Here is a 576,716-nt window from a genome sequence, read left to right as displayed (position 1 = left end):
TTCATGATATCATCACTGGTTGGGTAGATAGGAGGAGAGCAGTGGATGCTGTATACCTTGACTTCAGCGAGGCATTTGACATCGTCTCCCACAACATCCTTGTTACAAAACTTAGAAAGTGTGGGATAGATGAGTGAATGGTGAGGTGGATTGAGAACTGGCTGACTGGCAGAGCTCAGAAAGTTGTCTTCAGTAGCACAGAGTCTAGTTGGAGCCCTGTAACTAGCAATATTCCCTAGAGGTTGGTGCTGGGTCTGGTCATCAATGACCTGAACGAAGGGAATATTGTCCACTCTCAGCAAGTTTGCTGATGATACTAACTGGAAGGAGTGATTGACACACTGGAAGGCTGAGTTGCCATTCAGCAAAACCTGGACAGACTAAGAATTGGACAGAGAGGAACCTGATGAGCTTTAACAAGGGCATGTACTGCAGCTAGGGAGAAATAATGACGTGTCAGTACAAGTTAGGGGATGACCTGCTGGAGATGAGCTCTGTGGTGAATGACCTAGATGTTCTGGTGAACAACAGATAGGCCATGAGCCAGCAGCATGCCCTTGTGGCCAAGAAGGGCAGTGGTATCCTGGAGTGTATTAAAAAGAGAGAGGTCAGCAGGTGGAGGGAGGTGATTCTCCTCCTCTACTCTGTCCTGATGAGCCCACATTTAGAATACTATGTCCAGTTCTGGGCTCCCTTGCTCATAAGAAATAGAGATCTCCTAGAAGGAGTCCTGTGGAGGACTAAGGAGATGATAAAGGGCCTGGAGCATCTTCCATATGAAGAGAGGCTGAGTAACATGGGTCTGTTCAAGCCTAGGAAAAAGAATACTGAAGGGGGATCTGATAAATGTTTGTTAATATCTACAGGGAGATGGGAGGTAAATGGATGAGGCCAGGCTCTTCTCAATGTTGTGTAGTGATAGGACAAGGAGCAATTGCCTAAAACATGAACGTATGAAGTTCCATGGAAACATGTGGAAGAAATTCTTTACCATAATGGTGAGGGAGCACAGGAAAAGATTGCCCTGAGAGATTGCGGAGTCTCCTTCTGTGAAGATATTCAAGACCTACCTGGATGCCTACCTGTGTGATGTATTGTAGTGAACATGCTTTAGCAGGGGTGTTGGACTCTATGGTGTCTTGAGGTCCCTTCCAATGTCCGTAAATCTGTGGTCTTCCCATGTCCACTTAATTATAAGTTTTCAGATATGTTACTCCTGCTGTGCCTTCAGTAACACTGGAATTACAGTAAGGACAGAGGTAAGGTTGAGGCTAAAAGAAGTTTTCTACTTTTGAACGACAGAGTGAGGTCTGTGGCAATCTATGTTTATTTAATTTTATTTTTTTTCTTTTTCCCCCTACAGGTCTGCAGGAAGTCTATGACAAAGATTTTTATGGAATGTGGATGTGAAAGATACTGTTGTCAGTGGCGAGATTCCAGGAGTTTCTGAAAGGTAACGGATAACACAGTTTATATCTCAGTCTTTATTAAAGAATTTATGGTCTATGAATTGTTCATTGATTAAGTGATGGGGTTGCCTTGATTAAAAGAAACAGCTTGTTGGAGAAAGCAAAAAGATGATACTGTTAAGGTCTATTTCTTTGCCAAGTCCTTGAGATCTACTGGTCCTGGAAATGAATAGATGCAATACCTGTGAGTTTAATAAGCTAACAGCTGCTAGCCTTGCAAGGCCTGAAGGCAGCAAGAGATAGGAGAGAATAAGCAGATGGCTTGAAGGAAACAATTTGAAGGAGCTAATTATTGTCTGAGCATGCCCTGTAAGGAAGTTGCAGAGGCTATAAGTAACATAGACATCAGAACAAAATACTAAAAAATAAAAATAAAAAAAAGAGCAAAACCAGAAGTACAGAATAAAAACAAAAGAGGATAAAAACGTTAGCAAATAACCAGAAAAGCCTCCCACATTACTACCTGGGTTGCATTTGGCTCTGGTGCATTCTAGTGCTAGAAGCAATCTGGTATAGCATAAACATATGAGGAGGAGGTGAAAGTGAGCATATAAGTTGTCTTGGGTATATTGAACAAACTGTTCTAACAAATCAAGTGAGTCTGTCATGTTTGTGTTCCCTGCTGTTTGGGATTCAAGTACAAAGATGTTTGTCAGAGCTTTGTGGGTAGATGGAGTCCCACAGAGTAAGATATTATTAAATGGCCCTCATACCCCAGTGAGAAATTCCTTATTCACTCTTACTCTTGCTCGCTTATGCACAGTATCCAAAATGAATTAATGAGTTTTATCTTTTGATTCCTATCCTGTTTCATTCTGTGGTTGTGTTGTTTCTTAGTTGTTTGGTGGGCAAACGATCATGCAAAAAACTTAGTCTTCAATAGAGTGTGAAATCATGGCTGTCCTGTCATACTGCTAATTGACATAAAGGATCACTGCATTTTTTAACCTGTGTTCCTTGTGCTGTTTTGTGAAGGTGTAACATGGCTGTCCTGATAAGACGGAGTAGGCATAAGAATGACTGTGTGTATTTAGTTAATACTGATTTTAGTTTGAAAATAAGCTTTTACATTGATTTCTACTAGTACTATAGTATATTGATTTTAGAACTGTTTCAAATTTGCAAAGTAAAGTCTCTTGGAAGTTTAACTAGCAAGGTTTTCAACTAGCAGGTTTGAAATTCCCAGTTTGAAGTGAATCTTAGTTTGTTTTTTTTTTTAAAGAATCCCGCTCTATCACTTCGTTTCCACTAATATAACCTCAAAGTCTGCCCCTTTAAATCAATTTTATCCTAATTTTATCTTTTGGTATTCAATTTTAATTAAATTTTCATACCAGTTTTACTGCTCTAGAGTTTATGTCAGAATATGAGTGACTTTAAATAAAGCCTTTTTCACTCCAAAAGTCCTCATTCCTTGTCAGATTTATTCTTCTGTTGCTAGTTTGTTGTCTTTCTTATGAATGCAGGTGTAGTATAGGTAGCAAGAGACTTTGATATTTATAGAATTCTCTTTATTTTGTATCTTTATAATGGAACGCAAGCACTGGAGCTCTAATGAATGTACATTTAAGGAGTTCACAATACCTAAAATAAACACTGGGATGAAAATTTAGGCTTTCTGATTACGAAAAAAAGTTAAGCTCTTTCAAATGAAATGCCAAAAATAAGATACGTGATTTGGATGAAACTCATACCTGCTGAGGAAGCCCTTAGCAGACATAACTGTCCCACAGGTCATGAGTAAGTGCTTCTTTGGCTGTAAAAGTTCAGCATCTGAGGATGATATCATATGTTGTCCTTGGATCCACTTGCCTTGAATGTCTTTCTGTCTTTGAAAACTCAGCTTAATAGAGTGACTGGACCACATACTGGTTAACTTAGATGCTGACAGCTTTCAATGCCTCAGGAAATCTCTTAGGTCTACCATGAGGGACATCATGGGTTTAGATATAGAGGTCTGAAGGACTCTGCAATAGCAAAGGGCTGGTGTCACAGATCAACTGGCAGTGTATTACCTATATAAAATCCAGGCTGGATTTGTGTTGTATTTTTGTGGGTTGTTTTTTTTTTGTTGTTTTGTTTTTTTGGTTTTTTTTTGTTTTTTTTTTTTTGGTTGGTTGGTTAGCTCTTTTTTGGAAAGGTTCCTGCTTGGGCAAAGAAAGAAAAATGCATCTTGTGAAATGAGCTACTGTTCTGTAGTGTCTGTGCTGTGAGGGGTTAGAGAAGAAAGGTGTTCTAAGAATAATAAAGCCAAATTGTTTTTTCCTCTATAATTTCCGTAAAGCAAATTGTTTTGTTGTTTTTTTTTTGAATACATCCTGTGGAATGAATTGAGAAGACATTAAATGAAACTGCAGCACTCTGCCTTTTAGTTACATATAAAAACAAAGCAGTATTCAAATTCGCATTTTATTTCATTTCCTTGGTCCATGTTTTATTTTTTCGAAAAAAATGCTGAGCTGGAAAAGAACACCATTCCCTACTCAGTGCCTCTAACTTGCACTCTTATAATTTCTCCACTCCTCGCATCCCATCTGATGATATAGGAAGGGCCTATGATGATTGACTCTGTCAAATACTACATTGTTTGTAAAACAAACAAAGAAAAATTGTTTTGGAGAATATGTATATATATATATTTTCTTATTCATGTATCTATTCAGAATCTAAAAATGTTACAGGAAAAGCCTTAGCAATGGTGGTGCCAGAAATAGCTGGTAGTGTTTGTTGTACATCTTTTAGTCTCTTATTCCAAATGCTGAAGATTCTGCAGCAAAAGTACTTTTATTTCACTCCAACACTTTGGCAGTCAAATCTTCGTTTCTCTTAAACATTTCAAGTGTCAAAGGCCCAGCTGCAGATATTTTGGCTACATCTAACAGATAGACTGTCATGAATATGTGCTAAGTATTTTGAAAGACAGAAGATGCTATGGCCTTTTCAGTATTGTGGCATCACTGACCAGGTGAAAGGATCTCCTGAATGAGTAACACTGTAAATAGCTTGTTTAACTGAACTGCAGGATGGCTTAGTACTTATATGCTGCAGAAAATGTAGCGGTAAAGTTGTGTTAGTTTTACTGGCTTTAAGGTGACTTATTTAAATATTTACTAAGTAAACAAGTAGCTGTGCAAAATTAAAAGATATTTAAGAGTTGCTTTTAGTAGGGGGAGAGGGAAACACAAGTTATGAAGGATTGTAAACATAGATCTTATGTCAAGCAATGGCTCCTCAGTGCACAGCATGCAGCAAAGTTTACTAGACTTCCTTCTGGAGAAATTAATTAGGTAATGTATTTAATGTGTCTAAGAGTGCTTTGGAAAATATGAAGTGCTTTATAACAGCTAGGAATTTTATTTCTTAATTTGTTAATGGCATATTTATTTATTTCGAAAGCAGTAGTTTGTTTTTTTTTTTACATGGAAATTCTTGGCAGTGACTCTTGAGCTTTTTTAGTACCTGGGAGACATCAAAGATGTTACACTGTCAGTTGATTTCCCAGCTAACAAAATCTTGGAGCATTTTATGCCTCATAGTAATAGTATAGTAATAGTCTAATAGTATAGTAATAGCATAGTAATATCAGGAAGGAAAGAACAAATCATGATTTAATCTACTTCATTATAAATTTACTTAGAGCAATTATTCTAGGATTGCACTGAGACAAGACTGAAATGCGTGTAGTACGGAGAATTTTGTGGACCACAGTTTGGAATGGCTGGAATTCCCAATGAGAGGTTATAACCTTGCTTTAATTTGAGAAATAACGTCTTTGGTTTATATAAGATGTAGAGCAATAGTGCTGCCATCAGTATTAGGAATTCCTAAACATTGCCATAAATAGAAAAAAAGATAGTCCAGTAGTAAGTGCTTTTGCAAAGTTTGCGTGTAGAAAGAGGCTTGCACAGTAGCCTACAGATTACAAGAGGGTTATTGTCTGTTATAGTTAAAGTTCTAAAACCTGACAAATCCATCAATCCCTGTAAGGCCAAACACAATGCGGCAAAAAATTCAATACATGCTGTAGAGTCTGCCGTTACCCCTGTTACTACAGGATTCTCTCTGCCAGAATTTTTTTTAACTTTTCAGCCAGTTTGAAAACAAATCTAAATTGATCATTGCTTAATAAAAAAGTGGAAAATAAACTTAATTGAAGTGGAGTTGAGAATGCATAAAATCAGAGGCCTAAGTTCATATCTCTTGAGATTTTAATTGTCTAACTCATGCTGACTTAGTGAGAAATTAGGTTTGTAAATAGGATAGCTGGTAGATTTGGGATAAGTTAAGGAGCAAGCCTTTATTCTTGTAAGACATTACACGGTGTGTTATAGTGAAAAGAGATAGTAACTGTCTAACTTACTTTCTCTGCATGAACAAACAAGCTATTCACTAGAGGAACGTTATTTCTGCTGTTAAGGTGTTGTTGGAACTTAGGAGTAAACTGTTATTTCGTAGTATGTATTTAGGAATACGTGCGTAGGTAAGGACATGACGCCATCCACCATTCTGAGGATGGTGTCAGTCTGCCATCGGCCTTCTGGCCTCACCAAATATGAATAAGATATAGATTCAGTTTGAAGCGTTCCACAGTACTAGTAACATTTTTGCCTCTATTTTTTTAAAGGTCCTGTTTACTGCACTCTGATTTCCTTTCTTTGCTTCTTACATTTGTTCTGCTGTTGAAATCTGACACTGTTATGTTAGAGTGAAGCTGCTGGTATGTGGGAAACTATTTTACTCTGCTTCCTCGTCTTGCCCTAGTACTGATATGAGCCCTGGAACCTTATTTTCTAGCTTTTCTTGTAAAGCTGCTACATTCTTTCTGAAAAAAGGACAAAGACAAATTCTGTGGGGAAAGGATATTTTCTTGGAATTCAATTTGTGAGACAAATGAGAAAGAAACAAAAATGTTAATGCTTCTTTATTAGCCTTAAGATAGGATTGGGAAACACGGATGAACTCCCTCTTCTGTATACATTAAAGAAAATAGCAAAATTATATACATATAAATGTTCATTGCTCCCAGTAATCTGTAGCAAAATATTCATCTTTTCTGTCCAGTTTGCTTTACTTGATTTCTCTGGAGTAAGAGTCATAGTTCTAGGGAGGCCATATGCTGCTTGTACACTTACCAAATCACGTGCCCATGGAGATGAAGAGAACAGAAATATAGAGAATCTCAGTGACTTTTTCAAAGATTTCAGATCATTTGAGAATGTTAAAAAAATATTTGTCCTTTTTATTTGCAATGATTTCATCTCTGTAGCTTTACACAAATTTTTACACACGTATTTCTATTCTTAAAGAGTTTCTACTTCTGTTGTAAAGAATTAATTAAGGACTGATCCAGAAAATACGAAACAGTTTTAGGGGTAGAACCACGTAAACTCCCATGCCAAAACAGCCCATACAGAAAACTGCTTAGCTTTCTGTACCATTCAATGGAGATCCATACAGGTTGCACTAAAGTTATCAGAGGGAACGCTAGAATGCAGAATCTCCTTCTTTCAGGCAAGTAATTACCCTGCCTACTGCTTTATAAATCCATTCACTCATTCGTTTTCTGACATTCTAATTCTCATTCACTCATTCTCTCATTTTCTTTCCTCTGTAAACATTCACCATAAATACAAGATATGCAGAAAGAGGAAAGACTTTAATTTTGTAGGCAAGTACAACAGTACAGGATATATGTGCTGTTCCGGGCATTGTTTCATGTTAGAGGCCAGTTCCCTCTCTGAGACTGTGAATCATATGAATAGTTTTTGGAAAATTGAATTCTCATGAAATGTTTTGGGCTGTAGGGTAATTTCAGTTAGCAGCACAATTACATTTTTGAGGGACCAAATGCAACTTTTGTCCATGCAGTCCTTATTGCTTTGAACCTCTTTGTTTATTGTGCAAATTATCTGTTTTCAGTAACCTATGCAAGTTAATCCAGATTATGATTCATTTATAATGAAAAAGCTGCTCATAAATATTGCCTAAATTTACTTTTGATCTCAAAATTCATGGTTTCTGCTTTTTTTTTTGTGAAAAGCTGCAAATTTCCAGTGGAAAGCAACTTTCCCACTGCAGTTTATCTGTGTCATTTTTTTTTGCCCCTCTTTGCTCCTCTCTCTGAGTTGCATATTGGCGTCTTCCCACATCACTGTGGTGCTTTTTTTTCAATCTTCATCAAAACCATCTGTATGACAAGCTCTTATCCACCACTGAACTGATATTGGCAAGTTGCTGATGATAGGACATGTAGTCTGGGAATTAGTTAATGAATTTTGTTCATTTATTTTAAATTTTCTTATGGTAATGAAGCTTAGAATATGCAGATTTCTTGCATGTTATCTGGTGTTCCTCTTTTTGTGACCTTTATCCGCCTCCATTCTGTTCACTTCACCTTCCATCTCATTTATGTGCTGCTGGTTTATAGTCTTGCAGTATATACAGCAGATAGCACAAAGAAGCACAGATCTGGACCAGAATGCGTTTTGCCATCATGCCAATGAAAGATTACCAGTGTATTTGCTGTTTTCTCTGAAGCTTTTGTGTGCATCTTACAGTGATGCAGCAGAATTTGGCTTGAAGAAACAGAGGCTGTTGCATTCAAGCAGTCTTTGGAATTTGGAGGACAGAAGTAGAAAGACAAAGGGAGATTTTCAGAGTCAATCCCCATAAGACATGTCTATGATGTTATTTTTTTAAGCACACAGCTGTTGAAGGGTGTATACAAAATGCATGCTTTATGCCATTATCAAATCTATATGCACCGTTTATTACCATATAACTGTCAGTACAGCAAATGAAACAGATTACACATATAAATAATAGGCTTTGGCTAGCTAGCATATCACTGCAGGTAAACAGGGCTGTGTACAAGCACCATCCCTGAATGTGTTTCAAAACTGTTGGATGTGGTACTCAGGGACTGATTTAGCAGTGGGCTGTTAGAGTAGTATGGTTAGGTTGTGGTTGGACTTGATGATCTTTAAGGTCTTTTCCTACCTGAGCAATTCTAGGATTGTAAGTACAAAACCTGGCTCAACACAAGACCACTCAAAATTCAACCTCTGTGTTTGAGAGCATTGTTCAAATGCTCTTTGCGCTCTAGCAGGTTGGTGCCCTGACCAATGCCCTGTGCAGCCTGTTCTATGCCCACCACTCTCTGGTGAAGAACCTTTCCCTAACACCCAGCCTGACCCTCCTCTGATGCAACTCTGTGCCATTCCTTCAGGCCCTGTGTCGCTGACACACAGAGCAGAGCTCAGCATTCCTCCTCTGATGCCTGTGAGGAGCTGTAGCTGCCATGAAGCCTCCCTTCAGCTTCCTCTGCTCTGGGCTGAGCAAAGCCAGGGGTGTGAGCCACACCTCACATGTCTTGTTCTCCAAACCCTTCCCCAGTTTAATAGCCCTCCTTTTGGATGCTCTCTAATAGCTCTTGTATCTTTCTTATACTATTGATTAATTCCACATCAGACATGGCATCAATTTAATAGATATCTCTGATGTGACCTTCAGTGGTAAGTTTCATAGATGAAACTGGCTCTCAGTCGCTACATCACATGACTGTTTACATGTCTGATCTGAGCACAGTAGAGGTGAGACCCCTTTAAGGGGCTGTCTTGATCATTGCAGACTTAACTTGAACGAGGTTGGGAGCTGTTAGCCCTGTAAATATCTCTGTTGTAGTTAGACCAATGGAGGAAGGTTTTGGTTTCTATTCTTCTGAGGTGAAGTGACAAATTGTCAGCTCTGTGCAAAAGGTATCTTATTCCATTCTTTAACTAAGGAAAATCCTATCTTTTCTTCTCCTTGTACTTCTAGCCTGTTTAGGACAAATACTAGAGAGCTGTTACAATCATTTTAGAAACAGATGCAGCTAAAATAACTATCTTACTCAAATGTCAGCTGTGTACTGCATTCCTTCCTCATATTGCACAAGCAGATGTGGTTTAGTTTGTGTGCCACGATGATTGAAGACACTCTGGAATGCCGTCACTGGCTCCAGAAGGGTTTGAAAAGGACTTATGCCTTTTCTGTGCACAAATGATCAGAATGAATGAATATCATGCAACTGCCAGTACTTTGCTTTATTGTGTTATACATTTGCTTTTCAAGCAACTTCTCCATCACTAAAATTGGAGGCTATCTATGTAAGGGATTTGCTTGTTTCTCATTCTGGGAGACTGCATGAGAACACAGATACTCTGGGTCAGCGTTGCCTTCATCTGGAATTCAGTTTCTTCCTCAGCGCTGGAGGGAGGAACTGCTTTACAGCACTGAGGTTAATAATCAGTCAGGAAAGTTACCTCAAGTCTGACAACGTAGCTTCATAGTGTCTTTCTTTCTTTTTCCCTCTCTCTTTTTTTTTTTTTTCTTTCTAACTTAAAGTGCAGTTGCCTACGTATGATAATGAGGGCTTCTGTAATGCTGGCTTGTTTGCTTTTGTTATTCTCTCTACAAACTAAAATGAAATTATTTTAGCCTCTGTTGTACTGTACTTGAAAAGACCTGCATTGTGATGGAGATACTTGCTGACCACTGGGACTAGCTCAAAAGAATTTTACAGAAGAATGTAGGTATGTTATATTTTAAATCCTGATTCTGTCATGCAAATGCATCTTATTTTTGTATTTCTTGTATCATGCTTTTTTAATAAAGCCCCTGTTGTTGATATCTTTATACATCAAACCAAAAGGAGACATTTTAGAGGATCTGAATAAAACAAGAAGCAATATCAGTGAAAATTTCAATAGAATTGACTCTAAGCCTGTATAGGAATTTCAGATTGTGTTTTCTTGTTTACAGATCAGTCTGCATATATCTGTGTGTTTGCTTCTAGGTGGTAGATAGAAATGGATGGGCAGTGGGGAAAAAATTGCACTCAGTGTTTATTACATACCCAACCCCAGGTTTTTTCTAAGTCTTGAGATCCCATTTCTGTTTAGTGCCACAGTGGATGCTTAAATCAGGAGGAATTCTTACATTCTTGTCTAAAGTCTGTTCTTAATAGGAAGTATAGCTTCTTTTCACACATTATTCCCTGCACCCATGTCACCTAGTGTTTCATTACCTATCTGTTTCTGGCTACAGAAATACCTCCTCTGGCCTGTGTGCTTAGCTACCGCTAAGCGTTTATTTTTTTTACCTGATCTTAATATACCAAGCCAAAAAGTCTGCAAATCTATAGTTAAAATTCAGAGGCCTTGACTCCTTAGACATACTCAGACCTAATCTTATAAGTACTCTGGCCATACAGATATGTTAGTGTCATTGATGCATGCATCGTTATCAGGCACTACTATGCAAACCTGGCGTTGTGTTATCAACCTTGTATCACTTGGTTTAATAGCTTTCTTCAGTGTCTGAGCTTCACCTCTGCATGCCTTAGTTCTTGTATGTGTAATGTTTGTAAAACATGGATGACTAAAATAGGATTAACTCACTTGTAAAACAAAATTTACTAACAAGCAGCTGATCTTAATTGATTCATTTCTTAATTTTACACTGACTTAACGATTTCATACTCATTTATTGTTTTTATTGCCTGTTTCAAATTCCTCTGCTGACTGGAATTTCTTGGTAATAGACTTCTTTTTTAATTGAAAAGTGATGATGTATTTCATGGAGATGGATCACTTTTGACAAAATTCTATGTTTTAGAAAGATTGAAAAGCATTTAGAGATTGATCAAGCATCTTTTCTTGGAATTTTCTAAATAAAAACAGAAATGTTGGAATTTTCTATTGATTTTCCTCCCTTGCTACTCAGTCATTTTTGTTTCAGAAAATAGTGAAGTTCAAAATAAAAATGTAGTGTCTTAAAGTTATCAGAATTGAATGTTCTGAAAGAGTGAAGGTGCAACTTAATGTTTCACTTAGTTTATAACAAACAAACAAAAAACTCAATTTTGCCTTTTCATTCTGAGGATAGAAAACATTTCCTAATCTGAAAAGTGTTTCTAATCTGGGCAAACTTTTTCACCAAGTTTGTTAAAATTCCATATTCACTAATACCCAAATCTATCATGTCTGCCTCCTTTACAAAGTAGGTAGAAAATGATGTGAAATTATCTTGTGGAAAATGTATCTCATAATAGAGTATCACAATTTTTCCTTGTTTCCTTTGACTACATAATTTCCACGCATGCTGGTCTGAAAAATTAAAACAAATACTTCCATTTTCAGATGCTTTATCATGCAGACTACAAGATAGTTATGGTTCACTGACTTCACTCAGCCTCCTCTTTATTCTGGTCACTTTCAATTAGGAAACTCCTCACTTCTAATAACTAAATAAGGCTGATATGCTCTAATTGTTCAGTTTACTAGATTTTATTGCATTCTAGAGGGAGTACCATACTCTGGTTTATTGGTTTGCCTATCACATGGATAGTGGGTCCTAGATACATCCTGATTATTATACAACATGGGAGCCCAGTTCTATTGTTAGGAATTGCAGTAGGTTTGCAAGTCTGAGTGCCAAATGAAGTAATATGGGGGAGGAGGGTGAAGGTGGGGAATCAAATGGTTTTACTTTTCCAGTGACAAGAAGAAAGGATTACCCTTGTTCTATTCATACTGAAAAGCAATTATTCTGTAATGAGGATCAAAAATAATCATCCTAACAATGAAATCTTTTTGTGGCTTTAAATACTTTTAATTTATTACACGTATTTGGCAAATTATTGACAATCATTACTTTTGTTGATGTTACAGGACATCCTTGAAGTTTCGTGAAATAATAAAATGATTTAAAACCGTGACATTAAAGGATGATAGAGATTATCATGGTTTTAAGAAACAAACATACAAAAGGAAAAGATTTTCCTAAAACTTTTAGGAAGTGAGGGGTGTATTTCAGGACAGGTCATGCCTTAGTTTCTGTTAGGAAGACGGGAAGATATATCAAAGTGGTAAAAGGTTTAAATATGCTTGATTTAAAGCATACTTGAAGACAAATATGAGCTCCTGAAATTTCATTTGGTGGTTGTAAAACTGTAGCATAGTTCTGTGACAAAAGGAACTCTCCTATGGCTCTGCCATATGTCCAAAAGACCTGCACCAGCAACTGTTTTTTCTGTTAGTAGTGTTAGTAGTGCTGCTTCATTGCCTTACCAGTAAGATCAGAAGGCCAAATAAGACTCACAGTAGTGTGGAGCCCTTACCTAGACAGTGGGGGTGGTGGTTGCAGTGTGCTGCCATCATCAGTGAGTTGAATGGACATCATGGTATTTGGCCTGCTAAGAGACCTGCAGTGCAGAAGGCAGTTTGTTTCATGGCAGCTTTCCACTGAACAGCTTTGAAGCTCATGTACAGGGGAGAGCTTAATCAGAGGGATGGCACTAGATCTAGTCTGAAGACTTAATCAATTGCCTATGTTCTGGGTCTCAGTTGGGGCTCCAGTGCCAATGGCATCCATATACTGATTTGTCTATGCTGGGCCTCCTTACTTGCTGATGTAAACACAGGACCATGAGGTCACTGTTCATTTAGGAGTGCAATAAACATAAATTTGCATAATCAATACAAATCAGCCCCAATTGCTTTGTGAGTAGGATGCTACTCAGGATACTGACTGTAACACAAAGATAAACTAAAACAACCTTATTAAGGGGCATTCTTATTTCATTGATGCAAGTATCTTGCTGTATAGCAAGAACAGGAATAGAGAATACTATGAATAAGACTATAATACTATAGAATACTATGGCCTCTTCCTGACTGATGGAACCACCATGGGGATGTATGTCCCAGCCCTTCTTTTTGGCTTCCTTCTGGAGGCTCAGACCTCATTGCGTATCTTGGCTGTGTTCAGATTTTGAAAGCAAAGGAAGGTGATCTGTGCCTTATTTCTGGAGTTACTTTTGATGAAATTATGTCTCATTGAGATCACCAGGGTTTCACCTTCTCTTTCAAGTAATTTCTCTCATCTTTAGAACATCAGAGTTCTGACCTCAGTTCATGGAATTCCACCATTCAAAGGATTCAAGTCCAGATTCCTTTTCTGTAATGAACTCTGCCTACAAGCATATCCTTATAAATAGAAACTGTTCTTCAGAGATAAAATCCAATGAGAGTAGAGGAAAAAAAAAAGGATAAAAATTTTGGTGCTTCAGACTTTGGCCTGAAGTTGTTTATCTTTGCTAAACATCCTTTAATTTTTATTTTTTTTTCTCAAGCTTCAATGTCATTAGAAGTTTTGCAATTCACTTAAAATAGATACTTAATAATATCACTTCATATGTAACCTAATATGAGTAAGACAAGGAAAACGTATCAGGAGGAAAATACAGGTAAGGTAATAAGAACCTTCACAATGTTTTTAAGAAGTTCCACTCTGTTATATTATCTCTGTAAGGGTCAAATAAGGAAACCTTTTGCCTTTCTTTGGCATTCGTATAGTTCTTGCTGCCAAAATGGGCAACTAAATTTAGAAGTTTCAGTGGAAGGTTTTGATCTTGCTAAATAGTTTCTAATAGAAGAGTGTGTGCTAGAAAAATGTTGATCTGTTTTTGCCCTGAGTATCAAAAGGAAGTCTACCAGGCTGCAGAAGCATGGCATAAAATTACAGAATCACAGAATTGCAGGGATTGGAAGCAGCCTCTAGAGATCATCGAGACCAACCCCCCTGCAATAACTGGGCAATCATGTTGCAGCTATTGTTTACAAGTCATTCCTGCCCCATCTTCCTTTTACTTGAACAAGACAATAAAGGAAAACACTGTGTGACAGATCTCATTACTCTGAAGATCTTAAAGGATCTTGCAGACCGATTTTCACTAGACAGGTTTGACTTTTTTAACTATTTAAATTGCATATTGTACTATTGAGTTTATAATTGTTGAGGTGGTACACCACAGGCTGTTCATTCTAACTAGGTAGTTAATAACTTTAGGAAGTGCTAATATTGTACATTCATCTGTGCCTTGTACCTACGTGGTGATATTCATATAAAAATGCTTTAGCACTCTGTCTTGAAAAAGTGAAATTACAATGATTCTTACTACCTTTCAATAAGAGCAAGAGCTGCCTAGGGGCCAACTCTGTCAGTTTTGATTAGCCTACCATGTGCCTGATTTCACACAGCATTTCTGAAAAACAGCTAGCAGCAGTAAGTAAATAATATAACAATGCTCATCTTTTTTCCCTAAGTTCTGGTTATGGAGAACCATATGTGAGGTGGTTGTGAAAGACCCCCATTTCCCATTGTCTTGCCTGGGAGCTACAAGAGCACAGCACCATTCAGGATCAGCAAAACTGGGTTATTTGCCTTTGTCATCTGCTGCTTTTCTGCTGAACAGAGTATTTCTCTTCCCAGTGCCTTCCTTGGTGACAGTGGAGCAAGACATCAGATGCATCCTGGGAGCAAAAGACATGTGCATTATCTTCCCTTTTCCATTCATCACCTTTTCTGTAAGCACTAGGTGTGCTAGAGACAGCAGTAAGCTGTGCCACTACAGCCTCTCCTAGATGCAGAGAGGCAGCCCTACTCTGCAGAGACATCAGGGCAGCATGAAGAGGGTGAGCAATAGAATTTGAAGGCTGGTAGCACAGGCAGACTGTTAAGTGAAGGCCATATTTCATAAAAAAATTATATCTGAAGATATTTAAAAGTCTAATCTCTGAAAACACTTCTGTAATCTTAAGAGTGCTTGAAATAATATTTTTATTAAAATACCAACAAGATTATTTGATTTACAAATTGACTTATGTAGCATCAGTTACATTTTGTCATGCTACTGGAAAACAATGAGCTTCATGGTGGAGAAACAGTCCCTGCCAATCTCTCTGATAGTTTAACCAGTACTACATCATTTTTATAGCTCATTTACTCAGATACAGAAACTAAGAATTGTTACAATTTCTCCTATTGGAAAGGTAGAACTCTGTAATATATTTATTATTCCCTTGCCACACTCAGTGACAGCATGGCATGATGCTGTTACTGTGATACATGGAAATATGGCATGATCTATATGAATGGTATGATATGCTTATAAAATAATGCAAAACTATATGATAGTAACAGTTGGAGACACTAATTACTGTACTGTCTTTATGCCCATCTCTTGCTCTCTCTGTACTTTCTTCTCTTGTGCACACAGTCTGCCTGTGCAGTGCCTCTGCTCCTCTCAGAAAGGAAGTGTCACATACAGCCTCTTCAATATGATGGGAGAGTACCAGACTGGAGTTGGGCCTTTTAGAAGATGAGACAGACCCCTATTCTTAGCTATAGTCCTCCAAAGCCTTCTAAATGCACTCAAAGCTTAAGAGTATCACTGTGAGATATTCTTAACACGTTAGAGAGTTTTCAGGGTTGAAGAAATGCAACTCTGCTAAGGAAAATCCAAGCAATTTTGCTCAGCTGTGCTTCTCCCTACACTCACATCCACCATCACTACAAATCCCATAATTAAAATCACAGATTAAAATCAAAAATTACTCAAGGAGCCAGAAAGACAAATGAACCCTGATTCCTGCAGGCTTGTTACCTCCTGAACGCCTACCATGGCGTCCTTCTGCATGGTACAGTTTCTCACAGTGGACACAGTGTTGGTTGGTGCTGCTGCCACCAAAGCATAACAGGCTGTCTTCATGCTTTCCCCCCACAGTGATGTTTTCACAGTCTTTATTCTCTGCCTGATCATGAAGTATATTCATAACTTAATTAATTAAAAACTGCAACATCCTTCTTCAAATTTCACTAAAAATGATAAATTAAAGAATATTATATTCTTTTGGAGCTAGACAGTTCCAATGTTTACCAATTTAGCATTTCAGAAAATAGAAAAGAAGCCAAAGGTCTGTTGAAATTCAGGAACAGTCTCATGGAGTTTGGTATAAATAAAGGCTAATTTTCATGCTGTAATACTGCTTCAATATATGCCAAGGTATCTCATGCAATTCTAATGAAGGCTCTTGTTGTCACAAGTTGCAGAAAACTCTGCACTATCTTGTGCCTTCAGGCTTTAAGTAGAGAAAGTATCTAGTCTACACAGATTTTTGCAAAAACAATATTAACATTAGAGTAAAAGTTTGACAGTTCATGGATAGTTTAAAAATAAGAAAAGAGTTATGAAGGTCTCAAGAACATACATGATTCCATTCTAATGTAGGTTGTATTGCATGATGTATTGCTGCATTTACTGTGATTTCTCTAATTATACAGACCTGAATGTGAGTCTTCCTTACCCACAGCTTCTCAAATCTTGGCTTTTATTTCTTGGCCTCAATGTTTTTTTCCAGAATGAATTCCTAAAATGAATTTGAATTCTCAACTCACTGCTTTGATGTTAGTCGCCTTCAGATATCACAATTTTGAAAATATGAGTTGATCACTATGGTATCTGCATGTTTGCATCCCTGTTTTAATATATATATGGGAATTGTTGGGTGAAACACTGGAAGGTCAGACAGCTGCAGATGGCTTATTAGTGATATATTTTAAAGAATTAATGAAAAACTCCAGAGCTGAGATTGATTAATGCTTGCTGGTTAGATGTAGAGTTATGTAAGCCTGCCTTCCATCATATTTGCAGGTAATGTCTGCTATAGCAGGAAATACAGTGCTAGCTGATCTTCTCTTCTGTTGTACAGAGGCATGTGGATACCTCCTTGGACACCAACATTTCTTGTTACAGTGTTCAAAGTCATAGCCAAATAATAGTACTGCTTGTTAATCTGTCATCATACAGTGGCAGCAAAATGTGTCATCTCACTGTTTACTATTTTCTCTGCTAATATTTCTCTTGCTGCTGGCATCATGTGCTGTTCCCTTTGGAGGAAGCTCATGTGAGCTAACCTGACAAAACTCTCACTGAAGGCTTCGTGTGAACAGAGGAATCAGGAGCGATGCCAACATTTTCCACTATCAGACTCCTTTTTAAGAAAAGAGAAGTGTGGCTCACTGTAATCCTAGATAGAGGGCAGCTCTGAAAATGATACATTCCAATAAATTGACAAAATCCAACAAGTAGAAGAGCTTGAATGGTTGAAATCTTTCTTAGCTCTTTTTCCAGCATACATTATTACATTTTTTAGATTTCTTTGTTCAGTTCTTACTATTTTGACAATTCTGCCTGGACTTCTCCTTAAATTATTATTGAATTCTATAAGCAATAGTATAGGATGTAAACACTTTTCAGTTAAATCTGTTACTTTTTAGCTTTTCCTAGTTTATTTAATGTGCTGAGAAATTCCTTGAAAATTTATTCCTTTAAGTGAAGCCTTCTGTTATCTAGAACTCTTATTAGTCCTTTCTCTGTATCTAAAATAGGGGATTTATTTCTCTATTTCTTAGATTTAATAAATTTTATGTCCCAGTAATGTGATAGAGCAGTTTTTCCTAAAAATATTTAGAGACAGTGTCTAATCTAATGTTGCTCTCTGTGATTTAATGAATAAATTGTCACACACACACACATACACACACACACACACAAAAAGGTAATGTGAGCAAAATGCTTTTAGTATAAGATTTCAATTATAAACATTCAGTGTCCATATAGAAAAGTTCTGTACACAACTGGTGGGGCGGAGGAGTGAGAGAGAGAAGGTGATTTCTTTTAAGGGCTGTTACAGAGAGATAAAACTTATGATTTTAGAGGCGATTTACTGTATTGGCATCTGGCTGTATCCATATGCTTTGTTACAATTTCTGTGCAGTTGCTTAGACCAATGCAAGAGGAAGTAGAAGCACCATCAAATCCAAGAAGGGGTGAAAGTTTGCTTAGTTTTGTTGGAAATTACTGTGCAGTATGCAAATTTTTTCACAGAGGCTTTTGATCATAAATGGGGGGGGAGGGAGGGGGATCACAGGAAAAAAACAATACTGTCTTTTTACCTTCCTACTTAGCTGTGTCTCAGACCTTACCTGCTCAATTCCTGTAACAAAATCATGACTTCAGTTACATTTATGAGAAAGTTCGGTAAACTCATCAAAAGGTAAGAGTTGTTGTGGAACAATTTGACTGCAGCTGATCCAAATACCTAATTCATTACTTCAGATGTTTTAATGCTGGGAGAGACTATTATTCATCATCAAACCTGATCTACGTAGTCAAGACTTCAGACTTTGTCTCTGGCATCCTTTCAGCTTCTGGAAATGTTTTTAGGCTGGATTTACCAGCTTTTGTGATGGCTAACACACCACTTGGTTTCCTACTGCAACAATCATCAATGTTAATTCTGGGTAGCAGCAGAATTGAAAGAAAAGCTCTAGACAAAGGCACACTTACACATATAATTAATTGAACTGGTGTTGGATGGTCAGGCTGATAGTTACACTGTGTTTTACTGGCTCCAATTTGTTACCAGTGAGTTTGACACAAGCAGTTAACAGTATATCCAAAAGTGATGACATCCTAGGATGTGCAACTGCTAGTTAGTTGCATTCCAGCATCAATAGTCATTTTGTTAATAGGAGACTTCTTCTGAATGGCTTTGCTAAATATCTTGCTTTGAATAGCTAAACCCAATAAGCATCTTTATTTAAATAAAAGTGAGCATAATAAGTTAAGTGAAAAATCAAAGAATGTGGATAGTTCAAGTAGATGTATAAAAACGGTGTGGCAGAAAATCAAACTATGACTTCCTCCCTTTGCTTTCATATTGATTTCAAGGAGAAGCAACAGCAGTTTGTTTTCCTAGTTTTTTGCTCATAAATTCTCCATTTTCCTTAGTGTTTAAAACCCTTGCTCCCCTGCAAACAGGGTTGTTTTATGCATGGCAAATTTAAACTAGCAGAGATAAATGGGCAGTTCTTCCCAGCAATTACATTTTATTTGTGAGCCTGCATTTCCTGTGTTAGCTTCCAAATCCAAAGATTTCTGCCGGAGAATCACTTGCTCTGATGGACAGGAGATGTGTACTTTTCCCCTGCAGTGCCTACATCAAAGATGATATTTACAAAGCATAGCATAAAGCTGAAAGGACTCACCTATGAATGTCTTGGCTTTCTGTCAGTCCACAGTTAGTAGGTGTAGTTGGCCTTAAGGTGGAAGAGATGAGAGTGTTTCTTTTCTTTCTGGTAGGAAGAGAGCATCCAAATGGTTCACATGGAAAGGAACAAATGTCCAGGCAATCTTAGTTGTCCAAGGAACTGGAATTGCACCCAGAAATATACATTAACCCCTCTTCTATTCTGGCTCAGTACTTCATCTCTGAATGCTTTGTTGGCTCATTTACAATGGTGACAGACAGCTTTAATTAAGACATTAAACTTGAAGTGGTTCTAATTATTGGTTTCTAATTACTGGATTTTTTCCTGGTTGCTTCCCTTTTTTTTTCTTTTCCTTTCCTTTCTTTTCTTTTCTTTTCTTTTCTTTTCTTTTCTTTTCTTTTCTTTTCTTTTCTTTTCTTTTCTTTTCTTTTCTTTTCTTTTCTTTTCTTTTTTTTCTTCTCCTTTCTTTTCTTCTCCTTTCTTTTCTTTTCTTTAATTTGTATTCGATTGTTTCCTACAATGTGTTCTAATAACACATCCCTGCTATAAAATCAGTGTTGGCTGGCTAAGTAAATTTTCTGTTAATTGGTGCTTAGTGATTGTCCTACAGGCTTGCTCTTTCTTCAGCAATCACATCAACTTTTCTGACATTAGTACATTAATTGTAATGGCTGAGGGTTTTCCCTCACATGGATTAGGAAGAATTTTTAGGATATCTAGTGTTTCTCTCTTCATAAAGGCCTACAAATATTTTTTTATATATATATATACATATATAAAAATATTATAATATATATATTTATATATATATATTTTTTTTTCTGCAATCACTGCTACTCTTACTGTGACTGTTTTCATTACATCTCTGTCACTACGGATAAGAAGTGTCAAAAATAAGCACAAAATCCCATTTTCCATACCTACATGACAAATGACAGCAGAAAACAGCCTTAGTATAAAAACAGCTTTCAAATAATATTTATAATATCTGGCATAATTGTGCAGCAACTGATTGAGAATCTGAAGGCAATTCTTAACAGGACAACCATATTGCAGCCTGTTCAATAGCTGAAAGGCCTTTAGCAACTCGTTACATGGTGTTTTCTTCATATACATTTCCTCAGCACAGGTGCAAATACTGTGTGGATCATTGTGCCCAGATCGTTCATTAGCAGTGATTATACCACAGAGTAGGCGTCAGTGTAAGTTGCATGAGTATCTTGTAGACTTATTATCTGTATCTTATACATGAGGGTCCTAAGCGAAGGGCCTCTTGAGCTCTGAAAGAACTGCAATAGGTTGGGATCCTTGATGTCTCCCTGCATTGGGAGCTTGTCAGGGCAGGCTTCTACAGTTTTACTGCTGTTAGATGTCAAGGAAGAAGAGCCTCTTTTGGGATAGATTCTGTTGTCTGCTAAGAGCCACTGAAAGGGAGGGCGAGTAATTCACCAGGAAAGAATGTCCTTCGGCATGCAAACGAGCTTAGAAACCTCCCCTTTCAGGTGAACCTTGCCATTCTCAAACCTTGGACTAAGTTGCTGTTTAAATCAGTCAGCGCTTTCCACTCTGTAAGTCTCTTCCTCCAAAATTCTTCACCTTACTGGTTTTCATTGTGTGTCTTACTGTTCTGGTTATTATGAACAGTCGTGTGAATAAAGCTTTCTCTCCCTCTTTGTGAGATTTTTCTGCTTAAGCATCAGTCTTTATTTTCCTTCTGAAATAGTTATATTTGGTTCATGATGTTCCAGTGTGGAGCAGTTCGCGTGATGATGAAGAACATAACATTTTGTTTTCTGGAGGGCTAGATGAACTGCTCAACTGATTATGTCTTCATACAGTATCCAAAAGCATTAAGGAAGCAAGCAAAACAAAACTGAGAAGTGTAGAAAGGAGAAACTTGCAGAAGCTTTTTCTGTGAACAAATTATAAAGAAGTTTTCCAGAGACATCAATGAACTTCAGGAAAGGCTGTTTGGTACTTACAAGTAAAATGCTGAGTCTCTAGTGTTAGACTGATAGATCTTCTCTTTCTTTAAATGTCTTGTAAGTGGCGTTAACACGAATTTAACGCCCAAAACTATGATCAAGACTTTAAAAATCAGTACTATGTAAGCCTATGCTGAAACACTGTTTGATTCTCAAAATGACTGTTTGGCACTTTCTCTCCTGGCAATCCTCATATTTACCCACTGAAGAAGCATTTCAAGATGATTGCTTGAAATCTGGAGCAATGCCACACGCTTCATGTGAAATAGTTTTACTTTACCACTCAGGAAATTTCATTTGGACTTTTTTTTTTTTTTTTTTTAATAAAAGGCTATATTATAACTGAGACTTTTTATAGTTATCTCTTATAATGCAATTTTGAATGAGGTATATAGTTCATGCTAAATCAGCGTGGTCTGTGTCATGAACTGGTGATATGTCTATATAACAGACATTAATGTTGGTCTATAACTACTTGTTCCCATCTTGAATGCAGGTATTACCCTATTTATGATTGATACTCAAGCAGAATCTGAATGTAATCTTTAGAAAACATTTGAAATATCTTTAATCTCAAGTGTAAAGAGCCAGTGCTATGTAAGCATTCATGCCTTCAGAGATCACTCTCACTATGGCCGAATAATCATGTCTACATCCTTGCACAGTGCTAATTTTCCCCATTTGGATTGAAGATTTTGTAACAAATTTGAATTACAAACAAAGCAAAAGGCTCATGAAAAGTACATAAGCTGCATAAGCTAGAAATACAGAAATAGAATGTGATCTGTTTTAATTATGGACTGTAAGTGCTTTCCAAATTATAAGTCAATATGTAAACATAATAAAAAGTTGAAAACAATTTCTTCAATGTGACATGAAAAATTCTATATAGCTACTGTTTAAAATCCTTTCTTTCTGGTTGTTTCACCTGAAATCAGGAAATGAAGTTGGAGACCCTTACTGAGGAACTGAACACCTGATATATAGCTTGATATTTATTCTTACTTGGTTTAGGACTGTCAATTCTTGTGTGAAAATCAAGAACTTGTATGCTATCCCTCACTCCATTCTGCTAAATATTTTAACAGCTGAATTACTTACAAGGCTTTTTTTAAAGTGCTTCTAATGAAATCTCTTCATAACCATCGAGGGACCTCTCCTCCAGAAGTGTTCGTGATCTCCCATTTGCTAATGTGCAAACTTGTTTCTGGACATCTGGCCACACAGCATTGGGCACTGCATACAAAACTGAATTCTTTTTACTCTTTATTTTGTGAAGACAAGATTCACTAGAGCTTCAGGTAATGGATGATATGTCACTATATATCATATTAGATCCACATCAGTTCAGGATCATAGCAAGATATTTAACCTCTCCTGTTCATCTTTGAGCATGTATGTTTTCACTTGTTCATCACCAAGCTACTGTTCTGACTCTACAGTCCTAGATCCTGGTGGGACATCAGTACATCTTTTCATTTCCCCACCTGGTCTTTCTCTGGCCCTTGAGAAGTCTTATCTTGTTTCATTTGGAACATGAAGTTTATGCTAGCAAGAACGGTGACAGACAATGCTGCCAGGCACTCAGGCGGAGGAGGAAAGTGAATGTAGAATGGTCACTTTGAGTACTTGAGAAGATTTTCTCTATATACCTGTAGTTGAACATGTCGAGCTATATAAAGAAATGGTAATCTTTTTGAAAGCTGTTTCTTTTCCAAGGCATAAAGCAAAATGCAATCATCAGAAATTCCATTTCATATTATTAGTAATTATTCTTCTTGGCACACCAGAATGTGCCATGTTACAGTAAACAGAATTGTTTGGTTACTACCTAAAAAAGAAAAAATGTAAATGTGTGAAGCACGGGGATAGAAACTCCCAGTTGTAAATTTGACCAGGCTTATTCAAAATTAATCTGATATTCATAACAAATATTGTAGACCCAGTTTAAATTTTATGATATCTTCATAGCTCCACACGTTTTATTTCTGCTAATTGATCTGATCCAAGCCCCATTCAAGTCAATGGGCAGATTCTCTCCAACTCATATGGATTTTGTTTCAGGAATGGAGAGCTGTTCAACAGAGCAGTACTACGGAACAAAATAACATATGAAAAAAGAATGATGGTTTACTTCCACTTCTAGAATAAATATAGCTGCACAAAATCTACAGTAGCAATTTTTTGTTGTTGTTATTCTAATGTATTAAGAAGCCATAGGTCTGCAGCTTGGCTTAGAAATATTGACTTTCTTCACAGGTAGTTATTTTTATTAGCACTTGGAATAATAAAGGGAATTAAAATAGTCAGATTTGTGTAGCTGCAGGAGATTGATGGTGTTACACTAGAGTGCAAAGAATCACACAGAGGAAGGATTTCCTTAATAAATTTGTTCTAAAAAATCACTGTTGTATCATGTCTCTTATGGTAAGTGGTATCAGAGTGCTGCCTATTCTGATCATTCTGCAGCCATAGAGATTGGATTGCCAGTAAAATCTGTGCTTTTCGAGAGTCTGTGGGCAAAAGCAGTCCCTACCTATCTACAGAATAAATTTAACTTATCCCTGTGTAGTCAGTAGGAGGCTGCCTTTCCAAAATGCGTATTCTCCAGCCACTGTTGTGAAGAGCTGGAAACTGAATCCTTCCCCTGCATTCAGAGTTCATGGACTGAGTGTCTAAATCCCAGATTGTTGAAGGTGACAAAGCATCAGAGGTGCTGGCAAGTAGAGGAGCAATTTGGAGCAGCACTCCCACGGCCACTGTCACCAGAGCAGGAGGGGGATGGTTGTTATCTTCTCAATAGTTACACATAGGACACAGGAGTTGCTTTCTTTGGAATTGCATGTCTTCAATGCAAAGCTTAAAGCACAAAGGTGAATAATTTCTGAAGGTGAGCTGTAAAGAGCCTCATTACAGGCTGAGGATTTCAGATTATTGATTTAGCCACCTGCGAGTCTTCAAGGTGGAGGAAGAAAATATACTTATGAGCCCAAATGATATTTTTTGAAAAATTGCAGGTTGTGCCAGTACTGGGGATAAATGGCTGCTCAGTTCCAGACAGTGTACAATTTAACATTAACATAGTGGTACTGCTGAAGGTCCTTAGCAGAATAGGTACTGTATACTATAAGGTAATCTGAATGGCTATGGTAGGTCACACTGAAGCTTCTGTAGCTCTATTTCCTGTTTCTGATAGGGTCTGAGAGGAAATATCTGGAGAACAAGGTAACCATTTATAGTATTTCCCTTGGCTGATCTGTCACATTTTAACATTTTGGCTCCTATCCACACTAGAGACGAAGAATTCTGTATGATCATTTCTCCTGCCCGTACAAGATCAAAAGTTCAAAGTTGCTTTCTGTTGAAGTTTGATTGTGTCCTATTTATTTATTTTTCATATTGAAATGTATGTGAAAAGTATTCTGGTTAGCATGATACTCTCTTGTGTTGGTATGGCTTCAACATAAAGGTAAACAAGGTCTTCGTCTAAAATATACGTGTATATAACATTCACCTTTGGAAGAAAAGTCATCTACAATGCGTGGGGCAGACATGATTGATTATCTAGGATGTGGTATCTACAGATATCTATGATTATGTTTAGATGATGGGCAGACACTTTGGGGAAATGGGATTCAACAAGGACTAAGAGAGCAGAATGCGAACTGTAGTAAATTGTAGTGAAGCTGGTGCTGCTAAATCACAAAAAATCAATGTTTACACAGTTACAGATAGTTAATTTTCAGTATCTTTCTTCTAACTTTTATTTTCCTGTCAATTACAAAATTTCTTGAATGTGGAAATTAAATACAGTGATCATTTTATAATAATCGATTTGCTTTAAATTTCTGAACAAGTTTTAAAAACTGAGTGTAATCCAAGCATTTTAAAGCTTTTTCCTTTTGACCATGCCATCATGAAAATATTCTCTGTGGAATCTGCTTTTATAAGATAAATTATAGAGGCTATTATCACTTTGGCATTTCCCAGTTTTGATCAAATATTTCCCCATACAGAATTGGCAGGAAGAATTTATAGTTATTACGTAATATCCTTCTTCAGCAAACTGTTTTTTGATCAAATGGTTTAGGTATGAAGTTGGGTAAAAAGTAATTGTACTCAAGTAAAGAAGTTTGGCTCTTAAAGATTCTCTAGTGTTCATGCAATAAAATACTTACTGTATACTTTCTAATTACGTCAAGAGCAACAGAATAAAAGTGAGCAAAGAGTTTGTTCAGGTGCATGAAGAGAAAAACTGCTCAAGTTTTTCTTTTCTTTGAACTTCTCCATATTATGAGGTCATGTGCACTGAAAGCAAAATGGCCTCTACTCTTTTCTGAGAATTTTACTGATTTTTTTTTCCCCACTTAATAATCTTTTCCACTCCAATCACTTTCTCTAACCATCTGCTGAAATGTTGTGCTACTTGACCTTGGAGAAATATGTCTAGTATTTCCATCCCCTTGATAACTTGAAAGTTGGTCAAAATCCTGACCGTTTCCTTATTAATGTTTCTCATGGTCAAATTTAGCGCGCTGTACCCTTTATGCTATGGAAGTCAAAGAGCATAGACACCTGAGTAGAAATTTTCATTTGTTGTTGAATAAAATGTGAGATTTTGCCTCTGTATAGTAGAGTAGAACAGGCTCTTAGATTTATGCATGAACATAAGTGCTCACTATGTATGAATATCAGGAATATAGTCAAAAATATTTTCTGGTTTTATGATATAACCACATTATGTAGAGGTGAGGCATATGTTTATCAAATCACATAACCTTTGGTAATTCTATTTCACAAATAAGCTTTTAACAGGGTGCGATACAAAGTGAATTACATTATGGTGAGAAGTTTAGCCTTGCAACCCCGACTGGTGGATGCTGTGAAACATGAATTGTGGTGTCATTTTATTTCTCATTATCAAATTGCCAAGATAAAAAGTATCATTTCTACAACCTCTGAAGTTAGCTGGTGTTTTATGATAAACTGTTAAGAAAGTTTTATTTGTAGAGTTCAGCATATAGCTGTTATTTTCATTCTCTTTCTCGCTTTTCTTAGAAGACATCAGAGCAAATATAGTATTGCTATCCAAATAATACATTTTATTTATATAAAATATATAAATTATTTTATTTTATATAGTTTACCTACTTCCACCTTGAAAGGGAAACTCTTTCAGGTTAACGTCAAGTTTACAGAACCATGTGGGAGGTACAGAGCAGGATTTTCTCAACCACTTGTGAATATGAGGTAGCTGCAGGTGTAGCAAATGAACTCCAAGGAATAGGAATCCTGATTACATGCAAATGCTACAGTTAATAAGAAATGAAGATTAAAAACTCAGAGAATCTATAATTTATATAAAAGGTCTCAAAATAAAATGTCAGCAACTCTATAGTGCTTAATGTCTCCATGTATGAGTAACTGAGTATTATATATGGCTGCATGTATTTTTAATGTCCTTAACACAAGAATTGATCTTTCTGATCACATCAGTGTGCTTTAGTTTAATTTGTTGAGACAGGCACAAAAACATGTTTGATTGCAAATAAAGCTTTGAAGACTCAATAATTGACTATTAAGTCTAGAATTAACCAAAAGGAGATCATAAAACAGCATGCTACAATACTCTAAGTGATTGCAGGATGTTTGAGGAGCTAACTTTTAAATGATTTCGATATCTCTCTGGGCCAATTCTACTATTCTTAGTCATGCCGAAGAACATTTTATTTCACTAATAGCCTCTATCTGATTAGTGGGACTCTGCCAAAAAAAGTCACAACTCAGTGTGAACCAATATGGACAAAATGGGTCTATGCTTTACTGTGTTTCTATTTTTTATTAAGCAATTAAGAGTTATTTGGGGAAATAATTTGTTGGTACTGACTTTTAAATGGCAAAAATACAAATTTAACCCAGGTGTGAACTTATCTCTTCCACTGGGACGTCTCTGCATCATGAACAATAGGAGAACAGTCTGACTAGACACCTGCATGATCTTCTTCAGACTGGTGTTTAAGGACTTAATAAGTACAAATTCTGTGGAAAGAAGAGATAGACAAGAAACTAAAATACACAGTAGATGAAAGACCTGAAGAATAAAAGAACTTGAGGTAGAGGGAAAGGCAAAAGGCTCATGTCCTAGATGTAAAGAGGAGGCAATTTTCTTTCAAATTATTGTCAGTTTTTATTGTCTTCCTCCATGTTGCAGACAAAATGGATTGAGATACTTATTCATTGGGCTTGAAATTTTTATTTTTGAGTCTGCAGCCACAGTCTTATTAGTCTTTATTAACTGCCATTTTATAAAAACATGAACTTCTGTTTTTCTGAGTTCATTGTTAGTAAAGACTTTGCTATAAAATCCATGAATTTCTAAGTGACCTTGATTTCTCTGTTGCTTTTTATTCTGTAAACTAAAGGATGATAGTCCAATGTTCTCTCCATTGAGCTTTGCACATAAGCCATATTATCAGAGAGACATTTTTTTAAGAAATGTATTTAGAGTTTTTTGATCAATTGGTGCATTTGAATCACAGGATCACAGAATAATTGAGATTGGAAGGGGCCTCTGGAGATCATCTGATCAACCCCTCCTGCTCAAGCAGAGAAACCTTATGCAGATTGCCCAGGACAAGGCTCAGACAGCTTCTGAAATGCAAGGCTCCACAACTTCTCTGGACAACCTGTGCCAGTGCTTTATAATCACACAATAAAAAAGTGTTTCCTACTGTTTAGACAGAACCTCCTTTACTTCATTTTGTGCCCATTAAGTCCTGTCCTAGCACAACATGACTGAAAGTAGCATCTGTCTTCACCCTCCCTTTAAATACTGGTCTATGAGATATCTCCTGTGCCTGCTTCTACATACTGAGCAGTCCCAGATCTCTCAGCCTCTCCTCACAGAAGAGGTGCTCCAGTTCCTTCCTCATCTTGATGGCCTCCTCTGGACTCTTTCCAGTACATCCAGGTTTCTTTAGTACTGAGACCAGAACTGAATGCTATGTCTGAGATGCAACCTCACCAACACTGAGTAGAGGGGAAGGATCATCTCTCTTGACCTGGCCATTCAGACAGTTTTCAGTCCACCTCTGCATCCATAAATGCTCATCCAGCTCATACTTCATCAGCTTTTCTGTGAGCATATTACAGTGTGAAAGGTCTTACTGAAGTCCAGGAAGGTGAATATCCACTGCTCCCTTGTCATCCGTCAGGCTGATGGTTTCATTATTGGAGCTTATCAGATTGGTCAGGCATGCAGACCTCCTTCTTTTTAGATTTTGTGGTGAAGATACTTAATACAGAATTGAAACATTAAGTTATGGTTACTCACTGTGCGTACAAAATATATATAAAAGCATGCATGTAATTATATGACACATATACATGTGTGAAAAGCCCTTATTATGTGCCCAGTGTAAGTTGTATCCTGTATGTTCTGGTATGAACTGTATATTCATTAGATATTTTTAATGGATGGTATTGATTATAAATCCCACAACACTGGCTGATATGTATGAAAATCTTAGTATTTTCTCAGAGAGCGTAATGGTCTGAAGACTGTTTTTCCTTTTAACTTAGAAGCAGACGACAATGCAGCCCTACTGTCAGCCCCATCCATCTGCTATCTTTTGAACCCATCAACCTCTTGAATTCATTCATTGATGGTACTGTGTTCAAACACTCTTGTCTCTTACAACAGCTTGTTATGTCTCAGAAACGTAGCATATGAAGTACCTGCTGATACACTGATTAAGTGCTCTCTGTCTGACCTTATCATACTTACCTTTCTATAGATCTCAAATACCATACACATAACTAATATGAACACCCTTCTGAGCTGTCCACAAGCAAGTTAGCCTTCTGGACAAACTGCATGCCCAGGAGTGACTTTATAAAATAGGCTGATACATCTCAATTAGGTTGTGACTGTTATTTCCTATAAACTATGGTGTGGGAGTTAGGGCAGCTGAGCTTTGTTTTTGATAGAAAACTGAAACGTGTGAAAATTTCATAATGGAGAAATATTTGAGCTGGTGAAGATCTGAACAGCTTCTCTTGCAATGTGGGTTTTACCATTGCAGCTGAAAAATGTAGGATTCATCTTCTCTTGATTCTGCTATTTGGAAGTTACACTCCTAAGACTCTAATCTAAAATAGCCATTTACAACTTCTAGAGTCCTTTTATCTCTCCTTTGTCCTCCTCAACTTTGAGGAGTTGTCATTGAGGTTGGAACTGCACATTAGCACAGCTCCAGAACTGAATCACTCTCTTTATCAGCTTTGTTTGTTACATTAGTGACAGAAATATGGTCCCTTTTTCTAATCGTGTACTGCCTTTGGACTGACAGACCAGTGTGGAGTAACAGACCTTTTGCAAACTTCTCGTTTTTCTCCCCTTCTGCTAGCAGAAAATTGTCTGTGAACACAACCTATCCTCAGATGGGGTGAGTAGGGTACTGCTCTTACAGGTGGAATGATACGTGGATGAAAATGTGATCAGTTTAAGCAGCAAGATCATCATTAGATTACAGATATTTATTGCATATGAACTGAGTTTTCTTCCTGAGTGATCACAAATAGTTGCCTTCGATTATAAAGTCAAAGAAAAAAGTGACATACTGCATGCTCTGAATGCTGGGCACATGCTGTCCCAGCTTTGCGTTCTGGCTCCCATCTCACAGCACTGGAGCAGTACCATGTTCCTCAGAGCAAGATCTGGGCTGTAGTGAGCACAGCATAACACCTTACTGTCTGCTTCAAAATACTGAGCTCAGGGATATGCTCAAAGCCTTACTCTTCTCTGAAGCTATCATTCAAAGTAATGCAAGTGATGGCAATGGGAGGAGCCATGGAAGAAATGCACACATATAGTTTGTATTAAGAGAATAAGCTTGTAAAACTGCAGTTTATTTCTCCAGTTTTAAATCCAGTTACCAGGCAGAATTTGTGCTCTGTTTTGTGAGCACAGAGAGGAAACCATTCAGCTCTGTAAGCACAGACATCTGCTCCCATTTTGGATTCTCTATATGATTTTGCATGGTATCCAGCAGTCCTTTCGGAGTCTGTAGTTCTCCCTGAAGTCTTGATCATAACTGCTGCCTTGTGAAGACATCCTGATGACCAAAGAGATGACAAAAAGAAGTCATACTCCCATGTTTAGTCACTCCCAAAATGCTTTGTGCTGTGTAAGCCCCAGCTATTTTTCATTCCTCAAATACCTCTCTCCCCTCTCAAAGTCATCTATGTCCAAATTGTTTCTGTGACACTTTTTGCAAAAGACTTGAGTCATCTGTCAGCAGAGGGACCAACACAGCATGATTTCTCATCATGTGAGCAGGGCTGCAGCTGCTGAGCGAACACCTTGCCAAAGAGGACTGTTTGCAAGCCGTATGAAGGCCAGTGTTTATCAGACAACTCAGAATAATGTACCCATGCAAGCTCTGATTCGCTCCTAAATAATTTGCATGGAGGATAGATGTTTAGCTTGATTAATAGAAAGTGACTGGCTTCCATGCTAAGCTTGATAACGCAGCTAATTCCCTGTCAATGTTTTGACTGGTGCTATTGTAAAGTATTGCTGAGATTTTCTCTGAGCTAATATGTAGCCACAGGAGAGATGTCATGTAGATATTTCAAATCACCTGCATTTATTACAGAAGATCTTGAGCACAGTTTACTGACAGTGCCCTGCCATCCATTTGAACAATGGGTGCCGGCTGAAGCAGCTATTTAAAATGAAGGTCAGCCCTGAAAAGGCATAATTAACCTGCTGAGCTATAAGTGTGTCACCATGGCCCATGCCCCCTCTCTGCTGTGTAGAGAAATGAAACCTGCAAAAGATCTTTAAGCATCATTAAGTCCAATTACATTCTAAGTAGGACAGACTGTTAAAAGGCACTCTTACTCAAGCTTTTTACCCCTTAGCTCATCCGCATGAGAATGTGTTACATCCCATTTCTTCAGGTCCCTAGCAGGATGTTTTGGTACATGGGAAGTAAAGCAAAGTTTTTTCTGAATTATACATTGTCATGTCAATATTATTAATACTTAAAATGGCATTTACATCAGTAAACAAGCAGAATAATTTAAAAAAATGCAAATTGAAGCTCCTTAGAAGCAGTAATTTTGCATGTAAGTATTGTGAGAAGGATTTTCATTCTTTATTTATTAAGTGGTAATAACCAAAGCAGCAAAATTTAGTTACAGAGTATAAGAGTTGGCCTACAGTCATTTTATTTGAAGACAATTAGAACATTGTGACCCAGCTTTGTACAAATATAGGTTTTATAAGCAATCCCTGTCACTAACAGCCCATGCATATGAAGGTAGAAATATTACTTGTGATGGGCTGAAATATGTATGATATCTGTTAACACCAGGGTACATAAGCATGCTCTTACATTTATGAGACTTCAAACTTCAGCATGGGTATCCTGGTTTGGGCTAGAGTAGAGTTAATTTTCTTCCTAGTAAACAATATAATGCTGTATTTTGGATTTAGGATGAGAATAACGTTGGTAACACACAGATGTTTTAACTATTGGTGAGCAGCACTCATACTACATCAAGGGCGTTTCAGCTTCTCATGCTGTCCTGCCTGCAAGGAGCTATTGGTGCACAAGGAGCTGCCAGGGGACAGAATCAGGACAGCTGACGCAGACTGGCCAAGGGACATCCAGCACCACATGGTATTAGGCTGAGCAATAAAACTAGAGGAGTTGACTGGGAGGGCTGAACTCCTCAAGGACTGGTTGGGCATCAATTGGCAAGTGGTGAGCTCCTGCATTGTCCATTGCTTGTTTTGTGCATTCTTTTTGTTCTTATTGAGCTTTGCATCTTCCCCCCGCCCCTTTTTTTTTTCTTTCTTATTTAACTGTCCTTATCTCAGCCCACTTGTTCTTGCACTTTTCTTTTTAATGCTCTCCTCCATCTCACTATGAATGGCTGCGTGGTGCTGAGCTGCTTGGTGGGTTAAATCACAGCAGTCCTTTTGGTACCCAACATAAGGCTCAAGGGGTTGAGAAAAAGACAGATCTAACTCCAGAGAGTGTTAGAACAAACCTTTTATGATCATTATATTAGTGAAGTTAATATGCTATTCATGCTCAGTATTGCCCTTATTCTTATACTTAGGAACTGTCACATGCTTTCAGCAATGGTGAAGTGATTTCAATTTCTTCCTTTTTTTTTTTTTTTTTTTTTTTTAACTTTTCTTGTCTTGGACTCTTGTGGCAACCAGGGAAGAACTACCTGTACAGAGTTGATGGAGACTTATTTTATATCTTTCAGAGCTGAAATCAAATTGTTCCTGAATATGACTTTGAGCTATTCTTTTCCGTTTTCCCTAAAGGACACTTCATCCCTAAGTACATGGTGCATATCATTGGGTACCTTCAGTAGCAGAGCAGCACTACCTCATAGTAATGGCAAAGCAGTACTTTTGTTTCAATAAATCAGCCCTTAGATCACCCAGGAAGGAAAATGGCATCTGGAATTTATCATTGTGAGCAAATAGCAGGAACATAGAAGGATAAGCAGGCGAGCCAGTATGAGTGAATCCAACAACAAAGTTATTGCTCCTGAGAAATAGCCCTAAAAATATGATTTCCATTTGACTTCTGAAGAGAACGCTTTGTCCATTAGAGAGATGTTCCTGCTAATCTTCACTGCCTGGGCATGCCACGTTACCAGCTTGATGCTGCGTATGAGGTGACCAAATGCTGTAGTGGAGTTTCCACTTTTATCTGAAGTTATATCCTCAATAGTGGCTGTTGTACTCCATTGAAGTCTTGCCCAAATCAGTAGGTAGTGGGGGAGTTAGGGTACCCTTTGTGTACTTGAATACATGCATAGTTTTCATTATGGTGATGAAACCAGTGATCTTAATCTGACAAAAAATGGAAAAGAATGTTTTCTAGTTGACAAGTAGGTTTCAAAGTAGAAGCTAATTTTAGAATTAGTTTGGGAAAGCAAGTAATTCTGGGGTATGGGTATGACAAACTCTAATTAGCATCTGTGAGGAATTAGAGGAGATTTGCAGAATAGTGGTTTGCACATTGTTCGTACTTTAAATAACAATTTGATCTGAACGTAATTATAAATAAGCTTTTGCTTCTCATTAATTTTCTACTTGATTACTAAAGTCATTGTTCAAGCACAGAGCAGAAAGAAGCCATTAGAAACCATTTATGCTCAGCAAATGTGAGCAGAAATTAGAAGGGAAATGTGTATTAATGTATAAAAGAACATTGATTCATGTGCAAAAAAAAATATTGCACCTGAATGAGATGAAATTGTGCTGATTACTTTCATGCATATCTAGAAATATATTAGTGAACAAGTGAGCATCTATTGATGCATTTGTAAATAATTGTTTCCATTTCTCTTATTTGGATATTGTTTTTCTCCTGTAATACTTGTTAAAATACATTATTTGCAAATCTCTCCCTTAGGCTTGATAATTGCAAATTGTGTAAAACTACTTAATTTATAATTATTAAACTTCTTACATGAAAGAATTTATCCATGCTCTACATCCTAAGAAGAGGGTTTTTTTGTCTTGCAAACTTTGAAGATCAGCGTTTAAAGTAGTTCATGAATCATGAAACTTTTTATTCTCATGGCACAAGTGAACCCAGTCCCAACTTGCTGTTCTTTCCATGCGATTAAAGCTGCATCCTTATATATTACCTGAAGCAGTAAGAGTTGGGCAGACATAAAAATTCCTTTCCATTCTGTTGTAGACTATCAGGTGAAACTAATCAAGCCAAAGAATCACCTTGCCCTTCCTTTCTTTATAATGGGGAGTTATATTTTTTGTATTCTTTGTAAGGACAGCGTATTTTATTAAGACCTTGTGCTCTTTTTAAACATAATACTGGTTAACCTACACGTGGGTGCTGCTTTTTAGGTACTACATGCATAAAATACAGTCTACTAGATTGGAGTTTTTTTCCTGCCTAATTGCTCTATCATTTTTCATAATTCATGATATTAATCCTGCAGTTTAATGATTTGCAAAAGCGCTCATCAAATCACATAGACAAAGAATGTAGCATGGTTTGTTGCTTTGCAATTAGATTATTTAGCCCTTGAAATCCTGATTTCCCTTTGACTTTTCATGACAGAAGGTGCTCTGTCAGGAAGACACAGAGTTCTCTGATGTTGCTGGAAGCAGAACTGCATCATTTTACATTGATGCTTTTGAGATAAATAGAGGTGTGCTACACCAGGGAATGACGAACACACTTGAATCTTCAGTGTTGTAACTACAGCAGGAGGGAAAAAACAACCAAACACCACAAGCAAACATAAACCAACCCTCAGATAACAAACAGAACAAAAACAGTCCCACATTATTGTAGTCTAGAGTATTTCATAATACAGAAATAGTTCAATTAAGTCATCTTTCCAAGATGGCTGAAAATCAGTTTATGGATAGAAATTGCCGTTCTCTTGCCACACAGCTCCACATTCAGTTGAAATACCACTTAAATTCTAAGATCGCGGAAGGGAGGAGAGAGAGTGAAAAGCTGAAAGTGTGCAGAAGAAGGGATAGAGGAGGTAGAGGAAATAGATTGACCAAAAAAAAAGACAAAGAAATAGGCTTTTTGCACCTGAAATTTCAGTATTGTTTTTTGATTCCAGTCTTATCTAAACATTTTTTACTATAATTTTCAGTTAATCAAGCATTCAGTGCTCATCAGTACCCAACAAGCTTTCATTCTAAGCATGAACGAACTTCTTTAGGAATGATTAAGTGGTGATCTTAGTCAACTCTTGTGAGTATTCTCCCTTTCCCTCTGAATGAGAAAATCATTCTGAGTAGTACTAGATGCCCATGGGGATATAAGGAGAGAATCATTCTTGTATTTCCAAGGAGGATTTGAATTGTATACTTCAGTTTACTTTTTACATGTTTTCTAATTATTTTTAGTCATTGTAGCTGTTTTTATTTCCTTTGTTGCATACAGTTCATTTTAATTTTACGTTTTGTACATTTACAGAAGGTGCAGCAAAGTGTAATCATTTGTTTCTCTTTGGTCTTTTGGTAGAAACAAGCTAACAACAACAAAACCAAACACACACGCACACACACACACCAAAAAAACGAACAAACAAAACACAAAAAACAGTGTTATAGAATCATTCAGAAGAAAGAAAACAGTGCATCACCAATCAAGATGCTTTAACTGGAAAGAGGCAGTATTGCTTATTCATCTGCTTAGCTGGATTTACTTTGTGAGGAGTTTTGTAGTCATATAATTATCTTTCTAATGTCCCTTATCTCTACATTTCATTGTCTTTGAGTGCTTTGAACACTTACCCTCCTATTTAGATATAGGCTACCCTGCCCACTTCTGACAGAAATGTTTGAAGGTTTTACCCTTAACAGATACATCAACAGTGTATGCCAGCAGAGCTGTTTGTAAGAGTGCTTCTTTTTGAGGTCAAAACTATCCACTTGAATACCTCAGACACTTCATTTTTGTTTCTGGCCTTTTGTTGCTGCCACAGCAGCCTGTTTCTCCTCTTTCCCCTCAGGCCTTTCCTTCTCTTTTCCTTCTCTACCTGCTGACCTGTTCTCCATCCTGAAGTTCCTTATCAGTCCCTCATACTTCCTCACCCTGTCATCCCTGCTTTATCTCACACCTTCTTACTGCAGCACTTTCATTGCTGTCACTGCTGCATATATGGAGATAGCTGTAGAAATGATTGGTTATCACATTTTATTGCTGGATGTTGCTGTTGGATGCCAGTAGAACTAGACTGACTCAGTGTTATATTTGCATAGTCTCCAGGCTCTCTACAGTTTTGACTGTCCTTTCTGGATATAGTCCTTCTGGAATACAAATTGATTTTAGTAGCTGGAAACAGGTACATAGGATTAGGTACACAGAATCCAAACAACTTTACTTGCTCAGTGTAAAGTCTCAGTATCATTTGTAGCCACTAGTCCTTAGAATCACTTACCAACTCGTGCATATGTGATTTCTAATAGACAATATTAGAATATGAAGAGTGATCAATGGTGAATTGGGAATTTGCCCAGGAGTCTGTCCACAGCTTGAAGTCTTGATTTAAGCTCATGGTAATTCTGGACAGTTTTTTTCCTCCAGTCGTTTTACTGACTGTCTATACTTTCAATTTTCCCTTGAGAAGTCCTCCTTCAGTATTCAGTATTCTTTGAGTATTTACTGAAAGCTTCCAGTTCAGACCATTAATCAGAAAAGAATTTGAAAAATACAGACATTCTATTCTAAGGCCTATAATAGTTTTTAAGACTTGCAGAAAGCTTTATATTTTATAGAAACAACAGCATGATGCAAGTTTTCCTTGGTCATAATTTATTTTGTCATATTACAAGGTCTTCTATCAAAATAAAATAATCATTTTTTCATCATTATGGGCTAAAATACTGATTAACACTCTTGCAGTAGGGTTTGATTTTCTCCTCTCTTGTAACAAAAGGATTTAATTTTGACACATGCTTATCCTGTAAATGAAGAGTGATTAAATCAGTAACATTTTCAGTAAAAAAAAAAAGTCTATTGTTATGAGTCATTGAGAAATGTGCCATTACATTTTCTAAATGGCAGTCTGACTTAAAATCAGCAACCTGGTTTTGACCTGAGGAATCAACATTCTTTTCTGTTATGCCTTGTAATTTAGGGGCTTCTGAATGAGTTTAGTATAGAAAGGTCCTTTAAAAGCCATCATTTGGCAATTCTTAACATGTTTAGACCATTTATTTTCTTCTTTTTACTTATTCTTTCGAAAGGCTTATATTTGTTTTAATTTGAAAATTCATTATTCTTTTGACGAAATATTCAGCATAGATAGTACAGAAGATCAGTGGTGATCACAACGATTTTTGGCAGAATTCAAGAAGGGAAAAAAGAATATATTAAAACAGAGTTCAACTGCAACGGTAACAGTAAGGTTTCTTAGCTAGAAATTGTTTAGTGAAGGGCTTCGGGAGACATTATCAAGCGTACAACATAAAAGTGGTGTTATAGTTGAAGTCCTGTACTGAACACTTTTGTGAAACTCAGGGATGTGGCTGGAATGCTCTGCTAGCTGGTAGCCTGGTACAGCATTTTTATTAAGATGTTATTAATAACATAGATCAGGTAATGTATTATGTGGCTCTGAACTTTTGTGAGTCACTGCCAATATTATCTTCATCGGAAATACAAATAATCCAATATTTTGGATGAAACACCGAGATAATTTGTTTGTTGGATGCACTGTTTTATAGGGGCTTGAGTGCCTAGTGCTAATGTTTTTCTGTGATTACTCACGTAGAATTTTCAGGGAATGTTCTTTCTATGATATATATAGATTAGGAGATATCAGAGATCTGTGTTAAATGTCTGTTCTTGTAGAGGCAGTTTCTGAAAATAATTAATTTGGAAGAATGCTACTTGCATTTGAACCAGTGGACCCATCTCTTTTTGCTGTGGGATCCAACATCCACTTGTGGAGTTTGGATCTGACAAGTGCACATCTTAATGAATAATAAGTATAGAAATTTTATCTTATATTCGTTTGTTTTGTCCTCGGGTCTTCAAGACCAGGCTGGACAGGGCTTTGAGCAACCTGGTCTACTGGAAGATGTCCCTCTCTATAGCAGGAGTGTTGGAACTAGAACATCTTCAAGGTCCTTTCCAACCCAAACGATTCCATGATTCTTGAGCTTCCAAGATGTTTCTGGTTAATGTGATTTTTGGCAGTGCAGGGGGGTGCTCTGGCAAACTTAGAGCTTCCAGGGAGAGGAAAGGTATTTGTTGGCAAAATCATAAAGCAACTCTCTGTTGTCCTGTAGCCTTGTGACACACCTGACTGCTGTACAGGGGTTGTGAATAGTGTAAATTTCAAGTCCAACATTACCACCTCCTATTTATCAAATGCCATCAAAATATGTGAAGTATATCTGGTCCAATTAAAAAAATAAAGCCAAGAGATTCTGAGGCTTAAATCAGCCTGTATCTTTTAAAATGGCTATTACACTGAAGACAAGTCACATTCTCATGGGGATAAAATGTAGGAGGTCATTTTAGCATGTAAGACATTTTATCTTGCTATTTATTTTTAAATCAGCACAAATAGCTTGACAGCCCACTGCTCTGTGATAGCACTCTTCTGTTGCATCCCATAGATAACCCTACTTCAGGTGTGACAACTGTCTAATGTTTGATAAGGAGGTTAGCACAGGAGGAGCCATCCTTCACTGAGGTTTGGGATGAAATGAAGATCTGTCAGGCATTCCACTGATGTAGGTGTGCATGAAAGGAAATGATTTCTTTCTTTTGTACCAAAGAGCAAGAGGGCAGTCATTTCAATGCAGCTTTAAATAATACACAACTCAAAAAAAAAAAAAAAATTAGAGAAGTGCTTGATGTGTATACTCCATCCATGTGCTGTTTGCAGAGATAAGCAGCATAGCCAAATAAAAAAATAAATAAAAATAAAAAAATAAAAGTAAAAAAAGCATATTTGTGCCATCAGACCTGCACCCTACCTTGCTGATTTGACTGGCTATTCAGGAAGAGTGAAGATCCTGGACAACTACTTCTGGCATGTAATAATATATTTTATATATATTATATTATATTATATTATATTATATTATATTATATTATATTATATTATACTATATTATATTATATTATATATATTATATAGTGTATTCCTTAAGAGACTGGAGCAATCTGTCTTGAATATCTTCAAATGGGCTCAGTGCCTGCAGAGGTTTACCAATCCTTCAAATTCTGTTTCCATAATGAAGGGATCTGTATAAATGTGTGGTGAAATTTTTAACAGTTCTTGAAAGATGGTGAATCTGAAGTCACACCGATTCTGAGAAAGATATGAATATATAAATGCCAAACTCATTATGAAAAAAGAACTTGTGTTACTCAATTACTCAAAGACAGTTTGAAAATTTCATCCTTGGGTACATCAGGGCAGTGGGATTGCTTTCTCCAACACTTCTCACCTTGATTAGTGTGTTCTCTATTGTATGTTATCTGACAATATCTATCTGAAGTATTACTCTCATGCTGAGGATTTTTCGGTGATTTTTCCCCTGGCTATTAAATGTGTGTAAAGAGTAAATACAATCAGAAGTTAAGATGCTTAAAATATGATATGTAGCTTTGAATTGTCTCTGTTTCTAAAAGAAAGAACAGAAACAGCAATAGTAATACACCTCTCCCAGAAAAATGCCGGTATCTATCTGCATAAAATATCTCGGGGAAAAAAGAAAAATGGAAGAGCATAATTACAGCAAAATTATAACAAGCTGAAATGTCTTGTCACTGTGAACACATTCTTCTAAGGGCTGCATTGGGAAACATTAATATTTAAAGATAATCTCCAGGACATTTCCAAGCAGCTCAATGTGAAACATCTTTGTCCACTTAAGACATAAATATTTTATGATGTCAATATTTTGCACACATATAAAAACATTGTAAGTCACTGCAGGGAAATCAAGGATAAATGTCTTTCCCCACTCAGAGCACTTCCAAACTGTTGAATTTCTAGGAAATATTTCAGGCATGGGAGAATTCACAGCAGTTGTATCTAATTTCATTTCAAGTTCTAACATAACCTTGTCTTCTAGAAAGTAAGAATGTGCAAGCCCAGATCAGAATTAACAAACCAAAGAGAAAAAGTGCTAAACTGAAGCTAAAGAAAGTGAAATGGTCAAAAACCTCTTGGGGGGATTATATGTGGTCATTTTGCTTATTTGGGAATTTGTTTATTTTAAGGAAGAATTAGTGACTTTGCTGGTATAGGCAGTTTGTGGCCCCTTGGGACACAAAGCATCAAGTTCTGAAATCAAAATGTGTTATCCTACATTGCCCTTCCTGAGGCTCTATTGCATGGGAGGAAATGGATGGATGTGCCATACATTTGGCAGTCTGATCTATGTTCTTGCTCTGTGGATTTGTTCCCACCAGTCTCTTTAAAATAGTTATTACAATACCTGGAACATAGACAAAATGTATCTATGAAGACACTGTTTATGTCACTTCTTATAAAATGCTTCATATCCAGTTGTGAAATTTTATGCAGTCTTCAATGACATTTTAGTTAGTAGGATATGTTTATGTTATTTGATATTAGAGAACCAATCTTATTATTTTTTCACGTGGATAACAGTATTAGGTTGTATTTGCCTGTATTTTGTGTATGTATCTTCCACTGTTAATAACCAACAATGAAATACAGGAGATTCTACCTTCTGGGAGGGATATGGGACTTCAGTGAGTCACAAGATGAATACAAATCAATGGTGTCTTGCTTTTAAATGAGATGGGGGAAATAGCAAATGTCATCTAGGGAGGTGGGATTGGAATAATGATGCTGACAATATGGAGGAACTTGACTAGAGTTTTTGTATCCTTACAGTCATCACAGTTGGAGAAAGATTTGGACTGGTTGCTATGAGAGCAAAAATGAGAACAGTGATCTAGAAAATATAGCCCAAAAGGGGAGCTTGGAAATATTTGTGTTGTCTGATCTAGACAAGAGAGAAAAACAGAAGTGGATATTGGCCTTTAGGTTAAAAATTGCTTAGGAAAGCAAGCAAATGTAATCTTTATCAATGTTCGTTCTGCAGAGTACAAGCAGTAGGTAGCTCAAGTTACAACACAAGAAAAGAGTGGGCATTAGGAAAACATTTTCAGCTCTGAAACAGATTGCCTGTTCAGTGTGTGATGCTTTCTGACTTTTGCAATTGAAAGGTTTAAAAATAGCTGAGAAAGGTGTCCTTTAATAAAGATTGAGGCAGCCTTGGGAAAAAGAGTGGTTTATGTGACAACTAGACAGCCTGCCCAGTCCTTTATTTCCTGTGGTTTCATTGCCTGAAAATTCAGAAGTAAAATTGTGTCTTTTTTCCTTTTTTTAACCTCTCTGCATTGTTAAAGCTATTTGGGTGCTGTGCTCAGTGATTTGAAATGCGCTGCATTTGCTCAGGAGTAAGCCCTTAATAGTATTCAGCTTCCATTTGCTCATTACCAGCAAATAAATTTTTGCAAAAGAGTGGGTTGGATTTTTCAATATTTAGTTCCTCAGAATGCCTGGAGGATTTCCTCAGGACAGAAATAACATTTGGCAGATTTAGTGGAATTTCTCTGGAATAAGGGTAAATATTTGACATCTTCCCATAGGTAATAGCACTGATCCTGACAAGCTGTTTACCACCAGTTCTCCAGATAATTTTGCTTCAGCTGAGGATGGAAGTTTAGAAAAACAAGTTTTAATCCCTTAAAAAAAAAGTATTCTTTATATTTCTCAATTTTGAGAAATAAAATTATTTTGAGCCTACTTTCTCTCTTTTTTTTTACCTGAAAGACAAACATCTACATCTCTTTAATCCTATCTGAGAAATTTGTTATGGATTTTGCTACTGAAAGGCTATGTAAATAATTAACCACAGCAGTACCGTAATGTTCTTGCAACTTAGAAGAACTGATAAAGCCATGGAAAGTAACGGACACTTCTAATTGAAAATATAAAATAGCACAGAAAGTTCTGTTGGAAGGGACCTTCAGTGGTCACTGAGTGCCTGACCTGTTCAGGTCTGAACAAAAGTTAAAGGATATTACTGAGGGCATTGTCCAGAAGCCTCTTGAACAGTGACGGCAGGGAGAATCAACCACCAGTCTAAGAAGCCTGTTCCAGTGTCTGATCACACTCACAGCAAAGACATTCTTCCTGATATCCAGCCTAACCCTCCCATGGCACAACTTGTGCTGTTCCCATCCAGTTTCTAGGAGTAGAGCCAGGTAACACTCTCTCCAATCCCCTCCTCGGGGAGCTGCAGAGAGAAGTGAGTCACCTCTTGGCCTCCCCTTCTCCAGACTGGACAGCTCAAGTGTCCTCAGTCTCTCCTCAGCACATGCCTTCCAACTCTGTTACCAGCTTTGTTGTTCTCCTTTGGATGCTTTCGAGGACCTTACCATCCTTTTTGTATTGTAGAACCCAGAACTGCACACAGCACTCAGGGTGAGACCACATCATTGCTAGAGAGACAGCAGGATAATCAGCTCTTTTGGCCAGCTGGCCATGCTGTGTTTACTGCACCTCCAAAGGAGGTCTGCCCATTTGGCTGCCAGGGCACACTGCTGGCTCACACTGAGCCTGCTCTCACCAGCACCCTCAGGAACCTTCCTTCTGAGCTGCTCTCCAGCCACTCCTTTCCCAGCTGTGCCTGTGTCTGACATTGCTCTGTCCCAGGAATAAAACTCAGCAATTTCCTTCATTGAACTTCATGCCATTGATAAATGCCCAGTGCTCCAATCTATCTAGATTGCTCTGCAGGACCTCTTGCCCCTTAAGGGATTCAACAGCACCTCCCAGTTTAGTAAAGTTGCTAAGGATGCACTCAACTCCTTTATCCAGATCACTGATAAAAATGCTGAGCAGACCTGGCCCTAGACTTGCACCCTGGGAAATATCACTACTGAGGTCATCTCGCTATCATCTGCCAGATAGATGTAGACCCATTCACTACAGCGGGTTACCCTCTGTGCCCATTCTGCCACTTCACTATCCAGTGTAGCATGAGCTTGTCTCACCTATGGACAGTTTGTCAAGAGGGATGCCAAGAAGGATAGCATCAAAGGCCAGAAAGATTACTAAATCCAGAAAGATTATGTCCTCTGCCTTCCCTTCATCCACAAGGCAGGTGACCTTATCATGGAAGGAAATCAAATTGCTAAGGCACGACTTTCCCTCGTTGAACCCATATTGGCTATGCCTCATAATAGCTTTATTCTTTAAATGACTTTCAGTATCCCTCAGGACAATCTTTTCCACAACTATTTCAGTGTCTGAGGTTAGACTAACAGGTCTGTAATTTTATTTCTTCTCTCATGCCCTTTTTGTAGTTATTGGCTAGCTTCCAGTCAGCAGGGACCTCCTCTGACTTCCATGACATTTGGTAAACTGTTGAGAGGGATCTAGCAATAATATTCACTAATTCCTTCATTATTCTAGTATGAATCCCATCAGGTTCCATAGACTTACAAGCATTCAACTGATACAAATAGTCCCTTAAAATATTCTTAAACACAAATGGAAAATAACTGCTCCCATATTCATGGTCCTCCGACTCAGTGGACTGGGTCCAAGAACTATCTTATGTATTACAAAACCAGGAAAAAAAAAAAAAAAGTCATTAAATTCCGCTGCATTTTTTCTCATCCTTGTTTATTACATTACTATCTTCATTGAGTGTCGGTCCAGTGTTTTTCTTTCACCTCCTCTTACACTTGACATACTTAAAACAATATTTTTATTTGTTTGTTTGATTTGTTGTTTTGTTTTATTGTTGTTGTTGTTGTTGTTGTTGTTTTGTTTGTTTGTTTGCCAACATACTGGTAAAGTTGGTCTTTGGATTTCCTTGTTTTCTTCCTAAAGATGCAAACTGAGCTCTGTACTCTCCCTGTGAAGCTAGACTGTGTTTCCAGAGGGCATATATGTTATGTTCTGTTTCTACCCTTGTTCCAGGAGTACTTCCCTGTTCATCCAAGCCGATCTTCTGATTCACTTGCTTGACTTGGGATGTGGAGGAGTTGCCTGATTCTGGGCTTTTAAAAGGTGGTTCTCAAAAAGTGACTATTTCTCATGGTCCCCTAAGCCCCTTAGAGCAGATTCCCAGAATGTTGCAAGAAGTCAGAGTCTGTTTGTTTCTTAAGATGAACTCTCACTTCAGGGTGAACTATTTCTTAGATATAATCAGTATTACTCTAAATAAGAAAAGTAATTGTGGTTTCTATCACTTTTGAGAGGTACAACTCCCATCTCAGAATAGATTCAAAATGGGCAATCCAAAGAGTGGCTGAGTGACCCACTAGGGCCAGTGGTCATTCCAGGTTATAAGTTTCACTCTAATAAGGGACCTGCTTATTAGTAGCAGTGATAATGGGGCATGAAATTAACTGATTTATCAGGACTTTACTGTTTTACAGATGTCATTGCACATCTTTATCATGTATTTAATGTAACATAAAAGCTTTACCTAGAGGAGGCAAAAAGGACATAAGCTCTTGGGGTCATTCGTATTTCTAGGCATCTTCTGCAACATGAATTATGCAGACTGACTCTTTCAACCTCCTTGACTCTTCAGAATTTGGACTTGACTGGATTTAGCTCATGCTATGCATGGGGGAAGGTGAGACTCCTGAGGGATTTTCTTACAAAAGCTCATTCTTCTTTAATGGTCAGAATTAATGTAGTAGAGATCCCTAAAGGATGTGATTTTGAGCACTTGTGTTTAGAGTTTATTCAGTTTCTGTAATGGAGTCAATGCTGTTGACATTGTTTATATTATGCTGTGGATACTAATTTAATTTAGAACCACCAAACTCAATTAGAGGCAATTAATTCTCACTATTATTTCAGTAACAGTAGTTTATGAATGTAATGAGAAAATATTGAGAAGCTCTGCAAACCTAGCTAGCCATTATTGGTTCAAGTGCATGTTAGTATGGCAGTAACTGTCTGGATTTCCCTAGTTACCCCCAAATGGTCTGCTTAAGTGTTCTGGAAAGACTATTATCCTTGATTAGTTTGGAAGCACAGATAATTCATTACCCTCCAGGAAGCCAGAAAATGCTAAAAGCTTTTAATTGCTCTCATAAAAAAAGAATAAAATTAGAGGCCACCCTGAAAGCAGTGAGCTAGTGACCAAGTACTCCTACCATAAGAGTTTTCAGAGTTCTGTATTGCCAGAGAACATTGACAATGACTGGAGTTAGCTGCCTTTTCATGCAGATCATCCTGTACGGAGGAAAAGATGCCATTGATTGTACTGGATATTGCAGGATGAAGCTCCTTTCCACAAAACAAGAATGCCAAGATACCTCACGGATAGATATAGAAAGGATTTATCTAAGAGGTTATTCAAAGTTTGCTTACATGATGTGATGAGTGGGTCCAATGGCTAATGTTGATAGGATCTTTGATTTTGTTTTTTTTTTCTACTTAGCTGGGATTAGCTCAGTCTTTCATTGTGCTGTTTCTCCTTAAGCTAATGTATCTTTAAGAGTTACATTTTCTCCAGGCTTTATGAATTTTTTTAGTAATAGGATGCATGAAGAACTTGCCTCAGGTTTTATGAGTTGTGTGCAAAGACAGATAGGTGATAATGTCTGGCAACCTTTCTGGTTCTTTCTTTCCTAAAAAAAAGAATGAAGAGAAAAAAATTGAAGAGGAGGCTTAGAAGCTGTTGTACAAAGGAGGTAGAATTGTTTGCCTACATTAGTCTGTGTGAAAACGAGGAAGGACTCTGCTGGTTGGTCAGTTCATGGGAATCTCTGACCCCCTTGTCATTAGGAAGGCTGATAATATTCTTGGCTGCAGTAGGCAAAGCATTGCCAGCAGGTCAGGAGAGGTGATGTTTCCACTGTGCTCAGTGTTGGTGAGGCCACACCTGGAGCACTGGGTCCAATTCTGGGCTCCCACCACACAAGAGACCTGGACATACTGGGGAGACACCAGTGGAGTCCACCAAGATGATGAAAGGCCTAGGGCAGCTCTCTGGGAGGAGAGACTGAGAGCTGGGACTGGAAGCTGACTGCAGAATCCAGCAGAATGGAAAGTAGAAACTGGACCAGTAAAGGTGCTACATTGCCTCAGTCAGCTTCTCTCCCTCTAGCTGCTCTGCTATTCATCTGCTACCCTTTTGTCTATTTCCTAATGTTTACCATAGAGAACTGCCCTGTTTGATCCCCTAATTCTACTAATTAAACTTGCTGGGGAACAAGGGGACAATGCAGAAAAGGGAACATAAATGTGCTCAGCTTGCTATGCCATAGATGAGATGGATAAATTGAATAAAGTTTAGGCAGTTCTTTTGGTGTTTTGGTATGTCCATTGAGATAGTGATTCTAGCACTCATTTCTGATTTCTTCTTAAAATCAAAAATCTTAATTCTTTCCAAAGCACTGACACTTCCATTAGTAGTTCATGTTGTCATACAAAATGACCATAGAGGTAACTGTAAGATGGAGTAAAATGGATTTGGATATCCCCTAAGGGTATGTGGATGTTTGTAGCTGAATTTGGAGTGACCCTGTGGCACCATTCCTGAATTGTCAGCGCCTTTCCCTGTTTCTGAGGAGAGCAGAACAACAGAACTTTATTTTATTTACATGTGGTATGAAATTTGCTCCCACCTTCCTAATGGTAGGTATATGTCCTTGTCTACATAGTGCTGACACAGAAGGAAGTGGAAGAACTTACTGTAGGAAGTTAAACGTTCTGCTGGATATGCAGAACATCAATGTTGTTTAAATAAATTACATCTCCAGGCTTACAGATGGATAAGTAAATTTCTTCAGGGCTCCTTACATTTGCACTTGTGTATTTGTTATCAGCTTACTACAGTGGAACCACTTGAGAGACAAAAATGTAGGTAATTGGCTGGACTCGAATGGCAGTTGAAATTTAAAAATATATATAACTTAAACTTTCAAACTATATGAGCTTCTGGCTAGGATAGGGTGCTGCCTACTTAGTTAAGTGTGTTCTCTTGTATGAAGATCATTGGCTATATGAGGCTTGATTCATTGTTACCTGAACCAACTGGATTTTCTCCCTTTGATTTAATGTCACTTGTATGTGGGCCGAAATGAGGGGTCTAGGAGCAGTGGAGAAGTAGGAAAGTAGCTGGAAGTCCTAAGAATGTATTTTGCTGTGCACCTAACCACAGCCAAAGGGGAAAGGAGTAGGACAGAAAGTGGTGCCATGCATCCTGTGACCAGGATGTATTAGAACTAGTAATGTAATTCATATAAAAAGTCCAAAAGGGGACATTTATACTGCATAGTTAACCAATGTGCATAAAACATAAAAGTTGGGACTTCTCTACTCCAGTAACTGGTAGTCACAGAATCATTTTTTTCAAAGAACACAGTGTAATATCAGGGATCTTTCTTCTTGTCTTCCGCCAGCAAGTGCTGCTATGGGAATGGCAGGCAAACAGTCTTTCAAAGTCCTTCATGTCTGCTATGAAGTGAATGAGCCAAAACTGCTGAATGAATTGAAACTTTTGTTGCAGCTGATCAGTCTTCTATTTGTTATCTTCCCTTTGGGATAAAAGGTGTGGAAAAGAAAGAGATGATTAAAGAAGTCCAAGCAGAGAGTCTCTCTTGGCTCATGCCAGCTCTCACCTCTCACCTGATGGCTCTAATGGAGGGAGAACTGCTCCTTATCCACCAATGCAATAGGAACACAGTGCTGAAATGGAATACTTGCAATTATTTTATAGCCGGGGAAGAAAAGATTCCCCTGCAGCTTAAGGTGAATGAAAGTTAGTATAGGGCTGAGTATCGTAAGTATGAATTAGGATGTTCTTTTTCATTGTATTTTAGTTGCAAAATTAAAACATGCAGGACCCTTGTGCTACACTCTTAGGCCTGAGATTACGCAATGTCATAAAACATGATGACACAAATATTGCTCGTTTATGTCACTGTAAAGTTAAGTTTATTGTGGTACAATCACTACTACCATTTATACTATCTAAGCTCAGCATTACTAATTGTATCACTATAAAGCTATTTTATGGTCACATAAACAGTACGAATAATGCTGTCAGGCATAGGTATTAATGCTGCAAATAAACCTACAAATACTTATCTGGCTATCCTTTATGGTGCTAATATGCAAATACTGGGGGCAAGCTGACCATTGTAATCTGTAATTCTGCAGCCAGATATTTTTATCACTGGAGAATAAGACAGTGGATTGCCCTTGTGCTTTTCTCTGTCTGAAACATTTATTATCATATTTGCTTTTTATAAGTGTCTCACTACCACATCTCTAAGGGCAGCCCTCATTTCGGACACCAGCAAGTAAGAGAAGTTCAGTTTCTGGGTGAAAGGCTGGTATGAATCTGTAGGTTTTCTTTGTGCTAGAAGAGACAGTGGAAGTCTATTTGGAAAACATATCTTCCTAAAGGAAGGCTGTATTTCCAGTAGAGAGAACATTGTGTTTTTGTTGCCTCCTGAACTTGTCAGAAGGAAAGAAATGAAAGAAATTCTTGGTGAGAATATACTGCTTTGTTGCCAGATTCTGATCTCATCTTTTGCCTCCAATAAGTTTCCTGAGTGGGAGAAGACTTCAGAGCTACAATAGAATAATAAATGGGAATTTTTTTACTCTTAAACACTTGTGTTAATTTGCAAGTCCCAATTATAAAATCAGTTTAAAAAAAAAAATTAAAAATGAAGGAAAAAAAAAGGTATCCAAAGACCAAGACAGTGCAGTGAGGATGCTTCAGACAGAAGAAGGTGCTTTACAACTGCCAGCCCTGGCAACATGTTGGAGTAGGAAGAGAGGTTCTTTGTCTCAGGTGAGGAGAGACAGCAAAGATGGCTGTCTCATTGTGAGCTGTGCTGAGAAGTTGAGATAAAGGCCTAGATGAAATTCATCACATGGATGAAATCAGAGAGAAGAAATCCTCCCATGGTACCCATTTCAACCACAGCCTTGCAAAGTCAGTCCTCCTTCAGGCCAGCATTTTGATGCACACCAGCCTGGGAAAGAGGAAAGTTCCAACACTTAGAAAAGACACAGAGAACAAGGAGAAAGTCATTTCCACCCTGGCTTTCTCCAGTGACTGAGCAGACTTCCTCCATTTGGGCAGTACTGTTGAACTGTCTAGCATTGCTTTAGAAGACTCTTGGAAATGCAGGCTTCTGTCAAGTTTTTCCTATCTGTATTTCTGTCCTGGGCTCCCAGGTCATGTTTCAATTATGTAAGCAAGGAACTGATAGAGGCAAACTGATAGTGGTATGGGCAGAAAGCTTAGGATCTCCAGACCCAAGATTTTTAAAAAAGGGAAATGCAGTGTATTAATCTTCTACTTTGATTAGAGTGGAAAGGGGAAACGTCCTACTTGGAACAGTATTGTAATGCATGGGCAATATGTGATGCAACTGAAACATTACTCAGGCTGCAAAGTGAAGGTGGGAATGACTTGCTCAGGATTTCGTAGTGGATACTATGGTGCATAAAGCCCAGCTGAAAATTAGGGTGCTCATTTGAGTTCCTAGATGGTATGGCACGGAGAAATAATGATATGGTTGCCACAGTGCTCCCTTCAGGGCTGTGACCCTCTGGGCAAGTAAAGAAAAAGCGAGGATCTGTAATGTTATTTGGGATTCTTTATGAAGCTAGTGGTAGAGAGGAGGCATTTTATGTTTATAAATGTGAAAAAGAGCCTCTCACTGGAAAATGAGAGATGCTATTGTTCTAGATCTATTTGCCACGTTTTTATATGGTGTGTATTTCAAAATGTGATGAATATAATAAAGCAAAAAGCAGTATCTTTTTTATACTTCAATTCATATTGAGGTGTTTTTTTTTTTTTATAATCGACTTTGTTTGAAGTAAGAATCTATACATTGACAGGAAATATGTAGTGTATTGATATGGAAACAGAATAACAGACAAAACATAAACTTGCCTTAGCTGTTGTATTATCACCTTCATTTTTTTTTTCTCTTTTTGCCAGGTAAAGTTTATTAAAAGAAACTCTCTGGATATAATTTATCACAAAGCACTTTTAGGTTAAATAGTTCAGTTTCATTTTCTGAAATGCTAGTAGTGCTTTGAGTTTAATATGATTTAGCATTGTTATGCCTGGATTCTGCGCTTAAGAATCTTGTTCTGGTATGAATGAAATGAATTCTCCAATCTGAGACCAGAATCTTCACATTCTGAAACAGATGAGAGGCAAATGCTAATAAATTACAGTTAAAAGATTGTATCTCATAAGGGAAAAAAATGGTGCAAGTCATGTAAATATCTACTTGCCCAAATGACATCAAACTAATGATTTGAAGACAAGAGGTGCCAGTAAGAGTGAAACAACCAGGCTCAATACCCTCAGACGATTACAGGAGATTGCATAAGGCAATTTGAGCACTATGAATCCAGACTGAACTTTGCAGTGACTCTTCAGCTACATATGTTGCCAGACTTATCCAGACTAATATTTTTTAGGCTATGTCAAGAGCCTTTGCTTCTGGTACTGCTACTTGAGCTTAGTGAAATCTGTCTTTTTATGGCTTGTAAAGGTGTATTCATGAAGAACACGTATACTGGCAGAATCAATTTCTTGGTTTTCTAAATGCTTTGTTGTTGGTTTATTTGTTTGTTTGAAATGAGGTCTTTCCAGCTGCTGTAATTGTAAAGAAATCCTTGAAAATATGACCTGAAGGTAGCCAACGTAATTATACATGCTTGAATATACCAAAAGCCTGAAGCACTAGCTGTGCAAATAAATAGCCCCTTTCAGCTTCACATATTAACTCAAATGCCAGTGATGACACTTCAGATGTCAACTGCTTGTTAACTGCTTCCTTGTTTGCTGAAGCACAGAAAGGAGGCAAGGGATGCAGAGATCTATGTGACCTAAGCAGAGTGAGAACTCTCACTTGGATGCAGCAGGAGGGCAGTGACCAGTGAATATCCACATTTAATGTCTTTTCCCTGGCAGAAGTTAAGGCTTAAATGCTCAGTGGGCATGGGAACTGCTGAAGGAAAGGCAAATACAAAAGAACACCTTTTCACATCTTGAACATTGAGTCAATCTGTGTAGAACATCTTAGATTGGTTCTTTGGAGATGTCCCATTAAATTAGAATAAGCAAAGATAAAGCTGTAGATTATTTTGTAGTTTATCCCACTATCATTTATCATTAGTGTTTCGCTTTATGCCTTTTGTAGGTCTAGATGCTGAAGCTGGTGCTGAGCAAATAAATTGCCACTGAGGTCAATAAAATGATTTCACAAACTTAGTGTTTTTCCTCATTTTATGTCAAAAGTGCCAAAAACTTCAGTAGGGCTCCTAGGAAGGGTCTGATTCAGATGGCACACAGGAATGGGGTCTTGCTGAGGGCTTGCATCTATTGTGAGTGGACTGTTCTGAAGGAGACTTCTCAGGAGCTGAGCTAGCAGAGAGTTGGCAAATTGTGTACAAGTTTCACTTGCCTGCCTTGTTGTTTGGCATGCATTTGTGAAATGTCGGCTTTGGCATTAAAATATGCAGCGCTTACTTTTCTTTTTTTTGCTGAAGATGATGCATTTCAGCTTTCAGACAAAAACACTGAAGTTCATCAATTAAAGATAAGATCTCTTTCATGATGTGCAATATGAGGGCCAAGCACTTCTCCTGAGCATAACGTCAGAAAGAGTGAATCAGAAAACCCACAAAACCCAGTAGTTTCTACAAGCAAAAGTTTGTATTTTCCCTCAATTCTGCAGTATATTTCCCTCAAAACAGGGAGCAAAGAGCCTTACAGCAGCAAAGACAAGGGAGAAACAAATATCTTACCAGCTTGTATTTAATATTCCTTTCTCTCTCTTAGATGGTTTATTTTGCCAATGCACTGAGGAAGTACAAGGAAGGAGGCTTTGTTCTGTGCACAGGCACACTGTACTTCAGTTTTGTTCTTCTGATTGGGCTGCTCTTAGCCAACTGCTCCCTTGCTACCTTGGAAATCAGTCAGTCATGGCATAGGGACAGAGACATTCAGCTCCACACGTTTGGTCCTTCAACTGACTCAGCTTCTCATTTTCCTCTTTCTCGTCTGTCTGTCAGCTCCTCTGCATGGCTATTGATTAAAGTGATACTTGATTCTCTTTCTACCACTCTCTTACTCTGTTCGTCTTCACTCGTTCTCTCACTGCTGTGGTTGTTTTACTGTCTTTGTTAGTATTGTTACTGGGAATCTTCTGCCAGTGCAGCTGCTCTCAGAGCCAAGTATTGGCTTGTGTCTAATTGCTCTTTTACATGCACTGTAGTGAATCTGCTGGCTTGGGACCCCTCTGTGATGATAAAGGATTCACAGCAGAAGCTGAACTGTTTAGCGGGAAGTGGGAAAGGAGAAGCCAAAAGGTCAGTTTTTTTCAACTTGACTGAAGAAATCCTGTACTAGCAGGGGCAGGTACCACCTTGCCATTATGGAACTTCACACACTCGTTTGGATCTCTGCAGCATATAGTTTAAACTTATATTTTGTATGCGGATTTGTGAGGTCTGATTTCAAGAGAAAGGAGAGAACTTGCATGGCTTTTGCCTGTATACCATTGAGTATACGAGGATTTCATTCTTCTTCTGTGTCAAAGTAAGGAGAGACAATGGAGCCAATCTGCTTGACTTGTAGCAAACTATATGAAGATGTAACATCCAAAGTATAAATAATGCGCAAAACATGATGTCAGACTATTTTCATGTAGAAAGTTTTGCAGCGATCATTATCCGGTTTTTGGCTGGGATAGAGTTAATTTTCTTCAGAGTGACTGGTATGGTTTTGGATTTAGGAGGAAAATAGATTTGATAACACACTGATGTTTAAGTTGTTGCTAAGTAGTGCATACACTAAGTCAGGGATTTTTCAGCTTCTCATGCTACCCCCATGCTAATGAAGAGGCTGGGGGTGCACAAGAAGCTGGTAGGGGACAGCTGCCCCACTCCAAAATAACTTAATTAAACTAGATCATCAGAGCACATGGACATTCTCACTCTGTCAAGTTACATTAGCTCAGTGAAAATCTACTGAATCTTTGGCTGCTGCTGCTGGTCATTGCTGGAATCAGAGACAAAATAACAGCCTGCATGCATTTTTGCTCTTATCTAGGGCTGATAGGCTCATGTCAAAAAGCAAAGGGTAACCATGTGAGGAAAGGAAGAAATTGAAGTAGATAACCTTGGGAGACAGGGTATTCTTTCCCTACAGACCTCCAGTGGCACGCATCATTCAGAGATGATTTAGGTATAGTTCAGCCTGCCCAGAGAGGGATGGGTTGACCTTTGCAAGTTCCTAAGGGCCCTGCAAAGAGCAAACAAACACAGTCACATCTCCTCCGAAATGTCTGTTTGTTTTGTTTAGTTTTGTTTTGTTTTCCAGGGATTTTCAGATATGAGTCATCTAACTGTGTCATTAGGCTGTCTGCCTGGGTTATCTCCAAAGTTTACAGCCCTCACTTCTCTCAACTGCAGATGGCCATTTACTGCATTGAAGAAACAGTTTCCAGTGAATGAAAATCTCTATGAGGAAAGAGTTACTTGACTAAAACAGAAGCTACAATCATTCCAGAACTACTTAGCACAAACATAGCACTTCTCAAATGAGAATCAGTTAATCTTTGTAGTATGTCTGAAAATACAATCCTTTACGTTGCTGAATTCAGTGAGACCTTTATTTCTGACTTTTCTGGAGTCTGAGTTTCATCCAGTTCTGTATCTCTGCTTAGTAGATGATTTACAAATCCCATGGTCATGTATAATGGATTCTGTACTGGAGATGGATAGATGTTTCCAAACTTTGAGTTGTTTAGGACTCTTACACTGTTTTGTTCATTTGCCTATAAAGAGATCTTCTCATTATAACTTATGAGCACTTTCTTTTCTGACGTATTAGAAACCACAGGTGACATTAAGGAATTTAAATTCAGAGATAAAATGCCTGGATTCTTTCTCACTCTTTCCCTTGGATATAATGGAAGATAGGTGAAATAAAAATACCTGTCCAAGTTGAGATAAAGTGACTGTGTATTTGAAAACAGGAAATATTCAGAATTCTACTAACATGGAAAGGAAGGAGATGTGAAAGAGCATGTGCAGAATGACAAATGTTTTCTTTGATTCCACATCGACTGATTGTTAACTTTAGCAGGCCCTTCTGCTCAGATAAATATTCCCTGGAACAAATAGGAAGGATCTCTTACAGAATTATGCAGGTGGTTGTTTTCTTACATTTTGCTTGTCAATTCAAAGGTTGATCTAAAAAAAAGATAAAATTCATCTCTGAGATAACCAATTTCTAAGCTTTTGACTTCTTTTCATCTGCTGATGTCCAAAAGTATCATACAAAGATACTTTTATTATTTTATTACAAAGACAGCTGCAGCAATGTGTGGTTATTTTTTTCTGGATTTCAAATTCAAAAGAAGATACAGCAGGCAGTGAAATTCTGATAGTGGGAGAAAGACTGACATTTGCCTTTCTATCACTATCCCTGGAAATGTGTACTTTCCATATTTGCCTGTGGGCTTATTTATTGGTCCCTGAGGCTTTCAGGTAATACTGTGGTTCAGATTTCCAAATTCAGGAAGCTCCTTCTTTCATTTAGTACTTCTGCAAATTAATTTTCTTCTGTCTAAAACAGAGTATTACAGAGCTGTCAAATTCTCTAGCCTCTGTGTATGCTAATCATATTTATAGAAGGAAATTGTACTTGGTTAAGAAGAAGTACAAGAGACTTGTATTGCATGGATGATTCTGCAACAGACTTACTCTGTTGTTGGGCAGTACTGTTAATATTCTGTCTCTCTAAATCGGTATGTATGGACTTTTCCTGCCTATTCTGTGGATGCTTAGTTAATATTTGGAAATAATTCTAAAGTTACTGAGAAAATGGACTGTCAAAAAGGTGTATATCTGTCATCATGAGAACAGTGGAACATGTGGTAATGGGAGGGATTCCATGTGCAAGGTACCATTGATCCCTAAGGACCATGATATCACGGCCAGAGAAACTACCCAGGAAAGGATATTTTTGGTGAAATGGTCAAAGTCATCATTCCCATATCCTGTGTGTCTTTGGCATTCTAAATACTAATTAACCAACCTCTTAAACACAGTTCATGAGCTAGATGGATCAACAGAAATTATTTCCAAAGCTGGAAATGCAGATTTCAGAGGGGAAACAGGGAATTTCATGCTCTGCTCAATACAGTGTGGCTGCTTGATTAACATCTGCATTTTCTTCCAGAATATTTAAAGTAGTAAGATATCAGTATCAGGCAGTGAATTTTAGAAAGACAGTACTGCCTTCAATAAATAATATTGGATTATCCTGGATCCTTCTTTTCTGTGCCAGATCCCTAAGGTCAGGGCATTTTATCATGGTCAAGAAGTGTTTTCTCAAATTCCAGTAACATGAGTCATTGTGATGCTTTGGTTTTCTTTAGTGTAATTTACAGCCATGTAGAACTGGGATGTAAAGCAGGAAGGAATCCAATTCTTTGCAAGAAGGCTTACTTATTTTACCTGGCCGTAAGTGAAAACTACATGGTAATTTAAATTACTTTTTTTTTTCTTTTTCTGAAAAGATAGTGATACCTAGAACAATGCTTTGGAGCTTTAGTGCAACTATGCTGCCAGTTTAGCAAGGATAAACAGAGGGAAATGAGCAATACTTGCATTTCCTTGATAAACAGAATATTTTCGTCTGTTTCCTTTGTAAGCATCTCTTAGTTCAGTAGTTATATCAGTGACATCTGAGATGACTGAAAGTGTTTTGCTGACAAGGCCATTGAATTTCACTGTATTGTTTAATAATCAATAGAGGAGTACTCTGAACCGCTTTCTTAAGTAGAGTGCTCAGCAGGGTTAAGAATGTAAGTTGTGCACGCTTAAATCTTTCTCAGATCAAGGTTCTTTCCTTCCCCTTGAATAAATCTATTCAATTAGTTGATGAAATTTTGATTTCTTTCTTCTTCACTTTCCTTTTTATAACAGTTTAATGTATGAGCATTCATACAGTAACTAGCATTCTAACTGCCCCCATCAAAATAAGTTACCTGCTGTCTGAGTATGAGATTATCCTGAGAATATAAGAGGAGAAAAAATCACATGCAGGATTATGCATGTGATTTTTTAAAAGCATTAAAATAACGGTTTTTGTCTCTTGGCTTTTGCTTTTTATGCTTTATGTACACTGCGATGCTAACCAAGCTGAGCTATGTATTTCTCTTTCAAGTACCTGTTCCTTACATACCTTTCTGAAAAAGAATGGCTTTTGGAAGATCTCCCAGAACAACAGATTTCATCTTTGCCAGATTTGCACAGAAAGTAATTTTACATTTGTGGTTACTTGTAGTGAATGGTGCTACGTATGGCTGGTGGATGGTAACTAGTGCTGTTCCTTAGGGCTAGTTCTGCTCAATATTTTTATCAATCTGGATGCAGTAGTGGAATGCAGTTACTTTTTTTTTTTCTTTTTTTTTTTTTTTTTTCTTTTAGTTAGCACTGAAGAGATCAGGAAGTTGAACTCTATGAAATTTGAAGGTTTCTTCTAACTGAACCGTTCTATTCTATTTAACTTTCTTCTGTTGCAGATGTTCTTTCTCTGCCACCCAAGGCAGACTCAAGCAATGTTGCTAGGGTAGAGTCCCTAATCATTGTTACAATGGACAAAATCTAAAAATGAATATGGAGCTGATTATTTCCTTGAGCCCACCTGCCTCTTAAGCTAAGTCCGTGAGATCTGCCTAAGAGGGGGACTTTTAGGGAGTTTTACAAAATATGGAGAACCCCATGTATGGCCTGAAGTCACGATGATGTGCTGATCTTTACAGTTATATGCTAGGTCTCCAGTCACAGTCACAGGCTCCTTTCCCCTTTTGTCGAGACCTGGATGAATGATTATTCTGAAAAGCAGATTCTGGCCGAAGGATCCCATCACAGAAAGAAAGCAAGAGGTTTTTCAGTCCAGCTTCTCAGTAATTTAATCTACTCTTCTTCATTTGTGTTGAATGAGGCTCTTTTGACACCTATATTTCTCCTATATTTCATTTTCTCAGAACTCAGGTAAAATAGCTCAGATGGAAAATGTTACTTCCTGTACAAAAACATTTGGGGTTTTGAAGGTGAATTTGTCCTGGCCATTGAGATCAAGTGATGATGGTAAGTTGGTTGTGATCAATGTTCTCTTTTAACATGGGAGAATATCCACTTTTCCAAACACTGAAAGCTTCACCATTTTTTATGAAGGTATAAAGGCTAGTATTTACTAAGAAGTAATGGAAGTAGAGACAATATGAAAGTCTGGGAATAAGAGGAGGGAGGGAAGGAGCTGAGCTCAGTGGATGAGCTCATGCTTTCCTCTGACACCAATTTCAGCAGAGCTGAGATTTCACCCCTCAGAGCTGGAAGGTCATGTTGTTCATGACACAGCCTATCGGCAGAATCAGCTCAATCTAAATTGGCTTCAGGGAAGGGCTCATATTAAAAGCTTGCAGAGTGATTGTCAACTTTACAAAGGAGTTTTCATCTATCTATAGATATGTAAGTCAATGATTGCCCATAGCTAAAATTGATTTAATTCAAAACTGTGTGGAGGCAGTTTACACAAACCAGATCAGAGAGTAGCAACACACATACTCCTAAGCCATCTGAACAGAATGGCAAAACAAGCTACTGTATCAATCTAGTGTCAATCTAGTATGTTAAGGACACAAAGCAGAAACAAAAGTGCCCTTTCTTACAATAATAGCATACGTTACAAGTACGTGAGAGCAAGGTAGTGAGAAGTTTACGCCTGAGCTTTCTCATGCCATTTACTTTCCTTCTCCTATTTTCAGCCCATCTCTCCCTTGAAAAGCACCAAAATGAAAAAAAAGTACTTAAAAAACAAGTGAAAATGAAGTCATTTCTATTGGAGATGAATCCAAAGAAATTTATGAGCGGTTTGTAAATACAGTCTTGAAAAAAAGGACCACAGACTTAAACTTTTCCTTTTTTCTCAATGAGAAAAATTGATATTAAAACTGCATGGTCACCCACTTAGATCTAATTAAATGAGTTAAGTATAGAAAGGAACAAGAAACCATTAAATGAATACTATGTTAGTATTAAATATTTTGAACCTACACTGATTCCAGAGAGCGTACAAGAATAACGGGTAGGCTTATTTACGCTTAAGAGTGTGAGTCACCTGTAAGTAACAAGGAGTGAGGAAGAAAGTTCACCTTATAGGCATACATTTTTAGAGCATGTTTTTCACCTGCCTTTTGAGAGTTAGTCATTTTAAAAGGTTTTATGGTTCATTAATTAATCCTCTATCCTGACTAGGAATTTTATTTCCCTTGCTCTTCACTCCTCCTTTCACACATATCAGCCACTTCCTGGAAAGCATCACTGAAACTCCATCAAAAACCTCCACATTTTTGTAAAGACTGCAAGGAAACTTTTCTGGATGCTTCTGAACATAAGCAGTTTCTGACAAGATATGAGAAGAAGACAGTGGCCTGTAGTACTGGATGAATCCTTGGCCAGTACTGCAGCCAAAATGTGAAAATTAGCATGTAATCCAGCTGGGACTACTCAAGTCTTCTATCTTTAGAGCCTCTATTTATAACAATTTTATTAACAGTGCTGGAACATTTCAGTTAGGATGACTCCAGTACACCTTGTGCTCAGTGCTGTGCAAAATTATTCTAAGTAGTAACATTTTTTTTCCTACCAATTTACAAGACGACACCCTCCAGACCTATTTCACATTTTTCCCAAGTTTCCCCCTCTTCTTACACATTCATGCACTCATTTTTCTTATGTGCTTGTCTAATCACTTTTTTTTCTTCCTCTTAAGCTGAATGTTCTTTGGGGTGAAAATATCTGCTGCTATCTTCACTACAGTTCCCAACAAAAGGGCCAAATCCACAACAGAGCTATTTGTGTGTGTGTGTTGAAAATAAGACTGGAAGATATTTCAAAAGTCATCTGCTGCTCCAGTGTCCCAGTACCATTCCTGGTGGGATATCTTTGTAACGTGAGTCCAGAGAGGCAGTAAGGGTGGGACAAAGCCAAAGGGGGAACATGCATGTGATGCCTCTGGCCACGGGCTCCTCCCTAGATGAATCCCCTCCCTGTGTTACAAATGACTAATTCTTTCATTTTGCCTTTTCTCTCAGGTTAGCAGCAAAGCATTTCAATTGCCTCCTGCTGTGTTTTACTTTGTGTTTCCAGTTCAAGTTGTAAAAGTCCTCTTTAAGGGCTATTTAAAACAGTGTTGCTATGATAGATATTGACAGAAATTGAAAGAGAATTTTTAACAGTGATTTCTTTTTGTTTTGTCTGAATCATCATCATTACAAGTAATAGCTTGGAAAGTTGTTCAGCTTGCTTGTCTGTAATGAATAGTGTTCAATAGGCTCTGTATCTTGAGAGGCTTTGTTGCCAAATACAAGTTTGTCAGAAATATTGGAGCACTCTGGGGATCAAAGAATGCAAAATGTTAATAGATGGTTGTCTCTGTTTGTGCAAAACATAATTTGTTTCCATTGTTTCAAAGGGCAGAGACAAGCCTACACAAAGTCTATCAGAAGAAGCTTTTCAGCTGGCATTGTATCCGCAGGCTGGCAGGTGCAGACTAGATTTGCAGCAAGGCTTTTCACTGCAGCAAAGTGATAACAACCTCTTTGTGTTAATTTTTAGCCACAGAGGGGGAAATCTCAGTCTCTTTAGAGTTAGAAATAAAATAAGAAAATCTAAGTCTTTAATAGAAGTTAAACTAAAGAAGACTACTGGCCCCTGTCTTAAATCTGTAGTACAGATCTTAGTGTTTGATTTCCAGGCAGCCCACATTAATTTCTGACTAGATGCTTTTACTCTCCAAGAATATTAGATCTCATTTTGCCTTGTATGAATCTGTTAGCGTAATGTCCTCCTCTTACAAAGAAGCAGGCGAGAAATTCGAAAGGAAGGATAAGAGTACTATATCTCAATTATTTGACTAAAAAAACAGGCGAGCTCTTCATTCTTCCCTGCTCACGGCCCCAGGCTACAGTATTTCTAGTGTTTGCTACTTTATGGTTTTCTGAAGTCCAGGAAGAAGTCAGACATCTTTTCAAAATAGCCAATATGCAGACAGCTCCCATCCCAGATTTGTCAGGCCTGCCAGGCATGGAGACCAGGCACATGGCTGGGCTGTGAATCTTTGCTTCTAGGAAACTAGAGGTTGCACAGCTTCATGACTTTTTAAGACAAGGCCCGTAAATATCCTGCACTGGATTTTATACTCTCCTCTTGTCCCTCTGCTGAGATATGAGAACTTTGTTTGCTGTCACACTGGGTGGGGAGAAAGCACCTTACCCTATGTGAGCATTACTTTTTGCAGCTGGCAGGAGTAGCTGTTCAGTGTCTTCAAACAAAAGTAGAGGAAGCCTGTCAATATGGCTGTTTCTGAACAAAAGGATGAAAGTAGAAGTTATATTTTATTAAAATATAAATTAAATATTTTGCAATCTCAAAACAAGAAATCAAGAATACACAGACTTTAGTTTCGTGGCTGTGCAGTAGCCTCCAGAACCTGAGGAAAAATACATTTAGAAGTCCGATGAAAAGGATACACTAATTATTTAAGAAAGTAGCTGCATCTAGTAGACTGTAACCTCCAAGCAGAGCAATTATCCTTCTTTTCCATCTACTGCCCTACATGGACGCAAATTGGGTCAGGGAAGAGAACAGGAATGGAGCGAAGGAGAGGCGACTTGTTTACATGCCAGATCTGTTATTCTTTTATTTTCTTCTGTCCATCCCATTACTGTATCCTTGGAGAGGAGCACTTTTGTCAGCACTAATTAGACCTGAATGTCCTGCAAGTCTTCAAGAAGGGAGAGAACAAAGATGCAGAGGTGGATGCGGGAAATAGAGGGGGAAGTGTGTCCCAAGTGAAACAACCAACTCAGATCAAATCTTCTTGGTTCTGAAAAGGCATGCTACAAACTTACAGATCTCATTATCAAATCAGGAGAGTGAGCACAGCTGCTCCTGTCAGCACAAAAGCCATCAAGTTCAAATAGGCACTGTGCGTGTGTGCAAGGCATGACAATTTTCCCTGACTCTCATCAAGGCCAGTCCTTGCCAGTACCTGCTTTTGTTCCAGCTGCAGAGCTACAGCTCCACAAATAGATCCCTCTTGGGATCTGGGAGGCAACCAAGGCCCAGTATGCTTATGAGTCAGGGGTCCTGCCAGGTTTCTGTAGCCACCACAGTGTAAGCAGAGAGGAAAACTTAGAGGTGTATTTTCCTATTCCTGTGCCTCAGTTTCCTTGTCTGAAAATAGGCAGAATAACATCAATCTCTTTCATAGTCTTTGAGATGCATAAGGTGCTCAATGTTATTATGTTTTGTAGCTGTTGCAGCAAGACAGCACAAAAACATCAATAATCTTGCCACACAGCCATCATACACTTAACCTTTGCTTTAAAAATCTGGCTCTCCTGAATCTGCATAGTGAAGAACAATTGAAATTGTTCTGAGTAAATCCTCCAGAAATCAAAGCCTCTAATACAAAAAGGAAGCAAAATTAGAGAATAATACTGGGTTTTCTTCAGCAACCTCCTTGAGATAAAATATTTTATGCATGCAAATATGTGCATTCATACTTTTTTTAGATTTTTCCAAAATGCAGATTGTTGGAAAAGCAGTTGCTTATCATTATTTCTCATATATGGTTTCAAGGGTGAATTACATTAACTCCATTCCTCACAGCTGGTAATTAATACTCTTTTCTTTTTTGCTGCTTTTCTTTAGTGTGTAACTTATGACTAGAGGTTAATAAATCTCTGTCCATCTATTATTCTGAAATGACTTCTTTCTTAATAATTGTCTGTGCTTTAAGATTTCTCTTCTCCATCTGTTAGATGTCAATATTGGATTCTGTGATGAAATAAATAGTGTAAAATATTTTCTTCTAGCTGTCTGAAACAGCGCTATTTTATATGCTTTGATTAAGCTGTTTTTCTGTATGGACTTTTTTGGTCTATCAATTTTCCTGTTTCTTATGATGCTACTTTTTAAAATTACTAATAATGGTACCTGTTGTGCTCCACAAATGCGAATAAGAAGTGAATAGATGCTATTTCAAACTGCTGTGTACTAGCAATAAAAAGTACAGGCAAAATAAGCCTCTTCTTCCGTGCTGTGCTTTGGTCTTTCTACCTTACATAGTAGTATCATCAAGTGGAAAAGACTGGATAGCAGGATGAGTTGGTGCTTAATGAGGTAGATAAACAGTTCTGTCATCTTAAATGCATTATTTTTATCTGAAGCCTTCTTATAATATGTATAATACAGACTTGTCATCCAGCACTAGATTCTTTTGGATTGTACCCTAGTATCCCAAAGAATAGTTATTCTCTCCCATCACCCCAGCTAGCTGCCTGATCTGGAGATGCTGGTGAGAGTTTGATCATGTTGTTTCAGGATCATGTCCAGTGCTGTCTCTGGAATTAACTCTAATGGGAATGCCCTTCATTTTTATGATCATTAATGAGAACTAGGAGGGAAGGCTTTGTGTCTACTTAATGAGAATGCCACTGAGAGCAGATCTGGAGAAGCAGAGGATTTGAAAGGTTGACCTTTGTAATGAATGAGAATGTTATCAAATGATATCAGCCACGATATCAAATTGAGTATATAACAGGTCTTTGTCTTATATGAGGTCAAATAACAGTGTGACAGTGAATTTTACATGCCTAAAGATAACACAACAATTTGTCTCTTACAGAAAAAATTTACTAACACTGTGCTTTTATATGTACTATTGATCAATCCAAGTATGTAGTGGTAGGTAGGTCTAGGGAAATACAGGACAATGGAAACTGGAAAAAGCATAAGTTTTAGCTACTGAACAGGCATTGTACTTTCACTAGTGTAGCAGAAATGCAGAGTTACGGCCTGTAATTGAACACCTGGTGGGAAGGCAGAGCCAACCCAGGGGAGCTCAGGTGCATGCAGTACAGCTGAGTGACCAGAAGGAGTGGTTCCAGGATTCACCCCTTCCCAGACCTCATTTAAGGGTTGGCAGAGGAGGTGAGGATATTTCTCTGGAGATCCCTGCATATCTGAAGTCTTCCAAAAGTAAGAAGTTTTCCTTCCTTTGTTTCTGGGTCCACAGCTGCTGCACTTGGGCTTGTTCTCATTTGCTGCAGCCTAGGATTGTGCTACCCCACTTCTATTGTTGTACTTTCCATCACATTGTAGTATTACTGCTAGAGATAATGTAGATTTGGAACTGGCATGTCTTTGTTGGTAGTGTACCAAAGTAAACCACATCAAGGAGTATTTTATAGAACTATCCAAATCTACATACTGAAATCATATGTCATAGGCACTGTACTGGATTGTGTTTACGAGTGGATATGCATGTTGGAACCTTGACTTACATCCCAAGGATACTAAGTGCATGAGGTAAACTTTCCTGGTAAGCATCAGATGTGTACCAGGTATGTCGGAAACCCAGAGCTGTGACACTTTAAGTGAGGTAGAATCCCTTTCAAAAAGTTGCAGGATAGTGAAATGATTAGCTAATGATTAAATGTTCCATCTTTCTGGTCCTTTTCTGCCATTCTTTTGGATTGTTCCCAGGTGTGGTCTTATCCATGTGAAATGATAAATTAGCATCCAGACAAAAAATGGTGCAGCAGCATTCCCTGTTGTTTACATGTTGGAGGTCAGCACATGATAGATGCAGATAACCTACAATTTCTGTGCTGTTTCAGTCCTTATTTTCAGTTTTATAATTTATACAGCATAAGGAAATTATTGAAATCATCCTCTCTGATTCAGCTAATCCTGAAAATGTTGGAATGCTTAGGCATAGACTGAGGTAAGCAGCACCGCATGTCCCTTTTTGAGTACTTCAGCTTTCTTTCCAGTTCATTTAATGAAGTGAAAGCAGCTGAACTGATCAGCTGGTCTCCCAGGGAAGCTGGATCTTGGAGGAGAAAGCATTGTATAAACCTCCAGCACAGAAACAATCTTTAACTGCTAATGTAGCAAGGTGGGGGTATTGCTGGTAATTCAGAGTACCTGTTAAGCTGTGAGCAACTTAAGAGTGTATATTTGGCATTCAGGTGGAAATTTGGCAGCTGGATGACTTCTATCTTCTCAGTGCAGCCCTGACTTATGCACAATCAAATACAGTCAGAAAGTGTAGTAGATGATTTCTGAGTGAAGTTAGATCTTTAGCAGCTGGAATTACTTACTACAAAACTTAGGTTAAACAATTGGAGTGAAATTAATTAAACCATGCTAGGAAAATAGTAGCTACTAATATTATACAGCACATTGCATCTCAAATTCTCCTCATGTGCTTTAAACAAACACGATAAACATACTGCGAAGTACATGCAGCACAGATGGTCACTCAAACAACTGCTGGAAATGCAGTTATTTCTGAGGACCTGATATCTTCCCATGTTTTTCCAAGGAGTAACCTGTTACAATGAACAGATCCTCCCTACCCTTCCTGATTACACAGATGATCCAGAGACAGATATTTGAGTTGCTATTTTTTCACTCCATTTTCACTATTTTTATTATTCGTATCTTATTTTCTCTAAGTTTGGAGCTTGAAATCAAAAGTGCACAACAGCAAAGTTTGGCCTGCTATATTTTGACATAAACTAGAAAAATCAGCTACTACTTATTCCCTTCTTAATCATGCACTCATAAAAGCTAGCAGGTTGCTGGTAGGAATGGAAAGGTGTATTTGTCTTGCTTCTTGTCAGACAGCAACATGCCCTGTGACACAGGGGAGAGTATTTGATTTAGTACTGACGTATTGTCCAAAGTATTAAATTACTATGTGGTTAAGGAGTATAAAAGTAAGCACATTTTCTAGGCATTGGGATCCAGCATGCCACTGACTTAATAAGCTACCTGCTACAGGGGCTGGATGGCTCATAGCTTTGATGTTTAATCTGTGGGATTTTTATCTAGTGCTACAAAATCCTTGTAGGACTTGATAGGTTTCACTGCAATGAACAGGAGTTTTGTGATCAACTTCAGGAAAAATTGTCTTGGTTTGTACTGCTGCATCCACACAACTAGACATCTGTGATCCTACTGTGGGTTGTAGGAACTGGAAGCTTGGACAGTGCCTTTTGTGGGCCTTGACTTAGATCCAAGATAAGCAAAGGGTAATGTTTTTCCACTTGAGGTTATTTGAAGAAACACCTTCCCCCCTTTTCAAAGGGCTCAGACCACATTGCCGTGAGGGAACAGAGCTAATGCCTTAAATCTCAGTTTTCTGTTCTCTCCCAAACTCTGGATAGTATCAAAGACTTTAACTAAGGTTCCCTTGAACACAGCATCACCCTATAGCAGACTGTCTCACCATGACCACCAGATCTCCTCTCCCTTGAAGAGTTGAAGCAATCATCTTTCTATTTTGGTCCTCAAAGTAGAAGAAGCCCTATAGGCTCTTAAAGCTGGCAGAGATGCTACGCCAACAAAGCTCAGGTCCCCCGTACCTAACCTTTGCTTGTGACCCTGTACAGAGCCCAAAAGGCCAGGGGTTTTACTGTGTGCAGGTTTGGGATGTAGCTTATGATTCCTACTGAATTGTGGGCACTAAGAATCCACCCCTGTTTTCTTTCACCAGGGTTAGAAATCTCCTGGCCTCGTTATGTCATAAGAGAGAGATCAAGTTTCCCATAGATCTTGTGTGCATTGGTATAGAGCAGGGTGCTGCCATGTGGTGGTATGGAGCAGCAGTGTGCAGAAAATCTCACCTCTCTGACACTTTTAAATCTTCTCAGCCTAGCTACATGATCTGGGGCCATACACATATTAGAAGGCCAGGTATTCCAGCCCGGCACCAAGTTCTAAGGAGAGCTCTTGCTGAGGCTTTTGACAGATTTGTTGCTGTGAAATACCTAGCCTATTTCCTGCAGAAATATCTTTCTGCCATGGCTAAATACAGTCGCAGTGATAATGGTGAGATATGGTTGAAGATTCTGCAGGAAAAGCCAGGTGTTTTTTGTCCAGATGAAAAATACGTGCATGACATAAGTGCCTGATCTGCTTCAAAAGCTGCTCAGAAGAAATATTTCTGCTGCGTAGAAAGCTGACGGGGCTCCACCTGCTGGTGTCAGCCCGGGAATGACACTGATCGTTATTCCGGGGAAAATCCAGGGACATGCTATTGTTTCACAAACAAAACCTGAAATAAATGAACAACAACAAACCACCACCGACAAAAGCCAGCTACCCTAATCAGCAAAATCCACTCAACTCTTGCCTGAAATTAAACAATGAACACTTAAATAAGAGGATGTAAACAATATTCTTAGCTATTGTAGAAGAAAATTGTAGTGTATCAAAAGGAATGAAGTAGCTTAAATAAACTACCAGTGCCTTATAGATCCAGCATTAAATTTAAATAAATATATTTAAAAATATAAAATATAAAAATAAATGGGAAGACAAGAATGCTGTTCTTTGGGGTGAGATAGCAAGCTTTCCAGCTACAACATGATACTTTTAAATAGACAACAACAAAGATGCATGCCTTTTCCCAGGGACAGAGCTAAGTAAAATTCTTGAGGCAGAGTTACTACTTCAGGGGTTTATGGACAAGGACGTGTCTCTGAATGACTGCTTTGGAAGGCCTGGTTATCTCTAGTCAAACTCCATATGAAAAGTTCAGTGACTGAGTATTCTGGCTTTTGTGTGGGTAAGTTAAACGCAGTCTCTATTGATTAGGATGTGAAGCCAGCTGCTGTCTAAAAGCTTATTACAATTTCTAGGGCTTTGTGAAAGTGCTGATTATGGTGATTGCTATCCAAATGCTTTTCAATTTACTAATAAAAGTGTGATAAGTTTCCACTAACACTGCTGCCATCCAAACAGTGCTGAGGTTAAGCAGATGATTCTAAGAGTTGTATTTTCCATTTCTTTGTAACAGAGGTATTTCTTTCAACAGCTATCAAAATTCAAACGCTGTATTTTCCAATGTTTGTCATCTTTTCCAGCTTCTGTGGGGAAAAAGCAGGATATTCAAAGAAGGAAGGTCTTACCAGGTCTCAAACTGTAGATTCAGGAACTCAGTCTGTCACAGGTTCCTTTAGAATTTTATTGAGGAATCAGGGAATCATTTCCTTCTGGTGGTGTTCTATGTTTTCTTGAGAAGGAAAATTTTGTGAAGCATTACCTATAGCTATGTTTCCAAAGGGTTCCTTCCTTTAAATTTTGCATTTAGAGTTCCTCTTAAAGAAGTGCAGTGAAGTCCTGTATATATACTTAACCTGAGGCCCTGCTGTCATCAGTTCTATTTACATCTCATTTGAAGTAATCAACTGAATGCAATCCTTGTAAATGCATGGGAGAGGGGAGTATCTGGCTTTATTTGTTGCTGGAAGGTCTCTGGTAGAATCTGCCAGTGGTAGTTCCATCATTTTATTACTAAGTTTGATGCACTATGGCACAGAGAAGGACATGGATTTACCAGGTAACTGTAAGGCCTTACACTCATGCTCTTCTTCCTATTGTCTGGGTAATGTATTTTCAAGCCTAATAAATCTGTTTTGACTGCATTATTGCACAGCCTTCTCATTAACTGGGACTGCATCTATCGGTCTTGATGGAATTTGAACAAAGCAATGTTGTATAGCACTAGTGATTTTGAAGGAGGATTTTTGAAATCTGATAGGTCCCTGAAATCATACGAATAAAAACTTGAGTCTGCCATGAGTGCTATGGGGGCAGACCTCACTCTAGCATTAGAAAAGCACTCCAGTAGGTTATTCAGATATGTGGTGGATGCCCCAGCCCTGGAGACATTCAAGGTCAGCCTAAAAAGGAGACTGAGCACCTGACTTAGCCATAGGTATCCCTGTTCACTGCAGGGGAGTTAGACCTTTCAGTGGTTCCTTCCAACTCAAACAATTCTATGATTTTAAAACTCTGGTTATAGGAGATCCATGACCCACAGCCTCATCTGTGGAGCACTTATGCTGCAACTGCATGTGTGGAGCATCTGCTGTCCAGAAGTGGACTGGCCTTTGACTGCCACCACATTCCAGCTGCCCCATGACAATGTGCTTTGGGAATCTTCCATATCAAAAGGACTTTTGTCTGACTTCTCCCTTGCAGCAGCCAGCACTGCAGCCCCAATATTTCCAGGGTCATCTATGGCACCAGCATTATATAAATGTAGGTTACTAGGGCAAAACATACGTAGAAGCAGCATGAGACTTGAGAGTGATTTAAGGTAGAAACAGGGCAATGATGGTTTGTTCATTAAAGTTGAAAGAATAGTCAATCAGACTGGAAGCTGCTAACTAGCAGCCAGTAGCAGAAGCTGATGGAGTTAGAGGGTAGCAGTGTGTAAATTCACATGCCCCTGGAATACTCCCCTTGCCTTCTTGTTGGTGTCTTAGGCATATCCTGGAGGAGACAGTTTCTTTGCATTTAATGGCTCTTATGGTCTTTCCTTCCTTGGGTTTATCGGATAGTATGTGGCTTCAAGAAACAATTTTAGCTTCTACAGCCCCCTTTGGCAAGGAGTTTCATTGCTTAACTCATATGCCTCTTCTCTTTTTTTTTTTTTTTTTCCCTTTGCTAGTTTCAATTGTTGTCAGTGAAGTTGCTACATGGAATTGGGACTTTGCATCAGGGAAAAGGCACCACATGATATTTTGGCAGTGTGTTGTTGTTAATAATATTTATGATTCAAAAGCACGGATTTGGGCATCTTGGCCTCCTCATTTCTTTTATTTATGGAGTTAATGGAAGTGTAAATGATGGAGGCAGGAGTAAGATGCGTTTTGGAGGGAATACTTAACAGAACTTGGAAATGCTGGACTGTTGTGAATCTGCAAATGATCCTAGGTTGCTTTCAGTGGAATAAATTATGATGACTTATCATGTAATACATGCAGTACTGCTTGAACAGTACCCACAAACTCTCCATAGCACTTTTATTTTGCTTTAATTGTGTGATGTGTACCAGACATCGAGTGATCGTTTACTAAAGCATATGAAATGCTATTCAATCTCTGTGTTTCTCTAGTTGTATAGTTTTACAGATTACTCTTTTTCTGGTTCTTAATTATCTTACCCATATATTATTACGGTGCATAAAGCTGTTTTTCTTTATAGGAAATTTAGCTTGATTGTGATTAATATCTGCAGTTTTTATTTAAATTCGTTCAATAACTCAAGATGATACAGCTAGTAAAAAAAACCAAAGCAATCTCCATCGTTAACGTGTTTGTCCCTTGTCTCATCTTCATGATAATCTGTACCAGCATACTGATACTTACTACTACATGCATGGAATTCTTCCAGAATCAGCTGACTCCAAATAAAGTCCACAAAGGCTACTCTCTAGGTGTTGAATCTTCTGGTTACAGAAGGATCTACAGTTCAATTAAGTCAGATCTTTTTTTTTTTTTCTTTCTGGAAGCTTGGTTTTAGCTACCTGAAAGGCATATGATGTCGAGAAGTTGATAAGGGCTTGTATTCTTCAAGCTGGGTTTTGTTATTATACTTTGGACTGTATACCTAAAACTAGTAGTCAGATAGTAACTTCTTGAGATTTCTCCAAAAATTATACAGGAGAAAAATGACTCCTCCAAATGGCCTTCGTAGCCAACAGGTAGTAAATGGCGTGCAGTTTTGTCACCTGAATGGCTGAGGAGGGAAAAAACAGCTTGATAATCCAGCCAACAGGAGTTGCCTCAGAGAGGAAAAATTGTAACCTTCTATTGATGCTTCTGTAAAATGAAGGCTTTGAACTGCCTCTTTTCCCATCAGTCCAACACCTTTTTTGTTTTCCAGCTTTTATATTAGCACAGATATTTGGGAGAGATTAAATACAGCCCTCTCAGAACTTTTCTTCTAATCCATCCCAAAGAGGACAGCCTCCAAAGAGGAGATTTTCCCTTCCAGGAAAGAATAATGGCACCATCTCTGCTGGCCTTGTTGACCCCATAAGGCTAGAACAGCTTTTATCAATAGCAACTTCTCTATAGGAGGCCATCTCAATTCATCATGGAGAGAAAATTAAAAGCCAAGATGCTGTTTTGTTTTGGTCTGCTGTTCTTCTTTGCCCTCTCTGTGGATCAGCATAGCACAGCTGGAAGGTGGCTCTAATAAGCTTCACGTGGTGTTTGTAAGCTTGATGTGATGTTTAAAAGTATTTGAGGCTCTGAAGCTTGCAGTGAATAATGTGGAAAGGCAGAATGGTATTTTTCTTCCACCAGAGAGGCTGGTGTAGGAAAGATCCTGAGGACCTGACCAAACTGCTTCTGATTGAAGTCCTGTGACTTAGTGAAACGTCTTCCCAGAAGGGAACCTAGTCCTGAAATGAAAATTTCAATAGTTTTAATAATTCTTTCCTCTTCATAGTCTGTTCCAGTACAGTAAATTAAAAAAAAAAAAAAAAAAAAAAAAAAAAAGTGCCATTATTCTCAGACTGACCTTAGGCTTGTGGTTGCTGATCTTTTTCAGCTGTAGGTTTTGGAAGCAAATTTTCTAGATGTTAAGAGTAATAATAATAATGTTCAACTGGATAGAAAATTTTTGACCTGTGAATCAGACTCATGTGTAGGCCTCTCTCTGTCTCAAAAGAACGTTGTTGGGTATTGTGGAATTATTATTGGATGTTCATTTAGAAACTGGTTCTTATTTCATTCCTTACGTGCCCTTTGCTTTCATCTCCTACACTAGGGAGATAAAGGTTTTGCTGAACAATCCCACTGAGCATTTCTTCTAATACTCTTTATGCAGAAACAGGCTCTAACTACTGACAAATGTTCATGTTCAAGCCTGGAGGAACATGCCATGGTTCTAGCAGTAATGTTTAAGTGTTTGACTATTTCAGAGTACAGATGACAATGAATATACACAGTCAATGCTTTGAATGGAGTATGACAATCAATACTTGAGGCACAAAGAATTTATGAAATAAGTTGATATTGCAGGTCTGCCTAAAGGACTGTGATCTGGTTGCATGTGGTACTACCGCTTAAGAAAAAAGAAATATAAAACAAGGTTTAAAGTGCATAGAAATTAATTGAGAAAGTAGTGAGCATAACCAATTTTTTAATAAAGTTCATTGACCTCAATATGGATTTCACGTGATGTATTCAAGTTATTGATTTTCTGCTTTTGCAGCAGTTCTTCATAATGTGCAGCAGCTGCCCTGCTGGGTCACATACTTGTGCAGTGCTGTGCTTGTCACCTGGGCAGCCATGCTCAGCATCTGCCTGGCCTCGCACAGAGCCTATTAGCATGCCATCTCCTATACCTGTGATTCAGGAAGGCGAGTGGCAGCTTTCTTGAAATCATGCTGCGTGATCGTCAGCTTTACTTCACAAGGTGATGCTTGACCTGATTTCTTTTGTTGCTGTGTCCTTGAGCTTGTGTTTTCTCCTTTTTTTTATTTCCCTTTCCATAAAACAACTTTTACACTTTTATTCTGTGCTATGAAAAAACGAAGGGTGACCAGCTGTATGCACCCACCCTTGGGCAATTGATTATGCTGCCTCTGTTATAAACATTTTACACCTTAACACGAGTGTTCTGCCCTCATGCCTGAGTTGCTTCTGTTGCCCAGAAAAACAGCAATGCGGACTCTTCTGCAAACTGTTCTTTCATTCTCTTAGATCTCAAATCCATCAAAAGAAGTCACAGCAGGTATAGCACCTGCTGCTTCTTGGGCTCAGCCCACTGCCGTAGGCTGTCATACAAATTTCATAAATGGGAATGTTTGTATCAGTAAAAGCGTAGCCATTTGTGCATGGTTTATAATTAAATAAGATATGGCAGGCAATGCATTATACTACAACAGCTGCTCTCATTGGCATATATTGTCAAGATGACAAACTAGAAGTTAGAGTATCTATCACATGGTTTTATCTGCAGATCTGTTAATCCTCATTATCATTACAGGGTGCCATTCAAATACTAACTGAAAGTTCATGTTTATGCAGTTAAAACTGGAAGAGCTCTCAGTATTTGATCTGATGTCGGTTCTTGGGCTTAAGAGCATTTGAGATTTTGGTATCATTTCTGCAATACAGAGTACAGTACCTTTTTTGTTGATAAGTTTGCAGGAGTGCAGAGACTCATGTATTGTGGTTTGTGAGGGGATGAAACAATAGTTGTTGGTTTTTTTTCTTTCCAATAAGCTCCTTCTGGTCTTCTCTCAGTAACTTTATGCTGTTGCCTTTAACTGTGAAGGCATAGACTCTCTAATGGCTGCAGATATGTCTCCCAAAGCATGGTATGGAAGCTTGAAGCAAGGTATCTTTCCTGGGGATGGCAAAGTATCAAACGAGAGTTCAGATCACGAGGAGATGAACATACAAAAACACTTGCCTTAGAACTTTCAGTGTTCCTCGCCCAACATTTGACTTGAGATTTATTTTTTTTCTAGGCTGAACCTTGAATCCTGAAATTCCTTGCTAAAGCTTTAAGGACAAATAATAGGCTAAGTTTTTCACAGTTCCAAGCAATTAAAGATAGGTCTCATCACATGTTCCATTGCATTTTCTGCAAAGGTTTGTCTCAATTCAGTCACAAATCTGCCACTGAGTTCCTGCAAGACGAGCTACTTTTTAGCATCATGGGAAGTTAATCACTAGTTTTTTGGGTATCTTTTTCTTTTGTTGAAGTTGCAATTCCCACCTCTTCCTTAGCAGTTCTTTACCTGGGAGAGCCAGGCGTGGTACACTGAGTGACAGCAATGTTTTATACCAATATGTGGCAGTGTCTCTCTACGATTCAACCACAAACATAAAGAAAAATAATTTTAGGATAATTTTCATGATAAATCAGCCAAGAGTGCCAGATATCTTACCGAAAAATTTGAATGAAACCGCTACTGTTTTCTTTAGGCCCTGGGTGGAGTAAGTGTGGGCTGGCTGCCCTTGGGACTTTCTGTAGTGCGCAGGAGAGGTGAGAGAAGAGGACGTACATTAATAGCAGTGCTTAGGCTTTCTCATTTCCATTTCTGATGTTCCAGTAAATACCGTGTTCAGGTGAAGAGACTGTAACAGACACCTCCCAGCAATGTGTTTTCTTAGAGGAGCTTCTTCAGCCTCGTGCCATTGTGAACTATGGTATCAGAGCAACACCCCCAGCAACAACGTGAAGAGCCTTATATACCTAGGAACATATTCTGACAAGTCATGAAGTCACTCCATTAATGATGTGAAGAGGTCTGTGGAACTATTTGGGTATCAGCAGCCATTCCTATACCTGCTAATGCTGTAGGTCAGGATTGTATTTTTAAATGTGTTGTATTTGTATATGGAAGTTTTGGCGTTTGGGTAATCTCAGAGAATTGCAGTGCCAGTCACTGTTTCTTATCCATTGATGGAACATCATTATCCTTCAGACCTGCATTATTTCTCTAAGCTTTAAAAACTCTTCTTGTGAGAGGGTTTTAGCTATGAGAAAGGAGCCAAAATAATTAGGATGAGCTTTGCTGTATCGTGTCATTCTTGAGATCTGTGCTGACACATCTGAAAATAGTTAATGTGGACTTGATGCATCCACAATGAATTATATAAGTCAGTGGGCCATGGAAGTAATACCACTGCATAGAAATTATGTCATTACTAGGAAAACCGTGAATAATTCCTCCCCAGCCCAGAGAAGTGTTTAGTTATCACCTGTCTCTTTGCCTTTGCATTTTGTTCTTAAAGAGCATCTAAAGCCCTAATGTTTTCAATCTCAAAGTAATGAAAAATACTGGTTTTATCATATACTCCTATACATAAATCTACGTGAATGTGTGATAGGACACTGTGACTACATACAAAGGCATGATTACACTGGGACTTGTCATGTGTTCTTCTGTGCCTCTTTGCTTTGCAATGGCTTCAACTATCAAACCATCACTATAACAACTGTCAGATGAATTTTTAAACACTAGTCCAAATCTAAGAAGTCAAGATCTAAGGTACATTTAAATAATAAATTTCAGCATACTTTCTACAGTCAGGGTGGATGCATTCATTTGTGCTTTGCTCCAGGCTACTGCTTTTCAACTAATGACCTCTAATTATATTAAGAATATTAGGCTTGAATTAGGTACTTAGTTGCTTAATTCCTGCTAAAATCAGTGAGAATTTGATAGCAAACTACTGTGTGCTGAGTAACTGGCTCTTTCTCCCTGCTTCCCACTATCATATGGCAGGAAGCGTTTACTTTACACAGTTGTTGAGATTTTTCATGGATCACCTCAAACACACTGGAGTTGATCCTTGCATGGTGGAAATTGCTATAGTTAATGGAGTCACAACAATATACAGTGTTTGACAAACCGTCTCGCAGAGGTTATGACATTATCTGACATGGTGGTTACTGTATAGGCACTTAGAGAAGTAGTTTCATTTTCAGAGGTGTTCATGCATTGCCATCCCTGCTTGTGCTCCACCTATGATGAACTACAAGATGGGATCTAATCCTCCAGGCTATGTTTCAAATAAACTCTTTAAGTAGCTGTAGCATGAAATACTTCTCTCCTCAAAGCTGAGTTTGGTTATAGCCGTGTGTGTTTTCATTGGTCAGTGTATGCATGTGGTATATGGTAGCTCTTTACAACCCGTGTTAATTATATTCTGGCATCTAAATCATTGTAATTACTGTGGTGATTGAGGATAGAGGCATTAAGAGCTCTTCAGAGGGAATAAATACGTATATGTTTAAATCAAAGGTGCCTTAGAGCAGGGGATTTTATTGCTGCTTCTACTATATTGCAAATGGGCTTTTTGGGTAGAGAGCAGGTCAATTTTTTCTTCACCAATTGATCAAAAAACAGGGAAGATAATTACTGAATCTGAGGAGGGAAAAAAAGAGATTTATTTTAATGAAAGAACGTAAAGCCAATTCTAAAGGCAGTCCTCTTCATTTCCGGCAATAATGTTGAGGGCTGGATTTTTTCCAACCAGCTCAGTTTGCAGGAGCAAGAGCCAATAGGGAAATATATACTATCACATACTTTATAATTTTTATTATTATTTTTTGCCTTAAAAAGCTTCTTATTGACAAAACAGATCTTTTTCCTCAAAAATTTCCAGCTTGATTGCAAATATGGGAATCTTTGAAATGAGATTTTAAGGAGAGTCTGGAAGCAAGAGAAATATTTTGTCTTCTTATGGATAACTTTATCATTGCCTGGTTAGGTATGTTACATCTTCTGTCCTCTGTAAAGTCACTGTAAGGAAAAAAACAGTTTGTGTGTGTAAATTAAGGCACCCTCCAAAGCACTTTTGGCTTTACCTGCAGCAATTTTCAAATCTCTCCTTTATAAACTTGTTAATCTTTGTGACTGTTAAATTTGGGGACTGGGACAACTGGAAAATCTCCAAGTCATTGCAGTAAACATACAGGAAGAGTGCTTGTTTCCCAGCTCTTTCTTAGCATTGCTTTTGTTGTTTTTGTGTGTGTGTGTTGTTTTTGTGTTTTTATTTTTTAAAAAAAGGATTTGGGTAAATAATGTAGCAACACAGATCTCGGACAGAATCCACAAGATTTAGGCTGTTAAATTACTCACATGTTTTAAATATGTAATTCCTTTCACTCTGAAAAGTGCCGTCCTACTGAAAACTCAGCAACATGAAAGCAAGTAGCTCATACCGCACACCGTGTTTTGGTTTTGAGTCTAAGGTGAACACTTGCAAGCTGAAATTTAAGTTATACTCACTTACTTGTCAAATCCAACTGAAACCACCTCTCCAGAAAACAGCCTAACCTGGAATCTGCAAGCATGTTCACAGTGCCTACATTTCTGACCCAATGAGGTGCTAGTGTCTGTAATTGCTGTCACGTGAAAGCATTTTCCTTGATGAGTAATGACTTCTTTTTTTTCCCCTGGAAAAGATAAAGAAAAAAAAATGCTTTACTGCTTGTCAATTATGTGGTGCCATCTTAGTCATAAAATGAGTATTTATAATGTATTAATTAGAACAAAAGAGAATAACACCACAAATTTTGCAGCTAAAATGGGCTTTGTTCTGACCAACTTTGTTCATAAATCAATCTCCCATAACAGAACTTAAAAACAGCTTGTATTCACAATTGGTAGAGCTTAGTCAGCATGTTTTATGAATGCTTCTTATCTCATTATATAGAGATATTCAACTCCTCAGATCCCAGAAGTTCTTGAGTTTTGAGACATAAATCCAAAACAGATATCAAAGAAGGTCCTTTTTACTTGCCTAAATGGCTCTAAACACTAAGTACTCATATGTAGCACACAGTGCATTTCCTTCACTGAGAGCTCTTTCTGAAAACTGTACCCAGGCTGACTTCAGAGGCATGACCAGTTTTGTTTCAGCCTGCAGTTTGCACAGAGCAATTTCACTCCCCTGGTGAGAAAATGCCTAATATTGAGCACAGTCTGTTATGCCCAGGTCAGTTATCATGTCCTAAATAGTCAGAGCAATGACAATAGCTGTGTGTAGCCAGTGTGCAAGTAAGATGGGCAAGAGTTGAATAAGGCTCAAATGAACTTAATACGCTTTAAAAGTGAATAAAAAGCAGCAAAGTTCTCCAGCTATTATTGTAGCTTCACAACTGGTGTCTGCTTGGTCTGATGAAGTATTTAAGTCTTTGTACACGCACAAAAAGGATAATTAAGCAGTAATTGCATTTGATGTAGAGTGTATGGTGGGAGGTGGGGGATAAACAGCTTGTGAATCAATAAACCATGAGGCTGCAGGCTGAGTTATTTATTGATTTATGACCTGCTTAGCTTCAAGTTTACTCCACATCTAGTGCAATTATGCCTTCTGGATTATGCTTCATTTAAGAGGGAGGGAAAGTATACAGTTTAATCCCAGGAAACATTCTGTCTGCATTGATAATATGTTTCAGTATTAGGCACTGTTGTGTTGCCAGATACATTTTGACCAGTTGTGGCATCTCATGTACTGTTCCTTTGTTAAAAAGTCCTAACAAGTCACACCACAAAAGAATTACAGAGCAAACCTATTGGAATCCATCAAGCCATTTTATTGAGGATAGGCTATGTTGATATATAACATCATGAAACAGTACACTAAGAAGAGTCATGTAGCCTGTGAGAGTCAGTGATCTTTTCAACCTGTGAGCAATGCAAGAGACGAAAGCCAGGACTTAAATTCCATTCAATACTGAGCAAGTATGTGGCAAGTATCTTGCTTGTTGGGGCATATCTGAAGCAGAGAGAAAGCTTCCAGCCAGAAACACTGGAAAAGCAAGTGTGTATTTATCTACTTTTAATCCATTTTTTGCTCCCTTCAAAATTCCCTGTGATTCCCAAATTAGTTTCCAGGATAGATATCCAAGAACTCAGAACTGTCCTCTGCTGTGTATAAGTGGGCTCCAATGTTTGGTAGTAAGGACATGTCTTAGAGACAGACAGGAGGGAAGAGGAAAGAGTCTCTCACTGGAGCCTGTCTGTATTCCTTCTACTTCCTCACAGTCATCTCATCTGGATCCAGAGGCCATGGAACATTTATTCTTACTGCTGTAGAGAAAGATCACTGGCAGGGTACTCAAGTTCTTAGCTAAATCACTCAGAATCTCATGCAGACCATTGATTTCAAGGAACATGCTGCCTTGAAGCAATGAAAAATATATCCTTCTTCATTCATGAGTCTAACACTTCAGCAGTGTATCTACAAATCTCTAAAACTTTTTATTGATTCTTGATCTCCATCTTTGGCTGTTTTCACTAGTGTTTCCTTCATGGAAGCCTGAATCTACTAGGTGCTAAGTGTCTCTTAGCAAAGCCACTCACAGGTTTGTTGGAATTGCCTTCTTCCAGATCTGTAAGTTTCCAGGTTTCTCAAATACCACGCTCTTTAGAGTAGATCAAGATACAAAAGACTGTCAGCATCACTGTAGTACCTATTCAGTGCTTATACAGAATTTTGTAGACGTAGATCTTTTGTAGATCTTAACCTATGGGCATCAGGAAAGTGCTTGTTTTCTTAAACATTCGGACTACAGATATTGAGGGGTGAGAAGAGAAGAAGGTGTTCAGGATGCATAACTTCACTCTCTCATCCAGCTAATGTTTTGCGTGTCACTGGGCTCTCAGTCAGCGAATGGTGAGACTGAGTCCCTCAAATTCATTTTTAAGAATCAGGCAAAAGGTATTGAACCTTGGAGGTACAGAGAAAGCTACTGAACTAGTTGCTCCTTGGCATGGGATATCTGTGGATGCCTGTGTTCACCTAAAATCCATGTTGATGAAGCCAGTTGCTCTCCACTGTTGCTTTGCTGCAGTAGCAATGTCTCTAATCCTATAGCAGGTCCTCATTTAAAATCTCATTTTGAGAAGAAATAGAGTCAGAGCTGTTAGTGAGGCGCCCTTGGTGCTATAAAGAGTTTATAAATTAATTCTGGTTTATTTTTATTTTGCTTTTCCTATGTGCAGGGCAGAGGAGTCATTACAGCCTGAATTACGATATACTGACAGCAGACTATTACCCTGCATTTTTAACATGACATAATTATTCTAAGTTTAGTGGTGCTATTATGGTTAAATTATTTAGTTCAGTGCCTAAAGTCAACAACATCTACTCATTGCCATTAAAAAATGGAGACTAACTCAAAAATAACTTCATGGTGCCACAAGTAAAGTCATTTGCTACAAGTAGTTATTCATCTCTGCAGAGACAGTAGTCTGCAAGCCAATTTGTAGGGGGGGCAGAGGGCATCTGAAACACACAGAGATGGGAATTAATTTCACTGAGCTTATGTGCAGTTAATATTTGCAGAAACTAATATGCTTTGGATTTTTTGTTTTGTTTCATTTTGTTTTGTTTTTCCTGATGCATTCAACTACCCTCACTCCAGATTAGTGAGTTCAAATGCTAGAAGTGTTTGCTTAGATAGTGTGAACCAATATCACAGCTGTAGCATATATTTTTTTTTTTTCTCCTTTTGATCAACATTTTGGGAGGTATGGGAATAACTGCACTCTGGCTAAACCTGAAGGAGCATGTGGTTTTGTAGTATATATCAGTTGGAGTATATTTGTATGCATCAGTTAAGTGGTGATTGCAATTCAAAAGTACTAGAATGTCTCCAGTTTGTGGAGAGGATGCAAGAACCTATGTCGTGTAGGCAGTTTAAAACATTTTATTAGTTGGTGAATGGTTAAATGTAGCAGTTTTTAGGCTGACCTTAGTGCTCTATTGAGGGGAGCCTATACTCATGAAATCCATTATTTTGGAATTAATGCCAGCTTCTATTTCTTATGGGCATCCAGAAGAACTGGAGGAGATAAGGCATTATCTTGGAGTGGTGGCACTAAAAAGGAGCTGTCAGTTGTTTAGGTAAATCAGCTTAACATGCGAGGGAAAAAGTGAACGCGGTCCTCAAAAATAGTGCAGACACAAAACTGATGTGGTGTTGACATATTGCCTCAGCATCTAATAGGACTACTATTATTGGCCCTTAAATGGAGATCACTGGAGAGTTTGATATCATCTTAATGCTGTTGTTCATAATGAAGTTCAGTAGTGTTAAGAAAGAAAGGCTTGTAGATCTTCTGGCACAGCTGCTCCTACCTGGTATTCCTTCTGAGGTCCTGTCCAGTCCTAATAGGCTGGAATCTTGTGATGTGAGTGGGTGAAGTTGGTTTGGTATATTACATTTCCAGGATCAGAACTGAACAGAAAGTTGTTTGAGAAATCAGATGTGCTTGATTAATAGCTTGCTTTTTTATTTTAGAAGTATGAACGTATTATTACTTTTCATTAATTATGTAAAGTTACTTGAGTACTACACCAATGTTTTCCAAAAGTCATGTAAGCATAATTGTCATGATGGTTTCAGTGCACTTTATCTGCAATTTTGTAACCTCAATTTTACACAACTAAGGAGACAGTCTGATTCTTTTACTCATATTTTGATGATGATTAATAATGATGATGTTTTATGAGTAATTCCTCTTAATTTGGCTGTTCTTTTGTCACTAAAGGAAATGTGTATGTTCTGCATTGTTTCTAATTAAGTTGAAAGAAGACCCTCAAAACAATTAACGTGAAAAATCTTTCGTCTGAAAATGTCAAATGCCTTTAGCCTTCAACATACAGAACCTTTGTCCAAAATACTATCTAGATTATGAAGGAAAGAATATTGACAAACGGAACTCAAATAAGCCTGATTAAAATAGCCTCCTTGCAGCTGCTTTCTCCTTATAAAATTATTCTGAAATTATTTCATGTACATCCCAGTTAGTGTACGCTGTGGAGTACATATAGCCTAAATTGCTAGAAAAATCTGAAAAAATGAAAACAGTTTTCAGTACTTCTTTATCTATCATGAGTGAAGAAGAAGAAAAGTAAAAAGACTCAAGCCTGTTTTTTTCCGCTTTTGTTAGTCATCTTGAAGAGATCAAAATTGCAAACAGTGTACATAACATCATTTTTAGAGAGATAAGAGGGCGCTCTGCTGCACCATAACAGGAACCGAGACTAGCTTTAAAATGACATGAAAGTATCTGTTCGTAAAGTCAAGATTCCTAGCTGTAACATTAATAAAATTGGAGCAGAGATAATCCCTATTAGACACATACAATCCAGCCAGCAATCACTACACAGCTGGATATTAGACAGGATGAAGGGAAAGCAAGCCAGAACCTCTATATAGAAATAAGTTTGAAAGACTAGAGCGTACTGCTCGACACAGCAGTTATAGGCTCTAATCAGGAAATGTTAACGAAAGTTACATCAGTCAAGTTAGCCTCATCCAGTGCTCAAACATGAGGGAAAAAATTAGAAGGCTTTGATATCTGAAGCAGGCAATAGACCTTCTGAATGGACATCATGATAACTGGCTGCGTGGAGAGCATCCAACATATGTTGATAATAATAAAGCTATGGAAGCCATTACTACATAATTTACATCTCAAATTCGATTTCTGTAGCAATACTCCCAGGTGAACTGAAAAAATAGTTGATTGATTGTAATACTAGAGGTAGGATAAAGAAATTCAAATGTACTTTCTTGCGAGGGACTGTCTTGTGAGAGTTTTGCAGGGGTCCAACAGGAAAAGAAGGGACTGCTTTATCTGGATAACTTGTATGTAGTTTGAGCAAGTTTCTGAAACATTTGTAGCTTGAGCTGTGACTATTTTCAACTGGAAACTACAAGATCATCAAATCTGCATCTGGTAGCTTGCACAGTGGATTTGTTTTTCTAACTCAGCTTGCTTAGCTGGGGGTAGTGCTGCAGACAGCTTTGAGAAAGACATGGTTATGATGTGATGTACTGGGGAAAAGTAGCTTTGGGGGAACCAAGAGGTCAAAATTCAAAACGGAACAACAGCAAGTAAAAAAGCCCACAACAATAAATTTCAGATCATGTAAGGTAAACTGCATATTATTAATAGTGAAACACGTAGCCCAGCTAACATAAAACAGAAGAAAATATTGCTTGTATTGTTTTGCACATGGGGAGAAGAAAAAGAGAAAGTACAAACAGCATAAATAGGTAGGATAGAAGAAACCTCTGAAGGCTTAATTTCTCTCTGCCCTGCCATGCACACCTCACCCAAGTGTGTTCCTATTCCTTTTCTGTTGCAGGTCTGATTCGATGTCCTGTTTCCTGGCCATAGTCCAAAATACTGTAAAGCTGAGCAGTACATATTACTTATAAGTTTGCATTTAATGGTACTGCCATTCTACAGAGCTTTGAATCTGGAAGGACTGTAACTATTCTGACCATATATTTGCTGTGTCAGAAATCTTGCTGAGAGGCTGAAGTTTCAGACCTGCTGAAATACTATCTGGAAATAGACCTAAACAGGCCTGCTCATTTGAGTCTTCCTTACCACCAAGTAACAGGTCTTTGTCCTCTAGATATGCTAGTTGCAGTTAGACAACTAATATCCTGCTGATCTGCATGCTTAAGGATGCTGGAAACTTATTCTTCGTGGTACCGGTTTTATCTGTGAGCTTGTCATTCCTTTGTACCAGCCTCAGATGTGTACCATCTCTGCTTTCCATATCCTTCCTCTATAACTTCCAAGTCATTTATGATTTTCATTGTGGTCATAATAGTTGTTCATTAACATTTCTCTTTCCTATGTGCTGAGGAATTTGCCTTTGAGCCTTTTAATACAGTAGCTTGCTCACCTATGTTTTCTTTCTTTCTTTCTTTCCTGAGAGACCATAGTTACCAATTTTTCGTATATGAAATCTGCGTTTTTCCAGGTCTTCTGCCCTTAAACTCCTCTGCTCAGATTTCTGAGCTTCATCGTTCTTCTGTCACTATTCTCAAAATTGTCTCCTTCTTTCATCTATCCATTCGATCACCCTGAATAAGTGTCTATTGAAAACCGCTGCTGTATTGTTTGCCTAGCAGCTGTTTCTGGAGTTGGTGATATAGGTAGTGTTCTCTTAATGCATGTTCTCTTCAAGCCAGAGTGAAGGAGATTGCATACAAGCTTGCACAGACAAAACTCAGCAAAGCAGTCAGGGCCCAGCAGTTCTCTTACCACTGGGAAACCACGTCCATGTGCATTTGGGATTCAGCATGCCTTCTAACTCCAGTGCCATATGAAGGAGTCCTGTGCCTCAAGGCTAATGGCTGAAGGCATAACAGTGGTAAATGGAAAATGGGAATTTTTTCTTAGATAGCATGGTAATCTGGGAGTCAGATGGGCTACTGATTTATTTCACCTGACCAATTTACAGTATATGTTAAAGGATGGATAATCTGGCAGGTGCACATACAGGAGATGAGGGACTAGAAAGGAGAAATAGAAAACAGCACCACTGGGAGATTTATGATGCCTTTCACAGATTAACTGTAATTTTCCAGTTAATCCATTAGGATTCTCCTCCATCTGCTAGGTGTAAGCTACCAAAAACTAAGGGAGGCACCAGTTGGCCTGGAGAAGCATGGCAAGTTAACAAAATTTTGTGAAAGGAGAGCCAAACAATGAAGGAAACTCTCTATAGAGAAAAGAAAGAAAAAGGGTCTTGAATGACATTGGCAACTAATTTAAAGACAATCCTTGAAAAGCAAAGTTTAGGCTGACACTTTTCCACCTCAAAGATGCCTTTGTAAAAAGTCCCTGTAGGAAGTTCTTCCTCTTCCTTCTCTCACCACCTCTGCTGCAAGTTTAGTATTTTCTCCTTTGGAGTTCTGCTACCCTCCAGCTCCTGTGTAATGGAACGGTACCAGATGTATAGTTGCTGAGTTGCTCATTTTTTTTAAAAGATTATTATTATTGTTATTGTGGACCTGAGAAGAATCATAATTCATGTAACACATTTATTTTTAAATGCCTCTTCTAAGCAAAGTCTGCAATTTGGTCTACCAAGCTATTACATGGTTGAGGAAAAAAAAAAAAAAAGCAACCTGTAAGACTTACTTGGAAAATCAAGTCAAGTTTATGTGCTTGGCAGCACTCCCTAATTGGCAAACAAAAATCCTGTGTTGTCAATCATTGATTGAAGTGATTGTGAGCAGTGAAACTGCCTCCCATCACAAGTGTGCTCTAAAGGTGGGTTAGTGCATATTCATTGTGTGCACCCATCCAATTAAATAGGGATGTCAAACATTGCAGAATTAGTAATTCTGTCCCAAGATGAGTATTTGGAGTGTGCAGTAAATAAGAACTGGTGTGCAGTAAATCAGGCCATACCTGAAATGAAAAGAAACAATGAAATAATTAAGAACTATCCATCTAGTGAAACAGAGATTTAAGGGGAGCCAAATGTTATATTGTTATACTATTAAGTATTGTTATAAAACTAGGCAAATTAAGGTATCAAAAATAACTGTTAATTCAGGGATATCTGAACTTTTAAGTATTGAACTGTACTATAGAACATCTTTTTAATGGAAAATCATCTCTACAATACAACATTGTAAGGCATTCAGTACCCCATTGTATAAAAGTGAAGCAGGTTCAGCCTTGAAGTTATACATTTTCCCCAAGCAGATGTTGAGATTAACAGAAAGAAAGCGCTCTCATTGCTAACTGCAGAGTGAGGAACTGAGCTCTAAGAAAACAAGGTGAAGTGTCCTTGTTGAAACTAGGAGGAAAAAAGAAGATGACTTTTGACATTTGAGAGAATCACGAGGAGACATGGCTGGAGAATATGCTATGCAGTGTGAAGGGACTTTTTTGCTGAAAGACTTGATACCTGGGTGTCACTTTCAGAGTCTTTTTCGTCTCCTTCAGTAAAGGTCTCAGGTTAAAAAATAAAAAAATAAAAAAAAAGGAGGAGAGGGAACAGGATGTGATTCCTTTTTTCAGACGTGCCTCCGACATTGGCAAAATGAGTGGGTGACTAAGTACAGCACTGCACAAGGGCTGCAGGGATTGACTCTTGCAGCCTGGCTTTTTTGTCAATCATCTGCCCCAGGCAGGCTGTGTGCAAAATGCCTGCAAGGTATTGCCAGTTGTACACCCTCCATGAGCACAAATGCACCAATACAGCCACAGGATAACTTGCTATTCTACTGTTTTTTGCAGTTTACTTCAAATTCTACATTGTTTCAGAGGCATTTAAAACTGTTTTTTCCCTATTTTCCTTGAAATGTCCTGTACAGAATTATCTGAACTGTTTGCGTTTTTTGTAACAAGCCAAGGATGTATTATCACAAGTCAGGGAGATCCACCTAAAACTATTTCTTCCTGATAACCAGAGAAGCACTTGAAGAGCATCTACAGCCACAGATGATGTTTTACACTCTTAAGAGAGTGAAGATGAAGATGTTTTTTGCAATTCCTGGGAGGGATGCTGAAAAACAGAAGAAAGGTGTGGGGGAATGTGTTTTGATTGCCTGTGGGTACTGCTTATTTCAGGTATTTTTTACAAACCCAACCTCCCTGTGTGCTCTTCAGGAGACCAGGAAGCTTCAGTAGTTGACAAAGCAGCATCTTTGACAGCCACAATACACAACAAGGATTTAAAACTCAGCAGGGCTACTTTTTCAGGGAGCTGTGGAGTCATAAAACCTTTCTGCTTTCTCAAGGTGGGAGTAACAGACAGTGGTTCATATTCATTAAAAAGTCAATATGATAGGTGATTCAGTCACCATTTTTCTCCTGGTAGAAATTAGCTAAAATATTCTGATTAAGTGCATCCCCCAAAACAGAAAAGTGGTTAAATATTGTCTCTGTTTGCAAGATTTTCTAAAGAGGGACAGAAAGCCTAAGTGCATGAGTTAAAGCAGATGATCCCTAATGCTTTTCCAGTCCCTTCTGAATTGATAAAGGGCCACTATGCAACTTTTGATTACTGTTTTATGTGTAGTGTAGAGAGGAGAGGAACAGGGAAAGCACTTTTATAGTTAAAAAAAAATAAAAATCTCAAAAAACAGCCTTTTAATCTATAGTAGTATCCTTCTATGGGACAGTGGAGCATTCCAATGGGGGGGAGGCAGGGATGGAGCTGGAATTTTAGAGGTCTTTGAGTACCTAAAGATGCAGATAAAAACCTAATAAGATTTTCAGAGGTACAGTTCTTCAATGACATTTTGACTCACAGCATACTCTAAAATCTCCATTAGGACCCAGTCTGCAAGCTTAAGTGGCCAACGGCCTTAAATACTTAGCTCTGAGTGTCTAAACATGCCATAACTCTTTTCTGTCTTCTTAGAGTAGTCTGCTAGAGAAGAATGTATCCAGTAACAGTGTGTAACCATGGCCTCCTCAACCTAGCAGGTTTTCTCCAACTCCAGTAAATGTTAGGGGAATGAAAAGGGATTTTAACCTCTTAAGTTCATGATAGTACTCTTCGCTTTGGCATTAGATAAATTCTGTGTTTGAGAATGTCCTTCTGCCACCCTCAAATAGCAGGAGGACTTTGAAGTGTACTTTTATGCAGGATGTAACCTTCTGGGTGAAAACCTGGATTCAGATGAAGTGACAGGCAATACCCACCTTTAAGACAAAAAAGAGCTTTCAACCATGAAGTGACCAACTCAGTTGCTCCCTCAAGTTTGAAAATTTCCATGTGACCTTATATACATTTTCAAAAACTTAAAATGTTCAAAAATTTTTGAGTGCTTTAGCTCAGATACAAACTAGTTTTGTACAAATAATCAGATGCAGGCCATAGTGGCTGAGGATATCTGATGGCATCTAACTTTTCTGCTGCTTTCATACAATACAGATGTGTTAAAATATGTATATATTCACGTACCTTCTGATACTTGTGTGTCATTTTCATAGACTATGATACAGCATTAGTATGACAGTGATGATGATAGCTGTTGCATTTGGTGGAAAAATCAAGTAACTCTTAAATTCCTGTTATTTTCTTGCTATAATAGTGATTAAAAGCTAAAAATAGCCAATCCTGAAATAGAAATACAGCCTAGTAATAAGTCTAATTTAATCGAGCGTTAACAAAACTGTAATATAAACTATTGTCAGGTAAGAACAACTATGGAAGGATCAGTGTTAATTGGAGATGAGATCTAAGCAAACAGAAAAAAGGAATACCTGTGTAGATTTTATGTCCTATCATGACATAAGGATCTTATTTTTGTGTTTGGTGATTCAGAAAGTATTAAATATTTTATTTTGTTCTGATTTATTGCAGTCACTCTGCAAGCACTTGCATGAACATTTCATAGTACATCTCTTAAAGCAGGGCCTTTTTGCATTTTCATGAAAAAATCTTTCTCTTTATTCATTGCTTTCAAGGGCGGTGAGTGCCTAGAAATCCTGTAGCTTTAGGCCACTGTCTAGCTTGTGCAGTACATAGCATGGTGTTTTGATTTATTGCTGACCTGAAGGTGGTGTTAGGAACAAGGAATTAATGTGTGTTCCATGCTGTTTTCGGGGAGATGCATGGCATCTCTGAAATAGGTGTGTCTGGGTGATGAGATGCATGTACATAGGAACTATTTCTATTCTGCTCCCAGAATAGCAGTGGTTTGGAGAGAGAGTGAAGGTAGTTAGTGACAGATCAGCCCTTGAATGAGTCAAAATAAGCGTCTGAACTGTAGAATAGAAAGAGATTTGCTTCATAGGGCCAAGATTGTGGAGTTTTTTAAGTTACGTTTCGATGAAGGAATGTGTCCCCTGGACTGCCACCTCCTTCACTCCTGATAAGGTGCTCTGCTTGGCTTTCACTCACTAGCTCTGTGTCCGCACTCCTCTCCCTCTGGGAAAATGGTATCAACATGTCCTTTAACTAGAAAGTCACTTTCAGAATTTTCCCTTCTTTGTTCTGGGTTCTTTTTGAATAACCGCAGGTTGCAGTTTCACCTGGCAGGCAGCTAAGTACCACACAGCCATTCTCTCACTCTCCCACAGCAGAACAGGGGAAAGAATCCAAAAAGATAAAAGTGCAAGAACTCACTGGTTTAAGGAGAAAGGAAATCGAAGAAAAAAATAGTTAAATGATGCGCAGTGCAATTGCATGCCAGCAGCCAACTGATACCCAGGCAGTCTCTGAGCAATGGCAGCCCCTGGGATCTTGGCCAACTCCCTGCAGTTTTATTATTGCGTATATGACATTGTATGGTGTGGCACAATATTTTGGTCCCTTTGGGTCACTTGTACTGATAGTGTCCCCTCCCAATTTCGTGCACTGTATTGGGTTTGTGTGACAAGGTAGCAAATGCTGCAGAGTAGGCTCTGTGAGGAGAGCCCAGCACAGTCCCATGTCAGAGCAGAGCCAAAAGGTACCCACTGCTGCTCATAGCAGTTGGCCATAAATTATACTAATCTTCCTTAGACTGAGTTCTTTTTGCCCATGACAGAAACTGGTGAGTGTCCATATCTCAACCTACAAGGTTATTTTTATCATTTCTTTTCCCTGTACTTCTGAGGAGGGGCAGTAAGGGAAGTTTGTGTGGGAACTTAGCTACATATCAGTGTGAAACCACCACAGAAAGAAAATTCATTGGCTTATGAAGGAGAGTACAGCATTATAAAACAGAGACGATACAAGCCCGCTTGTTATTGTAGACCACTACATCACCCAAGGCAGTTCTTAAATGTACCTTTCTCTGTCTTACTGCTCAGTTGAGCAGTTTCTCCCATGTTTCTCATTCTCAACACTGACCCAGAAATCTCACTCTCTGATAAAAAGGTGCTCCCTTCTAACTTCTTCACTTTCACAGTTAACATGCACCAGTTTTTCTCCTGCCTATGTTGGCCTTGGTACAACCAGCCCTTTTTCTTCTCTGGTAACTGTTCCTTACCCTGAAGGACAGCAGTCATCTCTCCTCGCATCCTTTGTCCTTCTGAAGTAAACAGATTTTTTTCATCCTCTCTCACATGGAAAGCTTTGCTTTTCTTTGGTCAGTGTAGAGATCTCACTCTTATATCACAGCAAGTTCTATGAATAGAAATGAATTGTGCAGTATTCCAGGGGCACATCTCTTTTGGATCCTCTACCAAAAATACATCCTAGGGTCACATTTCCCTTTTTCTCAGCAGATCCCTTTGGCTGTTTGTCTGTCATTCACAAATGCTAATGTTTGGCATATGACCATGCTATTTCTGTGTCAGTTCTTTTGCACTATTTAATTTGATTGCATTTCCACTGTTTGTTCTCAAGGTTATCCAGTCCATCTGTCTTGTTATCTCACTCTTCCTCTACACTTACTAAGCCTGTGAGATTTGTAGCTAACATTTCATTACTTTTTAAGGCAATCATTAATGGAAATTGGTCCTAAAATGTGTCCCTAAAGATCTGTATTAGAAACTTCCCTTCAGCCCAGTACTTCTTCTTTTAATGCAATATATAGCTGTACTGTTTTACATTGTCTTACCTTACTCCTCATATATTAATTCCCATCTATTTCAGCTTAACTAAGATTCTCTCACATGGCACCTATGAAATGCTTCATAGAAGTTTCAATCAATTACATTATTTTATTTTTTTGTGCAAAGAGAATGATATTCATGAGGTAGATCAGATTTCTTTGATACAATTTCTCTTTGAAAATCTTGTGTTACATTTCAATGCATTTTCCATTTATCTCCATGCAGTTAATGTTTTCTTCTGCTAATATTTGTTCTGAAGTTGTGCATGCCATTGAGGTCAGGCCTCTCCCTTTATCAAAGCTTGCCCTCTTGAAATTGCAAACTGTCATCCTGGGACCGTTGTTGTTTATCCTTCTGTTTAAAGAAAATCAGCTCATGATCATTAGATTCAGGTTATCTTCTTCGACCTGTGCTTTTACAATGGCTTTATTTTTTTACCAAAACAACATCTAATATAACTTCTCCTACTGCTTTGGAGAATAGGGGATGACAAAGTAAATCAGCTATTTCCAGGTATATCTGGGTCTTAACCTCATTAATAGCATTTTTTCTTCAGTTTATATCTGATATTCTTTCCATAATGCTACACTTCTGGTAATGTTTCTCACTTAATAACATTGAGACTTAATCATTGTCCAAAACCTACAGTACAGTGTATGAACCCTTAAAAATTTGCAGACATCTTAGTTTTCCATAGAGTAGTATTTGCTGTTAACTGGAAGAAATAAGAAGGCAAATCCATTTGTAGCAAACCTTTCCTGAAATAGACAATGCAAATCTGAATCTAAGTGGCATGTAAAGAGTGCAAAAGGTGCCTATTAGAGTGGCACTTGTCATTGTCCTTGCACTGCCAGTTTGTATCAAAACAATACATGCATGAAGCAAAGCAAAGTAGGGGACCTATCTCTGCTGAAGCTGCTCTGCCTGTCATGATTAGCAGCTGAGATCTCCACCTAAGTTGTATGAACCCAGCAGAATCCATCTGCTAAACCATCTGTGGGACAAGTCACTAAAATTATAGCCCATCTGTTGTTTCACTGCCACTAAGTTTGCCTGCCAGCCTCATCCTCCCTCTATTATCAGAATACTTGTCTTTCCATGTGGTCCTCCTCTTCTTTCTCTCCTCATTTTTATTTTTCATGTGTTGTTTTTTATTTGTTTAGATTTTTTTTTTAATTTTGATTTTAATTTTTTTTGTTAAGATGTTGTCTTTCCAAACTCTGAAGGAGATTGTATTCTTATTGGCTTCCAGTCAGCCAAGAACAAATTACTCAGGGCAGAGCATAGGTCTGTTGTGTACAATATCATTGTTGGAGCAGTTCCTGGGCCTTCAGAGACGAGCAGAACCAGAGAAGTCAAACTTCTCACCAGTGACAGATGGAGATAGGCCGTCTGCACAAAGCTTGGAATTGTGGTTTGCTTTGTAAGACTCTGCCCAAGCCACCAAGACTTGGCACAGTTTGGCTAACACAGTCCCCAGCAATGTGATGTTGTTTAAGGAAGATTCATTTCTTCCAGAGGTAAGCAGCGTGATGTTAAGACACAAAGAGAGCAGAAATGCACACTGGAACATAAAAATTCCAGATGAATCACAAATGTACCACAAAAATTCTAGGCCTATCTTCAACTATGCTGTACCAGCCGAGCTCATTTCAGGCAAGAGATCAAAATTATTTTACACTAGTTAAGTTTCTCTCCCACATCTAATCTCTCACAAGGGGTTACAAGAAACTTAGATTGTGATTTGACCTTTCCTCACTCTTCAGGAAAGTATTTTTCAAGCATTATTTATTTATAATTTTGAAAATTCAATCTTCCCTTTAATGTCATACTTTAAAACAAAACCAATAACAAGAAATATCCTTTCACCTCTCTTCTCCTACCTATCTTTTTTATGTTTGTGAAACAGTGGGCTTTTCACTGGAGGACCAGCTTTGGCTCACCATCAGTTGTGAGACAGTACTGTGACAGTGGGGATGGACAAGGAGAGCAGCTGTATGCAAAAAAGCAGGTTGATTTTCATTCAGCAAAAGGCTTCAGCTTTGAATCTCCCTTGTCTTGAATCAATCTATCCACTGCCTTTAGAAGGACCTGGAGAGCTTGATCACTTCATTTAGGCTCTTGAATTGCATGCATAAAATAAAGTGGTTTGAGACCCCTGCCCTCTATACCCACCCTTGCTTCTTTTTTGCCTAGGTTTGAATTCACCATCACCACCACCACCATGAGATGTTAAAATGATTAATTTTCCTCTTAAAAAATTAAAAAGGCAGCAACCTGTGCTTTTAATTTTCATATTGTCTAGTTTTTAGCTTCAGCCTCCACCCACTGATTCTTGTTAGAATTTCATCTGCTAGATCAAAGGGCTTTCGCCTGTCAGATATCCTCTTGTATAGGAATTTATATTCCTGCACTTGGGAACATCAGAGATCAAGGTAAGAACATAAGCAGCACTGAATATTGTTGCACTTTAGGAGAGGATGGGCTTAAAAAATACCCTGGCTGATATGATCATTTTTCACAAAGGAATTGCAAATAAGAGCAGTGTTCTCTCTTGGCAAACAGACTGGAGAAATAGCAGCACTAGTGCAAGCCTGGAAAACAGTGATTTCTTGGCTCTTTTGAAAAACTAGATTTTTGGTCTTTTGTGTAAGATTCACTTTACAGGCACTACTTGTTTAGTAACACCTATCTCAAGCAAGAACCAGTACCCTCAAAACAGGAGTTAATGGAATTCTTCAGTAGAAAGTGAAGTTAAATGTAAAACAATTAGTATTAGAACCAAGGAACAGAATTAACTCAGTGCATGGATGAGGAGTGTGAAAAAGTAAAAGTACTTGGCACTTTTGGGTCCATGGATCTAGTCCAATTTTCAGATGTGCTATTCTGGAAGGGTTAAAAGTATTATCATTTGGCATATAGAGGCAGTACTGTTCAACAAGTACATGTTTCCGTTGTAATGGATGCATCAATCTAAAAATAAAATCCAAGATACACAAATTATCTATGTTTGGTGGTTTTCTCAGCGTCTAAAATACATGCATCTAGGCATTCAGTTTGTTAGACTTGCAGTTTTGAGAGCTCCAACAAGCTTGAAGATCTGCATGCAGCAAGACTGGGATAGTTTTCCTTGCTTATCCATTGATAACCACTAAATCTATTCTGGGAACTCAGGTTTGGAATCGAGGCCATTCCTGGCCTATGCACTCTCCTGAAAACCTGGTCATTGCACACTCCTGTGGCATCTCCTGTCCTTGACTTTTTAAGAGTTTTTATGTTCAGCTGAAGCACATAGAAAATAACTTTAAACCTGTGGCAAGGAAGCTACAAAATGTAATACTCAAGAAAGACTCACTGAGTGCTTTTTTATAGGGAGAACATTAAAAAATCATTTGGACTCTGCAAGCAAAAATAAAATGGTCAGGGTAGTCTCTTGATGCTTTGGCTAACCTACAAAGCTGCCAGGACATTTACCTGCATACAGTCAGTGAGATAGCATTGCTCAGAAAGGGGAAGCAGAACTGTGTTTCCATACAATTCAAAGATGTGATATTCCTCAGCAAAGAAACACAGTAGAACAGTAGGATGGGACGGAAGTTTGTTTATGGCCAGTAGCTGCCAATTACAATATGTTCCCTTGTCCCTTTTTGGACAGAAAGCTTGTTCCAGCAGGCACCTGGATCACAAGTGTGTGAAACAGAAAGAGATAACCTCCCAAGAATAAGCATCCATTGCATAGAAAACTTTTAAATTTTCTTGTCCTTCTACACATGATTTTAGTGCCAGAGAGGACTGTTGAGATCATCCGTTCTGAGCTAACTCTAATCTCTGTCTAGGAAAGAGTAAGCAGGGAAAAAAAGTAGGTGAAGGGAGCGAGTAATCCAGGGGTGTGTCAATACAAACTGCTTTTTAAGGACATGGAGGAGCACATGGCTGTGGTCTGTAAGATAAGAAGAAGAAATGAAGTAAATAAAACAGCTATTATTTATTTTTATTTGCAAATACAGTTGGTGGAAGTGCAAGCGAGAAGGGGCATGGAGAAGTCCTCTAGCTGAGGGACTGTTTCCTTGGTGGGCAGAGTAGTATTGTTGTCTGATATGTAGTTTCCTTTTCCCTGTAACAGAAATAATTCAAAGAGGATGAAGGGTGCAGCAGGCACTGTTTCACTTTCCAAAGCTGGGGCACTGATCAGGAATGGTTAGAAGATGCAGCTGTGGTATTTTCCCCGATACAAAGAGGGACGGAAAGTCAATACTGATGCCGTGCAGAATAGTGTGATGCAACAATTGTGGGGTGAATGCTGAACTCACCAGTTCAGGAAGCAGGAGCAGCGTAAGTAGTGACAGACTTTGATGAGACCTAGCTCTATGCCTTGCATGTTCGCTGTGCTCCCTCATGGAACTGGCACGGGCATTTCTGCATGATGATACACTGTACAGACGTGGTGTTGTGCTCAAAGCTCAGGTATCTCTAACATACCGCTGTGTAGACATGATGTAAAATTAAGATCCGTTTATTTTTTGGTAGGATAGCTTGTAGCTCAGGATGCAGAACTGCAAATGAATCCATGTGCTAACTGCTACAGGCAGGAAGACCTTCTGGTCGCTGTTTGTTCTTGGCTACTAGGCTTGCTCTAGGCTATTCCTTTGACATGTGTCTGTAATGTGTAAGACCTGTCTGCATCTGTGTAGTTTTCAGTGCTAGTAATTTGAGAAGCATAAGCTGAAGGACCAGTGCAGCCAGGAATGAAATAATCCTGTTATCTTCAATAAACAACAGTTTAAGATTAATATACATACTTACTCTACATTTTATTGTCTGCTCCCTGAACCTCTACCACCAAATATAAATTTGGACATTTAAAATTCCAAATCACTTTGTTACGCTAAAGAAGATTTAGGGGAAGGAGGAGGGGGAGTGGTGTTTGACTGCAATATATAAGTTTCATAAGGAAGAAACTAAGGGGAAAGAGGGGCTCTGAAACTCGAGGTATCAAAGCAAAACCAGAAGGACTTAGGAGACTGTTTCAAATGTAGAGTGTAATTCAGTGCAAGTTCTTGGGCTCACTGACGAGGCTCAAAAAAAGATGAGAAAAGTGAAGGGATTCTTAATACCAGGAGATTGAAATACATGATCTAAATATATTAGACCCCTGTGAACACATGATTCCTAGACAAGCTGGACATTGTCTCCATATTAAGTTGTTCTAAGATTCAGGGACTGGGCAGCAACAACATGAAGTGTTCTGTTGAGAGAAGTTGCTTGGCACAGACATTCCATCTCGTTGTTACGTCTCTCTTAACACATGCATGTGTTACTGTGGATGTAGATAATCTGAAAGTTCAAGACTGGAGATGATATCCCTTGCAACTTGTTCTTGTTTTGGCTGGGATTGAGTTTATTCACAGTGGACAGAGAAATGGACAGAGGAACATCTGAGGTTAACTATCTTTGCTTAGACATGTTGTTGTGGGAGGTGCCACTACAAAGGAAGCCTATATGACTGACTTAGTCACAATGCCCAACTACTAAACTGCTGCCATTAGTGGGGGGTGAAAGCCATCTTAATTGTCCAGAAGCTTTCTCCAGTCTAACACTGTTCCCAAATATCTGCCTGAGCATGACTTCCATTTAAAATGTATGTGATCTATGCTACAACCAGGCAGGAAACTCTACCCAAAAGATAATTGGTTTGTAGAGCAAAAGTATTTCCGGGAATTTCTGAGCAGCTCTCCTTTGAAGAGATGAATTTCTTAAAATTATTTAAGAGAAGTAAATAGCTTAATACAATATGCCAGCTAATTTGTTTGACAGCTGATGAAGAAGGAGTGGGGAGGGCAGTTGTGGAGAAAAATGATTCACTGGAAAATATTTGCCTTCTGCAGAAGTAGTCAAATGATGACAGGTCCCAGTCAGAAATAAAGTAGTCATAAAAAAAAAGATTCATTGCATAATTTACTTGAAACAAATAATGTGACCACCTCGATTCCTCAGCTACAAAAACAAATTTACCTAATAGCATATGACAGGTCTTTCTTATGAAAATATATTGCTATACAGTCAGCATGTACATTTTTAAGGAACTGGCTTTGGGAAAAAAAGCACCCCTTCAAATACTTAATAAAAGGGATTTTTCTTTATGACCTTAATTTTAAATGCATTAGGAAAATCACTTGATTCTCCTTATCTGCTGCCAGATTTTGAATAACTGACTTTCAAAGCACTACAGTGCTCGAGCTAATTTAATATTCTAAGAAGAAACTTGCCAGAGCAGCATGTGGTATCATCCCCAATGGTTTGGAAGTTTACCATTGTGTAAAAACAACAGTCTCATCATCAGATCACAACATGAGAGATGGGGACTGATGCAGCCTCAACACAGAAGAAGGAATCTTCTTCTGTCTTGCAGCAAACATGTTCAGGGGTAAGACTTTGCTTTATAATTGTCAGTTGCAAGCAGCACTAGCTATAGATCTTCTCACAATCTTAGTTCAGCATTTGGATCGAACTGAGTTCTGACCTGAAGTAGAGACAGTCCTTCCGAGTGGTTCATAGTGTTTGCCCACAGATATCTCTTTATAGTGGAACAAAGCTGGGTCAATATCATGTTTTTATAAATGCTGGTTTGTTCGTTTTAGTCTGTCTGGAGGGGATCCTGCCAGCCAAAAATGCAATTTTTCACGCCTTTTGTCTGAAGTTTCTCCAGAGCAAAAATATACTGCCCATTAACCGCGCCTAAGGCTTCTGTAATTTTTATAAACCATTTGTAACCATCTAAATGTTGCTTTTGGCAAATGGATTTGGTCAAAAGAAAAGTATGCAAATTCTCATGAATTCAAGTCCAGAGTAAATTTGTCCTAATCTTCCATGTAAACAATTTAAGACGTGAAATACTTTTATCTTCTCACCAATAAGAGTGAACAAACTGCCAACAGAAACGTTTATGGGGAGAAATCTCTTTCACACTTTGGAAATAAACTATGTATGGAATTTTCTAAATTCTAAATGCCACTGTTACACAAATGACAAAGAATATGAAACTGGAAGAGGCACTGCCCTCCTTCCTGATATCTTTGTCATCAGTCAGGGGAACAGAGGAGTGCTGTAACTTGCACAGGTTAGTACCCAAGAGCAAGTAAGCACAGGAGGACTGGTGTTCTATGGCTGCAGCCCTTAAGGGATGTTTATTAATTTATTCATGGACGCAGATGTTGATTTGAGGGCAATGGAAAAAGATGTCAGTTCCAAGGGACTCTCTGCTGTCTATTGTGTTTTCTATGTCTTCTACCAAGACAGTTCCTCAGTAAAGATTTGCTCTCTTAATTGCTTCTCCATTCTCACATTAATATAAGCTCATCAAACAAATGCAGCTTTGATCAGGGTGTAGTGGGTAACAGAAGAGTTTGCTGTCTTGCTCTGAATATCTGTAGATATACAATCTAATTTACACTGGTTGCACAGTATCCCACTAATCAGTGAAGGGTGGAAATGTACCTCACATAGTGACTCTTCCTGTCCTCATATATGAATCTAAGAAAGGTGGGAAAAAATTGTGCTTGTGAGTTACACAATTCTGTTTCTTTGGAAACAGAAGTGAGGTTTGTTCAAGATGCTAATTTCCAGACAGCTGGAGCTGGATTGTTCCCATCCCACAGGAGGTCTACTCCTGGTTCTGCTTCCCACCAACTCAAGTATGGTATTTGAGTTATTACCCTTGTAAGTGTATTTTTGCATCAGAGAAAATAATTCCAAATTTATCTGCGTAAGCAGGATCTCTAAGCAAAATAAAAAGATGTACAACCCTCAGTTTCACCCTACTGCACAATATTAAAAACACTTTTATCCTCCAAAAACAGTATGCTCTCATTTGCCTAGAGATTGGGAACATAGTCCTTCCTTCACTCCTCTTTGTAGCATTGTTTATTTATAAAAGTATCCAGCTCCTGAGTTCTTTGAGGTCTTCTGCATAATGTTTGTGTTTCAAATGGCTTTTATTATTGTCATCTTAGTCTTGAAGTCCTCATCCCAAGTAGGCCATTAATTCTGTGGTGGGTAATTTCAACCCAGTGACTTTAAGGCACTGTTTATTTATTGTTAAAGCCTGAGATGATTTTGTCTTGTGGAAATACAAGCATCCTCTAGACTTCATGCCTTCAAGGCTATTTTTTAAGCTGAAGTCTTTTTCTTATCAGAGAGTTGCACAACTTCAGTAGCTCACTGCAGCACAATGTGAAGGCCTTTAAAAAATCAGAAGTGATTTATGCAAAAGATTTTTCACTAATCCCTCCTCAAATACCACATTTCTGAGAGACATTTCAGGAAAGTAAGCTCTTACTTCCCACAAATATTTATAGAGCCTCAATGCAGCTATAAAGGCAGAAGAGGCAAGTCAATGATGAAATAGAAAGGTTTCTAGGCAAAAATATTTACTTATGGGAAAATGCATCCCGAGGCTTTAGAAAAATAAATGGCATGATAGAAACACAAATAGCACAGAAACTCTTAAGTTAACTATTAAGTATCAGTTTGAGTTCGCCCACTGTGAGTGCTGTCTTGTTTCCTGTCCTTTTCCACAGCTCTTAACGTGGCAGAATGAGAGCAGAGCCAATACCAAAATTGTTGGGTGCTGATAGTTGTAATAAGACCCATGAGTTTGGTCAGTTAACTTTAGTTCAGGAAATATGGAGACACTGTTTTCAAAGATGAGTGTTTCAAATGAAGTTTCACACTGTATATTTAACCTTAAATCCACGGGCTGTTATATGCTGAGCACTTCACTTATTTATGATATTATTTAGTTCTGAAACTGCACGAGTTCTTCATTAAGGTTCAAATGGAAAGTCTTCCATTTTATCTTTGAGAGCGTAGTTTTTCTCTTCAAAACCTTTGTTATGATATGTGGAGCACAGAATGCCCCAGCTGCTCAGACTGAATACATTTTCCTTTCAAATTGGAACATTTACTATGGAGGCAAAAATGTCCATTCAGAACCAGATACAGGATTTGTCAGAATGGAAAGTTAGGGAAAGTTTTTCTCAAATTTAGTAAGAAGCACCTAGACTAGCTTCTTTTGGCTCTTCATTTGGCCAATAAGAAGGGACAGACCAGGGAAATGCATTTCTCTTCCATTCCAAATCAAAAGTTTTTTGCCACTTCCCTGAATCACTTGATAAAAGGTGAGATGCCCATAAAACTTACCCATTTAATGAGGACGGGATTAAGTTGCTGCAGGGTATGTAATTCAAGAATTATCTGAAATCAAAAGGAAGTCAAAGAATCATTTAATAAGAAATAAGCAAAATTGTTTTAAAAAAAGGAAAGATTAGCCAGAATGATTTCTGAGGATGAAGTTTGCTCCTCTTGGATTATTAAAGAAGAGACAATAACAGAGCAAGGAAGTGTGTCTCAGGTCACTTTGGAGCCTGCTTGTATCTTTGTTACAGAACTAATTTTAATGTGTGAAGTACTCAATCACTGTGCCTGCCTCAGTGGCAGCCATTTGGTTCCTCCTATTCATTTGACTGTCTATCATATATAAACTCTTCAATCTGGCACATATTGCTGTAGATGTTGTGGTTGTCTCTTTATAAGGCAAGGATGAGTGAACTGCTTTCTCCTCTTCTTAACAGTTCTTTTTTTTTTTCTCAGTATGAGAGAATTAAGAATAAGCAGGTGCTGGTGCCTGAGCTCAAAAAGGAAAGGGGAAATCTGCGCAGAAAATATGTAAGGAAGATTGAAGTAACTGTGGAGAAAGCAAAATGCAAAATACTAGGTTTTGGCTGTAAAAACATAACTTTAGCTAATTCAGGCTGATTGTATTTATATGGTCTATAATTAAAAAGCACTGTAGCAACAATGGGTCAAATTCTTTTACAGTAATGATTCCGACCTTCTGAATTTCTCTCACACTGAAGTGGCTATAATTACACGCAACTCTTTTTGTCAAGATTATTCTGAGTACTGAAGCAAATGGTAGGTAACAAGCAGCACTTTTTTTTTGATGATAAAAACTCTCAAGTCTGAGTCATAAGAGAAAAACTGAGGTTTTTTTTGCATTCCATAACAAATTGCAAAAACATAAAAAAATGTTAAGTTCCAAAATAGTTTAAAAATTCTTCAAAGGTATTTCTAAATGTCACACCAATATTTTTCTTACAAAAGGTAACTTTAATTTTCTTCTTGGTTATGTTCTGCATTCTGCAGAAAGTTCTTCATTGATGCCTCTTGTAGATCAATAGTGCATAAACAAATATATTTCCTTCCTTGTTAATCCTATCAGATGCTGAGTTATTTGTAACTTGTATCTTTTGAGAAGTCCTCACCTCTGACATCTCTCGGTCAAGAAAAGAGTGTTCTTGCTAGTCATCATTTTTCTCCCATTAATTTCCCTCACAAATCTTAATGGTGAAAATCCTTTTCCCATGATTTCTTACAACATTTATTTTCTATCATTGCACATGGTTCTCTATAGTCATGGGAGAACATGATCATGAATATTAGTAAATTGTTATTTTTGGGAAACAGCTTTTAGAAATCTTAATGGAGTGTATGAAAAAATAAAAATTATTAAAAAATGAATAATTTTCAATAAGCCAGGGTCAGAGACTTTATGCTGTAAGTCAGCGTAAAACTACTCAGAGATTCAGCTGCATCATGCTAGGAAAACAACCATAGTCTCTCTGCTGATCTGCTGTTTCCCCTGCATGGGTAGGTTGAGGGCCACAGAAATGATCCCAGGAATGGATCACCTTCCCTGTGAGGACAGGCTGAGAGAGCTGGGGCTGTTCGTTATGGAGAAGGATCCACGGAGACCTATGAGCAACCTTTCAGTATCTAAGGAGGGGCTATAAGAAGGAAGGGGACAGAGTCTTTAGCAGGGTCTGTGGTGACAGGACAAGGGGAAATGGTTTCAAACTAAAAGACGAGAGATTGAGATTGGATATAAGGAAAATGTTTTTTACAATAAAAGCGGTGAGGCACTGGCACAGGTTGCCCACAGAGATGCTGGATGCCCCATCCCTGGAGACTCTCATGGTCAGGCTGGACAGGGTTTTGAGCAACCTGAACGAGCTGTAGGTGTCCTTGTTTATTGCAGGATAGTTGGACTAGATGGCCTTTAAGGGTCCCTTCCAAATTATTCTATGATTCTATGAACCTGTGCCAACATTTGCCCAGCTCCTTTAAGCTCTCACAGCAGAGCCTTAGGTTGTAACTAAATTAATTATAGCAAGGGCCTCTTCCCTTTCTTTGCATTGGAGTTGCAGGAAAATTTCTAAACCACCAGAAGATCAATGTTTCATCATAAATATGGGGATTTGTAGCCTTGTCGATAGGAAGAGGGAAGTAGCTTGTCTTAGCAGCACATTGCTCCCCTGCAGTACTTCAGAGCAAGTAATTGAACAGCTTGTCAGGCACTGCTGTTGAAATTCTGAGCAGCCTTAAAAATTTAGTGCTACAGTTGACTGCAGCAGAGCCAGGATGTGAGGGAGAGCCCTTGCTCCTTCAAGCAGCATCCCCTCCATGACCATGCTGTGACTAAGGAACCAGCAAGGAGGATGACAGAGACAGGTTTTCTCTCCCAAGGCTCCAGCCACTTAAATGAGACATGTTTTTTTCATCATATTAGGGTAAAATGAATTTAGAACCAACACTCTCAGAAGTGAAGAAGTTTATCTGACTTCAATATTAGTATGCTCAAAGAAGTAACCTGTCTCTCTGAGGGTGAAACAGTGAGGACAGTTCACTGCTTCACATTTTGAAAATAACTCCAACTACTTGTAAGTCAAGTACTGCAAAGTGAGATCTCTGAGACCTCTGGAAACTGGGGTCTGGAATCTTCCCAGTGCTAAAGAAAGGGAGCAGTGAGTATCCACAGTTCTAGCTTCCTCACTCTGTATTTGCACAATGGAGACAGCTGGGGATGGAATCTTAACCTGCTAGAGTGTGAATATTTTATTCAAAACCTTTGGTGAAAATTTGTGAGATAATTTAATCAAATCTGTGAAATATTAGGTCAGTTCTCTTAGTTGCATTTCTAATAGGAAAAGCATGTTGTGTTTCAAAAATGACACTCAATGAATTATTCAGTAAATAATATTCAGCCAGCTCTTCCAGCAACTGAAAGGAACCTGTAGAAAAACAATTGAAATTAAACTGCCCTTCAAATGAGTCTGAATATTGCAGCCTATTCCAGTAACAAAAATGTTTTCCACTACTCTAGTTTTCTAGTGCTTTTCATTCTAAGAGTTTTTAGGTAAGGCTGAAATCAGCAAGCATCCAATCCTCAGCGTACTTTCCTACAAACTTTGCTAGTGTGTGAGTGATAATCTCTTTTTTTCTGTAATTAAGTTTTGTTAAAATTACTACCTTCTAGGAGCAATGATCCAATAGTAGTAATATAAAGGAAATCTTTTGCTGACTCAGAGCATTTTTTGACAGTCTTTCTGAATGTCTTAGCCTTGGATATTGTAGGACTCTCAAAACCAATGGCAAATGTTCTTGCTCATTCATTTCCTTTAAAGAGTCATGGTAGTACTAGAAAGGAAGGATAGTCTGCTGAAGGAAACACATCCAGAGCATGGTTTGTAATCGGATTGGTCACATCCTGTTTGTTTTTTTTCAGTTTAGAGAAAATCTGCAGAGCATAAAATTGGAATCTGATGATCCTTGGGGTCCCTTCTAACTCAAGTCATTCTGTGATTCTATGATAAAAACCTGACTTCACTGAGATCTGTTTTGCCTGAATGACTTTCTCCCAAACTGTTCCTGCATCAGCCCATACAGCAAACTCACCTCTGGGGTTTTCAACATTGGAAGCCATCCCATATAGGTCATGGCTAGCCCAGAGTTCGTAACAGATTGTCGTTGCCTCTAGCAAACTTGGGAGAATGGTATGAGGCCGTATGGACCCTGCAGCCCATTTTCCTTCGTCTATAAGAGCGTAATATTATCCTGGTGTCCATGCTGTGAAAAATTGTATAGTGAATGCCTTTTCTGCATGATAAAAAAGGAAAACCTGCTTTTGAGGATAGTTACGGAAATATGTTTCAGATTTATAACCTGATCTGTGACATTTATTTCAGTCTTAAATTGGCATTCGCCTACGAATGAGGTGACAGAAGTTTACTTCTATAATAGATGCATCTCTTTAGTTAGGCAGTTTTTCTTCTGCAGTATTTCTCAGAGAGAAGGGAAAACATCCTCCTCACGTGCAGAAAAAAAATAAAATGAAACAGAATCTCTTCTATCAGAGTTTTTTTAACTGCTTGGAAAGTGTGAGGTGAAGAAGGGCATTATTTCTTACACGCAAAAACAAACTCATAGAAATAATTTAAATAGTAATTGGTCTATACTCCTCAAGGAAAAACACCTCAAATTGTTAGATCAGAAAATTGTCATTGTGTCTGAGTGCAAAAAAATGCAATTCACGTTCATGTAATAGGAAAGGATTAATTAGGAATTAGAATGGTTTGTAGTTCCTGTGGCACAAGAATTTGCTAGGGCTGTTGATTTTGTTATCCTTTCAGCATTTTTTCAAAACAAGAGCTGATTTCCGGAATCAGAAAATGGTGGAAATATTTTTTCTGTGACAGGTTTTTTTTAAGAGCTTGAAAAATTGTAACTGAAATTCAGAAATATAATCATAGTACCTCTTTTTACCTTTTCTATTTTCTCTTTCTCCTTTCCCCTTCTTTGCTGCTCACTGACTTTAGAATCTCAGCTACAAACAATTAGGTAAATTCAGAATTGGAATTAACCTGACATCCAGCATCTGAACAGATGGTAAATGTCTCCAAGCTCTGTGATTTTCTGCATCCTTTGCATGTATCATCTCACAACACTAAGGAAGAGACTGAGTTAAGCATGTTGTAGAACTTTAAATGCATAGTTTCAGTATTTTGTACCAGGTAGGAGAAACACTGACTGCCAGTTTTGAAACTGAAGTTTTGCAAGCTTATGTGTGAAAAGGCTATTGCCCTACTAACTACTTATAACACAGGATCTTTAAACTCTGTAGAAATCCTAATGGCATCGTGATGTAAAACATCCTAAGATGCCTATGCAAAAAAAATAGTTATTGTGTGAGGCTAGCAGGATCTCTCTAAAAGACCTACATCAAGAAAATGAGGCTTTGTTTCTTCTGCCTGGACATCGCTGTACTTTATAAATATGTCCGTGAATTACATATACAGCCCCTGATTCAGCAGAGAATTTGCATAAATGCTTAACTCTGGGGTTGTGCTTAAATTTAAGCACAAGGTTAAGTGTTCTTCTGAATCATAGATCTTTCAGAAAGCAACTCTTTCCTTGTCAACAACATGGTTTATTTTTGGTTTTGATTGGTCAAGTATGGATTACAATAAATTATATACCTCCTTCACCAGCTAAACAATATAAAAGCAAATCTCACAACTTTTGTCTGCCCACCACTTTAAAGTAAGTGCAAAGATATTTCTGCCTGTAGCATAAATACTGGATATTCCTCTTTCCTTTGTCTCTTACACAGATATATTTTGTAAGGAAAATGCTACTGAAATAATTCTCCTGACCTGAAACACACTTAAAACAGTGGATTGTTCAGGTTCAAAGACATGAACAATCTCAGTGATGCTTACAAAGGGAATTCCCTGGTTTAAACCTGGGCACATGCTAAAAGTACTATGATGAAAATGGGTCTGCTTATGTGGATTTTGATTTTTTTATATAGTCAGAACTTAAAAAATAGTTTGCTCTCTAACAGCTCCTGTTTGGGAAGATATGTGTCCAGAAAGCAAATACTGTGTTCAAAATATCACTGAAATTGTTGTTCTCAATAAGTTTGATTAGTTATCTATGGCTCTTTGTTAGAGGGACTAAATCTCCTTTAGCATCTCTGCTATTGTCAACTCTCTCCCGTTGTAATAATTGGGTGATAAAACAGCTGAAAGATTGCTTTGATAAAACACACTGCGGAGTTTCCATAACTGTCAACCAGCATAATTGCAATTAGCCAGTTATTAATTGATTCACCATTACAGAAGACATGCGTACTGAAAACAGTCATTATTTTATGGAGTTTATAATGTAGGAGACAAAAACAGGAAAAATCAGGCATAGGGAGAAGTTAAGAGGGATTGGGTTGCATGGCTATTATTTCTGGTTGCATTCTGTTAATCAACATGCATTCTGTATGTTGATTAAATTTTATTCTTTATACGCTACTGCTAAATATTTGATTTTACTGTTACAGAGGGCAGAATCTGGTCTTCCCTCTGGCTGTGCATGCTGCTTTCTGTCTTTCATGCCCTCCTCTTTTCTGCTGAGTTACCTGTTGTTAACAGCACAAATGATCAAAAACATGTCCTTGCTAAAGTCAGACAACAAGCTGTTTATGACTCTAAAATAACAAAGCCTTCTGGTTATTTGGCTCAATTGGAGCCATATGGACTATCTACCTCCTAAGAGCAAGTGACAATGAGCTGGAGAAAGAGACTCCCTCCCTGAAACACTAAACAGAAAGTGTTGATCTAATTGACAGAGAGAAGATCTGGGAGGTTAAATGAAACAGAATCTGATACAGCCATTGCTTAAAATGCTCTGTAAATCTAGGCTTAAGGAAAGGGTAAAAAGCTCAAATGAAAAATGAAATTATTTTAAACTATATTATGAGAATTCCAAAAACACTACAATTACTCAGACTGTGTGAGCCTTTGTGTATAGGTGTATGCCAGAGTAGTTTCCGGTTGCATAGTACAAATCATTGCAGAAAAAAATGCAAAAGCATTTCAGTGAGTACAGGCAAGCCTTGAATTACAGTAAAGAAGGTTACTGCAGTCAGCATATCTGCAGCAATTGCAGAAGAACCTTGCTGATAGACACAAGATAAGGCCATTCACTTACAGAATTGAACTCTAGGTACTGCACACACTATCAAAAATATCAGAGCAAGCTATGCAGGAATTGCACAAGAAACTATCCATGAGAGATGTAGTTGCTCAGGGACTTCTCTTAATAGTAATTAAACTGTCTGGCTATGGGCTGAGTCAGTACTTCTTCCCTGGCATAAGCTTGCAATTTGAAGATTTGAAGCAATTTTTAGTTCTCAGGCCAAAAAATATTTTCCTTTCTTCATCTGAGCCTTTGTCAAAGCCTTAGAGACAGTGTAACATTCATGCCACAGTTTCTGCAGATGCTGCTAGAATAAACAAATTTTTACAACACCAGTCTTCTCTCCTTGATGTTTGCCTGCCCTCTGTATTTGACTGTGATATTTTTTTTTAGTGGCAGATGCCTTGATAAGTTCCTATTACAGCCTGTTTTCTTTCTGATCCAGCATTAACGTATTTTTTTCTTTCTTTTTACAGCACTTTGAAAATTTCCTTTCACAAATTACAACATACATACTTTATAAAGCAACTTAGTATGCTAAATTATGCACAAATCAGCCTAATTTTGCCTGAAGGCATCTGTCCAAGTCGAAATGAACCTTTAGAAGTTTTTTATTAGCAGTCTTAAGTGCTGTTCTTTACACTGCTATGAATGCAGAAATCATGAGACAAGAATCTGAAGGCCTTCAGTTTTGCTTTTTTGTTTGGTTTGGTTTTTAGATAATCAAAAATTTAATTGGGAAACCAGAAAACCTAAACCTGTTGTGGTGCAAAGCCCATGAATATGCCCAGACCTGGATTCCAAGTAGATTTAGGCAGAGACTGATTTTGAAAGAATTGCAGTGTTCAAAAAATCTTGTTCCCAGAAAAAAAAATGTTAGGATCTTGTTAGGGGCTGAGTCCATATTTGAACTTGGCACTGTCATTTATTTGTTTGTAAGTTCAGCTGGATGTTTTTCCCCTGATAAGCAACCACAAAGAGAAGTGCAAAGCTCCATCAGAATGATGAAAAGGAACTTCCGTATATGTATGTAAATTGGGGTTTGGGGTTTGTAGTTAACCAGACTGATTTCTTCTTGGTTTACTGTTGACGTGGGCAGAGGGACTGAATGCATCCTTAGCAATTTTGTGGGTGACACCAAGCTGAGTGGTGTGGTCGATGAGCTGGAGGCAAGAGATGCCATCCAGAGGGACGTTGACAGGCTTGAGGGCCCATATGAACCTCATGAAGTTCAACAAGGCTAGGTGCAAGGTCCTACACTAAGGTCAAGACAATCCCAAGCAGACATACATGCTGGGTGGAAATTAGATTGAGAACAGCCTTGAGGAGAAGCGACTGAGGAGTGTTGGTTGATGAAAAGTTCAACATGAGTCTGCAATGTGTGCTAGCAGCCCAGAAAGCCCACTGTATCCATTCCAGCATCAACAGAAGGGTGGTCAGCAGGGCAAAGAAGGTAATTGTCCCTCTCTGCTCTGCTCTCATGAGACCCCCACCTGTGTCCAGCTTTGGGACATCCAGAATGAGAAGGACATGAACCTGTTGGAGTGAATCCAGGGCCACGAGACCTCTAAATCTGCAACTAGGAGAGGAATTGGAAGACTTGTCACATAGTCAGCTACCTAAGGTTTGATGATAGAAAGGAAGATGATGATAGGGCAACAATTTGGAAAAAGTAGAACTGTCATGCACAGTAATCCTCAGAGCTAGGCAGTTGCGTGTCTCCCAGTACTTTCCTGGGGAGTCATCTGCTTACAGCCTTTACTTGCCTCTTACAGCAAATGAACCTCACTGTTGACGCTGTGAAACATTCATGTTCATTTCCATGCTCAACCACAGTCTCGTTCTGACTCTGTAACTGTCACTTAGAGGCTTTGATGAGGGCAAGGAAGATGGTGAGTAGGCTACAACTTGGAGAAATTAGAGATGTTTGATATGGTCAAGTCATTGAAGCTTCCAGTTGAGAACTGTATTGTGGTGGAAATACTTTCATGCTAGCTGAATTCAGAAGATGGTGTTACTGGGTGGTGTGCACCCAGATTAACTCAGTGCAGAGTAATAAATGAAACGAGTATGTAAAAATAAGCCATGTGGAATTTACTCTTTTGTTCTATGGAGAGTGATGTGCCAACCTCAGCTGCTAATTACTTGTATGTTTTGGGGTCAGTCCATGTTTGATGGCTGAATATTAAGAATGAGATGAACACTAAAGTGAATGTCAAAGCAGTTGTATATAATTTTTTTAGTTCAGAATCTGGGAATGGTGACACACTATCACTATAAAGGAATGCTAGCTCGTGCACAGATAGAATCACTAGGCAGCTGCATTCAAATTCTTCTTTGTTCCAAGTTTTCAGCTAATGAGAGCAGGCTGACTAAAATATGCTAAAATAAGAACAAGATTATACTCACTGTTAGCACTAGGGAAGAGCTTTGAGTGCTAAATAGATAAGTGAATTGCTATTTTTTACTTTTGTCACATGTACAGCAACTTCTTGATAGGTATTCAGGGAATATCCTGCTCCAAGGTCTGCTGTGAAAACTGTTATACAAGTTGCTTTTTTCAAGAAGACTGTATTACTTTTTTGAAGTCCAGTAGTTAGGATGAAGATCCACATGGTACGTGTCCTTTACCGTCACAGAATTATGAACAATTATTATGACTGTTCAGCTATGTCTTGAGATGAATCACCTAGACATTTTTCCTTCCTTTGAAGTACGGTAAATCACATGGTCTTCTAGAGTATATTTGCACTCAAAAATGGCAGATTGGAACAGTAGAGTGTAGGATGAGATGGTGTTGTGGTTTCATGGACACTCATAATGACTTAATCATTTTAAAACAGCATTTGTATTTTTTAATGTATCACCATTTTGATTTTGAAAAATCCATAAAGGAGTGTGTTAATACGTGATCATTTGACATAGAGAAACAGGAATATAACAAATGCATGAAATCAAACAGTGCTGAAAGTTTAAAGAGGGCATGTAGTCAAGAAACACAGAGTGCACTTGAGAGCAATGTATTTATAACAGACTCAAATTTTGGAAGGACCTACTTGCTCCAACGCTTTTCTGGTCATATTTGTTCCTATATCTCTTGAGCAAGTGTCAGCTTTCCCTTACTAGAAATTTTATTACCTATACGTACAAATTCAAATTCAGATAATGCTTAGTGTCTCAGGCTATGCCAAGAATTAGCCACTAGTGGACAGCGTGTCATCATTATACATGCTCTCCAACAAATGCAGAATATTTGCGGGTTATCTCCAACTCTGTCGCTTTCATGTTCCTCAGCTTTGAAACCTGCTCAAGGCAACTCAAATGTCACTGAGAGGTCCAAGATCAAAAGTTGACTCTGTTGTATCTGGGCTGAGCCCTCGGAATCTTGATATGTTTTCCTCTCCTTTAGAAAGGAAAAATAGCCATAGCCAGTTAGATCATAAAAGCCAATTCTAGTGAGTATGGTCATTTTCAATTAATCTCTTGTCTTCCAAGGAAGGACTGGTTCAGCAATCTCCTTTCTATGCAATTGTAAAAATGCTTTGGCTGACAATAGAACAGCTCAAGATATGATATTACTATTGTTCTTTCACTTTTTAGAATCCTTTGCCATACAAGCCAAACAAATATCCCCCCTCCCCTCAACCTAGTTTTCCTTACCTACTCAAATCATTGATAGAAAAATAGTTAATTTCAGAAAGGCTCAGAAAAATGACTGATCGCTCATTTTTAAATGATGGTGTAGACGCATCAATGGTTAGTATATTGAAATGATTTAAAGGACAGCTTGTTCATAAGGAATACAATGTCACAGTTCAATAGCTAACCTCTTGTAGGCTGTATGAGGGTGGTTGATACTATTCTTACAAGGTCTTTGCATTCTTCTTACCTCTTTTATTTTCCCTCTGTCGAGCTGTCAGCTCATGTCTGTTTGCTCAGTGCATCACAAATAACCAAGAATTCACCTGAAATATTTCAGAGAAATGATAGATTCTGTATGGGTCAGTTGTTCCATGTGCCTTAGCAAATTGTTTTAAAAAATCTTGAGGAACTCACTTTTCTCTCTAAGAATTATCTTTTTCTTTTATTTTCTAACTCTTCTATAATTATGGTCTTTCCACATTAATGCTTATAGTAGATGCATTCAAGGTCACTTAGGTGATAGACTGTTTTTAAAAGTAAAGGTAATAGATTGTTTTTAAAAATCTTCTCCTGCTTCGCCTACACAATTATTTCTTCTTCAAGAAAAAGCATGTTTTTTGTCTTGATGGAGAATTTATAAAAGAGACAAAAAGTTCTTAGTGCAAGGAAATATGCCCTGAAGTCTTCTTAGGTAGCTCAGCACTCAAGAACATGGTTTCAGTATGCTTTAAGCACATATTGAATGGATTGTTTTACTCGAATAACGACTGGATCGTTTCACCTTTTCTTCAAAAACAACATGATTCAGTCACCAACCCCAGGAGGGTAATGCATTTCTATACAATGGAATGGAGAATATTTAATATTTTCAAGTTCAAGGTTTGTTAATAGATAACCTTTGTCTGCATTCAATAGTTAGGCATTATTCACTCCATTTTGCTTCATCCCTCTGAACCTAATGGAAATTTGACAGTCAAGTTTTTAAATGGAGGCTGAAAATACTGGGGTTTGTATCCCCAGCTGCACTGGATGCTGTTCTTGCTATGTGCTTGCTAAACCATAGCATTTGCAGACTCTGTGGAAGGTCTATCAGATGGCTGCTTCTCTGCTGCTGGTGCAGGAAACAATGAATGGGTGGAGATGATAGGTAGTTGTCAAGCTTTCTTTCTTTCCAGCAGAGAAATGGAAGACAGCAACTGAGCAACCTTAGCCCATTCTATGAAGCACCAAAGGTTGATCCTTCTCTGTTTATCTGACGAGCAAAAATGCAGCATTAGGCTGGTAAGCTTGTTAATTTCAGCCAAGTTGTTCATTAGTCCCAGCGAGTTGTGTATCAACCAGTAAATGTTCTTCACTTTTATTTCTCCTGTTTGCAGAATCTTTCTGCACGTGGTAAAGATTTCAGCCAGTGAAGTGTCAAGCAGGTGAAAGGTTACAAGCACTTAGTTGCTTATACATTGCCCACCATTAGCAGGGCAAACAGAGTCATGAATTGCTGCTTGTGCTTAAGTGTGCAGTTCACATCAAATACACCCAGCACACTTTGTTGTCATTTATGTAATTTAAAAAGAAAAAAGAGAGACTTGAAATAATTTAACATAGACAAGTTGACAAAGCTATGTAAAGTGTTTCTTTTCTTGTAGATGACATCGATTAATTACTAGAATCCTTAAGAGTGCTATAAGGAACCTTCATCCTCAAGTGCTCACAGTAGTTAGGGGTGCTCATCTGTCATGCACAGTTTCATCATAATTTCTGATCTGTGCAGATCAGCTCAGGACTCTAATGACAGCATGGGCAGTTAACACTTCAGGTTTGAACATCTCTTCCTGCTTCATGTTAAGGTACCTGTGTGCAACCACTTTGTTTCTGCTGCATCCTTCCCTCAACTAAAGCGTAATCAAACAAGGTGGAAATATTTACTGTGGTGTCTGGTTTCAGTGTAATGCTCCTAAGTGCTCAGAGGATCCCCAATATCATGATCATGATTTCTTTGCTGGCACACAGTACTAAAGGCAAATTGCTGCAGATTGCAGTTACACCACAATACTGCTTTCAACTGCAGAGCCAGCAGTAGGCATGGAAAAGAGAACCAGGCACAGTGCTAAGCCCCCCTTTTCTGCTTTCCAGCAGAATATCTGTCAGTCAGGGCTATTCAGTGATTTCAAAGTTCTTTGTATTCACACAACAGCCACCTCTTGTGTTTACAGGGCAGCTGGTTAATCAGAACTCAGGTGAGTTACCTATTCAGTCTGTACAACTTTGGAAGAGATTTCCCAGGTGTAACAGCTTCAGCTGTAGGCTTTTAATATAGGGAGATCAAAAGACAAATGTCATCTGGTGGAAAAAAGTTTCCCACAAACACATTCGTCAGCCCCAATTTTATGTATTGTGTTAGTCCTGAGGAAGCTGCTCTAGACTTCAGATCAAATACAAAACAAGTCAGGAGCTTAATGCATCTGGGTCTCTGTCACCATGCAGTCTCACAGCATTTATGCAGCGCCATGCAGATACATTGTTCTCATTATGTACACACTATAGAGATAATCTGTGCGTTCATGATGATCTTTGCATTCATAATGACTATCTTTCTGTTAGGTAGGGATGTCTACCTGCCTAATGCTGACTAATAAAATGATTTGGTTCCCAAATCTCCAAAAAATCCACACAGTGAGCCAATAGATGAGTTAGGGAAGGTGACCTCCCTAGTAATCTGCTACCAAAATCTGTGGACAAAGATATGATGTGATAGAGACCTTATATGGAGGGAAAAAAAAAAAAAAAAAAAAAGGAGGTATCTCCTTATCCTCTTTCCAAGAGGAGTGGGAGAGGTTTGAGGCTAAAATACATTTAAAGTTAAAAAAAAAACCCTGCATGTTCCCTTCATTTCAGTTGTTATTTCTGCAGCTTATCTACTGGAAACTATAGAGAATCTTGAATGACACTCTGTCATCTTCCTCTGCATTCTCAAGAAGAGCTACTCCTGCTGCTTGCCAGGAGTTGTAAAATTCAGACATGAGTTCACTTTCCAGTACTGCCCTAGAGAGACCTCTGTTTGGAGTGCTCCCAGCATTGTTGGCTCTGCTGATGGACAAGTGACAGGGTGGCTGGAGAATGGGAGTTAGATGTCAGGACTTCTGGTTTCTCACCTGATTTAGGAAGATAGGATGACCTGGTTTCACAGAGCTCATATAGGACACAGGAGAGTTGTGCTTAATCTGCTCTCCATCTCAGACCTCTTGTGTGATCTTTTGGGAAGTTACAGGGGAAGGGGTTCTTCACTTCTTTAATCAGGGAAAGGCTTAGTGTCTCATTTTACAGTGGTTCAGAAAACTTCAATTAAGTGTTCAGGCACCCTGTTCAGACAATAATCTTCTGAAAATAGTTCACCTGAACTGTATTAAGCACCTGAATTAACATAGGATGAATCGCCTCTCCTTTAGCTTAGATAAAGTGGATGTTAGTCTCTCTCTGATTTTACTTCCTACCTGCAGAGTGCTTTACAGTTTTCTATCAGTAGTGCTTGTAAGGTACTCATCAGCTTTAATGGTGTTGCAGAATTTAGCTGCATGATTGATTCGAATTGTTTTGCCCTTCCTAACTATGTCAGCCACACTCCATTTTTCTCTATTAATGTAAGGTAACTCATTTCACACAGTGCACTTGAATCCCAATAGAAGTAGCCATGGGAAAGCCTTGGTTGGTACCGTTCAAAAAATCTCCCCTGCTGTAAAAGAATAGCAAACACAAGAGAAGGACTTGAGAGCTGATGGAGAAACAAATTTGCCTGTGGAAGGAGTGGATTGTTATGAACAAGAGAAATGAATATCTGTCAGGTCTGAATTACATCAGACTGTTCTAGCGTTTAATCAACAGAATGGATCACGGACCTTTTATGGTCCCTTCCAGCCCCATTTTTTAAAGTCTGAATTACTTCTTTTATTTTGAAAATAATGTTTATCAACGGATGTTCTGACTTCTTCCCTCTCTTCAAGTGATACGTGTCACACCAGTCAGTGTACTTCAAACTTAAGGTTGAAAATAAAAATTGCCCCCATATGTTCAGTAACTACATGTACCGTGCTGCCCTGGTAGAAAATTGGTCAGATATTGATTTAGAAACATAAGGTAAGATTCACTTCACTGAGCTTTATACATCTCACTTTTAGTGGTATAATCCTGAGGTAATTGTACTGGCTCCCTATGTGGTCACTGTAGGCGCAGCACTCATAGTGCAGCAGTGCTTTATCAATAGGAGGTATTTTCTTACATTTGCAGGGAACTTTTGGCACTGAAGACAAAAATGTATCATGGCTCAGTACCTTACAGACAAAACTGTACTTTATCATCAGAAGCTGCAATTGTAGAATCGGATATGGGGTGGTTTGCTACCACTCTTAGCAAACCTAGCCATTCTTCCATGAACACTAGCTGCCAGAACTAATGTTACTGCAGCAAGGGTCATCCTGATGGTGGAAATCCAGGGCAAAATATTCAGTCTTTTAATGGCAGTAGGCCTCAAATATAAAGTTCTGCTTAGTCTGGAATTTTTTGCCCACTTGTCTAAGTTCAGGGTTCCCTCAAGTGAAAAAAAAATCTATTCTGTTCATCATTTACTAGAGACAGAAGATAGCAGATGCAACATTAATGGATGCTTTTTATTCAGTTCCTTTAGTGCTCTAATTGTGTGCAAGACTTGGACTACAAAATGATAGTGGCATCCATCAAAGCCAAACTTAGCCTTCCATAAGTTATGCACACTGTCTGAACCAGTTGTCTAGACTCACTATATTTTGAGTAGAGACTTCCAGAGTGTGGTTAATTCTGTGTTTGAGCATGTGAAATATATGAGGTTCATCACCTCTGGAGATCCTGTCTTTGTATAAATTATGGAAGTCTTGATCTGTAGCTTTGAAAAACCTAGAATTTGATGACCTAAGCTGTACACTAAACATACAAAGTAATAAATGCTCTGTAACTTTACTTGTGCTGCAGGTTGGAGTTAATGCTATAAACTTCTTTAACTCTTGAAGAAGAAAACTTCAGAAACTTGAAATGAATGTAGAATGTGGGATATTTACTTTATTGCCTAACATTTCCCTTGCCCTCCATCCAGTTCCCTTTTCAGCATGTCACAAATCATGCTTTTGAGACGTAGACCTTTGCCAAAAGAAGAAAAAGCAATGAGGGAAAGGGATTTTGAAAGAAGTATTTCAGGATAGAACATTTGAACGTCTAATTCTTTCCTGTTGAATCTGCATCAGATAGGTTTATTATATACATATATATATGCATATCTTCTGTTTGCTCCAAATTCATTAATCACAGTGAAAGAAAGAAAGGGGTGCAGTCCTGTTTCTCAATTTGACTGTAGATTTGGAAAATCCCAATCTTTAGCAGACATTTCAAAGAGAATTTGTCTGGGTCCATCACTGCAGCATAACTATACCAATTTGGAAACATAGGCCTTTGGCCTTGGAAAAAATGATGCCTGCTAGTGATGATCTCAGCCTTGCTAAGAAAGTCACAAGCTGTGGTACAGTCTTACAGCACTCCAGAAGTGATCAGCCCCAAAATAACAAGACCCTCTGCCCATTGGAGTCAGCATAGCATATGTCCTTGTATATGTCAAGCACGCTACCTGTAACCTTTCACAGTGCTGGTTTGGTGACCTTTCATCTCCATGCAAGAGATTCAGAGCTTAGGCATAAAACAGCCTAGCTATATCTCCCCCAGAAATCTCTTGCCACTAGACATGTCAGACTTCAGTATGTGAGACAATAAGAAAATCTCAGCTGCAAACTCCCATATTAAACCCCACAGTTATCAAGAGCTGATGATTTTGACTTTGGAATACATGCTTAGTGGAAATGTAAGCTATAGACCAATGGAGAAAATAGAAGAGATTCTCTCTTCCTTCTTTAATTCCTTTCCCCAAAAAAGTCTTTTGAAATATTTCCCTGCTATTGCTAAAAATTATCCAAGGTTCTGTAGATTTGAATGTCAGCAGATAAATAGTAGATAGAATTACAAGCAGAAAGCAAATATATCCAAGTGACACATAAGCAGAGTAAGATTCCTTGGTGTCCACTGTCTGCAGATATTGTGTTAAGAGGTGGGTACTGAACCAGAAAGACTAGTAAAAGAAAGATAAGGACAGTGAGGAACGCAGAGTGTTGTAATGCAATGCAGAGAGAAAGAGGTAAAGAGTTCAATTTTTGCTAATGATAAAAAAAATAAATGCTAGAACATCAACTTGTTGACAACTCCTGCAAATGGGTGTGGAAGCTTGATAAATGGGAATTAGGGGAAGAATCTGAATGGTTGCCCAAAGCCACCTTACTAGAGTGTGCTAGAAGAGACAAGCAAGTCATTAATCTTACTATTCAGGAAAAACTTGGAAACGTGACTGGTGGAAGTTTGGCTTAATGGGTTGTATCAGCTAAGCATATCTTATTCGGTACAGTATATCAGATGTCATTAGGCTGTTTATTTTCTCCATTGTAGTAGTATAAATAATTTTCTCTTATAGTACTCAGAGATCTTTGGTAGCATACAGACACATTTAGATTAAGTAACATATCTCATATTCACTAAATTAGGTGTGAAATGGCTTAAGGACAAATGATTGGAATACTGTGTCTGTTGTAATTAACATTTTAGGCATATAAAAAAGATGTGGGAAAAGAATACATCGAATTAAAAAGCTGGAGGGAGAGAACTGTGGGTTACAGAATATTTTTCTGTTTCATGATTGGCAATGTTTGAATAAGAAATTAGTAACTCTTCTGTGTGGAGCCAGGGGTTGGACTTGATGATCCTTATGTCTCTTCCAACTTGGGATATTCTATGATTAGTTTTTACAAGCTAACTGCTGGTTATTCCCTGTCTTTCACAGGGCTGTTTTCATGGGAAGTTACATATGCAGAGAAAAGGAATGAGCAGCATTTACAATGTTCAGTAAATCAACATTGCCAGTGAGGTCACAGAACATTAGAGTTATTTCTTTTAATGTAAAACTACTGAAGACAATTCAGCTGTTAAGCTAGAGGATCAAAAAGTTAAGTAGTTTAAAGCTCTGAAAGTCCAACCATTAAAATTCTTAGAGCAAAATTTGTAGGTTAGATATGAATAAATGGACGTCTCTCTCTCTCTCTCTCTATATATTTTTTTTTTGGTGGATGGAGAAAATACTTTAGACAAGCACTCTTCTATAGTCAGTGGATATTTATTCCTCAAAGAAATCACTGTGATGTTCTTTTGCCTTTCAGTTTAGCTATTGACATGGTGTCTTGCTTGAATGGTGACTGTTCTCCATTGGAAAAATGTGTATGAATTGTCCAGCTTTTTCAAGAAGAATAGTTAGCACTCCTAAACATTTGTATGACTTCCACTCTTAATATTTTAAGTCAGTAACATTTTGGAACTTAGACATCATTACATCATTATCAAAATCCATTTCCTACTTGTAAAGTTGTTTTGACTTGTGAAGTCCAATAATAAATTACTACAGCTCCTTTGTTTTTCAGGTTTTGCTATTGTTCCTTTCTTTCTTTCTTTTTTTTTTTCCCTTATTAAAAATCATTTGTCTTTCAGTTTTCTGGAAACACATATGTTCTGTTACCCTGGAGGCTTAGAAAGATGTTTGTATACTTGTGGCTATACACGCCACAACTGTTTTAAAAATCCCAACATTGACTTAGTATATTTATATATATATATGTATATAAAATATATATATTCAGGCATGAATTTATGTGCACATTCATTTGCACTTGAGTTTAAGAATATTTCTGAGTTTCAGGACCAATTTCTTAAGATAAACATGTTTCAGTTAAAATGCATCTTGTGAGATAATAGGTCAGAAACTGATTTCTCTTAAGAGAAAGGACACATGATGTTGGGACTTGGTGACCCTCATCCTTAAGAAAATGTCAGATGTTTTCCATCCTGATAGAATGTGCATGAGCAGACATAATTTAGGCAGGTAAAATGAAAATTAATGTCCCCTGTTAGTGTGAAAAGAGAATGGTGACTAAAAAAAAGATGAAAAATAGAATTGAAGTGAAAAGGAAAATTTTATCATTTTTCTGACCTCTTTTTTTCATAGATGCAATATAAGGAATATATCAGCTTGGTAAAAGATTTCTGTGCAAGGAAGGTGAATTCCCAATCATTTTATTTAATAGGGAGAATTCTAAATAGGGCATGAAATTGTCTAGCTCTGGAAGTTATGTATGTGCTCAGTAAACATTACAGTGAATATAGTGCAAGAAGGGAACACAAAGCCAGGAGGGACTCGTTTTCTTCATACATACAATAGTTGGTATTTTATTTCATACATAATTTAGTATTTCCCTGGAAGGAGAAATGAGCCCCTTAACACAAGTGAAAAACGAGTGTACAGATGGACTTAGTATAGTCTAAATCATCACATGTGGTTTGAACTCCAATGAAAGAAAGGAAATTTGTCTAGAGCAAAGACAGAACTCGGGTTAAGCAACATTTTTTCTGGCTGTTTTGAGTAATAGCTTAGGTAAAGAGACTAAGAATCACAGATTAAAACCAGCCAATGGTTTTTAAGGCACTTTTGAGAATTTGATGATTTCTGTCACTGGAAATGAGTGAAGTTAGGTTCTTAGCTGCTTCTTGGCTGGTTTAGAAGCTCTCTTTAAGTATATATTTTGACTGCCAGTAAGTTGGGCTCTCGTCCCTTTTTTTTTTTTCTTTTTCTTTTTTTTAACTAATACTGAATGTCAAGTCCCAGTAAGCATACATATTACCACTAGCACAGGAAAACTACAAACTACCATTGAAAACTGAATGTAATTGAAGCCGCTTGAACTCTGGAAATCTTAAGAGGATGCTGAAATTTGGTCAAAGAGCAAAGGCTTTTTTAAAAGCCCTGGCTGATGGGTTGTTTGTTTTTTTTTTTACTATAACATCCTTTGCTGGAGACAAAGATAACAATCTTTGTTACCTAGAAGGAATATTGACACTTCTTATACATTAACACTTATCATTATGTGTTCACTTGTACTACCACCAGCCAATACATGACAGCTCACTGAGTATGTGATGTAGTCAAAAATCTCTGAATTTTAGCACAAGAGATAATTTTGTTTTCCTGGTCAAACTGTAAAGTGGAGATGCTGTGTCTCATCTCAACCAACAGTGGTGTTGAAGGATGCAGTGCTTTACAGAGGGAGATTTCACTAGAAGTCAGTGGAAATTTGTGTGCTTGATTTGTCAGATGTGTGCTTTTGAACCAAGAAGCTGTCAGGCTGGAATCTGTATTTCATTTAATGGCTCTGTGAAGACTCTGTAATTTGAACAGAAGAAGCCATCTAGTTTCCTCAGCTACCGGAGATACTACTCTGGTTACTCCACCTATCATTGTTCCTTTAGTGAGATGTTGCAGTTCTAGAGACAGTAAGTCAGCCTTGGATCAGGATTCAGAGATGCAGCTTCACCAAGCAGCAGCAATGTCAGCAGGGCATTATTTCTGTCTCCCTTTGTATCGAGTGTCCTGTCTGGTAGAAATAAGCAACAAGCATGACTTAGTTGTGTGTTGTGGAAGTCCCACCCGAGGGTTAGGTTTGTAACTTCTGAGGTCTACTGCATTCTGCTGCACATGACTTTCAGCTTTATCATAGAAATCACAGCCTAAATATAGGTATTTTTATGTGTTCATACACTGCAAATTGTTTTCATCAGTTGGCTACACTGAATAAAAAAAAATGTTTTGGTTTTCCTTTTCCTAATTTGTAGATGTTTCTCACAATGTCTGTACGCATTCCTGGAGAAAGACTGTGCCCTTCTCTCACTAGTAATTCTCAATATGTGCAATAATAGGCATACTCATGACAGGCAAAGGGTGTTCAGCTCACAGTTCAAAGGAAGAAAGCAGATCTGCTTTTCCACCCACTCCATTTCTGGTCCCCACCAATGTTTAATTCAAGTAGCTCAGCAAAAAATGCAATACCTGTGATTTTGAGAGGATTTCTGACAGATCTCTGGTGCCCCAACATTTTTCTCTCTACCAGTTTCATATGTTTAAATTTATCTCAAAACTATTTCAGTGATTGGTGATGTTGATAAAAGAACTTTGGTATAGTTTAATGAAAATTTTAATCTGTAATGATTTCCATGTAATATTTTAACACATTTATACTGCAAATAACAGAAGGGCTTCTCTTTTAAGAGAAACTGTCAACCACAGTGACTGTCCTTCTGAACAAACAAAATATTAGGCAAGCTATTGCCTGAAACCTACTATAGAATTGGTTAAAAAAGCCTTCATTTAAATTTATTTGAAAGCCAAACTAGTCATAGGCATGTAAATTCTCACTAGCATGAAAGAAGAAACATTTCAGTCTTTTTGTTCCATTCTGATAGTGTTAAAAGATCCTCTTTGAATGATTACATGCAGATTCTTTGTTTAGGTGATTATATGATAGAGTAATTAGACAAGTGGTTAGATGTTCTTCAAATCTATTTGATCATCCTAATTTGAGGTAAGACAGTTTTACTTTGAGGAAAATGTTGGCATTTTGGCTTTTTGCTCTGGCTTGGGGTATCAACTGATTTTGGAGGTTGGAATTTGCTTCTTAATGTGACTTCTTGATCAGTTCTCCCTCAAAGGCAGGGTAAATAATAATTGGCTTAATTTACAGCACAGAGAATAAGGTTAGGTATTAGGAAAATATTCTTTCAAAACTGGTAGGAAATGCAGGAAAGTGGTAGAATACCTGGTGATATGAGCTTCTAAAATGTGCTTTAAAAATATGTCTGTCCATCCAGGTGGAATTAATTCTGTCTTAGATTGAAGAGGACAGTCTCAGTGACCTCTTGAAGTCCTTTGCAGCTCTTCATTTCTCTAACTGGTGTCACTGCCATAAATTGCATAACAAAATCAGGTTAGAAGGAAAGGTGCATTTACATGTGAAGCCAGAAGGAATTTCAAAGAACATTCGCTATTGCTGCTTTTTTGTTGTTGTTTGTTTCTTTGTTTTGGCAGATTTGTCCACTATGCTAATCAAATACACTGGTTTAGCTTTCTTTTTTCTTTCTCCTTCCTCTAACCATCACTTAAAGAACAAGGGAAACAATCAGATTCAGAGAGCTGTTTTCTTGGTTAGACATCTGTGTTCCAAGCTCTCTTATAATCAGGAAGTTGATATTGGTAAAACTTATAATTAATTATGCTCCTTCAGGCTGTGATTAATTAAATTGGATCCCCTTTTGTCTTCAGCATGGGCAACAGGGGAATTTGGCTGTTTAAATTGATGAGTCTTACTTTAATCAAATTCCTAGTGGACAGGCAGTCCTGCTGCCAGACAGTCACACAGGAGCTCACAAAGATCCTGCACTCTTACAAATTGTTCACCATCCTTCACAAGAAGCAATTCTGGAATGATAATTTGTTAAAAAACATTTCTAAAAATGCAGTTTGTCCATAGGATAAAGAAAGTCTTTAAAAATACTGCAATAACAGTTGTGAACAAAAGTCAGGAGGGCTTGTCCAACCGGTGTTTCTGGTAAGACAGTGTTAAACAGGACATTCTGCCTCTTTTTATCTGGCAGTCAAGAAGCATGTGTGTCATAAGTGCTAGGTGTTACTGCAAAGCAGTCAGGATACCATGTTCTCACCTTCTGTTGAGATGAATGTGATGGAAATTCCAGAGCAGCATGAGAAAAGTCTTGCATGACTAAAGCTTTCTGGTGATCATTCTTATTGAAAGACACTCTGTGGAATAGTCACATCACCTATTTTAAAGTGAAACAAACAAACAAACAAACAAAAGACAAGGGAGAATGGATATCAATGGTATCTTCTGTCAGTAATTGATTCTTCTGTCGGTAGTTAACTAGAGCAGTGGCCTGGTATGACAGCCCTGCATAGAAAAGCAGCCAGTCAGAAGCCTTTCTGACAAGGCTTACAAGGTGGATATGATCTCAGAAAATTGGGTTTAGGCATTGACTGTACTGAATGGATAAATGAAAAACGGTAACGGTTGTGCCAGTTCTGTCGTAGTGCAGCTAACTGGACTGAGGAGTGCCCCGCGTGGTTTGGGATAAATTCATCTGTCTTCATACCAATGACTTAAAGGTTGTTCTGTATTTTGTTTTGCAGAGGGAGCTATATCCAGAATTCTTTGAACAGGAAACACTGGACTCAGGTATTTAAGTTCTGGCTACATGTACTTTCAGGAACATGTAAGATTGTTTTCTGAGTTTTATTTTACCCATGACTATCCAAAGTTTTCTCCCCACAATAAGATTTAAAAAAAATACATATACTAAATTAAAAGGTTCAATTAATCTTCACCTGTGACCTGAATCACTGAGACCTAGCTAGGGCTGGTCACCTGCAAGAGCCCTAAGTGGGCTTTGGATATGGGTGGTTTTCTCTTTGGGAGATAGATTTGGAAACTTCTGTCATACTTTATCAAAAAAGGTCTCTTTTTAGTGTTTCTTCTACTTAAATTATTTGTTCTTACCTTTTCAACAGGAACAATTTTTAGTTCCCATACCAGTTTCTTCTGCACACTCATCAACTTCCAGCAAAATAAGTTCTTGCCTAGTCTGTCTTTTTAAGATCATTTATGCTCAGTTCTGGTACAGTTTGTGTTTGTGTGTGTAAATGAGAGAGGCTGGGTACTCCATACGTCCAGTTTGCTGCATATCCTTTTGAGCAGATCACAACTCTCTATGCGGTACTGTTCTTTCATTCTTCTGGTTCATAGAAAGCAGTGATTGCCCCCAAATGACCTCATGTAGTTCGCCATTTTCCTAGTGATGGACATAGAATTGAAAAAATAGGAACTTTTAAAAAAAATTTACCTTTTTAACACTTTTCTGGAAAAAAAAAAAAAAACAGCTACTTGGCAAGCAATGCAGGTTTGGGAACTGCATTTTACTTTTAAGAAAAGGCAGTTAAGCTCTTCAAAATGCTTTAAATAATATATTTCAATGACATTGATGTCAGCACTAATTACTTCACTTCTGTTTCCTGCTTGGGCACCGGTCAAACAATTAACAGGAAGTTTGCAGTAGTTCCTCATGGGGTCTTACTTCAATTCACTAAAATGTAATGAAATTAACATTTTCAGAACTAAGTTGTGTGTTATAGTGAGTAAACCTATCACTGTCAAAAAATGAATTTACCACATAACAAAGCAGTATGTTTTTCCACCAGAACATACTTACTGCTCTACTGAAAGTATAATTACAACATTGTTGATTTTTATAGTAAGCTTATATTATAATTAGGGATGTAACATTTGGTGATGATACTTCAATTCTCCTAGGCATTGTTGTCTGACTAGGAAAGATCTCGCTAGATCTGCTTGGCTGCCGCTGCCTATTCTCTCCTGACCTAATTAAATTAAATTGTTAGACTATGTGCTTTGCAAAATAAGAAATTTTTACAGCTCTACTTTTCTTGGGTAAATTACATATGTTTTTTAGAAGTGAAGTCCCAATTCACCTCACATTGACAGTACTGCTAGAAAGCTGGCTAACAACAGTAGAAAGCAGGGAAAATTTGCCATTCCCGTGGCCAGGATTTCTAGAGTTAATCTGAAGCCCAAGTGACTGGTTTCTTTTCTCCCAATGGATAGAGTATGCATTCTGTTTCTAAACACAAGTAAACTAAAACATTGTTTATTCTCTTTTCTTTGTGCAACTTCAGAGATAGATACAAAATACCTCTTTCTTCATCTTGCTCACCCACACATCGGCGTGGCAGCTCTAAGCACAGGCTTTCGTCAGATTGCTTCTCTTTTTGCCATATGTGAAGTTGGAATCCCTTCTTCACCTGTTATGTTTAGCACTGATTTTATGTCTTTTAAACTTGGAAATTTTTCCATAAAGGTCTTTTCAAAATAGCTTGTCTTGTTACGGCAGCTGTTTGCCCACTTACTGAAGAAATAATATTGAACATTTCAAGAGAAACAATCCTAGCCTCAAGCAAGTGAGCCCTCTATTTGCGTTTTCATTTTTACTGATTGGGTTTTGCTGGTAATAGTTATATGCTAATGAAACTCAATGTAAAATTGACTCAGAACTTGTTCACTGCTTACAATATGGATGGAAACATAAACTGAAGTCCTAGAATCAGAGCTGTATAACAAAAACTGTGTGTGGATTTGTCAAAATTAGACAAAAAGTACATTCACTAAATTGTCTGTAGAGATGGAGGCTTTCAGAAAAGGCACTTCTTCCAGGGAGAAACTTCAGGGTAGTTAATAAACTTGAGTTTTGCTTAATATGGTTTTGGGAGCATGACCCATCCATTCACTGCTTGAAGTCTTCAGTATTTTGTAACCAGAATACAATTTTATGGTAGTATCTTGATTTGAATTTACTTCTGCATGTGTAGGCTCTTTCCAGCAAAATGTTAGGACATGGTAATGGCCATACTCTGTTCACTCTTTTGGCCTCAGCATGCTGTCTATAACTATCACTAAGCAAGTGTGCATGGGAAAAAAAAAAAAAAAAGATTATACAGTGGTATTAGTTATATTTCCTGGGTATGCTCTTCCTGCCAAGGGACTTCTAAGCCAAGTGGTTTTGCACTTCATAGCATCAAAGGATTCCACTACCTTTTATTTGTCCATTTACTCTTAACCCAGAGTAGACATTTAGCCTACCCACACTGCATTTTGGCAAGACCATGATCTACCTGACTCAGCACAAGCTGTGTATACCTCACCTCTCACCTGATCTTGCAAAAAGAGTTATTGGGCCCTTCCAAGAGGGATATCGAGTGGCTCATCTACTGTTGCTGAAGGCACCCAGCTCTGTGGATCCTTGCAGGCCTGTGTGAGCTGGAGTGCACTCCCAAGGAGAACACAGCATTTCCTTCTGGCTCGTTCAGCTCCCCTAGACCTGTGCCAGTGCATTTTCCTGAGTGTAAAGAATATGAATAGCTAATCACTTCCCAAAATGTTACAGCTGGAGCATAAAACTACACAGTCCTTGATAGGCAAATGAGAAGCTTAAGCTTCCTGCTGCCAAAAAACATTTATGTTTAGCTGCAGAGTTTGTTTGAATTATGTTAGGCAGAAGGAAGTGCAAGGATATTTTATTTTTAATTAGCAGAAAACTTCTCTCTATTTGCTAATTGCTGAGCCAAATACTTTCTTTAACACTGTTAGCTCTTAGCACCTTTAAGCTTATTTCTACGTGGCTCTACATATGCATTGTATCTAAACACGAAATGGAAATCTTCAAAAACTCTTTCCTAATATGTTCTCCAAGTTTCTTAGCACATTCCTTAGATTCCATTGCTAACTTCTTCAACTCAGGAGTTGCTTTGCACATTTCAAATAAGAGAAAATGAGAGACTTCCACTCGTGTACACTACTGTCCCTCATGCTTCCCCATGGCTTAACATTATTTTCATATGTATATAAATACCTTCTTATTGACCGGAGAGAGAAAACTGTTGATTGCCCCATAGCATAAATTTTTCATTGAGAAGGAAACACATTCAGGCACTTCAAAACTTATTAAATAATTAATGTGCTTCAGATGTAGTAAAAATCAGAGCTAATTACCAATATCCGCTTAGTGAACCTAGTACACTTGGGCAGGGAAACAAGGTCACCGTTTGTATTTTCTTATTCTAGAAATACTAATGATTATTTTATAAAACCTTAGTGCCCACTTTCAAATAAGAAGCTATCATGCTGTTATGAACGGTTTGGAAGATTAACCTTACGTTCAGACAGTGACAGTTTCTACAATTTTAGAATTGTCTTGCATTTAGCACCAGACATTTTAGGACTGTCTTGCATTTAGCACCAGAAGTCTGGATTTTATAGTAGCTTTGGACTGCTACCAGCTCTTTTGTTTGTTCTTGATTCAAAACAATTTCACTGAGCTTATACAGTCACAGCAACAACTGAAAACAGCCATCACAAACTAGCAAATGCATAACATGGACTTTTGCAAGTAAGGTCTAAGAAAGCCAGACTAGAAAAACTACAGAGAGGACAGAGAGATCCTTCAAGGTGATAATCTACATACAGTATTTCTTATTGCATCAATATTTAGCAGGAATTTGTTGAACCTTTGATAGTAGTTTCATGCTCATTGCTAGTTTCAGAGTTTTCATCCATGAAGCCTGGAGAAAACCTGCCTGGAATTCTCACTGCAAAGAGTCATGGCCCTTTTCTTAAAGCTAGAAGCATGTTGGAGATTTATGCAATAGGTGATATTTTATAGATTGGTTTATAAATAAATTCAGAATGATGGCATGCACTTCAGGCACATGATTTCCCTGTAATTTCCCTGTTGTTTTTATTTTTTTCCTGACAACATCACCTGGGAAAATGAAGAATGTAGCTTATTTTGCATGTATAAAGAAACTGGTTTTAAGATGATACATAATGCAGACCAGATGGAGGAAAATTGTCAGTCCTAAAAACAGGACAGGAGATCAGTAATGAGAGTCTAGACCCATCTGGATGAGCTCTGTATCCACATATATGATATATGATTCCTGACTCATATGTTTCATGAGCTGATGCTGAAAGTTCTAAAATATCCTCCAGAAATATCCCCAATGGCATGCAATAAATGGCAAGTAGAAGGAAAGACTTATGAGTACAAATAACAGTGGATATAAGGACGTACTAGAAGTGCTGGGATTTTTTTGGAGCATAGGTCTTATGAGGAACAGCTGAGGGAACTGGGATTGTTTAATCTGGAGAAGAGGAGGCTCAGGGGAGACCTTATTGCTTTTTGCAACTCCCTGAAAATAGGTTGCAGCAAGGTGGAGGTCGGCTTCTTCTGCTAGGTAACAATGACAGGACAAGAGGGATTGGCTTCGAGTTGTACCGAAGGAGGTTCTGGCTGGGTATTAGGAACAATTTTTTCTCAGAAAGAGTGGTGATGCACTGAAACAGGCTGCTCAGGGAAGTAGTGGAATCACCATCCAAGGAGGTGTTCAGGAAACATGAGGATGGAGCACTAAGGGACATGGTTAATGGACATGGTGAGGATGGGTTGATGGTTGGACTGGATGATCTGAGAGGTCTGTTTCAACCTTAATGATTCTTTGGTTCTATGATTCTAAGTAGAATCATCCAAGTTGATACAACAGCAGAGTAAGCACACCTACAGCTCAGTTAATCCATCGCCTTTTCCTTTCTGGAGGGGAGACATGTAGACATGGCAGGAGTATGGAGGCTGTATGGTGCTTTCATATGATGCCTTCTTTCTGAGTACATTAGCATTGCATGCTTGAAGCTACATATCTTCTCTGGCACAAGAAACTGGTCCTGATAATGTTTGCATTACATCTCTAAATGATGCAGCTCTTCTTCTACCCCTCTTTGTGGTCTCAGGTAGTGCAAGGCAGTGAGCAGCTACAGACACAAGAGGAATAGTCCTGCTGAGCAGGCAGGCACTTCTTCCAGCATGGTTGATATCAATTATGTAGGTACTTTTTTCTTCCAGTCTATTCACACCAGCTTAATCTATGCTGGAAAGAGCTCAACTATATCATCCTGATTCGAGCCCCAGCTTAATTTAGACACAACATCTAATCTACAAGTCTATTAATGGACTAACATTGTTTCTGCGGGAACAGTAAGTTACCAGGTAAAGAATAACAGCAACGACATCAAAAAACCTCCTATGTCTGCTAATATAGAAACATGTGCAATCATGAGGGCTTAATGTTCTCCTCTCTCCTACCCTGTATAGTCTTTTACATTAACATAAAAGACCGTACTGAAAAATGTTTTACACGTCATTTGCAGTGGGGGTTTCAGTATGAGCTAACTAATGCTCCAATTTCTTATGTTAATCCAAACCATGTTATGAGACAGGGTGGATGCAGCATCTGGAAAGGTTGCTACAGACATGCTGACTATCTCAAAGCAGTTGACAGTCATAGAATCAGAGGCTGAAAATGCCATCCGGGAAAAAGCTGTCATGTTTCTCTTTCTTCTCCAGAGTACATTTCTTTTTTCTTTTGTTGGTTCAGAGCGATGAGAGTCACAGTGACAAAAACTCACTAGAATCATGGCATAAGGCTCCAAACTCAAAAGTCTCTCTGCAGGCCATCACAGATGGGATAAATGGCCTTCGTTTGGCTCTCAGAAGAGCAAGGACTCTACAGAGGACACTTTTCTCAGGAACTGTAGCCATCATCAAAGTTCCTTTTCAAATAAAGCTGGGCTTCAGCAGAATTGATAGTGTTTCTGAGAGCTCAGGGGATCAATAAAGGCAGCAGGAAAAGGAAAAGGCAAATGGCTGTAGCTTCTTAAATGAGAATTGATTTTGTCCATTGTCCAGTCCCAGGGCAAAGGAACAAGCTTATCACTTCAAACCAAGAATAGAAGGGAAACTAATTCTCTAGTCTCAGGAAAGGACAGGTGCTCAGTAAAAGGTCACTGAGGAGATCAACACTGTCATAAAGAGATCCTTTTTTACTTGACTTCCTGACAGAGAAAGTAGACTTAGGCTACTCATCTGTATGGCCTTCCTCCAATATTGATGTCTATGGCTGCAAGGAAGCCAAGACGCACCACCAAGGGAAAAAAACAAATCCATATATATGCCTTTCTCTGGGATTCACTAAAATCAGGGGAGTTTGCAGTAGTTTCAGACCTCTGCATCTACTTGGAGAAGCCCAGGAAGTTACCACCAACCTCCATGCATCATTGCCCAAGGGTGGCAGAGCCCTGTGGAGCTCAGAGAGGAGGCCCACAGTGGTCCTGTCCAGTACCTTCTAGTTTCATCCCTTGGGAAAGCTTCATACAGTCCTGCATCCCATCCCATTTATTTTTCTAATTGTTCACATACTGTCATGATTAAAACAAACACCATCAATCCAGTTTTGCTTGCCTGTATCTACCAATGCTGTTTCTCTAATACCTTTTGCGCTAGGACAAAAAAATGCGTGAATATATCTATGAAAAACAAATACACATATATTTGTTTATATAACAATTTATTCACAGGGCCATTTCACAAGGGTGAGAGGGAGCTGATTTTTACCACAGTAACCTCAGCAGAGGTCAAGGGATTGACGTTGCTTTTTTAACTCCACTACTCAGGCTCTGTGCAATGAGCCATTTTGTGTGCAGAAAGGCTGCTCCAATGCAGAACTGAGGCCAAGCAGAATCTCAATGACATTTGTAAGAAACAAGTGTGATGAAGTTGGTGCTCTCATTCCTCAAGGGACTCTAAAAGAGAAGAGGGCACTCTTCCTGAAGGAACATACTAGAAGCATACAGAGATACAGAGTGTTGTTTGTGGCTTCCTACTGGCCACAGAAAACCCCTGGTTGCAGGAGAAGAGGAAAGGAACTGTTCTATCATATGAGATTTCTAAAAGTTTATAGTGGTGGTACTGTGTTTTTAACTACATTTCCTCTGTCTTATGTTCTTTCTTCATGCCCCCCAAATCCTTGATCTCTCAGCTGGAAGCAACCAACATTTTTTACTCAGCTCAAGGTCCTTTGAAGCAATTCTTTAGAGTTCCCAAATCCCTTTTGTTTAGCCTTTTCTCCATCTGAGTTTGTTAAATTTTAAAGTACTGAAAAAAAACGACCACACAAACTGTTCCTTCAGAAAACATCATGTGAAGAATGTTTTGGCATTTCCAAAGTTCATATTTTCTGAGTGAATATGTCCAAATAACGTCTTTTGATGTTTGTTTCAATTGCTGAATCTTTTCCTGCTGATTTTTATGTGCTGGAACAGCTCAGTGTGTTCTGCCCGAATTCATCACTAGACTCACTACTAATTTTGAGGCAAAAAATACAGAAGGTCCCAATCGTGCAGATGCTACTGGAGTTTCAAATGTGAGAGCTGTGAGCCCGATGTCTGTGCTGGGGATACTCAGTTGAAAGAAATATTTCTGAAGAGAAATACCTTATATAACAGACATCCTGAGTTTTTATCAGTTGAAAACTCATCAGAAAAGTTCTCTGAAGCTCAGAAATCAACTGGTGTTCATCTGTTCTCTGTTTATTGGCCTACTTTCATCCTACCACAGTGACATCAATCTTTCCTTCTTTTCAAAGTCTTTCGCATTTGAACCACTCAAACAAAAGAAACCATGCATCCAATGGAACATTAAAACAAAATTAAAACAAGCAAATGAGCTGCAAGCAGCTCCTGAAGGTGCACAGGATGATTAAAGGAACTGCATTTCTACTCTTGACATGCACTGCAATATACAAGAGATGATTTTCTTTTTTTTTCTTTTTTTTTTCTTTTTTTTTTTTCAGCATGTTTATTGCAGGAAACAGTCATTTTCTGGTTACTGGTTAGGATACTATGTTTTCTGCTGTGTCTAGACAGCATAGTAAACACGCTGTCTGCTCTCCAAGGTGAATTTGGCCTTGTTAGACTCATAAAAAAATACTGACTGATTTCAATGGCTGCTCAGTACAGTTTGAATACAAGGTTTGGCTTCTGTTGTTTTATTCCAGCTGCATTTTCTTCACTTTTCTTGTTATTTAGAAAGTGTAAAGTCTGTTTATTTCAACTCTGTGATTTACAGTGTTTCATGCTCCTGGAGACTCATACTTCTTTGGTGAAATATCTAAGTAGATGTTTATATAATGACTCTTTCCTGAAATTTAGTATCTTCTGGGTTAACTTGATAAATAATGCTAAAAGAAAAGGTGGCAGAGAGTCCTGTATTCATGTGTAGCTTTGACCATGAATAGTCTCACAGAAACTATTGGGACCAGATATGTTTCATAAGGTTTATTTCATCAGGGCCAAACGTGAGGTTCATAAAAAAAATGAAGATATAGCTTACAGGGTAATAGAAGACAATGTGAAATTAAAGTTCGCTTTTACTCTTCAAGGCTTTCTGCTTTCTTTACTTCTCACAAGACTCCAAATTAAATAGGTACTACTGCTATGGTTTGTATAGGACTACAATAAAAATTGTTAGCCACTTAATTATATATATATATTTGAAATTTCATGGTCATGAAAGACTGGTTTTTTTGGTTGGTTTTGTTTTGTAAGGGGCATGGGCAGAGCATAGTGTGAGTGACTGATATGAGTTGACCTGTTGTACATGGCTTGAGGCTTGCAGGTGTGAGAACAGACTTGAGCAGCTGGATTTCTGCCCTTTCACAGGAGACTGCCAAAGGAGTGAACCAAAGACATAAGGTCTGTGTAGACTACACTACATTGTGTAGTCTGACTCAGTTGTGCTGACAGGCAGTGGAAAGTGCATGGGGAAAAACTAAGTCTAATGAGTGCTAGTCATTTCCTAATACATCATCAAATATTTTTTCCAAAGAGAACAAATTCCAGCATTGTCCTGGTGCTGCTTATGCTTTTTGTAGATGCTCTTTGCAGATACTCTTTGTATCTCTACTTGTATTTGTAGCAGGAAAAAAGCAAATTTTTGACAGGCAGATCTCTTTCCCTCTTTTTTCAGTCACCTTTCATCTATATAGGATGATGTCATTACTGTGACTGCGTAGAAGGCATGGAGCGTATATTGTCTTCTCATTTCATGATTGTGATGAAAAATCAGAGATGATCCATGAAAGCAAATTTCCCCGTGGCTCCTGAGTTTGGAGGCAGAGCAGTGTCCTGCCTAATAATGTACTTTCCTTGCTCACCTGAACATGGGAAAAAGGAAAATGAAGTTCCTTAAAAGCTGTGAGGATGCTTCCGTTGTGTCCGCACAGAAAAGAAAATATAAAAACTTCTTATGTGATGATGTGATGCCACTGTGGCATCATTTTTCTCCGTGTGTGTGACAGATTGCTGATACAGGTTGTATACTATCAAGAACAGGAGGCTTGTGGGAGACTTTATGTCTCTCTACAAATACCTGAAAGGAGGCTAATAATGAGGTGGATGTTGGCCTCTTCTCCTGGCTAACAGCTACAGGACAAAAGGGAATGGCCTTGAGCTGTACCTAGGAGAGGGTCAGGTTAGATACTAGGAAAAATTTCTTCTCAGAAAGAGTGGTGAGGCATTGGCACAGGCTGCCCAGGGAGGTGGAGGAGTCACTATCCCTAGAGGTGTTCAAGAAACATGGAGATATGGCACTGAGGAACATGGGCAGTAGGCATGATGGGCATGGGTTGATAGTTGAACTAGACAATCTTAAAAGTCTTTTCCAACCTTAATGATTCTGTGGTTCTAAAATTCAAGCTTCCCTTGTTAGGAAAGTGGTTCTGCAAGTGGTTACTGAGCTGCCTGTACGTGTACAGATACGATATTCATGTATGTGCCATGGTGCCTGTATTGATCTGAATGATGCCTTTTATTCTTTTGGTAAAAGCAGTGCCCTCATGAAACCCTTGCAAATCTGGCAGTTCTGATAGATTCTGTATTCAAAGGGGTGTTGATCCATGGATGAAATACAGATAAGCTTCAAAGAAGTTTTCTAACCTTTACTTGCAACTACTCCCCCTGCCAATATTTTCTTCTCTTCCCCTATTTTGAGAATTCAAAAATCACTGAGAGTGCTGGTAATCCCAAATTTCAGACCCATGGTAAAAAACTGAACTTTCTATTTTTGTGCATACTCAGTTGTTTTTAAATTACATAATACAAATTAAAGGATTCAGCAACTGAAGAGGGGATGTTTGTAGGCAGAGAAGGCAGGACAAGATACAATTTCAGAACTATCCTTTTTTTCTTTTTGCTTCTGGAAAGTAACTTTATCCTAAACAATGGCTTGATTCTGGTATCATTTATGCATTTTGGGCAGCATCTTTTCCAGGCATCAGTGCTCAGTGATCTTTAGGTTTTAGTCAGCGTGATATTCAGGAGATTGTTTTGACATAACTACAAAAAATACCAGTTACCGATGTTCCATTGACCCTAAACTCAAACATGTAAACTCTTCCAACATTGGAACATAAGAGGGATTAATATAAGAAGATGCTATTGGCTCAGGCATTAAGGGTCTTGTGGAGCTTTCAGTGTTGCTTTCTCTCTGAATGGTTTTCTCAAGTTTGTCCCGTGTTCTCTTTTCTGACCTCTTTATGTTGTAAGTCCGTCCTTTGATCTTGCTGGTGAAGATTCCTAAAAAACAGAACCGCATTTCCATGAACTTGAGGTGATGTTGTGGTTTGCAAAGGAAGCCTCTAGGAGACATAAAACTGGAGTTACAGCTCTTAAGTGCACTTTCACCAAGCACGTATGTGGTGATACAGTAGAAAGCACGACAGCTTGTGGTCTGACCTAATCAAATTGAGAACTAATTGACCTTATCACTAGCTTATTCAGTCAGCATTATTTTTAAGAAGACTTCTTTAAAGATCTAGGTAATTGCAACCTTGTCCTTGAAAACAGCTAGTTAAGATAAACCGACACAAGACACAAGCACAATTAAGTTTTGGTCAAAGGGATACAAGCAGTACTTCCATATATATAGGCAGGATCTTTTGCAGGTTTGAAATCTGGAAAACTGCAGTAATGTTAAATAACTCGCAATGCTGATAACATTATTATCATTGTTCCTATTGTTTAATACTTGCATTATCACGCAAACAAGAGCCATTGTGTTCAGAATTGTGTACAGAGATAATACAGAAAGAGTCAAAAGACAACTGTACAGGGATGAAAGAGGAAAAAAGGCAAGAGAAGAAGAGTATGAACAGTATTTATGTATAATCTTGCAAGCATGCAATACAGTGGAACCTATTCAAACAGACATGGTATGAAAACTTCTACACTGTAATAGAAAAATGACTAGAGGTCAGATTTTTATATCCCTAATTCAGAAGCCCAGGGATTTTAACACAAGTTGAGAGAAGCTTTTATGGAATATAATCCTGGTCAGAGTGAAGGAAGGCAGGTGACCATGTTTAGCTGCGCAATGGCTGCTTTACTCACCAACTTGCAAACTTTGTTCTTCCACCACGTTACTTATTAGTGGGAGGGAAATGGGGTTTCTATCGCAACACCTCCTCCAAGATGGTCTGCAGTTCTGGTATTGAAGAGTCCCCATTTCAAACATCAGCAATTCTAGCCATCTGATAACCATGCATTCCCAGTTTCCCTTCTCCCATTGTTATCTAGCAAACTGCTGGACTCTTAGGCTCATTTATCCTCTGTGTGTAGCATGGATATTGCACGTGTGCTGACGTGTAGTGAGATAAGCATTGTGACAAATGAGTGGGTACTCCAAAAAAGAATGGGCCTTTACCTGTCTGTGCAGAGTTGCAGATGTTGGAACTGTGGTAATGAGTGCTTTGGTCAGGGATGCTTTTCCTGAGCAGGGGCTGAGTGAAGAGCAATGTAGGATGCATTTGGGGAAAAAAAAAAAAGAAAAAAAAAAGAGAACAGGAGAATATTTTGATCCTGAATGCAATAAACGTGGAACTATATAAGCAAGTCATTAATATAAATATATACAAATGCTCCTTAAATGTGTTTATACTTCTTTAGCTGCAAAGTTTTATTGCATTTTTAGTGTATTTTGATATGAATAGCATAAAACTAGAAAAAGAGAAGTGTGAGTCAAACTCATACAGCCCTTTGAAGTGAGTATTCTTGAAAAGATTCCTGCTACACATTTAATCTTAGGAAAAGTCATACTGACATTTTAATACATTATTCCCTGTATTTAGATTTATACATAATCTCTTTGCAGTGCTTTGTTATTTATACATACATCTCTTTGCAGTGCATTTTCCAGAAGGAAAAAAAAAGAAATTTAGCAATTCCCATTCATTTTAAACTGTTATAATAAATAATAATAATGTTAAGATTCAGTTTGCAGCACAGGAATTGCAGGGGAACTTACTTAGCCTGTAAGTGTAGGATTGTATCCTGAAGTTAGTGGAGATAACCTCAGAATTTGGGTCTAACTATTTCATGACTCTGCTATGGTACTCCTGTGTCAGGGCACTCAAGGACCTTGGGGACAGTGCTGTAAAGGTGACACAAGCAACATTATTTGAATCTTTCATAACAAGGATATAAATAGCCAACGGCTAAATAGCTCAAAAATCCTAATGCTACTAAGTGTAGTAGCAATAGAAGAAATTCTGACAAGGGGACAGGGAAGAAGGAAGTTCATGAGACTTTAAGAGTCTCTCTGGGGACCCTGTGGCTCCATGCAGCTTCTCTGCCCCTCCTATTTCTTGGCTGAGGAGAAGTAGGAAAGCAGATCCTTTCCACATCCATCCCCAGTGCTAGAGCACAATCTGTGCAGTTGGCAAGTATTCCTGCTCCTGGATGGTGATTTAGTGGAAATCACAATTTTAGAGGAAACCACAATTACCATATATATATGTCCATAACACTCTAAAATTCTCTAGACATCTACCCACAGCATTGTGTATCACACACCAAATCACAGGCAAGCAAGTTTCTGGACAAAAATCTCATAGACTTCTTGTGTTATCTATTGATAGCCCCATGAGTTGTTAGCATTTTTATAGATAGGACAACACATTTTCATATAAACAGTTTATTCGGTGTTCCATTGCACTCTGCCTCTGTTATGTTGTGCCTGAATATGCGTGTTGTTTTTTTTTTTCCCCCTATTTCTCTTCTGCTTTCATGAATACTTCATACTGCGATGCGCAATCCTGTCTTCTAAATTCAAAGATAAGTTCTGCAGGTACTGCTTCCTGTGAACAAATGACAGAGCCCCACATAGTAATGACAGTAGAGCTTAACTTGCATCAGATAAGGCTAGTTCAAAATTTCCAAAGGTTACTTGTTTAAACTGGAAAATGCTGATGCTACAGAATGAAAATATCGCACAGATACATATCATTTTTGGTCAAATTCTCAGTGGATAATTATTGTTAAGTCTTTCTAACAGAAAGGTGCAGTGTTTAATTTCAGAAAGGTCCAAGCATCTATTTCCTATTTTCTATTTTGACTACGTAACATAATGTATAGCATATACATATTTATACATAATATACAACATATATCACCAGTTCCAACTTCATTGAAATGAAAGAAGAAAGAAAATGTATGAAGAAAATATTTCTTAGTGTTTTGTTTGCAGGTAATTCTAAGATGCCTTATTTTCACCCCAACTTAAAGAATTCTGAAATCTCAATACATTGGATGGCAGTTCCTTTCTTTCAGTCAAACGTAACCATTGGAGAAACGTAACGAAACAGCCAAGACTGCAGTTAAAAAAAGAGAAAACGCAGTCACTGGTATCTAAACACACGAGTGACTGCGAAACATCTAGCAGCTTTCCTGAAGCACTGTGACCATAATCAAATGAGAAACACTGTGAGACTGACTTTATTAATTGTCAGTTCTGATTTATTACTGAGTTGAAAGACATACTTTGAGATTCTGTATGTGAGTTAATGAATGCATGTTACCTTTTGTTCTCATTGCATTGGATATGTCTGTTTAAAAATCACAAATTTTAATCCAGAATTATTGTTACCCCCTGTTGATTTTGCTTTGACTGAATTATTTTTCTCTGGCCTCTATCAGATGTGCAGGTAAGATCGCTTTGCTTCATTGAGTACTTGCACAAGTTCATCTGCAGCTCAGGAGTTGCATTCATGCGCTAGTTTCCATGCCCTGGAGTAACAGCTCAAACAGTGTGTGTGATGGGTCTCAGCATCAGGCCTAGATGACTGGGAGAAAACCTTGCCCTCTCAGGGCCTCAGAGTGGCCTGGGGTAAGCGTAAACACTGCTGTGCTCTCCTTCTTTCTTCTCTTAGATCCCATAGGTGGGGACAAGGGAAAGAAGAGGAGCAAGCTTGTCCTTCCTGACCCAAATAACATGGCAAGGGCATTGATTGGTAATGGGAAAGAAAGACAAGTGTGTGTGACTCCCAGCATTTCTGAGTACTTTCTTGTTTATGTGGTATACTTTTCATTCAATTAAAGTTAGGCTAATAGAATTGGTACTATCAGATACTGTTGTAGACGATGTCAAGAATCTCACTAACAAACCTCTGTTCACAAGATTTTCTGAACAAGGAGCTGAGAGTAGGCTACTCCCATGTGTGAGAGCAGAGGGTCTAATGAGGATCTTAATATGCATGCTCTTTGTGAGGTACAAGAGGCATCCTTTTTCCTGGATTCTGAACTTATTTATACACATATACAAGCAATGAACTGTAGAGGTGATGACTCATTCAGTGCAGAATTCCCTCCTGGAATTGCTCTATCCATTGAAATGCCCTATTTCATGCTTGCATTTCTGACACTACTTTTCCCTCCCTGGAGTAAATATGACAAAGTAGAGTAATTTCTGGGAATGAAGGGCCTACAGCTGTCAGAAAATGCAGTACTGTTGGGAATGGGCAGAAGGCAAACCCTCTCTTCCAACTTCTCTTTGTTGTCTGTGAAATTGCCAATAGAACTATAAGAATGTATTCCAAATATACTCCAACAAGAATATTTAGTGATTAAAACCTAGGACTAATTGGGTTATTTAATCATCAGTAGAGAACATTCAGTTCCAACTCACAGAGCTGAATAACTATCTTTAGAGAAAATAAATGAAAGAAACATCAGTTGCCTCGCTAGAGTTCTGCAATATTACATTACTGAAAGAAGAGCACATTTGGGATTCAGTGTTGTACCATTTTTTGTTTCATTACAGTAGGGCAAAAAATGTCTTTGCAGCGTATCATGGTGCTTTCAGGAAAACCATACATAATTCCTTGCCTTTTACCTCTGGATAAAATTTGTTGCTATTATTTCTCTAACAGAGATGCCTGAAGGCCCCAGAGCCAATGATGTTGTCATAGGAAAAAGTTTTGGCTTGAACAAGGAGTGAGAGACTTTCCCTGGCCTGAACAGTTGAATGTCCATGGATAAAGCATGCAGAGATAAGGAAAAAGGAACATTTTAGACCTCACCTTATCAGTAGGTTAGCCATAGCGTGGAGTTTTGTCCCTCGGGTAATACACATTAAGGTGGAACACAGGTTTCCTGAAGACAAATCTGTTTTAACCTGGGGTAAACTACCCCCTGCAACCTTGAACCTGACTGAACAAGACTGTTCTTGTTTTTCTGTGAACTTGAAATTAGTGTCAAGACATTCAATGTCAAGACATCTAAGTAGTGATATAGTAGTGACTTTTAGGTCCTAAAAGTAAACATATAGTCTCCTAGCACACTGGAGGGCTGTATGGCTATACCTGAATTAGTTTGGGCTGTCGGATAATATGATCATAGTATCATCAGAGTGTTCCTGGCACTGAGTCACACAAATGCAGCTAATAGTGTCAGGGACGAGGACCTCAGTGAGTGGGACGAAAGAGTCTGACGTGGGAGATGTCTTTGGTGACAGATGTGATCAGATGTGAGAGAGGGAGCCTAGAGACTGACGATTGCTGAGAGGCAGTAACCGCGAGCATCTCACCATGCCGGCTACCTGGCGTGGCCTGCCGCTCAGCGGTGGGGATCTGCTTCTCTCCTGCCAATACCAAGCTCGTGGTACTGGTGCTGAATGGGATGCATGCTGCCACAGCTCTCTCCTTTAATAAATAAACACATCTATGCAATGTCACAACAAATTAGGAACTACTTATTCCTGTTCATTGAGCCAGATGGAATCAATAATCAGCGGGGAGCTAGCACTCATTAAAGCAGCTCCCAGCGATAGGAGTGAGAAGTGACCCACTAGCCAGGTTTCCCTGTAGAGAGGAAACAGTGCTAAAACATTTCTCAGCTCAAGTGAAAATAACGGATAATACTCACTTGACATTGCACCCTTTTACCATCTAAAACAGCTGTAGTTTCTCTTAAATAATACATGAAGTGCTGCTCAGCGCCTCTCACCTGATAATAGAGCTGTGCAGCCTTGTGGAAAGGAGCTGAAATAAAAAAAAAAGGGCAGCAGTCCTTAGCTGCTTAGTCTTTCATGCTTCTTTTTGCCTGTCTGGATTACATCAGTCCATGTAAATAGGTGTGCTATGGATTGAAATTTCTGTGTTCCATTGGGCCAATTGCATTTTAGAAATTCAGAGCTTTGCAAAGCAGGTCTCTTTTCCTTTCTCTTGATTAGCAGTTGTGTAACATTATATAATTGTATAATAATGAAAATGGCCAATCCATCTTCCAAGTCTGCATTTCTATGGATATATCATGACTTAACAGGGCTGATAAGAAAAGCCAAACATGGTACCAGACGTGAAATATGACAGTGACGTGAAAAGACAAAGGATAGAACTTTTCATTATTATTATTACCTGTTTTCTTAATGGAGAAAAAGGGATCTGTTGCCTGTGCACTGTTTGTGCCTTTAACTGGGGAATAAATCTCATCCCAAATATTTATTAGTCCATGACCTTGTAAGCATGAACTTGCCAACCTCATTCCTAGTGCAGCTCCACTCATAGTGATGAAGTTGTGTGTGTGCGCTGCAGGACTGGAGCCTCAAAGGATGAAAAAGGTAAAGGGCTTCACAGCCTACAGTGATCTATGTTCCTAATTGTATTCTATAGCTGGGAAACAAAGGCAAAGATCACTTCAGGCATCACTGACAGGGGTTACAAAGTCACTTCTTTCATACGTGCAAGTGCGGCCGGTTCAACTGCTAAGTTCTGGGGAGTTATCAAATAATTTCTGATTTTGGGGCTGCAGACCCAGTTCTCCGAGGCTACTGAACTCAGGAATGGGGCATGAGCATGTGGGCTGCATATGATCAAGTCATGGGATTTTAATAAAGCACTGTTCAACAGTAGGCGTGAGTAGCAGCCCACATGTGTGCCCCTGGGCTGTGAAGTGAAATTCATTAACTAGAATCACTTTCATAAGCCATTGCTTCTTGACTGTGTGCAGTCACGGGCCTGTACTGTAAGGGGTGTATAGATGCTGAGTACACTTAAGAGACAAACTGAGTTGTGATCTTAGGTTTCCTATCCAGTCCATTAAATGCAAAGCCATCATTCTCTACTGTTGGTTATAAGAGCTTGGTTAGTTTTTACTGCCTGATAACTGCTTGGCATCCTATTGACAAGAGTATTGTTCTCACTCTGTTGTCCAGAAATGTTATCCCCAAATTTATCATCAGCCTTGGTAGTGGGGTGGGCACTTTGGGGAATTTTTAGAAGACTGAAGATCCAAAATGGCCTCTGCAGATGGAATTCTACTTTGATTATCACATTAATTTTAAAATGATGATAAAATTAATTATGTTTTATATTACTATCTCATTAAGATTCAGTAATAAAAGGAGATGATAAGAAGGTTACTCAGCAGAAATGTGGATACTTTTGTGGAAAGGTAATAATCCATCTGTCCTTGAAGTGTTGTTCTCAATAAAAAAAGAATCCAAATATGATAACTGTGGCTATCAAGTGTCACCTGTTCTCTGTATAGCCTGAGACACTTTTTTCTGCAGTTTAGCTGTATAAGTAAAATTTAAGCAACACTGGCAGAATCCAGCAAACAGTACATTTTGTTGTAAGCATGTAAATGATTTCATTACAGCTTTGCGGATGTTAAAAATTAACTGTAGCAGGCGGTGAAGACAGATGGATGAAGCACTTGAAAGAGTTAAGAAACCTGAGCTGTAGTCTCAGCAGTCTGCCACTCACTGATTCATTTAATCTTCACGTAAAGCCCGAGGAAGTAGCTCTTGACTTCAGGAGCCATTTCCTGAAGCTTCCACATACTTCACTCTTGTTTGAAACAGGCAGAAACAAACTTTAGAGTCTAGGAAAATCCAGAAAAACACTCAGGTGCCTGTCTTATCTAACTCAACGCCCAGCTTAGTTAGCTCATCCCGTAAGTAAGAATTTAGTGGGGGAAGGCACGAGGGTTTCACTGAAAGGTCACAGTGAAGGCAGTGCCCACTGGAGGACAAGGTAACATGAAACTTTTTATTTTGAGAGAAGTCTGGTGAATCATTTTGCTAAAATCCAGCCAAGGGGAGCAGAGACTTATATATTTGTGGTCACCAAATCATGAGGGACCATCTGTACCAGATTAATGTTCTTAAATCTATGAGGCTTGATGGTATTCGTTCCAGAGTAAAGGAATTAGTGGATGTTATAGCTGGACCCCTCTCAACAAATTACCAAGGTTTTGGTAATCTGGGAACATCCCTGCTGACTGGAAGCAAGCCAGCATTATAAACAACAACAAAAGATGCACAAGAAAAGACCTAGGAAACCACAGACCAGTTATGCTAACCTCAGTCTTTAGAAAAAAGAATATTGTGCTGGGGGTATTGAAAGACATTTGAAGAACAGAACTACTATGAGGCATAGTCAACATGGGCTCATTAAGAGAAACTCCTGCCTTAGTAATTTTATTTCCTTCTATGATAAGGTCACCAGCTTTGCAGTTGAACGGAAGGCAGCGGACATAATCTTTCTGGATATTAGTGAGGCCTTTGATACTGTCCTTCATGGCATCCTTCTGGACAAACTGTCTGTAGCAGAAATGCTGAGTCATGGCCTGAAGCAGTGATTGAGCACCTGGTGGGAAGGCAGGGCCAACCCAAGGAGCTCAGGTGCATGCAATGCAGCTAAATGACCAGAAGGGATGTAGTCAGGATCCACCCCTTCCCAGACCTCATTTAAGGGTTGGCAGAGGAGGTGAGGATATTTCTCTGGAGATCCCTGCATACCTGAGGCTTTCTAAAGGTAAGCGGTTTTCCTTCCTTTATTTCTGTATCTACAACTGCTGCACTTGGGCTTGTTCTCATTTGCTGCAGCCTAGGATTGTGCCGCTCTACTATTATTACTGTACTTTTGTAAACATAATAGCATTACACTGTCCAATGGTGAGGCAAACAGATGTATGCTGTGCTAGGGAGTAAACTGGATCAACAGTGGAGTTCTGAAACTTACAGTGAATGGGTCTTACATCTATCTGGCAGATGATAGTGAGATGATTTCACTAGTGATCAAGTCCAAGTCTAGAGCCAGTTCTGTTCAATGTTGTTGTCAATGATCTGGGTGCAGGAGTTGAGTGCGTTCTCAGCGAGTTTACCGACGACGCTAAACTGAAAGGTGCTATTGACTCCCTCGAGGGGCAAGAGGTCTTGCAGAGTGATCTAGATAGATTAGGGTACTGGGTATTTATCAATGGCATGAAGTTCAATGAAGGAAATTGCTGAGTTTTATTCCTGGGACAGAGCAATGTCAGACACAGGCACAGCTGGGAAAGGAGTGGCTGGAGAGCAGCTCAGAAGGAAGGTTCTTGAGGGTGCTGGTGAGAGCAGGCTCAGTGTGAGCCAGCAGTGTGCCCTGGCAGCCAAATGGGCAGACCTCCTTTGGAGGTGCAATAAACACAGCATGGCCAGCTGGCCAAAAGAGCTGATTATCCTGCCATATCTCTAGCAATTGCGTGGTTTCACCCTGAGTGCTGTGTGCAGTTCTGGGCTCCACAATACAAAAAGGATGGTAAGGTCCTCGAAAGCATCCAAAGGAGAGCAACAAAGCTGGTAACAGAGTTGGAAGGCATGTGCTGAGGAGAGACTGAGGACACTTGAGCTGTCCAGTCTGGAGAAGGGGAGGCCAAGAGGTGACTCACTTCTCTCTGCAGCTCCCCGAGGAGGGGATTGGAGAGTGTTACCTGGCTCCACTCCTAGAAACTGGATGGGAACAGCACAAGTTGTGCCATGGGAGGGTTAGACTGGACATCAGGAAAAACGTCTTTGCTGTGAGTGTGATCAGACACTGGAACAGGCTTCTTAGACAGGTGGTTGATGTCCCATGTGTATCACTGTTCAAGAGGCATTTGGATGATGCTTTCATTAATTTTAACTCTTGTTTAGCCCTGATGAGGTCAGACAGTTGGATTATGTCTGAAGGTCTCTTCCAACTGAACTGTGCTATGCTTATGCTATGCTATTCTGAAGTTTAGCTAAAAGGTTCACAGTTCCTGCAGCACTGTGGTGCATTCTCCTGGAGATTGTAGTAGCTTCGGGTAACTTTGAAAGTAAAAGTTCTTAATTAAATGAAAAGTGAAAATTAATAACACAGTGTCCTTAGTGCTATTTAATTTCATACGCAAATTCATTTTATCTAATGTCCTAGATTTGCACTGCAACACTTAACCTAAATCTGAATGTCTTTGTATGGATCATGAACTTATTGGGAATAAACAAACAACACTAGCAGCTGCAGACCAAATCAGCTGGATGGTCGTGCTCAAAGATCTGCAGTCAATATTTTGATGTCCAGGTGGAGGAAAGTAACAGGAGGTGTTCCTCAGGGGTCTGTGTTCAGTACTGCCAGTCCCAACATCTCTTGTTGACATGGACAGTGGGGCTGAGTGCACTCTCAGCCAGTCTGCCGTAACAGTGATATGACAAAGAATGATAGTTTTGAACTGAAAAACTGGTGATTCAGGTTAGATGTTAGGAGGAAACTCCTTACTCAGAGGGCAGTAAGGCCCTGGCACAGCTGTCCAGAGAAGCTGTGGATGCCCCATCCCTGGAGGTGCTCAAGAGCAGGTTGGATGGGGCCCTGGGCAGCCTGAGCTGGTGGGGGCAGCCAGGCCATGGCAGGGGGTTGGACCTGAGTGGGCTTTATGGTCCCTTTCAGTCGAAACTGTTATGTGATTCTGTGAGCAGGGCTTCTAAGCAGTGAGGAGAGTACATTAGCTATGAGAAATTTCAGCGTGCATTCTGTTGAGATCCACTGGAAGAGCAGAGCTTCAATACATACCAGCATCCTTGTTGTATCTGTCGCAGCAGATGCAGAATGAAGGAGAGAGGCAGTGATGTGTAGGCCCATGTGACTGTTCTCCCAGAAGCATCGGGCACAGTGCACATGCCAAGAGCTACTCTTGGCTCTGTTTGTTTGTTGTTTTTCTTTTTTTTCTTAAACACATGGAGTCAATTCTGAATCTTTCTCACCAACTGCCTTGTTCTCCAGTGTTTTGGAAGCCACCATTCCCTGGTGGCAAGCAGGAAAAACAGAGTTACATTCTTGCTTTCATTTGCAAGAATTTTCTGTTGCCTCCATTTTTCATTACTGTCTGCATGTTGCAATGCCTCATATGAAGAAATATATAGTGTAGCAACAATTTTGTATTATGTGTCAGTAAATAGGCAAAAAATTGTTTTGAATTGAACATTTATTTTATAAATGTAATTTCAAATGACTGTGTATTGCAAACTGCCACCCAGCACATTCAGCAAATACTGCCTTGCTATCAGAAGACATTATACTGCTTCCAAATTTGATTTGTGCGAGAAGAGAGTCCCTTATAAATTACAATTTAGGTTTAAGTGTTGACTCATTTTGCTATTGAATTCTCTTATTCTGAGCCTGCTCCACTGAATTATAAACTTTTAGAAGTTATACAACCATTACGTCTCACTGCACAGCCTTCAGAAAATAGGGTTTCTATTTCCTCCACTAGAGTTTGCTTGTTTAATTTTGGCATTTTTTTTCTTCATGAAAACATTGACAGTACAATCTCAGTCTCCCTTCTTCCCATTTTATATTGTTATGCTGTTTTAAAAACAGTTTTGTCTAGCTTTTTCATTTCTCTGACTTTCTGTCAAATACTTCAAATGACTTTTTATCAAATAAGTACTCCAGCCTGCCATTTTAAACTAAAACTGCTTACCTTCTTAAATTGATTTCCTCTACGTAGATCCTTTATACTTTGTACTGCACAGTACTGAATTTAAATGTTAAAAACTCGCATGCTTATCTTTATTTTGTGTTATATTACATTGCCTTATATATCTCTAATCTGGTAATAGATTACAGCTTGTAATGCTGCTGTGTTAGCTTTGGCTTCTTGTTGTCATCAATCAGTAAATAGGAATGACATAATTCCTCTCAGCTTACAAAAGAAGGTATATGCTGTTTGCAGTGGTTAGTATTAGTATAGCAATTAGGAAGTAAAGAAGATGGGTGAAGAATTTGATATGTGGTTCTGAGGCTGTGCATCATGTTACAAATTCCAGGATAGATCAAGTTACAGATTATGCAATTGGAAAAAATAGTATTGAGTATAGGTCTATTTATTTATTAATAATTTATTATTTATAGGTTTAGGGGGATTTATGAAGCTTATGATAAATGATGGAGTTTTGGATGGATGTGATGTGGGCTGATAGGGTGCCTCACTGGGTTACTAGTAATATATATAAAGCATAAGTGGCAGTCAGCAGGGCTGAAATTACAGGTAGAACAATTGTGAGGGCAGACCAGTTAAACAGCAGAAGTAAAACCAAGAGGGAATTTTTAGACTTCTTTAAGATTTCGTTTGCTTTGAGGAAAGGATTTCTTTTTTTCTCTAGTCTGCAGCTCTGTGGATGAGAGATCCTTAGGTCTAATCGCTCAGTGTGTTTGCTATTGTATGCTTTAATTTGGACATGTTGGGAGCACTTTGCCTTCTCCTTCTCTGGAGATAATCAAGACCCATCAGGACACCAACATGTGTGACCTGTTGCAGGGCACCTGCCTTGGCAGGGGGTTGGACTCGATGATCTCTTGAGGTCCCTTCCAACCCCTGAAATTCTGTGACTTTATTTCACCTTCCTTCTACTCCAAGCCAAGTCCACGAAACTTTTGCTGTGAGGTTTATATACAACTTTTCTGGCAGGAATTCAAGACAAATTTGAAGAAATACCTTTGCTGCCTGGTCACATACCATACAGCTGGGATTTAGCACATCCCATCCCAAAACAGTTTGAAGGTCACAGACTTCAGCCTGGCACCCAGGTACAGTTCTGACAGCTATTGCTTTCAGCATGGGTTTAGCATCATCAAACTTGTCAAACTTAGCATATAAATGGCTCTTGGAACCTGCAGGCAGCCCATTATGGAGAATGTATCTTATTAACAAAGGTGATATTAGAAACTCACACAAGTAACTAATGGCATCGAATGCAAAGTACATCAATATGCTCAGAGACTGGTGAGCGATGTTTTCCAATTAAGGCAACTGTTTGACCTTCTGAACTATAAATAAACTGTCAGAGTCCCTCATCTCAGACTGGCTTTTACTGCAACACTATGCCACAGAACTCAGATGTACTTACAAGGCTAATTTTGGAGCAATCTAATGGACAGGGTGAAATTTTAAACACTACTGCCTCAGAGAAAAGTGTCCTCAAATTTCTGCAGTATTGGCAGAGTTGCACCCGTTGGTACAGAGAGCACCAGCACAGAGTGGGTATCACATCCTTCAGCAGAGCTGCATTCACCTGAGGCAAACCACTTTGCTTATCAAACACTGAGAAGATGTGGATTTTTTTAATCGCAATAATGTGAAAATGTAATAGTTCCTAAGGGTTACTGAACTATTTTCCTGGTTAAAACCCTTAAATGATTTAATGTTTTTAGACATCTGATGCATATTTAGATTTTCAGTGGGAAGTCTCACTTTCAGCGGAAGTCAGACTTTTCTTCCCTGTTTCAGAAGCGTTGTACTATTTCTCTGGGACAGATCAGTTGTTTTGGGTGGCATACATGCCTTGAACCATACTCTGGATATAAGCACAATTATTCAAATAACGTACTGATGTTTTAAAACCTCGTCAAATTCCAGTAGAGTTTTTGAAAAAGAACACAAAGATAAGATGTGGCAATTTGCATCAGGTATAGAAGGATGGATGGTTCTTCTCGGTGCTGACTGACCTTGCACAGTATCTTTGATGTTTGTTTGTCTTCATATCTTCTACTGGTACCCTAAACTGTACCAAGAATGGTGCAAGAAGGAGCATTTGAAGGAAGAAACTACATTATATTTGACAGCTCTTCCTGCTGTGTCAGCTCCTGCCAGCTGAAAAGAGATATCCTGCATTCATGGCAGCAGCTGAAAGATACTTAAATAAAATGGGAGACAGAGACAGTATCCAGAGACGAGTTTTGCCTGGTGTCTGAGTTGTCTCACTGCATATCTAAAGATGCCTCATATAACCACGTAATGTCTTGCCCTCATACTGGTTTGGGGAAGGAGGGGGGGGAAAGGCAATTAATAACACCAATTCTGTCACTGAAATCAGGAATAAAACTCATTAATGCTAATGTAGCATTAAGAAGCAGGCATTTGTTATTGTGACCAGATGCACGGGGTCCACCTAACGTGCATAGCCAGGAGCTAGAACCATGCAGATTATATATATTGAACATGTGTGAATATTCATACATTTTTCCATGGAGTGTCTGCCTATTTCAAGAATTGCTATATTAAAATCTAATACTATGCATGCTCTGTGTTAGTATGGGGTCCTTGTAAGGGGCCTGCAGTTAATTAATTGCCAGGTATCAATTGACCCCTTGGGAAGTAGTTAGTTCTTCCAATTACTTTCACATATTTCTTTCAAAATATCTTTTAATACATCTTATACAGAGTCCTCTATTTCTTATAATTACCACTATACGGATGCTAGTGATATTGCACATCCTACCAGGTCCTTGTGTTAATGTTAAAACCAAATTTTCACTTTCACATTCATTCCCTCACTTTAAATAAATGCGTTACTTATCATTATAAGAAACATAGAACCTAGTCTTACACAGCTTGAGTTAATCGCAAATGCAATGGTCCTTCCTTGACAGTCTATCCTGATGTGAGGAGGTGGCTTGACTCTACTGTAATGAATCCATAGGCTGACTCCCTTGAGTCTGACTGCTGCATGGGTGGTGAGTAAGATCTGGAAGAGTCCTCTCCACTTATCTTCATCTATGTCTTCAGGTACACCCAATCTCCAGGTTGGTATCAGTGTACAGGTCCATCCAGGGGTAAGGCTGCACATACGACATACCTGCAGAGGAAAGACAAAACATTTCTCAAAGATATCACATATTCTTTAACCTTTTGTTCCACAAGGAGGCAAATATCACCTCCCTCTCCTATAGGCTCCCATATAGAATCTCATGAAGACCAACCACAGAATGGCTTAGGTTGGAAGGGAATCCAAGGATCATCAAATTTCAACCCTCCTACCACAGGCAGGACCACCAACCTCCAGACCTGTTAGTAGACCAGACTGATCTTTTCTTTAGAAGTGGACCTCATCCTGATTCTTAGTAAGGCAAGTGGTAAAGCATCTGGCCATTTTAATTTTGATTCTTGGCATGTTTTGCTTATGTGGCTTTTTAAACTCTGATTCATTCTTTCTACATTACTGCTAGACTGAGGTCTCATGAGAGCATGGTGATTGCATTTTAGCACAATTCTAGGTAGATTTTGCACTATTTCTGTGATGAAATGTGGACCTCTATCTAAATACACCCTTACAGGTACCCCAGATCTGGGTGTAATATCTTTTAATAAAACCTTTATTACTTCAGGAGCTCTGTTGGTGTAACGGGGGAGGCCATCTTGAGAAAAAGTATTTGCTAGTACCAGTATGTTACCTGTATTCACATCACCGCAGTAATTCACAAAAATCCATCTGCCGCTAATCTGGATGCTTTCCTTTTTCAGCTGTTCTGAGTGGAGGTTGTTTAGGTTGATGGGGATTGTTTTTCAAATGCAGATCGCATCTTTTCACAACACTCTTAAGTGTGTGGATGGCAGAAATCATAAAAACTTGGTGTCTTATAATTCTGGTCGTTGCCTCTATTCCCCAATGTGTCAATCAATGATAATCTTTTGCCAGTTTATTCATAAGAGATTGAGGGATAATTGTCTATTTCTCTGGAGTTATCTACCATCCTTTGTCATCCTTAACCATTTTTCATAATGTTGCCAGTCTCTCATCTTTAGCTTAGTAATGTGGGGTTTCTTTTCCTAATCATTCATATTTGTCCAGGATTACTAATAAGAGTTCCTTCCATGACTACTCAGCAGCTCTATTGGCAAGTCAATTGCTGTAATTCACTGGAGTGTTACTGAACTGATGTGCTTTACGATGCATTATGGCAACTTTTTGAGGAGGCAGAACACTCTCCAGTAATTCTATAATAATGGGTCCATATTTTATTTGTGATCCTTGGTAGGATAGCAATCCTCTTCCCTTCTATATTACTCCATGGGCATGTACTACTTCAAATGTAAATTCTGAATCATTCCATATGTTGACTTTTTTCTTTTAATAGTTCCAGTGCTCCTAGTAATCTCAGACTCTGTGCCAGGACTCCCAGGGCACTATGCAGCCTTTCACGCACAAACAGTTCAAATGTGTTTTTCCTGATCAATATTGAGTTCAGTTACAGTTGTACAATCACACGTTTGGTCCACCTTGATCATCCTGAGGTTCCTCCAGCTCATAACGATAGCATTACCATGTTGTCTACTTCCTCAGGTATTTCAGATTCAGAAGGTGTTTGCTGTAACAAAAGACCTGGGTTTCTATGGCTTTGTCCTCAGGGATACGTACTTGATTTTGTCTACAGGTGTATATTTCTTTAGTATATCTCTATCTTGAAGCAGACAGAACATTCTGGCGTAAACAAGAACTGATGAATCAATAATGTTTTCGTGCCCGCCTATTCTCAGAATTGCTATTCATACTCAAATTTCATGCTATATATGCACTGTGTTAATATGAGGTTCTTGCTAAGGTTCTTTTGTGGCTGTGTGGTTCCACTGGAAGGTGCTATCCTGCCAAAAGGTCACACGCAAAGTAAGTCAGGTTTAGTGAAGAAATTGTTTACAAAAAATCAGCTGCTCACTAAGCTTCTAATTGTCACAACAACTTTGTTATGGTGCCTATTTTAACAGCTCTAGCAGGGCACACAGCTTGTGGAATGCTGAGACTCTGCTTTTTGGTTTATCTAAGAAAAACAACCTTCCCTAGGCAGAATGTTAATGTGCTGAAGACTCTAAATTAATAGTTGAAGACTGAATTAATTTTCAGGTTTCAATAACATAGGATTTAAATTGTAAGTACTTCAGCACTGGCTAATATGAATGCCCTATAAATAGTGGGCACGAACTTCGGACTTCCAGACAAAATACCAGAAGTCAGTGGTCCTCACCATCAGCAATCTTAGCTGAACAGAGGAGAAAGACAGAAGAACATCAGCTTTGCTTTAGAAACCAAAAGAAAATGAGATTTTAGTCTCCCCAAAATTTTAAGTACTAGAAAAAAAAAAATCAGCTTTTTTTTTTTGTCAGTGTTGTCACTCGTTTCACAAGGGATCCCAACATAGTAATGTTTCTTCATTGCAGTGATCCCAGTAATGGGATTGCAAAATTCCCCCTCCTGTGAAAGAGACACAGACAGTGCATGAAGTGGAACACTGTGTCCTATTCATTACAGCACTGTGACTTTCCACCAGTACTTCAAAGCCAGACATGAGAAGAGGCATGTAAAGAGCAAAAATTAATGAAGCACAGCACACTGCAGGTAACTTACAAGCACTTAAGTTGCTTCTTTAGTTTGCTTACATCTTTGCCTTGCGCCTTGTGCTTTGACCCAAGCATCCTTATCTTTTGCTGTGATTTTGTCTTTTGCTATGATAAGGATATGAATATCCAAGGCTTCAAAACCTGTTACATCAGAAATAGCAGAACAAAGCACTAGAAGAAAAGAGAAGTGGAGCAATACCTCACATAGGCTGAGGAACAGTCTTGTCCTGTGTTTTCTCCTGCTTTTTTGCATTCATGTAAGCCGCAGGAAGGAAGGGTCTGAAACTTGAGGGAGGCGGTAGAAGTGAGTTAAATAAAGAGCAGCATAGGTTAAGCTTCAAGCTATGTCCTGACCTGCCTGGTTATGTCCTTTGATATAGTGTAGTGAACTGATTAAAGAAATGGGATATGCTGAAAATTGGTTTGCCCCTGGAAAAAAAAATTAAGTGTTCTAGCTGTTCATTCAAACAGAGAAGTGCTGTTGTAATCTGGCTGTTAGATATGAATTCAGTAGCTGAAAAATGTTTTACCTCAAGGTCTTATTTGCAGGATAGCAGGCACAGACCAGCAAGCATTAACAGAAATATTCTTTCTTCCTCCTTCTCCTTTCAAGCAGGCGGATTAACTAAATGTTTACTGAAGGATGCACATTAATTAATTGGAGAGCAATCAAACATCTTTTGTCATACCTTCTTTCAGACTAATAATGTATGACTAAGAAAAATGAAATTATAAATCGGGAAACCATTTACCCGATGCTCAAGTGCAGTAGTTATGCATGTAGTTTGTTACAATACTCCCACTAGGTACAACTCACCTAATTCTGCCTTTGAAATGCTCTAACAAGAAAGAATGGATTGTAGACTGCTGTTTTTCTCTGACCCTCTTGCATTGTATCCAGAGAGGATGAAAAATGAAATCTCCTATGAAATGGTATTTTGACCTGGAGGAATCAAATAAAAATCAGATCTTTTATGCCACAAATGCATCCATATTTGCCATAGCAGGTACTGGCCTTTCACTCAATTAGTGACTGTGTGTAGTTTTATTTGCAATTGCTCATAGTTTTAACATATTCCTTTGTTCCACACCATGTAGACAGCTAGTCTTTGAAAATGAGAACTGATGATGCTTTAACAATGTCTTCTATGATAAAAAGAAGGTCCTCCACTGTGTGGGAAGAAAAAGCATTAGCAAAGCTAAAGAATTTATTTTATAGAAACCATCTTTGCTCTTTCAATAGTACTATAGATCTAAATGGTTGGAGCAATTTACCTTTTTGGTACTGGTGATATCCAAAGGTGACAAATGGAAACAGCATGCAAACTCTTTTTAGAACTAAAATCAATAGCCGATGAAGTGCCTTCTAAACAGGAGGTACATTACACTGTAGCTTGCAATCTTTTTGCAAGAAGGAAAATGGATTACACTGATCAGTTTGATGGTTATTTGACATAGTCGCTCCTCTTGTTGTTAACTCTGAGAGTTAACAACTCTTGGATTTAACAACTATGAGCATTTGCATTGAGGACAATGAATCTGCCAGCCCATTAGCAGCACCAATACGATGTTATTCCTATTTCTCACAGCTCATGAGGTTCCTTTTCACAGGTATTAAAGATTAGTTTAGGCATTTGCTGAGTTGCCAATGCCAAATCTATTGATTTTTGGTTCTTTAGCTGACAGTTCAGGAATTACAGGTGTTTATTTTTATAATTTTCCATCAAGACTGTGACTGTAATAAGGAAATTACTAGCCCCAGTTCTCTTTCTCATGCTACTCACCTGAATTGAAAAGAAAACCATATTGTATTGTCCCAAATGCCATTTTTAAACCTATTTACACTTCTAAGATTGAAACCCAGATGCCAGAGGGCATCAGAGAGGGGGAAATCTGTATCACTGATTCAGGTCACCACAGTCATGTGTAGAATGTGAGTAAAGGTTTAGGACAGAAATATTCTTTATCCTAGCCTGTCTTTAGACTAGTGTATTTTCTTTCTTGCGTAAAAATTTAGTGGAAAAAAACGTTGTCATCTCAGCATGCAGAATTAATTAACCCACCGATTAGCCACCACTTTAAGGGTCTAAAATCCAGCATAAGATGAAGAAACCAGATTATAAAATCACACAAACAGAATGAGAGCTGGTAGATGCTGCTGAAAATGGGCAAGATCTAGGTATCCAGACTTTCAACTATGAAGGGGAAAATTTGAAGTTCATGTGAGGAAGGAGGAGGATGAAACAGAACAGTTAGCAAATCACAGCAAAAAAAAAAAAAAAAAAAAAAGTGGAACAGGCTTGGCCTCAGTTTCAACATACCTCAAGAGATCATGCAGGTCTTCCCACTAGTCTTTGGGCAAAATCAAGACATCTGCTGCTTCCTCCCAACTTCATTTTTAAAAAGAAAAGGAACAGGCATTCAGCTCCACTGAAATCAAGCTTGCACAGAAATAGGGGTCTGTCAGAAGGTTTCAAGAAACCACAGATAGGGATGAATGATGTTTTGTATAGTCCTTCATCTTAATGGTTTCAATCAGCTACCATATGTTCTTCCATCTTCTCTATCTTGCCTTTCATGTAGTCATGGGGATCTCCCTGCGAATAGTGGAATGAATCAGGCACCTCAAACAGACAATAAATCCAGTTGATAACCTGTCTCCCAAACCTGAGGAACCACAACACATCTGCATCCTGTAGATCTAGATTGCATAGTATTTGAGAACACGATCCACTGGCAGTGTGACTCAGACATGTCAGATACACTTGCTGAAGCAGCAAAGTCCACCTGAAAAAGAAATCCAGGCTTCAGTTTATGCCCAAGGCTGGTAATCAAAGGTGATAATTCCAGAACAGATTCCTTCTGTGCTTGCAACGGGAAGAAATTCTTCTTTCATAAGATGTCATTACAGAAACAATGATATAACCATTGCCTTTTACTTTGCCTTTCCTTGTGGAAAGTTTTTCTACTCTATTATGAGTTTTGACTGGAAGGTTTCTTCTGTTTTTAAATTTCAAATTTCACAGCTAAAGCTGTAGATTGCACTCTTCCATGTCCTCTGTTAGACACCTTAGTAATCACTTTGAAGAGACAGAAACCTGCTGGGCTGCATGGCTTTGCTTTCCAAGATTTCAAAGAAGGTCCTTCCCAGCTTTGAAGTCATTCCTTTTGCTGAAGTCATTAGCAGAGAAGATGGACAGCAAAAGCAGTTCAGATGTAAGATGTTACACCCTTAACACCAATTCTCACACAATGGGTTGGAGTGAAGTCAGGAGGGGGCAAGGGACAGAACGTTAAGTATCACAGCTAGTGCCCATGTTAGTATAGCTAGTATGCATTGTTCTGTGGAGACTCCATAACTACTAGGCTAGGTGGGAATTAAATTAGGGATACACAGATTCTTAAGAACTAAAAGGACCCTTCAGTCCATCTTTCTATGTACACGAAATCATAACATTTCATATTGAGGGTTTGGAAACAGCTGTTGAGCTCTTGTTCATATTTTTTCTACAATGGGGAAGTCTGGAATCAGTTGCATTTGTAGGTCTTCTCCTCAATCCATAGTCTGACAGCTTTTGTTCTTGAAAGTGGAAAGAATGCATATTTTCAAAGCCAACAGAAATTTAACTCAGGAAAAAGCACTCTTTCTCGTACCAAAGAAACATTTAACAAGAATGATAACCTACTGCAAACCTACTTCCAACTACACAGATGTCTATTTTCAGCTTCAGCTGTGGTCCTAGGGAGTTGTATGGGATATTTCCCTGTTTCTCCTTTAATCAAAAGCCAATTTAGATTTGAAATTTCTCATATATCAATAATTCAAATGAGAATATTACTATGTTTCATTTAGTATTGATCTATGAACTTCACAATTATTGAGTTTTTGAAATTTAGTGTTGCCCAGCATATCAATTTAAAGAAATGTTTCTTTTTACAGATGTAGTTATTGCCTTTTTTTTTTTCCCCTTTCCATTATTAGAATCTTTCCTGACAAGTGGCATTCGTTAATATGTCTCATTTCACTTTTACACCATGCTAAGCCTGCAGATAGCTTCATCAGAAACATTATCTTCATGGTTAACAAAATGAATTACCCTGTTGGCTACTTTTAAGTGTTTTTGCATGGAATTACAGAAGCTTAACTCTTTGCAATCCATATTCCACCCCATGACTCACATTTCATTATGAAGCTCAAGCCAGTGTAGAAATGTAAAGATCCATGTAGGGGATCTTTATACAAATATTTAAGCTACTTTAAAGCTGCACTTTAATCCTAAATAAAAATGCCACAGATACAGCATAGGATTCAGAAATCTTTTGCTTAAAGATGGAACAGTTCAATAAATGCTGATTTTGCAGTAGATACACCAGGGACTGTGCCAAGGTGATTTAAAGTCAAAAATCTGAGCTGCTAGAACTTCAGTGGAAGTATTGAACCTCCCCCTGGAACTGTACCAGTTTGTACACAATGTACCAGGGAGACTAACGTGATGTGCTTATTTCTATGATTGCCAAGGAACGTGCCTATTACAGTGCTGTTTTTTGCTAGGTGTTAACTCATTCTCTCCCTTACAGCTGACCCAACTAAAAGCATATCATGGAAATACACCCACTCTCTCAAGAGAAGCAAAGGTTGTCTAGGATAAAATTCCATGCTGAGATCCCATTTGATGCACTTGTGTCTGTAAGTCCTTCTATTCCAAGGGGGGGTCACAATTTTGGGGAAAAAAAAAAAAAATACTAGAGTCGTGATCACTGAAATCATGTGATAGTGTCTTCAGCAGACACTAATGATTTCACAAACTCCTTAAATGTAAGTTTTCCGCTCAACCTGCTTTCATGTGTATTTGCCAGCTTGGATTACTGGAAGTCTAGTAAGCACAACTTAAATACTTGTAAATAAAATTCTCTAAAAGCTGAGTTTTCACACAAAAGGATACAGAAAATGGCATGGAAAAGAGTTTTTGCCTTCAGATGTTTATCTCTGTATATTTTTCTTTTTAGAAGAAATCTGAAAATTAAGATGGTCTTCTAAATATCGTGAACTGACACAAATAGAGTTAATGGGAACAAAAGAATACAAGTGTTCAATAAACTAAAAGACAAGGAGGTGCTAACATCTGTGAATAAATGAAAGCCTCTCTGATTAACATCTGGCTATTACACAGAGACACCCTTCCCAGGCATGGTTGTTCTCTCAAGAAATCCTCCAGAGGAGATCTTCCCTTTAAGTCAGCCTTAGGATTTTTACTGCTCTGTTCCAAAGCAACCATATATGTGTTGTTAAACTCAAGCGATCACGCGTCTGATAGACCAGCATTTAAAACTGGTCTTCATCTGTTTTATCTGTCAGCTTTTGCTCTCCCTAAGAAATTCAGACAAACTTAACCAAGGATCATCTACCTTTCTGTTTTCAAATGATTCTTTAACTAGGGAATGAAACAATACAATGGAAAGGAACAAGCTGTGCAGCCCCTGTTCCCATTTCATAGAATCATAGAATGGCTTGGGTTAGAAGAGACCTCAAAGATCATCAAGCTCTATCCCCTCGCCGCAGGCAGGGCTGCCAACCTCCACATTTCCCATATGGTATAGTACCTCTTAAGTATTACAACCAAAAAAGGCTGTATGACCAAAATAAACAGATCTTCAGTGACTTAAGGGAACAGTCTCCTCCGTAGGTTTTACAAAAACTCAGTTCTTTGATTCAAGCTAACAGAGAAAAGTCTGCATATATAAAAAGAGAAATAGCCTATATTCCATTTGTGTTACATTACATGAGTGGCTGTGTATCAAGACCCAGATAACACTTTTTGCTTCATTAGAGACGATAAATGCTACATAAACTTTTATCTCAAAGCTATCTGCAAAGACAGGTCTTCATCCAAGAAATTGGGCTGATGTCAAGAGAAGTGTTTCAGCTGAGGAAGGACAATGGTTTCAGGAATCTGCTGGGTCTCTGCTTGAGGCACTTTGCCCCAACTCCATAGAGTATGGAGGCATATCTTCTACCATACAGGTTAAATCAAATACTATTTAGAAAAGCGACAATCTCACTGTTGGCTTAGTAGATTCTCGCCTTGGTCAAAAAGGCTTAGGCATCATCACAACACAAAATCTGAATAGTATTCAGGTTCCCCTGGTTTAACAGCCTTTTAAAAGCACTGCTGTCACAATCTGGTCAAGTGCAAACTGCCTCTAGGCCAGCCTTATATGACATGGAAACAGCATGAGTTGATAATTATGATTTACAGACACACCAAGGGATTGACATTTTGCCATGTTTGTAGACTACAGTATATTTTTGCAAGCACATAGAGATTTATAGGGAAAAAACATCTGAGTCCATCTGGGCATGGTCCCCCTCACATACAGCCTATCTTCAGTTCTGGGGGGAAACTTGTCAGATAGTATTGGATTCTGATATGACAAGGTTCCTTAGATCATAGAATCATAAAGGCTGGGGGAAAAAAAAAAAAAAAACCCTTTGCCAATACCTCACTACTCTTTCTGAGAAGAAATTTTTCCTAACATCCAACCAGAACCTCCCTTGGTGCAACTTGAGGCCATTACCTCTTGTCTTATCACTGTTACAATTATGTCAGGAATCACAACTCATTTGTATGTCCTCTGCTTTCCGAGCCTTATTTCTAGAAGAGTTGGAAATCATTTTTGCATGGCATTTCAGAGTAACGATGAATTCTGAATTTCCTATAAGTCTTCTCTCATCACTCAGAGCTGAATAAGATACTTCAGTCATCGCAGAATTTGTTGAATTCATCCTCTTCAAGACAAATATTTGACGTTATATGAAGCCAACTCTAAAAAACATATAAATGTGCATAAAACTAAGTGCTCCATAATTATAACCTCCCTTAATTAAATGCTGAGCACTGTTTCTTTCTGGAGTGGAGACAACAGGCAGAAGTAAGCTACCTTCACACCAGAGGGATGGTCACAGAACCTAACAGAGCTACTGTATCACACAGGTGCTTCTGGAACCTATAAGAATCATAATACCTGACCACATAGGTGTGGCCAAGTTGCAGTTAAAAAAGTGACACCACAGGCTGCAGCAAAGATGCCTAAAATCTCTATTTGCACACAAGTAAGAGAGAAGATTGCAGCACAGGCACTAGACTGTTTTTGCTGAATACTGGACTGGGGTCAAAACATGACTGATATCACGAGCAACTTTGAATCAGTCCAAATTATCATAAATCTATTCAGTTTAACTACAGAGGCTACCCAAAACTTTCAAGCTCTGCTTTTTCAAGAGAACAACTGAATCTAATTCTGTAGTGAAAGGTGAGAAGAGCCCCTTAAGTAAAAGGCGAGAAGGGCTTCACAGTGACTGAGAATAAGGGGGGTGAAGGGGAATAGTTAGAGATAGATAGCTTACAGAAGAAAGAAGGTAGAGCTTGTTAGAAAAATAAGGGATGGCAGACACTGGGTCTGGGATAGTAGGGGGATGAAGGCCACAAAGATCAGGGTTTGAGAACAGCCCAAGGACATTTGGCAGGGAGGTGATTAGATGTCCACTGGGCAAGAAGAAACCAGTTTGGGGGGGATGCCACCTCCAAAAGGTCAGAAGTTTACAGAGAGAAAGGTCAGAAGCCTTCACAAGGAAGACTTCATCCCAAGACCCACTACGCACGTGCAAGAGGGGAGGGTCTGCATGCTAATAAACTCTCAGGGATGTAATGAATATGTATCCAAATTCCGGGAAAACTATTGATGATGTATTAGTATGGCCTATATCTGTTGCATGATCTTTCCAGACGGTGTGCAAGTTAGGAGGAACGATCCCCCTTGCACCCAGTGTCTGCGCAGCACTGATTAAACCATATCTGCTTTGTAATCTTATTCGGGTTACAGAGTTTGACTCTGCACGTCAGTAGGATGGTCATTCCTGAAGATAATGTAAAATCAATATTTAGAAAAGAATTTTTCAACTGAAGCAAGTAAAACAAACAGCTGCTGTTCAGTGACAGTTAAAGAATGTAGAGAAATTCTTACAGTAGAAACTAGAAGAAAATGTACTTCAGCGCTCACAAAAATTTGTCTAAAAACTAAAAAAGAGCTGCAGTTAAGCCTGAAATAGAACAAAGCATGCCAGAAAATAAACAACAGCAAAAACAACATAAAACAAAAAGCAGGGGACTGAGAAAAATAAGCAGGTAGTCTGACTTAAAAGTTCAGCCCACAGAAATCTTTAAAAATCAAGAGAAAGGGAGCATAACAGCAAAGAAAAAGTAGGAAGCGAAGAACACCCTCTAGAAACTCATTATGGCTAAAGATCTGACATTGCCCATTTCATTTCTGAGGAATATGCGGAAAGGCCATCAAACTAAAACCCAGAGCAATTAACTGGCACTTCCACAGATGCTTAGTACTGAGATGAAAACACTTCCAAATTGCTTCAGTGTATAGGGATGTTTCCAAGGTCTCAATCAAAGTGTGCAAAAAAATCTGTGAAAGAGTCTAATAATGCAAACACTTATCAGTAAAGGTGTACCTGCTAAATGTCATACACACTCTTTTGAGGTCATGAATAATAAAAAGAATTATAAGACAGAATTATAAAACAAATGTTGACTCAGTTTCAGTGGAGTTTTTTCCAAATTGATAGATTTTTCTACCTTTAGAAATATGGTTACATTTACACGTATTCTAGGAGAAGGCCTCACTTTTTAGTGTGAAAAAATACTGATCTGGATTGTATTTTTCAAATCCTGTGACACAAAAATTCTACAAGAAAACAAGATATATTGATTTTTCTTTTCTTTTATCATTTGTGATTCTGATTATTTGGAACTTTCCTTTTATAGAATGATTGAATACATAGAATTTTCAGACTAATTTAGAAGGGTAAAAAAGACTGAAATATCACTTTCAATATTGAAAAATCTTTAGCCATTTCATAGACTGCACATGCTGCTTGCCAGAGGCAGCGTAAAAGAATGTACATCATCTTAGCAGTATCTGCTGTTGATACATGGCAATGGTGTTGTTTTGCTAGCTGCAGATTTGCAGGTTTGAAAATTTGGCAATGGCAGAAAGAAAGAGGAGATTCCAGGATATAATGTTCTCTTCTAGTGCAGATGGATAGCAAGGATTATAAAACTCTGGTAGCAGGAGGTAGCCAACACCTGCCGGTGACGAGTCAACCACCCTCTTTTCATGGGTGCAACAGTATAAAGTCTATGTTTAAAAAAGCTACATAACTCTTTTTACATCATATTGTATCTGTAGAACAAAACTGTATGATTTCAGAGGATAATATGTCTCTACATATTAAAACCATATAATGCCTTTATACGTCTTCTCTCGAGTGTACGCTCTCTTGTATGTAAAGAGCAAATAAAAAATACACTGCTTATGCAGGCAGAAAACAACACTCTACCTTACAGTAGTAGGGAAATAACTTACTGATGTCTAACTCAGAAGTGGTTTTCCATGTATTAGTAAGCAATTATCAGCGAATTGCTTTTTCAAGAACTAACTGAATTTCCAGCATCTTGAGCCCACATCAACTTTTAGTGTTTAGGTCATCTTTCAGAAGAATTCCACAGCTTAGCCAGCTAATATTTGGGAGCCATATTTCCGGCAATTTGATGTCTTTTTCCTACTTGCTTTGTCCAGCATTCTGGAAGAGAATGTGTTCAGTAGGTCTCTGTCTGGACCACCTATAATTTTAGAGACCACATTTGTTTTTCTCCCTCAGTTGTTTCCTGACTGAACAACTGTGCTCATGTGACAAAAGCACAGACAAAAGCTACCCTGTACCAATTTGTTGCTTTTCTCTGAACCTTTTCCAGTTCTTTCATACTTTTTTTTAGTACAAAAAAAAAAAAAAAGAGAGAAAATGGATTAGAAGTAATGAATATTCTCTAAATCTGACTTGCTTTAAAATAAGCATCAGAATACCAATGCATCAAATTCCTAGGATTGTAAATCCTTTAAGCAGCATACTGGGTTTCTCTCACAGTATTTGTCACCCAAATCAGACAGCATCCTCACAGAGCAGAGCTGCATGGACTGGTTTGGGAGCTCATAATGCAACAATGTACTTGCTATGACATCATCTATTAGCAACGAGCATCAGATAGGAAAGTACACAGAGTGTATGGGAACTGCTGAATCACAGCCTGAATCGCTGATTGGCCACCTGAGGCAAGTAATGAATCAGCCCTGGGAGCACAGATGAAGGCAATTCACCTGTGCTACCCGAAGGGGTGGAGCCTGGCTCCACCTCTCCCATTTAAGAGCTGACTACAAGTAGGGAAGGATCTCTTTTAGAGATCACTCCTCTTGTAGTCTTCTTAGTAAGCCCAGGACAAGGGTAAGCTTTCCATCCATTCTTCTTTAGTGTTAGTAGATAACCTGTTTAGCCTAACTTTCTTGTATATTTCTTAATTATAACATCCACATATTCATTGATTATACACAGAGATGCTATAGGTTGCCTCATGATTCAGTGAATGTTGAACAATTCCTCCTTAGAACCCCGAAGGTAGATGATATGTGCCTACGGAATTGGCAACAATCCCCTGCAAAGAGATTAATTCTACTTTAATAAAACCAAGGAGAGAGTTTTCTAAAAGATTCAGGACAAGACACTATTGTCAGTTCTCACTGAGACATGAGCTTCTAAATTCTATCAACTCTGCTTCATAATTCTTCAAAGCAACTTGTTGAACAGTGCCACATATCCCAAAGGATGTGCCTACCTTACTGCCCAGCCATGGGGTACATCTCAGTTGCCAACAACCACAGAAGAGGCAAAACTGTCTTTCCACTCCCTGTCTGTACCCAGCTGTTCCATGCTTCCCTTCTGATTTTTCCACTGCAAAGTTTCCTTTCCACTGGCTGGTGCTGTTGCTGGGATGGGGTTGTTCTGTAAAACAAACTTTAATCAACCCACATATAGAAATGGTAAGATGAAGAGAATGGACAATGTGATTCTAGTCCCTGACGTGCCCACAGGAGGCTTTGGCTGTTTCAAAACCTCACTCCTCCCTCCCCACCCCGACTTCTCCCCTGCTGTTGGGGAACATTAATTTGTAATAAGCGTTCTCAGAATTGGTGATCCACCTTCTCTCTCCAAAAGTGAAAGCATCTTTTGTGCAGTAATTTGAATTACTCTAAGACAAGTGAGCTTGCACAGCAATTCCTCTCCCAGATCCAGTTTCTCATTGCATCTGGACATTTCCCTTGTCCACACTCCTTGAAATGGAAACTATTTTCAAAGAAAAAGCTCAGCTATTTTAGAAGAAAAAAGGAAAAAAAATAAAAACTCCCAAATGCTACACTCAGATGCAAAACAGCCCGCTGTGCATTACTACACCGAGATGAGGCATTGTGAGAAAATAATCATGTCTTGTATCTGCATAAGATGACTATTCAAATGCAAGTTGTACTAGTAATTAAGATAGCAACTGTGATTTTCTGTGTTTTGAAGTTCCCTCTAATAAAGGATAAAGCTTTCTTCAGCTCATGTTTCCCAAGGCAAAAGCTATATGAAATACAAAAAAAAAAAGTTTGCTGTCTTTAATTAGAAAGAAATTTCTGTAAGATAATGATAGTGCAAGAAAGACCAAAAAGCCACTGAGGCAGAGAAAATTAAATCTCTCCTTTAAGACTCATCATTACATCAAGTCTGCCTTTGATGGTAAGTAGCCCTTTTTCTATGTGGCAGCCCACTCATAGGTATAGAGCAATGAATAATAATGTAATGGTGTGAAGGAAAACGGTATTCAAACCATTCAGACTTCACAAACCTGGAGGCAGAACTGCATTCTGGAATGTCATATGATGACACTGCAAGAATCTTTTCCAACAACCCTGTGCAGAATCACACAGTGGGATGTGACAGGTGATGCTGATAACAGCATTGTGGCTGCAAGACCAGCCATGTCAGTGCCTTGTATGTGCGTCTAGGACACACGTTCAACTTTACTACTGGTGCAAAGGGAAAGCGACAACTGTGTTTATCACCTTGGGCAGAAACCCCAATCCATGGGCACAAATATCTGTGAGGGGGATGATGGGCTGGTGCGACTGGAGGGGTGACCTTCCCTCATCTTCATTTAACAAAGATTGAAATTTTCAGACTTAAAAGCTTGTATACCATTCGGACACCGAAGTTAAAATCTCATTTTATATGTATATATACCATATACCGACATGTCTTCATTAGTACAGATTTTCCAAACAGAAAGCATTAATACTAACTTACAAATCTTAGTTAGGAATCTCATGATAGCATTTCGAGATGCGTGTTTAGTCCCCCAAGTTCTAAATGTGCTTTAGAGAAACTCAAGGGAGGTAATTACTCAAATTTTAGTTAAGCTGGTACAAGTCACAAAATTTACTAAGTATTCCAACCCACAAGGTGTGGTAAGTTGACAAATCTTAACTTACAAAAGTGAGCAACAAGTCTAAAACTGTAAATACGAACATGAATACTTCAAATGTGTTAGGCTATGAATAAAAAAATCCACACAAGTTTGATTTCTCATTGAACCTGAAGCCTGCAAATATCCGTGTTAGATCCACTAGTGACTCCGCTTTCTGTGAGCAAGAAATAGAACAGGGAGAGAGGTGGAAAATAAGTGGAAATAATAAGGGACAAATATTAATACTTAATTAAAGGTTACATTCTGTATTATAAAATGTCTTAATTGTCCAAGTATGTTTTTCATGGGCATAGCTGGTTAGATAGTGTCACAACAGTGACTTGGAGGTAAAAACAGGGCCAGATGTACAATATTTGAGATTAGTCATGACTGTAAGAACTCTCCTCCATTTGGAAAATGAGAGGGAGAGAGCCCCCTCATTAGAATTTGCAGTAGCTTATATACAGTTTCCAATGAAATGCTATGCAGACAAATCCAATCTTATTTTTATAACAGCCTTGACACTGCAAATCATCTCCCCTCATTTCCATGCAGAGCAGACAGATAAGCAGTGAAGGCAATCCTTCTGGAAAAGCAGCAACAGTAAGGGATGTAAGGTTCCCTAAGCACCATTTTGTTGAAGAGAGGCGATTAAGTAATTCCCTGACTCAGCCTAAAATCAGCATGACTTATTTCTAGAGCCAAGAATGATAAGAAACTGTTAAAAATAATAAAAAAGGAAAAAGAGCCGACCTATCTTACAAATGGCATTACAGTTGTTAAATGGGCCCTAGGGTATTTTACCAGACTCTGGATTATTTCAAGCAGGGGAATAAAAATAAAGATGACAGAAATAAACAAGTAAAATAAATACAAATAATTTAGGCAACTGTTGCTCAGCAGCTCGCCAAACACCTCCTCCGCACCTTCCTCCAGGCTCACATTTCAGCAAGGCAGTTTGCTTGCTTTCAACTCAGTATGTGACTTGCAGCTGAGATCTGGCCCTGCCTCATATTGACAAATTCCCTCATTCAAAGACCCCTTTCAGATTTTATATTAATTAACACTGGCTAATTCTTAGTTGCTAGGTTTGAGTCATGTCCTGCCAGGACCTCTGCTCTGGGAAATGGGTTAGCAGAGCTTACTTCCTGGAGCTGCAGTTTCTATCTCCCTGCTCAGCAGTTGGGAGCGCTCCCTTGGAATGAGATTTATTGTATCACACATCTCATGGAGGAAAAACAAAACAAAAACAAACAACAACAACAAAAAAACAACAACTAAAAAAGGGGACATTAGAAACATCTGTCTTTTTCGTTCTTCCACTTCCTTCTGCTCCCTCTTTTCCCTTATCTTTCCTTTCTGCTTTCCGTATTAGCATGAGATACTGGCTTCTAGCTGCACTGGGGAACAATTCTGGCTCTTTTCTCCATTATAAATAATGAACTATTGCCACTGACTTTTTGAAAGTGCTACTGAATAGGTTTCATCCATCTCTTAATCACTGCTTTCCTCCTGTAAATGCCCTCGAACAGGGACCAGAGAATGGGACATTCAGCAACTACCTTCGCTTCTTCTGCCATATGCTCCTCTCTTTGCAGCCAAACGCCCCACTCCTGCTGTCACACAATGCAAAGCACACATTATCTTTTTTTCAGTTCCCAGGGGGCCTTCTGCTGGAAGAGACGTTTTTTTTTTTTCCTGCAGTTGGAACAAATTCATTTTTTTGTTTATTCTTTGTTTAAAAACCAAAATGCTTACCTCCCAACCTGCTGAAGGAGAAATACAAAGTTCTAACCAAGCAGAGTGCAAATTGGCAGCAAAACATCTCCCTGCCAGGGCTCATGTAGAGCAGATATCTGCTTTACAGTTCAGATAGCTCTTGTAGTTTCACAAGTATGAAAAGATCTATAAAAAGAAGAGCGAGTAATTTAATCACTTGAGGAAAATTGACAGGTCATAATCAAAGGAAATTAAGCACCAATGGAAGATAAAAATCTCAAATACTGTCTCAGTATGATCATATTGTTCAGGTATGTGTCTATGTATTCTGCAGCAGTTACATGAATTTCAGCACTGATTATGTATTCTGTGACGGAATAAAAGAGCAGACTCATTTTCTGATGTAGATGGTTTCTCTCTGGAGGAAGCAACCACTCTAGATGTTTTTGCAGTGAAGGAAACATAAGTATCTCTTGCTTTTAATGGGGTAATCCCTGTTTGAACACACTGAACACAAGCAAGGATGAAACTCAGCTTTAATAATGATTCCCAGGCTATCAGTCTGTAATTCCGGTGTCTTCTCTCATGCTCTTTTTGTAAATGAGGAAAACGCTGTCTGACTTCTAGCCAGTGGGGACCTCCCCAGACTCCCAAGACCTTTGGCATATAATTGAGAGGGGTCCTGCTGTAAAATCCACTAACTTGCTCTTGCTGTTTACATACTTAAAATAGCTTTCTGTTGTTATCCGGCTCCACTCTGGGCAATGTCAGTTCAAGTTGAGCTTTGATTTTCCTTGTGTTCTCCTTAAAGATGTGAACTACAGCTCTGTAATCTGTGAAGCCTGACCATATTTCCAGAGATCGTATTTCTTTTTCCTGCCCACATTCCAGGAGTTCCCTGCTCAGACAAGCTGGTCTTCCGCCCCACTTACTTGACTTGGGATACAACGGGAACACTTGCTTCTGGGCTTTTAAAAGGTGGGGTTTTAAAGTGACCAGTTCTTATAGCCCCACTAAATCCTCTAGAGCAGATTCTCAGGGGATGCTGCTAACCAGCTTCCTGAGTAGCTTATAGTTTATTCTCTTAAAATAGAAGGTAGCAATTCTGATGACCTTTTTTTCTCATTACAATAAGAATTTTGAAAATAACAATGTCGGAACCACTGTGGCTATGATGTAGCATCACCCCTCCAACAAAGCCTTCTCTACTCTCAAGCAACAGATTCAGGAGGTCGCTTTTCTCAGTTGGCTCACTGAGTTCTTGTAACATAAAGTTATCTTCAACATGTTCCAGACTTGCAACAGTATATTCCGTTTATGTCATGGAAGTTGAAATCTGCCTTAAGGATAAGGGCAACTAATTCAGAGATTTCTCTTAACTGCCTGTAGAATAGCTAAAAAACTCAAAAATTTGAGTTTCTTTACCTGTCAAACTGATGGTAGTGAAAAGTTTTCCTAGTTCAGCGTGCTTTTGAAGGTCTTCAGAATACTAAAGATTCATTAATATTTCACTGGTAACCTGACCACATGTTGCCTCATCTCCAAGATGAAGCTGTCACTCTTGGTATGAGAAATGTTAAACAGAAATGGCAGAAGCGGCTAAAAATCATGGTCCTGAAGCTGAGAAACAAAGGAAGAGCGTACAGAAATGAGGAAGCAGACTCAGTATCAGTAGAGATACTACACTACGTTGGACTTTTATCTGAATGACAATCATTCGTGATGGTTCTTTTTGTCTTATGTTACCCTATTTAGAACACTGGTAATTGGGACAGAGTCATATATAAAAACACTGAACTTTTTAGACCATTTGCAGTTCCTGCATGGCATAACAGTGGCCAGGGAAGCCTAGCTGATCTGATGCATCTTCAGAGGCTCATGGTGTTGGGAAGCAACAGAGTAGACCAAAGAGTGGGTGCAATTACATATTTGGGGAATTTTCTTGAGACTGGTAAGGAGTGTCTCATGTCAACATGAGGCAATCAGTATTGCTTTGTGGACAGTTTTACATTTGAAAGCATTTCTTTAGAGTTGATTGCCTTCGAATGGGAGGGCCCAGGAGTGTATATTAGCAAATACTTGGCCTGTGAATAAATGATTCCAGCTTGATACAGGAAACTGGGAGATTATACTGATGTATCCTGTGAAGGCAAGATACAAGCTGGTGTCTCCTTGCTTCCTTTTATCTGCTGATTGAAATTTGCACGGCCTGGAAAATAGAATCAGAGGAGATCCCAAAGCCAGAAGCTGTCACTTATTCTTTTACACTTTGTAGTAGCCGCTGCCTAAGACTTACCTGTAAAGCTTATTAATCGTAATTAGCAAATTAGCCAATTTTACCTCCAAGTAGAGTATTAGTTGTTGTTAAGAACGCTCTCAATAAATTGATGTGTTTTATTCCTTTGAATCTTGGATGAGTCCATTATGGCAGCAACCTCTAACAGCTAATGGAGGAACTACTCGGGAAAGAATTTTCCTTGAAACCTACTGTGCGGTATGAAACAGGGAAGTATTCACTTACATGTCAAAGCAGAAATCTGTCCTGGTCTCCAGTTTTCTTGTTCCAGTAAAACTATGAAATTGCTTAAAGAAATGAATGACTGAAACAAAGGAATGGGAGGCAGGGTGGGGGGACTGTGTTCTGTTTAAGGTGCAATCAAAGCATCTGCCAGGCAACGTACGTATCTGACAAAATTGACTGCAACGCTCAGTGGGTAAGATTGCGAGGTATTTCTTACCTGAATAACTATGAAGGCACTGCACCCACTCTGGGGACGTGTAGTTATGTAGCTAACGTGAAATGACAATTCAAATTAAATGAAATGGGCTGCTTGCGCATTTCTAACACGCATAGCTAGAAAATGATAACTTCCCAGCATACCTTAAAGGCTAGAGCAGAGGCCAGCTTTGTTCTGACACAGCATGTAATACCAAAAAGGTTGATCTAAGCTTACCAGCTAATTTCCTCAGAAAAAAAGAGCCTGCAGAACCAGATGCTTAGCTGATTAAGATCCATACAGAAGTTTCAGTTCAAACAAGAAGCTGTTGGCCATCCTGCATATAACGACCACCCTGAGTCCTAGCTCTTAGCCTTCCTGAGTGCAGTATGTAACTGTTGGAAGTTATTAGAGATAACAGCATGACAGGATAACAAATTACACTAGAACCAAATGCCATTTCAAGTTTAATCACCAACTAAGTATCACCAGGATGGAGAAGAGATACCGAAGAGAAGAATTGCTACAGGCCCACCTCATGACCAACTACGCTGTGAGACTGCCCTCCTCATGCAGAGTTCAGGCCCAGTGCAATGAGCCAATTACAGAAAATAAATGTGAAAATCCTCTTGACAGATTTTTCCTCTGCAGACAGATTTGCCACTTTTTTTTTTTTTCCCGTTTTTTCTGCAAAAACTCCTCAAGAATTGTTGAAGAGGGATAACAGCAATTGAACACTGGGCACTGAATGGATCTGGTCATCCACCACAACTCTTCCTCTTTCCTCTATTGCTCTAAACTATTCTTCATACAGCCTGTCACACACTTCATTCTATCCAAAGTTAGAAACCACTAGGTGTTATTAGGAGAGAGCTACAGAGACACAAAGGGAGCTGTGGATAAGGTTTAATAGGCCGCATCTCCATGGCAAAATGCATTACACACTTGACTATAGAGGAAGACAGGTTAAAAAAAAAAAAGGTCTTTTAACTAACAGGATTCACAATAGCTCTTACTAGTCTGGCATGGGGCAAAATTAACATCACATCTCATTTGGTGTTTGGTTAATGGTGAACACAGACAACAGATTTTTTTCTGAAACGCATCAAAAAGAGTCTTCTGTCCACATGAATTCTGGACTTTCTTGAAAATAATTATTTTTTAAAAATAAAGTCCAGATGTCTCTCAGATTTTGTTAGTTTTGAATTGAAGAGTTCTAACGTTCGAGTTTACCTTCCTTCACCTACCCTCTCAGAAGTACCTGTGACATGTGAAGGCAGCCAAGCACCCAGTGCAAATGGGGACATGAATGGAAAGGGAGAAAACTGGATAGAACTTTCACTGCTTTCAACACTTCTTGCAGTGGCAAGGCAACAGCAGACTGCTTGGATGCACAGAATCCCTCCTCTCCTAATCGTCTTCAAATACTCTGTCGCTTTCTTGTCTGTTCATTTTGATTTAATTATCTTTTCTGGCATGTTTTATTGTAACTGTATTGTCTTCTATCAGCTACACCAAGCACAAGGACAGAATAATATCAAAATCTGATGTCAAGAGTTCCCTAGTCCAAATGATCTCCCATATGTATCTTCTAATATGTTACTTAGAGCAGTATCAGTATTTTATCCCACAAAAAACAAGTGCTGCTGCTTTTTCTATGAGTGACCTACGGATTGATCCTTTGAATAGCCATGTGTGCAGGAAGTACCAGCTCTCATCGCCTGACAGCCTTCCTATGATTCACTGTACTAAAAGGCCATTTCTGGAAGTCCTGGCTGACAACTTGATGAGAATAGGAAATTCTGGAAACAATTAGTCAACGAGCCAAAGGGCACCACAACCATAACTAATAAAAAAGCTCTGCCCTTCTTTGGCAATTGCACTCAAAGACTCTTCAAGTATTGAATATATCATAATTAATTGTATCTCATGCCCTCTCACCTTCCCTCACAAGGAGGCAATTACTTTTGTATCACAGACAACCTGCGGTACCTAGGAGTGAAGGACTATGCTCAGTGGATGTGTCTAACAGACTGTGACAAGGTACTTTTTAGGGCCAGTTCTTTTCAATGGTTTTATGAATGATTTGGACGCAGGATTTGAATGCATACTGAGTAAATTTGCACATTATACTAAATTAAGAGGAGCTGTTGGCTCCCTTGAGGGTAGAGAGGCCTTGCAGAGAGATCTTCACAAATTAGAGGGCTGCATAATCACCAACTGTGTGAAGTTTAACAAGAGCAAGTGCTGGATTCTGCACCAGAGAGAGGGCAACCCTGGCTATATGTAAGACTGAGGAAGGAGAGGCTGGAGAACAGCTCTGAAGAAAAGAGTCTGGGGGTTCTGGCAAGTTGAATGCAAATCAGCAGTTTGTTAATTTCCATTTCTGACTTTTTTAGCTCATGGATCTGGTTGAGATAGCAGAGTCACTATGGATTGGGGTCACTGATTTTTCACAAACGTGTTTCAAAGCTCTGACCTTAATTTCTGTTAGCAGTTGTCAGCATCAGTAGTTCACATTTGCTCAAGCAGAAGCAGTACTTAGGTGCCCATTTTAAACATGGGACATGTTGCTTAACAGAAAGGCCTTGACCTTTTAAGGATGTCATACAGCTTACCATTTAATAAGATGCCTCTAATTTTTCCTATGAACATCCACTTCAGCCCGTGCTTTAAGAATAATTATCAATATACAACGCCTAGCAATATTCCCTTTGTGGGAATATCTGAAATATTTGAACACTTTGAAATACAATACAGTGTTTACGTACTTACCATTACGCCTTTTCTTAGTTCGGGTCTGTAGCTCAGGGGATGTGATGGTAGCATGAGGCATTATTGAGATTCAAGTTTAGGTCTAGCAGATTCAGTTTGGCTAGCAGATGTGAGCAGGTGACTGGACTCAGATGACCTCTTCCAGACTTGTTCTTGTGAAGATTTAGCATGCAATGGAGAGCAGAGCCAAAACATGCCCTTTACTCCTCTGAATGCTGTTCATCACAGATTGTCAAGTACAGTTTATTCAAACAATGTTTGTTTCCTTTCACCTGAGAAAGTAGGGAAAGCTCTTTGATATATGAAACCCTAAAATCTTGGGATTCAACCCACAGAAGAACATGTGACACATCTCCATTTCCCCTTGACACTGATGATATTTACTCTCCATACTGAGATCAGTCACTGTGCAAGATATGTAAAGGGGCAAGGAAAGCCTGAAAGACTCTTGAAAAAAGATTTCACCAGCAGCAGGAGCTTAAGGAATTGCTGGCAGTCATCTAAATGTCCCCTCCCCGTCACTGTATCTAGAACTTGTAATTTTATTATTATTATTATTATTTTTTTTACCATTAAGACTTATTGCTGGTAAGAAAATAAGACAAATGTTACTGACAAAAGTCCTCAAATGAAGTTTTCTCCCATAGCTTTTTTTTGTTGGTTTGTTCTTAACTTTCTGAATTACGTTAATATTTCTGGGGTGGAGGAAGTGGGGAAGAGAAAACAAACTGAAATAAAAGGAATAATAAGATAATAACATGACTGCAAAGCAAGAAAAGTTACTAACCTTATTCCATTTTCTGGGAACTTCAGGATACAGAGATCCATCTGTGAGCCATCTGACAATGTATTTATCAAAAGTATCAAAAGTATGTGAACTATAACAGAAAACAGTACTGCCAATGGCCACCCCATAGTTCCAACAAGACTAGAGGATACAAAGTTCTCCAAGAAGGTTAGAGGATAAACATGATAAATGCATCTATACGTGGGAGTTCAAAACTTACCCCTAATGACAACAGGTATATCCTGAAGCATTTCTCTCTTTAGAAGTTGTATCTGCCCTTTAAAGAAAAAGAAGAGAAAGAATTAATTTCACAAATGATTAATAGTTCAATGCAGTAGCCTGTTAATGGATGTGTAATTGACTAATAATTGCCTCTCTATGCCTCTACTTAAATTAAATCTGCCACCCAATCCATCAAGTTTGTTTACCAAACATGTTGTAGACTGAACAGTTATCTAAATGCTCCTCCAGCAGGAAAAGGGGATCAGCAGACTTTGGTCTTTCAGAACATTCAGGAGCACTGGAGCCTAACTGGTTCAGTTACTCCTCTTATTCAATGTGAACTGCAAGTGAGTCAGCTGATTTAATTCTGTACAGCTGGCATGTTTTAGGTATAGCACAACCAAAGGGGCAAATGAAGCTGATCTTATGTACTGTCCTGGCCATCCCATTCTTCAGCAGCGTTTGTGGGAGGTTTTCTAGGAACCAGTTCTGCACATGTTCTCAAGGGACAAACCCAGTTTAAAATGGGAAACTTTCACAAGGTTCAGGTCTTTGCTTTCTCCTGACTTCATGGTTCAGCAAAGGGGATGGTGGAATGGTACAGGTGGAAAGGAATTGAGTTGTGAAGTAGGAAATCTGTAGCATGCTTCTTGATCTTCTGTTAAACTGCTTGCCTGACCTGCTAAATCCATTTTTGCTCCTATCTAGCTCCTAATGTTAGAGTCTAGGATCCTCAGCATAGAACATCAAACCAGACAGCATCTAGCAGAGTATGGCCCTTCTCAGTTTGGTCCTTTTGCAAAATTAAGCATGCACCTGCTACAAAAGGGTGTATATCTACAAGAAAATAGATGTAGAAATATTTGTCTCCTTGTTTGTTCCTGTGTCTATCCTTATGATTCTGGAACAAACCATGACCATACGGACATACTGTGCTCTGATCAACCCTATATTCATTTAAACGGAAACAAGAACATTAAAGCAGATTGAGATTTTCAGTTCAGAATGTTGTTCTGACACTGCTCCTCATACAATTGGTGAACCTCAACCTATCTTCCTCCGAGCAAGATTTAAACAGGGGATAACTCTACAGTTTGCCATTGTTCTGCCCCGTCCCTGGAGATGTTTCAGGCCAGGTTGGATGGGGCCATGAGCAATCTAACATAGTACTTGATCTAGGGTTTGCAACTTCATGGTTGCAACTTAATGATCCTTGAAGACCCTTCCAACCCAAGCTGTTCTACAAATCTATGAACGCAGGGCTTTAAGGCACTAAAAAAACACTGCAGATAGCCTTAATTTGAAAGTCTGGCACATTGGCTTTGCTAGGTAAGGCTGAGCAAGTTTCATTGCACGCAAGCTCATCTGGCTCCAGAAGGTTTTAATCCAGAAAAGACAGCCCCAAACCAGCTCCATGGGCAGATATCCTACAAAGTACAGATAATTAAGGAATCGCTTCCATAACTGAAATTAGTTGTACTAGATTAAAAGCAACTAATCTTTTTGCTTTAATGAAACAATTCATCATATGCCTGAGGGGTGCCTCCTATTGCTTTGGAATAAGAAGAGAAAGCAGGAATCCTTACACTGTCACCCCTTCCTATTATTCAGTTGTACCCTCAATACAGGATTGCCTCAAGCAATAAATACACGTGCTACAAGTACAAGTGGTCCTTTTGTAGCTTACAGACCCATCCTAGTACAGCTTGCAGGTTTAACAGGAGGCATTTCCTGCAAGTAGAGTTTAATCACCCTGGAGAACAGCTGAGAATTTCAGTTTTTTTTTTTTCCACCCTTCAAGTCCATCAGTCTTGTTTCTTAAGGTAATTTAATCTCCCCCTCTCTCAAAAAGTACTAAGTCTTCTCAGTAGCAAAAGAGAGCATCTGAAGAAGAAAGTGAATTTTAGTGAAAATTCAAAAGCAATGCTGATTATTTGTTAGGAAATACTTGTATCTCCAGCTAGATACCTCAGCCAGATACAGATGATTTGCTGGCCTTAGTAGCTTATAGCTAGCAGCTATGAAGCAACAGATAATTCAGGCAAGTTTGCTCTCTGACCCACTTGTTTTTCCTTTCCTCATTATCTTAGAACTTGCACTTCTGAGCAGTATTACCCTTAGGAGTTTTAAGGACTGTGGGCCTTGGCAGACTGTCAAAGGTAGCTGAATTTTTTCCTGAATCTTCATGCTTTTGAGGTTTATTCATTCAAATGAACTTTAATGAACGTGAAAAGGGCTGCCAAAGTCTAGAACTAGGAATGGGGTAAGAAAGGATGTGTGGTGCTGTCTGGTTTTTTGTTTTTTTTTGGAAATAGCTGACTTTCCAGAGTAGTGCCAGCTAGAGTGGGATGGATTAATTTGGAGCTGCAAGCCCTGCATATCTCAGCCATGGGATCATCTTCTGAAGATCAAGGGGCAATGCACAGGGGCAATAACATTTAAAACCCCAGATAGCCAGGATCAAGATGTTATAATTTCCAAATAAGTCACTAACTTTATACAATGCCCTGATATGGTACATCACTTAATTAAGCTAAACACAAAATCCCAAATATATACCTGTTAATATGCAAAAAAAATCCCTATTTCTACTCAGTCAGCGTAAAATAAACATTCCTCATTACTACCCCAATGCAAACAGAAAAGATTCTTGCAAAGAAATTAATCCAACAATTCACTGTAAGTTACATTTGTGTATATAGGTAAGATCCTAGACCCGTGTAGCCAGTTGAAATCCAAGTATTTATTGGTTGCTTAATCTCAATGCTGCAGTTTCTAATGGCTGGTCTTATCAAACTCATGTGGCACTGCATGTGGGTTTGATTGTTAAATGACAGCCTAACATTGGACATAGCTTTTACTAAGGCAGGTGTCATTGGGTCCACAACTCCTGGAAATATTTGCAGCTTTTTCTCAGTTGAGTATACTAAGAGTTACGCATGGGCAGGTAATTGAATTCCTGTCTTAATGGGACTTAGCAGGAGTGACTGGTACCCCTGATCCCTGTCAATATGGTTAGCATAACCAGAAAGAAGGTGAAATGCACAATAAGCAAGCAAGCAGTTAGTGTGTCTCTCTATCCCCTTATCTCTTTCTCCCCTCTCTTGCACCAGGGTTTGGGGATACCCACTAAGAGAGTGATAAGGCCATTAGCGTTACTGAGAACCAGGTGCTGGATCACCAAGGTGGCATCCATTAGTCACATTAGGATTACCAAATCCTAAACTTTCAAGACGGATTAGCACGATATCCAGAGTGAGTCTACCCTGTATTCAACCATTAGACATAGATTTAGACATACCAGTATGGCTCTCCAACTTGAGAAATCTGAAATTTAATGATACGATTCATCTCAATTTGGCAAACAAATCCATGTTGAATTACTGGAATTTCTCACAGGATAGAAATTCAGAATTTCATTCATCTCTAATGAATAATTAATTGCTAAACTAATTAAACATTAAAATCCATAATGAGCTGGAAGAGACTGACACATAACTACCATGAAATGTTTTGTGATTGCAGCTGCCTGTCACCATAATTGGCAGCTGCTGTTTGCAACTTCTGTGACTCAAAAAAAGTCATGCTCTTTTTGCCTTGTCCTCTGACTCTCGTTCGTTGCCTATGCAATTCTAGAACCTACTGGGAAGAGGTTGTATAAGTGTTAGTTATGATACAAGGTTATAAATGTCTGATAAAAATTTAGAACTCTGGGTCAAAAGCTCACCAAAGGCTATAATCAATAGGTCCTTTTCAGCATTATTAGTCTTTGAGTGAAAGCCCAGCTACAGTAAAATGAACTTCGCTCAATTCGCAATAAAGAGCAAACATCACGTTCCTGCGGAACAGGCTGGACAAGCCTGTTCTGAGTGAATTCCATTTTTGAGAGCACAACTAGAGGTTCTATTAGCCCATGAGAGACCAACAAACAGTTAAAAAGCTCAGCAGAAGCTGAGATGAATAATTGTGTTGCCATGGGTTAACTAAAGCCCCCAGCATCAATGAAAATGGTAAAAAAAAGTGATGGATAACTAGTGAAGTTTGATCAGATTTCAAATGCATCTCCCAGGAGTAAGCCACACTGAAAAGGCAGCAGACAAGATGTCTTTTATAGCTGCATGGCCAAAAGAATTTGGTAGTTATAGTACGTATTTGCAAAGCTTCTGCAGGGAAAAACAATATGGATACAGTTTTGTAGACAATTTATTTCAAAAGCCAAACTCAAATGATGTCTTTCACTGTAAAACAGACAGCAGCAAAAAGGGTGATATTCAATGCCCATTTTTGACAAATCTTAGCATCAGAGTTCCAAGATACTATTTTGGTGAAGCTGTTGTAGCAATAATTCTAGATTGAATAGCACTTGGATATACAACAGAAAGTGTTGGTACTTGCTACTCCTTCAGCTTTACAGAACTTACACTCTCAGGACAGACTCAGTTTTCTGAGAATTTCCTTGTAAATCTTCTAATTAGACTCTAAGTTAAAATGCTTTTCATTTAAGGTATTGTTTGCCTTTATTTTGATTCAAATTACCTTAACAGTAAAATACACTTTAATCTTTTCATTCTTTAAAAATTCAGTGAAACTCAATAGACAGGATGTATTTGGGAGAAAAGTCTGTTGTAATGAAAAAAAACAATTTAGATTCAGTGAGGACAAATCCGCTCAAGAGCTCAGGACATTCTTAGATTGCCCCACTGTGGTATCAAAGATTATGCAACTAATTACCGCCCTGTAATGCATTTATATGCCATCCCATTTAATTTCCAGTATCTGTAAATATCTTTTAAAAGGCTGAGTAAAATATGAATGTATTTGTATATGATACATCTGCATGTGTGAACATGCACGTGAACATTTAAATAACCACATCTCAGATAATTAAGCTGATACGATGATCATAGCTATTTTAAGCTTCTTGTTTATATAAATCAGCCCACAGCCTAAGCACATTTGGCTGGGTTGTTCTCACAGTTGTTTTTTTTTTTTTTTTTTTCTTTATTGCTGCAGAATAACTTCACACATCCAAAGCACTTTAGCTCCCAAACTGAAATACATGGAAGACTTTGCACTGATGGGCCACATTTCCAGACTGGCCCTTGAGGAACTAAGTCTAGCTTTAAGTGTGATTTATATCAAGTCCCTGACTACCTAATTCAAAATTCAACTTTCAGTGCCTTGGTAAGTAGGCAATTTAGAGTCTGTATATAAAGGAACCTCCAAGACTGTCTATCTCTGCAAGTCAAGGTTTTATTGTCTAAAAGGCACTTCAGCAAATCCGTATAGATGCCTCCCTCAAATTCACATTCAGTCTCCAATCTGTGCAAGCACAGATGCTGTAAGATATTTTCTTCCTTCTCCTCAATGCTGGAGACCCAAGATCAATTTTTCCTGATTTACAGACCCAACACACTTACTGAGTATTTTTGGAGATATTGGGAAATATCCCAAGAGATTCTGAGCAAGGGATAGAATAATTGAACCTCTTAGAAAAAGACAAAATGTGACCCTTTTCTCTTGCATCTTGGGTGAGATTCCTTCCTAAACTATTAGGATAGGATAGCCCCCAGAATTGAGCTTTAAGGAACATCGTTACTGACAATCCACCAGCCAGATGTAGCCTCATTCACTACAATCCTTTGAGTTCTACCATCAAGCCAGTTCATGTCCCAGCATAGCATGAACCTGTTTGTTTCACAGTTGGACAGTTTGTCCAGAAGGATGCTGGAGTAAATGATAGTATCAAAGGCATTACTAAAATCCAGAAAGATTATGTCCTCTTGCCTTCCCTTCATCCACCAAGAGAGTGACCTTATCAAGGAAGGAGATCAAATTACTAAGGCAAGAATAACAATTTTATTTCCTCCTATGACAGATAAAGAAGATAATATCCTCCTATTAGATTAAGAAGAATAAACTTTCCTGTCAAGAAAGTATGTGAGGAAAGAGTGCATCACCCCTGCAGGATGCAAAATGAAGAAAAAAAGAAAAATGCTAAGAAAATCACTCCAACTTGATAGTAGCAAAGCTGTAACGGAGCAAACTTGCTGCTGCAGGGCTCACTGTAGGAAATTGGAAGGGTGAATAGAAACTAAGGCAAGGATGGAAGGTAGATTTGCAGCAGAATCAAGGCTTCCATGCACTTCTAGGTGCCACTTGTGGAATATCACAGATTGTCCAGTTTGTTAAAGGAATATTATGTAGACCAGAATACTAGAAAATTACTTATTAAACTTGAGTCTGCAAAATGAGATCATGAACTGAAGGCTACATCAGGGCATTAATGAAAATGGGGAAAAAAAGATCCAAATCAAGTCTACAATCTCTTAATTCTATTTTAATGACTAAGTAGTGAATAAATCTTGGTCATTATATAATGGGATAAGACACAGATGTTTTGGCATTTAGACCCAAAAGCATTCAAGAAGACCTGGATGTTTCCCCAAAGAAAGAGAAAAGGCATACGGAAGAGGGCTAATACAGAAACAATTCACTATGATATAGCTGACTGAAAACATGCAAAAGGCCAGCGAGAGGCTATTTGTTCCCTGAAAAAACTTAGTTTTTAAAGAGATCCTTTCCATGGGAAAAGATCAAGTTTTGCAGCAATGCATGTGGAAGCAGAGTAACGTGCAGAGGCACAGTAGCATAACCCAGTGACCACAGTAAACAGTGAAACTCAAGATTTGGGATAGGCCATTTCCCTCGCTGTGAATTCAAGTGGGGCACCATTCATCCCATATGTTTTGAAGCACATTTGGAGGGCAAGGGAATGGCACTCAGTTGTCACATATCTCCTGGAAAGCAGCAACAGGCATTAATTCACATGGATGTGTAACTTGATCAGTGTTTTTTACTCAAAACTGTGAGTCCTGCCCTCCCTCAATAATTTCAGTCTTTTACTGAGCACACTGATATATGCTTTCAGAAATGTGCTATTTAGTCAAGATATTGCTATCTTCAGTATCAAATATAATGTCTGTGACCTTTTAAAATGTCTTTAAAGACAAAGGTGAAATTATATTCGTTTGTAAAAAGAATGGTGGTATAATTACTGCTGCTTTGTCATTCAGTAACAAAGATTCTGATTTGCCTTGCCACATAAATCAGAGAAAGGTGAGCTGCAAGGGGACATACAAGAACCTTCCAAGTCAAACCCTTCTTTGAGGCAAAATGAAAGATTCTCAGTCCATCCCTGATGATGAGCAGTTCTTGAAAACATTTTCCTGTTCCCTGTTTGAGCTTTTTCTCATTTTTTCCACTTTTCTTGCTAATAGAAACTATTTTGTGCAACAATGTTTTTTGCCACTACTCCCCTCATACTTATATTATTCTCGTCATCCAGAGTACATTCTTCTGTATGCTCCCTGCTCAATTTTCCGCTCATTTTCAGGCCATGAAAGTCTCTTCTTGCAGTCACACTCATCTCTAAACCCACTTCTCCATTCTAAACAGTTTGCTGTTCTCTTCTTCAGAATGAACTGATTTTTCTAAGCCCTTACCAATTCTTTGATCTCAACTTTAATTATCCTGCATTTTCTTCTTCTTTAAGTGGCAAATTCAATCCCCCATAATTATTTTCATCTTAGTTACCTATCCTTTTAAAATCCACATTAAATTCTTCTCTGTTAATTAGAATCAGGTCTAAAGCAGCCACTACACTTGTTAATTTCTGTCCTCCAAAACCAGAAGCTCCCTTCAGCACCCTCCAAGGTCTCACAACTGTCCTTGTTGTGATATCCTCCGAAAGTCCAAACAAGTCTTTGGTCTGAAAGACCCACACTGAATTTTCCTCCCCAGCACAGAAGACTCTCTGTTGTCTATATGTTGTTTCTTTGACATTTCATCTCCACAGAACCCCCTGCAGAAAGATTCTCCTGCTCTGTTATAACTGACATCTGTGTATGTATGTCTCTAATTTCCTGCAAATTGCCCATTTGTCTTCCCTACTTTATTTTTCTTGGTCTCAAGCTATTTTGGTTCACGTTTTGTTTTACTTTACAGAGTTTCTTGTAACCTAGACCCACATTCTGACCTATCAATCAGATCCCACCAATTCCCAATGGGAACTGAGTTCTCAAAACCCTTCAGCAACCTGGAAATGTTAGACAAGACTCAACACTGTTTGCATGTAATGAAAGAGCAGACTGGATAGGATGGATGTCAACTTTACTGCTTTAACCCCAGACACTGCTTCTCATACTGACCACTTGTTTCATAGAGCAGCTTGTTCTTTGCTGACCCAGACCATTGATATCGCTTCAAACAAATATTTTGTAGGCATTTCCATACTTATTACCAAAATGTAGGGTATTTGGGGTCCCGATGATTTCCTAAAGAATTGATTTTGCTATCTGGAGCTGTCTGCACAAAGCTTGTATGAATTTTCACGTCACTGTACAGTTTCATAAAGAACTCTATGATTTTACGTGAGAAGAATATGAAGCAGAAAAAAACACGTGGATTTACTAATTATAAGAGAAATTTGTTGAACAGCAAGTGAATACCTGGTCAGATGATATACCTTCTTAGACAGCCCTTCACAACCACAGACACCTGAATACCCCTTAATTTGCCCTGATCATCTTTGCAATATGGTTCCTGTGTTGGGTGTTCTAATGTTCTCATGCACCAAACTTCACTGGAGATTCTCACTATTTCTGCTTCTTCCTCATTTGCAAAATTCCTTGTCTTCTGGATACAGTTCTTAAAAAAGTGACAGGGAAGGCCCTGTCACCATTTCTATTCATCTGATCTATTATACCACACAGAATCATAGAATTCTTAGAGTTGGAAGAGACCTCTGAAGGCCCTCTAGTCCAACTCCCGTGCAATAAACAGGGACACCACAGCTGGATCAGGTTGCCCAGGGCCTTATCCAGCCTCACCTAGAAAGTCTCCAGGGATGGGGCATCCACCGCATCCCTAGGCAACCTGTTCCAGGTTATCTAGTTAACACCACAGTTGCAGCATTATTAGGGAGAAACCAGCTAATTATCATCAGCTTCTGGTATTTATTTGAACACAGAAAACTAAAACGATCTAAAAGGCACAAATGGAAGAAACTGAAGTGGAACTTATGGTGATTCCCATATATACCAGCTAGAACAGGGTTTCAGATTTAAGTCTACAGCTTTAATTTAAGCAAAAGATCCACTTCTTGCTGTTAATAGGCACCAAATATTTTTTTGCTCTAATTGCAGGTTGATTAAAAACATAAACAAAAGGCGATCAGAAGTGTCAGTTGGAAGACACGCGTATCCCTGTAGCGACATTTAAGCCCTGAAATGCTCACAGAGCTATTTTAGACTACTGAAACACCACAGGGAAAACCAAGTTGCATATCTGTGCATTCACTTCAGAATTTCAAGGTGCATGCAAGCAACTGAATTACATGATATATCTTCAGTTTCATCACAACAAACACCGTATTGTCTTCTCTAACTGTTGATTGTTTTATGTAGTTCAAAAGAATAAGAAACATTCACTACCAAATGCAGCCTCGGCATGAAGAAAATCCTCACCATTTTCTATAGCCTTTCACTGCTATGGTAGAATTACATCAACATTTTATGGGGGTCATTTATCACGTTCTGTGGTCCATGTTTTCTGTGCATATTTACAGTCTTATCCTGAAACATACAGCTCCTAAAATATTGACCAGCACACCTTGATTTATTATAGTAGTATTATCACGACATTCAGTTGATTTTGATTTAATACTATTTATTGTCCAATCAAAAAAAACTATGGCAGCATGAACAAGCTATAGATTTTGGAAAGATGGAGACTGCTGACAATAATGGTTGTTTTGCATTTCCCTCTCCAAACGATTCTTTCTGCTCGTGCATTTTGAATGAAAAGAGGTCAACATCTTATTCAGTCCTTAGAGAGTCTCATACTATTTATAAGGTTTCCTAACTGTAGCACTCAATTAGGATCTCAGAAACTCAAGCCATTTATCACTGAGAGAAAACAGCAATTTCAGTCCTCCTAAAAGGGTGTAAGTCTTAGAGCAAAGTGCAAATGCTAGAGATAAAATGTTTCTGTCTATTACAGTTGAGGATACATCAGAACATAAATATAACTCAATCTTTAAGTTGCAAATTTCTCACTCTGTTACTGCTTACAGAACAAATCTCAGATCAAATATGTGAGAGCCAGAGGTAAAGTATCCCTCAGTACACCCTAATTTAAAATGTCTCATAACTCCTGTGCAAAGTGCAAGGTTCAAAATGCCTTTAGCTTTAATGTAAAAGGCAGAAATAGCAGTTTAGAAATGAAGAGTAGAAATACCCATTGAGATTAAATAGAGACATGTCAATTTCAATGACACAGGCAATTATGACAGTGACAGGAAGATATCATTTTTAGGAAGTGATGTGCTCTTTTCTCTGACCACATCAGTTCTGGCTTGTCCACAATTTGGGTACTTCAGAATTTGGAAAGAACAGGATGGCTGAAACTCACAGCAGTACTTGTTCCCCATCCTTCTCAATATTGTGCACCCCCAACCACCCAGTGTTGCAACAAGCTTCAGAGGAACTTATGTTACAAAGGCCAGATTTTATCTCCCATGACGTGCCATAACCTAAACTCTTGGTGAGAGGAAAAGATGCATGCAAGGATAGTTATGCATAAGGCACATGTATGATGAATCCCAATACCACTTCCAAGCTGATGTCATCAATATTTTTACTATAAAATTGCTGATGATACTTCTGTCATTTGATTTCTTCTTAAGAAACAGGGTACCATTCATTGAGAGCTAGAACATTTTGTGAAATAAACTTGTTAAAATTTATTCAAAAATAGTCCTGATGATTTTAACACCATGCAAAACGGGAAGTAGAAGAGGCTTAATGCAATTTTTCTCTCTTGTATCTTGGAAGTCAGCAGAGAATTCAGCTGCCCAGCAGATAGGAAGCTATGCTTCCCTGCCTTTCAATGCATGCTGTGTGCTGGAGTAGTATTTGGTCCATATCCTAGGGTGTATTTGGGATCTTGCACTGAAAGACCTGCAGCTTTTCCGAAGCTATGCCTTTACATTAATCTTCTCTCTAGGCACAGAAGCTGGGGCAGTATAGGTCTAGCATGTCAGTGCAACTGCATGTCAACACAGCTTAAAGCAGATGATACTGTAGGATTTAGGATGCTCAGTTACTTAGGCAATACAGCAAGGCCATATATTAGATCCTCCATTTTCCAGTGGAGACAAGATAATCTAATGTATTTAGAATAGGAAAAGATTTAGATCATATACTGCACATTCTAAGGGGATAAAATTACTTTTAAATTCCTTTCACCTTTCTCTCAATGCCTGTGACTTGAACTCTCATAAAACAAAGGTATATTTCTTACTGCTGTTCAGAGAGTTCCCCTATTAAACCCAATTTTGGCACAGCCAGGAATAAAACTCTAGTTCTCTGTGTAAGCAGCAGTCAGTAGCTAAAAGAAAACCATTCTGTGGGGAAAAAGAAAGGATGCTGTCCTCGTCACTTTGCATCCTTGAAAGCCACACAAACTCCACAATTCCTAGTATGCTGATAAGACTCTATGATAGGGACCTATGTTTTTACTGCAGATTCCAAAGCAACATTGCCACATAATATCATGAATTCTGGGGAAAATATTGAGCAGCCTCTTGGGCAATTAAAGCCAAATACATTTTGCATATCTAAATATGCAAAATACTATCCAAAATAATAACTTAAATCACAGGCCAAGAAAAGCAGTCATTTGTAAATCAGAGGTGATGCCTTTTTTCTCACAGATGCATCATCAGTAGCTGATTTATTACACACAAGATTTATTACAAATTGCAATCATACATAGGTAAATGAAAATTCATCAGTAAATTCCAGTATATGGGGATTTGATCCATCCTGCATCATTCTACCAGGGTTGATGGTCTGCAGTATTGGAAATGATTGCCTACAGAGGACGTAGCCCAAGGACTAGAGCTGGTGCTTTAAGCACCTTACCTAACAGTGCTCCGTCAGATGAAATTCAACAATCAAGAATTCCAGGGCTAATTCAATTTCAGGAAGTAACCATTACCCATAGCCTACTAGAATTAGCATCACTTTATCTCAAAGCTGCGTCAACACTCTTGCCTGGGCACACTGCCCCATTTTACCTGCACATATACGCACACTTTCTTTGACCTCCAGACTTCATTTCTCAGTGGCACACTGTTGATCAGTGTTAGTTTAGCCTGCACACTGTGCAGGCAGTGTGGGAATCTGTATGAAAGGGTGTGGGGAGTGGTTTGTTTTTCTGTTTGGCTTTTATAAAAACAGATAAATAATAGTAAGAGCCTTGCACGTCGCACCTTCTGGATCCTCTGGACCCTGTCCCTTAGAATAACTTTATTTTTTTTGGTGTTAATTCTCACTGCTCTCCCTTCACACTTCTCACTTCCCAGTGTTAACTGTCAGGATGGCCCATAAATGCAAAAAAGCATCACAGTGGTATTAGATAAGGAAGCAGTTTTTACATACGTTTGTGTTTTCTCTAGCCTTTTGAGCTTTTTTGTTGGCTGTCACAGACCTCACTGGCAAGCAATAAATCATCAGCAATATTTGAAAGAAGGAAAAAAAAATGATGCTTTAAAAAAAAATACTATTGGAAAGTTAATGCGAACATAAACAGCCATTCATAGGTCTAGTAAGGCCTTCACTGTCACCTTCAAAATCTGGGCTCAGCACAGACAATGTATACACTCCATGCATCAGCAGGGAGACCATATGAGCAAACTGGTTTCAGGATTGCTCAATCTTATACAGAGTAAGAACTGTTGAATCATAGAATAAGAGAATCATAGAATCATTAAGGTTGTAAAAGATCGCTGTGATCACTTAGTCCAACGGTCAAATCATCACCATCATGCCCACTATGTCCCTCATGCCACAGTAGTATCAGCAGGCAAATGTACACCTAGCCAAAAGCACCACCAATCCTTCTTGCAGCTTCTCTACTTGGTTCCTTATTTGATCTTTGTTATGACAAAGTTGTTTGCACTGAGTTGTAGTCAGCTTGCCTTTGTCTGTCCCCAGATACAGCTCTTTACTGCACACCACCTGAGAGATGAGATGCTATTGCCCCGATTAATTGATGCAGAACCATATAAATCATCTTTAATGCTATGGTTCTTTCCATATTACTTCAAGTTCCCTTCAGAACAGGAGGTGGCACTTTGCAACATCTTTTTCTCTAGAATTTGTATCTTTTCTCTGATGAGAAACAAATATCCTTGTTTTATCCTTAGATTCTAGAATCTAGAAATAATAGGAAAAAAACATATCAAGTTTCTGTTAAACAAATACACTATGCCAGGACTACATGACTTCAACTGTACTGAAAATAGGTCATCTTGCTAAAGAAGCACATTATGTATCTAAGAATTAATCTCTTGTGACCAAAACCTTTGGTAAGATGAGTAGTATTGCCAGTCTCTGGTGCTCAGATAAATCATACATTGGCTTTCAAGGTTTGCAGAACAGTTTCATGAAAAGTTATTGCCTAATTTCTTGCCTGAGGGAGAATCTATACACATCACATATGCTGTTCAATTCCACAAACATGTGAATGCCTGTTTGCTATTTTGATTTTTAAAAATAATATACTCCTACAATCTTACAATAAACAGATTGCATGTAAAACAGGCTACATCAAGCTCTTCGGATGATTTTTAATTAACACCTCAAAATGACCACGACTTGATCAATAACATGTTAGTGCTGTCATCAGTAATTATAGGCCTGGATATATTATTAGTAAAATGGTGTGTACACAAAGTACAGTTGCATCCAACAGTGAAGTCAGTGCACTCCTCAGAAAACACAGAATTTTAAGCAGGACTACTTATCAATTTGTAGTTTCTCCATTTTGCTATCAGATAGGAGAAACAATCCATAAATCAACTCATGTGATATCTGCTTAATAGAGAGGAAGCGAGGCAACATGCAGGGAAGGAGAAATTGCTTTGCACACAAATGAAGAAAGGAAGGAAGTGGTCTTTGAAAAAATAAGAAAAGGAGGTCTCCGCAGGAGGTGACAGTAAGTTGCCTGTCAGGAAAAAAAAATAATCTTCAACTGAAATGTGATGGAAATTTCACTGTCTACAGAAACTTTTCCCTTAATCTCTCCCACATGTATCCACTAAAGGGACAGAGTGCTTCATGGAGAAGCGAACGTTGGTACCTGGGCTGTCTTTGTTCAGATGCCCAGTAAAACAACCTGTGTATATGGTATAAATAAATAATTCATGATAAGGGTACAACCAGACAACAGGTCTTATTTCTCCTCTAGTGGAAAAGTAAGCTGCATGGCTACAATTTTGTTTTAATGAAGGGCAGGAGAAAGGGCAGTAAAAAGGGGAAAGAATGAGAGATGAGGGAAGTCATCAATATGGATGCTGACAAGTAGATTTTCACAAAGCTGATTACAGCTTCATACCCGTGCATAGCTCAGACTGAGGGTAGCTTGTCCATCCTGGGGTAAAAAGAAAGCTAGATTTTCCTTCCAAAACCTATGACTAAAGTTTTTTTTTTGTTTTTTTTTTTTAAGTGCCTTTACAGACAGTATAGACATGAGATTTGTACAGATGTCTCATTATTTATGACTTGAAAGCAATACAGACAGCCTAAGACTTGAGGGATATTGAGAAGCAACATGGTAGCCCGAGAGACATCAAGGTTCTCGATCCTTAGTGAGATATGCTGATTTTCCTTCTCCCTCATCAAAATTGCTGTGCTAGCAGACATCTCCACTGACTTGCATAATTACAGAACTAAAAAAGGTCAGTGATGAGATAATCGGTGTTTAAGGTCAGCTGTATTGCTAAGATTTTTTTAAAAAAAAAATTTTTCTAGCATTTTAAAACATTTTTTTAAAAGCATAATTTTCTCTTGTAACTAAGGCTATCACAATTAACTTTTGTTATTATTATTTTTTAATCTAAAATGTAATAAACATATCTCCAGAAGCATGGGAAAATCAAATGCAGACTAAATGACAGAATAAACAAAAGCTATGGCTTAAATGCAGAATCCATTCTAGCAAGCCATAATTCTGAGACAAAATCTTAACTCCAAGAAAACAGTTTTCAAGCCTTGGCAGGCTCCATTCCTGCATGTCATGCCTAAGTTAGACCAAGACAGCTCAACAGGCTGCTTCCATCATGAGAGAAAGTCTGCTGACTCCAAAGAACCTCACCAGCATTTGGGCTACTTATTAACAGGGAGTCCAAGTAATGTTTCCTCTCTAGTCTGAAAAAGCTATTTTACAAAAGATATGCAAGCCAAGCAACACTTAGACCCTTACACTTGCTCAAGACAAGAGGCCTACCTACCTCATTTAGCAGTAAACGTTCTCCCCTGCAGAACTGCTCCCTATCTTCATCTCTCAGAGAGAAGGAACTAATTCGAAGTATGTTCTACATACAAACTGGCTACTTACAGCTTGGATGCAGCCTGCTTTTCTTACGGAAAACAGTCCCATTGGTTCAAAATGCAGTGTTTGTGTACAAGGTTCAGGCATCACTGCAGGAGCACTGAGAAGAGCAAGATCTTCTCTAGGCTTATAAAGTCAATACCTCCCTTGGTGATACCTCTCATCAGTTTCCTCTTCCATCTACCTGAACTTTAAGGTTTTGGAACAGGAGTTGACTCTCTAGTGTACCTACACAGCAGTGAGAAGAAATCACTTCTCATTTCCATGTGACTCCTCAGCCCACAGATATCAGATGTTAGCCATGTGTACAAGTACCAGTAGGCTAAATCTTAACCTGAGAACACAAAACAAGGGGGAAGACTGTAATACAGTCAGATTCCCACTTGCATCTTTTGCTCAGGTTGCCTTCCAGTCTTACTTCATGTAAACTTGACATGTCACCTCTTCATTACACTGCATTTATTTAGTCTGGTAAGTAAAACAGGAAGCATCTAGCCTACTACCCATTAACTGTTGAGGCTTAACTACAAGAAGAGTCATTCAGGTAGAAAAATTAAGGCCTAATTTCAGTAAAAACAACTCATTTGCCTCACAGAAATCTGAGGCTTTATTTCTATTGAAGCATAAGCTTGAAGGGGATTTTCATACTTGACTGGTTTTTTTCTGAAATTTAACTTTTTGACGAAAGGTGAGTTTCAAACGTTTCTGTTCTTTTACATCATTTTACTACTATTAAAAAGTTGCTGTTGGGGAAAGGTTGTTTATTGTAGTTGATAAATATAATTTTAGCTTCTTCACAGGGTCGAATTATTTTTTCCCCTCTCTGGAAAATTACATAAAAATAGACACACAAACTATACAATTTACAGATGTACCAAGCAGTCTGAGAAATATCTGGTTCTGGACAGGATCCAGCTCTGCATTCCTCTCTCTTTCAATCTACCTGATGAAGAACAGGCTTTACAGTTTTGCACTGTTTTCCTGAATTACAGTTTGCTGACCACACAGAGGTAGATCACCCTCAAATCCTCCAAACTGAATAAATCCCAGGAAAAAAAAAAAAAAAATGCACCATTGCCAAATCTGTGGAGATGGATAGAGTCTCTATCTGCCAATAGCTCATTTCAACTACCTTATACAGTCTGATTTGTATCCAGTTACCATAACTGCTGGTATTAATATCAAGAGCTAGATATCTCAAAAGGCCACTAACCCTACTTAAGCTGCAAATTCCTCCATGAGCTCCTATTCTTTATCAGATCTCCTATCCACATGCCTCTCCACTGGCAGATTGCTGTACAGACTACAGAAGGGAGGCCCCACAAAGAGGCTTGTCTCCAAACCATCGAGACTTAGAATGGAATTATCATTATGATAGGTTGAGAATGAATGGGTACTCCTTAAAAAAAAAAAATAATAACAAAAAACTTCAGTCTTGGTTTCAGCAGCAGGGAAGTGAACACTTGGAGTAAATCCAAGCATTAGGCACCATGCCAAAAACATCACAGTCTATGGGCAGGTCTCACCAGGCTCTCTCTGAGAAATACTTGGTAGGTTACTGTTCTCAAATGCCTCCCCTCTGATGCAATTTATTATCTTTTTTTAAAGCTAATTAATTAAACATCACTGAGCACTTTTCACTTCCCATATTTTGAAGATACAAGCTGATATCACAGAAGAGCATTTAATGCATTTGGCACTGGCATAACTCTACATCCATCAATAGAGTACTTTACTACCTTAAGTGATAACTCCCATAACATTTTAGTCCAACTAGGACAAAAATTAGCTGAGAGGTGAAGATTTTAGGAAGACCTCTTCATGCCAGTATTTTGTAGAAGAGCCAGTGCTCCCATATTGTTATTTAACACTGCATACTTTTGCACATTTGAATATCCAACATATATTCATATAACCAAGAGACTGTGGACCTTGATTTCATTGGTATGGTCTACCTTATTTTCTCTTACCTAAACAGGTCACAGACAGGCACACAAGAGATCTCCTCTAAGCAAGGACACAGACAGCACCATATTTAAATCCCAGCATCAGGCATTAACTAGAGGATAGCTTTTTTCCCTGCCACCACTATATCATAATGACCTACTTACTGAAAGCTGCACTTCAGTGCCAGGGGACAAAAGTGGCACCTGAGGGAGAATCCCAAGTCTCAGTAGAATACAAAGTATTCTTTGACAGAGAACTTCCTTTTTCCAAGAAAGGATAATTTCCTAGTTAGAACTTAATCTCTTTGCAGCCTTTCAAGGTATAAACTCAAGCAAAGAAAATCTGATCCTTCTCTGTTATTTAACATTAGCATAAATCCTTAATAGATGTTTCCTCAATTTTTATGAGAAAAAAAATATTTCTCAAGTAGTTCTCTTAGGGGGAGAGATGAACAGAAGATTGACAACTTAAAAAGAGTCAGATGTACATAAAGCTGTTAGAGAGTTTCCACTGAAAGCAGGTAAGTTCCAATTCTGATGACTGGAGTATTATGCATATCCACCACCCTTGCACTACTCTGCTGGTTTGAACCTTGAGGCACAGGCTACAAGATCTGGCTGCAACAAATCCAACTTCCAGGTAAGGAGACTGTTAGTGAAAAAGTAAGGATGACTTACTTCAGAGAAGTCAGGAAAATAAAAATCCACAAGCATGTATTTGCCTCCTATAGCCAGATTATGGCTCTGCAGTACTAAGCAGAAATACTGTTCGTGCTTGCTGAGCAAAATTGACACCACTGCTTTGCAGAGCAGTTCTGCTGTTAGGATAGAGTTGTTCATTGCTTAGATATACACTATACAGCTGTAAAAAGACAGCAGAGGTGGTGCACTTTGCTGCAGCCTTTAATTGAATGTTTATTTGTTGTTGGGAAGCACACTGAAACCTGTGTTGCAGATCTAAGTGGTATCTGGATATTTTCACCCCATGGGATTGCTTTTATCAGCCACTGCAGGACAGTTTTCCAGCCCTGCCAAGGGAACTCTAGTAGATGAAATAACCAGCTTCAATAGCACAAGGAGTGAAGTTATTTTTCACCTCCATTTCTGAGATAAAAGACATCATAGGAAATACATTTAGAGTAAGTTTTCATTTCTCCAGCCTCTCAACGTGACTTGGGAGACAGCAGGTGACTCTTTACTCATAAACTCTTTGTTTTAGCAAACTGAAATGAATCCTAATTGGTACCATTGTGTATACACACACACACACTCCATTAACTTCACCCCCTAGCATCTAATGCTCACATCTATAAATGTCAAGTTTCCTTTTTCCATCTCATACTGCTGACCTTAAATGTGCTCTATAGGATGTCCTTTACAAAGCAAATAAAAATAAAGCAGTAAGTGCAAGCACGTATTCACCTAATGTTCTAGCCTGAAAAGTCTAGACCAAGACACTATGGAAAAGCTTTTTGAAGATCTACAGCAGGGCCAGCTTACTTTACATAACCACAGCCTCAGCTGTAAAGGAAATGACCTTCAATGGTCTAGCGTGGGCAACTCTAGCCAGTTCACAACTTGCGCCAAGGGAATCACTCCATGATTTCAGCATAGCAGTTTCTTTCACAGAGGCTTCACCTTCAAATCGACTGGCTCTAATGACACTACTTGCACCATGCATGCATAGGTATGATATAGAGGATAGCTTTGTATCCTCTGCAAACACAGGACAAACAGGAGACTGAGATCCAATTCCCCCAGAGATTACGTCCCTGTGGTCTGAAATTCATGAGCAGTTTAGGGTTTTCCAAGATGTTCTGGGCAACTTATGTGTGATATCAGTCACTTACCAAAGCTCTGTAGTTGATAGGGAGTGCCTCGATGTCTGGAGTATCCTTGAGAGACATCCCAGCTCAAGGGAGATCACCACTGTGAAACCAATTACTTAGCAAGGAGAGTTCAAAAGAAGTTCACTCAGGCTGTCATATTTACAGAATAAAGTGCCTGACTCACAGTCAGATTATGAAAGATGGAAAAGGTAAGCACAGGACTTTTTATGCAGAACTTCTTTTGGTACTTGATAATTAGTCTTGAAGAACCTCTTGCACTCCCTGATCTCAGATAAGGTCTCTCTTCTACACAGTAACTATACCAACACAGCTTTCCCTGCCAAATTTTCATTTACAGTACCAGACTAATGATCTTTGCCCTTTGTGGGAGGCTCAATCCATCACTCACAGTGCCCAGAGAGCAGCAAAATGCTCAGAGGATTGCTTCAAAGAAGAATGGTGCCAGCAAGCTCACAGGAAGGCCTCTGGAGAAACGTGGGTTTTTGTAATAAGGGGGGGTGTATCAGCAAATTAATACCACTCTTGCAGTTTCTACAGAAGAGAGGTTTTATCTGATGTTGCATTTTACATAAACTAGATGTTGTACAGTCACTGCTTAATCTCCTCTCAGCAGGTTTGCAGAGAAGAGGCTCTGGATTCTTGAAAAAAGCTAATCTTTCCAGGACCTAAAGCAATTTCTGTCATCATTTTTCAGGTTTTGTCAAAGAAGTGCTTACACCTCTAACAGGGTGCATATTATTCTTTAATGATGCATATCATGTACCAGGACTAATCACTTATTCTGACATTTTATGTAACAACACCAACTATGAAGATAGATATTTTCCTTTTGTTGTGTACCAAGAATACTGGGAAGGGTAGAGTGAGCAAATCTGCAGCAAGGCTAAAATCTTAATAGCACTAAGAAGTGGGTATCATTTAAATATACCTGATATTTCACAACTGATCCGGAAGGCTTGTCAAAGTTTTGGTGCCTTCTAATGGAGACAGATGTGAGTTGATCATGTTCCACTACAGTGCTGAATAGTGTACAAACACATTCGAGGAAAGGCTTAGAACCAAAGAGTTTGTAGTCTGTTGATCGCTGGGGGATTACAGAGTTCAATTAAGTCTTGTTGTATTTGCCAGATTCATACCTGACCAGCAAGTCTAACATTTTGACACAAAGTTGCCAGCTACTTCCAGCACTCAAAAGACTAAACCTATATCTTGTTATTACCATAATCAAAGCTTTTTTTTTTTTAATGAATTGCGTTAATAGACTGGTAAATGAGGCCACACTGTGTTGAAAGATGCGCCCAAATACCCACTACATTAAAAGAAAGTTTTTTTTTCATACTTTAACATTTTACACTGTAATTTCTCAAGAATTTTTAAAACTTTAGTGACTTCCTGCTTTACAAAGTCTGCACATTCATTTGCCTAAAACTCACAGCATTCACATGACAACTACAGCGATACTAATGTTTCACTTAACACCATGCAAAAACCAAGCCTATTCTAGCAGGCAGCTTAGACCCTCCAGCTTAGTAATAACACCATAAACTTTCTTCCTTTTCTAACAAACGAGGTCGTAATCATTTTTCTAGCTGGAAGTGTAGTTCTTATACTGTTATATCCTAAACTCAGTTTACTTATATTTCCCCTCTTTGAATCTCAGTAAAACTTAAAAGAATCTCTACGACAAGCCTTATTGCAGTCAGTAAGTCTGTGAGGATGGACCACAGGTTTGTTAAGTAGAAAAAGTATGACAAATAGAAGAACAGCAAATTGCTGTCAGTTGTTGTAAACAGACACTGCTCAATTACTACAATTAGAAGGAAACTTGTTATCCTAGCCTTAAGATGGTGGAGCCTCAGAAATTTACATTAGATAGTCCTAGTCCCACACAATTCGTTTGTACTATGACAGGGATGCTATAGCAAACTCAAAACTGAAGAGGCTCTCAATCTCATTTCCCAGTGTACATCATTGTTGTTGGGAGTGTTCTGCTTGCACTTGTTCTGGCTCAGAAGGGGTTGGAGGAAGCAAAGTTGTATGGGACACTTTGCTAGAAGACTTGCTTAACTCTTGGACCTAAGAACTTGCCCTCACCAGATGATTAATTAACAATCAAGGAATATAAACTTGGCAAATGAAAAGACTATCCATTTAGCTCTGAATTTGAATATTAGCCAGGAGTAAGTTCTGCCAGGTGTACGTGTGGGCTGGAGTACCGCTAAAGAAGGAGGCTGGGACTTGGATATCCAAATTAAACAAGCTATCTTGTCAGGAGTCAAGTCAACACTGCATTGGATTTTTGCCCACATCAAACATCCTATTGCAGTTAGATATCTCCACTACTGATAGTCTGTAACTTCACAAATACAAGTGTTGGTTTTAGATGGGGATGTAGACGGCTGGTGTGTCCACTGCCTGTCTATTCATGTTATCTGCTGTCTCAGAGTAGAAAGTTCTTACATCAATAATCCATACAAAAGGCTGTTAACATACAGTTGCATAGAAACCTCAACGTCTGATTAGGTGTACAGGTTCTATAACAAAAATTTTGCACAGCTCTATTCAAGGTTCATGTTTAACAAGCCTTATAAAATAGCAGATTTTGCACTGGACTCTGAGGTGAGGAAAGAGCATACAGTAACAGATCATGGGGAAATACAGCAAGTCTTGTCATGCTTGCTTATCTGCTATTATTTTTTTAAAGATATGAAATATCCTTTGTTTATTGAGAGAAGTATTATAGAATGAGTCATGTACTTGGATAACTTTATAATGGCATTGACTGAATCTCCTTCACAGACGCACTGAGTGCTAGCTTCAGAAAACGAATTGGTCTTGGATGACAAAGAACAATGGGGTTTTCATATGAATCATCACTTCTTAGCACAAGATTTTCAGATTTTTGGTATTTTTAATTTCTGATGGCCATGGCTTAAAGTCATTGCAAAAACAGTGCTATTTTTGCTTTTATTTTATCATACAGCTAAAAAAAATATTGCATATTCAAGGCAGGATATATTGCAGGAATACTTGTTTGTCACTTAATTTTATTTCTGAAAATAAAGTAAAAGCCTTGTCTCTTTATTTCAGTTTTTTTTCATATGGTAATAAAATTACTTTGACCTTCAGGTTCGTGCTTTGCTTATATGCTTTAAAATCGCATAGAAAGTGTATTTGTGTAGCTTTTCTGACATTCACTGGCAGGAAATTGGTTAAAAGAAATAGTAAAGTACATATGTGTATAATAGTACAGAATTTATAATCCTTGTCCTTTTAAGATTATTTGTAACTAAGTCACTGGAGATGTGTTATGAGGACAGTTTTTAGGAAAAACAAAGATGAAGTCTGTAGGAACAATGCTAGCTAGCAGGAAGAAGTCACTAATAGTAAGCATGCTCTTGATAGTATTGTTCCAGAAAGCACACTATTTTTCATCTGCTTATACAGAAATAAAATGTGAACATATCCCATAAGCCCATAAAGAAATTCTCTTGTTTGGAAATGGAAGGGGGAAAAAAAAAGAAAAAGATAAGGGAACAGTAGAAGGAACAGTCGAATTATCTTGGCAACTGAGGCTACCGTTTAGAAACCAGGCTGTAGATTTCTATGGAACAAGGAGGGTTAGGTACGAAAGGCGAGTTTCCTAACACTTTCAGGATGCTTGTGCCAGCATTGTTATATTTCGTTTAGAAGCAAATCTTAAAATCTAGAAAGCACTAAAAAAAAAAAAAAGGTAATAATAAAGATAATGGAAGTCTATTTCCCATCCCATCCGCCATCAATCTGCTGGATTCATTGTCACAAGATGCAGGGAAAGTGAGAAAAATAAATGCATCTGAAAGTAGGTGAAGATTAACTGATGAAGGACTGGTCCACCCATCATCATTACACTAATTGATCCCAGTGCACCTTTTGGTTCAGAAGGTGATTGAACTGGTAACTGGAAAAGGTAACTAGTGTATACTGGAAAGGTATGGTGAACTAGGACAAAAAAAAATTGAACTTTTTAAAAAATTAACTGAATACATACAGAGTATAGTTCACAACTACCAAATTCATGAAATGATGGATGAGTATTATAGAGGAGTCAAATCTAGTTCCTTGGGTCCAATTAAACCAATAAATTTCCCTGCAGAGCAAAAGGCAAGCAATGAATCCACAGTTCCCTCAGACAACTTTTGAGATTTTGTTTCTAAAGCAGAAAAAGGATACCAAACTGTCCATTCCGCAGATAAATTTATTTTAATACTTCTTCACTGTAAGGTAAGTGCATATACCAGTCTGTACTGACTTGATATCTGTATTCACACACATCATTCTCAGGGCTCAATTGGCAACATTACCCACAGTCTGCAGCACTCGAGCAAGAGATCCAGATCTTACAATTCAACTTGGCATTTCCTAATAAAAACATAATTAATAATTTAATCTTTTCTGATTATTTCCCAGCATTCTTTTAATAATGCAAACATAAAAGCCACAGTCTCAGAGAGACATTTAAAATTACAGATATTCAGGTTTTATCACTAGCATCATTGTAACTACTATCACATATCGTATGCAGAAATCATATTACAGAAATTCAGAAAAATGTGTGAAATGTGAAAGGATAAGCAGGGATATGCATTAGGAGCCATTTAAGTACTTAATGGGAATTTTTAAGGTTCCCGGTTCGGACATAATAGCCTTTTATCTAAATTCAATATAGAACAATAGAATCTTTTGAGTTGGAAGGGACCTTTAGAGATCATCTAGTCCAACTCCCCTGCAATGAACAGGGACACCTACAGCTCAATCAAATTGCTCAGAGCCCCAATCAGCCTGACCTCAAGTGTCCATAGGGATAGGACTTCCACCACCTTCCTGGGCAACCTGTGCAAGTGCCTCATCACCCTTACTGTAAAAAACGTTTTCCTTACATCCAATCTAAATCTTCTAAAGGAAGGAATTATCTACTCTAGTGGTTGCAATCCTGCCCACAACAAGGGGGTTGGAACTGGATGGTCTTCAAAGTTCCTTCCAACCCAAACAATTCTATGATTCATTATAGAATTTTCACTCCTGCCTTCAAATGCCTTTTTGAATAGTCTACACTTTGCTCATCAGTAGAAGGCCTGAAAAAAGGACAGACACTATAAGTAGCCAGAAATTCGGATTGTCCCTTTTGTGATCTCTGGTGTCACTAAATCAATTCTACACCACTCCGAGGAAACAAACCTGGTTTTGGATGTCATACTAGGATACAAAGATCAAAAAAATTAATGTAATGTCATAGATGGAAAAACTTAGAATATCTGTTTAAAAATGAGATACAGAGATGCATACCCAAATGTAAAATACTTTATAATTCCCAAGACAGACACTTAAATACAGTAAAAATTTTACCTCTAATAAAAGAGAGCCCTGTGAAAGGATTCCCTCCCCTTTAATGCATGTGTATGATTATTGTACAGTCACTCCTAAATATTAATACTGTAGGATGCATGATTGCTTCTCTTTTGTAAAGAAAAAGCTAATTATGGGTGAAGCTGAAAGCATGAGCTTTTCTGTGTTAGAGGCAGAGACAAAGAGGGGGCTGAGAAAAAAAAAGGAAAAACAAAAAAGTATCTTAAAGGGGAAAAGAGAACTGTAAGAATCAAAGGACGAAGAAAAGCCTGGTATGTGAGGTCTTGAAAGCTGTGTTATAGAAAGGAAAAGAAGAATAAAAAACCAAGAGAAATAAAATCTCTTTGATTGTTGCTCCTTGACATTCTTTAGGCACAGGAAGACAAAATACTGGTCAGATTTCTGTAAGAGGTGCCAAGGTATAAGACGGAACTCTACATTATAGACATTATAAATGCTAAATCTTGCTCTTAATGTTTTAGAGGTGGATGTGACTTTCTGATGCCATAGGGAAGCAAGTTTAAGAACTGAGTTCTTTACTAGCCAAATAGGCTAGTAAAGGCTCTTTATATTTGTACAAGTTGTGCAGTGCAGTTATAACCTTTCTAAAGAAGCCTCTGCTTCTGGAGCACATGTACATGCATTTCACCCTGTATCTCTGCAACCAAAAAATAAGCAGCTATCTAAAATTTGCTTCTAAATGTCATGCTCTTCACCTCCACTAAGCTTTCCTTTGACCTTCAATTTGGCATAAAAAAAATAGGGAAGGCACACGGGAAGGCACTTTTACTGATAGAATTCCTCCTTTCTTTATCTTTTATCTAATTGTCCTTACAATAACAAGTCCACTATCTTGATCATGGCAATAGTTGTATTTACTACATTGACAGGAATAGCAAAATTGGGAAACTTTTACCAATACTACTGCCATGTATATATGCCGTGCAAAGGTGATAAGTTTCCAGGTATATGAGGTAGCCATTAACAGCCTCCCTCCTAGTGCAGCAACACTTGACCTAGAATGTTTTCCAATAGTCACGAATTCAGAACTCAGCCAGGAGGGTCCACTCTCTAGTCTGATCTCCAGTATTACTAAAGCTTGCACTGAATCCACTTTGCTTTGAATAAGATAATTTTTTTTCTAAGACAAGGAATCATCTGAGCTAAAAACTACAAGCACTTCTGATGATGGGAGACATGTCACAATCCTTAAAAATTGTCCCCATGGTCAATGACATTGGAATAGGTTTGAGATCAGCTCTACACGACATATCATTGCATTTAATATATTGAGTTTGCCCTTTGTCAGATTGTTACAAGCATGGCATACAGGCTCTTGTTTGTTGCTGGCAAAAAATGCATAGCTAATGATGATGACTGTTGAAAAAGAATGTGTTGTAGCTGAGAATTCACTCTATCAACCAGTGTTATTGTGCTCTTTGTATGAGTTGTAGTTTCTACAGAAATAAATAGGAGGCATTACTTTCAGAGTGACCTATGCACATTCTGTCTTCTGAAGGGCACAACCAAACTGACAGACTAGATAACAGACGAGCTTAGGAGTTTTATCTTACATCTTCTGATGTATGAAGATCAGACATCTGCACCTTCGTAGGTTTCTTGCATTACTGTCTGACTACATGTTGTTACTGCTACTTCCACAACTGTGAAAGCTGCTTTCAGCTGGAAAACAGAGATCAATCACAATGGGGGACCCACTATACATTTCTAGACCTCCATGCTAATACCTATGTTGGAGATCACAACTCTGCATTAGACACACAGTAAGTCTAAAAGATCTGGATCTGACTCTTTCAGTCAGAGCTAGTGATTATTTCATATTTCCCCCTCCTTCAGTGCAAGCCTTACCACTTTAAGTTGTTTTTCCATCCTACAAGCTTCTGATGCCTCTCGGAGCCTGGCAGGGAAAAGGTTTCTTACATCAGAGACACCTCCTTATTACTAAAGCTGACAGCCTATTTTCCATGTGTAAACACGTCAATGTCGTTTTTGTGAAATTCAATATTCCTTCATTTTTTCTTTTACAAAAACACAGAGCATCAGACTATCTGCTCTGATGTCTATGGGAGGCCTGCCAAGGACAAGGCTGATGAAATACAGCCTGAGACAAGCTCCATCTGTCCCATTTAGGCAATCCACAGGGTCAGGTCTCTGCAGAGAAAGTAATAACTGCAAGATGGTTTTCTAAGCAGACACCAAGAGAGAACTACTGCTCATATTGATTAAAATAAACAAGCCCAGAGGGAAGTTGTATTAACTGTACATTTGAGTTAGATTACTAATTTCAGATTGTGGCTTTCTATTTAAGACCAACATGGCAACCTAGAGCAGTAAAGAACAAACAGCATAATTCCATTCTCCAATTATGTTCTCTCAATGAGAAGAGAAACCTCTCTCAAGAAAGTCTACACATCTGTCCAGATCCTTGAGCAATAGTCAGCACAGAGCCAAAAAGGCAGAAAGAAAGTGAGAAGGGGTGGGAAAGTTAGTCCTGCCTGATCTGTCCAAGTCAGCACACTGGGGAAGGTCATCAGGGCTGTGATGTGATTTGACAGTGTTTTCATGTCAAGAAGTTAAGCTAGCACTATGCAAAATTAGGGCATATATGAATGGAAGTCTGGGAAGAGTTGCCTGGGTACAGAAAAGAGTGGGAAGAGAGAGATCTGACTGCTTTTGGAGAACTTCATGCAAGAGAGGGGCCAAGCATGATCACAGTCACATGGGTAAGAGGCAGAGGGTAATACTCCGATACAAGTGCATAAAATCACTGCAGAACTACGCTAGAGAGCATCAGCGCTGCTCTCCGAAAAGTGGAATTCCAAAGCAATTGTCTTTAATCCACTTCAGAACCTAGCACATGGACTGGCAGAAAGTAAAACTGGTCTAGCAGGTACAAAACATCTGTCTCCCATGCTTTTTCATGAAAAACATCAATAATCTTTCACTTTGTCCTATGCCCACCATACACATTCAATTACGCTATGCAGCAAGATGGTGCAAAACCTGAGGATGTTTACTTCACTTACTCTCCTGCAAAAGAGACTAATTCAACACAGAACTGATCTCATATTCCAACACTATAACAAAATAAAAGGAGAATACAACTAAGCACTATACAAAAACAAAAATAAATAAATAAATAAATACCCGAAACAAACTCAAAAGATACTCAAGAAGAACAGCAATTGACTAACAGAGACTCTTCAAACATGAGAATACTGAATTTTCATGTTTTGTGTTACCTTGACAGTAATGCAAACCACAAGGATACCACTCAATAACTCAGCATTTGAGTTTATATATCATGGTATCACATAATGGCTTAGGCTGGAAGGGACCTTAACAATCATCTAGTCTCAACCCCTGGCCACCCACTAGATCAGGCTTTCCAGGGCCCCACCCAATCTGGCCTTGAATATCTCCATGGTTGGGCATCCACAAACAGCTAGAGCTCCAGTTAGGCTCTTTGGTACTCTCTAAAAGCCTAAACTTTGTTCTCAGGAAAAGCTTTACAATAATGTAATCACCATAAAATTTCACTGACTGCCTCAAATACGTTTAGCAAGATGAAGGTACTTCTAGATACCTTCTCATCTATGCTAACCTCCAAAACATCAAGGGGACTCTAAGATCACAAAAAGTACTCACAGTATTAGTACAGCACAATGAGAAATGCTACAGAGTTAGGAGCGCTATGACTAGGATACTGGAACACTAAATAGTACTTGAGTGGGAGCAAATTCTACTTAACTAATCTGTGCTATAAATTTAATAAAAATCTCCTCAGGCTGTCTATGGAATACCATAAAACTAGTATCTATGTTCAGCACTCTATGGCTGAACTAACACAATAGCGTATCTATACATTATTGTACGCAGAAAACCTGCATGCTAACAGAATTTCTTCTGTAACACCAGCAACCAACTTTGCATTCTTGAAAGCCATAATATATAAAAAAGGTTGAGAGCTGAGGCTCTTCGGCCTGGAGAAGAGTAGACTGGGTAAACCTCAATGCATTTTTTCAATACTTAAAGGGCACTTATAAGAAACACGGAAAGAGACTTTTTACAAGAGCAGGTAGTGATAGGCCAAGGAGTACTAATTTTAAACTGAAAAACAGTAGATTTAGGTTAGATGTAAATATACTCTTTACTCAGAGGGTGGGGAGGCACTGGCATAGGCTGGCTAAAGAAGCTGTGGATGCCCCATCCTTGGAGGTGCTCAAGGGCTTTGGGCAAAGAGATCTAGTGAAAGGTGTGCTAGGCCACAGCAGTGGGGTTTGACTAGATCTTTGAACATCCCTTCCAATCTACATCATTCTATGATTCTACAGCCAAACTCTTTGATATTATTGTATCCACTCTGAGGAAATCCATCTGCCATCCAACTCACCAACTTAAATATAATCACAAACTCATCAAGAACACTGCTTCTAAGGAAAAATCTGAATCATTAAAGATTCTCACGAATACAGGCTTTACAAAAAGAAATCAGTTAATATTGTTAACTGCAGGCAGAGATGTAACTTGCCTGCAATGGAAATTTCAGAGAAAGTCATTAAATAATCACAGAATGTATTGAAAGAAAATACTACCTTGGGAAAAAATTTCTTCATAAATTTTCCTGATAACTTTCAATTATCCCTAGTCTCACCAAACTCCTCCCTAGAACAAACATTCTCTTAGAACAAGTATGGCTTAAGCCAGACCACATCAATGTAACAAAAGCAAATTCCACCAACACAGCTCCAGGCACTAAAATGTATGCATTAACCCAGTGCCATCAGAATATCTGAAACTACACCTGGTTATCCTAAACTCTTCTTCTAGCAACAAAACATGCTTCTGGAAATGATGTGAGCAAAATTAGCCAACCACCACTCAGTGAGTTCCTGATCTATATGATGATCATATATGATCTATAAAGAAGTGATCCATAAAGAAACTTTCTCTCTAACCATCTGGTCCTCATCCTCAAGTAGACAAACAAAAGTATGATACTGTTTAGCTAGAAAGATTTTTTACATTTCTTTAAATATCCATTCAGTCTGGCATTGTCCACATGCTCTGTTGTATAAAGACAGGGATAAACACGAATTTTCTTGGCCACAGTCATAGGCTGGTTGCTAAGCTAGAAGGGTGTTTGCTCTGATTCTGTCAAGCTGCTTTCAGTCATTCAAATTTCATATGCCAACGTTTGGACAGAAAAGAAGGAATTAATTTCAGAATCAATGGCCTCCCTTGTCCTGCTGTGAGCTCCTCCTCCTCTCATTTTCAAAAGTGTGTGGAAGAGCATATTTTAATCAGATCACAGTTACAGCATTCTCACGTGGAAAGGAAATACAGCATTTTTGTTACAGAAGACAAACAGAACAAAGGCAGAACACAAACTGATTATTCATTAATATTGTGAATTGTGAGCTACTATTATTTGGGTGCTGTCATCTTTAATTAAATTTTATACAAAATGTACCTAGCGAACAATCTGTTTGCCAATTTTTTTTTTCAGCTGTTTCTAATGGAAAAACAGATTCTAATTCAGAATCAAATTGGAAGTACTGAAACAGACTTTGTGAAATGTAATTTAGTTTAATTGATGTGTTTTACAACGTTCCTCTAATATCACTCACTAGTCAAACCACTGAGTGGCTTCCATATTTTGAAATGTTAGATCATGGATGTGCCAAGTTCCTGTCACTTGAACAAGTGAGGTATGAAAAACGTACGAATGAGATGTTAATTATCTGCTGACATGTACTTTGCACAGCTTTTGTCTCTCAAAATTTGCTTCAGGTTAAACAAAGATAACCAAGATTCACGTTTGGAAGAATGGAAGATTTATCTTGTCTGGGAGCTCTGACAACCAACCTCTCAGCTTCCTTTTCTATGCCATCTGAAATCATTAGTCATGTTCTACTTTTGTGCAGTACACACAAAAGTTGGCTACCTAGCAATGCACACTAAGTGGGAGCAGCATCCAAATTCATTCTTTAAGGAGGCGCAGCCAGGCTGGGTGAATGTTCGGTAAGTTCTCAGGGATACGTTGGAAAGAGTTGATTAATCGTGGTATTGCCACCACCATTTCTTTGGTCTTCTCTCACATACTAACCTGAGTTTAACAATTCTTAACTTTTATTTGGCTTATAAATTTGATGTTTCTGTTTGCTACTGTGGAGAATGCTGCCACTGTATCAAACTTAATCTTGCTCACATTCTTTGGTCTTCATGGTCACCACACCACCATGCTAACTCTAGACTTTTTTGCCAATCCATACTTATCTTAATGCTTAATGACATGAGCAAGCACAAGAAATGTACCTGTCCTGAATGAGACACAGAGACTGTACTGCAGCTCTATGAAGCAAAACACATAGAAAACTGCACAGCATATACTTCTTTTTAGTCTGGTACTGACATGAGACCTACTGTAACTTTGCATTATGTGCTGGAGGTTTGGGAGCAGAAAGCCCGGTACTGCTAACTCAGTTCAAACAAACACAACTCATGTAGAAAGCACAGTGAAACTGGATGCAAGTTATAGCCTTTCCTTCATGACTGCCTACTTGAGTCCTCCTGGAAAAATGGCTCGTAGTCAGAATATGTTTGTTCAAAACTGTTTTGGCAATAGGAAACACTAATACAAATCAGCATCTTAAGCAATTTGCTTTCCAAATATTTATACATTTAAAAAGAGGAAGAGAATATTTCTGTTAGGCTCATAATTCAAATTCCATAAATGCAGACCCACTCTGATTCCAAATTATTCATATCAGTTTTGTTTATTCATGTTGTAGGAATGTTAACAAAGCAATTTCACAGATCTACTTTATTATTTAAGGCCTCTTTATTACCTCTACTTCATTTGTGTTGTAGATTTTTTTTTTTAATAGATAATAATTTATTAACCCTAAATAAGTGTTAAATAAATGTTTGGTATTACAAGCAAACAAATTTATCTAAGGATTAAGGCATCCAGACATGCTATTTTGTTTTGTACATAATGTTTGGTCAGGTCTTATCAAACTAGGGTGACCCTCAAAGCTTAAAAATAGGAATTGGGCAGAAGGAATTAAGATAAAATTAATAGAAAGCTCTGGTTTAATCTAACCTCTGTATCATGAAATGGAATCCCAACCGAAGAATTACCACGTTGTTTGGTAGGCTGTCAAAAACTGCAGTAAAATACATCTCTAAACTGTGCACGTCTGCAAGAAAGGTTTCATGATCTCATCAAGGGAAAAACAGGATCTAAGCATTTAAGATAACTATGTCTTCTCACACCCATAGGTGTGAGAAACAAGGATAGACTGTTCCTCCTGGGCAGCTCACAACCTGGATTAAGGACAAGATCAATACCTGATGAAAGCTAAATAGCTAAATAAACAGCCTTGGGAGCAAGATGGAAGGGAGCGATCACTTGTGACTGAGAGGCACATCTAACCAAGCTGTCTCAGATAGTCTGAATCTAATTCTTTTCCTGAATCACTCACTTAAGGACACAGAGCTTTGATCTACTCACACAAAAACAGCAACGTTTTATTTGTTCTACTCTCCTTCCTTTTTCTTGTCTTTCTCCACTCATGGGAGCATGTGGAACGGAGCAAATTTTTTCACCCAGGCCAAAAAGAATATTTTCACTGGAAAAAGTTTTCTCTCTACAAGAGTCTGAGCTGATGTAATTAGGTGGGCTCTAAATTAGACGTACAGAATCCCACTCAGCATCAGAAGTGATTCCATGATTCCCATTACTGCCTGCCTCTGGAGGGAAACTCGTCTCTTCTTACTTTTACTTTTGAGCTCTTCCTATTAAAAAATACCTCCCCCTTCTGCCACGTCATTTATTTCAATAGACCATAAAAAGCTGGCAGCTATGCTATATTCTCATATACAATGAGGCAAAGCACAAGCAATCTCAATAGCTGTGGTAGATTTACACTACTGGCTGTAAAGACTCAGATCTGAACCATTTGTACAGTACAGCACAAGAATGTCTCAGTGGTGCTTTTCTACTTGTACATTGGACTTCCCAGTTAATGCTGAAAAGGAGAAAAACTAACAAACAACCAAATAAACAAAAAACCAACAACAAAAACCCAATAACCTCAGGCAGCTGAAAGACTGTGGCAGAAAGATATATGTATGTCATAGATCTCTCTGCTACTGGTTTCATCTGTTTTCTTTTCAAGAGGCATCAGCACCTTTCCAGATGCAGGAAACAGTCATGGACATCTTGTAGTTAGGACAGCACAACAGTACTGCTCTGGTTGCCAGCCAAGCATTGTGGTGCTCTGTTCACACCATGCCATTCCTTTTGTCACTTGTTAAAATTTAGTGTTGTTATTTCCACTCCAAAACATTGAGACCATCTGCCTACACATGACACTGACAGCTATTATGTGGCACTTACAGCTATATCTCAGATACCAATTACTATACTGCTGGGCAGCTAGAAGAAATTCGTTTTTTTCCATCAATCATGCAAATCTCTCCTTCCCTACTCAACTTTTCACTTATATATATACATACACACACAGATTAAAAAAATGCTCAAAACACTGTTAGCAATTAAAAAACTAGCCTTACAAAGATTTAGAGGTTCACTTAAGCAGGAAGATGAGGACCCCTAAGTAACTCCAGCTGAACCTGGAAATCTCTTTGACTAGTGCATGCAGAAAGATGCAGCTCTGTCTCTGAAATGCTTATAACTTACATAGGCTAGAAGAAAAAAAAATCTCCTAGGCTTCATTTAGCAGCCTTAAATAGAAGCATAATGCTTCAGAGACATTCATCATGACTGTACAAGTCTGTGGAGGACAATACATACTGTATTCACGGAGAAGTAAACTAACCAGTGCCACGTGTAGGTGCCCTGCAGAAGTCCAGGAAGATGGTATCAGTTGCCCTCCCTCTGTCTACCAATGCCATTACTCATCTCTGGAAGGCCTCTAGATTGGACAGGCATGATTTGCCATTGGTGAAGCCATGCTGATTGTCTCAGATCACGTTCCTGTCTCCCATGTGCCTTAACATCTCCTCCAGGAGGATCTGCTCCATGATCTTCGCACGCGCAGAGGTGAGGCTTCACTGGCCTGTATTTTCTCAGGTCTTTCTTTTTCCTTTTTTAAAAATGAGAGTGATGTTTCCATTTTTCCAGTCAGCAGGGACTCCTCCTGACAGCCATGACTTCAAATGTGGTGGAAAGCAGCTTAGCGATTATTTACACCTGCCAACTCCTTTAGGACCCTGGGATGCATGTCCAGTCCCATAGATTTGTACACATTCAGCCTCATGAGGTAATCCCAGACTTGCTCAGCTCTCACAGGGAGGGATTTTGCTCCCCTAACCCCTGCCTAGAATTTCAGGGATACGAGAGGCATAGGAAGCCTTACTGCCAGTCAGACAGAGGCGAAGAACCTGTTGAGTACCTCAGCCTTCTCCATGACTGTTGAAGCCAGTTCTCCCTTGTCTTTTATGGGAAGGGGCCCCACTCTCCTACACTCAAACAGAAGATCAGTGAGTCTTAAAGAACTACAGCAGCTGTCTCACACAGGTCAGTGCAGCAAGACAGCTGTAAGCTTTGGGACTCCAGGATGAGGGCTGAGCAGCTACAGCACAGCCACTGCAATGCACTGATGCAGGATTCATTGCCCTGACTGTATCTGGCCCTGTCTGCCCATAGATGAAGCATCAAGTCCCATGCTCTACTACTGCAGGACAAGTGGCAAATGATTGTAATTGCGATTTCTACAGATACCTACTGCTTGCTTACTCCAAAATATTTTTTCCTTGCCAAGCACAGATGCTTGAGATTAGCCTGCCTTGCAGCTTTTCAATATCTGTTCCATATTTTAGGAACAGCCATATCTCACCAATAATTCCTGTGAGCCTTAGAGTGGGAGCTGTGTTGCAAGTTGGCAGGAGGTAAGCAATGTAAAACAAGGTTGAAGTTCACACATGTAGCAGTCACTATGTTAGGATACAATGACCTGAAATTGAACTTTGTGCCTCCCAGTAATTTCATCCATTACTTTCTATTTCAGAGTCAGGAGATCAGATCAAATGAATCACTCACACCTGAAAGCTGTCACTTGCTGTATCTCAGTCTGGAAGGTTCAGGTGCCCTATCTAAGCAGTATAGCAGATGGAAAATGATTTTCTGCTGGGAGGACGTATTTCCTCTCTGCTTCAGGTCCAAAGGGCTTGCAAGCACAAACAGAGTATAGGTGCAGCACTATAAAGAGTTGTTTTATAGCACAGTGAACTGCAGACACCACAGGGCCATGCTGTCATCCAGAGAGACATCAACAGACCCTATGAGCCATGGTGTGATCTCAACTACAAGAAGACACAATATGCACCAAATCTTAACCAAGAGCTCCTTAAGCTTGCTCAGTTCTGCTGCCATCTCTACCTGCCTCCACAGCACAGCAAAATCTGTTCAGGAGTAGCTGATTTTTCCAATGCTGATGGGCTAAAAATGCTGGCACCACATATATGTAGAATTCAGGCTCTCTGTTACTAACCAGATTATCAGAATAATGTGTTCAGAGGGCAACTGTGCAAACATCTCAACAGAGTGAACAGTTCCTCTAGGCAGGTTTTCCAGTTGTTTATGCTCTACTCTTTTAAAATCCCTATTCTACTCTCATCACAGTCTGCCTTGGCATTTTCCAGTTGATCGTTTAATGGGTGATTTGCCACTTCTGGGAGGTAAAGTTGGCAGTGTACAGGCTAAAGAGCATTAACTGCAAATATCATAACTATTTTCTAGAATGACTGAAGGGAATAAACCTAGTAATTTGCAAGATTTCCAAGCATAGATAACACTCATCCCATACATAAGGCACTTTATGACTGTCCTGAATGTGCAGCACCACAAAGAACCCTTAAGGTACTATTATGCACGCGTATTATGCTCTTAACATATCCTAGCATAACTCTTTGTTATTAATTGCTTGGTGGTTTTGGTGGTTTGGTTTTGTTTAAGATCTTTTTTTTTTTTCAGAGCCCTGTAAAATATTGGCAAATAGGCAATACTATTTCTCAGTCACCTCAAAGCTGCAAACATGCAACATAGTACCATACATCGTATTTGGAATATCTTGAATAACTTTAAGCAAAATGCGCTCAACAATAAATCTATCAGCATTCTTCACACAACACCCTGCTTCTTGTTATTACAAGTGTTTAAGGAGGAAAATACAGATACTAGGCGAAACTTCATACTCCAGCTTTAAAGCACAACTGACGGAGATAGTCTCTTCTTATAACACACTGTAAACTAGACACTTTAAGGTCCAAGAAAAAGACACCATCTCTATCCTTTCAGCCATTCCTCAGTACAAAGTCTCCATCACTGGTAGAATGATAGCCCTAGGGAGTCAGTCTCCTCATCTCCTAGTGAGAAGCGATCTGCTTATTCATCTCACACACACAAAAAAAAAACATTACAAACATATATAAAATAGCTTTTCCCTGGATCTCTATAGAAGTCTGACTTAACAAGAAACTGATGATTTATTCTTGCCCTTTACTACAGTGTTTTTCTTACCGTCTTCATGATCTATACATGCTGTATCAAGACTCAAGAGTTATTTACACACAAAGGCACTTGTCGTTGAAGAAGAAAGAGGTACGTAGGTATTGAATGGAAGTCTTTATGACTTTGAACCCTGATCTCATTCAGCTTCAAAACTCATGCTTCAGGGCATGGCAAACAACACTTAAGCAAAACTGTTTTGAAGGCAGATGCTACTGCTAAGAGTTGGAGAAGCGCTCTTCTCACTCCCCTTGTTGGGGTTTCTATAAAATGGACAACCGTGGTCAAACATACAGTAATGAACTTTCAGCAGTTCTGTTCACATCTCCGTTATCTCCCGAAAGACCCATGCAGAGCTGGTCAACTGTGCCCTGACTCATTACAGACCCCTCCTAAAATGCTTGCCAGTGGAATAAGCTATAAAACATAATAGCTGTCTTGCTCAGTATGCTATTTTTCAAAGCACTTAAAAATTGATCAAATTTTGGCCTTATTCTAGAAAGACTAAGGAGATACACAAATCAAAAAAATTGCTTTCATTCCCTTGTTGGTATGTAACCACTTGTGCCCCAAAGTGATTTCTAGATATATATTATATATATTTACTGCTTAAAGAATAAAGAAATCGTTTTTTGTGTGCATTCCAGAATCACATATAGCATTAAATATTGAACTGCAGGAAATGTTTCTCTGTTAAAAGCAAACATGCCTTTTTAGTACTCCATACAGCATAAGAAGACATCAAAGACTGATTTAGTATTAATTTGGTGAAGGGCTTTGCACTGTATGCTGTGTTAAACAGCAATGATTTCATTTTATTGCTCAGCTTAGGGTAAGTTCCAACCCCAGATTAATATTATTTGTTAACAGAATGCAATAAGACACTTTGTGCAGCTACACAAAATGTTTGACAGGTGCGTGCAAGCAGAAAAAAATTTCTGAAATAATTAAAAATGGCTCACTGCATTTGCTGAAATAACTACAAATATTGTTTTAGAAATCAAAACATCAAGCAAAACTTGAGACAGAAGTTTGTTTTATAAAAAACACCTATTCCTTTATGTGTGCTAAAAAACCATCAGGGAACTGAATATGGTTGATAGGATGCACACCTATCTAGTTGTACATGTATTCTAAATTTATAAAGAGGATAACAAGAGATTTTACTAGGTATTGCTGCTTCTTTGCCTTTAAAATGATGTAAAGTAAATTTCTTCTTTGACAAGGTAACCAGCCTCATGAATAAGGAGGAAGGTAGAAGAGATGAATTATTTAGACTTCTGTAGAGCTTTTAGTTCTGTCCCATGACATTCTCATAAGCAAGCTAAAGAAATATGCTCTACATATAAATATTATCATCAGGCAGGTGTAGAAGTCATTGAAAAATCACTTCGAGATTGAAATCACTTTGAGGGTACAAGTCTTTTAGTCCTTTGCTCTTGGATTAGATAGACATCAGAAGGCTCTACCCCTAAGAGCCTTTATTCATTGTTTTCATCGTTAATGGGACAGAGATAAAAGTACTTATGTGAAAACGGAGAGAAACTGCAAATTATTCAGATGATAGGTTCAGAATTTTGAAGGACTGTGAGGGATTTTTCCAAATCGTGTCATCTACATGATGCAAACAGTTTTCCAAAGCATTAATGTCAGTATAAAAGCCTGGGATTATTTCTTTTTCCAAATTCCCTGAAAGAAAGAGAAGGTAAACATTCCCCATTCCTTACCCTACCCTCAGACATCTACTTATGACTGTTGCTGGATATAAGGCACTACGCTAGACCTCTGGTCTGAACCCATCTGGTCACTGTTATATCAATTCTCTGGCCTTCTGAAGAAACAGACTGTTTTCCCAGATGCAGAAAGTATGCACACCCTCAGCACCAGCCCTTGATTTTGCACTCTGCGCACCAACCATGTAGCAACACTGTTAAGCAGGGTCATACACAGCTGCTGAGGAAACAAGTGGAATACACCGTAGAATTCACACGTTATCTTAATAACTATTCCATGCAGATTACACCTGCTATTGTCTGAAACTGAATAGAAAAAAAACGACCTACAGAAGGAGGAACCCAAGCTCTGAGGCTTTTTCCTGGTGCAAGTCCTGGGTTGGATACAAGAAGCACAGAGCTTATACTGGTGTAGTAAGTACTCAGTTCTGTATTTCATATGCTGAGCAAGGGACAGAAAACAACTGTGAAACCGTGCCAGGAGAGAATATGAAAAAGGGTGCAAAACGACTACTCTATCACATTCATCTAGCGGGTAAAAGCAAGGAAAAACAAATCCCCTTCTGGGTTATGTAATTTGCCAGTAAGCATTAAAATCAGCTACCCTCCAAGGTTTTGTTATTCAACTTTTAAAACTCAGCATAGTAAGTCCACAATGCCTATGCTAGCTTTGCTACCAGAGCTAATACAGCTTCTTTTAGATATACCAGAGCATCCCTTCCCAAACAGCCTGCTTGATGCTCCTAGGAGAGCATGCCTCTAAAGTGCCATGACATTTGCTCTCAGAATGTCTCACACCTCCTGTATTTTTGGCTTCTATGTTATTTTTTCCCCCCTCCATAACAAAGACTGCCTCTGCATCCTGGAATTATCTAGTCCTCTAGCAATAGTAGCCTCAGACTATCAAAACACCATGAGAACTGATACTGACTTATTTAAAACATGTTATGATTTTTAGTATTTATATGGACAACATGCATATATCAAGGATGGATTGTAATACGGTGTAAGCAAGAATAAAGGCAGATGAAAAGCATGTTGAGGTTATTAGCTTTTTCTTTGTCTGGAAGAGAAAATGTTCTGCAGAAGCCCAGCCTGCCAGCACCTTTGGGACACAGCTGGAAACTGCAGGGAACAGCATCACTGCCTTACTGATAGCCGTACTACCCATTGGCTTAAGAAGGGATGGAAAAAGAAGTAGCTCAGACCTAGATTCCAACTGGACTAAGGGAACTATTTGCAGCACTGCTCTTAGATTCAGGCCACTGACAGGAATAACAATGCATTAGTCTCTACCATCTTTAAAACACCACTTGCTGCTTGAGATGTTTGGTGGCTGTGCAGTACCAAGTTTGGTGTCACTGTTGAGATTACTAGATAAATTCACAGGTAAGAAGTAGAGAATGATATGGTTGCAAGGACTGACTCACTTTCCTTGTGCACTTGCTCAAGTGTATTTGGAATCAGCACAATTTCTGAAGGTTAATATCTCCCAGCTCTCAAATTCTACCTATCCAGTTTCCTGCACAGAGAGTGCTGATGTTCTCTGCACTGACAAGAGCAGAGTAGGTGGATAATAAATGCTGCAGCACTGTGTGCTGCTCCTGATAATATCATCTCCAAAGATTTTAATAACTCACACTATTACAGAAAAGTTACCCTCTGTACAGGTAAGCACAACAGCTGTTAGTCCTGTTCTTAGGACAGCAATCATTTGCACGCTAATTGAAAAAATCTGTGGCTTTCTGGACCACCTCAGTCATGGTGGTGTAATGATTTTGTTTGTTCAAAGTCTTCATTTCTCTCTCGTTTCTGGCTTTCTTCTTAAGGGTGACAGCCACTGAAAATTCACAGACAGTACACAGAAATATTTCACGTGGTGAAGAATGTGTAGAAAGACGTGACTTGTTGGCACAGGTCAGGGCTGGCTTATACTGGAGCTATATATTCCAGAGAATGTGCTTCAGAAGATCAGCCCTCACAGCAGCAGGACAGAGTAAAGCAATTTGGATTTGTTCTACATTTACAAACCATTCTTGCTGCCTTGTCACACCCATCCATGTGGCAAATGGATGTGCGGATAAGAACAGCCCGTGAACTTGATAGGAGGAACCTTGACCAACCCCAAAGTCCATACGAACTATTCCAGATACCAGCTGGAGAACCTCTCTTCCATTTCAAGGGGTAAGGGGGAGAGAGGGCAAGACATTCTTTGTGTTCAAATGACCAGCATCAACTACAAGGGAAACAGTATGGGGCAGCTGCCCTCCTTTATCCTTCTCAGGTCCCCTCCACTTGCTTTCATCCTCTCTTCACACATCCCTTTCCCTGGTTCTTTCAGATACTTTTTCATCATCTCTGCCCATATCAGGTTTCCTCTAGTCCCCAATTCCAGTGTTGAACTTGGCTAATTTAATCACTTCCCTGTTCTTCTCAACAACTTTCATCTCTTCCTCCCATACACTCACAGGCTCTGAGCCAGAAAGTCAGCTAACACCAGCTCCATGATCTAACTGTAAAGACTTTTACACCACATTTTTTCACATCCTTATTCTCTCCCATAGCCTTGCCATGGCTGAGAAGGAACTGCTGCTCTCGCACCAGGTTTCCCACTGCCTTTGTCTGGAACCAATTAAAATCACTTGAGGAACAGGAATGGCATTTCTCTTTTTATCCCACAAAAATCTCTTCCTTAAATGAAACAAGAACTTTCTTTCTACCTTTTATTTATCCACAGAAAATACAGGAGTTCTAGAAAAAAACTGAAATATCAAAATAATTACTACTGATTACCAAACTTTTTAAATTTGCACTGGGAGCTGCAGTTGAAGGGCACGGTGCTGTCACTCTTCCTCTATGTAACTGAATAACACTTTTCTTTTTTTCCCCCCATGAAGGAGCACACTTTTACGGGAGGCCAACTTCTCTAAAAACTGTCCTGATTTCCCATTAGCTCTCATAGCTGCAGTCTCCTTTGTAGCACATCTCTTGGAAGACCACCAGAACAAGACGTGGCTAATAACATAGTTTTTGACCTCTCTGTCATGCATGACCACATATCTTCCTCCTTTATGAGCCAAAAGATGGCTAAGGCCTCAGTTAGTCAAGCAGAGCAAGTGAAATTACTTAGTAATTTAGCACAGTTTGGAATAAGTATTTTTCTAAAGCATTGCGTCTATCTCTATCTACTGCCCTTCACACAAAAATTTCGAGTGAATATTCAGCAGCAAAAAACATGTGGATTTAATTTCAATACGCACAGGAGATCAATTAATGAATTTCATATGCAAATATGACAGCGATGACCCTGATTTAGAATGCTTGTTATTTCTGAAGTTGGCATATGGTTCTCTCTAACAGCAGGCAAAGTGATTGCAATAAATTGGCTCCTAATGCCATGTAATGAACCCTGATTTGTGTTAATTTGGGCAGTACTTAGCAATTTCATGTTAATTTTTTTAATCAGCTTTGTAAGACAATGTATGCGAGTTCAGCTTCACGTTTGGGTTTTTAGCAATGCTAAGAATACAGCCTGGCATTTAAATTCAGCTTTTGTGGCAAAACTATGTATCATTAACAAAAATACTGAAGTGCAACAAAGACAAGCCTCTAGGACACTTTCTCGTGTGTGCTAATTAACATACACAGTACTCTTTTATTCGTAGCTCTGCTTTTTTGGAGAATACTTCTGTGCTTGTTATATTAAAAAGCCATTTCTTTCAACCAGCAAACATACATGGAGCAGTGCTTTGACAAGCATTTAGGATAAGCACCATAATTTTGGTGCCACTGCTACCTGTGGCCGACAAAAGCCTTAAAAAATGAACGTAAGGGGTCAAAGACCCTCCTTGATTTCATCAGGATTAAAATGAAGCTCTCAGGGTATTAGCAACATATCCCCATTTTGCAAACAGCTGCCTGCAAGGTCTATCTGTATCAAAGGCCTCTCTTACATTAGAAAGATGTAGGACTGCTTAAAATGAACTGCGTGAACTTACTCCCACCTTCACTAGAGAGGCAGGACACTCTGCACCCAGCATGTGGGTATCTCGGTCGTATATTCAGCTGCTTGGAGACAAGCATGGTGGCAGGCACTGCAGTGTCAAAGAGAAATTGAATGCAGACAACTTAGGGCAAGATTATTCTTGCTTGGTGCTTGTACAGCATCTTGGACACAAGAAGAGTCAATACAAAATGGGCTCCTTCTGGATAAATCATACCATGCTTGCAGAACTATGTGCCACTTTTGCCACTTGAAAGGCAAATGCAAAGGAATGACTGGTAATTTTACTGTTTTTCATACTTGGTTTCATTTTATTTACTACTGAATACATATATATGATGCAGAAGAATCCAGTATATGTAGAACATCTATATACATGCTTAATTAAACAGCCAATAGGACTTCTCAGTAAACATGACTTTATGTACACTGTCAAGCGGTGATAAAATTACGTGCTTCGATGTTTACTTGGATTGGTGCGTTAGTCAAGATTTAGTGCCCAGGAGCAAGCTTTTCTTGATTGAAATCTAATTCTCAATGATATCAACACTTTATCTAGTAAAAACAAAAAATAACGTTGGACTTGCAATTGAAACTAAAACACAGCTTTATATCTAAAAAGGCTCTTGCATTGCTATGATGAAACAAACCCATTAAACAGCCACATTTGTAATTCTAGTTCCTTGGTCTCCCCTCTTCTGCTGCTCCTTCCTCCATCATAATCAGCATACCTAAATTTCCCACAAAGATAACTCATCAGTAGCAGGGGATCTCTTAACATTACACAAAGAAGTTTGATAATCAGGTTTAGGAACCTGATTTTAGGTTGTCTCTATGAATATTACAGAAAATAAAAATAATTATAAAGATAGATATTTGAGCAGCACAGTATCAGCCCAAATTGTACTCTGCTCACCGTAAAATAGAACTTTTTAGGAATGCTTTACCAGCCTAGCTAACAAATTGTTGTCCAAGTTACAGAATGAAGCTGATTTAAAAGGTCATATATAGCTGTTATTCATTTCATAGTTGTTTCCTTCCAATTAATCCTGGATTAGGTAAGTGGATTGATTATACAAATATTTGAGGACACATTCTCTTATTGCTGAACCACTCTTCTACATTGTTCTCATTTGTCAAAATGAAGGACAAGGTTATATTTTTATCTGCTGTTCATATCTCCAGCATTTAAGTTCAATGCACAATAAACTACCAGTGACAGCTTTGCATCCTCTGAATATTTTTATGGCTTTTTTTTTCCTGCATACTACTATCCAACCAGCCACTGTCATGCTTCAGTTTTACCATAGCAGGACCTTGACTATCCCAAGTTAGCTCTCAACATGCTTTGGTTTATTCCACACTGGAGAGATGAGGATAATAGTAATTTTCCCAGCAAGATGCTGAAAATTAATATCATAACATGCATAGCAACCCACAGAGGAAGAATATTATAGAAGCTGTATGTGCACACTTTGTCTTCTTATTCTGATAGTTCTAAACCTTGACATTATCTAACATGGATATTAACAGCCTTGTCTGAAAACCATTTAAATCAAAGGAAGTTTATTCCATGACTTCATTATGCTTTGGATAAGCCTGAACACAGATGAAAAAGTGAGAGAGGTCAGCAGTTACAACTTAGTCCCTAAACACCCATTCATTTTTCTGTGATGGCACTGGCATTCAGATATTTGTATTGTTATTTCCATCAGTGTTTTCATCGTAGACGTTATGACCAGTGATTGTGTAGGAAAAAGTGTCACTCGTACACAAGGCATAGCTACATTTTCATTGTACTGGTCATCACATCAGAAAAAGTATATATCAACACAAAATACTGAAAGTACTTATTCCACAATAATAAATGACAATTTACCAGAACGAAATTATAAGATCTGGCAGAAGCTAACTTTTTTTGACAACATTGAATAGGTAGCAATCAGATTGTAGAACTTTTAGTAACTCTCAGCTTAGTTAATGCTAAAATGTACGATACTAACTTTGTACACCCAAAATTAGTTACAAAGAGTGCATATTTCACTCTAACTTGTCTTTAAGGTAGGAATAATGCAGCTTTAATTTCAATGTCCCGGATACTCTTAAGAAAGGAAGAGATAAGCAAAGAGGTGGCAGTGGAGCAGAAGGCAAAGTCAGATCTAAAACGGTGAGACAGCATATAGGCTGAATATACCAGCAGTCTCATACCCCTTTTAAGATATTTTCAGTCTTCCCTTGTACTTTAAAGGCTTGCTTCAAGGCAAGGCTACTCTCACATCAAAAGCCATAAGGATGTGACTTTACTGTCTGATGTATGCATGCAACAAAACAATTAGCATTAACAGGAACATAGTTGAGCATACATTCAGATAAAATTACAATTGAAAGTTCTGAATAGCTTGTTTTCATCTTACCATGCTTTTGTACACTGTAGTACAGAATTCAAATGAGTTAGATCCTCTATGACATGAAGTACTCCAGGAGCAGAATTTCAACTTCTGTGCTATAGATGGATTGACTATAAATCAAATATTTATATGCTGTCCCTTTCTAACAATGGATATTTGGATGGATATAGGAAAAATAGATATATTTTCCACCCAAAAAACTCAGGCAGAAAATTTACTACAATCCATTCTTTAACAGCACTGTCACAGCTATGCTTTATAGGATGGAACACCAAGATACCTTCCACTTTTGACTCAAAGGGAAAGATTTACGACTCAAACAAAACAAGATGCATCACAGGCTAAATAGACATATATAAATGATAGGAAGAGAGGAATAGATGGAAATGGTGTTAGGAGATGTAGTAAGGTCAAGCAACTAATAATAAAGGGCTGAACAAGCCCAAGAGATGGATTTTTAACTGTTAGTAGAGGTGTTTCTGTTCCTAAGCTGAAGGAGGGGATGTAAAATGGCAGGTAACACTCACAAAATGCATTATTAATAGACTGTACATTTAACACAGATGCAATGGCTGTGGCAGTCCAGGTGGCAGAAAGCAATGGCAATACAGATGTAAGCCTTTTGATGAAGATCAGATTCCCTTCCAAGTGGCTACCTTCCCATGAAGTATGTAAAGAGGGCAAATTATTCTGTTTATGCAACCATACGATCACTTTATGGAAGAGCAAGAGAGATGCAGAAGAAGCCCAATGCCATTTTAGAAAAAAAAAAAAAAGAGAATTCACAGAAGAAGCACATGGTGAAGAACTTATTCCATCTAGGCAAAGCAATGACCCCTTTAAGCAATTGAAAATAAGCAAATAAGTCACATTTTCCCTCCCTCTCAACTTATGGCCTCAATTGCGAACAAAACAGATCAAATCCTTCTCTTCTTCCATTTCCCTTCATGAACTGCATAAAAGAAGAGAAATTCACTGGGGAATTTGGTTTCGCAGTGATCTCTGGAGGCCATGCTTCCTGAATATGAATAATAACAGCATCAGAGGCTTTGGTTCACGATGCTCTACTGACTCATAACACACAGAACCTGTGGCAGGAACTGTCTCTTGACTCCAGGAGTCCAGTGTGGGCTCTTATAACTGCGCTAGTTTTCAAGGGAGCAAGGAATAAATTGTGACTTCTCTGAACAGCTTCTCCCATAAGAAGGGAGGAATCCACACCTTGACTCCACTGGTCATATTGACTTGCACTCCACTGACTGAAAACCAAGCTGAAGGGAACTACTTCAGATGCAGGCACTGAATTTATACATATCCATGCATATTCAAAAGAATACACCCTTCTTACACGTGATTTTGACATTCTTTAAAGCGTGCACCTTCTCCTGAAAACGCCGTTATTCTCAAAAAACATCATCCTCATACGAGCTTTTAATTTCAAGAAAATTACAGCTTAAATTCACTTAAAACCAGGATTCTAAAGCTACATTAAAGTACCTAGCAAACCAACCTGACTTAGAAAAACATTCAGTAATTCCTACCCACACTGGTGGAAGGGGATGTTGTCTATCCTCTCCAAAATTTCACTTAATTTAGAGCAGTGTGAAGGCTGCTCTGTGTTACAAATACAGAGTGTATCTCCTGCCCTTCCTTTGCTTCAGTCCTGTTAAGAACATTGCTCAGGTGGGCATATGCAAACCAGCCTATGGTCAAATACATAAATACTCAATTTAGCCCAAGTTTCCTAATCATCAGAGAGAAGCAGAAGATACTATGTGGACATAACTTGGCTTTTCTCATAAGCAATTCAACCAGCTGGAAATTTTTAGAAACATCAGTTTCCCTTTTTACTTCATTTCTATGTCACAAGCAGCGTGTCAAAAAATTTGACTCCACACACACAAAAAATTGATTCAATGCTAATATCAGCTCATCCTCATGGAAACTATTTTCAAACAGATAAACACAGCATATGGAGTGGAAGGAGCCTGCTAGGAGTCATATCCAAACAACGCAACAGACATTACATGCTCTAATCTGCTTTCAGCTGTCCCTGCAGTATGCCCTAGCACAAGTATAACAATTAGTTACTGATACTAGAGGAGAGCATGCAAAAGCAACAAATTGATATTGGTTCTCCCATCTATGTTGTTTAATCTTCTCCTCGTCCAAGGCAAGGGAGATATTTTTTAAAAAGCAAAAGATCTAAAATTATAGATAAAGGTGACTTAGAAATAATCTATTTATCTCATGCTACTCTTTTTGCCCTGTCTCCCCTTTTCCCGTACTTATTTTTCATTACAAATGTGATTTTAATCACATCAGTGCTTAGTACAGAAACTTGCTTCTTATTCTATTGCAGCTGCTGGAAGCAATGCATTTTAATACATCATTGTTCATCCAAGTGACCCTCTTGGGCCCAGTCGGAATTCTTACATGCCAGTTGGACTAGGGCTGATGTACAAGACTTGGGAGTGAATTAGTATGGTGGTAGAAACAGAGCAAAGAATACAGTCAAGGTTGAAATACTGTCCTGGCTTCAATCCCACCTTTTCAGACTTGCTGAATTTGGGATCTATTCTGGGTGAATGTTCCATTAGAACCCGTTAGGATAAGACTGCTTAGCTTTGACACGCAAGCAGAAGAATAACTTAAATAATACAGCTACCCATTCTGTGTACTCATACAATGTGTATCTCAACTCCATAGCTGATTGGATTCCATCTATATGACCACACTGAATCACCTAGATTCAGATTATGCCTCCAATAGTGTACTAGTGTGAACGCTTGATGGAAAAAATACTATGGCACATTATGTAGTAGTACTTCCCTAGTCACAAATTCCCAGCTGCTAATGATGTGCAGCTCAGGGAATTCCTGAGTGAGCAGCAGTATCTCAACCCCAACAGATTTCTTTGAAGTATTTGTTCAACTGCTTTCCTCACTTCATTTGCAAATTTGGCATCCACAACATACTGAGTTCAGTCTGCTGTTTGTGTATGTGTGTCCCTCAGCACTGAGTTCTACAGCATTTTGTTCAGAATGTTTCTGTCAGTAGCATTTCCAATCCTAAGAGATTCAAAGCTAGCGTGAAAAAGCTAAGTTGTCCATAATAAGAAGTTCCTGAAGATTCACAGAGTGGGGAATAAAGAGACTGCAATAATAGGAATTTGCATCGCAGTTTGTTTGGAAAATGATTTGAATGTGAGACATCATTTGAATTCACCTATGTTAACCAAGACTGGAAAACCCGACAAGGATTTTAGCAAGTTCTAGACAGGACGGTGACAATAAAGTGGAAACCACAGGTTGAATCCCATCATTGAAATCAATGCATTTTTTTCAGAAATTAAACCTGTGCTTCAACATTAAAATGTCTTATTTATAGTTTCTCCTTTTTAAAAGGATGAAACATTTATTTCTTACTATCTGTAGGTTCACCTCTCCTCTGCTTATTGCATATATTTTACTCTCGTGTTGGCTTTAGTGAAATACTCGAAACATGCCTCATTTCATTATTTCCAAGCCAGTTACTTACCACTACAAGTTAGCCTAAATCAAAGACAATATAATCTAAACAGTCCTTCACTGATCCTAATGCTGTTAAAAACATATATTGGCTGCAGATTCTCAGCATGACACAAACAACTGATTTTAACTGTTTTCAGAAGGTCAGTGAAGTCCATAAATTATAAGGACTACAACTTTGTTAGAAGCATAAATAGCTTGTTTTCTTTTTTCTCCTCCTCAACACTATCACCTAACGTACTGCACTGAACACAGCTCATTATCAAAGGCATTTTTTTCTGAATGTAACATAGTTTTGCTATTGAAAACTTTAATAAGAACTGGCTATAAAAAGCAATATGGCAATTCTGAAAAATATTACGGAATATCTTAAAACACCTCACTCCAAACTATACCAGTCTTGTCCAGGCTGGGTTAGAATGCAACAGCTGATCCAGGGCCAGAGTAACCAAACCACTAGTAATGCAGAAGAACAAGTCAGTTGTCTGCCTTCAGCCATCCAGGCAGAATGGTGGTACATACCATGAGCTACTTCAGAGTAATATTAAAAAAAATAATAATAATAAGTCCTACTCTCTCTGTTCTAGAGGAGATGACAATGTTACGTGCCAATATCACAGCACATATTGAGACACAAAGGAACAGGTAACTGCCTCCCTGGTACAGCATGCCTACTGGCTTGGTGGTAGCAGCAGCAGCAACTCCTGTTTGATAACTGTTCTACTTCTTAGGACATAACCACCCCTATTTATCTAGGCTGGAGCTTGTCCTGCTGAAGTGCAGTTCCATGTTTGCCTGTATGACTAAACAGCCTTCTGAACAAATGGCTTTGCAAGAACTGTAATGTACACCTATGGTTTTATAGTGTTGTCTATCTAAAAGAAATTATTTGCAATTTATTTTTCATCACTTTCAGATGGAGCTAGCCACAGCATGCTCCAAATAAGTCAGAATGCTTCTCCCTCACCTCAAAACAGTCTTTTAATCACAATCACAGTTGTTAATTGAATGTGTCTTATGAATGTTATTCTGCTCCTGGCAATTTTTAAAAAAGTAATACTTATGGTTAATGTATGCATATACTGAATTGCTTCTAGTAACATCTCATGAATCCCATTGTTTGTGCTCTTGCTATTCTTTGTGCTAATGTTGTGGAGATCAGTAGGACTGTTCCTGCTCATCATTTCATTTTGTCATCAAAAGCCTCCAGTCATCAATATCGCACACATCTGCTGAACACCACAATGATACCCGAGTTTCTCTGCACATATTCAATGCTTTTTAGTGGAAAAAACTCTAGCATATCATTTCTCCATACACAAATCCTATTACATAACAACTAATTTAAAGTGAATGAAATTAACTACACATAGCAAAATGTTAAACCATAACGAAACTATTAGAGTAACAAAAACATCTCAGCTTGCTTTTCTTCCCCTTCAAAACAGCGTTTCATTAAAACATCATGCTTGTGGCTTTTCATAATTCAAATGAAATTTTCTAATTATCCATGAAAATCATAACATGTTTTCTTTCATACTGATTCTGTTTTTGCAGGGAAGAAATGCACAGAATCCACAGAAGCCAGGTGCTGTCTGCATTTTGATTAATCCTGTGTACGATTCGATAACAAATGCATTAAGTGCAGTTTAGTCCCCATTTCTTGGTCAATCTGATGCTGTGTAACTTTGGAGGGTGGACAATGACCAGCTGCAGAACAAACATATAGAACAGAGATTTCTCAGTTTTAAAAGACAAAAGGAAGACAGAATCCTCCACACATATAGGGAGCAAACCTGTTACAAAAATCAAAGTCCCTGGGACAAAGTAGGACATTCACTCGGATGGTTGACTCATCTAGGAAAGAGTGGGCAGGCACAAGACTTAAGAACAGAAGCATAGATATATCATCCTCCAGGTTTGTCTTCCATACTATCCTTCTTTCCACTAGTAGCCAAAAGCAGGTCCAAGGAGGAAAGTAAGAGCAATACAAAGTCCTATCTCTCTATAGTACTTTCTAAGGATCCAACTAGGCGTGGCATCAGGTTTTAGTGAATGCGAGGCAGTATCCTAGGACTTGAACTTGGTACGCCATCTCTCCTGCACTTTAAACGACTCTGGGACAAGAGACTGGTGAGAAACATAAGGAGAATTGTAATGAGAATGGTTGAGAAAATGGTTTGGCACTAGAAGGAAAAGAAACAATGGACTGAAACCTATGGGAGAAGAAAAGTGTTGGGACAGTGAAGGCAAAGTCCAAACCTCTTCAACCAGTTTTCTTCTTCTTACCATCATCAACCATTTCCCAACAAGTTAAGCCTCAACACCTGAGCCAGATTCTGTACAGATTTGTTCATAAACTGGTCTTATGTAACAACTTTCAGCACATAAAGTGATGAATGAATCTCTTTCTGCATTGACTAACTAATTCCAGCTATAAACCAAATTTGTTTTACTCTTCACTTTTCCTGTTAGTTGAATAAGAAATTACTATGAAATCATGACTATGAGCTTTCATTTTCAGTACTCCTAATCTGCAAACTAAGAAGTGAACTAGTGCTCGTCTTTATTAACTCAGTGAATTTAATACAGCTCTTGGCAAGAAGATTCATGTATGGTGTGAGTAACAACCTAAAATCAGTAATAATTTCGTATATAACTCAATAAAAATTGTAGTTGAAACTCAAACAGATAAAATAAGTTGTTATTGGTAGTACTATGGAAAAAAGGAATTGGCAGACACTGTTCATCAATGAAATCACTTTGCAGTTGTGGTAAATGAGCTTTGACTGTGTAATAAGAAGGGCAATTAAGAAATGAGCCCCAAATGTACAGAACAGCATAAGGTCTTTTTTCCTCTAGTATATGAATTGCCATGTTTCCTAAGAGTAATATGACATTAAAAATATGGAATGGCAACATCATCGCCATCAATTCCTTGTTTTGTATTGAAAAAGCACTAGACTGGGAATAAATTCAGGTGCCGTAAGTAGGAAATGAGGAGAAGCCTTACTCACTGGACAGCTAAGTATAACTATGCAAAATTCACTCAAAGACAACCTAACACAGTGAATTTTAAGCATATGCAGGAATTATTTAAGCCTCATAGCTTCAGCACACATTGAACAAAGACTAATTTTAGGACTCAGGCTGACTTTAGACTTTGAAAAGTCCGATTTCCTTGACAATTCAAATAAAGAGTACGTATCTTGATTTTTAAGGTTATGTTAGGCTCAATGTAATCAATTACACATTTGCAGTTCATTTGGTCTCTTAGACAGAAGCCAAATTTGCTGGGCAAAGACAAATGCCTGATAGAGAAATACATGCAATCAACTAAGTTCTTGGATTTACTTAGCATTTTACAGTATTTTTTTTAATACACCATTAAAACAGCAGAATGTATTGCTCAAGAGAAACTGACATATGGAAAGGAAAAATGTACATCTTTAACAAACATTTCCAAGCAAAGACATAGTTACATATCTATATAAGCTCAGCCAACTTTCTGCTTTTATTTTAATATAACATGTAAACAAAATTCATCAACTAATCTTAGGATTTCAGAAACACCGTGGCAGAAATGAATTACACTATTTGGACAGAGTGTTTTTTCTCCACATACGTGAAAAGGTTCTGCATATGATGCAGGTGGGATTCATGACTGCTGATTCCCTTTCTGTAGTGGGTGTTTCTGGGTGCTAAGGTTTGGGGAGCGTGGCTTGCAAAAACAGGAGAGAAAACAAGGAGTTAAAGTCAACCAAAATGGAATACTTCAATGTTCTCTATAAGCCGGAAAATTCCTTCTTGTGCATTTTGTATCCTAGCACCATGCTGTCATGACACTCAACTGTGGTTCCAGCCTAGGACTGTAATATTACATAACCAACTAACTCGTAAATAATCATCCTAACTCATTTTAAAAATATACATTAAGATAAATACCTTATATCCTTCACTGCAAAGCAGTTTTCCAGCTCTGAAGTTAGTCTCATGGCTATCCAATGAATTTAGTAGGATCAGTGAGGTTCTCCCTCTACTAATGACTAAGAGCCCTCTTTCTTGCTCTGTCCTCCCTGTACTTTTACTTTCATGATAACGAAGGGGCAATTTTAATACTGGTCACATCAGACGTGGCAAAAGCTTTGGTGAACTGTGAGTAGAATTTCAAAGCTTCATTTCTTCATTTGGAGCAAAATAGGGTTTATTCAGACTGCTTTCGCTTTCAATTAACAGTTGTCCTGCTGAGCAGTTGCTTGTTTGTGATTCAGCTGTAGGATGGTAATCACATAATGAATACCACCTGACAATGAAATCCAAAGACTTTGATATCTTCAGCACTTGCCAGGACAAAGCCCAGTTAAACTCTATGAACTACAGCCCTCCATCAATTCCTTCCCACCCAAATCTTTCTGATTCTGTCTGGGTTTTTTTCATTAGCTATAGAACAAGTCTATTTTAGGTAAAAGTAGGCCTCTTCTTCATGCAGCATAACAAAGTTTTGCTTCATCACAGATAAGCGTAGTTTTCACTAATATAACAGACAACTCAGGAGTTGTTCCTATTTTTACAGCTGGTAGGAAGCACAGTAAAACTGCAGAGGTATTTCTAAGGAAAAGTAATGCATAGTTCCAATATTTCTATGCAAGGAAACAATTCAATGGCAAACCTACTAAAAAGGTTAAGACTTTATTAAACATGCAGATAGAGATGACATTTACTTGAAGTGTGATAATTGCTGAGCAAAAGTATAATCCTGAAATCAACTTGATTTGGGTGGTTACACCAAATTCAAAACATCGTTTCCCCACAAGTAGCTCACAATTTTTTCTTTTTTTCCCTTTAAATACAAAACCCTGTAAAATACAGTTTCCCTGAAAATTCAAGGAAACCAGATTTGCTCAGATTTGGATTACAAAATATGGAAGCTTTTGAATAAAAAAATGTCAACAGTGGTAAACAGCAAAGACAGGATAAGTTAGAAATATTCATACAGGATATTTTCAAACTCTGTATTTCCTCTGACACTCCCAGGATCTACACACAGCACATGGCCTCTCCATTTTCCTGGCACAACAGCAGCAGGTAGCAATATTATTTATGTCACCAGGACTTGATGGGTCTTGAAAAAAAAAAAAAATCATGCCTTGATCTCACATACCCACAGTTCACACTTCAAACTCTGTACAAAAAAGGACACCTATTTTTCTCCTTATGTTCTCACTTGTCTCTCTTTGGGAGATGCAGTTCCCTACTTGTACTACAAGTATACCATCTGCTGCCAAGGTCAGACATTACCTTGCTCATCTTGTCTTCTAAGAAATACTTAGGCCACAACAAATCGCATTACTCTCATCAGTATGTCTTGCCTAAGGTTGCTAAATGGGGCAAAATTTCCCTTTTGGCATAGCAGTAACTCACCAGGTGTACAATCAATGAATGTACAGATGTTATAGTTACAAGGCATACCAGAGAGCTCAGCTATATAGTTATTACAACAAAGCAGAAAAGATAGCACGCTTACCCATATCCTAGGCTTGCTTGTGAAACTCCAGCGGAGCAGACCTCCAGAAGAGATCCTTCCCTACTGGTAGTCGGTTCTTAAATGGATCTAGAAGAGGTGGAGCCAGGCTCCACCCCTTCCAGCAGCACAGGTGAATTGCCTTCACCTGTGCTCCCATGGCTGACTCATTGCTCACCTCAGGTGATCAATCAGAGGTTCAAGCCCTGATTCATCAGTTCCCATACACTAGGTTACAGACTTCAAAAGGAAGCTCAGCATATAGCTGTGTGACTCATTTCCCACTCAGTTTGTGAACCGAGTAGCCCAGAAAAAAGATGTCATAGACTGTGTAAGACAGGATTAGAAAGCAAAAGAAAGTATAGCAAAATTTAAAACTTCCAATCAGAATTTGGGTTGACTTGCCTGAATCTTCAGGCCAAAATTCTACCATAATATTCGTTCCAGACTTTTAACTGTATGCAGTCCATAATGACCTGGGAGGCTGAAGTACAGCTGATATCACTCCTGCAAGTCCTTCTGAACTGAATTATTCAATGGTTTTATGACATCACCCATGATAAAACAATGACGTGCACCAAAGAGGACTGACTCCTCATTCAGCCAGGCAGTGAATCTATAGAAAGGATAGGGTTGTCCTACTGTGAAATGAATCAAGCTGTTGAAAGTAGTGATTATCAGGCAGGTAATTTGATTATTTTTTTCTCCTTTGTCAGCATCAGTTTTATACCTCATCTGTGATGCTGGCAAAGAGAAAGTTTTCTGGCTGCTGTGGCAGTAGATACGATTGATTTATACTTGTTGGCTCAGTTTCAGTTTTATGAGTTGTATGCATGAGTAAGTGGTTGCTTATTTCATAGCCAGTCATGCATTTGGTGTGGAACTGCCAGGATTGATTCACTGAAAGGAGCAGTTGTAAGCATCGCTTCTTCCCACTCCTGCTAAAGATTAAGAAAATTTTGTCACGTGATCTTTATTCTCATTCTTTAAATACAGGAGGCCTATCTAGTCAGATGGACTAGGGCAGGGTTGCTAGCATTTGTATCACACCATATCTTCCATCTTCTCCTCCTTTCCATTGTCCTTTTCCTGGGCTTCTCATCTTACCCAGAGATTATCATCTTCATCCACCCAGCCACAACTATCAGGGTTCTACCACATCTCCTTTTTGCTCCACTGACTCAAGCAGTGCAACCGTGAAGCTCAAGCCAAGGACAACAACGTGGCTCCACTTGCAGCAGCTCCATGCCATGCTTTGCTGCTCCTGATCCTTCACATTGGTGAAGGTCCCTACAGAAGCATTTTGGGAAATGTAGGGAAACAGGCTAGGACCTCTCAAAGATTCTTTTGGCTCTTTCTTTATCTGATGTTGTTGTAACATACCACTTTTGAAGATTAAACTGTGCTGTTTGGGATAGAGGAGGTGCTTTAGTCAGAAAGTCAAATGAGTTGAATTTCTATTGAATTTGCAATTTACACCAAGGAAGAAAGGCTCCAGCCTCTGGAAAAGTACTGCTATTACTCCATCTCTGATCAAGCAAATATAAGTTCAGACAGACCACTGTGGAAGACAAGGAGAGGACCAGAGTGGGAGACAAAAACAAAGAGCCTAGAGGCCCAGAGCAGGAAGGTATGAAAAAGAATCCAAACTCTGCCTCTGGGCAGGACAAAAATAATGACACATTTTCCATCAACAGCATGGCTGTACCGTCCCTTCCGTCAGTAAAAGTGACCAATCACACTGGGATTTTTGAGGTTGGATCAGTGGAAGGGAGTGTGATCCAAGAGCTATGCACGAGTTCTGCAAGGGATGTGTGTTACTTGGTATAAGGGTAGGTCAAGGCAGGAGCTGATGTTCCCTTCCAGGAGCATTTGAAATATGCAGGTGCTCTGCTCAGCAGCACCAACTGTGTAGGATGAGAAAGGTGAGCTGCCTTATACCATCATCCCTGCAGCTACATGCCTGATGGGAACAACATCAAATGTGCTTGAGTAGGCACTTTGTGCATGAACCACCCATTTGTTAGCATGACCATAATGCAAGTTCTTGCAAAATCAGCACAGGGCACAGCTTTGTCTTCCTCTCTCTCAAGGCTGCCTCAGACATTACTGAACAGTTTTCTCTACCCCCTCAACAAACTGCAACAAGGTGTCTGTTTATAAAATGATAAATAGCTACACCAAACACCCTGCTGCTTTGCAACAGTATTTTTGATTTTAAGGGTGCGTGATAACTAATCAACAGCCACAGATCCTTCAGGAAGAGCCCAGTTTTCATGTTGTTAGCACATTCTTTCAGAATGAAAATCAGTCTCTGAGCTCATTAGTAGGGACAAGAAGCCTCTTTAAAATCAGTTTCTAGCAGCTGGATAAATGTAAGCAGTCCAATCTACATTTTGCCAATGACTCTTTTGAAAAAAAAAAAGCTTGAGGGAAATAGCTCGAAACAAGAGTCATAAGGTAAAACGGAAGGATCATACCTTCTCTCACTGTCCCTTAGTGGCTGTCTCTCTTTTAAATTCAAATAGCCATTGCCTTCTCTCTTTTTTCCTGTTACTTTAACTCTCTGACATTATTAGCCCCTAAACAGAAAATCCGTTACAGTCTCATCATGTTAAACTTATTCTCTCCCTAAGCAACTCCCACCAAATACAGTACCTCCAGGCTAATTTCCCATTTTCTAGTACAAAATAAAATCTTCCTTGTCTTGCCCAGATGTTGGAGAACCTCATTCTTACAAAAATCATTGACTTAGCATAAGCATTGGTCTGCACAAAGTAAAACATCAATGCATTACCAACATTCTCATCCTAAATCCAAAACATGGTCTATGATTCTATGATATCAGCTACTAGGAAGAAAACTAACTCCATCCCAGCCAAAACCAGGACACCTTCTTAAGCAAGAGGAACAAGGGAAAATACTCCAAATAATGTATGAAAGAGGATGATGAAAGGATATGTGTGTATAAAATAGGATGTGGAAGAAAGCTGCAGTGACTTTCTGCTGCTGCATGGCACCTGCTCTGTGCTGTGACTCATGCTGTCACTGCTTTTCCCTGGATAGATAGTTTGTGAACGCAGACATGCAATGAAAGCTTCCAAGAAAATCTGCTTTAAGGCTTCAGAGAAACAAACAGTGTACCAAGAAGAATAAGCAACTTGCTAATTAATCTTTTCAAACTGAGACTGTGTGGCACCTCATAACTTAGTGACAGTAGTGTCTGCTGTTTTAGCTGGGAAGAAGTAGCAGGCCAAACAATTCCCCTTAACTTCCTACAGTTTTTTCTCTTTTCCACTGAAATAAAAGGGGGAAATAGAGGTGGGAAACTGAAGTGGGTAAAGATGTAGATCCATTGCTTGGTCCAAAAAGAAAACATGTGGAATATCTTTCAACACTTGCAACAAAGAAAACCTGAGTGAGAATTTTGAGAAAGTTATGAAAGAAACCCTGATAACCAAGCTACATGCTGCATTTAGGGGGTCAAGTTTTCCTATTCTGTTCCCAGGATTGCTATGTATCTGCCATTCTTCATCTCAGAGATCACTGCGCAGCAGATGATGGGCGAACAGATCAGAGGGTGCACACTATATAAATAACTGGGATACAAGACTTTATGGAAATGCTTACCCAAGTAGTAAACCATAATCGTAGAATCATAGAATGACTTGATTTGGAAGAGACCTCAAAGATCATCTAGTTCCAGCCTTTCTGCTGCAAAGCAGGTTTGCCAGCCTACAGATCAAGCACCAGATCATGTTGCTCAGGGCCTCATCCAACCTGGCCTTGAACATCTCCAGTGACAGGGCAAATAGCACTACTACGGCACTACGATTTGTTAATGTTATGAGACTCTTTCAAATTGAAATAACTGAGTTTATAAGCAGTTAGAAGCCTTGGCAGGTTTTCATCAACCTCCCATCAGCTAGCAGGAGGGGACAGGAAGAAATTATGAGAAACGTCCATACCCAATGTGCATTTCTGTAGGAAGAGGCAATGCAGGCTTCACACTTAGAGACCACTTCAGGCACAGAAGTGGCCAACCCTCATCATTCATGAAGTTTAGGGAGTTATAAAATTCTTATTAACATCTAACTTGCTGATCTTATAATCTTTATAAATGCTCCTCCATCACTGAAGTTCTCTCAACCACTTAGCCTCAATGATGTCTTCTGCCAAAGAGCAATGCTGATCTCTGCTCAGTGTTAGAGAAGCACGACCCAGCAGGCTTGCAGAGCAGGCTCAGGCCTTCCTTGAGGATGCAGGGCACCAGTTACAAAACATCACAATCTAGAGAGGCACAGGCCAGACAGGTTTCAACTAATGGGACATCCTCAGTGACTGAGGAAAGAAAAAGTTGAAGGTTTAGCTACTTATTACAAAGTCATCTCTGCTTCTTCAATAACTCATTTTGATATTTAGTAATTTGCAAATGTGTGCCTTTGTGATCCCACAGGCTCTTAAATTCTTTGTAATGAGTGTGTATGAACAGATGGAAAATGTTTTCAATTTCAGAGAGAGCTGCTAATGGATGTCACCAGCTATTAGAAAAGCTCAGGTGGTTCCATTTTGGGAGAATAGGTATTGTCATAAACTGTCTCATCTTTAATGAAATGTTTGCTTATTTATACCTTGATGGTAAGTTCAAGGCTGACTGTACTAGTCACAACAGATTAGAACTTGACAGTTAAATAGTCCAGAACCTTAGATCCAAACATTTGACCTGAAAATAACAATTGCTTGTTGTAAGTCATTTCAATATGAAAGAAAATTAATCACTAGAAAAACAAGGTTAGACTCGTTTCCTTCTCTATCCAACAGGAGTAAAAAATTAAAATGTAAAAATAAAATAAGATAAAATTGACTCCTTCCCTGAAAATCTAGAACTACTTTTAACTTCACAGCAGAAAGGAACAGTTCTCCTACCTAAAATTCAAAAAGCTTGCTCTGCCTCTCTGTTCAGATTTTTATCCACCAATACAGATGTGATTTCACGCTGTTTCTGAGCTTCAAACACTAGCATCTTCCAAAAAGAAGGAATTTAGCTACAAAAAGATAAAATGAAATTTGATAGGTAATTTTTTCTATATATTTTTTTGCTGGAGGGCAGAATTACCAATGTCAATAGGGCCAAGGAGAACAAAAAGATTTCCTGCATGTAAATAGAAGACTTGGGGAAGACATTCATAGCAGGGCAGAGCAGGAAGGAAGGCACTTCCTTCCCCGTTTACCACAAAAAACAACTGAAAAATATAGATTGCTTCTCTCTGTTCTGGTGTTTGCTCACAGTGCTAAATCAAATTGAGATACTCTGCTTTAATCACTCAGATGTGAACTGCAAGAGATTGGACTAACTCATAAAGATGCCCCATTCCATTATACACAAGCTAGGATTTGGCAGATGAAATGTGTCGAAGACAGAAACATGCTGTAAACCAGGACCCTCAGCCACGGCATGGAAGCACTAACTTTTCTTGCAGTCTTTCTCTGGGCAGCAGAGGAGGGGGCAGATGTTCATTCATTGCCTGAAATAATGGGGAAGGAGGATGAAAAGAAATGGTAAATCCTGTACTGCAGTGAGGATGGAGGGCTGTAGGAGATGGGTTGAAAAACAATAAAAAGGCTGAACAGAGCAGAGTCAGAATGGAATAATCACAGAATGGCTTAAGTTGAAAGAGATCTTAAAGGTCGTTCAGTTCCACCCTCCTGCCATTAGCAGGGTTGCCAACCACTACATCAGGCTGCCCAGGATCCCATCCAACCTGGCCTTGAATGCCTCTGGGAATATAGGTTTTACACTCCACACATCTGCTATGAACAACTTTAACCTTTATACTCTTATTTTGCTGTCACATTCAGGAATTCCAAGCATAGAGAACAGTCTTTATTTGCAAGGTGCTGTACAAACAACATTTTTTGCCACAAAATAATTTACTTTCAAAGCCATAAGCCCAAACAGGTAATCAGTTAGTTGAACCCAGAAGAACAGCTACCAGTTCTCTGTATCTAAGTAAAAAATGTTTCAAATAAAAAGTTTCTACATGGAAAACTGAACAGTAAGCTGATATTTTAAATTTCAACCTGAGGAAACTTTGATAGTTAAAAAACAAACAAACAAACAAAATATGAATCATCACAGTTTTTTCCTATTTCTTTCTCCACCTTCTTTTCCCCTTGCAGCTCAAAGAAAGAAAATCTTGCCATTGATGGTATATTAACTCCCTTTTATAAAACAAATATGTTTTAATAACGTTACTTTGTGCAGCCCTGACAACATTTCAGCATCTTCCCAGTTAAGTATCTTCACAATGAGACACAATATTGCAAGCCATCAGGCATGGCATGACAATGCAACTCATAATTCTGTGGTATATATTATTCTGCAGTCAGGCTGAGATTTTAAGTTTATTTTATTTCAATTAATCTCCCAGCAGAAGAAATAGAAAGCTTATGAGCAGCTGTGATGTGGAAAGCCTTTATCCAGACTCATAAAAGTGGCAGATAAAGAAAAACTATTCCAAAGGCACAGAATAGCAGTCAGTTCGTTTCACTACTGCTCTACGCTAAAGGTAACAGATGCCTTTCTTTGAAACCAGTATGTTAGAATTTCACAGGGAGAAAAAAAAAGTGAAATAAAAAACAAAACAAAGCAAAACAAAACCAGCTGTCAGGCTCAAATAGCCCTGAAGTGGAGCTGAAAGCAAAGGAGAGAGAGAAACATGCTGTAAATGAAGAACAGAGTGTACTGTTTCACTATACAATGATAAAAGTGATTTGCAAAAGTGCTGTTTACCCAAGAGCCACCTGGTTCAACAGCACAGCACCTTCATCCCTCCATGGCTTTGATGTAGTCTACCAAAAATATGTCTTTCAAAAATAGGTTGCTCACCTGTCTTGCATGTTTACTCAGGGTAACTTTTCAGGCAAATCATGTTACCAAACCTCACACAATGATGGGCTAGGATTCAGAGAAGCTAGCAGTTTCATGCAGCTCTCCCTTCCAGTACGTGCAAAAAAAAGAATGCAGTTTCACTGAGTCATAGTGGGCAACACCAGACATCCACTATGGCAAAACTTGGCAAACATAAGTCCTGCTTTCCACCTGAAGGAATGATATTAACTGCAATGAACTGTCTCTTAAAAATACTAAATTCTTACAGGAATAACAGCCTGTCACGTTTAGTTCTTACCTCTGTTTCATTAAAATGGAACTAGTAAGTATTTATTTCTATGCAGCTTGGATAAAATGGCAGAGCACTGATACAATTTCAGGCAAAATGAGTGCTTAATGTAGAGCTTCTGCAGAAAGGATCCTCTTTGATAAAGAAGTTATGCACGTTTAAAAGCTTCTGCTCTTGCAGAACATAACAGCTTTTCAGTCAATATGGAAAATGCTAAATAAACTATCTCCAAGCCAGCCACACAAAGAAGAGTACTGAATGTGGGGTAGGGAGGAATTGCACAGAAAGCTCTGTTGCAGATCTACTGGCATGATAAAGATCAAGCTTGATGGCTATAGATGTTCCAGTTTCAAAAGACCCTAGGAAACTAAGGACCTCGTTTCTTTGAATGTGAACAGGCTCTCCATTTTACACAGTTTTCATCCTGGAGATCAGGACTATTCCAGGTATACAAAAGCAGGGTTCAGCATGCTCAAACAGCAGCAGTCAAATAGGACATTTATACACCACTGGAGAAGTGTACAGCCACATTCACTTCCTTCCCTTTCTTGTGTCAGACCAATAGCACTTACTCAAACCACAGATAGCAGCAACTGCTTAGCTCCTCACCTGTGAGCCTTTGCAAACAGCCTTTCCCCATGTGGGCCTCAGCAGCTACTTTCCTTTCCTTTCTCTCCACTCTTTTTAAAAACCCCTCTCTGATCTTCCTTCATTTATGTCCCCTTTCTCAAAATTCCCTTTTTCAGTTCAAACTTTCTTTTGACATTTTTATGCCCATATGCCCCCGTCTGTCTCTTCATGGGGATTTCAGTGTCTACCTGACATACAGTTGCAATAGTTTACTCAATTGTCTGAAGCTGTGTAACATTTGATAATTTGTAAAAGTCAAAATGGTAATAGCTACATGAATTACAGAACATAGAAATGAGCGAAAACATTGAAGAATACTAAAAAAAAAGTGATTTAGGTAATATATACATTTTTAAATTCTATTTTATTTTTTCAAATTCTCAGGCATTTATTTTGTTTCAACAAATTACTGGGGGGGGGGAGGGGAAAGCATCACCTTTTCTTTTCCTGGACTAGCTCTTCAATTTTTTGCCAAAATTAATTTTACCCTTGCAGTTTTGCCTGTCCCTGTATCTGTCAACAACTGACTTTTCACAGAGTAGGCAAACTTGTTTTTCCTCTTCTTTCCCAAGTCTTTCAAAAAAACAACAAAAAGGCATAACACAATAGTTTGCTGAGTACCTTGTCTCGGCATTAGCAGAACAAGTTCATACAGCCCTTTGTTTGATCTGCTTGTCAATTTCCCCATGAGTGAATAAACAAAGAAAGAGTCAGACTCCCCAGGTGTCTGATGGATTTATTTGTGCAACAGAGAAGCGTGCAAAGCATGAATGTTGCCACTTCCAGACTTTACCAAAGCACAATGCACAGTAAAGATTTACTGTGGAAGACTACACAGCTTTAATATTAATCCTCCTACAATCTTTGTAGTGCACCGGCCTGGACTTATCAAATATCTAGCAGCCCGGTATATAGTAGGAATGTTTGAAATCTAGGACAAACAGGCATATGCCAAGATCACATGGGATGCACAGTGAAATTCAACATGTAGAATCACAGAATAACAGAATGGTTTGGATGGAAGGGACCTTAAAACCCACCCAACCCTAACTCACTGCCACAAGCTCAGGCTGCCCAGGGACCCATCCAACCCAGCCTCAAGCTCCTCCAGGAATGGGGCATCCACAGCCTCTCTCAGGAACCTGTGCCAGTGCCTCACCACACTCTGAGTAATGAATTTCCTCTTAACATCTAACATAAATCTTCCCTCTTTTAGTTTAAAGTCATTACCCCTTGTCCCGGCACTACACTCCCTCATAAGTCTCTTCTCCAGAAGAGAAAAATTAGAATTCTCTAATTCTCTAATTCCAGCTTGTTAAACCTCTCTTCATGGAGAGGTGCTCCAGCCCTCTGACCAATGAAGAGGAAGAAGTCCTAACAGTGTAACTCTCCCTTAATCTCTGCCAGATCAGGGCTGCAACTACCTCATGGTCTAAAGCACCATGGTCTACTGTGAGTAGAAAGGAGACACGTATGAAGTAATGAGATGACAGAATGTATAGGTGCAAGTCCTCCACACTGTTAAGACAGTACCATCAGTTACTCTGGCAATAATTCTAAAAAGCTCTGTGGTGTCCAGCAGTTTCCAATTTCAATATGAAAAGCGAAAGGAAAATGGTGGATTTTTTTCCCTCTTTTGATCCAGAGCTTGTCAGCTGTTGTGAGTCCAGCAGAGACAGAAAAAAAGAGTTTTTCCTCATTGTTTCTTGGCTGTTCCTTACAGGCACGTACCTTCTGTAGGAAATCTGAAAAAATGTCTGCAGAGATATTTCAGTTGTACTTATTGATGGTGCTGAAACACTTTGAATCCCTGGCCATGGACAGAGTACCTAGCGAATACGAATTCAACTTGCCAAGCCAAGAATTTCTGTTTATCTAAAACTGGAAGACAGATCACAGAAGTTTTTAAGCATCAATTTTCAGATGAGAATTGATTTAATTTAATCCACTGTCTGGATTTTGTAATATATTGATTCCTTCATTAGGCAAAGATTGACAAAGAGCTGAAAAAGTATTTTAGAAATCACAAATAAACTCTTCTGACATTCTTTATTAGAACAGAGTGAATAAAAATGTCTTAGTGAAGCTCTAAAACTTCTGAACTGAAAAACATTGGCCTTTAAGAAGTCTGCAGAATAAGCTGAGGTAGGTTTAAGATTTGTCTTACACCGGGATTTTCTGTTTTTCTTTTTTTGCTCTGTTGAACCCTGCCCAATGCTCCCCCACAGAAAGCAAGAGTTCTGTGGTGAGCACTGCACTTTCTTTACAATCAGGTCATCAAGCAAAGACCATTTGCTTTTCATGAGCTTTTGAAGGCTTTTCCACTCACAGCAAAATCAAGCAAGTTCGTGGCAGAAAAAAGACAGGAGTAGCAGGGCTGGAATAAACACTGCAATACAAGTGACAAGGCAGATTTCAAGTTTTACTTTCTGTGCAGAACTTCTCACTAAGCTGCAAAGGTGACATTATCTGTTTAGCTTTTCAAAGCCATTCAATAAAGTAAACACAATTAAACTGCATCCAGAACAGGGCTGTAGATGAGTGGTACAAGAAATAAGAAATATGAAAGGGCACCAGGGATTTGGCAATGGATCTTTCATCTCTCTACTGCTGAGCCCACCATTATGGATTTCTGCACTCAGAAAAGCTTGTGCCGCCTAGGGATATGTGCATCAGCTTTCTTCATTAAATGGATTATGTTTTCCTTGCTGTATGACTCACTTTTCTCTGAGGGAAGAAACAAGTAACCAGTAACATTAACAGACAAATTGTCTCCCTGTTGCATTTCCTGCAGGCTGTCACAGTAATATTTCAATGGATATGTTGTCATTATCTTTCACGCGTGCTGTCATTCACCTGTCCTATACTGGTATAGCAAGGAACGCTGCCCATAGCACATGTTTTTACTGTATTGGAAAGGGCAAGAAAACCTGACCCTTGCAGGCCAGAGAACCATTTTTCCTACCAAAATGTACTTGTTTCTGATGCCAGATACGACAACCCTCCTCTGCTCCTTTTGTAAACACACTCTTCTCACATGTCTTACTGAACTCTCTCCAGGGTTTACATTCTCTGTGCCCTGATTCTCCTAGGTAGTGAATGTTGTGTTGTCTTTGCACTGCCTTCAGGCTAGGAGAACTCACATTTTCTACAACTATGTCAGGAGGGGACCTAAATTGCATTAGATCCTACAGTGCTAATATAGCTCATCATACAACTTTCCCCAGGGGCTGGGCAGTAGAAATACCCCATGTGAAAGTAGGGAAAGAACTGTTGCCTCAAAAGAAGTTTTTATGTAGCCACAGAGAAAAGAATGACCATTAAATAGAAAAGTCTTAAATAGAAAGTCTTGTTTCCCCAAAATAACGTTTAAAGCCATAATGCTTATATTTGCTGACATAAATTTTACAGTCAAACCATTAAAAGGTTCCTGCTAAACACAGGAACCAAAGTTTGCTGAAGTACCATAACAACCTTGTAAGCAGCTTCGTACAGAAGCTTATTCTTAATAGGCTAGGCTGATGATTAACTCATTCTGTGATAAGAAACCGGTTGAGATTTCATAACTACAGGAGAACTTGTTTTCCTGTCTAATTTTAGAATAAGAACAGTATTTGAGAGGATGAGATCTGTTAATCCCTTGATCTTGAACACCACAGTCATCAGAAAAAAAAAATCATTTCACTAACTCCAGAAATACCCCAGTGGTCAGTGCATCAATTATGTTAAACTGACATTCACATGAAAAAATAATCAGAATAGGTAAGAAACACAGCCTTTCACCACTTCTGAACAAAGTTTAAAAGCAAAAGTTTGAATATGTAGAGCAACGTGTCCCATAATGACTCAAATAAGTCTGAACTAGAATGGTTGTCCCTGCTATCAAAAAAGCGTCTCACTCCATCAGTGAGGATGGAAATAAGTGCCTGGATGGAAATAAGAAGTTTTCCTCAGTCATTAAATTGTTCTGGAGCCCATTAAGACATTATGGCATCTGGCTCACAGATCCATGAGTTCTAGCACATCTTCACAACAAATGCTTTTTCACTACTAAAACTCCAAACTTCATTAAATGGCTAAAGTCTATTCCTTACAATAGTTCAATCAGCATCTCCTCACCCTGATCACTGGCACTGACACAAGGCCCTCCACTCATTTCAAGCAGTTTTTGGGTGTATTTCATTATAGAAAAGTCTTCTGATATCGTACATCTGTATAAACCAAAGCATCTGTTATCAACAGAATATGAGAAAAGTACAGGAATTCTGACTGATACAAACTGAACTTAGTACACATCTTCTTTAGCCACACGAGTTAATCCTATTTTCCATCTTTTGTAACAGCTTGCATGGAGGAAGGGAGGGAAGACACTCAGCCAAGATACCAGATTTTACCACTTGCTGTTATTCATTACTGCGTAATTCAGCCACATCTTTTCATGAAGGGCAAAGCGGACCACTCTCACACTACAAGTCTTTTGCCTTAAGTACACACATCTTAGTACTTTACTGAGTTGGAATATTATTGGTATATTGAAATTGAAAAGTTATGGCTCAATTTGTGCTTATTTTGATGTGCATAATTAGTATTCTGTGCAAAAGTACAAACTCAAATTTAAAATACAGACTCCTATAACCATACCTGAAATTTGGATCTCTTTCTTATACAGAAGGCCTATTTAGAAGCTTTAATCCTCAATATTCAAAGTGTGCTTCCTGTATCTCATGCAGAAGCTGTTTTCTCCACCATCACAGATACATATTCAGAAAGAGAGCTCAGGGTAAAATAATACAAAGCAAGAAAATTCCTGTCAGATTAACTTTTCACTGTAGCCAAGAAAATTATGCTGATAATTTATGATGTTAAATGAAAACCTAAATAAATCTATGCTTGACAGCCTGGACAATAACATCTCTCCTTAAGCAAGTAAGGTATAGAAAATGAAGTTGTAGCTGTGAAGAACTGTTAAACCAAAGGTGATCTGAAACAAATCTGAAGCATGATTTAGTCTATTCGTTTGGAAACTAGAAAGTAGAATCAATCAGCAATTTTCTTTCTTTCATTGTAAATGACCTTGGAAGGAATCTATTCTACTTGAATTCTACACACAGCAATGGCAGTGTGAACTGTATAAGTGTTAGATCTCACTCTACCAACTTATTTCTCTTTTGTACTTATTCAGATGCAGCTAGATTTGTTGGTATTTACCTAGGTGTTATGTATTTATTATTTAATATTATTATTGGGTGAATTTTGCAAATAATACAGGACAGTTTATTTACAGTTTTAATTGATTCATCTGTTTTTCAAACTTAATTTCCCAACTTTGTTGATTATGCATGATTTTTCCAGGGTCAAAGCATAGTAAAATCCCTTCTCATTCCTTATGTGTGTCAGGTTTCTCTCCTCTGAATTCCTTTTTCTGTTTTGGAAGGTCAACAATGACCCAAAACCCAACTGATGAATTAAGGGAGTGAGATGGGAAAGAAAAGGTATTTTCAAAGATAATAAAAATATCAGATGATAGAAAAAAAAAATATCTGAAACTGTACCTTGAGCAGATGATCATTTTATTTACCCATTCACTGCTCCCTTATCATTGTCACCTACTACATTTGTTCCAACTCGGATAAGAACCAAGACTGGGACTGTAATGCACTGTAAGAACAGTATAGAAAGCAGTTAGCAACCCGAGATGTGTCAGGATGCAAAGCTGCTCTTTCCCCCTGCAAATACCATTCACCACAGAAAAAGATTTAAAAAAAACCCTCTAGCCTTCTTCCATTGAGATCCCAGATCAGGCTGTGTGCATGGTTTTTTGCCAGTGATGCCTCCCGTGCATAGCTGTCACTGGAGATATCAGGAGAGAAGGAGGTTTCCATGGAAACATACGACCATAGCATCTGGAAGTAAGAGAGACTTTTTTTTTCTGCCTGGGAATTTTCTAATGGACTTTATTGCAAAGAAGCAGACTCTTTCCACTTGATGTTAATGGATTTTATATGTTCACCCTTTCTGGTGGGCTCTGGGACACAGAATTATTTACTTTGCATATCTTTATGCTCATGGTTTAAGTCTGGACTGAATCTAATAGGAAGGTTCACACAGGAAATGTGTGTGTCCAGGCACAGGTTGTGTGCAGCTCTCTAGGTCAAGTGTTCCTGGGTTTAGTTGTTGACCGAGCACTGCTCAGACATTTAGAACTCATCTCTGCAGCCTGCCAGATTGACCGAGTTTAATTCTTCTGGCATTCCTAGGTGGGCTCACAAGTGATTTCTGTTAAATTTCCATGTCTGAAGGAAGCTGTAGGTGAAACCTGCAAGCTAGGCAACTGTTGCTTAAACTGTCTCACAACTTATGAAATGAAAATGCTTTGGTCTGGTGCTCAGAGCATCTGTTCTTGCAAGTGTGTCATATTGATGTACTAGATTTTACATCTAGCCATTGTTCATTTGCCTACTGCTAACTGGTCTGAAAAACTTGAAATGCTTACTTTCCCAACTGTATTTTGAGTGTGTTATTATTAAACAAACTAAGCAGTTCATAATGCACAAAAGAATAGTATTAGCTGGTTTATGTCTCTATTTTAATTGAGGCCAGATTTTCATCTTCCTGTAACACCAAGATAAAATCCATTATCACTGGCTTTCCTACTGATTAACCCAGTTCCACTGTAGCATAAGCTGAAGGAGAGTGCATTTTTACCGGTCTAAATTTTGGAATGCTAAGTAAATCTTCTCTCTGTTTTTATTTATAAGTTGCATTTCCTAATAGCAATTCCACAGCCAAGACAGAATATCTCTAAGTGCATATTACATTTCAAAGGTTATTAAAGTCAGTCAACCTTGCTTTTTTATACCACAACCCAAGGCAAGTTATCATGGAAAAGCCTGCCTTCCTTACACATCTCATTGCTGAGATGTATACTCTAGTAAAATGTTAAAGCATCCCTCTCGGGCATCTTGCACCCATTAATGACTGGGTGTTGGAAGCTTTTTGGTGACTTAAGGACAAGTGCAGCCCAGGCACCTCTCAGATTGTCAAGTCTGATGGAAAGAAAGGTTTTCACAATTCATTCACAGTGATTATTATAGGTTTTGGGGGAGCGTGAATGCCAAATTATGGGGTCTGCATCCTGATCAATCCTACTAGACAAGAACCAAGACTCCATTTCCAACTCACAGAGAGGTAGCCTGGATGTTTATCAGTGTAGAAAAGAAAGAGGAAACTTTTTTTCCCCAATAATTCTTAAAATTGTTCAGCAGTTCATCATCATTCCATATTTTCAAGGACAGAATCACAGTTTCTTAAGGACTCATCTGCTCCTGCTGCTTACATTGCTACTTGAAGTCAATTTACAAAATTGCGGTTGGTTGCAGTGGAAATAATTATGATGTCAAAAATACAGTATCGTGACTTCAGTTATAGGCATAAGTAGCTGAAGCAGATGAACCCTATAGCCTTTTAATGCAAAAAGAGTAGAAAACATCAAGCAGGAAAAGAAGAAAGGGAGGTAGGGAAAAAGAAATGTTTAAAAATAAACGGATTTTCAAAATTCAGCATGTAGCTATCATTTACCTTCGTGCCTGACACTGACTTCCAAAAAATAAATGTGCTTTTGCAATGCAGAAGTGCCTTATACCATTTATTTCCAACCAATATTAATGCAACAAGGAGGAAATGAAAATAATTACCATAGAAATGTTAAGAGATCATAACTGTTACAACATCTTCAGGTCTTTATTATTTCCCTCAATTTCCAGAGGAAAAGGAATCCATCTATGACTGACATGTCTCACTTTGACCTCGGTGAGTACCACCTCTACGCTAGAGGCAGCTACTCAGCTGAGAAAGGTAAACCCACTCCTGTCCTGCTTGTCATTTTCCTGGGAGACATTACTCTGCTGATACTGTATTCCTGCTGATAACTCACATAAACTAAATCTCTGAGAATTTTACAGTACATAGAATGTTTAACTAGCCTTCATATGTTATTAAGCCTGACTCTGACAGCCTAATAAGCATTAGAGATAGCATATTTTAGCAATGAGCTATCGCATTATTTATATAAGAAGCTATTGATTCAATGTGCAGTATGGTAATGGCATTGAAATGTAAATTTTTACACAGTATTGACTATTTAACATTGTATATCGACTGTATTATCCAAAATACATTTCAGTTTCTCTTTTTTTCCTGAAGGATCTATAACAGATTGTAATTACTTCACAGAACTTTCTGTTACTTACAACTACTTCTAGTTTTGCTAACTAAATATTGGAAAATCAATCAATTATTCAATTCAAAATCCATACTGACCATCTCTTGTTCCCCTATTATCAAGTAAGATATTAATTTAATGTGACATTGAAATTTTTGCATTCCTTGAGGGATCAGCAACCTTCTCACCAATGCTTGCTTGCTGCTCTTGTCTACTACCTGATACCTTAAGAAAGTGGGAAACAGAGAAGTAGCGTATGCCCCATCGGATCCCACGGCACTGGGTTTTGAATCATAGAATGGCACAGGTTGGAAGGGACCTTAACAATCATCTAACTCCAACCACTCTGCCAATGGGCAGGGTTGCCAACCTCTAGATCAAGCTGCCCATGATGCCAACCAACCTGGCCTTGAATGCCTCCAGAGATGAGGCATCCAGAGCCTGTCTGGGCAACATGTTCCAGCATCTCATCACCCTCTAATTAAAAAATTTCTTCCTAACATCTAACCTGTAGCTCCCCTCATAGTGTTTAAAGCCTTTTTCCCTTGTCCTATCACTATCAGAACAATAAAAAGTAGATTCCCCCTCCTGCTCGCAAGCTCCTTTCATCATGAGAGACATGTAAGAAGCTGTGGGGAGGGGAAGGCTGTTACTGAAGGAGACACAGATAGTAGAAATTATGAACTGACCAAGTCCTGTTTGGGTAGAGTAACCTTTGGACCAAGACAAATATATAGCCATGAAATCCTATTATTTCACAACACAGCTCTTCTTGCCCTTGAAGAAAAAAGTATTGTTTTAGCCTCCTGGTTGTATAGAGAGGTCTGTGGATCGAACTTGGTTTTTCTCCTAATTCTCTCATTTAACTCACAACACAAGAAGGGAAATCAATACAACCCTGAAATGTCTGGTTGACTGGTGCTGGAGCAGGTCCATAGAAGGGCAACAAGGCTTGTGAAGAGCTTGGAGAATGTGTCCTATGAGGAGCAACTGGGGAACTGGGGCTGTTTAATCTGGGTAAGAGGAGGCTGAGGGGAGACCTTATTGCTCTCTTCCAGTACCTGAAAGCTGATTGCAGCCAGAGTGGGGTTGGTCTCTTCTCACTGCTGACAGGTGACAGGACGAGGACAAGAGGAAATGGCCTTAAGTTGCACCAGGGGAAGTTTAGGTTGGATATCAGGAAAAACTTATTTACAGAAAGGGTTGTTAAGCAGTGGAATGGGCTCCCCAGGGAGGTGGTTGAGCACCATCCCTGGATGTGTTTAAAAACTATTTGGATGTGGTGCTCAGGGACATGATTTAGCGGAGGGTTGTTAGGGTAGTATGGTTAGGTTGTGGTTGGACTTGATGATCTTGAAGGTCTTTTCCAACCTGAGCAATTCTATGATTCTATGATTGAATCAGGGATCACCTCTGTGTGGCATATCAGCAGAGTAGCTTTTCTTCTGTATAAGAGTATCCGTTCAATATCACCTATAGCCACAATGAGGTTTTCATGTTTCTCATTGAAGAAGTTATCAGAAATCAAATTGTTTCTGCAAAGTGCTCATACAATTTAATAGCCTACTTGGGCCCACACCAAGAGACTTCTGGTCTTCTGCAGAACAAGGTTTCTGTACAAATGCTAGCATGACAAAACAAGCTGAAGAAATGCCATTACAAAGTACTTCAGCGCTGTTTACCTTTGTTTTTCCAAACACAATGACACTATGATCTCAAGATGTGACATGCTTAAAAACAAGCCAGTTGAAAAACATACACAAATAAATATAAGCTCAAGGCTTCTCTTAGTTAAATCTGGAAGAAACAATTTCAGCCTTTTTCTGCATCCACAAAGAAAACATACTTTTTTTTTTAAACTAAAATCTGAGATTCTCATGCAAATATCTGACCTCAGTAGAAAAATACTGAATATGACAGTAAGAGCTGACATTACTATTAGAAAGCCTGACAGCACTGTAATATCCTTCACGTTAATGCACGCCGTTGTCTCGGAAGCCCAACATTTATGTGTGCGTGTATGTGGGCGTACACAGATTTGCATCAGGAGATGTATTCAGGTGTTCAAACAACTGCAGTATTTGTCTTATGAGTATGTATTGCTTACAAATTCACACGTCTGCTGGTCACTGCTTTTGACTTCTGGTGATGCTTCTGATATTTGCTAAACTTCACAAGTGACGCTAGTGATTTTTAGTGACATTTCTTTTTGCTGGATCTGCCACCTTCTGTGTGCACCCCATACTTCGTGTGTGCCCAAAAAGTAATGTTTGTGTGTACGTGCTGAGTGCATGTGTGTGTAACCACAAATGTAGGGGAGAGAGGGAGGAAAAAATGTGTTCTATCTGGATCTATTCTTTCTGGATGTATTCTTTCTGATCCTGTTCAGCTGAGGACATCACTGAAAATTTATTCAGTGTTTTTAGAATGTTTATTTCTGTACCCCATCTAGGCACAATGAATCCAGGACTTCCTATTAAAAGTAATGCCAAAGTAGGAATCAATGAAATTCTTGAGATGTGACATAAATTTGAGGGGTAAAATAGAGATAACTCTGGGACTGCTGGAAAAAAAAAGTCTTTTTTTTTTTTTTTTTTAATGAAAAGTCCTGCTATTGGTGCCAAATTCTGCTTGAAAGCCTAATGCCTATTGCAATGATATATTCATCTACAAAAACAATAATTAAGACTCAGACAAACTAAACATGTATTTTACCTGTACACAAAATGCAATTATTTGTTGATTCTCAGATGGCTGATATCATTACTGGTTTCATTATAAATCAGATGGAGTTTTATTTCTTCTCTACACAATCAATGTTTCTCAACAGTGCTTTTTTTGGTCGTATTTGGTATCTAAAAAAGTAATTGCTAATGCACAGATATTTCATTCATTAAGGAACATTTTTGTTTAATGAGCAAATCCTCCCATAACTCTAACATTAGCATTTCCTCGTGCTCAATATAATGGACTCCTTGAATAAAATAAATAGGAAGCATTTCCAAGTGCTAATTTTAGTCCCCAACTGCAGTAAAAAAAAAAATGCAGAGGACTAGAGAAACAGTCTCATTGCTTATTTCATTGTCAGCAAATCACACCATCATAGGGTGTATTTGGTGTCCCGTACACAACATTTTATTTGTGGTATGGCAGGCCGGACAAAGTTTGAAGCCATTCTTGGCAGGACACACTCTCCCTTGTTTTGTGGGTGAGGAAACCGAGTAAGACAGAGGTTAATTACCTCCAGACACAGAATGTGCTGCTACTTCAGTAGCAGCAAGGATAGAGGCATAAAAATGCTGTGAGCAGGAAATACCTACATCAAAACAGAAACTAAGAAGTCCTTGGTGAAAGTCAGATGCTTGCCTGGGTTATGAAATCTGGTCCCTTCACAAGTTTTCTTACTTTGGACACACCTGAGTAACTCAAGACCAACATCCTTCTCGTAGTGAGGGGCCCAAAACTGAACACAGTACTTGAGGTGCAGCCTAACCAGTGCTGAGAATATGGTGACAGTCAATTCCCTAGTTCTCTCAGACACACTATTTCTGATACAAGCCAAGACCTATTGGCTTTCTTAGCCACCTGGGCACACTGCTGGCTCTTGTTCAGCCAACACCCCAATGCACCCCGTAGCATTGCATGGGGTTTATGTGATCCATGTGCAGGATCCGGCACTTACCCTTGCAAAGCTCTAGATTTCAGCTACTAAGGATTTGGGAAAAAGGAGTACTCAGTCCAAGCTGCAGAAGAGAGAACACAACTTTTTGAACTCAAAGTATTCCTCCAAGTATGGTTTCTTTCCTCCTCTCTTCCCTTCCCATGCCTTCTCATGTGATAGAATTCAACATGCCTTTAATTTTTGCACCTTGGAACACAGAAAAAGTAAACATCAGATTTCTGTTTCCTCTGTGTGCTTTTTCTAAGCAAATAAGAAAGGGGATTCTTTCTCCCACACAAATTACATTTTTTTCCTTAAAAAAAGAAAAGGAAAGGGAAGGGAAGGGAAGGGAAGGGAAGGGAAGGGAAGGGAAGGGAAGGGAAGGGAAGGGAAGGGAAGGGAAGGGAAGGGAAGGGAAGGGAAGGGAAGGAGGGAAGGGAAGGGAAGGGAAGGGAAGGGAAGGAGGAAGGGAAGGGAAGGGAAGGGAAGGGAAGGGAAGGGAAGGGAAGGGAAGGGAAGGGAAGGGAAGGGAAGGGAAGGAGGGAAGGGAAGGGAAGGGAAGGGAAGGGAAGGGAAGGGAAGGGAAGGGAAGGGAAGGGAAGGGAAGGGAAGGGAAGGGAAGGGAAGGGAAGGGAAGGGAAGGGAAGGGAAGGGAAGGGAAGGGAAGGGAAGGAAGGGAAGGGAAGGGAAGGAAGGGAAGGGAAGGAAGGAAGAGGGAAAGGAAAGGAAAGGAAAGGAAAGGAAAGGAAAGGAAAGGAAAGGAAAGGAAAGGAAAGGAAAGGAAAAAGGAAAGGAAAGGAAAGGAAAGGAAAGGAAAGGAAAAGGAAGGAAAGGAAGAAAGAAAGAAAGAAGAAAAGAAAAGAAAAGAAAAGAAAAGAAAAGAAGAAAGAAAAGAAAAGAAAAGAAAAGAAAAGAAAAAAAACAGATAGAAGGGAGAAAAGTAATATTTTTTCAATACATCAAAAATAATGTATTCATTTTAGTTTCACTCACAATCTTTTCCTATTCTAACCTTGTATTGCCCTTCCACAGTGAGAAGCCATAAATAGGCTCATGCTGAAATGTTCTAAGAACACAAAACTTGATCAGTCCATCTCCATCTATCAACAATGCAAGATTAATTATTTTAAAACCCATAGATGAAATGAGTTCAATAACATTTACTGTGCCATTCAAGCATTTACTCTTTCTTCACCAACCCTTTATTGCTACCTGAATTACAATTGCTCTCTGGCTAATAAATGAAGAAGCTGAAATTTTCAGGCTATTCCTGTTAATGAATTAACTTTTCGGGTACTTATTAAAGTGACAAATGAATGGGTTGGAAGATAGTAAATCTACTTGAAATATTGAAGAAGGTAAAGATTGGATTCCAGCTATTCCTTTAATCTACATTTACCTTTACAGAGAGCAAGCAGAGTCGATTAGTCAGGAGAGAAGCCTGAGTAAGAGGAGCTGTTCAGAATATTTTCAGGTTGCACTGACAAGACAAGAGATGACAAATGCAGGTTCATGCTAAGTGGATTTTTGGAGAGACAAGGGATGTCTTGCTGCCCTAAGTTCACACAGTGAACTTAGGTTTAAAAGAGCAAAAACACTCAGAATCTCCTCTGGACTGGTGTCCCTGAAGATAAATCGGGAACCCTGGAGTTGCTGAAAGCTGTCCATATGAAAGCAACCTTCTTGCAGGGTTAGATCTGAGGAACTACTACTAAATACACCTACAGAGTTTCAGAGAGGCAATTAAATAGACATCCATAGGAATTAAAAGCTGTCTCCCTTTCTGTTTTATGTCTCCTATGAATTACTCTGAAAATACTGGAAAAGATTTCTTCTCATGCCAATTGCAGTTATAATATGACAGTTATTAGAAGATGATTTGGAAGGAGAAAGATCACTTGAAATTTCAGCACCTTGAAGGCATATGACTAACACGTTGCCTTAGTCTTCAGAACTTCCACCTTTGGGCAATGTTTCCACTCTCAAAACCAGATAATTTTTTTCTTCCAAAATCCTGAGTTGCTAATGAAAGCTAAAAAGAACTATTCTGGTCCTTAAAAACCTGTATGGTATTTATTCAAAGAGAAATTAAGCAATTTCCTGGGCAGCTTCAGAAGTTGAATTTTCTACATGCTCTTTGTAATGGACTAAATTTCCAAAGAGAGCTCTTCTTTATGAAAACTTTTTCTCAGCTTGAGCCCCAGCTTGCAGACTATTTACTTACTGTCCCGTGACTAGATCATCACCTGGCAAATGTATCTGACTCTTACCTCCACTAATATTAACTGAAAGCTTGCTTTCTTCCTGAAGAATAATCATGCTGCATTCTCCTAGTTCCTCTTAACTACTGTGAGTCCAAGGAAACACTTAAGGCCTGTCTCTGATCTAATTTACCCTATTTTTACACTGAAAAAAACTTCCCAGGATTTAGTAAGCTATGTGACAGCAGGAACCAATCTTTGATCTTGCAGCTTTCCCTGGGGGAGCTGAAGTTTCTATAAAAGCAGTCACAAAATCAAGCTGTCAAACTTGCAATGCCATGAAAGCTGACGGCATGCTCCAGATAACAAGCCAAGCTCATTATTTGGTTTAAACATGTAAGTGTTCTTTTAGCAGCTATCAGCCCATTCTCAAACCTTAAGATGGATCTCAAAATGGGAATTAAGTGAGAAAAAAAAATGAAGTTACTTTGAAAAGAATTTGCTTACTATCTACAGAAGACATCTGTCTAGCACTATCATCAAACACTTATCTGTGTGAATACATGCATAAGCTCTTACTTCATAAATATTTGCTCCTGCAAACGGTTTGCTGTAAATATGATTTGTAGTTTCCCAGAAAGCAGAAGTTGACATTATTTTCTTTTTAAATAAAGGCAGTCACATGATTCCATTGCATCAGACTGTACCCACAATTCACTTTCAGCAAATCCAGTGTCGTGTCCATGGGTGCCAGAAGGAGAATTTTGATCCTCATTATCAGCCGTTTCCAACCTAGACTTGTACTCTTAAATTTAAATCTTTTCCCTTCTTGACTATCTGCTGCTCTTCACACCATGGCATCACCCCCTTTGGGATGCTAAAGAATGAGCAATTCAGAAGATATAGGATCAGTATACTTATTTCAGAAGAAAATAACAGTTATGGATACAGCAGCAGGTCTTATTTCCTAACCCTTCATTACGCTTGAAGTTCCCTGATTTCCACCTGCATCTCAGTACACTCACCTCAACAAGCTCATTGGCTTAAGCCAACATGTGTTTTCATGTCATAGCAAAGACACACTTCAAAGACACTTCACTTTGAAGGCCATGATTAAAAAAAAAAATGTCAAAGGAAACTGAATCTATCATCAAATAACTAGAGTCCCTTTCCTTAAAAAACATATCTCTTTCTTGTTATAAATTATTTAAGAGAATTCCTGCTGGTCTTGTTCTCTCTCCATGCCTTTTTCTCTTGCTTTGAGAGTATTTAATTCAGCTCACTATCTGATTGACAAAGACGCAACAAATACAGCTTATCCTCCTTAAAATATGGGAATAGAGTCCTTGCAGCATTGCAGCATAGCAATGGTTCCCCATTCTTAGAAGCTGTCTTAACAACACATGAAGAAATTTTTTGAATTTACAATATTCTGGTACTCCAAGGAAGAGCAATAAAGAAAATGAACGTGAAAGACTTCAAAAAGGTAACTATGATTGAAACAAAATATGTGGTGGAGAGAACATAGAAGTCAAATCATCCACACAAAAATCTTCCTTTGTACTGTTGGTACTTAAGCTCAGTCTCCAAAATTGTTGATTAAAAACTTCTAGGAGCAACTTAGTATTCAGAAGCATAAGCCATGTCACACAATATTGGATGTTTTCTGGAGCAAGAATATTCTTGCTTCTTTCTAAACATCATTTTCAGTAGCGCTGATTGAAAAACAGGACATTTCTGATGATGTTTTTTACATAAAAATTAACATTGTTTATTAAGAATTTGACTAGGAATGTTCAAATTATAATTTAAGTTCATTATGACTTAGCTTTCATTATCTTGTACTATTATTTTTGCATGTGTTATTTTTCTGATAGCAGTAGACTAGTTATATAGGGCTTGAGCCCATCTGAACACTAATATTCTTCTTAATATTTAAAACTTGGGAATGTTTACATCAGTTATTTCAAGCTCTCCGAACTGGCATTTTCTAAGAGCCTCACTTGCCACAAAACTTCTCAGCAACCTTTGAAATACTAGTCCTTGAGCTGAGATCTTTGAAAATATCGCCAAAGATATGTTCTTGTATGAGAGAAGATGACGGGTTTGACCATAGTGCTACTACTGTAGGATGCTGGCAGATACTGTTCTGGCATAGCAGTCTTTATTGCTGATGAACTTCATCAAGGCAATGACAATGTCAAACTTGCATTTTTTTCTTCTGTGTTTAAATACTGAATGTATTTGAGCCACTCTAATTCAATATTGTTACCACAGAGAAATTCAGAAATCTAATTCTGAAGTTAGAATTGCTGTTCATGAAGCAAACATGTATAGCACAAGGGATGTCCTTCCAGGAAAGCAAAGGGCTTTGCTTTCAAGCCTTAAAATTGCAGATCTAATATTGATGTAGAAGAGATAAAGATTTTCAGATCCAAAAATTAGTACTATTTATTGTCACACTACAATAAATTACAATCCTTATACATAGGTTTTTAGCTTAAGTAGTTTCCATTCTGGGTTACATTTCCAACTCGTTCACAGCAAGAATAATTAATTAGAAAAATATAGATACCTTTCTTATAAAAAAATAATGGTATATTCATTCCTAAATCTCAACGCTATTCAATGGGAGCTAGGTACTTAGACACCTGAATGAGAGCTCTGTGTGATCAAATAGAGCCACTCAGCTTACGTTACTAATAATCTAGAGTGATTCCAAATGTTTACTGCAAGATAAGATTTGAAACAAATTTTCAAAGTATAGAATATATTAAATCTGCAAATCCATCATGCTTGGATAAGCCCCCATTAAGCACAGAAAGACAGCAATGCTACCTTTCTGGCTTTTTGTGTTGCAGAGTTCCAGAAAGAGAAGTGAAAGGTAATGCCATAACTTCTAAAATAATTTCTGCCTATGAAATACACAGATTTACTAGATGCAGCACTCTTAAGATACCATACCAGAAGGTGAAGGTACTTTCCACGGACCTCCACAGCCAGTAAAGCCAGTTTAATGAAGCTCAGAGATGAATCCATGGGACAGAAAATATTTGAGTTCCCATGGTTACTCCCTGGCTCATATCAGTCCAGAGAAGTGGATTTCATGTCAGACTGGGATGGAAATTTAATCCAGTGCATTGGCTTTTGGCTATCAGTCAGATGTGTAATCAGCTGTGAATAATGCTGTTCTCTACCCAATGAAGGCATCTTAAGAAGACCAGTAAAAAAAAACAAAAACAAAACAAAAAAAAAAAAACAGCTACTTGCTGAACATTTGAGAAGCACAATGGTATGAGAAGTTAGCAGCTCCCTGCTCTGTCATTCCCTGCAGTTAATTCATATTCTTGACCTTGCGTTATGAAAAGAGGCAAACTATTCACATCTGTAAGTGAAAGAAATGCATTCACACAAAAGGAGTAAGTATGTCTGGGAAGTGGGAATTAATTTTCCCAAGGGATGCTATCAAGGCCAGTGCAATGAATGAAAACACAGCAGGGAGGAGGGAGGTGCACTTTGTCTGGGTGCTTGCCAGGAAGATAAAACAATGCAAGTGTTAACATTTGCTTTGCTCTTTGCAAATAAGCAGAGAGGCTTTGATAACACCAAGTTTGGTAGGGCCTAGCAATGTTTCTCTTATAGGGGCTGATGTATATACACCCCAACACACTTATACATTCCTAGAATTCCTCCCTGCTGCATTCCATTCATGACTCTTACGTAGTTATCAACACTGGTATTTCTTGATCTTGGAGCCCAACATTCAAAAAAAGATAATCAAGTCTATTTTCAAGAGACCTGAGCACAAGGCTGCTCCTATGCACTTCCTGATAGAAGTGGCATACAATTTTCCTTACGTTATTCACAGGTATTCAAACTTCGTACTTCCCCTTCAATGAATTTCTATCTTGTGACAGGAAGATGAGGATGGCCCAGTTAAGTTGCACTTGCCCTCTGAAACTGGGGCTATTCCACATGCCACTTAGAAAGGGTTTGTAAGTAATTAGCAGATCTTCTCATGGAAGGGTAATCGATTATTTAGCACCTATAGCTCACTTGGCTAAGTATGACTATGGACTATAGCCATTTCTAGCACCATCTGCCACTGTGCTAAAAAACAGAGTTAACAATATCTCTCTCATCTGTCCATCACACACTCTAAAGTGGCAATTAATAATGTATTGGCCTTTCATAAAGTATTGACAGAGAGAAGATTACATGTCACCCATTTGTGCTTTTGTGTCTTCAAAAGCTGTATTTTGCTTCCCAGACAAAACCCATTGCACTGTCGTGTCCAACAGGACATTTTCATGGTTGGTAGGGTTCAGTCAGTTTCCCCAAGCAGTTCGACATGGATCTGCCCCAGAACCTGCCCTGGTTCTGTAGGACTCTAAGACTTTAATTCCTGGATTCATAAGAACAAGTCAGCTTTACACAAACCCTCCAAGAGCACAGTCTAGAAAGAAGGAGCCTTTTCCTGCCCAGAGATGGCGCTAGTTATTACAGTAGCACCTTCAGAAACTGCTTTTCTTCTATCTGTGTAATTACTTCCTTAGCAAGTGCTGCTGTGACAGCTCTGAATTTATCCTACTGCTCTGTCATTAGCCTGGTAGTCCTCCAACGCATGTCAGTGAGCACTTGTCCATGTGGACATGGTCTGTGGCCCAGGTAGAGAAGTGAACCTGCAACCACTCTCTGTTCAGGGGACGATACTTTACTAGCACAGATAAGGCCATTTAGTATTGGTTACCCTTCAGGCCCAAGTGCTTCTCTAACACTACCAACGTAATGGTGTCGCTGTTAGCTAATCTCAAAGCTTACTGCATATATTCCAGATCACACAGTCACAGAGTTTTAGTACAGTAAAAACTGGGTGTGTAGACTGCATGCATTTTACTGTAGGTGAGTCTAGTTCTGTCCTTACGTGATTCCAAGGCAAAAACAAACAATTTGTGAGAGAAGCAAATGAAAATAAAAAAAAGTGAAAGAGGAGCATGGGAGAACTTTGGGCACTTCTGGCAGCACTCATCACTCCCTGGAGCAGCTGAAAACCTGCTCAATGGTGCTCTGTCAGGAGACAAGAAGGGACGAAGGAAGGGAGAGAAAGGAATCCCACAGTTTCGAGGATGCCTACCTCCCCCATCAAACTCCTGCAATGTTGAGCAATGATAGCCTAGTCCTTGTACATAACAGCATGATCATCAGTGTACCTGAAGTGCTGAGATGCCTTAGAGCTAATAAGGATGCACCTAACCAGTTTAACTGACACATGCATAGTGTGGTACAACCCCACTTATTATCAAATTTAAGATTATCTAAAATTGGATTATCTAATTAATTCACATATTATCAGACCTTGGAGGCATGTTGTATTGCATTACCAAGAACATCATCTGCCAGATGGATTTTCAGAAATAGCCATGCACAGGAGCAAGCAGACAGTGGCCTTGTTAAGCACTTTGAAATAGCCTGCTACAACTCTGTTCATCAGTGCAACATTTCCCAGCTGGAAAAGAGTTTTGTCTTGGCCAACAGGGGAATAACAACATAAAGTTGATGGAGCAGACTTCTGCCAACCTTCCATTTTGCCCTTCTGCTTGGCCCTCTGAGGAGGGCTTTCTGCATCTCACAAAATATGTCAGGATTTCAACTAACAGCAATTATTTGGGGCTGATATTCTGGGCTCTGCTCATCCTTGGCTGTTATCTACTTAACTGTTATCACTGCTGGCTTAGTTGGGCAGTCAGGGGACATTAATCAATGTTTCTAGTGGCTTTAGTCACCTGAAAACATAATATTGGCACAATTTCACCATCTGTCAGACAATATTAGTCAGAACATAAAGAATTCTATTTATTTTCTTTTAGCCATGGAAACAGCCTTCAAACCCTGCAAACTCTTCCATTATATACTGCTGAAGCAGTTATCTCCATCCTATGTTCTCTATCAACTGCCACAAAAAAAAAAAAAAAAAAGCCCAACAACTAAACTCACACCCTCACTGAAACATAATTAGCACAAAGAAGGCTTTATGGCTTCATATAAACTGAAAACTCACTGTAAATTAGACGATATTAATTGCCAGTAATTGTTTCACCCATAGGGAAAACTATTGATGCAATGACATGTTTATTTTAAAAAGGACCATTAATGGAATTGGGGGAGGTAGGCTGCAGAAATGATTGTCTTGCATAGCATTTGAGAATTTGCCTTACTTCTTTGTAAATACAACCTTGATAAAAGCACTTACAGAAAATAGACCTAATATATAGCAACACTCCAGTTCTGATGTAACATATTAGAATAGCATGCACTGATTATGTGTTACCTACAGGTTATAGATGACATTATAGCACTAATGGGTTTTGCTTATGGATTTGAGTTTCACTAAAATAAATTCTTGTCCTTGAATATGAATGAATTCTCCTCTGAAGTGTTCTCTGGGCAGCACAACACAAGTGCCTGGGCTCAGATTGCACTGATGTCCCTGAATGTTCATGGCCAGCCGTGCCTGGAGCCTCCATCCACGTGCACAGGGTCTCCATTAAGCTTGGTCCTGGTGTCTGTATTTTGAAGGTTGATTACTTCTAAATCATCACTTTTGGATAGGTTCCCATTAATAATATGACTACAATAATTTACAGTTTCTTAGAGAACATATAAATGGCTGACAGATAAAAGACAGTGAAACTTAGATGTTTCATATGAAGTTTAAACCACATTAGAAGAGCATAATTGGAAAAGTATCTCAATCTTTTTCCTCATCATTTTTGCAATGATCTAAGTCATTGTTATCACATAAGAAAGCAGTCCTTCTAAGAAGCTTAAAAATTTTAAACCTCTGTTAATAAAGTTGGTTTGCTGTTCAGCACATAGTCATTATCTGATAGACAGGATGCAGTTGTATGCTGGGAAATCCTTATAAGGCTGCTGGTAGTATCAATGCTCTCAAGTGACAGCAGCTCACTGTGGCAAAGAACAGAGCTAAAAGCACTGACTGGCAGTCTGTTGCCACATATTTCTGACTTGCCACTGAGGATGAGCTGTGAACAACAAATGAGGAAATAAATCAGCATTCTGTTTTACTAAGTCTGCCACTGCTTCCTTCTCTGTTGGCACATTTAACATCTAAGTGAATCCCTGTCTTAGAAAGTCCTTAAGTGCCTGACTGCTAGCAGTAGGACAGAACTACCTGTACCACCTTGTTTTTAGCAGTGTCTACTCAGCCCCAATTGGACTGACCTTTAATGTGTCCCAGTCCAGCTGGTTTAAACTTCAGATGGTGGCTGTAAGTGCATTGCTCTGTGTCAGAAGTGAGCTCTCCTGCCTGGTCTGATCCTTCACACCATAATTAAAATACATCTAATTCCACTCTTCATACATAATGACTAGAACACTTGTAATAACAGCTGATAAAGATTCCTATTTCATGTTTCCTTGCTTAAATACCCTGTGGTCATTAAAGTGGAAAGAGCGCCTGATAGGCTCCCTAACTTTTCTTATCAATTTAAAGGCATAAAGATAGATTAAAATAATTCCACAGCACAGAGACTGCAGTTCCATTTTGAACAGGTCACACTCAAGATTTATTCCCCTATATACCAGAGAACACTGATTTAATTAGACAGAGGAACTGATCTAGCTGGGCTGGTACCGTAATACAGAAGTAATATTGCTGTGCATTTTTCATAATTTTCAGGTCCTCTACCTCCTTGTACGTGACCATCCACTGTATGCAATAAGGTGGGGGTAACTTGTTAGCTGCCTCCAGCTCCTTTGAAGCACAGATATGAATAGCATTCATCAGTGCAACTCCAATATGAGGTGAAATTGGAAAGTTCTTCCTGTTTACTAACTGACTTCTCTGTAAGTGACCTGACACCGGAATCTTCATTGTATGTAGTCAGTTGATTGAGTTACACATCCTTCAGAACTGCTGCAATTAAAGCAGTCAGTGTTGCAGAGACAAACCCATCAGTGAGTTCAGGTATGTCTTCTAAAATGTACTTTACACTTTTTAGAACAAATGAAGGAATTAATTTACATAAATGAATAAAACTGGCAGGTATTCCTGTAAAGATTATTGCAGTTTACATAGAAGATTAAAATTTCACAGTCACACTTTTTATGGTACACAGCCAAATGTTATATGTTATAGAGGTACAAAAAGACCAGCCCTGCCTACTAAGGGAGAAAACAATGACAGCACCACAAAAATCATAACAGCTTTGCAGCTTTTTTTTTTTTTTTTTTGCTGTGTAGCAGTATTAAAGGACAACCACAAAAATTGCACAGTAATATTATAATTCATATAATTGTAACACTGGATTAATACAATCATCCAAGATCCATAATTATAGATTATAAAGATTGGCAGGACTGCAAGCATGTGCACTGCCCACATCTGTAAAGTAGTAGGAATACGGATGAAAATTGTCTATAGAATCAAAGAACCACAGAATCACTGAGATTGGAAATGAACACCAACCCATGCCCACCATGCCCTATAACCATGCCTCTCAGTGCCACATCTCCACTTTTCCTGACTGCCTCCAAGGACAGTGACTCCATTACCTCCCTCAGCAGCCTGTGCCAATGCCTCACTACTCCTTCTGAGAAGAAATTGTTCCTAAAACTTGACCTGATACAGCAATAGTCCATAGCTAGTGACACCACAAATTCTGGAATTATCTAGATGTCCCTGAAGTTGGATGATAATACAATTAAAAGGGGAAGCAGTTATTACCTACTTGAATTCTTTTCAAGATAGTAATAAAACTACTTTGGGAAACATTCACATATTTTAGAAGTATACAGGAATCTAAATGGTATGGAATTCCATAATTTACACTGCTGATTATAACACTAGCGTTGCCTTCTGATAGTCTGTAAATTTATAGAAAAATATCAACAAGAATTCTTGTTTCAAATTTGATTCCTGGATCACACTCCTGTTTCTTTATTCGGTATTAGAAATTTTAGGACTTTGGCAAAGTACTGACCAAATGCAAATTCACATTTCATTAGCTATAAGAAAAAAATGAGAAGAAGCAAAGCACCTAAAAGAAGAATCAGTATTAATAGTTTGGCACACATGGACTTTCCATGTGAGAGAAATTACAACAAAGAATTCGGACTAATTATGTTGTCACGTCTCTAACACATCTAAATGTATACCACAGGAAACTAAAAAATAAAAATGGGGTTCATTTCATGACACACACTGTGGTCAAACACCTGCTTTCATATTTTGATTCGGTTAATAGTCACTTTAATGACTGAATTGCTTCTTCTAATAAAATATTGACTTCTCAGGAAATTGTGAGCTTCATTGAAAGGCCAAAATGCCATGGAAGGTTAAATAGATGATTTCTGTAAAAATATAAAAAACCTTTTTTTTTTCCATTTTCAGATGCTTATGGGGATGTGGGATGTCTACCTCCATTTAAGCCGTTAGAAAGGAAAATATTTTTCTTGTGAGAATAGACGTGGAAGGACTGATTAAATATGCTGATTAACAATCATTTTAAGACAATCCTTCCAAACTGAATTTTATTTCAGTTATAGAGGGAAAGAGTTGGTGACCTAATTTCTTAAACCAAGGTGTTATGAACTGCATCAAAACTGCTATTAAGAACAATTCCCTAAAATATGATAAAATATAAATATATGATCACTGGATGGCATAGCTGAAATGTACCTATTTTTCAAGTGTTTGTGTTTTATTTCTACATCAGAAAGATATGCAAGTTCTTAACTCATTTCAGTAACACAGCTATGTCAGCTCTGCCACATGAAATACTTGTAGCTTTGGATGCATCTAGCTTTACACTTTTGCTCACAGTAATTTAACAGAGGCGTACGTTGAAACAGTCAAGAGATCTGCACAGGAGAGGAACATCATTCCGTGACTCCTTGCTCCCATGCATTTCCCAACACTGGGAAGAAAAAGCTGCATCAAGATACTGTTTCTTGGAGATGCAAAATTGTGGAGCAACAAGAAAGGAAAATGAGTAATATGGAGAAAGCTCACACTGGCTCTCTCATCACAGAAGTGGAGATACTGAATACAATTTGCCCTGGCTTCTATATGAGGTGTTACTTGAACAAGTAGGAGGGAAGGCTGATAAATAATTCTATGTTTAGTTTAATCATTCAGATTTCAAAGGAGAAGCACCAAAAACACAACCAATATTTTTACCAAAAATGAGTGTGATCTGAACTTTATGCAGCTGTATGACTTAGCATCTCTCTCTTCATTGTTCTTACACTAGTATTTGTGCATCTCAATAGATGCTTAGGAACAAAAAAACTCTTGTGATATGTTAAATATATTTCTACCCACTAAATTATATGCAAAGCTTAAGAAAGGTAAGATGCTACTTGTGTATTACTGCAGAATATCTGCTGCTGAATGCAATGCTTACAGGAGCAAGAAGAAAACTGGACTCCAGAACTCAAACTGTGCTTGTATATCTCCCAGTTTAGCAAAAAGGCAACCAAGAAGTTACTGCACTTATTCAGGAAGTCAGAGAGATAAACAAGAGATAAAACATCCCACTGCGCTAGTTTCAACATCTGCTGCTCCAAAACCTCCATGCTCATTCCCTTTAATCAATTTAAAATATTTTTTTCTTGTTCTCTTCTTTGAAACCTTTCTGTCACTGGAAAAGAAGCCACACCACAACGAATATAATCAACTGTGATCTAATTCGGCACTCTGCAACTGACACTGCTCTTCAGAGGAGCGCTCTGTAGGGCTGCTCCAAAAGCAATGCCTTCTATGTTATTAAGGTGGCCCACGACATCAGAGGTCAATGTTGGTGGTATGGCAGCAGATGCTGAACCTTCCTGACAATATTCCATTGTCTGTTTTCTTTTTTTCTCCAGGCACTGGAATATAAGCTCATACTACCCATTCCCAAGGCCTGTTCCCTTTTAGCAGCCCTAGTTCTTCCTGATACTCACATAGAAAATACAAATGGTGCAGTCTTGCTTTTGTTTTCACCACAGACCCTACTTGCTACTTTAGTTACATTGCAGACATTTGACTACTTTGAGTCCCTATGAGCACAATGTGTGGAAAAAAAAATTAACATTAAGCCATCTGTAAGTGCTTGAAGGTATGAAATATATCATAGATGTAATAGTTAGTCCTGTCATGGTCTTGGACATGGGATTGAGTCTGGGGAAGAAAAAATAATAAATAAATAAATGTGTACATACACACACACACATTTGTGTAGAAAAATGCGGAACAAAACCATCTCCCAGAGAAAACAGCCACAGCTCTTTCCTCCATGGAATGCCCCACCCATTTAATGTGTCCAAGTGATGTTTATGACTTAGAGCTTAAAAGCAGATATGAAGAGTTTATTTGCAGTTCAGAAGCTATCTGAAGAGTGATGTTCAGTTTGCCTGGTCCCTGACTGGCTAAAACTATTCACTCATCCTGACATCATTAATTTGTGACAGTATTTCTAGTTAAGATCCACATAGGCCTGTTGTATCACAGTTTGCTTGGACTGGTTTATACCTCCGACCATTTCCACAATACACTCCAAACAAGTTACACTGTTGTGAAAAACTTGCATAGCACCTATAACGTGCATAATGCTTTCTGTCACATGTAAATAACAGTTATGTTCCCCAAATCAATTTGAATCCAGCTTTACACAGCTTCTTTCATATTCTGCCCCTTTTCTCACTCACCTTCTCATTATAGCTTCCATCAGAGCCTCTGTACAGGGAAGTATGAATAACATTTCTGTCTATTGACTAATACAGAATGGAGGCATATTTCCCTGCAGAAGGTTTATGATCCATGAGTCCATTACATTTGGATTGCAGATAGCAGATTAGTTTGGGATTTGTCTCATTCAGAAATCACTGACAAAGGTGATTTATCACAATCATTTCACTAAAGAATCTTAGCAGACAATGTTTCATGCCACAAGCAGGTGCTCACTTTCCATCCATTAGAAAAGTCATATGAATGGAAACACCACAATAAAAATGTAAGCATTGTTATTTATTTAAGGTGGGAGAAAAATGTATATGTCAGGGACTTTGATTGCTTTGTTTACTCTGGGAAAAGGACATTAGGCAACAGAATCTAGCTGGCAAAAAGCTTTTCAAGCTGTTAAAATTCATGAATTGGGCAGATATAAGGCCCTCAGTTTCCTGTGCTGATCCTTACAGATGGAGAGATGAATTTACCTTCCACATCCTGACTCATTATAATCCTTAAGAGGACTTGATTGACCTTTAGCAGAAAGAAACCTGGAAACTCTGCAGGTTTTGGCCCAAACAGTCAAAAGTGGAACTTACACTCGTAACTATATTTAAGCCTAACAGGCAAATAAGCTCTTCCAAAATTCAAAGTCCTTGTTCAAGTTTCACTTAGGAGGGTGGTAAAAAAAAATTCACCTTTGATCTTCAACATTTAGCACTTAATTCTGACTGCTTGTTCTATCTCACCAGCAAGGAACAGCAATGGAGATAAATACCTTAAAATTAATGCCTAAGAAGAGTCCTTCTGCTTGGTACCAGCTTCCACCCTTCCCCTTCTCTACAGACTATGTTTGCCTTAAGGAGAAGCATCCGCTCCCTCTATTCTCTCTTGTGGTTGGGGTCTCAGAGTCTTTAAGCTGTAAGGGAAGATCTTGCCCCTTTCATCCTCTGTAATATACTGCAGCCTGATCACTGTCCCCCATAACTCCTAAAGCTGGTCGCATAGCTCCTCCAAAATAGCACATATCCTGCAGGACAAAGGGCCATCTCTCCTGGCATCAGAAAGAGATCCAAGGCATTCCTGCAGTCCAGGACTTGGAGGGCTGTATCTGCCATATGATGCAGTTTGTATTGAAGCCTCTACCCTAGCAGGGACATCTGCTCCAACACTTGCTGGAGAAATTACTCTGTGGCATGTCAACCATATATTTAAGACTGTTCTAAAAAGTGAAAACCTACAGTTGGGGTTATTAACTGTATCTGGGCTCCTAAACATATGGCCTCAGATGCTGAAGTGGAGCAGCACTAGAACAACACACCTGAAATGTACCAGAAAGAAAAATGTTCTCCTTGTTTGACTCAAGTCTTCATCTCTCATACCACGGCCCAGTGGACAGGCCATTAGATATTTAAAGCCTTCAGACTGACAAACTCTTTCTTAAACACCTCATTTCACAGGATGAGCAGAACCATCCCAGGAATCAGCCTGACTTCTCCAATCCAAGATACAGACTAAATGATTGAAGGGATCAAAATAGAGATCTCCTGATAGAGATCTCAGAGATATCACACACTGTAGGGATCCAAATAGTGTACAATTGCTTTTCCGGCTTAAAGAGTAGGACAGACGGCTCACTGCCTTAGTGGTAAATCTCCATACTTTCAGTGGCTCTTCCTAGAAATAGCTGAACAACTGAATAATATCCTATCATGCTCTGAAGTGGCCATTTAAAAATGTGTGCGTGATCATAACTGCAGCTGATTTTCCTGTGATTGTCTGCTTTCTTGATTGTTTGCCACACATTTTATTGTAATTTGTAGCACTGCAGAACACAGCTCTGGAGAGGTTTATAAATCTTGCTGCTGTTGAAGTGAATAATATCCCTTGTGTGAATGTCACCTTTTGGAAAGAAATCTGCAAAGTTTTCTGGCAGTACATCTTCTGCAACATTCAGATGCTAATTGTCATAAACAAAGTGCTCTTCCACAGAATGAAATTCAATAGCAGTATTGCCAACTATATAGGGAATAACAAAGTCCACTGGGAGAGAACGCTTCTCAAAAGTCAGAGACAGTGGTTTATTTTCAGGTAGAGAAGGATTATGTTAATCTTCACAGAATCAAATGAACATAGAATATCCTGAATTGGAAGGGACTCATAAGAATCATCAAATCCAACTCTTGGCTCCACAAAGGACCACCCAAAATCACATCCTATGTCTGAGAGCTTAGTCCAAATGCTACTTGAACTCCAGCAGTACACTGATCATAGCACTGAGGAGCCTGTTCCATGCTCACCACTCTCTGGTGAGGAACCTTCTGCTAGCACCCACCCTGACCCACCCCTGACACAGTTCCATGCTGTTCCCTCAGGTCCTCTGCTCTCTGGTGACAGTGTCAGATCCATGCTGCCTCTTCACTCCCTGTGAGGAGCGGTAAGCTGCCATGGTGCCTCCCCTCAGCCTCCTCTGCTATGGGCTGAACACACAAAGTGTCCCTTCAGAGCTGCTCTTCTGCCACTTGTTTCCAGTTCTACCCCTTTATGTCTGGCATTACTCCATCCTAGGTGCAGAATCTGGAATTTTCCTTAGTCAAATTTCATGCTGTTAGTAATTGCCCAGTGCTCAAATCTATCTAGATCCCTTCGTAAGGCCTCTCATCCCTCCAGGAAGTCTACAGCACCTTGCAGTTTAGTATTATTAGTAGATTTGCTGAGGATGTATTCCAATCCCTCATGAGAACAAAAAGAAGGATATATAACTTCATATTAGCAGCACTATGACAGCGTACCACACTGACATCTTTTCATAATTCGTACTCAATGTCTACATTACGTACTATCTAAAATTCCAGATTCAAAAATTAGAAAGTATACTATTCTCTGAAATATTTTGAAAGTAAGATTGGCTTTAATAGCTTGCATTAAAGGCCTTAAGTACAATTGTTGCATAAAGTCACAGAAAGTTCTGCTTTGGCAAGAGTTTTCTCAGACATTAGCAGAGTTACCAGCACAGCGTAGGTATCCACATCTTAGTTGCTTACAAAAATCATCACTGAAAAATAACTGAAAGTCTTGATATGCGCAAGACAATCTTGAGCTTCTTGCTCATTTTCAGCTGAATTTTCCAGTTGTGATCAGGAAAAGACTGGACTGAGACAGTAAGAAGAATAAATGTCACCCTCCTTTGTGCAGAGGTGAGTGAAAAGCCAAGTTAAAACTCTTACCGAGGATGAGGTGGAGAGATGTATCTCTATATGCTAAAGCCTGACTGTCTTCCACCTGAAAAGTGTGAGGCACATTGTCAGAAAGAGAAAGCAGCAATTAAAAAGTCAAAAAGATGCGGGGGAAAAAAAAAAAAAAGCCATGCAAGCACAGCCCAGGCAGATTTAGATGGGTAGGGAGCCCAGAAGATCACTATTCAACTCCCTCCATGTCTACTGTTATCACTAGATTGAGTTGCTCACATGTAGATAAGGATTAACAATTGCAGTTGGTGAAGGTGCTACCATCACTCTGGACCACTTCACAGAGTTCTGTTACTTTCCTGGGAAATAATTATTTCTTTCTGACCTATCAGATTTTTCTCTGTTGTTTTCTGAGACCTCTAATCAGTTTCTGCAGAGATTCTGCCCAGGCAATCTCTGGTCAGTCTTGGCTCAGGGGCTGGCTCCCTCACAGGTGCAGGGCTCTGTATTTTTCCCTGTTCAACTTTACAATGTTCCTGCTGGTCCAGGTCAAGTTCCCTAAACATAACCAGTTGTGAAGTGAGGTTGTGCAGTCTCAACAATACCACTCTCTGGTCTAAGTTTCTTGTCATGTTTATATACCACATATAAATCCCTGGCAGAGCTCCTAGCAATCTGAACCTCATCCACCTGAAAAAGAGCATTAAGTCATTAGTATTTCTCCTGCTGTAATGTAAAGCTGTGCTCTGTGTTTTCAAAAGCAAGGATATCCTAGAAGCAAATAGAGCAGTCTGGTAACAGGAATTAACTAGTATAACCCAGAAAAACTAGTGGTGTAATGTGAAGAAAAGAGGGAAAGCAGCAAGAGAGATCTGACAAGTGTCTTCTAGGAGCCAAGAAAAACCTTTCCCAGCAAGAGAGCAGGAAATCTACTTCAGTCCTCATGGTTCCTTGCAAGCATGGGGGAAAACGCAAGAGGATGCTGCACGGTGATGTATGTCCCATTCAAACCTTTGTCCAGGCACCACTTCGCACAGACTTTCTCTCCCCCACTCCATCCTTCCTCAGTCTGTTTTATTTACTTCTGCTATTCTAGCTATGTACATAAGCCTCTACTCCACATGCTGTAGTTGGGACTCTGAAATGTATGGTCTCATAAACTACACTTTTGAACTTCCTTGTTTGGGCAAGGAAAAATGGGTTCTTTTAAGTAGGTCATTGAATTTCTTTACAATGCTACTTCTTTGACAAACACTTGTTATTTTTCTTTTTCAATAGAAAAACACATGATTTCAGGTTTGGCTGACACATTTTTATTTTCCAATACAGAGTTTCCTGTTCTTTGGCTTGCATAGTTGAATATTATTATAAATTGAGCTCCTAGATCTTTTGCTGTGCTGACATGTCTTTTCTATATCACTACCTCCTTCTTCTGTCTCAGTTTATTAGGACTGTTTTTTCACCTAGAAATTCCAGTATTTCACAACAGCCTTCCCAACTTTCTCTTTACTGTAATTTCCTCCTCCTGTGTTTTTATTATTATTATTATTTTTAATCAGTCCCTCACACACTTACCTTCCAAATACTTCCTGTTTTTTTCAGAGAACGCATGCAATGGAGCTAGTGGAATCTTCCCATAAATTAACAGCTATTTTGTCTTCTACAGACATTATGGACAGATTCACGTTTATATGTTGTAAAATAACCATACTGTACTACATTGGGAAGAAAAATAGAGTCAAAAGAAAATAGCTCAGGTTTACAAACTCGTTAAGTTTAGACTATTAAACCAAGAGCTGTCAAACACTGAAAAATGGTAGAAAAAAGTTTCTAGAAGCCAAAGTCTGAAAATCTGAGTTACATTCTGCACATAAAGCTAATGAGCTGAGAAGATGGTCTGTTGCTAAAGGAGCTTTATCAGTTTGATCATCTTCTGGCTTTGGATAAAGGTGTTAACTGTTAGAATTGCACAGCACTGAGCAATCTTTGCTGGTGCTCACTGCAAAAAAAAAAAAAAAAAAAAAAAGAAAAAGAAAAAAAACAGAGAAAGTCAGCTGGAAAGAAAAAAAAGGGAATATTTTGGAAACACTTCATTTAGGATTTTGGCTGTATTGTTGTTTCTTTTAAAATTATTTGTAGCCACATGAAAACAGATTTTTTTATTAAATACAACTTTCTGCATCACCATGTGTGTTATGACATTTAGTTGGACAGAGTATGCGTGTGTGTGTGTGTGTGTGTGTGTGTGTGTGTGATTCATGAACCATTTTCATCACTCTGGGGAAGAGCAAACACTCCACTGCTAGTCATTTTTCAGCAGGAGGAGAATATCACAGTGTCATCTGAAATGGCTGTCTAGGACTCATATTTTGTAAAGTTATGAGACTTTTCACATCAAATTTTCTCCTTCAGAAATCACACATATCTCTTTGCATTTGTTCCATATCATTTAACTGAGAACAGCTTTTTTATTGTGTTCTCCAATGTGATGAATTCATGCCAAGAAAACTAATGATTCAACCTGTCAACAGATTTCACTGACTTTTGGTCATAGACCCTTGCTACAGAGAAAGCTATACTCATCCACATCTTAGCTACAAATAAAGGGTAACCGGTAGATCTCAGTCTGTTAAATTCAAACATCCATTTACTAAAAACAATTTCCAGTACTGTCCACATTTCTGGTCTAGTTGGTAACTCACATTTTTTGTTATATAACAAAATTATACTTAAATACCAGAAAGTAAAAGATTATTTGGGTTTCTAAATTAAAATAATATTTCAGACTCTCATTAGAAACTACCCCTAATAATCTTTTAATTACTGTTACATTCTTGAGTGGTGAAGCAACAAAACATGGGATTATGACCAGTTTATGCTAGAGAGAATGACTTTATTATTGTCGACAATTGATAAAATTTGGATCATATGTTTGGCAGCAAAATCTATTGTCTTAACTAATGTCCCCACATAAAGAGGGCAAATACTTTTACCTACTGTGAAGGTTTTGCTGAAGTCAAGGTTCAGCTACTGAATGCTCCCACCCTGAGTGGAGAAAACTTCCACTTGTGACAAACTTAGCTGTCAGCTTTAGTAGCTCCTGTAGAGCTAGACCCATTTTACCTGTTAATGTGAAACACTTACTGAAGGAGAACAGACTGCAAGATATGAAATGCAGCTGGTCAGATGCCCTTCTATTTTAGATGTATATTTTCTTTTGCGTCTAGATGTTATACCCCACAGATGTGCTTTCCACACCAAGTGCCTCCCAGCATATAAGGGAAGTGTGAGAATAGCATCCATTCCTAAGTAACCGAGGCCAGTTTTTAAAAAAGAATGAGGAAGTCTGTCTGGTTAAGCGACTGTTTTCCCCTGCTTTGGACAAAACCTCAGTTTGTACATGCTCACTAGCATCTGGGAGTTAACCAAATCCTCACAAGATTCTGCCTTGAAAATGCTCCCGTCACTCCAGCTGTCCTCTCTGAGGTATAGACAGCACATGTTCCATCCCCACAGACTGGCTGAGGGGGCCTCTTTCAAGTGCTGCAAAGGGCACTCTGTGACAGATCCTGGTAGCATTTGGACCTAAATGCTTAGTAGCTAACCAGGAGCGTCAAGAATAAGGCGGAAGAAGAGCTACCAACACAGGGTGTTCTGCACAGCAACACACTTCCCTTTACATGAGTCTTTGCCTTCCCCATACAGAAGCAATAAAAGCCAAAAAGAGACGTCCTAGACAGGATTATTTCCAGTACAAGAATAGCCCCTGCATGGACATGTGCCTACCAGCCCAGCTGGATATTTAAAGTAACTTCTGTTCTGAAGAAGAAAATTAGAGGAGTAAAGACACGAGCTGTGCATGACTCAGATGCCCTGTTTGGAGCAGGACATAAATCAGTCTATGGGAGTTACCATGAGAAGTTTAAGCTTTAATTAATGCCAGTTTCCAACAGGCAGAAATCTTCCAAAATAGGAGATTATCTGCAGGGAACTATTCTGCTAAAGCATCCTTTCTAGTTTTTGCATGTTTAAAAAAATTATCTCACTTAGCATTTTGTTTGACATTAGAATAACTTCAGACTGTTGTACTATTCAAATAAATGTCTAATCCTTTGTTGGATCCTGTTAAGCTTCTTATTACTACGAGGATAACTTGCAGCAGTAAATCCATCAAGTTCATTTTCTTGTCTTGGGAAATGTTTTCCCTTATCAAGCATCAATTCATTCTAGTGATGTACTTTTATTCTGGTATCACAGGCAAGGACTCATATTACGTTAGCCTGCTTAGGAGTTATCAAGTACCATCTGAGCACACTCAGCTCCCATCATGTGAAACAATTTAAAGTAATCCTCTTTAATCACTAGCAAATCTAAGTTTATCTTAACATACACTTAGTTTTTATATTTGCCTGCACGCATGCACAATTGTACTACGACTGAGCTGGTGCATGGTAACTGTTTAAACAGCTGCAACTGTATCTAGTATCTGAGAAAACATCTTCGTTTGAGGATGAAATTGGGGGTACTCATTCTTAAGCATTCATCTATCCTCTCCGATAAGCCACAGCACTTTTTCCCTTCTCGTATTTTAAGGTGCTATGAAGGCACCAACCTTATGTATCTGCTATCATACACAGATCTAGTGAGACCAAACCACAGTCTGGGCCATAAGCACAGAGAATGAAAAGTAATCTGAATTTATTGAGATGTGTAGTGCTGTTGTGAGCTTCTGTGAAAAGTCTTTGAGGCCTCTGAAGAGAGGCACTTCTAGTTGATATGCTCTTTTCTTCCTGCAGCCTTGTCTTTCTGTCAATTTCAGAAAGTTATCCAGCATCATAGAATGGTTTGGATTGAAAGGGGCCTTTAAGACCATCTAGTTCCAACCTCCTGCTATAGGCAGGGACACCTCCCTCTAGACCAGGGTACTTAAAGCCCCATCCAGCCTGCCCTTGAGTGCTTCCAGGGAGGGGGCATCCACAGCCTTGCTGGGCAACCATGTCTCACCACCCTCACAGTAAAGAATATCTAATTCCTAATCGATATTCCTAATATCTGATCTAAATCTATTCTCTTCCAGTTTAAAATCATTTACCCTCGTCCTGTTGCTACCTGCCCTTATAAACAGTCCATCCCTAGCTTTCCTGTAGGCTCCCTTCAAGTACTGGAAAACTGCTATAAGGTCTCCTGGGAGTCTTCTCTTCTCCAGGCTGGAGAGTCCCAGAAGCAGGAATATGTTGCACACAGTGCATCCTCTCTAAGCAATGTTCCTGATAAAACATGTTCAGATAGCAAAATAATTCAGGAATCTTTGGCCTCCCACAAATCTCAGGAAGGCTCCTGAGCCAAGGTAAGTGTTTGGCAGAACCGAAGAAAGCTTAAAGGTGCAAATGAAGATGCCATGGAGGAAGACAGTAGGTAAAACCCAGCCACATGTCTCTTGAGCTGATCCAGAACACCTCAGAAAGGCTGCACAGATGGTTAGTATCATTTTAGGAGTACATTTAATTTTTTTGGCTTCATCAAATTTCTATACATAATCTCAAAAACCAAACAGGCTTAGTTATTTAGAGCAAGGCTCTTAATGGGCTCAGCCATGTGAATAATCTTGATTTGAGCTCTAGTCCATGCCTCATGCTTGATTTTATTTAACTAGTGATTCCTTAGTCTCAGCACTTCCAGAAAAAGCATGTTTTATCATTCATCAGAATACACAAAATGTTTTAGATGTCTTTTCCCTGACACTTTGAGGTACACACTAATGGCATCTGATAAAAGATGTCACTGGTTTTTCATTCGACTTAATAATTTACTCACACCACACCTTTCTTCTTCCATCCCTCTACTACTCACTCGGAAACAAATTTACGTGGTCTACTAGTCTCATTTCTTGTGCATGGTGAGATGCACCTAAATATTTCAGCTGTTAGAATGGGTCAAGGGAAGAAATAAAGAATGTGAAATATGTGCTCATAAAATCTGCTGATCAGTAGCTCGTCCTAAGCATACAGCAACCCTCCTCCCTCTCCCTTCTCTAGAACAGAAAATTCAGTAGAAAAGGCCATGGGGTAGGTTTTGCTCAAGCATAGTTAGTAGAGTAGGATTGCTGTCATGGATCTCTGGTATTAAGTCCCATTGCTTCTATCAAAGCTTGAGTCCATTGTAAATGCCACTCCTGGCTATTTCAATGGGGTGTACTGTGATGACCTACTTGCAGAGTAGGTTCTCTGCAGAGGAACAACTCCCCATGGAGCACTAGGTTTGCCGAAATCTGTTTTGATGCTACTCCTTCATGCTGGAGACATGTTTTGGCAATGATAATGACTGTTGAAACTGTAAACTTACTGTGGTGTAATATAAACAACCATGCAAGATGTGAACTTTCCTAACAATAGAAGCTTTCAAAAACTAGAGTTGGTCCCAAAAGCAAGAGGAACCCAAAGAGTCAGTAACAATCCTCTAAGCAGCAAAGATATTTCTCCTTATTCTCACACACTGAAAGTCATAAAGTACTTCCAGCAGCCAAATACAAAATGAAATTTTTGTTTCAGAAAACTAACAACCATGAAATTCACAAAAAAAATTCTAAGTTTTAACTGGCATTTGCTTGCATATTGAGACTGGAGAACTCATCTTAACAATCACCTTAACAAATACAAACAGGAAAAGTGTCCTGTGCCTAAATACACAATATATACGTACACACACATTTATAAAAAAGATTTAGCAGTGACTTATTCATCCAGAACACATAGTCTTCTCCTTGCTAGTTGGGAGCATGACCCCAGCAACTACAAATCACGAACCATGAACAAACGAGAGAATCCAAAACATCCTGACTTGCAAAACAGTATGTCTCCCTTCTAAGAGTGGGTTAAGACTGAGAAGACTGTTTTCTATCTACTGGATCTGTTGAATGCTCACCTGGGGTGCCTAAGTTGGTGCTTCAGGACTGCCTCCGGGTAATTACAAGTTGTCAAGAATCACATAAGAGAACAGTTTTCACACATACACTAGCCATGGCCCTGTTTCTCAGAATTCTGTCCATTCAAATGCTGCTTCTCTCTGATAGCAAACAGATGAAAACACTCTTGAACCTGCCTTGAATAACATAAGACAACCACTATCCAGAGACATAAATACTTTGAATCACTGCAGAAATAACTCTACTAGGCACATATATGTATGACCATGAATAGGTAAGGATTCACAGTGCTGCTTAAGCTACACTGAAAACAACCTTTTGTTACAAAATTCTTCACCACAACTTGACTTCACTGACAACAATTAGTTGCTCTCTTCTAGCTTTGTTATTGGATCACTTCTTCAGTTAGAAGTTAGTTGTAGCAATGAGCTAAAGTTTTTAAACACTTTTGTACCCTTGCGTCTACAAACAACATGGCACAGACATTGGTTACAAAACACCTTTCTGGGCCTCCAGTTTACCCCTTTCATTCCCAAAGCATATCAGGTTTGCAAATGTAATGGTTTTTGAGTGAGTTGGTGCGTATTACTGATAAATTTCACTCGATAGGTCTTTCATTTTGCCTGATTTATCATGGATTTTACGATACACTTGTACATCATAAACATTACAATGCTCTCAAGTGCCTACATTATCAGTGTGCCTGAAAATTTTATTTATGTCTTCACAGAGGAAGGTGGGAAAAGGTTTGAAATTGCATCTGTGTTTCTGTATGTCACATTTAATAAAACAATCAAGTGTGAGCATAGCTGTAACTCCTTTCTGATGTCATGACACTGCACTACTGAAAATGTTGATAAATTCATTATGATATCATCTGAGTGACTGGGAAATTAACCAGCAACATGTTGGAATTTGAGCTAGAGCACAAACAACAAAGTAATTTCAGGTGACAAAAATGTCAGATGAGTGAATCTTGGTTGACAACTTTACCCGCTTTTAATACCTTATTATATGTGCTTCAGGGAATAATGCAAATAACAACTGCAAAAGAAGGTGGGGACTTTCATAACTTTTTTTTTTAAGACATTAACGTCATTGCCCATTATTATGCTTAGGATTTTTTAAAGGTTAAGCTTAAGTAGCAATTTGCATCAACTTAAATAAATCCCATTATCAAGGAGAGGTACAAACTTGCTGAAACAGGAAAAAGTTGACAGAGTGAGGAACCTGAAGAGTGGCTGAGGGCTTAGATAAACAGAATTCAGAATTTAGAAATGGAAGTATTTTCTGACCCAAAGCATAAGCAGTCAATACAAATAACAGAAGAAATCCTTCAAATCAAGCGCCTCAAGGAATTGCAAAATTCATGTCATTACTAAGAATCACAGAATGGCCAGGATTGGAAGGGACCTCATGGATCATGAATCTACAACCCCAATGCTACATGCAGGGCCACCAACCTCCACATTTAATACTTAATCAGGCTGCCCAGAGCCCCATCCAATCTGGCCTTGAACACCTCCAGGTACGGGGCATCCACAACCTCTCTGGGCAGCCTGTTCCAGTACCTCACCACTCTCTCTGTAAAGAATTTCCCCCTGACATCCAACTTAAATCTTCCTCCTTCAACTTAAAACCATTTCCCCTTGTCCTGCAGTTATCTACCCTTCTAAAGAGTTGATTCTTCTCCTGTTTATAGGCTCCCTTTAGGTACTGAAAGGCTGCAATAAGGTCACTCTGCAGCTTTCTTTTTTAATGGCTGAACAAGCCCAGCTCCCTCAGCCTGTCTTTGTAGGGAAGGTGCTCCAGTCCCCTGATCATCTTTGTGGCTCTCCTCTGGACTCTCTCCAACAGCTCTCTTTCTTGTACTGGGGGCTCCAGACCTGCACACTGAATCTTCAGAATTATCATTGCTTAGAGTAAGACAAACTGTGAAAGAGAGTTTAAGTGTCATACTTGGACCTAATTTCTAGTTATAAATAAAAAATTTGGAATCCAGATTACCACTGGACATTCTTACACATTTCTCACCTGTTAAGTAGATTTTGTTGAACTTGACTCTGATTTGATTCTTCAAGTCTAATGTTTCAAGATACTTTGTAAGCACTACTGTAAGCAAGCTATATACAGGGATCATTAAAATACAGGAACGTTTGTTGATGGTACAACTAATAGCAATGCAAGTATTAGAGCTCTGTAACTCGCTGCTTACAAAATGAACTCATACAAATTATGCCAAGGAATGGGTGATTTAAGTGATTGGAGTTATTATGCATTTAACACACTGAAAACAGCTTACGTTGCAGGAAAACAAAACAAAACAGCATCTGTTTCAAGCTTTCCCAAGGGTGGACAGTTTGGACTAATAAGAGCCCAGCAACTCCAGGGGAAAAAAAAACACAAACAATTAAAAAGTAAATAAGGAAGATGGGAAACAAAACAAAGCCATATACTGCAAAAATATTAAGTTTCCAAATGGAAATGTTTTGAAGTTCACAGTAAAGAATAGGGCTTGGGAGAGGTAAAGGTCACCATACTCCTTCCCTGAAGCAGTGATGCTAAATGCTAGGAGTGGATGTAGCCCCACAGGTCACACCTTCTGCTCTGTAGCACATTTTTTTACAGAATGCATCTATTCTCTGTTGGTTTCTGCACTCTGAGTTTTCTGTTTGACTTGATGAAGCTTAGTGGATTCAGCTCTGACCTAAGAAACAATTGTTAATGCTGCAGAACCTCTTTTACTAATTGTCTTTCTTCCATTTGAGACAACAGTTCTGCCTCATTACTGTTATGCCCAGGTAGCATAACAGTATTCTGATCCCAGTTGTTATTATGCATTAGTCTTGAAACAGCTCCAAAGGTGCTGGGGAGCATTTGTGTTGTCTGATCCTATGGATTTGCATGAGGTCATTATCTACTATTTATTACCAAGAAAGGGCATGCAGGATACTAACACTGAGATCCCAGCTTATCTTTCACCCAACAGTAACTCCACAAAGAATTGCGGAAGGACGGGGAATAGAATGTCAAGCATGGGAGAAGTAAGTGGGTGAACTGAGCTGAGGAATTATTTCCAGTGCATCGGGGTCACATGTAAGTAAACAAGGAGAATGAATTCTATCTGAAGGTACTGAGCAGAACTCTTTCAGAGAAAATATAGGTCTGAGATCACAGGAACATTTCTTTGGATTCTTGGTACTTGTAAGAACATGGAGGTATTTTGATGAGGTTGCTGTATCATACAGATGCAAACTGATTCCACGTATAACGGCATAGAAATTATTATGTGATAGAGCAGATATTAGCATTGTAACAAAGTTGCCCTAACAAGTTTTCCACAAATCCCTAATTTCCCATGACAGAGGAAGGTGCTTTGCCCTGATTTATTGATGTTCCATCCTTTCCCACTGAACGGTTTATACAAGATGTGGTTGTATATGCATTTGCACAAGCTCTGTGATTCCAGAGATTAAAAGCATTCTCTAGTCATCCAGAAATCTGATTGAGTTAAAATATATGCCTGACTCCATAGCCTGGCAGAGTTCATCTTGTCAAACTGTTAAAGAAAAACTTCAGTACTCTAATATACTTATTAAGAAAGCATAAAAGAAAGACATTTCAATCCCCATGCATTTGAGATATCCAAATATTTTAAATATCTTCTAATTACTTCAGTTGTTTTGACTATATTATGGATTCTTAACTGCTGGAGCCCAGATGAAGAGAGTCACACAGCTCTCAATTTCAGTTTTGATAAGTAGTTGTCACTGTGGTTGTACTGTAGGAAAAGTAAGTCTCTCTATAGCCTCATTGATACAGAAGATAAAAAGCAAGCCCACTCCGGTCAGCAGACACATTCCCTTGATGTCTGTGCTGGAAAGCTGGAGAGCTGAACTGAATCCACAAAATCCAGTAGTTTATCAAGCAATTTTTTCACACTGAGATTGAGTTATGTCCCTGGATGACAACAGCATTTTTGTTTTTCTTCTCCCAAACTTGTCACTTGACTTACACACGAAGCAGAAACCTGAGAACAGAGCAATGTGGGTCAAAGAGAAACTGAAAAGAAAAAAGAAAAAAAACAACCAAACATGGGAGAGAAGAGGAGTATATGAAGAAATCTCCCATCTTCCCTCCACTTGACATGCCTGTTATGCAGGCAGTAATGTACTGGTATGGTCCTAGGTGTCTCTCAAGGACCTAATATTTGCCCCTTGGGAAACGGAAAAGGAGGTTACTAACTTTTAGTAATGAACAGTAAGAAACTCTGCCAGTGGGAACATCTCTGACCACTGCAAGATTTCTTGGGTTTGTCCTTAGCAGCAGCTGGTTCAGGACTCCAGCAGAATTCTACCGTTGTCCCAGGTCTGAGCTGTACCATCACTTCCAGTCAGCACATCTCTCCTCACACAAGTGTGAAGATGCATATACATGCATTCTTTGGATGGTCCAAACTTTGCTGCTTCAGATTCAGCTTTAGCTTCTCCTCAGTCTTTACTCCCCCAAGCAAACAAGAGCAAAGGCAACGTGCTATACCCAAAGCAAGCAGCAGCATGGGTCTATCTTTCAGGCTGGATAATTTCTTCTTCAGAAGTCTGACGAAGCACTTAGAACAGGCTCCCCGGGTATGTGGAGTCACCCCACCTGGAGGTGTTCAAGAACCATGGAGATGTGGCACTGAGGGACGTGGTTAGCAGGCATGGTGGGGATGGGCTGATGGTTGCACTTGGTGATCTTAGAACTCTTTTCCAACCTTAATGGCTCTATGATATTCCTGCACTGCACCTCTCAGGATGACAAAAGAAAGCAGCAGCATTTTCATTCAACAGAACCCAGAGATAAGTGCTCAGCATGTCTGCTCTTGCTACCATCAGTGCATATTGAGAACACTGTCACTCACTACTCCCACAGTCATAGCTACAAATGTTATTATTGGTCTAAAATTATCCAGCATATTATTCAATCTGGTGGTAATGTTTGACTTCCTGACCTTCTGTGGTAATGAATTCCATAGGCTGACTTCACGCCACATGGAGAAGTACCTCCTCTAATTTGTTTTAAATGCATTGGCCATTAACTTCATTCAGTGACCCATTTATTCTCTTCTAATATGAGAGAGCAACTTTAACAATGTTAACTTATTGATTTAACCACATTTGTTAAATCTCCTCTACCTATCTGCTGTCACTGCTAGATACTACTTTAGTCAAACAGTCTTCAGGAATGGAAAAGTAAGATCTAGAGAAAGGAGTAGATCATAGAACATCCCAAGTTAGAGACTCTAAAGATCATTGAGTTCAACTCCTAACTCACACAGGAACACCCAAAAATCAGACCAGTGCAGATTAGGACAGCATCTGAAGCATGAAAACTTTTGAGCAATACAAAAGACAGGAGGTAGTTATCGTAACGGCTGCTGCCCCCAACCTGCCCCAAATACTGAAGAGAAGAAAACAATGAAATCTACTCTCAGGTCTTATCACTAAGAAAACTGAGCTATTTCAACAGCATGGATAAAGTGGGTGGGCATAAAATAACAATTACATATATATGTGCATATACACACATACAATTACACATACAAAAATTCTTCTTTGGAGAATCTTGACTCAGGTATTAATTCACATCTTGCTGCAGCGCTTCAAATAATGCCAGGAGAAAATTACTCATTTAAGCACTAATGATTTAGGTATAGATCATCTCTTAAGGATTAAAGCTGCCTGCAAAGAACTGCTGGCCTTCAGCTATACTTACGGCTGTAAACTGTCTTTCCTTAGAAACGCACTGCACAGAAATTGTTATTGACATTTTAGGCATGGAAGGTGGACCGCAGGGTGAAGAAACCCGGCTGGCTTGGACTGGGATAGAAAAGACATTTTTACTTTTGGAGGACAAAGAGCATTTTTAGTACACACAAAGGTCCTGCATTCAGACCCTTTGCACCATCAGCAGGTTGTTTGGTTTCAAGTTAAAGCAGCTTTGCAAAGCCTCACAGATCAGCTCAGCATGCAAGGCTGACACATCTGATGCTGCAAACAGCTTTGGCTGTTCTTGTTTTGGTGTGCTGCTATTCTGGAAGTGTACACAATATAGCATGATTTATAGAGTGGAAAGGAAGGGGTTTTGCAGCTATATCCATCATCTGTCTATGCAGTGACTCACTGAGAGTATACCAGGGCCTAAATCAGGAGGGGGACCAGGCTGTGGCTGGCAACAAAAAAGGTAAACCCACTCTAAGCTAAGTGAATTGCTTGCCTTTTAAATGACCAAAATCTGCTGGAAGAAGGCAGAGACCCAATCCAGAAGAAAACCTCATCCCTCTCCATCACCTCACAGAAGGACACGCACTGCAGCAAAAGAAGTGTCAAAGAGAATAAAGATCAGAGGGAGCAGAACTGTCAACTGTTCTACTACCATCCGAAGTTTTTCTACCATTTTAAAGCCTCTCCTGGAAGAGCTTTGTGATTTAACAAAAATTTAAACTTTCAAAAATCATGAGAAAATTAAAAATGTACGAGTGAACACAGGCAGAGGTGGCTTACTGGGGGACTTGTACCTTGTTTTTGAAGTTTGTCTTCTGGTATGGTCTTTAATTTTTGAGATCTAATTCACATCCAAATGTGATGTGAATATTCATTGTTCAGTGATCATATAAGGATTGGAGGAAAAACAAATAATAACTGAAAAAATTGATGGGTTCTGGGAAAATCAAGGAAGGGTAGACTAGACTCAATGGTACCTTTTGACATTTTCTGCAGGAGTGAGGTAAGTATTTCACTGCTGACTGCAGTTGGAGACTGGAGAGTCACATGGATACTCACAAAGTTTCTGCAGTTACCCACAGTAACCAATACTGTCAACCCCAGTTTTGCTGGGACAAATCACTTGCCAAAATGTTCATGAAGCACTTTGATAACTGACCTGTGAACACATAGATCTTACAATATGCCTACCAGCTGATTCCTAATTAGAAATGACAAGCAACCAGTTTGGGAGCAGGAGTTGTACTGACGACAGATAAAACAGCCTGACCTTTGGGCTGACCATTTAACATATTTTTTTCTGGGCCAACCTCATCTGCCCTCTCCCAGATCAGAGTGAAATGAGCACTATGATTCACTAGAGGAAGGGCAGCAAGCCTGACTATCGCATGCTGTTTGCTCAGAAACGTGACCTGGGCAGGGCAATAAGGACTTTCAAAATACGTGGGCTTGAAGAGCCTGGAAGATGCACCCGGTCATGTAGCAAATGAATAATCCTTTGGGGTCTGCTGAGCATTGGCCCTGCTCACCCTCCACTACCATGCAGCCCTGCAGCAAAGGGCCAGACTTCACAGCTGTAGATTGCTGGAGGAAAACATCACCAGAATGTGATATCTTTCCTGTTAAATCCTCCAGCTATGCCTGCACAACCAAGCCATGCAACATCTGTGCCCCCAGGAGTTCACATCATACACTGGATTTTTATCACAGTCACTCACTTGACTGAAATTCACGTTCCATACGATTTGGTAGATCCTGCTGCTCTTCTGTCTCCAAATCTGGGCAGAGTACTTTCCTGAAGAATTGCTTCAAGGCAGAGTGAAAATCTATGGCCTAGGCCCTGCTGGAGGCATAAGACTTTATAGATTCTGTCCAAAGCTATGGATGAAACTCTGAGCAATATACAAGCGCTTATTCATACCACTCAGACCAGGCATCTTATTATCTACCTCATAGAGCAATGGGCTGCAAACTGTCCTAACCAGGAAACCAACATTCCAGGGTAGTGTGGTCATCCCCACATGAGGAGGATACAGAAAGAATTTAGGAGCCAGGGAGACTGGAGAGGAAGAAGGCTGTTCACTGTTTAGAAATCTCACTATTCATGCAAACTTTGCCCCTAGGCTGAAGGATGTTTGTTTCCACCTTTGCCTGCTGGATTTTTACCTTTCTCTGTAGTGGTTGTAGAAACACTCCTTTCATCTCATTAGGAAAATCCTGCTTCAGGTTTGAAGGAAGAATACTGCACAGAATGATAAAAGCTCTTTTTTTTTTTTTTTTTTTCCATTTACCTTTTATTATCCAGACTGTTCAGTCAGTAGTAACTGAACTTTGAAAAGTAATTTGACATGTAAGAATATCTTAATTTATTGAAAGAAAGAAAATTAAGGAATAATATCGAGGCTAGATTCATTTTTCATAACTCCACCCTTCCATGGATAATTCCATGGCATCTTCAGTTTCTCTATATGTAATTACAGTGAGGGTGGTGAGGCACTGGAACAGTCTGCCCAGAGATGTGGTTGATGCTTCATCCCTGGCGACTTTCAAGGCAAGGGTGGATCAAGCCCTGGGTGACTTAATGAAGCTGTGCATGTCAAAGTTCATGCAGGGGAGTTGGACTAGATGTCTTTCTCTAAAGATCCCTTCCAATTCCAAGGATTCTCTGATTCTATGATCTACTGACAGAAACATTACAAGATTATAATAAATGAACCGATGGTGGGAATTTTAGATTTTCATTCTGTGCACGTTTATATTTCCACTGGGAGCTGAAATTTCTTCTTTGATTTCATTTGAAAGCCATACCACTCTCAAAACGTTGTTCAGACTTCAATGCTTATTAAAAAATGCTTAAAAAAAATTTGAAGTAGTTACTATACACTGTTTTGACTGTAACATAACAAGAGAGGTCATTCATGTTTTTTTTTTTTTTGAGTTTGCGTGGAGATGCATAACAGTGGCTAGATTAATAAGCTGATTAGCATTAATATAACTGTGGAATAGTAAAACTAAAACCATTTGCTATGTTTTTATGTAGAGACCACGTACTGTTCATACATAAATACTTAAGGCAGTTATTTTAGGAAATCTTACGCTACACAGAAAATATCTAAGACTAAACACAGATTAAATGTTAATTAGTCTTAAAGAGATTAAGAGAAAAAATACCACCTTCTTTAAGGGGAAGCATGAATTAAAGAAAAGTGTTATCTTTCGCTGTTATGCAATTTCTCCGTAATATCTGAAGTTGGACAGTTTTGAAAATTTTAAGAAAAAAACTAATACTAAGAAGATTAAGTACAATGCCAGAAAGCCAGGCTGGAACTGAGCTCCATAAACTGTCACATTCAAGCACCTACACAGGAAGAGGACCAAGATTTTGGCCTATTTATTTATTCTTTCATTTGACTTGAACTTCACCGCGTTCTCTCGCTTTGTACAAGTAGGCCTCTTCCAAAATGCAGTCATGTGCTGGTGCTTTCTTCCTTTCAGAAAAGGATGTCTCAGTCTAATCGTTACATAGTTCAGGAGACAGTTGCCCTCGTGTGATAATGCAGATGATTGCTTGAAATTAAATCTAAGGATTTACAAACTGGTACTTAGAGCACCTTTGCAATTTGCAGTTGGCTTATGTTCCATATAAAGCATAAACAACAACTGAACACTTAGAAAAGCATGCACAAAAAATTCCACCTGAAAAATAGAGAAGATACAGAAGAGGCTAGAGAAGTTGCATGTCAAATTCCTGTAATAAAAATAATTTTCTAGCTTCAGATGGTGGATGTTAGGGCAGTAACAAACCTGTTGCCTTAAACAGCTCACCTGGGGCCTCCACCTACACTGCTGCACAGGGTGCCTTGCGACCCATTTCAGCTTAGAGCCGGGCATTTATTTTAAACTGAGTTGTAGGTGTTCTCATTCCAGGTCTGATTCTGAGCTGTTGTTTGAGGCTTTCTTGGTTTGATCTCAGTCCTGAACTCTTTTGATCACTGCTGAGAGAACTGATTGCTTGCACAGTCATTCTGTACTCAACTAGCTCAGGAGCTGTGGGACTGTAGGGCTGTGCCATGTTCACCTATAATGTGGCCATCCTCAGTAACTAGCTTGTCTTATAGAAGAGTCAACCAGGCCTTACTGCTTTCTGACAGTAGTTTTGATTTTTTGTGTGCCATGTTCATAAACAGTTGAGATGCCTTCGTTATTCCATTTCACTAAAACAGAAGTAAAATCAAACTAGCTAATACCCTTGTAGTCTTCAACTACATTTTAGGAAACATGTTTTAAGATTCACACAAATTTATAGTAAAGTATTATTGCAATAATAAATGGTTACTATTTAATTAACCAGTTTTGATAGCTCTCTTTAAAACTACCAGGAGTTGTCAGTAAAGTTTATGTCAGAAAACTAATATTTAAAGAACATGAAGAAATTTACTTACCAAACACTGTATTTTACATCTATAAATTCAGGTGCTTTATAACTTTCCAATGATCTGCACCTTATTTGTGTTTCAGGAATAACATGCTCACTTTGCAGATAAAATGTCCAGAGGAGGGAATGTGCTGCACAAGCATACATCTCCCTTGGAATCCTCCACATTTTAGTATCCAGCTCATAGCTACTGCCAACAGTCACTCAACAAGGTGCTCTTAGCACGTAACATGCCATTTGTCCACACTACTACAAGATTTTGATTGATCGTTTCATGTTTAGTTGGGCTTGCTATTGCACTCTCATCTCTACACGCATCAGTGAATGAGATTAAAAATAGAAATAATGCAAATTCATTCTTTTACAGTGAGGTCAGCCCTTCTCAAGAGCTGGTTCATAAAGTAATCCTGAAATGTTCGGAAAGGAAGGCAGTAAAACTGCTCCAAAAGTATTTTAATCCAGAAAAGAATCCACCAAAACTGCTGTCTCCATGGTTTCTCCTCTCAAGTTCAGGACAGACTTTCGGCATCTCTGAACAAGCAGAAGGGAAAACACCTACAGGAAGTAGGAGGTCTGCTCTCCCAATGCTGCCTCCAGTTGGGGTTACAGCCTACTCCAACACAAAGAAACACTGCTCCTTGCCACCAATAGCCTTCTCTGCCCATCTGAGGTTGTGACAGGGTTACTGCTGAAGGGAAACAAATAGATAACATTTCCAAAAACACTTCCAAACCATTTGACTTTTTTTTCTTTTTTTAATTACAAAGGTAGCACTTGGGTATCAAAACCTAAAAAGACTCAATGTTTTTCAACTGCTGCTTATTTCTTACATATACCCAGGCAAGACCAGAACAGGTTCCTGCTAACAGGTTAGGTACCACGCATTTGATTTCTCACTAACTATTGTGACACTGATTTCTAAGAAAAAGAAGGTACTGTCATGTGCATCCAGGCTGCTGGAAAACCCCAGCTAGCACCATCTTAGCTCTCTGCACCAGATTAAAAGAGGAAATGGGAAAGGAAGAGAGACAAGAAACAGAGAGGATTAGGGCTGCCAGCCATCTAGTAGACTAGAAAGGACAGTCAGCACAAGCCTCTGTGGAGGAAGGTCTTGAGGGTTTGTCAACACCTGAGACACTCACCTACTCTTCAGCCTGCTAATGTTTTGCTGGCTCCTGCTATTTTTATTATTTTATACTCCCCTTGTAGCCTATTTGCCCTTGCAATCCTCGAGGCAGCAGGATTTCTCCAAATATCCCACTTTCTGTAATGCAATGTCAGATAAAACCTACAGTTTGGACAGCCCCACAAAGCAGCACAGACATCAGCAAAGGAGAACTTGCCAAGCTCAAGCTGCAACAGAATCTATATAACCACAGCAAGGAACCTGCTCCTGTCCTCACAACCAAGCATCTTTGTAGACATGGCCCACCTGCTTCAATGGCTTTGAATGGCATCTTTCTCTGCAATTAGCCCCACTGGGTACGTGAAGCCACTGAAGAGTAACTTCAGTGCCAAAACGTCTTCCTATTAGATTAAGCATATGCTAGAAACTTGAACAAGTACTTCAAGTAATTGGAGCATTTGCTGGTCAAGTCTCCCATTAGCAAGTTCTATACAACATTACACTTGTGGGACCCAAATCCTAGATTGCCTTTGATGTGATCTGAGGTATAGTGGGAAAATACACTTGTCATAGATCTACACCAATAAATGGATAGTACATTGAGGTGGGAAAAAAACACAACAATGAAAAACACAGCAATTTGACTGTCATACATGTTGTCCCATGCACAGCTATCAGCAAGAGGTCAAATGCTTTTGCTGAATGGCTGGTTTTGGCATTTTAGATGTGTGCTTAACTGGGATGCTGAGATCAGCAATGGGAGCAAGCAGAGACATGTCAGGGAAAATAACTTCTTTCCCACATCAAGCAATGCTGGGAGAAGCATCAGAACTTTCTTTGTCAGCCTGCCAGGGATAACTACCTCCTCCAGCTTCAGGGAGAATATTTCATGCTATTGTTTTCAAAGCCCCAGTCATGCATAGCCCATGACAACTTCATAGGAAAGGGAATTTGTGAGCTCTGCCCAGAGAAGAAGATGGGACAGATACTTTTGATAAGCACTCTGGGCAGCAGGTCACTTTGAAACCAATATACAAGGCCTAAAAAAGTGACATCAACTTATATAAGTCGATAAACACTGAGGCTGTCAGCTAAGCAGGTACAGGCTTGCACGCAGGCAAGAAGTAGATATTTTTATCTGAACTGATGATCTTTCTTGCCTGCGTGTTTTGTTGGATACGGCATTGTACAGACACACACAGACATTTTGCCTTTCCAGCAGTCCATTGTCTGCAGGGTACGTAACACGGGTGTTCAACCTTCCGGCTTGTTCAAACCACACTGAGTGAAAAGAAATTGTCACGGGTCTTGTAGAAGTTACATAGTATAGTTAAAGTATATAAGTAAAAAAAAGCTCTTTTAATTGTTTTTATGTTGTTTTTTTTTTTTTTAATATATATTTTTTTTACTTTAAAAAAGGGGCAACAAAAGCAAAACTAGCAAGTTGAGCATATATGGTATGCAATGTCTTCTTGTCCTGCCCCTCCAAGGAGAAGTCTTCAGACACTTGTCCCTTTAAACTTCTGATTTGTTTTTATCTGTTTAAAAGTCCCAGAATTCATGCAAATACAGACAATCACTTCAGAAATGTCTTATCACTTGTAAACGCAATTTGAAACAAAGTCAAGCAAAGAATGAGGTGGGTAAGGCATCACTAAGACAGTTTCACACCAAAAAAAATTATCCATCTGTTTCTTCTCCGTGGCTTTCAGCACACAGTTGCACCTCATAAAGCAGCTCTTCCAAATTGTGCTCATTATCACACTACACAGAGACCCAGACTGTGTTGTCAGGATGGTATTTATGACACATGCTTATGTGGATCCAGATTAGCGTTCTGCACAATGAAAAAGATGGCACCATCTTGTCTCCTCTGTCTGTGTACTTAGTTTAATATCACAACCTGGTTTGATACAAGACTTGATGACATTATGGCTGAGTGAGATTTATGACTGGACACAGCAACTAAACTTGAAAGAAATCCTTCTCTGGGTGCAATATCTCCAGAGACATTAAAAATGGTATATACCCAGGCCTTTTGCCTTTTCTTTCAGTAATCTCGGCAGTTAACTTTGTCAGCCACAACATGCTGAGTATGCTAGCACCGTCTACATTTATTTCCTAGAAATAAATGTTTGTCTTAGAATCATGGAATCATTTAGCTTGGAAAAGGCCTTTAAGTTCACCAAGTCTAAAATCATTCTGACCTACCAAGTCCTGTCACGAAGCCATGTCTGTTAGTTCATGTCTTTTAATTACCTCCACTGACAGGGACTCCATCACTTCTCCCTGAGCAACCCATTCCACTTTAGTATATTAACAATATCTTAAACAACAGCTTAAACACTAAGAGCAAAATTAGGCTATGAAATCAAGGCTAAAATATTTCCACTACATAAACTCCTAACAGATATAAATAATGAGGCTGTTAATCAGTTCTACTTCCATTGCCATCAAAAATTCAAAGATCAAGGGCTACAGCATACATAATAGGTAAAGCCCTGAGAAAGTAAGGCAGTGTATACTTGTACATGCAAATTATAGCTGCTTGAGTTAGCTTGTGTGTTAATCATCTTTGTGTGCTAGAACTTAACTCAGAGCACATCTCTAGTCTCACAGTACTTAGTATTCAATGACCTTCAACAGAGAGCAATTCCTCTGCATTGCTGCAGAGATGAGCTGAGATGCTGGTTAGTCTTGTGTGCCTAGGACACTTGTTCATCCTTGTATGCTGAATGCTGCTCCACTAATTAAACCAAAACTTGGTTTGGACACTAACTATCCCCACACATTATTTTCTGCTGACCACTTCCATCCAGTAAACCCCATCTCCACTATTTTCATCAAAACTGACTTGAAAACTTTGCTCGACTTACAAAAGAAAGTATGCAACTTAAAATGAGAACTGTCAACATTAAGACTTTTCCAGATAAATCTCAAGAAACTCAAATATGAAAATTGCAACTCACTATGTACAATTATAGTAATTAATTCCTAGGTAGCCTTTCAATTTTTGTGATCTGACTCTTTCAGCCAACTTTGCCTCTTCTCTGTAAGGCCTGGCTAAGGAACACTTTGGAGATTCACGCATCTTTTGGCATTTGCTGCACAGAAGCTCAAACTAAGATCAACTCCTAGCTAAAAATGCAGACATAATTAGAGGCAGGGAACAAAACTAGAGTTTGCACGGAAACTTGATCTCAGTTTTATCGGTGGGGAAGCTAATGTCACTTAAGACCGTTAACGATGTAAAGTGATTCTTCCTGGCATCTTCATTTCTCTGAACTTGCTGAGTTAACAGTGTGACTTACGGAGTATTAAGCCATCTGACAAGAGCTGAAGAAGCGACAGTTCAGTATCTTCCACATTAAGCACAATATATTATCTTATATCCAGACGTGAGGAAGCAGACAACCTTTACAAGCAACTTGAGAGTAACTCTATGAAGGCAGCGTCCTATTAACAGTGATGCACCACTGGGATAGAGAGAGTGAGGTTAGGTAACTAGCTGTAATATGTGTTTTTATTCTGCTTTTAGGCTGCACCTAACGTGCATATAAAGGACAGGAAGCTAGAGGGAACACATCATCCTCCTAGGCTGTAAAACATTAAGCAGGAGCCCTAAAACATGGCATAAATACAAAAAATATATATTGTTTACAGGGACAATCTTCAGTGATTGCCTCTTTTCCCTCTGGCTCTTTCTCCTAAATATTGACCAACTGATTACACCACTGCTGTTCTGCTTTAAAAAAAAAAAAAAAAAGGGCGGGGGAACAGACAAGCTGTTGTAAAAAGTGTCCAAACACACAGCAATCTCTCTCCCTTCCTTTCTGTGAATCTAGCCGAATATGTCAATTTGCTTTTCTTAATTGCTTTTTGTTTATTTCCCAAAATGTTTCTCCTTGTGAGAGCTGCTGACACGCTGCTTTCGTTTTTTGGAGGCTGCCTATTTTCTCAGTTTTAACCCCTTCACACCAACGCGATGTCGATTTATCAGTGTGATGGCAATATGAGCTTCCATGGCTCTAACAGATAGAAGGGCCTGCTCACTGCTGGCTCCCACCTCTGTGACATGTCAAGATGCGTCCAATATCCCCTACTCTCAACCCCCAGTAATGTGGTTAGCATAACCAATGCTATGTTAGAAGGCAAGGAGCCATAATGTGTAAGCAGGCTGATGGTTCTCTTTCCAGCACCAGGGTGCAGGACACCCATTAAGAGCCATGATTCCAACTGGTTTTGTGATTAAGCCCAACAGCATTATCAGAACTCAGGTGCTAGGTTGCCAGGATACAGTGGCACCTGTTATAATGCAAGGAAGCATAACAACACATAAAGTGTTGTCTATAAAAATCAAGCAGCAGCAGGTTCTGGGACTTAAATTAGAGCTGTTGCTGAATGATAACTTTCATGATCTCTCTGTCATCATGGACAGCTCCACTGCAATTGCTTCCTCTTGAGGACTGAGTGACTCACACTGTTTTCTGTACTGAGTCTACCTTATTATTCTATCACATGGTGATTATTAAGAACTTGTTAAGAAATTGACCCAATTTGCAGAAAATCCAGATGATTTTAGAGTCTAGAATCATCAAAGAATCATAAAACGGCTTGGATTGGAAGCAGACCCAAGGATCATCAAGTTCCAAATCCAACCTCCAGATCTGGCACTAGACCAAGTTGCTCAGAGCCCCATTCAACCTGGTTTTGAACTCCTCCAGGGATGAAGCATCCACAGCCTCCCCAGGCAGCCTGTGCCAGCACCTCACCACTCCCTATGAAGAACTTCCTGCTGAAATCCAATCTAAACCTTCCCTTCTTGAGCTTAAAACCACTCCCCCTTGTCCTATCACTATCTACCTGAGTAAAAAGCTGATTCCCCTCCTTTTTATAATCCCCTTTTAGATATTAGAAGGCAAGGTAACTAAGAATTCAAGAAAATAAGAAAGCTGTAGTAAAGAGTAAAAAACCTATGTAAAAAGAAATTATGCTAATTTCTAGAAATTATGGATAACAAATTACACTCGTTCTTATTACATACAAATTACTGCAGAGCTCTAACTATAGCACAGCCCTATGGTCAGACTTTGTTATGGCACAGGGCCCTAGAAGAACCTGCCTGCTTCCTTGAGTGACACATAGCCAATGTGTAATGTATTTGTGGCTTCTGCCAGAGTTGGTATTGGCAATCCTTAGCATCCCTGTCTCCCTGTAACAACTTCTTACAACTTGCAACTTCTGTGGCAGGGCTGTCACTGCATCAGAGAGGGACAAAACCATCTTAGGTTAGTTGAAATGCTTTTCTCCACTCGCCAGGGAAAGCAGGAGAGATTGTAAAGATCCACAGTATGAATCCTCAGAGATAATGGGGAAGACTGGCAGTAAGAGTAGGAAACTTCAAACATACAAATGACTTACTAGGTCAAGACAGTGCACTGTGTTACATATGCTGTTACATATGTAACATGTTGCATATGTGTTACATATCCTCTGAGGTCCAGGAGGCTGGGCTCAATCTAGAAACGGACTGTCTAGACTCGAGATTGTTGTTAGAGAGGATCAACTGGAAGCACTGTTTACATGGTCTCATAGGAAAACATTGTGGACAATAGCTGCATCATTGACTGATTGTTTGATTTGTGCAGATGTAAGGTCTTAAGTGTCATACAGCTTCTGTGTGCATGAGGAGATGAGGTTGGCTGTCCCAGAAGTTTATCACAAACAACAAAAAGGTGTCAGTCTCTTTCCCTGAGGTACTAAGTGACAGAACATGAAGAAATGACCCCAAGATGGGCTAAGTAAGGTTCAGATTGGATGACAGGAAGAACAGGCTGCCCAGGTCAGTAATAGAATCTACATCTATGTAGTTATGTTTAAGAGATACACTTACATGGCATGAAGGGACATGGTTTGGTAGTGGGACTCAGTGGGTCAGGATGATGACCGGACTTGGTGATCTTGAAAGTCTTTTCCAACCTAAATTAGTCTACAATAGATACAGCCCTGCACTGCCAGAGAAGAAAGCTAGGAACATCTTCATGTCTTTTACATCCCTGGGAGACACATAAACAGGGACAAGAAGGAAACACTCCAACAGTCATTGTAGCAGTGCCAATGCTAGATGCCTAGATGATGCTGCAAAGCTTTGAATTACATCTGGTCTTACTCCCTGCTGACAAGCCCTGCTCCCTGTCTGCTTAGTGGGAACACAGGGAGGCAGCTGGTGTCCCTGCCCAACCTGGTTCAGAGAGGGCAGGCAGTGCCAACACCCAGGGGTGCATCAACAACTAGAAGATCGAAGGCACTTAAGGAAGACAGTAATTGCATTGCCACCATTTTTCTGGCAATATCTGAAGTGTGAGTAAAGAAAACTCAAAAGTTTAGTTTTGCAGTTGTTGATAAGCAGCAGCACTTTTTGTCATTGATGAATCCTAGAGAGAGAGAAAATGCAAGGGAATTCTGCTGCTGCTTTAAGAACATGCTACCTACTTGAGTCCCTGTTAGAGAAGCAAGCTGCAAAGCGTGCCTGGATGGCTGAGAGCAGAATGCAGTATATAACAAAAAGTCTTCTTTTAGTTTTAACGCTGATGAATTAAGCAACAGACAGTATTGTAAGTAGTCCCTCCAGACTGAGTGATATTTACACAAGAAAGAACAAGGACTTCTTCATTAGTTATACATGGTTTTCATATAATTGATTTTTCATTTTCCTGTAAGCCCTGACAAGGCTTTAGATTAAGAAGGTATTATTGGCTGCTACTACTAATTAGCAACATGCAAGCACCTTTAATGGCCTGATTCTCGAAACTGAGGCCCACAAGTAATGAGATTTTAATGAGACTGTACTCAAAAATGAAATCAAGGAGGTGTGTTTGTCTTTGCAGAATTGCATCATTGAAGAGCCGAGAGCATCTTTTCATTGGAAAAAAATAGCTAGATTATTTAACAGCAGTAGTTTCTTTATCCAAAACCTTGGAGATACTGTTACTAAAAATAATTTTAGAAGTCCTGCTATAAATCAATTATGAAAGACCTGTAGTCCAGTAAACTTTACTTTCAAAAATGAAAAGGTTTACAAGAGGGCAGATCTCAAGTACAAAGCCCCAGATTTGCTAATTCCCACAATTTTATTTCTATTGTCACAGTCTTCAGGGTAGGACATGTTTGGAAGAGTTTATCCTGTTCTCAGCTGACTGCCTCAGACCAGTGAGATGAACTGCATGCAGGAAACATTTGTTCCACTGAGTGCAGAGATAATCTTGAGAAAGAGGACAATCTAGAGAACAATGTCCCATGTTACAAGCAGCATATAAATTAAGGGAATTAATTCCACTCTGGAAGAACCAGCACCTGTTCCCCTCCTGGGGAAGAGGATCTACACAGGATGCTCCAAATCAGCTGAAGCTGGAGACATTAATCCCCCTGTAGAGTTTGCATTGGTATTAGCCCCCAGAGTGTAGCTTGAGAATGTTCTCTTTCACTGCAAAGAGAGAAAGAGGTTTCAAAGCGCAATGATTGAGAGCTCTCCAACTCCCCAGTGTTTCAGGGCCAGTTTGGGAATTTTTCTCAGTGGAAGAATTTTAAGTGCTTGATGACATTGCAACACACTGTCATGTGCCTATTGATGATTTCCTCCTCTTTGTTTTCCACAAGGGCATCTTAGTGCAACAAGGGCCAAATGAATCCCTTGTACCAACATCTTACCAGAGATAAGTTTGTTCTTACGCTTTTAACAAGAAAAGGTATAAGTAGCCTGTGTAGAATTCCTTTGCTGTTTGTGACCCTTCAGATGTGCTAATAGCTCTACTGCCATTTGCTGCTCCAGCCCTGTCTAACTAGATGAGCACTGGCTCAAGGCAGGGACTGTTTGGATAATATTACTGTTCTGGCTGGGATTCTAGATGCTATTAGCTTACACACCATTACTGAAATATCATGCAAGATGATAAACATCAAATTCAACACAGAACATCAAACTAAATAGCCAGCTTCAGTATGCATCTGAACCACAGAAAAAGGAAAAACATCACTGGCAAGCAAAACGTTGCTTAGCACCTTCTAGCCAATCACTGCTTCAGTTCTAATCCTCGCTGATCAGTGCCCTCCTCTCACCTTGATCTATTACAATCAATGTTGCATCCATCAGATACCATTAGCACATCTCCCAAGTTTCTAGTTTCCTGCACAAAAGCTGTTTTAGTGGGCTACTCTTACACATACAATTTATTCCTTAAAATAATGCAAGACCTCCTATGACAATATTTCCTCTTCCATACAGTTTTATGGTACTTATTAGTGCCAGCTTTCTGAAGTATCTACCACAGTACGTGTTCCATAGAGCAGTGTGTGGTATCAACTGCAGATGACAAAGAGCACACAACCTTTTACTGAATAGGTCACAGATATTGTAAGACTCTGCTCTTGTCAAACTCTTCCCAATGTCCTTCTCTGGGCTCTGAGGGACCTTGGAAGGGTTTTTATTGGTCTACTGCTAATGGCACATGGAACTAGGTGACTGCACATTGGACTGGAGAACAAAGAGAGGTATAATGCAATCTGTGTTTTGGTGTTGTTTTTAAAAAAAAAAAATGAAAAAAAAAAACAAAAAAAAAAACAAGAAAAGCTCTTGGGAAATGATTCCAAAATTCTTTCAAGGAGCCAGGACAGAGAGGAAAACCTATTGGGGGTGGGAGGGTGGCAATGTTGTACCCTGTTGTAAGCATTTTTGCACTTTGCCCTCTTAAAGGTGACAGATGTCACAGTAGGACTCTGATCCATGCACACTTTTGGATAAAACAGATTACTTCATACAGGAAGGAAAGTGAAATTGGAACACAGCTTTTTATTTTTCATGAGCGTTTAATTTCATTTCTATATTACAAGATGCTCTTAGTCTACCAAATCTAATCATGTTGTTAGCCTAAGCTCAGCAAATAAAGGCCGGAAACTCTTTGGTCTCCTCTACGGTCAATAAAAGCTTAGCACAAAATTATCTATAAGGCAATAACTACAGTGAAAGCTAACAAATCAAGAGCCAACAAGCAGCTTAATTCTCACTGTGCATCAATGATCCACACAGTCACAATCTGATATGTTCAGTTAAGTTAAGCGTGCTGGTAGGAGGCCATTAGCAGCAGCAGACTTAGAGCCACCTCAACTAGTACCATAAGCTACAGAAATCTAGCTAAGGACATAGACCTGCGAAGAACCTTATGATTCTTAATGGGGTTAAGCCATGCAAGCAGGCATTGCATGCAACGGCACAAGAGCTTTGCGCATTTTGGCTGCTTCTTACCAAGGCTTTCTAACCAGGGGAGGGTGGACTGCAGAGACGTGCAGACACCAGCAGGAATCTGAGCAACATTTAAATAGTACTCAAACCAATGTCATATTCTTAGACAGGTCTCCAGCTGAGATAGCTGCAGCAGAGGGGCGGCAGATGGCTCTGCTCTGGTAGGATGTCCCTTTGCATTGTTAGAAGAGTATGCAGCGATGTGCCTCAGACAGCTGTCCATCTTTCCCCAAGCACAGAGGAGTGCCATGCTCAGGTCCACAGCAGCAATCAGTAGATAGAAACTGAAGTGAAGAATTAATAGGGGTAACAAACACAAATTCTTCCCCCAGAAGTGGTAGGAGCATGACTGTTGTGCCAGGCACACTACAGAAGCGATGTTCCAAGCCAAACACCATTCTTCCCCCAAAAAATGCTACAGTTCCATTTGAATGAGGAAAAAAAAAACGAAAAAAAACCCACCAACTGCTTTGTCTACTAACATAACTCTGGAACAGGCCAACTACAGCAGACCAAACACAGAGAAGGCAGTGAACTACATTATAAAGATTGGATAATGAAGCTACTCTGAAAACCATAAGATGTTTGTTCAACCCAAGACTGCTTGGACTAGTGGCCAGGAAGTCAAATTAGTCACCTAATCATTGTTGGCTGCCCCTTTTCAGATCTGCAGCTTGTCAAAGGCACTTTAGAGGGTACCAAGCCCCAGCACCATGTGATGTAAGCAAGCTGTGTCTAGGCACGCAAGCCAACAGTATCTTCTGCTAATGTATGGTGCCAGCTGCCAGTCTTTCTGGCCTCTCAGAAAAAAAAAAAAACCACCTACATTACTCCTGGAGGACTGAGCTTCTGCCATTCTTGGCATCATCAAACACCAGATCTCCTTTGAATTTGATCTAAGCCAGCAGTGGATTGGGGCCTTCTGGAGCCAGATACCATCTGTCAAGCTTATCAGTGTGGTTTAAAATCACAATTAGCAGAGCAGAATGACTCCAGCTGTCAGCTGGAGCACTCCCATGACAACCAGCCTTGGCCAGTGGCCTTCTATCACATGGTTTTGCTGAAGAACTCATCAGGAGGAGTTGGTGTTGATGATCAAAGCCACTACAATGGTCTCAGTTGCTGGGCTTCCTTTCCTAATTTGCAAAGTGTGTCACGCTCATTTGCTGGGATCCCTGCTCCCTGAACAGTGCTGACATGAAGGGTCAAGACCACACTTTTGTGATATGCACCTCCCAGATGCCAACCAGAGAACCAACTTCCTACCCTTTCATTGCTAGCAGAAACTATGTTGCCATAATTAGTAGAACGACAATGTGACCTAACTTTTAGCTTGATTTCCATCGTGCGTGTTTGCCCAACTGTCCTTTTTTCCATGAGACTCTCAGTTCTTTCCCACTTTGGCCTTTCAGCACTGACAGAGGCTTGGAAGTAACAAATACTCTACAGGTAGTAAAAAAAATAAAAATAAAAAAAAAAATCAGTATCTGGGTGATGGAGAGAGATTGAAAAGTACTAATGGAAAAGCAGACTGGATTCAACCTCTTCTTACTCAAAGCTACAGTTGCTGGTTAGCAGGTAGCTGCCACTCAGCCAGCCAGCACGTGCAGCTTTCTGTCATTCACATAAAGGGCTGCTGGTCCCAGCCCAAAAAGCAAAGATGTGTGGCAGCACTGAACAGGGACACATAAGAGGCAAGAGAAGCAGGGGAATAAAGCAAAGGTGAAGATGCTAGAATATCCTCTGGGATGAAGGAAAGCAAGTTGGATAGAAGGAGGAAAAAAACAATACACAGAGTGGTGTGGCCTTGGAACAGAGACACAGCGAAGTGGTGGCATCTCCATTCTTGGAGTTATGCAGCACTTCACTGGAAATGACTTCAGCAACCTTTCAAAGTAGTTGTTGGTTTGGAACAGAGAGATTAGACTAGAAATCCCCAAAGGTTACCTCACACATATATTATTGTGACATTTTTAAGTAGTGCGTGCACTTCTTTATTCCTTACTCTAATTTTCAGAGCAGATTCTATTTTGAAGCAGTCTGCCTGACGCTCCAGATTTCACGCATCCTTTTCAAGCAAATTTAACGGAAGAGTTGAAGTTCCAAGATATGGAGTTCCTTTTAAATCACGTCAATAGGCAGCTGAATAAGAGTAAAATCTGAATGAATGCTTAATAGTAAGGCAACCATGAGTTCAGCATTAATATTAGACATAAAAGAAGTTACTGCAAGAATAGGAGAGCCCCAACTAAGGGAGGAAATCTGAGAGTTTGCACCTCTTCAAACATGGACCAATGCTCAGAACTCCATGACACCACACTCCATAAAAATGTCATACACATTGCCTTCAGTTGGGTAGATATAGCTCCTCCTTACAACTGCTGAGTCAAGACACCATGATGTGAGCTGCTTCATTTTCTCACCAGAAGCATTAATTCTAATTGCCATTATTAATTTATTTCATTCTCAATGAATGCATATAGTGCCTATTCTCACCCAACAGTAAACTCCTGATGCAGAAGAAAATAAGTCCCCACATATTTTACAGCGGGCAAAAGTTGTTTTCAATATCATCTCCATAGTATTCTTTTAAATTAAAAGAGACAATAGAGATAATACAAATCAAATAGTCCTGAGTATCTACCTTTTTCATATACATTTGCATTTATTTGCAGAACTTCGAGTTGGGCTTATATTACACAGAGATTTCAAACTGTGCTTGTCACAAGAACACAAACTCTGCATTTTAGAAGTCAACCAGGAATTTTAGCAATCAACTAGGAAAGGGCCATAGATTAAAACATCTTCATACTCTGAAGTAGCAAAATATGTCTATTACAAAAAAAGGAAGAAAAAGAGGAGAGAGGAAAAAAAAAGTAGTCCTACCTCTGGCTCTGAAAAGTCACATTTGAAACTCATTGTCAGAATGTAGAAATTTCAATTGAAGAATACATAACAATGCTTGAACATGTCATTCACAAGAAACCTTACTCCTTTGTCTATTTCAGATCTTTCTCTTCCTTGAATCTCTGGCCAGACCTACTCTAGAGTCCAGTCAGCTCCAGAATTGCCACAAGCAACCACCACAAGCTGCCATGAAAGGGTACAGCCTTCAGCTGGCAAGGACAGTGATGCTGTCAAGAGTAGAAAACTCCCACCCTGACCGCAACATTGGCAGCAAAGCAAGGCTCCAATGGACTTTTTAATGGTGTCCATCTGTAATGTAGTGCAGCGACCTTAAACATCCCCAGTCCAGACTGCTGTCTCTGTGTGACTTGTTTGCTCTACCACTTGGGACTGCTGAGCAAGATCTAAAAGGTGCCACTGCAGACCATATACTGCAAATACACTGTTCTGCACCACCTGACAGCTGCTTTTCTATTGGTGAACCAGGCTGCATTCAAGGCTTTCAGAAAACCACGTGCAGCAAAGACACATAGTAGAGGAGGAACATCAAGATTATAGTCATGCTACCTGATATCTGCACATATCATCTCCCAGTGCTACAATAATCATTCTAATTAAAAGTGATCGCCAGTATACAATTCTAGTTTCAAATGAGAATTACTGTATCAAAGTTGAATCTCATTCTCACATTTTATTTTGTTGGCTCAGCACCAAGACAGGGAAAGATCCAAAAAAAAAAAAAAAAAGAGTAACCAGAGCTTGCATCATCCACCTGTAGTTAGATGAAAGACACTTAACTTTTATCATTACAGAGTAGACATGAGAAAGACAGATGTGCACCTAATGTGTGGGTTTATCACAGTTCATATTACCACCACGTGCCACCTGGAATGCACACGGTAATGGTCCCCTTAGGCATTCTATTTTCTAGCACTGCTTTCTGGAGGATGTGAGAAAAATATTGATTCTGTTACTGTGATTCCAGTATAATCTCATCAACCATGTGGTTATCTAGTCCTTGGGAAAAATTCTGGGAGTTGAACAGCACGTAAGACGACTGGGATGTAGCAAAAGGAGATCATGTCATTGCTTGAATAACTAAGACTTAATATCCCTCACAGGAAAACTGACATCTGTTCCTAGTCCTCAGAAGATCAAGAACTTCCTTTCAGCTTCCAGATAAACTTTGGCTATGACCAGCCTTGCTAGAGATATACAAGCAGTCAGATGCATTTAGGGGCTGATTACAGAGATTCTTACAAATCCTTGTCTCTTCCAGCAGAACTAGATGATTCAATTCAGAGAAAACCTACTGGCTTGAACTCCAGAATCACCTGCAGAAACTGCAAGCAATGCCTAATGGGGGCAGAGCAGAAGCCAAAGCCTGTTTCATGACTAAGTATATCAAAATCCAAGTCTTCAGGAATGTCAAGAGAGTTAAAAAAAAAAAAAAAAAAGTATAATTTTAGGAAAACATTTTAAGGAAAAAAAAAAAACCCTGCTGTCTTTTGTGAATTTCTGATTAAATATATGACTCCAGAAGATTGCTACAGAGGAAAGTGAGGTCCTAGTGCTTCTTCAGTCTCTAAAAGCTGAAGAACACAGGACACTTATCACCTTGCACTCCCAAGTTCAGTATCATTTAAGAGCAATCTAATGAAAACATTCCCACTTCTCTAAACGCTGCCACCTCCCAGTCATCTTCCTCTCCTACTAGGGATCCTTAAACCAACCAACCAAAAAAAAAATCTTCAGTTTGCTTTAAAAGGGAATAAAGTCTGGAAGGGTTTTGGCTTTCAACCAGCCCTGCTCTTTCCCCTCTTTAACAGCAGCTGTGAAGTCTCATCCTGCACAAGTATTGCAGGTGCCAGAGAACCACAAAATCCATTTGCATACACAGTGGTCAAAATTGAACATTTATTCTTGAAATCTGCCATCCCCAAATTTGAATGCAGTGTCTGCACTACAGCAAGATGTCCTCTGGGCATAAGTCTAAACTGAATTCTGCCTGACATCCATCTAGTGTCACCCACTGCAATGTTATAATGGATCTTTGCTCACCATGGATTCTAGTTATCCTTGTTTTTATTTCCCTAACTTGCATTTCCAGGTCTCTAATTACATTTTTCTCCAAAATATGTTCTGAAATCTTAACTGCCACTAAGGTCACACTCAGAGGTCTGTGGCTCTCCTGAGAACTCTTCAACCTCCTTCTGCTTAAGTTTAAATTTCTTCTCAGCTATTCTCTAGGCAAATAGCAAAATTTGTTAAAAATAAAAATCCGATTCTGTGTTGGCAGTTTCGTGAGCCAGATGTTCAGGGTTTTTACAGAGCAAATCAGCTCACCCTTTACCTTCAGTCAGTGTACATCAAAATCCCAAAGTGTGATCCCCTCCTCCAGCACAGGCATTTACTTTGTGCCAATTCATTATCATTTAAAATATTTGCTTTAGATCAACATCATTATTAAAAAAATATTCTGAGGCAGAATATCAGGCAACCTGAAATTTATCTCCTGCCTCAATAGCATCACTATCTTTGTTCTCCTTTCATTTAGAAAAGGGCGAAGCTTAGACTACCAGCATCAGTCTTTTCTCAAGGTCTAACCCAGAATGACTCTTGGCAGTCCCCTGTACTTTCTGATGTTTCATCTGTGAACTCACCAATTAGTTTGTAACCTCAGTGCTTGCTTATTCCTTGTATGTCTCAAGACAGACAGTGATGCTCTTCCCTGAACTGTTCTCCCTTTCCCTGTGATGCAAATTCCTAAATATTGTCTCCTGCTCCCAAGTTTTGGCCTCTTTGTGCTTCTTCCTCCTTCTAAATTAAGCTGGATTAACCCATGATTACACTTTAAAAGGTTATTTTTGCTGATCAAGAGCTTTTTCTTTCTTTTGCTTAAAAAAAAAAAAAAAAAACAACCAACAACCTCACTCCCCAAATGCTACTGAGATAGCTTCATTTCTCATTCTTTTATTGATGATTTGACAAAGCAATCAATGAGCTGTCACAAATAGTATTTTTGTCCTACCACTGTTAGCATCTGTTGTTCTCCAGACTATTGCCAGCCACTTAAAATATCTTCTCTAAAAGTACTCAGAGATTTTGAGTAATATTATTGCACATTTTGGTTAAAATCCAAACCTGACCCTGGGAGGCCCAAAGCAGACCTTTCTACATCCCCACCTCTCTAATGTAGTTAAAATGTCTTATCTACATTACACCTTGCTAGCACTAACCAAAGTGCTGATGCTAAAACAAAGCCTTACCTACACTGGATTTTCTGGTCAGCATGTGCCACTCAGGACTGCATTTTCTAGAGATGCCTTCACCCCCTATGAATCTAGCATTAGTTACTTTGGTTTTTCTGTTCAGCTGTTAGACAACAGCTGTGCTGGGCAAGAAAAGCAGTCTGAAAACCATCACTTCGGTGTAATTACGTTCCCATAGAGGGCCAAGAAGAATTAGCTTGATATTCAAGACAGTGTTGTCATCCATCATGGTTATGACATCAGCAGCCTTAGTGCTTGCCCTACAGCTGCTGGCATGGGCACTTCACAGATTGAGGCAACATTCAGATCTTGTGGGCACAGCACTAATACTGCAGGCAGACAGAGGCCGCACTGCCACTGTAATTCAGTGTCAGGAGAAGGCCATAGCCAGGTAGGTACCATTCTGTCTTCAGCACATCTGATGCACGATCTGCTGAATAAATTAACTTTGGGGGGGGTCAGTACAGATCCCTCTTCAGCAAAGTGCTGTTCTAAACTGCAGCAACACAAATTTCAACTCGAAAGGTTGCAATATAGCTTATTTACAGTCTCCTGATTACATTTTTATATTTAAAATAATAAATTCAGCATTAAAGATTAATTAAAGGACATTAGTAATTTTCCATTCAATTCCATACTATCAATTAAAGATGTTTCATCATTAATCTGTCCTTTAACATCAAATCTCAAGCAAATTCACCCATTACTTTTACATTTACTTAGATAACAATATTAATTTCTTTTAAATTGAAAATCATTTTGCTCTTCAACTTTCCACTTAAATTGTAAAATCCCTAAAGGCGCTTGTTTATCTTTTTCCTGAATATGTTACTCACATTTGCTTAATAAATGATTTTCAATGTGTTGAGCTGCAGAACAGCTACAAGAATCAAAAATTAATTACTTTAAAAGTTCCTTAGAATTTTAAAGTTCTTAACTGAATACACTGCCCCGAATTTCACCTTTACGTATATTCAGCACAAGAACTACTTTTGATTTTCCAGATTGCATACGTTATAATGTGCAGGAACGTCCACATAAAATGACACCTACCAGAGAGGGTAACTTCATTGTTTCAATGTAAACATTCCCTCTAACAATGGAAATAACAGCAGAACAGCTAGTAAAATCCTAATGGTAGTTGGGCATCTTTTCACCTCTGAGACTACAGTCTTTTCAGTGATGTAGTTTTGGCCAAGAAAGTTGATAGTGGAACAGGCATCTAATCATGTTTTTCAAAGGACCATTTCAAAAATCCATGGAGTCTCCCTTCTGCTAAGAAGACTGGATCAGAAAGATAAGCATCGCCAGCCAGAGGACTTATTCCATCTTCAGCTGGTTAGTCATGGGGTAGATGTACCTGCCTGCAAACACTTAATAATTTCAGGTTATTATCAAATCTCTATGAATCCCAACAGAGCAACTCTTTTCTCTGTCTTTTTTCCTCTCATTTTATACCAGAAACAAAATAATTTTTAAAGAAAAATCTAAGCCCTTAATGTAACAAAATCACAGCTCTGTTAAATAAGCTAAGCACATTTTAGCTGCTATTTAGTCACATATTATCATAACCTCATTAGAGCCATCTTTTTAATTTTAGTAATGTTGCCAGCATAACCTTCCAACTGTATCTGAAATTGAACTAAGCACAGTGATTTGGAAAGCACTCCTTGCTCCACACAGTTATAAAAAGTGGATGTTACCTGCCCTTATTACAAGAACAAGCATCAGATTCAAGGTAAAAATAAAGCCTTCAGTGAGGCTCACTCACCTGTAGACAGGGCTTCAGAAAAAAAGGAAAGCCAATACAGATGATCTTCCAGTCCATTCCCAGGAACAGGCAAGCTTTTTAGGTTACTGTATGGAACTTGTACCACGCAAGCCCATGTCCCATGGTTTATTTTGCCATAAGCCTATTGAACATGAAATAGGGTTACAATTTAGCAGAGTACCTGCAAATTTATGTTTATACAAGCTACATTTACATTTCTATTTCTTTTCACATTCACCTCTAATTATTTCCAAATAGTCATTTTTGTCAAGCTCTTCACGATCGTGAGGCTGCAGCTGTCTCACGCTGTTACTAACTCCAAGTCAAAGTAGTAAGAGCAGTACGAAGTCAGACCTTTTCCCTTCCCCTTGAGGGGGGAGTGCTCTTCAAGGGAAATGCTAAGTGAGTGAAAAATAGACTGATGGAACCAATAACTTTTTAATTAATTACCATAGAATAAGAAATACCACAAGTTCATAATAAAAACTCACATCCATTGTCAACCACCCTCCCTAATGTAAGCACAAGAGAATGGACTCTGCAAAGAACTCTCACCTTCCCAAGGCACCAAGCACTACTCCCCTTATCCCATGCTCATCCCTATCCAAAATACCTTTACCTTCAACTACTCTTCAACCTGAGACAAGGAAAGATCCACACTCAGGCAGAACAAGTCAGAGAGGCCTTGAGGACAGGAGAAAGCTTACAGTACAGCGGCACCTGCATCCAAACATCAGCCTCATTGCTGAATTAGTCTCAACTAATTAACCAGCTTCTCAAGCCTTCCTCTCAATAAAATCTGGCACAAATATTTTGCTTTGTTTTACTCTAGGACATTACAAGATGCTATTAAATTCTGTCTCTATAGTCTACATTAAAAAATAGACAAAATCCCAGTGCTTGAAATCAACAGGAAACCTGTCATTTCTTGTCAGAAGTTAATATAAAATGACTCTTCCAGGTTTCAAAATCTGAAGTGATATAGAAGTGTAAGTGAAAGAGTGACAGTATTCAGGGAGGAGGAAAAAAAACCAACAGAATCAGCCAATTTGGGCAGTAAGCATTGATACAACATTCCTGTGTGACAGCAAAAGAAAATCAGTTTTTATGAAACTCAACTGTAGCTTCCTCATTCCAATGCAGGGCATCTCAGTACAGCCCCAATGAGAAGTGTCTGGTGCGCTGCCTGCACCAGATACAGTAGTGCTCAACTGAGCAGTCTCATCAACTAGTCTACTAGCTGTTTAGATACTATGGTTGACCTTCAGGAAAAGAGTGCAGTTAAGCCTTAAGTTCCCTTTTATGGGGATTTCATCGTAGACTAGGACACCTGTAATGGTCTGTACTTGTAGGCAGCAGCCAGCTTGAATCACTCAGGGCTCTCTGGAAATTAACTGCATGGTTGAACCCAGCCCTAAATCTCACATGTTAAAACAGCTTGTTGTAAAACAGCACATGAAACAACAGCCAGAAGTTTTAGAAGTGCACATGAGTAAATAAACAAAAAGTAAAGAAATGAAAGGAGTAAGTACACACTCAAGATGTGGCCCAATATATATTTGCTTGTAAAGAAAAACTGGTGTTTTAAGAGCACACAATCTTTTTCTGGGAGCTTGCATTGCTTTTCAGTTCAACAGGACTTAGACAGGTTGCCCTAAACAAATCTTATTTATAGGGTCTGATGTCAGGGTAAAGAAAACGTAACACGCATACAATATGCTTCTCAACCACCCTTTAAGCCACAGCTCCTCTAGTGCAAATTTCATATGAACTTCCCATGGTGACACTCAGTTCCCCATTCAAATGGGCAAGTGAGGGTTAAAAATTCCCTTTCAACCCTACTGGATGACCACTGGTTTGGAAAACAACCTCCTAAAGAACTGCTCCTTCATGCAATAAGAATCACAAATTATTAAGAGGCTTCTCTTATCTCACTCACCACTACTTTGTTTTACCTCTGCTGCTTTTCAATCTCCTTCACAATGACAGCAATTTCACTAGTAATGTTCCCTCACTTAAAAATCATTTCTCTCTCACCTGGTGCTGCAAAATACTCATAACCCAGAGAGAGGGTAAGGACTAAGAGCACAGAAGAAACAGCAATACTGTTAGCATGCAAGTCATCAGCATTACCCTGTCAGACCTATATCTACTCCTACAGGCAAGAGATTCCCAGTGGGATTTTCAACAGTTTTGAGGACGTCTCATGACACTTGCTTACATTTTTTAAACATCTAAATACCTCTGGAAATCCAAGCCATGTGTCCTAAGTGCCATTATGAGTACAACAGAATATAACAATTTTAAATCTAAATTTCCTTACACATGGAACAGATGTTTGAAAAAAGTTTCACTTAAAATCAACCACAGTCCTCTAATGGTTTAGGCAAGTTCTAAGTGCTTACTGCATTGTTTTGAAAATGCCAGTGCATTCATATTATCTCTCTCCAGTGCCTAATGCATTTGCTGCACAGCCCCTCAAACCAAAGAAGTGTTAATAATATACTCTGACTCACATAGCTGATTTCAGTTCTGTTACGTTGCTTCTCTGAACTGGAACTTAGTGACCTGTTACTGTGAATCAGACACATAGGTAGAGACAGTCCTTTCCCCAAAAAGAATACTACCTTAGCAGAAATTAAGGAAAAGAAACACTGCAATAGCACAAGTCCCCCTATTATTTTATACTACATGTCAGTAAATGTTAAGTAGACAACCTATGATGATTAGTCAACATTAGGATTGCCATAGGAATCAAAATTACAATTACTTGAATCCATGTTTTATCTTCTGTATGTCACTCTCTCCTCTGTGTCTCAAATGTCTGCAATGGTTTGCTCAATGTTTATTAACCTACAAGGGTTACACAGTGGTCATTGACACTATAGAGCAACAGAGGGATACTGACACACACAGGAATTACAAACTGATCCACATAGATATTTAAATTCCTAGCCTCTATTAAAACAGATGGCAATAGGAGACTGGATAGGATCCTCAGAGGCAGATCTAAATGAGCTTATTCATTCACAAGGAGCAATATAGTTAATGCACAGCATCTCAGCCAGCAAACAGCGTACCCAAATGCTAAAATTCTTTCCTAAAAAGGCTCCTTCCAAGTGCATTCATCCTGTGAAAATGACTCAAGTGCAAAGCACATGCTTAAAGTATTTCTTCATCCAGAAACCATCAACTGATCCAACATATAGTCAAATCTACAGAAAGGTTCCCAATGAACCAATGGATGCAATATTTAGTTCAATGTAAAACAAACAGAAATACACAGCTTAAAGCATCAGAATTCTTCTAGAGAAGAGTTCTCAAGCTATGCTCTTCCACTTCTTGGGCACACCAAATGCAAGGGACTCAGAAGTATATAGCAGAGAGCATGCCTTAAGGCTGAGCTCACTTTACAAGCTTAACTTTACAGCCAAGAAAAGGCAGGGGGCAATAAGCCCTTCAAGTTCTGCTTCACCACAAGCTCATAGAGAGCAGAGCTCTCCAAGTCCTTTAAGGACTACAGTGGTCAAAGCAGATATGCACAACATCTCCTCAGTGTCTCCTAACTGCACATTCAGGTAGAAAAGAGAACCTATGCTATAGGCAAAGCATAACATAAGAAGTATCAGCCCAGAAGATGACAAAAAACCATGTAAGGCTTGGAGCAAGGAGTTGAAACTTGGACTGCCCTCTCCCTGACTACTGTTACAAAAGTCCTCTAAATGTCAGGTGGATCATCATAGTGCCTTGTGCAACCTTGTCCTCCCTGCAAGACTGCAAGCAAGGATCTTGTCATGATCTGAAAGTGCAGATCCAAAGCTCAGAAGGCTTTGCAGATACTGTACACAAAAATAAGGCTGGTTTGGCCTTGATCAAACTCTGATTTTGCTGGAATCCTGCCTTATCTGAAGGAATAGTACAGAAATCCTAACAACTTCACTCCAAGCCATGTGGCAGGAGCTGAGAGCCAGGTGTGTTGCCCCTTCAGTGTTGAGCATCTCCCTCCCAGCCTCGGCTTGAAGGCTGCTCTTGCGAGAGGGAGGACTTAAATCCACATACCAGGAATGGGTTTCCTCGACTACAGATGGACTGTACCCAGCTCCCATTTGTCTATTTGTACCAGATACAGCTTCTGGGGAGGTATTCACCCCTTGCCAGTCAGTCCTAACTAGCTTTTATATTATTAACATTAACAGAAATTCCCAGTAGGTTCTGGGTTTCTCACCTCCTCCTTGGACAAGGCTTAGCTATGATTATCAATTAATAATGAAGAACAAATAAAAAACAGTTGAAGATAACCTGTATGGTTTGTCTGACCTGGCATCTTCTTCTCAGATACGTGAGAAATTTCCCCCAGCAAGAAATATTCCATCCTTTCTTATCCATTGCACTCTTCCTCCCCGTTCTCCAACTACATGAGCTGTCCCGGAAGAGAAGCATTCCAGTTCCCAAACGCTGAATGAATACAAAAAGCCCTCAGCGGGTGATGGTCTCACCTGCTCCTAAGATTAATGCAGGGAATCAAATGCGTAATCGGAACACCAAGATCTCCCCAGAGAATTAAAGCTAAGTTTATAGGTATGTCACTGAAAATAAATGAGAGACCCAGGCTATGTAGAATAGCAATATGTAATTTTCTCCCTGGAACACAGGTATAAAAGCATACACCTTTCTGATGTGAAGAGAATGTCTATGACCCAGCTCTGTCTCTTTCCTCCTCAGGTCCCCCAACAAACATTAACTCAAATAACTTCAAAGAAGAGAATTGTGAAGGGGAGCAGCACGTACTTGTTTAAAGTTAATGTAGCTTCAAGGTTTGCTAAGAAAAACAAACAGAAACCTAGAGGGTACACAATTTTTTCTTCTGCAGAAGGGACTGCAGTATATGATTGCTTCCTTTGAAAACATGTTTGTTTGGAGGTTTTTTTTAAGCAATTTTCTGGTACCTTCAAACAAACCTTTAAGTCAACAAGAACAGCCCAGCTGTGAAGTTTGGCTGCTTTCTTTTATGCCTCTTCTAAGCACCTGGAACTCCTCACTTGACCCAGATTCTCACAAGCACTTGGCATCTAATGTAGGATCCCCAAAGGCAGCTGATAACTGAATTTTAACTGTAAAACTTAAGTGATTAATTCTGCCACTACTCATGTGGAAAGCTGTGACCAGAGACACTCTGCAGTTCTCCGTTTACATCAGCCCATGAAAAGCTGGTTACTGCTAGTGATTCTAGGAAGGTCTGAAGGCAATAGGGATGGAAAGATTTCTATTGAGGGGTGAGTTAATTCATTTCAAATGCAAGTTTTTCAACACATATCACATGGAAAGGCTTACAAGATTAGGATTTCAGTCTGCAATGCCTTTGTCTTGTGTAAGTGACTCCAAGCCAGGATGGCAGTAACTAATGTCCCTAACCAGAAACACTGGTCTAGACTTATGAAATCAGCATTGTGCCCATACTTTCCTACGGAGAACAGTAGACAGAAAGGTCCCAGTGCCAAATGAAAGTAGGACACAAGCCCTCAAAACAGAAGTAATGGATAAGTTAAACAAGCTTATATGTTCAGAAAGCCGAGGGCTCAAGTGGCTCTATTTCCTCTCTCTGGTGAATACCACTCTCTTCAGACTCTGAAACCAACTTTCCCAGCATCATCAAGTCCTCTTTCACTATTTACTCAATCAGAATCTATACACAGAGGTTAGAAAACCCTAATATAATAACAGAGGCACACATTAAAAACACATACTCAACACCATAAAAAAAACTCTAGACCACCAGCTAAGGCAGTAATTCTAGTTTGAAACTTCTTCAAAACTTCTGCTGAGCCAAAAGCAAACTTTTGATCTCTGAAAAGCAGATTATATTTATCTGTTGCCTTAATTATTTTCACATCCCTCTGCCCTTGCTAGTTTTATCAGCGAATATCAGTGGAAAAACACAACTCAAACACCACACGAAAGTCTGTTCTTACCATATGTCCAGCTAGTCCAAAACAAGACATGCTGGAAACCTCTCAAGAAACCCTGATGCTGTAGTACTTCTAGCTCAACTTCCAGAACAGGGAAGCTCACATTTCTTAGTCTTAATATCCACAGGAGATTGGTGCACAAGGAAGAAAAAGCTTCAGATTGCCCTTGCAAGAGCAATAGCACAAGGTCACTGTGATACAACATGCAAGGAGCTTCTAACTTTTTTCAAAACAGCAATTTGTTGCATTAGTTAATTTAGGCTTTAGATGTTAAGAAAAAGGATTCAGTGCTCCAAAACGTTATTTCTATGCATAATGAAAACCTAGAACCCATTAGGAGAATGTAAAATATTTTACCTATGGACACATAAAGAGCTTGTATGTGAGGATTTTACATTGCCTCCTACACAGAACTCCTCCTCAGGCACTACTCTCTTTCTCATCTTTAAGGATCTGACCATTCCACCCATACAGCCAAAAACTTCTCCTTAGCAGAGTCAGATGAAAAACATTTTCACCTACCTTAATTCCTGCAGAACTGATTTCAAATGTTTTCACCATTCAAGTTGAGCAAAGTGAGCAGAAGAGACAATGAAATTACTTGTAATTACACAAGAAGTAGTCAGACTAGAAACAATCTTTTATCTACTTGCAGTTCACAGTTTGCATGTTAACTAAAGGTGAAACTTAGGGCACTAACAGGTGCCCTTAATGGTCCTAATCATCCTCACCTGTGCATCCACCCACACACCTGCTCATGGACCCAGAGGCTCAATTAAATCAGTTTTAATTGCTAAGCCATTAACTAGGTTCAGTTCCTACTGGAGGTACGTTGTAGGTTTATCTGTTTCCAGTTCAGCCATAGCCATGCTCAGGCCTGGCCAAGTAACTGACCCAGATCCCGACCACAATATTAAAACATATCCTAAAGTGAAACCTCAGCATGATTCTCTGTGATCTGTTCCCACCACCTGTTTACCTGCTCACTATGTCACCTCTGTTACCTAGGTTTTTCTGAAGCCAGACAACTGTATGTGTGTTTTGACCGCCAAGAGGCTCGGTAACTGGAACGTTCCCAATAAAACTAGCATCCTAGCCTACTGCACCCACCGTGAGCTGTGAAATAACACACCTGTAAGCATGTTTAATGCCTCAGTGTGGCTCTACCTTAAACCAAATGCAGCTGAGTCTCAAAGACTTGCAGAATGGCTGGAACTTGAAATCAGTGGGGGGGGGAAACCTTCTCGTTTCCATCTGTGCCTATCTAAAGGCTACACTACAAATCAAGCTCCTGGCAAACACACTCCACTGAGCAGTGTGAAGCATAGAAAGAAGGAAGCTGGCACATCTCTGCTTAATCATATCAAACTCCATTGAAGCCAACAGGTTACCAGAAAGGACAACTTGACTAAGGGATTTTTTTTTTTTTTTCTCTCCTTTTTTCAAACTCTTCAAATGAAGCCTAATTACAAGGAAGCAACTGTCCGGACCTTTCCGGGGAAACAACCCTGACACCTCTGCAATACTTCACACATGAAAATGTCAACCAGACACTGATTTTTTTGCTAATTTTACGCTTTTTTTTTTTCTGTTTTTATCTTTTTTTTCAACGTAGTTTGAAACATGTTTGAAGCAACTAATCAGCAGTGGTAAGCAGAGGCCACCTAGCAATGTGCAGAAAAATTAGTGGGAAAGTAAAGCTTGCCTTAGTGTTTCAAATGCTACAGTGCAGTAGTTAATCCTGTAATTTTACCAGGTATTATTAAAATCTTTCATCAGAAAGACTCAGTAAAAACTAACTCCACCACCACTGCCTTCTCTTCTGCACAGTGATAAAAATATGACTTCCCTCTTTTAGCATTTAAATCTTGCACGAGTTTTGCTGGCCAGGTTAATTCCTATAAGATATTGAGTTCTCTCCCCTTTCTGTTAACTGTATGACTTCTGTTCAGAGTTCCAGAGTGATAAGAAGAGAGAAATATTTCCAAGGTGTCTGAGGCAGTGAAGTAATTCATAGCATGTTCAGAGAAGGCAATCAGAGACATCTTGCACTCTCTTTGAAACACTGGTTCCAAAGTCACATCACGAAATGTCCAGAAGTGAAAGGTGCAGTGTGTCAGCAACTTGTCATTATAGGTAACTCAATAAAATCTATTTTACTATAGTGCAATGGCCACAATGTTTACAAAAATATTCTAGTAAAACAGCAGGCTTGATACGGTGATAATTACCTATTGAAATTTTAGCACAGTTTAGTACCTTAAAAAATATGATATAGCTAATCGATTTATCCAAGTAAGATTAGGCAGATAGAACAAACAGATACAGATAGTTCACTGATTTCTAAAATTGTGTGCTTCAGGCTAGTGAGGAAATGTCACCATGCCACCATGGTGTGGCTGAGTTTGGAAAAAAACAGTCCTTCTGAATTCCCCCAGCTTCTAGTAACTGTTGCTAAAAGGACAGCTCTCTCTGCCTTCTCCACAAGGAGAATGAGTTTGTGGGGTGGACCTGTAAACTCCCATTTCTTCTACATGCTCAAGTGTTCAAGAGTATGTTGACTGGGGCTTTGAAAAACCGGATCTAGTAGATGTCTTTGACAATGGCAGTGGGTTTTAAACTACATGATCTTTACAGTTCTTTTCCAACCCAAATGGCTCCATAATTCTATGACTCTGTGATTCTTGTTGCTTTCTACAGTATGTTACAAACTGAAACAGCAGCATGGCAGCTACTCTCTCTGGCCCACCCCAAAACTGACATTTGTCCCCTAACCCTGCTAAGGTGATAACCACCAGAGGCAGCTGTGATGCTCAGATCTGGTTGTGATAGCTGAACCAGGCTCAAGGTAGATTCAGAGGAGGTAGCACCAACCCAATGTGGCTAATATGCAAATATGATCAGTAGTCAATCATCTTACTCCATAAACAGCGGACAGCCCAGAGCCTGTGGAGCTTGCATTGCAATAGGCTGCAGGCTGGGATCTGTCCTCTGAGAAAGGTTATCCTCTCCACATTATTCTCTGAGATCAAGAGATTCCTTACCTGCTACAGTTAACTGGTATGGGACGAATAGCTAGCTTCTTGAAATTTTACTTCTTGCAAGACTGAGAGACTTCTTATCTGCAAATAGCTTGATAACTTGCTACATGGTACTGAGTGATATAAAGGATTGACCGCACATACAATCCTTTAGACATAAACCACAGGACAAGGGGTTTATTCTGAACATCATGATTCAGTGGGAGGATCTCCCTAACAGTTGTGTCTGACTCTGTTCTCTATTCAGTACATAACCAGGTGACCTTGCCATCACAAATTCTGTTAAGTCATGTAAGCTTTGTTAAATCACAACTTAATAGCAATATTAAGTTGATGCTTCTCTCTTACAAGTGAAGTGTATAATCTCCTCCTCAACAGGCAGCTTGTTCTTTAGCTTCTTATTCCAGCCTGAGCAAAGAAGCAGTGATAATAGTCTGTAGCAGAGACAGTGAACTCACTGTATATTTCTGCATACTTCCATAAGCAAAACTTCATTCAATCCATCTAGCACTTTCTGAGCCCTTGCAAGAAAGTAACACTGCAACGCTTTCTCTAGTAACCACAGAATTTGGAGATTTGCATTTCATTTTACCAGATCAGCTGACCATATATATGTACAGCACACCACACCAAAGCATGTCTGAACTTAATTCTTCATGTTTTGTTGAAGCAAGCATCATCATAATAAACATCCACCATGATCAAGACATAGCCTGCTAGGTTTATTACTCTGCAAAGTCTAATCCAGAGAGACAGACTGAAACAGAATAGTGATTTGAGCTTTTGCTGCTGCTTTTATTTCATTTCATTTCATTTCATTTCATTTCATTTCATTTCATTTCAGGAACCTCCTTTATAATGATACCCAAATTACAGCTGTCCTTCAGTACAGAGAAATACTGCCTTCTCTAGCAAATAGTAACAGAGGAATTTAAGAGAATTAGCTTCATGGGGAATTTGCAGTGTTCTTTTGCCTTTATATTCTTGTGAAAAAAATTCAGCAGCTGCTGAGATTAAGTATCTAGTCCAAGACAGAGGAGCATCCAAAAAGAAGCAGCTTACAATAAGTTGCTCTGACCTGTGCTCCAAAAGGCCCTGAATTCAGAACACAGAAGTTCAGCCCTTCACTCAACAATCACAATGAGATCATCTTTCTCTCAATAAAACTCAATCCCCAGATAGGTACATTATCTTATTCACCAGTGACTATTTTAGCATCAAGAAATAGAACAAAAGATTCCAGCAGTACAAGCCATGCATATATATGCATGTTTAGTGTAAAGATTCATAATATATGTGTGCATGAGGGGTTTTTCTCCATGTGAAAAACACTATTTAGGGCCCAAGTCAGGGAATGTACAAAAGCAAGTACCAGGAATTAGCTTTGGGTAACGAAGTGGTGCCACTAGAGCTCCTGGCTTGGTGCTGAATTCTGTGTGGGGTAGGCCTCTTTTTATAGCATAATTTCAAAACACATTACATCATTAGACCATGAATTACAAACAGCACAATGCAAATAGTCCAAAGATTGAGTAAGGAGAACATCTGTTCTCCAGCATGCAACTACAGCTCCTAGAGCTGCAGTCTGGAAGCATGTCTAATATTTCATTGCAGAGGGCTTTCTTTCTCTGAATACTGAACAATATGGGACTCTGGAGCATAAATTAAAGCTGGCATTAAGAAACATTTGTGGAAGCAAACCTAGAAGAGGTTTTCACATATTTCTGAGGCAGGTGCCTCAAACATTTTGCAGCAAGACTGCATCCTTAGAGCCCAGGTCACTGCTTGCTTTAGGTACTTGCTTTAGAGCTGCTGTCTAATTTAACAATTCTTGAGTTTACAACAATCACAACAGTTAAGGGGATTCGCAAGCTAGAACTAGTCAGGGCCAAATTCACACCCAGAATGTTGTGACCATAGGAGGGCAGGCTAAAATTTACTCGCCTGGTTTTCAAAACATTTTGCAGATGCTGCCCCAGATCTCTATTTCTGCACTTGGAGCTCTTCTCTTATTAATAATTAGATTGATCTTGGGACTTCTAATGGAGTTCTGTCAAATGGTTCAGGAAAATCACTTTAAATATCTCTGCACTAGAAATCTAGAAGTATTTTGTTAAAAAGCATCAAAATGCATCACTATTCCCAGACAGAAAGTTTTTAGGACTGTTTGGTGGATGAGTAGGGAGTGAAAGAACACAAATCATTACATCTCAATTTTTCTGCATAATTTGCATGTACTTTATATTCAGGAAAGACATTTTTATGGACTGGAAAGTCCTTCTCTTCCTCAGTTCCAATCACAAACAAGAAATGTCAGGAAACACTAAAAACACCATCAAAATATCTCATTATTAACTAACTGAATTCACATTACAGTCATTTTTCTGTAACAGAACCAATCTCACACATATGTGCCCTGTGGACTATTTGTAAGTTTGCTCTAGAAAGAAAAATTGCACTGGTCCTTTTCTATTAACAACAAGAACAACTCACAGATCTAAGATCCGTTTTTGGATTTCCTTTCTAAGATAAGCACAGTCTCATCCTCATCATGCAAGGAACAGGGAAAGCCAAGTTTTGGCACCTGGATTCACTGCTGACATTTTCACTTGGTTGTTACATTAAGAAAACTTCCAACCAGAGACTGGCAGGTGCCACCAATGCTGATGAGTCACCGCCCTCAGAAAAGACGGCCTAAGTCAGGCTGAAGAGCTTGCATGGGATTCCATTACTGCTTTCCAGAAGTCAGGTCTTATGGAGTGGACACACTTCTTCCTGGAGACCCACGGTCAAGAATTGGAAGAAGGTGATAACACAAAGCTGGCTTATAGCAAGCTATTCACTCCCACCCTTCCACTCAATTTGAACCAACGTTATACCTATGTCAAGTTATACTAGAGGAGTCTTATAAGCAATGTAATTTATGTAAATAAAAAAATCCAGTATTTAAATATGTCTTCTTCACTTGCTGATTGGAATTTTATTCTCTTATGTTTAAGAAATACAGTTTTTCATTCTCCCATGGAAAGACAGATTGGTTACGTATATGTTCTGAATTCTGCATCACTTTGAAAGAAAAGAAAAAAAAAACCCTCTCTCTTGTAAATCCTATGAAATATTTGCAATTTTACTTCTCCTTCAAAAAAAATCTTTACAAAAATTTCCTTTGTTTAAATTTTAATTGTTTCCACATTACCATCTTGCCTACAGTTGCTCTGAATGATAAAAGGCATACAGAAAGTTCCATGTATGCATTATACATTAATTCCCAACAGGAGATCTATTCTTTCATCATGTTAATGCTAAAATGAATTATTCAATTAATTCAAACATCTCTCTGAGCTTCATTCCCCAAATCCTATTTTGTAATATCAAGAGTCAAACCATCAATTGATTGGAGGCCTGTCTTTGGCAGTCAGTAAAGTTGTGTGTACATTGTCTAATGGTATTTGTTAAGCATTTCTAAGTCAGAGGAGTTTCTCCATATATACAGAATGTTTGACAGAATCAAATTCTTGGGGGGTAATAGGTATAGAGTGGGAAATGTGGCCAGTCACTGATGCATTCCTTTCATGAGTTGAACTGCCACTAGCACGCATCAAACACTGGCAATAAAGATTTGACTATTCAGCAACATACCCCCAGGTCTTACATTCGTGAATACAAAAGGATAACACAAGCCAAGAGTGAAAACCGAAACATACCGCTCATGCCCTCAGCTGATAATAGTCAACTTCCAAAATCTTCAGTTTTTGCTTTCAAGCAAGTGTAAAAGCTCTGCACAGCTCTTTGTAGGGCAGATTCCAATCCCCAGACACACCTAGGAGAGAGAAAAGGCAGCACCAACTCCTGCTGGAGCAAGACCAGCACACCAGACTCTGCCATAGATGAAACACCAATGAAGAGGAAGAACTTTCTCATTGACTTAACCTCCTGTCTGCTGTTAGAACTTGGTTTTCAAAGCTTCTCAACTCTGGCAACATATTGACTTGGCAGACATTTCTCAGCAGTGCTGCAGCGAGCAAAGTGTAGCGCGGCCTTCCAGGTTTCACCCACTAATTGCCAAACGCTTCCTGCTTGTGGAGCAGCATCTCTCAGATGCATACTACCTCCTGTACAACCCTCAGAAAGATATATCTCATGAAAAATGCTTTAATTTCATGTTGTTTACCATGAATAGATTTTAATAGACAACAGTAATGTTCTGATCCTCTAACGTATTTGCTTTGATAAACAGACTACTAAAAACTTCTTTAAATGTTTTGTGAAGATCCCTTAAGAAAGAAATAATGTTTCAAAACTGCCATACTACAGAACAAACACAGTTATTCTACCCTTTGATCACCGATTGGATATCAGTATTCTAGAAAGCAGTATCACAGAATCACAGATAGGATTGGAAAGGACCCTAAAGTGCACTCAGCCCCAAATCCCTGCCATGGGCTGGTTGCATCCCCCCCAGATCAGCCTGCCCAGGGCCACCTCCAACCTGGTCTTGAGTGCCTCTAAATATGGGGCATCTACAGCCTCCCTGGGCAGCAGTGCCAGGACCTCATCGCTCTCAGTGAAGAATCTCCTCCTAACGTCTAACCTAAATCTCCCTTCAAAGCCATTCCCCCTTGTCCTGTCACTATCAGACTTTGTAAAAAGTTGGTCTGCACCTTTTCTATGAGCCCTCTTTAAGCACTGAAAGCTCACAATGAGATCTCCCTGGAGGTTATCTCTTCTAAAAAGCCTGTAGCCCTCAATTGCAGTGTTCCATTTGTTTGATGTACTCCAAAGCATTTCCATGATAGCAATTAAGTCAAAGTTTTCTAATTGCATCCTGGTTTCCAACTCATCCTGCTTAGTACCCATGCTGTGTGCATTGGTGTAGAGGCACTTCAGCTGGGCTAGCAGTCATGTTACCCTTCTAGAGGATACTCCCTAATTCCTCTGGGACAAATCAGAGGTTTTTCCCTCTGCTTCCCAAAATGTCAGTGCTCAGTGGCTCCTTTTCTGTCATTCAGAAGTACATCCCCTTCCCCTGTCTAATCTAGTTCAAAGCCCTGCCAATCAGTCCAGACAGCTTGCTGTTCAGCACACTCTTGCCACACTAAGTCAGTTGCGTCCCATCTGACATCAACATTCCCTGCAGATTCTGCAGCTTCCTGCAACTGAAGGTCTGTCTTTCCTACCACACCACTGCATTCTTGTCTTCAAATAATACCAAAGAATTCATGACTTTGTTGTCTCCAAAGACCTTTATGTGGGAAGCACAGATGCATGACATAGACAAAATGCAAGGAAGTGATAGCAAAACAACAAAGTCTGTAGATTCTTTCATAACATACTCTCCAGAGAAATCATCCTTTGAGTGTGTATTAGCTACTAGTCATTAATTTTCTTATTCTAAAAAGTTATTATCAAATCAGGCAGTAGATAAAACGAGTTAGGAAACACCCTATGAATAGCCTATAATCAAAGCAAACAGCTCATGAACAACCAGCTTAGTTGTAAAATCATCCCTTAATGTCTTTGAAAACAGCTAGATGTTTTGCCCTGATACAAAGGCTCAAACAGATATTCAGCTTCTCCTGGTGAATCTCCTAGGTTTAGGATGAATTCAGGGGCAGCTCACTGGGACAGTCCCTGGGCATGGTAGGGCTGCCAGATTCAATCTCTGGATGAGGCAACGTATTTTTCCCAGTACCTGCATGAGCACAAAAGCCCTACTTTGATGGCACGCTGATGTCCCTGAAAACCATACTGATCCAAACGCTTCAGTTTTCTGATCGGCAACCTTGCTGCCTAAACTCTGGCGTCTTCAGTAGGACTCAGCACAAAAGCACTATTTCAGGGCTTTCCAGGTATGGCATTGAATCCTATACATCAAACTTCTTGTTTCCCAAAGAACAGCCATCCTTCTCCCTTCTTGTCCCACTATTCTATTTGTCTCACTTTTTCTATCACAAAGGTTACCGGAATCCCACTTCTGTGTTTGTTTTGCATGGCTCTTCCTATGTCTTCTTTCATTTAGGCAGTGTTCTCCATCCAGCTGAGGCAGGGACAAGGACCACTCAATGCTTTGTACACAGTGGCCCAGGAGGCCTTCCCAGCTGTTAGGATAGAAATCTTAACCAGCACCCATAGTTGGAAAAGGACTGTGGGAGACAGAGCCTAGTCTTAGGGACATCAGCATGGATGGTAATGCTCTCAAGCCCTTAAGTGTTCCCTTGACCACCCATATGCCCCCGATACCTCTGTCTGCTCCTCCCAGCCTTTTGGCAGGTTTATTAAACTGACTTTGTTATAGTGAGCGCCTGGGGCCCATGGACTGGGGACAGCACTCCATGAGTACACATGTAGAAAAATAACAGTCTCTGCCCCAGAGTGTTCCTTATTCCTTCTCTGCGAGAGCTGTTTTCTTTCCCACCATGCCATTGGGCTTGGAGGAATAGAATAGCTGCACAACATCAGAGTGAGGAAGAAACAAAGAACACATTTGTCAGGCGCTTTCCTGCTAGAGCTGCTGTGTGGACAGGACTCAGGTTTGTCAAGTCCATAGCATGCCCTTTCTCCCATGCTTGTTCATTCTTGCTGAAGTCAAAAGCTGACAGTAGGAATTTGCCCCTTTGCTACTGCCTTAGAGATAAAACTCTTGCAATTCTCCCAGAGGGAAACAGGTTTAGTTAGACTTCCAATGAGAGCAAAAATGGTTTGGATGCACTTTGTGCTGCAGTGTACATCCTCCCCTGATGCAGACCCAACCACTGCACTCCATCAGCAACATTTATCCTCACTGACTCTTGAATGATCAGTGAGATGTCCTTCCTGTGCACGCACACACACATACACATCACGGACAACAAAGCAAAGCCCTGACAAGATAAAGAATTTATCTGTGGGCTTACACTCAGTCCAGGAGCTGAATGCAGGCTTGTGTGTCACAGCCATATGATTCGTTTTTAAGCTCAACACATACATTTAGGAAACACACTGTGTTTTAGTGCCATCCTATGGACACTCATCTCTCTTTTCTATCTAGGTAACTGAACACCGCTCTATCCCAGGGCACCTTTAGAACAGATAAAAAAGCTCATTGCACCAGGCAACTTATTTCTGCCTTGTCCTCCCTTCCTGACATCACCTATTAATAAGATAGAGCTAAAGCTATTACCATAAGCAGCCAGAATGAAGGCTGGTTTAAGCGCTCAGCCCTGAATGGTGGGGAAACAAATAAGCAAGAAAACCTCTCTATGACATACCCTATCACAATTCTGCAGCTACAATACAACCTAAATCTTTCTCTGAAATATTTTGTCTACAGCACTCTTAATCTTCCAGCCAACCTTACTAAACATAATAAACATCTGGCTCCTTCTGGAGCATATGTTGGAAAGAAGGAACACTGGGATATATTGTTTCTTAGAAAGGCCAGAGAGGGTTTTGTGACCAGTGAAGTGATAAAATGACATTTGCACTTCAGTGGCAAACAGACTTTAAGTCTGCATTACTAAAGCCCTGTGCTTTTCTTGGGCAGTAAGTGAATTTAAGGTAAAGAGTGCCCTCTGGAGCAGTTCTGGGGAAAGACCAAACCTGCCAGGTATACCCGTGCAGAAAAATCAACGTAATTCCTACTGATATTACAGTCGAGGAGACAAACTGCTATTTTTATTGTCATTTTTACATCTGTTTTTGTCTCAGATTGATTAAATCGGCAAAGCAAAATTATCCTCTGGTGGTGATGTCAAGTACTTAGCAGTTTTCCAGCTCCCTTCTAGCCATATTTTCAGTGTGGATTTCACCCAGACCTTTCAACTGTCAAGCTGAAATTTCTCAATCCTCCTCCCACTCCAGGAAAGAAGTAGTTCAGTGCCAGTAAAATAAATAAACGAACAGAATAACATTATCATTTTGGTTAAGTTTGAAAATCCAAGTCTCAAAGATACTTAATGTTTTTGTTTCAAATACCCTAAGAAGACTGTACTGCCATTATTCTGCTTCCAAAAGAGTACATGCATTTTAACATGGAAGCTTTAGTGTCAGACCTTGTAAAGTTTCACTTACAGAATTCATGAGCAATATGTATTGAGGTGTGGCTGTACATTTCTGCATTACATAGCTTATTCCCTGGGCTACAGCACTTCAGCTTCAAGTAAAGGGAGTCAGGTTAGGGAATTCATTCTACTTTAAAGAAAATATAAACTTTGCAACATTTTTTAAGACATGTTGATTTGTTCATCCGCATTTGAGGTTTTGTCTGTGTTAACTTGTTGCATGGGGCCAAGAAAGGATGAGCAGAGAAGGGGAAGGCTACCAGTGAAGGCTGCTGGCAACTCCCCATTTGGTTCACTCTTGGATACTGCCTTTATCTTGGTGCTAAACACCAACATATGAAGTCAGGTGTCTCAGACATCAGAAAGGCACAGCTGCAATTGCAAAGAGGTGATGGCAGCAGGAGCCCTAATGGACAATCTGATGTCAGGACCTGGGAGGGAGACACCGAAGGCCTTGATTAGCCTCCTGGGCCACCATCCACCTCCTGCCCATAATCCTATGAGTCCCACAGGCCTGAACTTTCACTCCTTTGAGCAGCACTGTTGGAGAGTGCATCTTCAGACATGTTGCAGCTGAGCCCAGGGGAGACATGGATACCACTGATCTGGCCTCTGAACAGGAAGATCTGGACTTGACCCATCATTGCAGGCTTGCTTGAAGACGTCTGGACTATGTCTGACCTTATCACTGACCCCAGTCCTAACTCACAGAGTTGCATTCTGACCTGCTTATTATCTCAGAGTTGTACGATAGCCTGGATGCTCAGATGATAACGGGAGGGTAGAAAATGGCAGGACAAGGGGAAATGGTTGTAAGTCGAAGGATGGAAGATTGAGGTTGGATATCAGGGAAGTTCTTTACCAAGAGAGTAATGAGGTCCTGGAACAGGCTGCCGAGAGAGAGGAACAGAACCTCCCAGTCTGTGGAGGTGTTCAAGGCCAGGTTGGATGGGGCCCTGGGCAGCCTGGTCTACTATTAGATATGGACGTTGGTGGCCCTACCTGTGGCAGGGGGGTTGGAGCTTCATGATCCTTTAAGGTCCCTTCCAACCCAAGCCATTCTATGATTCAGGCCTGCTCACTTTGCTTGGTCACTGTAGGCTGAATCTTGGCTGGTGAGGTCCCTGCCCTGCCAGTGATCACCTATGGCTCCTTGCTCTTTCTCCTTTACAGAGCATCCAGCATCCTCGACAGCTGAGAAGAGTTTACAACATACTTTGCACAGCAAGATCTGGTATTTTCTTGGATGGTGATAGGAAACCAGACTATGATAGCAGAGTCTGAAATTAAGTACAGTAGGCAGGAAAATCAGACATGACTTCTTTTTTAAATAAAAATTCACATTTATGCAGTGCTTCTGGTGGTGAGTGAGGAAGACATACAGCATAGGCCATTTCATGGGAATCTGATGAAGAGAAAGCTGATGTTTCCCGTTTGCTGTGCTACATACATACAACGCTAGCAGCACCGCATCTGGCCATTCCAGTCCTGTTTCTGCACATCTTAGCACAATTCCTTGTCAGGCCAGACTTTATTCTTTCTACTGCACTGCTGGATTGAGGATAGTAGGCACAATGCAGGTGCTGCTTGACATTTAAAGCTTTGCAAATATCTTCAATCACTTGTCTTGTTAAATGAGTGCCTCATGCACTACCTATTGTAAGAGGAATGCCAAATCAGTACCAAGTCTCTTTTGAAGTTTCTTGGCTACTGTAATGGCATAAGCATGATTGCAGGAATAAGCTTCAGCCCATTCTGCAAACATCTCAACAATTACAAGTACATAGGCACTGGGATGAAATCTGTCTGCAGATTAGTAAAAAGTCCCCAGGCTTTGAGATGTGCTGCAGGGCTGCTTTATATATGATAGCCGATGTTACAGGTCAGGCAAATGGGATTGGTTATGCAGAAGTGATGTGTGTCACAGAAAATTTTGGAAGATCTCACTGTCATTGCAGCAATCATCCCTTCTTTGTTAGTGTGTTCCAAGGAGCGTGACAGAAGAGCAAGCTAGGGTAAAACAGTGAAGTGCTGCCAGGAAGACATCAGAGAGTGCCATAAAGAATCTGAGTGTTAATAGGTAAACACTGCAGAGCCAGAAGTCCTTCTCAGGTCCAAGTGTGTTGTGCTACAATAATGAAATTCTGAAAGAGAATGTGATGCAGATTGAGAGACAGTTAAAAATCTAGAGAGGGACAGGTGTCAATGAAGGGTGAAACTGCTAGAGATGAAAGAGAGAAATGAATTCATCCTGCCATGTCTCTGGCATATCTTTTAACATTTCATCTGAAGGACTGAGTAGTAGGACTTGAGAAAAAAGTGTGACAATCAGATATAGGACCAATTGAAACACTTAGGAGAGTTGTAAGAGGATATGGGACAGATTGTCCTGCAATGCCCACAGCATTTATAACTTCAGAACACTATATAATGTCTGTGAAGTCACAGGCACATAAAGCAGAATAAGAAATCCCTGACAGGTTACCTCTTTCCTGCAATAGGACAGTTTAGATAAGGTCTATGCTTAGGGCTCATGGTGGAGTCAATTTCCTCCTCCTGTTCACTCAAGTAACCCAGAAGATACAGCAATCAACAAGAAAAAATAACCTAAATAAGTAAGGTCACTCACAATATCCAGCTCTATTAGATCAGTACTATGTGTAATAGAAAGACATAAATGCTGAGGTGGATTAGCTTGTTGATAAGTTAATTTCTCCTTCAAAACTTTTAACTTCCTTATTTTTTTATTTTTTTTCTGGGAGACTGTTAGACTCCGAGTTTATGAGTCAGTGCACTGTTTAGAAGCCTCACTGTACCAACACCACAAGGGTCCTGCAACTAAGTCTTTAATACCTTGGGTTTGTTTTGTTCTTTCTTTCATTTTTTAAAATCAAAACTGAAAGCGTTAATTTATTTTGTTTTTATTTAATTTTTGTAGTGAGTTCATAATGGATATTGTAATTTCAGTTTTCTAAAAGCTTGCAAGTTTTATTGGAGTAATTGTTTGTAAATAAATTGGGCCAGGCTTCCCTTAAGGAGAGCCTTATTTACTTTGGACTGTCCAGTCCCCATTTATATTCAGTTTCACACAGACACACACGTACACCACAGGGTTAAGTTTCAGGGAATGCTAACTTTGAGGATATGCATACCCACCAGGGCATGAGACACATCATTTACTCACGAGATGGTGGCCCACCTAGCGGCACCAGCTCGTGTTTCAGTCATATCCAGGCTTTACTCACACCAAAATAGTAACCCATCCAGAGTTGCCACACCTGCTTTTCAATAATGCCAAGGTAGCATATGCTGTGAGTACGGGGCAAGGAAGGAGACAATGCACAACAGAAGCCTGCTAGCATCACAATAGCCTCTGCCTGACCTGGCCATTCTGGGCAAGGTCAGAGTCCTCTGGCTAGCATGACTCGTACAAGAACTGGAGGTATGAAGGGTAAAGAAGACCCTCCTATTGAGTCACAAGGTTTGGCATGGATTCTCTTGCTTTCTAAACTCCTTTCAGAGCCTAAGTGCAGCTAGATTCAACCTTAGTCTTAGACTTGGTCAATGGTTCATGTCTAATAGCATTCTCATATTTGCACAGATACAACTAACCAGACATTTGCCAACAATTGCAAACTAAATGAAATAAGCACCTCAAATAAATTACGACCTTATGTTCACCAAAAAGTCAAGATTTTCCACTAAATTCATCAATTAAAATTAAATTTACTTTAGCCAGACTTAAGTTTGTGGACTGATTTGTATTTGAAGTCCAAATGGCAGCATCCAGGTACAGCAAAGAGCTTACAAACAATTCTCATCAAAGCCCCACCACAGTAACAACAACAACAACAACAAAAAGAGAAAAGGCCCCATCCTGTTTAGTTTGGCTCCTGGAGTTTAGGAGAGATAGCCTACAGTTCTTCCTGGTTGCAGCACAAAATGAACTAGCTGAATCTCAGCGCCATAATTGTTAGGAACATCATGACACCGAGTGCAAAATAACGCCAGTACAATTGGAGACAGAAGCTTTGTGAACTATGTACCTCACAGAGGACACTTGGGCAGCGTCTCCCCTTTGTCCCCATGTCCCCATGTTCACTCCTCAGCAGTTGCAGGGACCCAAACCACGTACAGTTTCAAAGAAAGAAAAGAAGCAAAACAGCAGCTTAAAATACAGCTCTGGAGCGGGCTACAAATGTAAAATTAACATAGCACAGTTTTTTGTACTTAACACAATCTCTTCCGTATGCAGCATGTAACCTTACCTTTTACCATGTAAGAGATAAAACTTCTGAGTTACATTTTCCAATTATTACCTGTCTAGTATAGCTGCAGCAGGGCCGTATCGAGTATTTGAGTTTCACTGGGGGAAACATAATTATAGTTTGAAAAAGTGTTGAATGCATTCCTATCACATCCTGACTAGTAGTTTATATGCTAAAAAGAAAAATGCTTAGGGCTCAATTCATAAGAGCTTTATGCTTCATTTACATTTTTCCATGCAGTTTATTTGGAAAAGTGGATAAATAATGTGTGCCTTTGAAGCAAAATATGAATTTTGGTGAGCCATTCAACTTCTGGCTCAATATACAGAGAGAGGCATACCTTGATCACCTTAGTTACCAAGGTAAGCATAAAAAGGCTGTCTTCAAAGTAGAATTCACTAAGCAGAAGAATCACATCACATAAAAGTCCTACTTCCAAGCTACCTTATCCATAGTTACCTTGATTTCAACATCTAAGGGCTGAAAGTTTCCAACAGCTAAAAGAATTAGGGACCTAGGGATTTGAGATGTTTTCTCTACCTGGTGCCACTAAATATTTGTGAGTATCTCCTTATGAAGCAAGCCTCAGTACCATCAAGAGCTCTATGAAGATAAATCTGTTTTGAATGTATGAAATAAAATTAAAAAAAAAAAAACAAATTTAAAAAAAATGTAACATTCTCCTCCAAAGTAATGACTATCACTTTGCAAATCATACCTTCTGCAGTCCTAACTGTTACAGGTGTATATTTGAAAAAATCCAGTATCTAACTTCTGAGACCCTCCTCAAATAACTCCCCAAATAACTCCAGTAACCAGGACTTTAAGAAAAGTACCCACCACCTCAAGGTTTCCAATCAAATTACGAAGGTTAATGATAAAAATACAAGAACTGGCAATTTGTCATTATTCTCATTGGTTGTCATCATTGTTTATCTGGTAGTTGGTTGGGTTTTTTTTTTTAGTATTTTTTATGTTTTTATCTAGCCCTTTCCGCACAATAGCTATTCTAAACAAAGTCAACAGCACGTGGAGTTGAAGGTATCCTCAGCTTTAACAGAAGAAATATCCAGAAAAAGAACATCTAATCTATATTTTTAAAACACATTCTCTGAAAACCTGCTTTCTCTGATAAATTGGCATGGCTAATCAAAGCTACAATGAATAAAAAAGATTTCAATGTGTGGGTCTTGGTTAGAGGGCTGCAGGAAAAATTCAAGGCACAAACAGCCTTGGTCTTCTTAGGTTAAATCGCAGACTGAAAACTCACACTAAAGTGCCCATAAAATTAGGAAGAAAAACAGATGTTCAGATCTGCTATATTCCCATCCACAAGCATTTCTGCTCCTTTCGATGTGTGAACCTTGGCTTTTCCTGATCCTCATCTCTTCTTCTGGCTCCACTCAACATACACCATTTTTTATCCAAGTAGAAAATTCTATGAACGGTTAAAGAAAATCAGCCTGGCAGATGAAGTCTTTCTTCATAAATTTGTGCCCCACATCTTGAGGAAAGACATTGTGCCTTCCACCAAAAGCAAGATGAGATGTTCCTCATGAAGGAACAGGAAGACAACACATCTCTCCAAGCGTCATTGCAGTCTCCTCTGTAAGGATCTGTACGATGCTACAATTATAAATACAGCATTTATTACAGAATGACGTTTGAAACTTCCCATTACAAACCCATCTTAAAGCGTTTACATCTTTACCAAATCTGGAGTATTTGGCAGGATATTTTTCAGGGTCTTTTTGAGACTGCTTATTCGGGGGAGGAAGGTGACTCATTTAGGCTGATGTCATTCAGCCATTTCCAAATACAAAGCCAAGAAAAACAACAGTGTTTTCTCCACATCCTTTCCTCCAAGAGGCCTTTGTGTCTCTGATGTAAAGTACATAGAACTTAGAACAACAGAGAAGGGGTGGCAAGTGAAGGAGAACATCATCCCTGGGAGGGATGACAACTACAAGGTCATTTTCAGCACAGAACAGTTGTTCCTGTATGGACTTGTTGGACAGAAAGATTTCAAGATGCCCCACAAAGACAGACTCATGGTGAAGCCCCAAGTTATGCAGAACAAAAATGTAACACAGTTCATAGAAAACTATTTCTAAATAACAGTGAGGTGGTGCCTAGCTGATTCTCTGAATGCCAAACACCCCATGCCTTTCTCATCCAGATATAAATAATCCCTCATCTCTGGTACAAACCATTGCTGAATTATGGGATTACCAAATCAACTTTTCCCATTTTTCAGGATCCCTTTTCCATTACCTGAACACAGCTGTGCACAAATACGCTTGCTAAAAAAATGTGCTAATTTTGCCATATTTGTTGCTGAACTTCTCGATAGCAGTAGGAGGCAGGTGTGGGTTTATAACCAAGTCTGGCAGAATCCTAAAACATCAGTGTGAATGTCAATACTAAAATTAAGAGGCTATTTTATGTGTGCATGAGCAGTTGTGAATTGGTGGGGAGGCAGGGTGTGGAAACAGAAACCCACAATAAGCAAAGTGCCCTGTGAAGTCACAAGTAAGAAGATGCCAATCACTTTGATGAAACAAGAAAAACTAATCCATTTTAAAATGTTCTTTCCACATGTATCACTGAAATACATGGCACTTAGCAGACTAAGATTTTTGACTGAGCAGGTGATTAGCAGAAAACACAGCACATCCTCTCCTCATTTCTCTTGAGTGTTTCTTCAGTCAACTGCCTTACGAAAGTCAAAGAAAAGCAGCATCAGAGAGCTGATTTGTTTGAAGAGAAATAACTAGAAAGACAGGAGAGATTATTCAGAGAACAATTTCACCTGGGGTAGCAAAGGGCAGGGAGGTGTTAACAATAAGTACTACACAAGATAATTATCTCCACAGCCAAATGAGGGAAAGCCCTCCTTCATTCATTGGAATGTCTGAATCAAAACTTTCAGACTGTACTTTTAGCTACTGTGGCCTAACATGCCCACTGAAATACAAAGGTAGGGAAAGATCTCAGAGCACTGGTGTTCCTCATGATAGAATCAGTGATCTGTTAGAACAGCTCATTGCCATAGGAAGTGAGTGAGACTTTGGAGAGACCCCTGACAAGTGCAGGGAAGGTGGATAACTTTCAGCGCAAAGGAAACCTGCGGAGCTACCACAGAGAACTATCAAAGCTAAAGGAGCCTGGGAATACCAGTGCCTGCCAAACAACTTACATCAGACCACTGGGAAGTCAGCCCACTGCTCCCACACAGCAGAGATCTGCTGCTGATGAGCATGAGAGAGAAGGAGAGAGAAGGGAGGGGAAGACACAAAAGAATCAAAATATCAAACCTGATTAAGTTTCCTGTCTGGAGGCTGTGGAAATTGATAAGTATCCTTAGGAGTTGGCAAGGTGGAGGAGTGGGTTGGAGTTAAAGACAACTTGTACTTAAGAAATTAAGTTTTATTCTCTCCATTTACAGAGTAGCAACAACCTGAAAATCTGTTGCATAATGGGAAAATGCAACCCATGGTAGTAGCCTGGATCCCAGAGAAGTCTCAAAGTAGGAGATACCATCACAACAATACAGCGTTTTGTTCCTCTATTAGGTTTTTGTGAAGAGGTTTCAGTAGCAGAGAGCAGCAGTGTGGCCTCTGTGAGCAGAGCCCAGCACTGCCCTATGTCAGATCAGAGCCAGCTCCAGTTGCTCCATAAAGGACCCACCACTGCCACACTTGAGCCATGGATAAAGCTGCGTGTGCTGTGGGAGAGCAGATTAATGGGAAAAAACTGCTGAACAAGGGCAGGAGATGCTCTAGACACAGAGCAGAAGTCCCCTGCAGCCCAGGAGAAGACCACAGTGGAGCACAGGCAGAGAGCTACTGTGAAAGAGCAGCAGAGTTGAAGTGTTATGGACTGACCACAGCCTCTATTCCCTGTTCCCCTGTGGCACTTTCTGGGGGAAGGAGGTAGAAGAGGGTGGGTGAGAAGAAGGTATTCTAGTTTGCTTCTAGTTTCTCACAACTCTACTCTGCTAGCAATAGGCAGTACATAATGTTACTCTCCTGACATTGCATCTATTTGGCCCATGACAGTGGATAATTTTCCTGTCCTTATTTCAATCCATGAACCAATTTCCATAATATTTTCTCCCCCTCTTCCTTTGAGGAGGGGGGGGAGTGAAAAAGAGGTGTGGTGGAGTTCAGTTGCCCATCAGGGTGAACACACCAGTCTGTTAGCTAAAAATACTAGCTTGGTTTTGGGGTTGGAAGAGAGTAAAGTGAAGGGTTTTGACAAGAAAAAAAAGGATTAGATATTTTCCTTGAACATTCCTTGGTTGAAATGACGAAGTTGAACTTTGCCTTCTCACTTCCACTTAAGACCTGCTCGAGGTGTAGGTAAGTGCCTTTTATGATCTAGCTTTTGTTTCCAGGGGTCATCTCAGCTCTCCAGCCCACCCTTCAAGTGACACAAACTCCACCTTTACAAAGGTAACACATGAAAACCTACCTATTGAGCAATAATGTATCTTATAATAAGGCAACACAAGTGCCTCTATACATTTGTATGACTCCACATCAGTGCTCCTCATTTTTATTTCTAGGTAGAACTTTTAAATAATTTCCTCTTGCATTGCTCTGCTAACATCAGGAGTTGACTGAGGGACTACTAATATTGAAAGCACAAACCATTCAGGAAAGCCACTTCCACACAGACCTCGGCTTCTGACTGTTCTTTTATCAATTCTTCTAAACTCCCTACTGCCTTTATAGACATCTTATTTTGCAGATGTTCTCTCTAAAAAGCACAGAGCTTGTGTCTACTCGCTTGGGAAAATATAGCCAGGAGAAATTTTGAGCAACAGTCAGAGAATAACTCAAATCTTGGTGTGGCAATAAATAGTACATTATCTAGCTAGTATAATCTGTTTTCTGGATAAATAAGCATGAGCTTCACATCACTACAGAATAAGAGAGGTTTGCTTTTGGATACAGGTATACACATAGAGATTTGCTGTGTTATTGCTCTAGGTGGAGAGCATGCATTTTTTTAAGCAGCTTCTCAGTTTCTGAGGGCATACAGTTTGTGTATCATACAAACAGGCTGTTATCTAGCAGAAAAACAGCAAGCCAAGCTGCCACCTAGTGGCGTTCTGCGGATGAATGGCATCCTTTATAGCTGTGTTCAACCCTCATTCCCTTGGCAATTCTGGTCCATCCTGTATGAACTTGATGGCGTTCCTCATTTTGCTGGAGGAAAGTACCCTTGGCAGAAGAGCTCACACCACAAAGCTAAGAGAACATATGATGTTGATGGCTGCGGAGCTACGGCTCTCCATCCCTTTGCAAAGCTGAGCAACTTCAAAAACCTCATTCTGTAGCAAGATGTTTGGTATTGAGAAGGCATTTTCAGGTCAGCATATTCCACACAGGCAGAAACAGAAGAGAGAGAAAGATATTTTGATATTACTAAACCATGTTTCCCCTTATCTGCCGTTGGTATATCAGATGAAAAAGCTGTCTAGAGACCAACAAGCAAAGTGTGATGGATAGTGTTTCAGGGAGAAGCTTAAGAAGGTTTAATTCATCAGGGCAACATAGAATGTAATCTGTTCCATGGAAATGGGACAAAAGATATTTCCTACAGAATAATCACTTAGCAGAAGATTTCGCAGGGTCTTGTGGAATTTTATGATCTCCTGTTGAAATCCATGAGATGAATTCAAGCGACTGAGACAGGTTATTGCACGCCCTTTTATAAAAGCCCTGTGGTAGAGTAGAAAGCAGCGACAGTAACTGAAAGACACTGAACAAACATGAATTAGCCACTAAAAGCTACAAAGTATCAATGAAACTACTATTTCATCGGTGTTTCCTCTCAGAGGCGGACACAAAACGGTTGGATTGTGATATGAAGTCCAAGCATGTCCATGACAAACACTTTTTGATCTGGGAGCTCAAAAATGAGAGAAGTGAGCAGCAGGCAGACTGCCAAGGCAATGGGAAGGCAATGATGGATTAAAGGGGGCAAATGACTGAATGTGGCCTCTCAACTTCTCCCAAAATGTTTCCTGTATGGCGATATATTCTCTGCTGTTAATGATAGTGGTACTTAGTAGCTGCTTTATGGGTAAGCCAAAGATTCCATATGCATATATGGAAACAGAAATTACAATCGTGACCTTTCATTAATTTAATCATTTGTTAACGAGTCAGGGGAAATAGCAGAAAGACAAAATATAAGAGCAACTTGAGTGACTTTAAATGTCACTTTGGTCTTTTGGAGGATATTTTAATGCAGTAATTATTTCTTGTCTGACTTTGGTGTTCCCCTAGGAATAATGCAAAAGCCTGCAAAGATTGCCTCAGTTTTCTGACTTATCATCCCAAATTGATAAGCTTACAACTTTGTCATGTTGTAATGTTGAATTTAGCCTGCTTTGTTGCCTACCTCCCTCTGATTTTTATGGAAAAGTTTTCTCAGGAGGAGTTTAGCCATCTCTAAGAATGTATGTTGTCATACTAAGTACTGAGAAAACTCAGTACTACAGCACTACAGATTGGAAAAGCACTTAAAACATTGAGCCTCTCTCTCTCCCCCCTAAATCTCCATGCACTGTCATCATCCAAGCACAGACTCCCTACAGCGTGTTCGGCACTGTATAGTAGTATTGCTCTTCTGCTATGGAGCACTATAGTACATGTACTTTGTAAAGAAAGCAAAGATATACCAGTAATGATAATAAAAACATCAATTGTAGCAGTGCATAAATGTTCAGAAGGACAAATAGCTTATTTTGGATCTAGCTACAACAGATCCCTTGCCACTGCAGCACCAGGAACGAGTGTGAATGCCCCCAACCTGCTCCAGCACAAAGCCCACATGCCTGCCTCATATCACCTGACCACAACCCTGTGCGAGGACAGTGGCAGCAGAGTCCCCTTCAACCCAGGGCTGCCAAGGCTGCTGTGGGGACTATCATTATTTTGTATAATAAAAAAGATGCTGGAGAGCTTTAAACCTGTGTCAGCAATCTAAATGTATCTTGGCTGTAAAACCTGAAGTCACTAATTTAATGAAGATAGAATTGGCACAAATGCATGTTCCCTGACAGAGACTGGATCTGCCATGCAAAATATCATGTCACGTTATTATAGAGAATTTTCATAATGTAAGTAATCAAGGGGATGGAAGCACCCGCTATTTGTTTTTGGATATCTGCTTTAACCCAAATAAAGTACTATATGGCAAAAAAAAGAAATGCAAATGTGGTTAAAAGGTAGCCATTTGATCAATTAATTTAAATAGCCTCCAGCTGTTGAAATGGTCAGTGTTTTATCCAGTAGAAAAATCTCATCCACACACATTGACTTAATGGTACTTATAGCCAAATCCTTCTTTCTTTGACAATACCACAAAACAACCAAAGTGCCTTGTAAACCAGATATCTTCCTAAAAGGAGAATCGCTATGCGTATGCTCAAACCTCTCCTGTGGATATGATGGTCTAAATGACGGTGCTTACTCATTTGATATTGTTCTCTTGCTCAGCGTCAACATATGTACAGCAGTACTCACTCTCAGGGAGGATAATGGCATCTTTGAAGATTTTACTTTAGTCGTTATACTTCTTTATTAACAGATCTAAATTTAATCTTCTTTAGCTATGAGGTTCATCATATGAATATTAATATACAACCCAAAGGGCTCTATCTCATGAATATGAATTAAAGGGAAGATTTAAAAAAAAATAGAAAGCCATTTTAGGAGGATTGTTTTTCAGAGGGACATGGGTTCTAAATTAATCATCTAATGAACACATAGAACACCAGCACTGTAGGCAAAAGCTAGTTTAATAAAGTAATTTCAGTTGTGCCAGAAGTTGAGCCAGAAAATGTCAACTTGTATAGTTTATGCTGCTTGAAATACGCAGCTGGACCTAATAGGTAAGAAAGTAAAGCACACCTCCAGGAAAACTTAGATCCCATCATTACTATTCCTACCAAAAAGAAGGTTTGAACAAGCAACTTTTATAGGCACCCAGTGGGTCATCTAGAAAAAATGGTACTTCCCGGGCAATACAATTTGGTTCTCTATGTTGTGTTCAAGAGCAAAGTTATTTGCCTTTGCCTCTCAATACCCACATTTCAAACTTATTCATAACCCCACACCCACATTTCAAGCTCATTCATAACCCCATAGTCAAGGTGATTCTGAAAACTGGCTCAAAAATACTTCAAACTGCTGACTTTTGAAACACATGTGAATGCAACTTACAGTGAAGTCACCACCTCTTGGGTACAACTTCTTAATAAATCCCTTAACAAAGCTGAAAAAAATGTCTGGTCACTAAAACAATAATAATAATAGTAATAATAATAATAATAGATTAAAAATCTATTTTTTTCTCAGAGTAACTCAATTGTATTTCATGTGTGGATGGAGCAAAACTGAAGAGGTAGGAGAAAGAAAAAGAGCTGGGTAATAAGAGAGGATTTGTTTTGCCCTCTGTACGACTGATAGTGCTGGGAGTGTCCCCGGTACAGTGCCTAGAAAAGAAACACTGGACTGACACAGAGCTCAAGCCCTGAAGCTCTGGAAGGAGCTGGAGGATTCTGGGAACTTTGTGAACTCTCCATGACCTCAGGATTTAACTCATATTTCATTTTGCTCAAACATTTATCTCCGAAGCATCTTTTCTTGTTAGCACTAAGTGTTACAAAGTCTGCTAACTTGAGATTATCCACATATCTCAATTGGGTTTACATCCACTTTGCATTGACTTTACTCTGCTTCACACAATTCCTCAATCTTCCCGTCATGCAAATGAGTTTCATGATCTTTTTAGCATCTGGTAGGCATTTTTTTTTCCTATACAAAACGCCCATAAATGAACTTACCCAACTATTCTACATTTATAAATAGGTTTTGCAATATGATCTTGCATCAGTCACATTTTTTGTCTCCCTCTTTAGTTCTCATTTACCTGCAGGCTCCTGCAGCAGCGAGATCCACAGCTTAGATGTAATGGAGAATCTTACTTCACTCAAAGATATCCCAAAGAGCACATCCCTTGCCTGTTAGGAAGAGAACGATCTGTTTAAGCTGTCTCTGACACAAATCTGAATAGCCCTCCAACGGTGGAAAGCCTACATCCCTTCCATGCAATTTAGCCCTGTTTCTCTCTCCTGCTGTACTGACAAAATAAGCCTTTCCAGCAGGAGCTGGGGAGCTGGTTCTGCTCCAACATGGAAGTGAAGCTCTGCAGAACTCACAGAAGCACATTGAAGAGACGGCAGCCCCAGAGCTGAGGTGCAGCGCACCATGCCGACGCTTGGGGGCCCCAGGACACGCTGGTAGAGCCACGCGCGCCTCCAGCGGTTGCAGTACCGCCTTTAAGTCGGCGGGCGGCAGGAGCGGGCCCTCGGGGCACCGACCGGACCGCCCCTCGGAAAACCTCTAAAAAAGCGTATAAATCCGCTCGTCCCCGCTCTGACATAGTTGCCGCGGCCGTAGGAAAGACTGTGCTTTGCAGTCTGCCCCTCGAAGTGTCAGCCGTACCCTGAAAAATGACACTCCCCTGCGCGCCCCGCCGCCCAACATGGCCGACGGGCACTCGGCTTGTCCCAGGCCTACCGTTCCCAGCATCCCGCGCGGCGCGGCGCTCCGTGGCGCCCTGCCCTGTGCGCCGCCACTGCCTTTCCTTCTGCTTCCGGGCCGCGGCGCTCTCAGAACGCGCAGGAGCGGCTGAACGGTGCGGCGCGCGGGATAGAGGTGAGCAGAGCTGGGCACGCAGCGCCCAACACGGGTACAAAACCGAGGCTGTCGGGCTCGTGCGGATCCACGAGGGAGGACTTCTGTTTGACGAGGTTTCACCGTCTCTCGCATCGTGGTGTCCAGCTCTCCTCACAGTTGGCTTTTGAATTACAAGCCACTTCGCCTTGAGTATATTTAAATGGTATCACTGCAGGTCTTTAATCCTGCTCAGGTAAATAGACACAAGCTGAGTGAGCACAGCATGACATGTCACAGTGTGACCGTGGCACTCCCACCAGCCCTTGGACAGAGCTGAGAGAAACTTCTCTTTTTGCTCTCTGAGTACTCGGTTGTTATGAAAACTAAACAGCTTTTTTTCTTCAAATGCTGATAGTATCTTCAGTTTGCTTGTGCTGAAGAAATTAAGTGAAAAGGCAAGAACGGGATTAACTTACTGCTGAGATAAGGGGGTGGAGTTCTGATGATTTCAGCAGAGCCGTGCTTGCGTCAGTAGGGAATTTGGACTGAGGTTGAATATTCATGTCTGAAAATGAGAGAACATCTCTGTAGAAGCTAGCCTAGCCATTAGCAAGTACATCTAGCTTCAGTACATTTTGGGGGGTTTATTTGCCCGCGAACACGCATTGTTACTTGGTACTACAACTACCGTAACACCTCAGAGGCATTTATTCTGTTCTTGAAAAACAGCAGCAAGGAAAGCTTCATGGTGAGCTAACAGCAGTCTGTAATACATAATGATGCGGAGCTCTTATTCTTGAATTCTTTTGTTACAAATTACTATCAGTAAAGCAAGTACACTTACAGTTAAACAGAAAGCCTATAACAAGTTACTACAAGGTACTCCTAGAAGGCAAACATATTTGCACAGTAGCAATGCATATAGGTTTTCTGTATTATACTGAAAATTACTGTCAGTAAAGCAACAAATACGACTACCTAGATATGTATGTGCCTGTATGTCAAGGGAATAGTGGTACAGCATTCACCAAGCCAGTCCCAAGAGTGGGGCCAATCAACAACAGACAAACTAATTCCAAAGGTGACCTGTGTCACTAAGCTGGGAGTCAGCCATGCATCCCCGACAAGGGTCCTGTCTTCTCTTGGAGACATCTAAAAATTCTGTGCACAGGGAGGCCTCAGAGAGAGGTCTCATTCTGGGTAGAAAGCAAGTCCTTTCTATATTACAGGTTTCCTAGGACATTACTACCTGGAATTTTTAGGTATCCTGCTGCATTTCAAAGATACCAGTTGCACATCTCAAGGATACTTCTGATTCCTAAGCCAGGCTCCCCTGTTACCAGACATCTTCTGACGGTGTTTTTTTCAGTCTTTATCTGTATTTTTCCCATTAAGACAAGATCAAATTTATGGCTGCTCCCTTCAGCCCCCACTTTACAGACAAGAAACAGAGATAAAGCCATGACTAAGAAGTATAGCAAGGACTCAGCCACAGGTCTGCACTGCCTCACCAAAGGAGATTTAAGTTATACAGCATACCTATGATAACTTAGAAAAAGAGTTTATCATTGCAACTGAACTGGCAAAACACACATCTTCAACAAAAAGAAGAGCAGTCCTCCATAAATTACCTGTATCTCATTGGCAGACTCAGTCCTGGTTGTTCTCAGCACTGTTCCTCTTTATGCATCCAGCTTCTCATCCCTACCATTCACACTGTCCCCAGGAATTAGCATTTAGTTAACGCACTAATTGATCTGAGTTTTAAAGCAATCACAAATAGCAGAAGATATTAGCAGCACACAGTCTACAAAGGCAGAATCACAGCAACAACTCTGCACCCCAGATTCCAAGTTCAGTGGGCTCATACAGAATGTTAATGGCACAGTCAGCAAAGATCGCACAGAAGCACTTTCTAATTAACAAAGATTACACATTGCTGAAGCTTTCATCCAGTGCACAAAAGTGTTCCATCTTCCTGTAGACCCAATCTCATCTATGATGGGTCAACATGAGGGTTCATAGAAGTTTGACTTGTGCTTTAGATCAAATTCTGTAAGCAGATGGGAGCGGAAATTAATTAAATCTGTTACAAATTATGATATAAGACCTAATTTTGCATTTGAATTCAGTAATTTTTTTTAATTGTTATTTATTTATTTATTAAGGACATATTCTAACTTTAATACTGTCTCAAGTTTTGTCTCACAGGAGAGGCATGGATTTATAATGCTCCATGCCTGTCATATCCTTTCTTCCTATTTGCTCTTAAGATGAAGCAGTAGCCTTCCCATAACAGCAGACTTTGTTTGTATTAACAACAACTAAGCAAAGATGAAACAGTATCAGTAGGAAATAAAATTTGCTATTAGGCACAATAATGACTGGGTAACATACTGGTATCTGCACAGGTCTACTTAAAAACATGAGTAGTGAGGGCAAACAGTAACTACTGTCAAAAAGCACACTCTTATTCCATACAAGTGCTAGTTAAATCTTTATCTTGGGATTTACAAAAAGTAAAGTATGGGCTAGCAAGAAGCTGTTCCTACCAATCCTGATAGCAGGCTCACCTATGGACATATACTATCAGAATGCTCTAAAGGCCATAAGGATGCTTGCCACAGACTACCTCACTTCACTGCTCTGTTTTCCAAGCCACGCAAGACCACTTGCAGCCCAGCTCTGAAGTTCAACACATGAGCCATTTCAGATCAACAGCACAGAGTCTGGGAGACATGGGCCCTAGCATTCCTTCTTTATTGAATAGCTACTCCAGTTTTAGATCAGGCACAGAGAAGCTGCCAGTCTCTCCAAGCAACACCCTGATTTCATTTTGTTTAGTCATCTATTGGTAGGACCTGGCATTGTGCACCACATGCAGAAAGCCAGACATCTGGTGAGCCAGGGCAGAGCAAAGGACAGTTCCGTGCTGAGCCTTAAATCCCAGATGTCCATAGCAAATAGGAAAAGCAATCCAAACTGGAATAAGTAAATAGTTGTAAAGCTTTGGAGGAGTGCTGAAGTGGTGCTTCTTTACATTTATGAGTCTGCAAATGACTTTCCAGCAATAACACTGTTCATGTTCTATATTCCTGCTAATCCTTAACATTCAGTAGGAGGTGATACCCAAGGTAACACAGAAAAGAACAAGAGAGGAATAAATGCTGTGCTCAGCTAAGAGCTGTGCTTGATTATTCTAAAAAGCGATCCCAAGTCACGATCATTTTCCCCCCCTCATTGGGCTGGAGTGTGTGGGTGCACAAGAAAGGGGAAACCCTGCTCCTCACAGCTGCGGAGAGCACACAGCCAGCAGTGAGTGGTGCCAGCTCCTCCGCCCATCAGGGCTCCTATGCTCTGCCAGGAGCAAGAGGTGTGTCAGCAAAAAGGCCTGGCAGCAGCCTGCCTGCTCCTCACTCCTAGCTGCGGGACACCAGGGCACCGTGATCAACCAGAGCATTATTTCCTCTCGTGTGCCTAGTGCTGCACAGCTGAGCCACACGCAGCACGACAATGAATGTTTTCAAGTATTGCAACTTGTAACGTGCAGTGCTTCACAATGATTCCAGTTCAAGGGCAAATTCAGGTTGCGTCACTCACGTGCTATAAATGGAGAGTGCTAGCAGCACAGCATGAGCTGCTAGGAACATTCTGTCCTAACTCGCTTTGTTCTGTATCTAAGATCCTTCACTAAGAGAACAAAAAACACAGCAAAAGTCTACTTCTGTTTCCAGATAAACTACTTGAATAATCAAAAGCCATTTAAAGTTTCAGGATGAGCAGAAGATGGGGCGCTGGGCAGGCTGACCTGGCGGGGGCAAGCAGCCCACAGCAGGGGTTGGGGCTGACTGGCTTTAAGGGTCCTTCCGTCCAACCATCCTTTGATTCTATGATTCTGTGAATAAATATTAAGAAGGCCCCCGAATGTGCTGAAGGCTGGGTGTTCAAGAACCCGACAGCCAAACCTAGACAGGTTTTGTCTAAATACTGGCTCCACTGCGAGGCTGTCGGATGGAAATGGAAACCACCCGACGTTCCGTGCTTCTCGGAGTGCCAGGATCCGACACCCGCATCAATCACGAGCAGAAGACAGCGGGAACGGCACCGCGACATCCTACAGCCGCCCTCCTCCCGCCCCGCACCCGGGCCGCTCCCCTCAGGGCGGGGTAAGGGCGGCGGGGGGGGCTCGGCCGCCATCTCCGCCGCCATTGGGGCCCGCGAAGGGCCGGGCCGCGCCGGGACGGCCCCCAGCGTCGCATTGGTCTGGCGGCCCCGCGGAGAGGAGAGGCAGGGCGGGCGGGAGCAGCGGCCGGAGGGTTCTGAGGAGGTTCCGCCGCTCGCCGCCGGCTTCCCGGGTACGGCAGGAGGACACGGAGGAGAAGGTAAGGCCTCTCCTCGACGCAGCGGGGGGGAGGGAGTCGGGTTCGGCTGTCGCTTCTCCTCCTCTACTGCTGGCCGCGGCCCTAACGGGTGCGGCGTGCGGGCGCGGTATCGTCCTGCGGCCATAGCGCTGTGCTGGATGCTCAGCGTGCCTTGTGCGTCCTCCGGGGCACGGGTGGGCTTCTGCTATTTTCTCCTCTCGGTATGGAACGTTTCCATCTGCCGTGAGGCAACCTCGCTGAAAAGAGGGTCACCCTACAGCTTGGTCTACTGCTTAATCATTAACGTTAAGTGCTGCGTTTCCTCGTCCATGTATACAAACCATTCCTTTAGGTTAAATACTCGGAGGCTGACAGGATCAGACAGAGCCCCTCGCAGCAGATTTCCCCCCGCAGCCGGCTCCTTTTAGCTGCAGCACCCACAGCCTGTTTTTCCCACGTTGGCTTTTCTCAGTCTGCAGGCGTATCGGTTTGGAAAGAAACAAGCTGTCCCCAGCCGAAAGCACAACTATTTACATCACTGCAGCCATAGCATGGTTTCATGTTCCTCGCTTGCAGAGACAGCTGAAGAGCCCAACCACCATTGGGGTTCAAGAATCATAGAATCATTATGGATGGAAAAGACCATTAAGACCATCTAGTCCAGTTGTCAGCCCATCCCCACCACGACCACCAGTAAGGTGGAAAAAGGCTTTTAGGAGGTATATTTGATGGAAACAAACCTGTTAATTAGCTCTGGATGTATCTTCTGATTCACACTACGGATTCTGGGAGCTCTAAATATAGCTACTGTTTCTTGCTCATCTCTCGAGCTGACAGAAGTACAGGTTTTGCGAATTGGCAGGCTTTCAGTTTTGTTGAGCTGTGCTTGGCAGGAGGAAGTGAACGTGCTGTTGCTGTGAGTCAAGGGCAACAGGAAACAAAATCTCAAGGAAGAAAATCAGCTATTAACTACCTGCGAGTATAGTGCAATAAGGGTGAGATGTTGCAGACGTCCAGGAGTAAAATGGAAAATCACTCACGGTGGAAATGGGCCAGTTCATTCACATGGTGTCTAGGCCAAATTCATCCAGTGCAACAATATTGATTCCCAGCATTTTTGGCATTGATTGAGTTGACTGTTCCTCTGTAAATGCTAAATAAACAAATCTTTCCTCACCTAAGATACTACATTAAAGATAAACCAAGTGCATCCAAAACAACATGCTTTGAGCTGTGCAAGCTTACTGTATGCCTATAGAATGTTCACAGCCACTTTCTAATTAAACAACTGCGCTCCAAGTTATCTTTATGAATGTTCTTGCGAGCGCCCAGTTTTTGTCTGTGATTTAAAGAAAATAGTGTAAAATCATATTTCAAAATACAGATGCAATTATGATTTGAATCTGGAAAACACAATGGCAAGGCACTACAGTCCAGAATTATGTATCTCTAAGGTATGCATACTGCTCACTTTTTGCTGCTGGATTATGTCAGACCATCTGCCTTCTGCCATCTTATGTATTCTTAATCTCTTTATTATGGTATGGAATACTTTTCACTTATAGTTTTGCTCTTGGCAACTCTCCAGTACAAGCAAACATTTAGCAATAACAAGAGCAATCCCTCACTTAACTCTCAGCATGGTTAGTTACAGCGATCTGAAGGTCTAGGTCAAATCTATCTGGTGCAACAACATGGGTTTACTACCAAATGCACTCCAGCTCTTTCAAGGTTCATCATTTGGGCTGTTACTCTGCAAATAACTAAGCAAATTGCTCTGCATTTTTCAGCTTGCTCGTTGGATCAGTGTCAATGAATTGTATCTGTGCTGAGCCAACTGGTGTGTTTAATACATCCAAGCTGGAAGAGGCATCTGAAAGATCTTGCTTCCTGGGATAGCTCAGGGATTTCAGGATTGGGTAGTGAAGAACACCAGGCAGAATAGCAAAAAGCTGCATGGACAGTGTTTTGTGAAGTTAAAGTGAGCAATTGTGCATATCTACAGATAGACTTAGTGGTTGCTCTTCACCTTAAAAATATATATCATAATTCCCTTTCCAGTTCTGTTTTGAGAAGTCTTATTCAGGTTCTAATGAAATGGGACAGAACTGAATATCATGTCTCCTGTGCAGGAATTCAGCTCTTCAAAATCAAAGCAAGTATATTTTTTCCCACTCTCCACGATTCACAGCATATATGCTATAGCAATTGCTTGAGCTGTATGCATGATAAACTCATTCAACAACCTTACCTCATATTTCAACATTTTCCTAGTTTTGATGAGATAGAACAAAGTCATTATTACTCTCATTAGCTCCATCGCAACCCCAGCCACCTCTGAAAATAGGGGAATCATGATGGAGGTGGCCAGTGGAGCTGCCTTGCCTCAATTTATCTGCAGCATTCCTCATCAGAACTGTAACTGTGGGCTGGTCTGTGCAGGATTGTTTCTCGATGAGTCATTCAGAGCTCTGTAGTGTCTTCTAGGCAGTGCTGTGCTATGCACGATTAGCGGGCCTCCACTGTGAAATTGTTTCCTGAATGATGTAACTGATAGTCCCCAACTGTTGTGCTGATTCTTGATCAGTTTTCTCTTTGTTCTTGAAGACATTCCAGCTGCTGCATCTCTTTTATCCCTACGAATCTCTGGGAAGACAAGTTATGTCAACAGCTGCTTTAATCCATTTGGTAAGAAACGGAGGTTATCAAGTACGAAGGAGAGCCCTGCTGACATCCCGCCTCTTGCAAGACGAGAAGCGTTCGACAGCCGAGTGCTACATTTCCACCTCCGAACGCCGGGCATCCCGCTTCGATCCGGACGGGAGCGGGCGGCCCGCCACGTGGGACACCTTTGGCATCTGGGACAATCGCATTGATGAACCTATTCTCCTCCCACCTAGCATAAAGTATGGAAAGCCGATTCCAAAAGTCAGCCTGAGCAAAGTGGGCTGTGCCAGTCATATTGGGAAGCGGAAGGAAAATGAAGACCGCTTCGATTATGCTCAGCTGACTGAGGATGTCCTGTACTTTGCTGTATATGATGGACATGGCGGAGCGGCAGCAGCAGACTTCTGCGCTAAGAACATGGAAAGATATATCAAGTAAGTGTGCATCAACTGAACACGTGGTTAATGACTTACGGTAGAGCCTCCCTCCCTGCAACCAAAAGGGAATCGGTGCACCATATGTTGCTGCTAATCGTCCCAGGTTGTATAGGCATCTATTCCAACAGGGACAGCAGGAACACAGCAAAGGAGTAATTCCCATTACAACAGATGTGGCGTGATGTACTTCTCTTTATGTTCCCTGCCGAGGGAGCAAGCCTGGAAAGATAAGAAAAGAAAATGTGATTGTATCCACCAGGAGAGAGCAGGGAATACAGAGTGTGTGAATTCCCTGCTGTCAGATGGGGGTTATGTGATCACAGACGCGGGAGTTTGCTGACACTCCTCCGTAGCTCCCTGATATGTGCCTGAGTGTTAAAAGAGGCACTTTATCTGTTTGCAAAATTAGAGGGTTGAGCTTTCAATGCAAGTCATTAATAAAGCAGTATTACCTTTTCACTGTAATCTAGCATTATTCAATGCATGCAGGGAGGAAATAAGTCTACGAAAGAGATTGATTAAGGTGAATGCTTCTTGGTAAGAAGTCTAATTTTTTTTTCATTGTTTGTACCCAGGGAATTTGCTGTTCAGGAAGAGAACTTAGAAAAAGTTTTGAACGATGCTTTTCTAGAAATAAACAAAGCATACGAAAGGCATGCTCAGCTGTCTGCTGATGGTAGGTAAAAAAATATTCTACCCTTATGAGTGTGGGGAAAAAGGGTTTGGTTACTTGCTCAGTAGTTTTGTACTAAGACTCTGAAAAAAGCCTGAAAACTGTTTTACTTAATATAGGTTTTTGCTCTAATCACTTACTGCAAACTAAACAATTGTGCTTTACTTCCCTAAAAATGAAAAAGCTATTAAAAAGTCTAGGTCAAATTTACTGGGCGAGTTATTAATCTGGGCTTCAGCATAATCCACACTGAATTTATCTTAGCATTATTCTGTCAAGAAAGGTGTTTGTCAAGTTACCAAGGAGTGATTTAAATTGGCAAGGAGCATAATCTTCCTGTGTGAGAAACAGTCTTCTTTGGGTTGTTTTTTTTGTTTGTTTGTTTGTTTTCTTTCTGAAAAGTTGCTATTCCTTTGAGTGGAAAGGAACACTGTCCAAAGTTCCCCTTTCTTTCTTGGCTGCTGCAGCTGAGGAGGAATATAAGCCAGAAGTAATACAAACGGTACCACTTCCGCACAGAGAGAATCTCCAGAGCAGCTGAGCACGAAAGGGGAAACAACAGTCAAGAGGAAAACAAGATTCGCTGTGGTAAAGCTGGCATCAGCCCCTTTAGATTTCCTTAGTCCTGGCTGTTCACAAATTCTTCTGTACATATATAGAGAGACTATGCACATTTGAAATTCCAGTCACAGCAGCTGGAGCTTATAGGGTGTAATTTGGGAAGGAGATAGAGGAGTTAGTTCACCTAGTGTTTAAATAAATAAAAAGAAAACCAAACCCAAACAACCTGTCCCAGTGCTGCTGCAGATGCTGGCAATGCAACAGGACCTTTAGGGAATGAAGTTATACTGCGTCCTTGGGGCTACTTCCACTTCCTTTAAACAATCAGCGAAAACAGTCTAGTAATGGAGTGGTTTCCTGCTCTTAAAGTGCTAACCAAACCTACCTAGATTCAAGTATTTCCTACCTGGACAAGTTGCCTGACTGTTGCAGCACTGTGAGGGATGTACAGCTTTCCTCTTACCTGGTAAGAGCTAACGTATCAGAAAAGACAATGACTCAAGTTCTGAAACACAGCCCTTAAAAAGGAGGAATTTAATCTGTAAAGCTCATTTTTCCATTATAACCTATTTTATTTCTAGGTATTGAAAACCAGTCCTGTTGTTTAAAAAGAATAATAATGGGGTAAAAAATCCAAAGTCATTTTTGACCTGTGAAGTCAGTTTTAACTGAGCTAATGATAAGGATATCAGTAGAGCAGATGAGCTTTGGATCCAAGAGTCTCCTTGTAAGCTCAGATTTAAAAAAAAACAAACAACAAACACCTACAGGCTTATGTGCTTCCCTAGATCACGACCTCTTATTTTCTGTGATTTGTTTTATTTGCACCTTGCCCAGGCCATTTGTTATTAAGACAACTCTTTATTTTGCTCATGTTCAAGTTTCAGAGCATTTCCTTGAGAAGGATGTTTGAGAACCATACTGGATATATACTGTTCTGTTACTCTGAAAGCGGTTTCTGATTATAGCATTCTGTACTTGAGACATAATGAACTGAACAAGAAAAATATTTAACAAACAAGCTGTACAGCAAGCTGGGCATTTTGGAATTCCTTGTGGGATTTTATCATACCATTTAAGTGACTAATCGGGGCTGCTCACTGAAACATAATGCAAATGCCAGCAAATTTGTGTAACAGTCAAGACACTGAACAAGCCTTCTGCATTAAGAAAGCTTGAGGACAAACAAAATAGAAGCAATCATTGAACATCTACAGGGGCCACGTCCTACAAAGTACTCAGTGTTTCTTAGGGAGGCTGAATACCTGCATACTCTTCCCACTGGAGCCAGTGGGATCTAAAAGTGCCCAGTGCTCTTGTCTGGTTGCTCAGCTGAAAATAAAGCTAAAAGGCAAAGAGTGGAGTAACAGGGTGCACAGACAAGTGCAGTTTTCTGAACAAATCAAGTTTTTTGCATATCTGTTGATTAAAAAAAAAAAGTTAAATGTTTGATTGACTGTTTGGTGTGGATATTTTTGTAATTGCTGCTCTTTTGAAAGTTATGTAAAATTCAATGTTTTGCATGTATCCTTGTTAGAAGACTAATTCCGAATTGATTCAGTTTGCCAGCAAAAAAATTCTGAATAATTGTGGCTGTTCCAGATGCGATGGTCAAAGTTGCTCGGAGATGGTGGTCAGTAGTGTAACACAGGTTATCTGTCATACACTGGATGCTCAAGGCCAACCTCCTTCTGAATCCCTGCCGCAGCTGATGAAGTGCAGACAAATAACTTACTTAGTCTTGTTCCCACAGACAGCCCTGCCAGGGCTCCTTTCACTGTATTCTGTAAAAGACAGGGTGGACGGTCAGGGTGTCCAGATCTTTACTAACACACAACCAGCTTTGAAAATGAATGCCTGGGTGTTTGAAGAAACATAACTGCCAGGACATAACTACAGGAAATCCCCGTAACAAAAATCCATGAAATTTTGGCTAACACAATGCTTATGATGATATTTAGAGGGAAAAAAAACCCAACATATTATGGCAAAAATTTAACAGGACTAGAACATGAATTGTTGGAGAACGTAGCTTTGTCTTCCAAGACACTGTCCTTTCTAGGATAGTTTACAATTGAAAAACATTTGAAATTAGATTTGACAAACAAGTAGAATAATTCCTCATTTGAGTTCTCAATAAAAATAAAGTTTATGCATGTGTTCCAATACTGCTAACCTGCTTGGTGTGTGCATTCATCAGTGCTGTTGGACTGCTGTATTGACCTACAGGCTGTTCCTATATCCCCTCTGACAGTTTCACACAAAGGCATAAGAAACTTTCTTTCAGAAGCCATCTGCCACATAAATAATTTCTGATCATTAAGAGGTCAGAGATATGCCTGAGTCTTGAAGCACGGTGTTCGATCTCTCTTCAGAAACTCATTTTCATTCACTTCCGCACATTCAGATGTACCCAGTCACTGTTGAATCACTGCTAAATTAACATACAGGACACAGTAAAGGAAGTTCTCAATCAACAAATACATTATTATCCAGGGAACAAACACTAACAGAGATGGACAGTTTTCTGCTACATTGGACCAGCAGTAAAAATCTAAATGTAAAAGCTGAATAGCTTTCTTGAGTAAGGATGGATATAAACAACTGATCGTGCTCGAGGAAAACAGGACATTGCTCTGGAGAAATGGAAAACAAACCCTGCCCTGGCCTAGTGTGATCTTGTAGCGTAAATGCTGCTGCTTCTGTTCACTGCAGGCACCATCCACCACTCAGGGAAAATAACAGGCAGGCAACGTTTCCATCAACCTCCATGTTCAGTGCTCTAGCTCTAATCATGTTGACCACTCACTTCTGGAATAGCCATCTTGTTGAAACATAGCCAGGTGTTACCTGATGTGTCTATGATTGAAGGGACCTCCTGGAAATTTAATGTGCTGAGCAAACGGCAAAAGTATTTTTAAAATAATTGTATTTACAAAGTAGTATTCAGATTTTTTTAAGTTATTGTTTGAACATGTGATTATTTTTTCTTTGAATATGTTAACCTGCAACACTGAGGAAAAGGGAGAAGGAAAAGGGAGAGCTGCAGAAATGCTTACTTACATATTTCACAATGCCATCAACGTCACAAAGACCACTTTTTTATCCAGAGGTCTCAATTATTACCAAATCAAGTTAGACGATACTAATTACAGTATGATGGGGGTGTTATTGCAATGTTTGCCCACGGATCAAAAGAAGTCATTCAGTGTCTTCATTAAAATGGCCTCATTTTAGTTAGCATAGGTTTGAACTCTCAATTTTTATTTTATATGTATATATTTACATATATAAACTACCTTGGGAAAATGGGCCATATTATGTTTTGAAAATTTTCTGTAAGGTGGCCACTCTCATATGAGACAGTCATATCTGGCATCAGTACATTTGTTTGGTTGACTTTTTAATTGGACACTTGCCATCAGCCTCACAAAACAAATCTGTCTGTGGCCAAAGATGCAGTCTCTATTATGGCCAAATAGAACATTACACAGCTCATCCACTGTGGGCAAACCCAAATGACTACGTGCCCTGTTTTGCAGCCCTTGTCCTTTCATCTCCAGTGTTGCAGGTTTATTTTGTTTGAACTAAGTCCCTGGGTCAATTTCCTATTTGCCTCTGTGTACGTGTTATTTGTGGCAGACACTGTACCTGGTCAGCAGCTCTAGAACTGGAGGCCCTGGACACTATATGCTGGGCTTCAGTGGAAAGAGAGATCTGCTTAATTTTGTCCCAGGTGAAGGAGTCCAGCGGTTCCTAGCCTGGACTACTGGAAGGTTCCCACATCCTCTTTGTCACATTAGTTGAGATGACTTGCAGTAAAAAGTGTCCAGTGAGTGTTAAGAACCTATTGAAAGATCTTAGTTTTATAGTGATATTGTTAGGTAAACAAGATAAACTCTTTTAATTTTAAAAATGAGTACACGTGCTGATGCAGTGTATTTTTGTGTTATTAAATATCCTAGCAGTGGTCATAGTAAAGCATTAGAAATGTTATCTCATCGTCACTGCTGTGTTTTGGAACTGTGAGAAAAGTTGCATAATCCCTTCAGTCTGACCAGATCCATGTTCTTTCACCCCTACCTGATGGCGATTCAGTTTCAGAGCATTGGCATTTGTTTTTTTCAGAGTGCAATTCAAGAAGCAAACATTTATAAGACACAAGTTGGTACAGCCATTATCACATCTCTGTGTTGTATCTTTGATGGGTCTTCAGTACCATCCTCTGCTTCCTGATAGCAGGCCTGTTGGCCTTAAGAGTTGGCACTGTAAAGATGTACGCTTGCCTGAATGACCAAATATTTGCACTCAATCATGAATTACAGACCTCAGATCAACCTATTCTGAAATTGTATGTGTTTGTCAGCATAGTTCCAAAACAAGTGATGAGATGGGAAACTAGTGGCATTAATTTTAATGTCTAAGTAAAATATATTTTCTGCAAAGTAAGAAAGGCAGTTTTAAGTAGGTTCTTCATTTTATTTCTTTTAGCTGTTGGCTAAAACAGGTATTTTACTGAATTCACTAAAATTTCTAATCACACCACTACTTGTTATTATCTTATTTTATAAAATACCTCAAAATGAGCATAGTTCTTGCTTTAAAGTAAAAACAAGATGTCAGTGCTTACCTGAATGCTCAAGAGGGTACTGGCATCTACGTAGTTTTGAATCTTGTAGTCTGTATCACAGCTGTAACATAGACCAAGATGCATCCTGTGTCACCATGTTGAACATTCACTGTGGACTTGTTGGTTAAGTCAGTTAACCAAGTCACCGCAGCAGTAATAATACCTGTTTTAATTAATAACACAAGCTTAGTTTAGATGGCTTTGTGAGGTATTTTTTTTTTGTTTCATCAACTCACTGCTTTCATCTGACAGCAAGGCTCCATGCACCCATCAGGGCGTTGTGCTGCCCACCCCAGTCCCTTCCACCATCCCAGGTCAGTGCCACAGAGCCAAAGGCAGGAGCATATGTAGTGCAGAGCTCTGCAGAAGTGGTGGTGGGAAGATCTTCAATCGTTACTCACATGAAAATAGCACTATAGCTAGGGATTCTCAATGCTAAGTAAGCCCCAAACCTCTATCTGGAAAGTAGCTTTTAAAACCTGTTACTGGAACACCTCAGTGTGCAAAAGGCCTCCAGGGGGCCTTTCAGAGGCACTTGCATAGGTTGTAAGTTCTGGGCAAGACTTGTTCCCAGCTTGGCTTTTTACTGTAAAAGCTCAAGTTAGCAGGAGCTAATGCTTTCCAGCAGAGAGACTGCTTTCCCTAACAGTGCAGCATGTTTTGCAGGAGATGCTATCTACAAAAGTACATTCTTCCTTTTAAACAGTAAGCAAGCAAAAAATGAGGGCTGGGCAGTTCTGGTATTTCATTCACCGTGGATAAATCTGCACACCTTTTCTGAAACAGGCAGACAGACTTGTTTTTCCTCTTTTTAAGCACAGGTTTTATGTCCCCTAAGCAAGTTTGCTTGCAGTAGTCACTGCAACCAGGTCCCGAAAACAGTCAGCTTAGACCACTCCTGTGCCCTGTAAGAGGAAGCCAGCAGGCTGGGGCTCCAGCTTGCCCTCTAGGCAGCAAATGTCAAATGATCCCACCAGCATACAAGGGCAGATTGCCCAGAAGCAAGCACGGCTGCCAGGTGACTTGCACTCATTTGCACTGCAATGCAAGGCAAGGCAGAATTCAGCTCTGCTTTAGTGCTGCAACCTCCAAAAAATCTGCAGGGCTGTAAGAGAACAGAGTCCCCTTCTCAAAAAGAGCAGCACTAGCTGGCAGAGCCCCTTGTCTCTTGACAAGCCATGGGGAACAAGAGGGAGATTATTAATAACAACAGCAACTGGAGAACCCCGCAGACTGCAGCCAGGAAGCGATCTGGAGGTTTTCTTCTGCTGAACTACATGCAGCTCCAATTGCAATTACTCAGCCACCCACTTCACTGCCTCACAGGAGAGGAGAACCACCAGCATTCTGGTGCATAGGGAGAAAGACAAGAACCTGTACCTTGAGAGGAACTAGTGGGACTGAAAAGCTATTTGCTACAACCTGAAAAGAAGCCATTGTGTCTCATCCTGCTTTAACTCCACTCGTCCTCTTGCATGGAGCCATGCTGTTGCACAGAAACACTGACACTCTCCACTTTTCTTCCCTCTCTGCCTCCCCATCTCAAGTCCTATATGCATGTTTGCTTTTTTTTTTTTTTTTTTTTTTTTTTTTTTTTTTACTTATCTGTAGCTTTAGTTTAAACTTAAAAACAATTACTTACTGGTAATGTAGAGCACAAGTTGTCTTTGTCTTAACCAGTTGACACTGTTGCTCTGTTATAAATGGTCCTGTGCTTTCAGGCAGTGATAAAACCTCTCTCTCTGATGTGACATTTGTAGCAACTCTGATGAACTCTGGGACCACTGCAACGGTGGCCCTGCTGCGGGATGGTATTGAGCTGGTAGTGGCAAGTGTGGGTGACAGCCGTGCCCTGCTGTGTCGAAAAGGAAAGGCCATGAAACTCACCATTGACCATACACCAGAAAGGAAGGAGGAGAAGGAAAGGTACCTGTTGGCTCGTGTTGTGGCTTTCTGGGGAACAGCCTCTGTCAGGCTGTCCTGCTGCCAGGTTGGTCCTGGGAAAAAGGCTAGAGCTGAACAGTCCAAGGTGGAAAGAGTGGCACAACCCCAGTTAAGTCATTTATTTCCATTTCAAGAACTGGGGATTTATAAAGTCCTACATGAACATAAACTATCATTGCAGTAAAACCAGCAGAGCTAGGACTGGGTATTGAGCTGTGATCACATGGTTCAAAGACTCATCCAAGAGTTCTAAGAGATATCCAAGATGTGAAGAAATGTGCTGTAGTTCCCCAGGGCAGCACTCAGCCCTCTAAATCCTATCCCTTCTGTGGAACCCTTCAAACATAGCCTCTCAGCTCAGGTCCTTGGTACTCTATCTCACATCAGCAGAAAGTGGTAGAAACTGCAGCTACAGACAGGGGGAATGGTTTGAATCTGTAACTCATCTTTGCTTTCTCTCTTGTGCCTCCGGACAGGATTAGGAAGTGTGGTGGCTTCGTTGCCTGGAACAGTTTGGGACAACCTCATGTGAATGGTAGACTTGCAATGACGCGGAGCATAGGAGATTTGGATCTTAAAAACAGTGGTGTGATAGCCCAGCCAGAAACAAAAAGGGTTCAGGTAAAAGTCTGGTTCACAGGGATGGCAATTGGATTAAGGGGCAACAAAGCTATCTGAAGCAGGTGGTACCCACACAGTTTGCTCAGGTGGAACCACATGACCAAGCTTTGGTTTTCACTTGTGGTGAAATAACCCACAACCAGCTCTACGTAAGTTATCTCAGATTAACACTAATAAGATAGAAGAGAATCTAGTCCTGACAGTAAAGTAAAGAAGGTTAACTTCTGAGTCCCTGTTATCACAGTATAACCTATATTCAATGTAAATATTGGTACAAAGCTACCACTGAGAACTAGGTGGGGTTTGGAAGAGCAGAGTCACCGAGGATAGCAGAATTTGTAACGGGTTATGTATTTGGGAGGGAGAAGGAAAGGGCAGTTGCATGCATCTTACCATAGCTTTGCAATTGTCCAGGAAACAGATCAACCACCCATAAGGTATCCAGCACGACTGCATTCATGTTTTCATAAAGAGAAAACAAAGTCCCTCCTCTCAACTCATACTGTTTTGACATTTTCCCCTAATGGATTTCCCAGCTCTCGGGGAACTTACAGTCATTTGTTCCCAGTCCAACACAAAACACTGTCCACGAGGCCTGAGGAGGTGACTGCAGTGCTAACATGTCTTCCTTGAAAGCACCATGGGTAATGTATGGCTCTGGTCTTTTGGCCTCACTGTATCTAGAGGGCTGTTCCCTAGAACTTTTAGTCCTCATACAGAAAGCAAGAGAACAGGCCGCGCTCCCAGAGAAAAGTACTTTGCAACAAAGGGTAAAAAAAAGAAATCAAGGCAGCAATTTTACCTTGCAGCTCTCTCTGCACGGTTGTGCATACTTCATACCTTTATTGCAGTTGCACCATGCAGATGACGGCTTCCTAGTCCTTACTACAGACGGTATTAACTTCATGGTGAACAGTCAAGAGATCTGCGACTTCATCAACCAGTGCCACGATCCCGCTGAAGCCGCCCACGTTGTTACTGAGCAGGTAACGCTAGGGTTTCTTGAAGCATCAAAGTGCCAGATCCTTGCAAGGACACGGGGACATCATTTCAATTAATGTGCTTAGTTCTTGGTCCCCAGACCTGCTGAATATGTAATCAGCATAGGCAGAAACCACCAGTTTCATATCGGAGGTTTTGGACAGTGGTATATCCATGGAAAGCTCTGAAGCGTGCAAGAGCCTGCAGTGTTGAAGCTGGAAAGAAACAGTGAAGTCTCAGAGCATGCTGTCCCATGTGGAGTCAGACAATTATTTCCCTTTCTGAGCAAGACTGTGATACTGACAAATTGTTTCTTCTTTCAGGCAATGCAGTATGGCACTGAAGATAATAGCACGGTTGTCATAGTGCCATTTGGAGCGTGGGGAAAGTATAAAAATGGCGAGATCAACTTTTCCTTCAGCCGCAGTTTCGCCTCCAGTGGGAGATGGGCGTGAAGACCTGACACAGCTATCTTTTCCTGCAATAACACGGATACAACGTGCTATAAGAGAACACATCCATCTGTTCATAGGTTGACTCAGTGTCTTGTCCATCTTTTCTGTTGCCGGTTATGGAAGACGCAACTGCTCCTTTGGTGCGTAATTGCTGCTTACAGCTGATCACATTTTACTGTGTTTATTTATTCAGATCAGCACTGGGTTTCTAGTCCCAGCAGCTCCGCACAGCATTTCATTTGCAAAGACAAGTCTCTGGGCTTGAGTTATGACACATTGGTTTCATCCCAATTCTTGTTACCTAGTACTCAATTACCTGGCAGCTGTGAAAGTCTGAGACTGAGCCATGTGCCATCTTCTTTGTATGTTAATACACAGGGGAACAAATGAAGTGTTCTTAGTAAGACAGGAAGGGAGTCTTGTTTTCCTATGCCATGCAGCCATCCAAAGCTCCCCCGTGTTTCAGGAGAAACAGGTGAAATACAAGGGGGAATTATCAGAAGCAGTTAGCCTGTGGTTATGTTCTGGTGCCAGGGGCATTCCATGTAGCTGAATGGCATCCCAGTAGAGCACTTTGCTGGGCTTTAGGCTCTATCTGCTATTACCTGTGATCCTTTAGCTCCAAAGAGACAGAGCAAGCAGGAGCCACATGCTGTTCGACAGATGGGAATCCATTGGGCCCAAAGCCCCTACAGTCTCGGTGGACCACGCAGCCTCTGGCACCATGCTTCCTTCAGCGTGTTGGTGTCTGACAAGAGCATGTAGGAGGAGAAAAAAAAGCAGCCCATTTTAGAATTTCAGAGACTATAATCAATTTGAATGTCTTTCTTCTTCTTTTTTTTTTTCTCCTAAGAAAAGGAAATTGTTTCAAAGAGCTTTCAGTTCAAGATTCTTTGGAGGTGTGAGAGAGTAGAGTTTATTTCTTCATATGCAAGGATTTTCTTGCCCTCTGCCTTTTTTTTTCAGCTAGCTACGGTCTCCCAGTGGCATAAAGACAGCTGTAAAATGCCCAAAGCAAGAAAGCTAGAGAAAGAAGAGAATATTTTAATAACGCACGGCAATATTTGTTAAGTTTTGGGTGTTGTGTCCACCAGGCATCAAATAGTTGGTCACCAAAAGGTAGCTTTATACTTCCCTTTCTGATGGGAGTCTGTGTCCAATGAGGCACAAAAGGCCAGAGCCCTGAGCCAGCTCGGTGTTGCTGTGATACAAACTGCTGGTGACACATCAACAGCAGGTCCAGCTGTTCCACATACCTCTTTCGGCCCCAGTTCTCCCTCACTCAAAATCAGTTGTGCATTTCCTGTAGTCTCCAAATTGCCCCTTTGTGAGGAAATATGGGCAGAGAAAAGTCAGGATTTTCCCATGCAGATTTTGTTCCATGTTTCCAACAGCACAATTGTTAAAAAATAAAAATAAATAAAAAAAAGCCAACTGACAAGAACAAAATGTGATGCCTGGTCTGATTCCCATTTTCCAGTGTGTCATAAGCATCTACATCTTTTTCTAGCCCCTTCCAAGCCCATGGTTACAGCACAGTCATTGTGTGTGTTCTTCTGCTGGCTACAGGCTTGGGAACACCCTGCAGGTGTACTGACAGCATTAATACTCTACATATAGACAGTACCTTGGTTGTGTCCCATCACTTGGTGTATTTATATGGTGTACGTAATGTGTATATTCAGTTTATGAGTATAAAGAGCTTGTGACTCAATATCTGTCAGTCTCTATTGTGTTCGGTGCTGTTGCCCAGGCAGGTACGTTTAATGAGCACATCCATCATTGGTTTACAGTTATAATACTTTCTTTCTTCTCCAGATTCCCCCAATTCTGTCTTCACTTGAGATCAAAGTGTTCAGTCCTGGTCTCTGCCTTGCTTACTTGAAGCAAAAGGCACTTTTAATTGATAACCTGCAATTTTCACCCTGCACAACCCAGTTGTAGCAAAAGCAGCAGAACGCATCCTCTCCTGAGCACTTGCAGAGAGGCAGCACCTGACAGAGGCTCAGTAAGCTGTTCAAGCAATGCCGTTATGACCCGTTTGCACAGCACAACTGACTCCTGCTGAAATAGCAAGTGGTCCTAGCTAAGAGTTAACTACACCACAGTCTTAGCCAAAGAAGGGCTAGTCAGCTTTGGTTTCAAGTGTCAAACAGCATAAGCAGCAAAGCAAGGATTTGGACATGCCTCATCAATGGTGCTTGGTGCCAAATGCTGCTCATTCCTGTTTGGCTATCCATCCAGCTAGCCAGACAGAAGATATCAGGCCCTCCCCGAGGTGTTTATAACAAGTACACGTTGATTTTTTTGAGCTGTGCTGCCTACTTGCCAACTTGAATACATGGTATCAAATGCAGGGTGGTAATGAATAGCACTGCAGGTGCTCTGAGGAATGGCCTGGGCTGATGGAGTAGCTTCTGAGCACTGATCAGTATGTAAAAAGAAGTAATTTTTATACTCAAGGGAGTTTGGGAGCTTTTTTGTTTGTTTGTTTTATCCCTATCTAGTTTAAGGCCAGGTTGGATGGAGCCCTGGCAACTTGATCTCGCACTTGGCAACCCTGCCTGTGACAGGGAGGTTAGAACTTGGTAATCCTTGAGGTCCCTTCCACTCTGAGCCATTCTATGATTGTATGGTGGCCTAATTTCATAGAGAATAGAAGCGGTTGGGTGCTTCTATTTCCTCCAGCAGACTGACTGTCCTCTCAGAGGAAGGATCCATCTATAGCTGCACATATATTTTAGAAAGGAAAGGATAAGACAAAGCTTTGCAAAACAGAAGGCGCTTAGGTAAAGATAGATTGACAGTTCCTATTACTGCCTTTAAACAATCACAGAAAAGCTCTGGTTGGAAAGGACGTGGTGATGTCATCCATCCAGCCTACTGCTCAAAGCAGGGCTCATTTCAGAATTACGTGCTGCAGCAAAGGGGCATGCATCTACTGACACTAGACTATAGAAACTGAAATGGGATGGGAAGAAAGAGATCGGCACAAGAGCAGTCTGCCTGCCGAACCACCAGAACACACTGAAGTTGAAAACTTACCAGTATGTGAAAACCTGCAGGTACTTTGTATGGCTACTAATAAATGTCACAAATAAATTAGCACATTCATCTAACAGATACGAGCTGTTTTTTCTAAAAAGCAATAAGACAGGAGATTACAAAGACACATTTCTTATTCCCTGGCTGTTCCCTGCAGTTTTCTGCATCTGTCTCCGAAGTAAACAAGCTACTAGTGAAGGCAGATTGCTGTGCCAAGTAGCCCAGTAGTCCACCAATTCCTCTTTCCATTGCTGAGAGTGTTGCTTTTCACAATTTGTGTAAATTTCTGCCTTCACACTGTGCACTGCCAGACTTGAAGTATGGCAGAAACACCGTTTGGTGCAGACCCTCTGTTACCAGAATCTTTCTCTTCCCAAACAACAGCCCCGCCTTTTCTTGCAAAGGCAGCCATCTCCCTTTAGATTTATCTGCACCAAGCCTTGTTTTTCTCCAAGTCATCAGGAAAAACTTGCTGGGTGAGGGGTTTTTCTGTCATTTGATACTTCTTAATGAAGAAGCATTTAGGACAAGTCACAGGAATTGCATTTCAGTCATGGGGCTGTTTTGGCACTGACGTTGGCAGAGTGAGCCATGAGTTTAGGTGTATGGCACGGGCATTCCCTGTGTGAAGTATGAAGTCAAAAGAGTAAAGCCATTCCAAGGCAAATAGAAACAGCTTATCAAAAATATTTCCTTGCCTGGACACTCCTTCTGGACCAGCGCTGTTTCTCATGGTAGAGGTGCCGCCGGAGGAAGGGGCTGGAACAGTTTTAATACAACATCCTCTGAATAGTCAATCCCTTTTGGTTTGAAAAGCTCAGGGTTGGTGAAGAATTGTGGAGCACGGTCTGTGGTTGAGAATAAGGGCGAGGTGAGAAATTGGCAATATTACCACTTTTTACCAATTTGGAGAAATGAAAATTCTGAAGATCTGGCACTCACTGCAAGATATCTGCTGATGAAGGAATCAGATACTGGACCAGCATTTCTGTCTCAACACGCAATGAGCTGTTTTCAAAGGCACAGAGGTTTCTAGCTAAAGCAGTAGCACAAAACAGATACAAGTTATGCTGGTTTAATATTAATTTATGTGGAATAGAATCACGTAGGCACTTCTAGGTCCATTGGTCACTTACCCAATAAGCTGAGCATATGGTATAGCACTCCCCTGCAGTTTCCTAGTTCTGAAGCTGCTGTTCTCCTGCTCTTAATGCAGAGGTACTAATGGGGATTCCCCTTTGCCCGGCATGTTAAGTGCTTGGGCAGCAGAGTGTGTCATAACTTTTACAGACTGAAGTGCAATTGTGTACATTCACTGCATACTTTGCCTTAGGACAGTCTATAATTCCTGATGTTTAATGTTTATTTTTGGTGTAATCAGTGACCATAATTAATCTACTACTTCATTTTACTGAAGTTTTTTTTTTTTCTTTTTAAACATTTGTTTGTCTTATTTGTGACTCAAATCTACAGTTGGACAGATAAGGCTGTACTGAAATGCTTAAATAAAGACCTCTAAATAAAGAATCGGCTTTTCACTATGAATGGATTTTTCTTTTCCAAGCACGCTGCCAACCACCAAAACTTTGTTTCTCAGGCTCTACCATGACTGTCCTGTGAGCCCCAGGCCTTTGCCTCTGCCATAAACACATTCACCAAGGCTCTGCCTTTCAATGAGTGGGCGCTGAGGCACAGGCTGCCCAGAGGAGCTGTGGATGCCCCATCCCTGGCACTCAAAACCAGGCTGGATGGGGCCATGGGCAGCCTGAGCTAGTGGGGGGCAACCAGCCCACAGCAGGGGGTTGGGGCTGAGTGGGCTTTAAGGTCCCTTCCATCACAACCATTCTATAGCTCTGATATGATATGATACGACACAAAGGCATTCACCAGCAGTAAGTGGTGCAAAGTAGCCATCTCTGTGCTTTGTCAGCCTTCACTACAGCTTTGCTTCATCAGGGCCATGTGTTCTAACTTGATATTTCAGCCTCGTATATTTTGATATATTACAATACCAAGAAATCAAAATGCCATCTCTCTAAATACAAGTTTGCCTTAAAATATTACTTTGTGAACCAGGAAAGCACTTGAAGTAGCTGCCAAGGAGAGCGATTTCGCTCTGTGACACAGTGAAAGGAAACCAGTTGAGCCCTCCTCAACACAAGATGTTTTGACTTCTACATCAATTCGGTCATGGTGGGGATGGATTGATGGTTGGACTTGATGATCTTAGTAATCTTTTCCAACCTTAGTGATTCTATTATTCCATTAATTCAGAACTTTTCAGTTACTCAAAAGCAAAAAAAAAAAGGTGGGAAAGCAAAGACTGGCCAACAGTTTTAGTTTTGCTGCTGAAGCAACACTGTGGCAAACGTGACAACTTATTTTTAATTTTTACTGTTTTCCTACAGCTGAACTCAAATCTACCTTCACTTTCTTTGAAGGAGACTTGAACAAAGTCCTTACACTTCCCTCTCATTTAGGACTAATGCAAGTCCTTTTTCGTTATCCTTTGTTGCCATTCCATTTCTCATCTCATTTAGGACCTTATCAGTTTTAAGATACCTGCATGTATTGAACACACAGTGCTAAGGGTCTGCTGCTTCTGTAGGTGAATTTTTGGAGCTCAGGCAGCACGTGAAGAGACCTGCTGGACAGCTTTAAGCTGCTACCCTTTCCTCGCCATTTGGCAGCAGTTGGGAAATAGCTACCGGGTTACTCTGTAAAGGTTACTCTGTAATCAGAACATTTGTCCCGTAATGAGAGTCCCTGTGACCTGCTGGTTAATTCACACCGGCAGGAGGAGAGAGGCTGAGCGCTGGCAGCAGCATGGCAATTCCCTGCCATATGTCTCCAGGACAAGCAGAAGAGAGCAGCCAGGCATTATATAAGGCAATGCGTGCTCTGGCACAGGGCGCTTGGAGAAGCTTTAAGACCTCCCTAAACTGAACATCTGACAGAGACTCCCCAGTGCTGAATGTTGTTTCTTTTATTAAACACATACACCCCACAAGTTATCTGTAAATATATTAAACAGCTCTTTGCAATTCAGCACCAATACAAATTTCTGCTAAGACCATTTCCTCTGTAAAATTGCTCTGTTCCTGCTCCTAGTATTTCTATGATTTCAACCCTTTCCTGCTTTGAAGAAACAAGAGCCAGTATGAGCTACTAGTGAAGATGCAGACCTATGTTGCTTAGAGATGTGAGCCAGTTCCAGGGAAGATCAAAGACATCTCTCCTCCTTGGACATTATGAGTAAATCACTTATAATTAGCAGACCCCATGACTGCATCATACAGAGTGTCTGCACTAAGCCTTTGGGCTTTTGTTCTTCAGGAAATAAAATCTGTCAAACTCTCCAGTTCCCAGAATCTGCAAGGCAGTAGCTGATCCAGAAGTTATTAAAAGCTGACAACATGCGGTTTCTGACAGGTCTGGGAAGCCCTGGAAAACTGGCTTAAGCAGCAGCTGCCCGTGGCCACAACCTAGCTCACGCTGAAACTTGGTTTGCTTTTTCAATGCACAGCTCTCTCTGTGCCCATCAGCTGAAAAGAGTAATCCCAAATGTAATTCACAAACACTGCATGGAAAGTCTACTGCATTTGCAGACTAACCTGCTGGTGAACTTCTTGCTACAGAACCAAGCATATCAAGGTCCTATCCTCCAGCTATCCATTCTGAAGTGCTGCACATGGCCAGGCACTTGCTGCCTAAGAGAAAGGAGACTCTGCAATCAGAACAGAGGGACCCTCAGCAGACAGCGAAGCAGCAGCTGCTGTACCAAAGCTGAAGGGGAGGTGAATTTAAATGCAACCTGCACATGCTTTCCCTCTCTTCGAGACTCAGTCTCAACAGAACCTTGGTATTTTACCACAGGAAAGCAGAGTTTTCAGCTCTCAAAACAGCAAGTGTTGTCCATGGCAAGCCTCAATCCACTCTGAACATCTTTCACTTTCCTCTTCCTTGAAAAAAGCTGAGAAACCCATTATGCAGAGCCATATGCTTTCCTTCCATTAATGCCACATCCTATGTGAAGCTGGGCAGCCACAAAGAGCCCCTGCTGACAGACCAGACCAACAGTCATCCTCTTGAGAGTTCTACAGGCTGTCCAACAATGCATAGCCATGCACTATGCCTCTACCCCTAACAGTAACAGCCATTACATCCCATTGGCATGGCACAACCTGGGCTAGTCCCCTACAAGTTGGCAGCCTGTTCACTACAAAGAGCTCCAAAGGAAATGAAACAAATTCAGTGTGGAACTGAACTAGCAACACTTAGAGAAACTGCTTTCAGCTGACTGCGGGCGCATCACAAGGGAACGCTGACCACACCAGCTGCAGAGGAAGGCTTACTGCAACAACAAGGGCCTCCCAGAGCAGGCATTAGTCCATCTATATTTATCCTTATGTGTTCCTCACATTTATCACTGAAACTGTAGTTATGGGGAAGACCCCTTCTTAGGGGTAATCATGAAATCATGAAGTAGCTATTGAAATTTGATTGCAGGAGTTTGTTTTTTTTTTTCAATAACTTCTTAATCTGACGGATCTTATCAGTATCATTTTATACAAAGAAAGTTTACAAAATATATAGCACAATATTCTTTCCCACATCTAGAAAGGCAACATGTAAAAAATGCCCACTATAATGCACTGAACCTTTCTCAAACCTGTCCTTGTTTTTTTTAAAATTTAGTTTAACATCATATTCCGTAGCTAGTGCAAATGGTGATAATTCACACAAAGGAGAATACTACTTGGATAGCTTTGTGGCTGCATAGGAATTACCTCTTCAGTGTGTTACCTGTCCACTCCATCACTGTTTGTTCTGCTGCATTACTGAGAGAAGCAGGAGGAAACATGTAGCCAGACGTCTCCAAGCCGAAGTTTTTCAGCACCAAAGCTTTACCTATGAGCAGGTTTGACCAAGTTATCACACTGCCATTGGCAAACTTTCAAAAGAATTAATCTCCTACAGCAAGAAACAGAATGGAGGCTACTCTTGAAATAAGGCATGGTCACTAACTATAAAGACTGACTCAGTGGAAGCATGTATTGGAGAGATAGAAAAAAGTTCTAAAAACTACTCATGGCACTAAAACTACAGGTTCTTCATATCATTCAGAACACTACATGAAATTGAGCACAGGTCTGCTAACTTAATGTGGTATGGATCCACGAAGAAGGCCAGCACATTTTTGCCAGTGAGAAGAAAATGCCGAATTACCATACAGCAAGTGGTTCTGCTGTATAAACCAGCCTGGAGCTGCAGATAAGAGGGCATTTCTACTTGACAACCCCAGACCTAGCACCCTGACTCCAGAGCGCTCTACTGGCTCAAGGTGCTCTCTGCTGAAGCTCCTTTGTGACCTGTTCTGAGGCACCAGAGTAGCTGGGCTAACTACAACTGCAAAGCACACTTAAATACATTGTATATATTGTAAACACCCCCCTCCCACCCCACAAAGCTTTTGGGAAATCAGTTTGTGCTGAATGCAGTAAGCACAGATGGTTAATAACATTGCTTGAAGGTATTTTTATCTTACAGCTAAAGAAATCACTTACTGACAAGCACTAAGAATGCAGTGTAAGTTCTGGTGTTAATCAGCCAAGGAACATGGCAGGTCCAGCTGCAACAAAGCCTGTTTTTTAACTGGAGAAAAACTGTTAGCAACCAACATTGCCATGTAAGTAACCATCACAACAAAATCCCACCTTCTTCAGCACTACCAAATTAGAAAAAATTACACAAAGGCATTGAAGGGGGCATGGTGGTGACAGGTTAGAGGTTGGACATGATTATCTCTTAGAGGTATTTCCCAACTGTAATCATTTTATGATTCTAAGCATTAGTAAAATATTTCAGCGTTTGGGGATCTTAAGCTGTGTCTCACCAGATAAGGTCAAGTCCTGCTCTAGCAGTTGTCCTCTCTCCTTGGAAAAGATGATTTAAGTTTTCAATACTTCCTTCTCTTGAAATGTCCTTATGGAATGTGACTTAGATTATTCTTTACTGTCTGCCTTCTCTGTATCAGTACAGCTTATTCTTCTAAAACACTGTCAACACTGCTGGCTTCCCACTCTCTACAATGACACTCTTAAAGAAAAAAAAAAATTCACAATTTTACATTGCATCACTGCAGATGACTGTACTTGGGTTCAGAAAGTAGAATGATATCAAACAACAAGTTTACTTGTCCGGAGGATAAAGAAACATGGTACTCATCAACTACCACTCCCATTTTAAAAATGTTTATTCAGCTGCAAATGTTGCTTATTTCCAACAGATGCAAAACAGCTTTTTGGTGGTAAATAGCAGGTATTTATTTGAAATGAAAAAAATACTTAAGTACCTGAACTATTGCATTTAATCATGTATTGTAACTGTGTTACTCTAACTTTTTGCATTGGAGACAAATATACAATGAACATTCAGATATCACAGATTGCACACTAGATAGTAAATCGTCAGGCCTTTTACGTAACCACCAAAAAACAGATATTGGATTCTGCAATATAGTACAAAATTCCACACTCCAGTCTTAGCCAGTTATCTTCAATTTACTCCCAATGCTGTACAAATAAATGGCCATTTAACTAGGGCTTACAAGTTAATAACAGGACAAAAAAAATATACATTGCACTGACACAAAAAGTCAGCTGTGTTAATAGTCATGCAACAAGTAACCAAACTTGCTGAAATTAAAAATACTGTCTAAAAACAGTTTCAACTGCATAAATATTTTATACACAGTTCATTTACCGAAACAAAAGGAGTCTTTAAATGATACAAAGCAAATATAAGTATCTACCAATTTTATACATAAGAAAGTGCAAAATAACTTATCTAAAGTGTTCTGCTATTGAACCGATGACTGTGGGCTGGAGGCAGCCAACCCCCTCTGGTAAGCATGACATTACAGTTGCACACTACATACGAATGTTAAGAGTACATGAATAAGTATACTACAAAGAACAAGGCAGGAGAAGACATGTGAGGTACTTGCAGAGAATACAGTCTACTGATGTTAGGGTACATGAGCATATTTTTGCGCAACCCATTTTCACATGGAAAACAAAGCAAGTCTTTGCATTAGAAGCTTCAATGAGAAAACCACTCCCCAGTGAACGAAGCAGTTGCCCACAGCACCAGCTGCCAGAGGAAATACGAGCAGGTGGGGTACTTCCCCTCCACCTCCCACCAGCACAAATGTGGTTTTAGAACAGTGCAACTGAGGAATTAAGTCAGAAGGCTGTGGTTATTGGTTTGCAAAATGCAAATGTGGTCCGACCTCTACGCTACAGACTCGGAAAGGAATAGTGATCCTGATTTTAGTAGGCTGCCAAAGGTAAAAAAGCACAGATTGACAACGGTGCCACGTGCCTGCATAGTCAAACAACGGCCAACTACATCATCACTGACGGTGCACAGTCTTCATGAGCCCACATTAGTCATATATGCCAGATCTTACTTTTAATATTTAGGTTATACCGAAGTTACTGCCAGAAGCCCTGTTTTGATTAGGGTTTAATTGGAATCAATTCATGGAACAGAATTCTTCCTTAAATTCGGTTTTGTTTTGAAAACTAGAGGCAAGAGGGAAGGATCTCTGAGGACTTAAAAGCATGTAACTGTTATTAAAAGAGCCTTCTCTTCAAACAGTAAACATGTAGGCCATCAGCCCATCTTCTGAACTATGCTGGCTTCGCATCATTTTGGGAAGGGTCAAGGCAACATTAGAGAACATCTGAATATAGATATTCCAGCACTCCATGCACGTTAACTGAGGGCTTCCCCCCTTCTATGTTCAACAATAAATCTGCCAAAGGAGCCATGCAATGCAGCTACTTATCACAGTTTGGATCCGAAGGGATCTATTTGGGTCAGCTAACCTAAACAAACCTGCATTTACTCAACAGTGTGCAAGGACTCTAGAAAAGCCTTTCTGCTCGTTTGGGGATCTAGTATACATACCAGAACCAGAGGAATTTCTCATTTTACAGACCAGCACATACTTTATAAACAAACGTCTCAAAATACATATTTAACCTTCAGTGCATAAACATGTGATACCAGGGTAGAGAGTAAGTGGTTAGGATTAACAAATGGATCTAGAAGGTCCAACCAAGGGAAGACAAGTGTGTCTCCAAGGTACAGGGACCCACTGTCACAGAGGGGCTGGCATTTCCCACACTGCAATTCCAACAACAGTTTAAATCATCTTCTTCCTGGGGATGGAGTCTGCCCAACGCCTACCAGTGCAGGGTAACCTCTCCGTCTGCAGCCAAATACACACACTGATGTTCTGCAGAGCAAAAGTGGGGCTGCCTGTCTTCTGTTGTTTTGGGTCGAATCCGTACTGTTGTTTTGAAGAACCCAATGTGAACTTACCTAGATCTAGATCAGTTTGTCACACATTTACAAAATATATACACACATATTTAAAACAAACAAACAAACCCACTGTTAAAACCTCCTTCGGAAAGCAGTCCACGGGCCTGTGTAATGAGTGTGTTCCAATCCCAGTGGATGTCCATGTCTCTACTTCATCCCACATGTAGTGCAAAAGAAGTGACAGAGTAGTAAAAAAATACTGCAATTCAATTCATTTTAAAACTTAAAAATGGTAATGGAAATCTACCGCTGTCCTCAGGGTCATGCCATTTGCTGACACACGGAGACAGCTCTTAAAAGTATCTCTGGCAGAACAAGCACTAACTCGTTCCCGAATGACTACGTTGTTCCAAACATTTTTATTTTTTTTAATTTTTTTTTTCTTTTTTTTCAAATAAGCTACGGGACAACAGTGGTAAAATTCTATGCACAGGAAAATTCATTCTGTACCTGTATGCAAGCCAATCGCTACTGACTTAAAGAAGGTAAAAGCTGGTTCTTGCACTGCATGAATCAGCTGCTAATGAACACTAAGTAATTAACAAAACTGCAGCTCTGACATGTATAAAACAGGCCTTGTTAAATATGAACAACAATGAGGCAGTAAATAGTTTTGGTATAAAATGCAACCAAAGTTTACAATTTAGTTCCTGGTTATCTTACAGCTAGAATAAAATACTCCAAGTCCTATTCTCAAAAAAAGTTTTCTTTTGAAAAAAAAAAAAATCCATGTAGTTCCATGAATAGCCTTATTTAAATTAAGATACTGTGGGCAACTGAAGAACGAACGTGCACAGACTGGATTTTTAACAGAAATACACATAATGCCTTCGAGTTTTCTGTTGCTTTTTTTTGTTGTTGTTGTTATCTAAACATTCATATTTAAGTTGATAGATGAGAAAGATGCCACACAAAGTATAGTGGTTAATCTGAAGTCCCATGTAACAGGCAGTTAGGTTCATATTTAGATAAAAAGGCCATTATACCTATTTACAATATACACAGTTGCTTGCGAAGAAGGCAGATTTACAACTATCTTCTAAAAAGCCTTCCCTTCCCTCCCACCCCCCCCCCCCACAGATGACTAGCTCTACAAAAACAAGACAAGAACTGGTGTTTAGGGTAAGTGAGGATTTTCTTCATAGCCATATCAACAGAGTTAGAGGTTGACAGTTCTACTGTATCTGTGGTTATTAACCATGTCTTCTTGGGCCTGGCTCTTCCAACGTGCTGTTCACCTCATCACACACCTTCCATCAACACAAATCAATTCAATGATCCCTTATACTTTCAGTGCTTAAAATGCAGTATAAACTTAAGTGTAAACAGACAATATTCTACTCCCTTCTGATCGCAGCACAATGCTCACATTAGTTCTCAGGCTGACAGCAGGACTGTACAGGGTCTCCATTTACCACCACCTCGTCAATTCCTGGGCCCTTCCTCTAAGCCCCGTTCATGCTGCAAGTTGTAGAAACAGTTCTGGCAGACCCTGACCGGTGATGAAATCTTCAGACGCTTGATTTCAGACTGAAACCGACTGCACCTGCAGAGAAAAACACCACTGTGAACACTTGTCCTCTCCCAGCCTCACCGCTTTCTTCCAGGTGTGTTAATTACCATTGTGACTTCAAACATCTCAACACCATCCAAACAAATTCTGATACTGTGTTGTGTTTGTAGATTGATAAGATGAACTATTTGCTGAAAAAGAAATATTTTTTTTCTCCTTTGCTAACTTAATTTGTCTAGGATTCATTACTTGATTTCATTCCTAGTTGACACTTACGTTAAGCTGACAGCTTCACTGTTTATATAAAGGGGAATGTTTGCTTTTTCTAACTCTTCCTTGGAAATTCTGGCAGCACTAATGTTTGGTTCCTTTTTTTTTTTTTTTTAATCAGTTCTGTTTTGATAGGGAGTGGAAAACACAGTCTGTTTGTAGAGTTCAGTGATATGCAATAGCCTAAAATTCTATATGGGAAAGAATCTAAAGGAGGCTGGTGCTAGCTTACTTTTGGCAGAAGAGCTGCCCACAGTTCCTGCAGTGGTGACGCCTCTCCGTGAGAGAGAACCGGACTGCACAGCCTGAGCAGCTGTCCCCTCCCTCATCCTTCACCCAGTGGTCGGCTGCTGACCGGCCCGGCTGATCACTCACAGACCAGCTGAACACTCGGCCACGGCCATCCCCAATGAGAATTCTGCTGTGATCCCTGGAGGAAAAAAGCAAAAGCATTTCCATGACAATTATGGCTCAGTAAGGTACAAATAGCGATAGCAGATTTTAGATGTCAGAATATTTTATGATGTTTTAATGACCAAGATAATAACCAGTTCTCTCAACAAAAACAAACAAACACACACAAAACAGTATTATGCAAAGAATCTGCATCCTTTGACAACACTGAAAAAATGCACTGAGTGATCACCTGTGAGCTACTCACTTGGAGATGCCGAGGGCGGTGATTTCTGCTGGATGCGCGTTATCTTTGCGATCAAATGCCGTGTGCATAGTTAGTTTGCTCCTAAACACCAACTGCCGCTCCCATCGGTATCCTAGAAGGGAGCAGGAAGGAGAAAAGGAAAAAGACAAATCTGCTCGTTCACATTTTTATACCCTCCTCCCTCCCCAAAATATCCATGTGCATCAATTTGTAGAAAGGAAACATCTTTATCTCCCCAGAGGCTGATAACTCTGAGAGATCACTTCCCACTCAGGGAAAATACACTCCCAATTGCTCCCCAACACATCCAAGGAAGAAGAAAATGCAATGAAAAGCAGAGTCTCGCATTTCACCAAATGCAGCTGGCAGTTGTAGAGAACAGTGACATTCAGAGTGGAGCTGGCACTGAAGACCAGCAGGACTGAGAGTGCTTCATTAATATCATTGTTATTAATTTTGTCTGTAGCCAAGATTGAGATTTCCAACTGTGGTTCATTTTCTTCACAGCATCCCCTACGGTGCTGTGTTTTGGTTACGTGACTACAACAGTGTTGAGGACATAGCAGTGTTTGAGGTACTGCTGAACACTACTTTCACAGCGTCAAGGTTTTCTCTTTTTTCCCCACTCTTCCTCACCTACCAGCAAGTAGGCTGAAGGTGTACAAGAAGCTCAGAAGTAACACAAGCTGGGCAGCTGATCTCAACTGACCAAAGGATATTCCATGTCATATACAACATCATACTCAGTAACTGAGGGAAGGGCACTTTCTGGTAAGGAAGCTGTTCACTCCAAAACTGGCTGCACGTCAGTCTGCTTGCAGGAGGTGGTGAGAGCCTTTCCATCACTCATTTATGGTTTTTTTTCTTCCTCTTTAGTTTGCTTAGTAGACTATCCTTAGCTAGACCTTTGAGTTTTTGTGCTTTTGCCCTTTTGCTCTTCCTATTCCCTCCCCTCATCCCGTTGCAGTGACAGCAAGTGAGCAGATTAGCTGCCAGCCAAGGTAAACCCAACACCATTTCTCAGGAAAAACTCAAACAATGTGCAGCCTCAACACAGAAACTTCTCACAGACAACTTTTGAATTTATCAGCCATCACTGCTCAAAACTGCAGAGCTACGGCTTTTTGGGTCAGTGCTAACAGCAAATTTATCCAACCAAGGAAGCGTACTACACTTCTTTTACCTGGTTTAAGCTTGCTGTAGTGCCGTGCTTCAGCATAGCTGGGGTGCAGGTGGTTAACCTGAGCGTGGGGATGTATTTTTGCTTGTCCTTCAGAATAATTCACAAAGATAAAGCCATCTTTCTCATCCAAGCTAAGCTGGTCTGACCATCGCCTGGAGTCATCTGAGCCACTGTCTGCTGACCATGCTGCTGCCACTCTGTTTGAGGCTGACCTCGGTCTGTGGCTGGTGCTGCCTGGCTGACTTTGGCTCTCCTGCAGTTTCACATCCTGGCCAATGCATGGATCATCTGCGTCAGAGTCACTGCTGTCTTCTTCATGGGCTTCCTGTCCTGAATTCATGCAACAGAAAAGAGAACATCGCTAGCAGGACTGCTTATAGGCTAAGCTTTCTTCCTTGCTTATAGGCCAAGCTTTCTTCCTTTCTTGCTGCTACACTGTCTACAACCGAACAGGTGCCACCATGGCATGACTAAAGGGAAATTACACGTGGGAATCTCAGAGCCTTTGCAGAGATCCAGCACCCACCACAGTAAACACCAGCAGGAATCACCACATTTTTCATCTCTTTGGCAACAGAGGTTAGTTCCTACAATAGCTGTTCTGAGGTAGGCTGGGAAAGACACAGTGAGTACAGCTTTCAAAAGTGTTCAAGTTAAAGAAAAATTTAAAAAAATTAAAAATTCCTCCTGTCACTCAGGAAAACAGTAAGCAGTCAGCAGTGATGAGACTCAGGACAACACAAGGCAGATGTTATCAACAGGCTTAACACGATGCAAAAACACAGCAGTTCAATACATTTATATTCTGTTACAAAAAAGCTGAGCTGTGCAATTAAAAGCATCCTATGAGTATCGTAGGATCCACATCCAAGTCTAGTTCACATCTTCAACACGAAGATGAAAAAAAAGGAAGATGAGATGAGTAAAGCACATGCCCATCAAGCACAGACCATATTCTTCGGACCACAGAAAACACTATGGCATGGCTGGCACTCCTTATGTAAAATTCCACTGATGGAACATCAGGTTGTTAACTCTGCTCTTAAGCTATAATTTTATTTCAAAATAGAGAAATACGTAGCCTTTGGACAATGGTAGTATCCAGTAGGTTCAGTGATAGCAAAGCAACCACAGGAAGGAATTTACTCTTGTCAGAACAAAAGGAAGGATGGCCATAGTTTTCCTTGCTCACAGCAGCATGAAATGACAGTATGAAGTGGTGAATGAGAACTCAGACACTTCATCATGTCCAATGGATGTCTATTTTCCACTGAGAGAAAACACTTCTATCATTTTCTGCCCTGCACAACCACAGGATTTTATCTATGTGAAGGGGAAATTGGATAAAAGGCAAATACCAAACTGTGGGTAGGAGACATACCTATTTGTGCTTCTTGGCAATCCTCTTGCATTTCCAGCACCTCGGCAGGCTCTGGAGCTGGTGTTTCTGGTACTTGCAAAAACTCCATCCGCCAGAACTGGAGGGACAAGGGATAAGCAAACTGGCAAATATGGAACTCTTAGCTTTCTTCCCAGCTATTGCTAGAGTTAAGAGGCATTATTAGAACTGTACAATTACACCAGTAGTACAACAGGCAGGTTGCTTCTTTTTTTTCCCCCCCCCCCCAAGGGTCATAGGAGGTCAACTACATAAATGCCTGAATGACAGCTGAACAAGCCTTGTGCTATTATTTAACGCTTCAGCTGTTCAAATAAAAAATCCACTCCATACTGCAATCTGACCAGCAGACTCTAGTTAAGATAGATGCAGGCACGCACACGACAAAATAATGAAAGCCAGGTTAGGCTGGCAGTGAACAGAGATGCTCTTTTTATTTTTCCTTCTTTTTCCTCTTTTCTTGCCAGGCAGCAAAATGAATTACCTAAAAGTGTGCACAATAAAAGCAGAGAATAAAAGCTACAAACTCCAGGCATAGAAGCCAGTGAGCTACAAGTGGCTGAAATATAATATATATAAATGAAGCACCCCAGAACAGCAGGACCACATTCAGTACCAGCCAGGATGCTGAACTGGAATTTACTTAACTATTACAAAGGTGTAAACTTATTTTTCTAAGCAGTGGTTCCAAGTACGTACCCGTACAACTCCATCTGAATGTCCTGTCACGATGACATTCTGGGTATCCCACTCATTCATCTCTGACACAAAACAACACATGATTTGCTGGCTTCGACCAGTGAAAGTGTTCACACTTGCAGTGGGACTGCCATTAATACTCCATACATGAATATAAGTGCCAGCACATGATACAATATCCCCCTGAAAATACAAGTAACAACTCCATATGTGAAAACAAATCTCAGATTCTGTTTCAGCAAAAACATAAGCCAGGTTTATTTGCATAGGTCAGTGTTATCCCAAGCACAGATACAGGTTGGGTGGAGAACGCCTTGAGAGCAGCCCTGAGATGAAGGATATGGGAGCATCAATTGATGAAAGATTGAATATGAGCTGGCTATGTGCACTTGTAGACCAGAAGGCCAACCATATCCTGGGTTGTATCAGGAGAAGCATAACCAGCAGGTCGAGGGAGGTGACTCTGCCCCTCTACTCTGTTCTCGTGAGACCTCACCTGGAGTACTGCATCCAATTTGTGGCCCCCAACAATGGACAAGAAGGATATGGAGCTGTTGAAGCAGGTCCGGAGGAGGACCACAAAGATGATCAGAGGGCTGGAGCACCTGCATGTGAGGACAGGCTGAGAAAACTGGGGCTCTTCAGCCTAGAAAACAGAGGGCTCTGGGGGGACCTTATAGCAGCCTTCTACTACCTGAAGGGAGCCTTCAGGAAAGTTGGGGAGTGACGTTTTATAAGGGCAGGTACCAAGAGGATGTAGGGAAATGGTTTTAAACTGTAAGATGGCAAAAATTTAGACTAGATATTAGGAAGAAATTCTTTACTGTGAGGTTGGTGAGACACTGGAACAGGTTGCACATCGAGGCTGTGGATGCCCCTCTCTGAAAGCATTCAAGGACAGGCTGGATGGGGCTCTGAGCAGCCTGGTCAAAACAAAGATGTTCCTGCCTATAGCAGGAGGATTAGAACTAGATGATCTTAAAGGTCCCTTCCAACATAAACCATTCTATGATTGCAGCAGCGACTTTGAAGTAATTCCTTTTCAGGCTGTTTGAAATCCTAAATAAAACTGTAGGATGATATACTTTTTTTTTTTTTTTTTTTTTTTTTTTTTTTTTAAGACTGTACACAGAAAAACAGACTTAGTAACAACCTGTCTGCTGAATTTATAGCATTTACTAAGTAGATCAATTCCTTTATTTTTCACCAATCTACAGCATATTTTAAGTACCTTCTCTTGCCTGTTTTATGACTCAGCTCAAACCTCCCATCTTTTTCACTGACACGTGCTTCATTAAAATTCATGATTCCTTCCTAATTGGGAAAAGGGCAAGAAACAGTCCTTTCATCTAGTGCAGAGGAGAAGTAGTAGCTGTGGTTTAAAACACCAGCAACACTACAACTGGATGAACAGCTAACAAACAGTGCCTCTTACTATCCTCTTCTTCTCATTACAATTTATTCCCAATACCAGGTAATAAGTTTTAATGTAAATTACGCAAGCTTCCCCAAACCAATGGAAGAGCCTAATTTGCTCTTGCTAACACTCCCACTGCATATGGATGTTTGTTTCTTACCGTTAATTCATTTATACAGAGTGCTGAAACTGGAGCCCTGTGACCTCGAAGCTGTGTAAGAAAGGAGAGCTTATTCAAATCCCAGATGATGCAGGTGCGATCCCGTGAGCCACTCACGATGATGTGATAAGCCAGTGATGCTGTTAAGCATGTGACAGTGTCAGTATGACCCAGTAACGCCTGCAAAACGGAAGAAAGAAGGAACATGCTACAATCAAAAGAGAACACAGAAGTTGTTGTATTAAACCTAAAGAGATTCAGTCAACGTGAACTCAAACGCTTTATCAGAAGGCCCAGCTGGACTAAAAGTATTTAGTTGGTGACTGCTTCCACAACTGAAATTGATAGGAGTCATTTTCTGAAAACAAAAATTCTTTGTAAATAAGAACTGGCTCCTACTTAAAAACCTGTTGGTGTTTGAGAAAAGACAAAGAAAAGAAAAATTACAACTAAGACGACAAAGTTCACAGCAAGGAGGATAAAATTACAAACATGTGCTTTGAGAAGACCCCTACATTTTAGGCCTGAAGTAACAATTGAATAGAAGTGTGGAATATAGCTGGATTTCTCCTATTTACCAAGTTACAAAGTCATCAGATAAGCTACAGCAACTGGCCTTGCACTTACTTTGTCCTCATTGACAAAAGCAGAGCAACTTAAATATGTCACCCTGAAATTCAGGATACAGTGTCTTATCTTGCAGTAACTGTTAGCAAAACACTTCTGAAATACAGCTTCAGACAATCAATGTTGGAGACCAGTGCTGAAAAGTTAATTACTAATTCTCTAAATTTGTTCATCTAAGTTTTAGTTGAAGTTTTCCACTGAACAAAAAAACAAAGTCCTATTGTTAAGATACTAACAGGAAAAGTGACACAATCTGGCTACTTAGAACAAGACGTTTTGTTTGTTTGTGGTGGGTTGGTGGTGTTTTGTTGGTGTGGTTTGTCTTTTTTTGTTTTCATCTTGTTTCTTGGCTTTTTGTTTGAAATACACACATAAGACTTCCTCTGCACTTATCTGCAACTGACTTAAGAACACAGGTCCTTTCCTCATTGCGTTCAAGACTGATGTTTTGAATTCACAAAACAAAAACAATGTAAAGGTAGCCTGAAGGAGTATTATTGCACTCCACAAACAACATGTTCTTGCCCAAAAAAGCAAAGTTTGCCCAGAAACACAATTTAAATAACTCTACAAGAAAATAAAGAAGTAGAAAAAGTAGAAAAATGAACAGTAGCGACAGCCTCTTTCGCTGCCCTCCCTGTCAGTCTTCAGATGGGGGTATTTTACAGAGATCTCTACAGTAACATAGCTTACTCCATAGAAAACACATCTGCCTACTTTTTTAGATTTTTTTTTTTTAATTAAAAAATATTAAAATTTACTTTATAAAAACATTGCTATTTTATTTCCCATCTTTACAACAAGCTCCACATGGTCAACAATCCTCAAAATGATGAAATTTTTATGATACATTTTACCTATTTTCAGTGTAGGTCTCTACTGGGACTATTCAGATTTCCAAGTCTACTCAACTCACAGTTTCAAAGCTTACAAACTTCCTTTGATTTTGGAATATCATTTCCCTAATTGACATCTTTGTTGTATTTTACCTGTTTCAATGTGAGGGCTTTAGCTTTTTCTTTGGAGATGCCCATTTCCCACACACACACCGCTGTGCTTGTTCCCCCAGTGATAACCAGCTTGGGACTGGGACAAATGGCACACAGTATCTGACCCCACTCTGACAAACATTCATAAACAATTACTGCCTGGAAATAAAGAAAACAGAGAAGGATTACTTGCAGTATTAGAGTTAGGTGTGAAAAATACAAAAGCTCAAGTGCCATCCTGCAAACTGAACCATTAAATAACCAAGATTTTGCTGACATGTTTTTCTCAAATGTAAATAATTCCAGGCTCTGCCATAAGATGCCTCCTGAGGGAACACAAGAATTGAAATTTAATTACATGATTTAATTGATCTGGGTTTTTTTTTCTTTGCAGTCTTGTTAAAAGTTATTATGAATTGGCTTATATTATTCTGCTCATGTTCTGATGAAGAAAATTGGATTGGGAGAAAGAAAACACACAGCACAAAAAATTTTATCAATTCATATGCAAACTAAGTTTTCACCTTTAGATTCCTTTCACTATTAAATAGTGATTTCTTTTGGTACATTCAGCACTGAAATGAATTTCAGAAGACAAACCTTGTCCGACTCGTAGGTACCCAGTCTACAGCTGAGGTCTGCATAGCCCCAGGCAAAAGTTTTATTCCATGTAGGAGGGATGAGAACCTTATTCTGTTCAACAGCCAGAATGCCTTTATCGGTACACACAATCTGTCCCACAGGCTCCTTGAGTTCTAAAAAAGAAGATAGTTATCTTTTACTGAAGAAAAAAGACTGATGCTGTCCAATCCTATTAAATATCAGATGCTCCACAAAAAACAAATATTTGCATTGCTTAAACAATTGCTCTGGTCCCACCTACAATGCTGCAGGAGATGTCTTTCAAGCCAAACAAGGCACAGATGTAATCCCTTTGATGCTTCTGGGCATTAAAAGTGATTGTGCCATTTTCAACACTATTAAAAGTAATTTTTTTGGTATCAATGCCAATGTCTTGGTCAAACATTTCCACAGGTTGCATTCTTAACCAGTGATCTATTTGCTGTTTTAAATTAAGTTCTGCAAATTCTGAAGAACACTTATTTGTTTCCTATCCTTGAGTATAGCCCTGCCACATTCCGTGGAATGGTACATCCTTCTCTCCAATTCATTTAATCAATTAAGAAAGAAAATACCATATAGCATTTACCTACTTTGCTGACAGTTAACTTTTATTCACTCCAATGTCAGAGATAAACAATGTCAGAACCTACTCCTTCGGCCACAGCACAGCTACCAGTATCCCTTCCTGCCAACATTCTCAGCATTTTTTGCATTGAAAAATTGGAAAAAATGCTCCAAATACTGTGGTTTTACCTTTCACTGGTGTGAGAGATGGCCGCAGGTTGTCCAAATGATGGAAAAAAATCTTGTCACCCGTGGAACCTGGGGGCACAGAGGTTCCTGCAGCTTCCCCATTCAGTCGGCTTCTAACACGCTTTGGAGGGTGTGGTTTTTTGAAGAGCTGAAAGTCATCAAGAAATTACAGGTTTACAGGAGCACAAGCTAAAGATCAACAGTGCTTCACTCATATTCTAAAAATTCTAGAGATCAGCGGTTAGCAAGCACTACTTAACTGTTCTCTGCATTCATGGATTCACTGTTGGGCATCCACTAATAGATTACAGCAAACATTTTGGTAAGACTTCAGCAAAGAATACAGAATCCAACTGTGATATATAAGCAAACCATTTTTTGCTGCCTCACACAAAAGTTTATCAGATGGTAAATTCATTATAAACATTTTGATGGCAAGTGTTACGTATTTACAGTACCTAACTTATGAATATAAATCTTTACACATATTTTGTAAAATTTCACCTTCTTTGACAATAAAGTTGTAAGAGTACTAAAAGAAGATCTGCAATTTCAAGGCTGAAAGTTATTGTGTGTGTTTTTTTTAAACCTCTCAGCATATTCAAGGTACAGGAAACATACATAAACCTGACATAGTTGGGCTGTAAGGATGCACAAATGTTTCTACTGCTCACACCAAGGCAATGGGTATGAAGGGCAACAGCAGGACTGTTTGCCTCAGCCCTCCCTGCACCACATCACACCACCCCACGGCTGGTCTAACGATGTGAGAGAGGCACATCATTTTTTATTTTTTATTTTTTTTAAGAGTAACTATAGAAATTAATTTATCACACGAAAATGGCACTTTCACTGTTGCCCTCTGTCACGTCACGTGTTACATTTTTAGCAGCAATATACTTATTTTTTCAGTATTTTTTTTTCTAAGTTGAACAATGATGTCATAAATTTTTTAATCTTTAATTTATGAGTGCAAAACAGAAAAAAGACATTTCCCCTCTTGTTAGCAAAGCCTAAGTTCTTTCTTCGTTGAGAAACAGATCATTGCACATCACTGGAAGAATACGAACAAACATTCTCAAGAAGTTTAACTCCTCAAACACTTTCCTCTTCTGTTTCAATACATTTCAGCCCATGTGCAATTTCACAAATAGAGATTCTGAAGATGGTGTACCTGCTTTGGTATCTGTCCAAAGTTGTTAATGAATCCTATAGTAGCTGTCTCTTTTAATGGATCATTGATGTTATATATATCCACTTGCCCCTCATAGAAGAGATGGTGAAAGACATTTACAGCTTCTACTGCAGCAGGACCTTGCTGTTTATAGCCAAAGATCAAGTCAATCCACTCATGCAGATGTGCACTCACAAAGTCACATTCCAGAGCCTGAAATACAAAGGACATGCACTGAAATTAGCCACGTCAGTCACTAGTTGAGTCTACTACACATGCCATAAAGAAAAAAGCAGAATACACTCATATATTCTCAGTATGTTTTGATAAAGCTTTTTCATTTAAACTCCTGCCTCAATTTACTCTCTCATCAAAAAGGAAGAGAAGGAAATGCCAAGTCTGCAGTTATTTGTGACAAATAGCCATTAGCTCAGAACTCATGGACCAGATAGCAGCTGTGACTGCATGAATCAAGTCATGTTTAATTTGCAGCATAAAGGCACAACTGAAGTTTTCTACTGCCATTAAAACTCAGATTACCTCCCGGTGAACTCTGATAAATTCACGAGGGTCTCCTTTTGCCCACGGAGGAAGTATTACATCTCCAAGTTTAGTGCCATTTTGTTTGCAACCTATAAAACAAATTAAAAAAATTGGGGATACGCATTAAAGCTACATAGCAACAGCAATGGTTTTTAAAGTCAACAACAACAAAATCTAACATCTTTGTTTTATAAGGAAACATCTTTAGACTTTGTTTAAATACTGCCTTATCTTTAAAGGTCAGGCAATAAAACCTAAAGATTTCCTACGTAGTTGTTCATATACGGTATTTTGCAAGAGTAGAAAAATAGGAATCACTCAAACATTCCTTACTGGGGTTTTTGAAGATGACAATACTGTTTCTGTTAATACAGCTTGCCCTGAAACAGCAGATACTCAAGCAGCTGTGGAGCTGGCAGCTAAAGCCATCATTGCACCAAGGCACGTTTCTCATCTTTTCTTGACCTCTGTGTTATTCATGATGTGAAAACGAGTAAATGCAACAGCTTGAATTTTAGAGAGGAAAAATTTTTTGCTTAGCATGTATATAGCAGCAGACATGTCAGCTGGGTGTATTTTGAAGGAAAATAAATCCTAGTACTAGATGGTTTATCAGCAAATTGCACTGACAAGCCTTGATGAAACAGCTTTTGACTGCGGATTTGTTTTCCTTGAAATAGAAACAGTTTGTGTCAAACAACTGAAATGTTGTTTTACACACGAGAATAACTACACGACAGTACAGCTAAATATTCATGTACTGACACCGCTGAACTAACAGCTGTGTGCCAAAAGCTTCACACCGAAGGACTCAGTTGTGCCCTGGGTACAGTCTGGCCACACACAGTCATCTGGGTTCCAGAGAGCTCACTTCTCATTCTGAACATTTAATGCTGGCATGTTTAGACTACTGAAAACCTATTCAACCTATTTGTTAAGACTTCCCAGTTATATTCCCGTGTTGCCAGCTGTTGCTGAGAGACGATCTGCACTTCTTACCAGCTCAGAGGAACACCAGCAAGCTTCCAAGTTTACAGAAGTGTACAAGCAGTACAAGCAGTATCCTACATTTCTTACAAAATCTCATTAGGCTTTGAATGCTTTCCTCTCTATTTGGGAGCAAGGAAATAGAATGGGAGCAGGATAAGTATGAAATAACACAAATTGAAGTATCCCACCTTAGCAGTTCAGAACAAAAACCAATTCCTACTGTTGTTCTAAATATTGGTTGAAAAGTTTCTTTTGTCTGGTGATCACAATCTAAACTTATCAGATATTGAACAAACAAGACCAATACTGTTACAGTCATGGCCATACCCTCTTACATGAAATACACTTGGAAGATGTTCTGCAGGTCTTTTTTCCCCATTCGTTATCGCTTTTTTAAGGTTGCACTTCCAATCTCTAACAATACATGCTGAACAACAGATCTGAAGCTGCTTAAATGTACCACTCAATCTTGCTTATGGCTATTAGACTCACAGCACAGAACTGAGAAGAGCTTAATGCCTCAGTTATGTATGACACACATTCCAAAGAATACTTAACTCCTATGGCAAATATATGTGAAATTAGGCTCCTAAATAATTATTGTTGTAAAAACTAAGAGCCACATTTCAACAAAACTTTTAGAAACAGTTAAAGAAGTCCTAAAAGTGAAAACTGTCAAACAGATTTTGCAAAGTCTGAAAACACTAACGAAGATGATATGTAACATAATGAACTAATATGCTGCATATAGAAAAATGGAAAACAGAGAACTGCAGGTAAAATGTGATGATCTGAGTGTTTCAAAGTGGTTTAACTAAAAATAAATAAAAAATTAAAAAAATCACCAAATCGACCAGCAAACAAAACCACCCCATCTTAAGCTGAAAACTTTGAGTAGTTAAACTTCTTTCTTAGCAGTTGTCAGAACAAACTATTCATTAACTTCTAAAATGAACACTTGCTGTTTGAGAAAATGAAGTAGATAAAACTGAAAGAAGGCATTACGAAAGTAAATAGTAACTTCTGCTATATTCTTACTGATGAATCAATGAGCTCTGTATCACTCAAACTTTTAAAAGTAGTATACAAACATGGAGCCATCTATCCTTTCCTCATGTAGTCAGGTGCATCATATTCTTCCCACTTGATGAGCTTTTCTCATGTCAGACTGCCTGCAACGCATTCACAGTGGTAGCAATGCTACCAGCTGCTTTGCTTACCGAGATCAAAATTGTTGGAATTGAGCAAAAATTCAGGGAGGTAGAAAAATTCTGGGATGAGCTCTTTCACGTCTGCCATGTTGTGCTTTGATGCTGAGTACCAGGCCTCTCGCACACTGTGAAACATTCGATCTGCCAGGTCAAAGTGACCGCCCTGCAGGACAAAAGGAGAACCATCAGATCAGCCCATTAGAGTACCATGGCTGAGAGGAGAACCAGAACACACATACAGAAGGTATCAAGATAGAGATATCTTCATAATGTTAAGAAACACACACAATCCTACTTCAAATTTCAGTCTGGAGAAACATCATCCCAAAGAAAATAAATTTTTCTTTGCTTGATGACTTCCGTGTAGGACCACTGTTATGATCCCAGCTCCCTCTCAATCCAAAAAATCCAGGCTCTGCAAATTTTGGTTTATTTTAACACTCAGAAACAAACTCTTGGGATAGAAGTATTGGTTTAAAAAAAAAAAAAAAAAAAAAACTTAATTTTGTGAGAAGATATTAAGGAACTGGCATACAACTCTTTCAATAGCAGACTAACAGAACTTGATTAAAAATGTAATTTTTTTTTCACAGCAAAATCATCCTTGGTTTTTGCCTTGTGTTATGTTGTTCATACATTTACTCCAAACATTCTAACCTCATGAAGAAATGTGAATTCCATTGCAACCCCTTTTAAGTAACCTCAAAGATTTTTGGACCAATCCAACCTGCAATCACTCAACTGAATTTTTTTTTCTAACATGTTTTATGAAAAAAAAAAAAAAAAAAAAAAGAGATAAATCTCATTTTTTCATGTAGACCTCTAATGCATAGCAGGAAAACAATATAGGAAGTGAGGTCTTATATTTTTTTACCTGTAGTCGTAAGAAAATCTGCGTAAAAGGCTCCATCCGGACAAGATAGGAAGCCACTATCATGGCAGATGAATAGTGGGTCCCATAATGATAAGCTGGAGTTTCACCTGCAGAAAATTAAACATCACGCACATAGAAAAAATAAAGCAGTTAGGTGAAGCAATTACTAGTGACAGTACTAACTAGTGCTGCCTTGTATTTAATCTGTGATTGAAGCATTACAAACTTAAGAATTTCCTAGTGCCTCTATTTCTTTTGGATAGTAGCAAGGAAGTGGACTTCCTGAGCAGGAAATCATACATCAAACTCAGAAATGAAAAAGCTCAACTGCTGCTACTGCAGAGGTATTCACATTCCTCTGTACAACTTACCACCTTTTCAGCAGCGCTCAAACTGTACTAGTTAAAGAGACAACTGGATGTGTGTTTCTTCTGTACTTGCCCATTTCTAGCCTTTAGACATCGTTTAACTGTTTTGAAAAACAACTGTTTTGTCTTTATTTTTATATATAAACACATGCTAGTAAGATTTAAAAATCAACAGTATAACAATACTCCTTTGCTTCTAATTTAATATTTGTTCATAGGTCCTAGAAGACCCACAGTAGGGCTCTGCATATCCAGAAGTCTTGAGTCATGCAATTAAAATTCACAATATCCTCCTGAAATGTGGCAGGCTCGTGCCTGTCTCCTCATCCTGCAGCATGTACTACTTCTTACCATTGGGATCTTCCCAGTCTTTGTATCGTTTCTTGTACTGGGCCAGCCTGTCTTCTGTTTGAGCTCCCATGGGCTTCGCCAGGTTTCTGAATGTCTTGGGATTTGTAAGATCCAACTCCTTTAAAAATAAAACAAACATCAATTCAATTTTAAAAACACATGCTTTCCCTGTGGACACAACATCCTTCAAGATATACTTCAGAAAGCTAATGCAAAAACTTACTGCTGCACTCTTGCATGCTGCTACAGAAAGGAGATGCAACTGCCTTAGTAAAAGTGAACATGTGGGCCTTCACCTGTCCATTAGCACCCATAAAATCAGGATGGGCAAGGGCCTTCCTGCAGGAGACTGCCAAGCACCTCTACTATCCTACCCACTGACCGTACGGGCTGGACATTACAAAACAGATGAAAATAAAAAAAAGGCAATAAAGATGCGCCTTGGTTTTACGGAGGTAGTGCAAGCCAACTGTAATACTCACAACTCAAACACATAAAAAAGTTACTATTAGGCTGATAGTATGTTTTATTTACCTCTCAATCAAATTACTATTAAACTGATAGGACATTTTATTTACCTCTGAATCATAGTCTGCGAGGACCCAGGGAAAGACAGGGTACTGCATGAGATCATTGTAGGATCGGCCCGCCAGGGTGTTTAAGTGCATCAGGTACTGGAAATTACTGATTTCTCCTCTCTGAAGGAAGACATAACAAAGCTGTAAAAACCCCACTTCACAACAATCAACTGGGCTGTCAAACTTCTCAGGAGCTTGCATTAGCTCTCTCCAAACACAGGAAACTTACTTCAGTATTACAATGTCCAAATTCTATTTATACTTTTAAAGATAGAATCATTTAGTATTTCACGATGAAATACACCCAAAATTAAATATAATTTGAGCATGAAATATAACCAGTTACAGTACTGAGATACTTTTTTCTAAAGCAGTACTTGTTCATAGGATGTAACTCAGTGTACTAAGTATATATCACTATAAAACGTGCAATTAAAAAAAAAAAAATGATTGCACTTACTTCCCATCTTTGAGTAACAGATTTTTCTCCCACTAAAGTGCTAAGCAAGCCAGACCTAGTTAGAAGAAGAAAGTACATTTTCTGACTTATCAATAGAATCTGAGTTGCATCTTCATAAGACAATTCAAAATGCCGAGACTAAAACTTCCAAATTTTTACAATCAGGCAAAATGGATTTCATTCTTTTTTGCTTTAGCAGTGCACATTTTATTTTTGAGCACAGACTTAAAACAATGCACTTTATGCATACAATTCAGTGCACATTCAAACATACCTGACAGGCTGCTACTGAGGAAAATATCTAACAACCCAGAGAAGCCAAATAGTTTTGGAACTTCAATTCTTTCGAAATGTACCAATAACTTTAATCTGTGTATTTATACGTAAATATAAATTTATGTAAAATATGTATTTATTTGTAGGAATACATACCAAAAGTGTCAATGATGCAAGAACATTTAAAGAAGTTGGAGCATAAAATTAGTATTTATTTGGCATTACCCAGTTATAAACAGAGGTTTATACAGGAACTCCCCAGTACATCTGGACCTTAAGGTAAGCATCACTGATTTGAAACCAAGGAGATAAAGGGCTTATAAGGAACAGCAAACCTTACCCTTGTTCTACGCTGGTGTTTGGCCTCTGTCCAGACACCGACTCTGAACTGTCAGTTAGAGATGGCACCACAGCCAAAAACCTGCACCGACAGGTAGAAGGAGATTACCATTAGTGTGCCTGATGTAGGCATCTCTTCTTAGAAATGAACACGTCTGGTACAATTATTTTGTTCTGAGCAGCTGTGTAACATCTTTAACAAAACCAGAACATCCCTTCTCTCCCTATGTCCACACTCGCTGTCACAGCTCTCACACAGACCACATGCAGTAAGTTCAGCATACAAGCATTAGCGCTTCCTAGTGGCTCTTTGGTGCCATGCTATATTTGCTACAGAGTTAAGAACTGCCTCACACCAACTGCTTGCAATCTTGTCACCCAATCATTGCAGGCTCAAATATGACTCAAGACAGATACTTGCAAATAATCACATTAAATATCCTAACTTAAGTTACTTTACAATACCTCTGATAAACTTTATTTCTGACCCCTTTTTGGAAAGCGAGAAGATAGTTTCGTCCATCTCCTGAGAAAACTTCAATTGCAATTGGCTGAAAACAAACAAGACAAACAGGTCACCACTAACACATCCACTTGTCACCTTCAAAGGTCAGAAATAAACCAGTTTGGCTATGTTGAGCTACACACGACACAAAATTATTGCAATGCGCACTCTGCCTAGTGTGGCCAGCTGGTCTATTTTCAGAACACTAAAATCCACTAATTCACCCATTTAACTAAGTCACAGTAGACCAAAAAGTTCAAGATCAAATATTTAGACTTGTATTTCATCACAATGAATAGCTTTCACTTGCCAAATAATCTGCAGCCAAGTTACCTGCAAAAGGTATCTCCTTTTATGTACTTCCTTAATATCTTCATATGCAAAAATGCTGCATGTTCTTTTCAGCTGACTTGGACCTTGCCTTGCCCCCCTTGGTATGATTGGCTCATGCATCCTGCAAACGAGCATAAATAGGAAAGTGATTAAAAGTGATGCATTGTAAGAATCATTCTTTTCATTCATATGAGAGTGCAGACATAGGAAGAACTTGTTTCACAATAAACCACACCATGCTTAGTATTTTGTGAACACAGGAGGCAACTGCTCCTGAGATTGTCAGCAATTTCGACATTATTTTGTAGTTGACCCCTGAACAAATTTCAATAAATATCTGCTGTTTGCCTACTAAAGACTGATGTAACTCTTTATTCATTCACTCACTTTGGAGGCAATGTCTCAATGTCGCGTATTTCTCTGGTGGCCGTCATGGTGAATCCATCAATTACATAGAAGTGCTCTTTGCCAAAGAGGAGTAGCCCTTCACTAGTGTCAAGGCCCTGAACACGAGCACAGCGGTACATGTGCTGAATCTGAAATGAAAGAGGCACTTAGCAAAAGTAGGTCAACGAGCTGAGACTCAGACCATTGCTCTGTTAGAAGCAATCCCAGACACTGCTTTATTATGCGTAGATGCAGTAAAAATTTTGCTTTTTTTCCTATTTATTGAGAAAAACATGACCTTGGCAATAAGCAACTGAGAAGGTAGTTTAAAGGAAGTTTCCTCTGTATGATATAGATTGGTAAGTTTACTAACTTACTCATACACATATGGCTTCTTGGGCATATTCTACAAGCTGTAACCAACTTGACTGATCACAAATTTACTGACATACTTCAGACAAGACGAAATAACCAGAGCAGCCTTTCAATGCTGTTCTTAGGGATAAAATATTCACTGTCCAGAATTTTCATTCTAATGATAAGAACAATTGATCAGTTTGTAAAGTATTTATATTTTCAACACGCATTTCCTCTTTCGGCTCGTTATGCCAACCAGGTCCTACAGCTGTCCTCCGCTTACAAGTCTTATGAGGAGCGGCTGAGGGAACAGGGACTGTTTCATCCAGAGAAGAGGAAACTCAGTCAAGACATTATAGCTCTCTACTACTACTTGAGAAGAGGCTGTGGTGAGGTGGGTCTCTTCTCCCACATAGCTAGCAATAGGACTAGAGAGAATGGCCTCAAGTTGCAACAGGGGAGATTCAGGTTGGATGTTAGGAAAAATTTCTCTCTCAAAGGGTAGTCAGGTGCTGGAATGAGCTGCCCAGGGAGGTGTTCAAGAAATGTTTGGATGTTGTACTGAAGGACATGGTTAAGAGGGGAGGTGTCGGTGGAGGTTGGACTGGATGATGTTGGAGATCTTCTCAAACCTTGATGATTCTATGACTCAGTTCTAGGACAGGTTTGGTTTTCCTTAGCAGGTAGGAGGTTAAAAAAAGTTTCCAGTACAGTGTTTGAATTGAAGCACACATTTCTTATCAAAGATATTATAAGAAGCACCTGATGGAATATTAAGCAGATGCAGCTGCAGATCAGGAAAGGCATTTAAGGATGTTTATTTCTGCTCTCTACATGCAATGCAGAAATTCCAATACAGTAAACACCGTTTGCAGTACACAATACCTTCTCTCCTTCTTCAAGAAGTCGAAGCAAAGTTGTATTGTCAGTCTTCTCTTCTTCATCAATCGAACTGCCCTCAACAATTTGATCTTGTGACTGTTCCTGGTTCTCATCATCTCCTCCATCAGGAGCAGAGCGGGACCGTTTCAGAGGAGGCTTCACTAGGCCTAGAAAAGAAGAATGAAGATAAAATTAAAAAAAAAATGAGAATTGAAAGATCACTGCGAAAAACCTCTTCAAGTTTAAAATTGCTGATCCAATGCTAAGGCAGAAAACAGAGCCCAACATGTTTATCTCAGTGCAAATGTAATGGAATATATAAAGGCACACAAATTTACAGAAACTGGAACAGGACAGAAGAAGTGATCTAACCTTTGACTCTCGCAATTGTGTCCTCCCCATGTTCTGGCTCCTGCTGAGTGGTTTCACCCACTGTGTTTTCCTCTATGGTGTCCTGGAAGATGGCAGGGTTTCCAGATGCCAGGCGCATGTAGTACTCCTTACTGTCATAACTTATAGCCCTTCGGTAGCGAGCAGGTTTCTTAGAAATAATTGCACACAATCACTTGGTCAGTCAAGTCTTCTCACACATTTCAGGGACATGGTGAGCAGCATGGAGCATGCCTACAATATGCTCTGTGCATGTGCAGTGGTACACCAAAACATATGAGAACAGGGACTCCACCCTGAATCCAATCAAATTTAAGGAGAGCTATTCAGCCACTGAATTAACAATGGGTTTGTGGAAAAGCCTGCTGCTAAACCTACAGCACAGGAAGTACTGAACTTGGTTATCAGGTAACAAACAACAGATGTCACAAAAGACAGGTGGGATACTTTTGCTGAAGCCTGATAGATCAAATGGATATTTTCTACCCTCTCAGCGCTCCCTGCAGCACATGCAGCTCATTCATTAGACAGCCAGCTGCAAAACTAGACAGTGGTCTGAATAAACTCAACGAAAGATGAAAATAAGTGAAGCTGACATTGACTGAAAGAGATGAGAACTTGAATTTAAGGCTCAAAAATTAACTACTTCAGTTTTTTCTTTCATTAAAACATATTTTGAAGGTCCTCATGAAACTGGGATAAAAGGATCCACTTAGAATTCATCAAGAATGATCAGTAACCACAATGGATTACATTGCACTTCATTATGGCGGTGGCATGGCGTTGGTCTTTTGTTTAGCATGTTAATTCTTAAATTCTTCATTTAATTACAGAGGTAATACTAGAAATCAAAGTAGCATCTAAATGAGGACACTGTCAGAAACATCACTGCAGAGGCAAGCTGGGATAAGAGCTATTACATAGCCAAGAACTTCCCTCAAATTAAAACAAACTGTTGCACCTGGATGGAAGAAAACCCATTGATTTTATATACTTCAGTTGAAAGTTTTCTTCTACAAGAACTGTTTAACCCAACACCTCTAGAATGCCCAGTCTGCGAACACATTCAGCTCTTCACAGATAAAAGTTTTAACTTCGTAGCACAATTTCCCATTATTTCTGATATGATATTGGGATAATTAAAAAATACTACTGTAAGTACAGTCCAGTGCTTTAAATTGTGTGCTATTGCAGAATATCAATTGCCATTTCAATTACAATTTTAACTTGTTCACTTCTGCAGTAGTATCTGGAAATACATAAAATGTGATTTTCTTTTTCTGTTGTTGTTTATCTGGACAATTATGCAGTGGGAAACTAAAAGACCCTTAAAAATAAATCAGGTCTATTACAAGTACATGCTTGGAATGACTAAGTGATTGGCAACATGGAGATTCATTACTTCAGGTCAAACTGGCTGCCTCAAAACTAGAAGATGTAAGGTACTGCAATTTAATTTGCAGACTTATGCTCAACTAAGCCTTTGCTCCTTTAACACTTCAGTGGTAACAACTGATGTGTACCCTAGAATGAAAAATCCAAACTAGCCCTATTAACATAAGGAAAGGGAAACAGCAACAATTTGTATTTCATATTCTACATAATAATAGCTTTCATTTATTTGTGTTATTTTACTGTTAAATGTATTTCAAAGGGAGTGAGTACATATTGCGCACTATACTTAGTGATGGGCAAGGCTGTGAATGTCACTTAATAGACAAGTATGTAACATGAAAACGCCTGCAGAGCAGCCAGTTTTAAACAATTCTGTTACTTTTAAGCTAGAATTCATATTTTGAAACAAAGCGTTAACATCATTAATAAAAATTAAGACTTGGAAAGAAAATTGACTGCGGTGCTAACAAAAATAGATCTTTCAGCCTACGATCAAAAAGGGGAAAGAAAAACCTGCTCAGCAGACCCTCTTCAAAATAAACATTCATTTTCCTAGCAGGTGCTTCCCACCAATCCTATTGCCCATTACTAAACATTTTCTATAGACCATTAGTTCAGACCCCAAGCCACAACTCTGTACACAGTGAGAACAGTGACAGCACAGCCCAACACAGCCTGTTAGTGCGCAGCAAAGAAGGGAAGAGCTACAGAAAGTTGTATTTAGGTGAAGGCTGAGGAGAGCACAGTGAGGTCCTCTAATGTGAATACTGAAAACAACATCTTTAGGCCTGGAAATACATACTGAAAGAGCAAGTTGAAAGCCAAATGTAGAAGCCTTGTTAAGATTGCCCAACATGCAGGAGAAACAAGAGAAGTTGTATTTATTTGACATTCTTTCAGTCAGTGTATTTGTTTCTTTACCTTTTGAGGAACGGTATCATCAGCTGTCTCAGGAAGTCTACTTGAGAGGTCAGACTGAAAACAGGGCATTAAGTATATGCATCAGAAAAAGAACACTTTTGAGAAGAAGGCATGATGTTCTCCATTGTGTGTGAACTTAACCATCACTAGAGCTAGTCTGAGTCAGACTGGAAATAGACAAATACACCTAATAGTGTAAAGTTGGCTATACAGTGTTTTTTGTTCACACATCTTAAGTAAACTTAACATTTATTCTTGATTAGAGAAAAAAATAACCTGTGTGCTCCATTCTTTAAAAGCAAACGGGAACTAATTGCCAAGCTTTCAAAGGTTACGTGCATTTCTGTCTAAGTGGTCCATGTTCATGGTCACAGATTTTCAGTGAAAGCACACCCAAACCAATGCCCATAGGCCTGCTTGGTTTTTCCATTATTTCTTCGGATATGTTTAAGTGTTCTTTAGCACTAGGCCAAGAATTGAAACAGAAATCTCCCATGCGTAAGTACGGCATTTCATGGCTTCTTTTTGCTAGTGAAGATGCCTCTGCTGCTCACCAGCATGAGCACACCACATCATATTTTGGAACAGGCAGAGGTCTCAATTTCATTCCATTTTGAGATGTGAGAGGTCTAGTCCACTCCCTAAACATACTGTGAAGAACCACCAGATCTTACCAATCATTTAGGACTTACAGATATGCTGATAAACCAATAGAGTAAAATATGCATCTTAAGAGCCACTTAAAAAAATATATATATATTTTACAGCAGGGCATAAAATTTCTCTCAACAAATCTTGAATTACTTACCAGCAAGTTTGTTTCCTGCTCAGCTTCAGGCATGTAGGGATACTGAGTGTAAAACATGTCATTTCGCACCATCTTCTTCCTCATTCGGCAGGGCCCCTCAGTCATCTCCAACATCCACTTGTCAAGATGGGAACCAATGGGAGGACCCCACAGACCTCGCTCTCGTAGTAACTCATATTCAATTTGAGACCATTCTTCTGTCACATATTTTAATGCGTTCTGCTGACGCTGGATACAAACATGTTTATATAAAGCATTAAAAGCTATGTCTTTAAGCCTGTATCTGATATGAGCAGATGTTTTCCTTATACTACAAAAAGTCTTGTAACTGAAATTTCTAAGAGCATTAAAGAAATACTCATTAGAGTAATACACTCTAATGAGATTTCCAGTCTCAGCTACTGTAGAATCAAGGTTCATACTGTAATCCTCTAAGCAGAAGAGGAAAAAGAGGATAAACAAACTGCTTTTGATTTTAATCTGTAACTGAATGTATTTGTAAATAGCAAATACGAGCACATTCAACATTAATACATTGATTTTGAAAAGGGATTTTAGGAATTTTGGATGGTTTTCCTGCAACACTTAAACAGAACAGAGAAATTAAATGAAGCAAAGCTTATCTGGTGGAATTTTGCTTTCAATAACTTATTCCTGCAGAATAAGCTACATTGAACCAAAGGACTTTGGGGACGCTTGGAATAAAATCCAGGGTACAGTGATTTGTTTCTAGGAGGCACAGAATAGCCATGATCTATTACCACATGAATAGAAAAAGGTATCACAGAACTGTTTTTATGCTACTATGAAAGTTATGTTTGCATACAAAGTTTTTCTCTATCTTCTTTTTCCAAGAATCTTAAGTAGTATTTTGAAAACAGAAATGAGATAGAAACATGATGGCTTTCTAAAACAGTGTACAAAACCTTTAAGATTTAACTTAGGTAGCACTGCTGCAACAAAACCAAAATTAATTTTCCTCATTTATTTGACTGCATTAAGAAAGCATCCTTAAAATAACTGTATCTATACATTGAAGTGTGTCACCATCAACCTTCTAATACTTCATAAGCCACATACTGAGAAAGAGGAGCTGTACAACCTAACGTGTCAAAAACACAGTTTCAAGTAATTCTCTCAACCATACCTCCTGATATTCTTTATACTGCATATCAACGAGGTCTCGAACCACTGCAATGTGAGTAAACATCCATTGGGAAATTTCCTAGTAGAAAGATAAGGAGATGGACAGATTCAGAGTTCATAGAAGCAAGTTATGGAAAAAGCTATAAATGAATAACCATTACTTGCTCACAAAAACTATCTGCTGAAAAAATGATCTGGACTAATTTTAAACTACTGCATGCAATGTATTTTCAAGACTGTTTTATGGTTTTGCTTTCTGTGAGTGTTTCCATGGTTTTCTTTGTTTTTACAGCAACAAACTCATGCACAGGGATACAATTTAAGGGAAGTGGGCAACCATTAGCTAAGAATTCAAAGTATGTGACTGATGGTACAGAACATTCCCAAATAGCTAAAAGAGGCACTATCTGAGAAATATTAAACTACTATTCTTCATTTTCTAGTAATATTTTGTAGATGCTGACCAAATTTGATGGAAACCCTAACAGCATCTGTCATACTGTATGGAAAAACACCTGCTTTCACACTTTGCTTCCTGTAATGGCATGTCTGGTAACAGATGTTCCCTGCTGAGCTTGGGGATTTCTTCATTTTCACTTTAATGTGTGTGCCTGTTTACCAGGAAAAGGACTGAGAACGCTGAGCATTCTTTATTAAATCAAAGCCAGTGTATAACTCCCAGATGAGTAAGTGAACTGGCGAGTTTCTTTTCCATTTACACAGGGCACAACTCCTGATGAAGTCAATAGATGTTACACATTTCCTTATGGCAGAAACACATCTGCCTCCAATGATTTGATGTCTCCTCACTATTTCATGTGCTTATTACAATGAGAACTCAACCCTCCAAAACTTTCGGAACCTCTTTCCTTTGTTTTCTATGTCCTAAAGACTTTATACGAACTCTTCGCAATGCTCCATCAGGTTGTGTCCTACTGAGAGTACAGTTTTCTCCACTAGTCTTCACTTTCTAGACAAGCAACTACCTTGATACACATTACAAAATGCTGTGATAAACTGAATTTAAGACCCAATTAACCAGAGCAGTTGAGCAGAAAGCTTAAACTCTTAACATACTGTTCCAGGTAGGCAGATACACCTGCTGGATTAGGCCACACAAAAGCAAGAAAAGACATTCTCAGTATTCAGCAACGGGAAAGCCAAGCACAAGATATCACCTTACACCCTAAGAGACACTTTATATTGCAGTATTTACCATATACTCCAAACATATAATGCTGGATTTGAGAACGCATTTTACAAAGCAAAATTACCTGTGTAGAGAGATTGTGTTTGTTGAGTCCACTCTCCTTCCGGTTTCTCCTAGAACCTGTTAGTTTAGAGAGGCCGAACCCACTGCTGACTCGTGACAGCTTGGACTGTGTGCTCGGAACCAAGGCCTCCCCTCTGCTGATGCACTTCTTCTCGTGGGCTGAAAAATAAGGATTTTATGTGTTGGGTTTTTTTCGTTGTTGTCAGTGGTATTTCACTAAATAGAGTAACAATCTCCATTGCTCTCAAAAACTTCGTGTGCTTGTCTGTGTGTCGTTTTGTTATTTTTAAAGGCAGAAGTTGATTTGTTGTTGCTATTGTTGTTGTTGTAGCATTACCGCTGTTTTTTAAAAGGAGAGACTTCTAAGAGAAATCCTGGTATTTTTTGCACTTCAAAAGGATTAACGGATTAACTTGATTAACAGATCTGTGACTCCTTTCATCAATTATCAAAATCAATGTCTATGGAGTTGTAAGTTGTTACCTACACTCCCCTCCAAACACCAACTAGTTTCAGTTTTGCTGAATTACATTCATTAAAGACAAAATGGATATTCCAAGGAAGGGAGACAGTATCTGTAGAAATCCAATTCTGAGGAAGGTCCTACAGGTCATCACAAGCAGTGTTCACGGTAAGGTAAATAAGTGAACCAGCCCACCACCATTGCAATTTATAAGGCACTCATTGGTATATGCTTGCACAGAAACACAAGCAGCCATTAGGATCTGCAAAAGCATTGAATAAAGGTCCCATGTAAGGAACTTGTATAAGCTTTTCCTATATGCAGTGCTGTTTCTGAATCAGAGATATTAAACTTTAATAATAGTAAGTATTTACCAACATAAAAAAGGTAGGCCCATGTCAAATCATCCAGTGCATGTGGTTCACTTTGGAGAAAGCTACCACTCAGAACAGATGTTCAGCTGCACTTACCCAAATGATTTTGCCAACACTTTAAACTTGCTTCCTCAATTAAAGGTCTTGCAACAGTTATATCCACTTGGCCACGGTCATTGACAGGCAGTGTCACTTTAAAAACTTCTTCTAAAACCTGTTTTTTACTATGAATCAGCTCCGTCCACACTCTGTTTATAGCTTTTAAAAGAAGCTGGCGACCTGCAGCAGTACAAGACCACAAACAGCAAGTTCTCTACAGTGCTTACTGAACTGGTATTTTTACAGCTTGAATACAGATTGAATAAACTAAGCAATTTCACTCAGGTTTTTCCCTTCTTTCTTGATTTCTGAAATGCCTTTAACTAGACTTCTTTGTCATTCATATACTGTTAGATAGTATCTAGAGATCGATTTTGACATTTTTCTTCTGTGAATCTGAAACATCAGCTCCAATTATTTGTGATTTCTCTCCCACGCTCATGCATACATTAACAAAATAAGATTAAAAAGTAGTTAACAGATTACACATTTATTCACACAAAGTTTCATATATATACAAATTACTTTTTTTTCTGTCTGTATTAATACACACATGCATAAATATTAACATATAAAAAGATCAAAACCACAATCCTTTTTCTTCACAGACGGTTCATAAATTCCCCCATGAGAGAATGATCCTAATATTTTACACCTTATATCAGTTACGTCTTAACTATGCTCTTGTAAAATTCAGCTGATAGAGAAGCACGGTGCATACTTGAAATGAGCCATTTACACTGCATTCAATTCAGTGCATATAAAGTGGTATCTCTAATTCTAGTACACATCCAGCAAAAAATGAGGACCACTTGCTATTTTTACCAAACAGTTCTCATCCTGATTATGTCTGTCTTGGTGTTCAGAGTGTTTTCAAGGTTTTTCGTTGTTGTTCTTACACATACACACACTCCTGTCCAAAGAATAATGGGAGTAAAAGACTACTGATAACAATAAAGAAGCAGCATTAGCAGACATCCGTGGCTTGATCGCTTGAGATTACCTTCACTGACATCTTGATTGTAGACTCCGTCTGGTTCTATATCTGAAGGGATCATAATGTGCCAAGTTGTCATCCTGGCTTCTGCTTCCAATCCAAACCCATCAACATTGCTACAAATACACAATGAATTAACAACCAGAAACAAATACAAACTAAAACCTTTGATTCCCAATGATTGAAGCACAAAGATGTGTGCTGCTACAGGAACACATTGAGTCCACCTGAGTTCTGAGGATATACAGTCACAAGGAGAACAGAATGTTTTTGAAAGAGGATATGAGCAGCGATGTTACTAAAGGAAGCAGTAAGTATTGAAGAAACACAGTGTGGCCAAGGCCATCAATGGATAACATTAGAGTGTATGCTGATGATACTTCCCAAATGACTTTGGATAAAACTCAAGTCCCACAACTTTTTGGAAAGAAAAATGGAAATGCTAGTCAGGCATTTGGAGTAAAGACAACTTATGTCACATCCACCTGAGTAGACTTATTCAAACATCCGAATTAGTAAAACAAAAAGTACATACTAAATGACTCTACAGACAGCAAATCTAGTGATAGATCCCTCTGACAAATACTTAGCACCAGCATTTCTTTCTACCTTGAAAACACATAATATTGTCAAAGCATGATAACAAAACAGTTAGATATCTATTATTTTAAAATACCTCTGTAAGAAAAAGTAAGACTATTTCTTAAATCTGAGCTCTTCAAATATCATTTCATTTATATGAATCACTTCATTTTCCTTGCATTTCACTGACTTTAAGGTTACAATTTGTCATCAACATTTTGCTTACTTGTTCACAAGGCAAATAAATTTCTATCTGAGATGCTCACCTTCCCACATGCAGATTAATCAAGCAGTGAGCTAGACAGCTGATGAACTCTTGATCATGATTTCCAGGTCCCAAAATTAAGTTTCTGTTCACAGTGAGGACCCTCAGAGAATCAAGGAGAGCCACTTGCTGAGGAACAGTTTTGTGTGCTCTTGAGAACTGATACAAGATAGTTCTGTTCAGGCAGTGATAAATAGCATCCAGCGATAGTCCCTGAGATCTTCTTTTTGACTGATGGTAAAGTAAGAAATAAAACAAAAAACACATCATCAGATGGCAGCTCTTAAATCAATTCACAGGTAGATAATCTTCCCACATGTTGATTCATGCTGCTGCTCCAATATCAGCAGCATCAGTTCCAGTGATCTCAAGAGCCAAAATGATGTCAATACATGATAATATATTTAAGATTTCAACACCTACACATATCAGACTACTGTTATTTCCTCTGATTTCCAAAAGCAGAAGTAATCAACAGTTTCCAAGAAAAGAACAGGAGGAGACTTTCAAAATATTTCCCAAGGTAATTTAGGAAGCTTTCCAAGAATTTCAACAACACAATTTCATCTGAAAGTAGTTTTAACTCAATTGCTCCATAATAAAGTACTGCACACTAACAAGATGCACTAGAAAAGCTCAGTGAAAAATGAAAGAAAAAAAACACACGTCTGTGCTGACCGGAGACAGTCCAGTAGCATGTAAACAATTAAAAACTTCTTTGAGTCTTAGCTATCCAGGCTGCACAATTACCCTGTAGCAGGCCTCATCCAAATAGTATGCAGGCTGCTCAGAATTGTCACTCTGTGGATTTTCATTTCAATTGCGAAAATGGCTTTTCAAGTGAGCTAATAAGAGAATACTGTTACCTGTGCAATTAGCTGGATTATGAATTCCACAAGAAGTTTGGATTCTTTGTTGAACATGCCCTGCCAAAGCTTATCTACCACACGCTGTGTAAAATAAAACACGTTGTTCACCAGGACTTGGTAGCTTCCTCCACTTGTTATGGGCAGAGATGCATCTTCACCTAGGCAACAGCACAATAAAGCTTTCTTCATTAAAAAAGAATAAATGTGAATACATACATCGACATTAGCTTGTGTTTGTGCTTTCTGGACTTCTGTAAAAGAGAAGCAGAGACTCGGAAAAGTCAAACAAAAGCTAGAAGTTAGTGGTTTACCTACATTGAACACGCAAGTGATTGTTTGAAATCAACAGTGATATGGCCAAAATAAGAGGGGCAGGGCATACACTAAACTCCCACAACAATCCTAGAAAATCCGGCATCCAGCATTACACTTCCCTATCCTACCACAGTTATCTAAAATGAAAAGAACTGATATGGAATTACAATCCAGCATGCTTAGTGGAACAGACCAGATGGTGCCAAAAACAACAACAACAACAAACAAACACACAGGGTGAAATACAAAAATCACTATAGATATTGCTGGTGGTCCATTCTTAAAGGTGGGAGAGGTATGTTAACCAGTAACATTCCACTCCTTAAGTTTCCTTTCTGTATTAATGTCTGATAGTAGACTAAAACACCACCCAAGACTCTATTCAAGATAGTCTGTTGTTGCAGTTCAGTTGATTCTATCACCAGCAACAGATGCTGGATAAAGTCATGATATGGAATACCAATAAAACCAGGACAACTTCATATGTGGGTACACTCAATCTCCAATTTGAGAATCATCACTTGGATCATCGCTTTCACAAAACGATGCCATAAAACTCTACTCCAGTGCATTCCAATTCCACAGAACAAATGGTGCAATGACCCTGAGCTACCTAATATATTCCAGCAAATAAATTAATCTCACATACCACATTGGCACAAAAAAATACATAACTGAAACTATACCTGAACAACTAACAAGATGTGAATTCTTCTGCCAAGTTGTTTACTTTATTTAAACATCAAGACCACCACACTTACTAAAAAAAAATCTTTCAGAGAATACAGGTTTCAAAAACAAATGCTTCTGTAGGTTCTCTCTCTAGGACAGAAACAGAAATTCCTTGTAAAAGATTGCTACAGCCTAAGGTGATTCAGTGATCTCAGCAGGACACACGTCCACAGTCTCCTGACACGGTTTCTCATAAATAATCTAATTCAGAGACAAACGAATATACCCAAAGGCATACATATATCCCAGAGTCCAGAAGAAATGATACTCCTGCGATTCTGAGGCATCACATTAATGCATGTTGCTCCCTTTCATTTGATCTGCATGTGTGCAGAAATATCTATAGCTTTTTAAAAATTATTTGCCTTTTTAGAAATAAAAGTAACTTAAAAAAACATGAGATAATAAGTGATACCAGCTGGCATCAGTGCTCCCTCACTGCACTTTGCTAAAGAAAGCTGGGAGTTGATGGGAATCAGTTGCATATGTCTGCCCAGATACAGTGAAAAACACAGAACAAATGCTCCGAAAACCCATCGAGCAAGTGCCAATTTTGCTGGCAATTCCCTTACATTTATTAATTTGTTGCCCCATCTGCAAACACAGCAACTGATTGCATCTGATGTGGAAGAAGTTCTTTCTTCAGAGTTATGGCCAACATCTCGGGAAATCAAAGTTTTGCTCCTGGTTTACATAAAGTGCCTAGAAGGGCAGAGGACTCTTTGGAAAACCTGACTCAGAACGTCATGTAAATAATTCTGGAATTATCTGAGTGCAGTATATCAAATAAAGAAAAACTTGCTGTAGCAAAAGAAAGGGAGAGGCTTTACAAGCTTATCTAATCGGAAAAGTGTGCTGTCCCATGACATCTAGGATTAAGGCAGAACAGATCAGCGGCTCCTGGCAAGTCCTTGAAATCCAGCTGCACGCCTTGCCAGTGATATTCTTACAGATATGATTATCTATACACATGCTCTGCTAGGACAGTCCATCCTACAGACATACATGTTACAAGCTTTGCAAACTCTTCCTTTGCATTTTTTTTGGAAATGATTCAATCCCCAGCGAAATTTCTGGGGGTGCTGCTATAATAGGAGAAAAAGAAAAAAAGATAGCTTTTAAAAGTCCCACCCATAATAAACTAATAAAAGTCCCAGAATATCTGCCAAGGCAAGAAGAACAAGATAGATGATGCTGGGATAAGCAAGGACTAGCTTTATATCATTTTGACAGGACTGAAATTTGTCTGGCTTACATACCCAAAAGATTCATCCTCCATAGCTTCTTTGTATAACTTCAGTTTTACAGCTCATGCACAATCAAGACCAAGAGGGAACGTAAAAGTTCAGCAATACCATTTATACATCAAAGGAAAGAAAAGGGCAGGAGAAGAATATGGAACTCAGGATTTTCTACGATTCTATAAGGGAGATGAAGGCATTCAATTTGTAACAGATGAGAGCATTAATAAAGAAAAATATATTTTTTTTAAATCATGAACTTTCCCTTAAGTGACACAGCTTGAGAATTAAACATAGTTATATTACCCAATAAAACATCGGCTGCAAGTAAGTGGTCCATCACACTATCCAAAACATAGGTCTGAAACTCCTTCTGCTGCGTTCGTGTTGATCTTTCAGGGGAAGCCTGATTCAAGAAATGCAATGAAAACATAATGAGTATCTCTGAGGGAAGCAAAAGGGAGAAGGAGTGTTCTAGGTGAATTTTTGCTTTCCCTATCTCACAAGCTTTATCTAAAAGCTTAGGAATGGACATCAAATACACAACAGCTATATGCAATTTTATGGAGTGAGTAGTACTCCAATTTAAATCCATTAAATGCATCTTCTGCCAATATGCCAATGCATCTTCTATTTCTCCCATAATAGGAAATGGAAAAGAACACACTCCTAAAACATGCACCAATTTGTAACCAAACATATGGCTCAGCTGAGATCTCCTCAGTTCACATAATGACTCCATTCTGAACACAAAGACAGATCAAACATCTAAATTCACCATCACTTCTATGTGGGCTTTTGCGTACCACAACATCAGCCTTGATATAGTCACAGAATAGATGGATGCACCAAATCTTTATTTCCTTTGCACTTCATAGAGCGGGTCCAAAGGAGGGCCACTAAGATGATCAGAGGGATGGAACACCTCTCCTGTGAGGAAAGGTTGAGGGAACTGGGTTTGTTTAGCTTGGAGAAGGGAAGGCTCCTGGGAGACCTCATTGTGGCCTTCCAGTACTTGAAGGGAGCATATAAACAGGAGGGGGAACGGCTGCTTACTAGGGTGGGTAGTGATAGGACAAAGGGGAATGGTTTTAAACTGAGACAGGAGAGGCTTAGGTTAGATATTAGGAGGAAGTTTTTCACACAAAGGGCGGTGACACACTGGAACAGGTAGCCCAAGGAGGTTGTGGATGCCATGAAGGCATTCAAGGCCAGGCTGGATGCGGCTCTGGGCAGCCTGGTCTAGTGACTGGTGACCCTGCACATAGCAGGGGGATTGAAACTAGATGATCATTATGGTCCTTTTCAACCCAGGCCATTCTATGATTCTATGACTCAAAGGAAAAAATACCATCATCTCATGGTGCTCCAGAACATATCATCATATCTATTAAATGTTTCACTCAGAATTCCAGTGTTTTTTAGGGCTATTTAATTGAGCTTGCCTCATTTTGCACTGTAGAAGCTTAGCAGTGTGCACATATCCTGCACTCTCTCTTTGTGAGGGACTAGTAACAAACACTGACAAGTTGTAACAGATTAAAACAGCAGCAAAGTAATCAGAACGGATTGACACGACCTCAAATACTCTTCCTGATATTTATGTAAAGCTGCGCCACTTGACAATTTATTTTTTGCTTTCTAACAGCAAAGAGATGTTCAGCTATCTCAGGAAATGTGTTAGGGGATCATGTAAGCACAATCCAAAATTCCAGCAACTGCTGAAGCAATCAGGGACACAGCAGCACAGGATGAGGGTAACAAGTAGTTAGGGGCTGGGGGAGAATGTGAATCAATGTGAACTAAATGTTTCAAAATACACTGTGTGAAGATGGCATGGATACATCAGAGCAGTTAAACTCCTCATTGCCTGCCTAACCATTAACAGAAGGCTGCTTTGCACAGCTGTCACAAACCTGAACAGAGAATTTTGCAAGAAAATAACACAGTTACTCTGAATTTTTATTGCATATGGCACCAGATGTCCTGCCACTGTTTTTTCCCTTTTATCTAATATGAATAAAACATAGTACTTAATATTTCTTGAGGGATTTGTAAGGATTCTGTATCTCGAGCAATAACAATACAGTCATCACAGGCTAATGGATGTATAACAAATTAATCATACTCTGTAAGAACAGAATTAAAGAAAAGCTATGCAGCTCAGACTGCACTGCTAAGTATCTACTGCTGCAAGCCAATTCCTGCATCACCGATAAAAGGAGTTACTGGCTCAGATGCCAAAATGATGTCTAAGGAGAGCACAAAATAGGAACAAAACCTTGACACAGTGTGTGCTCAGTTACATGTGTGGAAGCTAACAGAGCCATGTGACTGGCCAAATTAAAGCTAAGGAGCCCACAAACAAAATTGGTAATAGGGGAGAAGTGAACATAGCAAGAAAAGATTCCATAAATAGCATGAGGATTTTTTGCTCAGGCATTTAAGGGTGTCTCTAACATATGTAAATGCTATGGTAAGGAAATAAAACCCAGAAGGCATTTGAAAAGAGAGGCTGAAAAAAATTCTCTAATTCTTGCTTTCTTAGGTTTTCCAAGGTGTTAAACAATTTTTGAGACAATAATATTCTTTTCCTGCATCTCTTATTTAACGACAATTTCCAAGATCCTACTAAATGCCAGACAAAGGTGAAGAGAAACACTGAAGGGGAAAAAACCGTTACAGTAAGTCAAAATTAACTTTACCTCCAGCAGAAGATCCACCAGTGGAGTCTGTTTGCTGGCTGGCGTGAGACACAAATTGTCAATTATCAGCACACGCATGAAGTCAAACACAAACTTCTTGGCAGGATGATTTGTTAGGTATGTCTTGGTGCCAACATTGCAGTATTCTGACTGGCTCCTGTTCATGCCAGAATCAGCTGCAAAGGCTTTGAACTCTTCAGCTGGGGACCCAACCTCATCATCAAGATCAGTGACCTGTGAAAAGCAGCATGTCAAAGCTCCAGAGCTGAGCAAATTAACAGCAGTTATTCCACTCCTCTATCCTCCACTTGCCATTTCATGGCTATACACTTCAAATCTAGTTTCCTAACAACTCTTTTTTCCCTCCCCCCCCCAAGATTATTGTGATCAGGATTAAGTCCAACAGGCAAGGATCCAAATTCTAGATTCTGATTGCCATGGAAAAAAAGCCAGCAAAGGCTGGCATGAATTACCTGAGCTAGAGGCCACATTTCATATGAAAAATATCCACAAACAAGAATTCCTTGGGTAACTTCTAAATACTTCACAAAAATGTATATTCTCATTGGGGGGGAAAAAAAAAAAAAAAAGCCCAAAGGTTTTGAAAAAGAAACTAAAGAATTACAGGTACTTTGCACTGAAAGTACTTAAAAATAACTCAGACATGCAAGGCTCTTCTACACAGGTGAATGCCAAGTCAGCATTACTAGAACTCCTAGTATCTACTTCAAGTTAAAAGAAAAATAAATAATCTGCATGTCTTTATTAGATTCAGCAACATATACGTGTAAATATTTTGTCATATTCTAGTTATTGCATTTGCCAACATGTAACCTAATTATCCTTCCACGTACGTAGTGCAATTACTTTTAAACGTCAGCTAACAATAACTGTTTGTTTCCTTTCAAGCTCTAGAAATAGCACAATTTATAAATAACAACTATCTCAGAGAATACATAAATTAATACCTTGTAATATTTTCTGCGTCAGGCAACTATGCAATGAAAGCTGGATTCACAACTATCCTAGCTAGAGCTCAGCAGTTCCAGGTAAGACAAGAATATTGTTTCGTGGTTCAGCCACAGAAAAAGTGGGGGGAAGAAGCAGTTTAAGATTCTATCACATCCTCCAGAATGGAAAGGAAAAAGAGAAGCTGAGTCTGCCTTTTTCCTATTGCAAATCTTGATTAACAAGAGTTAACTTGATTCTTGTATGTGAGAGAACTAGCCCATTAGAAAACAAATAAGTAGTGTACGTTACCCCAGAAATGAAGCAGTACCTGCCTTTTGGTAGAGCATACACCCCTCTCAATTTCAAAATGTAGATACAAACTTTCCAGTCCAGTCTTTAAAACCATCAATTTCTGCACGGCAAGCAGAGCTTTATCTTCATGAGATTTCTAATTGATAAAACCTCAAAAAGTGCATTTGTGGGAAAAAGAACAGAAAATCCAACTCACTGAATTTCCTACCATCTCAGAGTAAGGTCGTATGTTGAAAGGAAATACGGTTGCTGCCAGCGCACACAGGAACTCTGGGCTCATCCACAAGGAAACAAGGTCTGGCACATTGTGATACAAATAGCGAAAGAACTGCATCAAGGTGACAGGATATTCTCGAAGCCAGGAGCCTTCCTCCTCAGACTGCCAGGGCTGGGTTGAAAAACAAACAGCACATTAATGCAGATGAAGCTATTTGAGGAATACTCCCATCAGAGAAGAGCTGTGGGAGGAAGAATAGTGTGGCCAGAGATGGTGTGAAATACATCAAAACCGGTCAAACGCTTGTTCAAGTAGAGCAGAATTGTGTGACCAAACACGGCAGTGTCAGAAAACAGATCTAGACCACGTCAGATGTGTTGGAGCATGTGTCAGAACAGGAGTCCAGAGGACATGACTGAAGACACTGTGTCCAGACACATGAATCAATGTCTGATCAAATATGAGACAGAACATGCGTCTGAGAACCTCACTAAACTGCGAGGAATGAGGCACCGCATGCGACAAAACACTTGGCTGCTGAGCAGGGCACATGATGATGAATGCCTGACCCCAACACGTGACCAAGATATGAACACACAAGTCTGACACACCAACTCATAACAGGAACCTGTGCTCCAGCAGGTCGCCAGGCCATGTTTTCTGGATATGTGTGCTGGTCACATCTGGACAAGCCAACACATGTGAAACATGCAGCCAACGCTTCCCAGCGCATATTACAAACATGTCCCCTGTTTGGTCATTACACCTGAACAGGTGCTGCTTTACATATATTTCACAAGATCCTTTTCAGCAAATAAATGCTTTAGGTTCCAGTTGATACAAAAGTTTTCCACTAAGAAACCAACTTTCACTACTATTGACATTAGATTCAGAAATGAAAAGAACATTTTTCTGGCAATAAGTTCATTTCCTCTAGTATGTGGCTATTAATAGTCAGGGGACTTCTCTGCATATGGAAGCTTCACACACAAAATCAGCAACTATCAGAGCTCTGAACAGATGGACTGGAGAGTCTCAAACATACTGCCGTGATGTTAAGCAGGAAAAAAAAATCCGTTATCTCTGCCAATGGCATTTTATCCTTCTGCTTCCTGGTTTTGCCTTATTTGCAGCGAAATGCAAAGCTTAGCCTTTTTGTGAAAAAGCAATGCTGATTTTACAGCCACTAATATTTCTACAGGTAACAAGAAACAAAATAAGACAAACCCAAAATAAGAATAACCCAATGACAGTGATGGATTTTATGCAAGTATTATGAGTTTAAATGCTGGCTGGGTTTGTCATGACACTAAAACTTCACCTTTCCAATTTGGCTTTTGACCATATGGTGGACTCAAGCAATTTTGTATGTTCACATAAATGCGAAATACTTATGCTTACTGAATTCAGCATGCTCCTCAGCATTCCCAACAGCAAGAAGGCAGCTTCTGTGCAAACACTATGTACTGAAGAGGTAACAGTGCCACAAGAGGCAGGAACTCCAAATATGAATGTCCAAATAGAATCTAAATCAAACTATAAGAGGTAAAAGAAGAGAAAGACATAAACCCTTTCTGCAGTGCAATTCGATACTACTTTTTATTATACATATGACATTTACTTGTCAGTATCTAAATAATAAAGATTACAGAATGTAAAAAGATAAATCCCCCAGAAATTCACAGGGAGATCACGTGTCATGAGACACAGAAGAAAATTCCTTCCGACCACAGAGCAACATAACTGCAGCTCCCTCCTTCCCCAAGCATTTACTTCTTCTGAAATGAGACATGCCAGCACAAATGCTGCACAATCAACTCATTTTACTTCAGTATATCTAGCAACAAAACTAAGTGTCCCACAGAAGAAACAAAACATGAACAAAGCAAATATACCAAGATGTATTTTCCAGTAATAAATTTTAAAAAAGCATTTAAAAATAAATAGAAAAATGACAAACTGCCCAAGCTCTAGTATTAAGAGCTCCACTGCCAGACATTTCAGATAGCTGCATTTCATTTCAGTTTAAATCATTATTTCAACACTGTAAGCAGAAGATGAGCTTCAAACTCTGCAACAGCATAGTGCTACATGTGCCATCAAGTATTCCCCTTGAGAAAACGTGGGCAGAATACCTTCTGATCTGTAATTTTTACCTTCAATATCCCATTGAGAAGTGGATGTTGGCACTCCTGGTATCTGTTCTAAATGTATACCTTGTCAACAGCAGGCTTTTCTCCATAAAAGACTACACTAAGGCTTCCTATTCATTTACATGCAATTAAAACAGGTTAAAAATCAACCTGTTGAGAATGATAACACATTTTTCCCTTAAGAGCTGTGATGTTTCTCTGAAAATACAATTTTTTTTTAAAATAACTGTCTTGTTTTGTTTGCAACCTTGTGACCTCTCCTTACCACAATCACTCCTACTCTTCCAAAAAAGTCATACCCCATTCCATGTCAATTTGACCCCAGAACATCCAAGACATAAAACAGCTGCAGCTCTGCCACAGCAAGCTGCCTCCCACACACTCCCACTGCAACTCATCCTCCCACTCCCAACACAGCATAATACAGGATGCACTGTCTTTCGTGTCAGTTGCAGGGGATTGGGGGTGTTAATCCATTATTTTCTTTGACGACAGATAGAATAACACTTACATCTTACTAGGTAATCCCTACCTGTGAGCCCTGCTTACATCGGCCGCTGGCGACGGGCGCACTGACCTGCAGGTTTTCGGGCAGCTCAGTGACCGGCTGCTGCAGGAAAAGGGCCATGAGGAGGAAGTAGAGCGCTGGTACATTTGTGTGCTTGGGGAGAAGGGACTGCAGGACAGGGAAGCCTGGGAAGTGACACGCATCACGGTTAATCTCCCGGACTGTCGATCTTCCACCAGCACTCCTGCCAACATTGAACCCTGAGAGAAAGGAAAACACAAAAGCCAACAATGATAACAGGGAAACACCTGCGAAGCTCACCCATACTGAAGCGTTGAACTCAGGAGGGTACCTCCCCAGAAATTTCATGCTATAAATACAAATGCTTGAATATATGCATACACACTCAGATCCATAAAGATATAAATGAGGAATCCAACTAATTAAACCCTTTCCACAGACCTGCACAAATTCTATCAGCAAGATTAAACAAAAAATCAATCTCAGTAGGTTGCAGCAGACATCTTGGAGTCAATGTTCTGTAATGTATTTAAAACAATACAGAGTATGAAAACTAAGGCAGTTGTATAGGTCACTGTCATTTGATTGGAAGCAATTTTTAAAATACCTCTTTGGCTACAATGTAGCTTGGCATCAGTTCAAATGATACATACCAAAATATGAGGAAAAAAAAAAAAAAGGACAACTCCACATATGCTCTTCCAATATGACTGTAAATACATATCTATTTTAGAAAGATTATGTGACTGAAGAAATTACCGGACATTTAAAAAAAAAAAAAAAAACCTGAATAAGAAACAGTCCACAGCCTCAACTGTCAGTGGGTTTCAAATTTTAAGGCACGTACATGCAAACATGAAGAAATTATTAAACAAAGTACAGATCTGAGACAGTCAAATAACAGATGCTGCAGTATGTTCACAACAAATCTTTGCATATTTAATATGTTTTTTTAAAGACCGATTGCCAAAGGTTTCCTAGTTCATTGCTGATGCAAAAATGATCATAATACCATGAGAGATACATTATGGGAAGCACTGTAAAGAGACTGAATTCCCAGACAGATGATCTATGTGACGAATGAGGTTGCACAAGGCACTCTGACAGAATTCAAAGGGAAAAGCACAACAATCTGGACTTTATATTTCACTGAAGTATACTAAAGTATACATTTCAGGAATAGTCCTCCTTCAAAATTAAGAACAGTACAAATTTTAACATCTATTTTCATATAATAAACCAGTTTGGAAAAGTCTTTAGTGAAGAAGCAGATTATTTACTGCTATAACACAGAGTAGTTATTACTTGCACAACCACCTTAGAAACAACAACTAAGCTTTATTAACAGTAATTACAACTGCCCTGATCCAAAGCCAGCTCCAGCTCGTGGGAAGTCTGCCACTTAATTTTACTATATTTGAATGAGGGTCTAAACTGGCAGCAATCTGAAAACCACTGTCTTTGTATTACTAAAAAACAAACAAACAAAAAAAAACCAGACCCACTGAAAATAGGCTATATCCTAATAAAGGTTACAAAAAAAAAAAAAAAAAAAAGCCTTCAGATAACATAACAGAGGAAATAAAGTTAAAAACTTGCACAAACTTGCATAACATATATTACTTCTCTCCAAAGAGAGCACTGTCACGGTGGTAACAGAAGAGGGGAGAAGTCACAAAGAATAACAATTTACCAATCCCCTAAAATAATACTGGCTTTAATATCAGTCACCATATCTTGTTTTTCCTGAGAAACTCTATATAGTAAATGCATAACTACTTACATCCAGTAGTTAAGGGATGAAAAAAAAAAAAAAAAAAGGAATACTGAAGTACTCCAAAAAACAAACAAAAAAAAAAAACAACAAAAAAACAACAACAAAAAAACCCACAACCATGAAATACTGCTTTCTTGGTGGTCCTGTACTGTTGTGGCAAGTGGGTGTTTATGACAGGTTGCACCTTCTGTTAGGATTTAAACTAGAATCTCCATAATTAAATTTCACAGCAAATAACTAACTAAATGCCTTCAGCAAGCAGTGATGCAGCCTATGCTTTTATTTTTCTCCCTTTTTAAATATTGGTGTCAAATGAAGATGATATAAAAAAGACACATTCTCACGGAAGTAAGCTCTGGGAGCCCTCCTGTCTCATGTTGCACCCCTTTTGAACAGTCCGTATAGACTTCTGTCAGTAGAGGTGGGGCAAACTACCAGCTACAAAGTGTAATAAATTTCAGGGAATCAGAAGGGCAAAAGAACACCTCACTGCCCCTTTACCAAAAACTAACATCCTTTATTTCAAACAGCTTAGAGATGACTTAGAATATAGCACTAGCACCTTATACTGTCCATTCTAGGTCCTGCAGAATAATGGAAAACTCTAGTAAGACTGGGTAAACAAGGCTTTAAGAACCCCAACCTTTAGTAGCAGCCAGGGGGCATACATGTGCCCAAAGAAGGTATTACAGCAAGCTAAGCTGAGGAAAAGAAGGGCTGAGATAAAGCTGTACACACAGAAATTTCCCAGGTAGCACAAATCCAAACTGATAACTCTAATTCGCATAGAACTCACTAAACAAAGCAGCACAGGTTTAACACTGCATGATTTTGTAACTAATGCAACTAATATTTTTTTCCTGAATCTTCATTTGCTTGAGCGTAGCATCTTGTGCGATGCCTTTGTGTTCAGTTCAGATGCGCTTGCCCACAGGACATAACTAACCATACCTTGACAGTGATAAAAAAACTGACTGCAGTTCAGGCTTCATGCAATACTGAACTATAATATCTGTGCAATGTAGAACTGCTCCCTTTTGCTTAGGAAATCTGTTATATCTCAGAAAAATGAAGGGCAACAGCATCTGACCAGAGCAGAGACAACAGTAATAGGAAGGGTGGACCCATAAGAGAGTTTTCATAGCATACCTAGCACAGTACCAATCTTATTGGTCAAGACAGAATCCGTCTGATCAAGCCAGCCTCCACCACTGAGACCTTCCTTGAATTTAATAAGGATGGACTGATTACTCAGCAGGACCACAAGAATTCGCATGGCAGCTGTGACCGTGGTGGAATGCAGATGTTCTTCCATGAACATCATAATCCAATCAAACCCCAGGGTCTTCACCAGTTCTTCACAAGCCCTAACAAAAGAGAAAAGGGTCACACATTAAAGCATCCTACTCGACAGCATAAGTCAGTGTCCTCCACTATAGAGCAAACTTCAAGACTGAAGAAAATTCAGATCTACCCAAGCATTTCCTGCATGCTTAAGTAAACCTACCTCTGAACAAGGAATGCTATTCTGCAACTCTCACTAAAGAGAATCCAAAGAGCAACACCAGTTTTTGTTTAGGTAAAGGGCATGACTGAATATAGCTAACTCAGACAATTCTGACTGGGATAAGATTTCTTCAACTGCTGTTTCTGGAATACTGACCTGAAAACATTTGTCAACCAACTGTTCTTTTTAATTTCAACTTGCTGAGCTATACAGAGATATGAAGTTTTCACAGGTATACTTTTTAATAAACTGTTTTGGTTTTAAAAAATAATATTTTATCTATTTGTTTTACTAAGAAAATAGTTGCTTGGGAGTATTTTAAGAAAATACTGACATGTAAGTTCCACCTGCTTACTACTATTATCGTAGTACAACTGAAAACATAGAACTCAAGAATCAAGAACTCTATTTCTTCCAGCTTACCCAGTTTATTCAACAACAGCTGTGTTCAACAGTTCCTATAAAATTATACAATTTAAGCAATGAATGGAGTGGAGGTCTGTATAATTCTCTCCCTTCAAATTAGAAAATATTATCCTTGCTCTATCTTAAATGCTTGGTACTTACTGCAAATTAACAGCTGTCTTTTCTTTGGAAGTATACAGAAGTTTTAGGAGGATATCTAAAAGCCTGTTCCGCAGTAGAATAAGATTAGCTGAAACAAGTCCTCCAAAATCATCTTCAGTTCCTAGACAGTAAGTAGAAACCGAATTAAGCAAAATTAGACTTCTGGAACATGGACATTTTAAAGACTACTCATAACCGCCATACACAAGTAAACCTGTTCCTACAGGGATCAAGAGAAAGCTGTACTAAAGCACAGACAGCCTGCTACACTTGATCTGGTACATACTGCTAAGAAATGCTTGGTGCTTCCATTATCTTTTCACAAAGCATTTCTTGAGCTTTGAAGGATGGACAGAAGGATATTGCATCTTCTCAGACAATTATCTAAACTGTGGTGTTCTGCATTAGCTAATTGGTACCTGACATGCAAAAATTAAAAAAAAAAAAAAAAAAAAAAAACCAAAGAGAAAAGAAATTAGTAAAAACTCACAACAGTTGGATAAACATTATTCTTCCTGGGGGATAAAGCATAAAAAACAATAAAAGTTTAAAAAGGATAGTTTCCAATTCCTTCAAAATGTAAGACATGGGAAAAATGATGAATTTCCTTTTCTTTCAAGTCAGATCTCTGAACTCCTCATCAGTTGAAAAACAAGCTTACTACAAAATGTACAAACAGCTCAAGATCAACTTTACTGCTATTTGCTGAATCATTCTTATTGTGCCTTACTATGTAAAAAGAGGAACACTTTGCACAGTATTACAAAAAGGAATACTTGAGGGGAGGCACACAAAGAACAAGACATTCTGGACACATTCTGTGCCCTTGTTTTGTGCATAAGCCACAGACAAGAAATCAAAGCATCTTTGAGGGGCGCAGCTTAACTGATGAAGACCAGTATCCTAAAAATATGAAATCTGATGCCCTCCACCTCACATTTCCCTCTTCACTCCTGTCCCAGAGCCATTCTACCCCATTCTCTCCACTGCTCCAGGCAGGGAAAAAGCAACATAAGCTCTGGATAACCCGGGCCAGCCCACAGTGGAAACACAGATAGGGATCTCTCTCCTATAGTCAAGTTATTGTTTTTTACTGATAAAAGCTGAAATGCCTTCATCTCTGAGACTGCAAAGAGAGAAAGCATTCAGTAAGGAGAGACATGATACGCAGTGATAAATGCGCACTACCTAACATTGATCTTTAGGAAAAACAGACAAATAAAGCTCACTGGGAAGTAGAAATCCATCCCTGCTACTTGTTCCTGATTACCACTATATTCCCAAGGGATACAGAAACAACAGCATCTTTGGGCATCCCCTTCAGATATTGGTTCAAATCCACCATTTGCCAAGGTGACTCTGAGCAAAACTACGACAGTATCTTTTCTTTAAGAAACAGGGATAGAAATGTTCTCAAAACAATTAAATATAAGTACTATTGAAGGCTAAATATGTGTGTGTATATGTATTTTTTTTTTTTAAACAAAAAAAGCTGGAAGGCAGATGTACACTGCACTTCCCTCTCCCATTCACATAATAAAGCAGAGATACACAATTTAAGTAGCACGTTGGAGAAACAGAAGGACAAAGTACAGCGTTAAGTGAAGAAAAACAAAATTAGAGTGCATGGTTTTTGCACTGCTTTTGCGTGCAGTACTAAGAAGTGAAATTTCACAGCTGTCAACCACATTACAACAAAATGATACTGTTGTACATTTTAAGTATTTAAGTACAAAAGAGAAACTATTACTCTTCTACTATTTCTAAGTCATGCAATAACTTACCACTGTCAAGCTTTTCTTCATTATTTATTTCCATGACTACAAACTTCTCACAGACTGCAAACGTAGGTAAAGTGGAAGAGATGAACTGTCCAAACCTTGATATACACAAAAAGAACATCATGTATTGATATGACAGATGAATCCTCATCTATCAATAATTTACACCTAACGTAAAATCAGAACACTAGTGAAAGGGCAATATACAAAAACTTTCTCATATTTAGATGTTGATAAAACAGCCTAAATCTAAAGTTGTTAGCCAAAAACCAAAGTAATGTACACTACTAACTGGAATCTTGGCAGACAAGTTTGCAGCTACGGGACTCAGAGAACTTGAACATTCAAGAAAAAGTGTGAATTACCTCTAAGTTCTGCTAAAAGGAATTTTGCAAGTTAAAGAAAAGAGATCAAAACATTTACCAACAACTACAGCTGACTTAGTATTACATCAAAAAAAAAATGTTCATATGGTATAACATTTATGTCTACAGCTTGAGGTGATACAATACAAGGTCACAGTTTTCAAGAACAAGATGATGATGAGCTGCTCTAAGAAAGGAGATAGAATATTCCTCTTCTCCTTAGAATTAACCTCAAAGGTCCATAGCTATTTATTCTAAGCTGTTCAATATGTTTATCTTTACTTCCAGGAAACAGAAAAGGTGATGATGGAAAACTCCAATTTGCACTGGAATTCCACAGGAATTTAAGAATTACACCAATGCTGTCTATTCTTGAATTGCTTTCTGATGTTTCTGATACCTTTTACTGTACTTGACATAAGAAGCTGAAAATAAAACTACTAATAAGAAAAAAACATCCAAGTCTGGTAATATTTTATCAATTTCTACAATAATCAAATAGGAGATGGAAAAACCCAGTTAAGGAGTTTAACTAATTTAAAAACATTTCATGTAGTCTTGAATGGATGAGTTGCAACTATTAATGCAACTTTCACCAGTCTTAATTATGCAAAATAATACAATTATACATAATTACTATAATTATACCTAACAACCTTAAATATTTTTCTGTAGTGATGAATTAGAAAAAATCTTGAAATTAACCTTTTGTGAGAGAGTCATCAAAGCTGGATTTTAACCAGAAGCATCCTCGTGCTCAACTTTGAGTAACAGTCAATTGAATTTAAAAGTGCTCAGCATTTCACATGAAAAATGAAGCAAGAACAGGGCACCATTGTTACTTCACTGCAAAACGCTGAGCAAGTTCTATCATTCAGTCACACCTCTTTAGATATAAACTGAATTTAATATTTAAATCAAGTTAAAAAAAATGGTTATGCCTATGCGCTCAGTCACTTCTTGTAGGATAAAATTCAGTGCAGGAACTTTCTACATTTGTTACTCACAATGGTTTAACTGTATTTTGATCAGTATCAGTAACATAATGAAAACACCTAAGCCATACTTGAACATTGGCATGGGCTACCTGAGTAAGTCATAACTGCTGGGGAAGCCTTGAAGCAAGAAGCTCAGCACATTGCTAATTGCAGCAATAGTAGGCTGGGAGAGAGACATATCTCGAAGAGTCAAGAGCAGCCTTGGGATAAGTTGGAATTCCCTCATTAACTTCGCATTCTTTGCAGCTTCACTGAAAGAAGGAAGGAAAGAAGGTGTCAAATTGAAATTGGAGCATCCTCTACATATTATCTAATCTTGGAAGCCTCATTAGTAGGCCAGCATCAGCTCATACCTGGACTCTGTGAGAAGTTCGATGAAGTGTTCAAATAATGACAGATGAAGTTCATAGGGTGCATGAAGCCAGACCTGAAATACAGAATAAACAATGGTTAAGGTTTGTACTTACATCCAGTTGAAGACTCTGAACTGACAATCAAGATTAATATACCAAAAGTTACAAAAGTCTTGAAGAGATAAAAACTTTTACCTGGCCACTGTGCTCATAAGCCAACTGCAAGGTTCTCAATTATTTTTTCCTCAAATTCAGTTAAGTGTTAAATATTCTAATGCAGACTACAGTAACACACACTGGTACCAAAGACAGTCTCTGTAAATGTATCATGCTTGAAATTCAGAGTTACGGACAAAAAAATTGAAATGCTATCTGCAATTTTTTCCTTAAACAGATAGTAAACAGACCCAAAAGTTATTAGTGGTTTACAATGCTGATGTGAAATGCTGGATGGTACTGCTGTGTTTATTTGACTAAAGTGAAGATTGTCTGTTTGTGTAATTGACTTCATATCTTCCGTCCGCACAGAACTCATGGGCCTTCCCTTATTTTTGTTTTGCCTTCCTCTTTGCCCAGTCTTTACTCAGCATTGTATGCATAGTATTTTAAATGATTTCGATCTCCTAGCAAAAAAAAACAAACCAATTATTCAGAAGTAAGAAAATATATATAAAACCAGAAAGTTCAACATTACAGCTTCAGATCATAAAACTGATCTCCTATTGAATAAAACATAATTAATGTGTGCGATGAAAAATTATTTGCTTTTCCTTTTCTTCAAATCTTATCCGAAAGGATCAGAACAGTCTTTCCCTTATTCTGCTTAGCACAAGAATAAGAACACCAAATGGATCAGATTTTCATGAAATAATAAGCATCACTGATTTCTAAACACAGAAATAAATAGGAATAAAAAAAATCGCAAGTCAGGAAAAGTGACCTCTTGAGAATTCTTGAAATTTTCTTCTGAGTGACTCTCAGACTATGTGTTTTTTTCTTTTTTTTTTTTTTTTTTTTTTATTAATACTGTATGCTTACTCTTCCTCCTGTTGTTCTTGGCCTTATGTGAAAAAACGTGACTCTGAACTTTAAAGTATGAAATTGGATAATTCCAATAATAGTTTCTGAATGACTATAAAATTGATGAAATTTCTCAGTTGGTTCCTTTTAACATAAAAAAAATCAAAACAAAACAAGCCAAGAACATTCAGCAGAATTCACAACTACACAAAAATGTTACTCTGTGTAAAAGGAGTTGGGCTGTGATTAACAGCCTTCTCTCTGCTAACTAGTTCATCCAGCTTAAGCATCTACCACAAATATTATCTAAGGTAGATGCAATAACTCTATTAGGCTTATATTTAATTTTGTGAGCACAAAGGAATCATCACTGTAATTCAAATGGTTTGTTAAAAAATACAAAAAAGAATTATTGTTTAAACAGCATAAACTTGTTATATTATAAAAAAGGCTTCTTCAAGTATGTTAACAGTAAAAGGAAAACTAGAGAGAATGTGGGCCCCTTACTAAGTGGGGGGGGGGGGGGTTCTGGTAACGGGGGATGCTGAGAAGGCAGAGATACTGAATGCCTTCTTTACTTCCGTCTTCAGTGAAAAGGCTCTCCCTCAGGTTTCCCACACCGTGGAGGTTAGTGAGAGGGTCTGGGGAATGGGAGACTTCCCTTTAGTCAGGAAAGAGGACGTGCGTGTGTGCCTAGGCAGTACTAAGGTCCACAAGTCCATGGGATCTGATGGGGTGCATCCACGTGTGCTGAGGGAGCTGGTGGAGATCATCGCCGAACCGCTCTCCATCATTTTTGAGAGGTCTTGGATAACAGGGGAGGTCCCTGAAGACTGGAGGATAGCCAATGTCACTCCGGTCTTCAAAAAGGGCAAGAAGGAAGATCCGGGTAATTATAGGCCGGTCAGCCTCACCTCCGTCCCTGGAAAGGTGATGGAACAGCTTGTGCTGGATACCATCTCCAGACAACAGGGAGAAAAGGAGGTTATCAGGAGTAGTCAGCATGGGTTCACCAAGGGGAGGTCGTGCTCGACCAACCTGGTGGCCTTCTATGATGCTGTCACATGCTGGTGGATGGGGGAAGAGCGGTAGATGTAATCTACCTTGATTTTAGAAAGGCATTTGATACTGTCTCTCACGACATCCTTATAACAAAGCTGAGGAAGTGTGGGATAGACGAGTGGACAGTGAGGTGGGTTGAGAACTGGCTGACTGGCAGAGCGCAGAGGGTCATCGTTGGTGCAGAGTCTGGCTGGAGACCTGTGACCAGTGGTGTCCCCCAGGGGTCTGTGCTGGGTCCGGTCTTGTTCAACATCTTCATCAATGACCTTGATGAGGGGATAGTGGCCACCCTCAGCAAGTTTGCTGATGATACGAAGTTGAGAGGATTGGCTGACACGCCTGAAGGCTGTGCTGCCATTCAGCGAGACCTGGACTGGCTGGAGAGCTGGGCAGTAAGAAACCGGATGAGGTTCAACAAAAGCAAGTGTAGTCTTACACCTAGGGAGGAATAATTGCATGCACCAATACAGGCTGGGGGATGAGCTGCTGGAGAGGAGCTCTGCAGAGAGGGACCTGGGCATCCTGGTGGACGACAGGTTGGCCATGAGCCAGCAGTGTGCCCTCGTGGCCAAAAAGGCCAATGGCATTCTGGGGTGCATTAAGAAGAGCGTGTCCAGCAGGTTGAGGGAGGTGATCCTCCCCCTCTACTCTGCCCTGGTAAGGCCTCATCTGGAGTACTGTGTCCAGTTCTGGGCTCCCCAGTACAAAAAAGACAGGGATCTCTTGGAAAGAGTCCAGCGGAGGGCCACAAAGATGGTGAAGGGCCTGGAGCATCTCCCCTGTGAAGAAAGGCTAAGTGAACTGGGTCTGTTTAGCATTGAGAAAAGACGACTGAGAGGGGACCTGATCCAGGATTATAAATATCTGAGGTGTGGCGACCATAGCGGTGAGGCCAGTCTCTTTTCAGTGGTACGTGGAGACAGGACGAGGGGAAACGGACATAAGCTGCAGCATAGGAAGTTTCGCACGAATGTGCGTAAGAACTTCTTCACGGTGAGGGTGACGGAGCACTGGAACAGGCTGCCCAGGGAGGTTGTGGAGTCTCCTTCTCTGGAGATATTCAAGTCTCGCCTGGATGCCTACCTGTGCGACCTGGTGTAGGGAACCTGCTTTGGCAGGGGGGTTGGTCTCGATGATCTCTGGAGGTCCCTTCCAACCCCTACAATTCTGTGATTCTGTGATTTCTAGTTTTAACATCCTTATCCAGAAAAAAAAAAAAGAAGAAATTTCACTGATTTTCTCTTCTTGTTTTCATTCTGTAATTACAGTGTATTACTGATCTTGGCAAGAGTATTTTCTGCTTACATTAAAGTCCAGTTCTGTTAACGTGAAGGCAACAGGAGTATTTCCTAGACAGAACTCTTAAAGATTCCAGGAGTGCATTTAAACGCTGAAATGCATATCTAAATCAGTAAAATGAGTAATTCCATGGTTTTTGTTTTATTTTTTTTTAAGTAGGTGAGAATCACAACAGCTTCACTCAGTCTGCATCAGATACAGATAATACAAAAGGAACAAATGGCAAAGAGTTCTATGCAATGCCTAACATTGTCAATCAGCCTCTATCACAAATCATGTTATTACATTTGTATTTCATTCTGAACTTGCCTACTATCCTCACTTTAAAACAGGAAAACCTGAATGCTTCACAGGTTGTGCACAATTTTAACTTCTTTACTATTAACTTTGTAGAAGACATATGATGAAATGATTCCAATGTGCAGTGTTGAAAATTTACCTCCTACTGTTACTTTCATTGCATCTTTCATGCCTGAATATATTTACTGCAGTAGAATACAGATTAAAATAAAATTACTGTAGAACAGAAAACTACAAAACATCCAGGAGTTGGACTTAATGATCCTTACGGGTCCATTCCAAGCTTGGGATATTCTGTAATTCTATGATTCTGTGTCCTTCCAGTACAACAAAAAGTATAAGCCATACATGGTGCCTGTGAACTGTTTCAAGAGCAATTCAACTACAAAAAGTTACCAATAATTTTGCACCTGAGCTATTTTACCATACAATATACAAAACAGTATGTTTGGAGGAGACTAACCTAATCTGCTGTTGTTCAGTACTAAGAGTGTGCTATCAGTTTGATGAACCGCTCGTTAACCAGTATCATCATCACTTTTCACGTAACTTTACATACCTCAAAATCACAGAGCAGATCCTGGAAGGCAGTGGAATTTGGAATAATGGAGGTCTCATGCCCGCTGTCAACAGTTCCCACCAAAGAAAAGGTCAGATGGAGTATGTGACTGTTCAGAAGGGATCGTTTCTTCTTTAACAGCATCGCCAGCAACTAAAATGAGTAAACAGATAAGGAACCCTATGACAACGCAGGCATGCCGCCTAAGAATAACAAAGTGTGGGTGAAACAGCTGTATGCTTTTTAAGAAGGTGCATAAAGTACCTCTAGTACTTGATAGTTTTGATGAACAAGCTTGAAAATGGCATTACTGTTGATTTAAAACAAAAACAGAAAGAAAAAAAACAAGAGTGTACCTAACATACCCTTCAGCTTCTATTCTACATGGTAGAGGGTAGTAAGTCAGTCACAGTCTACATCAGGCCAAATGGAATCAAATGTTTCAACATAACTATATTGATCTCTAGCATTAAAAGGTTTGTAAATATGCAGCCCAAGCCACGGGCGCTTTTTCATTTTCAGTAAAATAATCCTCATCAGAATCAGAAAATTCATTGGTCACATGAAAATATATAGATTTTTTTTTTTTTTTTTTTTTTTTTTTTAAGTCAAATGATTCTTTTGCGTAAGTGATTCTGCCTATTCTATCTCAGTGGAGAATTTAAAAGTTTTAAGCTTGAAAACGACCAATATCACCAATTATGAAGTCTGTACAGTCATCTCAAAATAATAATTCTAGGAGCCTGCTTTTTTGGTTCCCGTCGTGTTCAAGTTCTCTGTTGCTGGTAGACCACTGACAAAGAAGCTCCTATGTCTGTAGCAATGGGCTCATGTTAACAGCATTAAGTCCCATTTATGTTTGTAGCAACAGGCTCATGTTAACAGGGTTAAGTGACATAAGTTGTGCTCTTCCTTGCTGTATTAAGGGAGATGTTTCACCAGAACAATTAAATTGGTAGACCTGCTTAGAAAAATTTTCCACCTTGCTCTTTAGAAGCTATCCAACTAACTAGTCTCTGTTAAACAGCCAAGAGCTTGGTAAACCCAAGAGCACAAACTAAGGCCACTGCAACAAAACAAGGAATTCCCATGGGAATTGCTAGCAGAGACTGAAATTCAACAAATTCAGTCTGTTTTAAGGTATTTCTTACATACCTGGTAACCTCTGATTCTTTCCATTTCTTTGCTGGCTAATGGATTGCTCTTTACCACACAGACTAAAGCCTTCACAGCTGCATACAGTCCCTCTACATCTGATGCCATGGCCACAAGTCCTAGAATAGCAGCAGCTCCACCAATGTACTGCAGAGTAGTGGCAACAGGCTTGGGGACAAATGTTCTTACTCCTGAGCAAAGGCAGTGAAAATAAATTAATTAAAATCAAGTGTTATAGGAAATCACTGGGAAATCCTGTAAGTAATTTGCATTTTAGTACTGCTTGATTTATTAAAAGAATATCACCAGGAGCATTTTGACACCTCAGAAGAGGAGATGATGGAAGTTTTGCACTGGAAAATAGTTAATGAACTAAAAACAGATAAGTATTTCCATGTGAACGTACGCATATGAAGTGAAAAAAGCATTCCATACAGCTAAAACAAAAAAGATGTCAATACAATATAAAAACGTAAAATAAATTTAATCATGCATCATAAACATCACATTGATCAATATGTGATTCATCTTCTGGCACTAAGTTCTTATCAACAATTCACTAATCATGTTTAAAATTCTCAATTACTCAACTCACCCAAATATCCTATCAAAGCTGCACCAATGGAGCGTGCAGGTCCGTTCAAGTGCCCTGCTGAGTTATGTAGCAGCTTCACAGGTGTGGCATTTTCATGAGAAGAAATTGCAAGCTTTAGAAAATGAGGGAAGGAAAAACAAAAGAGGCTCAGAAGGTTTTAACCTTTTCTACAAGAGTCTGAACATAACCTGCGTACTTTTCTCTTGTGGTAGAGTAATACAAAACAAAATTAAACTACACCATAGTCATTAGGACACCCACTACTGTAGTCTCCAGAGTTCAGGGAGGATTAATCTAACTTAAAAACAAAATCTCAAGATATGGTCCTCTGTATAAAGAATTTTCTTAAAGTAAAAAACGTAAACCGGTATTCAGATTTCCAAATGCACAGTCAGATAACTATGCTATTAGATTTGTTCATCTGCAACAGCATAAGCATTTCTTAACTATATCATCTTAACTGTTTTTCTACATGATTACAACTACTACCTACATTAAAAAACAAAAATACCTCCATATAAAGCCAATCTACATAGCTATTGGTAATTTCAAGAACAGAAATAAAGTCTATAGTTCTCTATAGTTCCCCCCCCTTTTTTTTTTTTTAAACATTGAAGTAATTACAGGCAACTCTTCTGATAAGTACGTTATTGTTCCCAGTTCCTACGAGCAAACTGTCTTGAAAAGTCATACAAATAAACTCATCTTCCAAACCTACCTGCTTGGCAATTGCTTTACTATCCAGTTTGTTGTAAACTTTTCTTATTTTTGCCACTGTAAAAGAAGAAACTGAGAGTGCATAGAGACCAAAGGAGACCTTCTCTTCTGGTACTAATGATACTGGACATGGGTTATTTCCTTCACACTTGGAATCTTTGCCTAAAAACACAATGAAAAAAGCATTGGCTTTCTTTTCAGTATTAACAGTAAAATGTTGAAATTTTGGAGGAGATTTTTGCTATAAAATAAAAAAAAAAAAATTCACAACTTATTTGTCTGCAGTACTGACCTATGTTGCATATGGTCCCTATTAAAAAAAATAACTAAAAATCTCAGTATTTGAAAAAAGTAAAAAAGGAAAGTAGATACTAATGATTTCCGTTATACTGTTTGCTATTTTATAATGGTAGAAAGGTAGGGTTAGCTGAATGGTATTGGAAGAGAGCTTCTACAGACACAAGAGATTTGATATTGCTTTTACATATGTTCCACAACACAGTCAAAACCAGGTTGATGGCTTATAAGTCTACTGATGGCATAAAAATCTGCTATTTAAAAAAGGAGGATAAAATATAACAAACGTTTTCTTTCAACATCTACTTAATGACAACAGGTAGCCCATGGCCTGGACCTGCAACAAAAGATGCAGTTCTTCTTAATCTCAGTTTTTGGAAAGTAACATTAATCCTGCTCTCAGTTTATACCCACCCTAAGAGCTGTTCACATTCACTTCAATTTAAAGAAAAATGTGTTTGATTCATCTTTATGTGTGGCAACAGGCTTTACGCAACATCTTGCTAAGATAACTACTTTAGAACATGGTACAAGAGATGCATGACTAATTAAGAAGAAAAAGGCTCAGGCACTGAAAAAGATCTATTCCAACCTTTCATTTTCTTTTAACCTTTGCTCCCACATTGGAGACCTCCTGGAAGGCACTGCAAACAGGAGTGACAGCTGTCTACAGTACTCGGGGGAACTGTGCAGAACATAGCACCTGAAAGCTTTGCAGAAATTCTCTTGTACATCATCAATCCAAGTCAAAAGGTGTATCTAACACCAATGAAATATATTGATGGAATTGAAAAATTGTTTATTTTATTTACCTAACACTGAAATAAATGACAAGCTTGGCATCAACATAATTTTTCAATAAGAATCACATCTCTGTTGAGTCTCACTTCAATTTCAGATGTCTCAGTTTCCACATAAATGAAATTACTTGTGAAATTGTTTGCTCACACAAATGCCCTAAGAACATTCCTCCACTTCCACAAAGAAAGGAATCTATTCTACTGAACAAATTGCTCTTTGAGAGCTCTTCCCAAGGCCTGAAGAGTATCAGATCTTTCTCACTTAAATGCAAGACAAATTCTCAAAAAACGGCAACCCTGATTACCAAAATGAGAGACAGAACTTCTGATGTAAGCATGGCATGGCACAGTTAAAAGGCAGGTCAGATAGAATTTCCTCTGAAAGAACAACAGTAGAAGATTGCAAGGACTCATCCCTTCTCCAGGATTCTCACAAATAACCATTGCATTAAGGAAAAGCAAACTTTTTGGGTAGAGAGGCCACGATAAAAGTCTTCAGTAAGGAGCTCCATAATGTACTCTGTATCAGACTCTTCAGAGTTTGGCACAGTGCATGTATGCAAACAGCTTTCCCCCAAACAGAAACACATCCTCTGTTCTGGAGCACAATGAATGGAGAAAAGCTTATGTAGGAGAAATATGTTGCTATGCTGGACAAAGCCAACATGTTAAGAAATGAACTCTCTCTCTTAAACCACTATAGGATTCCAGGTGAATATGGACTTAAAATTAAAGGCAGAAAAATTTTTTAATTCTTGGAAGTGAATGTACAAGTCCATTAATGGAGTTTGCTCTGGTTAATGCGATGATTACAAGTTGCACAGAGCTAACGTGTATTGCAGGAAAAATGGTAACTGACCAGCAGATACTCAAAACCAGAGTAAATTGCTGGGTTTGAATCGTTGTCAAAAAAGCAAGTAGTTGATACAGGTCTATACAGGACAAACAATTCCCTCTCACTCTCTGACTCAGGATACACAAGGAGAACTACCTGCTTTTTCGTGATACTTTGGTATCTCACAGCCTGAACAAATTCCACACCTGTTTTGTTGTGTGTTTTCTTTTTTTATTCTAATTGCCACTTCACTGAAAACATTTACCATTAAAGTCAAAACTATGCATTTTCTGTATATCCTTTAATTCCATATCACTCTTCACTTTGCTCCCTTCCTTGAAGATGCTGACGGTTTCTCATTGGAAACACGGTTGGAAGAGCTGGAAAGTATTGTGGTGCTCATGGAGAAACCCAACACAAGGATAAGATAATTTGATGTTTCCTGGTTTTAGCTATGCCACTTAAAAGCCCTATAATAGCCACATAAAGGAATGAACATCTTCTGACAGTATACTAACATGAGTGAAGAGGGAACTTAACTGCACAGAAAGACAGGGAGCCCTATGGAACAGAAAGATCTCACTGGTGACAGCTCGTCTTACCAGAGCTACTGTCAAATCCATTGCCCAAACTGGTAAAAATAGGGCAATGGAAATACATTTTTAACAAGGTTATTTTTACCTTTTTAGAGTCTATCTCCTTTCAGTCTCAAACGAGTACTTAAAAATTGTAATAAAATTACTCAGATTTTTTTCCCATTACATGTTTTCAGACTATCTGCTGCACCACAATCCCTCCTGTCTGACTTCCCCCTGCTGCCCCTCGGTTGATCTATTAATGTTTATAACAATTCCATTTCAAGACAGCTATGTTTAAAAGCTATCAACACAACAGCTGACATCTGTTGTGTTTAAAGTGCCTTCAAAGAAGGATATTCCTATGAACAGCTTTTCCTCTCTGCTACTGCCTATTTTCTTTTTCACACCTTTTCTAACTCAGACCATCTTACTGACTACCATTTGAATTACTTACACGGTACATATACTGCTTGAAAGCTTCCAACATAATTTGGTCCCAGCTCATAAATGGTGCTAACTCCTGGGGCAGGCAGAACTTCCTCCAGGAAGTGCGTAGGGCCCAAGCGCCACACCAAGGATGAGAGCTGGCGCTGCGCAGGTGGTGTGCCGATATAGGCATAGACAGTGCTGACTACAGGAGGATTGGCAGAACCAGAGCCACTGGGACTGCTATGAATATAGTGAAGCTGTAAGGGAGAAAAGTACAGTGAAGTTACTGAGAACATCCAGGTACTGTGAAAAGAAAGTAGATACTTTAGAAATTTAGAGAAGCATTCTGCAAACCGAGGGACACAGCAATTGATTGATATGTAACACGCGGTATTCTGACACTATATGGTAAAGGTGAAAAGCATTATCCAGAAGATAAAGATCAGAAGTCTAACAGTTTTCAAACGACCAGGGTGTGCAGAGAAACACAGGATGAACACACAGTGAGTTCTGTAGTTAAAAATGCAAAAGAGTGAGGTTGTATCTTGCCTCTAAAAACATGGTGCTTCATGACTGTCGCTGGTTGGTTTGTTTTTGTGTTGTTTTTTTTTTTTCCCAAAATCAGTAAGACTACCTCATAATCTTGTGTCCTTTTTCTCTTCTTCTTCAATTTATTAAAATAAGCCTCTGATAATTACACCATTTTATGCTGAAGTGGATGCATAATCAACTCAAATTGATAAGTTTGTCAGACAACAGTAAACAAAGTATGGATAACATGTTGGCACATATATAACAGTAGTAACAATCTTGCAGGCATTTTCCTCCTACAGCGTAAAAATTCTAAGACCAGCTATTGAATGTAGTCATGTATGGTCAAATATAATCAGCACATCAAGGCAACTGGCATAATTAGAAAAGTTAATACAACGCTCTTTGCAGAAGCAGTAATAAACACAAAATTTAAAAGTTAGAATATCCTTCTACCTATGGCAGTACACTAAGCTAACTGATTTGCACCCCACAGTGCAATTAGTTTACTCCCTCTTTAACACCCATGCCTGCCAGGTGCCAAATACTCTTTCATTATCAGTTATAGGTGAGGACATGGTCCCAAGTGTTCTTCCATGTTCTCTGGATTTGGCCTACTAGTTTGTTCCAGCTGTTACGAAAACACTGACAACCACGTGTATGTCATCCACACTCAATTGGTAACATTTAACATTTAACAAGCACTTGACAAAGGTTATTTCTTGGATGGCAAGATGGCTGGAAAAAGAGAAACCTGGATAAATGTGAAAATCTGGCTTCTTCTGTAATGTTGCTAATGTTCAAAAATTAGATTCTACTAAGTGGTCCTGGCATAAGTCATCATCATTTTGTAATTCTTTTATTCTAGTCACACTTGCCTCACATGCAATCCACCACACCTGCTTCTCTTCAGTACTGCTATTGCTCATCCATAAGAAAACACTCATTATCTTCTCCTTAACAGAACTGAGGCTGGAAGCTGCATACTGAGCAAAGATCTCTTTGCAAGGCTCCTCTTATTTTTTATGCATTTACATACACAGAGAGAAAGAGATCACTCCACCCAATAAAAGTGATTATTTCAAGATTTATTTTACCTTAACAGTGTTAACAAGCTGTCCATCAAGGTACAGTGCTGCTGTACTATTCTTCAGCATGCCTTTACTCATGACCAGAACCAGGTGATGCCACTGGCCTTCTGCAATGAGCTCACCGCAGCGAAAACGGGCACAACAAGGAAGAATTTCATAAAATGATGACTCTTCACTGAAATCATCAACTAAAAGGAAAGTACCAGTTAGAGGGCAACAGGAAAAATGTTATTAGCTTGGTTTTTATGTCATCAGAAAATGCAAAAATCTATAATGACACATTAAAGTCAGATTTTCAGAAAACATAAAGTAACCAAAAATACAACTAACATTGTATGAGTTAAGTAATACAATTAACAATTAGTGTTTTAAATATTTCTTTCAAAATTCTAAGTACAAGAACTGAATGAATTAATTTTTGAAGTACTCGAAGCACATTTCACAGTTGAACAGACTGAACTTCTAAGAGTACTTGCATATAAGCCAGTGAGAAGTTTTGTTGCTATCAATAATGTGTACCTATTCTTCTGGCCCTAAAAATTCCCTAAGAAAATTCTCAGGATAATTTTAGAATGTTGAAAATTACATTTTACTTCTCTCCTTCTCTCTTCCCATTATTAACTTTCTCAGGTTTCTCTCTAAAACTTCAAAGCTACTTTTTAACACACACCTTAGAAAGGTATCCATACCTCTCATACTTCCTCCCTTTTCTATGGGCTACAGTGTGACTGTGCAGCAGCATGGTCCTCCACAGAAGACATAGGGGAACCTGTACTCTGATGCCTGAAGCATCTCCCTCCTCCTGCTCCAATCCTCATGTCCAAGGGGCTCTTTCTCACAACCATTTTTCCTTACTCTTCACTCCATGCAAGTCTTTTCCCTTTCTTAGGTATCTGTCTTCAACGTATGCTGCTGCCTTCAGTTCTCAGTAAATATTTTTTTATTACTGTTCATTTTACTTTTCCTAAAACACATCCTTTGATTTCACACTAGAAAACATGATCAGTTTGCAGTACTCAGGTCCATTAGTTTCTCCATCATAATCACCAAAATCTCCCACTCTCTACTTGAAAGTTCAAAAAAGAAAAAAAGACAAAGTTTGAAAACTCTACACTAGAGAGCATTTCAACTGAAAGCAAGAGTTTTTCAGATCTCTCTTCATTCTTTCAGTGTTGAAGGAAAAGAAACTAATCCTCTCACTTCAGTAACAGTGTATACAGAGAGAACACTACTGTCTTTAGAAATAGCACAAGGAAAAGGATAAAAGCAGAGTTCTTAGAACTACCTTCCAGATACAAAAATAATTTTTCCTCAACTTCTTTTTCTCCAGCCAAACACCTCAAAGTGCAACTCTCAATCACAAAAAGAATCCCTAAAGCACTTGGTTTATTCTCACAACAAATTGTCAGCACTATCAATCCCGCACACTGGCAAGCCAGCTATCTCTGTTCTTCAGGTAACGACCTGCTCAGGACTTGACTGCACGCCATCAACTACTACAAGCCATCATAAGGCAGCAGATCACCAAAGCAAAGCATGCCATTCACTTAAAAAGGAATCTTTGTAGGCAGAGACATTCAAATCCTCTCTGTCAAAGCCTCTTCAAACCCAACATCTTCTAAAGAGTTAGATAAGAGCTTACAAACTAAAAACGTCTAATTTACTGCTCCAATGCAGGCTAAAGCAATTACTATGAAAATAAGCTCAGGCTTTTTCAGTCTGGAGAAGAAAAGGCTCTAAGAAGGTGCCGGGCCTTCCAGTAATTAAAAGAGAGACTAAAAACAAGAGGGAGGTAGACATTTTACATGGGCAGATAGTGACAGGACAGTGGAGAACCGTTTTAAACTCAAAGAGGGGATATTTAGATTAAATGTTAGGTAGTAATTCTTTACTCAGAGGCACCAGAAGAGGTTGCCATAGAAGTTGTGGATGCCCCATCCCCAGAGGTGTTCAAGGCCAGACTGGATGGGCCCCGAGCAGCCTGATCTGGTGGATGGCAACCCTGCCCACAGCAGGGGGTTGGAAACAGATGGGCTTTAAGGTCCTTTCCAACCATTCCTTAACTTAAAGAATTCAGCTTTCCAGGTAAGAAAAAGCTGTCACTATCTTTCTGATTTAAGAGCTTTAGTTGTACCCCTGTACAATGAGTCTCCAGCTCTCAAGTTAGGTTTTAACATCTTTTTCTTTGAGCTTCTACTTAGAGAAAGTAGAAAATTATGCAAATGTTTATCATAAAGATAAAGATATTCTATGATAGTCTGTTTATGTTTTTGGAAATAATTACAATTGTGAAGAAAAAAAAAATTAGTGCTTATTATTTAAAACAGAACAGAATGGGACAGAAGACTAAGACTGTGCTGGTTAGGTAAAGTACTAAGCCTGGAAAGCACAGAAGGCTGCTCCTCTGCCCTCTGCTCATCTTCAGTCATTGGCCTGAACTGAACAGTTGGCGTGGAAGCTTTAAAGAAGGATAAAGCAGGAGACAGGAAATGGCTGAACCTGAGGCCTCCAACCACACTGACAGCTCTCCCAAGCAAATTCAGCAGCCTCATCAGCTTCACTTTGCTTTTTATAGTACTTACTGTAATTCCTCTCTTGATCTCAGATGCCAAATGCACCAACAAACTCTTCCTGCAAACTGATCTCATCATTAAAACATAAAGGAAATGACTGACTGCCTTCAACTAGCCAGACAGCAAAGCTGGTGAAGCTCCAAGTTCAGTCACACGCAATTCCTACATATAACACATTTGTCTAGTCTAGATCCAGACAATCATAACATTGTCAGGATTATCAGACAACACAACAACTCTTACCATAATTTTGAAGTAATTCTTCTTTAGTTGAAACAATTAGTGACCGGTCTTTTGCTGAGAGGACGATGGCAAGGCACACATAGTGCTGCTCCGAGGAGTTTGCACGCCGTACTACAGTCAGAAGTCTGACAGGATGGTTAGTAGGAGGAGTACTAAAATGTTCAATGCAAAACCAAGTTGAGTAGCTTAAACCGGACGGTGGTGGGAAAAATCGTTCACCTAAGAACAAAAAGGGAAACTCATTATATAGCTGGAATAGCCGCTGCTTAGTACACCTACATGTTCCTATCCCATTTTTTTCCCCAACTGCTCAGTTCCTCAGTTGATACTAGTTATGCCTTCTCAAGTTTTTCCTTTGTGAACTTTGATGCTACTATTCCCACTTCCAACAGAAGCCTGCAGAAAAGTCACATCAAGCTAGCTCAGAGGGACTTCTTTCAAAATCAGGCAAAGCAACAATTGCACACTATTCTTACCCTAAAAACAAAAATTAACTTTAAAGATGCGCTTGTTCAGAACACTCAAGCTTCAGTTCCCTAGAAAAAAGAGAGGATCTAAGAGAGAGTTAATATCACTATCGGATACATTTTCCACAGGTGTGACCGAGTTAGATCCATCCAGTCTTCCTTGCCAAAGATCTCTCTGCCAGATACACTCAACGCTTTTTAGTTTCCACAGGTTCTCCCGCAGAACAAAAAGCTCAGAGTTCGATTGCTGACACTAATCCCATCTTACTGCAGCAAAACTTGTGCTTTTTCCTTTTTTTTTTTTTTTTTTTTAATAATACTTAAGACTTATTTTGATCAAGAGATCATGTTCAGTTAGCCCCACAACATACCAGGTCACTGTAGGCTGAATAGCTTGCAGTGAGCAAATATATGGGATGGAAAGCAATTTAGATGGAACTTTAAAGATTATATTTGTAACTACATCAGTAATACATTCAGGAAACAATTCAGCTGAAGTAAGCAACAAGGATGACCTTACAATCCACCCCATGGCTCCTATGCTCTGGCCACTTAACACTGGTACCTACATTTGTTCTTAACACATAATTTTATGCTCTCTTGAAAGCCTTGTACTTTGAAGCAATCGCACATTTGCCTTTTGTATAGCTTTTCATTGCCTTGGAAGCAAAAAGTAACAGCAACATAAAAGACACAAAGTTCTCAATAGTGAACATACGATATCCAACAGCGTAACATCACTTCATACCTGAACATCACCAGGTAAAAAATACTGTTAATAATAATACCTAGGTACTTACCAGTTCCAATTCCACTGACAACTGCACCATCAATAAGTCCTGTCGTGACAGCATTATTGGTAGGTGCATTGTGGGGAGCCAAACTTGGCAAGAACAGACAGCTGTAAAAAAGAAAATCAGCATCACACTAGAGTATATGAAAGCCAGGAAAATCAGAGTTCAATATACAATGCATATAACGTTATACAGTATATATACATATATATAACAATATACAGTACATATAACCTAGAAAAATACATCACAAGTATATCATCACCCTCTATTAATGCATGTATTTCTGAAAGGTGGAAATTAATTCTTAAGATTTCTCCTTGTGAGGTTAAACTGTCTTTATCACAGAGTCCTTTGGTACTCTACATCTTTGGTGCAAAGGCACAGAGACTTATGCTCATGTTGATCCATAGCATAATCTGTTCCCTTGAGGATGACCATAACTCTCTTCACACCTTATGAGATACTCTGGACACTCTGACAGACTGGATTAGCTAAATATTCCAAGGATCTGGTGAACACCTGGTATGGTGTTCTTTTTCTAAGTATGCATACCTCACAATGAAGTCATATCTCACAAAACTAGATACAGATGATCTTTACAAAAGTCACTGATGCTGTGGACACAATGGGAACAGGAATCAGGAGCACAGCTCCAGGTACCACAACATTTTAAGAGCTCAGACAACTTCGCTGCTCAGCCTACCCATGGTAAAGGGAATCCCCATAGGACTTCAGCTGCCAGAGTACACTGATGGGCAAGACACTTCGCCTCTCTTATTAAGACAAAAAGTCATCACTTTCTTGATATTTACCCTCAGTTTGTGTGGTCACAGCTATCTTCCCCTTGGTTATAGTTCTCATTATGTACTTCTTCCTTCATTCTGAAAATGTTATTTGCAGAGAAATCCCCTACTGTTAATGGTGTTAGAAGAATTGCAGGTGTCCACCAATTGACTATTAAATCCACTGTATTCATGAACCACCATGGGCATTTTGAAACAGACCAAAATACGTTTACATCTTTTAATTGTATGGCAGTCTTATAGGTGACCAGTGAAATTACAAGGGTTTGTTATGTGGGTTATTTCTGACTGTTAGCAGCACCTACAAATCTCCTGGACTAATCACAGTGGCAACTCATTTTGCTAGCCTATTTTCATTTGTCCTTAGTAGAAAACGTTTTCCTCTTCATGGGGGACACAGAACAGAACTTTGAGCAACATTTGTTTTCTAAGTCAAATCAGTCCCTAACTAACCTAGATATAAAGGTTGGATGTCAAACAGACACATCTCTGCTTCACAAAGCTCTAAAAGGAACGCAAAGCAATGGGAGATCTGAAACACAGGCTGGGCTGTGCTCTCCCACCAGTTATCCCAAACAAACTAGAACTTCAGTGCTCAGATGAAAGCGTCTCTCTCCAACACCAGGTCAAGAAAAAGACCTAAACAGAGTAAATGTAAATATTATGTTTGGAAAGAAAATGACAAATGAAACTACTCTTTTTAGGTTGTACCGCTTTTGCCTTCATAAAATTGTGGACAAGTGCTGGCATACAGATCATTTCTATCTTTTCCCTAAATTACTTTGAAAACAGACTTAACTAAGGAAGTTGAAGAGCTACACATCTCACATGAATATTTCTCACATTTTTCAGCTTCACAGCAGTTGCCAATGTTACTTGTTTGTGTCACTGAAAATCTTTCCAATAAAATCTTTTTTCTAGTCAATATATTTAAGATTTTAACCAAGCTCCCAGGCAATTCTGAACACCCAGTTATCAGTTAAGGTTTCCCATATACTCAACTGATTTAAACATACCTCCCAACACTGTACTCTTTGAGCATCTCAGCCCATTTTCAGTCTGTCTAAAGAATGGTCTACAGGCAGTTAAGGGATACCTTTCTTATACTCCGACCTAAATTATGACAGCTATTTTAGATATTTAACCCTTAATACAGGACAAAACAAGTATTTTCATTTTTTTCCTATTCCATTGTGGCAAATATTGGTATTAAATACATGCTGAGAAGGGTGTCACATTTTAATCCTCCAAACAGCCACACTAGATCACAGTAGATGATCTTTCCTTAGCTGTGTTAAATGTTAGTTAAGAAAAAAAAAAAGGAGGAGATGATGGCACTATGTTCCAAAAGACTGAAGGAATTAATTGCTATATTCAAGCTCCACCTCCAGTTAATTAGCAACTTTATCCAGTTGTTTGGACTACACATAGTTTCCTACTTTACTTATGTTTCTGCTTTGCCTATTTCCTCATTTTCAAGTTCTTCTGCAACATTAAGCAGGTTTCAGAGTATTTGGGTGGTTCAAAAGTCACACAGAAATTCTAGAAACAGCTGTTTTTCTGCAGGAGTATGACAGCATCCCTTTGTTATAAAAGGCCCATGAAAACCAGATCCAACAGAGTACAATTAACACTGTGATACATGTGGACCTGCACTTTTACACACGGCAAGCATTAGCTTCAAGTCAATAACAGAATGGACATCTGCAGCATGAAGCATTACTTTCTTTTCTTTAAAGGATTCGTCCATTCATTTCCAGACTGCAAATAGCCCATTAAAAATTTCAATCATTCCTTTGAAAGAAGAAAGTAACAGAACACTGCATTGTGCCCTACGCTTTTTGAGAGCACTATGGTACCTTACCCGAACCCTTCAAGAGATGTGTCAAATTCGATGAAGGCAGGAGTAACTGATGAGCCGTGAAGCCTGATATCATGGGGTGTTGTCATGGACACCAAGCACTTCACTCGCGTCAGGGGGACTGTGCTTCCTTCAGCTGGTTTGAGCAGGCTCCGACTGATCCGGTAGTGGCTATCTTCATGCAAACTGAAGACGCTGTCTGAACCCAGACCTTCCATTGAGGTAACCATGATATCTGCATTAAGAAGTCAATACAAAATACAGTATTGCAAAAAGAAGGCATTTTCGGGCTTTTTATTGGGTCTTTCCAGAGCAACAGCTGAATGACCAAGGACTGCCCACAAATTCAGCCTCTCCAGAAGATCAAGAGTTCGAAAGCACTGCTCCCTCATTAGAATCATAAAATCATTAAGGTTGGAAAAGACCTCTAGGATCATCCAGTCCAATCCCAACCCATCTCTACCATGCCCACTAACCACATCCCTCAGTGACGTATCTCCACAGTTCTCAAACACCTCCAGAAACAGTGACTTCACCACCTCCCTGGGCCACCTGTTCCAATGCCTAACCACTGTTTCCTAACATCCAACCAAATTATATAAGCACTCAGCTTATATACTTCAGCTGAGGCAAACCGATTAACATCTTTGCAAGATGGCACTGAGATTTGGCAGTGCTATCAGAAACTGAGTGAACAACCCATCTCATTACCTCACACCAGCAAATGCTCCTTTCATATAACTCAGGAACATTTCTATTATATGGCTTAGCAGACAGGAAAGAAACTGCTTGACCTTATTCAGATGCAATAGCTCTACACTAAAAACCTCAGGACTCAAAATAAGCAGAGAAGCTCAGATTTGCTCAGAGATTGTAGCAACCTGCAGCATATACACAAAGGTAGCTTTGCCTTCTCTTTCTTAATTTAGTAATTTCTCAAATTCATATTTTCAGTTTTCACTGTTTATTCTTACTATATCCTTTAATAATACCATATTAAACATATATAAAATAAAAGAATTCAATGCTGGCCAAGAGAAATGGTTACTCTCTCTTTCCCGGTGCACATAGTCTGAGTGACATAACACGAACAGAATAGAACGCAATTACTTAATCTTGTATCTCTGAAATTAAAATGAAACATGAGAGTTTTGTAGATGCTGGAGAGAAGGTATGCTTGTAACTTAACACCATCCAGGATACTTTTTAGTTCCTTTTAAATAACTCAAGCATTAAGATGTGAACAATGCTTTACAATGCACTGTTTGATGACGGAATCAACATCCAGAAATAAATATCACATGCTTTGGAAACTCACCAACAACATGTTTGTACTACCACCCACTGAGACTTCCCTGTACTACGTGAATGGCTGTTCCCAGGCTCTACAACTGATGAATAATAGGACAGAGGGGCACGTGTGGAAGAGAGGCTCAGATCAGCTAGAGAAATCCACTGATATTAAATCCAAACAACCCGTTACAGACATTCAGCACAGTTCACCAGACTGATTTATTAAATAGCTGGAAAACATATGCAAGTGTTCTAGTGCGAAAATTACGAGTTGATGGGCCATTGCTGTGGGAGGTCTTCTATCAGACAGATAGAACACAAAGAAATAATGAACGTTTTCACAGAGCAGTATGTATGTATGTATATCTACAATCGAACAATATCAAGTAAGTATTCTGACTTATGTACCGTAATTTCATCTGCCACCTTCCTGAATCCGTGGGAGAGACTACACAGATGTAACGACATGATGCGAACCTTGAAGTACGTAGGTTGCTCTGATAAGTAACACCTCTTATTTATTTCCACGGAAGATACAGCAGATATAAGGAGCACAATAACACTAAGCGATTGAGTAAATTCTCAGGTACAGAACACAATTTTTAAACATAGTTATTACCATTAGCTACACACTTTTGCTAGTGACAAACAAGAACCTGTATGCTGCACTCATCAAATCTGCAGCAGTAAAGGTAGCCCACCGTTTCACCGCTGCTTTGATGGCATTGTTGCTAGGAAGGTGTTGCTCACACAGTCCAACTTCCACTGTGTCAATATCCACAGATATTCCACAAGCACAGATGAATGTCAACAGGTACAATTTCTACCGTACAGAGGAATTCAGTTCCACACCTTTGCTTCATACACCCTTCCATGTCAGATGCAATTTGGTCAGACTGCTGCTGCCATCTGTCTCATGGCAACAAAATGTAACAATATTGACAGGAAGGTTCAACCTCCACTGCCATTCCACCAACATCTGCCTCTGACATTATGGGCTAACATCATAAAATAGAAGGCATTACTTTCAGAGCAGCCCTTATATCTGAGAATAATATTTTTCCTTTTACTGTTAGTCAGCTACAACCTTAGCACCCACTAAAAACCTGAAAGCGAGCTAGTATCAAAGAATCACAGAATGGTTAAGGTCGGAACATCCCTCTGAAGGTCATCTGCTCTAGCAAGGGACATTCATAGGAGGGTACCCAGGCTGACGTCCTTGTAGATTTTCAAGACCTTCAAGAGACTCCACAACCTCTCTGAGCAATCTCTGCCAGGGCTCCATCACCAGACAATGAAGATGTTTTGTATTTAATTGCTACTATTTGTAAATTTAGAAATGTTTATATCATACACATCTAGCAATGTAATTAAGTACCGTGTTCCCTCTTTTTTCCAGTTAAACTGTCCTAATGATTCCACATTCATACAATGTTGGGGCAAAGTTATTTCTTTCTGCATGTTTATGTACAAGTATTTACATAAATATGCAGTTGAAGGATATGCAGTAAAGTGATCTTTACACAAACTTCTGGTACCTCAGCACTTACTTCTCATTTCTGGTTCAAAACTCAATGAGCTCGGTTTGTGCACACGGTACTGCTTCAACAGCTTTTTGTCCCAAGCTCCGCAATTCAGAGGATTTCCTAAGCGTAAAAATTCCCTAGGAAAGAAGACAAAAAAGAATTTGAGGATCATATTCAAGTTTTTTATCCCAGAATGGCACCAAATACAATACCGTTAAAGTTAATTACTTCATAGAAACATAGAATGGCTTGGGTGGAAAAGGACCTCAAAGTCATCTGTTTCAACCCCTCTTCAGGAAGGTGCAGAGTCTGCCCAAAGCCACATCCAGCCTGGCCTTGAATGCCTCCAGGGATGGAGTATCCACAACCTTCCTGGGCAGCCTGCTCCAGTGTGTCACCACCCCCTGAGCGAAAAACATCCTCCTAATATCTAATCTAAACCTCCCCTGTCCCAATTTAAAACCATTCCTCCTTGTCCTATCACTAACCACCCACGTAAACAGTCATACCCCCTCCTGTTCGTATGTTCCCTTCAAGTATTGGAAGGCCACAAATGAAGTCTCCCCGGAGCCTTCTCTTCTCCAAGCAACTTAAGTATATTTTTAACTAAAAATACTAAACAAAATACAGAATAATTACACATGATTGATTTGAAACTTCAAACTTTGAAGACATGCTATCAAAAGTTGATGTTATTTCAACTAATCAAAAAGGCTTTAATAAAGCAGACAACTTCTTGGCAATAAGGCCACTACATTCTTGGGGGAGAGGATCGGTATCCCTGCTGCATACTCAAAAAGCTGAGCTCACCTAGAAACCACAGGCTCACATGAGAAAGTCATCTCTGCATTGTTTCATCCATCTGTTCAGTTATAATAGGAGGACAGCTTCAAAGCTACTAACATCTGTGCTTATAGATATCTATTGTATCAGTAGCTACAGCTATGTAATCAATATCTATGGCTTGGGGATGCTCAAGTCCCTGCGATAACAAGCGTGCACACTGCAGTGATTTCCAGTAATTCCAGATGCCATCAAAGGGAAGTGGCAAACTGTCCTGGTTGTATCTCAGCCACTTACTTCCCACAGAGGATTGTAAAATCAAATTCCTCATTCCTCTCACTAGGTGGGATCCAGCAAGAAACTCAAAAGCATGACACAGCTGTGTGGGTATCAACAAATGGTTCAAAATATGCACACAATAAACTTTTCAACCTTCCTTTTCAAGCATTAGCACAGAAATACATGCAAATATTCATGCACTAACACACAGGAAGTTGAACTTTTTGAAGTTATGCTTCACAACAATTTAGTAAATTCTCAGCAAAAAGTCACTTCCTTTATTTATCCTTTCTATCTGTTCTCAGAACGAGCTACAGCAGAATTGGTCCAGAACAAGGCCAGGCAATGCTACCAAAGTTGAAGAAGAGAGCAATCAGCCCTCTTTCTATAAAGGCTCCATTTCTCCAGACATTTCTTCCATCACATCCCAGTGTTTCCTTCTCACGTGCTGAAGGGACAAATGAAACAGCTGCCCTGAAGCTTTTCCAGTCTGGGTTATTTAAAGCTACAAAGAACCATCTAGCAATTGACTCCCTTCTGTAGCATCATCACTTTTACAATCTTTGCATTTCCTCTTGCCGACAGCCTAGCCAGGGACTGCACTATGGATAGCCTCTCAGTATTTACAGGAAGGAAGGAAATAAGCAACTTCAGTGCAATCTCTGTGGGGAAAAAACACATTTCCTTCCATCATACTCCTTCCCCCTGAATCCCCACATCTCCAGGGCTACATGCTGATTAGCAGAAGCAAGACAGGCTATTTAAGGAGAAATAAAGCAGGATTCTGTGCCACCCAGTGCCACACAAGGCCGTTTATGCTCTCTAACAATTCAGGCTATTTACAGTCAGCCAGCCTCAGCACAGGCACAAGGGCCTGGCTCTGCAGGACTCAATGGTGTCGTTCTGACCTGAGCACCATGGGCTGCAGTGCCTGGGAGGCCAGCCTTTCAAACATCCTCTGGAGCGGGGGATGCAGCGAATGGTCCTCATCAGCCAGAGCAGCGCTGCATCTCTGGAGGAGGCGTGCGTGGAGCCCAGCTTCACACATGACTTGCTGGTTCCTCTCCGTATGCACAAGGGACTGCAGGATGTTGGCCACTGCCAGCTGGAGGTCCAGCGCATGCTGAAATGAAAGAAAAACAACGTGCAACTTCAGAACAGACAAACTGAGAAAACCCTTATGCGTAATAATCAAAGGGAAACCACCCTTGGCAATCAATACACAAAATGTCCTGTAATAAGTTGTGTGTGCACCTTGCAGGGACAATGAACACCTGCATCACCTTCTTTTTTGAAAATAAAAGATAGGAGTTTGAGATAAACAAATGAAGTCAAGCTAAAACAAAATGATTTTTATCAGACCTTTCCTACCTAACTATTTAACTTGATAGTTCTGTGAAGCATACGAGTTTCCTGGCAGGAAGTAAGAATACACCGTCTCTTTCTTATATCCTATAGCCATCCTTCTACCCAGTCACTCCCAAAGCAGAAGACAGCAGGGATGTGTTGCCCACCTCTGGGTGTGTAGTTGATCCAACAGAGGCCAGAAGATCCAGCATCGCAAGCATAGCACCAGGGTGAATAACAACCGCGTCAGAGCTTTGCATGGATGTAGATCCCGCTTGGAGTTTAAGATCAGGTATGTTTTTCTGAGGGCAAACAGGAGGTGTTGAAACAGAATGATATGCATGCCTGCAGGGAAAAAAACAACACACCTTTACAACCCCCAGCTGTTACAATCCTTGTTGAGTTTTGGAGGGGTTTTTTGTTTGGTTGTTTTTTTTTGTTTTGTTTTGTTATTATTTTAACAGCTGCTGTAAAGTCTAACTGGTACGTAGATGTTACCAGTACTCCTTTCCCTTCCTCAGGTCAACATACCCAGCACTTCTCTCAAGCCAATCAGTGCATTTTCCCACAGACAACCCAGAAGGGTCTAAATTTCTTGAGGGCACTTTAACACTGTAGGAATCTGTTCCCTAGGTGATGCACAACTTAAAGAACACAACAGTTGCCTTTCTCATCCCTGTTCTCATCCTAGTTGCAGCAGCAGCAAGCACAGGCAACCAATACTCCTCTTGAAAGCTGTATTTGTTCCAGAGAACCCATTTCTCCCCAGTTTCTTTAACGAATACTTATGAAATTTGCTATCGAACAACTGTGGGCAATTCCAACCAAGCGGCAGGAACAATGTTTGTCTTGGTGCACACCCTCGCCAGCAGCCCATATGCTCTCAATCTTAAAGTGACTGTTAAAGCAATCTCATCTTACATGAATCTTCTTTAGTGTACATACATGCAAAGTGTTTAAGGTATACACCTACTTGTGAGAAGAAAGAAAACATACTCCTAGATAAAAGTTTTATTGAGAATCAAGTACTGCTTGCCATTTTACAGAAAGTGAGAGCTAAAACAGGATCTCCCTTTCTATCCCATCAGTCGAGACAATCATTTTGTCCCTCCTGCTCCCAGTGAGGAAGATGTGCCTTCAACAGAAATAACGCTCACAGACTCTCACTGTCTCAGCCATTAGGCACTTTTCATCAGGAAGCCTTTTTTCCCAACTGAAACAGGGCACAGAGGGAAGGTGACAATGGCTGCAAGTACAGTTCTGTCCTAAATATTTCAGCGGTTGCATCTTGAACACACAAACCAGCAACAAAAAGCAAGATCATTTGTGGTGAAAGCTGGAGGCACTACTTATTTTAGCCAAAGACAGGACATTATAAAACACAGCACAATCTTCCTGTACTGGACAGAAAATAGGCTGTATAAAGAGAGCTTCAACAAAAGCATGCCCATCAGAAAGATTAGAGACAGCTCAACGGAAGTTTGGCATCTGAAAGAATCCTAGGGCACTTTTTACATACAACATTCTTTTTTAAAAGATGAAATTTCTAATGCTTAACTCCTGTAGCTAATACTTAGACCACACACAGAACAGTACAACGAATCTAAGAAAAAAATCTGTCCAAATCAATTTTCCCAAAGATTTTTTTTTTTACCAACTCTTTACCAAATTTCCAAACAAACTTCTCCAGCAGACTTAATGCTTGAAATACTTGGTAGATAGAAGCAGTCTTGCTTGTTTCTTTGAAAATTAAATACAATTAAGGACAGCAGAACAACTTGAAACAGTATCGTACAGAGAAAGTCTTTTAACCTTTTCTCTTTCTGAAGACAGAAATTTAAATATATGCATTCTTTTTCTTGCAAAAGTCTTCCTCCCAACACCTGAAGAGGAGAACTGCCATCTTCTTGCAACATAACCCTGAAAACCCCCACATAAGTTTTAGAGGACACAATCTAGAAATGTGATAGTATTTAGCAATGCTTTTCAGTCTAATGAAATTTCTCTCTTCAAAGCACTTTAAGAGAAAAGTTCTATCCTATTTTAAGCACAAATTTTACTTTTAAGTGTCCTAATCAGCACTATCATGTCCACCTTATTAAGCCAACTTTGAAGCTGTAATACAGTAGTACAGGAAAAGCCTAATTAAACTCCCAGTCAATACTCAGAACGATGAACAAACAAGCAGATGGCCCTTGCCTCAATCTGCCTGCCCTTTGACACTGCACGCAACAAACTGATCGGGGAAACAGTGGAGAGCAGGCAGTTGGTTTTTCTGTCAACAACATAGCAAAAAGCTATAACCTAAAAGCAAACATCAGTGAGCAGTGCTTTGCACGCCTCTTGAGAACACCTTAACTTCCCTATGCAGTTTCCCATATGGAAGTATTTACATAAAAGCAACAAAAAGTCAGTTCAAAAACACTTCCCCTAGGCAGGGAAAAGACCATAGGTCTTATAAAATCCTGCCAAACTATTGATCAGATGTTATACATCAGCAAGTCAGTGCACACTCTGCAAAAAATTAATTTACTCATGCTTATACATTATTCACATTGTCCCCCTAAGGAGGGAAAGGAAGAAGCAGGCAATGTAAGAAGCCACTCTGACCAAGTCTAACTGTTACAAATGAGCACTCTAACAAGCCATTGACCTTCTGACTATAAGTACCCCTTCCTGAAAAATTTATCGTGTAAAACAATTGAGGAAAAACAAATCCTGCTGCATTACATCACAGACTAGCAGAGTCTGAATTTCTCTGAGCTGCTCCTGATTGTTTTTACATTTCTTAGATCACATTCTACTCTAGACCTTTTGATTTGTGACCATTAACATAACTCAAAGTAATTTGAGACTCCAGAGAAATTTTGCTCTCATATATTAGCAGAACTACGTACAACTCATTATGAAACACATCCTGACATTTATTTCATTCAGTAAGCATACAAGCAAAAATGGGCACCTCACAAATAGTAGCAACTGAGAGAAAAATGAGAATGAAGAAACAACAGTGAGAAACCAGAAGCAAGATGAACTTCTCTTAAAAGGATCGGTACCTTTTCCTTGACAAAGCTGGCGTACCCCAGGGAGAGGGGAGAGAGGTCTCATTTGTCAGGCAAGGAGGGATCTGTTCTGCACGACTACAGACAAAACAGACAGGGGTAGGACAGAGAGGTTAGAGAAGAAATCGGAGGTCAAAAGCTTGTTAGTTTTACACAGCCATCACCAGTGAAGTCTTTACTTGGACTCATTCTTCAGAACACAGATGACAAAGAACATTGCTGAGTGGCACTCATCAGGTAAATGTGTGGACATGCACAGCACGGCTCTGTCTTACGGCACGGCTCCACAGTGTTCGTTCATTACTTGGTAGAGTTTATCAATATGATCACATTGGCAAAACAGAGCATCTTTCAATATTAGGCAGCAGAAATTGAGAAGGAAAAGTAAAGCCTGAGTAAGTTAAATATGATCAACGTGGTTAAGACAAAAATCAACAAACTTCACAAGGACTGATGATCTGAAAATTCAAGAGCGGAAAAAGCTGTCACTGAAAATGATAACAAAAAAAGAAACTTGAGGTAGCTTTACGCTGCGGCGCTAAGGAATTTACTTACCCCGCTGATTTCTCATGCTCTACTGCTAGTTAGTGCTATAACTTTCTACAGCATGCACAGCACTTTCTTAACACACATTTTCCTCTCACAACCAGAATATTTTAATAATCTTTTAATATGAGATTAAGAAATTAATTTGTGTACTTGGTTTGTGAGGTATTTGTTTGTTTGCTGTTTTAAAAACCTGGAAGAGATTATTTGCTGCATTGGACGAAAATCTTTCACAAACCATGAAGTCTGGTGCTTCACCAGTCACCTACTTCAAGAACCTGACCAACCTCCAACTCATTAATATCTAGACATATAAGATCACACCTGTAATGCTTGGAAAAATCAGACTCTTACTATGACTGTAAATCAGATGGTCCATCTTTCAATAACAGGGCTATATTCATTAAGTACCTGGGGTACAAAAGCTTCAAGACCCCATTTATACAGAGCCTCCGCTTTATCTTATTTTCTTGGACCTTGAATGATACATGAGAACTACCTTCAGATAAAGCAAATTTTAAATACGTATTTCAATATGTTTTACTGTCATTGTGACCAATCTCAAAAGACACGTTACCTTTTGTTCCTCATATCAGGCGTCACTTAAATTCTACCTGTGTAACTCTGACGTCTTCCAAATAATTATTATTAGTGACAGGTTAGATAGAACTTGAAAAACATGCTTATCTGTCTAAAACAAAATAAATTTGTCATATTCTCCACTGACTTATTTTAAAATCCCATGTTTCAATGGAAAGAAGTTAAAGTGTAACACTGAAAAGCCAATTTCTCATTTGACTTAATAAATGCATAAAGTTCTGGTCATTCTGTATGATAAAGCAATCAGGTGGTTTATCAACCAGCAGGCTGCTTAAACTCATCAAATACAATCACAAGCAATATCTCAGTTTTAATTACTGCTGTGACAAGAACATTCAACATCAGAGGGAGTGTCTCATACTCTTGAGGCCACCAGCAAGCTAAGTCAATATTTGGTGAGATGGAGATATCTTACTTCTTTCACTGAATAAAGGAACAAAGAAATAGATTTAAATGGATATACAAAAGCTTGCCATGAGTACATTTGAAGGAAATTACTTTGAGAAACACCAGGGGAAAAAAGAACGGAGTTCATACCTGTCAAAAGAATCTGTTGCTACCTTGTAGAGGTATATAAAAAGTTTGCTGCAATGTCTTAGCGTAGGTGACACAGAATCCAGAGCGATTAGGTCATCCTCCAACAGTCTTTGAAATAATTGTGTATTTGAAGGAAAGACATTCAATGGACTTATTTTTCTTGAGTCTGAGAAGCATCCAAGCAATCGAACAGCATCTGCCAGTTTTTCATACTGGATCTCTGTTTTGAAGAAATGAGAGTTGGCTGGCTCATAGCGCATTGCTGCAGTCAATGTGCAGAACACCGTGTGAAGCAGTTCAAACACTTGATTCTGGTTTACTTTCTCCCAGCCATTCTTCGGTGGTGAGCACAAAGATCTTTCCATAGCAACGAGCAAAGATGTGACATACACAAATCCACCAACTTTTCTAAAAACAGTTCTGGTGCGATGGCTTTCTCTTAGCACTGACAGGAGGGCCTACCAACAAAACAAACAATCAAAATGAAGAAGAAAATAGAACAGCATTACTGATTCTTCGAAAAAAGATAGAAGCATTTCTGTTTGTTATGCAAGCAAAACTATTGTCTTTTGTCAGAATTGGGTAACGCATCAAGCCTCCAGAGACCTCTGTATTTTAAAAGTCCACATCCTCGAGAACTCACAAAATAAAAAAACAAAGGGAAGGAAATAAAGCATCATCCCTAACTTAGAAATTACACATTGAGGAATGAAGTGGCCAAGAGAAAAGGTTTAGTTGAGTCTAGAATGGAACCCTAAATTATCATATAATTCTCTTAGTGATAAGGCAGAGAATACAGCTGCTAGAGAAAAATCTACTCTGCCATCATACTTCACAGACAATTTGGAAAAAGAGCAGGCAAACAACTGTAGGTAGCTATGAGAAATCAAAATACTTAAAACCTCAAAGCACACTAATACAGGCTGCAGTAGTCCACAACGCATAAGCTTCTGGACAAAGCATTGCCAGCACTCAAAACTAAACAGCAAGACTAAGTAAATAGTAAGAAAAGTATTAGATTTAATCTTTCTCTACATAGAAATCCATAAATATTTGAGCTGAATGAAACATGGCTTTAAAAGAATTGCCCCAAAACAAACCTAAGAGAGAAACAATTATGTAGAAAATATTACTGATCGAAGGAAATACAAATATACAGCACAAACAGTGGAAACAATGTGGATCTCAATATGACAGAATAACATCCAAACTTCTGTGAAATGGGGAACTCAGTGATGATGTGACTCCCACACTACCTAAAAAAAGCAGCTGTCACAGGAAGTTTGACCCACTTGTGAATAAACAAAATAGAGGGGAAAAAATATATATCCGTATCTAGTGTCACAGGCAGCAGAAAACTGTCACTGTTCCAGAAAAAAATAGAGCGCAAAAATAAAGTAAATCTTCCATCACTGAGTGCTCATTTCTTCAGAATCACACTGTTTTGATGCACTCAGAGGATGGACAGTGAAACAGATTGTTTTACTCTTTCAAGGGCAGTATCTCATTTCCTGCCAAACCCGGATCAAATTTTTTGGATATAACACCACAACAGTCTCGACTGTCAATTCCACCACCAAAACAGTGCAAATGGAGGCAAATACAAGAGGTCAGACAAAGAGGACAAGAACCTTGACTTACCATAGTACTACCTACTGTGGTAACTTTTCTCTGCCTTTGAGTGTCATGTATTAGATACACTTAAAACTAGAAGATGCTGACAGACAAAATACACTAAATGAATCGTTTTGTTATTAGCTTTCCCCTTTCTCTTTTAGAATAACATATGGCTGCTCATCTGTTAGAGGAATACTACAGCTCCTTCTAACAAGGATGAACCTAAATGTCTGCCAATTCTCTCGAGTAACACTCATGTTTACCCAGTACTACTTGCCTAGCTTTTCTAGCCTAACATAACAGCATTATGTCTATTTTCAAAATAATATTAGCTATTCTGAAAAGAAATTGTGGGTTTAGATTAGCAGCCAAAAAGCTTGTAAGAAATAACAGTTGACAGTCCTCTTCCTCTACTGCCAGGCTTCTTTTGCAATATTTCTAGTTTTGCTTAAGGAAGCAATTTTTTGGGTTTTTTTTTTTTTGGTGGTTTTTTTTTGTTTGTTTGTTTGGGTTTACTTGTTTTTTTATTCCCTCATATAGACTTCCATTCTGTGGATAGTAACATTTACACTTACAGTGACACATTCAACTTCTAGAACTAACATATTGTGTTATACTAAAGCAAGTGTGTCCCAAGACAACACAAGCCAGTGCTGAAAATACACTTGTGTGTTACACGCTTGATTTTTTCCCTATGTACTCTCAAAACATTTAACTGAATAATACTCTGCAGGGAAGATTATTATAGCTGTATAATCTCATCCCTAAGGCTGATGGTACTAAAAACAAAATCACTCACTAGTTTTCATCTCTGTGATTCTGAAACTTGTTGTGGGTGCACGGGGAAAAAAAAAAAAAAAGCATCAAATATACTAATTTCAACTCCATAGACAATATACATGAAATCCTTTACTCAGAGTATTCTTTAAAAAACTATAGGTGAATGTCTTAAGAGGGAGTCCTAAGCAGTACTTCATTTACCCTTAAGATGTCCGTTTTCAGCTGCAGTTCTGTAGGTGGAGCAGAATGCATCAGTCCCAGCAAAGTGCCCATGTCATCTTCCCCGCTAGGTGATAACACCAACTGCTGGATGATCATCAGAGCGTGCTGTCGGCACTGCGGATACTTCACAATGTTGTGCACACATCTTGCACCACCAAACTCCCTGAAAATACCTATGCAGATTGGGGGGAGGGATGGGAAAGTTGTAAGGGTAGCAGCACGGGTAATAAAAAAAAATATATATATAATCAGTAACAAATAACAACAAAGAAAACACAAAAGACATTTTGATTCACTTCTGAAGATTGGATGATAGGGTTTTAGCTGTGTGGATGCTTAATGATTTGCACTAGTATTGGATGCTTAATGACTTGTACTAGTATTTGCGTCTCACAACAAACAAAATAGAACTTCTCTTCAAATGTTTTCCATCAAAGGTGTTGAATATAAGGGGGCAGTTCTAAAAATCTCCTCAATAATTCTGCTACTTCAATGAATGTTATTCTTCTTGTGATACAGGTGAAAGAGTCAACTGAAACTAAAACATGTAACAAAAGCAGCACCTTTAATGAAGACTATCAGCTTTTTTCACTAAGAATTGTACTTATTACTTGGGAGTAATTTGTTTCATTGCCAAAAACATAACTGAGCTGCTGGACAAGAGCAGCAGCTATGGGCACTGATCTGCTCTGTCCACAAGAACTGTGAGGTAATACACAAGCTTTCTTTTGCCAAGATTCATCTCTGTAGCAATAGAGTTTAAACAATTAACTGTTCTCAAGCTTACTGGATATACAGAACACATGCAATATATTAATTGAAAATTGTCCTAAAACCTCCAATCTCTGGAAACAGGCCACTGTGCTCACATCCCTGTCCTACTGCACAAACAGGGACTACAACTTTCCTGAGAGTTGGTTTCTTCTCTCTTCCTGTACAGCTCCGTCACACATCTGAGCTTGGAGCTACTGACCAAAATACAGCTTTCAGCCTCTACGATAATTACAAAAAACCTCTGTGATTCCACGCCACAGCTCTCACGTCTTAATTCTGTCTAATGAGAAAACCCAAGCTGAGCAATAAATGTTCCAGCGTACAATGGATTAATATGATTTACCTGTAATCTGCACTAATTCTTCTCTGACACCTTCTTATTTTAGCCTGGTTGGTTCTTCAATCACCACTCAAAAGAGTCCAATAACGCTTTTTTCCCTTCTCCCCTGACAGGATAACTAGCTTGATAGGTGCAAGGGCACAACAGCACATGATATGTACCTCAAGTTCAGTTAAGTTTCTGGCAGTATTTTCTACAGCATCCTCACAAGCAGCCTGACACAACAGTCTAAATGCAAACATGACAGAATAAATACAGAACTAACTGAAACATCAGTTCAGAGCAATGTCTGCTTCTCGACTGTGCCCTTCTGATTTGACAAAGGACACGCCACCCAGCTTAAGTGCTGTGAATAATGCCTTTACTAAGATAAGAATGAGCGTATTTAGCAAGTATGTGGATAAAGTTGAGTTGGCAGATGTAAAAATCCAGTCTTGTGGACAAAATTCAAGAGTCAGCTCAAAAAAAAAAAAAAAAAAGCATAGCAATGAAATGGAATAAGACAACAGTGGAAGTTTCAGAGGATTAGAAACTTACCACTATGTTTAAATAGCACATAGGAAAAAAAAATGCAAATTAATACCATAGGAAATTAACAATGATGCATTAGCAATGATGCACCCAAGACACAAGACAAAGATAGAAGTCATCCAGCATACACATAGTTGTTTTAAAAATAATAGCTATCTGCTGTTGACTTCCTAGAGTGCTGGCAATGGGACAGATGACAAGACAACTTTAGCTTAACTCACAACAGAGAACACACTGTATATGAGGAAAAACAGAAGTAAGTCATTAAGACCATAGAGGGAGGAAAGGTATACAGAAACCTGGCGATCTTCAGTAGGTACACAGAACATCTACTCAGAATGACCTATACATAGGTTCAGCACACATAGCCAGACTATAGAACCTCATACCCTTTCTAAAGTACCACTACGTTTGTTCAATTTCAATAACTTATTCAGAAAATACCTAGATAGTATCTTTCTTTCATCCACAGTGCACTAAGATGCAGTTATTTCTCTACCCTGAATCTCAGCTGTTACTCCCAACTACAACTTTTGTCTTTCAGACAGGTCTTTCAAAATCAGCAGTGCTATAATTCCTTGCTGCTAGCGAAATAAGACATGTTGGCACCCAGTTCTTGGCCTCCAGCAGGAAAAGAAGTTGTCTTCCACTTGCTTTCACTGATAACAGACATTTTTGCCCTACTCAGGCAAGATTTAAACTCCTTTGAAGGATCTGAATGACAACACAGAATTAACGTATTAAAGCATTTTTACCCACAAGGCAAAGAAACACTATCTACCAGAATTGCATTAGTCAAAAGCTGGAGGAAAGAGCTTTTCAAGTACACTCCCAGAAAACAGGAAAAACATTTAAAAAAAGGAAAAAAACAAATGAAACTTCTTTTTTCCTGTAGCCTCTATGCTCTGATTCAGCCTCCAGCAGAGCTTGCAAGTGATATAAAGAAATCAGTTTTCCAAGTAAAGTTGTGATATGTTTTTGCATGCTATTAGTACATAGGCACATGAACTTGCTTCTTTGTTTTATTGACAGAAAAGACCATGGGTTTCAGATGAGAACAAGTACCTTCTCCACTCTTCTGTAGGAAAGCAGAAGAGATACAGTCAATTTTCCCCTGCTTTTTCTTAAAAGAGAACACTTCTCCCCAGTATATCCTCCTGAATCTGGAAGGAAGCCCTAAACTCCTAACTAGAGCTGCAGAATCCTTCAGCGACCTTATACCTAGTGGCAATAGGCTCATCCACATGATGACTCTTGTCAATCCCTTAAAATTACTCCCATCTGTGGATTACAGCAGAAAGCTATCACTCTACACCAGCTCTGATGCACTTAAGAACACATTTTTGGTCCAATATTCCCTTGAGTTAATAAAGAGACACCCATTAACTCCATGGAAATTTTTTCAGCAAGCCACTCCGCTTTCCGTGACCATCTTGTTGAATTTAAGAAATAAAGCAGAGGGGCAGATAGAAAGTATGCTAATTGCCAAAGGCAAAAGGACAAAAGTGTTTTAGAAAGCTCAAGGTAGTATAATCTTGCAAAATGTGAAAGGCATAAACTTGAAGATGTACTCCACAGTCAGATTCATTCCCTGTCAGTTCCCTCTTCCTTTTTTCATTTATATTTAATCTAGAAACAACTCACTTTTGTAAATATCACCTTATCCCTGAAACAGATATACACATTTCAATTCTCTTTTAGGGCCAATTGTATTGCTTTCAAATTTGCTTTTATCGAGAAAAACTACACAGAAGCAGGAGAAAAAAAATTTTTTTTTTTTTTTAAACAGAAGTTTGTTCAGCAAAGTACTCCAATTTGTCCAAAAGTTATTGAACACTGAATCTGTATTTAGAGAAAACATTTTGCTTAATCAACAACAGAAAATTAAAAAGTTAAAAGCTTTCTGCCATTAGGCCAGAAGCTATGTTTAAACAATGAGCAGCCAGTTGAGCTGGACAGTCGGATTCCATTCTTAGACATTTGTCACGGATTCTAACCTCTCACACTGAACTGAAAACAGGAACAAAATCAGAAGGGAGTAAGCAGCTGTCAGAATAGAGAAAAATAAAGAAGTGGGAGAAAAAGGTCCCTGTGACCAGAAACTTTGTTTCTCCAAGGTGGTGTCCTTTTCCTCCCCTCGTCTTCTTCCTCTCATAAAGCAAAGCAAAAGGTTGTAAGAACACCTATCACTTTTTTAGTTGCTTTATTTTAAGTTCTCAGAGACAATTTGTACTACTGGGAAAAAACATTTTCTTTTTTATGTTGCTCTTCGTAAGATAAAAGAAATAACGCACAGCATAATCTGCCTCATTTAGAAAAATAGATACTTGTAACTGAGACCAATTTCTAGGTACTGACTAGGAATATACCCTCAAAAAAAGGAAACATCTTTCACTACAGATGGCACACGTTTCTAAATCAAATTTCAGTAGACATAACATCGTCAACAGAAAATTACATGTGCAATTATGCACTTACATTTGTTGTAAGAAAACCAGTGCTACAAAGCCCTACTACATGATGACTGCAGTAATGTTTGAGGAGAAATGGATGTGCATGGTTCTTTTTAAGTAAAAAATTGCCAATATCAACTAAAAACAAAGAAAAAAAAACCAAAACTATCTTAAATTCCTTTATTTTATGTACTCCAGGTTATGCTACTGATATACTCTTATGGAAGAAAACCTGGCAAGAAAGAAAAAGGATGTTTCGCTGTGTTTAATTCCCTGAAGACAGAAAATCAGGACTACTTTGTCTTTAGGCAAATTTCTCAATCGCATTTTTATAAGCGCTTTGTTTTTATAAGTGCTTTGCTAATGGTCTTTCTACTTACCTGCATTTGTGTTTGAGCCTTGTAGTAGAACCGTCAGGGTCTCCATAACCAACAAAGCCAACTGCTTTTGGTCCTCAAATGAACTGTTTCTTGAATCCCCTAAAAATAATTACAGAAGTAGAGACACTGTTAAAAAAAAAAAAAACAAAAAAAAAACCAAACCAAATTCACTCTTTGCTAAGATGCTCCTTGATTTTTTCCACCAGCGCTTTCAATTTCTTATTTCCCCAGAGAAAACAAACATTAATTTGTTTTCAAAGCAAATTTCAAAGCAGGTAAGATTTAGTCTGCATGAGCATCCACAGGAAAGCTTAATTATTAAACGTGTGAAAACACCATTTATAAAACCAAGAATTTCAACAGAACCTTTTGAGCTCTGTGAGCTCAGTGCCTGACAATGCAGCTGTATGTGTTGTTTCATATCTCCAAATATTGTTTCTTCAAGTCACAATGCCACATCATTGATGAAGACCAACAGGATCTGCTTTGTTTTCTGAATACTCACAAAGAGAAATTCCACGCAAAAGCTCAAAACATAAGGGCAACATCCAACAAGGCAGCACTCTAATCAGATGTCATCTTCATCCATTTTTAGAGAAGCACTTGAGAAATTACATACTTTCCAACAAAAGTTTCTAGCAATGTAGGTTTTTACATATAATCAACTGATTCACCAGCAAAGCTTCATACTATAAACCCAGGTAAATCAGTCAACAATTATATATAGAAGTGTCAATGACACGTGCTAACTTTACTGCTGTTTGAGTAAAAAATACATTAAAAAGCATGCCAATATGGTTTGTACTTGCCAAGCAACTAGTGGCTTAACTCTGAGATTTCCAATTTTGGACATGAAAACACTTATATATAATTTCTTTTTGTAATATTCTTATTAGAATATAGACCTAATGTCTTTTAAAAAGAAGTCAGTAAACTTAAATACATAACCCCATGAAGAGCTTTATAGCACTCCTAGGGGGCCAGTCAAGAGAACTAGGGTGAAGCGGGGGGGGGAGAACTGGGCAGGCTATGTATTGTTTCTTCACTCTTCTTTTGATGTACAGAAACTTTAACACTAAAAACAACATCTCGAAAGTCTTTGAAAAAATAAATTATGAACTCTCACTTTGATTTTCTGAAACTGCCTTGTGAAGGAAGATGGAACCCCAGTGTGTTTATAGGATGACACAGAAATACCTGCCAGAACTCTGCCCTTAAGATACACATTCCATCTTCCTTTGTTTTCCTCATATCCATTATCCTCCAACATTCCCAGTCAAAAATACATGCATTAGTAAAATGGAAGACCACACGTTACCTTGATCATTCAAAGCCTGGGTGGGATCTTTCAGAAGGGCTGCATATTTATGAAGAAGATTTACCATCACCTCCAAAAGCCCCACCTCCCTGAAGACATCCTTAAAGATGTAGTCATGACGGGTGAATTTCAGGAGCGTCTTCATGGCAATGATGCTACAGTGATAAGAAGTGCTGGATTTTAAAAGGATGCTCACACTGATCAGTTCTTTACAGGGTATGTAATTCAAGCTGAAGACAACGAATTCCAGCATCTCAAAGTATTTGGTCTGCACTTCTGGAAGTTTAGAAATTTTCTCTGCAAACTGAGACAACGTGTGCTGTGATTCCAAAACGAAGTAATTGGCGTTGTCCGCCATATAAATATTCGTGATGGCATCAAGGATAATTTGTGCTAGATAGCTAGTTTTTGCTTTCAAAAATGCATTCTGAAGGACGGAAAACGCTTGAATATTCCTCACGCTGTGACCTAAATTAGAAAACAAAGTGGAATAGGAAGAAAAAAGTGAAAGTTCTTGATTGTCTCAATGAGCACACTTACTAATAACATTCCATGCATTCTAATAAGAGTGGTTAAAATAACAGTCGTGTTACTTTTTTTTAATTAAAATGGGTTCTTCAAAGAAGTCTTCGCATAACCAATTATATTGCAAATCCTACAATTCACTACTCTTTCAGATGACGTCTTTGTCTTTGAAAGCAAGTGTTTACACATGCAGCTAAATGAATGATAGTTTCTTCCAAATAGGGAAGTAAGGTGACCTATTTTTAAAATTTGCAAGGGGATACAGTTCTAGAGAAAAAAAATAAAGCCTGCACATCATCTGTCTGGTGTGCAAGAAAACACATTACAGAAGCAGTAAAATGTTCTGCATTCTGTAATACAAAAGACCACTTGGGTAGGCTAAGTTTAGAAGAACATGCATCTGATCACCTTCACTTAATAGAGCAATAAGCAATGACAAAGCCTTATCAGTTGAGTTCAAAGCTGAACAGCACGCATGACCTCTGAGTTATCCCATTCTGTTCACTCTTTGGAAATTCTGCGTCATAAAAGAGAGCTAAGTGAAGAGAAACTCCAGAGGGCTGCAGAAGGCCTGCCTTCAACAGAGAGCATGCTCTTGCTCAGTTCTGCATTAGAATTTTACACAAATAATCATACCAGTATCAGATAATGGCATTGGGGTGGGTTTTGGGAACCAGCCTGTGAATAAAGAAAGCTTTGGCAAGGTCCATTACTATCAATAATCAGGAAATTAAAACAGATGGAAGAATTTGTGCTAGTACTACTGTTACAATATGCTTTACACAAAGACTTTCCATCTCTAAAAGCTAGGTCAAACTTCTTTTAAGTTCCATAAATTTCAATCAGATCTCATTCATTTAGCCAAAGACCGCCTCGCTTACATGTGCTCCTGTGGCACCAATAATTTTCAATGGACAGTGTAGATATTACCCTACTAGAAAGTCGCCTCAAAGCTCAATGTAGTAACTTTTACAAGGATGGTACAATTCATAGTGGTCCAATCCCACTGTGTAAGAATCACCTCATGATAAATATCCTTTGGAAAAAAAATATAAGTATAAAAGAAAATCGGGATGCTCTAACAATAAAACCTTACCTTCGAACAAGCTAAAAGTAAACCATTAACGTGATTTCCAAACCTTCTGTAAAAGAAGAATCTTGATTTCTTGTGTATGCTCTGTGGAATACTACTGTCTCCATCTTTTACAAACTCAGGTGTCCAATTTAAAAGAAAATTAAATTATCTCAGGGCCTAACCTGACTACTTTCCCTGCTGTATTCCTCCAGAAAGGAACAAGAAACTTCCTTGAAAAGTTACATGCAACAGTTTCACTTACTGGAAGAATATTCACAGTAAATTGCAAGTCATATTCATTCATTTCTAAAAGAAGGCGTTCTGCATGCTTTCTTTAAAATGAAAAATGTTGCAAAGTGGATGGAGTTCAATAAACATGAAAGGGACGTAGGCAGTGACAGACAACTGGTTATGTTCTAATTGAGTATAAACAGTTGTTTCAGGCAATCAAGCAGATTAATGCATTATCTTTGATTGTTACAAGGACCCCTGAAGAAACCAAATCTTCAGCAGCTCTAAAGAGTTCAAAACCTAAAAAGATTTAAATAAAAGCAATTAAGGAAATGTGTTAATACGTTCTCCACAGATAACTCATCAACAGAACTGAGAAATAAAAGGAACAGACAGATGTCATGACAAACAGGATAAAATGAAATATGAGGTGGTGGGTTTTTTTTTTTTTCCTGAGACAAAGGGTTCTTATGTTACCATCTCATCAACACTGATTAGCTCAGGCAAAAAAATCAGTGTTATTACCAGAATATGAACAAACTGAACTCTGCATATATCATCTTTTCCTGTTTAGTGCAAAGGGAAAACAGATTCCACCAAGTAATGAGCTTTCTCAATACCAGAAAAGTGATTGTCCAAAGAGATTAGATATACAAGAGAAATAGTCAAAGTAAATCCATTAGCATACCAATCTATAAAGATCACCCTATCATATCACAAAACCTTTGCAAATATCTCCAACGTTACTAAAAACCAGAGTGAAGTCCAAGAAGCAAGCTAGCTCCACAGTCACCTGCTAAACTCCACAGTCCTTCCCTTACGTACAAAATCAAACTGCATTTTAAGTGTGTAGAATCAAAATTCTGTTTTTATAAAAGTATTTCCCCTGCAAACTTTCTCAATCTTAGATCCATATCATAATTCACTGTGCTGCAAGCACACCACAGGTTTCACCATTCCCACCACTCTGAATGCTCACTGGTGATGAAACAACAACAGCTCACAAAATAGCTTTTGTCAGCTTTAGCAAGTGTAACAGAAAGCAAATCTCCACAATTAAAACAAACAAACAAAATACAAAATAATAACAAACCACCACCAAAGCAGCACATAACCCTTCAGTACGTTCTAAGTTTTGTGAGGTCAGATTAAAACACTAGAAATCAAATCCGTGCATTTTCCCATACTGATAATCCCTTAAAACATCCAAACAGAAATTATGAACTTTGTGCAGATGTTTGACTTGCCCTACAGTTCTCAAAAAAAATAAACAAAAACCCACAAAATTGCACATTTACTTTTTTTTTTTAAGTACTAAACGCAAAGAAAAAGGACCTCTAGGACAAGATAACCAAGGGTTTCAATAAGCAATCTTAGTAAAAGAACTTATACTCAATAGCAAGCAGTTTGCATAGTACACAGCTTCTCTGCATTTTATTGTTTACATTTTAAAACATAGCATGAAGGAAGGAAAAAACATTCACCTTTGCCTGCAGGCTGAGGCACTGCAAATCCAGGTAGTAGGAAAGGTACCCCAGTGGTAACACCAGCTGGTTTCAATTCATTTACACCATATGTTGTTAAGGAAGTAATCAAATTAACCAAGTCCTTCAAAGCATCCTTTGATTCAGCCTCTTTTGCCTGTTCTAATCTAAAGGATATCAAAACAACAGAAGACTATGTTAGCACAAGTCCATTTCAACTCAAATCACTGTCATCAATGATTTTTTCATTTTTCTCTGTTAACTTAGAGAATAACCTCAAGTACCCTGTACGCTATTTCACACGTTCTCCATTCACATTTCTAACCAGTCAGTCAGTCAAACATTAATGGTTTATGACAGCATACATTTATTTCACTTAGAAATTCACTTCATAAATCTTGCCATGAACTCAACAGCTTGCTAGAAAGCTGCACAGATATTAAAATTTATTTCTAACTTACCCAGAAGGCCAGTTGTATCCTGCATAAAAAGAGGAATGGCAGCAGGGCAAGAGAGGTGAGGAGAGAGATTTTCTCTCTCTGCTCTAGTGAGGCCCCATTTGGAGTACTGTATTCAAGCCTGGGGCCCCCAGTACAGGAAGAATGCAGAGCTGTTGAAATGGATCCAGAGGAGGGTCACAAAAATGATCAGAGGGCTGGAGCATCTTTCTTATAGAGACAGGTTGAGAGAGCTGGGCTTGTTCAGCCTGGAGAAGAAAAGGCTCTGGGGAGAAACCTCACTGTGGCCTTCTAGTACTTGAAGGGAGCTGCTGGATGGCAACTAGTCCACAGCAGGGGCACTGTAACTGGAGGGGTTTTAAGGTTCCTTCCAACCCAAACCATTCCATGACAAATCCTCTTATGAATAGGAAGCTGATAGGCAAATACCTAGATAGTCTGTCAGTACAGACTATCAGTACAGATTCTGCACTTAATCTACTGTGGCAAATTCATAGCTGATAATTAAGGAAATAGTCTTACTAGAAACAGAATACCTAGCAGTGCACAGTCAAGTATCCTTTTTAGAACTACAGACTCTTACATAGAAATCCTAGAGGGTAGAAGTTGTCACATCTAATTCTAATCACCACTTACTGATAGTAATTCAGACAGGGAAAATTAAAAAAGAAAAAAAAAAGAATACAAAGAAAAAAAAAAAAAAAAACACTAACCATTAAAACCCAGATAATTCTTCTCAGTTCCAATCAACTGCTTACACATTCAAATCTTTTTATCCACGTATTACTGTTCCAGGAGGACAAAGCTAAGGAAGACAGCATAAGCAAACAGCTTTCTCTTAGCCCCACGCAAACTGCCCAGTTAAAGACCATGGGTCACATGCTGGGGCTGCAATGACAGGGCGGAGGGAGGCAGCAAAGGGGTAGTTGGAACCAGCAGCACCAACAGGCCAGCTTGCTCCCAACATCACATCTGTCTGCATAACTCAGCAGGAAACCAACTGAACAACTGAATTGCTATGCAATTGTCTTCTAGCTGGGAAGGCACTTGAAAGTCATCAAATGTTTCATTGCACACTATGTCTCTACAGACCTGAGGAGAAAGACAGGGACCACAATCCCTTTTTTGCTTATGCAGTGTAAGCAGTATTTTTCTTCATGCCGACCAACTCATTCTGCATCCTGCATCTTCACTGCAGTGAGACCACTGGCTGAACCTCATTCATACCACCATTACAGAAGGACTGAGCCTATCCATTACTATTATAAGAATCTTCCACACACCCTGTGTTCTTCACAGGTCTCTGGCAATGTCTTAAGTCAATATCTTCACATACTATTTTGCCTCATTAGCTCCAAAGCCTTCCTTCTTTGTGACTGGACTCCCAGAGCCCACATTTCATACTCCTACATGACAGTCATCCTCATAACAGTACTGCACACTGGAAGACCTTCTTCCAAGAATTTCTTGCAAGGTTTTTAGCAATTTTTCTGGAGACAGTTCACAAGGAAGAAATGATAACACATTGCTGTGCTTTAACTCTGTTGTGTCAAATGACAAACTGGTGTGCTGTGTGATTGTGCTCTCCTTTTTCAGACACACAAACACACTCCTCTACCTCTTCTCATGCATCTGCCAGGGTATCTCCATTCTTTCACTGAGAGAACGAGCAAGCTCAGGAGAAAGTCAGTTTAAAACACTTGATGTACAGAGGATCGCTTTTATGCTTGAAAATGAAACTGCTAATGACAGCACATTCCTCAAATTCTGCCTAACCTCCAACTGACAGTTTCTAGAAAACAACAAGTTTTTCATATATAACAAAGCATTCATTCAAATAATTTAATTCATACTCAGAACCACAATTTATACTGAAAGAACAATAACATAACATGTATTGTAGCAATTTCGGCACAGATGGCAATTTATGCATGATTCTGTCACTAAGGATTTCTTATGCCACAATAAAGTCTGATATTCTTTAAAAACAAACAAACATAAAAATGTAGCACATAATAGAAAGTTAAGTTCTAATATTTGGGTATAAAAACCTAACAACTCAGAATCCAAAACAAAAAACAGAGTTAGCTCTTAATATTAACTCTTCTCATTAATGGCTATTACAGTGCTGTTTCCAACCATCTCTGACTCCCATACACGTGATAACGTGTACATACAGATTCCATTTCTGCATTAGCAGCTTGTGTTTGAATGACAAACATCAGCACCAACAGTACAGTACTCGTTTCATCATGAAAGACGATTTAGTTAAAAAAAAACAGCACCAAGGAATAATAACCTAAACAATGTAGTTTCATAGCAGAAGAGAAGCATGTAACTTGATGCTTTGGTCCTAAAGTCTTCATTTCATAGCAACCTACAACCATTATCCTCCGTTTAAATCCATTGAACTATTCTTTAATAGGACTTGTTTGTTCGTTTTTTTTTAAAAGAGCTCACAGCCATTTGTCTGCAGTCTTTTTACATACCTGAGGAGGAGATCACAGAGGAAGTTGTATCCTTGCCATATCCTAAAATCATCCAGTAGTGTTTGTGATACATCACTGGAATCTTTGAGAAAACAAGAAAGCCCAGCAAACATCTCAACTATTTCAAGGGGAGAAAGGTCATCAGACTGCTGCATGTTCTGAACACACGTGGACAAACATTCTTTTTCTGCAAAGAATTGTAAGAGATGTAGGATTTTACTGACGTTAATCATTGAAATGAAAACAGTTTCTAAACGAAACATAGCAAAAAGGTAATGGTTACTTAATTATCTCTTATCATGCAACATTTAACCTGACAGAATGCCTAGGGATGAGTAAGATTCTCCTGTAGCTTCAGATTCGATTCCTACCCTTTTTCTGCCAGCCCTGTCCTCCCTTGGATAATCTTTACCTCTTGAAGAAGACAACTGAGCAGACAACTACCAACTTTTATTTGAAAAGTTCACCTGGGAAAATCAGTCAAATGAGAAAACAAATATGAACTGTTTTAATAATTCTACAAGATCCTATTCTGTATTTAAAAATAGTTATAGAAAGCCCTGAACTATACTATGTTGCTGGTGTTAGGTAAAACCTGACACAGAACATTCACTGCATGGCTCCCCTGGTCAGCAATACTCCCTACTCAAACTTTCGAGTATTTACAGAAAAGTGCAAGTATTTCTAGCTAGACTGATTAGAAAACTTCCCAGAAGTTCATATCAAAACCCAATAAGCGAGTAGACGTTTCTTTGCGTGTGAAGAAAAGCCTTAACTTTTCCATAATATGAGTCTCCTGACATATTATCTCTTAAGTCAGGTTCACTTTAATGTATCATCATAAATCCATCAGAAGCTTGCTACAGTTGTATGTAAAGTATTTATCAGCTTTAAAATCCAATCTGAAAACATTTAATTGATGTCTAATTTGTGCTTCTAAGAGATGCTGTACACTCATTTTTTTTCTCACTGGAATTGAAAAGATGCTGCTAGTGCAAGAAAAAACAGAGATTAACATTTACTGTGAAGTATGCAGAGGCAAGGTGACATCTTTCATAAATTGCCGAAAAGGTTTTGCAGCACCTTGTAAAAATTTGCTTGCCAGAGTGTGGGGAAACAGTGACTTTTTTTCCCCCAGTAATCACAGACTACTATAATTTGTGATAAGAATGTCAGCTCACTGAAACAAGTGTTCCAACTGAAAAAAAAATAAATATGCACTTAGATGGTGCCACTGTCTGAAAGCCCTAAATACAATATCATAAATACATTTTACCAAATTTCATATCTCAAACACTAAATAACTCAACACTCATACAACTATGATTAATGCCACACCACTATTTTCATTCAGGTATTTGTTCTCAAAGCTCTTTCCATGCATACTATCCTCTCTGACACCAGCTGTCATTTCACCTTGCTCTCCCAAGTCCTTAGCCACTAACCAGTGTGGCAGCAGCCCTTCTGAAGCAAACAATGAGCAATTCCGTTATAGATGCACTGGGGGTAAAGTATTTGGTAGGTTAGCTTCCAAAATTTCTCACCATCTCCCCTTGTATGCTAGTTTCCATACCAAAAACAGGACGCTATTTCCCTCAAATAAGACCAAGAGGTAAAAGTGAATGATTCTGGCTGCTTCGTTCTCTTGGTGGCTGTCACACTAGTGGCACAGGAACTGAGAACAGAGCCCCTGTGAGAGGTGTGGGCAACAGCCAAGCAGAGGCTGGAGAGCCCTGGGCTAGGTGCTATGGATAATGTTTTTGGGGCTGGGGAACTGACAGGGCTGGCTGGATACAAGCTAGCTGTTCCAACACAGCCTCAGTAAGTACTTGGGGGTTCCACATTCACACCAGGCTCCCTCAAGCATTTCCTAGTGTCTCTTTATTACCCAGGTTTCACTACGTTCAGAGTATAACAGCCCCTTGATGTCCTGGATAACAGAGTAAACAGCAAATTACTGGTGGCTGTATCAGTCTGACCCAGTACTTCCCGCAGAAGTGAAATCTCAGACAAAGAACGTTCTTTCAGCATATCCAAATTAGCTCTCCCTGATTTTCATAATGCACCAGTATTTACTACAGAGCAGATGCTTTTCTAGGCTTGTAATAGCTTAAAATGCGTCAGCAGAACACTCTGAGCTGGTTCCTCTTCCTGCAGCTTCCTCAGATGTCCCTACACTTGAGTTGCCAGCTAGAGTAGTACCTAGGCGAAGTGGCTGCTGCTAATTCAAACATCGGGCAGAAAGCAACAAAATCCCCTTAAGAATTCTATCGGCAAAAATGACAAACCTATTCATCTGCACAATGAGCATTTTTCAGTAGAAGCAGTTACTGAAGTTACTCAAACAGTACCAACAGTGAGACAGAATCTGTCTTCCTGGTTATCAGAAGCTTTTGCAGCAAAGCAATTGGAAAACACTGCTGTTTTGTTTTAGATTGACATGTGTGAAACAAAATGAACTGAAAATACAAACGCCCTGAAATGAATGTCACATGTACATCAAGACCTAGGTCCAAACAAAAAGCCCACGAGTTTTTTTTGATCTACAGTTTTCATGCCTACTTCACTATTAGTAAAGCAATCAAAGAGAAACAGATAACTAATATTGGAGAAAGACACATACCGTGAATGTATTTCACTACATTGACACTAAGGCCGTGACGCGATATGGTCATCAGTACTTCCCCTGCACTCTTCCTCCAAGGCAGATTATAGGGAGGGCACCATGACGTTATTGCACTGAATAAAAGCTGCAAATCATCCTTTTGAGCCAGTTCTTCCGCAGGGGACACAAAACTGCACAGTTTTACTAAGATCTGAAACAGTAAGTAAGTCAGTAAACGTCTAGCATTATTATCTTGCTGTTGGTATTGCCATTTCTGCCTAGACTTAGGAAAAGTTAGAACTTCCTTCCAGGTAGTGTGCACGTTAGAAGCAGCAATGTGCTTTTCTCTCTTCGCTTATTAATTTAAAATAGGAAAACAAAGACAAGGCTATTTAACACGTGGCTACTTCAGGACTCAATTCAGGTGAAGATTATTAGCAGCAGAACTTAAATAAATCTCTCAGGTAAAACAGCATGCTTGTTTTGGGTACCAGCATATTCCTTCCTTCTATAATCAGTCGTTGACTGATTCAGAGGTTTGAATCCTGCAGTGGTCCAAAGGCTCTGAGAGGCAAATCATTACGTTCCTTCCTAATGCAGGGAAGTTTACTGAAAAGCTACTGGCAGAGCAACATCTGTACCTTCTCAATCAACAAAAACAGCCCAGAAAGCTTGATAGGGCTGTAGTGTTGCTATAGCCTGTCCTATCTGAAATCCTGTAGCCTGGATCCGAATTGCCAGATTACCTTAAGATTAACAAGACAATACAGAATCACAGAATCATAGAATTGCTCAGGTTGGAAAAGATCTTAAAGATCATCAAGTCCAACCATGACCTAACCATACTACCCTAACTAGCAACCCTCTGCTAAATCATGCCCCTGAGCAAAGGCAGATTATATACGAAGTACGCAGCAGTGCAGCCTGTCGGTACACTGTTCTCTTTCATGCATTTTCTAAGGACATGTGTTGTCCACTTTCTGTCTTCTGCAGAAAGCTGAGGCTCTTTCCCAGAAAACATAAGGAAGATTTGGGAAAACTATCTGCATCCCAAGGAGGCACAGAAGTTAAAACAAAAAGCAGAGCATGGGGGCTACCTGAAGCCTCACCCTCTCCAGCTAACTCATTTCCAGAGCACTACTTGGTGGTCCTTGATGAGGGATAGAAAAGAGCAGAGAAGTAGCATATTAGGGAAACTATTTAGGTAACTTCCACCATTTTTTAACTCTGCTAACTGAAATACAGCAATGCAATTTCTGAAAGGTAGCTCAAAGCACATCATGATTTCTGCTTTGGAAGAAAAAGTGCTGTACTAGGACAAAAAAAGCCAAAAGAAGAAAATGGCTACATTCCAATAGTGAATGCCACCAGGCAGATAGTGTAGCTAGTGATTGTGAGAATAAGCCTGATCTTTATTTTTGTAGCACAAGCATCAAAATGCTGCACAAATTTACACTTACAAATCTCAGCACTGCCTTCATATCACTGAAGGTGATGATTACCAACAGGCTCCTACAGTTTTGTGTGTGGTTACGTAGTTCCTTCCAAAGTGTACATGGAAACTGACAGTATGACCATTGAGTCTGCTCCTTCTAATAGTTTAGCCACGAGAACATATGGGAATTTCTTCACAAAAACTCCATTTGGAACTTGGAAATCAGGAGCAAGTTCCCTGATTTCCCTGGCAAATCTGGAGAAAACCATCTGGAAAATCACGAGGGATAGATAACTAACAGTAAATGCAAGCTAAGATGGTTTACCCTCATATTTAAGTTACTTCCAAGTGCATGATTTACTTCTGTAAGTAAAAGAAAATCAGGATATGTGAAATTAACTCACAGATAATTAACAATACTCGTATTTTTTACTATGTCTATTTCAATCAACATCGGCCAAAGATACCAAACATCAGATTAAAGCAGAGCAATAGCAAACACTTTCCTCCCTTTAGACAGCTGTTTGGAACAGGCGCAGTAATTTTATTTTTTTTTTTTTTTAAGAAACACTTGCTGAGGACAGAAGTCACAGGATAAACAGGACAAGATTTTAACTTCATCTGTGCTTCCAGAAACTCTAAGACTGAAGTTTGCAAAGAAACAAGTGAGAGCAGTTTCTGGAGAATTCTCAAAAAGCATTTCTCCTCTTTTTGTAAGATCTATGACCTATTTTACCTTTCTTACCTGTACAAAGACTTTCTGTAGTAGCGCTCGGCGCTCTGCGAGAGGTAGCTCATTCTGTGCTCCTCCAACTACCTCAGGCACATGTGGAAGGTCAAAAAACAGATACAGACATTTAACGAGTGTGGAAGGCACTGACATTGTAGTCATGCAGTCCACGGTTTTCTGGGGAGAAAGAAAATAGAGCAAAACCACAGCTGAGCAGATTATTATACTCAAAATATTATGCTCCTATCATACAGTTGACTCAGACACTGGTTTTTCCTTCTAACACTTCAGAGCTGTCCAGGTGGCAGTACAAACTGGCCATCTATTTGCAAACGCCTACCTAAATAGTAACCTTAAAAATAGCATCCTAATTTATTTACACTGCAATAGCATCTAACAGCCACAGTCAGAAGCAGTCCCTGCACTACAGAAACTAAAACCAACAGCCTCTGCCAATAGGAGCTTGCAGGTTGACTACCACAGTTCAGCCATGCCCTCATAAACCAGCTATTTAATAGTAAGAATGAGCACACAATTAGTCAATTCATGCATTTGGATGGCAAGAAGTTAGAAGCAGGAATAAGGAGCAAAGCAGAAGAAAACAAGAAAGCATCATTGATAAGGAAAGCCAAATTGGGCGGAGGCTGGTGACATACTAAATGTGTGGCAGATGACATGCTGAGTTATAATGGCAAATTAGAGCAGAAAGGGCAAACCACACAGCGGCCTGTATGCTGCCACATATTGGTTCTCTAATACGGACAAGGAGCGGAACCAAAGGCAGAAGCAGTAATGTTTGTGACACCATTTATTCATCATTGCTTTTGGCTTCCCCTTCTAGTAATGCATCCTACATAAATGGGGGGCAGGCACATATTGACACTGAGTGATTTAGGTAGTGCATGTGACATGAATCTCTTTGGAGGCTAAACAGCAGCACGTTCAAGAAGCCTTTGGGGAACAATAACAATTGCCTGCAATAATTCTAACTTCAAGTTCCAAAAGAATGATTTTGAGGCAATTGAAACCACCAGGAGCTGAAGCAGAAACTGTGGCACTGCAGCAGAAAAAAGACCTTAACGCAGAAACTTGAAAGTAGTCTAAAACATCATTTAGTGCGTGTTCTCACAGTTCGTTGTTGTGATTCTTGTGTGCCTCCAAGCCCACAACTTTCATTAAACACTGCTGTTGAAGACTAACCTGTCCTGACGAAGCTAGTAAATTAATTGTAGTGAGCAACATCCAACCTCTACTTGCTTCTTCACTTTGATTGATTTCCAGAAACTGGACGATGGCACGACTTGCAGCCTCTGTAAGGGGGACAAGGTGAAAAGAAGGGAAAAGAAATAAAAATTTAGTTTTGAAGTCTGCAGCATGGAAAACTTCCTCTCAATAGTCTGTGCACTAAGCATGAATTCAGCTCTAAAGCAATACTTGCAGGAAAAAAAAAGTAATAATCAAAAAAAGGTAAGAAAAGGACTAGGTTCAGGCCTATTCTCCCCCAACACACATTCTTGCCTTCCACATGCACTTGGCTTTGACACTAATTTAGGCTGTAAAAAGTACATTTTAAGTATCGTGTTTTCAACCAGTAGTCAGGTTGTACAGTTGCAAGCAGCAACTGTTCTTTAAGTATTTTGGGTTTACCAAACACAACTTAATACACCTGAAAAAGAGTAATTCACTATCACATAAGAGTTTCAGTGGGAAAAGCCAATATTCATGGCCTGATAAGGCAGGAGGAAAGAAGGGGGAACTGCACTGAAACCAGACCAGAGGGAATGGTTTCAAGCTACGGCAGGGGAGATTCAAGCTGGACATTAGGAAGTATTACTTTTCAGAAAGGGTGGTCAGGCACTGGAATGGACTGCCCAGGGAGGTGGTGGAGTCACCGACTCTGGGGGTGTTCAAGGAAAGACTGGATGTTGTGTTGAGGGACATGGTTTAGTGGGAGCTATTGGTAATAGGTGAATGGTTGGACTGGATGATCTTTTAGGTCTTTTCCAACCTTGGTGATTCTATGATTCTATGAAACAACAGTATGGAGAATAACTGGACAGGACTAAAGGGAAAGAAATGCAAAAAGCCAAAAGGAATAAAAATAGGAAAATAAAAAAGGTAAAAAAGACCAACAACTACCTCAGCAACATCCTACTGGTTTTTTTTTTGGTAAGATTAAAATGCTAACAACTTATGGTTACTTAGCATGAAGAAGGGACCACTTTTGAAATCAAAAGTGATTCTATACCAATGAGAGCATACATTAAATATTCAGCCTGGGAAATAAGTTATCATCCTTAATAAATATGAGCAAAATACAATACGAACAAGAATATAAATGAACTAAAAATGAAGTCATAATTCATTGCTGTCTACATACATGTGTGTTAAGACATCTGTAACGCCAATAATGTGAAGTGCCCATAATACTTAAGGAAAATCTAAAATTGTTTTGCATTAATACTGCACATCAATCATCTTCAATACTTTCAATGTCAGCTAGAACTGAAAAAGAAGTAATGTTGATAAAGAGAGGAATTACAATGAAATTACAAAACAAGAAAGAGGTCTGCAGTTGAATCCAACTTTAATCTTGTTTTGTCTGCTCCATGTTCTGTCAGATTCCCCACAATATATCTGTGCATGAGCTTCTTCTAAGGTAAATGCACCCCTCTACTTGAAATTTGTTGGAGAATATCTTGAGTGTTATATCCAGCTTTGGTCTCACCCCAGTACAGGAAAGATGATGATGAAAAGGAGCTCAGCAGAAGATAACCAAGACACCAGAGCACTGCCCTGTGAGGAGAGGCTGAAGAACCATGACCCATTCAGCACAAGGAGAGATGGCCCTCGTGCCCACAGAGAGCAGCCCCAGTGCTGACAGCAGGGATGCTACGAAGATTCGGAACTTGGCTTTTCACAGAGACACAAGGCAGGAGACTTGTAGCTTAAACTGAAACAACGGAGACCAGACTGCGTGTAAGGAGGCCTTCCCCCTCTGCAGGCAGACAGACACTGAGACAGGCCCTGCAAGATTGTGCTGGCTCCAGCCTTGGAGATTTTCAAGGCCTAAGAGGCCTTACAAAGAAAGTGTGGTTTTCACTTACGTCCAGAAAAAAAAAACAAAAAAAAAACCAAACCAAACCAAACCAAAACAAAAAAAACAAAACAAAAGAAAACAAAAAAAAACTTTTGAAGTCATAATCTTAAGAAAAATAGACAAAGAAAGATTACAGGTAAAAATTAACACTTGTTTTGGTTTTGTAAAGGCTGTTTTTCAAAGATTTTGTTTTTGCAGCCTTATTTTGCCCTACAATTTTTCTGTACAACCATTGGGTTTTCCAAGTCTGGGACTAAGGTAAGGGGAGGCATTCACCAAATCCCTGAATGGGACTGACCAAAATAAAATCAGACAGGATTTCCCTTCACTTCGTATTGCAGGTTCCAAACGGTGGACGCACAGCAAACAACCACTTACTTGCCAACTTACTAATCCGGGTGGACAGTTTGTTTTCTGAAGTAATTGGTCCTAAAAATTGACCATCAACAGGAAGGAGTGATACAGAACAAACAGGGTACCAACAGCCTCCTTGGGACACGGCTTTCAAAAGCCACCTGTGGAACATAGGCTCTCTTGGTATCTTTGAAAGTGAGAGGCTGAGAGGTTAGGTACGTGCTTCTGAAAAAGCTGCCACACTGCTGGCATTCTAAACAGCAGAGCAGTCAAGTACTATAAATAGTTGCTTCAAAACTGTCAGTCTTAATTGAGCAGTACCTAAAACACAGACAGGATTTAAAGTGCAGGATTACATTCTTTTGTCATCTGCTCTGAGCAAATTTGACAGCACTACTATTCAGGATTCACTTCTGTCGTCAGCACTAGCCTTACTTTAGTGCTTGTAATTTTTCCTTGTTTTGCAGCGCTCAAGAAATCCTTTCGATACTACACTCTCTGTGCCTGACCCAACGTCCTCAGGCTTTTAACTTCTATACAAGAAGACACAGAATCTAGAATTTGGACGTGATAGCTAATAACAACAGCAAGGAAGCAAAGAGATAAGAACTAGAAGGTAATATCCATGCATAAATACCTTCACAATTCTACAGGCCTGGGTGGATAACTATGATCACGACCATAGTGAGTACAGTAGTCAGATTTTTCAACACTGAGCTGGTAAATACAGGAAAGAGGCTTGGTATACAATGACCAAATGGAATACAGAGACCAAAGAAATTTCATACAGAAGAGGCAGCAGGGATGCTTTGTGTCTCCGACTTCAGAAAAGCAGCAGATAGAAACCTACAGGATAAGCTCTATTCAGATTGCTAACAAAAGCAGCGCTGCATTAAAGGAAATGTTCCTGCCTATAGCAACAGCAGTAAGGATTAATTCAGCATTTACGTAGATATTCTAGTAAACAGAACAATATCACTATGCTATTTCATATTGTACTGCTATCTTTAGTATAGTATTAGTGGCAAAAGCCTAGGTGGGTACGTAAGGAAAGCATCCATATGCACACCAGAGCGTGTGTTGGCAGTAAGACTTTTCATGGACCCCTCTTCTAAGCAAGCCCCCACTGCTCTACAAGAATAGCTGGAAATACACGCAGATGCCCAAGAGAGCATATAGTTTCAGTGGGCCAACAAGTAAGAGAAGCATCACCTTAAACTAAAGGGGCAAGAAACCTTTGTTCCATCAGGAACAGTGCAGTGTTGTCATCACACACAGGAGATATGAAGAGGCTGATCCTTTTGCCACATTAAAGAATGGGAGGGCTTGCTCAGCAAAAGATAAACAATTCAATGGTGCCAGCACTTTACTAACCCAGCAGATAAAAGAACGAGCTTTCCAGGGTGTCACACTTCGCTTACCTTATGTAAGATCTGATAAATAGTGTCGAAGATTAACTAAAAGGTTAACAGAAGGAAATAAGATGCAGCCGTCACTGACCAAGACTGATTCCTTGTGGCTAACAGATAGGGCTCTGCTTCCCCTTTGAAGCCACTACCGTAAATTCAAAATACAATCACCACGTAAAGCTAAGTCACCTACAGGTCAAGGGGAAAAGCACAAGGAGGAAAACATCATCATGTAGTCACAGCAGGTCAGCTCGCCTCCAGCCTACTACGCTATGCTCAACAGACAAACAGCTAACTAGCGTATCTCTGTGTAGCCCCTAACTCCTCTGTTAGCGAGATACAGCCCCAGTGCTTCCAAGAGATGCAGACACTACAAATAACACTATCAGAAAAACTCCAGACCTCAACGTGGAAGGAGCCTGAAGGGCCACTTGCAGAAGATACGCATTCATAAACTGCCATCTACAACACCTAACAAAAACAAGATGCACTTGGACAACACAAAATATCATTTAGCCCTTACCAATTTAAACTCAACACTCAGTTCTGCTGGTAGTGGCAGACGCCAACTGCAGTAAAAATGCAAAATACAGACAGAGTTTGCAGATCAATAGAATTTAAAAGGGAAAAATAAAGGCAGATATTGTCAGAGGCTGAACACAAACCACTGATGTGGTTTTCTGCTACAGCTAAACATTATGATGAGGAATGTTACCAATCTGGTCTCCCAACATGGTTTTAAAGTAAGATAATGGTTGTCTTTAAACTTGTAAATTACAGAAATGCAGAAGTTAAAATATTTTTCTTCTACTGGTCAAACACTTTGATTAAAAAAGGGGGAAAAAAAACCAACAACAATAGCGTGTAAATAATAAATGAAGAAGCTGTTTCTGAAGGGAAGGAGGGATTAGTATAACAGTCTAGAGCCACGGAAAAACAAGTGAATTTAGTGTAAACTTGTAAATGCTGTGACAGATTCACAGAGAGTGTTACAAATATGGAATGATACGTTGCTTAAAATTAACGAGGTGAGACAAAACAAAAGAAAATTTAAAAGCTGCCTAAAACAGCAATGTACACAGAGTAGCACCTACAGTGAACAATTAAAAAAAAAACAAAAAAACAATGCTTGAAATTCACTTTAAAAGAGGTGAATTCCAGCCCTATGATGAATCTTTTTGTTTTCTCCCTCCGGGACTTCTTGGGCAGAAGGAACAGTACTCAGTGGAACGACGACCCAAAAAGTCCTTGGCTCGTGGCAGCTGTGCCCCAAGGAGCAGCTCACCCATCCCATTGCACAGCAGCCAGCTCAGCACAGAAGGCCTGGGGGAGCACCCTGCCCTGCACCGACCCAGCTGCAATCCTTCAACATACACGCAAGTCCTGATGTCTGAACCCATTTTTGCTGCCATTTTTGCCCCTGGCACAAATTATAATGATGGGCCAAACGTATGAGGGCATGTTGTTGAAATACCCAGGCTATATATTTATTTTATCTTGCAGCAGCGGTGATACAACAGGAAGAGCTTGCCTCCAAGGTACGTGTTTTGCAAAATACAGAAGATGAAGTGCTACCTGCTCCCCATCATCTGAAGCCAAAGTGGCTGTTAGCAACCACATTCAATTCTATCAACATTCCAACAGTCTCTGCACCTCGTTTTAGCAATTTATTTTTTCCAACTCAGAGCCAGATGCTCCCAAAAGGTTTATTTCAGAACAGACTATGCAAGAAACAGAGATTAGACATCCATTTTAGTATAGCACCACCATGATCTTTCAATCAATTCAGACATGAAATGGGATGCATTTGTTGAAAATCTGACAGCTCAAGAATTCAGAGGTAGCTATCTTAACCGTAACCCCACCACCTTCCCAAACAAAATAAGCTGAGGCAAGGGAAACCAACATCAGTCCTCATAGAGATGGTGACTGCAAACCTGCAAACCACGACTGCTCCACAGGACAGACCTCAGTGTGGAAGAAAATCTAACAGTTCTAATGTCCCCATCTTTATTACTCCATGGCTATATTCATACTGGAGAAACAGTACAGCTGAAACTGTAGTTTAACACTACAATGGCAGTGTTAAGAGACTACGTAAGATAAAATGCTGGCACAGTTACTACTGAATCATGAAATGCTGTTCCGAGAAAACAACTGCAGTTTGCCAAGAATAACTGAGATGTGTCTGTGATGGCAGGCATTATTCACACAGCTACTACTTAAATATTAAAAGATCTGATGAAAAAACTGCACTGTGCTCCATCACAAGACAGAAAAAAAGCTGGTAACATTTATCATACCACAGTCCCAACTAGAAAACACTGCCAACTGCATTTATATCTTTAAAGAGAAAAAGCAAGTTCTTTGAAAATTCCTTCCCTTTCGTTAACTAAAAGGGAAGTTCACTTTTAATAATCTTTGTGGGGAAATCTTGTTTCTAAAAACAAGCTCAGCAATTTTGCTCATTTAAACTGAGCACTTCATGCCATGAAGAACTTGCATTCAGATACTCTCAGAGATATTTTCCACATAGAGCTCTTACTCTAAAAGCACACTCTACCTACTAGTAGCTATGAGGATACACTGTGTTATTTTGTTTGGTAGAAAAAGGACCTTTACCTTTTTTATATATAAGCATAACTATTTTGTCTCTGAAAGAGAAAGTACTTTTAAAAAGCCTAGTTCTTTTCAGTGTTACAGGGAACATTCACCTAGCTCTAAACAGTTCAGCACAGCAGCACAAAACCCATGAATTTTAACAGTTTGTTAATTGGGCATTGACAGAGAGCAAAATGCAACTCTGTGGCCTGGCCAAGAGTCACGAAGCAACTGCAGTGCATGGAGCTACAAGGGCTTCCCACACTCTAAAAACGTTATGTCAACAGAAGCGATGGCAGTCTTAACTGTACCAAAAAAATACAGTACTGTTTTCCTCCTAATAAAACTATTGCTGCTCATCACATTAAAGCTTACCAGAGTACTAACCTGTGTTTTGAAGTCACCGTGGTTAAGTTTCCTAGCAAAGAAAAAAACAAAAGAAGAAAAGCCCCAAAACTCAACAAAAAAAATCTACTCTAACTTCCGGGGCTGCAAGGATGCAAACTGGGCCATCTTGGAGCAGCCAGGCAGAGATAATGGGTGAAGAACTAAATAAATAGATGGCCGTTCTTAGCAAGATCCAGCAGAGAGGTGTGACAGGTGCTCCCCAACAAAAAGAACATTCAAGCCAACACCACCCTTCTGCTGGCTGGACATTCATGTCTCTTGTATACACGTGGACTCTGTGCTCCTGCTTTCCCCACAGAGTACAGGTTCTATCTGCTGTAGCTGTTTGTCCATCCAGGATACTTTCCTGTTATTCACTCTACTTAAAATGGAAAGAAATTACAATTGTCAGGAGTCACAAATTGTGCCATCACGTGTAATACTTTGCGGAGCCTTTTTTAGCTCGCTATTTCCTCATTTGCCACCAAATCCAAACTGAGAAGCCAGGAGAGAACTTAAAATCATCTGAAGGCAAAAAACTTGATAGTGCTCAGAAAAACTCTCCTCTTGCCAGGAAACAATGCTCAGATAAGGAAGTCAAAGGGGAAGGTTAAGGCAACATGCCTTCCCAGCACATCATCTTCCAAAATGCAACTTCCAGAAAGTAGTCAGGGTCTGACACACCAGTGGTTCAGCATAGAATGAAGTCTCCCTCAGGCATTCAACAAACAGACCTTAAAGATGGGCCAACATCTATCTTCTCAGTGCTGGGGATGCTGGTCCTAATGTTCTGCTCACTGTAATTCCACATCTTCCTATTAGCTTTCAAGCCAATAGCTAACTTAAAGGTACAATTTAAATACAAACATATCTGAGGGACAAAACAACACCAACAGACACACTGAGCAAGCTACAGCAGCCATCTCCATGATCTTTTGTGCCTTCCTACTAGATGAGGCATCTCAGTGTACTCCCATCTTCAACAAGTTATCAAGTTTGTGGAACTTAATTGCCTTTATACTCTAGACAGGAGGACTCAGCTTGCCTCATTCTCTCAGCCCAAAGAAACAGAACATATTTTCCCTGTTAAGACTTCAATGCCCACACTTCATCGTGTACAAAAGCTCAACTTTGTGCCCCATGCAGTACCTGTGGATTTATTTGATGCTCTCCGTCGAATTTCAGTCACCATCAATCGTGACACTTGAGTAGTGAATTGTAAGAGATCAGAAAATTTTTCTGTCATTGTACTTGGAGGAGCATTTCCAAACACCTAAAATAAAAGAAAAATAAATAAATTTTAAAAATCACCCTACTTACATGGATCGTTATCAACTGCCATCTCCTCACTGCAAACAGAAGGTATCACTATTGAGATCACTTTATTTCTGCTACATTATTCATCCTTGCACTGTTTTTTTACAGTGCACATTATAAGGTATAAGTATGCATGAAATTATGTCATCGTACAGGGAGAAAAGATCTGACAAATAAAGGGGGAAAAAGAGAACCATGAATTTTCTTGCACAACAAAAAACTCGCAGAGTGGGAAAGACCAGATTGCAAACTAAGCGTTCCCACAAGACTTCTGTTTTAAGAGCAACTGTTTACTGGACCAATACAACCCATGGGGTGAACTCCAAGTACAGAATGATAAGCATGAAATATTCCAGAAGACACGAACCAGCAGTGACTATCCCAGGAAGTCCTACAGGTCCCACAGTTCCCAACGCCTCATTCTTCTTTCTTGAGATCCTCCTTAACATAGAATTCAGAATGGCCAGAATTGAAAGGGACCTCAAGGATCATGAATCTCCAACCCCCCTGCCACATGCAAGGCCACCAACTTCCCCATTCAACACTAGACCAGGCTGCCCAGGGCCCCATCCAATCTGGCCTTGAACACCTCCAGGGACGGGGCATCCACAACCTCTCTGGGCAGCCTATTCCAGCGCCTCACCACTCTCTCTGTAAAGAACTTCCCCCTGACATCCAACCTAAATCTTCCCTCCCTCAACTTCAAACCATTTCCCCTTGTCCTGCATAACACATAACATCAGTAGTCATCAACAGTTTTTTAAAATTAATTGTTGCTTAATTCTACTAACTTACTCTTCATGATTAAGTATTGATTTGATGATAAAATCATCTGTTGAATCACAGTTAACAGGGAGATACTTGTTAACTCTATAGAGCCACACAAAGTTATAAAACATGAAATTATCTTGGAAAGGATTCAAAGTTGCTTTGGTAATTCACTTGTCATAAAAGACTACACACAACAAGGAGTCCCTGTCTGCTTATCTGAGGTACTCATCTGACAAAACAGTCCCAAGAAAGGCATGATGTTAGATATTAATTACTGAAAGAAACATGCCTTCCACATTCTGGTACCATCATTTGTGTCAGAGCTGAAAAAATACAACAGCCTTCTGAATAGCTGAGTATCTCAGTACTTCTCTGCCTGTTGACTTTTTTTTTCCCCCCCCCTCTCATGGCTAATTGCATATCCTGGAAGAGTATCGCTAACAAGCCAGGGTACTTGGATAACAATTTTTTTTTTTTTTTAAGTAACATTTTAAATCAACATGTGATATTCACTTCTCAACAAGGGAATGAAATCATTAACGGCAGGTTTGGACTCAAATGCTCTTCAGCCTCTTCTCCCTTTCTCCTTTATCGGTGCTACTGTTGCAGGTGAGCTGTTGACATATCTGAGGTCACTTGGAAGTCTGGGTTCCTCCAATGACATCCACAACATCACAGTGAACAGGGATGCAAGGCAATTGTGGCACTGAGTAGCTTTCCAATGACAAGTTACTTAAAAAAAAAAAAAAAAAGTATAATAAGCTAGAAGATTAAATGACCTTTCTTAAGGTCATTTTCTCCAATCTTCCCCCTCCCAATGCTTTAGCAGGAGGTTGGATCATCAAATCCAGCTCTTCCAGCTCCTGCAATTTTGTGATTCAATTCTGTGTGTAAAGTTTTACTTCTTACTCCTTCACTCAGTGTCAATAGCTCTAGCATGTTAGAGAACAGCCAAAAATATTTCTCCTGCCTACTTGCATTTCAAAGACATTCTGAAACAGAGCCAGAAATACAAAATTAAAATTAAAATTAAACACTATTTCCACACTATAAAAATAGTTTTCATCAGAAACTTCAGTGTTTCTCACACAGGAAATTTCAGCTGCTATTACCAATGAAGAAAGCAGCCAGAAGCCCAGACACCGGAGGCAGGTGACTGTTTGAGGTCAACTAAGAAACACCTGCAAACTGGGATTGCAAAGCAGGGAGCATTCCAGCATCTTTCACAAAACTGATAGGCTACAAAAGGTGAGGAGGGCCCCAACACATCCATGTTCCCTGCCACGACCTACTCAAGACCAGTCAGACTAGAACACACATTGGCAGAGTACCTTATTATCACTTACTGCTTAAAGCTCAGACCAAGGAAAGAAGAAAATGGATTGGCACACTGTCTGATTTAAGATGGCTAATTGCCAGCAGATTATAGGAAAGGCAGAGTGTTCACAGCTGCAATGAAAGGTGAATGAGGAAATCTAGTTTGGAATGTTTTGCCTCACAACTGAGGTTGCACTAAAATAAGCATGTTGGCATACTCCTTGACTAAAGGCAGTAACATACATGGAACAGGATACAAAGCATTTTAACGGTGAGTCATTTGGTTTTTAATAACAAAAGGTGTGGTTCTTCCCAGAAAATTTAAGCAATTTACTGTATTCAAACATCACTTATTCAAAATATTAGCCTCTCCATCCATCCATTCACTTCTTTCATATACCTCAGGAGCTTTGGTAGCACAAAGTGCTGCACCACACTTTCTGAGAACTGAGTTCATATGGATGCAGATCTCTGAAAGGAGGCTTTTGAAAACTTTTCCAGAGGACAAGTATTTCATGATTTATGTACTGATTTAACTTTTTGTTACTTCGTGGTTCGATATTTCATAAGCCTCTCTGAACAATGAGGAAACAAGTGTTCCAAGCACTCGTTCATTAACAAAAGTAAGATAGTTTGGGCTGCAGCAAGGTTCAGACATCCCGCATCTATCAACAGAAGGCTGCTCTTGAGCCTCTGGATCTACTGATTAATAATCCTCAAAATAATCAGATAGAACCTCATTCCACACAAAACTTCAGTTATCTCTACCAAATCAATCAGTCTTAGGTGGTTAAGCAACAAAGCACCTGATCCGTTAGCTGGCTGGTGCTGGCCACATGCATGCCCATGCGATGCAGGCTAATGCCTCACCTTAGGTCTCTGCATCCAGTAAAAATCACCATGGTATGCTTGGCTTATGGCAGCACTACTTGAAGTACACAATCTACCTTATACAAAGTAACTGAAGGATTCGGGATCCAATTCAACCAAGTTATCAACTGATACCATGAAATGTTTGCAGCTATTATCTTTGAGAAACAAGATTATTAAAAAAAAAAAAAAAAAAAAAAAAAAAAAAAAAAAAAAAGGAATGTCTGGCAATGTTTTGATGTTTCCTCTCAACAGAAGCAGGTCTCACAGAAAAGTCACCTCCAAATTTAGTGTCCATCAAGCCATCTCAGAATCAACATTTACCAGTTCTTCCACTGAACATTCTATGTAAGGCTTGTAATTAAAAGAAATATTTCACCCCTTCTAATTTTCTTTTTATTTCAATCAACTTCTGACTTTGCCTTAGTCTGTCTTGCTAAACTAGTGGGATTTTCCCAACGTAGACAGCTGATACTCCAAAAAACACAAGGCAAGATAAGCCAAGAAAGCCACCTGCAGACTTTAGGCATAATCCTTAAAAGAAGGCGTATTAACCAGCAACCTAAAAAAGAGAAAGTACAGAAGTCAAAATAAATAGATGACATTGCAATTCTTCAACCTGTTGCACACAAGAAGACAAGAATGAATTTGTGCAAAAGGCAAGGGGAAAAAAACCTGCAATAGATGAGATTTGAGTGAAATCAGTTTTGTTTGTGCTACACTAACTGTTTGTTGACAACTCATAATGGTTATCAGTGCCTGCACAATTAGGAAGTAAAAGAGCACAAATAATACGTGCTTTCAACACTGCACCAGACAAAGGTTCTGAATTTACAGAGGTTGGAAAATGAAGGGACCACATCCTACAAAGGTCCCCATTTGAGGCAAGAAGGATAACTTCAGTATAAAGTTCACCAAGGAAAGGAAACTAAAGGTTCTTCAGGATTTAGAAAACTAAGAGCCTATCAACAAAGTTCAATGACATACAGTGGAGGAGAGACATGCATAATTTAAGGAAGGAAAACCTGAAAAAACAGGGAAAAGACTAGCCAAAATGCCCTCCTACAAACGGAAACAGCAGAAGACAGGCATATCATCTTGAAATCTTTAGATTTGCTGTCTGACAACAGGTAGGCAAGAGTTGATTGTGAGTAGAAAGAAATTTACAGTTAGTGGTTTGTTGTTGTTTTTTTTTTTTTTTTTTTTTTCAGGACACTTGTTTAACGTAAGTTGAACAAGAAACGGTGAGTGAGAACAAATGATGCAAAGACATGGGACAACTAAAATTGAGATATAACAGGATTAAGAAGGGACAAAGAACTATGAGGCAGAAAGGCAGGAGAGTTGGAAGAAAGTGGAGTAATAAAGAGAAATATTAAACTTCCTTATTATCAAGTCTAATCAAAGACTGCCCTACATAAGTAGGACACTGATTGCTGTACCATATTCCTGCAAACTCAGCTGTATCACCAACTGGGGGGTTCTGTAAGTACAGCGCTATAACTAAGCACTACCAGGGCCCAGGAACAAACAGTTTCTTTGTTTGCAGATTACAATGCAGTGCTGAAGTGAGTACAGTGGGTATCCTCCCCTCTCAGAAGCATCAGCCACCTGAAATCACCAGAGGGAGAATTCCAGGTGTAATTGCAACAAAATATTATTCACAGGCTCAAGCCAAGATTAAGATTCCACTGTGCACGTTGTAAAAAAAACAATTAAGAAAGTTCATGGCTAGAGGGCATACAATCCAGGCATATAAATTAAGGAGGAAGTGGGTGAGCTGAGTTTTTTTCTCCAAGACTCACACAACAGGTTACCTGCAGCACTAGGAATAAGACCCAGGGCAACAGAATGACATTTAGGGGGGTTTATCTGAAGCATACTCTTCAGTAGCCTGAAAATCCTACTAGCACTATATCTAGCCAAGGATTGCTATTTCTACACAACATGCAAGCAGTCCAACGTGTAACACCATCAAAAGCCATATGTTCAACAAAACATCAATCTAGAAAAAGAATTGGTTTTCCAATCAAGTTTTTCCCTTTTATAGCTTAATCAATGATTCCACTTCTCCACAGCAGCACACACGACCAGAAATCCATCATTCAAGAGGAGATTCAGTAATAAGAGCTCAGGTCACAGCAGGAAAAAGATAAATGTAGGTCTGTGTATGTACTGCTCAATCAAGAGCCTAAAGCCACTACTGAAGTTATTAGGCTCAATGAAGCGGCAAAGAAACTAAAAGGCATACGAGGCATGGAGAGGATTTAGCTCCTATCAATGCCAGTGGCAGCAGTCACAGCCCTGCTCCAAGCCATCTCAGTGCCTGAACACAGGAGGCAGTAAAACAGGAATGTCACTGCATATGCAGCTATTGGATCCTCGCTGAAACCCCCCTTGCCCAAGAAGAGTAAAACAAATTCACGTAGGAAAAAGGCTGCGAGGGCAATCGGAATAGAGAATTTATCACATGAGAAAAGATAAAAAAAACGTTCATCTTGCACAGCCTTGCAAAACCAAATCTGACAAGAGAGAGCATGATTGTTATCTCTAAATATGCATTAATACAGTGTCAAGAAGGGAGAAGTGTGATTTAGGCTCAAGGACTGTGCTGACTCACTCACAAACAAATTGGCACAAATTTGCCACAACTAAGCTTAAGCTAGAAATCACCTCTAAAAGAGGAGAATAAAGACTGCAGCAGCAGACAACTTCACCCTGGAGAACATCTCATGGGGTACTCTGTTTCCCAGAAGATAAAGGTGCCTACAAAAACAGTAAGCTGTGCAAGAAAGCTGTCTGAAGCCACATCCCACCATGGGCTGCATCTCAGAAACAGTCCTGACAGAAGAATATCTCCAACAATGGGTTCATCCACTTACACAACAATACATGAAGAAAAGATGGAAAAAAAAAAATGTAGGATGCCAACAAAAGAGCAAGTTCCATTCTGCAAGAACCAGAGTTCCTGAGGAAACACAATAAGAGCAGTTGGTTACAGTAAAGCAAAAGTCTCTCACAGAGTCTTACCCTGTTAAATACCGGCAGCATCATGTAGAGCTTTTCCTCCTGTTCTTTCTGGGTCATATGCCGGGGAGGGTGGCAGAGCTCTGTGAAGAGGCGCCGCAGGTGCATCAGCCCCAGCGCATTGTCCTGGGGGCTGCACTCCTCCTGCCGGGGCCGGCCCATGATCCTCTTCACCATATTCATCCTGACTGGCTTCTGGAGCTCCCCTGCGTCCTGTGCAGAAACAAACACAAACCACTGAGTGCAAGAAAGTCAGGAGCCATTCCATCGCAGCTTGTAAATGCACAGCAGCCCCTCTTGCCACAAGAAGTTCCATGCCACAGTTAGCACCGTTAGGTAATTGTACGTGCCAGGAATTGATTAGCACGTGCCTGCAGGATTTGAAGCAAACAGTTTGCAACAGGGCAACACCCAAAACCCTCCAGCACCAATCACAGCTGCACAGCAAAACACCTCGGTGCAGTTTCTGAGATGGTTTTTGTGATTCTTCAATGCTCATCTCAGAGCGCTTACAGAAATACAATTGACGTGTTGCAAAGTATTCTCAAAATAAGTCTAGAATACAATTAGTACCAGTTCCATACGTTACACTGTAACCAAACAAGGCCTTCACACCTTCTGGGACATTGACTTTATCAATACAAAGGCACAGGTAGTTTTTTTTCCCCTTGACTTCCATGGGGCAAACAGACATTGCTTTCCTACAGACTTACTGCTGACCTCACACCACAGCTGTCCAATCCCCAGGAAAGCTCCCCCCACCATCTCCCTCCTGGTGCACAAGAAGCTCACTGTAACACTTCTCACTGATAGCAGGTAGCGCCTGTGCGCAGCCCTGCACCGCTCTGCAAAGCAAATGGGCCACTCTCTTCTGCACCTGAGACTGAAGTCTGAACGAGGATCTTAGAAGGGAATTGAGTGGCTCAGAGTAGATCAATCACTCAGATGGAGCCTGTGGTTCACTACTGCAAAAGGGACCATTGTTCTGCTCACCTTCATATATGGGAAGGAGTGAAGGGGAACAGAAAATGATTTCTATATGTGAATTTATGGAGACCAAAAATGAAAGAGTCAATGGAATTACAGCGTCCACTTCTCAGTGCTTAAAGACTGTTGAAAAACTGAAGAAGGTCAGTAAAAGCGATAAAAATTATTCAAGGATAGAAAATGCCTTACAGCAAGAAATGTCAAGAAGCTGATCTATTTAAATTACCAAAAAAAGAGGTCATCATGAAGGGTCAATTATGAAAAGGAGAAGTGATTATACCAAAAATGCTTCGACTGGAATAACAGAGGGAAATATCACTTACTGAGGAACCATTAAACCCAGAGACAAAGTCATAAGACAGCAGCTGGGGAAAAAAAAAGAGGGGGGAGGAACATACCCATTACAAACTAGAATGAAGTTTCTAATACTGAAGATAATTAACCAACTGCCGGTAGGAGGAATTTAACAAGAACTACATCTTCTGCCTAAGCCAAAATGAAATACCCTTCTGGAATGTATTGGTAAAACTGTATTTTAATCTCAGGTTAAAAAAAATAATAATAATTAAAAAAAAAAAAAAAGATGGCAATGAATATTGTGGTATAAAAGACACACCAAAAAACAAAACAAAACAAAACAACAACAACAACAACAAAAAAGAACCAAGAAGCCACTAAAAAACAGCTAAGCTTTTCTAGCGTACATCCCAGCAACTGTAGTCAGGCTATGCTAGAAATTTGCACTGAGCTTTCACATTTCAAGAGAAATGATACGAAAGTGGCTGTGGTCTTTTACTACGCTATCCTCAAGAAATAACAGAGGTTACAGACAGGTCTGTAGGAAGATACATGCAATATAGGATGAAATGAATAGGGCAGGATGAGAGGTAATGGCCTTAAGCTGCACCAGGGGAGGTTCAGGTTGGATATTAGGAGTTACTTCTTCTCAAAAAGAGCAGTGAGGCATTGGCACAGGTTGCCCAGGGAGGTGATGCACTCACTGCCCCTGGAGGTGCTCTCAGGATCTGTGGAGATGTGGCACTGCAGGAGGATGTGGTCAGTGGGCATGGTGGGGATGGGTTGGGGTTGGACTAGATTATCTTAGTGGTCTTTTTCAACTTGCACGATCCTTTGAAACAGAACAGTTCCTGGAAGAATCCCAAACCTTTTCACAAACTGTTCAGATTGGGAGTTCTTCTCATGCTATGACAGCAGGATAATTGATCTAAATAAAATATGGAATACTGCACCTGAGACAAAACTTTGCTGCCTGAGCAGTGGTGGGGGAGGGAAGGAAGCTGTATTTTAGAGTTATTAAACTCCTTCATAGATGATACTTGAAATTTCTTTTAGTGACTCACACAATACTGGTAACTCCATATATAATACGCAAAATACGCTGTCATTCCACCCACCGCTGCTGTTGACTTTTGCTAGTTCTGCCAGTTCTTCTATTAAATCAGCAATATCTCGTGACTTCATTTAGTCTAAGCACACACTAAGAATGGCAGTTTGCACTGCTTCAGCCACACAGCTGTACTTCAAGAATTGGCTATTCTAGCATTGTCCAAGAAGTCCAACTTAATGGTGTGTGCTGTATGTACCACTCTTGGAATTACGCTGGAAATGAGTCTCATTTCTGTCAGAAAACAGATGAGCAGGGGCTTCATGCAACAGCATTACTGAGAAGTGAATATACATCTGAGGCATTCTTTCAAATTTCAGTTTTTTCTACTCCAAATATAGTCCATTTTTATTATTGTACCATAAAACGCCTGTGGAAATACAGGAAGATAACCATATACTCTGAATTAGGTCTCAAGATATATGAGAAGGACAATTCATTATTTACAGAAGGTAAAGCTTCCTTACTGTGGATCTGAATAACAGTATTTACTTAGCCTATTTCAACACTGAGATGTTTAAGCTCATCTAAATTTTTTTTTTAAATACTGGGAGAAATGATACACAAGAAATACTGCACTGGGAAGGAGTACGGCTGTTTGCTGAGTGGAAGGACAGGCACTGGTTGGGATTATACTCCATACAAATATTTTGACTGGAGTTGTTTGTTTTGACTTATGACGACCAACAAAAAGTAGTACGCCTCAACCTTTCACTGCCAACACAGCATCCAGAACAAAGGCACTCCCTATTGTACCACCTGAAAACATCTGCGCCATCTTCTTCCAGCCAGCATCACACATGACTTGGATTCAGCTCTAAGGCTGATACTCTACTTTATGTCATAATCAAACTATTCCAGGATTTGCAGTAATAACCAGAGCCCCTGTTCACACCTGCTTACTCAAAGCATGAAGAAATCAATGAACGCTGCACAGTCAAAGTCTACATCACCCTGCACTCCCTGCATTTCCCCACACTGTTATGGTGCTGATACCCACAGGCCATCAGCAGGAAGCATTTGGAAGCCAGATCCAACAATGCACTGGGGTTCTGTAAGCAGTGCTCCATGAAGCTTTGATCGAAGAACAAACCGAGCCCACCCAGGCCGTACTTTCCTGTGCCAACGCCATTCACAGACACTGCACAGAGCAGCAGAGATGATGATGGATGCCGCACACTCCCAAAACACTTGAACTCCATTTGCAGAGGTGAAGGCAACCCTTAGGGGTGCAAGGTTTGCAGTGGGCCAGGTCAGCACACATTGCATTCGGGGCACCAGCACTGGGAATTCACTGTGTAAGGATGGCGAGATCTCCTCTCCTCCTCTTCCTGTCAGCTCCTCCCAATTACACGCATGTACTTTGCAGATGCATTTCCATTTGCCTTTACACAAATACATAAAAACCTACGTTTGGTTTGAGTAGAGCAATTTTAAATTGACAGCGTTCCAATGGTGGCCATGCTAACCCTGTTTCTAAGACAGCAAACCAAGTGCCTGACACAGGACCTGGGGAGGAGCGTAGCAGTTACAAAAGGTTGTTTCTGCAGATGCTCTCTGGTACTCACAGCACTGACCTCTATAGCATTCCTGGGATCGGGGCCAACAGCCTCAGGAAAACAGAGCCCATTCCTTTCTGAGGTTCTTCTTCAAGAGCAATGCTGTCCATTCACTGGGGAAGGTAAGAAAAGAATAGAGGTTAGAACACAAACATGCCAATAATAGCAGAGCTTTGCTACGCTGCAAAGAGCCGTTGCTCCTAGGATATCTGCAAGAGCAACGATTTCAGCTCTGATTCCCCATCTGCCGTGTTCAGCACCATCAGTGTAGGTACCTATGCCATGGTACAGACATACCCCACATCAACAAGGAAAACCTTGTAGCAACACAAATATACACTTTGTGAATTTTATTCTGTACAGTAAAAATAACAAAGATTTTAGCAGGAAAAAAAAAAGCCAGAAGTGAAAAGCAGCAGCATATGATTACTGTGCCTTCAGAAGACTTTGCCAGAGAGGTAGTATTCACACAACTCTTGGCTCAAAAGGATGTGGTGCTTAATAACTATGCAGAGTTTTGATCCAACCTCACCGCAAGTATTGAAAATAGAAATCAACTTGTTGGCAGTGTCATGAGCTCAGCAGTAACAGCCACACCCTTGTATATCATGAACAAGTTCTTTGGTTAGGAACTGTTTTTTTTATTTTTATTTTTAAATACAGTCAATGGAAATCTTAAGTACGGGCTGCAGATCAGAACAAACTGCATTTAGGCCACGCTTAATTAGCGCTGCCTACACTGCCAAAGCTCAACTGACCAGTTGCTGTACTGCAAGCACCCAAACACTGTGAGCTTGCTTGAGCAGAAATCAGAGTGCGGCATCAGCAGTTCCTCTGGCTTCCATCAAAAAATAAAACAACAAATCATCGCTGTTAGGAAGTGAAACCACATAAACAGCTTCTAACGCCCCTTCCACAGGCATTACTTACTCAGCGTGAAATAAGAAATAGTTAGAAATCCTGTGGGAGCACAGATTAGGGTCTGCACGCACCAAGCTGCCTGTTCTATGAACACTTTCCACAGCATGCATGGAGCACTTGTCTCCTTAAGTCTCAATCCCTTACACTGCCCTACTTCCATATCAGAAGTGCATCAGGGCCACACTGACCTAAGAAATACTTGGTCACAGAATGGGACAGCTCTGATCCACAGTCCCAAAACCAAAAGGCACAGGAGACAGGAAGGGCTGTGTGAACACATCTCACAGGAGCTGAACAGCTCTCTCAGTGCCAAAAATAAAGCACTCCCACTTTAATTATGTCAACTAATCTTTAGCATTGGCCAAACTCAAATTCTCTCTGTTATCATCGGCAGAATCACCAACAGTGGCTGCAAAGCCAATGGCACACCCTATTTATTCCACAACAACAAGTAGAGAAAAGGAAGTCGGCAGCTCAGAAAAAGGTGAATTTTGAGTATGCCAGAAGTTTGACATCATCAGAAGTGTAACTAAATCAAGCGACACTACAGCTCAGTTTTCAGCATCCAGGCCACAACAGCAATGCTCTGTGAGCAGCCGGCACAGCTCAGGCTCTATCGGCCTCTCCACGTTCCCCCTCCAGGAAAGTGAGGTGACAGGCCCACACATATCCGAGCACACAGAGTGCATGGACAGACGGCAGCCCTGTCTTCCCAGCATGCCAGACGTGGACAAAAACAGTGCCACACATTCTGAGAATGCAGAACCACTTCTGAACAATCTCCACAGCGTGGCCTGGCCTGCTTCCTTGGTTCCTCCTATGTCTCCTCTGTAAATGATCAACACCTCTGGGAAATGCAGTGGTATAGCAAGTGCAGAAAACAAAACTCTTCCTCTTTGTTGTTGAGGCAAGGATCTGTGTTCTCCCAACAATCCAGACTCACGTTCATCCGTCTTAAAGAATCATTTGGGCACACAGCAAACAGCCCTATCCATCTACTCCTGCCCCTTGCGGGCACAGCAGAGTTCCCCTGGTCTAACAGCAGGTACCTAAGGGATTCTGCAGCCATTCTACATATGGACCTTCTGTGGCAGCCTCAGTCACTGACAGAGTGCCAAGCAGAGAAGCAAGGCAATACTGAATAGGGCTGCACTGTTCCAGGTATACGAGGAGCAGAGACGGGGCACCTCGCTTGCTGCTGACAGCTCTCTCCTTGGCAACCTCAGATGTCCCATAAGGCTCTGACACCCAATACTGAAGAGGAGCACACAAAGATTCAAACTGGCCATTCAGCAATAGCAGCCTTCTCATAACCATTTTGGAAACACGTAAGTAGGAATTGTGTCCTGAAAAAGGAAATGACACGCAACACTATTACAGGATGTCACCAGGTTTCCGCCTGCCGAGCACAGCACTCCCTCAGTGATCCCTCACCTACCAGAGCACATCCTCACCTATGCGTGCACATGCAGGGCATGGCTCAGCAGGTGCCAGCACCATGGAGAATCCAACATTTTATCTCCTGACTTTACTTTCATGGCCCACCACTGACCTCTGGCAGTGAGCACATCTATTTTCCAGAAATCAGGTGTCGTTCAGGAAAAAAAAGCTTCAGTGTCTAAAACACCTCTGCTCCCATGCAAGCCTTGCATAAAGCTCCTGCTGCACCGTAGTGTGACCTCTGAGTTCAAGGAGTGATAACGTATCATTTCCAATCACCTTCCCAAAGCATAGTATTGGGGTGGTCAGCTTGAATAGGACTGATAAAACTCTAACTGACACTTTGCAGTAATTTTCCAAAGAGTTCAGGTTGACAGGCACTCCTTGAAGAACTTACTTACATAGTTTGAATAATGATGAACAGTTATTCATTCTCCTATCAAAAATGTTTTTCCAGCAGATGAATACAATTTTTCTTCTGGTGTTATTTAAACCACACCATGCATTGGTCAGCACGTATTAAATTCAAAGCATTTTTTGTTACTTTAAAAACAAAAAAAACAAAGGCCAATTGAACTTTGACTACAGCATTTCCAAACATTTTTCTTTAGAACTGGTAGTGATAAGTATAAATTCATGTCCAACGATGCAGAAGTGATTTCTGGCTTGGATAGTGCCTATGAGCTGTCACTACTTCTTCCTCCCTGTCCATTTCAGTACTTTGCTTGCTTTGACACAGAATATTGGCAGCACTGCAGTGACCTCCCAAGCACAGATTTCAGTTCAGTCCCTAATTTTACATAGGATAAATATCTCCCTACTTTCTAGACACTCACTTATGAAATTCCAAAATTCAGCACAACTTGCTGCTTCCCTCACCAGACACCCCACAAAAAATGCTAGATCTCAAATCACTCCGCTCTTAGGAATAAGCAAAACGAGCAAGAACTGCATAAAATCCACTCATTTTTCCCCTCTCACTTCTGAAATCCATAAAAGATGTACAAGCACTATCCAATTCAGCTATATGCCCCTCACTTTACCATTCGGCAGACAAAGGAGCTTTACCAAGTTGTAACATACTGTATTGGTGCCATCACCATATAAAAATGAGAGCCCTAAAAAAAGCATCACATATTTTGTTACATACCACAGGTGTTCAACAGAAACCTACTCAGACCTCAGCAACCTTTTCACTACCCACTGGCACGTTCTGCCAAGTTACAAAAAGCCATATGCGTGTTATGCCAGAGAAATGTCTTACTACAGAAAACCAAAAGATGTCAGTGCAAGAAGAGCAAAGCACTGATCATAGAATCATAGAATCTCCAAAGTTGGAAAAGACCTTCCAGATCACCCAGCCCAATCATCCACCTATCACCGATACTCCCCACTAAATCACATCCCCCAGTACAACATCTGAACATTTCCTGAACTCCTCCAGGGTCGGTGACTCCACCACCTCTCTGGGCAGCCCACTCCAGCACCTGACCACTCTCTAGAAAAGAAGCATTTCCTAACATCCAACCTGGATCTCCCCTGGTGCAACTTGAGGCCATTCCCTCTCATCCTGACACTGAAGCCTGAGCTTCTGGAAATTAAATAAGCGCTCGAATGCTGGTAGCCCATGTAATAGGGATTAAAATACTGCTTCTAACTGAAAGCAAAGGCATTGCAGCATTACATGCAATGCAGGTCCAACTTCTGCCTGCTCCAGCAGTGATACACAACTAGAACACGTGTCCCAGACCATGGGCAGTACAAGGGACATGAATGTACAGTGCACTACTCGAACAGGCCAGGCTCAGGAGGTCAGGACCACACGCTGCCAGTAGGAGCCAGTGTCTGAATTCTCATATTCAGAATATGAGAACTGGTTTGCATTCCAGTCATACTGCCAAACAGGCTCCACTGACCTCATGAACTGGAAAGATGAAGGAGGAAAATGCATCTCAGCACACAGTTCACCTTCTCATAGACAGAGCCTAGAGGTTTAAAGAAGAAAACATCAAAAATGACAGAAGAGCCTACTGACATTTATCATCACAGTCTCTTAAACATTTCTTACCAAATATTACTTCATCCATCCTCAACTTAGCACAGAACCTGGCAGTCCATAACTCAGAGTTGTCCCTCTTCCCAAGAGCTGGAATAATGCAGCTCAGAAAGCAGGGAACAGGAGAAGGATTGTATCAGATAGGGCAGAGAACATCCCACACACCCCACAGCCAAACACCACCACTGCCTGAAACACAGTGTTACCTACATAGAGGAGAGGATCTTGCATACTGTGGTCTCAATCACAGACATCTCTGCCATATGACTGCATGAGAAAGCATGATTCGAGGCACAACATTCTGCTCTGATGCACAATTCCGTGCTCTCTCCAAGCTCCAAACATATACATAAGCACTGATAGGCACTGTAGCCATGTTAAGCCTCTGCTTTTCACACACAGTGGCAGATATACTGCCTGATACCAGTTACAACTGAAGATAATGCAAATGCCTCAGCTGGTATTCCCTACAACAGTATTTGGGGAAGGGGGGTAGGAAGGTGGGAAGCAAGCTAGTCCAAATCCAGCAGCAAACCTCAAAACACTTCCAAATTCAACTGCAGAAGGGAGGATGACAACAAAAGGAGTCATAATGACCAAGTATTACAACCAGCTTCCTAGATACAACTGCTAAGCATTGCTCCCAGTCACTGAACTCACTCATGAGTGACAAAAAAAAAAAAAAAAAAAACCAAACACAAAACAGCCAAACCCTCCTCAAACAATGCTGCATTCACCAGATATCACCCCACATCCTCCTATTCCTTTCAAGCAGTTCTCATGTATTCCAGAAAAATCCCAATCTTGCACAGGTTTTACTTCAGCCAGATTCATCTCAACACTGTAAAGCATGGAGAAAATAAACTCAAGGTGTTGATGAAGTAAAAAAGAAGGAGCCATAACCTTACAGAACTGCATTCGTGTCTCCTCCAGAAGCAGCCCATGTGCAGAGGCAGAACAACACACAACTTCCACGCTTTGGCAGAGTAGCCTTCGTGAGCAATGAAAGTTAAACACCATCAACTCAGACTTTTAAAAAGGAACATGGAAGTCAAGGAAACAAATTCTCATTCAGTTTAGGCAAGTTCCATGGGACAGCCTAGGTCTTGCCTCAGTGCTGATGCAGTCACTGAAAGAGTCACAAAGATGTAACACAACCCCTGATCTTTATGCCACTGGAAGAAAGAAGAAATGTTCCATCAGTTGAGCACTTACATTAAGCCAAGGCCAAAATTACACTGGAAAAAGGAATAAGAAAATTTTAGCACTCAATGTTATTTTGCTCTTTAATTACTTCCTAATTAAATTTGCAAGCTTTGATAATATCTACACTTCTATGAGCTGATGCTCCAAACGGAAATAAATGCTAATTCCTTCTCAAAATGAACCATCAAAAACTTGTACATTTAAATAAATTAGGAAAATTCATTTCAAGTTGTCTTCAGAATACATACGGCATTCAATCCCTAATTTACAAAATTCCCTGCCAAGGAGACATTAATCCACTAGCATTCAGGCTGCCTTCTGCTCTTATGAGCAAAAAATGTGCTTCTTGAACAGAGAAATCAGAATCTGTCAGGATTAAGAAATTCACCTCAAGATGCACTCTATATAGATACATTAAACCGACTTGCACATCACTTACAGCATTAAACTTAAATTAATTACACTGCTTGAAAGTGAGCATTAAGCTTTTAAGTAGAGGTTTTCAAATTCGGTAATTAGGTCTTATTACAGCACTGACTCCGATCATTGAAATGCTGGCTATTCTTTGTATTTAAGTACAGAACAACACAGGTTAGAAGGCACTCATGAAGGTGAAATGCTCCAACTTTGGCACAGGGTCAGCTCAGATCACGTTGCTTGGAGCCACACTGAACTCCAAGCATCTCCAAGGATGGAAATCGCACCGCCTCTCTGAGAAATGGGCTCTGGTGCTTGGCTGCTATCACAGTGCAGGTGGAAATTTTTGTTGTAGGTGTTATTTACCTTGTCAAGTGCCACTCATCCCTGTGCAAGAAGTGCACCCAAGAGGTCAGACAGGCAAGCTTTCTACAGTGGTCATCCCTTCTGAAATTGAGGTTAGCACTGATGTACATACTTGAAGTTGATCAAATACCCACAGAGAAGATATAAATTAGATCAATCAAATATACATTCAAACAACAACTCTGTTACTTAAACAACCTTTAATTTTGTGTATGAAAGAATAAAAAAAGAATCTTCCTGAATAAACATAACATTCTGCTTCATCAAATCAGAATCCAGTAAAATAGAGAGGGATTCTGTTCATTTCAGAAGGTTAATGCCTTGCTAATCCTTTAGCTCTCCACAGAAATAAATACATATATAAACCCTTTAGATACAGAGACAAGCCCTGATTACCTAAATTTCTGAAACCTGGAGGTCAGCTTTCTCCCTGAGGACAGAAGCTCTGGCAGCTTTGATGGTATCTTGAAGAGTTGCAAAACAATTTTAGGTGCTATTTTACAATGTCTTGGGGTCACAGCAGGATGCTATTTCTTTGTTTCAGTGAGAAGTGTTTAAGATGTTCCAAATAATACACACAAAAGTAAGTAAAGATTTTTCCCTCTTAATTAGTGTCAACGTGCCACTTTGCTCAATACAGCTCAACTCAGTGGTGCTGTATTACATAACGTAATCAATATATCAGTACGCTACCCCAGCTGCTAATTTGAAGCTTATATTAGTTGTTATTTACTCTTTAATTAATCACAAAAATACAATCTCCTAACAGGGACTGAAGGCTGACCTATATTAAAAAGCCACAGGCTATCGGCAGAACAAAGACGAAGCCAGGCTCTTCACAGCAACCAATGCACAGTGGGAAAATGAGACAATAGGCATAACTTGAAACAACAAAGGCTACAACTGCTTGTAAAGGAGTAACGTTCTTCCTGAGGACAGTCATGCAAGGAATTAGTGCTGAGGAAGGAAGTGTGGATGAAGGGCCGGCCAGGCCGCATGCAGTTCCCATCAATGCTCCTGCCCTGGGCTCAGCACACTGCTCACACCACTTCTGGGCTGCACAGCTCTCATCCACGTGTTCTCTGGGGCCGGGAAGGAATTGCTTGCAGGGCAGCTTCGTTTTCCGGGCTGCGAGCTCACTATTTCTGGTCTGAACAACAGCCTTCCTGGTCAGCAGCCTTAGGCTTTAAGGGCATGTACTGCAAGAGATGGCTTCCCCTCTAAGTAAAATGGCACTGTTCAGGGAAGGCTGTACCTTTTTTTGCTGTATACTGTTCAGTGCTGTTCACTATTCAGAGTGGAAATGGCAGCAACCAACCAAGTTGAGGGTGACGGTATATATAAATCCCAAAAATAAAGCTTTGCTTCTTTGTTTCACCATAGGCTATATCAGAAATCTTCAACGGTGCAGCTACAAGAGGTTTCCATTTTCCAGCACCCACCTACGAACTAAACAGCACTAAATGCCCAATAACCACGTGGGCCTGCAGTGCAGTATCAGAGAGGAGCACTTAAAGTCAAAGACCACTGTCCCATTCAGAGATCTCAAACCTGAAAAGAGGAATCCCACAGCCCATGCTGCTCAGCACTGGCACTCAGACTGAGGAAATTCATTTCTCCTTTAACCAAAGAGAACATAAAGGACCACACATCCAGCTCTAAAATAAATACGAGAAGGATATGCACGCAGTCACTCCAAAAGTTACGCACAGCACTTCTGCTGGTGTGCTCCTTCCTCATTTTTCTCAAAGTAGAGCTCTGCAGTTTTAACTCAGCCGCCCAAGCTTCTGAGAAAGGCTTCATTTTGCAACAGGAACAGTTCAAAGGAATGTTCAGATGATGGGCTTTCATTTGCTCAAGCACTGTAACTAAATTTTAACTTTGTGCTTCTCTAAAAGAGCCTCCACACAGCAGACCTCATGCTGTTAAATTCACATTCAAAATTCAACCCAACTTTCCTTCATGTCTCCCCTGACAACTCCTCTGTTTGTCATTTCATTCACTGCTTTCTCCTCTCCTCTGAGATAGCAGATGAGAGAGATTCCTGGCCAAAGCCATCTCACTAGGCACATTTTTGACCGTAATTAGTGTGGATCACATTCAGATCAGAAAATAACAACCATTTTTATTCTCTACTTCACTGTGTAGCTTCATACATTGCCTAGAAGTCCTAAAAAGCACAAGAGAAGGATGCAGTTAACATTTAGTTCCCGAAGTTCCATTTCTGTCAAAGCACAAATCCTGCACCAAGGAAACCCATTCTGCTGAGAGTTCAGACATGCACTGCGTAAAGAACACAAGTGAATGAGAACCTTGCCTCAAAGCACAAGGCCACAACAAAGATCCAGCGGGAAGTAAGCTTCAGACCCAAATCATTACAGAATGGGCACATTTTGACAGACATGGGAAAAAAATTAACAAGATGGATATGATCTAAACCAAGGAAACATCATTTTCCAATGTGGAGTTGTGATCTCTCTTCATACATGCAGTAACCTCACTACTAGAGTGGTCCATGTGCTCATAGAGTCACAAAGAGAAACGTTAAGAGAGAAACACCGACAGATCAAAATTTTAACTTACTTTCCATGGTCATCCAGTTCTCCCTGTTACCACGGGCACAGGATCACACCTTAATCAGCCATCATTTCCAAGAGTCTGTAGTTAATGGGTTTGCGAATGTGCACATTCCAAGTGTAGTAGAACTGCAGTTGTGCTGTGCTTACTGTAGGGGAGGCATGGGGGATCCTCTCTGCCTTTTTTTTTTTTTTCTCCTTTTCATCATCTTTTTTTTTTTTTTTTTCCCCATTTGCTGATGGAAGGTGGGGGGTGACTCACAGGGAGGAGGACGTAGCAGCTGACCCATGGTACAGCCTGAACCCTCCTTCCCCCTCAGAGGGCTCTTACTCAACTTCCTCAAGATGTATTTTGAAGGATCTGTTCCTCCTTTATGACAGCCTCATCACTGCTCTTCTACAATTTCGTCCTCTACTACTCCTCTGAAACATAACAATACAAAAGCCCTACAAGTCCACCAAATGGAATCCAAGTTTGTCACAGTCGTTTCTCCTACTGTAAAGTTAAAAGTCAAAAATAATAATTTCTAAAATTCATAGTAATAGCTGAAGTGATTTTTGGCAAAACCAAAGCAATAAAAAAAATTACATCAATAAAGGGAAAAAGAAAGGACCTAATAACTAACATTTCATTATAATTCTACTGCCTAAGAAATGACTGAACATGAGAAAAAGATAAAGCTGTCAAGATATAAATCCTGCCTGTTAAAGCTATTTAAACTCTTGCTTGTTTGTGTTCTGGTATGTTTTTCAGGGGAAAGAAAATACAACAGCAACAGAAAGTCAGTGCACAAACGCCAGCAGCAGGAGCACTGGGTTAGGTTGGATGGATTACTGCCATTCAGACACAGGCTAATCACGGTGCGATGCCTGCAGCCTCCAACAGATGCTATACAGAAATGGCACACTTGGCCTGCTGCCCGCGCCATTACAATTAGCACTAATAAAGCCACGCCTGGGCGGTGCTATTTTGAAGGAATTGGGCTTTTCAGAGCACCATCAAAACTCTTTCAGCTCACGATACGGAGACAAACTGCCAAACACCACAAATTAACAGAATAACCACATTTGCAAAATGAGATAGATTTCATCAGAACTCAAGAAACACCAGAAGTAATTGAGCTTGTATGTAGGAGGAAGTTTATCACGCAGAGGGTGGTGACGCACTGGAACAGGTTGCCCAAGGAGGTTGTGGATGCCCCATCCCATGGATGTGGCTCTGGGTAGCCTGGTCTGGTGGTTGGCGACCCTGCACATAGCAGAAAGGTTGAAACTGGATGATCTTCTGTTTTGTTCCTGATCAATTATGAAACAGAAAGCAGTTTTAAACAGTGTGAAGAAATTCCACTCTGATAGAAATTATTTTCATGTCTACTTAATGGTAATACAGGTTAGGTTTAATGTTAATACAGGGTAGATTTACAGAGTGAAGGTGCAATGGACAGGAGTTTGAAATATTTTTAAGAAGATGGGCATTTTATGGATATGTTTTTTGTAGGTGGCTATATATGAAATTCCAGCAACAACCCACAGAGGAGAATTCACAGCTCAGTCTGTGATGCCTCCAGGAGCTGTACTGACTGTAAAGTAATCTGCTCCTCGTATCCAGCACCACGCTCACACCTCCACAAGCTAACCCCTATCTGCAACTTGAAACTCATGTAGAAATGCTCCTTTCCATTGTCTGTGACAGAAAACAAAACCTTCAATAATCATCTCAAGAGTGCACTGAGTCAAGAAGGAAAACCGAGATGTAGACAACAGCAGCTTGGAAAAGAAACCACCAGATTTAAAGAAAGAAAAAAAACGACCACTCTCTAAAGCAGCCAAGAAACCACTTCCTCCTAAATTGCTAAATTACTGAGGTTTCCAGCTCAACTGCTGACTACTTTGGAACCTACTAAAGAAAAATAGCCTTTAAAGTTATTATTCTTTATTAGATCCCAATTAATGTGCCACCATGTCCTAAGAGTTGCACTCCAGAAGTTATGTATATTCTGCTTTAATTATCAAAACTGCTAGGAAGTGATTAAAACTTTCTTGGGGGGGTATTACCTCCTATCACCAAACAAACCAACCCCAAGGACCACAGTCAAGACAGGCATAAGGAGGCAAAACAAAACCTCTTAAGAACATCCTGATTCAAATAATCATCTTCTCTCTTGCAGTGAACAAGGCAGAGAGAGACTCCTGGCAAGATGCTCAACTTCAACAAGTTCCTAAAGAACAGCCATTAGTTTGGATTTTGGTGAAGCTCTCCTCAACTAAGCAGATTCTGAGATAAAAATGGATCTGACATACATCTCAAAACCAAACTCTTGTGTACCAGCTTCCATTGCACTGTGCTTCAGGCATTTGTTTTGGTGAGCTGGAAATACCGTGCTAAGACATTTGCCACAAATATGCTCTGTTCAGGGTGACAACACATTATCTAAAGTGTTTTGTGGCAGGACTGTAGGTGCTAGCTAGTCAGTTAGAAATTGATTTCCAAATCCCTTCTGTTGCTGCATTAATTAAATAAATAAATAACACAACTGCACTTATGGTGCCAGAACTGTGGGGCTGAGGTCTGAGCTCCAATGGTCTTCAACAGCTTCAGAAGCAATGCATTAACCCAGTGACAAGTGTGATCACCAGAAATTGATTGAATATGCACAGCAGAGCGAGGCAGAAACAAAATTTAGAAACCAGAAATGAATGTTCCTCCCATGAAAAATCTGGGGAGTAGAGGTACGAACTGAAGAGGCTGGAACACGTCACACATCCACTCTTTCACCTGCAGAAGAGAACACCTTCTGCATATACAGTATCTCTAAAGCAGACTGAAGCACACTTCCACAAAAGCAACTCCAACAAAACTAGCTTGCACCAAAGGGAGAGTTTGCTATGACAGACAGTGCTCGCACAGATCTCTACCCAAACATTCAGTCCCCAGTACAGACACTAAGCAAGAAAATGCATCTTTTGCGTTGCTTCTTTAGCATAACACTTACTGACTCAATATGGATTTTAAACATTTGATGCCCAAATTGCTTCCTGGCATTGGACATTAATTGCTAGAGCCTATTTATGACTGATATAGATCACGTTTGCTATAGAAACCCAAGATATTCCAACAACCAACATGCTATCACAGATCAACCACCTCTTCTCATCTATTGGGACCACACAGAGTATGCTCTGCTTATCTGTAAGCAAAAACCTGCAGGACAGGTTCCCAAGGGCTCCCGTCCCACCGTCCTGTACCACACACGTATCCGAAAGCCTAAACAGAGCAGAATGACCCACCTGGGGTGGCTGAAACTACACACAACCTCAGAGAGAGCGTGACATCAAACTGCCACCTGAAAATGAAGTGCAAATAAGGCAAGACTTACAGTAGTTTTACAAAGCACTCATTGCATTATCGTATGTGATTATTCTATTGCCTTTATTATTGCAGTGCGATCACTCAGCTGGAAAAGATTTACAACTGACTCATCTTATACATGGGAGAACTGTATATTATTTGGGGATCCAAAGTGTTTGTGCACATGGAGGGGAGGGGTTGGAAGAGGAGTAGAAAGAAATGTATCCCAGGCCCATCCTCTGAAGGATGAAAAAACACCAGATATTTAATTTATTCTAATATCGTGAGAACAGGAAATCATAACTTTCGACCCTAGCTTAGGCAAAAGCCGTTTGCAGCAAAATTTCACTCGGATCTAAACAAATGCCTGGCTTTGTTTTTTGTTTTCTTTCTAACGACATCCATAAAGTACAAAGCTATTCTCATGAAAAACTAACCTTTTAATATCCATTTTGCATTTTGAATGATATACAAGGGCCAGCTTTATTTTGCAGCACACTGAACTGAAGGAAAAAAACAACAAACGGGACGCTGACAGACACTGGGGAAAGTAGGAAACAACAGCATGAGAAAGAAAATAAGTTTGCAAGAGAAACAGACTGGAGGGGTTCGGAGAAGATGATTTAAAAAACACCAAGCAGCACAGCAGCAGCTGGTGCCCAGGGACTGGGAAGGATTTGGGCTCCACAACAACAGCGTCGGTTGCATAATCACTGCTGCCTGAGAGCTTATACAATGTCCGTCCCTATCCTCACAGAGGAAACAAATCAGCAACAAAAAACATCCTTTTAGCCCACAGTGCAAGTAAGTGAACTGCCACATGTTAAATGCTACTATAGACAAGAGCCTATAGTTTCAAATGCTACTTTTTAGCTTACTTGAACACAAAACATTAATTCCTACCTTACTCCTCACCAAAAACATCTTATTTTCCCTAAAAACATGTCCTGTTACCACTGCCAAGCCACAAGAATTTACCACCTGGCCTTTCCAGCCCTGCTCTTGCACGACACATCCGCGCTGCAGGAAGCTGCATGTAAGGCCAAGCTGCAGGAATCAAAAGCTCTGCTGTCGCCGTGGAACTTCATGAATTCTGAGGCTTCTGGAACACTGGAGACCAAGAAACCTCAAGTACTAATGCCTGTAGTTGGCTATTTTGTAGATACCTACTTCAGAATACACAACATATTTCTAACAGAAACGGAGATGAAAGAACCCCAGAAGAATTTCACATTGCTCAAGATGGGCAGAGGAGCCTCTCCCCGAGTGGCTGTGCATTGCACAGACCTGTGTGCGGTGCTATGGCACAAAGCAGGAAAGGGAGGTTTGACTCAAGTGTGACAGACCACAAACACACTGCTGATTAAAGAGCAGTTGACTTGCAGCTTGCCAGCACTGAATCAATACAGATAACTCTAGTCTAATTAATGTCCTCTCATTCAGGTCTTGGACCACAAGAAGAACAGAAGCTTTACCTCCTCTTGCAAAAATCTGCATTTCTCCTATTGTCTCTCCTCTGCTCTCAGCCTTGTTCCTTTGGTTCTTCCAACCTCTGGGTCAGGAGGTTTACATCTTCCCACTGTGATTTGGGCTCACGGCCCAACGCTGCTGCATTGCAGAGTCAGCAAAGACATTATGCAGCAATATTCTTGAATTTCTTTGGATATGAAAATAGATGTCATTGCTGCCAGACATTGAAAGCCATCCAGAGACCCCAAGGCACTTCAGAAAAAATGAAAACCCACAGCAGTGATGCCAAGATGGTTGTCCTGGCTATTTTAAGTCCTGTTAGTGCTCTGAATATTGCAGAATTCTCTGACAGTGCAAGTATAGCTCAACCATTTGCTTGCCTGCTCATTGCTACAACCCCAAGAAGCAGCCTTTGCTCAGCAAGGACGACTACCAGCAGTGGTGGCAGGAATCCGTGGTTCCCCTTGGGGTGGGAATACCATGATCTGTGTTCCAGTGGCAGCACAGATGAACTGGAGAAGAAAGCGAGATGCTTAACACATTGCCCACAAGCCACTTTGGACTGTCGGCTTCTGAATAAATAAACAGATGAAAACAGACCCATCTTTAGCAAAGGGAAACGGAGAAATTTCTAGCCCCAGTGCCTTTGTACACACAAGATATTCAGAGATGGGAAACTACATGAAGGCCTGCTCTTCTCCACTCAATTCTTGAATTCCAAAGGGGCCTCAGGAAAATGACAAAGATGTTACTTGAGCTCACCTTACAAAAGGAGACATGAATACAGTACAACTAACATGAAAGAAAAAAGGACTGCTGAAATACTCACTGCACTGAGACCACACTGAGAACACCCCAATTCCAGCCACACCATCTTCACCTCCCCACAACATCCACCTCATTGAAACCATCGTTTCAGCAAGTGCAAATGGAAGCTAAGTGCAAATGGAAGCTAAGCTACGGTCTCTTTAAACATACAGCTGCCTCCTACAAGTCATGCCTGTAAATCTTCCTCTCCTGCGGTTCCAAACACGTGTCAACTTAAAATTGTTCACTTGAGGTGAGTCACTGTGCTGTACTATGACAGTATGTTTGGCTCAACTGCCCTCATTTTGCTTCAGCTCAGTGCTCAGGGAAGGGCTCCGCTCCCTCTCCTGCCAGCCCACGCACTGCTCACAGCAGAAAGGGCTCCTTCCCAGCTACAGGAGTTCTCTGCGATGCTCTCACACCTCACGCCTGACTTTATGCAGCAACCCAAAACATGAACTGGAAAAGATGGTCACTGCTCCTTCCAAGAGGTGGCTCAGCAGCTCCTTCTGAAACCCAACAGCTTGCAAGTCAAAGTCAAGCATGACTACCAAAATAATTCCATTTCTTTAAATTCTGATACCAGAACATCTCCTACCTGCATGCAATGGACATTACAGCAAAAGCATACCACCCCTCTGCCACAACAGTCTTGCGGTCACTACAGCCGTGTCGTGGCTAGCTACAATTTCAGAGGCAGTGACCACGTCAGTGGCAGTGACCACGTCAGTGGCAATTCATCAGCAACCACCACAACCATCTGCAGTTCATTTAAAACTTTGCTTTCTTTGGTATAATGGATTGCTGCAGAGAGCAATAATCCAACCTTTAAAATTCCTTATTGCGATCATGCTACAAAGCAGCACAGCTTTATACCTGATGTCTCAGCTCAGAATTAAATAAGCCACTTACCTTCCCTAATGCTTCCAAAGCAACTCAGACTCTTGGTTAAAGACGTGCTAGCACGGCGTGGCCCTTGCACCAACTGATTAGCAGTGCCCACCTCCCTTCACAGCTCTTTGGTAAACAATGATAACATTTCTCACTTTCAAGGACTCCCGCTTCATTCATTCAAAGAGAAAAGCAACGCCAGCCCACACCTATCACAGCAGGACACTATCACTATTAAGCCAGGAGCAGCCGTGCTCCAGGACTCCATCATTCCAAAGCTGGCACTGTGTGTATATTTAGTTACAGGACAGATACCCAAACATTAAAGAACAAGCAAGTCAGAAATCTCAGTGCTAAGCCTCAGATGCTGCTATGTTACCCACTTCCTAACCCACAGGAAAGTGGTTTACATAAAAAGATGCAACGTGCTGATAAGTGTGCAGATCTGAGAGATCACCAGTTTTAAAGACTCACTATTTAGGTGTTAAGGGTTGCTCTGTAGCTGATATTTTCCAATTAAACAGCTCTCTGGAAGTATGATCATGAAACCATAGTCTAAGGCAATGGGAATCAAGGATGTTTGGAAGGCAATCACTTCTTTTCAAGGCTGTATGGGTATCCTAAATATCTCTTCCAATTACAGTCAGCCAAGTGTTCCACGTCAGAAGAATCTGTATCCCAATAAATCTTCCCAGCTAAATTAAAAATACCTCTTTCTGCAAAGGGAAATGGAAGGAAAGAAGCAGACCAGAGGAAGAAACTGAAAAAGCAGAGAAATCCTAAGCAAAATAATTATAAATGATATAGAAAGAAAACAGAGATGGCATCCAGAAAGATAAGTGAAGATCCATTCAGCAGACAAGGAGGAGTCAGACTACACATCTGCAGACACAAAGGTCCTAAACATCAATTATCTTAATTCACTAGAAGTGTAAATGCACACATTCGATCCTGACTATTTCTGCTTCATAATCCTAAAATTCACTTTAGGAATACCACCCTCTCAAACAAACAAACAAACAAAAAAAAGCAGCAATAGCACAGATCGGTAATAGTAATAACAAAAATTGTTGGCTTTCCCCCTTAAACCACTGATGGGCTTTTGTCAGCGGCATGCTGTAGGAAATCCCAACTTGCTGTGTTGATCTAACAAGAACAAATATGAGCATGCTATTACCTAAACACGTCAAGTTTCAACTACTGCTTCTCTGCACAGCAAAATAAATAAACATAAAACTTTCATTCTCATCTCATCCCCATATCTAAATGATTTAGGGAAGTAACACACAGAAATAAAACCAAGTCTACTGCATCCTGTATAAAATGGAACTTCCTTAAACTTAGCAATTGCCAGTCCTGTGAGCCAAAGGGAATGGCTCCAGATTCTCCAATTCTGCCACTGCTGCACTGAGGATGATTCACCTGCTCCTGTGCACCCAGAAATAAAAGTAACGGCAAAAGAGTTCAGTCTTAGAAAAAATATATGTATGTAATTAGGAATGCCAATGCTATCCCAGAGTTAAATAAGCTCAAATCATCTGAAGCAATTCAGAAAACAAACAAACAACATCTAATTGCTTGCTGTATTTTCCCTTTGATGTCTAGGGATAATGAGTAAGATTTCCATATTTAAACATTAAAATAAAGGGTGAAGGGCAGGAGGGGAAGAAGAGTGCTCAGCGGGGCCTCAGTCCATCATCCCTGTGCTGGAGCTCCTTGCCTGCTCCACAGCATTTCTAGGAGGACACTGAAGGAATTCTCCGTAGCAATCTTTTTCCATTTTGGTGTTAGTCCAAAACTGAAGACCAGTAGACCGTGTCACAAGTGGATCTCTTGAAAATCCACTGAATTTTTTAAAAGCGTTTTCTTTGAAGGGCAGATAATTGATATTATGATCAAAAGAATAGCATGAAGGACAAATGAGCACTCTGGAAAAGCTGCATCCAAGCACACAAACGCACTCTCTTCTTCGCTTGCTTTCTCCATCACAAGCAAAGCTGTTTGCAAGAGCAGAACAGCAGACCAAAACAAAAGGAAAAAAAAAAAAAAGGAAGGCAAAATAATACATTTGTTTCATTTAACATGCTCCCAGGAGCACAAGGCAGATGTAAGGAGCTGGCACTGCAAGAGAAACGCCAACTGTGGAGCAGAGACGGGATTCTCTTATTAGCGGCAAGCTGGCAGAACCCTTCACCCTGCCTGTCCAGACACATCCACATACCACATGGAAGCAGCTGAAAAACTTCTAATCGTGTTGCTGTAAGTAGGGCGTATGTTCAGACAGCACCTCCTCCTCTACGAGAGAGAGCAATTACTCAACAGTGCGGCCAGATGTGCCCAAGAGGGGCTGCGAACAAGGGGCAGGACATCAGTGACCTCCGAGATGAAGGAAATTGGAGTAGGAATAACAGCTCCGGATGGCAGAAGACCAAACGTCATCAAAGGCAGAAAGCAAATATTCCTTTCCCAAATCCCAAAACATTTTCCTCTGATGAAAGAGGAGGGCCCAAAAGTTCAGTGCAAGCCCAAGTAGGTCAGCTACTGCCTTTTCCTGACTGAAAGACAGTGAGAGAAAGTGAATTTCATGAAACTGCAGCACCGCTTTCCTCAGTTTGCAAGTCTGCCAGCACAGGATCTGCAGAGGGTCAGAAGGGAATCAGCCTCCCAAAAGCCACTTCAGCACACACTGCTTCTCTCCAGCACACTATTCCTCACTGACAATACAGCCAGCAGAGTAGAAACCAAGAAGAAACTCAAGACCGAGCTGTAGGTGCCTATGACATTACTGTTCAGACAAGCTATTGTAGCTCAGATTTTGCAGACTCCTTTCTAAAAGATATTTCTATCTATTTACTATCTCATCCACTTCATTAAATTGTTTGGCTTGAGATGAACACAGTCTCCTAACACAAGTACAGCCACTGCCTACCCAAGCAAGCACATCCTGCTCAGCATCACTACACTGGTATCATCAGCTCAGCAATTTTCCTTTAATCACATTAAAGGCACAGTAGGCCAATATGCCAATACAAACAATAACCAACAGAAGCCAGCCATTCATGCTGGCTTCCAGTAGCCTCTCTGGGTGAACACACAAAATAGATAACAACATCTGGCTGCTAATGGAGCAGCTCTTTGGAACTCTTCAGGAACGGGGCACCTTCTAACATCATCCATTTCCATACAGCCAAATGCATGGAAAGAATGCGGTCAGGCTGCAAAGAGCACAGACCCCAGCAGTCAAAGGGGGAGGCCCAAAGCAGACAAGAAACGTTACTCCACATACAACGCTGACATTTTTGCAGGATGTAAAGCTGAAGAAGGCACTCTGAATACAAATAATGACTATCAACCACTTTAATGAGGGGTCTCAGTTTGTTATCGTTGTTTTTTGTTTTTAACACAGAGAGTAAGTTTATTCCTGAAGGTCAAGAGAAAGTTCAAAAGTAACTGGCTTGCCTTCTCTGTATGCAAACAGCTATCCATACAGCACAGGGCTCTGGAATGAGCAGGCAATGGTATCACATCACACCCAGGAAGAGAAGCAAACCCTCTTTCACTCCGTCAGTCAGACTCAGGAGAGTGACAACGAGCCAATGGGACACATCACCAACCAGGAGGGGCTCTCCCAGCACAGAGGCACTCACACAGCATGTCTAAAGAAGACGTTTCCATTCCACTGAAAAATGTCAGGAGCAATGCAGTGATATTTTAGTGTCTATGTGGAAAAACAGCCACTTACCTTTCTGTAAGAACTATCACAATTATCCAAGATCCATTCAAGTGCCAGATCCTTCACAAGGCAGTTGTTTTCAGCAAGGAAGGGACACTGCAGAGAGTGACAAGATGTTGAATTTGCAGATCCATTTCTGAAACTTAGATGCTTTTGTTCCTTTGTTTCACCCCTCTCTCTTTTCCACACTTTTTATCGAAAAGGCTGTAACTTCAAGATGTACACCAAACACTTGAAGATACAAACTGAGACCTTGCACAACAAATAGCAGAAAGTAAGAGTAAACTACCAAGAGGAACACGTTTGGAGATGGCATTGCATTTTCAGCACAAGCCTCCAGCCCTAAGTGCAGTTGTAGCCATCTTCTTCCCAGCCCTGTTCAAAATACAGTTATGTTCTTGGAATCCCATCACAGCAACACTCATTATAAAGCAGGATAGAAGAGAGTGAGAAGCTCACTGATGTCAAAATACTTAAGCAAAGAAATAAGAAAAGGAAGGGAAGGGGAGACAACCAGGATATCCCTGAAGAAGAAAGAAACGGCATTAAGGCAGTGCACAAAATCACATACAGATGTATCTTACTTCTGACTGTCAGTTCATAAAGAGCAGACAGTGAAAATGGAAATTAGGAAAGATAAATCAGAAGAAACATATGTAACAAAAGTCACTACCACTCTTGCAGAGTTTGCCGTAATTAAGGACAAGCATTATTCTTCCAGCGGATGCAACAAACACTGCCATACCTCCGATCAACAGCTTTAAAAACACGACTATAAATCCTCACGGGCTGGGGAGACGGGTTGCTTAGGCAGCAGCTTTCCCTACGGACAAGCAATTGATGCACCAGCCATAAAAGCTCTTCTTCCTCCACCCTTCAAACCTCTCACTGGTGGCTGCTGTCAGAGCGCTGGTAGCCAAGGCCGTATTATTTCCTCAATGCACAAAGCCTGGAAACGAGTATTTCTGAACACTAAAGCAACCAAATGCCATTCTTCTCTCTGGACACAGTTCAGTGCGTGTAAGCTTTCTTCTAACAGCAGCTGATGAGAGAGTTGGAGGGGAACAGTACACTTACTTTTTAACCCAGCACTCAGTGCTGCAGTCAACTGACGGACTTCAAAAGAATCAAGTCCTACAACATGTTTGCCAGACTGCTTTTCTGCTCAGCTCCTACAAAAATACTTCATTGTCATTACCAAAGAAACTGGGGGAGGGGGTAGGAGGGGGTAGTTTTACTTTTTAATGCTGGATTTTAGTTGTTAACTGGCAAACTGGCCACAGCCATGTAAATAGCCACTAACACAAGAGCGAAAGGAAAAAGGACAAGAACTCTTGGCAAACCGCTTTTACAAGATTCTTCAAGGTATCTGCAGACAAATCCCTTTTGTCCAGTGTATGTAAATGGTAGCAATACTTGTGGTATTGAGAAAATAACAGAAAGAACTAAGGTCTTTATCTAGCCTCTACTTTCCATTCATGTGCACAAAGCTATTTGTCTACAGAAACTGCTGAAGTATTTCCATACATTAACATGAAAACATCACTGTGCACGTACTGTGCTTTTTATTTTCCCTTCTGAACTATCAAGGCCATCCATAAATCCTGAGCAATACAGTTCTTCTACAAACTCGGATTATTTTCAGAGACTTTTTAAATTCAGGACACTACTGAATGCCTTGCAAAGCCAATGTTCTTGGTTCTGTTTTTCAAGTTAATACCCAACTTCCAGTCGAGTTGGAGTATTTCCAACAGAGCTCCTTTCCCCTTTGCCCCTTACTGATTAACTACGGGCTCATCCCCTCGAACATATACCACAAGCAAAGTCAAAGGGTCAAAGGACATATACCATTTATAAATAATTTGCTTAAGTTCACAAAAGCAACCGACCATCCCCTGGACAAAGGCAGGAGCCCTTCAAATGCACTGACTTTCAGAGAGCTTCTATTAGTCCCTGCTGGGAAGGCACAGAGGCAGCCTAGAGCCGCTCACTCCCAACACACAAAGGGGAGCTTTGGATCAGGTACAGGCCCCACTGTGACACACAGCTGCGTTACAATATCCACTATTTCCATCATCCATCACATAACAAAGCATCTCACTGTCTTCATTATCATTACCATGGAGCTACTGGGAAGTGAACCAAAACCAAAATGTATTCCAGCGGATGATGACCCTGAAGTTCCTGAGGCGTAGGAACTTCCCCACCTTCCCACTCCAAAGCAGAGTTCACAGAAGGAGCACTACCAAAGGCAAAACGAGCACAGCTCATCGGGGTCTCTGCTTCTCCACCACAACCCTCACTGTAACACTACAGCACAGGCCTGAACCGAACTCTGCTCAAGAGCAACGGCTTCTAACAATATTATCACTTCACTCTTTAAAGCAATTGAGATAAGCTTCGTCTTGCATGTCGTGCTCCTCATATCTTTCCAGTTAAAGCTTTTGCAGACAGCCTCTACAAACAGGCTGTGAGAATAGCCCTGCTCCTCCTCTTTTCTAAACAATGATGTCAAAGAGCATGAGCAGGAAGGACGGGGGAAGTCTGTCTTCCAAATGTATTCTGCCTGTGCCAAAGGAAGCTCAGGCCTCACCTTGCTACATTCTGTCTTTCAGAGAAACAGCAACTATATGGAAGGAATGCATTCTACATCTCATTTAAAAATATATATACGTATTTAAAGACACGCATAGTTGGGTAGAAAATATTCTTCCGAGGACATGATTTATAAATAAACACTTCCTCTGCTTCCCTTTATTAAAATAAACATAAATTATTCAGATCTGCGTGTGCATCTGAAGCACATATGGATGTGTTTTACAGAAATAAAACCAGATAATAACATTATATATGTAATGATAGCTTTACATATATAACTGGTCACTGGGCTATGCCAACTATCACCAGAGAAACTGCAAAGAACTTCCAGAGGCAGCAAGGAATCCATTCTTTCCCCTCATTTTTCCAACATTGCTGGATCTATGGTCATGTTCCCAGCAAGAATCAAAGTGAAGTACTTCTGTCTCCAAAAACTGCTATGGTCAGCCAGAGGTGCTGCTGCACCTTCCAACTCCAGCATACTGAGAAGCTCAAGGAGGAACTCCCTCATTACCTCAGGACCCACTCAAAATCTGAATTCAACTTTCCTCACTATCCTAACTACTTATCCTAAATGCTCAGAACAAGTGAAACTTTTGCAAACCTAATTAACAAGGAAGTGGGTATCCTTTTCAATTGTATCCATGGAGATTTTGCTTTTACGTTTCTGTTGTACCTCACTGCTGCATGGCCCCAGACTCAAGCATCAGTCTCAATGGTGATGCAGTACCTACCCTATTCCTATGTCTATTTCATATCCTGCTTGTAAGGACTGCTTACTTCTGGCTGTTCAGAGATGCTTCCATTCTTCTGCAAACCTAATGAAACTCACAAATACAATTAATTTACTTTGTCAGAGGAAATCAGCAATAACAGCTATTGCCAGCTGTGATCACATCCTTCTCAATCTCCTTATAGATGTGACACTCAACTCCTAGTATTTTGCCACATATTTCAAATCTGTTTCAACTCCCAGTTGAAAACACAGTTTGCATGTTTTACCAAACACAAACTGCACGCCCAAGGCTCAGCAGCCAAAAAGGAAATTAATTTATTCCACCCCTGTACAATATATTTATGCAATAGCTTTCAAACCACCACAACTGAGGGTCGGCATGCTGACATTAGAACTCTTAGGCTAGCAACCCCAAGAATATCCAAGTTTCACATTAAGAAACACACTCCATTTGCTTTGTTTGTCATTCTTCCATGCAGTACATTCTGTTCTGCGAGCACTCATGCAAACAGAAAGCCAGGCCTCCATCTCAGCCCCAGCTCTCGAGTGAAGATACAAGGACCTCCACAAAATGCCATTAGTAGGTAGTCGATCTGGGCAAGAGAGCAATTGCAGAGAGGAGGCTGAGGACCACAAATGGCATTCTGAATGGTATGGAGGTGAGGCTTGGCACGAGAGCAACAGACAGCTGTTACATTATTGTCAGCCTGCAATGAAAGCATTCTCTCCTGTTCCCAGATCAGACCACTGAAACTCGTCCTCTGCCACTCCATGAAGCTTCAAAAGCTTCTGGCATTAAAACAGACATGGTGGGGGGAGGTAGATCATTTCTGAGAACGACGCAGTAATTCCACACAACATCTGTCCTCCCGAGTTCACTGCATGCTGGGTACAGGCACAGCGTACATTCCCATCACTGCAGAGGCCAACAGGGCGCCCACCAGCACCACACCTACTGCAAACCACTGCAGCCTCACAACAGCGCGCAGTCTGATGCACCTCAGACAGGGACCGCCGCTGATCACGACAAGCACACTTCCATCTGATTCATCTTCTCGACTACCTTTACCCTCCCTCAGGTATCCCTCTTCCTTCTGGGATTTTCCATCATCCGAGCACTAGAGATCTCTCATTTAAGAGTTCTGTTTGCAAACGAAGGTGATATTTTGTCATCTTTTTCACTGAAAAGCACAAGCAGTCCCCTGATATGCATTTTTTTCCTTTTTAAATACCACATGCTTTCTGGGCAGCCCAGGGATTTTCTTAGCCCTGCAATTTCTCCCTCTATTCCCACAATACCAAATTATACAAGTAAGGGATATGCTCACGGTACCACATAGCCAAAATCAAACTTCAGAAAGCCCACAGTGCATGCACTCCCTCCCTTGCTAATGTAGTTCAGTTTATGTTTATGTTCTCAGTCAGAGCTGGAGGCAGCAAGTGACATCTAATTCTCAAAACAGCACCCATGCTCAGTCCACTCGCTGAAGAAACACACCATCAGCTGCTCCTTCACAAAGATCAAGTCACACTGCTTCCAACTACTGTGAGATCTTTAATCTATCTTCATTTAAAAATAACAAACACATGTGGAAACATAAGAATATGAAGCACACTGCACCTGGCAGAGTGATACTGAAGTAACGGTAAGACAGTGCGGGTCGAGCCACTCAGGACTAAGAAGCGAGCTGTGCTCTGTAATGCCCAACGCACCGTGATACCCCTATAAAATCCAGCACTGGAAGCCAAAACCAGGAGTACACTTTGCTCAAGAGCTCCCATCCACCTTCTGACTGCAGTCACACTGTTTCAAAAGCAGGAGAGCCCAGAGAACACCAAAGGAAAACACAGGGCTGTATTTCACTGCCAGACAGTATGGAACTCCTGGTTACTGGCAGTTCTCTAAGTTCTATGCTTACGTATTTGCTAATTTGCTTCTTTGAGGTAAGCACTGAAATTCACCCCACACTCTGAAACAGCTCACCACAGAGCCTCAGACACACGTGCATGGCCATTAGGAAGGAAACGGATGGTTCAAGAAAGGGAATAACTTCTTTCACCAGCTACCAAGATATTAGAATAATGTGTCGGGAAGATACAGGGGGCATAACCAAGCTATAAAGCATCTGACTTTGCTAAGACAGGTGTGTAACCACCATATATCCACCCAGCCTCAAAAAGCCTGAGTTTAACCCTTACATACCTCAGAGTAATATGCAACTCCTTTGCAGTACGTGAGAAAGAGATGAAATAAGAATATCTGGAAAATCCACTTCTTTGACTTCTTCTCAAATTTCTTATGGCCTACACAGCAAGTTGGCCAACCTGCTCAACACTCCTTCCTTGTAATAAATGCATTGTAACACAATGCATCACATGTAAATAATAACAGTGTTTGCAGAAGTCTAAGAAGATTAAACATTTTCTTAATGCAGGTCTCATTGTTACAATTGAGATGCATCCACATCATGTCTCTCTCATCTCATATCCCTTAATAGCCACCCATGGACAGGTGCTTTCATACCACTCAGTATGACCTTGTTGTCCACTTCACGTAACTCACTCTTCCCTAGCACAATAGTGCTCTATTGCTTTAGACATTTTGTTAGACATGCTACAGCCAATTCTGCAAATCTGTTACCATTCTGCGATACAACGGCACTAGCAGTTACATGCTACAGATAGGCTGAATCCGGTACAGGACACCGACAAAAACACCAGAAAGAACAAAGCAACCAACACCATTTTCCCTTAAATGAAATAGAGCCTACGGGGTGGTGTCCGGTTCTCACTGGAACAATCTAATTCCACCTAGCAAACAATATTTCTCCCAGTTTCAACGGTCAGTCCTACTGCCACAGCCTCAGTTTTGCTCAATGAGAAGGGTGAAAACACATATATCCATATACAAGACAAAAGAGTCCCCTGCCATTATTCAAGACTCCCAAAACTCCAGCATTATTTTAGGAATCACATCAATCACGCATTCCTGCACAGAAGAGAAATGAGAAAATGTGAGAGAGAGACAGGAACAGAGAAAGCAGCAGCACAGCCTGTGGGACAGCCGGCCAACCCCAGCGTGCATAGGAGCCTCGTAACTACATCCTGCCACCCAGCCCGGGCAAGGTGCGAGAGGCCCGGCATCAGGAGATGAGGACAACAGCAGATACATGAGTGAGCCTGCTTATCCCAAGATAAAAACTTGAAAACAAAATACTGAGTTAAACAGACATTCTGCAGCAGTTCCTTCAGGATGCCTACAAAACAAAGCAAGTATTTTCTCAAAATATATCGGCATTGCCAGCAATTCAAAGAAAGTACCAATGCAAGTATTTGTCACGAGCTGGACATTTCAACTGCAGTTAGCAACGCACCTACCAACAACAACAACAACGAAAGAAAACCACGGTAAACTAAAAGCTAAAATACAAAACCATGCAAAAATCAACTGTTTTATTTCCCCATATGCATACATGTATTATGGCCAATGACAGATTCAATTTACTATTTCAAAATGCAGGCTTTATTACAGTAAGATTTTGCAAAAAAAGAGACTTCCACCATGATGATGCACTGGGGGGTAAATTAGAAGCAAGATATGTGGTTTCTCACATTAAAATTTACCGTAGTCCAGTTCCTCCTCCCCCAAAATCTGTTTATTTTGGACAGATGATATAAGACTTCCTTAGAGCAGGAAGTCCTGCAAGTCAGAGGCCACTGCTGAGCCAATATTTCCAGTATTTTGCAATAGGAACTTCAAATCCCTTACAAACACGAAGAGAATGGCCAGTCGGCATCTGCAGATTTGCCCTGCAGCACTTTAACAATGAGAGACCAACTTAGCATAGTTCTGCTCAGCAGACTTTCAGAAACTGAGGTGAAACCTCACGACCCAACAGTACGAAACATCCAGCAGCTGCATTTGGGAGGCAAAACACTGTGCCCAAACTCTGCACTTTCTAAACAATCTCATGACAGCCTTGAGTATTTCCAACAGGAAACCAACATCCATCCACACTCTCATGATCTCCACACAGTACTCAGCCCAGAAGTCTTCCACACGCTAAGAAATCCAACTGAGCATTGGAATAAAACTGTGAAATAGATGAAGTAAGGCTTGCAGGTGTGAAATACGTTGCTAAAGTCTTCTAGCAGCAACAAATGTCTGCACATCCCAAAGACCTGGTGCCACATGCATACACTACTGCTGGTAGTCATGCTCCAGTGACCCAGAGCTATATAGGGAGACTGTTGAGGTACCTTCTCAGCTGATCCAGGTAACAAGATGAAAGAAATAGTTTTGTTTTTACTTAGCATCTTCCAATTACTGGTCTGAAGGCAAGTTTGCCCTTGCAGTGATGCAACACAACACTATGAGGTAGCTGATCCCAGGGCACAGAACTGCAAATGAAGAAACAATGTACCAGAAGGACTACATAAACCTTGAGACAGAAATGCTGCAATGCATTTCTAAATGGGCGCTGAAGCTATTAAATATCACAGCAGCACTGTGCCTAACTTGCTTCACTCTGAATTGATGATCAGCTTGCTAAGAACTGCAGTGTAACCCCAGCCGTACAATACTCATACTCCAAGCTCAGCAGCCTAAAACTGTTGGGCAAATTGGAAAAACAAACAGGTCCATTTCCCAGCAAATACATACCAAACTGAAGAACACCACTCACTGAGAGTCTGTTCTAGCACCACAGATATTTCAGGCATTCCTCTACCGAAAATATTTTGCTGTCCCTAGCGTTCAGTATTGCAGAGCTGGCTCCAAGTGAACTATATAGATCCATAGCGAACAGCACAGAAATACCATTTTTGACCCAAACTTGTATCTGAAGGTGGCCTGACAACTCTTCGTTACCAAGATCACTGTGCAGATGCAATATTAACAGGGCTTCATGTTTCTAGTACCAAAGCTGGGACCTCTATAAAGTACTTTGCTTTATAAACATCATATAGCCTAATATAGCCATAGTCTATAGCCTAACGACATCAGGAAGGAGGCGCTTGTCCCGAAGTGACTGACCAACTCACAAAGCGATGAACGCACTTCATGCTTGTGAACACTACAAATGTATTGACATGCTGTAGGATACACGAAATACCTCACAAATGCCAGCTCATGCACACTGTGCACATAGCCAACCCTACCGTGCCGCTGCTTGAGTTTCACTTGCCTTGGCACCAAAACGTGCCACAGATGCACGAAAACATGTCACGATGCCATCAGGACAGCTCCCTGCAGAACCAGCCCAGGTTTGGGGGAGTCTGTGATGCTGAAACCCAACACAGCAGAAGCCCTCTGAGGCCACCTCTGTGTGGAATGGTCCCTAGGGAGGTGTCACACCTGTACCCAAAGCACACATGGGCACAGGCTGAGCTAATGCATCAGCTAATTGTGCCTACTAACGCAACATACAACATCTACCTTTCCTAACAGGAAACCTACCATATTCCATGGTGAAACGTAATGCTCTAGTATACACAGACCTACGGTGCCAACTAACAAAACACAACCCAGCCAGGAAAATAAGCACAGGGCTCGCTGGTCCACAGAGGAATCCTTCTGGGAGTTACTCTTGTTAAACACACAAAAAAAACAGGTAGGCCATTCGTGAAACCCCAGCCGAAAATAAGCACATTTACCCTTCTGCACCACCTCCCGCCTCCATCTCTCCATCTCTCTCCACACCGACATCTCCAGCCCCAGCTGGGAGCCACGGCCCTCATCCCTCAAGGTGAGCACCGCGGCTGGGTCGGAGACCACGGGCGAAACAAATAAACAACCCCGTGAGGAAGACGACGACGGAACCCGGCCGCCCTCCACGACAGGTGCCTGCGGGAAGGCCGCCCGGCCCGGCCCTCGCCAACCCAGGAACAACAAAGGCCGCCGGTCTCCCTCAGGGCTCCGCCAGGCCGGGCTCCGGCGGGGCCCGCGCGGCGAGAAGGAAATCCATACAAAATAGAGAACGCGACGGCCGTAACGACCGCCAAAGGCACCTGTCGGGCCGCCCCCGCTCCAAGCCCGCACGGCACCCCCGCGGCACGGCAGGGCCCGCGGCGGAGCGACAAAGCGGCGGGGCCCGGCCGAGGGCGGTGGGCACTCACCGGGTAGGCGGCGAGCTCTCGCGGGGCCGCTGCGGCCGGCCCGGCCCGCCAGGGCGGGGGAGAGGGCAACGGGCGGCCCCTCTCCGCTCTCTGCTTCTCTTCGCTCCGCGGGCGCGGCGGTCAGGCGAGCGGGTGGCCGTGGCGGGGCGGTGCGGGCCGGGCCGGGAGGGCGGCTCCCCCGCTGAGGCCCGGGAGGGCTCCGGCGGGAGGCGCCGCCGCCGCTGCAGCGTCCTGGCCGCGGGGTCGTTCCGGCCCCATCAAGGCCGGGCCGGACCGGGGGGGCCGCGCGAGGCGGGGCGGGGGGAGCGGGGCCGCTCCCCTTGGCGGCTGGTGGCCATCTTAGTCCTCCTCCTCCTCCTCCGCGGCGCAGAGTGCCCCCTCCCCGCCCGGCTGCCTCCTCCCTCCGCTCCTCCTCCTCCTCCCGGCTGGCTCCGGCGGCCCGGCCCCACGCGGCCACCTGAGGAGAGCGAGTGGGGAATGGCGGGAGGAGGGAGCGGGCCCTCAGGGAACGCAGGAGCTGCGCGCTCGCCTCTGTCGGCGGTGGTTTATTAAAAAAATATATATATATTTACGGTTATGTTGGGTTTTAGTAGTTTGACTTTCCCTCGGAGTCCCGCAGAAGGTTCTGTGCCTCGGACAAAGATCCCCCCGGCAGGCACCCACCGCCGCTCAACGCGCCGTGCCGACGAGAACGGAGCGCTGCCAGCACGGGACGGCCGGAAGGGATCCTTGTGGGGCATGAGGGTTTCCCGCTGCCTTTGGGCGCTGAGTGGAAGCTCACCGAGCGTCCCTGCTGTGGTGCACAAAAGGGACGGCACGTCACGGAATGGCATCGAGTTGCGGCAGGGAGGTTCAGGTCGGGTGTTAGGAAACATTTATTTGATACAGTGGTGAAGCATTGGCACAGGCTGCCCAGGGAGGTGGTGCAGTCACTGACCACGGAGGTGTTCACAAACTGTGGAGATGTGACACTGAGGGACGTGGTCTGTGGTCGTGGTGGGGATTGGTTTGGGATTGGATTTGGTGATCTCAGCGGTCTTTTCCAGCCTTAATAATTCCATTATTTGTGCTGTCATCCACACGGTTCTGATGCTGGAATGCAGAAATAGTTTCCTAATACATCCCCAAGAGCTAAAGGACTCTGTGCCAGCAGATACATTACCCATGTAAACATCAGCTAGGCACAGCAAGTATAGGGTCACTGACACCATGGAGCAACCTTCACCCACCCATACCTCATGGGAAGGGTACAAAGGTACATCCATGCTTGTGTTCATTAGCCCTTCTGCCTTTTTCCATTAAGTGCAAACTCATTTCCTTCAAGACATCTGCTGTTAACAGTTTGCCTTCCAGCAGTTTGCTTTTTGCAAAATCTCTTTCCAAAGACCTCACTGAAGGAACTGAGCAGTTTGGAGAATGGCTGCAGGGGTAAATGCAAGAAAACTAACATGCAGAGCATGAAGGGCCTGTGTGTTTCATGGGTAAATGATCACAATAAAATTGCCTCTTGCTTATGGTATCACATCTTATTAAGTGAAGCTAGGCACCTGAGAACAAAGGGAGTCCATGCCATTTACCCCATCTTCCAATGCTTGACATTAATATAAAAAATGCAGGTCTATCTAATATTTTAATAATGTCATAAGTCAGCAGCTGGACTAGATGATCTCAGAGCTCTGTTCCAATCTTATTGATGCTGTGAATCTATGATTTGCAATCACTGCTATACGCTTTTCACCCCACTCTTGTTTATGTAGAGGAAATTTCTATTTAGGACTCGTGGATGTCTGAGATGAGCCCAACTCTAATTCAGCTCCTGAGGACAGTAAGGCATTGGCACAGGCTGCTCAAAGAAGCTGTGGATGCCCCATCCATCCCTGGAGGTGCTCAAGGTGAGGTTGAATGGGGCCCTAGGCAGCCTGATGTGGGGGGCAACCAGACCACGGCAGGGGGTTGGGGTAGGTTACCTCCAACCTAAACCGTTCTATGGTTCTACAATTCTATTCTGTGATTCTTAAGGAGACAAAACGTGCTCACGGAAGGTGAAAATATCACCCAAACAAAGAAATAGAAAGAAAACCACCTCTGGTGACTAAAAATCAAAAGCAAGGACAAGCTAATAAACTTCTTGCTTACACAATGTAATCCCACCTTTACTCATTAAAAGTATATCCCTACACTCACTGCATCAACAACAGGAGCAAAATTTAGACCAATTCAGGAGACCTGCCTGAGCTAATGACTTGTGTTGGAATGCAGCCCATGGGTCCGTTACAGTGCCTGTATTGTTTCTGTGCAGGATAACCAATGAACAATAAGCACCACGAGAGAAATTATGCATGGTATACCAGTTACAGCCCTCGTACAACTGTAGTACAATCCGTACCAGCTCTTAAACACCCAGCATTCTGTACCTGCAAAAAAAGGGACTTTATGTTGTATGTATAATGTCTTGTCTACTTTTGCCTACTTTCACCCATTTTTTGGGTTTTTTAACCTCTTCCCCAACCTGTTTCTCTCAGCGTAACTATTCTTCCCAGCCTCCTCATCCCACATTGTACACAAACAGTAATAAGTCACTGCTTTCTGTGAGAAATAGGGTTGGCTGATGCCATATGAGAAATGCTACTGAATAGAAAATGAGGAGGATCAGAATATGACACTACCGATTTGTTTGCAGTGTCTTCCTTTTGACAACACTTCCCATATATTGTATATATCGTGGAATAGCGGATACACACAAGCAAAAGCATCCCTGTGTCTGTACCAATTGGCTGAACCAATTCTCCCCCCTTGAGGGAAGGCCAAGATGAAAGTTGGTAGAGCGGCTGTTGGCGCTACAAAACCACCAAGAATCACATTTTATTCCATAGGAATTGTATATGCATGTTTCCCTGCAAGCCAGATTTTTTTTTATTTTTTAAGAGTACCTTCTCTTTCATCAGTATGCCATGGCAGTCTAGAAGCCAAAAAGCTCATGTACTACCAGGCAGAATTTGTTCCCCCTTGGGTATATTTTCATTCTGGACTGCAGCAAGAGGGATCTCAGATTTAATCAGCTTGTTTCAACAGTAATTTCACTTACTATGCAAGACAGAGACAGCGAACAGTACACAGCAGTTACCCATCATAAAACAAACAAAACTTCTCTCTGTAATGTATGTGTAGGAGGATACTTGCATCTTTCATATGTAAAGGATTAACACATCTATCTTACCAGCTGTACTAAGAATCAAAGCTTACAGAGCTGGAGCTGTTTCTAAGTCTCTATCAGCAAAGATACCTTAGTGGGAAATCACAGAAATCTGCCAAGAGAGCAGTGGGAATTGCACAGACAGCTGTACACCAGATCTAACATTTGCTGTGTGCCAAATTATATTGCTTTTTTCCCCCCCCCCCCCCCCTCTTTCGTGCACTTGATCACTCCTTGCATTCCTATTCATAGTCCCTATGTTTTGGTCAGTTGTCACAGTTCCAAAATAAATAACGGCAAGCTGTAATAATCCATACTGATAGATATCAGATGCTTTCATTTATTTTTTTTTTAAACCATCTCAGCATCTCTCTTCTTGCAAAGCTCATCACAGGCAACTGTTTCTCAGAGAAGGTGCTAGTTAGTAAGTACAGAGCTATAATTAGACAAAAAAATGGTTGGTTTTTTTTTCCACAGCAAGTACACATAAGGAATTGCATTGATCATTATAAGCTGTGGAGATAAATTTAAAAATATTTTTCTTCTTCATTTAAAAGGAAGATGATACCTTTACAATTGACTTGAAGTGATGAAATTCTACTCAGCTTTCGGGTGAATTTCCAGTATATTTCTATTACACATATTTTGCCTATCTTGGGCAGTAAAGCTGAGTCCATCCTGTTCACATGAATTAGCTGAAACCAATGGGCAGACAAATCCAAAACTGGAAAGAAACTGGCATGAGAAAGGGAAAAAAACATTGAGGGCTTTTTTTTTTTATTAGAATATTTTTAACCAAATAAAATAGCACTGTTTTCCAAAACTCTCAGTTTAGCATCATCATAATACAGGATTCTTATGGCTCACTTTGAGGAACTCTCCTCCCTCCCTCTTGCCTGTTTATAGATAATTTTTTGGTATTAAGTAAGAAGGGTGGAGTAGAGAAGGATCCACCACTTCCCTGTCCTATGGCACTCCCACTGAATTTGGCTGAAAGCTGAAAAATTAGAAAATCCCTTGTCACGCATTCTTTAGAAAAACAACTTCTGGCTGCTCGTCAGAAGTTAAAGAACACACAAATTGTCCACTGGTGAGCTCATAGCATCTGTAAAGCAGTGACAGAGCAACTAACCACAACCCAGAGTAACACAGACCAAAAAAAAAAAAAAAAAAGCAAGCCAGAGCTGCTCCTCCCTCAGTCCTCCGGGGCCAAACCATCCCTTTCTTCTTCTGCTGTCCACCGAAGCTGTAAGTCGTACAACTCGTGCAAACACATTTGTCCCATAGTCCTGCAGGCCAAAGGTGAGTGACCTGGGAACAGAGCTTGCTGCAGCTGACATGATTTTTTTTTTTTTTCTGTAACAAAAAGCAATGGTAAAGCAGCACTGCATTTATGAACAAAGACATGAGAGTGAGAGGAAAAGGTAGGGCTTAGGGTTGTGTGACTGAAGGGTTCCCACAAAGCAGGTGATGACAGAGAAGGTCCAGTTCAGCTGAGGCCTTTGTGGCCTCCACAGCCACACAGCCCTACGCGGTGGTCCCAGAAAGTGAATCTGAGAGGAGGAGATCACACTTTGAGAGAGGAAAAATGCTGCCATCTGGTGCCTCAGGGAAGGAAACGTTTGTCGTGGTGGTGTGCATCACTTGCAGCCATCTAAATGCTGCTGGTTCTGTCCCACAGCGTTCGCGCTGTCTTCGTGTTGGTTAAAGGCATCACTGCTCCTCACAGCTTACGGAAGGCTCTTGTGAAGCCATACACCATATACCACAGCACACAGCCTGAAAGGTGCACTGTGTGGTGGTCTGCTCAGAAGAGAAACTGTTGTAACTTCTGAGCCCTTGGAATGTATCTCAGAAAAGAGCAGGTGCAGCACTGAGGGACATAGTTTGTGGTCATGGTGGGGATGGGTTCGTGGTTGGACTAGATGATCTCAGCGGTCTCTTCCAACCTTAACAATTCTACGATTCATGTCAGAAGTCCAGGCAAATGCAGAACAAGACACAATTGCTATTTCTCTCTATGATTCGCTCTTTACAGCAGCTTGTTTCTGCTTGTTGTTGATAAAGCCTCAGAGCATGTGCCAAATATGCACTGAGACACTCCACACTTAGAACGAGGGAATGTTATTTTTGTCTGTAATATTTTTATTTTCACAGGCTTTCACAGAAAGCCATGACAGCTGCCTAGGGAGACTGAAGTGACTGATCAAATAATAAAAAAACCCATATACTTCTCAATTCTAGACATAGCAGAAATAAAGATGCTTTTTCTGTGAACTTACATTTGTTTCTCCCTTGAGTAGGGATAGGAAAATCCCGAGGATGGCAGGGCAGCTTCCCACTGGAAGAAAACCATGTGAAACAGGGTATGTTATTTATTTATAAAAAGCACCATTTTTGGAACACAGCAGTTACAAAGCCTCAGGCCTGCCACACACTCCTCCCAAAAAAAACAAGCTCCCACACCACTCTCTATTTCCCAGGAAGATGCTCTACTCCTGGAATACCTTCAAGTTCACCGAGTAACCTATAGCACACCAAACTCTTCCAAACCATTTCCTGTGCAGTTCCGCATAGCATTCAGGAAAAGGAACATGTTTACAACCTAAAAAAAGGGGTTTCTGAAGCTATAACTAAAGGGCCTTTCTTACAACACCTGCCATAATATGTACTCTCCCACTACATCTGTAGCACCTGATCAATCAGGGCACAAACGCAGAACTCACCTTCTCTTCACGGGAGCTATAGGTACAAGCAAACAGATATTTTGCCATCACAGATTTTATTATGCATAACTGCAGACCACGACTGAGAACCACTGGCCAGGCATGTACACACCCCTGTCTACCATTTGGGGCAGCTTAATTATTTAAATTCTTCATAAATATTGATTAAAAAAAAAAAAAAAGAGTAACTTCAAGAGTTATGAGAAGGTTATGTCACTACTAAAAGCTGTCCCAAAAGCGTATGGTTTACATGCTAAGATTCTTCTTCCACTTAATTCCTAGCCTTAGTTTACTGCCATGCTATATACATTTGATCTTATAAAACTACATTATTGTGGAACTCAATCCTTCTATTACTGATGTTGCACTGCAAGAACTTGGAGTTGCTTCCTCTTCAACATCACCAGAATTGCTAGTGGATACACAGTGCAAGTCTGGAGCTTTTAGATGCATGCATGGCTTCCTGTGGAGAAGCTGTAATTTCTTTGACAGTCCCCTGCCCATGAACAAATGACATAACTTGAAGCTTTTCTAATATTATTAGCCATGTCATATAAGGATAGTTTTCAGAAACAATGACAAATCCTGTCAGTGCCTGTGGCAACCTTGTTAACTGCAAGCTATGTTGTCAATCTCCCTTCAAGTTGCAGTAATGAAGGAGCACTTCCTTTCAAATAGAAAATTATTTTCTACAAACCCTCAGTCTCCAAGTAGGAAAAAAAAAGAAGAGCACTTTGGGTGAGTAGGCCAAAGATTTCATATTACCTGGGCCTTTGGCTTCTGGAGAAGTAGATGGTGATAATTTTATACTGTAGATTGTTAGGTGACTATGGGCTGCCTGTGAGGAATCCATGTGAGAGGCAAGGGGGGAGCATCCAAGGCTTGTCAGAAGATAAATCAAAGGTACAGCATCCACATCCTTCCTGAAACGCTCTTAAGGAGTTTGCATATTAAGAAAAGTAGAAAAATAAAAGTTAAAGCATGGACAGCATCCAGTGACTGTCCAGAAATTTGAAATTGTCATAGATGTAAGTTACAGAACTGCCTTCCCCCGGCCCATTTCACCTCTTTGACCTCAGCTGGTAGCCCCCAGGTGTTTTCAAAGCAGCCTGCCCAAGTGCATGGCAACAGCAAGATCTAACACACCACACCTGGGGAGCAGTTTGCAGCAGGTGACATAGGTTGGGGGGTTGTCCTGCTGCTGTCCTACCACTCCAGTTTGGGTATCTTTCACACTGAAATACTGATTTGGAGCAAAAAACATTGCACCTCAAAGGCAGCAAAGGGGATTTGTTGAGGTAGATTGTACAGGGAAGGATTGCAGTGAGAGGGCTTGGTGCAGAGAGGAGCATGAGGTTTTTGGAAAGGGAGTGTTTTGTTTAGATGGGCGTGTCTGAGTAGGTTAAAGTAGGCTGGCCAGCTTCACTATGGCAGGGTTGTAGGCTTGTTCCTCGAACCAGGCACAGCAACTGGTAAACATGAGCAGTACAAAATAGTGCAGATCACTCAACTGCATTCATTCAGGGTTATATCAATTAATACAGAAAATCTTTCATCTGCTCTGTTCCTCGCACCTCCTCCTAAAATTCACAAACAGCTGTTTTTTGGCTCAATAGTGAGAAACAGAAGCAGCCAGCTCAGAAAGGTCATGCCCAAAGCTGACAGAGACATTAACACACTATCATTAAAAGCATGTGAAGTTGGAATAGGGAACTTGCATTTCAGGTTGTTGAACCGAGGTAAGTCCTGTGTCTGATGCATACTTGGTGTGGCAATGGCTAATTCTGGCAAAGTATCATCTGTCTCTCACATTTCCTCTTTTTGGTCTGTGAATGCACGCTGAGCTCTTGGACAGAGCATTAGGTGGCTTCCTCAGAAGGCGTTGATTGGTTCAACACCAAATAGTCAGGCATTTTTCTGCCAACAGATTCTGTGGACCTTATGCCCCACCATGGAGTTGCTTCAAAGTCCAGGCTGAATCTTGACCAGCATAGCAGAGAAATGCCAAGCGTGCGGTCCAGATTTGCTCCTTTCCTTTCTGGGACTAATTTCTTCCTTCCGTGGATCTTACAGGAGGAAAAGCAGTGTTTTCTAAAGAGGTTTCTGCAAAGGTCTGGCAAGTGCACGTGTCTCTACCTTGTCTCTCAGAAGTCTCACTGCAGGGATTTTTCCATTGGCATTGGTTTTTAAATTCAATGTGAAAAAAGCACAATCTTTACAATCTGTCTGAAAAAAAGTATACTTACGAATAAAAACTTCTACTAGTTGTTAGATCCAGAAAAAAAGTCACTATTGATATGTTTGATTTACAATGCATTAAAAAAATAAACAAGTTCAAGCAGTAGAGAAGTTGCACAGCATTTAAATATAAGCTTCTGTGTTGGCCTCCAGTGAAATGGTGGGTGAGGAGTCTAAGAGCATATCAGAGCCACAGCACAAGCGAACATGTTGTTAATAACTGTGCAGGCACCTAGGTCATGTTTAATTAAGAACACAGTGCTACCCAGGTCACATTTAATTAAGAAGTCTTAATTCAAACACTGTTATCATATCCGTGATAAAAAGCAAGTTAAAAATCTCTGAATAGTTAACACCACGCTGCTCCCAGGAGTTTCAGCGTTAGCTCAAGTTAATTATGTTCAAATTATTTCCTTTGGTATACTGATGTGAAGATCACTGTCTGACACCAAAGAACAAGAAGAGAAAATTAAAAACTTTTTGCAACTTCCAGCAAGGCTCACCTATCACTGCACTCACATGGAACTGGCCTGCTCTTGTGTCAGCGTGGAAGGAGCTGATGGTTGAAATATCACTCAGTTGCGATGCTTCTATTCTTTAGAGCATTCTCCAGGAAGGCCTTAGGTGCTCTTGCACTCCAGGCACGTTTTTCTGGCAAGGGAAGAAGAAACAAATCACTGCAGCTATCCCCTGGTTTGTTACACTCACATCCTCAGGGACCTCAAGTCCTCAAACATTGTGCAACATCAGCAAGAGGGGACAGTTTGTTTTCTTCAGTGTCGCAGTGGAAACCAGAGCAGAGTAGGTCTGCAGCAAGCAGCCATACCAGGGCATTAAACCACAGCAGAGCATGATCTCCTGCCTGGGGAAGTTTTCAGACACAGGAATAAGTGTACCAATGGGAAGTAATTTCTGGCTACAGCATGGTTACAGACAGATAATGCGTTAGTGAGGCAAGTAAGGAAAACTCTTGTATTTCTAGGCTAATATTTCTTTTGTTAGCTTGTAAGCGAGCCTTTCAGATCTGGAGAGGACAGAGGAGGTAAAGAATGGGTGGAATTATTCTGAGTTAAATCTATGTTACAGGGAAGTTTCCAAAGTTTGTAGCTAAGGAGCATTCAAACTATCAGGCAGCTGGGACTTTTTCCACATGCCAGGAGTACACAGGTGCTCCAGCTCCAAAACCAAGCCAGTATCATTGTGCCATTGTTAACAACATCACGCCTGTGTTAAAGACGTGCCCCTTTTCTATAGTAATCCAAAAGCAACCATGTAGTACACAAGGGTACCTCATCTGAAGTTGACAAATGCTCTGCTCTTTTGTGTTATGAGAGTTTCTACAGGTTGTCAATACAAAAGCATTTACAGCTTTACCCTGGAGATTTACAGTTTTCAATTCAGCTGCTGGAGGCAATTCTATCAGCATTAGTGGCAGTTCTGTTGGGCGGCTGGACTTAGTCTCTGCACAGCAACACCCACAGGCAGCACAGTACTACACGCTCTTTTTTTTTTTGTCTATCTCTGCTTGAAAGCCACGAGGGGGTGCCATTACATTCATCCTAACCAGGTGATTAGACATACACCAGTTATTTAAAAGAACATAAAAGCCCAATAACACGTTCATTCCTAGCCAAAGGAGGGAACTGTCCCCAGTGTAAAGTGGAGTCAAACACACCAGCACTAACAGCACAACACTGCCTGTGCCACTCCAGCAGGGGCAGAGGTACCTACCGTGATCTATGAGACTAGAACTGGTGTGAGAATAGCAGAAGCACACATCCCAGTCAGCTCCAACCTTGGGCTTGAGAGCTCCCACTTCAGATTCCCAGCTTCTCTTTAAGTAAAGAGTTCTGTTTGTATTGGGATAGGAAGTGTTTATAAGGAGTTCTTTTGGTAACTTCAAGTTGCACCAGCTGCATAATGACAATCATTTATTAGTTTACAGCAGAGCAGGGGAAGGTCAAATTTACTACCTGCCTTTTAGGGTACATTTGGCTTTAGAAGAGGTCAGAATGGATGCAGGCTGAAGGAAAGCTTCCTCCACCTCCCTCCTCTTCCCTGAGCTGCCTCCCAGCTGTTGTTTGTTGCTAAACTGAGCTTGCTCAGAACTGCTTCAGAGATGCATCTCTGCAAAAGAGAGAAGAGTTGGTCACCCTTAGGAAGAGCTGTACAACCATCACCTATTAGAGCAACAGAAGCCCTCTGAAGAGCCATCAAGATGCATCAGAGGCTTGGAGAGCTACAGAGTATTTTTGGTTAAACTTATTCCAGCTCACATGAAAGCTTGAACGAGCAACCCCCTGCAGGAAGTTAGGGAAGTCATATCCTTAAAGCACCTTCCAAATTGCTTTCGCTCAGACAAGCAAAAAGGTGAAGGAAGGTGATCTAAGGATAGAGAGCAAGACCGAGAACTGCACCTTTGGAGGGGAAAGCCATGCCTTGTGGATTGATCATGAGGTTTCTCTCTTATCAGCAGGGGTACCATTGCAAATCAGAGCAATAGATGCCACTGCGTTCTGTCCTCAAAGAAGGAGTTCACAAATACAGGCACCTGTCAGGTGAAAGCATCTTTCTGCAGTTGCCATAGCCAACCCTGCTTCTCCAGGCGCCCAGTTCTCCCCTATATTTCCAAAAATACCTGATGGTGAGATGATCCCAAGATCCCTGAAGGCACCTGAATATTCAGCACTTCTGCAAGGAAGGAACTTTCCATGATGAAACTAAGAGCCCACTGAGGAGGGGCACTTTTACCACGCAGAAGCTCCTCTCTGCCTATCACTACATCCGCACTGTGAATTGCTTCTTCCTGGGAGCAGAGCACACCCTGCAGGAGCAGCGCTTCTGCAACAGCTCAGAGATGCTGCGCCCTGCAAAGCTCATGGGCTGGGTATGACAGTCCCCACTGTTTGCAGAGGTGCTGAGGGAGGTAACCCTGTGCAGACCCTTCTTATCTGCTCTGATTTCCTGAGTGTGATTGCTGTGCATCAGCAGCCAGGTGCTCCTGGGTGGGGAAAAAAAAAGAAAAGAAGAGGTTAGGGAAAAACTGTACACACGTTTCACAGGAGGGGAGAAGACCCAGTGATACAAAAGCACATACCCCATTCCATGGATATGGGCTTTTTTTCCCCATCTACTGATGCTCAGTCATCTGGGTTCAAGACTTAGAAGGTTAAAATAGAAATCTGTCTTGGGCTCACTTTGCTATGATGCAAATGTTCTGTATCAGCTCTGGGAGTGAAAGTAACAGCATCAGCTGAACCAGCAGCAAGGTAATAACGCACTGCTTCTGAAGGGAGGATGTTGAATACACACTAGGAAGCACAATGAAGTGTTTTTTTTAAGAGAAATTCCTTCTGACTTTGTGACATGCGGCCCTGAAACATGTTTCTGTGAGGCTGGACAGCACAGTATATGACAGCCATTGCTTCTCAGGATGCTGTGCTCTCATCCATTTTAGACTTAAAGATCCTTATGATTTCCTTCCACCTCAGGCTGTTCTATATTTGCTGGGCAGGAGAGTTTGTTACAGCAGAAACAAGGTGGAAGTGCACAGTATCATACACACCCTTCAAGTGCACACAACCCCTAGAGATGGCCACAGGTAGGGAATCAGTAACAGCCATGATTGAGCAATTGGACCTCTCACTGTGTTTTCCTTGAAGGTGTGCACAACTCTTGCCAGATAGCCCAAGTGTTTAATTTCCTGTGATCAAAGAGCAGAGTCCTAACAGTAGTTTTATAGCTTTACCTCCCAGCAAGAATACGTTGCCTTGTCATCCATCCTTGTGAGGGTGCTTGTCAAAGTCCTATATTTTTCTGTTCTGATAATAGGAGTCCTTCTCACTTGTTGCTTTAAAGATCAAGATGTTTTGCTAAGATTTCCACAACCAGCACTGGTGTTCAGCACATAGTGCAATCTGAGTGACGGCACAATTCTGTCGTTCTCAGAAGTACGAGTCCATAGGTGTCACCAACATCACAGCCTGCTTCTGCGATTCCATCCCATATAGGGCTGCATCTGAGTTTGTACAGTTTGAAATGGCCACAACACACGTGTGAATGTCTGTTTTATACCTGAGAAGCTATTTGCAAGAGAAAGGACAGTTGTACCTTAGCTTTGCACACGTTCTAGTGCAACTGGACAAAGAGACTCCACTCAGTGAGGCTTACTGTTATGTAGGGCAAATGATGTCAAAATGAAAACAAACAACCAAACAACTAACTCCTCTTGACAGAACTGCACACAAAAGAAAAAAAGAAAAAAGAAAAAAAAAGGACAACTTGTGCTGTCTGGTTGCTTTACTGCTATGTCGCTATCCCTGCAAGCAGTTCTCTCAGCCTTAGCATAGCACAACCTTGACTGCCCATCCAGCAACATGGCCTTTGTACCAGAGGTGCAGAACACACTGCAAGTGCTTTGGTAGAACATACACAGTGCCTCAGGCAGGAGATGCAAATTCAATTCCTCTGTTCCAGGAGTTGGACAAGCAATCCTCATGGTCCCTTCCAACTCAGGGTATTCCAAATCCTGTACTGAGCAGCTCAGCCATCACTGTGAGCCTGTGGTTACAATCTTGAACGATCTGGAGTCTTGAAGGCAAAAAGATGGGAAATTAATTGCTGCTGTCTCTCTTGAGAAACGCAACTTCAAGGAAGAAGAATATATTTTCATTAAGCAATGTTCATGCATTGGTCATAATAAAATGAAGATAAACATAAACCAGAAGAGGATTTACATCCCATTTTTATTTTTACAATGCCTGCCTCAATGAAAGATTGAACTATAACAGACATTATGCGTTCAAAACATTTACAGTATTTACAGATAACTTTTTTTTTTTGCTCAATAAGTAATTACAGCAACTTCTAACAAAAGTGCAAGTGAAAAGAATCACTGGTGCAAAAGTTACCCTGTCCTGTTGATCACATTGTAGTGCTTGAACGAGCTGAAGTGACAACTGGGATAAATGCATTTCATAGCGAGCAAACGTCATTGTCACTTGACAGTGACAGGCCCTGCCAAGCTGTATTTACAAAGCCTAAGCCAGCAGAATGCCATTATTCTTTCTAGAAAGAGCGATTAGTGAGTTCAGAAGTGATCCCTTCTTCATTTTAACTTTGAACAGCAAAATTGCAGTGTCATAACTTCTACTGTGCAAACAGATGACAACAGATTTCAAATGCTCTGTTGTATTAAGTGCTAAAATAAGCTTAACTTCCTTATTATACATGCTATAAAACTACACTAGAAAGTTCAAGTTTCAGAAGCAACAATTACCTTTCCATGTGTATTCTGTATATATATTTTTTAATTTTTAAACACAGGATGAAGATACGCTGGCTCCAGGAAAGCTGTGTTTTTCCATAAGCAAACCCAAAAGCCCTGTACACAACCAAAGCCTCATTGATGTGTTCATTTTTGAGGTATGCTACTGGGGTCATCCTCCCTGATGCACACACCCCTATTTCACTTTCCTTTTCTCTCGAACTCCTTTCTCTAAGTCATATATTCTCTGGCCACTTTCCAACCTCCAGCTATGCCACATAGTCCTGCAGCCTCCAAACTGTAGGGAGTATCACAAAGAAATTAATTCTTCCAGCTACCTGACATCAACAGGGATTACTTTAAGGCCGGATTTCCATCTCAGAGCCACACATAGCAATGCTTCTCCAGTCTCACAGTGCACAAGGTGTCGTGGCCCAAGTGCAAAACAAAGCAAAAAGAGCTGTACTGTATCCAAAAGAACCAGCCTCAACATTATGACGTAGCCCATCATCCACCCAAAGTCTTTGCCATGGTTTTGTTCTCAGGTAGCACCCTTTTAAAACTTTTATATATATATATATATATATATATATAGTGTGTGTGTATATATAAATACATACATCTATTAATGCTATATATATATATACACACACACACACGTGCGTCAGTATGTTCACTGCAGGAGAAATGTATTGACAACTGGTTGGAAACACTACATTGAATTTAGTTAGAATTAGCATTTGTGCTTTCTGTCTGTAAATGAACCATTTTTATCATCTCAGAAAGTCTTTCTTTTAATTTGCATTAAGAAGTTAGAAAGCGGCCAGGACTGAGAAACGCAGAGCATCAGCTTTTCTCATGTGTCCCACTAATCCTACACTGTAACTGCTTCCTTCAGAAATTCATTTGAATCCCTATGTTGTTGCCCAGACTTGCTTGAAGATCCTCTTAGTAAACAGTACCACACAACAGCAGAGCCATGCATCGTCTTGCATCACGCACATTTATGAGATAAAAGTTTCTGCCTTCACTCAGTAAGACATGAATAAAATATGACCTCAAAGTGCTTTTACAAGGGAGAAAAAAATCCCCTTCTACACAGTAGTAAATAGGCACAAGGAATAAGGCTTGAAATAATGTCTTCAGACACTGATTATCCTGTGGAAACCAAAATCTTAAGCTCCAAATTCTTTCCAATCTGGTTACAGGGTTGGAGAATCCCACCTTCAGGCAATTACTGCTCCCAGACGTGTGTGCTTCTTTGCAGTCCATAACATTACTTTTAAAAAACAGCATCTCCACAGCCCAATCAGCTCATTATGCTCCAGTACAGATATCTCCCTCTTGAAAGGATGAAGTAGTTTCATAAGAAAGCTGATTAGTTAAAAGCACAGCAAAGTTTCACCTTCACAGTGACTCAGTAAATACAGGAGGTCTGACAGAGCAGTCCATCAGCACTGCTTTGACCAGGCAAACGTGGATTTTCTGGCCAACTCTGTCTTCAACGACCAGCTGGTTAAACGAGCAACTGCCTGCCTCTTCTGTATTTTAACTACAGTAACCACTTTACACCAAAAAAGTATTGCTATGACATACAGTAATGGAGAACTCATTAAAAGCCATCAGTCAATTGAGAAATTTCTAACTAAACTAAAGTTTGCTGGACGTGTAGCTCATGGGGAGTTCAGTCTCACTGTTCTAATCCAGGACATCTTAAAAAGGGCTTTTTAAAATACAAACGTTGTCAGGCTGAGTGCTGAAGAAGGCCTGCTACCATTCACTGTGGGAAATGAAATACATAGCATGGGTACTGTTACTCTGTAAGCATTTTAATTATTTTAGGAATAACTGTTCTCCTGTATCCTATTGGAAAGTCACAGCATTCGCATTCCTTTAAGGAAAGAAACATTCACCTCTTCCAGATCATGATGTAGTCTTCCTCCAACCATTACCTTTGTGCACATTTACAGTGCTTTTCCACAGACAACGTCTGTGTGTCTTTTTCTCACCATTCCTCTGTTCTGACAAACTATCCTCGCAGAGATGGCTGCAGGATCCCTTTTTCGACAAGATGAGATTTCAGAGTTCTGTACACATTGAGCTGTTGCTCGGGCTGAAGGACCAACAGCTGCTTCAGTACTTTGCTGGGATTTGGGCCCCTGTCAATGAAATAAGTTTTTTCGATGAACAGCAGCACTAAAGAAGTTTTCGGACAGCCTTCCAATCTCACCCTGCTCTGCTGCACACACAGTGCCTTCCCTTTTTCTGGCAACACCAAAGTACGGATTTCACCCAATCTAACCTTTGCCACAGGGTGCATGGGCAAGCACTCTCAGTTGCTGAATGTAAACAGGAAGAAAAAAAAAAACGGTGCTTGTATTTACTATCAGATGGGGATATCAAGAAAGGTTATAACAAAGAAGATTCACAGATTCATTCATAATTACCATAATCACATTCTTCATCAAAAGATCTTTTCCATTTTAATGCCTGTTGCCGGATAAGCTGTGTAAATGCCAACTAAATGGAAAGTTGTCAGAGTATAAATAAATAAATAAATAAATAAATTCTTAGTTTAAACTGTGCATCCCTAAATAACAGGAATCCAGTCAGTCACTTACTGTGTACTTCTACAATTAACTCAATATGAAGCAAAAAATCTGCAACTTCTTTGTTTTCTCATTATTATTTACTCATATAGATTTACAAAACAAAGAGCATATATCAGTTTGGCCATCTCAAGTTCCTTACCTCGATTCTCCCCACCCCTGGAACTAAAACGACTCATTGCAATAGCATTTTCATTCCCATGATTTCACCTTGAAAGTTGGTATGGGAGGACAAGCAGCATTTTTAAGACGTCCTCTACTCTCTTTAATGGCAGCGTTTTACTCTCTAACAGAAAGCCTCAAGTCCTTCCACTGAGAATAGCTCATGGGAAGATCTGCCGTCACAACACGCAGGCTCTCTGTGAAGCCTTCTATGAGGCTGCAGCAGAAAAACTCATGTTTGAGGTTACGTGGGTTACCGCTGATACCCTGGGCATAGCTTTAATGTTTCACAAATCTTATGTGATCTTAGCGCTCTTCATGACTCTATATTTGAAGTCATTGCATACAACAAATATAGAAACAACCTCCACAGTGCTAAGCACAGCTCAGACCAAAACACTGTGATACAGCTCCTACTCATAGGTAGCTTGAATTTCAAAAAACCCATACCTTATGAAACTGGTGATGTAAACATGAACAAAAGTAGCCATCAAGTACTGACAATCAAAGCGATCCATTATGCCACCGTGCCCAGGGATTGTGTCTGCAAAATCCTTTAGGGTGTGAAGGACAGGAGGAAAAAGCATCACAGTAAGTGATTCAGATGAAACACACCAACCAAGGCTCACCTGACAGCAACATTTTATGCTATTAAGCTATGGTTTCAATGCACTGAGACAAAAGCTAGCAAGAGCCTTTTTGCTACAGGAGTTTGTAACCACAACGATGAGGCAAAAGGTAAGAAAAAGTAAAAAAAGAAAGAGATGTAACAACTTCCCCAGAGTCACATACTAGCTGAGGGTCAAGTGCACATCTGCCACTACCAAGTACATCCCTGTGTATGCATATACTTCACTGCTTTCTGTAGAAAGCTTCTTGAACCAATGGCTGCAGTTTCTTGCCTCAAAGGATCTCATTCTCCTCTTCAACGCTTTTCCTGCCTTAGCATCTACTGCTAGCTGCCACTGATGCACTTACACCCAGAGAAGAATGAGAACTGAAATCCCTTTCCACTGACTCCCAGTGACTTAACAAGTCAGATGGCTCATTCACCTACCAGTTTTATCACTGGCTTCTCAGAAGAGTAACTAAAAGCCATAGTATGTGCATGCAATATTAATACATTCAGCAGCATCACAAAGCCTTGTCATTAAACAATCCCTTAAAGAAAAAAAAAAAAAAGGAAAAGAAAAAAGACTCAGATGCAAACAAATATGCCACCTTCTGTGTTACCCATGTTTGTCTACAGAGCAGACATAGGCATAACAGTGCACAAGGCTGTAAGTAGCAAACCATCAGATGAGTGGTTGGCCCAGAGTGAGGAACAGGAATAAGCACAAGCACATAGATGGGAGTTCAGACCAGAGAGGTTTACTTATATGCTTTGGTGCAAAGCATGTGCCACAACCAGTAGGCTGAGGGAACAACAGGTTAAGAATTGCAGTAGTCCTGCCAAGACATGAAGGAGGTCAGAAGAAAATGTGTGGCTACTCTCCTCCCATACTCCAGTGTCACTGAATTCCAGCCAGGGATTGCCACACTTGTGATAAAGAGGCCAACACATCGCATCGTGTGTCAACACACGCTCCTGCTACAATGCAGTGCTGCACTGCCATAGGCAGTCAAACACTCGTGCCTCGCTGAACAGAAGTGTCAGCATCTGCATGCAGCACAGGCTGGGTCTGTAAAGTACAGCTTTAATGCATGGGGCAAACCGCTGTCAGCAGTGGTCAGGTATCTGCAGATTTTGTAGGTACCTACTGAGTGGTATGGAATATAATTATCTTGCATCTTGCTCACCTTAGGAGCATAGCTAGGAATAGTATCAACAAAAACGCAAAAAAATAATAGTAATAATTTAGGAATAACACACATATATACCCAATAAAACAAAGAGCTGTTACTGCTATTGAAGCACAGCTTATACATCGTCTGAGAAAGATTAGGTAATGGAATCCACACATGAAAAAAAAAAACCTCAAAACAACCAATCTCATACAGAGAGATAAGCAGAACAAAGACAGCATATGAGAATGATGACACACCTTGATTTTGAAAGCTCGTTTAAATCCACTGGCAAAGAATCCTCCAAATGGCCCAATTAGTGAGGCAAATGTTGACAGTGCAATGCTGTGCATCTGGAATGGGTACATATTCACCGTTTCCTACAAGAAAAATAATTAACAGGATATTTCAGTACCTTTGATTCTAGGCATGTTTCAGCTTAAATATTTTAAAATCAGGCACATTTCCACAAAGCTTCAGTTTTCCCAATAGAGAGTAATACTTTTCGACCAAACACTTAATCGGAAGAAATAAAGTTTCCTAGCTCTGCTTTTCCAGCTCTGTATCCTGTAGAGAATGGAGCTTTCCACAGAGCCAATAGGATTTCTGTAGATTAGGTGACTCAGTGTCCCCAGTGTCACGCAGTTCACTGTCATGGTTGCTCTCTGAAGTGCCCCCATGAGACAGACAGGAATTTCTGCACAAGTCTGCCATACTGTCCCTTATACATACACAGCGCAGTAATGGGATATGGAAGGTTTACTCCATTAATATTTGATTTTATATTTGACCATATAACACCCTCCCTCATCTTGTTCAAAGATTTAACATTTCTTTTGGCCCATTACATTTCTTAGGAATAAGAGAGACTTGATTGCCAGGAAGGAGAACATGTATCTATTGCCAAATAATACATTAATGATGATAAGTTTTATTTTATTTTGCATCTTTGAGCTCATCCAAGTCAGTGGCACAAGCTCCAGCCTGGCAACGCTGCTGCATGCAGAGCACACCTCCCCTGGCAATTCTCAATACACTCCACCCGCAGTTGAAACTCCAGTACCTCTCATTTCTGATCCGTATCATGGCCAACACCAACTGTTTCCTAAAACAATGGTGATTTTCTATAAATACTCCTCTAAGTAATTATCTCCTCAATGGACACACAGAGTTTTTCGATACTACTCCTGAGGCGTGCGTGCAACCACCACCTCTTTTTGGGGTGAGCAGACACACCTCAACTGGACAATGACAGAGCTGGCTGTTCCCACCACCTTGTCCTTTACCAAAAGTCATAACACAGCAGAACAACACAAGACTTAGCTCAGCTTACACACTACTTAGCTACATAAAAATAATTTTTAAATTTGCTGTAAACTCCACAGCCTCCAAAGCAATGGTGTGTTCATTCAGGATGAAAATACTGGAGCTGCTTCTAGATACAGTCATCTTTTTGTTTTGCTTTGAACTACCAGCTGCGGCTATTATTTACAATCCTCAGTTTTTGCAAACATCAGCAACAATTTCCACTTATGCCTTCGTGTTACAATCGTGAACTTTTCTCATTAAATACTACACTCACATAAAAGCACTTAAAACACACCATTTTTCTTAGCGGTGTCTGCTTGTTCTCAATGTTGAGGCAATGAATAGGGCAGAAGGTACTGCAAAACCCACTCATGTCACATGTTTATCACAGGCACCTCCTCTGTGTCTCAGAGGGAAGATTAGGGCATATGTGTGTCCATGTGGGGTGAGCGTGTGTACCTATGTGCTTAAGTGCACGCATGTATACGTGTGAGTGCACATACACATAAGTCTATGTGTGTATATGTGTCTGTGTATATATGCATGCACACATGTACGTGTGTCTACACATGTATATTTGCATGTGAATATACACAGGGATGTATATATGCACAGGTATACATACATGTGTATGCAGGGATGTGCATGTGTCTGTATACACATGTGCATGTTTACATGCACATTAGCATTTATGTGCACATCTGTGGGCCTGTATGTGTATGCATCTGTGTGCCTCTATCTACATACATAAGTGTGCCGAGTGCACTTATGTGTAAATGTATACATATGGGCACATATATGCATGTGAACACATGTGTAAGCATGCACGTCTGCACTTGAGTACGCATGCATATCAATGTACCACATGTGTACATATACATGCACGTATACAGGTCTGTGAGCATGTATACATAGGCTGCATATAGACAAGTATGTCTGCATGTTTGTACATGTATGTATAAGTGAGCATATGTACACATTAAAGAGTGCACACGTGCATATATAAATGTATGCATGTATACATGCACAGTGTATGTATGTGTATATATACATCCCTGTGTAAGGAGTGGCCGTGCAATGTATATCTGCACATCTACATGTGTGCACACTTGTGTATATGTAGCTGTGCAAGTGTACACGTGTGCCTGTGTGTAAGCATGGGTGTATACACACACATCTATACGTGCATGGGACATATGGGGTGTATGTATATATACATGTGGAGTGGGATGTACACGTGTCTACATATACATGTGTCTGAAAGTGTGTCTGCATGCACACAATGTGTGTATGTGTGGGGGTGTAAATGCATGTAGGTACATGAATGTGCATGGATGTATATACCCAGACATGCACTTATACAGGTGGGTGCATAGATCCATGCATGGGGAGCATACATGTGAGTTCTGTGTGCAGCTGTGGGTACGTGTACAGACACAGGAGTGGAGATGTGTGGGGGTTAGGTCTCTCTCTGCAAATATTTTGCACGTGTGCACATGTTTACAAACGTATAAAATAAGGGCACACGTGCATGGGTGTATGTATACATACATACGTGGTGTGGATCTGCATATGTAGGTGATGTGGGTGGGTAGAGATGTTTGGGGGATGTGGATGTACTCACGTGCACGCTCGTATGCATGTGGGTATGCATCTGGCTGTGTGTGGGTGGATGTATCTGTGTGTCTGAATACGCATATGCATGCACACCTCTGTCCATGCAGGGGTGGCTGTGGGGTGTGTGTGCACATGTAGTTATTCATGTATTTACACAGAATTTATACATACATATATATATTTTATATATATATATATATATACACACACACACACACACACACACACATATATATATATAATATATATATATTATACATACATATATATATATGTATGTACACACATCCTGCTCTGGCAGGAAGAGCAGTGACCTACTTTCTGCCAGGTAAAGACACAGCACTCCTCCTGACAAGGAAGCACAGGCTACATATGAGGACATGCTGCAGTGACTCCGTTGGGTGAAATTGTAACTTAGTCTGTTCTTCTCTGTGTACAACAGAAGGAATGGCCTTAATTATACAAGATCTAGTTGACAAAGACAGTACAAGTTCTAGTCTAGATGCAGCTGCACATTAACTCAAATATCGACTGATGTTCTACTAACAAAAGTATTCACCCTTACTGCTAACTCTGGCCATAACAAGTCTTGGCCAATTTTCCAGACTGCAACAGCTTAAGACTGTAATAGCTTTCCAGCAGAGTGGTTGAATGACATGCAGCACAGTGAGCAGTACTTTCCATTTCCTGCACAAATACAGGCAACAAGGACACAGACGTTTCCTCAGGTGACTTCAGCAACACATCTATATTCTGCTTGAGTGACCACCTCCTCATGTGAGTAAGAAAAGCTGAGAGTAACAATTCAGTTTCTATCCCTGAAGACCTACCTGTGTTGGAACATCTTTCTAAAAGGTTTAGGAAAACTTTAAAGCTAGGCTTTATAATTTCTATTTTAATTAGAGCCTTGCTTTTTCCTTACCCATCCCAACACAGCCTGAAGCAATAGTGGCACAGAGTATTTCTTCAGCTGGAAAAGCTCTGAAGGTTCACACTCTGTCACAAATCTGTTGGTTTCACTGTTATATTCCACTGGGCAGACAAAGTATTGATGCTGAGCCAAGAAATAGGAAAACTGGAAAGCAGAACAAGAACTCTTGAAATATGCATTAGTTGTTACAGTCAAAAACCATACAAAGACTTTGTTATCGCAACCTCAGGATATGAAAATTCTTGGTAATAAAGAGACCACAATGGAGCCCTCGTTTTAGGGTGGAGAATGCCTCACCAAGGCAGGCAGATGTGGAATTTCAATGCCCTTCATAATAATTCCCCAATTTCTTTTTATTTTTCTGTCTCTCAGGTTTTATATCTGCAGTGTATTTCTGCATCATAATATCCCCAAACAGTTACAACTATTTCTTTTCAGTTTACTTTTCTATTAAAACTTGAACTAGTACTTCTACAAGGTCTGGCATCTACAAGTTCTGACCTTGGTGATAAGTTACATGTAAAAATCAGTTAGGTTGCTCTTTTATCCTAGACATACCATCAGAGTAAAATATCCATCTAAACCCAGAGGCATTTCAGTCAGGAAAAATAACAACATGAAACCACAATACAAAGCCACTCCTTCACAAAGCAAAAGCAATGCATTCAATAAACTAAAATTTTAAAATAGAAATGTAATTATTAGATAAAGGAACCCTGGATACACTCCCTAACAGTAATGGCAAAACAGTCAATCAAGTAATTCAGATGAAGTACAAACCTTGTGCTTAGCTTTAAAACCAGTTATGATTAAGCAGAATTCTGTAGGTAAAAAGATAATCAACCAAAAATCCCCAACTCTTAGACTTTCTGCAGTTTGAGATGATCTAATTTGTCAGTAATTTTATTTCCATTGAAAACAAAACATTAAAGATGGAATCCATAAAAGGAAAGGCCTGTGGTTACTTACAACAAATCCAAATAGAACTGTGGAGAAGCCGCCTCCAATGAACCCTTCCCAGGTCTTTTTGGGAGACAGCTAGGTGCAAGACAGAGTTAGCTGCAACAATTGCATCACTAAACATTCTTTCATCCCCACCTCCATTTTTGTATCTCACTTGCAATCATCAACACCTACTTGTGAGCATATGTACCCATGAAATACTGAATGCCACCAGCTCAGTTAGCCACTAAACACTGTGAAGGAAGCATGCAGTTTAACCTGCACAGGAAATGGAAAAAAAGGATGAAATAGACTAACGATGAAATAGGCTGCAACTGTATTATACTATGATGTTAATACTACATTCACCATAATTCCAGTTGCCACTTACAAATCCCTAGAAGTCAGATAAACAATGTGGCTTTTAGCAAATAGGTGATAACCTGCAGTACAGGTGAAAGTGTTTATTCTATAAACATTATTTTTTAGCAAGTATCAAAAATGTTGTAAACTGTAAAAACTCAAAGAATACTTACACACATACCTTAATTAATGGAGTTCTCCCAAAAAAGAATCCAAAAATGTAAGCAGCAATATCATTGCAGATAACACTCGAAATTGGCACCAGAAACCTAGAGAAAGATGCACCAAAAGATTCACATTGGGAAAGGGGAAAATTGCCTGAGCTTCAATACAAATAATTCATAACTCACACAGCAGCATTTTGGTTGGGAAATGTTCTGTAATACTTAGAAACTGTTATGCTTCAGAATGTCTTCATCTTGTTCCTCCCTAAGCAACACAGTTAGCCATACTGATGTTAATGTTCAGCTAATCAAGACTGTTAGAGATCCATGCTAATTCAAGTTAAAAATTTTAGCACGTGAGCTTAAAATGACAACAGGCTGGGTTGTTCTATCAGACCTGCTGACTGCTACCACCGTTAAGAAGAAATCAACAGAAAGAAACATGTTAATATTATTGTTAACATCAAAGCAAGCAAGTTCTTTATAAGTTCAATGATACTTAAATTTTAAAAAAAGAAAACCAGCTTTTCTTTTTCTTCCACTCATCAGTTTGCAGCAGCCTGTGTTAGCTTTTTAAAGTATTCTCTGCATGCAGACAGCATCTGAATTTGCTACTCAATCCTGTTAACCTGCATTTTCCCCCATTTCCAGGCAGAGATGTATTAATAAACTAGAAGTTGGATGTTGTAATTATTTGTCAAATTCTCTGGTGCAATATAGCACCAGAATGGAATCAAGTGGTAGGTAGCTAGCAAGGAAACTTGGTTCAGCCTTTCACATGAACAAGATCACTATGAAAAGAATTCAGTTAAACAAACTCCATCAAAGGCTTTGTTTTTTTCTTTCTAACTGTGAAGATGTCCTCTCTACAACAACCTCCCATTGTCCTTTTATCAGGAAAGGAAAAGGAGAACATGCAGCATTAAGTTCTTGGAAAAAGAACTTAATTTTCATGTTTGCTTTTCATGTGCTGCTTCTTTCTTTCTCAACTTGTAATTTACCACCTGCAGAGGTGTGGGGTGCAAAAGCATTACTTATTTTTGAGGGAGAAGTTTTGAAGTCATCAAATTTAACTGCATCATCAGAACTGAATATGTAGCTGGAAACAAGGCTTGGGATGACCGGAAAACATTCCAGATTTAAACTCATAGAAAATTTCAAACAAATTGACTTGAACTTTAGCATACGAACTAAATGCAGAAAGGGAGAAGCGTTGGACACCTTGCTCTTGGAGACTGCCATCAGTCAGCAAGAAAAGCAAGTCTTCACTGTCATTTCACCTGAACCTCCACGCAGACAAGACGTGGTTTCAGACTACTGATCCATGCTATATTATTTGCCAGAACTATAATGTTTTGTTTGCTAAAAATAGATGAGAACATTTTTAGTTACCTTGTAAAAATCCCCACAGTGTTGTTTCTAATCTCTAAGGATTTTATGTCCTTGAAACCTTTTGGAAAGGTCTCAAGTGGGTCTCCTAAAGCCAGATTTGGTCTTCCAAATTAAGTCCAGCCTCAGTAGCACTGAGGTACCTAAAGCTCCTGAGCAGCTGAAACAGAACTCAGCAAAATGTCATATTCACAACATTTGCAATTAATCCCGAACCTCACAGATAAATGAAGTGGTTACTTGAAACCACCATCCTTGTGGCTGCCATCTAGCTGGAGAGGTCTCTGCCCGCTGTCCTGTACCTTCACCTCATTGCTTCCACTTCCTCCAACTCCCCGTCCAACTAAACACAGGTGCTCTTATCTTGTGCTACTTCCACTGTTTGGCAGTTACTCTCTAACCACATCCACTACATAGCAGAGTCAGCCTTTCAATGCAATAGAGTTACAAATTAGTTTATTACTGTCCCCTTACCAGATCATGCCTTCAAAGAGATTTTGGATGACTAGATGAGATTGAGTTACAGTGATCAGCAAAGTGACATGAGTCCATGCGAACTGTTAACAATGCAACAACACAACAGTTAGTGAGAACACGGATCAGTACATCTCCATCAATACTGGCATGTCAGCTAGAAGGGCCCTTAGGGGCTCTCACGTACACCAGCTCTAGCGATAATGCAGAGGTGCATGCATACAGTATATCACAAGTTAGCTGGCTTTCTGAAGAAAGGACTGAAACTTCGAAAGCTTTCCTCATCCTCTTCCATCACCCAGAATTTTTAATGTGCAGTTGAACATCCAATTTAGTGAGACATATGTGTACTTTCAGCATGAAAGCAGCAAAGAAAGGTAAGCAATGTGATATTCTGTGTATATACATGTAACAGACAAGTTAGAACTGTAACAATAAAATGGTAATGAAGAACTCATGAAAGAGTCATGTCACACAGATGTGGACATCACGACTTAACACCAACCCTCTCAGGAAACATGAGATTTCTCAGGATGAAAGAAAAGGAAGTGTTAATTTTTATGGGCATGAGCATTTAAACTGTCAAGTTCAGCAATACTACTCTACCTATCAGGTGGCTTCCAAACAAGTCTACAAGTAATGCTTCTACATCTCACTTTCCAAAAACTCTTAGATCAAGACCTTTTCCACAGAACTCTGGATTTAAGCACTCCATGCCTGGACTATTTGACACGTACAATGTGGTACTTCCTTAAGTTTTCTTATCATGTGTATTTTCCTATAGCAGTCCACAACTACTTATAGTTAAGAAAACTGAAGAAGGTTGAAAGGGAGTGCAAAAACTGACCTAAACTTTCTGAACATATTATTCACTGGTTAGTGAAGGAACTCTGAAGCAAAACTTCAGTTATTCATAAAGAAGTACTGTAACATCAACTCAAACCAAATGGCTGTTCTTGTCTATCCAAACAGTGCTCTCCCATCCAGAGGATACACTGCTCCTTCTGTTCTACTGACATTCTTATGTAGTCACATCTTAGCACTTTCTGAGCAATCACAATGTCAAATGAACGTCCACATTCCTCTGCCATTCCTTTTTCCAGAAGGGAAAACAATGTATTTACCTTTTGCCAAATCAAAGACCTGTGCTTTGCTAATTACCAAAGACCACCTCTCCCAGAAAAGCTGCATTTCCCCTCCATCAAGGAACTTATCCCACAAACAGGGTAAACCCTTTATTTATTTTAAATATCATACAGCACTCAGCCAAGTCCTAGTCCAAAATGAGCGATCTGCAATGCTAAAGTGCCATCTAAGACACCTGCAGAAACAGGAGTTAACAGCAGAAATAGAAATCTGCAGTTTGCACAATACATTCAAAAACTGTTCTGTTTGTTGGTTTTTGTTTTGAATAAAAAGGTTGTGTTGCCTTACTGTTTTACTGTTTTTTGGTCATTTCTTGTTTTTTTTTAATAGATGTGATGATACACTTTCAGTTTAGATATAAAAAGCACATGACAAAAATTACATGAGAAAACTGTATGTTAATGCTCTTGACTATCCACCACACACTGTACTAGAAGACAAATACGAGATATAGAAACACATGTTTATACAACAGAAGTGCTGCTAAGCAGGCACAAAACCGATTCCCCACACAGGTGCTCAGGTCAGGCTCCCTCCTAGCATTGCAGTGGGGCCTGTGGTCACGAGAGCCATGCCCAGCCTTGTGCTGAATGTGTCTGGTTTTTGGCCTGCACAAAATGCACGTGCCATTCCCCAGGAGCCTCTCCTTTACCCATCTGTCACGAAGAGATGCATCACACTGGGTATGCGCAGGGCCTCATTAATCACAGCTTGGATTCAGCGAGAGACTGCACTTTCTGACAGAAGCAGCCCCATGGTGTAGACACTCAGACTGATGTTACTCTGTATCACATGGCTGCCAGCTATAGCACTCCCAAGCTATTTCATGAACATAATGACATGACTCTTTCTTGTGACATTCATAACATGACTGACCACAGCAAAGTAGGTAATACACACCATGTAAAACTGCAGACGATAGTGTTTCTTCACTAAACTCAGAACAAACATGCAGAAGCCTGTAAAATAAAGTAAGTATAGTTTGTAGCACTGTATATTCAATGACACTGAACCATGATATGCCAGTCATTCTTTTCCCTTGAAGCATTTCCCAGCTCCTCTAGTCAGAGTATTTGCTTCTGCTCAGTAACCACAGGCACAGAATTATTCTCATCAGAGCAGAAGATTTAGCTAACCTTAGTAAGAAGCATCTGTTTTGTTACTTCCAAGGTCCCATCATGGACATCTAAGCATGGAGGAAAAACTTTTACCTGGCTTAAAAAACAGTAACAGTAGGCAAAGCTCTTTATTAACTTCAGGTTTCTTCATCCATATTATGAATACTTCAGCATGGCAATCTCCTGCTCCTTAGAACAACCCAACCTTCAACTGATTACTTTCTAAGCTGAAGTAATATTAATGTTGTGTTCCTGAAAGCAGAGTGGAGTGTATTTAGTTGTTTACAAAGCCATATCCCGCAAAGCTGGGTTGGGAGGAAAATTTATCCAAGAGGCAAGCAAAAGTGCACCTTGCAGGTAAAACAAACTCTCAGGTCTCCGGAAGAATAGCTTGAAAATATAATACCAAGCTCCTGGCTGTTGAACTGGCAGAACACTTGCACAATAAAGCATTAACCCATCATAGAAATGGTGAATATAAGTCAAAACACTCTGCACATATTCAGGATCATCAATCATCAAAAAATCAGTCCACGTTGATTCCTACTGAGCCCCATAAGCTCGGCTTTCCTAAGATAATCTGCTTTTTCTTAGGTTACTCCCTGTTTCTTAGCGAATACAAAAATTACACTCATTTTCATGATGAGAATAGAATTGGAAATTTCCTCAAAGAGCAGCAGAAAAATTAATAGAGAGGATAACAGCAGGAAGTTTAAAAAAAAAAAAAAAAAGAGCAAGAACAAAAAAGAACAACAAAAACAAACAAAAAACACCCACCATGAAAACATACACAAATAGGCACAAGAACAAATGCAGCACAATGATCTTTAATTTCTATCATTCCCCACACTTACCTGCCAAGTAGAGCGCAAAAGAGATGAACCTGTGGTAACGAATTAAGAACTGAAGCTGTTCTCTTCTCTGAACAAACGTACCAAAGTAATCAGCCACAGTCTCCCCATAAAAAAAGTAATTGACACACAGCAAGAAATACCTAAAAAAAATGAAAGGTAGCTATTATTTTAACATGGTAATAGAGTTGTGTTACTCAGTTAACATCGCTCACAAACATACACAATAAGAAAAACAAGTAAGTGGGAAGAGCTCATGTCACTATGCCTCTGGTTTGAAGCCTTCTCCAACAAGCAAATTTTGTAATTCATTTCTTATAATGAAATTAGATTAGAAGAATAAATGTCACAAAAATTGTTTCACGTACTGTACTGAATAATTCATACCTACGAAAGCCCTTTTCAGATATTCTCACAGTACAGAATAAGTATCAGATACCTTCTCTACTCAGCAATACAATTGGGTACTTTCTTGTACTCAATTCTAACATGCAAAGATCATGATATCTGCCATAGGAAAAAAATAATAAGATACTTGCAGAACAAAACCTCTGAGTTTAAGTGACAGTTTCCATCTGTCAATGTGTTTGAGGATCTGATCAGAACTTTACTTTTGCCATCTGGACTGAAGATTCTTGTGTGAAAGAGTTACAGCTGCATCTTCTCCACTACATCTTTCACTTTTAGCTTCCTTCACCAAACAATAATCTTATGGGGTTAAAGTCAGTTAACAAATCAGTGACGCAGCTCCAACCACAAATTCTTCCAAAATGAATTGAAAGTACATCCAAACACAAAGTCTGAATGAAGTGAGATGTCACTTTCACATATCTCTTTCTGAAGGTTTTTTTCAAAAGAAAAAAAAAAACTTCATGTCAGCCAAACCAGTTAACATGCAAATAAAAAAAAAAAAAAAGAAAAAAAAAATATCATTCAAAACCAGTAAAAGATGCACCTCTCTTGAGCAGCATGTTCTTCAGCTTTTTACTGAAGTCAGAAAAGCTAAAAACTCATAATTCAAGATGGGCTGGATATCTGGATGTTTATGGAGATCAGTACTTGCCTTCTCCTCCAAGCCAATCTTAAAGTTCACTGTGCAAGGCTTTGCCTCTCCAACTATGCCTCACAGCTCACATTCCAATCAATAGCAGTACCCTCCCACCCAGCTGATACGTTTCAATATGCAGTCTCAGTGGCAAGACTTTAGGTGGTACTGAAATGTTGATTTTGAACTTAGCATATATAGGTAGGCTGTAGTTAACTGCCAAAGTAGACCAAGTGGTACGTTGTACATCCTCTAAGAAGCAGGACACTGATACAAATATCCCGGATTTGTCAGAAATATTAATCCTGTCTTCTGGCTTTCGAAATATCCCCTATCCCTTCTATCTACCCAGTCCTATAATCAAACTCAAAACAGGAAAGGATTTAGAACTTGTACATTATGATTTCAGTTACTTGCTTGTGAAAAGAACTCTTTAAAAGTACGCAGAATTACCTGCAAAAGTCGAAGCTTTTCAGAAAATATAGGTCAGGTGATTATTTGGTTATGCACATTTTCAGGTAGCTTTCAAATGCTTAATTCTGACTTCAAGCATACATGCATGCACACAAATGTCTACATGTATACATATTGATAACAGGAAAAAAAATAGTAAAAAAGCCAATTTATTTGTTCAAGTTCACAAAAGGAAGGCAATTACAGACTCATGTAGTAGAGACAGATGACAGATTTTACATCTGCACATGACTTACAAAGCTATCCTTCCATCATGACAGGATACAAAAAACGCTAAGACTTAAATTTCCCATCTCTACTTATTGACCACCTTGCTTGCTACTTACCAGCTGAGGGATCTGAACCACGGTAAATCATACGAGTGGTACACTCTGTAACCTATGGTAATGATTTCGTGGAAACATTTCACTTGGATGCCCAAGACCTAAAATTAAGAAAAAGAAGGAACAATGTACATTGACCGCTGCTTGTTTCTTAAAGGCTGTGTGGAGTACTGCAGCCTGCATTGAGGGGAAAAAAAAAATTACTCCAAATTTAAATTCCTTGCAGAAAGGAGACAGCTTCCAAACAAGAACAAGGAGAAAGTCAAGCTCTGCTTAACTGTCCCTGCCCCCTTAACTCATAGCCATTGGGTCTATCAAAAAAGGCACGCTGAGCTTGTCAAAAAAAGGCACTCTGGGCTAGCTGCAAGAACCCCTCAAGAAATAAGAGAGAATTCCTGACTGTTCCTCTTTAAAATACTTGGATGACAGCAAGTCAAAAGCATTTCCATAAAGAGAAAGCTCTTTTGGTTAAGTTTTATTTAAATTTAAGAGATATGTTCAAGGTCCAAAGGAAAAAAAAAAAAAAGAGTCGTGCAACACAACATAGCCAAGTCTTCCATTTGCAAGTACTTCATTACAGGTAAGTCTACACTGATAATTATCACGGCTGATTAGAAGCACAGGTCATCTAGTGCAGGTACAAGTATCACACCCCGCACAGCCTTGATGCTGTTTCACGATCTCACCATGGCTGTGCTTGCCTATGCACGTCTGGAGGTGCACCCTGTGGGTCATGGGCCCTGAGGGACTCAGCCAGGTTTGCTTAACTTCTAGTCACCAAGCTGACCATCTCGCCCTGATATCCAGTGCTTCCAAACAGCGCTAACTAATCTTGTGCAGAGACTGGAGGAGGAACCTATCCACACTGACTGGTGCATGTCATCACAGCAGGCTTTGCAGGATTTCTCCAAGCACCTGCACTCATGAATACATTTTACCTTGTTCAACACAGTTTGAACAGTATTACATCACCTCAACAAGTTAATTCTGAAGTCTGCCTAGCTCATGCTCTCAATTCTGCTTTGCCTTCATCACAAAATCTAACGTTGCAATTGCCCATAGTATTTAAGGGTTGGTCCTTACAGAGGAAAAGGACATTTGGGGTGAAAGTGTGGAAGTTTCTGCCTCAACAGCAAACAAACGTAAAATACGTTCTCCCAGTTTTTGGGAGCAGTTTGAGGACTTGTCCTCCAAACTTATCTGGATTACTCTTCCTACAGCTCTCCAGGCATCCTCCAGGCCAGTACTAAGATTTGGTTTTAGCATGACAATTCCAGAGAAAATTTAAGTTGTGTGACTCCAGTGAAACTAAATCATAGACGAGCAAAACTTTTTATTACTTTTTGAACACTGTAACAAATATCAAATTTAGACACAGTTAACTGTATTAGGCAACTGTCTTTTTTGCTTTATAGTACAGAGGAAGAATTCCCTATTAATTTTATACTAACTCAACTGCTTTTTAGTTCATATCCTGTTAATTTCGCCATGACTGAAACTTTGCAGCGTACCACGAATATAGCAAACAATACTGCAAAGCCAGCAGTTTCTTTTTGCTCCAGTTATTCTGAAAGTATTATAGACTACTGACATAGTAAGAAATGTCTCTCCAACGAGCTACAACTTAACAGAGCTTTTTTGTTGTTTCTTCATACACTCAGTAAAATCATCAGCCATGAAATCACAAGCTTGTTGTGTCATTCTTCTGAAGACAGGAAATACAAACCAGACTCATTCAGATGTAGGGCTGTAATACAGACCATAATACAGGTGAAACAGCATTCCAGCATCTCAAGATGTTACCCTCCAAGAGGTGTTTCGGAGTAGATATGGAAAAAATAAAGGTTCTGGCAATTTGACAATCCTGGGGGAGAAATCAAAGCAGCTAACCAGAAGTACTGAACTACAGAATTTTAGAAAACACATTCCTTTTTGTTGCCTGCCACAACTGAAAAAAATAGTTAAACCCTCATTCACTAAGAATACCAGAAATAAAAGCAATGGAAAGAAGCAGCATGCAATGGATACTAATCCACTATGTTTATTCACTTTGTGACCTAAAAATGCATTTTGTCTCTGTATCACAGACAGGCACCTAGCTCCACTCAGTGGATGAACTCAGGGTGCCAAGGCAGCCCTGGAGGGAAGCAGGGAATTAATGGAGCGTGACTGAGGAAAGTCCTCCAGCGCCAGGCACTGCCAGCTGACTTGAACTGCCTGCTTTTCTCAGCCTGAAAAATGAAACTCCCTTTGTGTATTTCAACCAAAATCGAAGGAGGGTATGAGAAGATAATGGGAATCAGACAAGCAAATAGATTAATTTCATAAGCTTCAAGGCAAAAATCCATTTTACTTGTTTAATTTCTTCCTAAATAAAGTTATCGAGGTCTTCATCCAAAAGCACCCAACTGAGAACCTTTTCAGTAGTTCAAAGACACCTACATTTACAGAAGAGAAATTGCTTCCTGTAATGTCTGCACTTTGCTTCCAGCTATTCCCTATGCATGACAAAGAGATTAAGTAACTCTTGCACAATACAGAGTATTTAAACTCACCAGAAGCATCAGCATGAACGATCCCATGTATATGATCAGAAAAAACACAGAAATCATAGCTAGCGTTAGAATTCCACGAATCCACCAGTTTTTCCATCTGTAAAGAAAAACAGCATAAAAAACAACCAGTTACAAATGAAAACAAAGGCCACTCCTTCACTGTGCGAATACTTTGATTTGAGTTGATTAGAAGCAGCAGGAAGCCCAGATACATCTTGCTTAATAGAACATAAAGTAAGAAACACAGAATCTAGTTTACTAGTTGCCAGCTCAACAGAACACATGGCAAAAGAAAGCAAAGGTAGTAATCTTCTCTCTTTCCTCATAGCCTCTCCTCCCTCTTATTTCAGACATTATGGATCAGCCCCTCCTTGAAGGTGGCTGTGAAAATACATCAGGACCCTCTGGGAGCATTTCACAGCAGGAGACATGGGGAAATCAGCCATACAAAGACTTACATGCAAAAAGAAAGGCTGCCAGGAAAGCAGCATACAGGTCTCTGAAGACTGACAGACAGAAATAAATATAAATATATCTGGGAATAAACTCACTGCATGCTCCTCTCTGCCATGGAAATGTTTTTAATTATTAATAGTGTGTACTGTACTTTCTTTTCAGTAAGCTCTTCTCCTCCTCTGCCTTGCTCCCTTCAAAAATCTTGCCCATACATGTACAATAACCAAGAAATCACAATTTACTTCTAAGCACAAAAGAAAGCCTACAAGGTCTTAAAGAAAAGGTCTTCACAGTGTCTTCCTTTAATACCAGTTTTACGTGTCATTGCCACCCCAATAGACACACTTGTTTCAAGAGACACTCAGTTTTGCTTCATATTTTGCATTTAATGTAGAGTTGAACTACATTCATTTGATATTCATCTGCCAGCTAATGGCAGCTAAAGCCACTAAGTGGAAGTGCCGAAATTGCCAGAACAAAGTTGGAGAGGAATTCATTACAATAAGGCTTTACGTTCCCCTTCAATACCAGCTACAGAGAAGCAGCTTGTTCCTAATGGCCTACTTATCAGAAGTGGAAATGCTGCCCAAAAAACTTACAAAAGTTCATCCAGAAAATCAACACTTTCACTTAAACACAAACTGCCCCTCATTAAGCTTGGATGTAGGAAATAAGCGTTTATAACCCCTAGAAATTCTGACTCCAGAGATCAAACCCAAATACTGCTCTCTCACATATTTTATTGCAACGCTTAGACAGAACAACTGCAAAAGTTTCAGTGAACTGTGGGCAATCTTCAGCTGCTGTGAAAAAACATTACACTAAGTGGGCTTCTGAAGCATAAATACATCAATTGTGACAACAAATTAAAAATTATCCTTGAATTTTTGTATGTACCAAATGAAAATTAAAACTACAATACAGTCTGCAATAATTTTAGTTGGCAGCTCTCCAGTTAGAGAGCTCATTTGTTTTACAATACCTGGCAGACAAGCCCGACAAAGCCCTTTTGAGGATTTCTGGAGTGCTGTCTGTTGGTGGTGGAACATCAGGGGTATCTGAATCATTTCTGAGATCCAAATCAACGAGTCCTTCATCCAAATCCACTTCCTATGACCAGAGGAAAAAAAATATATAGCTCAATCACTTCAACTCGACATATAGGAACATTAATTATGCCACAACACAGTGTTCAATCACAAACACGTCTTAGAAAGTGATGTAGGAATTATCAGTTCCCTAAATCAAGACAGCAGTGATGTGCCAGTCAAATGATTGATGCTGTAGAAAGCAAGTGTGCATCAATAAATGTTTATGAGAAGGGCAGTACTCCAGTACTGTGACACGACCTGCTAAACTCAGGGAACTTCATATTCTGGGCACTCTCTTTACCCACCTACATAAACACAAGGTTATTTGTTTCCAGAAGAACTAAAGATGAATAAAACACAGGTTTAACAAAAATCCCTTAGTCTCTTAACACACTTCCTCACCTTAATTTCAAGCTAATCTAAGGCAGCAAAGGGTTTTCTGGTGGCGTCACACCAAGGAGAAAGGAAATGGAGCACCTGACCAACCAGTCCAGCTCCACAATGACAGGCTGCTTTCACAGTCTCACACACACCTATGAGGAGACTTGAACCCTCCAGCTTGAAAATAAACGACCGAAGAACAAATTATGAAGGGATCAGTGACAGTATTGTTCAGAATAACCTCTTGGTACAACCCCAGCAATGCACTTGGATCTTCATCATTTCACTGACAACCGCTCAGAAGACACTAGATAGACCGATGTTTCGTCTTATCCAAAAGCAACATATGCATTCTAATGTGCAAACTGTCACCAACAGTGAGAACAGACCATTGAGATTTCTTTTTCCTCAGCAGCAGTCAATACCCAAGGTGGTGATTTACTTCATTCTTGTGTTACAAACTCCTAACTCTGGGCAGGCGGAAGGCCACACTTGGCCCTGGGCAGCTGCTCCCTTCTTCTGAATATTTTTGGTACTTTGGAAGACAGCAGAAGTACATTTCCCCTTGCCTCCAAAAAAACACTGAGGAGCTAAGGTCTACAGTCCCAGCCATTGCTCAGTTCCTCTAGTCTGTAGCCTTTTCCCTGTAACCTCTTGGCCTACGGGAAGCTGTGCTTGAACATAATCAAAGCCTCAATAACCATAATCTCAGCCTCAGCAACCAACAACCTGTGTCAACAACACAAGCGGAAAAGGTAAGGCCTGCCAAACCTCACTGCCTGAAGCTGCTGCTGGAGCCCACATTCAGAAGCACACACCAAACTGGGCTGAAATGGGGAAGCATGGGGGCCTGGTTTGGGGTTGTTTGGGCTTATGGTGCTGGCCTGCAGGAGGTGGCCCTCTGATCCCATGGCTGAGTAATCATCAGGCAGACACTGACTATAATTAATAGGCATTAGAAGAGTAAATATTTGAAGTGAGATCTAGATCTCAGGAAGTTTGTTGAAGGCCTGAAAAGCAAGCAAACAAATTAATGGGCACGCAAGTCTTGTTATTCAGAGATGTTTTTTTTTTCCAGTTTTGCAGTACTACAGGTTAGGAAATCAACTATAGGTATCATAATGCACAAAAAAAAGATAAAAAATAAAACCAATGTTCCACTTCTTACAGTCTGCATCCAAGTACAAAAAGCTGTTTGTACAGTCCTAGAAGATATCACTGCACTGCAGATGAAGGGCAGTAATCCTGGCCCTAAGACCACGACTTAGAGTATTTAATATTAATCCTTGTTTGTGCACAGCAGAGAAGTTCTCTCCTTTATGTACTGAGAACTAAAAATATCTCCAAGATTTCTGTTCCATTTTTGGGCTTCCAGCACTGCCCTAAGTGCTCAATTGCTGTTTAAACAGCAAGAAATAAAATCATGCCTAGTTTTACACCTCTGATACGTTAACGCAATCTTCACTTATGCACCTAACTTGAAGCAATGTTTTCAATTTGATATTTCCAGCATCTGAAATCTGTGGCATTTGTCAGAGCACGTGAACACCGCGAAGGAGTCCTCCTGTGCTTATCCAATGCATCTTCAGCAGTTTGATGCTGCTGCTATCAGAAGTTGGGCTGGTGCAGTCTTCAAGCTGCACACATTCTGCCATTTTTTAGCTTTAAATCACTAGAACAACTTGTGGGGAATAAACCATGAACTATCTTCTATTTCCCTTTGGACCTTACCTCAACAATGACCTTGAACACTTACTTCATCTTCATCTTCCATTTTATGCTATAATGGCCACAAAACATTTCCTGAGTAAAGTACTTAATTTGCCAAGTCCAAAGCCAAAGAGGAAGTTGCTCACTAACAGTCAGTTAATTGTCATCTCCAGCATGAAATGCTTTAAGAACCCAATCACTTGGGCACAAGCTCTTCTTGTTATTTTTTTTTTCTTAGTTATATGATTGACTATAAACATTCCAGTTAATAGCTAGGAATAACAATCATCACTGCGGTAACCAGTGATGTGATCACTACAAAAGCCCTCAAAAAAAAAAAAAAAAAAAAAAAAAAGATCTTATCAGGACTCTTGCTATTTCAGTTTGACTTTGCAGATCAATTTTGGAGCAAATATAAAACCCAGCAGCCCTTCCTTCTCCTGTTCTCCTGGTCTGGGACCTAACCAAGCTGAACACACAGTAGCAATGAGGGTGTGCAAGGGGCAATATGTGAAAAGCTACAGCTCGAGGTTGTGGGTACTGACTGACAAATTTTTCAAGCATAAAGTGAAAACACCAGAAGTTGTAGGGTCCAAAATGACTAAGACACCTTTTAACTCCAGCTCCAAGTTAAACGTTTGGTATGAGGTATTGCCACGTCTCCCCAGAGTTCTCACACAGCAGGTGACAGAGCCTTTCAAGCAAGGAGGCTGTTGCCTTGCTCTCTCCTCATCTGAAGGCTCATGTTCCTGCAAGAGAACCCATCTAACCAGCTCATTAAGGCTAAGTCCAACAGGGCTGAATGATGTAGGCCTGATAAGAACAGGAAGAAGGCAAACACAACTGTTATTCAGTCGCTCTTAGGAGCTCAGCACCCAACAGATGTCTCTTTCTGAAACTCCAATGCTCATAGTTTTCAGCATTTGTGAACTAATCCAAGAGAAAGGTGTATGTAGTTGGAGAGGTTTGGTTTGTTTTAACATCGGCTTTCCTGAAAAGTGACAAGACTTCCATCCTTAAGCTAAATTGTCTGAGCAATATTACAAATACCGTTCTGTAGGAGGAAATCAAGGAAGGACACTGTGCCTGCCTAGCAGGAGGTATCGTGACATCTGAACAAAAAAAAAAAAAAAAAAAAAAAATCAAGCTTCCATATGGAATTCTGCTTGCTTTCTGCTTTCAAGCAGCCACCAAAATACATCCGTGTGTCATGCATAAAAATAAAAACAGATCTGTCAACCTCTCATCCTCTAAAAAGCCATAGGCATCTTAATTGCCATCCCATGTAAGATGTTCTGTGCTACAATTAACAGATGCCAAGTGAAACATGCACAGAAATTACTTGTTACTAAGGCACTTGCAATGTTCTGTTAGTACTGGACTATTTCCAGAACACACTAAGAAACTCTCAGGTAGACAGTAAATATGCTTTCTTCAGAGAATGGAACATCACCTATGTTGAGAGAAAAGGCAGACAGACATTTTCCAACAACTTACATGAATATATGTGCACTTCTATTTTCACATATATATACACACATACAAAGCAAATAATTGATTGCCATTTTACCAGTGTAATTGTTCAGTCTTCTTCTCCAGCATTGATCTTTCTACAGTCTCTCCCACAAGTGTTACACTGAAGCTAATAGTTCAGTGAGATCACCTTGTGGGATATTTAAATTAATGTACTTTGATACCTTACTCTGAAGCCAAGCCATCAAAGCATCAGAAGATCTTGAATAGTAAAACCTTTTTTTTCCAAACTGTTAAAGCCCAACATAAGCAAAACCACAATCCCATGAGAACTGCACATACCAAATCACTGACTGCAACCTCCACATCCCAACTCACACCATTTCCAAGATGTGAGTTTTGAAAATAGTTAGCCATCTTGTTACCCATCAAACTAACCAGGTCTATTTTCTGGTTATTCCAACATTACTAAGCAAACTGAAGGAAGTCATTTGTGACAGAGTCTGACATTTCACTCTAACCAATACTGCCATTAGGATTTCATTTAACTCCAAGGGAGTTTAGAACATTTAAAGAATCATAGAATCTCTTGAGTTGGAAGGGGCCTTTAAAGGTCATCTAGTCCAAGTTCACTGCAACAAACAAGGACACCTACAGCTTCAGCAGGTTGCTCTGAGCCCCATCCAGCCTGACCTCAAATGTCTCCAGGGACAGGGCACACACCATGATTCCGGGCAAAATTTGGGGCCAGCCTTGCAGTTGAGAGTCTGAGCCCAAGTTATTTCTCCAACAGCTGACTCCCAGAAGGGCTGTTTCATTGAACAGAAACACCTTTTGTGCTGTTACTGGAGAAACAGCAGTCAGTGATTCCAAGTTTGTTTTACTTAGAAATAATTAACACTTAGCCTGGGCACACAGTCACTCGTTTGGTGGTACACAGCAACACAACACCACTTCCTGAACTCTGTGTGACACCACGAGAAGTAACCATCTCACTACTTTCAGGACACACTGATGTCTTTCAAGCATTCGAAAGCAGCATCACAACCTTCATGGTAACAAATGCAACAATTGGAATTTTGAGAGTAGCGTGAACACACTCAACAGCAATCTGCAAAACTGTAACTGACTTTTTCATACTGAGTATTTTAACACTAAATCATTCCTCTTGCTCTGGAGAGCAGTGGAGTATTCATGGAAACATATAAGACATTTATAGGAAAAGCAGGCAAGGCACACAGCAACAAATGGGACAAGGAAGACCTAAAGATCACTCCTGTGCATCACAGGACAACACAAGGAAAGAAAAAACTTGTGAAATTGCGGAGGCCCATGGGGCAAAGGCACGCTGACAGGAATTTTGCAGTCATCAGCTTGATAAGGTTGCAGGCAGCTGGGGACACTAAGCTATGCAGCACTCAGTAACAAGCTATACAAAGGGCATACTGCGTTTATACTAAACCAAAGTTACCTTCTGTTTGAAAACAAGGAAGTAGAAGCAGATACTGATTGTTTCTGTGCATTACTAAGAAGAGGAGCAAAAAAGGGGAAAAAAAAAAAAAACAACCAGCTTTACTTAAATTCAGGAAATGAGCATATCTGGACCTAGCAAGCATTATAAGAAAACTATCAGCAAACATACTGAAAATGCCACTGAAGGGTCTAACAGATAAAACCCTTCAGAGTTCTTGCAGGTCCTGAGCAAACTGAAAGCATTCCTCCGCATTGACATGCACAGTGCTTTAAAGCATGTCCCTTTTACCCATCTGGAAACTGAATGAATTGGGTCAGCAGCAGTTGCATCAGCAGCCAGCAGTTTCCATACATCCACATTCTCATTTTAAGTGTGGAAGAGGGGTGATGTTTCCCAGCTGCGCAGTGGGGAGCAGAGGAAACCCATTGCTTCACAGCCATCTGGAGCAGTCGTGGAGGAGGGAACAAGTTTCCAAATGTGCAGCCCCCAGGCAGAACAGGCAATGTGCAAACATCTGAAGGAGAACGTGCTATTTGTATGTTGCAAAGGCGAGGCAAGAGGCAGAGCACACCATCTATGGGGACACAGTTTGGTGGCACCAGTGAATCCCAACGGCTTGATATTCCCCATCAGATCCCCTATGGCGTGCACAACCACTGCACCCATCACTAAATCAGGACCCAACTGTGGCTGATACAAAACTCATCCCTAGACCCTTGGCTTGCTTTCCCAGCAGCCTGATAAGCCCTTTTGTGCCAGGGGGAGCTGAGGTGGGACGGGGGGTCGGGGGCAGGTCATCATCTCCAGAGCTGAGCAAAACCAAATGCTTCTGTAGGAAAGCAGTATTTAGAGCAGACCGCTACGAGAAGTCACAGTTAAAACTTGAGTCTGTAGGGACAGACACGCAGTTGTGGCCTAAGCACTGCCGTACAGAACGGGGCCCTGAACGCGGCACACTCCGGCTCACTGCAGAGCTCGGTGGCTCCGTGCCCTTCCAACCAAAGTGCAAGACGAGGGCTGCCCGCAGACTTTCACTTTCTCACTCCGCACAGCCATGCAGCTCTGGCAGCGCGCGCGCGGATCCCGGCGGCCCTCCGCCCACAGCCCACAGCTCTCCTTTCCCCGCGGTGACCGGAGCCGGCACGGCGCCCCCCGCAGCCTCCCGGCGCCCGCCCGCCCGCGGCCTGCCCAGCCCCACGGCCCCGCCGCTCCTCACTCTGTCGCTGCCGTCCTCCTCCTCCGCCTCCTTCTTCTTCTTCTCTTCCTCCTCCTCCTCCTCATCGGCGGCCGCTCCTCGCCGCCGCCGGGCCGACATGGCGGCGGGAGCGCGCTGTGGCCAGGCGCGGCGCTGGCAGCCCCGTCAGGGGGCGCGGAGCCGGCCGCGTCCCCGCCGCCGCGGTGTCCAGGTGCGCCCGCCGCCGGGCCGGCCCTCCCCTCTGTCGCTGGGCGGAGCGGGGCCGGCGCCGCCCGCCCCCGCGGCACCTGCGCTGCCCGTGGAGCCGCGCTCCCGGCCTGCAGGTCGGGCTGACGCGAGGGTGTCTCTCGGTAATGGCTCTGTTGCCTCAGAGAAGGGCCGCTCCTGCGGGAGGCCGATCCCGAGTACAGGGCGGGCAGCGCGCTGAGGTGTGGCTCCCGCCCTCGGACAAAGGTTGCCTGGTTGCCGACGCCTCATAAACACGGCTGTAAATGTGTTTCTCCATCAGTGCTCCTCAACTCCAGCGTGAGGACCCCGCCGCTCCCTGCGCTGGGACTTGCTGTCTCGAGGTGCACACAGAAGCACTGAGCAGCCTGCCTGCTCCCCATGGCCCTGCCGGCACAGCCCTGCTGCACACCTCTCGGCAAAGCTGGCCTAGCAGTAAAGCCATAGAAATGATCATCCCCCGTTTGGCATACACAAGTGATGCTTTGCTGCCTGCACAAAATCACAGGATCACAGAGGTTGGAAGGGACCTCTGGAGATCCCCCAGCCCAACCCCCTGCTGGAGCAGATCCCTGCAGCAGGTTGCACAGGAAAGTGTCCAGGCGCGTTCTGAATATCTCCAGAGAAGCAGACTCCATGACTGCTCTGGGCAGCTGTTCAGTGCTCTGTCACCCTCACAGGAAACTTCTTCCTCAAGTTCATATGGAATTCCTGTGTTCCAGTCTGTGCCTGCTGCCCCTTGTCCTCATCTCTGCACACCACAGAACAGAGCCTGGCCCCACCCACTTGATTCCCACCCTTTAGATATTGATAAGCACTGATCAGATCCACTCTCAGCCTTCCAGCCTTCCTTTCTCCAGACTGTACAGCCCCAGCTCTCCCAGCCTTTCCCCACACAGGAGATGCTCCAGGCCCCCATCATCTTTGTCGCCCTCCTCTGGACTCTGTCCAGAAGTTCCCCATCTTTCTTGAGCTGGTGAGCCCAGAACTGGGCACAGTGCTCCAGATGTGGCCTCACCATGGCAGAGCAGAGGAGGAGGATCACCTCCCTCACCCTGCTGGCTGCACTCTTTGTGACGCAGCCCAGGATCCCACTTCCCCTCATGGCCACCAGGGCACACTGCTGGCTCATGGCCAACCTGCTGTCCACCAGGACACCCAGGTCATTCTCCACAGAGCTCCTTTCCAGCAGGTCAGCCCCCAGCCTGTACCCATACGTGCAGTTATTCCTCCCCAGGTGCAGGACATGCCCCTGCTGAACCTCATCATGTTCCTCTCTGCTCAACTCTCAGCCTGTCCAGGTCTCTCTGAATGGCAGCACAGCCTTCTGATGTGTCAACCACTCCTTCCAGCTTTGTATCATCAGCAAACTTGCTGAGGGTGCACTCTATCCCTTCATCCAGGTCATTGATGATGTTGAACAAGACCAGATCCATAAAGCAAATGCTTACATCCCATCCAGGGATGAGCAGCCACTTCCTAAACTGTGAAAGGGAAAAGATTCGCCTAGAAAAACTCAGAGGAGAAAATACTGTTTCAGCAAATGGACTAATGTAATGATAACAGCAAAGGCTAACCAGCAAAGACAAAAAGCCAAAGTTATTAATGAATGGAGAGCAGGTGAGTGCAAGAGCATGAGTCACTGCATTTGGGGATAAGGAAAAGAGGAAGTACCTGAGCAACTGGTGACAGTGGGGTGACAGCATGAGCAATCCTATGGGCAGGGCCATGAGGAGAGAGAATTAAAAACAAGAATCAGGCACCAGAAGGACTGGGTGGGTATCTGAGCCTGGTCTTCCTTTTTTCTTGTCTCTGAGATGTGACAGCAAGGCACAGAGATGACACAAGATGAGTGAGGGCCAGGGCTGCAGGCAGAGCAGTGGGGCTGGCAGTAGAATGGTTGGGGCTGGCAGCAGAAATGTCTGGCTGCTCCTGGAAGCCTAGTACACACCTGCAGCCTGCAGTGCCCTGAGTCACAGCTGGTTGGACTGGTCGGGTAGGAATCCTCCTCTCTGCTGCTCAGGATCCTGTGGGGCAATGAGCCGCTTTGCCTGGAATGTAACATTACTTCTCTGGAGTGTTTTTGTGTTTTCACAATGTGTGGTAGGAACTGCCACATTCTCCACACATGGAGACATCGGCATGCCTGCGAACAGCCCTTCTGATATTCCAATATTATCATAGATGTCATGTACAAGTGAACTATCAATGAAGAATTCTCAACTGAGAGTCCTCAGAGGTTCCTGCTGCCAGGCCTTTGCCTCCCACATCCATTCAGTGACCAAAAGCTGCTGGCGAACAAACCAAAGCCGGGTGCTTGGGCCCAGTGCTTTCCACAACAGTGGCACCCGGCGCGTCCTCACTCTCAGCCCTTGTATTGAGTAAGGTGCAGAGCGCACCACAGCCACGCTGCCCCGAGCAGCAAGCAGCTCTGCGCTGTCTCTACGCTCTGTGTACAGAAGGGGGAGCGCTCTGCAGGCAGACGCACAATGAAATCCCTACACTGCCAGAGTTACATAATCCCTGTGTGAAAACGCATGCATGAGCTGCGTGCAGAGCCCTGCTGGGAAGGCAGTTTGCGAGGGGCTGCTGCAGCCTCTGCTGACTATCACGGAGCCCCTTCCACAGAGGGCAGCGGAGCAGATCAGCCTCCTTCCCACTGCAGCAAGAGCAGCCTGAGGGAACCAGCCCCTGGCAGCTGTGAGGCTGAGGAACAGAACGGACCAGGCCTGGAATGTTGCTTTGAGATTTACACCTCCTTCACAGAGGGGAGCCCAACTGCTGGAACTCTTGGAATCAGAAATTGTTTGCAGCTTTTGTCTTGTTGAAATTGATTCCTACTTATGCACAGAACAGTGGAGACGTGGAAAATGTCGGTACCCACTGCTCAGCATCAAAGGCAATGTCACACAACGTCAGCAACAGCACGGTGTCCCACCAGTTGTAGTAATTATAAAAAGCACTGTAAGATGTTGCATGTAATCAATTTGCAATCTTTTCCTTATAGAGAAATATAGAGAGGAAAGCAGAGAGCAGTCACACCACAGTCCCAGAGTTTGAGCTGCATAGAGCATGGTGAGCCCTTAGCACAGGTGCTCCTGCACCGCAGGGACCGCAACAAGCAGCACTGGGACCACATGGGAAAGTGCAGCGCCTGCGCCTGGTGCTGTCTGAGGAGTGCACACAGCTGGATTCCAGGCCAGGAGCTCGCTGTCGCACAACCTGAGTGCTCCCAGGTGAGGCCTCCTCTGAAACAGCACAAAGCAAAACAGAACGGAGTCTCTTTTTTCCCTCTAAATGAATACAATATGAACTCTAACACTTCTCTTGTTGGTGTTAACATGTGCTGACAGACAACAGTGCTTTGCCAAGGCATCCTGAATGGAATATAAGCATCCATATTTTACTAATTTAAATCTACTGACAGCACTGAATTGTTCTGTGTTGAGCTAACGTGCCAAGTAAGCTCCCTGCATTCACTAGTCTGGCAGTGAAACGTCACAGTCCATGGTATTTGTGCCTGAGAATTACTCGCATGCTTGCACGCTCAAACTTTATGAAGTAGGGACAGCTGTATGCCAAACCACACACGCACAAAAAAACAACAATCAAAAATCCAGGGAAGCAAAGTAGCTATGATGCCTCCAAACAAAGCACAGAAGAGTGAGAAACATCACCAGGTAACCGCCAGGAAGATGTGGCTGCAGGAAGCTGTGTCCCACCTGCCGCCCCTTGGTCCAGGTGTGGAGCAGCACACAGATCTTCCTTCCATGACACGATTCCCAGGATACCATTTCTTTTTCCCAAAAGATGTTTTAGACATGGTGGCTGCTTGGCAAACTACTGCTGTTTTCCTCCAAGATTCACTCTGGAACTTGTTGCAGCTGCCTGAACACGCCATGCATTTGCAACACACCCTTCCCACGTACACTCCCATGCACTGCAGGCTGTATAAGCACGCAGAGCCGGTGTTTTACCGCAAACGTCTGCGTGGAACACTGGGTGACAGGCTATGCCTTTCCACTCAGGCTATGTGCAGCCTGATTTTTGGCCGTTTCTGGAATATCACTCAGTTCTGCCATCCAGCAGTCTCATCTCAAGGGACAGATAGAGCCTCGCCAGGGGTGCACGCTGTAAGCGGCGGGCAGTCGGCAGGAAGCACGGAAGGCAAAAGCTACAGCCACGCTCTGGAGGGCCGCCCCGTGACGCCTTAGGCTCGGGGGGCCGGGCGGTGCCTCCGGTGCGAGGCCGAGGGCCGTGACCGCCTCCCAGAGCCGCGGGGGCATCGGTACCCGCGGAGCGCTGTGCCCTTCCCGGCGGCACAGCAGCCCCTGGCGGCACCAGGCGCGCTCGGCGTCGGGGACGCGCAGAGAGCGGAGGGCTCCGTGTTGCGTTCCTCGCCGCAGCGACGGGAGCGAGACGTCTTAAAAAAGCGTAGCGTTACGGAACTGTGCTGCTCCGAGCGAAATTTTCTTTATGACCTAAATCAGATGTTCTAATTAATGCAGCCCTGTCAGCCTCGGATGCGATGGAAAATGCTGCAATGTGGTTTTCTAAAAGCCGTAAAAACATGCACATAACGAGAGCTGCCGCCGCCGCCACTTCCTCCCTCCCGTCCCCATTTGGACCATAGATGTAACGATCTCTGCTTCCCCGACAGCCCGGGAGCACCGTGTGCCAGCAGCTTCTGAGCAAAGCTCTGCGGTCCCTTTTCCACGGGGCCCGATGCCCCGAGGTGCCCCCACCGTGTCTACGTTTTTTCCATCGAGCCAAAGAGACTACAGAAGCGCAACAGCACTGCCAGTTACATTTCCACACATTTTCGCTGTCCGCGTGAAACCAAAGTGGAGCCACGCTGGTTCGTCTGTTTGTTTGTTTCCGATTATTATAATTTTTTTTTTTTTGTTAGTCCGTAACAGTTTCTCACAATAAACGTACAAAACCTATATAAAGTCTGCTCCCCTCACAGTGTGGGGCCGCCCCGCTCTGCTCCGCGACTCTCCCCCAGTAGGGGTCAGTCCGGACCAACAGAAGGGAAAAGGATTTCTGCTGCAGTACCCGAGCGCGGTCCGGGCCGGGGGAGGGGGGGAGAGAGCCGCTAAGGAAGGGGCTCCCCAAAGCCCCGCGTAGGGCACTGTCCCGGTTGAGTCCCCCAGAGACCGGGGATGGGGACACAGAGCGAGGGGACGGCAGCCGAAGTCCCGGCTCCGGGCATTCGTTGGGGCTTTGCTACGGTTTGTGCCTAGCGAGAGCGGGGACACGTTGGCACTTCGTGTGCGGAATTTTAATGCTAACTTTATTATATTTTAGTGTATTGTTGGCTCTCATTTTTGTAGCCCTAGCAGAGATTTCCGCTTCCACATCTCCATTAAACGTCTGATTCATTCTCTTGGCTCCCTGTAACGCCTCACAGCCACATCACTGAAGCAGCGGTGTTCTGCATTAGAGAAATATAAGCCCGGGTGCCTATTAACCTATTAACTATTTTTAATGAGCTCGCTCTGCTCCTCGGCCGCTCCGCGTTTGGGAGGAAGCAGAAGGAGCAGGAGAGGGCCACGCACGATCCCTCAGCGTCGGCCCCGCTGCAGGCAGCCTTGCAGCATCATCACCATTTTGTCATAAAGGGCACATTTGCAACGTGAATTACGGGCGAGAGTGAAAAAAAATTAAAATCTCGACAGGGTTTGTATGCTCTGTGCTCCTTTTCGGTAATCAGACCTTGAAGACTTGTTGGAATTAGCACACGGCAAAGCACTGGCAGTTCCCGGCTCGGTCCCTTCCCCGGCACAAGGAGGACCACGAACCGTTCGGTGCCCACACAGTGCCCGAATGCCGCCCGGCTCTCTCAGGAGGCGGCTGGCTAAGAGCAGGCGGTGACGGCGGAGCGCTGCGTGTGCCGAACAAAGCGGCCGCTCCGCTGAGGTTCCCCCGGGCCCCGAGCTCTCCGCTCCCGGCTGTCGCGGCGGTTCCCGAAGAGACGCGCTCGGCGTGCGCCCATAAACAGACCGCAAAACGAACCGAACCGCGGGCGGCACCCGGGGGCCCCGTTCCAATGGCCCGTATCACGGAGGTGCCGCGCCGTTCCTTTTCTTCCCGCGTCCCCGTGCTAAGTGCCAAACGCGGCAGCAAAGCCTCGCGGGTCGCTCCCGGCCGCGCCGCTCCCGCCCGCCACTCCCTTCGCCTCCCGGCCCCGCGGCCTCGCAGACCCGAACGGGTCGGGCCGGGCCGAGGCTTTTTCCTTCGGGCCGGGGCTGCCCGGGGACGGCGGCGGCGGGAAGGGCCAAAACCGGGGCAGCGTCGCGGCTTCGATCTGAAGGTCAGAGTGGGGAGAGGTTGGGACGGGAGGAGGAGAAACGAGAACGGGGATGAACGGGGAACAGGGAAAGTAAAAGGCAAAAAAGAGAAAAAAAAGGAAACAACAAACAAACAAAAGAAGACGGAAAAAGAAAAATCAGGAAAAAATAGGAAAATGAAAAACAACAAAAAAAAAGAAATAAAGAAAAAGAGAAAAAGAAGGAAAAGAAAAAAGACAAAGAAAAATAGGAAAAACGAAGGGTAAAGAAAAAGAAAGTGAGAAAGAGAAATGGAAAGATAAAGCAAAAAGGAGGAGGAGGAGCAGAAGGAAAAAGGGAAAGGAAAGAAAAAGAGAAAAAAAAAGAACATAAAGAACGAAGGAAATAAGGGGGGGAGGAAAAGGAAATAAAGGAGAAAGGGAAAAAAAAGACAGAGGAAGTCTGAGAGAAAGAGAGAGAACAGAAACAAAAAAGAGAAAGAAAATAAGAGGAGAACATGAGAAAGAGAGAAGAGGAGAGGAGAGGAGAGGAGAGGAGAGGAGAGGAGAGGAGAGGAGAGGAGAGGAGAGGAGAGGAGAGGAGAGGAGAGGAGAGGAGAGGAGAGGAGAGGAGAGGAGAGGAAAAAGGCAGAGGAAAGGAAAAGGGGAGAGGAAAGGAGAGGAGAAGCAAAAGAAGAGAAACAAAAGAGAAGTAAAAGAAAAGAAAGAAAAAAAAAGAGAAAAGAGAAAGGAGAGGAAAAGAAAAGAAAAGAAAAGAAAAGAAAAGAAAAGAAAAGAAAAGAAAAGAAAAGAAAAGAAAAGAAAAGAAAAGAAAAGAAAAGAAAAGAAAAGAAAAGAAAAGAAAAGAAAAGAAAAGAAGAAAAAGGCAGCGGCGACGGGCCGAAGACAGAAGTTGGCCGCCGGGGCGGAGCGCGGCCCCCCCGACCCGGCTCAGCTCGGCCCGGCCCGGCCCGTGCGCTCAGCCCCGCCCGCCGCCCCGCCCCCGCCCGCCACCGCCGCCGCCGCGCCCGCTGCCGGCCGAGCCCCGCTAAAGGAGGCAGGAGCGGGGCGGCGCGGCAGTGCGCCCGGAGCTGCGCCCCGAGCTGCGCCCCGAGCCCGCAGCCGGCGGCGGGAGGCGGAGCGGGAGGCGGAGGCGGCGGGCCGCGGTCGGGATGCGGGGCCCCGAGGAGGACGAAGGGGCGACTCGCGGGGCCCCCGCGCCGCTGTGAGCCCGCGGCCGTCCGAGCGTCCCTCCCTCCCGCGGGGCCGTCCGCGCGTCGCAGCGCTCCCTCCGGCCGCGCACAGCGCTCGCGGGGCGGCCGCCGCGGCGCAGCCCCGATGCCCGGCGGGGCGGCGGGGCCGCCGCTCGGGCGCGCAGCCGCTCCCCGCTGAGAGCCGCGCTGGATGCGGGGGACGGGCGGCGGGGCCCCGCGGCGCTAGGGCCCGCCCGGGGCGGCTCGGCGGCGGCGTCGGCCGGCGGGCGGCGGGGCGATGCTGGCGCTGGGGCAGACGGACGGCGCGCCCCGGCAGGGCGCCTTCCTGCTGGGCAGCCCGCCGCTGGCCGCCCTGCACAGCATGGCCGAGATGAAGGCGCCGCCGTACCCCGCGTACCCCGCCGGGCCCTCCTCCGCCTCCTCTTCGCCCGCCTCCGCCTCCGCATCGCCCTCGCCGCCGCTCGGCTCCCCCGGCCCCAAGGCCGCCGCCGCCGGGCTCTCGGCGCCGCTCTCGGCCGCCACCCCGCACGGCATCAACGACATCCTGGGACGGCCCTCCGCTCCGCCGCCCGCCACCGCCCCGCCGCCGCCCGCCGGCCCCGCCGCGCTGCTGGCCGCGCTGCCGCGCTTCGGCAGCCTCAGCCCGCCGCCGCCGCCGCCGCCGCCGCCCGCGCTCTACTTCGGCGCCGCAGCCGCCGTGGCCGCCGCCGGGCGCTACGCGAAGCCGCTGGCCGAGCTGCCCGGGCGGGCGCCCATCTTCTGGCCCGGCGTGGTGCAGGGCCCGCCCTGGAGGGACGCCCGCATCGGCTGCGCACCGCGTGAGTACCGCGGGGCCGGCCCGGGGCCGCGCGTCCCGAGCGGAGCGGAGCGGTGCGGAGCGTAACGCGCGCGTGTGTTTCCCCCTCCGGCAGATCAAGGCTCGATCCTGCTGGACAAGGACGGCAAGAGGAAGCACACGCGGCCCACTTTCTCCGGGCAGCAGATTTTCGCCCTGGAGAAGACTTTCGAGCAGACCAAGTACCTGGCGGGCCCCGAGCGGGCGCGGCTCGCCTACTCGCTGGGCATGACCGAGAGCCAGGTGAAGGTGAGCTGGGCGGCCCGGGGGGGGCGGCCCGGGGGCGGCGGCGGGGCCGCGCGGTGACGGCGCGGGGCCGCAGGTGTGGTTCCAGAACCGGCGGACCAAGTGGCGGAAGAAACACGCGGCCGAGATGGCGACGGCCAAGAAGAAGCAGGACTCGGAGACGGAGCGGCTGAAGGGCGCCTCGGACAACGAGGACGACGACGACGACTACAACAAACCCCTCGACCCCAACTCGGACGACGAGAAGATCGCGCAGCTGCTCAAGAAACACAAACCGGGCGCCGGGGGGCTGCTGCCGCACCCCGCCGAGGGCGAGGCCTCCGCGTAGCCCCGCGCACATGTACAGATGTATTTTTCTACGTCCCGAGCGGCCGGAGCCGGACTGCGGGCTCGCGTTCTCGTAGGGTCGCCGGATGCGGCCGGGCCGGGCCGGACCGCGGCGTCGTTATGGTAGGGTCGCCGGCGGCGGGGCCACCTGTTGAAGGCTCTTTGTAAATAGCCCGCGGTCCCGGCTGTGAATAGCGCCCGTGTACGATACCTTCGTTTTGTTTTTTGTACGGCCGCCGGGCCCCGCGGACTGGGGGGGACCGCCTGCATGGCGCCGGGATGCGGAGCCCGAGGCCGTGCCGTAAAGGAGGAGAGAGAAAGGAACCCCAACTGAGCGGAACTGGCGCTGGTGGGAATTGGCGCAGCCGCTTTCGGGCGGAATATAAAAATCCATTTAGTTGCTGTCATTGAATTTAAGGTGTGTTTTCCTTTTGTATCATACAGAATACTATAGAATGTAAATTGTTTTCTTCTTTTTTTTTTTTTTTAAGCTAATAACGATGATCTATCGTGACATAGCGTCTTAACCTTTATTAATTTATATTAAAACCAATTCGGTTTGTAAAGAGAAGGAAAAGCCCTTTGCAAGCCCCGTTCGATGTAATGCACTTTCTGTTCGCAAACAAAACAACGATAAAACCAATTAAACCCTTCTCCCGCCGTCTGCTGCCTTCATCGGGGGTACGAAGCGATAGGAACAGTGCGGGGAGGGTTGGGGGGAGACGAAGGGGAGCATAAAAGCACAAATCCGGGGCCGAGCGCTCTCCCTCCGAGAGCGGCGGGGGAGGAAACGCTGCGCAGCCGGCGCTGTGCCGCCGCCCCGGGAATGGCACGGGATGAAGCGCGGCCACGGCCCCGGGGCAGCGTCCTGCCGGCCCATCGCGTCGGGCTGTAATCCATGCCCATAGCGTGCCATTTGGGTATTGCTAGGATATATTTTTTTTCTTTTTTTTCTTTTTTTTTAATCATTATGAAAGTGCGTTCTTTTTAATTCGCCGTGGTAAAATACGAGCCCCGTTGCTCAAAAATTATAGCGACTGTTAGAGAGTAACGTACGGGCGCTGCGCTGTCACCAAATAAAAATCTACGGAGAAAACGGCGGGGTCACGGCAGGGAGCAAACGCTCGGCCAAATGGGCACGTATCGCCCATCCCGTACCCCACACCCCAAATCCCTCACGTAATGAGGGCCATCTCAACACCCCCCCACCTCCCCTACGCCGCCGCCCGGTAATTGAGCAGATCTATTAACTTGTTACACTAGATTTGTTTAAAGAGACTATTACACAGTCATTTAATCAATTTGTTCCACTGGAGGTCCTGACTTATGAGACACTCGCCGTATGATTCCTTAATGACTGAATTAATTTGTTTTAATAAAACCAACATTGTGTATGGGCGCGTTTCGAGAAATGCCATTTCGGAGGCGCTTCCCCCGATTCGCTCTTCCCTACGGTTTGTCAAAGTCCGGAGCCGCTATCATAAGCCGCACGGACGGGGTATTTTTCTTTTTTATAGCGTCATTAATTTAATATGGATCATTAGTTCTTTATACACACGCATGTTCTGACAAATGTACCCAATGAATAATGCACCTAATGCGTTCGGGCTCAAATGCATCACGCCGTAAACAGAAACCGACGCACGGCGGCGGCGCTCGGATTGGCACCGGAGCGGGACCGAGCGGAGCGGAGAAGGGAGCGGGGAAGGGAGCGGAAGGGAGCTGGGAACGGGACGGGCGCGCCGAGGTGCGGCTGCCGAAATGCTCGCGTAAAGTTAACGGCGATACGCGGCGGGGTCACAAGGCCAATCTAAGGTCGTTTGAATTCCGCCCGGAGGTTAATTAGATCACTGCATTAAAGCAGAAATAGACTATCCCCAACTATCCCCTAACGACCACAGGCAGGTTTTTTTTTATACGTATATAGATATACCTCCTCGTCGCTCCCTTTATGAGTAGGATACAGGATGTGTATCAGCAACGAAATCCTGCCGTCAGTTCCTCAAATCACGACAGAGCGCAGCTCCGGCCCAACGCGGCCTTCGGGCCCTGTCCCTCCTCTGCCACTTTTGGGGCCGCGCACCCCACGTTCCCCCGCTCCCTCCCCGCCCCACGCACACGGCCGCCGTTTCCCAGGCTGGGGAGCGGCGGCCACCGCGGCCACCACGGGCGCGGACTTCCACGGTTCAACGGGTGCGAGCCCTCGGAACCCTCAATCGCAAATTATCCCGTCCGAAAAAGGAGCTCCCGGGCCGGTAAATATCACCGAGCTCTGCTCACAGAGGGGCAGCTTTAGTGAGGAAAACGAGGGGAGATGAAAGCGGAGCAGAGCCGCCGGCTCGGAGCGCTGAAGCCCGGAGCCGCCTTCCCCTGCTCTGGGGCCGACTTCTCTCTGGATGGAGCTGTTCCGCTGCGTGTCGGGGAGGCTGCAGCTTCGGTGCCTTCAGCTCCGGTAAACCCGAACCCGGCCGCAGCCTCTCAGCCCGCACCGCCTGCGTAATCCCTCCCGAGCAACTTCCCTAGGCGAGACCTTCAGCCGCCGCTTTGCCTACGGGGCAAAGCTTCGCTCTGACAGAGAGATGCATTCCCGGCAAACGTTTCTTTGGAAAGGCAAATTCCTAATCGCTTTCACATCTGCACTTCACGGCGCTCCGTACCGCCGGGCTGGGAATCAGGGCTCGTATCGATTGTCACACTGGGGGCACAGGGTGCGTCACCCACACGCGGGAATAACTCTGAGTTACATTTCCAACAACGCCAGCCCGCCACAACGATTGCCAAAGAGTTTTAAATCTATCTGTTCCCCCCCTCCGCTTTTCCACAGGAGCGCGGCTGGATCTCTTAGGAAGCAGGGCGATGCACCGGCACAGCCAGGGATCGGCGGGCAGAAAAGCACAGAACAGGAGCTCTGGAACCCGCGTGCCGGGCAGAACTGCAGAAACCTCCCCGGTCACTAACGAGATTTCTGTAATAACAGCAGGAAGCAACAACAGCACCGTGGTACACAGTGAGAGAACGACAGCAGAACTCTCTGAGAGCAGCCGCTTCTTTGGGTCCGTCCCGATACCCAGCACTGCTGCTGTGAGCTGGACTCGGTGATCCCCGCGAGTCCCTTCCAACTCGGGCTCTTCCCTGGCTCTATGAAAGCAGGATCAGCTATTTACAACTGGGAAAAGGCTGCATTTGTTGCACGATTTACTTCTAATAATTCCACCAGCTTTGTGAGGAGGGTTTCATTCGTTAGGGAGCCAGGGAGGCTGCCTCGCCCCCATCTTTAGCAGGATGCAGTTCACGGGCAATGGAGAAGAAGAAGTCGCTGGACCCTCTTCCTGCCCAGGCCCCACAGAAGTACTTCTGGAACGCATTTCCCAGAATCTCACTGAATCCCACGTATGAAACATGGGACAGGCTGGGTGCAATAGCCAAGAACTGACTGAGCAACACAAAGCCCTGTTAGCAGAATCCCCCTCGCCCCACAGTGTCACCTCCTGAGCATCCAGGCAGCGACTCCTTTAGGTGACAACATCTCCCTCATTGTGGCAGAGTTGTGCCTTCCATGGGAAGAAAAATCCTCCGGTCTAAGACACACGTACAAAGGATAAACGTATACCTAACACATATCTAAAACCAACCTTTACACATCTGAGCACACCCCTGCACACATCTTTATTAGAACAACTGTTAATTGCCTGAGGTCCCCGAGGAGGCCGCCAGAAAGACTGCTGGGGCCCCGCTGGGACCCAACCGAATACCTGGGCTAGTTAAGGTGCTCTGGAGCTGTGTGAATCAGAAGGAAAACAGCTCCCCCTACCCATTTTATTAGAAGGCAATAAAATCTGGTGGTGTCTCATTAAATTTAATGAGCCTTCATAAAATAACCATTACGCCGTGGAGGTAATGAAAAGAATAATATGATGGTTAGTAAATAAACCAGCAAGGGGGATGCAGTTCGATGTCCCAGATACCCACAGGGTGCCACACCGGTAAATAACTCCCAGAGTGAACTCCGCTCCTTTGCACCCTTCTGCATTCTCCTCTATCCCAGTGCTGGGCACTTCTTTCCTCCCATATGACATCTGTGCGCTCGGTGCAGCAGCGTTTGTTTTTATGGTGCTGTAGGCTACGTAGGTAACTGCCAGCACTAAATGTACTGCTCTGAAGCTTCTTTTAAATCTGTGCTCACTTCTGAACATGTCACTGCAGAGGTTTTGGGGACAAACTCCTCATTTGTAGTAAGTATAGACACATGTTCATATCACGGTGACAGATGAACGAGGATCTAAAATCGCAGTCCAAATTCCAGGTCTTCCTTCTCCAGCACAAAATACCCAAGTGCTGGTGCTCCATTTGCCCACGGTTTTTGTATGAACGCATCACACAGTTGTGCTCTTCCACACAGACAGCTAACAGAGATGGTTATCTTCCTGACACTCACACTGCCCACCTGCCCTGCTGCTGCTTCCCTCTCAGCCTGAGGGATGAGCCCTTTGCCTGACTCACCAACCTCTCCTGAGCAGAGTGGGCGATAGTGCTATTTTATGGGAGAGGCAATGCAATTTTTGCCGAATTATAAATATTGCAGCCCTACTCCTTCCTCCCCTCCTCCCCCCCCACTCTCCCCGCCGCAGCAGTTCCCGAAGACATGTAAACCTATAGTGTTATTGCTCCCTAATCTAGCCGAGGTGATGAAATGGTGCCAAAACTCGCACTGCAATTTCATCAGCATATTCATGAGTCCCACTTTTGCAGTGTTGCAGAAACAACACAAATTGGTTTGTGAATTGTGAACTCCCCCTTCTTCCTCGTCGTCTTTTTCTTTGGAATGGCAAATTGAGGATTAGCGAGGCGAGTGTGCGTGGGTGACTTTGGGACCCGACAGCTGAAGTTTGTTCGTGTACCTCTCTGCCTTCCACCCTGCTTTCTCCCTTCGGCCGGCACTGCTTAACAGAGGAGCAGGGATCGGGGCTGCAGACCCATTCCGAAGGCTGGATGTGAAGCGCATTCTGCACGGCAAGCTTTCACGTGGAGCTTGATTTAATTTTTCTGCAGAAAGATCACTTTAGACTTGCATTGTTCCCGTGAAATAATGAAACGTTACTGATTTAATTAGAGCTCAGTTTTTCAGCCTGTGCTTTCCATATTGTTGAAATTGTGTTTAGCATGGGACAAACCTATCAATAGATAAAGCAATTTAAAAGACACAGGCACAGAATATATTCTCTTCTCCTTTCCCTTTGCCAGTTTCAATTCATTGCTCAATTTAAGGACGGAAATAATGTTTGTCAAAGAGTACCTGACACATGAATTCCACAACATAAAAAAAGGCAGAGAAAGAAAGATAAAGAAAAAACCAAACCAAAACAAAACAAAAAAAGAACTGTGCATCTCCTGCTTGTGTGCTTAACTCATTTACAGTACAATATACAGATAATCCAATCTGCTCTCCAAAACAAGGCTTGCGCAGTTGCACTACTTCACAACAGTTCCTTTAAACTTGATTGCTTTCTTGTATTTTCTTTTTCCTTGAACTGAGACACCTCTCTGAGGTGTTATGTCGGGGTTCTCAATGAAATTTCAGAAAACCCCTGAGGATGCCCCAGGACAGAGCAGCACAGAGCAGTGCAGTGCCCGGGAGCAGGGCAGGACCTCGCTCCAGGCTAAACTCTCACTAAAGAACAAAACCAGAATGGGGATATCTGCATTTTGCTCGTTCTGGAGGAAAAACAAAAAAGAAAACAAACAAACAAACAAAAAACAAACAACAAAACAAACAAACAAAAAAAAAAGCAAAAACCCTGAAACATAGGTTTTGTCATTCAATTACCTGCTGATTCCTTCCCTGCAAGGCAGGTGAGAAATAACCAGGAAGCACCAGCTGGACTCACAAGCCCTACCACACAACCAACACAAATGTCTCAGTTTCCTAACACATACTTGAACATGAACAAAGTGTGCTTTTATCTCAATTTGAGGCACGCTGATTGAAAGCAATCTTCACTTGCATAATGTACACAGCAAAGTTAGTCCAAAAGAAGAACAAAATCCACAAGAGAAAATCCTTGAGAATTCACAGCCTTGATTCAACAGTATATTGTAGATATACAGTACGTCACCTCTAATGTCATCCCCAGTAGCAGAGTGGCAGATTTGGAAAATAACTTATCTTGTGCAACAACAACTGCACCAGTTTTGTGTCGCTGCTGGAGCTGTAAGATTTTCTTATTGACTCCCAGAGAGACTAAGGAGGGCTTCTATAGGGTGAGGCTTTTTTTCACTGTCCTGTTTTCTGTAAAGGAAAGAAGACTTCCCAAGTGATCTGACATCCACCCTTAAATTACTTCCCAGTGCAGAGTATCTGTATCTGCGCTGGATAGTAGAAGACTGCTCGTTTCTCATATTGATTTACACAAGGCAGGGTAGTGAACGTACAATTAATAGCTGACTTCATTGCAAGCCAGCTGTTAGCCCCATAATTTACAATGGTAACAGTTAAAGAATAAGAAGAATTATACTTGTAGAAACTGTACTTCTGTATTTTAAAGGTCAAACTCAACTTCCATTAGGATTGGTAAAGATTCCTACTGACTGAAAACAATGCTGCATCCTGACATGTGCAGCTGTGATTGATATCCTTTATGGCAAGAGCAACTTGCATCGGACTTTGCATAAAAACAGGGAGTTTCTCCAAGCAAAACCTGGGGAAGATGAACAAGAGCAACAGAAGCATCAGGCAGAAATGCACTTTGCTGACCCCAAGCCAGGTCTGTGTGCCCAATTTTGGCAATACAAGGTCCAACTCAGGCTCTGAGGTGCTTTGCACGTCAGCTATGACTCGCCAAAATGCCAGTGGAAATACTGCCATCATGTTTTGCTCTAGAGAGACACTTGTAGATGAAAGGAGAGGGAACTCAGCACTTTCAGAGGTGTTTATGTAGACGTTTGCTCTGCAGAACCTGTCCTCAAATCCAGTTTTGAGGAGATGGCAGCTCTGAGTCCTTGCTGGAAGCACTGGGTATTCCTCTGCCATCTGCACAAGGCAAACAAGCTCTCATTTTCCAGTTATTAAACCAAGCTGTGCTGAGTTGTTCCTTTTTGGACTACTAAGACAATGCATACTTTGTATTGATCCTGGTTATATATTGTCTGTGTGTATGTGACGAAATAAATCCCTGCAACACAGCCTAGCACTGCAGCTGACAGATGAATTTATTGACAGAGCCTTCCTCGATACACCAGGTCAAATTTTAAACAGCATTTCATTTGTTGATGCCCTTGAAGCTAAGGTATGATTTTGCTGTGTTACCTTATTGGGAACTAATACTGGAGGCTCACACATTAGGACTTTGTGTGTTTTCAACACACTGTCCACAGCTACTGTAAATAGGACTAGGAAGTTAAATGCTACACACAGTAAATAGAGAGGGTCTGATAACCTAAAGGTGGCCATTACTTCACACACTCTTTGCTCTGCTGTCACCGGTGCTGCAGGAAATATTTAGGAGATAAGAGAGGAATGCACCTTTCATGAGATTGAAGGCCAATGTCCCACTCTGGCAACCACATCTGGGAAAAGAGACCCGGCATGGTTTTGGTGGCTACAAGAACGTGGCGAAGAAAATCTGAACATCAAGTTCCACAAAACATGAGCCTGTGCCTACCTAGCTCCTCATTCCAGGCCTGTCAACGTGGAAGACAAAATGCCCTTATCCAGACCGAGCTGCAGGGCCTTCTGAAGCCGTCAGTTGTTTAAACACGTTCTGCCGCTGCGTGCCTATTTCTGGATGTGAATGGGAAGGGAGATGAAGTCCTGCCAGGGAACATTGCAGAGCACCTGAGAGCCGAACATTTCTGGCCTTATGAGGCGCGGGACATCTTTCAGGAGCTCTGAAGGAGCATCTGCACTTGGTGGCTCACCAAGCAAGGCATTTCCCAGCAGTTCAGTTGGCTCTGGCCAGGCCACAGCGACATGACGAGGGCATTTGTCAATGCCATTGGTTTGCACATCAGGATTAGCTTGCAGTACATCTCGGACTAAAACAGGACAAACCCTGGAAAGCCCGCCTGGAGCTGGGGAGAGGGCGCCTGCGTGTTTGCACGGGTGCTCTCCATGGCTTACTGCTAGCATCCCGCCATGGCGCGCTGCAGGGAACGGAGCCAAGCACAACAGCCAGAATAATAAACAGAAATTCCACACGATTACAAGAAAAGTTTCTCAGAGTTAATATTAGGATGAGCAGCACACTGGGTCACAGGCTGAATTAACCCAAAATGAATGGGGTATGATTTTAAATAACTTTTCCAGTGCCTGACTACAGCTGAATGCTCCTATAATCCAGGGGAAAATACGTATGTTCTTGCTGTACACATTATTTTTGCATGCTTTACGGTATTGCTCATTAAAGAGTTTAAACCTCAATTATTTTCCTCATTGACCTTAAAAAAGTGATTGATCTCCCTTCCTCAGGGCAGTGGGGATGCAAGGAATTTGAATTCAGCAGACAAGGGAATGAAGTCTCAGTGGGTACTTCCAAGGTGAGGAACTGAAGGTCACAAACAGAGGCTGCAGGTAGGTCCTCCTATAAGGAGGGCTCTGCTCATCACACTGTCAGAACTCAATATTCCACCTCTATAAAAGGTTTCTAGTAAGATGCTTCCATCGTATTTCATTACAGCCAACTTATGCAAAGGACTGGAGAAGAGGAAGCTGGGCAAAGGAAAAACAAGTGTAGGATACTTTTCAAGCTTTCTGTGCCCCAGAGGGTAGAGAAGCTTGACTTGGGGCACAGAGAAGAGATAGCAGAGGTGCTGCACCAACAGGAGATGTTCCCACTGCATCTGAAAAAAGCTGGACTGAGCTCTATTTGCAGATTCATCTCAGAGAACCATACAATCATTAAGGTTGGAAAAGACACCTCTAAGATCATTCAGTTCAAAGTCAACCAACCCCCACCGTGCCCACTAACCACGTCCCTCAGTGCCACATCTCCAGGTTTCCTGAACATCCCCAGAGACAGTGACTCCACCACCTCCTTGGGCAGCCCATGCCAATGCACCACCACTTTTTCTGAGAAGAAACATTTCCGAATATCCAACCTAAACCTCCACTAGAACAACATAAGGCCATTACTTCTCATATCACTGTTACTGGGAGAAGATGCTAACCCCTACCATGCTAGAGCCTCCTCTCAGGCAGCTACAGAGAGCCATGAGGTCTCTCCCGAGCCTCCTCTTATCAGATTGAACAATCCCAGGGAAGCATCCCTTTGAGCGAGAAAATGAGATGCCACATTTTTCCTCTTTTCAAGAGGGCTGAGACCCTTTATCATGGGTTTTATTACCATAATGATGATTCTAGGATTAAAAACTAGAAGGGAGGGATTATCAAAGGAGATGAAGTTCCTTGCCAATGAGACTAATAGCATCAACTCAGAACAAGAGATCCAACGTTACAGCTTGTGGCTTGTTCTTTGGATGTATTCATCCAGTTAATGGACAGCACACTTTTGCTTAGAAAAGTATGCGCCCAAAGCCAAAGTTTTGGTGATTATCTTGTTATCTTCTATTTGGGGATTAGGTGCCTGTTCATTTCTTTAACTGGAATCACACTATTTGCTCTTTTGCTGATTGTTCTAGGTTCTTCACTGGTCTTAATCCAGACCTAAATTAGGGGCTTTGGAGCTTCTGAATGATGAAAAAAAAAATAACATGTGACTTAAAGACTGCTTCCTCTTGGAGTCCACCTTTGGGTAAAGTGTGTGCCCACAATGGACACGTCCTGCCATGGTTTCAACATCATTTTTCTGTGAAGGTGCAATGACAATTTCAATAATGGTGTGCTCACCACTGGAAGCCTACCTGGTGTGCAACATCAAGGTATAAGGCAGGAGAGCTCTACCTGCCCCTCACCTGTACCAAGGAGAGCTCATACACCCTGCTCCTCAGGTTACTCATTCCCAACAGATAAGCTGCACCCACAGAAACTGAATCACAATTTCTGTGGCTGTCGCTCAGGCAGACTCCTGATCCCCTCCTAGCACTCCCTGATCCTGGCAGCTCTGCAAGGATCATACTTCCAGCAGACAAACTGTTCTTAAATAGCTTTCCCGACTGCATTAGGCACAAGCAGCACTTGCTTCTATTTTGGGCTTGCCAACCCTCACGGAAAGCCCTACATGATTTCATCTGGATGCAGCCAACAGAGCTGCACAAGGACTTTAAAGGATTCCACAGAAGGCGCTCAACTGAGTATCTGACTTTTCAAAGCTGTTTCTGCCTAACCCCAAATGCAATCTTAATACTCTACAGGGCAAGGTGTAAGCATATGTGGTTTACCCACACTTCCTGCTGGGAGGGAAAATGAGATGAGAAAGGTTTTGCCCAAAGCTTTCTGTTGCATTATGTCACGCATTTTCCTGACGCTCTCCTCCTTTTTGAGATTGATTCCCTCCCAATGGCTGTTCCTACTCTAGCACAACGTTTCCACACTTACATCCAATCGATCAGGGCCCACGCGTTCCCTAACAGGATGCTCTCCTTCTCCTCACTGTCCGACGTTTATCTCTGCATAACCGAATGGAAATGCCCAGAAAATTTACACGGGGTTTTGTTAACATTGTTTGCTTGTTTTGCTCTCCCTACCAGCAACAAAAGAGTTGTCAGAAGTAATGTTTATAATAATTTAACGGATTATTTGCTTATTAGATATTAATCATTCTGCCGCGGCTGGGGCCCGTGGTGGTGCTCTTCTCCTAGAACAGCGATTCTGATCTCAATTAGATTATGTCTCTCTCCTTTACCTCCCCATAAATCATTCCGGCAAACTGAAATTAACAGCTACTGGAGCGCATTAATAATCTGCCTCACACATTGGAAAATGCATTAGCCGGAACCCTCCCATCACTCTGACTGTTAAGCACATCATTTTGTTTATGAAATATAAACATTTCATGGAAGAGCTCTCACACATTTCTCCGGGCCTTGTGACAGCTAAAATGATTGCCCGCAATTGCCAGTCAGTCAAGCGCCCAAATAAAGTTTGTTTAAAGCCATGGCTCTGTGACCGCCCTATTTTCTCAGGCATTTAAAAGCCCAGATTTAAAATAAAATTCCTCTTTATCTGGGGAGAATAGAAAAAGAACGTCTATAGGAGCTGCATGGTGACAGATGTACAGTTTGCAAAGGCTCTGGGTTTCAATATTTGGTTTTGCTTCACGTAGGAAGAAGCGCCGCCAAACTCTCTGCAAAATAAAGTTCTGGAATAATGTAAGGATGATCTAACCATAACGTTTAGTTTCTGACAAACTGACATTCGGCCCTGCATGCTGAGTAACGTTACACTTTAAATACTCGGTTCAAAGAAACATACACAGTTCCATTTCAAAATGAAATAAGAAAATGCACCACATCAAGTGCATTACCGTGGCGCATTACGACTACACTGGAGTTTCAGAGTGGTGTTCTTGCAAAGCAAAAGTCAGCTGGTAATTAAGTGAGGCATCAGAGTCCTCACTGCTCAGCTCAGCAGCTTCATCTGACACCAGTTCTCAGACTGCCACCAGCTGGGGGAAGCCCTGGTCTCTGCCAGAGCATAGGCTGCGTTTCATCCTGAACAACTCTGTGCACCCTGCATGTAGCGATGGCACAACTATCCTAACCCAATAAAATCAGTGATCACCAACTGCCAGGATGAAGATTGTAAAGGATCAATTAAGCAGCAAAAATCAGAGAATGTACCACTGAAATATAGGATCAACTCACATAAATGGTATATGTAGCACCAAGGAATTTATGCCCATGTAGTTGTAACAACAAAACTGAGTTAGTATCTATGGCACAGAGGAGAGCCCCACATGATCAACAACAGCCTAAAAGGAGGTTGTAGTGAGATGGAGGTCAGCCTCTTCTTCCAGATAGCAGCGACAGGATGAGAGGGAATGGCCTCAAATTGTGCCAGGGAAAAGTTTAGGTCAGGTATTAGGAAACATTTCTTCTCAGAAGGATTGGTGAAGCAGTGGCACAGGTTGCCAAGGGAGGTGGTGGAGTCACCATCCCTAGGGGTGCTGAAGAGCTGCGGAGACGTGGCACTGAGGGACATGGTGAGAGGGCAACGGTGGGGTGGGCTGGCAGTTGGACTTGATGATCTTAAAGATCTTTTCCCACCAAATAATGATTCTATGAAACTGCCTACCAGCCAGGTGTATTACCTGAACACGGCATAGTACAGGTACAGGGACATCAACAGCTGTTCTCATCACATCTCTTGATCCTGAAAAGAACAGTAGTACTTGAACCAAAGTTCTGAGCATGTTACAATAGGTATGCACCTGTGACTATCTGAAATGAGCAGGAGTTCTCCTGCCCATGTGCTTTCTCACCAGCCTCTAGTAGACCTGAAGCAGTACCTGAAGCAGTACCCACCTCACTACAAAAGTTTGATAAACAAACTTCTAAAATGCACGCTTGCTGTAAGCCTTGGTTCCACAGCCCTCCTGAAAGCCAAGCACATGCATACATCCCCTGCTGAACCGGGGCTCACATGAGCACAGCTGCTCAGGTATTGTACCGGAACAAAGCCGAGGCCGTAAATTCCTGGGGGTACAGGCTGGGTTGTTCTCATTGGCTGTGATCGTCTGCACAGTGATAAACAATAAATAATTGTAATGAATAGCAGTATTTTTTAAATAGAGGAATTAGCTCGTTTAAGATTTAGCTGAGTTTTGTTTATTATTCTCAAAATGCATTCACAGCATATAGAGTAATGTCTCCAGAGGGCTGTTCTGCCGTGGAATATTATGCGACTCTCTATCAATAAATGACACAGCTTTTTACATGTTTTAAGTAAAAAAAATAATTGCTGCTCCTTGTGGAGTTAGGCAATTAATTGCCTAATTATTTTGTTAAGTGTCACTACTAAAAGAAAAACATTACTGGAGCTTTATGGTCAAACTCTAATCTGAAATAAGGGTGAAATTCTGGGAAAGAGCATATATGCTGTATATCTGCAGCATGGTGAAGTATTAAACTCCTAATAAAAATGTCTTTGACTTGGGGAAAACAGAACTTGTTTATCAGAAGCTCAGGGTGAATTTTCCATACTTTTTGCTGGCTCATCACATATGACCTCTCCCACTTTCCCCCATAGTGCTCACGTGCATCTCAGCAGAGCTGGCTCTGCTGGAGAAAGGGAGAGGGGAATTTTTCTATGGGCAGCGTGCTCTAAGGAATGGTAGCACCTGCACAGTGCTTCCATTGTGGGTCTGCTCTTTCAGAAAGCTCACGTAGTCTATGCTCACTCAACAAAAAGGCTGGGGTGAAGATGTGAAGAAATGGACCTTTGCTGTCTGCAGGCTTGGGCTGAGAGAGGCCAGGGGGCCTGTGAATCCAGCTTGCGGCTTGTGGCTATAGAGGACTGCACCATATAGTAGTTAGCCTTCATAAACCAAGCAAGTTTCATCTTAAAGCTGCCCAGCGCTCCAGTTCCTTCTTTTCATATTAGAAGGCTCTTCCAGTCTTTCATTCCTCTGCTGGTTAGAAATAATGTAATTGCTCGAATTTATTCACGGTCAGTTCAAAGCCATTTGTTTCTGTGCCAATATTGTCCTTTAGATGAAATAGCTCTCTTCTGTTGTGCAATGGGTACAAGATTTCAGTTTCTCTGAAACCGGCAATATTTTGGACACATAAGAATTAGTCAGGGGTGATCTGCAACAGATCCAGAGGTTACACAAATACAGACAGATCTGGTGCACAGTACTATTATGACTGCTGGCACACGTTAGCAGATGCTGCCTCACAACTCAACTAAATCTGTCTTTAAAAAATCCTCCAAAGAAACCTGAAATTCCAAAGGAATTTTTTAAATCCAATGTTAGTGGAATAATAAACTGTATGCTCTAAAAAGTCCACTGCTTACGCTCAGTAGGAGTCCTTGGGAAAGGTCACCAGCACTTGTAGCATTCCACTGGAAGCCCTGCACTTTAAACGACACAGCACATTTAGATGTGACACTTTGGTCCATCTCCACCTGAACTGGGGTCAAATGACTTTCCTCGCAGCCTTCTACATGCCGGATAAAAGAAGGGCAGAGGCAGGATTTGCTGCAGCCTGCTCCTCTAACCTAGAGTCCCCCTCACTCCTTCATGGAGTCAGCACCCACCTCAACAAGCAGCGGTTGCTTCATATTTATTTTCCTTCTCCTTTCCTGAGATCGTTGGAAGCTTTTGAGAAATGGCTGCCATATGATGTTTATCAATGTTTTTCTCTCCCTGGGTAGGAGAAAGTATGAGGAACATATTTCATGATGAAGTGGGTTTCTACTTAACAGGACAAAATGAAGGCCAACTCATAGATCAGCATAATATGTCAAAGGAGAAAAGAGTTCAACGTATTGTAAATGATATCCAGGTTAAAAAAACACAACGTTGGAAATCGAGATCCTGATTTAGGAAAGTACTCAACGATGTGCTTGAAACTAAGCACATACTTAAGTCCTGGTGAAGCTAAAAGATTCAATTGCTTTCTTCCATTAAAAAGATTACAAAAAAGTATTTTAGTTAGCTGCTTCTTTGGTGTTGTAATGTTTGCTATGCACACAACAAAGACAGTGTGGCAGGTTCTCCTCATTGTAAATACGGAAACATCTGGGAAATATCTGTAAGAATCTCCTGGAAATATCTAGGAAACAAAGCAACTTAGCAAATATTCCCTGTGATGCATTAACATCAGGATAATAGCAGACAGATCTGTAGGCCTGCAATACGCAGAAGATACAGGGCTGAAACCACAGTTTGATTCTGGCTGGCTGGTGTGACCCTGAGAGATTGAGAACTTTGCTGCTTCTGAAGTGAGCAAACACCAGCATCACAGAAGAAATGCAGCCACTGGAGTATGTCTTACAAGGTAAGAGCAGTTTTCACACAGGAAAAATTTGCCAGGAAGTTTCACACTGTGCATCATATCTCTGTCCACCCATGCATCTGTTGGTGTGGGAGCAGAGCAGGCTCCGTCCTCCCAAGGAGCCTTCATAGAATCATTAAAATTGGAAAAGTCCTCTAAGATCGTTTAGTCCAAGCATCCACCTACCACCAATACTGCCCACTGACCACGTCCCCCAGTGCCACATCTCCACAGTTCTTGAACATCTCCAGGGACAGTGACCTCACCACCTCCCTGCGCAGCATCACCACTCCTTCTGAGAAGTTGTTTTTCATAGTATACAGCCTTCGCTACTGAATTCCAACTCCATTCTTTCTTTGAAACTTTAAAACACCTACAAATTAACTTCAAACCCTTGAATAAAAAAAATAGAAACCAAAAGCAAGAACAAAGCCTCATACCTGCCATACCCAGGGCATGGGGCCTTATTTAACCACGTTCTAAATAAAAGACCCAGGCTGCTGAAGGCTATCGGTGACACGTGCCAATACAGGAGCTGGCTGAAGGCAAGGCAGGAGATGCATGTTCCTACAGACACAGCTATACCAGCTCTGCACCCCCTCCCGCACTTGCGGCTCACGCATTACATACCATGCATTTCCGCAAGGACAGGGAAGTGGATGCATCCAATCTAAACATAGGCATTAGCTGTGCAATTGCACAAGCAGATGGCCCCTGCGCTGGTCCAGCTACGCTCATTTCCGCTCCCATAAATAAAAACATGAGCAGAACAGCCCCACAGAAGTATTTACGGAATAATTTTCAATTGTTGACACCGCCGGGCTAAGCACTGAATGCTAAAGTTTATGATGTATAATGCCTCCGGCTACCACGGCCCCAATTTGGACAAACCTGCCATTAACACCCCTGTGGCAGTTATTTTACTGGGGGTGACAGATTGTGAGGTAGGGAGAGTAATTCAGACTATTACCCAGGTGAAGGCATGAAAGCTCAGTGATATATGAAGACCACTTAAATTCATTGTATCTTGTACATCACATCTTTGATAGATTATAGCTGTGGCATTAAAATGGAAATGGTTTCTCTGAGGCCTGACAGGGGCTGGGGTGACCCGTGACCTCCCTCTGAGGAATGTGACTGACCGAATTATCAGTTAAGAGAAAAATCTATGGGGAATAGACTCACAGTGATGGAGAATCCACCATGCATATATATATATTTTAACTTTTGCTCTGATTGAAAGCTGCGCAGCTCAGAGCTCCCCCACCTCCTCTTTTCCCCCGCTTCCCCCCCAGCCAATCCCAGGCTCCTCCGCTCCGATTTCAGATCGGCAGGGCCCCCGATATTGATTGAAAAATTGTTATTAGAGATAGTAGGTCTTCCTGCATGCTGCCTACTGATTTAATTTGGAAAACATTTAATTTTATGAAGCGGTAAATGATAGTGGCACGCTCTCTCGTGTTAGGGAGCAGCTGGCTCTTTAGCTGCTCGCCGTCACTACTCCCAGGTGTCCTCTTTGCAATCATGTGTTCCCTTCCCCTTTGCTTAACAAGTTATTTCAATTTCTAAACGAATGCTGAACAAGAGAAAGACAACATGCAAATTGAGATCCCAGCCGCCATTCACACATGAAAAAGTTCCCTTGGAATTCCCTCAACTCTGCCCGTCCCTCCCGCCCTCCCTCCGCATCTGTCAGGAAAAAACAGGGTTCTCATCAGATTGTTTTTACCAATGACCTGACACCACCATCTATAATTAATTACATCATTTACATTAGACTATTGACTAAACAAATACATAAATCATAGGCAGAGTCAATAGACGCAGACATATTTAATCATGTTCTAAATAATGATTACTGCTCCCATAATGCAATAATTATTTTCAGCAGCTGACTTGAATTAATCTTCTGTCAAAGTGCCATCTGAAAAAAGAAAGTAGACCGCGACGAAGATGAAGAAGGCAGCCCCAGTGAAGGAGAGACCGTCTCGCGCTGCACTCGGCATCTCGCCTTCTTCCCCTCACTAACCACGGGGCCTGGAGGATGGTCAGCCCCACACCGCACGCAGACCCATATGGGGTTCGGGACGCAGCCTCCACTCGGGCCAAAGGGGCCCAGTTTACACGCGCCGAACGCAGCTGAAAACCAGGCTGAAGTGACCCTGAACAGACACCGCTCTCCGTGGAGGCTAATGCAATTAGGGTGAATTTAACTCTCATTTACTTAAAAGCATTTCAAAAGGCATTTCATTAATTTGCAAAGCACACATCTGGTCTATAGTGCTGGACCGGCTGGCACGCTTTGACCGTGGCAGGATTTCAAAGGGCCTGCAAAGCGGGGCCCTGCTCCTCCCACAAAGCCAGCCTGGAGTGATGGCTCTACATGAGAGCAGCAGAGGATTTCTGGTTGGGACACTTGATGTTTCAGCAGACACGGGAGCACTTTCAGAGAGGGGAAGAGATCTTTTAACAACTTCTCTTGACACAAAAGAAAATTGCGGGTTGATTATTGACTAGGCTAATAAGCAAGCCATTTTGATAACATACAGCTTGATAAAACCCCACTGCAGCTGAACGCCTACTTTAACAGCGACCCACTACAGCTGTCTCATAGTTCTAGCGTATAGGGGCAGGAATTACCCTACACCACTGCTGGGCAACGGTTTTGTAATTCTGGAAGTGAGAAACTCTCCCACCTCAGGCAATACCTAGCTTCTAAGAGAAAGGAGGCAGCAAGCCTCTCAGCTGATCACAGCATCGTTTTTCTTCTGTCTTCTTGCATCATCGAGATACTACACCCAGCAAATTTGGTGCAACAAAGCATTCTTCATCTTCAGAAACAGAAGTAGCAGTGAACACCAGATTATTTGAGAAAAGGATGGGATTTCTGAAACAGTTCTCTAAATCAAAGCCTCCATTGTTCTAACAAATAAACAAACAAGCCAACCAAAAATCGGGCAAACTTAAACCCTCAGATCTTACTGTCTCAAGTAGGAATTAATTAAATCATAGGCTACTCAATAATGATGTGGCTGTATGTGTAGGGCTGATTCTTTCTGTCAGTACACATCTACACGTAACACGTTTGCTGTAATACCCCTAAATAAGCCTGAGGAGAGGTAATGAATGGCATTTGGATGGGTAGCTTAGTATTCATAGGACTTCACAACACTGCACTTCTGAATGCTCTTCTAAAATAGAAGAATTGGGTGGACTATACTGAAATATTCATGAAGGATAATGAAAAACAGCCATCAATGACAGTGTTACAGGTTGGTTAATATTGCATGATGAGTGTGTTATAACCATAAATAAACAAGAAGTATAAATGATAGTGAATATAAATAATCACTACAAATAATAAATAATAAAAATAGGCTTGAGAGGGAGAAGTGATCGAATCAGGGCAAGCATCAACTGCTGAATGGCTTTCCCTTCTACTTCCCAGTCTCAGAAAGCATTCAGAGCTGACTGAGTTATTCTCCTCTCAAAAGCAAAACAATGCAATGCACTGTGCTACTTTTTCTTTCAACATGCATTAATAGCATTTCCACAGTATGCTACTGTAATAAAAAATAACTATCTTGACCTTTTAGAGGGTACAAAACTTAAATGGGCAACGGGCACAAAGGGAAGAAATCAGAAGACTGTATTGCCAATAATGTTATTTTCTTCACTGGAAATAAAATGAAGGCATCTCAGCATGCCATCTGTAATTGCAGCTTGCTTCAAAGCAATTTTCAGTCTCAGACTTTAAACGTTGGAAGAACAAAAAAAGGTAATTTTATTGGTTTTAGAGCTAAAACAGTAAATGCCAGGAGAGGTGAGAGATGTTCAAAAAAGGAAATGAATTAATAAAACGAAAGATAAAGATACTCCTGCAGCCAAGAGTCTGAGCCGGACGGGGACATCTGCTGATGCCCCTCTGGCTCTGCTACTCATCTTATATGAGAGAAGGAGCAAGTTACTGAAACCCTCCTGTTTCTTTTACAAGCAGAAGAACAGCAGTAAAAAATTCCTGATGCCTTCTTTTCTCTTTGCAAGTGTTAATGAGAAACAATTTAGCACTGCTGAACACAGCCAAACCCAGCAAAGGTGTTACGTGTGGCAGAAATGCTGGACCACAGTGCTGAAATTGAGCTTCACTTCACTTCACTTCACTTCACAGCTGCACCTTTACGGGACTCATTTAACAACCTTCCCAGAAGCGTGGCTCAGAAACAAATGCAATCCTTCAAAACTTTTTGGAGATGCCCTCTTTTTAAGCCAATGCCCACTAATGGCTGGATGCACTGAAAAGCTACCCAAAGGGTGTCCTGGAAAGTGGGAAAGCTGGAGTGATTGATGTGAAATCCTGTGCAGGTGCACACAGCTAGGAAAACACTGAGTACATCAAGGATGTCACTTTTGCTCACTGTTTCCATGATGCCCTCTGGATTTATCTTATCTAGGTGACCTTCTGTGTCACACCCAATGGCATACCTTAGTACACCATGACATCTGAGCCTTTGAGCCCATTTGCTACCTTGGCCAGTCTTCTGCCCCCATCCCACCCCCACAGACATTCACTGACTGCAGAGGGTTGCTGAGAGACTGCGGTGCAGGTGGAGACTTTCTCAGGGAGATGCCTGGCCTGAAGCAGATGATCAAAGCCAATCCATCAGGGCACAACTGACCCTCCGTGAGAACCACCCTGCCTGGGAGCCAGCACTTCAACCAGCTGCCTCAAACCAACTACTGTATGATCATTCTTAGTCACCTTTGGAAATGTAGATGTTAGACATGTTGTTAAAAGGATTGCTCACAGTATCTGCATTTTTTTTTTTTCCCCATAAACAAATTCTTAGTCATTTCCTTACAACCTTGCTCTGGGATGAGTGCTTTTAGGGACCACTTTCTGTTGATTTGTTTGGCTTTAGAACAACACACATCACATGTAAATGACTCCTATGTTGATCTTTGCTTTTTCCAAGCTAGAAGGGCAGCCCTGACCAAGTTCTCATTATTGAAGATAATGGCCAAGAAGTGGAGAAGCATTCCAACCTTCCTGGCATTTGAATGGGATGCTGGGGGAGTGCTGTCCAACTGACAGAAACAGCACATGGATACAAGCTCACAGCCTGCCCCAAAATCCTTAATAAAGAAATAAGGCTCTTGTATCACAGGCAGAGGTAAGTAGCCAAGTGATACGGCTATTTATAAGCTTTTGTTAAGTCTGTCACTTCCAGCTACGTCTAAAAGCAACCTTTTAAAATGATGTTTCAGGAACACAGTCAACAGCAAGGCGAGCTGGTCTTGAGCTTGATTAGATTTTGCTCCCTTTACCTTGATGAAACGATGCCTTATTAGCATTCCAAAATGAGTGCATGCTCTAAATGTAAGTGGATTTTAATACAATCTTTTTGAGGAAATGTCAAACTTCATTGGGTACATCTCCTCCCCGCCCTCCTTCTCCTCCGTAACACCAGAGTTCAGCAAGGAACCGTGCCAAAATAATGAGCGAGGGACAGAGGGAATTTCAGAGTCAAGGTAAAAGATGAGAAATAAATTCTCCCAGCAGCGATATTGCTGCAGGTCTGCTGCCATCTGCTTCACTGAGAGCCTTCCCTTTGGTTTTGCTTGGGTGCAGCCGACAAGGCTCTGGCTTCATGTAGTTCTCCTGACTACACCATTGTACATAAAACCACACACTGAATGCTACAGGCTTTGCTGGCACAAAGCAGTACCAACAGTCCCAGCTGCTAATGCTGGCTGGAAACATGAGCCTAAGCATTGCTTTTTGTTTGCACGCCAGTTTATCTGGGATAGAAGAGGCCTGAGGAGGTTAAAAGTGCCCTTGAAACTGCCACTGCAAGTTGAGGAAGCCTGGACTCCGAAAAAAAAAAAAAAACAAAAAAAAAAACCAAACAGGCAAAACATATCCGCTTAAATTAAATTAAATATTAACATCCCATGCTTTAGAGCTGCACCGTGAACGTAATATGTGCACTGTTAATGAACCGCAATTTATTTACACCTCAAACAAAGAGTATCCTCACTGCCCTAAAGTAGTTAAATTGCCCTCTTCCTAGTGAAATTTATTGCCATTTAAACATGCCAAAAGGCCATTCTGCCGGTCATTACAATAATCTATCATTTCTGCAACTGCTGGTATCCTGTTCTGTGGTCAAATTCAATCTGAGAAGGGTCAACAGAATTTTTCCACCAAATGCTTCCCTCCTGCCTGTCATCAATTTACTTTTGTCAACAAAAAGGGCATTACTACCGAATGAAATAGAAGATCCCCTTAAGACCTCTGGCAAACAGCGAGAGCTTCTCTGATGTATCGCATCTTTTCTGCCCACAGATGTGTGTGCATTCTGACCAGAACTGCACTGAATGCATGAGCAGGAATTCTGTAGCGTGTCAAAGCTCCCCGCACCCCAAAATGCAGTCACATTTGCAAGTACCACAGAGTTGCACAATATTTACAACTTATCTGGAAGAAAATACTTTTAAGGAAGGGAGGCAACACGAAGTACACACTGCAATTAAACTCATGGTGATTAAACAGCGACCAACACACACACACACACACACACACAGACACACCAGGTTCAGGACACCAGTTTACCAGGGGAAGTCCAGCTTTGATCTGCCACTGACGCTTTCCACCTTAAATGTCTCACGTCCCTCCCACAAGTGATTCACTGAAACCTGACTTTGCTGTAAGCACTGGGCAACTCTTGATTAAATCGAGAGCATGGCTCTATTTTGGTTAGGTATCTGTAATTCCAAGGGACTGGTCCAGTGCTGTATATTGAAAATAGTAACACTAATAAAAAACACCATGATGTTCTTCAATGATTTTTCATCTGCTAGCATCAGGAACTACAAACCTAAGTGAAATCACTGAAGTAACTGCTATCCATCAACATTCTGCTGTGTAGGAGAGGGATACCAGCACTGTATCCTGTTCCTCAGTACAACTAGTACACAGTTATTAGGTACTGTTCGTAACCCATACCTAAGCCTCATAACAAAGAGCTAACTACCTTTTCACTTACACATACAACACAGGGAGAAATGAAAGGCAAGGAAAGGCGCGATCACAGCAGATACACTGTTAGAAATTCACCAAGCTTTTAAACTGGATGATTCCTGCTTGCAGAAATAGCATATTATCCTTGTTTTCCAGCAGTTGGTACTGGCTATGAAGATTATGCAATGGCTTACGCTCTATGGGGAGAGCATGCCATTCCTAACTGGTGGCCACGGGAGAGGCCTGATGGCATTTCTTAGTGGAGGGAGGCAAGCAATGGCTGGATGCACTATTATTGGAATAAGCTGAAGCACAACTGAGAAATCAAAGCAAAGAAATGGGAAATGAACACAGCCACAAAGCACTCAAAGGCACAGAGTATCTGAAACATTCCCTACCACACCGGCTCCAAGTAGTGCTGCTCAATGAACAGTTTCAATACAGTTTCATTCCAGAGGCACTTGTGTGGTACTAGTGGTACTGCTGCATTTTTCCTTGGATCAAATCCTTTTCACTATTTTGATTTAAGCACCATTTACCACATATGTGACAGTTTGTTTATACCACCTTGCCTCTTGGCTCCTTCTTAGGTGGACAAGATGTAGGTATCAACATGGAGTGAGCTTCACTGCTTTCTCCTCATCCTGGATCTCTGTAGCATCATCACCCAGGAGAATCCCTGTTTGTGTTGGCCTCTTTCCAACTGAAAACAAAGTGTCGTTTCACAGCGCCGTATGTTTTGATGAACTACTGTACAGATTCAAAGCAAGAGCCTTTTTTTTTTTATGTCCCAGTGAATCAAGGAACAGAACTTCCAAGTAGCAAAGATCATGGCTTCTCTTTCTCTTACAGAGCAAAAAATGATTCCTGTTCTGCATCCTCTGTCTTCTAAATCGTTTCTCTGGTCAAACGATAATGGATTTTGCTTCGAAAAGCTCTGACAGATGCAGATGTGGTACTTCCCAAAGCCAAACAGCTTCTAAATGCAATTTCTAAAAGGATTCCAGCACACAATCTAACATCCAGACCAACCAACACATGACGGTTGGTAAGGGCAGGACGCAGAAACAACACTACCAATGCATTTTTGCTAGTGAAGAACCATCTGAGCTTTGTCTACTGACTTTTTTTTTCCTTCAGACTATTTTCCTGCCTGTTAAAGCACAATGATCAGATGCTACATTTCAGGAGCACTGGTTTGGATGGCTGTGAGGATACTGCAGATTTGGAGAGTTAGGCTGTCTCATCATTTTGTTTTTGTATAGGAAGCCAGAGGTCTCAACAGGCACATTCAATGAAAACAACATCAGTGTTGGAAGCCAAAAATTCACTCAAAGACTGTTGTTTGAGCTGTGAAGCAAAACCTCCTGTAAAAAGCCTCCAAAATAATCGTGTCAAAGTTGTATAAATGCTAACAATTTATTCCAAGAAAATGAAATCTGCTGAGGTGAGACTGAGAGGTGTTAAAACTTAATGAATACAAAAATATATAGCTTGGCTCACACAGAGCTGAGATTTCTTGTGTTGGCTACCATCCTCAGCATTCCCTCTTATCTGATTTCTAATCACTTGGAAACATCCACACTATTTTTCCTTTGCTGGAAAAATGATGAAAGCTATACCCTGGTTTGAATATGATGCAGGTGATGAGGACATCTGCTTTAGCTTATAGCAATTACTTGTCTTGACTTATAGGGAAGATTTGGTCACCAAAAAAACCACAAACGGGACCAAAGGGATGTGGGGTGCCCCTCAGTTTCTTTGAATGACTGACAGATACCCGCTGTCTTTGCGCTCAAACAACCTGCAGGTGGGCAGAGAAGACATGGTGAGCAGACCTCGATCTCCAGCAAGCCCAAGGCATCAACCACCACGTTATTTTCCACTCAAAGATGAGAGAAACCAGGTAAAGCACAGATTCTCTAAGCATCTCTGCCCAGGTGTTACCCTTCAAAGCATCAGGCAAAACATACATTTGGGCCTCCAGTAGAAAACACCACGACCACCAGCATTTCACTGAGTGATATGTAGACCAAACATGCTGCCTGCTGGAACTGGGCCAGCATGTGAGGTTTCTCTGCTCACACTGATCAGAAGACCAGGCCTACGTGACTTTCAAGCCATGCACGAAGGTTGGAGACCTTTGGAGACCTAGTGCACCATTATTGGCCATTGGAAATTTTGAGGCAGGTCAGGTGGACAGAAACTCTTATTACTTCCAGAAGTCCCATTGCAAAAAGGTGTTATAAGACCACCACAATATCCTTTATCATGTTAGAAACCTGCTGCGGCCTTCTGGATTTATCTAGTGAATTCATCCCGTACCACCTGCTTCCCCCAGGAAGCATCTAGCACCACAATGCCCCTCAGCCCTTCCCTAATGTCCCTTGGTCTGCCCACTCACTGTCACAGAGCCCTTAGTGGTAGCAACAAGCTGCCTTTGCACGTCAATGGTTTACACTGCAATAATAGGACAAATTTTGACAGCTGGAGTAACGAAAGGCAGAAAATTAAATGACAAAAACGGAAGGTGAGCATCAAGAATTGTCTCGGTCATGCAGAAAGACCTCTTCTATGCTCATCCTTGCATCAGACGTCAGGCACAAGATGAATTTGGAGGACTCATGAACCAGGAAAAATTCTCAATAAGAGTACTTCATCCAAGAAGCAATTTGCCTCATCAGTAATTTTTCAGTATTTCCTTTTGTCATTGCTGAAGGTGTTCACAATTGAATATGAGTTTTGTTTTTCACACAGACCAGTTGTTATTTTGTAACTTACAAGTTAAGTGAGACTTAAATGCATGCATCTGGCATCGCTAACTATAAAATGAATGGGAACCTCAGAAGTCAATACTGAAACAGTACAGTATCAGAGCAGTATGGAGAGAAGTTGTGTGGGAGGGAAAAAGCTTACATAAACACCATAATCACGTTCGTTGGCAACACTGTCCATAAAATCAAACAGCCAATGACAGCATTCTTCAAAACTTGCTGGAATCAGTTGAAAACATCACTGTACATTCAAGAGTTCTGGATCTCGACTTGTGCAACATATCTTTATAAATTCTGTGGTTAAACAGATCTTGCACAATGTTTCATCCCCCCTCCTCTTTCTTCTTCGCTTTTTTCTTTTTTTAATTATTTTGCGAGGAAGGAGAGTGCCAAACAGCATCTGCCAAACCAAGCACTTCAGGATTGTTCTTGCAGACAGTTTCTCAGCTGGAAGAAGAGATCCAGCAGTAGGACTGGAGCTTCTTGCATATCAAGAGCAGCTAAGACGAAGATGGGAGACCTTGTCACAGTCACATGGATGGTGACAGCCTTTCAGTTTGAATCCATTGGCCATGTTCACTGCTGCCAGATAATATTGCCAATTGACAGTAGTTATTTTATAAAAGACTGATTGTTTGCCATAGTAATTAAAAAAAAAAGAAAACTAAGGAAACAAGTAATTGCTTTGTCATAATAAAATTTGAAAAGGCAATAATTCTAACTTTTCACCAATGGGCAAAAACCATGACTTCAGTTTCTCAGGTTAGTATCAAGTTGCCTCACTTGAAAAACTAGGTCACACAAACCTACCATGTTTTGCAGTAATATATTTGCAATTATTCATCTATGTTTAATAGTTTAAAAGCATCTAAAGAACCTGCCCTGGCACAACAATTGGGCAGGGCTAAATCCATTAAAAATCTCCTGGATCCAAGGCAATGACAAATACTGTTACTCTTAACGAAAAGCCCATGGCTCATGTTTGTTGTCACTGCTGTCTAGGCTGTGACAAACATTGAGCCTCAAGCAAGAAGGCACAAAACACTTTGTGTCATCAAAACATGAATCTGAGCTTTGCCTGACACTTCTCCAGCAAAGGACTGGGGCTGACAGCTTATGGGCATGCAGAATTATTGCTTGCCTAATGTTGAATAACATAAGCCCTCACAAATCAAGTCTCACTTTCCAGGTACCCTAATAACTCACCATGTAGCGACGTCTCTTTCAATGACTGTGTGCTCAGCTAGAGAAGCCAGCACCAGCACTGGGAAGTGCTTGGCATAACAACACATTCGATAGCAATCATATTAAATGTTTATTTTGTCTCTTAGGCAGATACACAGCAGTCGCTGAGATCCTGACTTGCAGCAGTCTTTGCAAGCAAGCAGAAAACATTTTGAAATGGTGCTTGGACAGCTGATCTCTGACAAACTGTACCTACTATTTCTACTCATAGGCCAATATCTGAGATCTTCAGTCCAGCTCTGCATGGCATGGTGTGCTGTTATGATGCAGAAGATATTATCTTCTGATTGAAATACCTCAGGGCTCTGATGTTCTCTGATGCTGAAAAGACTCGGGAAACAGGTTGCAAGCAGAAAGTTAGTGACAACTTACCTCCAGCCTGAGGGTATTTGCTGGGTTCAGCTTTTTGCTGGTTTATTGTGAAAGCATGCATATCACATAAACTCATATTACTCATGTATCTTACTACAAACTCATTTATATACATGCGTGTGTGTGTATATATATATATACATACACACACACACACACATATATATACATATATATGTATAAATATATACACATATATATACACACATATATGTGTATATATGTGACTCCAATATCTTAATTCCCCTGTGCAAAGCTCTTAATATATATATATGTTATCCTCCTACTCAGTGTCTTCCTCAGTGGTGAAGTTAGCTATAGAAACATTTGTTCTGGTTGCAATTCTCTCTGTCCCCTGTACAGACCTGTTGGCAATCTCTGGGTAACAGCCTTGCTCACTGATGGGATTTCCATCTCGTCACAGACTGATGGATGGCCTCGTTTACAGAGTGCATTAACACAATGCCAACAAAGAACAGAAACACTGTACCATGTACATAGGGTAGGAGAAAAATGGGAGTCTTTCTTCACCCCAAAATGGATGGGCGAATGGAAGGTAGCTTGTGGGTCAGAGGTGGTGGCAGATTATATTCCATCCTGTCTATACACTACCCACACAGAAAAAATCCAAGGCAGATCACTGTACAAGATATAAAGCTCTGACTGTAAAAGCTTTTTTGCCTCCTCTCCCTCAAACTGTATTTGTTTTCTTTTTTTTTTTTCTTGAGAGCTTTTCTGTGAGAGCTTACTTGGCAAGTTCTCATGGGCATCTACTCCTGGATTCCTCACTTAGCTTTTACCATTTGAAGTTAGTTTTGAAGCCAGGTTTTGAGACTCAGCTCCCATCCTTAAATAGGTATCCAAGCAGTCAGGGAAGAGCTGCTTTCTGGAGACAAAACAAGGCGTGCAGTGCCTGGCTCTCTCGGAAAGCTGTTTTCTAGCTCAGAAGATCCATTAGAGATGGCTGTGATGCCTGTTCTCACCAGTGCTTGTCCTGCCTCACACAATTACAACTCCTCGCAGCCACTCTTTCACATTGGCTGAGCACATTTCTGTACTCCAATATCTTAATTCCCCTGTGCAAAGCTCTTAAAAAATATAAATTCATGCAACAAGTGGTACCTATGGAGTCTAAGGCATCAAGATCTAGCTGAGAGGTATTGGTAGAAAGGGACTGCTGGCAAAAACTGAAGATGTTTCAAGATTAGTTCTGAAGTTCTGAACACAGTGTCCTAGAAAGACAGGGTAGTGCTGGACTAACTCTTTAGGAAAACAATTTTGAAAGAGTTTATTCTGCAACTCTGCAATCTTCCAGGAGAAGGTGAACACTGGGGCTCTGAAGGGGAACAGTGGTGAATGGGGCTGATTCTCTGCCGGCTGAAACCTGGACGGACCTACGCAGCGGCACGGAGCCGAGTGTTTTTCCCAAGACAGGGCGGACCCAGAGGTTCTTGGCCAGCTTCCTGCTTGCAGTTTGTGCAGTGCCGCTGGTACCCTCCTGTTTCTGTCTGCTGGCACTACCAGCAGCTATCTGAAAGTTCACTTTAGACCATGAGGTATTTGGCATTGCATCTGCACGGCCGCCACTGCTTCCATCCCATACCAAGTTCTGCTGCAGGGACTCAGTGCACAAGGAAAGAGAGTCCCGTTATATTCTGCAGTCCATTAAGTGTCCAGAAATCCCAAGCACTTTCATACACAAATACTATTTTTCAGTGTGCTTCTAGGTACTGCTACTAGCTACACTATATACATAAAAACTAATAGAAATAAACCCTCCCTGCTGGTACCAAGGTAAAGCAGAGATCTCTTTATGATCAATACATGACTTTGACGATGTATTTTCAATGTTACAAATAAACGACAAGAAAACTAGAGGCACTCTTCCACCTACCCTGCTGCTGACTGACACGGGTGTCATGCCATCCCTCTGATGGGAAGCAGCACCCTGCACAATGCAAACTCCCCAACGCTTGGAGAAACAGATTCTTCCCAGGAAGGCACCAACTCAGCAGCCCGTGTGCAACGCTTTTCTCCTCTATCTATATCTGATCTAGGCAAAGAATATCCATTGTATCTCTTCAGAAAGTAACAGGCACAGTATATGTCTTGGCAGCAAATTATTGTGTCTTTCTGCCAAGGCTGTTCTGAATTTTATTACTCTTCCCGTTACAGAGCAGACTTTCACTATAAAGAAGACTTTTTACACGGAAACCAATAAATATTTGCCTTGAAGTCTAATTTGCACAATATAATCACTTTTAAAAACAGAAGGGAATCCTGGAGGCAGTGTTGCAAATTTACATTCAAACCGCAAAAATTTTCCTGTTTTTAGGTAGCCCTGATGCAGCTCCAGCTGTAGCCAGCTCTCCTGTCCCAAGTACCCCATACCCACTCCATAGGGCTGGAGCACAGAGCAACAGCGGGGCTCCCAAACACTGGCAGATGGAAGGTCTGCTTGCCCACGGGGCTGCATGTCAATGCTGAACTCTTGCAAGCTATAGAAATTGGTGAACTGTTACCAGCTAAGGAAACCCTTACTTTAAAAAAAAAAATAAAAAAATCTGTCCCTTGGTTGACTTGTCTGCCCGGTTTTTAGGGCTTCTTCTATTGTCCTTTTCCCTTCTGAATCTCTGTTGGGCAAATATTTCTGTACTGGCTGAAAAGACCATGCCACCACCCATCATTTATGGAATATGTACATAAGTTAGAATGAGATATGAGTATATAAGTTCAGCAATTAACATCCATAGCTCATTTAGCTATCTTTTAATGAAGTGGAACTTATGTAATGAAGTTCATGATGCTGGAGCAATTTCTGAACTCTGTGTTCAGCCACTGCAGATGTAGTTTTGTTTTGTAGATTACTTTAGGTACACCACTCTAAAAAGTAGTAACTGGGAAAGTACATTAGCTATATAGTTAATGCATGCAAGTTAAGATCATTTTTTATACCTTTCTCACTATATGCATATATAGGCAAGTGCTGAAGCTGCTTGTACACTTGTACTCAGTTTTAATGAAGACCATGTACTTCAACTCTTACTTATGTTCTTTTGGCTTTGCAAATCAATCTCTCAACACTGACATATTTCCTGCACAGTATTCATTTCCTCTGAGATACCTCTTTTTAAAACTGTTGCAGCAGTACTCATCGCAGCCTATGCAGAAGAACAAGAAATAGTCCGTGTAATGTGATAAGGCTGCCGTGAAGCAAGGCTGTCCTCACCTGAGGAAGGAAGCAGCTTCATTGCTGTTAACCCACAGCTCCTGCAAAGCTATAAAGTGACTCCCAGCATTTAATGTCCACAGCAATGACCAATGTGGTCGATTCCACTGTGTTCAGGTACTTCTATAAACCAAAGTGAAGATAGTTGGCCAAATGAAAGCTGGAATTGGATTGCATCAAATATGATTGCTTCAAACACCATTTCCAATTGTGTTTGATACGGCCGTCCCCGAGGTCTGAACCTGCCGTTCTCGCACAGAAGTGCATAAGAGATGACAGCGCCATCGCGTTTTAACAATGTCAGTGTTTAGAGCAGTGCTGCAAGTGTGTGACAGGAGAGAAGTGACAAGGGGAGCACATCACCCTGTCTGTCACGTGGCTTTTGGATAAATGTCACTTGGGATGAGCAGTACGGGAAGACAAAGTGAAAGAAAGGTGGGGCGATGGTGGCTCCAAATACTGGCATAGACCTGCACCCCCATTTTTTGAATACTATCCACAGTTCTCAAAGGTGGGCGCAAAGCTGTGGTCGTACTGCTAATAAATGGCATCTGAAATGCGACAGTCATCTCAGCATTTTGCAATGCAGATAGGGTTGTGTCTTTTGAGCAAAGCAGCACGCTGCCCTCAACAGAAAACCCTGTTTATCACTTGGAGATGCAATAAAAATAACAAATGTCCAGGGTAAACCTAATTCACTGTGCTACTTAGTATTTGAAATACATAAATATGTCAGGCAAAAGACCTCTAATAGACCCTTTTATCCTGGTAATAGTGTACATATAATTTTCCTCTCATTAGTACAAAAACTACCTAGGGAACTATCGGCCCATCCTTCATCCATTTAATCTGCATTAGTTTACTTTTACCTTGTGTTTAATCTGCTTTCCCTCAAGGTATTTTGAATAAATCAATAGGAATACATGATTGTTTAATGATTTTTAGGAGAGCTCCCTTCGACCACAGCTGCATGATTTAGAATGACTAATTCCACTTTTTACAATTGATCCCGCTGCACGCGGCTCATCCATTCCTGCTGGTGTGGGCAGAGGGCTGGGAGCCTCCCAGGGAGGGTGAGAAGCAGGGTCTGTCCTGTGATGCCCTGCTCTAGGGTCGGCTGCTGTGCCAGGACGCCTAAAGGCTGCTAAGGGACAGCGCTCCTTCACAGCCCTGGTGAGATCTGCATTAGGCCCTGCGTAAAATTAATCTGTTCTCTTCCCACTAAGCCCATCTTATTTCAATGTTAGCAAGCCGCGTGATGTATGAACGCATTGGCAAGTGGAGCAGCATTGTATCAACTCTCAAGGCTGACAGTGCTATACTGCTGAAGGAAAAAATATTGGCAGTTAGCTCCAATAAGTCAGAAATCTTCTCTGATCGGGACACTGACAGTGATTGAGATGGGCTCTGTAAGACTCCTTACCAAGTGTCATGGTACAGAGACGTTACAGTTTATGGTGAATAATCTATTTCTCAAGGGTTTTTTAGGTTGACTGCAGTCCAACAAAGTCTGTCAAGAAAGCTCACAGCTGAGCACTGGCCAAGCATTCATTATTTATCCTACGATCTGCTTGCTTAATCAGTTCCCGAAGCTCTCTGCAAGATGATAAGGACTTCTGGTGAGATGAAGAGCTCTCAGGTACAGACCAGAAAGGATAACGCTTGGGAAGCTGGAAAGCCCCAGGAGTCAATGGGAGAGGCCCCAACACACTTCACAGGAGCAGCCCACCATTGGCCACAGCCCCCCGTCACACTGGAGACCCAAAGCAACAGTAGGGACAAGAACAGGGTCTTGCTCCAGCTAAAAGGCCCTGCTGTAAGCAGCGACACACCAAATTCTCCTGCCACCCAAAACTCCATACTGCGATGTC

General features: G+C 40.3%; 4 protein-coding genes and 1 long non-coding RNA gene across 20 annotated transcripts; 2 read left to right on the top strand and 3 right to left on the bottom strand.

The window, feature by feature from the left end:
- Positions 1–142,189: 142,189 nt before the first annotated feature.
- Positions 142,190–325,635, bottom strand: LOC104910605 (uncharacterized). The gene is made up of 11 exons (XR_014882958.1): positions 325,560–325,635; positions 324,985–325,075; positions 169,016–169,072; positions 168,009–168,160; positions 162,556–162,702; positions 159,130–159,296; positions 150,715–151,180; positions 149,211–149,336; positions 148,593–148,678; positions 146,455–147,643; positions 142,190–145,859 (listed from the first exon to the last, which is right to left on the bottom strand). It is a non-coding gene; the product is annotated as an uncharacterized LOC104910605 (long non-coding RNA).
- Positions 325,636–329,891: 4,256 nt separating this feature from the next.
- Positions 329,892–347,635, top strand: PPM1K (protein phosphatase, Mg2+/Mn2+ dependent 1K). The gene is made up of 7 exons (XM_085222622.1): positions 329,892–330,115; positions 332,702–333,195; positions 333,774–333,874; positions 340,823–340,988; positions 341,483–341,627; positions 342,479–342,613; positions 342,932–347,635. Exons 2-7 carry the CDS (start codon positions 332,756–332,758, stop codon positions 343,061–343,063), a joined length of 1,119 nt encoding a protein of 372 aa, XP_085078748.1. The 5' UTR covers positions 329,892–330,115; positions 332,702–332,755; the 3' UTR covers positions 343,064–347,635.
- Positions 347,636–352,346: 4,711 nt separating this feature from the next.
- Positions 352,347–495,874, bottom strand: WDFY3 (WD repeat and FYVE domain containing 3). Of its 7 annotated transcripts, XM_085222606.1 has the most exons (68): positions 495,733–495,864; positions 486,291–486,377; positions 467,068–467,162; positions 463,102–463,311; positions 456,946–457,069; positions 449,146–449,255; positions 447,961–448,122; positions 445,799–445,991; positions 443,176–443,362; positions 440,229–440,395; positions 436,914–437,381; positions 435,596–435,694; positions 431,097–431,290; positions 428,499–428,956; positions 426,810–426,893; positions 423,921–424,098; positions 423,315–423,529; positions 421,369–421,481; positions 418,529–418,760; positions 415,865–415,965; positions 414,598–414,816; positions 411,788–411,969; positions 410,185–410,416; positions 407,222–407,382; positions 406,504–406,615; positions 405,909–406,099; positions 404,754–404,906; positions 400,514–400,587; positions 400,250–400,411; positions 398,801–398,895; positions 397,017–397,137; positions 396,092–396,309; positions 393,169–393,404; positions 391,885–392,019; positions 390,463–390,654; positions 389,004–389,237; positions 386,605–386,704; positions 384,008–384,168; positions 383,143–383,372; positions 382,301–382,410; positions 381,295–381,477; positions 380,363–380,520; positions 379,090–379,167; positions 377,943–378,170; positions 377,135–377,188; positions 374,801–374,969; positions 374,432–374,595; positions 373,190–373,338; positions 372,803–372,923; positions 372,430–372,515; positions 371,966–372,046; positions 371,350–371,404; positions 370,890–371,009; positions 370,312–370,429; positions 369,593–369,699; positions 368,728–368,881; positions 366,515–366,606; positions 365,975–366,187; positions 364,801–364,948; positions 364,024–364,178; positions 363,424–363,582; positions 361,808–361,987; positions 360,231–360,413; positions 359,514–359,610; positions 358,133–358,462; positions 356,950–357,061; positions 356,521–356,718; positions 352,347–356,051 (listed from the first exon to the last, which is right to left on the bottom strand). In XM_085222606.1, the coding sequence occupies exons 4-68, from the start codon at positions 463,279–463,281 to the stop codon at positions 355,931–355,933; spliced, it is 10,596 nt and encodes a 3,531-aa protein (XP_085078732.1). In that variant the 5' UTR covers positions 463,282–463,311; positions 467,068–467,162; positions 486,291–486,377; positions 495,733–495,864; the 3' UTR covers positions 352,347–355,930. The 7 variants fall into 7 exon arrangements, with proteins under 7 accessions (XP_085078732.1, XP_085078731.1, XP_085078734.1 ...); XM_085222605.1 differs by lacking the exon at positions 486,291–486,377 and having other exon boundaries at positions 495,733–495,874; XM_085222608.1 differs by lacking the exon at positions 486,291–486,377 and having other exon boundaries at positions 390,475–390,654; positions 495,733–495,874.
- Positions 495,875–501,207: 5,333 nt separating this feature from the next.
- Positions 501,208–536,609, bottom strand: CDS1 (CDP-diacylglycerol synthase 1). 10 transcript variants are annotated; one of them, XM_085222618.1, is made up of 16 exons: positions 536,213–536,609; positions 529,850–529,977; positions 528,412–528,508; positions 525,860–525,957; positions 524,018–524,157; positions 522,946–523,004; positions 520,900–520,982; positions 519,054–519,141; positions 518,537–518,605; positions 517,559–517,711; positions 513,972–514,091; positions 512,377–512,480; positions 505,621–511,314; positions 504,393–504,540; positions 502,417–502,584; positions 501,208–501,266 (listed from the first exon to the last, which is right to left on the bottom strand). In XM_085222618.1, exons 1-13 carry the CDS (start codon positions 536,309–536,311, stop codon positions 511,185–511,187), a joined length of 1,368 nt encoding a protein of 455 aa, XP_085078744.1. In that variant the 5' UTR covers positions 536,312–536,609; the 3' UTR covers positions 501,208–501,266; positions 502,417–502,584; positions 504,393–504,540; positions 505,621–511,184. The 10 variants fall into 10 exon arrangements, with proteins under 10 accessions (XP_085078744.1, XP_085078746.1, XP_085078743.1 ...); XM_085222620.1 differs by having other exon boundaries at positions 504,409–504,540; XM_085222617.1 differs by having other exon boundaries at positions 502,417–504,540; positions 505,621–505,739; positions 505,863–511,314.
- A 7,569-nt stretch (positions 536,610–544,178) lies between these two features.
- Positions 544,179–545,962, top strand: NKX6-1 (NK6 homeobox 1). The gene is made up of 3 exons (XM_085222604.1): positions 544,179–544,719; positions 544,813–544,985; positions 545,059–545,962. The coding sequence occupies exons 1-3, from the start codon at positions 544,179–544,181 to the stop codon at positions 545,308–545,310; spliced, it is 966 nt and encodes a 321-aa protein (XP_085078730.1). The 3' UTR covers positions 545,311–545,962.
- Positions 545,963–576,716: the final 30,754 nt, after the last annotated feature.

This window comes from Meleagris gallopavo, chromosome 4 (genome assembly GCF_905368555.1).
Source record: "Meleagris gallopavo chromosome 4, MGAL_WU_HG_1.1, whole genome shotgun sequence".
In the NCBI taxonomy this organism is placed as follows: domain Eukaryota; kingdom Metazoa; phylum Chordata; class Aves; order Galliformes; family Phasianidae; genus Meleagris; species Meleagris gallopavo.
Note: the sequence above shows the minus strand (reverse complement) of the source record. Positions and strands in the feature narration are given on the sequence as shown.

Excerpts from the sequence above, each read along its gene's own strand:
- PPM1K (XM_085222622.1), top strand. The coding sequence starts at position 332,756 with ATGTCAACAGCTGCTTTAATCCATTTGGTAAGAAACGGAGGTTATCAA. Across the intron at positions 333,875-340,822 it reads TGCTCAGCTGTCTGCTGATG|CAACTCTGATGAACTCTGGG; the intron begins GTAGGTAAAAAA and ends TGACATTTGTAG. Across the intron at positions 340,989-341,482 it reads AGGAAGGAGGAGAAGGAAAG|GATTAGGAAGTGTGGTGGCT; the intron begins GTACCTGTTGGC and ends GCCTCCGGACAG.
- WDFY3 (XM_085222605.1), bottom strand. The coding sequence starts at position 463,281 with ATGAATATGGTGAAGAGGATCATGGGCCGGCCCCGGCAGGAGGAGTGC. Across the intron at positions 396,310-397,016 it reads AAGACAGCTGTTAATTTGCA|GGCTTGTGAAGAACTGGTGA; the intron begins GTAAGTACCAAG and ends CTCTTTTGTTAG. Across the intron at positions 368,882-369,592 it reads AGATTTTCTTACGACTACAG|GGCGGTCACTTTGACCTGGC; the intron begins GTAAAAAAATAT and ends TTTGTCCTGCAG.
- CDS1 (XM_085222612.1), bottom strand. The coding sequence starts at position 536,311 with ATGTCGGCCCGGCGGCGGCGAGGAGCGGCCGCCGATGAGGAGGAGGAG. Across the intron at positions 528,509-529,849 it reads TTGTCGGGCTTGTCTGCCAG|ATGGAAAAACTGGTGGATTC; the intron begins GTATTGTAAAAC and ends TTTTCTTTACAG. Across the intron at positions 523,005-524,017 it reads TTTTGCGCTCTACTTGGCAG|GCTTCTGCATGTTTGTTCTG; the intron begins GTAAGTGTGGGG and ends TTTATTTTACAG.
- NKX6-1 (XM_085222604.1), top strand. The coding sequence starts at position 544,179 with ATGCTGGCGCTGGGGCAGACGGACGGCGCGCCCCGGCAGGGCGCCTTC. Across the intron at positions 544,720-544,812 it reads CCGCATCGGCTGCGCACCGC|ATCAAGGCTCGATCCTGCTG; the intron begins GTGAGTACCGCG and ends CCCCTCCGGCAG. Across the intron at positions 544,986-545,058 it reads TGACCGAGAGCCAGGTGAAG|GTGTGGTTCCAGAACCGGCG; the intron begins GTGAGCTGGGCG and ends GCGGGGCCGCAG.